At 50.6% G+C, this 574492-nt stretch overlaps 2 protein-coding genes, 1 long non-coding RNA gene and 2 other non-coding genes across 19 annotated transcripts; 3 read left to right on the forward strand and 2 right to left on the reverse strand.

Moving 5' to 3' along the window:
* Positions 1 to 9282: 9282 nt before the first annotated feature.
* Positions 9283 to 131528, reverse strand: ADGRB1 (adhesion G protein-coupled receptor B1). Of its 13 annotated transcripts, none has more exons than XM_029062833.2 (33): positions 130907 to 131528; positions 106116 to 107014; positions 88544 to 88702; positions 87824 to 87931; positions 86963 to 87115; positions 86177 to 86341; positions 83986 to 84159; positions 83445 to 83609; positions 83176 to 83277; positions 81738 to 81844; positions 81228 to 81422; positions 81022 to 81090; positions 80105 to 80213; positions 79675 to 79818; positions 78609 to 78684; positions 77632 to 77734; positions 75980 to 76023; positions 57629 to 57770; positions 43277 to 43380; positions 42587 to 42691; positions 41017 to 41119; positions 38373 to 38523; positions 36012 to 36081; positions 34141 to 34207; positions 30825 to 30910; positions 27716 to 27814; positions 22753 to 22924; positions 21392 to 21520; positions 17905 to 17959; positions 15577 to 16319; positions 14887 to 14922; positions 13821 to 13925; positions 9283 to 11684 (listed from the first exon to the last, which is right to left on the reverse strand). In XM_029062833.2, exons 2-33 carry the CDS (start codon positions 106837 to 106839, stop codon positions 11487 to 11489), a joined length of 4962 nt encoding a protein of 1653 aa, XP_028918666.1. In that variant the 5' UTR covers positions 106840 to 107014; positions 130907 to 131528; the 3' UTR covers positions 9283 to 11486. The 13 variants fall into 13 exon arrangements, with proteins under 13 accessions (XP_028918666.1, XP_028918665.1, XP_028918669.1 ...); XM_029062832.2 differs by having other exon boundaries at positions 83986 to 84150; positions 86963 to 87127; XM_029062836.2 differs by having other exon boundaries at positions 42587 to 42658; positions 86963 to 87127.
* MIR1336 (microRNA mir-1336) lies at positions 23998 to 24092 on the reverse strand. The gene is given in 1 exon segment (NR_034641.1): positions 23998 to 24092. It is a non-coding gene; the product is annotated as a microRNA mir-1336 (primary transcript).
* Positions 52385 to 52522, forward strand: LOC114811581. The gene has a single exon (XR_003759277.1). It is a non-coding gene; the product is annotated as a small nucleolar RNA SNORA7 (small nucleolar RNA).
* Positions 131529 to 143224: 11696 nt separating the features above from the next.
* Positions 143225 to 380515, forward strand: TSNARE1 (t-SNARE domain containing 1). Of its 3 annotated transcripts, none has more exons than XM_029063152.2 (13): positions 143225 to 143289; positions 160908 to 161084; positions 214697 to 214819; positions 237717 to 237794; positions 238873 to 238942; positions 263250 to 263340; positions 264691 to 264765; positions 265396 to 265452; positions 276949 to 277137; positions 297654 to 297726; positions 307561 to 307643; positions 349530 to 349653; positions 380382 to 380515. In XM_029063152.2, exons 2-12 carry the CDS (start codon positions 160979 to 160981, stop codon positions 349623 to 349625), a joined length of 1041 nt encoding a protein of 346 aa, XP_028918985.1. In that variant the 5' UTR covers positions 143225 to 143289; positions 160908 to 160978; the 3' UTR covers positions 349626 to 349653; positions 380382 to 380515. The 3 variants fall into 3 exon arrangements, with proteins under 3 accessions (XP_028918985.1, XP_028918986.1, XP_028918987.1); XM_029063153.2 differs by lacking the exon at positions 143225 to 143289 and adding an exon at positions 164681 to 164805 and having other exon boundaries at positions 161012 to 161084; XM_029063154.1 differs by lacking the exons at positions 143225 to 143289; positions 160908 to 161084 and adding an exon at positions 182812 to 182876.
* A 75535-nt stretch (positions 380516 to 456050) lies between these two features.
* Positions 456051 to 470622, forward strand: LOC120638312. The gene is made up of 2 exons (XR_005659898.1): positions 456051 to 456261; positions 470237 to 470622. It is a non-coding gene; the product is annotated as an uncharacterized LOC120638312 (long non-coding RNA).
* Positions 470623 to 574492: the final 103870 nt, after the last annotated feature.

Consider the following 574492-nt stretch of genomic DNA (forward strand, 5'->3'; position numbering starts at 1 on the left):
AGAAGCAGTAAGCTGTCACCCTTCCCCGGAAATGTTCTGCCAGAGACTTTGATGATGCCTGATTTCCCCTGGAAACAGAGGCAAAGACGATTCGAGATTCCCTGTAAGAGCTTGCTTACATAAGAGGATAAGAATAGGCTGCTGGGTCTATGTATAGCCCATCCAAGATGGGCGCAGGCTCCGTTTCCACCGCTCAGCGGAGGAGAAATCTATTTCAGGTGCCCCCAATATTCTGAAATAGTGTTCAATTCCGGAAACTCACTGAGCCCAGGCTGAGCCCGGGCAGAGCGGAACCCTGGAGAAATAATGAGAAGGCGGCAGGCAGGCAGACGGCAGGGTAGTAGAGAGGGTGGAGGGGGATTAGAAGAGGAATTTAAATCTGTCGCTTCTGACCTTTCACCCTTGGTCTGGCATCCTGGCCTGCCCATGTCCAGAATGCCCATGTCCATGTCACATGTTATGCCTGATCCTTTCCCAAAGCCAATCCACACATTTTTGCCGGAAATCACTCAATCATATTTATTGAGCACTTACTGTGTGCAAAGCACTGTCCTAAGCACTTGGGAGAGTATAATCCAACAGAGGTGGTAGACACATTGATGTCCACAATGGGTTTACAGTCTAGAGGGGCAGATGGATATTAATATAAATAAATAAATTATGTATATGTACATAAGTGCTGTAGGGCTGAAGGAGGGGTCAATAAAGGGTGCAAATCCAGTTGCAAGGTCTGTGCAGGAAGGAGTGGGAGAAGAGGAAATGAGGGCTTAGGCAGGGAAGGCTTCTTGGAGGAGATGTGCCTTCAATAAAGTTTTGAAAGTGGGGAAAGTGATCATCTGTCGAATATGAAGAGGGAGGGAGTGCCAAAGCCAGACGCAGGATGTCTGTGAGAGGTCGGTGGAGAGATGGGAAAGCACAAGGTAGAAGAAGTAAATTGGCATTAGAGAAGTAAAGTGGGTGGACTAGGTTGTAGTAGGAAAGCAAAGAGGTGAAATAGGAGAGGGTAAGGTGATCGAGTGCTGTAAGGCTAATGATAAAGACACTAGCCCTGCAGTTCCTCTGGAGTCAACTTTGGAAAGCAATTTTAAATATCCCAGAGTCCCCTGCCAATCCCTCCCACCCCACTGCCCCTCTGAGATTGCCACCACGGCCAATTGGAGGTGAGGCTGGGGATGAGGGACTGGTCCCCCAACATCCAGGGTGGCAATAGACAGAGACTGGCACCGAGAAATGCAGTGATGCCAGATCCAGGCTTCTTGTTGCGGCACAGTCCCCATCCTCTCTGGCTCTGCCCATCTGGAGAAGCGGCGTGGCTCAGTGGAAAGAGCACGGGCTTTGGAGTCAGAGATCATGGGTTCGAATCCCCGCTCTGCCACTTGTCAGCTGTGTGACTGTGGGCAAGTCACTTCACTTCTCTGTGCCTCAGTTACCTCATCTGTAAAATGGGGATTAAGACTGTGAGCCCCACGTGGGACAACCTGATTCCCCTGTGTCTACCCCAGCGCTTAGAACAGTGCTCTGCACATAGTAAGCGCTTAACAAATACCAACATTACATTATTACTATGACCATTACCAGGCCCCTAGGCTGGTAATCAATCAATCGTATTTATTGAGTGCTTACTAAGAACAGAGCACTGTACTAAGCACTTGGGAGAATACACTACAACTGAGTTATCAGACATATTCCCTGCCCACGACACGTTTACAGTCTAGAGGGCTCTGTGGCCGTTTATCCCAAAATGTGCCCGTTCCAGCTGCTCGAGAAAATGAGAGAGGCACAGGTCAGGGAAAGTCTCTGACGTTTATCAATGAAGAGAAGCTTGTGCTAAGCGAACTCTGGTTTGAGCTCTTTATGGAGCCGTGAGAATCAGCTGCAGCTCCAGCCACATCCTAAATGCCGTAACAGCTTGGTAATTAATATTCCTGAGCCAGTTGGCGTCCGAAGTTGTGTGGAGTCTCACCTCACTGGAGCCGCTTGCTTTCATTCATATCTCTGTTGTCAGCAAGGCGACAAGATCTTGTAATTGTTTTTTGCAGAGGAAATATAAAGCCGATTCCCTGTATGCTGGTTTTCCTTCATTATCTGGGTTTTGTTGGGCTTGGCTGAGGACTGACTAAACCCTCATTCTTTCTTCTCCCACTTCCTTCTGTGCCACCCTTGTACTTGGATTCGCACCCTTTATCCACCCCTCCCTCAGCACCACAGCCCTTATGCCCATATCCATAATTTATTTATTTATATTAATGTCTGTCTTCCCTTCTAGACGGTAAGCTCTTGTGGGCCGGGGACATGTCTACCAACTCTGTTATATTATACTCTCCCAAGTGCTTAATACAGCGCTCTGTACTGTATGGAGAAGCAGCGTGGTCTAGTGGTAAGAGCACGGGCCTGGGAGTCAGAAGGATCCGGGTTCTAATTCCGGCTCCACCACTTATCTGCTATGTGATCTTGGGCAAGTCACTTCACTTCTCTGTGCTTCAGTTACCCCATCTGAAAAGGGGAGATTAAGACTATAAGCCCTGTGTGGGACCGGAACTGTGACCAATCTGATCAACTTGTATCCGCCCCAGCGCTTAGTACAGTGCAAAATGCTTAACAAATACCAAGAAAAATAAATAAAATACGGTAACCACAGTTTAATTTGGGGGAAGACCGACATTACATGAATTTCGTTGCCTTTTGTGCTCTGTACTGTACAGAGTTAGCTGAAATCCAGATTTTTTCAAAGTAAAAATCCAATAAAAAATGCACATACCTAATGAAGATGCTGTCTCTGGGCATCCAAAATAAAAATCCAATTGAAAATACACCTATCTAATGCAGACTCTGTCTCAGATTGATTGACACCATCCTTCTGTAGGTGCTTGAACGTTTCAACCAGTTTCCTTCCTCTGAGCATAATGACTGACCCAGTCCTGGAATGTAGTCTACCTAGAAGTTGAAAGTAACCAGAATGGGTCTAAAGGAAATCAGAATCCAAAAGAAAATGAATATCAAATATGTCCTTTCTCTTCCTTGGGTGTTGAGTTTGATGAGAACTCAGTGACTGGCGGGAATTCTGGAGGAATGGTCTTTTGGATGTTCTTTTAGGCAGGGAATTGGGATGTGGGAGGGAGCAGTAGTAATAATAGTAGTAGTAGTAGGTTCAGGTAGCAATGGCAGCAATAGTATTCATTCATTCACTCATTCATTCATTCATTCAATAATAATAATAGAAAAACTAGCAGCAGTAGCAGCATAGCGGAAGTAGCAGCAGCAGGAGGAGGAATGGAAAAAGCCCTGGCTTGGGAGTCAGAGGTCATGGACTCTAATGCTGACTCTGCCACTTGTCAGCTGTGTGACTTTGGGCAGGTCACTTAACTTCTCTGGGCCTCAGTTCCCTCATCTGTAAAATGGGGATGTAGACTGTGAACCCCACAGGGGATAACCTGATCGCCTTGTACCTCCCCCAGCGCTTAGAACAGTGCTTTGCACATAGTAAGTGCTTAACAAATACCATCATTATTATTATTCTTATTAACGGCAGGAGTAGTAGAAGCAGTAACAGAGCTTGGTACCCAGCGCACGGCTGAGCTGTGTTTCTTGAAGAACAGGTCCCCCAGGGAAGATTTATACTCAACTGAGAAACTCCTTGTTTTTCCTCCCCTACAACCTGGCAATTATGGCTTACAACCTCCCCATCATTTTCTCTAGGAGCAACTATACATGTCCCACTGTTAGCCGAGACTATAACGGACTGCAGAATTGTGTTTTCTACGATTTCTTTCCCTTCTGATTTTCATCCAGCCCTCAAGGTGATGACTGTCTACGCTCCCCAAGGTCGTTTGTAGGGACCTAAGCGGGGACTACTCTGCCTCTACCTGCCCACCCGGCTGGGCCCAGAAAACGGGTCCGCTGAGCCGTGCCCTGCTGTGTGCCGCGACGGGTGCCGTGCTGTAAGTCACACCGTGTGCCAGGCCTTGTGCCAGCTGGTGCACCATGCCGAGGGTCATGCTGTATGCCATGCTGTGCGCTGTGCCATGCACCTTGCTTCATGTCGCGTCTCATGCCACGCCCCATGCAACGTGCCACACGCATTCCCTGTGGCTGTGCTCTAGCGAGCTGGAAAGGGAAAGCTCTCTTCTCTCTTTCTCTCTCTTCTTCCTCCCACCCAATTTACACTATTCTGGGAAGAATGCCAATCTGGTCTGAGGCCCCCACTACTCCTCCCCAACATTGCTAGGGACCCTCCTATCATCTCCCCCCGACCCCACCAACCCCCATTCTCTAAACCACTATGGGAAATTGACAAGTCAAGTCCCGTATCTCTGTCCTGGGAAAAGAAAGGTTATAATCCTCGAGGGCAGGGACCACGACTTCTATTTTACTCTCTCAAGGGCTTAGTACAGTGCTCAGCACACAGTGCAAACCCATTCGATACTGAGTGATTGATTGATTGGCTGCTGGGTATCTAGGACTCCCCGGTCGGCTGCAGAGGTGTCTGGTCTCCCCCACACATGTTCACTAATTCCCGCTGCTTCCTACTGTTTGCTGGGAATGGCTCCTCCCAGATTATCCATGCATTTTATTTATTCCGTGCTGGATAGCTGATCTATTTCCCCGGAGAGCCCAGCACCATCTGCAGAAGGTTTCCCCGGGAAATATGAAGGAGGAGAAAATTTGGCACCGATTCAATAGTATAATGAGTTGTTTCCGTTTAAATGGTGGGACCGAGTGTACAGTAATTGTGCTAGAATGAGTCTTTGATGGTTTGTGTTCCAAGCTGTCTCTGTAGCCTAACAAATGGAAGGGAAGAGTGAGAAAGGAAGTGAGGGGAGGGATGGGGGCAGAGAGGAGGGGAGGGAGGGATGGGGCAGAGAAGCAGCGTGGCTCAGTGGAAAGAGCGCGGGCTTGGGAGTCAGAGGTCATGGGTTCGAATCCCGACTCTGCCACTTGTCAGCTGTGTGACTGTGGGCAAGTCACTTCACTTCTCTGTGCCTCAGTTCTCTCATCTCTAAAATGGGGATGAAGACTGTGAGCCTCACGTGGGACAACCTGATTACCCTGTATCTACCCCAGCGCTTAGAACAGTGCTCTGCCCATAGTAAGCGCTTAACAAATACCAACATTATTATTATTATTATGGGGAGAGGGAAAGAGAGAGAGAAAGGGAAGGGTAAGGGAGGGAGGGAGAGTTGGTTCTGAAATAAGGGGAATTTCACCTGGGATTCGGCTCTCCCCAGCCACCCCCAGCCCTGCATCAACCCCAACATTTAACACATAGTAAGTACTTAATAAGAGACGCACTTAGTACAGTGTTCTGCACATAGTAAGTGTTCATTGTCCCAGCCTCCTGGAGGGCAGTGGTTGCTGCGGAGAGAGACTCTGTCCATCTCATTATCCTGCATCAACCCCAGGGATGAACACATAGTAAGTGTTTTAATACGAGAAGCAGTGTTGCCTAGTGGCTGGAGCACGGGCCTGGAAGTCAGAAGGGCCTGGGTTCGAATCCGGGCTCCATCACTTGTCTGCCGTGTCACCTCCAGCAAGTCACTTCACTTCTCTGTGCCTCAGTACCTTTATCTGAAAATCGGGATTAAGACTGGGAGCCGCATGTGGGACACAAACTGTATCCAATCTGATTAGCTGGTATCTACCCTAGCGCTTAATACAGCGCCAGGCACATAGTAAGTGCTTAACAAATACCTATCAACAAATACCACTATTACTAGTATTATTTCCAAGAGATTACTCGCCTCACCTCCAGCAATGGACATTTTCAGGGGCCTTCCCACAGCTTCCACAAAACCGCAAATGTGGGTCACCAAGCTCATGAGCACGTGTGGATGTGGATGTGAGTAGGTTGATGAGGGTGGGTGTGTGAGGGGGTGGGTATGCATGGTTGAGTGTGTGTGTATATCTGTGTGTGAGTGCATGGGTGTGTTCAGAGAAGCAGCATGGCTTAGTGGTAAGAGCAAGGACTTGGAGGTCATGGGTTCGAATCCCAGCTCTGCCACTAGTTAGCTGTGTGACTCTGGGCAGGTCACTTAACTTCTCTGGGCCTCAGTTCCCTCATCCGTAAAATGGAGATGAAGACTGTGAGCCTCACATGGGACAACCTAATTTCCCTGTATCTACCCCAGCGGTTAGAACAGTGCTCTGCACATAGCAAGCGCTTAACAAATACCAACATTATTATTTATGGTTACTCTGGTCAAGCTACCTCCCCTGACCCTCAAGGGCAGGGGGCTTGTCTTGACCAACCAGACTTAACCTGCTCCAGAAGCAGAACTGTGGGGCAGCTGGCTCTCAGGAGGAGCATGGAGGAGGTGCCGCAAAAGATAATTGGGGAGATGGGCTCAATTCCCACCTCCACCCCAGGGATTCCAAGCTAAAGCCAGAAAACATGCGGAATGAAGGCAGGAGAGTCACTGAACCTGGAAGAGTCCTTAATCAGGGCCCTTGTTTTTATTTATACCTGGGTCATTGCCCTATTCCTAAGATTTAGAGGCTGTTTCCTTTAAAGCCCTCTTCTCAGGGCCCCTGCTGAGGGCTCTTTACTACGCAAGGTCCTTGACATAATAATCCTTTCCCCTGCAGTGCCTCGGAGCTATAAAGTGCCAGAAATTGAGGCCGTAAAATCCTTCCTGATGGAGAGCTTCAAAGGAAAAGAGGGAAGGGGCTGTAGCTCTCAGTGGTCAATCAATTAATCGATCAGAATCAGCGTGGCCTAGTGGGAGTATGGGCCTGGGAGTCATAGGACCTGGGTTCTAATCCTGACTCTACCACTAGTCTGTTGCGTACCTTGGGCAAATCTTTAACTTCTCTGTGCCTCAGTTACCTCATCTGTAAAATGGGGATTAAGACCTTGAGCCCTCTGTGGAACTGGGACTTTGTCCAACCTGATTGTCTCCTATTTCCTTCAGTGCTTAGTACAGTGCCCGGCACATACTAGGTGCTTAACAAATACCATAAAAAATCAATCAATCAATCCCCTGGCCTCCAACACCCAGGTGGTTTCCTCACCTTCCTTCTCCACTCATCCCAGGAAATCCTTCTGGTGTCTGACCTAAATTTCTCTAGCTGCGGGTATAAATTCTCCTGCAATAGTGTAGGTGTTTGTCCCCGAGACAGGGCAATGAATGAAATGATCCTTGCAGCCCCTCCTCCCCTCCATCAGTTATCTCTGGCTCCCTCTGGCTCTGAGCCTTGAAAACCTCCAATCTGGGGCTAAAAGCAGGGAGCTGGAGGAGAGAAGAGAAGTCTCCTATTTCTCCGAGCCCCAATTCCCAATTTTCCAGCCCAGGGCTTTGAGTAACAGAGAGGGGGACTCCCAAGGCTTCTGGGATCCTTGTCGCTGGAAAGGATCTGTTTACTGGCTCTCAGGGAGCCCAGAGACAGAAGGATGTGGCCTCCCCGGGGTCACTAAGAGCTGCAGCCTCTGCTCTGGGAAGGAGCGTGCCCTGGGCCCGCTCACCACTGGGCAGACCCGAGCACACATGCAGGCAGGCACACCCTTGCGAATGTACATACAAACACATGACAAGTTCGCAGTTAGTCATTCGTATTTATTGAGCACTCACTGAGCGCAGAGCACTGCACTAAGTGCTTAGGAGAGTACAATATAACAATAAACAGACACATTCCCTTCCCTCAGAGAGTTTATAGTAGAGAAGCAGTATGGCCTAATGGAAAAGCATGGGCCTGGGAGACAGAGGTCATGGATTCTAATCCCGGCTCTGCCATATGTCTGCTGTGTGACCTTGGGCAAGTCACTACACTTTTCTGGGTCGCAGTTACCTCATTCATAAAATGGGGTTCAAGACTGTGAGCCCTATGAGGGACATGGACTCTGTCCAACCTGATCTACCCCAGTGCTTAGAACAGTGCTTGGCACATTGTAAGCACTTGACAAACACCACAGTTATTGGAGAAGCAGGGTGGCTTAGTGGAAAGAGCACGGGCTTGGGAGTCAGAGGATGTGGATTCTAATCCCAGCTCTGTCACTTGTCTGCTATGTGACCTTTGGCAAGCCACTTCACTTCTCTGTGCCTTAGTCACCTCATCTGGAATATGGGGATCAAGACTGAGCCCCACGTGGGACAACCTGATTACCTTGTATCTACCTCAGCGCTTAGAACAGTGCTTGGAGCATAGTAAGTGCTAAACAAATATCATCATTATTATTATTAGAGCAGGAGACAGACCTTAATATAAAGAAACAAATTACAGATCTATACCTAAGTGCTGGGTAGCTTAGGGGGAATGAATAAAAGGAGCAAGTCACTGCAATGCAGAAGGGAGTGGGAGAAGAGGAAAGCAGGGCTTAGTCAGGGAAGGTTTTGAAGGTGGGGGAGCGTAATTATCTGTCAGATACGGGAAGGAGGGCATTCCAGGCCAGAGGCAGGATGTGAGGGAGAGGTCAACCAAGAGATAATGATAATAATAATAATAATAATAGTGATGGTATTTGTTAAGTGCTTACCATGTGCCAAGCCCTGTTCTAAGTGCAGGGCAGCTTCAAGGTAATCAGGCTGTCCCACGTTGGGCTCACAGTCTTAATCCCCATTTTCCAGATGAGGTAACTGAGTCACAGAGAAGTTAAGGGGATTGCCCAAGATCACACGGCAGACAAGTAGCAGAGCTGGGATTAGAACCCACGTCCTCTGACTCCCAAACCCGTGCTCTTTTCACTAAGCCACGCTGGCAATCCCACACATAGATGCACACACACATAAATAGACCCAAGTGCACTCTTCCAGCCCCACCTGGCCGGGAGAGAGGCACCTCTTATCTGTCTCCTGGCTCCTCTCTCCCCCCTGGCCCCTCCACTCACTGCTTCATGGACCAATGTGTATGCTGATGGCTAACGGCCTTGGACTGGACACCAACATGGCACGGTCATCTGTGTGGCCATAAGCCCAGATGGAGCTAAGTGATCTGGGGCAGAGGGGTTCAGAGCAGAGGTCCTCAGTCTCCAGCATGTCCAGGGACAACCTGGAATCTCCCGAGGTCGAGTCCATCTTAGTACAGTGCCTGGCGTTAGTAAACATTTAACAAATCACCATTTTTTTTTAAAGACTGGGGGGTGTGCTGGGGTTCTCAACCAAACCATTGGACCTCGCTGGACCCAGAGGTTTTTTCCCAGGAGGCCCCGCCAAGGGCTGACCGCCTAGGTGTGACCACCTAGGACTGACCACCTAGGACTGACGGCCTACGGACGGAGATCAGTTCAGCCGGTCCCTGCAGCCCGGCCCTCTGTCGGACAAAGAGAAGAGACCACCACAAAGGCGACGGCGCTTGCGTTGACATTTCGCTTTTATTAGAAATAAGACACAGTCATTTGTGCTCTGAAAACTGTACAGAAAAAAGTGACAGACATGGAGACTGTAGAGGAGGAGGAAGGGTGGGGGGAGGTGGGAAAATATAACAAAATAAACCGGAGAAACGGAGCGAAAGAGTAGAATCTCAACAGTTATTAAAACATTTATTTCCTTAATTACATCACATGGTTAATGTCCTGTCAGTTGACGGAGGCAGAGGGAAAAGGCAGACAAGGCATCGATGAGGAGAGAGAAGGAGGGAGAAAAATAATGAAAACACAGTAGAAAGATATCTGTATGCTAAAATTCATTAAGTGTAATTATAATAATTACAATATTATACATCTCGGCTGCTAAGGCCTTTGTGCTTTCCTCATCATATATAATCTAAAATCTGACAATTACATCACAGTTTTAAAGTATTTCTCCAAGTCCTCTTGACTTTTTCACTATTTGAATAAAAAAAAATTATTTTTTTTAATATGGTACAGCTAATGACAAGATAAATGTCATATATAGTTCTTTGCTTCTTTAAAAACGGCACAAAAATGCTTGCATATCAAGCAGCTTCTTTCGGGATGTGGGGAGGGAGGGGTCAGATAGCTGGCCAGTTTGGAGCCACCGTGCGGGCTAGGGGGTGATTAGAAAGAAATCTACAGTAACAGAAAGTACAGCAATTCAACCAGGCTCTTGTCTGGAGATGTTCTGAGTTGACCCTGTGTTTGGTTCCTTTAGGCTCCTTACCTGACCTCTATGCTCTTGGTGAAGGAGGGGGCGTCTAGGGGATGGCAGGGGGGTGGGGCAAGTTGATGGGGAGAAAGAGAGGGACTCTGAGTCCCCAGGACTGCCCCGGACAAGGGGCAGAATGTGTGACTCGGAAACATGAAAACACAGCACTGAACCCAGGCCTTATCCTTCTTTCTCTACCCCCGGGGACAAAACATTTCTTTCCTACCCAGCCCCAAATCCAGGTACAGGAAGTGGGGGTGAGGGCAGCAGTGAGGGTAAGGGGCGGCCGTCTGCACTGGACTCGGGGGCACCGGCCTTCTGGGTGGGCCAGATTGATGGGAAGTGAACCGGGGAGGAGAGCGGGTCTCGAGATGACAAATGCCAAGAAAAGAAAGTGCTCGGGTTTCAAGTTCTCTTTTTATTGAAGAAAAGAAAAGGAGAGAGAAAAAATAGATTTTTTTCCCCAAGAGGGTGTTAGTGATCAGCCATTTTGTCCCCCATCTTGGTGTCTTGGGAGGCAGGGGTGGGGTGGCCATTTTCTCCATACAGGTCCTGGAGAGAGGCAGGGGCGGGCCAGGGTGGGCCGGGGACAGCAAGCTAGTCTGCCTGCTTCACCCTCTGGGGACGGGTTGAGCAGGGACCAGCAGGGTCTGGTGCCTGGGGACACCAAGGGGGTGTCAGGTTGAGTCTTTAAAAAAAAGAAAGAACTGAGGCCCGGTATGAGAGCATCCTCCCCCGAGGCCCGTCGAGTGCCTGTGCACAGGCTACAGGGAGGATGAATCTCCCCGGGTCCTGCCTTGCTCCCCACCATCTCTCCCGGTCTGCGGGTCTCCCTGCTGTGGGGGAGACAGTTGCCTCTTCTCTTGCTCTTTCTGCCATGGGGAAGAGCAGTCTCTGGTGCCCTGGGGCCTTGAGAGGCAGGTGACCACCTTCCTTCTGGGGTTGGCTCGGCCAGGCCTGCGGAGGAAAGTCTGAGCGGGACGATGCGGGGAGGGGCGTTGGGGACCACCCCCTCGCCCCAGTCTGGACGCCATGTCCTATGTCTTTGAGAGAAATTCCACAGGGAGATTGTGACCGGGGGGTTGGGGGGGGGGGGCCTCTTGTCCTGACGGTCCATGGGCTCTCCTCCTGGGGTTCCCGGCTCCGGAGAGAGAGGCTTGTCATCCTCGAGTGTCCAAGGAGTCTCCAACCTTGCCCTTCCCCTCTTCCACCACATCCCGTGCCCTCTTCCACCCGCCTTGAGCTGTCCCAAAGATCCCTGCCTCATCAGAAAGGTTCCACCACCAAACTGGTGCCCTTCCCAAGTTCTCTCTCGCTCTGCCCCGCTCTCGCTCGGTTCCGATGTGAACTGAATCACGTGTTGTCGTGGGTGTCTTTATTGAATTTTTGTCTTCTGGGGTTGGGGGAAGGGGGGCAGTGCGTCTCTCTTCCTGCCTGCCCTGTCCCCTGCGCTCAGACCTCAGTCTGGAGGTCGATTATGTCTTGCCCCACTAGGGGTATTGTGGCGCCTGTTTTCTCCCATTCCACCGTTTTGAGTTCCAAGGGAGATGGGGAGAGGGGCTCCAGGTCCTTTTTCACCCACGAAGGGGGCGAGTGAACTTTTCTGCTGCTTTCCCACGGTCTTTTGTTTGGAGTCTGCTGCTTCTCTGGCTGTGGAAGGCAGAGAGCAGGGAAAACAAGAAGACCAGGGAGAGAGAGAGACAGAGAAAGATGTGGGCAAGGGATTGGGGTGGGGGGGAGAGAAAAAGAGAGGGGGAGAGAGAGAGAGAGAGCGAGAGAGAGAAAGAAATATTGTTAGCCCAACAACAGTAATGCAGTATTCCACCCTTGCAGATAGGTTCAGACCTACCTGCCTGCAGCAGTGTGTACCAGCCAGCCAAAGTTTCTGCACTCCCCCAGTACTAACTCATGTCAGAGCAAAAATATAGCTAAATGGCAGCAAATCTAAGGAGATTTGAAGTCTAGGTGGGGAGGGGAACTTTGGAGGGCACTGGATGGGAGGGATCCTCTGGGTGTGAGGATTATGGATGGAAAATATTTGAGGATCACTTCTTTCCCGACAGGAAACAATAACCTTGAGGAGCTCATTTCTGGTCCAGAATCCTCTGTTTTGCTGCAGCCTCCCAGTCAGGTTGGGCAGAGCTTTGAAAGTTGCTGATGTGACATCTGTCCCCCAACACTTAATAAATGCTCTTTGACCCTTGAAAATGCTGAAGATAAATGATCAAGAGCATTGATTGAGCACATACTCTGTTCAGGGCGCTGTATAGAAGAATATAATAGAGGAAGATGAGATCCCCTCCCTCAAGGAGCTTCACCCCTTAGTGGAGGAGCTAAAAATCTAATTCTAATAAAATCAGATTTTATTAAATTTTATTAAATTAAATCTAATTCTAATAAAAATCTAATCCACATTCTGGGGCCAGGCAGGGAGAAGACATGGTCCCTGCCTCAGGGAAGTGACAGTCTGACTGGGAGGCAAGGCAGACAGACAGACATGGGGAGAAGACACAATCCACGCCTTACCCGGGAGAAAAGGGCCAGATGCAGCCTCAGACATGAAGACTCATGAAACATAAGCAAATAGAACTTAAAAACACAAATAGCTGTTATCCCATCTACCTAGACTGGGATCCCCATGCGGGGCAGGGACTGAGTCCAAACTGATTAACTCGCATCTTCTCTAGTGCTCAGAACAGTGTTTGATGCCCATTATTCATTCATTCATTCATTCAATAGTATTTATTGAGCGCTTACCATGTGCAGAGCACTGTACTAAGCCCTTGGAATGTACAAATCGGTAACAGAATTGCCTATTAAGCAATCAATAGACAAATCAAGAGCTTGGGAGAGTAAAATACAACAGAGTTGGTAGACACATTCCCTACCCATGATGAGCTTAGAGTTTTGAGGATGAGCTCACAGTCTAGTGTTTACCAAATACTATTTTAAAAAAATACAAAGTGATTAAGCAAACCAAGAATTTAAAGGGTAGAAACTTCACATACGCGTGCAACGCAAAGATGTCCCTGCAAACTGAGAGTGCTTGGAGTGACCCTAGCCAGGCAGATCTAATCCGGGAAGGCTTCCTGGAAGGGGTGGGCTCCAGCAACACTGACGAAGAGATAGTGGAGGGGATGATGTCGTGAAACGTGATCTCCCTCTCTCTGAGGCCAAGGTGAAGAAATGGGGGTAAATCTCAGCTGCAGGAGGGATTTAAATGAGACCTAAGGAAGTTTCTATGGCACTGGGATGGGGGATTGGGTGAGATTGTGCACTCTCCTTCTCGGTAGGTTTTCCAAAAAAGGAAGAGCTCTCCAACATGCCGGATCTGATCTGTGGCTCACAATCCAACCGTGGGTCTTAATGAGTGAATAATGTGCGCAGAGCACTATACTAGGTGCTCGGGGAGACCACAAGTGAGTAGCTGACGAGCCCTGGCTCTCCAGGAGCTTACAAACCTATACTCCAAAGTGTCTCCTTGCCTTCCTTTCCTCCAGCCTGGAGCCCATATACATTCCCTGAGACCCCTCAGCCTCCAATAGAACCCTGCTCTGCTGCTGCTCCCAAAGCCAAGGGCTGCTTGTCCAGCTGGGGGAGGTGACACTTGCTGCCAGGGGCACTAAAACTTGGATCCTCTCAGAGTCTCCGGAAGCTTTCCGGCATAGGAGTCTTGGCTGTGTCCAATTCCCCACTGCCCTTTTCAAGGAGGAAGTCAGCCCGCTGGGTCAGCCCCCTTTGGCTCCTGGTGGCATGAGGCTGGGGGTGTTGGGAGAAGGGACTGACCTTGCTGTCTGTGGGCGGCAACTCTTTCTCCTTCTCTGCATGCTGCATCTTCCGATTCAGGTCCTGGAACATGTCCTGGTGACGCTTCCTTGTGTGCATGATTTTCTAGAATGGGAAGGGACAAAAAAAAGCCTGAGCCTGTTTTGGGGGAGTGGCGGGGGGTGGGGGTGGGGAATGGGATGGGGACAGAGAGAGAGCTAGAGACAGAGAAAGAGATACTGACATCACTTCATTGGCTGATCCATTTTCCCATGGCTTTTCTGGGCTGGCATGGAGACCAAGCTGCCTTGCTGTGTGACCTGGGGTAAGTTGCTTAGCCTCTCTGTATTTCCAGACTCCCCTGGGTAACGCATGGCTAACTTTGTTAGGTTTAAGTTTTCATTTAAATCCAAATCCGACCCCAAGCCCCACCTACCGATGCTCTCCTGCCAGGCAGGGACCCACCCTGGCAGTCCAGAAGTATCTCCCCCCCCAAATCTTTTGTCTCCACAGAGTGTGCTGGAAGAAGGGGAGACACCTCTGCAGTGCCCTCCCATCAAGATCTCTGAGAAGGAGATTCAGATTTCCTCGGTTGAAATGGAGGAAGGGAAGCCCAGAGAGACTAAGCTACTTTCCCAGAGTCACACAGCCAATAAGGGTTTTTAATGATATTTGTTAAGCACTTACTATGTGTCAAACACTGTTCTAAGCGCTGGGGTAGGTACGAGTTAATTAGGTCAGACACAGTCCCTGTCCCACATGGGGCTCATAATCTAAGTAGGAGGGAGGACAGGTATTGAATCCATATTTTATAATTGAGAAAACTGAGGCACAGAGAGGTTAAGTGACTTGCCCAAGGTCACACAGCAAGCAATTGGCAGAGCTGGGAGTAGAGGTCAGGTCCTTCTGACTCCCAGGCTTGTCTTTTCTCCAGTGGGTCATTCTGCTTCTCGTTCTAGCTCAGGATCACCCTGCCCCAGGAGACACCGGTTCCTGTGGGTCTTTGGCTGACACGGCAGTGTGTAGGTGTTGAGGGATTCTGGATCTTGCCCAGAAGGCCCGCTTGGCAACCAGGAGGGGGACTCACCTCAAAATCCAGCTCCGCATACCGGGATTTCCGCCTCTGCAAAGCCAGAGAGGGAGAGGGGTTAGCTGGCCATCGCCCTAGGAGGCGTTGGCAGGGATAGTCCCCGGGCCCGGACGCCAGAGCCCCCTGGTTGTCTGGCCCCCAAGCTGCCAGACTCTCACGGCCTGCAGCCAGCTCCATCGGCGGCCGGGGTGCCTGGGGAAGCCCCACGACAGGGTGGGAAAGTGGCACCGGTCCGATGCCAGCCCGAGTCCCGAGCCCCCACCCACCGGCCCCACTCTGTGTGTCCAATTCTACAATTCAGCTCCGGGGGCTGAAAGGCCCAGGGCAGAAATGCTGGCAGACAAGGGAGATTGTTTCCTTCTGCATGTCTTCAGGCTGTCCCTTGGCTCCCCCCATTGCCTCTCTACCCCCTTCCATGCCCCAACACCCCACCCACCACGTCTCTTCCTGTCACCTCCACAAGGGAGGTGAACCACCCAAGAAACCCCCTCGGCAGGGTCCAGCCCTCCCTGGTCACCCTTGGCGCTCAGGGCCAACACTGGTCCCGGGGACCCTGTTTAAAGTGTATTTTATCTAGACTCCCTCAGAAAACCCACCCCCACTTAAAGGGGCCCAACTGCCACAGCTCCCCAACCCTGAGGCAACCAGCCCTGTCGCCCCGGGGAGAGGAAGATCAGAGGGGCTCACCTCCAAAGAGCTCATGGAGAGCGTGGAGACCGTCTCGCCCTTGGTCACCGGGGCTGAGTGACCGGGGTCCCCCGGCTCTCCAAGAGTGTTGGTGTGTGGTGGCTCGACGGAGAGGGTCTGGGGGGGCGGGGGCAGCGGCGGGTGCGGCGGCGGCGGGTGCGGCGGCTGCGGTGGCGGTTGCTGCTGCTGCTGCTGCTGCTGCTGCTGCTGCTGCTGCTGCATCATGGGAGAGGTCTGCGCCTCGGCTCGGGAGGGGGGCTCCCGGGGCGGGCTCTTGACCGGGAAGCCCGCTGGGTCGGTCATGCTCAGGTGGATGAGGCGCGTCTGGGGCATCTGGTCGATGTTGATGCTGTACCTGCCCTCTTCCTTGGGCGGCTTGGCCCGTGCCGGGGCGGTGCCCGTAGGCAGGATGACGTAGCTGCTGTCGTGGGCCTTCTCCTGGGCCCGGCTCAGCTCCGAGTCCAACTTCTTGAAGATGTCACCGTCGCAGATGTAGATCGACTTGGGACCCTTGTCCTTCTTCAAGGTGAGGGTGTGGTTGGCAAACTCACCGAGGCTGACCCCGGTCAGGTAGTGGGGCGAGCTCTGCAGGTGAGCCTTGGACACGTTGGCTGGAAGACTGTTGAAGTTGGAAGGGCCCTTGACGGGGTGGAGCTTGAGCTTCTCCTCGTCCTGAAGCGACGGGCGCTTGAGGGTGCCTGTGATGGTGGAGGCCCTGCAGGCCGAGATGTCCTTGTTGAGCACTGGAAGAGAAAATAGAGAGGTCTCAGGATTGCACCCCGCTGGGGGCTTCTGGGCAAGGGCCCCAGCCACCAGGGGCCCACTTGGTCCTCGAGGGCCAGAGAGGGGATCGGGGGCAGGGGTGGCTCACTGGGGAGGGTCGGATTGGAACCGTGTCTTCCTCTGGTCTAGGCCCCGAGAAGATTACGCCCCTGTCATGGGCCTGCTCCGTTGACCTGGTCGGCACAGGTGGCAGGCACGGGGCGGGGCGATCAGCAGAGCTGGTCGGGGAGTGGGTGGAGAGGGTATTCACATCACAAGAGTGCAGGAGAGGAATAGGGGAGGCCTTGCCAAGGCGTATTTCCTCAACACCTCGGCTATGAGAGAAGGACCAGTGGGGGTTAGCATGGGACATGAAGGGGGCTGGGATCTGAAAACAAGGTAATCGCCCCATCGCATAGCATTGCGCGGGGCTCGGGGGAGAGAAGGAGAGAGGAAAGAGAGAGAGAAAGAGACAGACAGACTTAGAGATTCACAGAGAGTCAGCCTTAGGGAGACACAGAAGGAGCCAGGGACCGACACACAGGGAGAGTCAGAGGCTTAGAGAGAGACAGGCACTGAGAAAGGCAGGGGATGGAGTCTCCACAGAATTCCAAGATTCCCTGGAGCCCATGTAGTTCCAGGCTAGGAAAGCCTGGCTTGGGAAAAGGAAATGAGCCCCAGGGGCTGGGAGAAGGTGGGGTGGAAGCAGAATGCATTCTAGACTAGGGTCAAGGTCACAAGTCAGAGTCAAGGGTCAGGATTCTGCAGAGTCACCCGAGTAGGGTGGACCTGTGAAAAATAAATCACTAGGACAAGAGACAGCAGACAGCACAATCACAAGGAGGAGGGGAGGGAAGGGGAGAGAAGGGGAGAGGGAAGGAGGCCAAACTGGGGGAACTAAACTTGCAGTATGGGAGGGGGACAGGGGCTGGATCAGGGAAAGGCCCATTTGATAGGTGGGAACACTGGGGAGCGGGCTGTTGGGGAGCCCATTGCCTGAGGGTAAGGCTGACAGTCTGGTATGGGCAGGGGCAGGGCCGCAGTCAGAGGACATAAAAATGTCATAGAGATATGCCAGGGAAGGGGTCAGGGAAGGACAGGTCAGGGATGGAGGACTAGGGAGGAGTCAGATCCTGTGGGGCGCCCAAGGCCCGCCTGGATATCGCTGAGAGCTCACCAGAGAGCTAGACTGGGACAAAGGCCACTTACCAGGCCCTCAGGTCACCCAAGATGGGCAGGAGCCCATCTTGGGCAGGAGCTGGCAGGAGCTGGACAGAGAGACACAGGAGAGTGGATTCAGACGCCAGGGATTAGTTCAGATAAGAAATGATGCAGAAATGGCTTCTGCCCAGGGGCAAAACTAACGTCTCGGAGCATGGAATCAGGCAGGCAGCACCAGGACAGGTCGGGGGTTGTGGCCTGATTATCAGGACTGAGACAAGGAGCTGGAACAGTCGCGGGGAGACATACACACAACACCCTCCCCCTCCCCACAAAGACACAACACAGAGTAAAGAGAAATAGCCAAGATGGACCCCCAGCATAGGTCCCTTGTTGATTTCTCACCTGTCAGGTGCTCACCTGATCTACATGCCATATCCACATCTTTCTCAAAATCGGTCTGAAAGACAGAAAGAGCAGAGATCCGGATCAAAGGGACAGAAGGCCAAGAGTGGGGAAAGAGAAGAGAACAGGAAACCTCCACTTACCTTCCCTGACAGCGAGGAGGATGAGACACCGAGAAAGCGGAGTAGAGCTGAGAGGCTGAACAGCCCGGACACAGGGGAAGAGAAAGTTGGAACCAAGGGGCAAACACTGGCAGCCTAAAATTTGGCTGCCACTACCAGATCGGGGGGTCTCGGCACAGCAGGAGGGATTTCAGTTAGACACTGGGTAGAACTTCCCAGTCGAGACAGTGTAAATGGAGCCTTCACTGCCAGATAGACAGTGAGCTGTGGGTGGTGAAGGCCTCGAGGGCTCTCGCAGCCCTGGACACCGAGGGGGCAACAGCAAGGCCAACTGTGCAGCAGCCCGTGAGACCTGCACCCGTGACCCGGAGAGGCATCCTTCACCGTCTGATGACAACTCCTGGCCACCGGTGACTCGATCTCTGTCAGGGGCTGCAGCAAGCTCACCGATGCCTCAGAGGGGAAGCAGGGCCTCAGGATCCCAGCCGCTCAGGCTCAAGTAGTGGATCGGCCCACAGACAACCAGGGCGGATGGGTTCCTTTGCCATGGGGACAGAATGGGCGAGTGAGTATCACTGCGTCGATCGCTCCCAGAATAGAATACTGGAGTCTGTCTCATCAGCCAGGACGATTCCTCCCCGGGGTTCAGGTTGAGGGTCCCGCGGGGGCCTGGCACGGAGGAGGATGGGATACCGTGCTTCCACTCCAGGGAGACCATGGGGCAGAAGTGCCGTTCCCCAAACCCCACAGCCCCGGGGGGTGATGAGGTGCCCCTATTGGAGCAATTGGAGGTTACAGATCTGAAGTAAAAGGAAATATTGTTCCACCCTGTGGGAGGTTGTGCAGGTAGAAGAGCAGTAGTTTAAAGAGGGCTTTGGATAAATTTGGGGGTTAATGATGAGTTGCTAGCGATGAAGGACCAGGCCCAGTCCAGGAAACAGCAGGGTAGCAAGCAAGACGAGCCATTACTGACTTTGAGTTTGTGAATTTTTCTCCTCTTTGGCCTTCTTGTCCCTCCAACTGGCCTGATCCAGGGGCAGAGGTTGGGGGTGTGAGGGGTTACTAGGGAGGCCCCCGCCCTGTATGCTGGAGGGAAAGTCAGGGAGCTAAATGACCCAATTGTTACCATGAGGCAGAGGTCCAGGAGGTCACAGTTCCTGCAAGTGCTTGTTGAACCCATCAGAGACAGGCTACTAGGCTGGACGGACCACTCATCTGACTCCCTCAGGCACAGCCTTGGGTCCTATGCTCTCAGCTGTGTGGTCAATAATTTCTCCCAGTTTGTAGGGAAAACTCCGCCTTAAATGGCTCTTTTCCTGGGTTGGACATGGCCCTGAAAATTGACCCAGAATACTGATCCCAGAGTCTCCAAGGGAGAACTGAGGACAGACACCAAGGGGCGAATCCAAAGTGTCACCAGAGAGGAGTCGCTGTCTGCCCTCCCCTCCCATCGCCTCTACTCGTTCCCTTTGCTCTACCCCACCTATCCCCGCCCCACGGCACTTGTGTATATATGTCCAGATCTATAATTCTATTTATTTACATTAATGCCTGTTTACTTGTTTTGATGAGTACCTATCTATAATTCTGCTTATACTGATGTCATTGATGCCTGTTTACTTGTTTTGATGTCTGTCATCCCCCTTGTAGACTGTAAACCCATTATGGGCAAGGATTGACTCTGTTGATGAATTGCACTTTCCAAGCACTTAGTGCAGTGCTCTGCACACAGTAAGTGCTCAATAAATGCAATTGAATGAATGAATGCCATTTCCATGGTTCCTTGTCATCTCCAGAAATTTCAAATTGGAAGGGTAGGATGCCAGTGTAGCAGGAGGGATTTGGGTTAACGGCTTGGCCAAACTTGTGGATGCAAAGGTGAGACCTTGGCAGCGGGAAGATGACAAGGTCTCCTTTGCCCCAGAACGGCTGGACCTTTCCATGCAGAATATTAAGACTAGCCTCCCTGGATTCCTACCCTCTAGAACTGAGGGAGGTTTGAGCCCCTGAGTCAGGGCAGAGAGAGATACCGGTGGTGAGATGGAATGAATAAGGCAAAAGCCTGAGAAGGCTGGCCTGAAAGATGCAGGAAGCTGTTTCTCCTCTCACCAAGGACCCCAGAAGAGGAAATGGGCTTTAACTGCAGCAGGTAAGATTTAGGTTGGATCTCTTATATATCCTAGACCATGACTCTCTCCAACTTCAAAGAATTATTAAGGCCCTATCTCCAAGAGGCTTTCCCCAATTTAGCCCTCTTTTCTCCAGCTCGCTCTCCCTTCTGCTTGGTCCTTCTACTTGGGTTTGTGACCTTTGGACATGATATTTGCCCCAACCGCACAGCACTTGGGTACATATCTTGAAATTCTATAATATAAAGTACTTATTTATTTATATTAATGTCTGTCTCTCCCCCTAGACCGTAAGCACATTTCGGGCAGGGAATATGTCTGCTAATTCTGTTGCGTTGTACTCTCAGTGCTCTGCAAATAGTAAATACTCAATCAATACCACTGATTGATCTCAGGAAGAACTTCTTGAAGGGCAGCTTGTCATTCATCAATCAATGGTATTTATTGCGTGCTCACTGTGTGCAGAGCACTGACTTAAAAGCCTTTTGTAGAGTGCAATATAAACAGACACATCCCTACCCACAGTGGTTGTGGAATCTCCTTGGCTTGGCCAGTCTTTCTGAGCTGGACTGGCTTCAGGCCTGCCTGGTGCCAAGGGTGGGGACCAGGTGACCTTGAGAGGTCTCTGGTCCAGTTGCTTCTGACTAGATTTTGAGCTGTTTCAAGGAGAGAAGATCCCTTTCTGGATTCATGCCATTTGTCCAGAGGGTAGGGACTAGCTGTTCAATTTGCTTTGTACCAGACCCAAAGCGAGGTGGACATAAATCCTCAGCGGTGGCAGTGATGGTGGTGGTCATGGTGATGGTACTGATGCTGACAACCAAAGGGAGGGAAGGGGGATCATGTTGCTTCAAAAGACTTCTAAATTCAACCTCGGGAGGAATGTCCTGACTGCACGGTGGAGAGTACCTGGGACCCGGCTGGACAATGGAGGCCGTGGAGAACCCGTCCCTGGAGCCCCTAAGGAAAATCCTGACCCCAGCGGGATCATCCACCTGTCTGGAGGCAGGGGGCTGGGCCAGTTGACCTCTGAGCTTCCCTCCAGCTGGAGTTCTGTGATAGTGACGATGATGATGACGATGGTGACAATGAGGATGAAGATGGTGAAGTTGATGACGAAGATGAGGATGATGATGTGGATGACGATTAGGGTCGTGGATAGCCATCAGGTGCAGGGAGTTCCATCAGGCTCCATCGCCCCCGTTAGACTGAACGGCACAAGTTGCTTGTTCCTACCATGAGCTGGGCGTGGCCATTCTGGAAGGAGCCCCCTGAGTCTCCGTTGCCCTCCTCCTGGCGATCCACCACCCGGCATTTCACGGCATCCTGGACCTGGCGGGAACGGGAGAGGAAGCCCGCTGGCACCTGCAGGCAGAGGCCAAAGCTGGGCTGCTCAGTCCTCGTGTGCAGAGCCAGCCCCTCTTTCCTCACTACATACACCCCAGGGCGGGCAGGGCCACCACGGATCTCGGGCCCTGCTGCCGCCACACCCGAGGCCCTCACTAGAGAACATGGGGTGGATTGGTTCACCCGTTCTCCGCTCCAGTGCTCAGCGTTGGGCTCAGCACCAGAGAACGCTCAACAAATACCACCAGGGTTAATTAGTGGTTTGTCGGTGACGGGCGTGGGATCTGCCCTACTCGGCTCAAACCACATGGCCTAAGAACTCTCCTTGCTGATGGGTTTCAAATTAGCCAGCCAGCAGGAATTTTGCCCATATGAACTGACTGTGGCACCCACATACTGAGTGGCCATCTTACTGGGGCCCATTCAGTGGATGCTCAGGGGTTCCAGGGGCCTGTGGCTTGGTGGGGAGAGCACTGGGGTGGGAGTCACTGTGCCTACTTGACAGAAACTGAGGCCCAGGGCCAGCAGGGTACATGTTCAAGGACTAGTGGTGTGGCGGAGACAGGACTGGAATCAGAGGTCTTCTCACAAGCCCTGTCAACATCCCTGCAGAGTCTCCCTTCTCCCAGGGCTCAGCTCCTCAGATTCATTCTCAATTCCTTTCTGTTCCACCTTGCTCAAAGGGCCTGGAAGGATTTTTATGGGCACAAATCTCCTCTTCCTCCTTCCCTGGAAAGCCAATGTGCTGTTCCTGGGGAGCCTACCTGGAGGCAGGAGGACTGACTACGTGACCTCTGAAGATCCAGTGTATAATGAAATGAACATGAAGCTCTGCTCCCTCATCGAGGCTCGGGAAACGGTCCCTAACGTAGGAAAGAAGCTTCCTCAGCCTTTACTGTAGAGGACGCCGCACACCTCCCTGTCTTAAGGGTGAAGTTGTTTGCGCTTGTTCATGGGACCTAGGACTTGAGCCCTTTGTGATCATTCCCTATCTTAGTCTAGGGCCTCTAGGCTATCCTTTGGACAGATAGGGTACAGAGAGGGATGTGACCCCTGGGATGGGGGAGAGGTTGGACTATAGACAAGGTATGGTCCCTGTGGCCAGCAATGGGAGAGGTCACATGAGCTGTGAACCCCATCCTAGTGCTCCAGTTCCCCACCCTGCTTCCTCCCTCCTCTCCTGACCCTCCCGCGGCCCCTCCCCAAGCCCCGCCCCTGCCCTGCCCCGCCCCACCCATGGCCCTGCCCACCTCCCGCCTGAGGATGCAGTGGACCATGACGATGACGAAGCCTTCCAGGGAGTCGAAGACGGCGAAGAGAATCTGGAAGAGGGCCGAGCGCCGGTCCGTGATGGCCAGCACTGCAGACATCCAGGTGAGAGCCAGGAGGGGCAGGACCACACAGGAGCTCCAGAGGGAAGCCCTGGGGGCAAGGAGACAGGAGAGGGTCAGTGGCAGTCCTTCCCTGGGCTGGGGGAGGGCCACCCTGAGCCCAGGCCTGGTGAGAGCCCACCAGTGCCAGTGGCCCCATCTGAGGACAGGTCAAACCTCGCCTGGAGCAGTGAGCGGAGGGTACACAGCCAATGGGAGAGCTGAGGGCCTGGCATAGAACCAGCCCTGGCCCTCCAGGTGCCCGCACCACACCCACCTCCCTTCTTTCCCGGATCTGAACCTGGCAGAGGGTCCACTGCAGAGGCTTCTCCCTGTCTGCAGCTGCAGCGGCAGCCGGGAGCTCGGCCGGGCCCCGGGAGACCTGCCCTGCCCTGCCATCAGAGTTGGAAATGGTGGCTCCTTCGAAGCATGGTTTGGGAGGTGAGAGCCAGCCCCGGATGCTTTGGACGGAAAGCTAGGGTGGCCACTAACTCGGGGGTCTCCCGACGAATGCCCCCTCCCTTCAATGGATGCCCACAGTGAAACTGGGAACCGCCACACTTACCGGCCTCATGGTCCACCTCTCCCCTATCCGGGGCCCCTGCTCCTGGCTGCTCTGAGCCTGGACTGGTGGCTCGGGTCTCAGGCCTGGGTTGGGGCAGGGGGCTGGGGAAGGGGGATCTATCAGGGATGAGGGAATCTGCCCTCCCGAGGTTGGGGGCTAGGACAGGAAGAACAAGGCTCTCCCCAGGATGATGAGCTCTGAGCACCACATCCCAGCTCCCCAGTCCAGGAGTATGTGCTGAGACTCCACCGGGGAGAGGAGTTGGTTGTTCTGTCCTGTCAGACCAGGAATCAAAATGAACTCTCAGACCCCCTCCATCCCTTCTCTGCCCTTTCCTGGCCGTTATCCTGGAATGGCAGGAGCAGTTACAGACTCTGAGCAGGCTCGGCTGCTTGGAATTGAAGCAAGGGCTTCTTAGAGTCATAATTTCAGAAACACCACCTGGTACTTCGAGCATGCCCTCCCACCCCATGTCCCCAGCTCTTGTACTGTCCAAGCCAGGATGTCAGGAACGCCGGCCTGGGCTGGGCCCTCTCTGTGGGCATCTTGGCAGTGCAGACGTCGTCTTCTCCCCTGCTCACTCCCACCCAGCCTTTTCTCCTCAACAGCTCAGAGAAAAGGTTCAGATGCAGAAAGAGCCAGGGAGAGACAGGACAGAGAAAGAGACAACGACAGAGACAGAGAGTGAGTGGACCCGTGTACCTCCCCCTCCTGGGGTGGCATCCTGGGCCCTGCTTTTCCCACTCTAAGGGATCATGGGTCTGTGGGAGCGGGCACTGGTGTGGCTTAGAGTCCTGCAGTCTGGCACTTGAGGCCAGCTCGTTCTGAGCCCTCCTCAGGGCTCGCTCTCCGGAATTTACTTGGTTTCTGTGGCCAGGGATCTGCCTTCCTAGGGCTCCGATCAGAGCTCAGCCTCCCGCAGGGTCAGCTCTAGTCTGTGGCCTGCGCCCATGCCCAGCCAGTGGACTGAGCCTTGGATGGAGACTAGCCTCTTTATCCCTCACAACCCCCACAACCACTGACCAACAACCTCAGATCAGGAAACCTCACACCCCAAACCACGCCCCACGTCATCCCTGAAGGGAGACAACACAACACTGATAAAGCTGATTTGAGAACACAGACCAAGTGAGGTTGAGGGGGTGGGGTGGCAGGAGGAGGGTGGGGGAGAACAAAACGGAAGCAACAGAGAAGCTGGGTTGGAGGGATGACTATGTGTGGGGTTGGGAGGTCACAGGGTGAGGGGCGAGGGACTGGGGGAATCCAGGGGCCAGGGAGCAGGATAACTAATGTCTGAGAAGACTCAGGAACCAGTGGAGAGGGGGAAAGCGGGAGGGGAATCAGTCTGCAGCTCTCAGTAAGTGCTGGAGGTCAGACTGTCCAGTGTGGTTTGGGATGCAGGAAATGCACGGCTGCAGGGAGGAATCGAACGGGTTTCCTCTCCTTAGACTCTATCCTGGTCCAACCCCGGCAGGACTCCTGAGTCCAGGTCTGGACTACACTGTCCCCGGGGGGTCAGGGAGATCTTTGAGTTGGAGATGGGTCAGAGAAGAGAGAAAAGAAAAGCCTGAAAAGATCCAGGCTACTGAGAAAAGATCTGGAGAAGAGAGAGCCGGGGGCTCCTGATGAACTTCAAATATGATGGCTGTCTGTCCCAACCCACTGCGAAGGGACTCTAATGGGGAGGCTGAAGCCGATTCCTGAGCAATGACCCCATCATCGGACAAGGAGACTGAGCCTGGCCACCCCAAAAGCCCCATTCAAAGATCCGTGCGCAATTCCATGGCCCTAGGTGTCCTCTACTATTCTACCCTTTATGTTTAGGGAATGGTTAGCTGTCAATACTGCAAATCTGCTGCAACTGGAGGTAAATGGGTTGCTCCAGAGGTCTGGCCACTGCCTGCAGCTGCTTGGTGGCCAGAGGGACCTCTACATGCATTGAGCTGCCTTCCCTCCCCAGCTCCCCAGAGAAAAAGCTTTGCTGCAGCCACGCTTGCTGCCCCTGCTACTCCCAGGGACCCCCCCACACTTGGAGATACAGAGCTAGGAAAATGCCTGGGGGAAGAGACCCCACCCAGGGGACCCCCACCCATAATGGGGGGTTTGTGGAGAGAGAGCAGATGCGATAAACCCAATGGTCCACCATGAAGCTGAGAGACTCAGCATGGCTTCTTACCCCTCGCCATGAGTCCTTTCAACGCCAGTGAGCCAAGCTGCAGACACACACTCCCCACTGTCCCCAGTTTGAGCTGGGCAGGACACAGAGTCATTTTCAAATGGAGGCATTCTTACCCCTGGTGGTATTCCAAAGATGGCCACTGACACCAGAGGGAAAAGTCAGGGGAGGGAAATCCCCTGTTTCCCCACTCTGGGTGCACCCCTGACTCTTTTTCCCTTCCCTTGCCCGCCCCCCACCCAAGCAGTCCCAGGAGATGCAAGAGGTTGGAGGGGGGCGGCTGGATGACAAGTTGACCCCTTTTGACCTGTCAGTGTGTAGGAAAATCCCACTCCCCATTTTCTCAGAATTCTCCACCCTATGTCCCCCACCCTCCCCCAGCTTCCGCTTCAGTGCTTCCCCATCACCTATGCATTTGGTGTCCTCATTCCCAACCGAATCCTTGCACTTAATGTCCACAGCTTAATACTCTACTGCTTCCTCCACCTTGATATGTATTTAAATGTCTGTCTCCTCCAGTAGGCTGGAAGTTCCTTGAGGGCAGGGATTGTTTCAGTTAACTGAACAGCACTCAGTACAGTGCTATACTGAGAGTTTTAGCAAGCAGAAGATAGATTTTCCCAGGCACGGTGGCATTGGAGGTCTCAGAGGAAGCCATTCTCTGAGAGGAAGCACAAAAAAAAGGTTTGGTTGGGAGTCTCCATCTGCCTGGGAGCCAGGAAATATCGATTTCAATCCCTGACAATGCCAACTTGACCTCAGGGAACTCAATTATCTCCCTGGGGCCTCAGTTTCCCCAGCCACAGAACAGGAACTGGGCTAAATCACTATGATGAGTGGGCCCGGACCTGGCTGAGTAGACAAAAAAAGAGTTAGGAAATGGGCTTCTGTGTCCAGAAAAGCAATCTTCGATCACTTAAAATGGTAATTCTTTTTCCATTTTCATTTTCAGAAAGGCCCCAGAGACTCATTCTCTGAGAGGACATATCACTCAGGAAATTTCATTTTTTCCCCTTCTGCCAAGCCTGAATTACTGCCTGAAAACCAATAGCTCTGCCCGCTGCCCTCTCTACTCCAAACGGGGATGTATTTCACCTTTGGATAACCCAGAAATGGCTGAGTCTATTTGTCTCCAACTTCAGAAGGCACTGCCACATCCCGGGTTGGGGCCCAACCAGAAAAAAGCTGGTCCAAAAGGAGGCATCATTTTGGGGGTCTCTGACCCTCTGTCTGTCTCCACAGAGTGTCCTCTGAGTCCAAAGCCCATTCCCACTCTTGCCACTTAGGCCAGCCTGGAGGTCCCCAGACCAGCCCGGCAGATGCAAGAACCAACAGGCAGGCAGCAGACTGAAAGAGCACCTGGGAGAAAGGGACATGAATGTTTTCCTCATTTCCTCGGGGCTGGAAGGAGCAGAGCCAGGGCCCAGCAAGAAGATAGGCCAACACCGCCAACCTCCCTTTGCTGAAGCCCGCACCAGCCCTCCCGAACCTCCATCCTCCACCCACCCACTGATCTACCTTTGGGCCTCCTTCCCCCAAATTCCCCCAGGCCACTCCCCTCCCCTCCACCCAGCCCCCTCCCCATGAAGGAAGCTTGTTTTCAGCAGTAACCCTCCAGGGTTTCTGTCCCCTGAAACCACATTAAGAGCAGTTCACTCCATAATTTACAACGGGTAGACACGCCAGTATCCTTGCTTGGGAAAGTATCTGTTATTCTGTCCTTCCCACCTGGTTAATACAGTGCGCCGCACCAAGTGGAGTTCAATAAATGCTACTACTTCTACTATTACCATTACTACTGCTATTTCTAGCTAATACTACTTCTACAAGACAAAAATGATCCTCTCCCCAAGACCTCCCTGCCACTCCCACCAGGCAACCAATACTCCTGGAAGGAGGTGAGAAGACAAGAGAAGGTTGGAGTGGGGAGGAGAGAAGTGGGGAGAGGAGATAGGATGGGGGGTAAGAAAACCAACAAGGAAGGGGGGAAGAGGGGCAGGGGGAGGGAATGGGGAGAAGGGGTTGAGGAATGAAGGAGGAAATGCAAACTCAAAGCTGGAAGAAAGAAAGAAAGAAAAGAAGTTGAATTGAGAGGAACTAACATGGCATTACTGGTGTCTGTGGCTGTTACTTCAGCTGAAGAAATTATTCCACACTTTGAGCATTTGAGCGTCACTCCGTAAAGGGGTATTGTCATCTGACTGCAAGTGAAATTAAAAGACTGAAACAAAACAAAATACTTTGCTTGTGAAACACAAAAAAGAGAAAAGGAAAAAATAAGAGTGGGGAGTAGGGGGGCAAAAAGGGTGAAGGAGGGAGAGGCAGGAGCAAAAATGAAAAGGTCCAGAGCAAGGATCGGTCCATGCACCCGCCCCCAACCCTAGCCCCGGCCAGAGCCTCCGGGGCAGGTCTGAGAGGGGATACAGACCCAGAGACTCTCACTCTTCCTTTTGGGGGGACGGAGGTGCCTGCTTCCTTGCTGTCCCCTGCTCCTGGGAGTTGGAGGGGGTGGCTCTGGAGGTCTGGAAGCCCCCACTATATTCTGGAGAGAGAGTGCTCAGTGCCCGGGGGGGAGTGTCAAATGCTCAGGGACCAGGAGAGAATGTCTGCACTCAGTGCCCAGAGGCTTGAGGTGAGACTGCCCAAAGATGAGTACCCAGAGCCTAAGGATGAGAATGCCCAGTGCCCAGTTGTGGGGATGGGGATGAGAGTGTTTGGTGGTGAGAGTGCCTAGTGTCCTGTGCCCTGGTATGAGTGCCCAGTCATGAGTGTGCTCAGTGCCCAGGAGACAGGGGCCTGGGGGGATAGTGCCCAGGAGTCATGGGGGAGAGGTGTAGGCTGGGGACAGATAGGTGGGAGCCTGGGAGGCGGAGTGTGCTACATAGTATCGGACTTTTCCGGGACTCAGCCCACCTGGCTCCTTGGAAATTGGCAGTTCATAGTCCCTCCCTGCTGTTTTTGCCAGGTTAAATTCTACAGTACAAATGAAACCTAAATTTTCAACTTGCCAACCTCTTAGATGTCATAAGCATCTAGCAAGCAGAGTCAGACAGTACTCTTTCAGACCAACCTGTCCTGACTGGCTTTGTGCCTGCCTGCCTGATGTCTCTCTGCACTGAATTCCTACCTCTATCACCACGACTGAACCACTTGCTACCCATTAAAAGCCCGTACACATTACAGATGTCAAGCAAGCTGCCCTCTGGGTCCCTGGGGCCTAATTCCTTACGAATTAAGTCCTGGTGGTGGGTGGGGATGGAGTCTACTATTCTGTGCCCTGGGCAGGGACCAGACTTCTTGACCCTAAGCCCATGCTGCTCACAGACCGATCTCCCTCCAGGATTCTGCCTAACTGCCTTCTGACCTGACTCGTAGGTCCAAGGAGGAAGCGGCTAGTTCATGGGCCTGGCCTAGGTGGGGAAAATGAAAGGCCAAGGTCATCACCGTTTTGAGGGAATCCTGCAGTACTGCTGGGGGTGGGGTTGGGAGATGGGGAGGAAGGAGAGGGAGGAAGGATGCGGAGGGAAGACGGGGGAGAGGAAGGGAGGGGGCACATTTCCAAAGGGGCACAGAATCGGCAAAACCATTAACACAGAGCACGCCGGAGACCGTTCCAGACAGACAAACAGAGAAACAGAGAGCGGCAGAAAAATCAATGCAGGAATACAAGGCTTGTTCTGGAGGTTACCAAGAAGCATCAAAATGCAATCGATAACCAGCCGGCTCCTTCTATACGTTGGCTTCTGTAATTAAGAGCAATTCAGGGCCCTCAGGGGGGAGGGGGTGCCCCGCCCTTGGCCGGGGACACAGCCGGCAGCTTGGGGATCTTTCAGATTGGGTTGGTAAGGGGATCCCGACCATCACTCTCTCCCCTTCTGGACAGGACTCATAGCGGTCAGCACAGAGCGGGGGAGCCAAGCAGCCTGGGGGTCTACTCTACCTATCCCTTGGCTTCAGAAGGGTGGGCTACTTACTGGGAGAACCTGCTCTACAAGTAGAAGGAAGAATGTGGGTTTTCCATTTTGTGCATTATTCACAGAAGATTTCTAGCCTCTTATTTGCTGGGTGCCCTCTTTCCTTCTCTCTTACCCTCTCTGCCCCTTGCAGCCTGGGTTGTCCTAAATGGTGGCTTTCACCAGGCCCTGGGCCCCAGGATTGCTGTCTTACATAGCCCAAGTGGGTGACAGGGTACACCTTACCCTTGGTCTAGGTAGGACCCAAGCTGCCACCCTTAAGGGGCAGTATCTGCTACTCTGTATAATCAACACCATCTCTTCCATCCAGAGGTGAGAACAATTGAGAACATTTCATCTTTCTCATTTCTTTATCCTCTCTTAGACTCTTTTTCTTATAGTGCAAAGCAATACGGACGAAAGCGGGAGGTTTTCTCTACTGTGGCCAGACAGCCCCAGAGACCCCAGCTCCCACGGAAGCCTCTCCGGAATCTTAGATGTTCCCGTTTCAGCTCACTGCTCTCCATGGAGAGCTGGGCCTCTGGGGGAGAGTAGACAGGGGAATATGGTAAATTTCAGGTCCCAGTGACCCCAAGAAGGAGTTGTTTATGCTGGGGGATAGCCCAACCCAGCTCTTGGGACTGCCTTTCAGGGCAGAGTGCTGGGCATAGTGCCAGGCTCTTAGGGAGGATGTGATGGTGCAGCGGGGGAGCGGGGGGACTCTCCACACTGGGGGAGGACTGTGGGTGGTGGGGTGTGGGAATATTCAAAGGAATTGGAGGAGGCCAAGAGACCCAACCTTCTCTGAAAGCATTTCACAGTAGTATCTCCAACCAGGCTCTAGCAGCAGGGCTCTAATGGTTGGCTAGGATGCTGCTGTGGGGAGGGGGAGGGTTCTGTGGGCTTCACTAGGGGTGACATGGGGGGTATGACAGCTGGTTCCCCTGGGGGGATTTGGGAACCAGGAGGAAAAAGCTGGAAACCTGTTCCTTGGGAAAGGGAGAATCTGGGCTGTTGACCCAAGATAGTGATTATTTGGGGGCTCCCCAGGTGGGCCACCCAACTCCACCCAACCCCCTCACTCCCATCGTCCCAGTGACTCAACAGTGCTGCCTCCCTTGGGTCCCGGGCCTGGTGCTGGTTTTGGGACTTAGCGAGGGTCCCAAGCTTCCACCTGGGGCACGGTGCCAGGTGGGCCGCCTGGTTATGGATCGAGGCTGTGTGGAGGGAATTTCTTAGATGTATTGGTATGGCCTACCCTGCCCGTTCCTTCAGTTTCTTATCTGTTATTCCATCTTTGGACACAAGTTTGTTAAAAACCAAAATCCCGATAACCATGTTCACCTGTGGAAACAAGAAACAAGAACGAGTTGGCATGTTTTCAGCCAGTGGCCCATCTGCCCCGCGTGCGAGTAATGCCCCAGTTCTGGCCACGCAGCGCAACCCTGGGCAGCAAGCTGGTCCCAGCACTGCAGATATCCACATGGGGTCTCCCGGGGCATCGAGCTGACCGTCCCTCTCTTCTCTCCCCAAGGCTGGAGGTGGGGCTGGGGCACAGCTGAGTCTCTGGAGTGGCCAGAGAAGGACACGGGCAACAAACTCAATTTTTCTCCCCCACCTCAATATGTGGAATGAACCCAATCAGTCCCAAAGGACCCACCCTAAAACCCAGCCTGGAATCAGAGGTGAGAAGGGGCGTGGAGCTGTGGCAGCCTCCTCAGTGGGCTGACAATGGGGGTCCCTTGTGCCAACAACCAAGGGGCTCAGAGTGGATGCTGGGCAAGGTCAGTGACTTAACTTCCAGCCCAACCCAGTCCAGTGGGTGGGAAGGGGCTGGACCAGGAGGTTCCAAGGAATGTGGAAGAGAAAGGGGTTGGGAAGCTTCTGGGCTCTTCTATCCAGAATGAATAATGGTGCCCTCTCACCCACAACCCCGTGGGCAGCCCAGCAATCCCTGGTCCTCTGGGAAGCAGAACTGCAGGCTTGGGTTGCATGGGGAAGGAGGACACAACTTTGCTCTGAGTGGCTGACTGATAGTGTGTGTGCTCCTGCAACTCACTGCCCTTCTCCTCTCAGAACTCCTGCCTACAGGTGCACACACACACACTCTCTCTCTCTCTCTCTCAGATTTGTGTGTGAGATATGTTATTGTCGCTCCACTTGATGAACACTGGGACTTCCAATTGCTACGAATCACCTCTCCAGAGCCCCACAGCATTTGGGGGTTTCGAGGTTCAAATAAGGAGAATGGCCAGAACCCCTCTGTGTTTCTACTCCCTGCCTGCCCACTGACCAGCCCTGCCTGGGTGCCAGCAGCACCTAAGAGAACAGACTCCAGGGCGAGACCAAAGGGGCTCAGATGCTGGAACTCTCATAGCTCTTCCTGCCGCACTCTAACTACCTTACTGTCCTCTCTCCCTCACCTCCGGCCTCACCACCAGGCACTCAGTTTTCCCAGTCCCCATTGGGTTTGTGGCCTACAGATGTGCTGAGGACACTGGACATTTAAAGTCACAGGTCCCCTTGGGGTGGAGAGGGGCAGAGGGAGCCAGAAGGGTGAGAAGGTTGTGACAAGAACAGCCTCCAGGCAGGGTCCAGGGAGAGGCGGGTCCTAGATCTGAAAGCAACCTCCCTCATAGCTTCAGCCTTCAGAGCCCAGGGCCCCACAGAGCCTGGTTGTGAGCCTTTGGATGCAGGCCTGACACTGGGGAGCAGCCTGATTATTCTAGCTAGCAGGGCTGGGGAGTGGCAGGTCTGGTGACCAGAGGCTTCACTGCCTCCGGGGCCTGCTGAGCAGGTGGGGACAGAAGGTTCCCAGAGTGAAACTTTGCTCTGGAGAGAAACAACTTTGCCTGGCCCCCAGCCTGGTCCCCCTGCTGTCCCGGCAATGATTAGGGCTATGGGTCTCAGTCTGGGATGGACATAGAGAGGTGAGCTGGAAATGACCACCCCCATGACATGACTCTGGGTTCATTGCCTTGGCCTCTTTCTCTCTCTCTCCCTAGGCTTCTCTGGTTCATCAGTCCTGGAGATTTAAATGGTGCCACTCTTCCAAATCTTCCCCACCCGAGAGCTGAGAGCCACCAGGAGTGGCCATCCCGGCCAGTCCTGATACTGGAGAGACACCATCTCTTTCCTCCTAGACAGATTGGCACCCATCCTTCCTTTCAAGATACCTCCAAGGGGAGGCCCCCACAACCTCGCCTAATGGCTTGCTCCAGTGTCAGATCCCCCTGGCAGCCAGGAATTTCTTCCTCAAGTCTAACTGAACCCTCTCTTGCTGCAATCTAATTCCATCCTTCTAGCCAGTCCTCTTTGGAGGTGATGAACAGCTGGTCAGCGCTGTCCCCTCAGTGTGACCATGTGGGAAGCAGTGTTTGAAGAGAAGAGGAGACTACAGCCAAGGTCCATGTCCACCAGAGAGAAACCGGGCTTTGGGATTCATGAGGAGAGGTTCCTCAGGTCTCATCTTGGGTTGGCCAGCCATGTGGGCCCAGCTTTGTCAGGGACAGCGTTGCTGGAGGAAAAAGATCATGATGCAAAGTGCTAATGGGTGACCTAAGGATCCAGGGACTTGGCTCTTTTTTAAGTCCCAGTGAGACTGGCCATTTCAGAGCCCAGCTGTATGACCAAATCTTCTGTCTCTCAGGCTTCTGGTTTGCTCCTGGTGCACATGCATGCACACACACGCACATACACATACACTCTCTCTCTCTTTTTTCAACCCCTCCCCTCCTCTTCATTCCATCTCTTTAGGCACAGATATTCTCCCACTTCTCTCCCTTGCTGACAGTTCAGTGTACAGGGGTGGTGGCCGCTGAGGATGCTGGGAGAAAATGGCCTACTTTGCAGCCTTCCAGCGAAATTCTCCTGCTGCAGAGTCTGGTTTGGGAGAAACCCTCAGAAGAGCCAGGATTCAAACTGGAATGGGGCCAGGTTGCCTATGGAAACTGGGAGTGGAGCTGGAGGCCGTGGTTGCAGGGGGAGGTGGGGGAGGCTGGTCAGAAGGGACTGTGGATGTGCCCTGGCCTTCCAGGGAGGAAATAACCCACTCCTGACAGGCTTTCTCATCTGTGAGGACATCCAGTGGCCACTTCTCCCAGTGAAGGGTGGGCAGTAAGGGGTGCCAGCCAGAATAAACCAGCCTATAAATGCCTCCTGATCTTGACCTTGTAGGTCATGGCAGTTGGAGTCCTGGAGGCTGGGTCTCCCCTCCCTTTCTGGGCCCTTTGGCTTCTGCCTCATGGGTCAGCACCCCTGGTCCCCAGGATTGATTCATCCTAGTGCCATGATTCATCCCAGTTCCATGACAAGGAAGACTAAAGCTGGCACCTCTATGGACTCACTCATGGTGCCAGTGTTCAGCGTTCTCAGGGGAGTGAGAGGTGGAAGATGGGGAAGGGACATTAGGGACAAGTCTCTTGGAGGGGCTTCCAAGCTGCTGCCACCCCACCAGCATTCCTATGTCAGCATGCTCTCACTCCCCACACCCCTATGGCCCTGTGCCCTACCCCCAGGAGCCCGAGGATTCTGGAGAGGATGGGGCCCAGGAAGGGACAAAAGAAATCAAATACCAGAACCACAGCAGCAGCTGGACCGACGAAGGCATACAGTAAGCCCCCTTCCAAGGACAACCAGCAGCTGGAAGAGAAATGGAAGAAGAGGCCAAGGGTTGAGTCAGTGCCAACCTCCACCTGCCCTCCCTGATCCTCTGAGTCTGGAGCCCTCAATGGGGCTCGTCCTGAGATATTGGAATTATGGGACCCAAGACCTGCAAAATAATCAGGGCCCGGTCTAATGCTGGGGCCACCTGTGGGGCGTGGGGGGGGGGGGCAGGAGGAAGCAAGATGGGGGTGGGGAGGACAGGAGGAAGCCAGACTGGGAAATGTTGTGGAGAAAGAATTTGGCCACCCACGGAACAGGGATGTTGGGAGAGAAGGAGTCAAGGGTAAACGTATGGTTGTGAGCTTCAGAGAGGGGAGATTGTGGTGATATCCACTAAGACAGGCAATTTAGGAAGAAGATGATTTGGGGGGAAGATGAAGATTTCAACTTTGGACATCCATGTCGAGATGTATAAAGGCAGAAGGAAACATGAAACTGCAGAGAAGGAGAGAGGTTGGGGCTAGTGGGGTAGATTTGGGAGCCATCCATGGAGGAAGCAGATGTAAAGGGAAAAGAGAAGGAGATCCAGAATGGAGCCTTGAGGGACCACCCCCCCCTTGCCCCCTCCAGCCCACTCTGTCTCCTCTCTGCCCAGGGTTCCTGGAAGCCCACCCGCCTCAGGATTCTCGTTCAGATGCCTGCCTTTCAGCTCCTTTGCTAATTCTTGTTTCTCCTTTGCAGCACATTCATTCTGGCCATTAAAGACCACTTCTCACAGGGCCTGTTAGTCTCTGGTTCCTTTGGAGAATGTCAATGAGGCTCCCTGGGGGAGGAGCCGGGCCACCCAGGCTGGTTTGGAGCACCGGCCCCACGTCCGCTCTGGCCCTCTGGAGTCAGAGGGGCCAAAGGGGCCGGGGGCAGGTTACCAGGCCAGGGCCTCATCCACCGGCAGACCTCTACCTCTCTCCTCAGAGGTTCCCTTCTCCTCTAGGGCCCCATATGGGCCAGAAAAGTCCCTCTGCTGCCCCTGTGCTTGCCCAAGCCGGACTCCATGGCTGGTTCTCCTGTCCCTGGCAACGGGCCACCAGGCCAGTGGCACAAGTCCAAGCCACCGAGGTCTGACACCCTCTGGATGGCTGGGTCCTCGCTTTTCCTGGATCTCTTCTCATGTTTTTTTCAGGGAGGGGGAGAGGGAGGAAGAGATGGAGGAGGAGAGGGAGAAGGAGGAGGAGGAGGAAGAGGAGAAAGAGAAGGAGGCGGGCTGGAAGCTGGGCCCTTCCTAAGCGAGGAGCAGGGCTAGGGAATTATGCTGAATAACAATTATTGTGGTATTTGTAAAGTGCTTGCTATGTGACAAGCTCTGGCTTGAAAAAATACAATCAGATCGGACACCATCCCAGTCCATGGGGCTCCTGGAGACCCTCCCTCCTGGATCAGCATCATGTCTGCTTCCTCCTGGCACACCTCATTTGTGTTCTGTTAAATGTCCCCAGGGCTGACATTGATATCTCTTTTCTGGGTATCTGTTTCCCCCTGACTAGATTGGGAGCTCCATGGAAGACGAGGACAGGATTCATCCCAGCGCTAAGCACAGTTCCTTGTCCATAATAAGCTCAGGCTGGCCCTAGCCTAGTGTCTGGGGAGTAGGGGCCGGTGCTGCTGAGAAATTCCCTATTTAGCAACATGGGTTGGGGGAAGGGGCCAGGGGAGAGGAATCCCCCGTTACTCGTTAGTGGACAGTTCTGTACCCCCAGGCTTTGGTAAGTCCCACCATAATGGACAAGGGGGTGAGGGTCATGGCAAGGAAGGAGAGAGGGAGAGGAGTCCCCCCGTTACTCACTAGTTGACAGTGCCGTACCCCCGGGCTTTGGTAAATCCCACTGAAATCGCCACCACCAGAGCAGGAAGCCCTAGAGGAAGGAGAACAAAGAGAAAGCAGGTCATTTTGGGGTCCCTTGACCCTCCCTGGCTCCCCTGAGAGCCATTGCCCTCCCCAAACTGTAGACATGGGTCCCCGAGAGGGCGGTCTCCTCAGAATCTCAGCATTATGGGAGCCTGAAGAAGGGTTGGCTGAAACTTTTGGGTCCCGGGGGTGGGGGTTCTCTCCAGTCTCTAGGTGGACAGATGGAATGTTTCAGCCCTGATGTCTTCCCAGAGGTGGAGCTGACCTGGGAAATGAAACGCCCACCCTGATAGGGTTGGTGAGAAGTTGTTCGCAATGACCAGTATGGCCAGAGGCTTATTCTGTAGCCCTTTGAAGGGGTAGGACAGCTTCCAGTGGAGGACACTGAGATCTCCAAGGGTCAGGGCTACCCAGGCCACAGGAAGTGGAGGAGGGAGCTTTATCTGATGAATTCAAACAGCGTAGACATCTAGCCTGGATCATTCAGGTCAAGTGAACCCCACACTTTTCTCAGCAGGGGTGAATTTTCCCACTCCTTTGCAGGGGCAGACTAGAGAATCCAGGTGGGGGGCTGCAGGGAGCAGAACCAGAGCTGAAATGTTGATCACTCAGTCCCTCAGGGCTCGGCATCTCCACTGACACTGCAAACATATGGAAGTCTTCAATTAACAGACTCCAGAGTCTCAGGGGTGAGCCAGACTGGGAAAAACAAGCCAGGCCCTGTAGGCTTGGGTGGGGGGGACGTGGGGGGAGGACGCCAGATTCAGATGAGAAGGGGCTGACACACAGCTGATCCTTGATGTGCCTCCTGCGGAAAAAAAATCCATGCTCTTTGGAAAGCCACAGAAATAGCCCCCTGAGGCTGCTCGGATGGTTTTATGTTGGGTTGAGAAATGAAAAAAGCTTGTACGGCACATCAAATAGGGTCTTGGTGAGAGTGTTGGCCGACTGGTCTGATGTGTGCGCGCGCGCGCGCGTGCGTGTGTGGTGTGTTACGCAAACCATAGGTAGGCATAAATGGGTCACTTTTCAGCATGTATTCCTCCAGAAGGGGAGGATGTGTGTCCCGATGCGAACTCGGCCAGTCCTTGGACAGAAGCACTTTCCTGGCACCATCCAACTGTGCTGGGGTTGCTGTGGGCTGCTGTAAGTGGGGATGTACCAACTCTGTTATATTGTACTCTCCCAAACGCTTAGTACAGTGCTCTGAACATAGACAGTAAACGCTGAAAAAACACAATTGATTGATCGAATGTGGCCCCGTGGTGATGGCTGACCAGCGAGAGGGGGTGGGGAGGGGGGTGGGTCGTGGGACTAGAGGTGAGATGGCACACACAAAGCTGGGATAACAAGAGCTTAAAGGATATTGTGTAAACATGAGTGTGAGTCTGTGTGTTTGTGTGTATGCTGGAGGAACAGGGCTCAGGTATCTTTTGACATCCAGCCAGCCTGTATTCCTGCATGCCCAGTTTTTAGAAGTGATGGGGAACACCTCAAAACATTGCTGTCACATTTTTCATTTGTTTTCTCTCACAAAGTGATTCGTTCTGAGAATAAACTAAATAGGGTAGCAAGACCAGATGAGCAGCATCTATCAGGACCCACAAAGCTACTTCTTCAAGGAAAGGACAAGTAGGAGGGAGGTGGAGGGTCTGACGTCGCCCTGAGCTCTGCTCTGACGAAAGCAGAGAGGAAGAGTTGCGGGGGTGGGCAGGGGAAAAGAGAGAGAGAGAGAGAGAAAGAGAGAGAAGAAGAAGAAGAAGAAGAAGAAGCAGCTCCAGGAAGCAGAGGTGGGAGAGAGGAGCAGGAAGATGAAATTAGTTGCAAAGAAGGGAAAGAATAAGAAGCAGGGGGTCGGAGGGAGGAGAGAAGAGGAAGCATGATGTCTGTAGTATGTGGAGAGAGAGAGAGAGAGAGAGAGGAGTGAGGTAAGAGAGATGGAAGAGGAGAGCTTCAGGGGCGAGAGGAGGGAGAGAAACAGAGAAGGACAAGGAGTGGGGAAAAGAGAAAGGGCAAAAGTCTGGGAACCAGATGACTGAGAGAGAAGCCAAAGAGAAGAAGGGATGGAGAATATATAGGTCAGGAGAAAGAGAAGTCAACTGGAAAAGCCTTCTTTGCTTTTTGCTATACCTCCACCTTTCCTTCTCTGAGCAGGTGGCCCATTCACGTGAGACCCGATCCCCTGTGGGGGCTGGATGGGGCAGGGGACAGGGCAGGGGTCAGGGTAGGGGGATAGAACACTAGGGCAGAGGGGCAGGGCTCGGGGAGAGGGGCCAACGAGATGACAGGCTCCCTGACCCCAGCCGAGGCAGAGGAAGCGCTTGCGGATGATGCGGTTCCGGAGGCGCCCAGTCACGGCCATGTAGGACTGCCAGGCTTCAGTCAGCACCCAGCAGAAGGAGGACAGGAAGAAGAAATGCAGGAAGGCGGCCACCAGAGTGCAGATCACCTGGGGGAGCAGACAGAAAGAGATCGGGATGGGGCTAGATTCCTACTCAGACCTAAGCTTAGGGTCCAGGAGCTGACGGGCTTCCAGGGCTCGGTCCCTGTGTGACACAGAGCTTGGCCTCTCTGGGCCTCTACAACTCTTCCAGCTTGCTCATCTCTCAGGTTGTCCTGGAAAATCGCTTATCAAAGTTTTTCTCCAGCTAGGAGGACTTTGAAAGGTCACCTGACATTGCATTTTGCCATTGCAAAACCATCTGACCAGAAGCATTCAACAGGCACCATGGCCCCACCTGCTTCTTTTGCTGCCTCCTCCCCCACTAATCACCCCTTCTCCTCCTCCACTTCTCCCTCCTACTCTTCCTGCCACTCGGCATCTTGGGACCAGAGACATGAATAATCATCATACTCTGGTGGATGCTTGTTAAGCAATTACTATGTGCCAAACACTGGGCTAAGCACTAGGGTGAATGCAAGGTGATTATGTTGGTCTTAGTCAATACCCGTGGAGCCCTGCTAGACCGGCGTCCACTGGAAACCCCACTCCCTAGGGGACAGAAAGGAGTGCCCATTCCTTTCAGTCTCGTGGCCGCCTGGTTTCCTTTTGGCCTGGATATATTCTGGGGACCTACCAAAGGTCAGGGTGGGTGAGAAGCGGGTTGGTTCTGGGTAACCCTACCCTGATCCGAGCTCAGAAATGCCATCATCATCAACAGTATATACTGAGCATCTACCGTGGGCAGAGAAAGCACTTACTAAGCACTCACTCGGAAGAGGACAAAGAGAAGATGAGATTCCTGACCCCAAGGAGCTGGGGAGACAGATCCCGAAATAAACAGTTTTACTCTGAGAGTCCCTCCCTCCCTGCCACCCCAAATCATCCTGGGGCTAGTGCCTGGAGTTGGTGGCTGGTTCTAGGAATGGTATGGAGATGCTTCTGGAAGGCCTTCTAAACCACCTGATTCCATCGCCTGAGCTTTATGCCCCCATTGTCACTCTGTGTGTGTGTGTGTGTGGTGGGGGTGGGGTGTGGGTCTGCATCCTGCCTCTCTGTTAGACTGTCCGCTCCTCAAGGGCAGGGCCCGGGAGTCTTCTTCCCTTTATCCCCACTGCTGGTCCCAGGACAAAGTCAACCCTTACAGAGCACCCAGCCTACATTGGGGATGGAGGAGCTCAGCGGGGGCTAGGGGTGGGGGCTGGGGATGGAGATAGGGCCAGGGACTCCTCCGCCCGAAATTACTTTCCAGAAACACAGCATTTGTCCTCCAAGGAGGTCCTTAGACACTGTGGAAAATTCTCTCTCTCCAAATTTCCCTGTCCTCCGTCCGAGAAGCCAATGGGCAGCTGGTGGGGGCTGAATAAGAATCAGGCCCTTGGGTCAGCGTCTCCCCTCCCACCAGGCCACTGCCCCGGACCCATGGATGCACTCGATTTCTCTGCCTCCCGCTAGCCACTAGCCAGGCAGGGCTGACCTTCCCTCCCAGCTCCCAGAGCCCTGGGGCAAACAGCAAGAGGACACAGAGGGCCCAGGGCGGCCGGGCTGGGGAGGGAGAACAGGAATCGGAGATCCCAGGGTCAGATGATGCCTCTAGAATTTTGATTCTTCCTTTCACGCCTCCCTACTTTCCTCCCACATGGTCGCTCCACCCCTCACGCTCTCAGACTGCTAATGACTTCCCTGAATAGCCTTCAGGAGGAGAGGAACTATTTAGTGGCCAACTTCAAAGTGGGCACAGGGAGAGGAAGCTCTGGGAGGAGAGTCCTTGGCTCGGTGGGCCTGTTAAAGGATCAGAACGGCTTTCTCCCTACGATATCGGGGATGGCAGCTGCAGTCAGCTATTCTCTCCATCTTCCTACAGGGTTCAACCCAGACAGGTCTGCCCTGCCAAACACCACAGTTAGATGAGGCAGTCAGAACACCTGGGTTTATTCCTGATGTCGCTGTCCTGGCTTCCAGACAGTGTCACTGTCTGGAAAAGGGGGCAGTTGGAGGAAAGTGATAAAGTTGTTGGGAGGATGAATCCACAGTTCTCCTCCTTCCCCATACCTCCTTCCCCAAACCCTCATCGCAGGTGGGGCCCTAGGCTTCAGGTTAATGATCAAATGAGCTTTCTTTAGGTAGGGTTGGCCTGGGGGGAGAAAGCAGAGGAAAACATAGTCCTTGGAACTTTTCCTACTTTAAAGAGGGTGGATGGAAAAATGCCCAGGATTCTCTGTGGTCAAGGGAGGCCTCCTTCAGCTTTCCCACCCACCAAGCCTCTCCCGGGAGAGAAGGGACCTCCAGAAGTCATCTCCTCCAGCCCCCTGCCCCAAGGCAGAACAGCTCCCAAACACACCCAGAGATACTGCCCCGCTTCAGCGTCCCTGCTCCGAGCCTGGGCGGCCAACTGGGAGAGGAGTAGAGAGAAGGGGCAGTGGCGGGAGCGAGGGAGGGAGCGGTGAAGAGGGGAGGGGGATCTATTCGGGGACACAGGGTGGGCACCTGATCACCTCCTACCTTGTTCCGGGTCTGGGTCTGCCCAATGAGGATGAGGGCATTCGAAGAGATGATAGAGAGGCAGAAGTTGATGAGGATGACGGAGCGCTCAGAGCGGATGTATCTGAGGAGAGAGGCAGAGGAGCCGCCAGCTTGGCCATCTCACGTGCCAGGTCTGCCCCCATCCCACGAGGCCCTTCTGTCTGCCCAGGTGTCTGTATCTGCCCTGTCTTCCCTTCTCACCAGATGGGGTGCACGGCCTTCTCTCTCCCTGGCCCTCTGGCCCGCTCCAGCCCCAGTCTCTTACAGCTGCTTCCCCTTCTATCCCATCCTGACTGGACACTAGAACGTTTCCTTCTCCAGCCTCACGCTCGGCAGGCCTGCAGACAGGAAGCTCCATCAGGATAAGAACTTGGTTTGAATCACTGTGAACTTTGAGCATGCAGCTCGGACCCCTGCCCAATGAGGCAATTCAAGGCCACAGTCTCTGCTGCTGCTCCGGCCACACCAGGTAATATGTCCAGAAGGCAGACGCCTCTTCATATTGTCTCAGATTCTCAATCCTTCTTACCTTCCCTCCCTCATGCCTCCTGCACCCCACTGAGCTCAGACCTCACAGAACCAGGGAACTCCATCAGTCCCCCCACACTATGGCCGAAAGACCCCTGAAAATCAAGTGCAGATGGAACAGAAAGGCAAGACTGGGTACATTCAATTTCTTTTAGCTCACAGCCTGGCTTTCATTAGGCCCACTGCCCGACCCTCTGAGGCCTGGTCCATCCAGGCCAGGGCTCGTTCTGGTGTCACCCCACGGGATTTGCTAAACACCTTGGTTGAGCAAAGATGGACTCAAAGACCCGGGGTCAGAGGGTGGCCGGTGGCAGGGGCAGAATCTGGGGCTCAGGCTCAAGAGTCCTGGCCGCTTTGCTCTTTGACCATGGAAACAATGTCTCTGGGGTGTCTCTGCCATTATGTCCTTGGCCCAGCCCTAGCTTTCTCTCCCTAAAAACCCCGCTTAACTTCTCCCTGCTCCAGAAATGACCTTGCCCCCTTCTCACCCTTGTAGACCCTGCTGCCATAGGCTCAGGCCTCAGTGGTCCCCGAAGGGTCCCTAGTGAGCCACTGGTGTGTTTCTGGCAAGCCATAGTGAACTGTCACAGCCTTAGCCCTGGACGGTGGTCAGGCTTGGATCAAGAGCATATGATGAGCACTTTCAAAATAGTAATAAGAATTGTGGGAATTGGCAAGCACCTTCTTTGTGCCAAGCGCTGGGGTGGATACAATCCAAGAAGACTGGACACAGTCTCTGCCCCTTGTGAGTGCTCATGGTCTAAGGGGGAGGGAGAACAAGTATTTCATCCCCATGAAATGAGGAAACTAAGGCAACAGACAAGTGACTTGCTCAAGGTCACCCAGAAGGCAAATGGTGGAGTCAGGACTAGAATCCAGGCCTCCTGACTCCCAGTCTTGTGTCCTTTCCACTAGACCAGACAGCTTTAAGGAGAAATGAGCTCCTCATTGAGCTCAATCTAGTGAATATATATCGGCCTCTCCCTGGGTCCTGCTTCCTTCTGCTGGGGGGCAGCCTCACTCATTCTTCTCTGGGAAGGGATCTGTGTCTTTCTTCTCTTCCTTCCTCCTGGGTGCATTGCAGATATTCTGTCTGGGCGAGAAGACAGGGAGAAGAGGAGAGGCCCTGGGGAGATGGAGTTGCAGCTTATGTGTTTGACTCTTCCCAGATGGCTTGACTCTTGCTCTTAGGATCCCACCCTTGGCTTTTCCACTGGGAGTGAACTGCTTCATTTGGGTCTGATACCAAGCTCTCTGTTCACTGGGTCCCTTTATAGTCCCTTAATGGGCTTCAGCTTCAGCAGGAGAGAGTGGTTAGACCTCAGGAAGAACTTTCTGACTGCCAGGGGAGATTCAGCGCTGTGACAGACTGCTCAGGGAGACTACTGAGCCTCCATTACTGGAGATCTGGAAGGTCAGGGCAGTCAACTCAATTGGTTCTGGACCTGGGTGGTGGGAAGCTAGACCTCTCATGGGTCTCTCTGGCTCTACATTGTGCTTTCCCAGAATTCCTCCTGAGCCTACAGCCAGGGACCCACATACACAAAAATCTGGGAGAGGACCACTGGCCTGGGAGGAAAATGAAATGTAAGCTAAATGAGGCCCAGCCCCATCAGTAGCCAGCTGGGGGCTTGGGCCACTCTCTTCCCTCATCCCTCCCCTACCCAGAATCCCCAAATCTGAGGGGTGTCAGCAGGGGAGGGTGTCCTACCTCCAGACAGACACATAGATGATGATGAGGAGAAGCAGGGTCAGGGAAGACACGCCACAGCCCACGATGAGGGTGACTGATGGGACGGCCACCTTTTCCATATTCTGAGAAGGAGACGGGGAGGGGGGAAGAGAGATAGAGAGAGGGAGGAAGAGAGAGAGAGAGAGAGGGAGATAAGTCTGACTTTTCAAGCGAGAGATGGTTGAAAGTTTCCACCAGCCAGGCCAACAAATCTTAGCCTTAGGGAACAGAGGAAAAGAAAAAAGCCCCAACAGTGTGAAACCCCCTCCCAACCTCTAGCTCCCAGCAAACAACAACACAGAAGCTCACAGTTTGACTTCCAGATCAAACCTCTGGTTTGCCCAGAGATACAGGAAGAAGAAAGGAACTGTCTTCTCATTGAATAGCCAGCAAAATTAAGCAACTTGGCCGTGGGGCAGAGTGAGAATGTGAACACAGGTCACCTAGAACCCAGCCTGGGCAGATTTTAAAAGACTCACCATCACCCTAGATGCTGGCTGCCAGGCAGGAGGGAGATCAGCCACTGGTGTCCTGATCTTGTGGCCTAGTCACATCTCAGCCGGAGAGGGCATGTCATCAGTGAAAGGTTTGCCCCCTCCCCCAGCTCCAAGGACAGAGGTGACAGGTCAAAAACAGAGGGTGCCCAAGTCTCATCCTTTGACACCTTCTTGTTCTCTGAGATTTACCCATTATCTATACCACAGACCCAAAGACAGCAAAGAGCTTGGGAAATCTTCAAGCCATCCATCAATCTACGGATTTACTGGGTGCAAAGCAGTGGACTTAAAGCTTAGGAAAGGACATTATTGAGCATTTACTGGGTGCAAAGCAGTGGACTTGAAGCTTAGGAAAGGACATTAGAGTTATTAGATTCAAGTCTTACCCTCAAAAAGTTACAGTCCACTGTTTGCAGAGCACTGTACTGAGTGGTTAGGAGAGGACAAGAGAGCTCATAGACACAATCACCGCCCTCAAGGAGCTTATAGACCAGAGGGGGAGATGGGCACTAAATTATAGGTAAATTATAAAAATATGCACATAAGTGGGGAAGAAGTGGATAGGACATAAGAGTGCATAGGCTAGTTGGAGAGACGATCACTAAAATGAATTATAGTGAGAAAGTGATAGAGTATGTAAGACTTGTACACAGCGGTACCCAAAACTGTGAGCACGAGGGCCAAGTTGCCCAACCTAATTTGCTTGTATCCACCCCAGCACTTAGTACAGTGCCTGGCACATAGTAAGTGCTTAACAGACACCACAATTACTATTATTGTGGTGTGGAAGTGCTAAAGTGATGTGGGGATGTACAGTAGGGAGATGAGAAATTGATCGGGGAAGGCCTCCTGGAGGATATGCGATTTTGGAAGAGCTTTGAAGAAAGGGAGGGCAGCTTGATGTGAAGGAGGAGGGAGTTTCAGCAAGGAGGGAGCATAAGAGCAAGAGGTCAGTGATGAGAGAGAGGAAACCAAAGCACGGTGAGTAGGTGAGTTGGAGAAGAATGAGGATTGCGAAATGGGGTGTAGTGGTCGAAAACAGAAGATAAATAGGAGGAGGAGAGCTGATTGAGTGCCTTAAAGCTTATCCTGAGGGGTTTCTGCTTGATGTGGAGAGGAACAGACAACCATTGGAGGCTTTTGGAGAGTGGGGAGTGATGTTTTAGAAAGATGATCCGGGAGACAGAGTGGAGCATGAACTGAATGAAGGAGAGACTGGAGACTGAGAGGTCAGTGAGGAAGCTGATGCAGTATTTGAATTGGGATATAAGAAGTATTTGGACCAGCTTGGTAGTTAGGATGGGGAGGAAGGGGTGGAGTCTGGAGATGTTGTGGAAGCAAAAGAGATGGGAATTAGTGACAGGATGAATATGGGGTTGAAAGAGAGGAAGAAGTCTGGGATAATTCCAACATTGTGGGATTCAGAGATGGGAAGGATGGTGGTGGTGTTAACTACCGTGGGAAAGTTAGGAGGAGGCAGGATTTAGGTGGAAAGATGAGGAGTTTAGTTTTGGACACGTTGAGTTGGAGGTGTTGGTGGGACAGCCTTGTAGAGATGCCTTGGTGGCAGGAGGAGATGCAAAATTGCAGCGAAGGAGAAAGGAGGAGGCTACTGTGGTAGATTTGGGAGCCATCCACTTGGAGGTGGCAGTTAAGCCGTGGGAGTGGGTGAGCTCCAGGGAGTAAGTGTAAAATGAGAAGGAAAGGGGATTCTGTGGGATGGGAGACAGAGGAAGAACCAGCCAAATAGTTGGAGAAAGATCAGCTAGACAGGTGGGAGAAGAGAAAGGAGAGAACTGGCCTAGAAAAATCAAGGTGACAAAGGGTTTCCAGGAGAAGGGAGTGGTCTGATGTAAAAAGCTGAGGAGAGAGCAGAGGTGATTAGCATAGAATTAAGTCTGTTGGATTTAGTAACAAGGAGCTCACTGGTGATGCTGGAGAGAGCAGTGAAAGGGGCCCACACCGGTTTGTAGAAGGATCAAAAAGGAGGTTGGAGCAAAGGAAGTGGAGGCAGGGAGTGTGTATGACCCATTCATAGAGTCTGGACAGGATTGGAAAGAGTGAGATGGAGTGATAGCTGGAGGGAGCAGGGAGATCCATAGAGAGTTTTTTTAAGAACGAGGAGGTGTGAATGTATCTGGAGGCAGAGGAGAAGGAGGCATCGGAGAGTGAGCAGTTGCAGATGGCAGTCAGGGAGGGCGGGAAGAGTGAGATTAAATGATTTTAGGAGGTGAGGAGGGATGGGGAATGGAGGCGCAGCAAAGGGGGTGGATTTTGAAAGCAGGAGAGACATCTCTTCTGGAGAGATGGCTGGGAAAGAGGAGAATAGAGGAGAGTGGGCGGGAGCTGTGGAGCCGAGAGGGAAACTTTGGGGAGGTCACACCTCATTTGGTCAACAAAGTAGCTGACAGTGTTTTATGGAGAGATGGGGAAGGAGGGAGCCCTGGGGGCTCAGGAGGGGTTATAGGACTGGAATAGTAGGTTTGGGCAGTGGGAGGGGGGATCAGTAAAGGGGGTGGGTGGTGCAGTGCTGCTGCGCAGGAGGGAGGATTCAGAGTGAGGAAGTAATTTTATTTATATTAACATCTGTCTCCCCCTCTAGACTGTAAGCTCATTGTGGACAGGGAATGTGCCTGTTATATTGTGATACTGTACCCTCCCAAGCCCTAGTATAGTGCATGGCACATAGTTAGCACTCAGTAAATACAATTGATCAACTGAATGACAGGGAGTGGCTGGTTCTGAAGGGCACCAAGTAGGCCTGTTATTTGGCTATCCTCCAACTCTGCCCCATGGACAGAGTGCAAGCCCAGCATGGGAGGGCAGCCCAGGGCCCCACAGGACTGGAGGACCCAGTCCCTCCTCTGCCCTAAGGGTCTCCAATAGCCTTCCCTGGGGGGTGAAGGACATGGCCAAAATCAAGCGACGTCGACTGGAAGATGAATACAGCTCCTCCTGCTCACACTCTCCCACTCCTCTCCCTTCCCAACTTGACCTCCTGGCTTCCCCCCTCAGCTCTCCCCTGGGGTCACACTGCATCAGAGACCCAGCTGACCAGATGGATGGACTCAGCCCAGCACTGCCGGTCCAGAACAGCTACACCCCGAAGGGCCTGGACTAAAGGAAGGGCTGCGGTGGGGAGGAGGGGGGTCAGGCTGAATCCCTTAACTCTCTGAAATTCACCTGACCCCTCCCTCTCTGAACCCCCTGACTCCTTCAGTGACCTAGAAAAAGTACCATACCCTTCCCCCAGCCCCATCTCTTCCTTCCTGTCTTCCTTCCTTTGCTTTCCTGTCTCTCTCCTATTCACACTGGCACTCTTTCAGCTGGCCCCAAGGCACACTATACACTTTCAACACTTAGACACTTAAAACACATATTCAGTCATCATAGAAGGGAGCTTAAAAAGCAGGAAAATGAAATCCAACTCAGCGGCCTCCTTAATTGAATGACCCTTGAGTACTCCAGAATAGCAAAGCTAATATCGCCCCTCCTTCCAAGCATGTTTCCTGTTTATTATCATCTCATTTCCCTGGTTGGCTCCTCTTCATAACTCTCAGTGCCCTTTGTCAGCCTAGCTGGAGGGTCCTGTGCCCAAGCTAAGAGCTGCTGTGGGAGGTGGGGGGTGGAAGCAAGGCAGCCACGGGAGGCTGACCTAAGGCCCCTTGCCAACCCCCTGCCGCTGATCATTATCCAGCGGGGCCACAGGTCTCTCAGAGCCAGGATGGGCTCTGCCCAGTTCCCCCTCCAGCTGTGCCTGGTCAAGGAGGGTTGTCGGCGGGACTCTCCTGAAGTAGAAAGTGCTAGGCTGGGTGTAAAGGAAGGAGGGGTTGGGGAGGGGCCTCTTCCCTTAGGGGCTAAATCCACTGGTCCTTCCACAGGGATTAGCCTTGGGTCAGCATTCCCAGAGCACTATCATAATCAATTGTATTTTCAGTCAATCATACTTATTGAGCACTTGCTGTGGTCAGAGCACTGTAGCAAGTACATGAGAGTGTTTTCATAAGAGGTAGGAACAACCTCCACATCTCCAGACATTCATCCCCAACCCCCTGAACAAGACATCTCTTCCCACTTCCCTTAGTTCTCCAACTCCAGTCTAGATAAAAGATGAGGGAGACTACTGCAATAATGGCAGGAGGGAGCTAGCTATGTGTTCAAGGACTGTTCTAAGCACTAGGGTAGATACAAGTTAATCAGGTTGGACACAGTCCCTGTCCCACATGGGGCTCACTGTCTAAGTTGGAGAGAAGAGGATTTTTCATTTTACAGATGCACAAAGAAGCTAAGTGACTTGGCCCAAGGTCACACAGCAAACAGTTGGCAGAACAGAGATTAGAACCCAGGTCCTCTGACTCCCAGGTCCATGCTCTTTCCATGAGACTTCTCTGCTTTATGATTTGTGCACTGTGATTCGTGATTTGTGCCTGAGTGATCTGGATATGAACCTGCTCCTCCGCCAGAATGGAGCATCGGGGAAAGCAGCTGGGCACTGGGAAACCAGCTGCTAAGTATGGACCTGGGCTGGCTCTAAGTGGCTGTTCTTCCTCTCAGGTCAAGAGATGTCAGGGGAGAGTGGGAAGCCCCACTTTCTCTTGTTGTTGAAAGTGCCTGGTGGATGGCCAAGGATGGGGTGAGAACATAGTGGCAAGGAGCAGAAAGACAGTCCCAAGAGACACCTGGGAGGTGCAGGAGACAGTGTACTGGTGCGGTCCTCGAAGTAAGGGGCAGAAGACAGTCGGGATGGCTCCGGAGAAGAGCACTGAGGGACAGAGGGAGAAACCGAGGGATGGAAGGAGGACTGGAAGGATGGAGAGAAGGAGGGAGGGAAGAATGGAAGGAGGAGGTGGGAGCCCAGGAGGGAGTATGTGAGACAGAACCACTTTAGAGTACGACTGTCCAGCCCTCTGGGGGGCCATCCTGGCTTGGGCAAGGGGAGCAAGCAATTCTGAGCTCTGCCCCTTTCCTTTCCATTCCCCTCATCCGATTCACCATGGGGAAGGTGCGGGGGGAGCATCTGGGCTTGTGAGACGTGAGAAGTTAGCGGTGTCCCAGATAGGTAGACCGGCAGTGGGGAGGGTGGCAGGGAAGGGAGGGAGTTGAGTCTTTTGATCAGAGAGATCAGCTAGGCTGGAAATAATGCCTCCGCTATGGCCTGAGGCCACCTCAGTGCTCAATCTCCTTCTCTTCAAACCTCCTGGTGCCTACAGAGTCTGGAACAGGAAGGAAGAGGCCAGGCGGAACGGGGAGGAGAAAAGGGATGATGAGGATGATGGGGGGGACGGTGCCAATGGGGCCGAATCTCTGATTTCAGCTGGCTACCTTCCTGTTTCTCTTCCCGCACAAATCGCTCTCCTCCTCCTCCATCTGCCCCTCTTTCTTCTCTAAGCATGTATTGATTGATTGACTCATTCATTCATTTATTTTGGACTTCCACTCTACCTCCCCTTCACCCATTTTTCCTCACCAGTTGCAATCTTTCTTTCATTTCCCTTCCCCTCCCCTTCCCGCCGTTCCTCCACCTCCCCTCCTGGCCTCTCGTCCTAACTACCTGGTGGGTAGAGAGTGAGGTGACTTCATCACTCCCTCCCCCCATCACCTCCCCTTGAAAAAAGGGCCTTGAACCAGTGATTTCTTTGTCCAAGCTGCCTTGTTGGCCGGCCTACCTGCTCCCATTTACCAGCCTGCCTGCTGCCCTTCAAGACCATCTCTTCCAGGAAACCTTCCCTGACTCAGCCCCATCCGTCCTCCAACCTACAGGACAACCCATAACTCCGTCTGTTTTGCTCTGGTAGCATCTGTTTTGGAGTGGACACATGGATAGGAGCCGGCCTGTCGGTTCTGCCCTCTCCTGCCACCTGCTCCCTGACCGCCACTCTTGCAAACCAGTCTCGAGAGGCCTTCCCATTGGCTCTCGCTCCCTGTTCAAGTCCTCTCTGACCAGCTTTGCTACCCACAGATACCCTGGGTAGAAAAAACATACCTCCTTTGACCTCTGATCCTTACACCCCAGACATCAGGAAGGGACGGAGCACACAGCCTAGGCTGGGATAACAGCCAGGAGGCTTGAGGACTCTTCTGGATGTACCGTGTGTTCCCGATCCAGGCCCTCCCTTCTCTGGTCTGAGGCTCACTCCTCTCTGCTTCCCACCCCATCCCCTAAAGGCTGCTGGGAAAATGGAAGTGGCTAAGTCTGCACAGGGACCCGAGCTTGCTCCACAATGTGTCACACAAGTCAGCCCCCTTCCTAAATGGGTAATTTTCCCATAATGGCTGCAAATAAAATCTCCAAGCAACATCTTAATGTGCTGCTATTTATTAGCAGTAAATCAGGCTCTTTGCTCTTGGTCGGCTGTCTGCCGCTGACCGGAGAGAAGTGGGGCGAGGCAGTGGGGTGGATAGCCCTCTTTCACTCTCTCTGCACTGATGGGTTGCTGTCCAGCAACCCTTTGCAGGCAACAGCCGGGCAGCTCAACTCTCTGGGGAAAACAAGACAGAGGAGACAGACTCGCTCCTATCCCAGCTCCACCACTTGTCTGCTGTGTGACCTTAGGCTAATCACTTCACCTCTCTGTGCCTCAGTTCCCTCATCTGTTAAATGGGGATTAAGACTGTGAGCCCTATGTGGGACAGGGACTGTGTTCTCCCTGATTATCTGGTATCTCCCCAAGCGCTTAGAACCGTATCTGGCATATAGTAAGCGTTTAAAAAATACATTATTCACGCAGCTTCTGCTTCTCAAGGTGCTCCATGGTTTTACTGCTGTCCTGCTCTGAATTCCCCTCAAATTTCCTGGATGTAGGGGATTGACAAGTAACGTGGCCTTCACAAGGATGAGTAAGGGGAGGCCCAGAGAGGTTAAGCAACTGCCTAAAAGCACACAGCAAATCACCAATAGGGCTAGGGCTGAGGCCCAGACCAGAAATTGAGTGAGGTGTAATCCATCTTTCTCTAACCATGGAGGTGGTGCTGGAGGGGTTTGGAGAAGGAGAATGGATTGGCCAGGCTCTGGACAGCTCTGGGCTGTTGCTGCCCCCACCCACCCATCCACATCCTCATCAGCACACCCCCATTATTATCCCTATCCCCTCACTCCCCACCCATTCCTGCTGGCAGTTCCTTCCTTAGATGAAAGGAACAGCAAACTTTGGTCTCGACAGATGATCACTCGCCCTCTCCTTCAAAGTCCTATTAAACTCATCCTATTAAACTCATATCTCCTCCATGAGGCCTTCCCAGCTCAAGCCCTCATTTCTCCTACACTCTCTCTCCTCTGTGTCATTTTGCCTTTGGATTTGCACCCTCTATTTATCCCACCTCCAGCCCCACAACAGTTATGTACCTATCTGTAATTTATTGTAATGTCTGTCTCCCTTCTACAAGGTAAGCATTATGGACAGGCAACAGATCTATCAACACTGGCATATTATACTCTCCCAAGAACTTAGTACAGTACTTCATGCACAGAAAGTAAACATGATTGCTCGATTGATCATTCTTTTATTTCCCCCTTCTCTGCCTATGCCTGCATCTTTCTTGGTGAAATGGTTTTAGGAAGATTTGAGCTTCTTGGGGTCTCAAGGTGGGTCCAGGGATGGAAAAATCTGCCCCAAACAATCACACCTAAGTGGTGCCTTCTCCTCTGCTAGACTGTCAGTCATGTAACACTATTGTACTCTCCCAACCACTCAGCACCATGCTCAGTGTAAGTGTTCCAGAAATTCCACTGGTTGATTGACTGATTGTTCTCCATTCCCGAGGATGGGTGTCCAGCAGGGGACCACTGTACTGTTCCTCTAAGCATCATACAGCTTGGACAGAGGACAACCCCAGGCCTGGAGGAAGCTGGGACTGATTCCATGGTGGCAGGACTCAAGGCCTTTAGTTCTCCTGGAAATGAACCCACAGCCCAGGCTGGGACACAGAGACTTCAGCCTCCCCTGCTCACTGTTTGCTGACATGATCGGCTCCCCCTGAGGCCATCCTGATTGGGCCAGGCCATCCACCCTGCCAGTGGCCCAGCCGGGCCACTGTAGCTGGGGCCATCATCTCGCTTCAGGAGAGGGAATGAAGACAGCCACCTGAGTGTGAAAATCTCAACAGCAACAATAAAAATAGCAACAATAATTCAGTCTGTTTAGCATTTACAATCTGCCAACTACTGGGGAAGAATCAAGATAATCAGGTCAGGAACGGTTTCTGTCCCATGGAGCTCACAATCTAAGAGGGAGAGGGAACATTATTTTATCCCCATATTACAAATGAGCTGAGGGCACAGAGAAATGAGGTGACTTGCCCAAGACCTTGCAGCAGACAAGCGGCAGAGAAGGGATTAGAATCTGGGTCCTCTGACTCCCAGGCCTGTGCTCTATCCACTAGGCCATGCTGCTGCCTCTTAATGCAATCATTTTTGGACACCACACTCTCTTGGACTTTGAGCCCCATATAGGACAGGGACGGTCTCCAATCAGTATATATTTCTTTTACCAGAGCTATCACAGTGCTTGGCACTTAGTAAATGTTTCACAAATACCACTAATATCATTAATTATTATTATTGTTATTATTACTATTACTACTATTATTCCTTACCCTCTCAGGGTCACAGCTGGAGAGTTTCCAGTACTCTACCAGTCTCGACTAAGGGAGGGAGAGTCAAGCAGAGGCATTCTCATTCCATTCCCAGCTCGGGCAGTGGCTAGCGAGTGGAAGGCAATCTGCTACATGTCAAGACTCCCCTATGCTGGGTAGCAGTGGCATGGGAGAGAGTCGAGGGCAGAGACTCAAGTCGTCTGCATGGAAGGAGGCAATGGTAAACCACTTCCATAATTTTACCAAGAAAGCTCTATGAATACGCTTCCAGAACAATTGCAGATGGAGGCGGGGCATTCTGGGAGAGACGTGTCCATGGTGCCGTTATGGGTCGGAAACTACTGGACAACATAAGACAAGACGATTATTCCAGCCCTGGGGGCGGACAGACTGGGTCCTTCCTGATTTGCCAGGCTGACTGGGCACCGGCCAGCTGCAGGGCACTTGTGTTCCTTTAAACATGGTGATGGGGAGCTGGGAGGATTGACCTTGGATGGTGCCATGAGGAAAACCCATATCCACCCATCCACCTCCTGCTTCCTGCTTGGGGCAACTTTCTGGCACTTGGCCATCTCCCAACCCCAATCTGTGTGGACGTCCTGGGGCTCAGGATAGTCAGGAAAGTAAGTACTGACTCTCATGCTCCCCCCGCCCATCAGGCTGCAAGACTTGGGAAAATCAGATGGTGCAGCACTCGCTTACATTTGCCATAGGCAGGGACTTGGAATAGGGAATGGCTGGGAGAGGGGAGGCCTCGACTGAGGGAGTAGGAGGCAGCATGCCCTTCCCTGCCCCTAGCTCCCAACCCAGGGGAGGGCTGGGAAAGGCAGGGGCGGTCATCAGTGGGAGCTGGAATTGCACACCTGTCTTATCTGGAGTGTAAGGTGTGAGACGGAGCCACCCGGGAGCGGGCTCTAGTCCCAGACCTGGCTGGCAGAGTGGCCATCTGTGCCCAGGCTACACCCACACTGCACCACCCACGCCAGCCCAAATCTACACTCCCCCGGGTCCTGGCTGCCTCCATCAGGCTGAGGCCGACAGGGTAGGATTTGGGAGACAACCTTCCCAGGAGCGGGGGCTGGATTTGGTGACCTCTGGAAGTCTGCAACTCTGCCCATCACAGCAAGGCTGTGCGCCTCCGGGGGACGAGGCAGGATCCTGGCTGAGGCTGCAGCCTCAGACTCCCTCCCTCCCTCTCATAGAATTCCCCTTTCTCAGCAGATCAGCTAAGCCCAGGCTCTTGCCTCCTGGTGAAAGGAATTGGGGTCAAGGTGGGGCTAAGTCTCTGAGTGTTCTTCTCCCATTGCATGAGCCTCCAGGCCTTAAGGATGTAGCAGCCAAACCAGGGAGCCAAGCAAGAAATGGGGAAACTGCCTAAACCCACGTCAACCCACCGGGGACATACCCCTGTGGTTTATAGAGCCAGAATAGGAAGGGACCAGCAGAGGTCATCTCGTCCAGTCCCCTGTGTCCAAGAAGGACAGAACTTGCTTCCCACTCCACTGAACGGCTCCTCCCTCACACGTTCTGCAGCTCTCGAGTTCAGGCCTTTCTCCCCATCAGCCGGAATGTCAGGCTGGGGTTAGATAACCTTGGACCGAGTGGCATGTGACCTTGGGGAACGCTGGGAGGGGGACAGGATCCCTGCAGAGACACTAGGGGATGGAGGAGAGAGATGCTGTGTGGGACTCCTTTGGGGAGGGAGAGATGAGCATTGGAGATCCACGATTTTGCCTACAGCCACCACTCTAGGCCATCTCAGGATCACCAGTGCCAAGATACCTTGGGCTGATGGGGCCTTCGCAGGTCAACATGGGATCTGCCTCCCCCTCTTCCTCCAGACAGGGCCCCACTGGGGCCATCCGGAAGCAGGGGGAGAAGCCGGCAGAGGGAATAAGACGCAGGATTCCCAGAGCTGGATGGGAACAGGGGAAGAAACTGGCTGAGGGAATGAGATACGAGATTCCCAGAGCTGGATGGAATCGGGGGAGAAACTGGCAGAGGGAATGAGATGCAGGATTCATGGAAATGGGAGCAGAGGGAGGCTCCATCCAGCCCGCCCCCTGCCTCCTGGATGCTGGAATGATCACACTACCCCAGGCAGTGGGGAGTCTGTATTATTTTCACAGCCCTCCCTCACCCCCGGTTCGTGAGTTTCATCTCCCTCACCATCAGAAAGATGTTGAGGTCAGTTACTGAGGGCCAATGCCTCCTATTTCCACGGTCTGAGACCAGGCAGAGGAGCGGCAGGAGGAGGAGGAGGAGGGGGTGGTGAAAGGGGCACCTGGGAAATTAAAGGAGCAATTCTACAAGGAAATGTGGAAACAAAAACATGTCACTCTTTCTCTCCCTGAGTTCAAAGCTTTGTCACATAACGTCCCAGAGCCTCACAACAACCCTGCTAAAGAGGTCTGGGGGAAATGTTGGTCACACCCACTCTCGGACTGGGAAACGGGCCCAGAGAGGTCAAATGACTTGCCTGAAGCCACACAGCAGTCTTTCAGAGCCAGAAACCGGAACCTCAAACATCAGTTTATGAGGATGACTGATTTTAAACCATTGCGGAGAGATGGCTTGCTTTCTGATCTTGACAACTTTCTCAGGGTCCCATTCTAGTGCTTGAAAACATCTATTCTATCAGTGGTATCTGTTGAATAACTGCAGTATGCAGAACACTGTACTAAGCACCTGGGAGAGTATAAGGAGCTTACAACCATTCCCAGCCACAAATTTCTCCTTATCGGTTACTTGAATCTCTCCTATAGTTGAAATCCAGTGACCAGCTTAGAAATGTAAACCACAATTACACCACTCCGTGCTTGCCCCAACTTCCTGTCTGCTCCCCTTTAAAAGTCCGTGATGCAAGCTGAGAGGTCATCCAATCCATCCCCCTGCCTCCAAGCAGGAGAACCTCCACCTAAAACCTTCTATTGACATTCTTAAAGCTTGGAAAGGATAGGATTTTCCTACCTCTCATCATAGTTTCCAGTGTTTCCCTCACCCTTACACTCCCACATGTCTTCCTTTAGTCTATCCTAACTCCTTCTTGCTGCCATCGAAGCCTTCTTCCCTCTAGTTCTGCCTCTGGTGAAACTGGGGAATAGTTGATCCCTAGCCCTCTGGTCCTCTAAGCTTACTTCCTTAGACTCAAAGCCACCAATGCAATAAATGCATTAAATGCATTTCGAAATGCAATAAATCCAGTTGCCATAAACTCTCCCTGCAGTGTTTGACCAATGTCACCTGCTCTACTCTCTGCTTCAGCACCAGGAGCTGTGACTGTGGCCTGCTGGGCCCACCCAGATCCTCCCAGACTCTGAGAGAGGTTGGGCAATTTCTCCAAGTTGCTAGGGAGGGTGCCACAGTCCAAAGAGGTAAACTGAGGTACCCAGAGGGCATAGTGACATCAGTTGGCACTGGAACCAGGCAGAGCATTCTTCTCGGCCTGGGTTATCAGGACTGGCTGACTTGATGGGTCCACAAACCCCAAGACTAACCCTTTTTTTGGTGCTGGGGTTTTTTCTCTCCTGGGAGCTCCATCTCTGGGCCCTCTTTTACTCCTCTGCAGAGCAGACATGGGGAGATTCCTTTAGCCAAACCTCGAGCCTCATTTTATCACTTTCCAAGGGTGGGCCAAGACCAGCTCTCTAATTGCCTTTCTCATGGGAGATGGATATAGTGATAACCCAGCCATCAGACCCATCGAGGTGTTTCTCGGAGGGGGGAGAAGGGAAAGGGGCCCTCTTGCTTGACTCTGGGAGCCATCCAGGTGGCTCTAGAGCCCCCCAACTGGGGCCTGTGCCTAGGCCTCAGCCTCTATGCCTGCATCTTCCCAGGGACTGGGGTGCAGATGTTGTTCCCATGGTAACCAGTGGACCAATGACATTAGTGTTGCTAATAATAAACCCAACCTCCGTCTCCAGAAATGCTCTTCCCATCTCTCCCATTTAACCCCTTTCCTGGATCCCAAGCCACAGCATTCCCAGTGCGGGGCTGCATTCCGCAAGGATCGCGGCTGACCCTGGCTCCAGAGGGTTGGTCGGAATCTGGGAGAGAGGCAGGTTCAGGGGAGAGGGGGGTAAAGCTGCTCCGAGGGGGTGCCTTCCCAGACTCCAGGCAGCCTCGGCTCCCCACTCTGGGGAAGATGGGCCCCAAACCGATCAGCGAAGGACCTCCGGGGTAGCTCTCACCGACGCCGACCCAACGTCACGGTAGAAAGTACAAATCAAGTTCAGGAAGTACAGCGGAAACATTTTCCAGGAATTTCTCCCTTCCTCCCCCACCCCCAACTCCTGATTTTCCCTCTTCCCTAAAGGGGTCCACAGCCCCACTGATGGCGGTATTGAAAGGGAATTTCCGTGGACAGACCCCAGTTCCCCAGACATCATCTCTGACCAACCAACCCCCAGCGACCACCGGCCACTGCCCAGCCTCTGCCCAGTCTCGGCGGTCTTACCTGGGCAAGCAGGATGCCACCTGGTACCCGCTACCATCCCCTCTCAGATACTACACCACCTCCCCTCCCCTCCCCTCCCCACCAGAAGGGAGAGGGTCTTCCCGTCCTGGGAAACACATTCTGGGAAGATTCCCTCTGCAGGCAGCTCAGGCAGACGCTAACAGCAGCAAAGGTGGGGGCGGGCAGGGGCATGCATCCTCTTCTGCAATCCGTCTTGAGGAATTGGGGAAGGGGGATGGAGGAGAAGGGGGGTGAGTGGGAGCAGGAGACGGCACGGCCACAACTAACGCACCTCGACTATTATCGGCAGCCGCGGCCACCATCCCCTCTCTTCCCTCCCCCACCCCTTTGCCTGCCACGGCAGGTTTGTGAGCTGCAATTGGCACAACGCGGAGACAGGGAGGGGGTGGGCATGGAGCACTGGAATACGTCGGGAGCCCACAAACAAAACGCACCCCACAAATGCTCTGAGCTTTCTGGAGCTCTGTCATTTCCAACGAACGGTCTGTCCCCCCTGGGCCCTGCCATCCAAGCCCAGAGGATTAGAGGCCCGGCCGAGCCGCGCTCCCGGGGGACCACCGGTGGTGCCCCTGCCCCATCCCCCACTTCCCTACTCCCACCCCTCTCCCTGCCCCCAACCCTGCCGGCCAGACCTCCAGGCCCGGGCTGGGATGGGGTGCGGGGCGCATCCGCTCCTTTGTGAGCTGACATGTTGGCTTTATTAGTTTCAATGTCATTGAGGGGTTTTTTTTTTCTCCTCTCCTCTTCTGTTTCTTTGGGACTTACCATGTCTGAACTGAGCTGGGCTAAGATGGCGAAGGTGGAGAGCTGGTCACAGAGACATTTAGTTCGGAAAGAATCGAGCGAGACCGATCGGCAGCTGCGCCAGGACCAGGGCCCGAGCTGGGAGGAGGAGGAGGAGGAGGGTCTGGAAGGGGAGGTGGTAGTGGTTGGGGGGGAGGTGGGAGTGGAGGGAGGGGATGGGAGGGGGAGAGGGGGTGGTGGAGGGGGAGAGAAAGAGAAAGACACGCAGGAGAGAAAACACACAGCGTGAGAAGCAGCAGAGGCAAAAGGGGAAAAAAAAATTCCCATATCCAATAGACTGACAAAATAGAGGGAAAATTCACAGTGGCCACCTTCAGCCTGTCCCTCCCCTCCTCCCAAGGGTCGCCCCTCCCCCCCCCCGGCCCCACCAGCTCCCTCTCCATCCTCCCCCCACCACAGGCCATCACCTCTGCACACACACCCCGCCGCTGCCGCCGAGGACCACACGACTCTGCCTCTCCCCCATCTCGCGTCCCCCATCTCTCTTCCCCTGGCTCAGGCAGCCGCTCTCAGACACCGCGGCGGTGGTGGCGAGAGCGGGGAGGGGGGAGGAGGGATGGGAGGGGAAGGGAAGGGGGGGGAAGGAGGAGGGAGAGCAGGAGATGGAGCGGAGGAGACAGAGGGGAATGGAATTTTGGCGGCGGGGTTGGGGGGGTGGCGATGAGAGAGGGACAGGGAAAGAGAGAGAAGAGCATATCGCCTACCCAGGGTGGCTAAAAGGAGGAAAGATGCTCCGAGAGATGTGTGGGCTGGCCAGAAAGTAGACGGCGCAGCCAAACACCGCCTCCCCAGACCGCCACGTGTTGGGGTCACTCCCCTGGACAGGGAGAGGGGGCTGGTGCAGAAAGAGACCCCGACCCCCAACCTGGAACAGTCAATGGGGCATGAGAAAAAGGAGAGTAAAGTAAGTGTGTGTGTGTGTGTGTGTGTGTGCGCACGTGTGCATGCGCGCGTGTGTGTGTGAAGTCAATCAGAATAGGCTGGATGCTCTCTGGGGTGGGGTGGGGGATTGGGGAGCTGGGGCTGACTAATTGTTTTCGGCTTTTGCAGTACAGTTTTTGGGCTGGGAGGAAGAGGAGGAGGAGGAGGGCTGGGTGGTATTGGAGACTTTGGCAGCTGTCATGTTGCAGGAGCGCACTGAAGGAGAGGGAGGTGGGTCTTGGGAGAGAGGGCCTCGGGAGTGGGGGTGGGGAAGGCCCTGGGGAGGGAGATAAAGAGTGGGCATTGGTGTGGGGGTGGGGAGGGGTTAATTAGCCAACTTCAGTTCTTCCTCTCCTCAGCACCAAGACTACGCAGGTCTGTTAGAAGGGGCAGGCATTCCAGACCAGGGTGGGATTAACTAGTCAACCTCAGGCCTTTCCCTCCGCTCAGCACCAAGACTGTGAAAGGGGAACATTCCCTCACTTCCACCCCTTCCCGCACCCAGAGCCCTGAAGCACCCATCAGCTTCTCAGCAGCTCTCACTGCTTCTTCTGCCTCTGCCGGGAGCCCTGCGCTGGGTGCTGAGCCTGCCCCAGCCTACTCCCCGGGGCCTTCCCCCTCCACAGAAGAGGGCCCAGGTGGAAATAAGTTCGGGGTGGATTAGAGGAGCGGAAAGGAAAAGGAGAACTGAGAGGATGGAAGAGCTCAGAGGTCCAAGGACACAATGGAAGGGAAGAAAGACTTCGGTGGGGATGCAGGGTGGGAGAACACTTGTCGTTATTAGAATCACACATTCCTCTAACTCTGAAATTAGCAAGGAACCCCTGACCGAACTGGAGCCAGAGAATTCTCAGAGTCTAAGGCTAGAAGTGGATTACTTGTTCCGCAGGGGAGGTGGAGGGTGGGGAGAAAGATATTATAAATTGTGGAGCAGACAAAACACAACAAAACCCTTCCCCTCCCAGACAGGTGGCCCGAAAGAGAAGTTTGCAAACAGCAGAGCCACTTTGTGCCTGCCATGAGACAGGTGTTTTGGTCTCTGTGTGATGCAGTCATCCTCCAGTAGGAAAGCGCTACCCAGAAACCACGCAGGTGGAGCAAGAGCCCAGGGCTCCGTGCAGAGAAAGTATCACTCCAGCTCCGGAGGCTGGGAGCAACCCAGTGGGGAGGAGAGAACAAAACTGGGGAGGCAAAAAAGCAAGAGTATTGATTGAGCATATCCTGGGTCCAGGACATGGAAATAAACACTAGGGAAGACGTGATCCCTGCTCTCAAGAAGCTTAGACTGTAACATTCTCCTTTAGACTCTAAGTTCCTCGTGGGCAGGGAACGTGCCTGCTAATTCTGTTGTGTTCTCCCAAGTGCTCAGTACAGTGCTCTGAACATAGTAAGCACTCGATAAATACCATTGATCGATTGACTGTTTCCATAGGGCAAAAGCCCCTGAAATGTTGATATGAAGGACAGCTCAAAAGCAGAACAGGAGGGAAAAGGGTTAGATTGCAGTAAGAAAGATTAGGGCAGATATCAAGTGACAGGCGACAGGGACTAGTGGATAGAGCATGGGCCCTGAACTCAGAGGAACTGGGTTCTAACCCTGGTTCCACCACTTGTCTGCTGTGTGACCTTGGGCAAGTCACTTAACTTCTCTGTGCCTCAATTACCTCAAATGTAAAATGAAGATTAAGACTGTGAGTCCCATGTGGGACATGGACAGTGTCCGACCTCAGCTTGCATCTACCCCAGTGCTTAGTAGAGTGCCCAGCACATAGTAAACGCTTAACGTATACCATAAACAAGTGGAACATCCCATCCCGCTGCCTGCCTGATTGGCAAGAGGACACAGAAAGACTTTATCTGAGGGGAGGGGAACTTTCAGATCGTCTTGGTGAGTGAGATCTCTGCTCACTCCTTGGAAGCGAACAGTTGTTGCAGGAGGGAGAAAGGTAAGATGTGAATTCCAGACACTCATCCCAGAGAACGAGCTTCTGATGACTGAGAGGAATCATGCCAACTGGGCTTCTTGAAGAGGAAGATCCAGCAAACAATCCATCAGACTTTACTGAATGCTACCTCTGCAGAGCGCTGTACTAAGCTCTTGGGATCCATCAATCAGTCAATTGGTGGTATTGATCGAGTGCTCCCTGAGTTCAGAGAATTAGACTTGGTGCTTGGAAGAGTATGATGGAGTTAGAAGACACAATCCCCGCCCTCAAGAAGCTGACAGTCTAGCAAGGCAGAAGGACATGGATTTATTTACACATTGAAGAAGAAAATGGATTCACAGATAAGTATGTGGTTAAAGAAAAGGGTGTATAATCCAATAGGTTGGTTCTAAAGTGTTTCCGTTAAGTGTAGTGTGCAAAAAGCGCGTAGAGTAAGTACTAAGGTTGATTGCGCCTTACTGCCTCAGATGGTTGAGAAGCAGAGGATTGGAGATACCAAATGTGGATTTTTAATGTTAGTTAGTAATGGTATTTAAACAGAGTTGAGCCCTGTGGCAGATGCAGGTTAATCAGATTGGAAACAGTCTTTTTCCAACCAGGGTTGCCAGTCTAAGGGGTAGAGAGAGCAGGAAGCAGCAGGAAGCAGCATGGCCTAATGGAAAGAGCACGGGCCTGGGAGTCAGAGAACCTGAGTTCTAATCCCGACTCTGCCACTTGTCTGCTGTGTGACCTTGGGCAAGTCACTTACCTTCTCTGTGCCTCAGTTGACACATCAGTAAAATGGTGATTAAGACTACGAGCTCCATGTAGGACATGGATTATGTCGAAACTTGATTAGCTTGTATTTTATACCAGCACCCACTACAGTTCCTGGCACATAGTAAGCACTTAACAAATACCATAAAAGGGTATCACATTTCCATTTTACAGAGGAGGAAACCAAGCCACAGAGAAGTTAGATGTGACTTGCCCAAGGTCACTCAGCAGGCCAGTGGCTGAGCTGGGATTAGGAACTATGGCTTCTGACTCCCAAACCTAGGTCCTTCCCTCCGGTCACACTGTCTAACATTAAAAAAGTCAACTTAGTCAAGGGATGGATCAACATAACAGCAGGGAAGAATTGAGGGCTAATGCACATTTCTGCTCTCTTTGACTCTGGCCAACCCCTTATTTGAGCCCTGGTCCCAACTTTAGTCATTTATCTTCAAATACTGGATGGGGTGAAGCTGGAGAGGGTCAGGAGGAGATCCGCCATAACTACTAAAGGGGTGGAAAATCAGTCACATTAAGACAGGTGGAAGGAGTCTGTGAGCTGTTTAGACCAGAGAAGGGAAAGCACAGGGGACCCTGAGTCATCTTCTTCAGGTCTCTGGAGGTTTTGAAGGCAGAGATCCTGATCGGTGTTCTTCCTGGCAATCAGTGAGTTGTAGAAGTAATGGTATTTATTGAATGTCCACTTGGTGCCACATATGGTACTAAGTGCTTAGGAAAATCCAACAGAGCCACAAGACTCATTCCCTGCCCACAGGCAGCTGCCACTCTAAAGAACCAACTAACAACCTTCATTAAAGCAAGAGAGATTTCAGTTGGACTTAAAGAAGAACTTCCTGCCCATCCGGATGATAAAACCCCGGAAAAGCTATTGAGGGAGGATGGGGAAATCTCTGATCCTCGAAAGCCTGGTCATCCACCTTTCCCAGGCCATTCGATTATGCACCAACCTGAAGGCAGGAGGAGGGACCAGATAACTTCTTGTGGTTGCTTCCAGCATTCTGATTCCATCATTTGATGAGTTTAAGATTGTACAGGAATGCATCTGCACACATCACCCCCAACACACAGAAATTCTACCCAAGAACCCAGGAGTCCTTAGCTTGGAAGGACTCCAGAGGTCATTTTGAAAAGTCCCCTGCCCCCCCACAAACCATATGGCAGTTGAGATACTAGCTGAGTTAGAAATCCTCAGGAAGTCTGATGTTAAGCCCCACCTGTCAAGGTCTTCCCCAACCAGGCCTGTAGCCCTCTGGGACAGAGAATCTGGGAGTTATCTGCCCCAACTCCAAGAAGCTTTTCAGAGCCCAGGATCCAGGATCACCTCCCCTTGCCGGCACCAGCTTCCTTGGCCCCCGGGAAAGAATAAGGCTCCGACTTGGGCCCTGTGCTGGCGTGTGTGTGTGTGTGTGTGTTGGGGTGGGGGGAGGGTGGTTAATGATGTCATCGGTCTCAGCAACGGCCAGGAGGCCATCACTTCAGCTGCATGCCCAGCCTGGGGAAGTCCCTGTCCCAGCCTGGGGTTACGTGACTCCCTTGGAGATTCTACCCAACTGAAGACCCTTGGTCTGCTCCAAGGCAGAGGGGTGGATTGGAAGACCTCTGGAGAGGATGGGGGGATGGGAGTGGCAGGGCAGAGGAGGAATGCAGAGGGCAGGAGGCAAGGTGGGGAGGAATGGCAGGGAGGAGGTTTGCTCATTTCAGGGATCCTGGTCCCCCAGGGCCACCTCCCTGCAGCAACCCCCCTCGCTCTCTCCACTCTGCTCCGGGCTGGAGTCCCTAGCGAGCAGCATCTCCCAGAGCTGGGGCTGCGGCACCAGCAAGCTGGCTCTCGCCCAGCAACCTGGCAATCTTCTTCAGGGCTGTTCTCCAGTTGGGAGGCCTGGGGAAAGACTGGCATGGGCAGAGGGCTAGGGTAGGCAGAGGGCTGGGGGTGGGGGGCAGAAGGCTGGAGGCAGAGGGCAGGTGGTATTGCAGGGGGACTTTCTGAGCTCCCTCAGACACCCATTAGAAGGCCCATTTCAGAGCCAGGATCTCTTTCCTGCTGCCTAACCTTAATCCCTCCGCCTGCAGCTAAAGCTTTTCCTCTCCTCCTGCCCTCGTTGAAGGATGGGAACAGCTGTTTCCCCACCACTTCCATAACCAGAGTCCCCCCAAAGCTTGGGAACTCAGTATCCCGCTGGGAAGTCGAGTTCCGATGAAATATTGTTCTCTCCACGGAGACCCGCAATTAAGTGTCATTTTTTAAAAGAGGAAACAAATCTCACTTCCTAATCTTTGTGAATGTGTTGATTTCTCTCCCCACTTTCTCCATTTCCAGAATCTCCAACCTCCCCTCCCATAAAACACAAACTCCTGACCATCGGCCACGAGGCTCTCCAGCCACTAGCCCAGTCCCCTTCCCACTCTGTTCCCCGCCGAAGGCTCTCTTCCCCCCAGTGCAGACCAATGTGTGCTCCTTGACACTCCCAAGCCAACCTCCATCAGAGTTCTCTTTCTCTGACCCTCTGCTCTCACTCAGCCCCCATACCTGGGACCCCCTCAGCCAACTCTCCAAAGCCCTCCTAAAAGTCACCTCCTCTGGGAAGTCTTCTCTTATTAGTCCCACCATCTTTCTGGACATTCTGTCACCCCAGGCCCCAGGGTCTTCACCTGCCATTTATTTATTTATTTAGAAGCAGCGTGGCTCAGTGGAAAGAGCACGGGCTTTGGAGTCAGGGCTCATGAGTTCGAATCCCAGCTCTGCCACTTGTCGGCTGTGTGACTGTGGGCGAGTCACTTCACTTCTCCGCGCCTCAGTTCCCTCATCTGTAAAATGGGGATGAAGACTGTGAGCCCCACGTGGGACAACCTGATTCCCCTGTCTACCCCAGCGCTTAGAACAGTGCTCGGCACATAGTAAGCGCTTAACAAATACCAACATTATTATTATTATCATTATTATTATTATGATTTATTCCCTTTTATCTGCTATTTTTATCTATTTTCTCACTCTTACCTAGGGTATAATTACTTATTTATGTCTACTGACTCAACCATTCATTATGGTATGTATTTACTCCAGTGCTCTGCACCCATTAAGCTCTCAATAAATGCTCCTCTCCTTATCCTATCTGCCACTCTGTTCCCTTCACCCCACTGCCAGATCACGGGCCTGCGAAACATTCACTGTAATGGCCACTCAGTCATCCACTACACTGTTAGCCAGGTCTGCCCAGGAGGATGACAATTTTAGGCGTGGGAGAGTGTCTGCTTCAGTCAATTAGTCAGGAGTGAAGCGATGGGAGGGGATGAGCAGAGGGCCTGGACGGATACCAGCCAGCAGGAAGGTGAGGAAACGACAGCAAAAGCCAATAGTTCTCTGGCCCCTTGCTGACAAAGAGCTCTAAGCCATTTTCCACTCATCATCCCTGAGGATCAAAGCAGGTGGGCTGTACCTCGTCAATTACAGATGGATAAAGAAAACTGAAGCTCAGAGCGGTGAGCTGACCTGGCCAAAGTTGCACTGTGAGTTGGGGACAGAGATGATAACAGAACCCAGGTCTCTGAGGTATCTAAACAAGCAGTGTTGTCTAGTGGATAGAGCACAGGCCTGAAAGACAGGAGGACCTGGTTTCTAATCCTGGCTCCGCCACTCATCTGTGCTGTGACCTTGGGCAAGGTACTCTTAACTTCTCTGTGCCTCAGTTGATCTGTAAAGTGAAATGGGCACTAAGACTGAGCCCCATGTGGGACATGTTGTGTCCAACCTGATTAGCTTGCATCTACCCAATGCTCAGTACAGTGCACTACAGTGCTTATTAACGCTTAACAAATACCATAAAAAAAGTTCTCCCCTCGATACAGCTCAGACCTCTACCTCCTGTCCATACAGTGGGGAAAGGCTGCAGAGAGGTTTAAATATATCACACACACACACACACACACACTCTCTCTCTCTCTCTTTCCTGCCCCAGATCAATCAATCAATCAATTATTGAGAGCTTACTATGTGCAGAGCACTATACTAAGCACTTGGGAGGGCACAGTGCAACAGAATTAGCAGACATGTTCCCTGCCCATAACAAGCTTACAGTCTAGGTGGGCTGGGGAACAGACATTAATATGAATAAATAATTTGTAACATACAATTTAAAGATATGCACGTAAGTCCTGCGGGGTTGGGAATGAAGAGAATACCAAGTGTCCAAAAGGTCATAGATTGAGGTGCATAGATGACGCAGAAAGAAGAGCAAGCTGGGGAAAAGAGGGCTTAATGGGGGAAGCTCTCTTGAAGGAGATGGGACCCCCACAACATACCCTGCCCCACCGAGACTCCCCCAGGGCACCCTGGGCTCTGTGTGTTGGGGGTGGGAGGGTGGGAGAGGGGGGCGGTGGAGAGATCGGGGTAGCCCCACCACTCTACAACACACGGACATTTGGCAATCACCAGGAGCAGGTAAGCGGACAAAGGGCAGTGATAGATTCAGACGCACAAATTCACACAGGTACATACTCACACCCAGCCTCATGAAGATGGGCACCCACAGTCATACAACCATTACACACATAACGCACATATACCCCCATACAGTCCAAGGATAGATACAAAAACACACAGAAGCACCCATCCAAAATCACACACTTGCAACTAGAACTCTTCCATCCACACAAGCCCTCCAGTCACACACATACAAACCTCAATACCCCTGCATCAATACCCACACACTCCCCACTCAGCCCCAAACCAGACAAAGCAGTAAAGTGGCCTGCAGTCGGTGGTAAGTTTTCAGTTGGAGAGTGCACAGCTGTGAGAGACAAGTCTCCAAGACTTCAGCGCCTTTAAAAATCATCTGACCAAACATTAACTTCCAAACTGTTCTCGGACTGTATATTTATAGAGCACATCTCCCCGGAGGAGAGGTCGGAGATCTGGGATGGGTAAACTCTGTACACATACTAATAAAACCCTGCTCATTCTAACTCCATCCTAGGGAAAGAGAGAAGCAGGGAGAAAGAGGAGAGGAAGGGAAGGAAGGAAAGAGGGAAGGGCTGGCGATTCAAACCTTCAGTTTCAGAGGAGAAACCGAGACAGAGCGGGGAAATGATTTCCCAGAATCCTCAGGGAAAAGGGAATTTGACAGTTCATCCCATCCAACCCCTTGCCTCTAAGAAGATCCAATGAGGGGGTTCTCTGAAGGAAACCCATCCCCCAAACCACTAACATGCCTCTAGACCTGGCACTTGATCCAGATTCTCTCACCGACAGCAGTGGACTGGAACCACTCCCTTTCTCCCTGGCTCTGCTGTGTGTCCAGACAGGTAAGAAGGGGAAAAGTTTGAGGTACAAGAACAGTACTTGAAATGGGGTGCCCGAGGACCCCGGGCTGGAGAGCCATTTGAAAGGCTGCAGAGGATAATGACGATAGTAATAGGAATGATAATAATAAAATCATTATCATCAGGGCGTTTATTAAAGACTTGCTATATGCTAAGTGCTGGAGTAGAAACGAGGTAAGGAGATGGGACATAGTCTTGTCCCACACTGGGTTCACATTCTTATCTCCATTTTACAGATGAGGAAACTGAGGCCCAGAGAGGTTATAATAATAAGAATAATAGTCGCATTAGTTACCACTTACTATGTGCCCAGCACTGTACTAAGCCCTGAGTCCCTGTCCCACATGGAGCTCAAGGACTAAGGGGGAGAGAGGGTGGGTACTGACTCCCCATTTCTCAGATGAGGAAACTGAAGGACAGAGAAGTTAAAGCGACTTGCCTTTTGGACACCTGGTATTCATCTCACCCTCAGCCCCGCAACACTTATGTACATATCTGCAATTTATTTATATTAACGTCTCCTCCTCTAGACTGTGAGCTTGTCGTGGGCAGGGAACGTATCTTCCAACTCTGTTCTTTTGTGTTCTCCCAAGCACTTAGTACGGTGCTCTGCCCAGTGTAAGTGTTCAACAAATACCGTTGATTGACAGAACAGATAACTCTCGGTCCTGGAGCAGCTAGCTGGATGAGATAGTTTTAATTCATCACAGTTTTTATTTTTATGGTATTTGTTAAGTGCTTATTATGTGCCAGGTGCTGTTCTAGGGCTTGGGCAGCGTTCTGAGCGCTGAGTCCCTCCGAGTTGTGCCTCACTCTGAGAGAAGGTGCCTTTCCCTCGCCCATCCCTCCCAGAGATCAGAAAAACCGTGGCTCCAAGCGCTAGAACTTTGCTGTTTACCCAACCTACTCTCTATCCACGTTTGGCTCACCCTTGTTAGGGTGGTGGGGGCCTGCTCCCGAGCTGGGGGTGGGAAAACTGGGTCTCAGCTGACATCCAGTGGCTGCTATCATTGGCCGAGGCCCTGCACACTCTCTGCCAGTTCTTGTTTCCGTTCCCCCCTTCCATGGAAGTGTCGGGGGGGGGGAGGGCCGACTCTCCCACGGCCCCCCCACAGGCCAGATTCTCTCTCAGCAGGCGTGACCCGAGGCCAGCCCGAGTCCAGCCTGCTTCAGAGAGGCTGATTGGCCAGCAGTCTCTTCCACTTTTCTGTGGGGCATTGTGTCTCTGGCACGGAAAGCAGCGGGGTGAGAGCCCTTCTGCACCGCCCCCCCCTCCCCGGGCCCCCATCTCCAGCTTCGCCTTTCCCATGTAACCGTGGCAATGCAACTTTTCCTGCCTTTTGTGGGGCTGGTTTCTATGGCAGCCTGCATTCCTGGAAACATTAGCCACCACCATTGGCTGGGCACGGGGAGAGGAAGAGCTGGCAAGCCAGGGGACTTTGGGGCCAGGATGAGTGGGAATGGATGACAGGAAAATGAGAAGGAAAAGCCGCCTCCCCCAGGAAGCCTTTCCGGATTAAGCCCCGCCTGGCTCCAGGCGTTCTGATTGCTCCGGGACCCTCTCAGTGCCCCGGGAGATCTGGCAGATTAACCGTGGAAATGTTTGTGAAGTCCACGGCCTTGCATCTCCGGGGTTCGATTTCCATCGAAACCCACTTCTCGCTCGACCTTCCCCACCTCTGGCACTGACGCCACCACCCTCCCGGACTCAAAAGTCCACAAACTTGGTGCCATCTTTAATGACTGGTTGTCTTTTCGCTCACTCCATCAATCTATCGTTACATCGTGCTGGTTTTCCCTCCACAACATTTCCCAGATCGGCCCCCACCTTCCAACGAAATCCCTGACCCAGGTTCTCATCGACTCGTAATCGGACAATTAAAGAGACAAACCTCTCACTGGTCTCCCAACACGCAGCTCCTCTCCCCGGCAGACCGCGCTCCATACTGCTGCCCAGAAAGTTACCTCTCCACTCCTCCAAAACCTCCCATGCCCACCCATTTCACTCCTCCTCTTCAAGAAACAGCTCCTTCCCTTTGCTTTCTGCCTTTTACCTCCCCTTTACGGACTGACTGTCTTCACCCAGTACTCCCTAACTAGAACCCTTTGGTCTCCCTGACACAGCATGCATGTCTGACTGTCTCTCTCTCCTTGCCTTCGACCACTGGCTAATGCCAATCTCCCGCCTGGGCCTCCCTCACCCTTCAGACCCATGAGGTCGCAAACCCTACCGAAATCTCGATTCCTCCAAAAAACCTCTTCCGCTGCGTTTCCACCACCCGGAGTCCTGGAGCCACTGATTGCCTTTATGATTAGTCCTCTAGACTGTGAGCTCGTTAGAGAAGCATTGTGGCTCAGTGGAAAGAGCATGGGCTTAGGAGTCAGAGATCATGGGTTCGAATCCCGGCTCTGCCACTTGTCAGCTGTGTGACTGTGGGCAAGTCACTTCACTTCTCTGTGCCTCAGTTCCCTCATCTGTAAAATGGGGATGAAGACGGTGAGCCCCACTTGGGACAACCTGATTACCCTGTATCTCCCCCAGCGCTTAGAACAGTGCTCTGCACATAGTAAACGCTTAATAAATACCAACATTATTATTATTATTATTATGGGCAGGGATTGTCACTTTTTATTGTTGTACTTTCCCAAGTGCTTAACACAGTGCTTTGTACAAAGTAAGTGCTTAATAAACATGACTGAATGAATGATTATTGTTGTCCTGGGGGCGGCTGGGAGGGAAGGGAGCTGTCCCTTCAAGACCAATCCCTCAGCCTCCTTGACTGTCCCAAACCCTGGTCATTACTTTTCAGCCACCGAGCCCGCTCACTAGGTGCCTGTATTCTTGTCCTGAACGCTGGCTGAGGGGGGCTTCGTGGGGCAGGGTCCCCTCTGTGAGAAGGCTCGGGGTCTCCCCCCGACCTCCCTCCCTGCCCAGGTGTCCTTTTGGATGCTCCTTGAGACCCAACACCTTCACTTAGTAGTTGAAGCAATAGCACTGATAGCACCTCTGGATTTTGAACTCGTTGTGGACAGAGAATGTGTCTACCAACACTGTTATACTGTACTCTCCCAAGCGCTTAGTACTGTACTCTGCACATAGTACGTGCTCAATAAATATGAATGGCTGAGTAGAGCACTGTACCAAACCCAGGAACAATGCCTGGCTGAGAATCTTTTGTGGCGCATGATCCCAAGGAGGTCACAATCTAAGAAGTGCACTGGTGCAATGGATCCACAGGGAACCCGTGATTCCCGGGACCAAGCAGCCCCTGATCTCTGACCTCGAGAAGGCAGAGTCTCTGCCACCACCTCAGTTTCCCGGTGGATACCTCTGCCTGAGGCTGAGTCTGAGTTCTGGGTCCTTCAGATCCCCGGAGACCTCCGTGTGACAAAAATGAGCTGAGTTCCATCAGCCATTGCTTCAGACTGTCTTTCTGGCCCAGGACTATGTCGCTCTGCTCTCCGCATCTTTGCCAGGGTAGAATAGAACTGGCTCTGGAACAGACACAGCGACCAGGATGACCAGGGGGTTTGGAGAAGCTTCCAGACAGAAGCCGAGGAAGGGACAGGGCTGCAGGACACCGGCACAGTGCAACTCCACTGGAATTGCCTCCCTGCATAGAGCGGCACGGAGCACTCATCGCCAGCACCCCCATCAATTAATCGATGCCATTTCTTGAGTGCTCACTGTGTGCAGAGCACTGAACTAAGCATTTAGGAGACTACAATGCAACAGAGTTGGTAGACTCATTCCCTGCCCACAGGGAGCATAGAGTCTAGATGGAGGAGGAAACAAACCTGAAAATAAATTACAGATAGGAAAATAAGCCCTGTGGGGCTGAATATCAAGTGCTTAAAGGGCACGGGTCCAAGTGCATTGGCGATGCAGGAAGGAGAAATGAGAAATGGAGTTAAAGGATCCAGACTTCAGGGAGAAGAGGATGAGGAAGAGCTGACAGGGAGGACAGCCCCTGCTCCCCCGGTGACCTCCAACAGACACGCCCAGATCTGTGCCACTCAGGAGACACACATCAACACTCCTCTACTAGCTCCATTTGGCTGGTCTGGAGAGAGAGGAGTACCGGATTCTGGCTGATGTCCAAGAACTGTGTAAAAATAGCCATTTCCACCCGAGGATGGGTGGGGTCCGAAGAAGAGGGGGCAGGAGACGAGAAAGAGAGAGATAGAGAGATGCATGGAGGGGGATGGGAGGGAGAAGGAAGGAGAGAGATGAGGGGAGGGGGTGGGGGAAGAGAGAGTGCTCAGTGGAGACAGTAGATTTCTTTGTGGCAGGAAAAGAAACCTAGACAGTCTGCCCCCCCCCCCCGGCCCCCTCTCCTGCCGGCCCACCGCCTAATCCTCAGAGCCTGTGACCCCCCTCCAACTCCAGCATCAGAATGGGGGTGGGGGGGGGTGGCATCTGTAAGCCCTGAATGGAATTGGTTAGTCATCAGGGGTCCTGAGCCTCCACTGGGGGCTCTGAGCCTCTGCTCAGGGGCCTCATCCTCCTCCGAGACCCACCAGCTGGGTCGCACTGCAGGCTTGGCTGGCTTTCCCTGCCCCTGACCCACCCCCCTCTCTCCCGCTGCTGGAAATGTTGTTCCTTTTTATTTTGTCCTTAGGAGAGATTGCTGTCAGTCCCCTGGGCCCAGAGCCATCATTATTAACTGTATTTGTTAAACACTTATTTTGCACTGAGCACTGTGGTCAGCACAGGGGTAATAATAATAATTATTGTATTCGTTAAGCCCTCACTATGTACGAGGCACTGTTCTAAGTGCTGGCATGGATACAAACAAATTGGGTTGGACAGAGTCCCTGTCCCACGTTGGGCTCACAGTCTCAATCCCCATTTTACAGATGAGGTAACTGAGGCAGAGAGAAGTGAACTGAATTGCCCCAGGTCACTCAGCAGACAAGTGGCAGAGCCAGGATTAGAAACCATGACCTCTTTACTCCGAGGCCCGTGCTCTATCCACCATGCCGTGCTGCTTCTCTGTATCATATACAATTGGATCCAACATAATCCCCACTCTCAGGCTAACAGTCTAAGGGGGAGGGAGGGTAGATGTTATGAGGAAACTGAGGCCCAGAGAGGGTAAGAGACTTCCTCAAGTCACACAGGGGAGACAAGGGGGAGATGGGATTAGAACCTGACTTCCAGAACCCAGCCATTTCCACTAGGCAACAGTCTCCCTTTTTTCACTTCAAGACTGCAATCACATCTCCCTTCTGTCTTCTCCTGTGCCTGGGATCCCCACATTCCTATTCGGGATTCGTTCACAGTGAAGGGCTTTGGACAGGCGGGGGAGGGAAAGAGAGGAGGAGGAGGGATAATATTATTAATAATGATGACTGTATTTGCTACGCACTTACTATGTGCCAAGCAGTGTTTTAATCGCTGAGGTAGATACAAGGTAATTGGGTTGTACCACATGGGGCTCACAGTCTTAATCCATATTTTACAACTGAGGCAAGGAAAAGCAAAATGGCTTGCCCATGGTCACGCAGCAGACAGGTGGTGGAGCCGGGATTAGACCCACATCCTCTGACTCCCAAGCCCATGCTCTTTCCACTAAGTCACGCTGCTTCTCTATAATTATGGTATTTGTTAAGCCCTTACTGTGTGCCAGGCACCGTACTAAGCACTGGGGTGGATACAAGCAAAGTGGGTTGGACATAGTCCCTCTCCCACAAAGGGCTCACGGTCTTAATCCCCATTTTACAGGCGAGGGAACTGAGGCACAGAGAAGTGAAGTGACTTGCCGAAGGCCACCCAGCAGAGGAGCGGCAGAGCCGGAATTAGAACCCATGGCCTTCTGACCTCCAGGCCAGTGCTCTAGCCATTATGCCGAACCGCTTTCCTCTACGAAAAGAAGAGAGAAGCAGAGATGTTCAAGGGGCAAGGTGGCTGCCCTGAGCCTCAGCAGTCGGTTCCAGTGCCACAGTGCTGTGCCCACCCTTCAGTGCTTGGGTTCACCGGGGGTCCACTGTGCACCCCGAGCCGTCACTCCCCACCTCTCCAAACCCTTCAGGGCTCCAGCAGTGCTGGTTTTCTTCAGCAGATGTCACTGTGCCCCTTAGGCTGGGAAGAAAGTAAGAATGAAGGGGGAGGGCAGAAAAGACAGGGAGCGGTACAAGGAATAAATGAGAGGGGAGGAAGGATGAGGAGAATGACAAAAAGGAGGAAGGAGAAAGGGAAGAGGAGGAGGATGACGACGGCGAAGAGGAGGGGGGAGAGGGAAGGGAAGAGAAAAAATGTGAATCCCCTTCAGACCCAGAGCTGTTGAGTGGAAGCCAAGATAACCCCATTCACCAGCTCTTGATTCCAAGCCGCTGAGACTGTCACAAAGGAGAGGGAGGGGGAGAGAAGGATGAGGAGAGAGCGTTAGAGGGAGTGGGGAGAGAGAGGGAGTGAGAAGGAGGAGGGGGAGAGAGGGGAAGTGAATGCTCTTCAGTCTAACCAGGGCAGGGGCTGCTGGACCTGCTCAGAATTCCTCCGGCAAACACTCTGGTCAGACGTCCATTCTCGTCCACACCTCATCCCAGCCCTAGCAGGCCCGTCCTGGGCCCTTACAACTCATCAATCACTCTCACTGGGTAGATCCAAATCAAAGTGAGGTCAGCAATGGCCTCTCTCTCTCGCTGCCACACCTTACCCTCCCTCCTCAGTGCTTAGATCTCTATTTGCCCTCCTCTCTAGCCCTTCTCTCTTCTGTTCTCCTGCCCCCGTTCTCCACCTCTTTCCCTGTCCTTCTTTTCCTCACCCTTTGCTCCCCGTCTCCTTTCTTCACCTCTCAATGCCTCCACTGTCCCCTTTCCCATCCTGGCCCTCTTCCCTATTCTTCTGCAAGCTTCTTTCTTTCTCTCTCCCCTTCCCCTCCCTCCTTTTTCCTCTCTTCTGTCCACATTTACCTCCCCACCTCCCTAATTCCCTTCCCCATCACATCCTTACGCCTCTCATCCCCGCCCCACTAGGGACTCTCTTCTTTCTCCACGTTCTCCTCGTGTCTCAATTTATCTGCCGTTTCTGACTTTATCTCTGACTCTGTCTCTGCTTCTGGAGTAGAGCCTCTGTCTCTTTCTCTGGGGGCCTCTCTCAGGCTCTTCCTCTCTCTCTCAGGTAATGATGTTTACTGAGCACCCCCTGAGTGCTATGCACTGTACGGAGCGCCCAGGAAGCACACCTGTTTGCCACCCACAGGGAATTTGGTTGCAGAAGGGAAGGAGTGGGAATGGAGCTGCAGACACTCCACCTCCAGGTACCTTGTCAGGTAGCTGATGGACATGGTGACAATACCCCCAGACTTTAAGGTTAATGGAACGGTGGTACACCAAATCCTCCTCCACTCTGGATACACTGAAACCAACTTGCTTGCTCCAATGAGATGGGGGGAGGGGGCAGAGGGGCAGGGCAGAGGCTGAGACAGAGAGAAACAGGAGGGTCCCCACCAGAGCTCAAAGTCCAGAACCTTGCCCTCTTCCTCAGCACCCCTCCCCTGGGCCCCTAACCCAGTAGGGGGTCAGAGAAAGCTTGAAACCTGGGGTGAAGCATGGTGAGAAGCAGTGTGGCCCCAGGGGAGAGAACATGGGCTGGGAGTCAGGGGACCTGGGTTCTAATTCTCACTTCTCTCCTGAGTGACCTTGGGCAATGACTTCAGTTCTCTGTGCCTCAGTCGCCTCATCTGTAAGACAATCCCTCCCCGTTAGATTGTGAGCCCCCATGTGGAACAGGAATGACGTCTCCCCCTCCAGCTTATAAGTACATTGTGAACAGGGAATGTGTCTGCTTATTGTTATACTGTACTCTTCCACGCGCTTAGGACAGTGCTTTGCGTACAGTAAGTGCTCAATAAATACGACTGAACGAATGATTATCCTGAATAATAATAATGGTATTTGTTAAGCACTTACTATGTGTCAAGCACTGTTCTAAGTGCTGGGGTAGATATAAGTTAATTGCATTGGACAGAGCCCCTGTGCCACATGTGATTCACAGTATAAATAGGAGGGAAGACAGGTATTGAATCCCCATTTTTACAGATGAGGAAATCTATTCCAGTACTTAGGACAGTGCTCAGCACATAGCCAGAACTTAAACACCACTATTTATTATTGTTGTTATAAATTTTTTCCCCATTCTAGTCTGTAAGCCTGGTATGGGCAAAGATTGCCTCTCTTTCTGAATTGTACTTTCCAAGCACTTAGTACAGTGTTCTGCACACAGTAAGAGCTTAATAAACATGATTGAATGAATGAATTATTATTATTATAATTATTATTACCGCCTTAGCCCAACCCCAGTCCACCCTGGCCCGGGCTGTGTTCTGGTAAATGAAAACCCCCACATTATAATGGGTCAGACCACGTTCCCCTTCTCCCTCAACTCTCGCCCCCGCCACCTAACACCCCTTACAGGCTCTCTGGAAGGCCACTGTTCCAGGAATTTCCACACCTGCCCTCCCTCCCTCCACCATCACCTCCCTGCCAGATGGGAGGGTATTTTCTGCCAGCACAACTTCCTGTGGGAACCATTTCCACAGGTTGACCCTCCTCCCCGACAAATGTTGTCCACAGTCTGGGCTAGGAAAATTCCCTCTGGTTTGCAATCGTCCCCTAAGAGGGTTAGGAGGCTCGCCCCCAGCACTCCTCCTGATCAGACTGCGTTTGCCCCATCCGCCCCTTCATGACCTGGGACACCGGGATCTCCTCTCAGCCTGCGGTTTTCCGGACTGAAGAGTTCTAGCTTCTTTAGTCTCATCCTAAGGAAGCCCCCTGACCTCAGGGGCCCTCCCTTAAGCTCCCCCGCCCCTGAGCTGCCCTCCTCACCACCACCCCCAGCCCCATCCTGTGTCCCTTGGGGACTAGGCCCAAGGTAGAGAGTCCCCAGCATCTTAGGAAACCTGGGTGTCACAGAATGGGCCCAGAGAGCTCAAACACATCATAGTGGCCTGAGAAAGGCCAAGGTCCGCTGCTCAGTCCCGAGACCTTGCGGACACGGCCCATCAGGGACCGGGCCTGGCGCAGGGTCATGGACCTCGAACCCACCCTTGGGGAACACTGGGCACCACCCCTTCCCTCTCAGAGACACAGCCGGGAAAGAGGTAGGAGTCGGACACATTCCCATTTCTCTCCGCTACCAGCGGCTCGAGGTCAACATGCTGTCCACAGCCAGATCTCAACCTCACTGGCTGAGAGCCCGGTTTGGCCACTGGTCCCGCGAGCCCCCACGGAGGGGCCCCTCGGCAGCCGGGGCAGGAGCAGCGGGAGCGGCGGGAAGGCAGAGGGCCAGAGGCAGGGGGATGGCGAGATACCGAGAAGGTGAAGACCCCCCCGACCCCCCGGTCGAACTTACACGTCAGCCTCGTCCCAGAGGATGCAGGTCTGGTTTGTCGTGCCCTGGAGGATGGAGCCAGAAAGGGAGGGGAAATTAGTGACCTTCGTGTGACCTTGGGTAGTCACCTAATTTGGGGGGGCCATTAGGATTCCAGATCGTGGGAACCTGGGGAGCCCGGAGAATGAAAATCTACACAGGGTCCAAAGCTCAAGGACGTCACCGTCCTCCCGGCCCAGCCTCTCATCAGACCACCAGACCGGTACTGAAACAGTTCTCTCCCTTCCCGTGCCGTCTTCCCAGGGAAGGGCCTCCTGAGGAGAGGAATGGCTATCCGGCGAGACAGGGAGCTGGAGGGAAGGAGAAGAGAAGCGGCTGGGGGCCCAGATAATCCGGAGCCTGGAGGATCGGCCTCCGCCCGCGGAGAACTGGCTGTTTTCAAGAAGTTGCCGCTTCAGGGCCCCAGGTTGCCCCCTAGTGGTTCAACGGAAGGAATGCCGCTTCCCTACGGACCATCTCCGGACCGGGAAGAATCCGCCTCCACCATCCATCCTCAAGACATTCCTCAGAAGAGATGGGGGAAGACCAGGCAGGGATAATCCATTCCAGGTGGGAAAAGGGAACCCGGAGGGGTCGACTTTCCCAAAGGCCCCCGGCATAGCTAATTGGATGAGAGGCAGCACGGCCAAGTGGGAAGAGCACAGGCCTGGCTAATCAGACGACCTGGCTTTTAATCCTAGCCCGGCCAGTTGCTTGCTGTGTGACCTTGGGCAAGTCACTTAACTTCTCTGTGCCTCAGTTTCCTCAGGTGTAAAATGGGGATTAAAAACATGTTCTTCCTCCTACTTAGACTGTGATCCCTGCGTGGAACAGGGATTGTGTCTGACCTAATAAACTTGTTCCTACACTGGTGCTTAGAACACTGTATGACACATAATGAGGGATCAGTAGATACCATAAAAAATAACACAAGGCCACCTGCCTTTCCTGACAAAGAGTGACTTGGCTTAGGAGAAGGGCGGGAAGTATTCTACGGGCTCCGGGTTGACCCGTTTCTGACCAAGAGCCAAAAGGTGGCAAGCTCCTTGAGGGCAGAAAGACCCCACGATACTCTCTAAAGCTCCCAGAACCCAGAGCTGCCCATATTAGATGTTCAATAAATACTATTCAATTTACCAATCAGCATTTACCGAGCACCTACCGTAAAGCAAAGCACTGTACTAAGCATTTGGGACTGTAAGCTCTAGTTGATAAGCTCATTATGGGTGGGGAACTCGTCCAATAATTCTATTGTACTGTATTCTTCCGAGTGCTTAGTGCAATGTTTTGCACAGGGTAAGCACTCAATAAATACCACTGATTGAATGACTGGGAGAATACAGTGAGAGCAAAAGGCCCGGTCCTCGAATCTAGGCCTGATTTTGATTGGCCCTCAAAGCTCGATCCAGCCCTGCTTGCCCTAGCTTAGCTGACCCCAGTCAGCTCAGCGGGGGTGCCTGGGGCAGACCAAACCTTGTGACCCTGCGGGCAACATCAACGTGGGCTGCCAGGCAGTGGCGAGGTTGGGGCAGATGGGAGACTTCAGGGCCGTGGGTGGGGAGGCTGAGGGCCCAGGGAAAAGGAGCTCTGGGATGGGGAGGGGGTGATGGGACGGTGTTGGGCAAATGACTCACATTGTACAGGTGAGAAAACTCGATCTCCAGCGGAACAAGGAGTGAGCGAGGGGGAGGCTTCACTATCACCGAGATGACCTTGGAGTTGAGCACGGTGGTGTTCCTGTAGAGAGGACAGCGACTCAATCAATCCATCAATCATACAGTGATAATCAATGAATGTCTCCTGAATGCTAGGCACTGTATTAAATGCCCAGGACAGTTCAAATGAAGCAAGACTCACGTTCCCCACCTTTTGGGAGCTTGCACTCTCAAGGAAAGACAACATAAAAAAAGGATTTATGGCTAATGAGAGCCAGAGGAAGTACGAGGATAGAACAGGAGTCAGAAGAGATAGATAGCTGGACAAATCACTGACTGTCCAGAGAGATACTGCATAAGTAAATAATAATATACCTATGTACGTGAATACTAAAGATTGGAATAAACCACCTTGGAAGGCTTTCTGGAGGAGGTGGGATTCTAGGGGGGACTCAGAAGATGGAGAGAGCAACTTGGCAGGGACTCCCAAAGTGTCAGCTGAAGGTAAGTCATCGCGAGGTATTCTTCAACCAAGAAGGGCCAGTTTGAGAAGCCTAAATTTCCACCTCCAGACTGGAGACAGGGGGAATAGGAGCCCTGTCTCTAAGCCAAATCCCAGGGTGTGACATGTGGGGAGCTTTGAGAGTCTGTTCTCTCACCTCCAGCAGACTGGAAGCTCTCTAAGGACAGGGATGGGTCTGTTCTTTTAGAGGGATCCCAGAGGGTTCAGGGTTACTGTGACCTGGGGACATTCAGGACAGACGTGCAAATGGACGGATGGGCAAACCACTAAGGTGATCAGACGGTGTCTGAACCAGTCAGTGCCCGGCTGGCCAGAAGCTGGGGAAAGGCTGGGCCCGAGGTGACGTTCCCTCTGACCTTCTGGGTCCCACCAGAGGGATGCTGACCGGCAGGAGACAGGAGGGGAGGGGTAGGGCAGCGGCAAGAGGCCTCACCTCTGCAGGGCGAGGATGCTGCCCAGGTTGCGGTACAGCACGGTGCCGATCACAAACACGGACGAGTCGTCAGCCTCTGGAAAACACCGAACCAGCGGGCGGGGTCAGTGATCTGGGAGAGAGCCGACGGGGCACGCCCAATGGCCCAGTGTCAGTCACTCGTATTTATCGACTGCTTACTGTGTGCAGAGTACTGTACTAAGGACTGGGAGAGTGTAATATGACAGTAGAGCAGACACATTCACTGCCCACAGCTGTGGCTCAGAGCACTTCGGTGACTTCTCCAAAGCCACATAGTAGTAGCAGCAGCATGAGAAGCAGTGTGGCTTAGTGGAAAGAGCTTGGGTTTGGGAGTCAGAGGTCATGGGTTCTAATCCCGGCTTCACCACTTGTCAGCTGTGTGGCTTTAGGCAGGTCACTTAACTTCTCTGTACCTCAGTTCCCTCATCTGTAAAATGGGGATTAAGAATGTGAGCCCCACATGGGACAACCTCATTACTTTGTATCCACCCCAGCACTTAGAATAGTGCTTGGCACAAAGTAAGCGCTTAACAAATACCATCATCATTATCATTATTATTCATATTGGAAAGAGACCCCACCATCAGAGAAGTTCAACTCTGAGCGCATGTGTGACTCAAAAGGTTAACGCAGGGTCCACAGTCCTGGCCGCACAGCAGGCACTCCATACTACCGTTAATGTTGATATTTATTAAGCGCTTACTATGTGCCGAGCACTGTTCTAAGCGCTGGGGTAGACACAGGGGAATCAGGTTGTCCCACGTGGGGCTCACAGTCTTAATCCCCATTTTACAGATGAGGGAACTGAGGCACCGAGAAGTTAAGTGACTCGCCCACAGTCACACAGCCGACAAGTGGCAGAGCTGGGATTCGAACTCATGAGCCCTGACTCCAAAGCCCGTGCTCTTTCCACTGAGCCACGCTGCTTCTCCATTACTACCATTACTCCATTACTACCGTTACTCCACCACCGCCGATTCCGACCCCCAGAGGGGTGGCACGTCTGGCTGGCATCCCCAGTCGATTCACGGGGACGCTCCCTCACCTGCCACACTGGTGGAGAAGACGCTCTTGGAGACGGTGACCTTGTCCTCGGAGCCTCTGGCCCAATCTGCTGGCCCCTGCCGCCCCTTCATGGGGAAGCTGATGTCCGGGGCCCCGCTGGCTGGCATCTTGTGGATACTAAGAACTTGGTGGGGAGAGGAGGGAGAGGGCACGTCTCTCTAGGCCAGGAGAAGGGCTGCTCGTATTTCTAAAGCGGATGGGCTTAGGGTGCCCCCTCTGAGCCAACCCCTGCCCCAATACCCTCCCCCCAAGCCCCACCATGGGAAACAGGACCGTCCGACTCCATCCGACCAAAGCCCTAGTCGCATTTCCCCAGTTCCCCTTGCCCAGGACAACCCTCCTCACCGCCTAACCGCCCTTCCCACCCTGCAGCTGGATCAGGGCGCAAACAGATCACTGGGGAGACTCACCCAGATTGTCGGTCACTTGATAGGCGTCCCGGAAACCCTTCATGCGGAAGCCGATGACGTCGACGAAATCCTCCACGAGGCGGAAGAGTTCCTTGGCATTTGGACCCACCTGTGATAAGCAAGCGGGCGCTCAGGGTCCGAGGGGGTGCCAGGGAGAGGGTAGGCTTTCGAAGAGGCCCAAGGAGGTGTCAGGTGAGAGGGTAGGCTTTCGAAGAGGTGGGGATGGCACTGGGCTGGGGCAGACAGCCTCCCCGATTACCACCACCATTGGCCATCTATGACCCCCCGAAGGAGGAGGAGGAGGAGGAGAGAGAGGAGAAGGAAGTTGGGGGCAGGGGTTCCTTGTTCATTTGGTCACTTGCTCGGTCACTCAAGTTTTCAAAAGCCAAGCCAAGTGGAGGCCCACCAAAGATGGAGACCACCCCAGAACCCTCCATCCCTGCATCTGCTCCCAGCCCAGAAACTGGAGTTGAAATGGGATTCCAAGGAAGACCTACTTCCATGGAGAAATGGAGCCTTCCAGGAGCAGCTGCAACCACAGGAAGGGCAGCGAGGGACCCAAATGGAGTGTGCCTCCATTTCCTCAATTGTAAAATGGGAATTAAATTCCTGTCCTCCCTCCTAGACTTTTATCCCCATGCAGGACAGGAACTGTGTCCTACCCAATTAATTTGTATCTACCCAGCGTTTATAGCAGTGTTTGACACAGAGTAAGTGCTGAACAAGTACCATAAATTTAAAAAAGGGGTCAGCAGCTCCAACATTGGATCTCTTGAGGACAGCACTTTAGATATGGACTGTCAGGTGGCGATCTTGGGGCTGGGAATATGCCCCCCGATCTTCTTTCGTCTCCCGTGGGGAGAACTCCCTGACCCCCATCCCCCTGCTCCTCTCCAGGCCAACTGCCCCCATGGTACCAGCTGGGCCTCCTGCCACTTTTCTCTGCTCTCCTCTGACAGCAGGTTGCTGAGGATCTGGACGAAGTTCTGGAAAGGAGACAGGGAGAGAGTGGTCAGGAGCGGGCCCTCCCAGAGCACTCCGGTTCAGTCTGGGGCCGGGCGGGTGAAGAGATCCTGCCTGCCCCGCCCCTCGGACGAGCTCTTCCCACCATTCCCCCGCTCACCTGCACGTCCCCAGGGCCAGGGCTATGGTAGGCTCTCCGGAAGATCTCCGTCAGGTTCCTCAGCACGTCCAGGGTGGACAGCACATCCCCGCTGTAGCTGGCCCCATCCTGCGTGATCTCCACCAGGTTCAGGATCACGTCCGAGACGCCCTGGCCCACCAGTCCCCTCTGGGCCTTGGCCAGGTGCTCCCGCATCTGACGGCCAGAAGGGGAGTGAGCGATGAGGGGGTCTCATACCCAGGGGGACCTGAGGCCCTGGGTAGCTTGAGGCAGGAGTCTGTGAGTTTCTGAACCGAGACCAGCTCTGCAGCCCGACGAAGGGGGGGCGGTTAGGGGCAGCACCCAGAACCCACCCTTCGCCCGGCATCCTTGGGCCTGTTCCCTCGGGGATGGACACTCCCGCCGACTGACCCGCCCGTGGCAGACCCCACTCAGGGGTCCATTCGAGGGGTGGGGGACAGAGCCACCGAGAGGGCAGTGGTGGGCTGGTGTGGCAGGAGAGCCTCTCACCATCATCTGGACATTCCTGTAGTCGATGGATACACACTTGATGTACGTGGGGGATTCCCAGAATGCAATTCCTTCCTCATCCAAGACGCACCTCCTGAGGATGAGGCCTGGGGGATAGAGGGGCGGGAAGAGCTCTGGCTTGGCCGGCCCGGCCCTCCCCCCCACCCAACTCCAGCCAGACGGAAGTCTCTCCCCCAGCCTCCGGGGAAGGGGAAGGTGCCGGCTTCACCATCCATCTGTCCACCCACCACTGTCACCCCGTCTAGTGCCCTGGCGAGGCAGTCCTTCTCTGGGTCCAACCTCAAGCTCTCTTGCTGCAGCCCAAATCCACCGCCTCCTTCTTTGACCTGGGAGATTATACCCTGTAAACTAACTCATCGGAGTCTTGAAAATCAAGTCAACCAATCAGCTAATCCCAACTCATCACATGTTTCTCTATGAGGATAAGTGAGCGCTTTTGTGGTGATAAGGGGATTAAGGAGAGGCCACTTAGAATGGTAATGATGGAAATAATAATATAACAACCCCACCACTTTAGATTTCCATGGCACTTTCATTACCCTAAAGAGATTTTCTCTCGAGGACTTCCTGTGTCCTCATATTGACCTTAAGAGGCAGGAAGGGGCAAGCGGGACTCTTTCCATTTTAACGATGGAGAAACTGGGACCCACTGGGGATAAAAGCATGCCCATGTCACCAGCACAGGCCAGGAGCAGAAATCTCCTTGCAGTTTCAGTGGTGGTGGTCGTGCCTAGAGAAGCAGCATGGCCTAGCAGGTAGAACACGGGCCTGGGAGTCAGAAGAACCTGAGTTCTAATCCCAGCTCTGCCGCATGTGTGCTGTGTGACCTTGGGCAAGTCACTTAACTTCTATTTGCCTCAGTTACCTCATCTGTAAAATGAGGATTAAGACTGTGGGCCCTATGTGAGACAGGGACTGTGTCCAACCTGATTTGCTTGCATACACCCCAGCGCTTAGTACAGTGCCTGGCACATAGTAAGTACTTAACAAAAACCACAATTAGTAATAGTAGCATGACCTAGTGGAAAGAGCACAAGACAGGGAGTCAAGAGAACTGGGTTCATGTCCTGGCTCTGCCACTTGTCTACTTTGTGACTTTGGGCAAATCATTTTACTTCTCTGGGCCTCAGTTTTCTCATTTGTAAAATGGGGATTAAAACCCTGCTCTTCCTCCCCTTAGACTGTGAGCTCCATGTGGGACAGGAACTGTGTCTGATCGTAAGCTCATAGGACTGGCTAAATAAGTGCCGGCATCATTATCCACCAGGACCATGTACTACTCTAACCACAGACAACATCACATGGATGAGAATGAGACCCAATCTCTGGCCCCGACAGGGGCTCCCAGTCCAAAAGAAGTGGGCAAGGCTGGCTCCAGACCCGGAAGGAAGTTGGTTTCCGAGGCCAAGACACTTACCCGTGGCATTGCGGGGACACCGGGCGGCTGCTATCTCCCCCGCGGGGGTCTCCTTCCAGACCACAGAGCCAAAAGGGTCTTCGTCACAGATCTCGTGGGGCTCTGCCAAGGGCACAGAAGGGCACCAGAGGCTCTCGGTTATTACCACTGTGACCACTACTTTGACTACTAATAGGAAGAGCACATCGGCTGTGTCGTTTTTGTTTCCCCGAATGCTTGGTCATCTCAGAAATCTCTCCTGCTGCTCACAGCAGTCCCAGAATACTGACCTGGGCACCTCCTTTCATTGCACTGCTTGTACTCCTCCTTGGGGCCCTGGCAGGCCTCACCCCCGAAGAAGGGTCCATAGCAGAGGCGGTCACGCTTCTGGGTCCCCCCTCCACATGTGGTGGTACAGCTGCCCCAGGCACCCCAAGCCTGCCACTTTCCGTTCACTGATTAGGAGACACAGAGACACAAAGAGAGCAGAACGCGGCACAGTGAACTCCCGGCCCTTGGACTGGCTGCTGCTACATGGGCAACGTGGGCAATGGGGCCGGGCGCTGCGTTCGGGATCCTGGTTCAGGTGATAGAGAATCCACTCTGGGCTCGTGGCGACAGCGGGCCCATTTCATATGGGTGGAGTCTGGGATGTGCAAATTTAACGCCCCACCAGTCCCTCTCTCCCGACCTGACTGTGATCCCACTCTAAGCCCCATGCCATCAGACCTCTCTTCCAGCCCCACTCCCAGCCCTACCCCCATCCTGGGAGCCACCTAAGCCCTGCTCTCCTGCCTCTCCGGCAGCAGTGGCTGTGCCCATGGCATTTACCTGGACACTGTTGAAGGAAGCAGTCTCTGGTCTCAGCCCAGGGGCCCTGGCATTCGGCCCCGCCGTAGGAAGGTCCGTTGCACTCCCGTGTGCGCTGTTGGGTGCCGTTGGAGCAGCTGGCGGAGCATGAGCCCCAGCCCGACCACTCGTTCCAGTTTCCGTCCACTGCCCGGCCCGGGGGGGGGAGCAGACGGACACAGAGAGCGTGAACACGCCGCCCAAACCCGGACCTCCCCCCCGACCCCCAGGCTCCTCCACGCCAACCCCCGCCCCTGCCTGGGCAGGCCTGCTCCGGACCTTCCCCCCGATATTCGGTAGGTTGGTCAGTCCATCAGTCCGGCAACAATCTGCTGGACAGGCCCATCCTGAAATAGTCCAAGGCTGGTCACTTGAAGAGAGAGAGGAGGGATGACTAGACATGGTCTCTGCCCTGCCCTTTAGATGATGACCATCTGATGTGAAATACAGAACAGGAACCCTCAGACACACACACACACACACACACACACACACACACAACTGACCCCTGGAGGGCCAGGAAGGAGAAGACAAAGTCCCTGTCCTCGAGGAGTGGTCAGGGAACAGGGTCAGGAAGTATTCGTTTGGGCTGGGGAGGTGGTTCCCAAGGAAGTCAGATGTTTCCTTAGGGAAAAGACCCCTAAGTCATAAGGCTCCCAAATGCAGCCTCTATCTTGGGCTCCCCTCACCAGGGGTCTCCAAAGCATCACCTGCACATGGCAGAGTGTGACTGGAGTCTGTGGGGAGCTGGGGCAAGCAGGGTACCCTTCTCCTGGGTGGAAAGATGATTTTTCCACAGACCGTGTGAGGCTGGGCTGACCCATCATCAGCTAGGTCCAGCAGACAGCTCTGCCCCTGGGGCAGATGGGGCTGAAGGCAGACAGGTGAATTGCATGAGCCAATGGGAAGTAAATGCCGACTGGCAAAGACTGAAAACTGCCCTAGACCAGTAGTCAGAAGACCTTCTGGGAAGGATAGAGACTCACACCAACCAGCTCTTGGGGCACAGGGAAGGGAGAAAGAGGAGAAGAATGCCGGGGGCAGGGGGAGAGAGAAAGACACACACACACACACACACACACACACACACAGGAGTGACAGAAATTGAGAGGAAGAGAGAGAGAAAGAGGCAAAGGAAAGACAGAGGAAAGAAACAATGTTCAAGGAGTCCAGAGTGTGGGGAAGGAGGCGAGGTCAGGAGGGAGAAAGCATTTATACAAGAGCAATTTGCTGTACAAAGCCAAGTACTTCCTCAAAGTGCAGGATACTATTAAAGTGATTTCTGGGTCAAGAAGAGCGGTCTGCCTCCCTCTTTCATGGTTTCTTCTCAGCCCAGAAACTGGCCCAGGGGTTTGGGGAGTGGGGTTAAGAGGGAAAGGGGGAGAAGAGAAAGACTCCAGGTAGATAAAATGACCATACACATTTAGAAAAGCCATGGATTTCTACCCCCCACTTTCCTCTCCCAAGCCCAATCCCCAATGTCAGAGACAGTCAGATACAAACACACACAGAGAGACTCTCTCTCTCTCTTTCTCTCTCTCCCTCCCTTCTTCCCTCCCTCCTTCCCTCTCCATCTTCCTTTACCTCTCCCTACATCCCAGTGCAGTCTGTTTCTATATCTGGCCTGCTTGTACCTTCAAACACTCAGTTCTTTGGAGACTATGTCTTCTATGTCCTCTCCTACCTCCATTCCTTCCTTCTCCCAGAGTATAATGAGAGAGAGAGAAAAAGAGAGTAGGTGGGTGGGTGGGTGTGGGTATGTGCATCTACACATCTGCACACGTGTGAAGGTGATGGAGTGGTCCCACCCCCTATCACACTGTCAGTTCCTCCACAGTTCTTCCACAGCACAGGCTGAATGGCTTCACCTTCCTCTACCTCTCCCTCAAAATGTAAAACAAGTCTGAGGGGAATCTGAGTCTATAAAGAACATGAGAAAAACATTTCTGAGGGCTGAGGGGGTTTCTGAGGAGATTGGATTCAAGCAGAATCAAGTTGGGAGACTTTCTGTAAGAGATGGCAGGGAGGGAGGCAGAGGGGAGTTAGGACCAGCTAGCTCCTCAGGCTGGAAGAATAAGGAGAGGAAGCGTGGACAAGCTCTCCCTTCCTGTCCCGGCCCCCAAGTCTGGCCACCTCCACCCACCACTCCCAGCTCCCTCTTCCTCAGCCTTACCTGGGCAAAGGGCGATGTTACAGAATTTGGTCTGCTTCTCGGGCCCCTCACAGGGGTTACCACCAAACTGAGGAGGCTTGCAGGTGCGGGTCCGGTCCCGGAACCCCCTCCCGCAGGTGGAGGAACAGAGGCTCCAGGGGGACCACTCATCCCAGGCCCCGTGCACTGCCAGGATGAGAGGGATCGATCAGGAGGGTCAGGAGGCCAGGGGGGAGCCAGTGCAGGGGCCACAGTCCTGAAAGAGGTCACTGGGGGAACCCGGAGCCATTCAGATCTAGGGTGTGCAGTCGGGGCTGGCGACTCTAAGCTAGAGAACGGGGAGGGCAGCTTGTCCCTTTCCCAGGGTTGAGAGAACGGGGAACCCCGGGACCTGGGTCAGGAGTCCCAGAGGGAGAACCTGCTTTGGCGGGGCCCCATCCAGCGAGGATGCCAAGGAAGCTTCTGGGGGTGGGACTCTCTAGAGTGAGATGTGGAGGTGAAGCAGGTGGCATCTCACAGACGCTTCCTGGGTTATGTGGCTGGAGGCAGGTTTCTGGCCACTAGATGTGCCCAAAGGATCACTGGGGCAGGGCCTTGGGGGCTTTGGGGGACCATGCCCACTACCCAGCCATCTCCCTCCCTCCCTCTCAGACACAGTCCCCCTGCCCCAGGAGAAGCGGCAAGCCAGAGCCGTGAGATCAGCCTGGACCAGCCACGGAGTCCAGAGGTGAGGGGCCGTGGCTGCTGCCCCCTCCTCCTCTTCCATGGCGCCTACCCCCACCCACAGTGGGCCCAGCCTTCACGCACCTGGGCAGACGGCAGAGTTGTTGCACTGTCGCTGCTCCCGGAGGGGCCCGCTGCACTGGGTGCTGTAGGACGACGAGACGCAGAAGCGGGTGCGGGTCTGCCAGCCCTCGCCGCAGGTGGCCGAGCAGACGCTCCACGGGGACCATTCCTCTGCTGCGGGGTCACCTGCCGGGGGATGGGGCACCCGGGTCGGGGGGCAAAGCCCCGGGGACAGGTGAGCGTGAGGGAGAGGAAGCCAATGACAAGCGGATGGGGATAGGGTGCCGGGGAGCGGGAGAGAGGGGTTAGCAATCCTCGATCCCCTGGGCTCTCAGCCATTTGAGGATGGGTCCACTCAGAGGTGGGGGGATGGACCAGAGGGCATGTCTCTGTTGCCAGCCTGGAGGGATCACACAGTGGTCACTCAATTCTCTCAGAGAGCAGGGTGGGGCTCAGTCCTTCTAGGAGTCAGTCTATGCGGGACCGATCCGCAGGGCTCTAGAGAAGACCAAACCCCAGGGCTGGCCCAGACCCAACCGGGTGGACACATGGAAGCCACCGTTGGGATCTCCCCACCCCCACCCACCCTAGAACAGACAGAAATAGAGGAAACAAGGGGGTATTGGAACTCCATTTTACCAATGAGCAAACGGAGGCACACAAAAGTGATGCAATTTACCCAAGGTCACCCAGCAGTCAAATGAAAGACTAGGGATCCTCTGCCAGGCCTGTGCTCTTTCCACTAGGCCACACTGCTTCTCCTTCCTTCCTCTCATTCCCTGCACCTCCTTTTCCAGGCATCACCCCACCTGTCATTTTCTCCCCAGACCAGGTCGCCCCCCCGCACCTCTTCCAGGGCCGGGTGAGGCCCAGATTGCTCACCTGTCTGAGGGGATGGGTATCCGAACTGCTGCAGGTCCTCAGGCTCGCCCCTCCGGCGATTATCTGTGGACCTCAGGGACTGACTTCTGGAATTATAGCGTCCACTGGCTATGGTGAGGCAATGGGGCGGGGGGAAAGGGCGGGGTGAGGGGGACCCGTGTCAGTCAGGCCTCAACTGCGCTGCCTGAGAGAACCAGTGCTTGCCCTGGTCAGGCAGGGACCCCCCGCCTCCGCCCAACACTGCCCTTTCAGCCTCCCGGACTCTGAAGCCCTACGCCCTCCATTCCGATGCTGCTGGCGGTTTATGCCCTGCCAAGCCCACCGCTGGTCTGCTTAGTTGCTTATTCAGTCAGAAAGCCCATGACACCCCCAAATGTACAGTATCCTCCCTGCCCTCCCCGAGTGTCCCCACTTCCCTCCGGAACCCCCAGATCTCGACCCCCCTCCCCACCCTGCCACCCCAATATAGTGACTTCCCATTGTTTGGGCTCCCCCAATTCTGAATACCTGGGTCCGGCCTCGGCCTGGGGACCTCGCTCCTTGTCCCCCTCCCAGGTCTCACCCCACTCCTTGGAAGGGCCCCCCCCCGGCCTGACCCTTCCGCCCCGTGGCAGGAGGGGTGAGGCCTCAGAGAAGAGGGGCTCCGGGTCACCTCCAACCACGGGAGCGGTAGGGCTCGGGGGCCGGGCACCATCCCAGACCCATGGCCGCCCGACTTACTGTTGCAGGCCCTGCTGTTGCAGAGCCGGCCCTCCTCCAGCACGCCCGCACAGGCCTGGCCCCGGTGCGGGAGGGGCCGGCAGGTCCGAGCCCGTGTCTGCAGGCCCCCGCCACAGTCTCGGGTGCACTCGCCCCACAGGGACCAGGCGTTCCAGCCCCCTGAGGAACAACCAGAGAGAAGCGAGTCAGAGTCCATGGCTGGGGAGGGCGTGGAGGGCAAGGGACGAGGCCAGGAGGGGAAAGGGCCCACATGAAAGAGTTGGGGATGGGAGGCGGAGTCGACGCCATTTCCTTTTGGGCTTGCCGGCTGATTTCTTCATCCTGCTGCCTGGCTTCTTCCAGGCAGGAGCTCATCTCCCCTAACCCCTGGGACACCACTCTGATCATGAGACTGTGGGTCCAGGGGAACCAACTCTCAGCCGACAGGGACCACCAGACTGGGCGCAAACAACCCAGCCTAGAGGCAGGCCGCTTGACGGGGCCAGAAGATTACCCCACTCCCATCCTCCCCGGCCCTTCCCTGGGACTCTGAACCTGCCTCGGACCGGGCACCTGACACGGACCCCCCCGAGGGATGGAGGTGACCCAACCAGGAGCAGCTGGTTAGCCCCAGGGCCTCGATGCAAAAGGCCATGGCAACAACCAAGGAAACTCTTCAGGAGACTAGGGGTGGGGTCCTGGGGAGAATGGCTGAGAGAAACTCTGGGCCTTTCTGCTGGGGTATCTTAAGAGTGAGACCCTGTCTGGGTGGGTTGTTGGTGAACGGTCCACCTCCCTTGAGGCAGGGGGGATGGAAGAGATGACCTCGGGAGAGATGTGTTTAAGAGATGGTGGTGCCTACACTTGGGCATGGACCTCAGTGGTTTAAAATCATCCCACAGACGCCACTCAGAGGGCCAGCTGGGCCACTCCCCCCTCCTCTGGACTTTCAGCTCCACAGGCTTCCGCCCCCTCCGGCCGGCTACCCGAGGGAGGGAGAGGCACAGGCGGTCTGCTACCTCCATCTGGCAGAGAGGAAGGGCATCATCTGCCTAACCGCCTACTCGGTGACCAGGACATTCTGCCAGGATGACCACCGATGTCCTTCTGGCGCCATCTGAGGTGGGGGCCTGGCCAGCTGTGACATTACTCCCCGCCTGTGTGCACGTATATGTGGGGCTGTGCTTGCTGTGCATGTGTTCATGGAGGCGGGGGGGGGGGGGTGGATGAAATGACCTCTCAAGGTCCCTTAATTCTAAGGTGGTAAAGAGGAAGGAGAGGGAGAGGAGGAGAAGAAGAAGTAAAAAGAAGTGAAGAAGGAGAAGGAGGGTGAGGAGAAGAGGATACTCGCCAGTTGGAATCACAGAAGAGCATGGCCTAGTGGAAAGAGCATGGGGCTGGGAGTCAGAGGATCTGGGTTCTAATTCCGGCTGTGTGACTTCGGACGAGTCACTTAACTTCTCTGTGCCTCAGTTTCCTCTTCTGTGAAATGAGGATTAAATGCCTGTTCTTCCTCCTACTGTGTCTGACCTAATTAACTTGCTTGTGCCCCAGCACTTAGAACAATGCTTGACATATAATAAGCGCTTAACAAATATCATTAAAAAAATTAAAAAAAGGAGTAAAGGAATAGTCTGTGCCAGCAGAGGGAGCAGGCAATTAAAACGTCTCCTGAAGCAAATGTCTCCGCGTCGGTGGTGTGGCATCTCAATGAGCCGGGTCCATATTCACTGGCCTCTACCAGCGGGTCAGGGGCTTTGGCAGCCAGAGGGAGTGGTCTTCAGTCAGGGGGAGGGAGGAGGAGGGGGCTCTGGGTAGAGGTGCTGCCGGCCCTTCAATCCTGGGTCTCCTCTGAGGCCTGATGATCCCAATCCCCTCTCCTTCAAGGAGCTCGGGCCAGCTGCCGGCTAAAGGAATGTTTGCCCTGGGCCCCAGAGAAGAGATGCAGTGGGAGATAGAGAAAGGAAAGGGAGCGGGGTGAAGCGGGAAAGGGAAGAGGGGGAGAGGGAGTGAGGCGAGGGCCAGAGAGGTTGTACCTCGTCCAAGCCCCATAGGGCTATAAACGGGGCCCCAAACCATATTCTCCTGCACCCCCAGCTTGTCCTCCTTGGGTTGGGGGGGTGGGTGGGGGGGAGGCAGAGCAGGGGAGGGGTACAGAGTGGCATGTCCAGGGGCTGGACCAAAGATGGGCTGCAGCTGACTCCGGGGCATCCAGCAACCTGGATGCCTCACACGGCAGCCGGGCTTGGGTTCCTTGGGCCGCCGGGCCGCCTGACCACAGAGATCTTCCCAGAGTGCACTGAGGCCACCCAACACCTACCTTCATCTCCCAAGTCACTGACCTGAGCCTGGTCCCCACTCGGACCGAGTCCCCGGGGCCCGCCGTCACATCCTGCCCCCCGCCTCCAGGGACGCTGATCTTAGACTCTCCTCACCGGTCCCTGCCTTGAATTCGGAGCCAACCACCTTCCCTTCTACCGGCAGCGGCCCTCACCGTGCAGTCTAACTCAGATCCCTCTGACTGTCACACCAACCCATTTCCCTGGGCCTGCCCACATAGAGTCAGACAACAATCTGGCCTCGTGCTAGGATGGAGAGGGGAGAGCTACTCACCCACCCAGGGTTTGGGGTGGGAAGGCTCCGAACAAAAATGATTGGTTGACGTTCTGCCAGGGCTGAGGGTTATTTCAATGCTGAATAGTCATCATCCTCTCACCTCACGTGGGCCATTCGGAAAACACCAGACAGAGAACTGCCACCAGGGTGAGGCAGGGGCTGCTTATGCTGTTCATCTGCAGCAGGGGTGGGGTGATGGTGTCCCTTCCTTCCACCTCCTGTCCCTGGTGTCCCCAGACCCTCCACCTTCCCACCTCCCAGCCCCAGCTATACCCCAATTTGTCCAGGTCTTTACGTCATCTTAGCGTTTGTTTCATCTCTCTTCAGGTGTCTATCACCAGTCCCCCTCCCCTGATATATTTTTAGGTTGTAAGCTCCCTGAGGGACTGGGTCCATGTCGAACTCTGACCTGTGTTCTCTTTTCCGGTGCTTAGAGCGGGACTCTGCACAAAGTCACTTAACTTCTCTGTGCCTCAGTTGCTCATCTGTAAAATAGAGTCTAAGACCGTGAGCCCTGTGTGGGACAGCGACTGGGTCCAACTCAATTATCTTGGATCTATTCCAGCGCCTAGTATGGCGCCTGGCACATAGTAAACACTTAAATACCATTAAGAAATAAAAAACAACCCAGCAACACCAAAACCCCACAATAAGCACTTACTAAGTACTATTGCTATTACTATGATCAAAAATTATTTGTGATATTTGTTAAGAGCTTATTATTTACTAAGCATTGGGAAAGATGCGAGATAATCAGGTTGAACACAGACCCTGTACCACATGGGGTTCACAGTCAAAGAGGGAGGGAGAACAGGTATTGAATCTCCTCTTTGGAGTTGAAGAAACTGAGACAAAGAGAAGTTGCTCAAGGTCACAGAGGAGGCATGTCCTAGAACCAGGATTAGAACCCAGGCCCCCTGACTCCCAGGCCTGTGCCCTATCCACTAGACCCCACTGCTTCTCTTATGACCTGGTGAAGGGTTGCTGTGGCAGAACAAGGAGGCTGAGGGCCCCTCAGAACTGGCCCCTGGAACTTCCCTGCCCCCTTTTTTCTATTTAATGGTATTTGCTAAGTGCTTACTATATGTCAGGCACTGTACTAAGAGCTAGAGTAGATGCAAAATAATCCAGATTGGACACAGTCCCTGTCCCCTTAATCCTCATTTTACAGCTGAAGAAACTGAGGCACAGAGAAGTGAAGTGGATTGCCCAAGATCACACAGCAGACAAGTGGCAGAGCTGGGGTTAGAACCCTTGTCCTCTGGCTCCCAGGCCCATGCTCTGTCCACTAGGCCACACTGCTTCTTCTGAGCCCACCCCTGATCCGCTGAGGGAGAGGAGATGCAGGGCTCCACCACCCGTGTGTGCCCAGAAGCCTATTTTTTGAGGGGGGTGTACATGTGTGTGTCTAAGAATCTGTGCGTATGTGTTTGGAGTGCAAATACATGGTTGTCCGTGTGGGTGTGTGTCTTATTCAGCTATGTTTCTGCATGTGGGTGTGTGTCTCTGGTTATGTGTACACATGTCTCAGTGTGTCGATGTGCATCTTCAAAGGTCTGGGTGCATCCGTCTGCATGCATGAGTGAGTGTGCGTGTCTGTGTGTAAGCTTGCATGTGTGGGAGCATGTATCTGCAGGTGCATGTGCATGCTGTTTGTATGTGCATGTGTCTGTATGTGTGTGTGTGTGTGTGTGTGCATCTTTTCTTAATTGAGATTGTTTGTGCTAAGGAGTCTTTATCTCCCTGAAGCTATTCCATAACATGCTCCTGTTTGGAAGGGTAGACAGAACTGGGGAAGAAAAATTCTCCATTTAAATGCAAATGTTGACTTTTTCATTGGCTCTGAAGGGAAAGAATCTTCACCAGAAGCAGAACTAGTTTTATAAAAAAAATAGACCTAGGTCTGGGGAGGCTGGTAGAGCAGTCTGGCTCCCAGTGACCAACCGCCCTCCCCTTCACCTTCTCCACCCCTCCAGTCCCCGGATAGTGGCAAAGGAAGATGAGGCTGGACAGGAGATGATGAGCAGCAGGGAAGGGGAGAGGGATCAACGTGGAAATTTCCACATTCCTGCCTTCTGGCTGGGGCGAGGCCCAGGAGTAGGAGGCTGACCTATGAGAGTGGACGGCCCCCCTGCTTGTTACTGCCCCCACCCCGGGCTGGATATCATGACAGGAGGCAGAGGTAGTGAGGGTGGGAATGGAGGGAGATGGAGCCAGGCAGTGGCAGAGAGAAAGGGAGAAAGTTGGCAGGAACTAGTCAAACAATGATGGAGAGGAGATAGATCCTGTGTCATGACCAGAGTCCACAGATACATTCTAGAATAGAGAGATGGGGAGAGGAGGTGGCATATCTCCTTCTCCTTTCTGTCCCAGGGGGTGGGGCAGTCAGCCTCAGAAAGCAACCCACTAGGCCCCTACATCCATCACTTGGGCAACCCCACTTGGGCCACTGCAGATTGTGGAGAGATGGAGAGTGAGGACGACAAGACAGACGGTGACTGACAGGGCCGCAGTGATTGATACTTGGGCCCAGGGCCGCGCTGTCGGAGCGGGCTCCTCCCTCATTTGACCTTCAGTGTGGATGACAACATGCGTAATGATGCCATTACAACCTCACCAGTCAGAGCAGCAGCGGTGATGGAAGGAACGGCTACTGGCGATCCCTCCTGCCTCGTGGGCAGGCCCCAACTGCCCTGAGGCAAGTTACCCGGTTCCTCATGCTTCTTCCTCCTGGTATCTCACCACCTCCAACCACCCCTCGCCCCTCCCAACCTCGTTTGTACTCTGAGAGGCATATGAGCCACCCAGTGAAGGGACTTGCCCGAGGTCACGTCAAGTCTCAGTCCCCATTTTATAGATGAGGTAACTGAGGCAGAGAGAAGTTAGGTGACTTGCCCGAGGTCACGGAGCAGGCAAGTGGCGGAGCCGGGATTAGAACCCAGATATTCTGACTCCCAAACCTGGGCTCAATCCACTAGGTCACGCCCTCTCCTGATTGCCCCTGGCCCAGCTTGCCAGAGCCTCGCATGACCCCTCCCTATGGACGGCCCAGCAGGTCCATATCATTTTCCATGGCCTGTGTCGGTTGTGTGTCTGCAGCCGCAGTTCTGATTGAGTCCCTGTTGTACGCAGAGCTCTGGGCTTGAGGACATGCAGAAGAAATAAGGGATGTGATTCATATCCTGAAGGAGCTCACGGTCTTTTGAGGGAGACAGTGGACAGAAGCGGATAAACGGAAAATAGCTAGGATGAATGGGGATACATGATAAATATTAAGAAAAACAGGCAGGCCTCGATTTAAGATGAACGGCCCTGAGAATATTTTTAAATTTAAAACCCGTTGCAGCTTTATAACCCATCTGTTGCAACTTCACAGCGTAGGCTAGTGGATAAGGATGGATCTTGAAGTCAGAAGTGCTTGGGTTCTCTTCCCAGCTCTGCCACTTGTCTGCTGCATGACCTTGGGCAAGTCACTTAACTTCTCTCTGCCTCAGTTAGCTCATCTATAAAATGGGGATTAAGACTGTGAGCTCTCTATGGGACAGGGATTATGAGCACCCTGATTAACTTGTATCTATCCCTGCACCGGGTACGTAATTCCATTACCAAAAAAAAAAAAAAGGCCTCAGCAGTCTGCAGCAGGTTGTAGCCATTAGCCAGTCACCTCCCTTACCCTTTTGGACACAGTTTTGTGGAGTCCCCTTGCCAGGAGCTGGTAGCCCCTGGGCCTGGGCTTGTGGACAGACGAGATTGGTGGAGAGAGGGATTCTCTTGGAACTGTGCATCACCACCCAGTGCCAGCCAATTTAAGAGTCAAATGTCACCCATACTTTAACCTCTGCCCCTTCCAACCACCTGGGCCCTTAGTCCCACTGGGAACAGCCCAACCGACGCATTCTGAAGTGTCAGTGACCTAAGTTAGGTGATTTGCCTAAGGCCACATAGCAGACAAGTGACAGAGCTGGGATTAGAACCCATGGCCTTCTGACTTTCAGGCCCATGCTCTATCCACTACACCATGCTGCTTTCTATTGGCCTGCTTCATGACCTTGGGCAAGTCCCTCATTTCTCTATGCCTCAGTTCCCTCAACTGTAAAATAGAGATTAAATAGCTGCTCTCTCCCCGACTTCAGACTACTAACTTGTGCGGGACAGAAATTCTGTCCGATCTGATTATCTTCTACTTATCCCAATGCTTAGCACATAGCAAGTGCTTAATAAGAACCATCATTCTTGTGATCATCATGATCATTACTGTAATGTCCCCCTCATGCAGAGCTCATGCCGGCAAGGCCTGTCCTCTCGGTAGTGCGTTCCTTTCCACGGATGGCACAGATGGCCCAGATTTTTCCATTCCTGATAAGCGCAAAACTTTCCTTTCTGAGGGCTCTGACTTTGGCCCTCAGAACGGTCGGTTCTTGGAACTTCAAAGCTGTAATACCGTCTAGAAACAACACTCTGATCCCATGGGCCCAGTGCACCCACAACATACTGCAAGTAGCACACCCCCAAGCCCACCGATATCACCTGTGCCCACCACAGGTCAGCAGGGCAGCTTTTTCTGCTCATCCTGCGGCCGACTGAGGGCTGTGTCACCACCATGAGGGGCACTAGGCTGGCCCAGTGATCCCTCCGTTCAGGAACCCACGCCATACCCCAAGCCCCTGTTGGGGCTTCCGACAAAGAAATCACAGACTCCTCTGGCTGGAAAGATGCTCCAGAGGTCATCTTGTTCATAGCCCACCATCCACACACCCCTGTCCCGAACCACCCCAGCTCCTTGGTTCTTCAAGACCCTCAAAAGACTGTGAGCACCTTCAGTGCACAGATTACATCTTTTACTTCTTCTGGACCCATCTCAGGGAGAACCAGGAGGCAGGGGGCTTTGAGTCCTGACTGACAGCGGTGAGGGTGGAAGCTCAGAGAGAAACGGGGACCAAGCAGCGTGGCTCAGTGGAAAGAGTGTGGGCTTGGGAGTCAGAGGTCATGGGTTCTACTCCCGGCCCCGCCGCTTGTCAGAAGTGTGACTTCGTGCAAGTCACTTCACTTCTCTGGGCCTCAGTTACCTCATCTGTAAAATGGGGATTAAGACCTTGAGCCCCACGTGGGACCACCTCATCAGCTTGTAGCCCCCCCCAGAGCTTAGAACAGTGCTTTGCACATAGTAAGCGCTTAATAAATACCACCATTATTATTAACCCTGGGGACACAAGCCAGACACAGAATTGGAACCCAGTCCTCCTCACCCCACCTTCCCGTCCCTGGGACTCCCGTCGGGGGGACCTGATCATCACTGAGCTTAGGACGAGAAAACAATTTCGAGTGGGCTTGGGAGAGAGACGATGTCAAAGCCAAACCTAATCATAGGCTACCTCTCCGGTTCCCATGGCAACGGCTCCGGTGACAGCATCATCTCGGAATAAACTCAGGTTGGGCCCCAGCTGTCAAAAGCCACGCTATTTGGGGGCCGGTCACCTTGGCGACGCAGGTGTTTGGGAAGATGACAGTGTGGGAGGGGGCAGATGTCACTCCCGGGTACGAGAGGTCTAGAGAGGTACCAGCTCCCCCTCCAAGCCCCCAGCCAGGCTTCTCGGCAAACACAGAGATACCGGCAGGTTTGGGGATGGGGTGGAGGGCATGGGAGAAGTCCAGTGGCAGAGGATGGTGAAACTAAAACAGCACTTAAAGGAGCAGAGCAAACTTTGGGGGCCGAGAGCCCCTCGGCATGAAAACCAACTAACGTCCCTTAGTCATTTATTTATGCTCTGCTTCGGCACCTAGGTAGAAACACTTGTTCAATTATTTATTTTCACGACTAGCTGTAAATATTTTGCAGTCTGCATCTATTAGAGGGTAAGCTCTTTAATATCATTATTGATAAAAATAATTATGGTATATGTTAAGTGCTTACTATGTGCCAGGCACCGTAGTAAGTGCTGGGGTGGTTACGAGCAAATCGGTTGACACAGTCCCTACGCGATGTAGGGCTCACAGTTTCGATCTCCATTTTACAGATGAAGTAACTGAGGCACAGAGAAGTTAAGTGACTTGCCTAAGGTCACATGGCAGACAAGTGGCAGAGCCACCATTAGAACCCGTGTCCTTTTGACTTCCAGGCCTGTGCTCTATCCACTAGGTCAGTGACATTATTTGAACGTCTACTCTGTGCATTCATTTATTCAGTCATATTTACTGAGCTCTTACTGCGTGCAGAGCACTGAACTAAGCGCTTGGAAAGTGCAATTCAGCAACAGATAGAGACCATCCCTACCCGACAACGGGCTCACTGTCTAGAAGACCCTGAGCATTGAATTAGGCATCTGGCAACGGGAGTAAAAAGCCGCGGTTTCTGCTCTATAGACGTTTACAATCCATCTCGATGACCGAGCACTTATCTCTATAGGCATCTATCCATTTTTCCTTTTCCTTCCTTATGTATTTTATTTTAGTGTCCATCTCTTGACCAAAGTCACCCAGAACGTGGAGGCTGAGCATGGACCTGGTGGTTGGTCGGCTGTACTGTACTCTCCCAAGTGCCTAGCACAGTGTTCTGCATCCAGTAAGCACTCAATAAAAGCCACTGATTGATTGGTCACCATCTTTTGGCTAAGGTGGGGCCCTGGCAGTGAAAGAACCTCTGGGCTTTGGCCCCCACAGTGAGGCGAGATCTGGGATCTCTCTGGCAGGAGACTACCCTTCCGGCCAGCGGCCCCCAATGAGCACCTGCAGGAAACACCTTGCTATAAGACACACCCTGCCCTAAACTCAGTCGGGGGCGGGAGGGCAACTTTTCTTGCACGATTAGGCTAACTGCATAACTAGGACCGAATGTGGGGCAAGATGTGGGGAGCCCAGTGCCAAAATGGCCGAAATGGGACAAGGTTCCATGGAGGATCACCTTCAGGCAAACTCACATTGGATTTCAGTCGCAGAGACGTGATATAATAATTAGGGTTTTTTTAAGCACTTACTATGTGCCAAGCACCTTACTCACCACTGAAGTAGATATAAAGTAATTGGGTTGGACACAGTCCCTGTCCTACATAAGGCTCACAACCTTATTGGTAGGGAGAACAGTTATCAGATCCCCATTTTACATTTAAGGAAACTGAGGCACAGAGAAATTTAAGTAACTTGCCCAAGGTCGCACGGCAGGCAAGTGATGGAGCTGGATTTAGAACCTTGAACCTTTGAGTCCTAGACTGGGCTCTTTCTACTGGCCCACACTGCTTCCCTGAATGGATTTATCAGTTTCTGTAGGGGGAACTAAAGCTCACAGTTACCAACTGGAAACAGTGAACTGTATGCAGTTACACATCACTTAACAGTGCTAATGAACGGATACAATGTTCTGGGTACAGAAACAACACAGACTGCCCAAGCTCTAGAGGCAGAACCAGACGGCCTCGAACTGCCCCCTTGGACTGCATCATTTGTGGTGAAACACCTTCCCCTCGGCCTCTTTTCCCCAGGGAAGCTGGCTGGCCTGTCGGGATCGTTGTAAGCACAGGGATGTTCAGGATGTTATTCTGCAGTTGTGGTCAGAAAGAGTTGGGGTCAGAAAGACCACGTGGCTCAGAAGGAAGAGAACGTCGCTCGCCGCTGAGTCTCGGAGATCGGCCTCGATGGGACCAGTCCTCTTAGAGCAGTACAGGCCAGCTCGGGGCTCCGCTCTCCTCCTTAACCCGGCCTTCCCAGCCCCGGCGACTACGAGCCTGCGCCCGGCGGGTCCCTCCCCACCGCCGGCCGACCCGGCCAGGCCGAGACGCATTCAGAGATGAAGCCGGCATTCTCCGGCTCCACTCAATCACGCCTCTGTGCTCTGGCCTCATTTGCATCTCATTAAGGGAATGAAAAGAGTCAATTAACCAGACCCACCGTCAACACAGGTCGAAAGGAAAGAGCGGGAAGAATTCTTCTGCCTTCCCCCTCTCCAAAAGAACTTGAAATCAGAGGCTGATGGGAGGCCCCGGGTGGGGAAAGGGGATCCCACCACCCTCTTCCTTCGAGGTCGACAGAGTTGGGTGGCTGAAGGAAGGCAGGAGTGCTGGGGAAGGAGATGGCCTGGGCCAACAGCTGGGAGCCCAGCAGAGATCTCCAGAGGACACCCGAGGCTCTCTGAACTGGCGTCTATTCCACTGCCTCCGACACGATTCCCCCCTGAACCTGCCTGGCCGGGCCAGCCTCTCTCTCCCAAACAGACTGGCCTCGGGAGAAGGAGCCTCCACAATATCTCTGGCTCTCCCATTTTGACCTTCAAGAGGGATTTCTTCCTTCGGTCTGACCTGAACTCCCCATGCCGTCAGCCGAGTCCTCTCCCAGTGGATCCGGATCTGCCTGGTGTGGCTGGGAGAGGCAGTGAGGGGAAAGTGCAGGGCCAGTAATGAGAATAATAATAATCTGTGGTATTCGTTAAGCACTTACTACGTGCCAAGCGCTGTACTGAGGCTGAGGCAGATACAAGGTCGTCAGGTCGGACACAGTCCCCGCACCACATGGGACTCACAGTTCTAGTGGGAGGGAAAACGGAAGAGGAAACTGAGGGACCGAGAAGTGAAGTGACCTGCCCAAGGTCACGCAGCAGACAAGTGTTGGAGTCGGGAATAGGACACAGGTCCTGCGACTCTATGGCCTACGCTCTTTCCACTAGGCTATGCTGCTTCTCAATATCCAGAGTCTCAGCCCAGGGTCCCTAAGTTCAGTCAATTCTGTACCTGAGGCCTGCAAATGGAAGGAGAAGGAGAAGGAGTAATTATTTTTATGTCTGTCTTCCCCATCTGATGGAAAACTCCCTGAATCCATCTTTACTAAACTGTACTTCCCAATCGCTCAGTACAGTGATCTGCACACAGAAAGCAATCAAGTCGATTGTATTTTTTGAGCGCTGACTGTGTACAGATGCTGCATTAAGTGCTTGGGAGAATACAATCTAAGCACTTGGTAGATACCGTGCTTGATCATTCCAAGCTATCAAAGCACTTCGCACTGCACACCACACTAAGTGGAGAGCCTGGGAGTTGGCACACAGGCCGACAACCTTCCTGGTACCCATAGCTCCAGAGCCGAGCCAAGCCAAACCAAGCCAAGCAGGCAGTGATTGGCGCCACGTATTTTGTGTCTGTGTCCCGTGCTGCCGGTCGGATGCTCGGGGCCTCCGAGGCTGCTGGCTGGAGGAGGCATGGAAGGAACCCAGGTCTGGGAGTCATGAGGTCTGAGTTAATGTTGGTATTCGTTAAGCGCCTACTATGTGCCGAGCACTTTTCTAAGCGCTGGGGTAGACACAGGGGAATCAGGTTGTCCCACGTGGGGCTCACAGTCTTAATCCCCATTTTACAGATGAGGTAACTGAGGCACAGAGAAGTTAAGTGACTTGCCCACACTTGCCTAGCCTGCTGGGCGACCTTCAGTGGGTCCCTTCACCTCTCTGTGCCCCTCTGTAAAATGGGGGTGGATAATGAGCCTCTGCCTCTCTCACAGAGGCTTCGGGAAGGGAGGGGAGGATAACTGATGAGAAAGGTGCAGTGGAAAAATTGCAACCCTCTGTATATTTGGAGTATTATTACCTGGCCTTCAAGAGATGTTTCTTAATAGTAGTAGTAATGCTCTGCCTTTGTTGAGCACAGGGAAAAAACCCAAAGAAGTGCCTGAATCACTCTCTTCCCCATCCAGCCTCAAACCTGACCAGTAGCGCAAGGTGGTCAGCCAAGTGGCCTCTGTTTGCCTTTTTGGCTCCCAGAGACCGGAGGTCCGGCTTAGGTCCCCGGCAGGAGCTGCCTGACAGCAGCTACCCCTCGGGGACCACACCAGCCCCGGGAGCCTCCGGTCCTGAAACTGAAGGGGAGGCAGGGTGATGTTTTCACCCCCTGGGGCAGACTGGCCGGCAGCAGGACTCTGGTACTGGGCCTGGCTCAGTCCAGATTCCACAGGGCACCCGTGTTGCCAACAAACAGCTCTCTGGTGTCCAGCACACTGTCCAGGACCCCCCCCCCCACTCATGGGCTGAACAAACCCCCGGAGAATCTGGGCTTAGGCAGCTGGATGGGAGGGAGACGAGCAATGGAAGGAAGACTGAAGTGGCTACTTCCGGTGAGCCACAATGCCACTCCCTGCACAGACACACACACACACACACCCATCCGTCATGTCTATGAACCGGAATCTGGCCCTGGGATCTCCCCCTACTCCAAAACCAGCCCCCCCAAGCATTTGGAGTTCCCTCTCCGACTTCTGCCTCCCTTCCAGCACAGGGTCACAGAAGCAACTCACCAGGTTCAACTTTACAAACCCTTAGAAAAGTAAACACGAGCGGGCACAAGCACACACACACACACACACACAGCACAGTACTCTGCACCCCAGGGCTGACTTTCTTATTATCCTACATACAGTTCATGCAATAAAGTCCTTTAATTAAAACATGAATATTTAAAATGACTCACAAGAGCGGCAGCCCTGTCTCACCAGAGGCAGAGAAGAATACAGAGCAGGAAGAGAGAGATAGAGAGAGAAACAAAGAAAAAAATAAATAAGAAACCCGAGAACCAAACCCCCTCGAGCAGCAAAACTTAAGACAACAGAATGGGTGTGTTCGGGCCGACAAGCCGTCAGTGATTCAATTGTGGAAAGAGTGGCTTTTCCCCGCTGACGTCGGATGCCACTTGCAGGGGGCGATGGGGGAAATGGGGAGAGGGAGGTTAAGATGATGAAAGCTTTAATTAAAATTGGGTAGTGATTTGAGCTGGCTGTCTGCTGTGGCTGTTAGAATGTGAGTCCCTCTACAGAGAGAGACCTACCCATGGGTTTGTATCTCTGCTTGTGTGTGCATGTTTTCATTAAAAAATAATGATGGTGGTGATGGTGACGATAACAGTGGTGGTATTTGTTAACCGCCTACTATTTGCCCAGCACTGTGCTAGGGTAGTTACAAGATGATCAGACCAGACACAGTCACTCTCCCACATGGGGCTCACAGAGCTGAAAAGGGAAGGAGTACAGGTATTTTTCCCCATTTACTGATGAGAAAACTGAGTCACAGAGAAATGAATTACCAAAGGTTATAAACCAGGCAAGGGCAGAGATAGGATCAGAACACAGGTCTAGACCCCCAAAACTCGAGGCCCACAGTCTTTCTACTAGGTCACACGTCTTCAATGACTTTCCCAAGGTCACACAGCAAATCAGTGGTCGAACCGGGAAGAGAGTATGGCTTTCTTCTCCCTTCCTGTTTCCTTCTCCCCCAGACCTTCAGCTCACACACCGCCTCCCCTCTAGCCTGATCATCTTCCTCAATGGTTCTGACTCCCAAGAGAGACTCGAGAGTCCCTCCCACCCCCACTAACCCAGTCAACATTCTCTGGGGTCTCTCCCCCCACCCTGGCAAACTATTGGAGGCTCACACAAATCGCTAATCGGCAGGTACCACCCCAAGCCAACCTGATAGAGCCTTGAACTTTCCATGATGCTTCCCGAAGACTGAGCATCCCCCAGAGATACATTGTTCGTCTCTTGGGGAGGGGGAGGAAATGGGCCTCAGCAGCCTCGGAAGGAGGCAGAAGTATAAGTAGAGAAGCAGCGTGGCTTAGTGGAAAGAGCATGGGCTTGGGAGTCAGAGGACATGGGTTTTAATCCTGGATCCGCCACTTGCCTGCTGTGTGACCTTGGGAAGCCACTTAACTTCTCTGTGTCTCAGTTACCTCGTCTGGAAAATGGGGATTAAGACAGTGAGCCCCACGAGGGACAACCTGATTACCTGGTATCTACCTTAGAGTTTAGAACAGTGTTTGGCACATAGTAAGCACTGATTAAATACCATTATCATCATCATCATCATTATTATTATTAGAACTACTGGGTGATTCCCAGAGTCTGGCCCGTTGTCCCTGAATGAATGGTCTTTTTTTCTTTTAATGGTATTTGCTAAGTGCATACTATGTGTCTAGAGGTGTTCTAAGCTCTGGGATAGATAGAAATTTATCATCAGGTTGGTCACCGTCCCTGTCCCACATGGGGCTCACAGTTTAAGTAGGATGGAGAGAGAGAGATTGAATCCCCATTTTACAGATGAGGAAGCTGAGGAACAGAGAACTTAAGTGACTTGCCCAAGGTCACCCAGCGATTGGTAGAGCAGGATTAGAACCCACATCCTCTAACTCCCAGGCCTGCGCTTTCTCCACGAGAACATATTGCTTCACAGGAGGGTAGTTTCCCTCTTTCAGGGTGGACCCCAGGAGTCAGTGAGCTGAGAAGCAGACAGCCCCTTTAAGAACTCTGGCTCCTACTCTCTTCTCAGCTTTAATTTGCTGTGCGGCCTGATCCAAGACACTTAACCTCTCTGTGACACCATTTGCTCATTGTGAGTAGCAGTATCTATTCCTCCCACGGATGGAGAACCAAGAGCCGAACTGCCTTCCTCCCCCTTAGAGGCTCTCCCTGGTACACCACGAATTTTGGATGCCCCTTCCAGGGTAAAAAGAAGGAAAAGTTGCGGGTGGAAAAAGCCCAGGCTTGGGAGTCAAGAGACTCGGCTTCTAATCCTGACTCTCCGTTTGCCAGCTGTGTGACCTTGGACAACTCACAACTTCTTTGGGCTTCAGTCTCCTCATCTATAAAATGGGGATTCGATTTCTGTTCTTCCTCCCTTTTAGACTGTATGTCCATTATCCTCTCTCAATCCTGGTGCTTGGCATTGAGTAAGCACTTAATAGCATTATCATCATTATTATTATGATGAAAGTTAGAAGAGGAGATTGAATCAGCAACCCTGCAGGTTACGAGTCCAAATCTAGCCTCCATCACTGGCTTGCTGTGTGACTTCGGGACAGGTGCTTTCCCTCTCTGGTCCTGAGAATAAAACTAAGCTACGGCATGGCCAGTTGTGAGGCGAAGCTGAAAAACGGGGATTGTCCAGCTGCAAAGCTCAGCAGCTGTGCCCGGAGTCAGAGATTCGGATCCCCGGGCAGGACACTGGTGCTTTTATGAGGGAAAGGGATCGGCTCACGTGGACCGGAGCAGTGAGAATAAACATCGGCCCCCAGAGAGATCAGGCTGTAGGGCTCACGAGACACTTTTCTCTCTATTGCCTAGGCCCTGCACTTCCGGGAGACTGGGGTGACCCGAGGCAATCTGGGGGCAGGAGGTAGCTGACAGGTCTAGGGCTGTTTGACAAGCACTTGTCAGTCTGGGTTAGGGTGTGGCTCTTGAGCACCCTCAGGAGGAAAGTGGCAGACTCTCATCATCCACTCACACCCGTCCCCCCCTTCGTTTCCCAAGCCCGTGAACCCACCTCCCCACTTCTGGGTGCTGGACCCACCAGGGGCTTCTCTGATGGAGAGGACAAGAGGACAGGACCCAAGGGAAGAAATTTATTTGCTGTCACCGATACACGAGCCCACAGGTACGCATGACGCACACACACACATCATACATCCACACACCCCTTCCCACCTGCTCTCGGAGGCAGCAAAGCCCCTCACGTTTATCACATGAGGGGGAGCCTATGTCATCCCTGCAGACTAAAATCTGACCCACTCCAGATCACCCACCTCCTGTTCCAACCACCCGAGGTGCCCAACCTGGGACGGGCATCCTTCCCCTTCGTACTGTCTTGGCCATAAGCCCCCCGGGTTCCGGGTCCCTCAGCCTCCAGCTGAAACTCCTGCTATTTCATGGACCGCCCAAAAACTCCCCGGCCATCGGGTCCTGCCTCTGCTTGCCCCTGAGACCCACGTTTTCCCTCCCCACTACCGTGGCCCAGGCTATCTGACCCCAGTGGTGGGAGTTGAAGTCAGTCAGTCCATCTATCCCGGTCTTCCCTGGCTCATCTCATCCCTGAGTTTCTAGAACTGGGCTGGGTCCCGGAACAACCCTCAGAGAACTGGCCTACCTCCTCCTCCTCTCCCTTTTCCTGGTCTGGCTGAATCTGCCGTTGGTTTGAGCTCACTCGGACCACTCCCACTCTCCAGCAGTTGACCCCTCCCCAGGGGCACGGCTGGGCTTTGGGACGCCTTGTGGGTTGGGAGGGGTTCATCTCCAAGCCTACCTGCACCAGTCTCTCCTTTTCTCCTTCCATTCTCTCTGATCCCAGGATCTTCCCACCATCCCTCTGATCCCAGAATCCCCCTCGCCCCATTGACCTGATCCCCGGATCCCCCTCCACCAACACCCTGATCCCAAGACCTGCCCCCTCACCTTCACCATTGCTCTGATCCCAGGATTCCCCTCCACCATCATCCCGATCCCGGTATCCCCCCTCATTGTTCTGCACTCAGAATCCCTCTCTCCCTTGCTCTGATCCCAGGATACCCCCGACCACTGTCCCTCTGATCCCAGGAATCCCTCTGCCTTTTGCTCTGATCCCCGGATTCCCCTCCGCCATCACTCCGATCCCAGGATTTCTCCCCTTCCACCGCCGTCCCGTTGCTCTGATTACAAGATCTCCCCACACTGTCCCTCTAATCCCAGGATCCCTCACCCCTACACCATTCCTGGCCCTCCTGGGGGATTCTGCCACGCACTCTCCCTCCTGAGTGTTGGGGCTCAACCCTCTCAGCAACCCGGGGTCTCTGTGTTTACTGCCCTCCTGCCCCAAGATGGTCCCTTCCTCCTTGGTCCAGGCCTGCACCACTCCCTGGACCCCACCAAGACCACTCCCCAGATCCACTGAGTTGATCCAGAGATCGGAGATCCAGGCTTTCCCTCTCCCACCCCCTGTGGGACTCCTCCTTCTGGCCCCACCAGGATGGATGATCCTTACTGCCCTGTACCCCGCGGTGGGGAAGGGATAGGAGGGGCAAGAACAGAATCGGCCACCCCCTCCTCACCCCTCCACTCAGGTCTTCCGTGTGGGCTTCACCCCGACCCTGCCCGGGGGCTTCTGGCCAGGATCCTTGTCCTCGCCGGCCAGAGGGTCGCCCCCGAGGTTGCTTCCTGGCCGTCCCCGGGCCCCTAGTTTGACCCAGGCCCCACTCCCGGGACTCACCAGGCAGGCGGTCTCCGTCCCGATCCCTGGTCAGGCTGGTGAGACAGTTCTCGGGGGCCACTCCGTCCTTCGGGCAGTCCCCGTCCCGGCCGGGGGGCCCAGGCGCGTCACCTTCGGAGCAGGAGCAGGGCGTCTGCATGATCCCACAGGGGTGCAGGCTGTGACTGCCATCCAGGCACGAGTCCAGCCACTTGCACAGCATCTGGCAGGCTGCTCGGCTGGGCCCGCGGTTGCCCACCACCAGGTACTCCACCGAGAAGTCTCGCCCCTGCAGCCTGGCCTGTTCCCTGGGACTCCCAGGCCCCGGACCTTGCTGCTTCATCTGCAGGAACTGCTTTCCGGCCTGCAGGAAGGCGACGCGCGTGGATGGGTCGCACAGCCTCAGCGCCTCGTCGAAGCTCTCCATGCCCAGGTAGGTACGCGTGGATTCCAGGAACGAGTCGTACTGGAAGGTGCGCACGGGAGGAGGCCCACACGGGCCGCCCGGCTTCACCACCTTCAGGTACAGGGTGTAGCGCCGCGGGTCCGGGTTCTGCAGGGTCCAGGAGCAGCGGGATGCGTTCGGGGGAAACACGGCCAACGAGGAGAAGTAGCCGAAGAACTTGCCCTGGACCAGGGCGGCGCACGGGGCCGGCCCGGGGTCCGGGGAGCCCGCCGCCGTCCAGGCCAGGGAGAGCAAAGGAGATACCCTAAGCAGGCTGAGGGCGAAGGCGACATTCCTCATCCTAGGTCTCTGGTCCTCTGGAATTCCAAGAGATCGTCAGGCAGCGAGCAGATCCTGGACATAACAGGGGCCAGCGAGGGGGCGGGCCTGGGGCCGGGGGCACGGGAGGCTCAGGCCACGGCCCCCCCCAAAGCCATCGCCAGATGGGCGCCCCCTTTGGCCGCCACCGCCGCTCCTGGAAGGGGACAGAGAACAGGGAGAAAATGGGGTTGTTATTATCATTAATAATAATAATAATAGTAATAATGATGTATTTGTTAAGCACTTACTATGTGCCAAGCACTGTTCTAAGCGCTGAGGTAGATACAAGGTAATCAGGTTGTCCCTCAAGGGTTTCACAGTCTTAATCCTCATTTTCCAGATGAGGTAACTGAGGCACACAGAATTTAAGTGGCTTGCCCAAGGTCATACAGCGGATAAGTGGAGGAACAGGGATTAGAACCCACATCCTCTGATTCCTAGGCAAGTGCTCTTTCCACTAAGCCTAATTATTACGGTATCTCTTGAGCGCTTTCTACGTGCCAAGCACTATTCTAATCGCTGGGGTAGGTACAAGATAATCGGGATGGACACAGTCCCTGTCCCACATAGGGCTCACAAAATTAATCAATCTTATAACTCGGGGGGCGGGGCTCCCGTGTCGATGGTGCCATCGGCACGTGGGCATCTCCCTCGTGTGCCCAATGCAGGCAGCTTGCCGGCACGGTCACCGCTGCCTGAAGTTGCCCCGCTCCAACCAGTTTCTCCTTCAAGCCCGGGGTGGGGGGCGGGGCCAAGACGGGGGCCCCAGGAGGACACCGAGGCCTCCCTTGGAGGTCACCAAGCGTCCTGGCTTTGGCTCTGGAAGATGGAGCAAGAACTGGAACAGACAAGGCAACTAGGATGAGTGAAGAGAAAAATGGCGAATGGCTTTCTACCCAGGGCACAGTGAAAAACCTAGGCAGGGCTTTTTGGTGCGGAAGGACGGTGGTTGAGGAGAGCCAAGCATCCCTACTGGTCTACGCCCTTCAAGGTGAACAGGGGCGGACACCGGATTCTGGTCGATCCCCAATCTGCTCTCCATCAGGATGAGCGACCCTCTTTAGATTTTGAGGGGTGGCCCTTCGCCACTTGCATTGCATTGCCACTTGCCTGCTGCGTGACCTTGGACAAGTCACTTAGCCTCTCCGGGCCCCAGTTTTCTCCTCTGTAAAGTGAGGCTATCTGCTTGCCGTGTGTCTTAGACCGTGAACTTCATGTCAGGCAGGAACTGTATCTGATCTGATTGCCTCGTATCTTCCCCAGGGCTTAGCACAGTGCTTGGCTCCAAGTAAGCCTTTAACAAAACCCACACTTTTTATCATTACTCCTCCCTCCCCAAGAAGGAGATTTCACAATTTTTCTCCGTTCCCTGTTCCCGATTTAGACGTCCCTCCCCACCCCTTCAATCTTCTGCCTCCATCAGCCTTCAGCCACACACATTTCCCTCAAGAACACCCTCTCCCTCAGTTTTTTTTGCCAACAGTGAGCCGACGTCTAGCTAAAACTCCATCTCAAAAACGGGCAGAGGCCAGGGCAACCAGCATCCGTGACAGAAACCAACACTGTGAACCTCTCCAGGATTTCCACTATACTATAAGCTCCTCAAAGACATGATCATACCTCTGACTATATTGTATTCTCCCAAGCAGTTAATACATTGCTCTGCACATAGTAAGTGCTCAATAAATACCATTTATTGCTGCCAGAGGGGAGGCTCAGTCAGTCAATCAATAGTATTTAGTGAGCACGCAGAGACCCGAACTAAGCACTTGGGTAAGTAAAGTTGGGAGACCTGATCCTTGCCCCCAAGGAACTCACAGTCCAGAGGGTGATCTTTTGGCTGGAGATTCATGTTCGGGGGTCGGGGAAGGGAGCGGGTCTCTTTCAAAGAAGATGGTAATGCACTTTTCACATTGGCTACGTCCCTCTAAATGATCTTTCAATTCCCCATTTCGGGCCACCCACTTACTCCCGGTTGCTTCTCTGCTGGAAGGGAGGGACCTCGGGCCATTCAGCCTATGCCACAGATCAGGGTGAGCGTTTCCCAGAAGACGAACTTGGAAATCTGGGTTCCCTCCCTGCTGCTCGCATCCCTTCTGTGGTTTCCTGCCTCCCTCCGGGGCCCAACCTGTGCTGTTAGCTGAGCCTTCTCAGCTCTCTGCCAGGAGTCCCTCCTGCTCTCCGCTCTGTTCTACTTCACACTGCCTGTTTCACTCCAGCACACATGGCTTACTTGCAGACTGGACTGTCCTCCCTCTCCCTTCTCCTCCTCCCAAATCTCCTCTAGAACAGCTGCCCTGCTCAGTCAATCAATGGCATTCACTGAGGTTTTACTCTGTTCAGAGCACTGTACTTTTACTTGGGAGAGTGTAATAAAAGTGGTGGACACAATCCCTGCCCTCAAGAGTTTACAATCTATCAGGTGGGTGGGGGAGAGATGGAGCTATGGGAAGCAGGGTGGCTCAGTGGAAAGAGCGCGGGCTTGGGAGTCAACGGTCATGGGTTCGAATCCCAGCTCTGCTATTTGTCAGCTGTGTGACTGTGGGAAAGTCACTTAACTTCTCTTTGCCTGTTACCTCATATGTAAAATGGGGATTAAGTCTCTGAGCCTCACGTGGGACAACCTGATTATCCTGTATCTCCCCCAGTGCTTAAAACAGTGCTCTGCACATAGTAAGTGCTTAACAAATACCAACATTATTATTATCGCTTTCCTCTTCCCACCATCGATTCCCTGCAGCATTTTGGGGCTACGGCCTTCAAGCAGTCTTCCCCGATTCACTCTCCACTCTGCCAGTCCAGATCGTAGACAGCCCTCTCCCTTAATTCCTTCCTGTCATCACTGCAGTTCTAGTTTTGCCACTTGTGAGTAGTTTTGTCTCTGCCTGTTGGCTTTGTGCCCTCTAGCAGTCTGGGTTCTCCCTGAGGGCAAGGTCCAGTGTGTTCTCTAACGGGAACCTCAGTTGCCTAGTGCCGGGATCCTCTCCTGAGGCATCCGGAACCGAAGACTCTATGTGGTAGTTTGAACGGAGCCCAGCCTGGAGGCAGGGGGATAGCCTGGATGACTCCACACAGCCTCTTTGGTAACTCTCTCAGATTTAGTTGCGAGGCTCCTCTCGGCGGAGGTGGAAGATGCCCACCGGACTTGTCCAACTCCTCCCCTCATCACCTCACCCGCCCTCCCGCTGCCTCTTCTGCATGCTCATCGCCCCTGGTTCCCGGCCCCCAACAGCCCCATCCACTCTTCCCCGCCCAGTGCCAACCGCGGGCCTAGCCTGCCCGGGCCCAGGGCTGGGGTGGGGAACACAACCGGCCTGTGTCCCCCTGCCAAAGCCGGGGAGAGGGCAGGCTGTGTGTGCCGCCAGCTGGACCTGCATTCATCAGAGCCCGCCCTGCACTGCCAGAGCCCCGGGCCGGAGCCGTGTGAGCTGGGGACACGGACAGCCCCGGAAACAGCCTCCCCTGGCCTCCTCCGGGGAGGGGGCGGTGACGGGGCTCTGACTGGAGTGACCCCCTCCCCGGGCTCTAGGCTCCACCCCCAATCCCGGATCCTGGGGAACGAGATCCAGCTGAGCTATACAGGTCAGTCCCCTGTCTTGTACTCAGCTCTCTTTCCTGGGACCCAGGGATCCCCGGTTAGAAGCAGAGAGGGGGATCCCAGACCACACTGGGCTTCGGGATCAACAAGTCTCCCCAGGTTCCCTCGTCTGGAATGAGCTTCTCTTCCTGCCTCTACCACCCGGAGTAGCTTCCGGAAGAGGAGACCGAAAAGATTAGGACTCAAGGAAAGATGGAGGTGGAGAGCCATCGGAATGGAAATGTACAGAGACCATGGAGGGTGCGAGCAAAACGGACACATAACTGTTGGTCGTTTGCTTTCTCCCCCGCCAACCTCCCGAATCATTCAATAAATCATATCTATTCAGCACTTACTGCATGCAGAGCACTGTATTTAAGTGCTTGGGTGAGTGCAATATAATAAAGTTGGTAGACAGGTTCCCTGCCTACAGTGAGTTTATAACCTAGAAGGACCGCATTGAAATTTGGAGGTGTAAGGTTCAAAACCAGCAACAGCAGTGTGGCCTGGTGGAGAAAGCATGGGCCCGGGATTCAGAAGGACCCGGGTTCTAAAACCGGCTCCGGCAACTGGCTGCCGTGTAATCTTAGGCAAGTCACTTAACTTCTGTGAGCCTCAGTTACCTCATCTGAAAAATGGGGATTAAGACTGTGAGCAGCATTTGGGACAGGGACTGTGTCCAACTTGATTACCTAGTATCTACCCCAGTGTTCAGAACAGTGCCAGGAACATAAATGCCATTAAAAAAAACCCCCAAAAAACAAAAAGCACCCAACCAAACAAACCAAAACAACAGGAACCACACAAATGAACCCAGTGCGGGTGGTTATTTGGCCAATGGAAAGAGAAGGACAACTTTATCCCTAAACTCAGCCTGCTCCAACCTTGCCTGTCCCGTGTCCCTGGTCAGGACATAGCCAAGCCCATAGCGTGGGCGATCCCAGTAGGGTGATCTGCTCCGCCACTTGGCAGCTGTGTGACTGTGGGCAAGTCACTTCACTTCTCTGTGCCTCAGTTATCTCATCTGTAAAATGGGGATGCAGACTGTGATTCCCACGTGGGACAACCTGATCACCCTGTATCTACCCCAGCGCTTAGAACAGTGCTCTGCACATAGTAAGCACTTAACAAATACCAACAGTGCTATTATTATTACCTCGGCTAGCCAGTGAGGCTCATCCTCTGGACATTTGGAGACACAGAGAACACTGAGGGGTAGGCAAGAGGGGGCTGTAGGAGGGGTCTCGGCGAAGCGGCGTGGTTTAGTGGAGAGAGCCCAGGCTTGGGAGTCAGAGCAAGCAAGAAGGAGATGCTCTGTCCCTGGCATTCTGTGAAAGGTCACTGGCAAGACTGAAGAGAGGGGCAGGGGAGATGGAAAATGGGCAAACCGGAGCAGCAGAGGAACCTCGGGGCTCAGAGGGATTTGGGGGAGGTTTGGGGGTAAGGGACAGCCACTGGGACAATTTTATCCATATCATAGGATCAGAGTGCTTGGAGATCTTGAGATCTCAGTAGGAGTCTCCCAGCATTGGCCCAGAGGGCCAAGTGGAGAGGGGAAAGCTGGCGGGGAGCCATTATTTACTCTTTCCCCAGCTTCACCATTTAATTACCCGCCAATTACCGTCTTCATTGGGTAAGTCTGTGATCATGTCTGTCATCTAACCACAGTGCGGGTTGCAGAGTAATTGGTTTCAGGAACAAAGAGTAATTACCACCGCAATCCCAGGCAAAACCACAGTCCCCAGGCTGGGCTAACGAGGAAGCCTGACTCAATTCCGGCCAGGGCCTGGGCAGCGATCTGGGGGGTTTAGGGCTACCCAGGCAGCTCCCTCCCTTTCCTCGGAGATGAAATGTACCCTTCTTTTGATTATCCAGGGCAGATCCTCCAAAAGAGGGTTATCCAAGTCCTTTCCTTCCTTTCCTTCTCCAGACCCACCTTGCTCTGCTCCATGTGGGTGAGGAATGGGAGCAGAGGGGAAAGTGAAATGAATCCATCTGGGTCCTTGTGAACAGTCCTCATCAGAGCTTTTGTGGGGGCGGGCAAGAAGAAACAGAATTCTAAAATAAGGTATTAGATATCAGAGGGCTTCAGTGATCCTTGCTTTTCTCATCCTTCCAACTGGCTGAAATTATTCCAGTGACCCTAGGGCAACTGGCTCTGCCTTCCAACTTAGGATCATCCCGGGCTGGGAGTCAAGAGATCTGGGAGATCGTCCTGGCTCCTCTGTCGACTTGCTGGATGGCTCTGGGTAAGTCATTTAACCTTTCTGGACCTCAATTTTCTCATCCCTGATGGGTGAAGGTGGTGACAAAACAGAAGGAGGTGACTCTTTTGAGATCTTGAGAGATAGTAGTAGAAATTCAAGGAATAGTAATAAGGGGGGTGAGGTAATGATGATAGCGGAGATGGTGGCGATGGTGATGAGGACGATTATGGTAGATGCGTGGGGGGTGGTGAGGTTGCTGAAGATGATCATCGTGATGATAATAGTTGTGGTGGTGATACAGATGATGAATCTGATGATGGTGAAGATGAATATGATGGTGGTATTGGTCCTGATGATGATGACGGTGATGATGATAATGGGAAATAGCATGGCTTAGTGGCAAGAGGACGGGCCTGCGAGTCTGAAGTCATGGGTTCTAATCCCGCCGTCGTCCATGTTGTCAGCTGTGTGACATTGGGCAAGTCACTTAACTTCTCTGTGCCTCAGTTACCTCATCTGTAAAATGGGGATGAAGACTGTGAGCGCCTTGTGGGACAACCTGATTACCTTGTGTCTACCCCAGGCTTAGAACAGTGCTCGGCACATAGTAAGCGCTTAAATACCATCATCATTATTATTATAATGATGGGGATGGCGGTGATGAGGATTACGATGGTTGCGTTGATGACTATGATGCTGCCGGTGGTTTCGATGGTGATGATGATAATGACGATGGTTGCGATGGTGTGGGGGATGAGGGTCTGGATGGTGATGATGATGATGGAGATGTTGGTGGTAATGGTGATGATTCAAGTTCAAAACAAGAACTGGGGTTCTGTTCTCCACTGACTTCAGGACGAGGAGCGGGTCAAGGGTGAGACCCTCCGCTATTCTTTTCCCAACTAACACCTTGCTCCCAATGGGACTCACCCTCTGGACATTTGTAGACACAGAGAGCACTGATGGGTAGGCAAGAGGAACTGCAGGAGGAGTCTCGGAGAAGCAGTGTGGCTTAGTGGAGAGAGCCCGGGCTTGGGAGTCAGAGGATGTGGGTTCTAATCCCGGCTCCACGACTTGTCTGCTGTGTGACCTTGGGTAAGTCACTTAACTTCTCTGTGCTTCAGTTACCTCATCTGTAAAATGGGGATTAAGACCGTGAGCCCCACGTGGGATAAGCTGATTACCTTGTATCTACCCCAGCACTTAGAGAACAATGCTTGGCACATAGTAAGTGCTTAACAGATACCATTATTATTATTATTATCATTATCTTCAGAGCACTAGGCCACCGTCACTGTCACTCTTCTGCTCTCCCTTCCCAGTTCACCCTCTGTTCTCCTCTCAGCTTCTCACCTCCAATCTTCACCGGATCCCAGATTTCCAGAGCTGGAAGGGACTTCAAGAGGTCATCTTACCCATCCCCCAGCTTCCAGGCTGGTGAATGACTTTCCCAGCTGGGAGAGATGGGTATCTGATTTTTCCTTAAAGGTTTCTAGGAGCGGAAACTCCACACCCTCCCTTAAGTAAGTGTTTAAGCTGACCTGTTTAGGGGAGGAATGCTCCCATTCTCCTCTCTCTGACTCACTCTTCCTTGCCACACACAAACCCAAGTATGGACAAACACACATACACACACAGGCCCACACCTCAATACAAACTCAAATGTACCCTACTGGAAAGAGCAGCAGGTCTGGGAATCAGAGGACCCGGGTACTCGTCTTGGCTCTGCCACTTGTCTGCTGTGTGACTCTGGGTAAGTCACTTAACTTCTCTGTGCCTCAGCATTTTATCTGTAAAATGGGAATTGAGACTGTGAGCCCCATGTAGGACATGGACTCTGTCCAAGCTTGTATCTGCACCAACACTTAGCGCAGTGCCTAGCCATATAGTAAACACTTAACAAAATGGGCATGAAAAAAAAACGAGCACACTCAGAATGATGCAAATCGCATCACATTCTACTCCTATACCTCTTTAACCCCGATGTACAGGCTTTACATGGTGATCACACACACACACACACACACCACACACACACAACACACACGCCTACCAACAGCTCTCAATTTTGCTTAAACATAGAATCCTTGACCTGCAGACTCACCCCAAAACACTTAGAGCCCCAAGCACCCACCCAGAGACTCGGCAATTTTTTCCCCTCTGGGAAACCCCTAACATTCCGCCTCCTCTTCTCCGTGCCTGTCAAGGCCTCAGTCCTCGGGGTCTCAGCCCGTTCTCCAGACCACCCTGACGCGCCATCACATCCCTACAGACGGAGACAAAAGCAGCTCTGTCACCCGGCCCCAGACGGTCTGAATAGCCCCGTGTTGATTGGAGGCTGGCAAACAGAGCCATCTTGTGTAGGGTCTGAAAGGGAGGGCTCGGAGGGCAGGAGGGGGGCAGGGGAACAGAGAGAGGTGCCGATGAGGAGGGAAGAAACATTACGGGTTCAAGATCGCAGAGAGCAGGCATCCCTTCCCGGTTGAGCCTCTCTACTAGATAGCTGGGCTGTGCCACTCTTGGTGAGGAGGCAAGGAAGGGCTGGGGCCTTCTTCCTACCCTGGCATTACCCAAGGTCAGAGGGTAGTCCTGATAGACGGTGGACCGGGCCAGGTGGGAAAACTGAGGGATGAAGTGAACTGGCTCCCAACATAATGGAAGCAACGTGGTTTGTTGGAAAGAGCCCAGACTTGGGAGTCAGAGGTTGTGGGTTATAATTCCGGCTCTGCCACTCGTCAGCTGTGTGCTTCGGGCAAGTCTGTTCACTTCTCTGGGCCTCAGTCACCTCATCTGGAAAATGGGGATTAAGTCTGTGAGCCCCACGTGGGACAACCTGTTACCTTGTATCTACCCCAGATCTTAGAACAGTGTTTGGCATGTAGTAAGTGCTTAACAAATACCATCGTTATTATTATTATTATTTATAATGCCAAGAGTCAGCTGGGATCCAGAATCCCTTGGGGCCCAGGCTGTCTGGGCAATGGAGTTCTCTGGTCTCAGAGGAGGAGCGGCAGGTAGGTTGGGCAGCCAACAGAGGTTTCCTCAGGGACTAAACAAGAGGAACTGGGCTGCCACTGCTGCAGCCAGAGGGACTAAAGTTAGACTTCAAAGGGCGAGACCCCCAAACAGGCCCTTGAGGGACGATATGGAGTCCCTTTGCCTGGCAGGAGAGTTCACCACCTGGTCCCGGTGGCTATAGTGCTGCCCCTGCTTGGGTGCAGAGGGAATGGATGAAATGACCTCCCCAGTGGCTCACTGTGGGCTGGAACATGTCTACTAACCCTGTTGTATTGTCCTCTCGTGGCCTAGTGGAACGAGCCCGGGCTTGGGGGTCAGAGGTCATGGGTTCGAATCCCGGCTCAGCCACTTGTCAGCTGTGTGACTTTGGGCAAGTCACTTAACTTCTCGGTGCCTCAGTGACCTCATCTGTAAAATGGGGATTAAGACTGTGAGCCCCACGTGGGACAACCTGATTCCCCTGTGTCTACCCCAGCGCTTAGAACAGTGCTCGGCACATAGTAAGCACTTAACAAATACCAACATTATTATTATTAAGTGTTTAGTACAGAGCTTTGTACGCATTCAACGCTCTTGATGATGATCACGATGATGATGAAATGAGGAGGAAGAGGAATCCTTCAGATGCTTGGAAGCCATTGTTCAGATCTCTCCCACAGCCTTGTCCTCTCCAGATCAATTCATCCCTGTTCCAATAATCTTTCCTCAGAGATATGACTTTGCCAGCTTCTCCCCAGGGACCAAAGCCAAATTTCCAGTGGTTCCCTCTTCACTGTGTCAGGAGGGGAAACACTCTGGGGTCTTCTTCTGAGAGAGAGCTGGGGTGCTGGGGGGGGGGGCGGGGGTGGATGGAAAGATGGAGAGGGACAAGGAGAGAGTGGGGAGAGAGATGGAGAGACAGGGGAAAAGTATGCAGGCTAAGACATATGAGCAACCTGCTGGGCATGATTCCTACCTTAATTCACATGCTGCTCAGCAAGATTTCTTAGTTGCTTATCAAAAGGGAAAAATCCTCTTTGTTTCCTCCAGGTGGTGTAAAATCCTTATCATTTCCATTAACGCAGGCCTGTCCAACCTGCACTTAACAGCAGGCCTGCCTGTGGGCTCCTCCGATCCTCCCAAAGCCGCTGAGGAGACAGTTGTGAGATTGCCGGCCCAGTACAGTAAGGACCTCATCCAGAGGAGAGGGCTCTGAGAGCAGAGCAGGCCTGATGTTGGAACCCCAAAGCTCTTGAAATGAGTAACTATCGCCTGGGGCACATTTCTCCCCGGATTTAGGGCCTGGAAGGGTCACGGAAGGGCCATCTGGACCAGCCCCTGCTTCCTGGGCTGGGCGGAGGCGGGGGAGGGGTGCTGCCCAGGGACCACTAGTTCCTAAAAAAAGTGATGGCACCTCCCTGAGATGTGACAATTTTCCAAATCGCCAGGGTCGTGGCAGGAGTAGCGTGGCTGAGTGGCTAGATCATGGACCTGGGAGTCGGAAGGACCAGGGTTCTAATCCCAGCTCCACCACTTGTCTGCTGTGTGACCTTGGGCAAGTCACCTATCTTCTCTGTGACTCAGTTACCTCATCTTAAAATGGGGGTTAAGACTGTGACCCTCATGTGGGACAGGGATTGTGTCCAACCAGATTATCTTGTACCTACCCCACTACTTAGAACAATGCTTGGCATATAGTAAAATGCTTAATAAGTACCATAATTATTTATTATTATTATTGTGGCAGGAGAGCAGCCACCCAGGTCGCTGTGCCCACCCCAGGCTCTCCTGGTCCTCAGAATGTCGATTGTGATAGGGAACAGAAAGACCTCTGACACTCACTATGGCCGAGGGCTCTGGCCCGTTGTTTAGCCCAGTCTAGGCTAGGAGCCCTGAAGAGACCCCGTCTTCCCTGTCCTTTGGCTTGGGCTGGAGCAGTCGCTCCTCCCCAGTCCCCCATCCTCTGCTGCAGTTCTGCTTCTCCTTCTCCCTCCCCACTCCCACCTGTCCTCAGGGACAGCTCAGTGTCCACGCTTTCCCTCCCCCTGCTGACCCCAGCTTCTGCTCTCCCCTGACCTTCAAGTCTGCTCTGTTCTTCCTTCCGGCTGCCAGGACAGGCCGGCTGTCCAGCCCCAGCTGGTCTCCTCTCCTGATCCCCTGACCTCCTAACCTTCACAGTTATGGCTCTGTCCCCCTCAGCTCCCCGACACTCTGCTTCCAAGGCTGACCGGCTGTCCAGCCCCAGCTGGCCTCCTCTCTTGTTCCCCCTGAGGCGAAAAACACATTTCTGCCCCTACCGCGCTCCCCCCAAACCTCCTTGAGGAAGACTTCCTGAGCAGAGAACAGACTGGGGGCTCACTGGTCCACCCTTTTCTCCGGCTGCCACTGAGCCCCACTCTCTCTCCTCTCTGTCTCCAACTTCTGCTCGGCCTCCTGCAACAGAGACCTGCGCTACGCACCAACTCTGAGGCCTCTGGGGCTTCACAGCGTTAGAGCGGAGCAAAAGAGAGATAATCCAAGATAAAACAGAGACACACCCGCCTCACCTCCAGGTAGAAAGAGCAAGGCTGTCCCTGGTGTTCCGTGGCTCTTTAATGATTGAGCTGGCTTAGCCTCTGCTCAAAGTGGTATCTGACACTGGGACTTTGAATGGAGGAGATAATGATGAGGAGTAGGAGAAAGAGGAAAAGGAGGATAAAAAAGGAGGAGGAGGAAAAGAAGGAATGAAGAACATTGAGTCTTGGGATTTGGGTAGCAGTTTTCTTCCAAACGGCTCAAGTCGCCTTTAATATGTCATCTCACATGTCCTCAATCTACCCTCCCTCAAGCTGAGCATCAGTTGATGTTACAGTTCTCCCCAGTTTACAGAGTCGGGGGAAGTGGAGGCCCAGAAGGATTGAATGACTTGTCCCAGAAGTTATGCAGCATGAGATTTCCTGGCTCCCAGCCTTGAACTTTTACCTCGTATCAAACTACCTAGGATGCTCTTCTGGCTAGAGACAAAGGATTCTGGGCCACTTATGACCATTGCAGATGCCAGACACCCAGAGCCTGTGCCATCACATGTGTTACTGAGGGCTCACCACGTCACAAAATGACATCACATGTATGGCTTTGCAGAAGTCCATCTAAACAGGCCCCTACATCTAAAGGGTTTTCCAAAGGGGAGCCCCAACACCTCACCAAACCAAATTGTTCCACAGCTGTGGAGCTTCCCTTCCAGCTCAGCAGGAGCACTGGAGAAGAGTCCCATTTGCCTCTGCTCCCTGAGACCAGGGTGGAGGAGAGGGTAGCCCAGGGGCTGAGTTCCCAGTAGACATCTATGGGCAGGCCAGAAGCTCTGTCCGAGGCAAGGGGACATGTTGTGAGGGACATAGGGACTACAATGCCCACAGTGCTCTGCTCTTACTGCTTGACCACAGGTGGGGCAGAGCTTGGGTCCTCCTCCAGTATCCCTTTGAAGCACCTGGAAAACAGCCATTAGTCCTGTCACCCAGCTTATAAGGAACTCTGTAGTTGGAGACTTGTCCCCAGTGGGAGGCCAGATGGGTTACATCGTTGATCACTTTACAAGGTATTTCAGAGAGGGGGGTGGGGCTGACCCGGTTGTATTTGAGGACAATCTGGGCCTGGGTGAGAAGGGTTGGGAAAACTCCCAGCAGCAGGGTGGTGGTCAAGGATGCAGAATAGTTGAACTGCTAGTCCCTTGAGGGCCGGGACTGTGCCTTCTTCTCTTTCCATATCCCTCCTGATACAGAAGTGTGTGAATGTGTATCCCATTGTCCTGTCTTTCCCATCAGACAGCTTAGACCTTCAAGTACAGAGACTATCTCTTCTCCTCCCTCCAGTTCTCCTGTCCATCACCCAGCTGAGAGTTCTAGTCAATCAATTACTTGCATTTATTGTTGCATTATTGTTGCACTGAGAGTCTATTGTGTACAGAGGACTGCAGTAAGCACTTGGGTTTGGCATATAGTTAGCGCTTAACAAATACCATCATTATTTTTATTGACTTGGGAGACTGCAGTAGTTTGACATGATCCCTGCCCTTGGGGAACTTACAAATCTGTCTGGGGAGACAGACACTAGAATAAATTCCAGGTAGGAAGCAATTGAGTATAAAGATAAGGATTTAGGCATTAGCGGAGGTTGTGAGTACCTGGCCTTTGGGACAGGCTGGTGATGACTTCCTATCTGACTGCCCGGCAGGGGAACAACCAGGCGATATCACTGCCCTGTACTTCCAAGGAAGCTGAATCCCCCACAGCTTGAAGGAGCAGCCAAGCTTTCCAAGGCCTCAAGAGGTCCCTTGCCCCCCTCTCCCCCCCCCCCCCGTGCCTCAGTTTCAACCGACAATCGACAAGCTGATTCCCCCTCTCACCTCTGGCAATTTAGTGTAGGCAAGAGTGTCCACCCTTTCGGCTTCTCTGGGCAAGACCCAAAATAGAGGTGAGATACAGTGGTGGCCATGAGGTCACTTCCTACTGAGGCACAATGGCAGCCTCAGAGATACTTCCTGTTGTTGGAGATCATCGAGGTAAATCTCTCAGCCTGACGCACCAAGGGGGGATGCGGTATTTATAGAAAGAGAAATGGCATCTGTAGTTACTCTGCTGAGGATATGAATTGCAAAGACTCCTCATGCCTCAGGCTTTATTCCTGTACTATTTATTTTTTATTATTTGTTGAGCAAATATGATTTTTTATCATCCGGTGACAGTCCGTGCTGATCTGTACAAGACATTTAATAATCGTCATCATTTTGCCTTCTGCAGCTCTTCCTCCTCAGGCCTCAGGCATCTCCCTCCAAGGCTCTGGAAGCCAGGGGCTGATTGTTCCCATGCCCAGGTCGGGAAAGTTAGGTCCCAGGTCTTACGCTCCAACTCGACAAACTTACTGCTGCCCGCCTCACCTACTGCACCCACTGAAAGGCTGGTTCCCCTCTCACTTCCTCTTCACCAAACCTTTCCCCTTTTCTAACCTGGAAAAACCCCCACCACCTCTCTGAAGCCCACTTGGATTGACCCCATCAAGCTGAAGTTGTTAAAGAGATGAAAGGTGCAACCCATATCTGTCCTCAAAGCTCTTACAATCTAACAATGGAGATGGAGGATACGAACTGATGACTAACCCAGAGTTGAGAGTGAGAGAATCACTAGGAATAATAGATGCGAGGGGATAAATAAATCAATAACCAATACACAGATGATCATAACCATGGTCATCATCATGCTCACAATCGTCACCACCGCCATCATCATCATCATCATTATTATCATCACAAGAACATCTACTAAGTGCCTGCTGTTCCTAGAGCACTAGGTGACATGAGAAATGTGGAGAAAAATAGTGCGCTGGCATGACCAAGGAGGTTGGGATCGATCTGCATTCTTTTTCTGACTCTGCCTTCCCCCTGGGGTAGGGTTTTAAGAGTGGGAAATGAGGAGGAGGAGGAAGACGAAAGGAGGAGGAGAAATAAAGGAGTAGGAGAAGGGAATAGAGGAGGAGGAGGAGGAATAGAGGATCAAAGAGACCTGGATAATCCACAGAATGGAGCAAAAGCCCTTAGAAGAGAGTGGCTAAATGAACAGATGCAAGACAGTTCCATTCTCAGCTCCTAGAGACTGGGCACAGAAGCTGCATTAACCAGGAAACTTAAAGTTATTTAAATATACTGCATTATCCTACAGTTTTTGACAAAGAAATAAGCAGTCTCTACTGAGAAAGTGGATGTGCTGAGAGTAGTTAAGCTAGCAACCCTACCTTGGGGAAAATAAAATCAACAATTCAGCCGAGGAACCATTGGTCTTTTCTAAAGCAAATTAAGTTGTTTAAATGTTTAGAAATAAAATAAATAGCATTGCTAATTTAAAAAAGCAGAGTCTTCTCCCTGAGCTTATCTGTTAGTTCAATTCATTTTCCATATTTAGCCGACTTTTACAACAGCAGGGCTTGCCTGCCCTCCTCTCGTCATCATCATCGTAATCATCACTGTGATCATGTTTATTAAGTCCACACTAGGTGCCCAGCACTGAGCTGAGAAAGGGGAAGATACAAGAAAATTAGGTCAGACACAGAACATTGCACACACAGTCTAAAAGGCAGGAAGAGTAGTTATACTCATTTTACAGTTATGGAAACTGAGGCACAGAAAGGATAAGAGGCTTGCACAAGATCACACTGCAAACCAGAGGAAGATCTGGCCTTAGAAACTGGGTTTCCCCCCATTTCCGGTCCCGTGTTCTTTTCACTAGGGCTACGCTGCCTCTCAATACAGATAATAAATGATCTCTTCAATACCTTGGGTATATTGGTACTTTCAGAAGACAGACCAACCTACTGGATGGCTCTTCTTGTCCCCATCCAGGTAGGAAATGAGGAGTCGAGCGGTGTCCAGTGACCACCCTGACCTTCCACTGTTTTATTTAAACCTTCTTTCCCAGTGGCAATTCAGTAAAAAAGTAGAAAATCCCTACTGCCCGGGAAGCCCAGTCTGACCTGGTCACCCTTGATCATCTTTTCCATCCTTTGCATTTTTGTCTGTCTCCTCCATTAAATTGTTGCTCCTTGAGGCCAGGGAACATGTGCCTTGCCTTTGCTGGACTCTCCCAAGGACTTTGTCCAGAGAGGGCTAAGATCTCCCTATTGATCACCTGATAAATGACCTCCTCCTCCAGGAAGCATTCCCTGATTAATCCCCCCAGCTTCCCGATCAAGCCTCCCGGCCCCCCCCCCCCACCACAACCTCTCACTGTAATCTATTATTATTCATATTGATTTGCTCAGTCTTTGAACTAATACATATGCATCAGATGTATGTTTACAGTCTGCCCTCAAGAGCAGGGATCACGCCTTTACTTCTGCAGGTTAAAAATACTACATTATCCTACAGTTTTCAGTGCCCTGAGCTTAGAGGTCACAGAGTCAATACTATTGGTACTGATAGAGATATCACCCTTCATTTCTCTTTCATTTTGTCACCTCTCCCTGCCCCACTCAAGCCTGTTTGGGTCTGTAAAAGGAGTACAGCGAACTTCAACTCCCCTCACAGCATTTATGCAAATATCTGTAACTTGTTTATTTACAAAAATGCCTGCCTTCCCCTATAGACTATAAGCTTGCTTCGGGAAGGAAATTGTCGAATATATTGTTATACTGTTCTCTCCCAAGGGTTTAGTACAGTGCTCTGCACACAGTAAGTGCTCAGTAAATATGACTGACTCCTTGATCCAGAAGGGTCATAGCAACCAGGCCCCTGCCTCCAGACCGGACTGCAGCTAACCCATCTCAAACGGATGAGATGGCTTTCCGGCATCTCCCTGACTCAGCAGATTGGAAGTAAAATCAATCTCGGTCCCAAGCTCCAAGGCCTCACATCGCGGCATGATTCTTTTCTGATCAAGTCCAAGAGCCTTATAAATCCATCCTGTACCATCATGCGCCACGAGTCCCGATGCCAAGGTGGCCTTCGCCTTCGATGAAAATACGTCTCTCATCCGCTGACCTATGGGCCGCTGGTTGCAGCCCTGAGTGGTACAGTAGGAAGGGAACCTTGATGAAAAACAACAACTCCCCTCTCATGTGCCTTGGACTCACTCAGTGGGGGTGATTATCTCATACAAACTGAGAGAGAGAGAGCGCGTGAAAGGAGGGGGGAGAGAGGGAGGATTGGAGAGGAAGAGAAGGGGGGAGAGGACAGAATGATAGGAAACAGAGAGGGGGGCGAACAGTGAGAGAGAAAACAGAAAGAGGGGGAAGGAAGCATAGATTAATCAGATGAACAGATCAGTAATTAGGCAGACAGAGAGTGATTCAGTTGGCTCGGGACAGATCTTGCAAAGACCACGATGAGGTGGATGGGAAGGAAACAGAGCCGGATTGATAAGGGGTTGGGTAAACCCCAGAAGGATGGACACTTGGATGGATGGAGGATGGATCTGCGGGGCTGGAGAAGTTATAGGGGTGTGAAAGCACTGCAGGAGAAGCAGTGGGACCTAGGGGAAAGAGCACGGGCTTGGGAGTCGAAAGTCCTGGGTTCTAATTCTAACTTGGGCAGTTGGCTGCTGTGAGACCTTGGATAAGTCACCACTTATTTGCCTCAGTTTCCTCATCCTCAAAAATGAGGATTCAATATCTGTTCTCCCTCCTACATAGATTATGGGCCCCAAGTGGGACAGGGATTGTGTCTGGCCTCAGTATCTTTATCCACTACAGTGCTTGACACATAGTAAGCATCTGATAAATACCACCGTTATTATCGAGGGGATTGAAAGATTGCTAAGGAGACCAGCAGTCCTGATACAACAGGCAGGAGAAATGCTGGCCAGTTCCCCCGGAAAAGGGCAGCATCGAGGAGTTATGTTGGGGGATGAGAGGAGAGAGGGAAGGGGGCTTCATCTCCATGAGTGAGTCTCTTCTGTCCTTAAAGGAAGAACAGTTCCACAGCCCTGGTATAATCCCTTCTCAGTCCTCCATCCTCATACTATCTGGGTATTGGAGGTCATGGGGGACCCCAAGAGGTATCCCCCACCCCCCATACATATTTATATATACTTCCGCAGAGCTACGATCCTAATTGTGGGTATTAAGGGCTTACTAAGTGAAAAGCACTGTACTAAGCATTGGGTAGATACAGGATAAATCAGGCCAGTCCCTTTCTCACACGGAGCTCACAGTCTAAGTAGGTGGAAGAATAGGTATTGACTCCCCATTTTGCTGATGAGGAAACAGAGGCAGCAAGGAGTTGAGGGACTGGCTCAAAGTTCCACAGCTGGCAAGTAGTGGAGCCAGAATATAGACCCCAGGGCCTCTGCCTTCCAGGCCCGTGCTCCTTCCAGCAGGCCAAGCTGCTGCTCCGGCAGCGTTTAATACCACTGTAGAAGTCTATCTGGGCTGACTTGCTCATTAAACTGTCTTCTCCTTGATAGCAGGGAGACTGTAAGCTTGTTGTGGACAGGGAACGTGTCTATCAGCTCCGTTGTATTTCTCAAGTCCTTAGCACAGTGCTCTGCAACCAGAAAGTGTTCAGTAAATACCACTGATTGATTGATTGACCAGGACTTCTTCTCTTTGCCCAGTCCTCCGGTGTCCAGAGCCGGGTCTATCCATACATCTGCATCTACCCTGATTTCCTCATCAGACTGTGTCTACTCCTCCCTTTGCCTCTCCCCTCAGCATCTGGCTTTTTTTTATGGTTTTGTTCAGCACTTGAGATGTACCAGAGGCAATTCTAAGCACTGGGGCAGATTCAAGCTGATCAGGTTGGATCCAATCCATGTACGATATTCATTCATTCATTCGTCCAATCGTATTTCCCGAGTGCCTATTGTGTGCAGAGATAATGTGGAGTCCCACGTGGCGCTGAGTCTTGACCCTCATTTTACAGGTGAGGGAACTGAGGCACAGAGACAAGAAGTGACTTGCCCAAGGTCACACAGTAGACAAGTGGCAGAGTCAGGATTAGAACCCAGGTCTTTCTGGTTCCCTGGCCTGAATTCTATCCACTAGATCATACTGGCTGGGCATCAGCAGCTGCTCAGGGTGGATTGGGGATGGGAAGGCAGGCTGACCGATTCACTGACTGAGTCTGCTTCTGGAGAGGAAGTGGTTCAAACCGAAAGCAGCAGGGACTGGCTCCCACTGCCTTTCTAAGAAGTCCCAGAATTCTTTCCTGTTATAAGCATCATCCTTGGCTCCAGATCTCCCCCAGGGACCAGCTCCTGCCATCAAGCAAGCCAGGGGAGTCCATCAATCCACCCTTTCTCTCCCTTCGAAACGGTCATCGGACGGGGTTGTCCACCCCGGGTCAGTCACCCGTCCCCCTGAGTAGAACAACCCTCTAGGAGAAGTCTATCTCTCTCCTCTTCTCCAGGAGGTCTTCCCTGATCAGTTGTCTGCTGTGTGACCTTGGGCTAGTCACTTAACCACCCTGTCTCTCAGTTACCTCATCTGTAAAATGGGGATTAATACCATGAGCCCTGTGCAAGACACGGACTGTGTCCAACCTAGAAGGTTTGTATCTTCGGCAGTGCTTGGTACAGTGGTTGGCACGTAGTAAGCACCTAACAGATACCATAAAAAAACTCTCATCTCCCCACCCAAGTTCCTCACTACCACCCATTCGGTACTTCCATGTCACCTAAGCACTTGGGCAGGGTAGTCCTCAGTTTCGTGTCTTTATACTGGGTTTCTTCCCCTACCAGGAATTCACATAAGTGTCAGACTCCCCCTTAATAATGATATTAATAATGATGATGATATCTGTAAAGCGCTTACTATGTGCAAAGCACCGTTCTAAGCTCTGGAGGGGACATAAAGTGATCAGGTTGTCCCTCGTGAGGCTCACAGTCTTAATCGCCATTTTACAGATGAGGTAACTGAGGCACACAGAGGTTAAGTGATTTGCCCAAAGTCACAGCTGACAAGCGGAGGAGCCGGGATTAGAACCCGTGACCTCTGACTCCCAAGCCCGGGCTCTTTCCACTGAGCAACGCTGCTTCGCTAGACTGTACGTTCCTGAAGGGCAGGGATCGTGTTGGCTAACTCCATTGTACTGTACTGTCCCAGTCGATCGTATTTACTGAGTGCTTACTATGTGCAGAACACTATAGTAAGCACTAGGGAGAGGACAACAGAATCGATAGACAAGTTGTCTGATCCCAACGAGCTTACGGTCTAGAGCGGGAGGTGCCTAGTATAGCATCTGTGGACTGTGTCCACCAGTTCCTTCTCCCACCTGGTCTCTTCCCAGGATAACGGCAGCCTTTGGGAAGGGGCCTCCGGGGGGGCAGGCTGTCCTCAGAGCGGAGCCGGGAACTCAGACCTCTGCCATGAAGCTGAGAGCAGCTCACTCAGATCCCTCAGTCAATTAATCGATCGACCGATGGTATTTATTGAGCATTTACTACGTGTAGAGCACTGTACTAAATACTCGGGAGAGTTCAGTACAACAGAATTAGTGGACACGTTCCCTGCAAGTACTTAGATGCTCTTCAACTTCTCCCGCGGGGTCTGGGCGACAGGAGGACCCTGACCTAGCCCTCTGCCGCTCTTCTGCCACCCCTCCTCACCCCACCCCTACCCCGGGGGGATGCTGAGCAAACCCAACTCCAGCCTCCCAGGGAGAAGCTCAAAACTCTGGCTCCCTCCTTCCTCCTGCCACACCGTGAGTTCTACCCAAGGAGCCTGCCCCCGGGCCAGGAGAAAGGGCTACGGCATCTCTGAGCGTCACCCAGCTCAACTAAAGCAGTCACAAAAATGAAGAAGGGAGTAGAAAAGTGTGGGTGTTCAGTTTTGAAGGAGAGAAGGCTAAAGAGGCTGCAGGATGGGGGAGACTGAATCACCGTTTGCAAGTCTAGAAGGAGATTCCCCGGCCGGAGTTCCAGCTGCAGCGGGAGGGATTCCAGTTAGACATAAGGAAGGATGTTCCGGCTCTCAGAGGGAACAGAACGTGGAAACAGGTGACATGGATGGTTTGGGCATGTCCCTGACGGGAAGCAGGGGATTGGACAGGATAGCCATCCAGCGGGGGGGGGGGGTGGGGGGGGGGGTTCTGGGATCTCTTGAGGAGAAGCCAAGAGCAAGGCCTCTCTCCTTCCCATGCTTTGCGGTCCTCGTTCTCACCCTCAGCCCTAAGACTTTCCTGCCTTCTCTTCTCTATCTCCCTTTCCGGGTGGATCCGGGGACGGTGGATCTTCAGCTCTAGTGCCAGATTCCCCAGGGAAACCAAACAAAGGGACTGGGAAGGGCTGGGAAGGAGGGGCGGTCAGTCAGTCGATCAGTCATTCGATCAATCAATCAGTGGTACTTACGGAGTACTTACTGGGTGCGGGGCCCTGAACTTGTGCGAGGACGCTAGAGTGAGCGGACATGGAATAAACCCTGCCTGCGAGGAGTTTACATTTCGGTGGCACAAACCTGGGTGACACTTTCAGCAACAGGCAGGGACCGGGGAGACTCCAGGTCCCCATCCCGCCCTCCCTTGGGTTCCCCCAGCCCCTTGCCAGCCCTGGGTCACAATGGGGACGAGCCCTGGCCGGCCCGGTCTCATCCATCAGTCGATTAGTGGGATTTATCGAGCGCTTACCGCGCACAGAGCACTGTACTAAGCGCCCAGTAGACTACAATAAACTATAAAACAGAGTTGGTAGGCAGGTCCCCTGCCCACAGGGAGCTTACGGTCTCCCAGCTCGAGCTGCCCTTCCTTCCCAGGGAGGCTCCCGAGTTCCCCGGGGGTGGAGGGAAGGCGAGGGTCCTCCCCGCCCCCCCGCATCCCACCTCTCCACCTTTGCTCGCCCGCACACCCACGCGCCCACACCCACCCACGCGCACACACATATACACACACGCAGGCACACAACCCCGGCTAGGGGCGCGGACGCCGGCGGGGGCGAGGCCGAGGGAAACTGAGGCAGGAAGGGGCGAGGGGCTGCTTTGGGGGGCAACCCGAGGCGGTGGCGTTAATCGGGAAGCGCGGGGCTCCGGAGGGAGAGGGAGGGGAGAGGGAGGGGAGGAGGAGGGGAGAGGGAGGAGGGGGCTGGGGAGGGGTCCTCCCGGAGCCGAAATTAGGCGGCGGGCGCCATCTCTCTGCAGTCTGGTGCAGCGAGCTCTGGGGCACTGCAGCTCGGGAGAGGCCGCGGGGACGGAGAGGGAAAAACACGCACGCAGAAAAGCCGCCCGTCCTGCCGGGGGCCGGCGGGGCCGGGGTCCCTTCAGGGCCAGAGGGGGCGGAGGGTCAAGAGGGGCAGAGGCAGGAGAGGTGCGGGGGGCGGTCGGGGGATGGGGCGGACTCCCCCGGGGTGAGGGCGGAGGGGAAGCCGAGGCAGGTGGCAAGGGCTCGGCGTGACGGAACCTGGTGGGCCGATGAGGATTTGGTACCCTGTCGGGGCCGGGGCAACGCCGCATCCCAGCCCCCCTCTCTCCGAGCGCCCCCGGGCCCCGACCCCTGCAGCGGTCACCTGCCTCTGGCCTGTTCCGTCCCGGCCGGGAGCTCGACTTCCCTTTCCCTCGTGACCGGCTCGCTGGGTGACCTTGTGCGCGGCCCCGTCCCTCTCTGGGCCCTGGCCAGCGGCGGGAGAGAAGGGGGAGAGGGAGACCGTCACCGGGAAAATCGGCGGCCCCGAAAGGGGGCCCTCGGGCCAGAGGGGCCGGAGTCGCCCGGGGGGACGGTGGAGGGGCGACGGCCCGCGATGGTCTTGGCCGGAGAGGTGACCCCGGAGGACCTGCCCCTCCTCGGATGGTTTTCATCCCAACGGGCGGCCGGATGGGAGCGTGGGCCGAGCGGTCAGTAGTAACGCTACAACGGACACAAGGCTTTCTGAGGAATCGTCACCATTCGCCACCACCAGCATCCCCGCCGTCATCCGACAGCCGGAGAGAACATCTCTCCCCCCACCCTCCCTCCTCCCCAGAGAAGGAAGAGGGACGAGGGGTCTCTCCCAAACCACCCAGCACCCCTCCACCTCCCGTGGGCGGCAGGCCTTCGCCCCGGTGGGACTCGGTGGAAACACCGCAAAAATGGGGAGTCAACAGGTTTTCCACTGAAACGAGAGAGAGAGCGGGAGCCGGGGGAGGGGAGGCGGGCATCGGCCCCACAGAGGGGGTTTTGTTCCAGCGGCTCGGAGATGTACCCCCACCCCCCACCCCCACCTCCGCTCACACCCACCCGTCTCGTTGATGACGACCCCCCCTAAAATGATCCGCCTGCGGTTCGGGTGGTGGAGCCTCCGGCGCCGAATGGCAGCGGGGATGCTGCGCGTCTCTCCCGCATCCTCTCTAACCGGGCGGGCATCGCTCCCTCCCTCCCCGGCTCCGGTCCTGGCCCAGTCCCGCCCGCCCCGCGAGCCTTCTTGACCTTGTCCTGATATTCAGGGCCGATATTCCCAGCCAATGCGGTTCCCGCGGGTAAGGGGGCAGGGACGGACACCGGGACGGGCCTCTCTCCCTCCCCCAGCCCCACTGACCCCCTCGCCCAGCCCCAGTGACCCCCTCGCCCGGCTTGCCCACTAGACCTGAAGCCTGGTTCCGGGCAGGGGCTGGGGGAGGGAGTTTAAAGCCATTCCCTCCCACACGCCTCCCCCCGCCCCTCAGCCACTGGACCCCGGCCTCTGCAGACAGGTTCAGCACCGCTTCTCGCTGGGCGTCTGGGCTGGACCGCGAGGGTCAAGCTCTCCCTCTCCCCACCCCCACCCTCCACCTCGCCTCTACGGCTGGGAGCTACTGGGGGGACCGGGGGAAGGGGAGAGGAAAGTTTTTCCTCCAGGCCCCCGGGGGAAGAGCAGGAACCCGAGGAGGATCCGGACCGCTCCCCTTTTCCCTGCCCCGTTGGCCATGCCCCAATTCCTGGTCCTTTTTTTTTTTCCTTCCTTATACGCTCTCCCCCTCCTCTTCCTCCTCCTCCTCCTCCTCCTGCTTCCTAGTGCGTGACCACGGCAGGCTCGGCCCAGCCTGGAGGTGACAGAGGGGACCGGCCGGGGAGGGCTAAGTCAGGAGGAGAAACTTGCGAGGCCCGGCACGGGGGGTCCCCGCTCACCCCCACCCGACCGGGGCTCGGTGGGAAGGGACAGAGAAATAGAGGAGGGATCGCGACCGGGGCTGCGATTCCATCTCTGTTCCCTCCCCTCCCGCCATGGATTCCTTATCCCGCTCCCCAGCCGGGCGACCCCCCACGGCATCCCCACCCCCTCCATCCCATCCCTCCCTCCTTCCTTCCCGCAACAGCTCCTGGCTGGCGACCCCTCCGCACCCCCTCTTCGCCCCCCGGCAGGACGGAAGGACCGGAGCTCTTTCCCTTCCCTGTCACCGGGGATCCAGGCGTCCCCGCCTGCCCAGCCCAGCTCCAGAAGTTGCCACCTGAAATCTGGGGGCCCGAATCCCTGCCCTGGGGTTAGAAGGAGAGGTGTGTGGAGGGTGGGCGGTGGAGGGACTCCATTCATTCATTCGGTGGTATTCATCGAGCGCTTACTGCGTGCAGAGCACTGTACTAAGCGCTTGGAAAGTACCATTCGGCAACAGATAGAGACAATCTCTGCCCAACCACGGGCTCGCAGTCTAGAAGATCTAGGGCGCGGGAGAGCGGAGAAGGAAAACCGCGTTGTAAAAGGTGGGGGGGCGGAGGGGGGTCTCGGCGTCTCCCGGGCACTGGCAGAGAACGAGCTGGACGCTCGGTGAGGGGCAGCGAGCTAAGTCGAAAGTCAGAGAGAGACCCCCGGCTCTCTCTCCCCCCCAGCACGTCCCCGCCGCCCCCCGAGAAAGCCCAGCATCCTACCTTCCGACTGCCTCCCCCGCTCCGCCCGGAGATTTAGCGTTGGCCCGTCGAAACCATCACCCAATCCAGTGGGCTGGATAGCACCGTGCAGGGGTCCGGGCGCCCGCGGGGGCTCTGCTCGCCCCCTCGACCCCTCTCCCCGCTCCCCTCCGCCGGAGCCGCCCCCAGGGGAGAGATTCGGGGAGGGGGCCGCCGACCCCCGAGGGTGCGGGTGTCTGGGTCTGTGTGTGTGTCCGGGTTGGGGAGGGGGCTACGTCCGCCCCCCCTTCTTCCTCGAAGAGATTCCCAAACACGGGGCGAGGAAGGACGGCACGAGAAATCCCGGGAAAGCCGGCCGGCCGGAGGATAGATCCAGGGGCGAGATTCCCGGGCGGGAAGATGCTCGCTCTCTTCGGCCCGGGGAGACCGAGTCCGGCTTTCGCCGCTCTCTCGGACGGTCCTCCCCGGGGCGGTCCTTCCCTGGACGGTCCACCCCAGGACGGTCCTTCCCTGGACGGTCCTTCCCTGGACAATCCTCCCGCAGGTCCTCCCGCTCCGGCGGCGGTGGCGGCTCCTCCGGCAGGATCCTGATCCGGGCTCTCTCTCTGTGTCTCTGTCTCTGTCTCTGTCTCTGTCTCTCTCTCTCTCTCTGGGGGAGGGGGCGGTGGGGAAGGGGGGGGGCTGCGGAGGGGAGGAGGGTTTCGCCTTCGAGCTCCCTCCTTTCGCTCCCAGATCTCGCTCCCAGAAAAGGGATCCAGCGCTCCTAGCCAGAGCTGCATTAAGGATTACATCAGGCTTCTTTTCCCCAAGTCTTCCAGATCACACATTAGACGGGGGGGAGGGGGGGAAGAGGTGGGGGTTGGTTGGGGGGGGGAACTCAGAGACACAGAGAAGGAGCGAGAGACGGAGGCGGAGAGACACAGAGACAGAGCGAGTACGACACACAGAGACAGAGGGGGAGAGAGCCAGAGAGGGAGAGAGAACGCACATCCGCACGCACATTCACAATACACATACACACGCACAAACACTCGGGCGCGCATCCTCTCTCTCTCTCTTTCTGTCTCTCCCTCCCCCCCCCCCCCCATCTTCCAGGAGCCCCTGAATCGGAGGGAGAGAGGAGGAAGAGGAGGCTGAATCTGGTCTCAGCCCTGGAGAAGTTGGTTCTTGGGGAGGGTGAAGGGCAGGACTGGAGAGGGGTATAGTGCTCCGGGCTAGCCATCTCTCCCCCCCGGGGGGTCGCATCCCTCCCAACCTGGTGGAAGAGGGGCTTTTCTCCCGGGAGCCGATCCCCCTGGAGCTGGAGTGCCCCCCCCCAAGGACCTGGGCCTGGCTTGAGGGCCCGCCTGGAGACAGCCGGCCTTTTGGGGCGGGAGGGTCTGGCCGGGTCTGGGGTGGCACAGGGGATGATGGACGGGTGGCGGCCCTCCAGATCCCTGACCGTCTCTATCCTCCTTGCCCCCGCTCCTGCTCTCCCTCCCTTCCTCCTTCTCAGCTCTCCTCCCTCCTTCCCCCTCTTCCCGCCTCGCTCCAGGCCCGAGAGTCGGAGGGTGCGGCCCAGTACCGGGCGGACAGACCTGGTGGCAGGGCGCCTGGGTCTCTGCCAGGTCCTCGATGCCCACGGTCGTTGGCTGTGGGGCTGCCGTGGTGCCCACGGCTCCCGACCCCCCTCCCCTCCTTGCTCCCCCCCTGGAACCTTCCCTCTTTGCCTCCTCCCCGTTCTCCCTCCCACCTAGAAATACCCATTGCCCGTCTGCCACTCTGCAGCTTCCCCGGGACCAGGCTTTTGGGGGTTGGGAGTGGAGAGGAAGGAAATGAGGGGATCTGGGGAGTGGAGAGCGATGCGGAGGAGGGGAGGGGAGCCCAGGAGGGGAGAGGGCAGAATGGATCTGGTGGCGGCCCAGAAGGCATCTGGGAGGGGTCGGGGGGCGAAGAAGAAGGGGGCAGGTTGGGGGAAGAGAGCTTCCAGCACACTCCAACTCCCCCTCACCTCCCAACCCTTGGAGAAGCAGCGTGGCTCAGTGGAAAGAGCACGGGCTTTGGAGTCAGGGCTCATGAGTTCGAATCCTACATATGCCACTTGTCGGCTGTGTGACTGTGGGCAAGTCACTTCACTTCTCTGTGCCTCAGTTCCCTCATCTGTAAAATGGGGATGAAAACTGTGAGCCCCACGTGGGACAACCTGATTCCCCTATGTCTACCCCAGTGCTTAGAACAGTGCTCGGCACATAGTAAGCGCTTAACAAATACCAACATTATTATTATTAACCCACCTCTCTCCTTTTTCTTGAAGCCATTTGCAGTCAGAGCTGAGCCCCGTCCTCCCCTCTTCTCTAGGATGGCTACTCTGCCCCAGGCCCCAGACCACCGGGCCCCCCCGACCCCTGCCCCCGAAGGGCTCAGCCCCGTCCGCTGAGCGCTGCCTGCCAGAGGAAGTGGGGGCGCCAGTCTGGGGAAGGGGAGGAGGGACGGCCAGCTCCCGGGGACGCAGCCCACTTAATCTGGGATCCAGGCAGATTTTGCCAACTGTTCAATACTGGTATTCTCCGGAGGCAGCACCCTGCCTCCCCACCTCCGTCCAGCCCCCTCTGTGCCCCGATCATTCTGTCTTCCTACCTCACCCCCACCCCATCTCTGCCTCCCCTTTGCTCCTCTCCGGCCCATCTTTAGGTGGCTCAGTTTCCCTCCTCTCCCAATCCCTTCCCCCTTCCCTGGCTCCCGTGCCTGCACGAGGGCTGACACTTCCAGGGATGGAGATGACGAGGAAAAGGAGAATGGGGGTGGCGGTCCCCACTGCATTCATCACCCCCTCCCTCCCCGGTTTCCTAGCAACCCCTGACCCCTCCCCTCGCCTGGCCTTCTCTGTCCAGAGAGATTTTTCTTCTTAATTAAAAGATGCCCACGAGCCCCAGGAAGTTATGGAGGAGGGATGTCTCGCTGACCTTTATCTTTCCCTTCTTCCTTCCCCTGTGCTGCCACCAGCTGGGGAGTGGTCGTGGGAGGGGGCCAAGAGATAAAAGAGGGAAATGCGAGGAACAGATTGGGCAGGGGGAGGTGAGATGGGACTGCCCAACGGAGACATGGGCAGTGGCCGGGTGGGGTGGAGGGGGGGTCGTGGATAAGACCTTGCTCAGCCTGGAACTGAGCCAATAGTAACCAGTTTCTAGATGCTGGAGTTGAGACTTCTGCTCATATCTTCAGACTCTAGTGCTCTCCCAAGAACTTATTACAGTGCTCCTCTGCATGTAGTAGGAGCTCAATGGATAGCTTTGGTTGATGGCTTGATTGTGACCCATACAGTGGCAGACTACCCCAGAAAGATGATCTCCTGTGTACAATAGTTTTTTGGTTGGAGATTCAGTCCAACTACCTGCCTTTCACAAAGTTATTTAGTCTACCCTAAATCCCTCTTGCTGCAGGTTAAACCCATCTCCTCTTCTTCTGTCTTCCCCACGCCTCAAGGTCCTTCAGAGATTCGGAGGCCCACATCTCCCTTCCCAGCTGACCCCACTATTCCCAGCTTTCCCTGGGCCTCCCTCCTCCCCCCACAAACATTAATCAATCAATAGTATTTAATGAATGCTTACTGGGTGCAGAGCAGAGTGTCAAGCGCTTGGGAGAGTACAATACAGTAGAGCAGAATAATCTCAGTCCCTGTCCTCAGAGAGCTGACAATCCAATCCACAACCTTCCAAGACCTTCTGGAGAGATGGCTTCTCCAACTTCACCTCTTGCTGGACACGTAATCCCATAAGGTGACTTTAATGTCTCATTTTTATTATTCATTTAATTGCATACTTGTGTTCCTTTGCTAACGCTTTCACTCACTACACGATGCTCATCTCCACCATTGGATTGCAAGCTCCTCAAGGGCAGGGATCACGCATTCCACCTCTACTGTGTGCTCTCCAGGGTCTAGTACAGGGATCGGCACCCAGTTGGGCCAGCCAACTGCAGCAGCTCCTCCTCCTGCTCCATCCTCCTCCCCAAAGGAGGACCTGGATTCCTCCCTGGAAAATGGGTGTGGGGCTGAAGAGACCGCAGTTGAGGTTCCGTCTGGGCAGCAGGACCCCTGGGCTCCTGATCTCACCCTCCACTGGTTGGGTGATCTTAGCAAGATGCTTCCCTCCTCTGGGCCTCAGTTTACCCTTCTGTAAAATGGAGCTAGTTGCCCCACCATTTTGTACCTCACAGGAGGTGTGATGCCTTATTCTGCCTTTATCTCTTTTTCTCCGGGGAGACGGAGCAGTTAGCCTCTGCCAATACTATCCTAGCACAGGTGCCAACTGAGAACAACTTTGGACAAATCGCTTAGCTTCTCTGTGCCTCAGTTACCTCATCTGTAAAATGGGGATTAAGACTGTAAGCCCCAGGTGGAACAACCTGATCACCTTGTATCTATCTACCCCAGCGCTTACAACAGTGCTTGGCACACAGGCAGCGCTTAAGAAATACCATTCTTAATAATAATAATCATTAATCCGTCATATTTATTGAGCGCTTCCCGTGTGCAGAGCAGTGTATTAAATACTTGGGAGAATACGATCTAAGAGACACACCCCCTGCCCACAACGAGTTTACAGTCTAGAGTCTAGTGTTCGTTTGCTGGTCAGGAGGGAGCGACGGAGGGGGTCGGAGGACCAGTGGCTCTCTCTCAGGATCGGATCTTCCAGAAAGGGACTCGAGGTATCCAATATAGAAGTCTCTCTGGCCTTCCCTTCCCCTTAATCCCACTGTCCTGACAGATACCGGGGGTGTCCCTCCTTCGCTCCCTGCCCCTGCCCTCCCTCTCTCAGTCTCCCCCTTTAGTGGATGGAGCACGGGCCTGGGACTAAGAAGGTCACGGATTCTAATCCCGACTCTGCCACTTGTCTTCTGTGTGACCTCGGGTAAGTCACTTCTCTGGGCCTCAGTGACCTCATCTATAAAATGGGGATTTGAGACCGTGAGCCCCACCGGCGAAAGGGACTGTGTCCAACCCAATTTGCCCCTATCCACCCCAGTGTGTAGAACAGTGTCCGGTGCATAGGGAGCGCTTAACAAATACCGTAATTGGGATTATTCCCAGTTTCTTCCGGGAAACCGGGCGTGGGAGCGGGGAGGAGGACGCGGGGGTGGAGGGAAGGAGGGGGAAGAGGAGGAAGAGGAAGGGTCCGGGCCCCACGGCCGGGCTGCGCTGCTCGCGGCGGCCACCAGGGGGCCGTCCACATCGCACTCGGCCCCAGCCGCGCTAATCCCCGGACTCGCGGCTATTTCCAGGCTCATTCATCATCGGCTCCAACCTCCCCCGTCTCCCCAAGTCCACCCCACGCCCTTCCCCAGCCCCTGCCCGGCCCACACCACTCCTGCTTAGCTGGATCTGCTTCCCACTAAGTCCTCCGGGAGCCGGCCCGTCGAAGCCTCCGAGGGAGATCCAGGGGTCAACTGGATCCCGTCCCCGGCCTGACTATTCCCAACACGATCCAGAGGACAGCTTGTATGCTCTGCTCTCAAAAATCTTCGGGGAAACCATCCCTCTTCGAAATGTATTCCAGAGTCTCCCTCTCCTGACCATCAAGGCGTTCTTCCGAAAGCTCCCCCCCAGATCCCTCCGGCACCTCAACCTCCTTGAACGCTTACACAGAGCTGCCCTACACGGTTTGGGGGCCGGGGGAGGGGAGCATCCGGAGCTGTCAACTTCTTTTATGGTTGGCAAGCCGGACGTCCAGAGAGGGTGAGCGCCCGGCCTGGGGACGCTCGGCACAGACGGTGTCAGATCCTGGGGGTCCCCGCGGGTCCGGCCTCTCCCCTCCGGAGGCCGGGGGTCTGAAGCTCCTGGGCTCCAGCGTCAGAACTTCCACGCCCAGGAGGGTGGAACAGGGTCAGCCTCCGGGATCCAGACCGCTTCTTTCTTCCCAACTGCTCCAATCGTCCGTCCTCGTGTCCCTCCTTCTAGCATCTCAGGGTGGGAGGGTTGGGGGACGTGCAGAAAGTCTCCCGCGTCCTCCTGGGGCAGCTGAGCCAGAGAGATTGGGTGACCTGCACGGACAGCCGGCTGGTCAGAGACAGAGCTGGAACCAGGCTGGGACTCCAGGTCCAGGATCCACTACCTCTTCTCCACCCACTCTCCCGGCTCCCCGCGACAGGGACAGGGACGGGGTTGTCTCACTCTGGGAAAGTTCACCCGTTTACTCATAATCCCTGGGAGCGGCTGAACGGTCTTAACGGATACCGTTATCGTTACTACTGAAGAGTCAGAAGGTCACGAGTTCTAATCCTGGCTCCTCCACTTGTCCGCAGTGGCAAGTTATTTCACTTCTCTGTGCCTCAGTTACCTCATCTGTAAAATGGGGATTGAGAATGTGAGCCCCACGTGGGACAGGAACTGTGTCCAAACCGATTTGTTTGTATCCACCCTAGTGCTTAGTACGGTACCTGGCATATAGTAAGTGCTTAACAAATTCCATAATTATTATTATCATTATTATTATTCCTCACGGGAAGATACAGGAGGGCCCACTCTGCAGTGATGGAGTTTGGGATTCCCCGGCTTCACAGGGAGAGGCAACCTGCCTGCCCTTGTCCCTCTCCCTCCCTGCACAGGGTTGGGGTTGGTGGTGAGGTGTGCAGGGAAGCCCTTCTCTCTCTCTCCCCCCGGCCCCTCCTTGGGCAGGCCATGAACTGCTCCCAGAAAAGGGGAAGAAGCAAGTGAGTAATTAGCTGATTCACATGCATGTTAATTAATTGTGTATGCAACATGGGGTAATTAGTTTCTCAGCTAGTACATAGAGCAAAGGATCAGGGATGAGCTCTAAACAGACCGATCGAAGAGAGCCCAGCTGGGGTGGCTGGGAAAGACCTGCATTCTCCAGGATCTTCTCCTCCCCTTCTCCCCTCTCCCAACACTTCTGTTCCTCATTCAATCTCTGTCTCTCTCCCTCTGTCCCTCTTCCTCTCCCTACTGATCCTGTAACACTCTCCCAAGTGCTCAGTTCAGTGCTCTGCACACCATAGACTGTAAAACCCTTGAGGACAGGCATTGTGTCTAACTGTTTTGTTCTCCTCCGGTTGCTCTCTATACACAATGAGCTGTAAGCTCTTTGAGAACAGGCATCTTTTTTACTAACTACTATATTCTCCCAAACACTTAATACAGTTTGCACATGATTGACAAATCCCTTGAGTGCAGGGATCATATCTACTAACTCCTGGATTCTCCCAAGTGTACAGTGCTACGCACACAGTAGACACTCAATACATACTATTGATCGATGGATAGATACTCCCCCAAGTATGTAATGCAAACAGTAGGTGCTCAATAAATTTAACTGATGGATGGATCCAGGGTGAAAGTTAGATATGCACGGCTGTAGCCATTAGCTTGGATTCCCAAGGGACAACCATCACCGTTCCCCAAACAACCTGTTGTTCCTGTAGGAAGTGGAATCCTCCACCTGGATGGACCCAGCTTCAGTCCTTGTCCACTTCCTGCCTCTGGTCTGGGTTGTGTCCCCTCCTAAAATCTGACAACCACTCACTACTCTCCCCTGCTTCAAAGGCTTACTGAAGGCATATCTTCTTCGGAAGGCCTTTCCTAACTAAGCCCCCCCTTTCCTCTTCTCCCACTCCCTTCTCCATCTCCCTCATTTGCTCCTTTTGTTCTTCCCCACTCCCAGCCCCACGGCACTTATGTACATATCTGTAATTTTTTATTATTAACATCTGTCTCCCTCACTCTGGACTGTAAGTTCATTGTGGCCAGGGAATATGTCTGTTTACTGTTGTATTGTACTCTTCCAAGTGTTTAGTACAGTGGTCTGCACACAGTAAGTGCTCAAAAACTGTGATTTGATGGATGATTGATTGATTGATGATTGATTTCTCATTTTCATGAAGGAAGGAAGTGGAGGAAGAAAGAGTGAGAGGACAATGAAAAGAAGGAGGGGGCAGAAGGAAGAAGAGGGAGAGAAGGAGGAGAAAAAGGAGGGGGGAGAAGGAGGAGAAATAGGGGAGGGGGAGGGGATTAGAAGGATGAAAAAGGTAGGAAGGGGGAGGAAGAGGAGCCATGCCTTGTAGACCAGCTCCCCAGCAGGAAGGGGAACAAGAAGGGTGGAGGACCAGAACTATAGGGCGATCGTGGCGGGGGGGGGGGGGGGCATAAAAGCATCTGTCTCGTCCCTGCCCTGTACAGACCCTGAATTCTGAGCTCTGCTGGGATTTAGGAAAACCCACGAATGACACTGTTTTCTGACTCGGAATACTGTGAAATTGGTGTGCTCAAAATAACAAGGAATTACAACCCTAGTGGCTCGGAGCCCCAACTCTGAGAAGCTGGGGGAGGGAAGGACCCGTGAGGGCCATGCTGGGGGAAAGTCCATAGACCTAGAAACCTGAAGTCAGCCTCTCCAGACCCTGAGCAGGTATCTACACCTGCAATTTACCTGCATACTTGAGGCCAAAGTGCGTTGGGGAGATGCGTGACCTGGATAATTTGCCTGTGTAGGCACAGTTACTGCCAGAGAGCCTCAACTTGAACTCCTGGAGCTCTGAGCCCAGGACCGCAATGATAGCAGTAGTTGCTGGGGAATGGGAATGGGAAGGAAGGAGGTTGGGAGGGGAATGGAAAATGACCTCCCATCCCAAACCAAGAGCACACCACCGAGGGGAGATTTCCTCTGCCCCACACTGCACAACTTCCAGCACTGCCAGCCCTGGGTGGAAGTTCCCGGGGGCTAAAGTTTCTGGGGATTGGTGGCAGCCCATGTGACTCCATTAGGGGATGCAGTTCAGTACAAGCCCGAGACTCAGCGGTCAGTCCCCTGAAGGAAGAGGCCAAACATCTAACTTCTTTCTGGCCATGCGCTCAGCCCTGGCTTGCACTTGGGTGGCACCTGTGGCCACTGATGTGGGGAACCGGCCCATTGACTCCGACCCAGCCCCACTGTGCTCTGCCACCCTGGGCCAGTGATTAGCTTGCTTTATGTTTTTTAGGGGGGTCTTTTTATGGTATCTGTTAAGTGCTTACTATGTGCCAGACACTGTACTAAATGTCGGGGTAGCTACAAGCTAATCAGGTTGGACACAGGCTGGGTACCATGTGGGGCTGACAGTCTTAATCCCCATTTTACAAATGAGGTGACTGAGATACAGAGAAGTAAAGTGACTTTCCCAGGGTCACACAGCAAAGCAGGGATAAAACCCAGGTCTTCTGACTCCCAGGCTTGTGCTTTATCTACTGGGCCATGCTGACTGCTTTTCCTGCCAATCAGACAGGTGAGGGGCTTAAGTATTGCATCCACTGCCGTTCAGTGGTTAGAGCCAGAGAAGCTTACTGTGTTCAGGGGAAGCCCAGGAACCACAGACTAGGATTTAGGTGGTTCTTCCTGATTGCACTGGTACAGTTCATTAATAATAATAACAGTGATTAAGTATTTACTAAGTACCAAGCACCGGGGAAGGTATAGGACAGGCAGATCAGACACAGTCCCTTACCCACATGGTGTTCACAGCCTAAGTAAGGGTAGGGCACCAGGCATTAAATCTCCATTTTACAGAAGGGGGAACCGAGGTGCAGGGAGTTGTCCCAGGCCACGCAGAGGGACAGTGGTAGAACTGGGACTGGAACCCAGGTTTCCTGGAACCCAGTCCCGTGCTCTTCCCACTTGGCCACACTGCCTCTGTGGCCGTTCAGTCGTTATCCCCGAAGACAGAGTACCGTGGGTCTTGGGCCGGGCCGGGCAAGCTCAACCCAACCCCATCCCCTCAGCCGGGCAGGGAGGAGGCCTTGAGGGATAAAACTCAGGAGTGGCAGATTAAACCTCCTGGAAAAGGACCCGGCAAATCCAGTTGTTCTACCTTTTAAGTTTTATTGATTCCCATAAAAAGCCCAGCCAACCTGTTAGGGGCGTTAAGTGCATGACTGACCTCAAATAATTCCTCAGCCACACAGAACCAGATCTGATCCGCTTATTTATTAAACTTGCTAAGTGGGGCCACACCCAAATGATCCCCTTCCCCCCACTCTCCACCCCCACCAGGCTGGGAGTCCCCAGGATCCTCTCCCCTTGGCTAGTCCCTCCCCACAATCCCCTGACACCCCCTCTCCCCCTGCCCCCCCGCCCCCTCCTCCTGGCCCCGCAAGTTTACAGGATTAACTTGCTTCTTCCTGAGTAGGATCTGAGTGAGGTAGTGAAGAGGGCTGATTGTAGGGCCCCAGAGCTTAGAATCCATCCTCTGTTCTACCCACCACCTTGTCCTTCTTGGTTATTTCTGGATTTGATGCCTTGTCTCTTCTCCTGGTCCACAACAGCCCCCTGGGTAAAGTCGCATCTGGTAGGAGGCAGCAGAGAAGAATGACCATTGACCGCTCCCGGCTCCGACACCGTCCCCTCAGGCCAGTCTGGGCCCCCACTTCCCTGGGGGTTGGGGGTGGGAGGTGGTGCCGGGGAGGGGAGAGCCGGGGCTTCCCTCAGCTTCTGTCAGAGCCCAGAGCAGCTCTCTACTCACAAGCCCCTCCCACCCTCTCCTCTGCCTTCCTCCTCTCCAGTGCCACGATTCTGGGTCCCCCACGAGGCCCTCCCCACCACAAGATCCAGCCCACGCCCTCAGAGCCGCTTGGCCTGCCGGGATGTGGAATCTCGGACAGCTTGCCCTCCCTCCCTCCACGACTCCTTACCGCTCTCCCCATCTCCTGCCACAGCTAACCACTTAAACGCCCACTCCAACCCATGGCCCGCACCCCACCACCCCACAAACCCCCTTCCGCCTCCCCCCGGGCAACGCCTACCGTCCCCTTCCACTCTGCAAGCTTCACTGGCTCCACGCCCGGGGGGGAAGCTCCATCCTCAGCCGCTGGATGTTGGGAGGTGCCTTGGGGGCAGAGAGCACAGGGGAACCTGCATCCTCATCCCGTTCTTCTCCCAACTGTCTGGCAACCCCGGGCCAGCGTCATGCCTCTCTCATCCCAATACCCAGCCCCGCTGTGGGGATCCCTTCCCGACCTCAGTGTTCATAAATGACCAGACAACAGGAAGGTCAATTTCTCTCTCCCCTCTTTGGAGTAGAGGGCCCGGACACAGGGTGTGCAGGGAGCCAAAAATGGCTCCACTCTGGATCCACCCCGCTCTTCCCAGGGATGTCTAGGTCATCACGGGCAGGGTCCTGCATCTGGGACAGCTGTCTGGTGGGTCTTCCTGAGGCTCGGGGGAGAGTCGACCAGATTCATTCTGCACATTTGAGATGCGCATTTCGTGGAAATCCAGTCCCATGCCAGACCCTAGGGTGGCCTCAAATATGCATGTCTGCTGCTTTTGGACCCTTTGGACCTAAGTGACAGCAAGAAATCTTTTGGCTAGATAAGGGGAAGGACTTCCAGCTGGAGGAGGTTAAGCCAAGGAAGGCGTGGAATTTCTACCCCTGGAAATTTTTAAGGGAAAGAAGACATGTCCATTTGCCCCACCTGTCCTGGACAGTTTAATTGCCTGAGGAAGGGGGGTGAACCGGATGACTTCTCAAGCCTTCCTTCCCTGTGCCCCGACACCTAGCCAGAGGATTCTCTAAAATTATTTGGTTTCCCTGCCTGGCCAGCACCCATGGGATGGGGCCACTCTCGTCTTCCCATTCTCAACTGAACACTGGCCGCGGGCCTCCCCTCTAGGCTGTAAGCTCGTTACGGGGCAGGTAATGTCTCTGCTTAGTTGTCCTCTCCCAAACGCTTAGTACAGTGCTCTGCCCATAGTAAATGCTCAACAAATACAATTGATTGATTGAGTCTCCTGGGGACGACCGTGATTGGACAGGGGAAGTCGGCTGAGGGGGCGGGGGTGGTAAGAGACCGGGCAGGCCCTGCCTGAGGGCACCGGGGAACTCTCCCCATCTTGGATACCGCCAGGCAAGGAGGGGTTAATGGCAGCCTGGCACTGGGAGTTCTTTGGGTGATGCTATTAATAGGCCGTGGGAGCCGCTTAGAGAAGACGGAAAGCAGAGAAGAGAAAAACAGCGGAGAACCTTCGCTCCTCCTTCAGGGGAGGCTGGGGGCCGGGTGGCTCAGGGACCCTTTGGCCCCGGCCTGGAGATGTAGGAGGAAAGTGGGGGTGCTTCTGTCCTGGCTCAGTTAGCTGTTCTCTTTCTCTGAGTTCAGAGCCTGCCTTCAGCCATGGCTGGCGCCCCTGCCCTTGACCAAGCCAGGAGGGGCTGGGGCTTTCCCCTGGCAGTGATTGCCCACCACCCTGGCCAACCGTGGAGGAGGGGGTGGGACCCCCTCTCCTCGCCCCAGGGTCCCTGGCCAACCACGAGGAGGGTCTCTCAGGGCGTGGCCTCACAAAGTCCTAAAACTCTCCCAGCCAGGCACCTGCCTCTATCTTGCTGACCCTATCATGTTTTTCCATACTTGGGTTTGCGTCGTTCCTGCCTGTGCTCCGGGAGAGGTAAGTCCAGCCGTTCTGTGGGGTCAGGGATGCTAGTTCTCTTCTAATCCCTGAATGAGCAGCAAGAAGGGCTGGGAGAGGGAGATGGTGCTCCCAGAGCTTGGAGGGGGCAGGGATGCAATGGGAGCAGCTGCAGAATGAGGGTGGATGGTCAGGGGTGAAAAGGAAGCCAGGTAACAAATATATATGTGTGGGAGGTCTCTAAAGCTCCATATTCCTCTCTAACAACTCTATCTCAGCCCCCGCCCGATTCCGCTCTCCTGACCCTGAAATGGCTCAGCCTTGCTCAACCCCTTGGAACATGGCAGGATGACTCTTCCTCCCTTGGACAAGATTAAGGAACGGGAGACCCCCAGCCCTTCACAGGGCCCACCTCAGAAAGTGTGTACGGTAAACTGTCAACTTAGGGAGCTGCAGTGGCAGGGGGTAGCTGTCCTGGATCTTGCAAAGATGGCACCTGTTCTGGGCCTTCCAAATATGGCAACCACATGGGAGCTTCTAAAGATGGTAGCCAACTGGTCCTTCTCAAATATCTTGATTGATGTAAAATAACTGGGCCCTGAGGAGAGACCCAGACCCATTCTGGTCATGGAGTCTGTACCTGCCTGGATTAAGGTTTTAGTGACCCACAGCGGGTCTTTCGGGGGACTGGAAGGAGAACTGAGAGTTGGGAGCAGGGTGAGGGGCAGAGAGGCTCCATGACATCCACTGTGCCACTCTCTTCCTAATCTCTGAGCAGCCCCAGTTGAATTAGCTCTGGAGAAGCTAAGCCAGTGATGTGAGCGCTGAGCCTCTCATACCCAAATCAGAAGACTTGACCTCTGGCCTGCTCAACTCTCGGCCTCTGAGGAGCAGCATAGCCTAGTGGATAGAACATAGGTCTGGGAGTCAGAAGGACCTGAGTTCTAACCCCATCTCTGCCACTTGCCTGCTGTGCGACTTTGGGCAAGTGACTTCAGTTCTCTGTGCCTCAGTTACTTCATCTGTAAAATGGAGATTGAGACTGTGAGTCCCACGTGGGACAGGGATTAAGTCCAACCTGATTAACTTGTATCTTAGCAAGTCACTTAACTTCTCTGTGCCTCAGTTACCTCATCTGTCAAATGGGGATTAACTGTGAGCCTCACATGGGACAACCTGATTACCTTGTATCTACCCCAGCACTTAGAACAGTGCTCTGCACATCGTAAGCGCTTAACAAATACCAAAATTATTATCTACCCCGACACTTAGTACAGTGACTGGCATATAGTAAACTCTTAACAAATACTATAGAGAACAAAACAAATGAAAGCGCTGTGCTTGGTCATAAAAGGGAAAGGGGCTGAGGACAAGAGATGGGTGGGTGGTGGGGAGTGGAAGGGTTCCCACGCAAGATATGTGTTAACTGGTTAGGTCTGGGGCCATCAATTGTCTGGTGGGGCAAACTCCTGGGTGTCTGCCTTGGGGGTGTATGTTCCTTTCTGTCTCTTCAGTTATCTCTTTGTGTCCTGTTCTTCTCCCCTGCATATCTCTCTGTCAGTCCCTCTAGGCTCCTGTCTTTCTCCCTGTCTCCGTCCCTGTCTCTCCGCTCCTGTCTTTCTCTCTGTCTCTGACTATCTCTTTCTCCCTCTGCCCGTCTCTCTCCCGCTCCCACACACCTTTCCCGCTGCTGCCTCAGCGTGTGAGTCAGTCTGACAGCTCAGAGCCGGGGAGCCCCCTCAGCTGCCGAAATGCCAGCCAATAGGCTGGGCGGGATGAGACCTCGGGCCCACGGGGAGGCAGGCCGGCACTCTCCCGTCTCCCTGGGTCTCTCGCTTGTTCTCCCCCGCTCTACCCCACTCTGTGAGTCAACCCTCAAACTGAGGCCAGGGAGAATGGGGTGGCGGGCCCCTCCCCAAGGACTTTCTCCCCCAGGACCCCCTCTTCTTCCCAAAGGGCCTCTTCCCCAAGGGCTCCTTCCCCAGACCCCCTTCCAAAGGGCTTCTTACCCAGAGGGGCCCTGAGCCCCTGGGGCTCTCAGTGTCTCCCATTCAGTGCTTTCTGTTTCTCTGAGTGCTGGGGGTCAAGGGACAGGGGAAGCCCCGGGAGGCGAGATGGAGGGGACGGCAGGGTATGACTACATTGCCCGGGGATGGTGGGGGTGAGATTACCCAGTCTGGGAACACTGGGTTGGGAACAGGGGTATGGTTGTATTAGCTGGGGTCAGCAGGGGCATGGCTACACTGCCCAGAGACAGCAGTGGCATGGCTAGACTGCCCAGGGGTGATAGGGGTATGACTACTCAGTCTGGGAACATCAGGGATGGTAGGGGCATGACTACACTGCCCTAGGACAGCAGGGTCACACCTACACTGTCTGGGGATGACAGGATCCGGCTGCTGGACTCCCGGACCCGGGGTTTTCTCCCTCCTACGCCCTGCCCCTGGGGTCACCAGGCATTCCTACCCCTGAGGTCTTGCCACAACCCATTCAAGGCCCAATCTCAGCCCAGGGGAGAGTAGAGCAGACACAAAACACACATTTCCTGCCCACAAGGAACTGACAGTCAAATGGGGGAGCAGACAACCAGAGACCTTTACGAATAGTGGGACAAGTAGGAAAGCCAAGTATCAGAGAAGTGGTAAAGGGAGAAAGCCAGCCTGAAATAGCAAAATAACTCAGAATAAATCACTGAATGTACAGTTGACTTTACATATATTTACAGTATTCAGAGATTCACTCAATCCCTTTACAAATGACAGCGAAATGATTTTTCTCTTAAACACAGTCTTTATCCTAGCCCGCAGTATATCTGGTGAAAGATTCTGTGTTCTAATAAATGACAGATAATCCACCATTTTTACTCTAACAAGGGTCTGAAAATCTAGACCGAAAGGCTCCATTTTTTCAGCTCTCCTTCTGGCTTCTTTGAAAACTCAGTTGTCCAACGTAAACTTTTTTCATTTTAGGGAAATTCCCCAGCACATGGCTTCATAAGACCATCCAAAATACTACTACTTGGTCAGACTACTGGTCCACCAATCTGTCCTAATAAGAATAATAAGAATAAGAATGATAAGTAATTGTTAAGTACTTTCTATGCATCAAGCACGGTTTTAAGTGCTGGGGAAGGTACAAGATAATCAGGTCAGACACAGTCCCTGTCCTACCTGGGGCTCACATTCTAAGTAGGAGGGAAAACAGGTATTGAATCCCCATTTTACAGATGCGATAACTGAGGCACAGAGAAGCGAAGAGACTTGTCCAAGGTCACAGAGCAAGCACGTGGCTGAGCCAGGATAAGAACCCAGGTCCTCTGAATCCCGGGCCCAAGATCCTTCCACTAGGCCACGCTGCTTCTATTTATTGAACACCTGTCATATGCAGATCACACACCCGGCAGGAAACACAAATGACAGCAGTGTATAAATCTATAAATAGACCTTTGGGCTGTCTGTTATTTCCATCTCTAGGCACCGGTGCTAGCTCACTCCAGCTACTGGTTTGAAACTTGGTCTGGACTACAAAGAGTTAGAGTCCCCTGGGAGTCAACGGACCTGGGTTCTGATCCTGGCTTCGCTGCTGGTCTGCTGTGGGACTTTGGGCAAATCACTTCAGTTCTCTGTGCCTCACTTACTTCATCTGTAAAATGGGGATTACTGAGCACCATGTGGGTCATGGACTGTGACCTACCCAACTAGCTTGTCTCTACCCCGGCACTTAGTACAGTTCCTGGAGCATAGTAAGCACTTAGGAAATTCCATAAAAACAAGGGAGTTAACAAGTCCCGAACCATAGGATAAATGCAAAGGTTTTGCAGCTGCTTGGGGTCTCTCGGGGGCAGGTAGGAGAGTCGGCCAGCAGGAGCTATGGCTGACGAGGAACACTGCAGTAGTGCCACGGTCTGACCTCTTAGACTGCCTTTGTCCAGAGGCAGTGGGCACCCTGATAGGCTCTGTCCCTGCTTTCCCATCCCACCCCTTCCTTGTCCCCCCAGCTTATGGCCCAGGAATCTGAGACCACCCCCCCAGAAAGGTTCTCTAGACCCTGGAGATGATCAGCTGGAGAGCAGGGTCAAGTCAGCCAGCATGGAAATCCTTGTGCTTGGCCCAGCGCGGGGCCCTAGGTGCACTCAGAGCTGGGACTCATGGGTTGGCAACCCCTGGGCCCAGCAGTGCCCTTCCATGGCAGGTGTAGGAGGATCCATCATTGCTATCTTGGAAATCTCTCTCTCCTTCTCCAGAAGACCCAGGAGGGCTTGCCTCCCCATGACCCTGCCTGCTATACCCATCCCGATGCTGATCTCTGTAGGCTGGGCCTGCCTGTATCCACTGAGCCTTTGGGAAAATGAAGGTGAATGAACAGGTGGGATGGAGCCCCTGGTAGCTGGGCACCTCTCTCTCCTGATTGGTTTTAGTGGGGTGCCACAGTCTCCCTAAACTAGGCTGTTTCTATGTCGCTTTCCTATCCTAGTCAGGAAGTCATATTTAGAGTCTAACTCGTATTCCACCAGCTGCCATTTTTCCCAGATTGCATGACAAATGGGATGTTTTTCTGATCTTATGGCCTTTTCAGATCAGATCCCTAATTCGCCCCCACCACTTTCCATTTCTCCCTCTCTTTGCCCTCCCCTCCCCCCCGCTGGCTCCTGGCACAGAGATGCTGCCTCAAAGAAGGGGCTGACTGTAGCCCTGGGGGGGTGTCAGAGTCCATTCCTCCTCATGTCACACTCTTTGGCCATTAGCTGCGTGACCGACCCCCATCAGCCTGACAGGGAAAGAACCACGTCAGGCACAGGCAAGCGGAATGTGGTTACCTAGGAAATGGTTTTCGGGGAGGAGGAAGAAGAGGAGGGGGAGGAGGAAGAGTGGGGAAGCGGGGGGAGAGAACAGGGAAAGGGAAAAGAAAATGGACCACCTTTCAGAGGAATTAAGATAACCCCCGGGAGGCTGCTTGAAGATGCTGCCCTCACCCTCGGGCGGAGGACAGAAGAGCTGATGACTCTTCTGAGGTGACTGAGCTTTCGGGGCCGGGAGGACAGGGAATCCAAGCGACCTGGGGCAGTGGGTCCCTGGGCTGCCTATACAGAAAGATCAGGTGGATTTTCAAACTAGGACCCCCTTGAGGACTGCTTTGATGCTTTCCAAGTCTCCACCAAAAATGGAAAAGCTGTCAGTCTCCCTGTGCTGGAAAATGGGGCTGAGGCATTAACTAGCTGGAGAAGTGATAAAGAGTGAGAGGCCTGCTGGGGCAAGACTAGAGGGAAAGAAGAGTGGTGATACCCAGATGGAGGAGTTTGGGATGACACAGCTGGATCTCCCCTTGTCTCCCTGAGGTCCTGATTCCTAGTTTAAGGGCACGGGTCCAGTTCCTCACCACTGCTGTCCAACGGGGTTCTGTAAGAGCCAGTCTGGGTGGCAAGCGCCTCTGGGATGCTCCCAAATGTGCAGACAAGGGGCCGAACTGCCCTCCGGGAAGGTCCAGGGGGTACTGGGACCAGGGGGGAGATCCAAGAAGGCTCAGGCAAGCTGTTAAGTATCTGAGCCCCCTCTTCACCTTAAAAGCAGGGGTGTGGGGAGAGGGGATGGCTCCCCTGGGGTGTCCCCCTGCCCTCCGCAGGCTCCCCCAAAAGGCAAGAACACTGAGCAGAGGAGCTCTCAATAAATACCATTGATTATTCGACAGAAAAGATAGTTGGTGAGCTGGCAGTGGAAATGAGGAGCTGACTGTTTCAGTCTAAGGTGTGAGACTGTAGATATGGGGCATTCCCCCGAGGGAGGAGGAGGAGGAGGTTGGAGGGGTGGGGGAAGAAGGTGCAGACAGAGACCTTAGTCCAGGGTCCCCAGTTGGCTGTTTTCTGCTGAAATGCTGCTGTGCCAGCTACTTCCCCCAGAGCTCCCGCGAACGTAGCCCTAACCCCTTCCCCTCTGCAGGAGGTGGTGTGGGAGTAATAATAATAAATGGTAATGATGACATTTGTTAAGCACTTACTATGTGCAAAGCACTGTTCTAAGAGCTGAGTGGTGGTGTCTGGGCAGCCCTGCCTCCAGGGAAGGAAATGCCTGGCCACTCCGGGCTGGAGAAGTTCCAGCTAGGCCTCTAGGGAAAGGAATGCTTTCCCACTCTGGGACAGAGAGGTTCTGGCAGCTTTATTTTCTCCCACCTCTCCCCTCCCTCTCTGGCTCTCTCTCCGAGTGGCCACCGCGGGAGAGAAGAGGGTCTAAATATAGCTGGGTGCTCTGCCTCGATCTGACCTCTGGTGATGGGGCTGGAGCCGGCTGGAGGGAACCAGATCCCTGGTCGTCTTAGTGATTGGGTCCGGCGTGCAGAGCCCGCATTGGGGCAGCCTTCTCCTTCTGCCTGGGAGTCTGGGGGCACCATTCACACTCCTGGGGGATCGTCTGCCTTTCCACTGCTGAAATGACCCCCACAGGGAGTTTGAGGAGGAAGCGCACATACACATATTCATTCATTCATTCAATAGTATTTATTGAGCTCTTACTATGTGCAGAGCACTGTACTAAGCACTTGGAATGTACAAATGGGCAACAGATAGAGACAGTCCCTGCCCTTTGACGGGCTTTCGGTCTAATCGGGGTAGACAGGCAGACAAGAACAATGGCAATAAACACACGTGAGTGCACACACACCCACACACATGTATGTGTATTCCACACGTCACACATTCATCAAAGTCTACACATTTCCACCTATGTGTCTCTGCCACATATGCCCTCCCTGACATTCATGTTCATGCATGCCTTTACGAACATGCTCCCACATCCACACATGAACTTCCCCACCCACATATGCACAAATACACTTACATATAAGCCCCCATATTCTTGCAAGTGCACCCCAACACTCACAGATAACCACAGACACACTTCCTCCTCCCAACACTCCCCCATCAACTTCTTGACCAAAGGGGCCATGTCTCTCTAACATTCCCCTGTGTCTACCCCAGCGCTTAGAACAGTGCTCTGCACATAGTAAGCACTTAACAAATACCAACATTATTATTATTATCTCTATATTTGATCTTGCCTGGCTAAAGGAGTCGTTGGTTCAGTAACTCCTGATTGAGAACACTAACCGATCGACCCCCTTCTTTGAGTTTGCACCCTCTCTTCCAAAACACTTCACTCCATTTTCCTCAAAGCTTTATCTTCCTCTTCCTCCTCCTCCTGAAAGCTCCATGACTCCCCCAGTGTCCCATTCTCTTCCATCCCTCATCTCTACCTGTGATGACCCCAACTCGGATGGTCTAGGATCCAGGTTCAGGGGGATGCAGGCATGGACAAGAGGAGGGGAAGGGGCCCTCCCATTTGGGGAGTGGAGGAGCCCCAGCCCAGCCTGCCAGCCTGTTCCTCTTTCTGTGTGGCAGACCCAGGGATCTGGCCCCTGAAGGGGTAAGACAGTAGTGTCAGAAGGTATCAGCCCTCCCTGGGTCTAGGCATCAGCCCTCACTGGGGCTCACAGCATCCATTACTAATCCTCAAACAAGGGGGTCTCAGAAATGCTTTTCCCACCTCCTCTTCTCCTGCCCTGAGTAGCTCTTTGCTCTGTGGGAGTGAGGGTGGAACTTTCCTCTGCTTGCTTCTTCCCTGAGACCCCTGTCTCTGAGGAACTCTAGAGAAGGAGAAGGAGGAGGAGGAAAAGGAGGAAGAAAAGGAGAAGGAAAAGGAGACAGAGAAGGAGAAAGAGAAAGAGAAGGAGGAGAAGGAGAAGGAGAAGGAGAAGTTCTAAACCTGAGTCTTGTGATTCTCCCAGCCCAGGCTGTGGCTACAAAAATGAAATAACAGAGGAGGGAAGGGGAAGGCCTGAAAGGGGAAGGGAGGGGAAGGAGAGGAAAGGGGAAGGGGAGAGAGGCAGGCAGAGCAAGGAAATGGACACTTTACTGAAGTTTCTCAGGGATTACAAGAGGGGTCACTCTGGCCAAGGAACCATCCAGCTCCATTTGATCAAACTACCTGGGGAAACCCGGCCCCCAAGCCTGAGAGTGGGAGCATGGCACCTGGGATCTGATGCCTGCTGGCCATACCTCCAGGAGATTGATGGAAGCAATTTTTCAAGGTGTGGAGGAGGAGGCAGTGGAAATTTGATCAGTGGCAGCCCTCAGCGCTTCAAACCAAATCAAAGCTTCCATCTTCATTGCTGTTATGATTGGGAATGAGACCCCGAGACCATCCCGGAGGAGGCTCTGGCAAGCCCTGACCAGGCTTTCTGCTCCACAAGCACCCTCCTTCTCCCCGACCGCAGCCTAATCGCTTTCTGCCTAGCCTACCCTCCTTGAGGCCTGGGACAGCTACTTTGGTCCTCCCCGTTCCCTCCTGCTGTCATTGCTAGGCCTCCTTCTCCAGGAAGCCTCCCTCAATCAACCCTACACTCTGGCCCCAATCTCAGCTCAGCTGGCTGCTCTCTTGCTGTTTTCCCATTCAAGCAACTAGTGGCGTGCAAAAAGCGCCTCCTTCATCCATTCAATAGTATTTATTGAGCGCTTACTCTGGGCAGAGCACTGTATTAAGTGCTTACGAGAACGAGAGCAGTAAGACACACATTTCCTGTCCCCTCAAGAGGCTCACAATCTAGTGGGGAAAGAGACCCACAGAGGAAAGTGATTTACAAAGAGTCTGGCTAGGAGGATATAGAAGGAATTCAACTCAATCAGAGTAAAAGAGCAGCACAACTCACTGAATGTACAAATGAAAATGGAAACAAAAATATTCTTAGCCGCTAAAGAATGGGATGACATAGAAAAAGGCTGAGGGTGGCAGTTGGGTTGACATGGCTGGGTGTGGGATTATTTGAGGAAGGCCTCCAGAAGGAGGCATTGACAACGGGGAGAGACTTAGTCCAGTGACTTTGGGTCAGCAGGGGAGGCAGATGGAGGGGTTATTCAAGGTCAGGGAGCAGCATGAGCGAGGGGGCTGAGGTGGAAGAGTGTGAGCTGGGGTGTAGAGGGTGAGGAGAGCCTATACTTGGGTGGGGAGAACTAAGAGAGAGCCTTGAAGTCAACTGTGAGGAGTTTTGCTTGGTGTGGTGGGAGATAGGAAAGGTTTCTGAGCTGGACAGTATATCTTTTGTTCCTTAGAGCAGGGGAAGTGAATGATGCTACCAGATGTCAGTCAGGTGAACCATTAATAATTATATAATAACAATGATAGTATTAACTAAGCATTTACTTTGAGCCAAATGCCACCTTAGGCCTTGGGGATAAATATAAATTAATCAGATCAGGCACAGTCCCTGACCCACACAGGGCACATATTCTAAGAGAGAGGGTGAGTAAGTATTACGTTCCCATTTAGCAGAGAATGAAATAGAGGCAGTTTCTCCTCCTCTTCTTCTTGCTCCTCTGTCTCCTCCTCCTCCTCCTTTTCATCTTCCTCCTCTTCAGTTACTTATCCTCCAAAGTGGGTGATTTCCACAGAGGATTGATTTTCCCAAATGCAATTGTTTGTTCCTTTAATCTGGTTTCTCTCTCTCTCTCTCTCGTTCCTCAGCAACCAGCTCTCTTCCTCCTAAGTTCCCTGACTCCCAGAGTTGGAAGGGAGGGAGATCAAGAGGTCATTTAGTCCAGACCCCTGCCTCCCTCCCCACAATGGGTGACAGTGCCCATTTCCTGGTTTCACCAGGAGAAGCAAACACGGAACAGGATTCCCAACTGGGTGATTCATTCCCCTCTGCCAGGGGCCTGGGGGTGCTGGGCTAGGAGAGCGATGCCCCTTCGCTAACCTGGGTCTGCAGGTTAATCTCAGCTCCCGTTGACTCCGGCTGGGCCTGAATCGAGGTTTCTCACTCCCTCTGCACAGAAACAGCTTTCGTCCTCTGAGTACTCTGATTAAGCCTCTCTCCTCTGCCTCCTCATTCCTCCAACCTCCACTGGCCCTTCTCCAGGCCCCTCTCCAGGCCTAGGCCCCTTCAAACAGGACAATTAGGCTATCCTCTCAACCTGTCCTCCTGCCCAACCACATCCACAATGACCATGTGAGAGGGAATCCATCCATCAATCAATCAGTGGTATTTACTGAGGGCTAACTGTGTGCAGAGCACTGTTCTAAGTGCTTGGTCGAGTACAGTACAACAGAATTAGCAGACGTGTCCCCTGCCCATAGTGAACTAGAGGGAACTACAGTCTAAAACTACAGTCTAGAGGGTAGCGACTGAAGAGCTAAAAAATCAGCATCAGTAGCACCGGCAGGGGACTCATCATCTGCACTGGGCAGATCTCTCTACTAGCAGTAGCAGGGATAGTAGTAGGAGTAATGGTGGTAGTGGTGGTGGTGGTGGTAGTAGTAGCTGTAGTAACAGTAGTAGTATCAGTGACAGCAGTAGAAGTAGAAGCAGTAGTAGGAGTAGTAGTTGAGTAGTAGCAAGTGGTGGTAGTTGTAGTAGCTATAGTAACAGTCGAATATCCGTAACAGCATTAGAAGTAGTAAAATTGGGGTATTTGTTAAGCGCTTACTATGTGCAAAGCACTGTTCTAAGCGCTGGGGGATACAAGGTGATCAGTTTGTCCCACGTGAGGCTCACAGTTTTAAGCCCCATTTGACAGATGAGGTAACTGAGGCACAGAGAAGTTAAGTGACTTGCCCAAGGTCACACAGCTGACTAGGGGCAGAGCCAGGATTAGAACCTGTGATCTTTGACTCCCAAGCCTGCGCTCTTTCCAGTAGTAGTTGTAGTAGTTGAGTAGTAGCAAGTGGTGGTAGTTGTAGTAGTAATAATAATAATAATAATATTGGTATTTGTTAAGCGCTTACTATGTGCAGAGCACTGTTCGAAGTGCTGGGGTAGACACAGGGGGATCGGGTTGTCCCACGTGGGGCTCACGGTCTTAATCCCCATTTTACAGATGAGGGAACTGAGGCCCAGAGAAGTGAAGTGACTCGCCCACAGTCACACAGCTGACAAGTGGCAGAGCGGGGATTCGAACCCATGACCTCTGACTCCAAAGCCCATGCTCTTTCCACTGAACCACGCTGCTTCTCCTTGCTAGTACGCTGCTAGTAGTTGTAGTAACAGTCGAGTATCCGTAACAACAGTAGAAGTCGTAGCGGTAGTTGTAGTAGTTGAGTAGTAGCAAGTGGTGGTAGTTGTAGTAGTAGTAGTAGTAATAGTAGTAGTAGCAGAAACAGCAGTAAAAGTAGTAATGGTAGTAATAGTGGGGTTGGTAGTAATAATAATAATAGTGTTGGTATTTGTTAAGCGCTTACTATGTGCAGAGCACTGTTCTAAGCGTTGGGGGAGATACAGGAATCATCGGGTTGTCCTACATGAGGCTCACAGTTAATCCCCATTTTCCAGATGAGTTAACTGAGGCACAGAGAAGTGAAGTGACTTGCCCGCTGTCACACAGCTGACAAGTGGCAGAGCCAGGAGTCGAACTCATGACCTCTGACTCCGAAGCCCGGGCTCTTTCCACTGAGCCACGCTGCTTCCCAGTAGTAGTAGCAGCAACAGCAGTAGCAGTAGGACTAGTAGTAGTAGTAGTTATAGTAGCAGTCGTCATAGTAGTAGCAGGAGTAGCATTAATCAATCGATGGCATTTATTGAGCGATTGCTCTGTTCGGAATATTGTACTAAACACTTGGGAAAGTACACTGCAACAGAGTTGGTAGGCCCGACACCTGCCCACAAAGAGCTTAGAGTTCCCAAAGGGAGACAGACGTGAAAATTAATTACAGATAGAGGAAATTGTAGAGAATAAGGGTATTGACAGAAATGCCGTGGGGCGGGGTGGGTGTCACAGTGCTTAAGGGGTAGCCGGCCAAGTGCCTAATAATAATAATAATGTTGGTATTTGTTAAGCGCTTACTTTGTGCAGAGCACTGTTCTAAGTGCTGGAGGAGATACAGAGTAATCAGGTTGTCCCACGTGAGGCTCACGGTTAATCCCCATTTTACAGATGAGGTAGCTGAGGCACAGAGAAGTTGTGACTAGCCCACAGTCACACAGCTGACAAGTGGCAGAGCCGGGATTCGAACCCATGACCTCTGACTCCCAAGCCCGGGCTCCTTCCACTGAGCCACGCTGCTTAGTCACAGTAGTAAGGAGAAGTAGGAGTATTGAGCTCAGTGCCCTGAACTAAACGCTGGGAAGATCAAACCAAGCAAATGACACGTTCCCTTCCCCTCAAAGAGTTTACACTCTAATGGGGAAAGGCAGGGATAAAAGTATTTATAGTGGAGTAATCGTAACACTCTTCAGGCACACTGTAGGCTCCTTGATGGTGGGGATCGTATCTACCAACCCTTTGGTACTGTACTCTTCCCAGCACTCAGTTCGATTCTCTGCACACGGTAAGTGCTCGGTAAATATCACTAATTGAAAGTAGAATTGAATAAATGGCTCTACGTCAGTGTCGAGGATGAATGTAACTGCTAGAGAGTGATGAACGTTTCATGTGCGGAACATTCCCAAGAAAGAAAAGCTTCATGGAGCTTTCCTTCTAATGGGGGAGAGAGAGAAAATGAAATAGACTGTAATGGAGTAGGAGAAAATAGGACAGAAGACGTCCCAGAGAACAAATCAATCACTCAATTTGCTGACACCGGCAGGAGGCCTGAGGGGTCGTGAGACCAAGGTTATTCAGGGAAGGCCTCCTGGAAGAAGTGACTTTGGCAAAGGGCTTTGAAGGAAGTGGGGAGAGGGGGCGTGGTTTGGTACAGTGGAGGGAGGAGGAGAGGATTCCAAGGAGCAGTAAAGACGTGAGTGATGGTCCAGGGCAGAAGGTAAAGAGTGAAGCCCTGTCAAACATCGCCCCTGCCTTTCCCCTCCCCTTCCTCCCTGGACCTGGGCTCCAAACTCAATCTAAGGGTCCCTCAGAGATACCAACATCCATGAAGACTCAGGCTCCTGTGCCTTCCACCGTCCTCCTCCAGCCCCCCTCCGGCCCCTCACCCATTCACTAAGTTAAGCCAGTGGAGTCCCCCCTTGCAACTACTGATGCCCGGTTCCACAGGCCTGGTCCCACCCCTGCAGGCGCCGGGGAGGTGAAAGGTCAGTAACCGGGGTGAGGGGGCAGGGAGAGCTCCCGGGATTTGTGTCTTCATTGCTGGAATTCTGGTCATTGTTCTTGGCACTGTCTAATTTGGGGCATCAGCCCCCCCACCCCCTCTTCCCACCTACTGTCATCCCACTGTCACCCAGGGCCGTGTCCATGAAATTGACACCTACTAATGGGATCAGCCTTGTGCACTCAGGAGTTTCACAAGATCTGTTCCCGTTTCCTGACCCAAATCCCACACTCCTTCCCTCTGCACTGCCGAGATGGAGGGGAGCTGGAGAGAGGGTCACCGCCCCTATGCGGCCCTAACGTCCACACACTCACTCACACGCTGACCAGCACAGACTCACAACCACCCAGTTGAATACCAAACACACACATACACACAACAGCCCAAACACAGAAATATGCACTTGTACACAGACCCACAAACACACAGTTTGGCCTAATGGTAAGAGCACAGGACTGAGAGGCCGGAGACCTGGGTTCTAATCCCTGTTCTACCTCTTGCCTGCTATGTCACTTTTGGGAAAGTCACTTAACTTCTTGGGGTCTGTTTATTCCTTTGTAAAATGGGGATTCAATACCTTTTTTTGGTATTTGTTGAGCATTTACCATATGTGCCAGGCACGGTACTAAGCACTGGGATTGATACAAGATAATCAGGTTGGACAACAGTCCCTGTCCCACATAGGTCTCCACATTCTTAATCCCCCTTTTCCAGTTAAGGCTCCCGGAAGTTAAGTGATTTACCCAAGGTCACAAAGCAGACAGATGGCAGAGCCAGAATTAGAACCCAGGGCCTCTGACTCCCAGGCCCATGCTTTTTCCACTAGGCTTTGCTACTTCTCTGTTACCTGTAATATCTGTTCTCTCTCTCCCTTAGTCTGTAAACCCCATGCGAGGACAGGAACTATGTGTGATCTGACTGTATTGTAGCTTCTACCCCAGCACAAGGCACATGGCAAACCCTTAATAATTACGATTATTACTCTTATTACGTACACTCCCCTACGAGACTATTACAGGTCCTTAATGATGGCTTGGTAATCAGACTTGGTCCATCTTTGCCTTTCCGTGTGGGACTGAAGGCAGAGTTTTCAGATGAGGTTTGTATCTCAATCCATCAGTGGTATTTATTGAACTCTTACTGTGAGCAGAGCACTGTAATAAAAACCTGGGAGAGTAAAATAGAGTTGGTTGACATGATTCCCTGACCTGAAGGAGTTTACAATCTCTGGGATTTCCATGGTGGCATCAAGTGGGGCAAGGAGGGGGTCAGGGAAGCGTCCCAGCCACTGCAGGGGCACAGAACCTCCCCTAAGGGAGAAAGGAGCAGCACCTTTTATGGATCTGCCTGGGCCACCTCCTCCAGGGAGTCTTCTCTGATTGAAGCCACCCTCTCGCCATACCACCCGCAAGGCCTTCTGCAACTTTCCCTTGGTCTTTACTGTGTCTTTACAGTCTCCAAGATGAGTTCTGCCTCTGTTCCCAACCCAGAAGCTCCCTGACAGAAAGAGCAGGCTTGTTCTCAAACATGGATCCCAGAAACAGGGATAAATCAGAGAAGTCCAACCTCCCTTGAGTCCTTGGCTTCCACCTCCTCCCTCCATAAGCCTTTAACCAGACCCGATGATTAGCAGCAAAAACATCTGGATGGATTGAGTAGCTTCTCCTTGTTTTCTGCCCTGGACTACCTCTGAGTGTGTCATTAACAAGGGGGACCGGAGAAAGGAAGAAGGAAATTTGAAGAAGAAGGAATGCACTACTAGCTGGAAACTTGATTATGAAACTCTTAGGAATCAGGGATATAAAGGGAGCAGAGCTACCCAGAATTCATCCGATAGTCTGTCTCGGTCTGCCTCAGACCTGCTGTGTGACTGAACAAATCTCCCAGTCTCTCTGACTCTCAAGTCCACAGTCTGAAACAGAATAAATCCTGCTCCTGACCCACTCACTGGTTGCATTGTAAGGCACGGAGAGGAAGCTTGGAAGCAGAGGCTCCCCACCCCCATCCCGGGAATGTGTTGATGACAGGGGTTAGATTTCCCTGTGACTGGGGTTTGATGAGGGCAGGGGGGCCAGGAGCAGGGGCATGGGCGCAGAGGCGTAGCCACTTCCTCACAACAGCGGACGGGCTGGTGGCCGATGGCTGACGTGATTCAGCTTAACCCGTGTGCCAGATTCAATTAGACTCCTTAAAATTAAAAATACATATTTATTTTAACCGGTTGGGGTGTTCTGAGCAAGATGAAAGCCAGAGAAGATGGAATATAAAAAATTAGATCATTAAGGACCCAGAGAGGAGAAATTGCATAAATTAGAGTGAGAGGAGTACATCGGCAAACTCTTCCAGATGCCTCCCCAGGCCTCTCCAATTTGGAGGTTAAAAAAATGGAAAAGGGAGAGTTAGAAGGGTGAGGACACAACAGACGCTGGAGAGAATCCCATTACTGTTCATTTATGAAATTGACTGGGGTGGGGGGGAATCAAGAAAGCTAGTGGGGGGCCTGATGAGGCCCGAGAGAAGAAAAGTATTACAACAGGGTCGGAGGGTGAGAAGTGCTGGAGGCAGGAGGGAAATCACATATCCCTCCCCACCTCACCCCAACAGGGTCCCAGCCACCAAGGATCTGGAATGGAAGGGAGGGGAGTCATAGTCTAACGATAATAATAATAATATTTATTAACCTGGTTCTATGGGCTGAGCACTGAGGTCAATGAAAAATAATCAGATTAGTTTGAGGCTCTGTCCCACATAGGATCCCAGTTTAAAAGGAAGGAAGAGCAGGTGACTTCTCCCCATTTTACAGAAGAGGAAACTGAGGCCCAATCAATCAATCAGTTGCTTTTATTAAAGCACTTGTTGTTTGCAGAGCTTGGAGAGCGTACAGTGCAACAGACAAATTCCCTGTCCACAACTAGCTTACAGTCTAGAGGGGGAGACAGACATTAAGATACATATAAATAAATTACAGATATGTACACAAGCACTGTGGGGTTGGGAGGGCGATGAATAAAGGGAGCAAGTCAGGGCGACACAGAAAGGAGTGGAGGAAAAGGAAAAGAGGGCTTAGTCAGGGAAGGCCTCTTAAAGGATGGGTGCCTTCAGTAAGAGAAGAGCTAGAGAGGTTAAGGGGCTTTCCCAAGGTCCCACAGCCGGCAAGTGGCAGTGCCAGGACCAGAACTCAAGTCTCTTGGCTCATGAGCCCAGGCTTCTCCCAGTAGCATTCACTGCTCTGCCCTTTTTGGTGAAGGGTGTCAGCTCCCATTGCAGTAGGAAGGACAGAGGGTCGGTTTTATGATGACATTCTCCAGATTCCCCAGGACGGTTAGATGCTGGGATTTTTTTCTCTTTGGGAGAAGGAAGATGTTTCAGGAAGATGTTTCCATCAGGAATCCCACTGGGAGCAGAGCCCTGGCCTGGGGGTAAAGTAGGCACCAAAGGGGGAGAAGACGTGGTCTCGGTTCTCTAAGAGCTGACTTTATACTACAGTCCAGCCTGTGCATTTCATTCCTCTAGTCCAGCTTGATCACTGTGTCCTGATCTCTTCTATCTTGCCACTGACCCCTTTCCCACATCTTCCCTCCGGCCTGGAACCCCGTCTTGCCCCATACATACCAGACCACCACTCTCCCCACCTTCAAAGCCTTACTAGCATCACATCTCCAAGAGGTCTTCCACGATTAAGCCTTCTTTTCCCCAGCTCTCTCTCCCTTCTGCATCCTCTGTACACTTGGGTTTGTGACTTCTAGGCATTTGGTATTTGCCCCACTCTCAGCCCCACAGACCTTTTGTACATATCTATAAATTATATATTGTAAATTATTTATTTATATCAATATCTGTCTCACCCTCTTGACTGTAAGTTCGTGGCGCACAGGGTACGTTTATTATATTGTACTCTCCCCAGCTGCTTAGTACAATGCTCTGCACTCAGTAATCACTCAGTAATTACCATTGATTGAATGATCTACAAGGCTGGCTGCAACTGTCCTGTCTCTTCCATCTGATTGTCAGCCCCTTGAGGGCAAACAGTCGCTTCTCCCTTTAATCATTCCCAGGGTGCCTCATCCGGGGCCCAGGTCTATAACAAATTCTCAGTGAATATTTTTAATTGACTTGCTGTCTGAGGCCTGCAGAGGCGGCTGAGAGGGGTGGGGGTGTGGGGGCAGGACTGGGGGGAGCATTATGAAATGGCATTCCTATCCCTGAAAGGTCATAGAAGGCAGGACAGAAACAGGAAGTGTATTTGGAGTTGCAGCCATAAGGAGGAGGTAGGTTTTCCTGATGACAAGCTTGTGAGATACTGAAACTGGGAATTGTGAGGGTTGGGGGAATCTTTTCCCCTAGAGATTTCTTGGAGTAGAACAGGCTACATCCTGTTTAGTGTCAAGGCAGTGCCACCAGGAGGCAGGGGGATTGACTAAATGATCCATGGCATCCCGAACAGTAGGACTCTTTTCTTGCCCTAGTTTGAAGTTTCCCAGGAACATCTTCCACTTTTATCACACATTTGTTGACAGCACTAAAAGCACATTCCAAACTTTATTTAATTTATAAGATTTATCATAAACCCCTCACTTTATGTTTGCAAATAATTTACCGCTTCTTTATCAACCTTCCTTCTAACTCTTCTTACAGGGTGGAGAAGTGTGATTGGCAGAGGGAAAACTGAAGAACGGGATGGTATTGCCGCCAGCCCCTGGGAGGCCATGGAAGAGGGGGATTTAATCAGGTGTGGAATAGCTTCAGTAGAAGATAATCAGATCAGACACAGCATGTGGCCTATATGGAGCTCTCCATCTAAGAGAGAGAAAGGTCAGTATATTATCACCATTACAGAGAGTAGGAAACGGAGACCCAGAAAGGTTAAGTCTCTTTCCCAAGGTGACACAGTTGGCCGATGGCAGATCCGGGATTAAAATCCAGGACTCCTGGCTCTCGGCCCCATATTCTTTCCACTGCATCACACAGCCTTCCCGGGTCTCCGCTCAGGCTCCGATTGGTCCCTGAAAAGTAGTTAAGAAGATAGAGGGTTGGTTAACAAGATAATATGCGGCTTAGTCACTGATCTGCTGGGCACCTTAGAGGCAAGATGCTGAACCTTTCTGGGTTTAGGTGACTGACCTGCCCCATACATGCAGATACAGTGGGGAAGGAGATGACTCCTGAAGTCAAAGCAATTTCAGACCATGGCCTTATGTTGAAGCAGGAGGGACTTGGGTTAGACTGCCCCAGCGGTCAAGGGTGTGAAACAGTGCTGACTGGATTCTACCTAGGGCCACTGGGGAATTTCCTCTATGGAGGAGTTGATTTCTGCCTTCGATGGATCAGGTGCAGCTCTGCTTGGAGGCGTGGGAATGTGAGGGACTGGTTGAGATCTAGAGGATCTGTTTCCTCCAGACAATTCCATGGCTCTTGGAGCAAAGGTCTTGGGGTCGCATTAAGTTTTTAACACTATCCTTCCAGACCCCAGCTCTGTCACCACGTTTGTCTACGGAAGGACAGAAGAGCCTTGATCCTGAGACTTTTAACTCTACTGTCCTCTCCCAATCGGGTAGTGAAGTAGTCTGCACACAGCAGATGCTCAATCACTGTGACTTGTCTGATCGACTGGGTCAGTTTCCTCATCTGTAAAATGGGAATTCCTTACCCATTCTCCTTCCTACTGCCTCATGTGAGTCGGTGACTGTTTCCGTCCCTACTACCCTATAACTACTTCAGCACTTAGTGCAGTGCTTCAAACGTAGTAAGTGCTGAACAGATATCACAGTTATTATTCAGATTTGGAGTTTGGAAACCCTGGGGTTCGGTAAAGGGCCCCGGCCCCCTCGGTGAAGATCACGGCTTCGGAGGCCCGGCCCCTATGTTTCCCCGGTGAGACTGATTTTCTTTATATCTGTCCTCGTTCCCTTGGCCCAAATCCTCCCGTGGCTCTAGACTGCAGGGTCTCTGCCTCTCTCTCCAGGCGCCAAGAAGAAGTGTCAATGCATTAGCAACTGACACACTGTCAGCCAGGGTGAGGCTGTAGCAAAATCAGTGTGCTGGGGATGGGGATATTTCTGTTAGTCACAGAGGCAGCCACGAGCCTGCCCCAGCAGATCTGGTGTGTCCTTGCTTTCAGTTTGGAATTCCAGAACCCCAGAGCTCTCTTGCCGAGCACCTTGCCTCCAGGCCGGCCTAAGTCTACACCAACCTGGAGAGATGGGGCTAGAGACAGGCCTGAGAACTCCAGGGGCGGGAGACTTTCTGATCTTCCTCAATCCTCAATCCCCAGGCCCCTGACGATTCCGTCCAGGCGGAGACTTCGATCTCTAACGTAAGTCTTCCCCGGTGGAGTGTTGGCCCATTTCTTCTGGTCTGCCACCGGAGGAGTTGAAGAACATCCCAGTTGGACTGAGCCTCAGCTAGGGGAGGTTCGTGGGGGTTGCCGAGTGGAGCGTGTGCCACTGGGAGACAAAGCAGCTGGTGAGATGGTCCTAGTGGTATCATTAGTGTGGCCATCTTCATCGTAATCACCATCATCATCTCCAAAGATGAACATTTGCTAAGATCTCCAGGGGAGCCTGGCCCACTCCTCTTTCTGGACCCTTTTTTAAAAAAATCATAATAATAATTTTAATATAATAATACATTATAATAATAATGTTGGTATTTGTTAAGCGCTTACTATGTGCAGAGCACTGTTCTAAGTGCTGGGGTAGACAGAGGGCAATCAGGTTGTCCCACGAGAGGCTCACAGTTAATCCCCATTTTACAGATGAGGTAACTGAGGCCCAGAGAAGTGAACAGACTTGCCCACAATCACACAGCTGACAAGTGGCAGAGCCGGATTAAATGGTATTTGTTAAGTGCTGACTATATTCCAGGCAGTATACTAAGGGCTGAGGTAGATACAAGCTAATTAAATTGTACACAGTCCATATCCCACAGTCTTAATCCCCATTTTACAGATAATAATAATAATGTTGGTATTTGTTAAGCGCTTACTATGTGCAGAGCACTGTTCTAAGCGCTGGGGTAGATACAGGCTAATCAGGTTGTCCTACGTGAGGCTCACAGTTAATCCCCATTTTCCAGATGAGGTAACTGAGGCACAGAGAAGTGAAGTGACTTGCCCACAGTCACACAGCTGACAAGTGGAAGAGCCAGGATTCGAACCCATGACCTCTGACTCCCAAGCCCGGCCTCTTTCCACTGAGCCACGCTGCTTCTCATAATAGTTAACAATTGTGGTAGTTGTTAAGCGATTACTATGTACCAAGCACTGTTCTAAGTGCTGGGGGTAGATACAAATTCATTCATTCATTCAATCGTATTTATTGAGCGCATACTTTGTGCAGAGCACTGATCTAAGCGCTTGGAAATAATAATAATGTTGGTATTTGTTAAGCGCTTACTATGTGCCGAGCCCTGTTCTAAGTGCTGGGGGAGATACAGGGTCATCAGGTTGTCCCACGTGGGGCTCACAGTCTTCATCCCCATTTTACAGATGAGGGAACTGAGGCCCAGAAAAGTGAAGTGACTTGCCCACAGTCACACAGCTGACAAGTGGCAGAGCAGGGATTCGAACCCATGACCTCTGACTCCCAAGCCTGGGCTTTTGCCACTGAGCCACGCTGCATCTCTAACTGAGGCCCAGAGAAGTGAAGTGACTTGCCCAGGGTCAAACAGCAGCCAAGTGTCAGAGCTGGGATTAGAACCCAGATACTCTGACTCCCAGACCTGTATTCTTTCCACTAGGCCGTGCTGCTTCTCAAGTAAAGAACCCAAGTTATATTAGAACACTAGGAATTACTAGAAATTCTAGGGATACTGGAGTTACTGATAATAATTATGTTTTTTTAAGTGCTTAGTATGTGCCAAGCACTGGTCTAAGGCTTAGGGTAGGAAGAGGATAATCCTCTTTTTGTAATTTGTCTTAATGCTTTTCTTTCCCTCTAGGCCGTAAGCTCCTTGTGGGGAGGTGTTATGCCTACCAATTCTGTTGTACTCTCCCAAGGGCTTAATACAGTGCTTTCCACACATTGGGTGCTCAGTACATACCAATGATTGATAATCAATTTGAACACGGTGCCTATCCCATTGTTCTCATAGTCTAAGGAGGAGAGAGAACAGTTAGTTAATCTCCATTTTACAGATGAGGAGGCCCAGAGCAACTGAGTAACTTGCCTATAGTTACACTGCACAGAAGTGGTGGAGCTGGGATATGAATCGGGGTCTCCTGATTCCTAGACCTGTGCTGTTATCATTATATGCTCACAGGCGGAATGCCCCTAAACCACATTTTACCCAGATGAGATTTTCTCCTGTCTAAAATCCCCCACCTCAAAACCCGCCAAGGAGTCACCCTGACACCCAGCTTGGGCCTCACTGTTGTCATGCTCTTGTCTCTGCTGTCCTCTCTTTCCTAGGCCAAATGCTCTGGGAGGGGCCATCTAGCATGAGATAGAAACAGACTGGGGAGTTGAGAGACCTTCCACCCCTTCCACCCCGCGGGAGGGTGACGGATGGATGCCACACTGGGATTTGACTCATGGTGAGTTATGACTTTCATTAAGATGGTTCAGGCTGGGGACTATATAGGAAGGAGGGAGGGAGGGAGCAAAATGGAGCAATGAAAAGTTTCCAAGAGGTCAGAAGCGTCAGACCGAGGGCTGGTTGGGGCAGGGCCCTTGTTTGCCTTGCGGATAGTCAGCGCTTGGTCTGCCCGGGCCACTGGAGCTGGAGGGCAGCTCTGAAAGGCTGCTGCCTTCAAAATAGGAGGCCTCCAGAGGTCATCTCGCCCACCCCCCTGCCTCCAGGACAGACTCTTGGCTTCCAAAATCACTAGGAAAGGGAAGATACCATAGCCGCTCTTGGGATCGGGGCCTAGTATCTCCCAACCCAGGCAACGTGTCGGCTGACTTTCCTACTGTCAGCCCCCCAAATACGGTCTCCTCTGGGCGAATCTGGAGACAAAAGGGATGACTTACCTCCTTAACTCTTGGCCAGCTGAAATTCTCTCAAGTGGACTGGAGGAAGCGGAGAAGCAAGGGTCCCGAACCCTGGGAGGAGGTATCGGCCACTTTTATGAGATGCGGCTTCCATGAGACTTTTCCATCTGGGGCAGGAGGGGCGAGGGGCTGGTGCCAGGGCTGGCCGGGGGTCAGACCCCTCCCCGGGTGGATTAATGGTCGTCCCTCATTTTGTGCTGAAGGCAGGATTTTAGGAGCTGTTTGCCTAATAAATGCATGTACAGTAGTTATATGCTCACTGACTCTCTAATTACACACTTCCCTACCAAAATGATTAAACGCCGTGTTTCCACACAAAGAAAGAGAGAAGAAAGGTGCAGGCATCAGCAATTTGCTTTCATGGCGACATAGCCCTACGGGGGCTTTTTATTCTTCTTCTTTGCCTTGCCTTTTTCTTTCCCTTGGAGGCTGGTAAAGGGTGGGATGATGGGAGAGTTGTCTGGATGGACCATCTGGGCTCGCTGGAGCCTCTAGAAGGGACAGGAAGGAGGCAGATGTGGCGGGTGCCACTGAGGGTGCTCGGGGTCATGGGGACCCAAGAGCCGGAGCCGGAGATGGCAAGGGGAGCCTTCCGTGTGCTTCCTTCCCCTCATTCCTCAAGGCTCCTAAATGCCTGGGACTCATGCCTCGGCTCATGGAGCCCTGCTTTTGATCCAGGACCGGGGGACGAGCCCCACAACTCCTATCAGGATGAAAATTCCTGGAAGAAAATTCCATCTCAGCCTCAAATTTCATCCTCCTCCTATTCAGCCAGTAGTACTGGGGATCACGGTGGTCTGCACTGCTTATCAATCAATGGTATTTATTGAGCAGTTGCTGTGTGCAGAGCACTGTACTAACCCTTGAGAGAGTACAATTGGTAGACATGTTTGCTGTCCAACTGGAGCTCACAGTCTACAGTCTACTTCACTTCTCTGCTCCTCAGTTGCTTCATATAGAGTCCTACTTGAACCTCTGAGGGCTTTCTGCGAGGTCTCCTCTGCACACTGCCCGCTTCTGCCTGCTCCCCGTCCATTGGGCCATGCTGCATCTAATTCATCTGGGGACTGTCCCCTCCTCCCCGCCTAGATTGCAAGTTCTTGGAGGGCAGGGACTGAGCCTTCTACACTCCCAACCACTTAGTGCCAGGCAGGCTCTGCTCACCGGAGGTGCCGAATCAATACTAATGAAGGTCTGATGGACTGTGATCGTGGACTCAGATTCCTCAGCGCCCATTTGTGGCCATTCTCTGTGGAGGCAGTACATCTGTTGAGAGGCCATGCATCATGCTTTTTGACTGTCAGTGGTAGAAGGACCAAGCGAGGTGCTTGCCTCATTAGGGGATTTAATCTTGGAGAACTTTGCTCACCCTGATTTTCCCCAGAGTAAAATCAGATTTTTCCGGGAGCAGCATGCAAGGCGCACACCTTGATGCGGTGTTTCTGGCTGATGGACAGAGAGGCACTTGGTTCGGAGTCATCGCAGGCAGGCCTTGCCTCGGGAGCAGTTACCACTAGCACCTCCGCTTTCCTGGAGTGGAGGAAACTCATGGGGTCAGGAACCAGCAGATGAGAACCCATTTCTCATGGCTTGGTTCAAATGTAAAGCTCACCCAAGGAATTTCCCTTGTGAAAGCAGTTTGAGAGCCAGCCCCTAACAAGCCAGCCTGAGAACTCTGGTTTCTGCCCTCTGGATTCATTGTCCTCTTCTCCGTGACATCGTCCCCTGTCAGCCATCAGCACTCCCTGGACACAAATTCAATCTCCGTGCCTACCCAGCCCGGAGCTCTGAGGAGCCAAGGGTCGGGCAGCTATGCCAGTGACCTGATCCTGCCAATTAATGGGGAACCTGATCCTGGTGGGGAAGGGGAAGAGGAGGAGGATGAAGAAGAGGAAGCAGGTGAAGGAGGAGGGACATTGCCCAGGAACTGGCTGGGACCATATGGAGGAGGCCATGTCCCCACTGAGGGAGGAGGCTACAGTTCCATGGGAGTGCATGGTTGGAGAACATGGGGAAAGGAACGATTCAGAGGGCTGCCATTTCTGGTCCCGCCGACCCCAGAGGTTGCCAGGGATCCTGGTTTCTCCCACAGTCGGATGTCCACATAGCTCCGATCTCCCCTGATTTCTGGTTGGTTCTGGGGAGGAGGCCGGGCCAGGAGAAGCTACAGGAGAGCAATCCCGCCCGCCCTGACCCCGACGGATAGGAAGGGACCATAATAGTGAAGTGGAAAAGTCACGACCAACCCAATCACCATCCAGAGAGGGGAGCCTGGTAGGCAGGGTTTCCATAGCAACATCAGCTCAAGCAGCCTGGGAAGATGAGACAAATCGAGAAATAAAAAAAAAATACCCATAAGCAGAAATGATAGTCAGTGGGGTCTGGTGGTCCAAGAGCAGGGCTAGAACCGAGATCTCTCATTCCAGTTCTACCCCACCTTGCCAGGTGACCTCTGGTAAATCATTTATCCGCTCTGGTCCCTGCTTTCTTCAAATCAAGAAGGCCAGGTAAGCTTAGGTAGACAGAGAACGATGAGGAAGGGTCATCAAGCCTCATAACTTCCCACATCTGCCAAGCTGTATAAGAATCCTTGGTTCTAGAGGGGAAGGCCAACCGGGCCCGCTAAATGAGCACGTTCTCCAGCCAGGTCATCGGAGGCACCTGGGAGCCCCACTGACAGCCAGTGGCTGGAGGAGATGGCCAACAACGAGGACCTGGATCACAGAGATCCTCTGGGGGGACAACGGCCACTGATTGCTCCTAGCTGTGCCATGCTCATAATAATAATAATAATAATAATAATAATGATAGTAGTATTTGTGAAGTGCCAAGCACTGTTGTAAACACTGGGGTAGATACAAGGTAATCGGGTTGCACGCAGTCCCTGTCCCACCTGGGGCTCACAATCTTAATCCCCATTTTACAGATGAGGTAACTGAGGCACAGAGAAGTGAAGTGACTTGCCCAAGGTCACACAGCAGGCAGGTGGTGGAGGTAGGATTAGAACCCACATCCTCTGACTCCCAGGCCCGTGCTCTTTCCACTTGGCCACATTGCTTCCCCAGTCATGCGATGCTGCTTCCAACCTCATAACTAGGCTGAGTGGGATCGCGTTCACTCTTTTATCTAGGCAAATTAGAGAATTGCCAGGTGCCGTTTTCGCTCTACAGTATACACTTCTTGCCTCTTGGCTCAACTTCCTCCCTTGTCCTTCTCCTCGTGGCACCAAGATGTTGGAGCTGGCCCTGGTTGAAACTCAGGAGCTGTGTAGTCTCTGGGGGGGTGTGGCAGAACGTGACCCTGAGACCTGACTCGACTGGCCGTGATGGGGTCAGAGGACCAGACAGCTCTATTCGGGTAAGACAGCAGCACTTTCGTGGGTTCTGAACTACCGCCGCAGCCCAACCGGGGATGAAACATTCAATCAGCTCTCTCCGTCCTATCTTGCCTCACTGATTTCCTACTACAACTCAGAGCACTCTTTCGGCTTCTCTAATGCCAACCTACTCTCTGTACCTCGATCTTATCTTTCTCACCACTGACCCCTTGCCCGTGTCCTGCCTCTGGCCTGGAACTCTCTCCCCTTTCAAATACGACAGACCACTACTCACTCAACTTGCAAATTCTTATTAAAATCACATTTCCTCCTTCTCTCTGCCTCTGTCTCTTCTCATCTTTCCCTGATTGGCTTTGCCTTTCTCTCTCCCTGCCTTGGTCTCACCTCTGTTGCCTCTGGGTCCCGCTCCCTGACCCGCTTGGAGCTTCCAGAGACCTGGTCCCCATTCGGTGGGAGGCAGGGGAGCCTCAGACCCTTAAGAAAGAGGCCAACTGTTCCCGTCTGAAGGATTAGACCCACTCCCCCATTCCCCCAGCCTCTTTCCCCAACTTTGTTCTGAACTTTCCAACCCCATTTCGGAGGGACACGCTTTCTCCTCCATTGTGCCCAGCACCTCACCCGGCACCTCTGCTGTCGCCTCACGTCTCGCCTTCTGGGCCGTGACTCACACACCGTATGGAGCTGAGGAAACACTCTCCCCCCTTCCTCCCCTTCCCGCCCACCTTTACAAGCCTTGCCCTTCTCTGGCTTTTGTCCTCTGGCTGGGCCCCGAGTCCTGCCATCCTCCCTCTGGCTCTCCTCCTTTCCCCAGCCTTCCTTCCCCTTCTGGGGGCGTGGAGGAGGGGAAACCGGGACCCCAGTAGTGTCCCCAGGCCTGGGCATCCAAATTCCCTGCTGGCTGGAGATGGAACTTGCAGACAGGAACTCCGGGAAAGTTCCAAAGCTGCCCTCCTCTGTCTCCTACTTGGCCTAGCACCTCCCTCTTTTCCTGCCCTGTTCCCTACCTTGGCTCTAGACCAGCCATGAATAAAATGGTGCCCCAGGTTGGGGGCCCTGCCCCTCCCCGTCTTCCCCACCCCCCAGCCTCCCTGACTCTGGAGATTCAGGAGAAGAGAGGAGTTGGGCTTGTATCAGGGAAGTTACAAACCCTGACAAACCTTCCCTCAGCCAGGGGAGGGTCCATGTGTCCAGAGGGCATGGTTGATTCTACGGCCTGTGGTTGGCCCGGGATTTCCTGAGGTACACCAGGTGTGCCAAAGCCAGCAGGGCAGGAACAGAAGGGCAGAGTTTGACACCAGGGTAGGAGAGAGTGGTGGTTTGGGAGCAGATGAGAGACAGGCCCCTCCCTGTCCCAAATATGGGCTCATCTGTGACATGCACGGGTACCCCTACACAGGCACCCCCAGAGACCCAGTCCCCTCATCTTCCCTCTGCCCCCCGCCCCACCCCCATGCCCCAGCCCGCTGCCAGGATTTCAGTCCTAGGAAACTTGGATCTGCGACTCTGACTTGGATCTGTTGACCTTTGGACATCTGATATTCGCTCCACCTCCAACCCCCCAGTACTTATGTATATATCTTTGAATGATATAAACTACTTATTTATTCATATCAACATCAGTCTCCCCCAAAGACAGTCTCACCCTCTTCCCTGCCTCAGTTTCCCTGTCACCACCATCTTGTCTCTCTCCCAGGGCTCCCCACTATTCCTGCCCTGGATGTCCCAACTGGGTCATCTTTGCCTTACCTGGACCATGCCTGCAGGGGCAATGACTTCTGAGTGGCAAGTGCAGGAGTGAATCCTATGGCAGAGTCTGGAGATGGAGGTAGCCAGGAAGACCTGTGCCTGGGGCTGCTAGGGGAGATGTAGTGTACTCTCCAAGCTCTTAGTACAGGGCTCTGCCCATATTACGTGTTCGGTAAATACCACTGATGGATGGAGAGGAAAACCTGAGTCCTGTTTTAGCCAAATCCGCCCTATCATACCAGCCCAGATCGAGCATCTTCACAGTGCGCAGCACTATACCGGACACTGGAGAAACAACCAGAAGGAAGAGAAGAGTGGTCCCTGTCCTGGAGGCAGTTACTCTCTAAACGGAGAAGCTGAATCACATCTTGCTCGATGCGGCATTGTTAAGAGTGAGAGAACAGAAAGAAATTTCAGAGGGCACAAATGGATAAACAGTGATGATGGAAGTTCCTTCCGTGTACTTCAGTCGAATATGATCCCGAACCATCCATCAATGGTATTTATTGAGTGCTTAATAATGGTAATGCTAATAATGATGATGATAATTGCATTTGTGAAATGCTTGCTATGTGCCAAACACTTTATTTAGTGCTGGGGTAGATACAATACAATCAGAAGAGGCACAGACTCTGTCCCTCATAGGATAACAGTCTGTGGATAAAGGGGAACAGGCATTTAATTCTCATTTTACAGATGGAGGAAACTGAGACTCAGAGAAGTGATGTGATTGGCCCCAAATCACACAGTAGGCAAGCGGAGGAGCTGGGATTAGAACCCGACCGTGCTGCTCCTTTCCTTTGATGGGCGGAGGAGGGAAATCTTGGAGGGGAGGAGATGGAGGGAAATGGGGGAATACCCCTCCCTTCAGAGACCTGAAGAATATTTATTCATTCAGCCTCCCCTCAGCCTTCTCTTCTCCTACCTAAATGATCCCAAACCCTTTGCTCAGAGACCTGAATGTTGTCATCAGGCCCGGAGTTTTCTTCTGACTCGATGTGTTTATTATGTGCCAGACCCTTGTGCTATATCAAGATAATCAGATCTGGTAAGACACAATCCCTGGACTCCACGGGGCTCACAATCAAGAGAAAAGGAGAGCAGGGAAAACCAAAGCCCAGAGAGGTTAAGCCTCATGCTGCAGATCACCGAGGACATCGGTAGCAGGGTCGGGGCTAGAACCCAGGTATCTGGAGTCCCAGCCTCCTACTAGTTCCCTAGGCCATTGTGCCGCCCCCGCTGGCCGGCTCCTTCACTCAGTTCTTCAGCCCCCGAGGCTGCCTCTGCTAATCTTGGAGGGGGTGGAAGCCAGACCCTGTTGCATCCTCCTCCTATTGCTTTGTCTCCCACACGCTCTGGCAGACTCTGAGTGGTTTTGCAGGGTCGGAGGGAGCCGGGAGCCCAGCCCAGCCCATGTTGGCTACCCGGACAAGGGCAATGCTCCCTGGAGAGTTTGGAGGAAGTTGGCTGCTTTCTGTTCTGCTCTAGCCAAGGAGAAACCCCAGTACCTTCTCTTAATGAGCACTCAGGCCCTGACTCATCCCTGCCAACCCACCGGGAAGGATCTTCATGGAAACGCAGCTCCCCGTCTCCCGCCTCCCGAGAGGAGCCCGGATCACTCTCCCTCCCTTCCTCCTGCACCATCAGGACCCAAACACTGCCCTGCTGTGGACCAGGCTTGGGCCAGGGCTGGCCCGGGGCCCGGGCGGTGGACCACTCCAGCCTTCTGGCTGCTCAAGGCCAGGCCAGGCCAGCCCAGCCAAGCAGAGGTCAGAGGGTCTGCCATATCTCCTTCCCTCTTCTTTTCCCTGCCTCCCTCTGGATCAGGGGAGAGCCTTCTAGGAGGCAGGTGTTGACCTCACATGAGATAAACCTCGTGTGAGTTATCAGCAGATAGGTGGTAGAACTGGGATTTATCAGCAGATAGGTGGTAGAACTGGGATTAGAACACAGGTTCTCTGACTTCCAGGCCTTTGTCTTTCCACTAGGCCACACTGCTTCTGTGTGGAGAGGCTTGGGGCAGCCATACCACTCATTCATTCTAAGGCATTCACATGCCAGTATTGGAATAGGAAAATGCCCCGGGGCCTTGGAATCGAGGGAAGTAGGCTGGACTGTGTAGTCAGGAAGCACGGTGTAGTGGCTAGAGCGTAGGCCTGGGAGTCAGGAGGTCATGGGTTCTAATCCCGGCTCTGCCACTTGTCTGCTGTGTGACCTTGGGCAAGTGACTTCTCTTCTCTGTGCCTCGGTTACCTCATCTGTAAAGATGGGGATCGAGACTGTGAGCCCCATGCGGGACAGGGACCGTGTCCAACCCAATTTGCTTATATCCACTCTAGTGTTTAGTACCGTTCCTGGAACATAGTAAGCACTTAATAAATACCACAGTTATTATCATTACTAGGGCAGTGGATGCAGGAGAGCTGGGGAGGCCCCAATTCCAGGATATTTGTGTGTTTGGGGGTCCCTGTCTGGCCCCTTCCAGAATGCCAACTCAGGATCAGATAGCCTCAGCCTCCCAATCTTTCAACCCCAGAAGGTGTCCCTAGACTTGTGGGGGGCATCCACTAGCCTAGAATGACCTCCCGGGGTCATCCCAGGCCATCCGCTGGTAGGGGGGCAGGGGGCCTTGAACGGGGCCTCCCCGTCTCTCCGGGGCTTGTTTGGGCAGGGTTCGTCTCTCTGAAAAATCAACTTGCTCCCCCCACCCCTGCCCCTCAGGCGAGTCTAGACACTGAGCTCAATAGGAAAGCAGGTAAGAAAATAAAAACACTTTGATAATATTTTGCTCGGCTCTGGCACATTTTGTGCCTGGATCTGAAAGCTCATTAAAAAGTCATTAATTAGACTTCCAAACAGCCCTGACGCAGCACATCTCCCCGTCACCCCAGCGAGCTGCCACGGGGGGCAGGCAGGGGATGTAGCCAAGGGAGGCCAGTCTAAGGAGCAGCACGGCCGAGAAGCTGCAGGGGAGCACTCAGTTTTCCACTGGACCGGTTTATGTCCCCCTTAAGGAGCGGGATCTCCCCCTGCAGACATTTCGGGGGTTCATCGGTGAGGGGTGGGCGGGCAGTGAGAGGGCAGAATTGCGGGGGCCGGCAGCCCTCTGACTACGCCGAAAGAAGGGGACCGTCACTGCGGCGGGAGGAATTAGGGTTAGATTGAAGGAAGGACTTCCCTAAGGGACAGTCTTCTAGACTATGAGCTCATTATGGGTAGGGAATGTGTTTACCAACTCCGTTGTAGTATAGTCTCCCAAGCACTAAGTACAGTGCTCTGCACATAGTAAGTACTCAGTAAATAGGATGGATTGGTTGATTGAATGATTGACGATCAGTGAAGCTTTGAAAAAATTCAGCAGAAGTTAGGGAAGAAGAGCTGGCAGAAATCCTTTAGACTCTGAGTTTGCTGTGGGTAGAGAACATGTCTATCAACTCTGTTACATTATCCCCTCCTAAACGCTTAGTACAACGCTCTGCACACAGCCCTCAATAAATATGATTGATTGATTGATTGATTGATTGGTGAAACTGGAATCTCTTTGCCAGCCTCTCCCAAGGAGGAGTCTCCCAGTAAATACAAGTGAGATGAGGATCCTACTGGGGCTTGCTTGACCGCCTGACTTTTATACCTTTTCCTCCTCCTCCCCCTTCCTCCCTCCTGAAACCTCTCCTCCTTTTCCTTGTTTGGGGAGAATTTTTAGTTCCTTTGGTAAAATCTCATCCCCTCTTTTCCAAGTCTGTTGAGGAGCCAGGTGATTTGCATTTGGGTACTCAGGATCCAGGGATCATTCAGTCAATTTAATTTATTAAGTTCTCGCTGTGTACTGTATACACTCACTTGGGTGAGTACAATATAACAGTTAGTAGACATGTTCCCTAGCCACAGAAAGCTTTCAGTCCAGAGGGGGAGACAGACATTAATATAAGTAAATAACGACAGATATGTACATAAGTGCTGCGGGGCTGAGCGTGGGGTGAATAAAGAGTTCAAATCCAGGGTGAGTGGAAGAAAAGGAAATGAGGCCTTAGTCTGGGAAGACCCCTTGGAGGAGATGTGTTTTTAAAAAGGCTTTGACGGTAGGGGAAGTGACGGTCTGTCATATATGAAGCAGAAGGGAGTTCCAGGGCAGAGGTAGGAAGTGGGCAGGCAGTATCATAACTTGGCCGAGATCAGGATGAGGAAGTTGGAGGAAACGAGGGGCCGGGGATTCTGGGAGAAGTGGAAGTCTACCCTCTATACAACTTCTAGATGGTTCCCTGGGAGCCTTGTGGCTGGCCTCAATATTCAGTAAATACACTTTTCCCTGAATGCCCCCTGGCCCGACCTTTGCCGGGTGATGTCTTCCAGCCCCCGTGGGGTTGGGGGGCGGAGGGACGACAGATTGCCTGGGTGACCGGGTGGAGGGATTGGGGATCTCTGGGCTGCAGCGGCAGAGGGACAGCTGCTAGCTGTGTTCCTGTCTCGCCCATCAGTCAGTCAGACCCTTGAGGGCAGGGAACCTGTGTCCCATCTCCTTTCTCTCAGAACTCATGTGACTCACAGAGGGCTCATTATACACGGACACTGTTTGATTAAATTGATGATGAATTGCTTTATCTTATCTTCCAGCTGAGGGGAAAAATGCTAGAACCTGTAGGCTGGAAGGACCTTGGGGGAATCTGGTTTTCTTCTTTCTACCCCAGCGCATAGTACAACGTTTAGCAAATAGTCAGTAGCTTTCCTTCCCGTGAGCGCAGCCCAGTCCATTGTATTCTGGGAAAGAGGCCTCGCTGGGTTAGGTCCGGCCCACATGTGTTTGGCCCTACTACTACTACTACTAATGTTGGTATTTGTTAAGCGCTTACTATGTGCGGAGCACTGTTCTAAGCACTGCGATAGATACAGGGCAATCAGGTTGTCCCACGTGAGGCTCACAGTCTTAATCCCCATTTTACAGATGAGGTAACTGAGGCACAGAGAAGTTAAGTGACTTGCCCACAGCCACCCTCAGGAGGACAAGGATGCCTGAGAGGATCCTCAGGTCTGGTACTCCTGGACAGGCACCCCCCGGCAGCATCACCACCATATTCAGCCATACAAGGCTGAGGATGGGGAGACTTAGGTTCCTGTCCCAGCTGTGTCACTGGCTCCCTCTGTGTCACCTCTGGAAGTCACTTAACCTCTCCAAGCAGCCGTGGAGCCGTCTCTGCCTGATCCTTGATTCCACATCCCGAATGATCAGAGATGATGCTGCCGACAACTTCCGAGGGGCCGAGGAAAAGGAAACGGCAGAGGCGGAGGACACTAAGGGGGATGGGAAATAGAAGAGAAACTGCAGGGGAGAAGATTGAAAGACAGTATTTTTCTCTAAACAAATTCTAGTTAAAATAAGACTCAAACTTCGTATGTGAATAGCACCTCAGAGGAAAGAGAAGTGGTTTCCAGACATTAGTGAAATTAATCCTCTCTGGTAAGTACCGCTCAGGTCTCTTTCCTTCCCCTCAGGCTCAAGCTCTGTTTGGTTTGGCATCAAGCGGCACCGTAGACATGGGCTGAGTCTGAGGCCATTTCAGACTGAGGACAACACCCCCTTTTCGTTATCCAGGGGGATGGGGTTGGGAGTCCACGGGTGATCAACACCTGCAGTCAGCCCACATCTTGCTTTTAAGCCAATAGTTTCGATGCTCTCCCTCCCATCCCCAAATCTTTGGCCCCAGCCTCTCACGCATAGAAGAATGGATGGGTTTGTTCCGTTTCCTTTCACTTCCTTGGGGGAGGTGGTGGTAATAATAATATTGGTATTTGTTAAGCGCTTACTATGTGCAGAGCACTGTTCTAAGCGCTGGGGGAGATACAGGGTAATCAGGTCGTCCCACGTGAGGCTCACAGTTAATCCCCATTTTACAGATGAGGTAACTGAGGCACAGAGAAGTGAAGTGACTCACCCACAGTCACCCGGCTGACAAGTGGCAGAGCCGGGAGACGAACCCGTGACCTCTGACTCCGAACCCCGGGCTCACTCCGAAGCCCAGGCTCAGGTAGGTGGTAGCCTACCAGATTCACCAGGCAGGCTGGAGGGTTGGTTATCAGAACCTCATGCTCATGCCTCAGAGATTTCAGACCAATCAGCATCTGTCTTGCTGCTGGTCCCTGCCATAGATGTAGAAGGCTGAAGGAAGCTTCTGGGAGAAGTTCTTGGACTGATTTTTTTTTAATGGTATTTGTTAAGCACTTCCTATGTGCTAGGCACTGTTCTAAGCACACTTGAGAAGCAGCATGGCACAGTGGAAAGAGCACGGGCTTTGGAGTCAGGGTTCATGAGTTCGAATCCCAGCTCTGCCACTTGTCGGCTGTGTGACTGTGGGCAAGTCACTTAACTTCTCTGTGCCTCAGTTCCCTCATCTGTAAAATGGGGATGAAGACTGTGAGCCCCACGTGGGACAACCTGATTCCTCTGTGTTTACCCCAGCGCTTAGAACAGTGCTCTGCACATAGTAAGCGCTTAACAAATACCAACATTATTATTACTAAGGGTGGAGTTACAAGCTAAGTCACTGTGAGCCTGCATGGTCTCATGGACAGTGCACAAGTCAGAGATTCAGGAGACTGAAATTGCAGTCCCAGCTCTGCTAATAATAATAATAACAGTGATGATGATGGTATTTGTTAAATGGCTACAATGTGCCAGGCACTGTTCTAAGTGCTGGGGTAGATACAAGATAATCGGGTTGGACGCAGTCCCTGTCCCACATGGGGCTCACAGTCTTAATCCCCATTTTACAGATAAGGGAACTGAGGCACAGAGAAGTTAAGTGACACGCCCAAGGTCACACAGCAGATAGGTAGCAGAGCCGGGATTAGAACCCATGACCTTCTGACACCCAGGCCCGTGTTCTTTCCATTAGGCCATACTGCTGCTGCTACTATGTGGCTTTGGAAAAGTCACTTAAGTGCTCTGAGCCACAGTTTCCTCATCTGTAAAATGGGATGATAATGATACCTGCCTATCCCTTCCTCTCAGAGGTGTAATGAAGATAAAATAAGAAAACTGATGAGAGAAGAAAGAAGGATACGAATTCAGAGAACCGGGGGAGGGGTGGCAGAATGGGAAAAGTGTCAACCTTAAACCCAGACATAGAGGGAGGAATGGCCTCTCCATGAGTTTGAAGATTAGCAAGTGAGCTCTGTAGGAGTGTAAGCTGGGAGGGGATAGGCAGTCGAGTGAGATTGGGGCCCCTCTGGGGAATGGAGCCCGAGAAGACGGGGGAGGAGGAGGAAAAAGATAGAGTGGCAAGAGCCTCATGTTTGCATTTGCGTTGCATGTGTGGGCGGTGGGATTTTATTTTGAGAAGGGATTGTTTTATTGGAAACTTGGGGCTGGGAGCGGGCTGGCCCTTAGTAAAGCACTTTCTCCCCCTCCCCCAAGGCCCATACAGTGCCCATCCACAGAACCTGACGCTATGTGATCAACAACAGACTCTCCCTTCCTGGTCCCCCAGAGGGAGGTCCCAAACTGGGGGGCGGGGAGCCTCCCCCACTGTGGAAATTCCAGCCAAATTCCCACTTTGGCAAGGAAAGTTACAAGAAAGGGTCCGATCCTGGGGTTCCAAATCCCTCTCTTTTCTTTGGTATTTAGTTTCTAGTGGCCCCTTGGGTTTAGTCCTCTGACGGAGTGGTCCCTTTGCTGGAGGTTTTAAGATTTCCTTCGGCTGCCTCCATCCAAAGAGAACTGGGCCCCTCTCATCTCGAATGCCCCTGCAGGTGCCAGCATCATGGGATCCTAGTATCCCAGAACTGAAATGGATCTTGTGAGGTCAATGGGTCCAGCCCCCTGCCTCCATGCAGGGGAATACCTAACCTACCCAGAATAGGAGGGAGCTGTTCGGCCCTTAAAGAATTTCAGAGACCATACGCTCCGCCGTCACCTCTGGTAGCCGGCTCCCCAGGGCTTTTTCCACCCCGACAGTCAGGGAGATCTTCCTCATGCCCAAACGGAATCCCTCCCGCTTCAGGGATTGCTTTGGCCTCTTTGGCTGGCGTGCGAAGGACGTGAGGCCGCTTCTGGGGAGTTACCACCCTTCGGTTGTGAACACGGCAGCACCGTCCATCGTCGACCGTCGGCCAGGGAACCGGTCTCAGGAGGGCAGCGTGCCTGAAAGGAATGAGGAGTGCCTGACCGACACCCCGTTCCACTCCTTACGGCCAGGGAACGGGTCTCCTTTCTCCGTTTTGTAGATTCCAAGCATTTGGTACCCGGTGGGCGCTTACTATATTTTACCGTTACTCTTCCTCCTCCTCCTCCTCCTCATTTTACTACACTACTACTGCTATACTAGGAGCGAGTAAAGGCGGCTCCTCCTTACGCCGTTGCATTAGCTCAGACGTACTCACTCTGCCTCATGCCCGCCTCTCTCGCCGCCCAACTCTTGCTTACGCTTTCTCTTTTGCCTGGAATTCCCTCCTTCTTCGCATTCTGCAGCCCACTGCTCTCCCCATCTTCAAATCTTTCTGAAATCACATCTCGTCTACAAGGCCTTTCCTGATTAATCTCTCATCTCTGCCCCACCCCACTCATTTTCCCCCATCCTCTGCCACTTCAGCCCTTCTGGGTGACTTAAACCCTTCGGGCCCTCATTACCCTCCCCCCACCACCGGAAGCCCGTCGGTCCACGTCTTTATGTCCGTTTACCTCTCCTTACTGGCAATTGATTTTAGTGTCTTTTTCCTCTTTTACTTTGTGAGGTCCTTGCGGGCAGCGGCCCGATGTTCTAACACTATCGTACTCTCCCAAGTACTTAGCGCAGTGCTCTGCACAGAGCAAGCACTTAATAAATACCATTGATTGATGGATTGGTTTGCCGCCCTCAGGGCCTGGGAAGTTTCTGAGACTTCCTCTTGGGGTCTTCCTCTTTCTGGAGCCTCTGCTTCTAACTGTTGCTGTCGCTGCTGCTGCTGCTGGTGGCCTGATTGACTTGCCTGCTACAGGGGTCTATTAAGTCTATTAACACACAGACTGAGTCCAGACAGGTCTGTAGGTTGCAGGGGTCTATAAGGCGCAAGACGGACTCCGATGAACTCCAATATGCATATCTGTAATTTATTTATTTATAATATTGTCTGCCTCCCCCTCTTGACTGTAAGATCCTCACGTGCAGAGAATGCGTCTACCAACTCCACCGCCCTGTACTCTCCCAAGTGCTCGGTACAGCACGCTGCACACGGTAAGCTCTGAAGAAACCCCATGGGTTTATTGATTGATCAACTGATCCTGCAGAGTCAAGGGATTCCTACATTGCTAAGTTGTATCGATGCTCAAAAAATAGCTACTATATTCGTACTGTCGGGGGGTTACCAGGAACTCCTTTTCAATAGGCCTAAATTAAAGGTTCATTCATTCATTCGTTGTATTTATACTGAGCGTCGTGCGCAGAGCACTGTGCTGAGGCACCTGGGAGAGTACAACATAACAATAAACGGACACATTCCCTGTCCACTACGAGCTTACAGTTTAGAGGGGGAGACTGTAAAGGTGTGTGCTATGCAGTCCCGCAGGGGCTCCAAATTCTGTAACCCGCTCAGATGTGTTTCCCACTTAGATATTTTTCTGATTAAATTAACTTCCATCGTGAACATTTTTTCCTTCAACATTTTTCGAGGCATAGTTCCTTACAAAAATGTTGTTGAAAGTGGCATATGCAAATGACCTAAAGCTCCTGCTTGGCTCTGGGACCTAAAGCACTTCCATGCCCCCACCTGCAGCCCCAGAGTCAGGTCCGTGTCTGGCAATCACCCTGCTAACTGGCCACTGGGCAGAGAGCAGGGCAGGAGAAGCTTAAGGGAGAGGGATAGCGGGAGTCAGGGAGAAAACCACCCTCACAATGCTGAGGGAGGCCAGAGGTCTCCTCAGGAATGGGTGTCCTCCACCTGCTAGTCCTACTATCCAAAATGAGAGCCAAATTCCTGGCTCTTGACCAGAGGGTCTCCCAGTCCTGTGGCGGCAGCTGCTGTGGCAGTCCCTCTCTGTGGGGCTCTGGTTCCCCCCACAGCTCTTCCTTCCTCCCTCCCGGCGCAACCACCCCTGATTCCATGTGGCCCTTGGCCAGGTAGAGATGTAGGAAAACAATCATGGCAGGCGTCTGGGAGCTGGGTTTCTGTCCTATGTTCTCCATCCCTCTTTAAGTGCCATCGGCTAGCTCGGATACGCCCCCTTCGTTCCCACATTCTTCCGACGAGGCTAGTCTCCCTGTTTTCTGGGCCTCGGACTTGGAGGTGGCCGTCCACGGAGAAGGAACCAAAAGCAGAGACCGGCCCCTTCCTCCCACAGTACCCGGTGGGCAGGGGAGGGGAGGGCAGGGGAGGAGGAAAGAGCCAGCTAAGTTCCTGACAGCCCTGAAGACAGCTGCTCCCGGACCAGTCCTGAGGAGGCTGAGGGGTCAGAGCCATGCCCTGTGATGGCCCCTGGGCTCTCAGAGGATCCCTGCCGGGGGAAGAACGGTCAGGACGGGGATGGATCTGGCCGAGATCCCCGGAACCGTGGACTGTGGCGAAGCCAAGATGCAATTTTCCCGAGCCGCTCGATGGCCCCGGTCAATGACTTAGCAGGAGGGCCGGTCCGCTGATTTTTTCCAGCCGGGCCTCACCGTGGCAGCGGCCCAAACTGCGGCTGCCCGGCTGCCCACGACCCTCCGATCTCCAAGCCGTCCTCTCCGGCCTTTTCAAGTGCCGCCGGAGCCACCCGCCTACTTTAACCCTTCGGGAGGCTCAGAGAGGGAGCCGGGAGGGACGAAACACCCCGCCTGGGTCCCGGGGGCTCCTTGTCACTCCCGGAAGCTGTTACGTAAGGTGTGTGGTAGCCAAATTTTTCCCTTCCTGTGATTGATTTAACAACACCCCAAAGGTATGACTAAGGTGGAGGTAAAAATGGGGGGTGGAATCTACTTCTAGGCCACAGCTATTTCCTCTTCTAGACAGATTTGCCTGTTGTGTCAAGTCCTGAACAATCATGCCTAGAGAAAACACCCTTCATTGGACCCTTGGGGAAGGTCCCCATTTAATATCTGTGCTTATACCTACACACACCGCATTTAGTCAGTTCTATCTTGCAGGGGTTACTTTCTTACACATGCATGAAACCGTTTCTTTGACAGCGCCCCTGTTCTATCCAGATCTATGTGTGTGGTATGGGGCTGGGATGTGTTTTCAAGTCTGGAACCCAAACGGAATACATAACACGCAGACATATAAAGACGTTGGACTCAGAGCCTTATGGATAAAGATTTCACCTATCTCTGCAGTCAACTGCTTCCCCTACTTGCAGTTTTCTTTAGGGTCTGTTCTCTCCCACTGGTTTATAAAATCCATAAGGGTGGGGATCATGTCTACTGACTATATGCCTAACTCTCCTGAGCGCTCAGTACAGTTCTCTGTAAACACTGAAAGTTCAATAAATACCACTGATTGAACGTTGACTAAGCGAGGGCCAGTAGACGCAAGAGGTCTCTAAAGGAAAATCTCCTCCCTCCCTCTGCCGTGGACCCGCCCGTTGCCTTGGTTTCCTTATGCCCGGTCCCAGCCGGCACATACCACTGGCCGAGGAAATGGGGGGGGGGGAGGAAGGGGAGAGGGAGGGAGACAGAGAGAGGGAAGGAGAGGGAAAGAAAGGGAGAGAGGGAGAGAGAGGGAAAGAGAGAGAGGGAGGGGGGGGAGAGAAGGAGAGGGAAAGAAAGGGAGAGAGGGAGAGCGAGGGAAAGAGAGAGGGAGAGGGGGGAGAGGGAAAGGAGAGGGGAGAGGGAAGGAGAGGGAAAGAAAGGGAGAGAGAGAGAGGGAAGGGGGAGACAGGGAAAGAAGGGAAGAGGGGAAGAGGGGGAGGAAGAGAGAGGGAAGTAGAGGGAGGGAGAGAGAGGGAAAGAAAGGGAGAGAAAGGGAGAGAGGGAAAGGGAAAGAAGGAGGGGGGAGGGAGGGAGAGAGAGAGAAAGAGAGGGAAAGAAAGGGAGAGAGAAGGAAAGAGAGAGGGAGAGGAGGGAGAGGGGGAGAAGGAGGGAGAGAAAGAGCGGGAAGGAGAGGGAAAGAAGGGGGGAGAGGGAAAGAAGGAGGGGGGGGGAGAGAGGGGGGAGAGGGAAAGAAGAGAGGAGGAGAGGGAGGGAGAGAAAGAGAGAGAGAAGGAAGGAGAGGGAGAGGGAAAGAAAGGGAAGAGGGGGAGAGAGAGAGAGGGAAAGGGGGAGGAAAAGAAAGAGAAGGAGGGAGGGAGGGAGGGAGAGAGATGGAGAGGCGCGCGTGTGCGGGGCGGGCCTTCCGTGGAGATTCCCGGCGCTTCCCGGGCCTGCGGCGCGCAGCTTCCCGGGAGTTGGAGGCGGGAGGCGGGCGGGACGGCGAGGCCGGGCATGGGGATGGAGATGGGGATGGGGATGGGGCGGGCCTCGGGGTCACGTGCCGTCGGGGGGGGGGCTCGTCCCGCCCCGCCCCGCCCCGCCCCGCCCCGACCACCCCCCCCCCGGCGGCGTCCCCGGGAGCGGCGGTGAGCGGGCCCGCCGGCCGCCTACGCCATCGCAGGTGAGGAGGCGCGCGCCCGGAGCGCCCCCCGACCCTCCCCCCGAGACCCCCGAAAGGGGGGCCGTGCCCCCCGCCGCCCCCTCTTCTCGCGTGCTTGCACTTTACCGGGCGCGGCCCCTCCGTGCGGGTGCCCGAGGACCGCCCGGCTGCCAGGATCCGCGCAGGATGGCCCCGGGCCCGCCCTCCCCTCCCCTGGGCTCGGCGGTGCCTTAGGGCCAGGCAGGGGCCGGAGCCCGGGCCCCGGAGTCACGATAATAATCGTGATGACGATTCCCCCCATGGTATCGATCGAGCGCCCACTGGGTGCGGGCCACCGTGCCGAGCGCTCGGAGCGGACGGATGGATGACGGGGACGGTCCCCGCCCTCCGACGGCCTCGGTCTACTCGGCCGCCGGACCGTCCGTCTCCCCGTCGCCCCGTTTAGTTTGTTAGACGAGACGTCCGTCGCCCCGACCCGACGGCCTCGCCGTCGTTTTTATGAGACGTTCGTCCCCTCGACCCCGTCGCCGTTGTTCCCGTCCGCCCGTCTCCCCCGATGGACGGCGGTGATGACGACGGTGTCCGTTGAGCGCCCGCTACGCGCGGAGCGCCGTCCCGGGCGCCGGGACGGATGCGGGGCGGTCGGCCCGTCCCGCGCGAGGCTCGCGGGTGGCCCCCGTTTTACGGACGGGGCGACCGAGGCGCGGGGAAGCGAAGCGACTCGCCCACGGTCACGCGGCCGACGGGCGGCGGGGCCGGGGGCCGGACCGTGACCCCCGATTCCGAAGCCCGCGCTCTCTGCGCCGCGCCGCGCCGCTTCTCCGGACCGTGAGCCCGTCGGAGGGCGGGGACCGTCTCCGTCCGTTGCCGGCCGGTACCTTCCGAGCGGTCGGTACGGTCCCCCGCGCGTCGTAAGCGCCCGGCCGATTGCTGTCGGGTGAATGGATAGTCGGGGCGGACGGACAGAGAAGAACGGTAACGATAAGGTTGGCGTTCGTCGGTGACGACGGTGGGATCCGTTAAGCGCCGACCGTGTGCCGAGCACCGTTCCCGGCGCCGGGGTGGACGGGGCCGGCAGATTGTCCCGCCTGGGGCTCCCGTTGTTTGACCCCCGTCTTCACAGACGAGGTCACCGAGGCCCGGAGAAGCGAAGCGACTCGCCCGAGGTCGCGCGCGGCGGACGGGCGGCGGAGCCGGGATCGGAACCCGCGACCTCCGACTCCCGAGCCCGGGCTCTTCCCGCTGAGCCGCGTGAGCGCTCGCTGTGTGCCGAGCGCCGTTCTGAGCGCCGGGAGGGATACGGGGCGATCGGGTTGTCCCACGGAGGGCTCACGGTCTCCGTCCCCGTTTCGCGGACGAGGTCACCGAGGCGCGGAATAGCGAAGCGACTCGCCCCGGGTCACGCGGCTGACGAGCGACAGAGTCGGGTCGGAACCCGCGACCTCCGACTCTCGAGCCCGTGCTCTTGCCGCTGAGCCGCGCCGCCTCTCTGAGGTCATGGGTTCTAATTCCGCCTCCGCCACTTCTCTCCCGCGTGACCTCGGGCGAGTGACTTCGCTTCTCTGGGCTTCGGTCACCTCGTCCGTAAAATGGGGATTGAGACCGTGGGTCCCATTTGGGACGGGGACCGTGTCCCACCCGATTTGCTTCCGTCCGCCCCGGCGCTCAGAACGGTGCCCGGCGTAAAGTCGGCGCTCGAATGCCATCCGGCCCTTAGAACGGCGCTTGGCGCGTAGGAGGCGCGTAACAAATAACGTCTTTATCATTATCATTATTCTCTCAGGCCGCCGCCGATGGTTGAGCATTGGAAAGCCGGGTGGGATTGCTTTGGGGGGTCTCCCCCGGAGGTCCGGCCGTGTCCCCCCCGGAGCCCCGGGCCCTCTGTACCTTGCCACGGCGGGGGAGCTTTGATGTTTGCCCACAGCCCGACTTTAGGAACTGGCAGTGACCGATCAGAGAGGGCAGCCGAAGGGAGAAACTGCCAAGGGGGCTGGGGGAGGGAGTGGGCGTCCCGGGGTCACCCCGGGAAGGAACCAGGCAGGTGCTCTGCAGAGCTGGGAGAGCAAGTCCGGGTGGAGAGGAGCTGGGGAGAAGCTGGCGACTCTGGCTCGAGATGGCCACCCCCACGGGTGGCGGTTTTCTTACCACGGGCCCGGGGGCAGCCCGCGGCGCGACGCTACCCGCGGCCCGGCCTTCTCCCCCTCGCACCCCCGGCTCCCCCCCGAGAGCCAGCCAGTTGCCCGTGGTCGGGCCCATCGGTGGGCCCCGTTGGTGGCGGGTCGCGTCCACCGTCCTTGGGGATGGAACTCGTGTCTCCTAGTTCATTTTTAAAAGAAATGCGGGCGGGAGGTGGGGGGCAAGAAGGGACGTGATCCGAGGAGCCAAGAGATTCGGTCCTGGGGAGTCTTCCTAGGCAGATCTGGGAAACCAGAGTCGGGAATCGGCTGCGATTTGAACTTGGGTCGTAGCTAGATGACCTGTACGTGGGCGGGAGACGTGTCTACCGAGCTGTTGCACTGTACTCTTCCGAGCGCGCGGTCCGGTGCTCCGCCCCCAGTGAGCGCTCAATAAATATTGCCGCTGGACCGACTGACACTGCCTCACCTCTGCTGCTGATTCTGCCGGCCACCCGGCCGCCGAGGTCTTAGCGACGGGCGGTGAATGTGGACCGGAGCAGGTGGTAAATGCTTCGATTTAGTAGTCTTCCCCCTCCCAAAGGTTGCCCCTTTGAGGCAGCTGAATCAACAGGAGCCCGGTGTGAGGAGAAGAAGGGAGCAGGGAAGAGGTTGGCACCCGTTTTTAAAATAAGCATCCCTTCCCGTCCCCTTCCCCGCAACCACCAACTCCATATGGTTTCTCCACTCCGTCCTGGCCCCCAGCAAGCTTGACACCGAGTACAGCATCTAAATTGCCCGGCCTTTATTTGGGTAATGGAAGATAAGTGTGCCCCAGCCTCGAATCGCCTCTGATTGGACCCTGCATCCCGGAAAGCTGGGCGGAAAGCGGGAGAAAGGGCTGGGTCAAGAGGGAGCCTTCCTGGGCTCCTTGCAGACTCGGGGTCCAGCGGTCCCGGACCCGGTGGCCGCAGCTTCCCCTCCTCCGCCACGGCTCAGCCCCACGCCCAGGTCCTGGGGCGTCTGGGACGTTCTCCGCCCTTGTCTGCAGTGGCACCGTCGCCATCTCTGCCTAGGCTGAGTGACCCCTAGCTCGGCACCCCGGGCTCGGGCAGAACAGCCTGGGAAATTCCCGTGCTTTGCGGACATCCGGCGTCGGGGACCCAGCACTCTGGGTCTGACATCCCGGGAGGGACACACTCAGGGACAGGGGTGACTTCTTGGGTTTGGCAGCTTGGGAGGAGGCCCAGAGAGGCGAAACCACTCTTACAAGGTCACACGGCAGTTCCTCTGAGGAGATTCCTGCGCTTTTATACCTGGACTCCCGTTCCCCGGAGTGAACCTCGGGTGCTAATCGATGCCTGTCTTTCACCTCTCTCTTCTGTCTCTTCTTCCCTCTGTACTCTCCTTCGGTCTAGTGCCTGTTTTTAGTTTCTCACTTTCTCTCCCTCAGATGCTCTTCCTCCTCCTCCCTCCCTCTCCCCACTCTCCCTGCGTATAGCAGGAGGAGTATCACTGGGCATGGAGAGTGGGGAGAAACCACGACTAAAATTAATCTAGAGGTGGAAAAGAGGCCCCAGGAGGCTGGGTCGGAGTGATTTAGACTGTAAGCTTGCCATGGGCAAGGGACGTATCTGCTGATTCTCCTGCATTGTAGGCTCCCGAGCGCCTAATACGGTGCTCTGCAGCTTGGCTTAGTGGAAGGAGCACGGGCTTGGGAGTCAGAGGACATGGGTTCTCATCCCAGCTCTGCCACTTGTCTGCTGGGTGACCTTGGGCAAGCCATTCAACTTCTCTGTGCCTCAGTTATCTGTAAAATGGGGATTAAAACCGTGAGCCCCACGTGGGAGAACCTGATTACCTTGTATCTACCTCAGCGCTCAGAACAGTGCTCGGCACATAGTAAGCGCTTAACGAATACAGTAATAATAATGATAGGCGCTCAATCGGTACCATTGATTGAGTTCAGTGAAGGGGCTGAGAGCCGGGGGAGGAGAGGAGAGCGGGGTCCCGACTTCTAAGGTGCAGGGAGAGCAGATCGGGAAAGAGAGGAGCAGAGTCGTTAGGGGACTTGTCCCAGGTTACACCGCAGGTGCATCTTAGAGCTGGGATTAGAACCCAGGTCTCTTGACTCCCAACCCAGTAGGCCTCCCTCCCCTCCACCTTGTTCACCGATTATGCTTTGATGCGCGGAAGCCTTGCTGGCTTACATCCGTTCCTACATTCTCAACCCCGTAAACCCGGGCTGGCTGGAAACCCTGCCCTCTCCATGCTCATATCCTGAGCACCCTTTGGATTCCGAGTTATGGTAAATGTTCTCGGAATTTTCTTTGGCATCTGCAAGTGTGTTTTTCCCCGGATCCCGGATGCGAAACCAATTTAGATGTATCTTTGGCAGAGAAGTAACTTTGTCGTCCCTCCCCCAGGTCTCACCTCGCTAGTGTCAATTAAAATGAAATACCTTCTCTTCCCAACCTTCTCCTCCCACCAGCTCTACCCCAGCCTACTAGCTGGTGTCAGTCAGTCATGGAATAGCAGTTACGGGAGTTTGGTTTCAAAAAAAAAACACCCCTCCCACCATGAATCACTGCAGTACTGCATTGTGCTCTGTGTGTGTGTGTGTGTCTGTGTGTGTGTACGTTCCAGAGCAATACCATATGTGTACTCTGATGTGTGCATATACCAACATGACAAAGCAATTGCAAATAGGAGCTAGGAGGAAGAGGTGAAAGGGCAAAGATTCAAGTCTCCCTCAGTCATCCCCGTACCTACGGGCCTGTGGATAATTGAAATCCAGAGATAATCCCAATTTGGCAGGAAACCGATCGGATGAGAATCTCTTTTCCGAACCGAGCGGTTCCTTGAAACCGATTTACGTAATCTGAAAAAAAAGTCTGGATTACAAAACCATGGAATTGGGGGTAGCCAGACTCTATTGGACTGGGTTCTCCAAGATTTCTGTTATCCAGATTATCTGGGGTAAGCGTAATTCATATGTAGTGATGATGACATTTATTAAATCCTTATTACCGTGTGCTAATGGCTGAGGTGGATACGTGGTTTTCACGCTGCCCAAACGGCAGCCCCTGGCCTGCATGGGGGCCCCAACCTATTTCATCTCCATTTTCCAGATGAGGAAACTGAAGCTCAGTTTGAGCTGCAGCGTCCCTGGGACAGTTAGGGACTAGCAGCCAGGTCGTGCGACTCCCAGGGCGGGGCAATTTCCGCCAGGCCGCCCTGCTTTCGGGGTTCCCCTTTACCTCGTTAGGGCAGAAGAGCGGAGCGCTAGGTTGTAACCCTATAGACGTAAGCTCCTCGAGGGCAGGGATCGGGTCTGCCAACTCTGTTGTTCCGACCCTTTTGTGAGGTCGCTTTCCCTTCGGCGCAGAAATGGAGATTCTTTGGGCAAACTTAGCGTATGTCGCATCTGGAGGCTGGCTGTTTGGGTGGTCTCCGTAATAGCACTAGTAATACCAAGCCTACTTTGGATTACAGTAACAGGCTCGGTCATGTTGCTCGGAGTAGGCATTTACAGTCCTCCATTGCAAGCTGGTAAATGGATTTACACCCCAAGGAATTACAACTAGGAACCCAAGGAAGCGATGGAAAAATAGCTGTCCAAAGCCGTAGTCTGTGATGAGAACGACAAACCCTAGCCCGTGAGTCCGTCATTCTGCGGTTTGATAAACGTCATAAAACTGAAGCAGAAATATTCCAGGAGGGTTGGCAGAGAAAACAACTCTGGGTATCAGGTAGGGGAGAAGGAGCAAGCCGGGAGACTGGGTCGATCAGTCTGTGGCATTTATTGAGTGCTTACTCTGTGCAGAGCACTGTACCGAGTGCCTGGCAAAGAACAAAATAATCGCGTCGGTAGGCACCGTCTTTGCCCGCGAGGAGAGCCTCGCCTCAGTTATCTCATCTGTAAAATGGGGATTAAGACCGTGAGCCCTGTGTGGGACAGGGAGTGTCCCCAACCCAATTATCTCGAATCTACTCCAGTGCTTATTACAGTGCCCGGTGCATAGTAAGCGTCTAACAAACATCATTAAAAAATGGAGTTTACGGTCTACAGACTGAAATCGGGAAAATAAGAACAGTGGTTATCCGGTTGATGGGGGGTGGGAGAGAGAGGAACGATGTTTACGCTTCATATACAGAAGCGTTGGGGACTTTATACAGAAAAGTGTCGGGGTTAGCACTCAGTTAATAGATTGTGAATGCCTTGAGGGCAGGGATCGTGTGTCCCAAGTCTACTCTCCCAAGCACTCACTACAATGCCTTGCACCTAGAAAGCGCTCAGTGATGCCACTGATGGGTTGATTCATCGAAAGACTGGACAGAAGGGTCTTGCCCCCTCGATAGAGTTGGACCCAGAGTCTCTGAGAAGTTCGTTCAGATGACTAGCTGAATAATAGTAGAAGTAGTCCTAGTAATCATTAGGCACCTACCATGTGCTAAGTTCTGGGAAACATTACATGGGAATTAGGCACGATCTCTGACCCTCAAGACGCTCCCAGTCTGAGAATAAGAGGGGAAGAGAGGAATGAGTCCTGTTTCCCTCATCAACCTCAGAATGACCTAATGGATAGAGCACAGGCTTGGGAGTCAGAAGAACCTGGGTTCTAGTCCTGACTGCGCCACTTGTCTACTGGGTGACCTTGGGCTCGTCACTTAACTTTCCTGGGCCTCAGTTACCTCATCTGTAAAATGGGGATTAAGACTGTGAGCCCCACGTGGGACGTGGACTGTGTCCAACCTGATTAACTTGTATCTACCGCAGCGCTCAGTACGGGGCCTGGCCCTTTATAAGGGCTTAACCAATACCACATAAAAAAAATGAAAATAACTAACCGACAGAAGACCAAAGCCAAGTACAAGCCTCCCCTTGGGCTGCCCTGTAGACCACTGAACATTTTGAGCCACAGCACAGACAGAGTTTAATGTGGCCACCGAGTTACGTGCCGGAGCTAACAAGTCTTGGCTCGACAGACAAGACAGAGCCCGAAACGGGGAGGCCGTCCTGTTCTTCGGGAGATTAACGGTGAGCTTTTCCGTACCAATAGACAGATGGACCGTGATCCCGTTTTCAGGATCTAGAAGGAGAGTGCCAGCGACTTGCTGTCTCGTTCCTGGTGGTGGTGCCCCTGCTAGGTCCTGGCATGTAATGGGCCGAGAAGAGGACAGGGCTGCTGCCCGTTGCAGTGTGCGTCCAAGTGTTTTGCTTGTAGAACCTGTTTCTGGCAGAGGCAGACGGAGGAGCTGAGGCCAGAGAGTTGAAACGACTTGGCCAAGGACACGCAGCCGACCGGAGACAGACGGGCTAGAGCTAGACGGTCTCAGTGTGCGGGCCCTGCTCTTCCTCTGGCCGCCTGGGTTTGGAGGGAAAAGGGAGGCTGGCAGCTCTTTTTTGGCGTACGGAGAGGTGCTGGAGAGTCAGAGCGGACACAGATAATAATAATGTAATGTTGGTATTTGTTAAGCGCTTACTATGTGCGGAGCGCTGTTGTAAGCGCTGAGGTAGATACGGGGTAATCAGATTGTGCCATGTGAGGCTCACAGTCTTCATCCTCATTTTACAGATGAGGTAACTGAGGCCCAGAGAAGTGAAGTGACTTGCCCACAGTCACACAGCTGACAAGTGGCAGAGCTGGGATATGAACCCATGACCTCTGACTCCCAAGCCCGGTCTCTTTCCACTAAGCCACGCTGCTCCTCCTCAAATATCCGGTGACCCAAGTGAAGACCCGGAAGGCTCGGGCGGATCCAACTGTGGTCCCCAGAGCCATAGACGCGGTGCTGCCCACCGTATCCCTAGGGCTGAGCGGAAGTGGGGAGATCGCAGCACGAGGGCCCCGTTTGTCACTGGAACCCGGGGAGGGCGTAGTCTGGGAAGGCTTTCTGAGGGAAATGAATCTTGAGCGTTTTTGTAAGCGGGAAGGGACCTGCTCTGTTTGTCTTGGTGGTGGTGCGGGGGAGGTCCGAGGGGAGAGCGGCACCGTGGTCGTAGACGAGAGATGGGAGAAGCAGTGTGGCCTAGTCGCGAGAACACAGCCCTGGGAGTCACGAGGACTTGGGTTCTAATCCCGGCTCCACCGCTTATCTTCTGTGTGACCTTGGGCAAGTCGCTTCACTTTTCCGCACCTCAGTCACCTCATCTGCAAAATGAGGTTCAAGACTGCGAGCCCCATGTGGGACATAGACTGTGTCAAACTCCATTAGCTTTTATCCACCTCAGCGCTTAGTACTGTGCCTGGAACGGAGTAAGCACTTAAATACCATTTAAAAAAAAAATAGACATAGAGGGGAAGTGACGGGTGGCCGACCGGACTCGTTAGGCCTTGCCATCCCTATCTGATGGCCGAGGAGCGTGCGATGGGGCAGACCCGGGTTCAGGTGTCAGTGTCAGACTCCCCCCAAACCGGGCTCTGTCCTCATGTGACCCCTCTCCAAACTCTCCCCCGTTTGCACCCAGCTTGACACCCCTCCTCCTGTCCTGCCCCTGCAGGAGCTCTGAAAGGAGATTTTTCTGACATTAACCTTGATGCTAATGGGAGCTTCTGCTACAGTAATGTTCCCGGGGTGTGATTTCCTTTGATTGGTAAATTGCATTCCGTTCCATTACTGTGTGTTTCAACATAAAGCTCTGATTGGGCAGGAGCCACAAATATTTTTGCAAAGCGAGAAGCGATGATGGAGCATCGGGTCAGAGGCCAGGGTAGGGGTGGGGGATTCTGCGTCCCGGGACCCCCAGGGAGGGGAGACGGGTGCAAGGGGTGATCTGGTCACACCCCCGGAGTCCCCAAATCAATGACTGCTGCTCTCTGCCCGCGGGTGATCTTGTCGGGAGCTGCCCGGGCTGGTGAGCTATTCAGAGGGGCATCTGTCTGGTCCTACAGTCTCCTCTCTGATGCCAGAGAGAACCCCTCTGAGCCCCGAGAAGCCTGCCATTCTGCTCCTCTAACCACAGCTCCCTACTGCCTTGGGTTTTTGTTTTGTGTATCCGTCCTTGTCGTTTATGGTGTTTCCATGTCTCATTGTTCCGTTGCTCCCAATGTGCCTCTCTCCGGTCCTCTCCCTCACCTTGATTCATAGACTGTGGGTCCTTGGAGGGAAAGGGTCCGTGTCTAATTCTCACCCTCGTACTCTTTCTCAGCGCTTAGTACCGTGCTCTCCCCACAGTAAGGGCTTAATAAATACCACTGCTAGAGTGGGCTCTGCTTGCTTTTCCCGTTTGGAAAATGGGAATTTATCAACCCATCTCCGTCTCCTCCAACCCTCACCTCCCTCACGTGCCTGCCGGGGACTGTCGGGGTCCAGCTGCCGTGGCAATGAGCTGATGCCTTCTGCCCTCATCAGTTCCTCAACACAGGGGCTTGGTACCAAAGCTTTAGCAACTCTACCGATACTCTTCCTTTGCCTACCCTGGGAGGCTCCATCTTGCTCTCTGAGGACTGATTTCTCATCCCGTTTCGGCTCCCTGTTTTCGGGGAGACCTGGGACAAGTCACTCAACCTCTCTGGGCTTGTTTCCTCACCTAAAAGAGGAATGGAATTTAAATTACATATTGTGAATTATTTATCGACATTAATGTTGGTCTCCCCGCCAGAGCGAAAACTCGTTGTGGGCAGGGAACGTGTCTGCTAACTCTACTGTATTGTACTCTGCACATAGTAACTACTCAATAAATGCCACTGATGTTGAATGAAATAATCCCCGACTCTGCGGGCCTTCTGCGGCTGGGGAGTCAAGTGGTCAGAGCTTGGAGCTGACTGGCTGGGGACCTGCAGTCTTACCTGGCTCTGCCCACGCCTGGCCTGCTCTGGGACCTGGAGCAAGCCATTTGGCCTCTCTGGGCCTCCTTTGCTTCATCTGGACAACTGAAGGAGAATAATCTCTAGCTTTTGCCACTGTTAGCACCAGCCAAGGGGTCAGAGGGCCTTGGGGGTTGCCCTCCCTGGGGACCGCCCACCCTGGAGGCAGCCTGCCGGGTGGGAACGGGTTCGGGTTGGGGTCATTCCTGGGAGTCGGAGCAGGAAGCGAACTTGGTGAATCTTACCCACCAGGCTCGACTTGTATCAGCATCCCGGGTCACGGGACCCAACAGGAGCCTGATGGGCACAAAGCTAACACCGGTCTCTTCTGCCCGGTATAGAGTTTTCCATTTGAAAACAGATTATGGAACGTATTAACCCACATCCAGAGTTGGAGCAGAGCGGAGAGAGAGACTGAAACCCCAGAGCGGGGTGAGGTGGCGGGAGGGCCAAGATGGCAAAGCTCTAAAATAATGGTGGTGCGAGTCTCCCGTCTGGGTGTATCTGTCATGTCACTAGGAGCATAACTCAGGATTCCAGTCTTGCCACGCTTCATTAACAGAAGAAATGAAATTGGTCAACAGGAATGATGTCATTCGAGGAGACCAGCTGCTTTTGGGGCTCCGTGAATGGGGCTGGTGTAGTGGGGGCAGGGTGGTGGCTATTCTAGCTGCCCCAGCGGCCCCCAGAGGAGGGGCACGGGAGGTATTGACCCCAAGAGTGGTGGTGAGAGTCTGCCTGGACTTTTCCTTTGCCCCTGGATCTGGCGTGGCCACTCTCCCCGCCCCTGTTGTCTCATGTCTTGGAAGAGGGGAGACAGTGGGTTTGCATGCTGGTAGAAGGTTCCACATGTGGCATTTCGACCAATCAATGGTATGTGCTGAGCGCTTACTATGTGCAGAGCGCTGTACTAAGCACTTGGGAGAGTACAATGCAACAGAGTTAGAGGATACGTTCTCTACCCACAGCGAGCTTCCGGCCATGGCCAGCGCAATCTCCATGGGCCCCAACAGTATATGTTTGCTTATGTGTGTGAGTGAGACCCCATCTTTTCTTGCTTAGGGCTGCCGTTCATTCATTCGTTCGTTCATTCATTCATTCGTTCATTGGTATTGTTTGAGTGCTTACTGTGTGCAGAGCCCTGTACTAAACACTTGGGAGAGTACAATATAACAATAAACAGACACATTCCCTGCCCACAACGAGCTCGCAGTCTAGAGGGACGTCTTCTGGGGCTTCCAATTAAGTGAGAAATCCCCGGTGGGGTCCCCTAAGTCCGACGTCACCCCCGGGGTTGTTTAGAAAGCAGAACTACCGTCCCGTCAAATAGTTCTGCTTCTTACACCTTCTCGTATGGAATTGGTCCGGGCACGACTTTGGAAGGGATCTGGACCTCTCCGAGCCAGCCCCATCTCATCCTGCCAGTCAGTTATCCGAGGCCTGAGCTGGCACCACTGCCCACAAGACGTCGGCTGGCAGGCTAAACCATGTGTGCGTGCATTCTCTCTCTCTAGCTCTCTCTCCCTCTCTTACTCACCCCCCCCCCCCGATCCTTCTCCTGGCCTGTAGAGAAGGGTCAGAGGGAAAGGACACGGACCCTACCCTTGAGGTACCGAATGTCCAATGTGGGGGACAGCGACTGTCTTGAGTTCCTGGTGGGAGGCAAGGGGAAGCCATGAAAAGAGAACCCTTTGGCTGACGTAGTCTCCTCTAATCCCAAGTCTTCTTGGCTTCCCAGCCCTTCTCTCCCCCAGTTTAGGGATTGGCTCCTTGCCTCCATTTTACTTGCTTGGAGCCCTCTAGTTGTAAATTTGCTCTCCAGATCCTGGTGATAGAACATCATTCACCCTCCAGCTCCTGGCTAGCTGTAACTCTTCGCTTCCCGTCTGATCCACCATGGGGAATCCCCGCTCGCCTCCTGGCAGGGCTGGGGTTTTCGGAGGAGGGGGTGCTGGTGGTAGTTGGAGAGGGAGGAAGGGGAGGGAAGAGGGAGGGGATGGCGATGTGGGTTGGGGAGACGGAAAGAGAGGGGTTTGATGTAGGGGCGGAAGGGGCAGCGGCGCAGAAAAAGAAGGGAGCGAGGGTGTCGCTTAGCCGGTGACTCCATCTTTTGTTAGGTATCACTTCTGCTGAATGCCGATATCAGTTTGAACTGTGCCTGGCTTGTGATTTGAGGCAGAGATGAAGTTGCTATAACAACACGGTGATTCATATAATTACAGACACAATCTGCTGGGCTTTTTCTCTCCCCTTAATGTCTACCCTAAGGACGTCTCTGGGCTTGGGGAGGATTTCTCTGTGCTGGCCGTGGGGATTCGGTTGTCCCCCCCCCGCTCCAGCCCCCGGTTTCTGTCTGTGAGAGACTTCCTCTCCCTCGGAGGCAATTTTAAGTTACTGGTAGATCTCAGCCAGATTCAATGGATCTATCAGTGATATTTATTGAGCGCCTGTTGTGTGCACGAAAGACGAGGAGGCCAGAGGGCAAACGGTGTCGGGCGCTGCAAACGTTAAACACGACAACACAACGAGGGGCAGCCTCTCTGTGTACACGGTGGGTCTCATATTGGCCTTTTCAGCAATACGCACTCAGAGGTGAATTTCCCCACCAGTGGTGTCAACCGGTTGTCAACCAGTGGTATTTATTGAGCACTTACTACGTCCTCTTCGACTACGAAGGGCAACTGTATATGTTGTGTGCTGTTAGAAGACCTCAGTCCCTGCCCTCAAGGAGTTTGCAGTCTAGCTGGAGTCACTGCGTTGCCTCCACTGATCCCTGAGCACCTGTCTACTGACACCCCTGAAAGTTAGAGTTATAGTTTGTGTTGGTACTGTGTGTTTGTTTCGTAAGTGTCCTTTGCGTTGATGGGATGTCTGTATCTGGCCTGTCTCCCCCATCAGACCGATAGCTCTCTGAGGGCGGGGGTTATATCTTGTGTTTCTGCTGACCCTCTTCCTAGAGCCAGCCCAGCGTGTGTGTGTATGGGTGTATGTGTTGGGGTGTGTCTCGTCAGTCCCTCAAGAAGGCTGTATCTTCTCCCTCTGTCCGTCTCCCACTGGAATTCAATAAATACAATTGAATGAATGAATGAATGAATTGACTCTTCCTGCCCCAGGGGCAGAGTGGAAGTTAAAATTCCCCGTGAACTGAATCAAACAGCCTGCCAGCCCCCATGCCATCCTGTGGCTTGGAGGGGAAGAGGTTTCTTGTTCCTTGGAGGGGTTGTAGAACAGGCAAACAATTAACTTCCAGACCGCTGGTACGGTCCGGGGTTCGGTCAGCACCGAGGATGCTTCGGGCTTGGTGATGGTCGTGATCTAGACTTGCCCTGGAATTGAGTAAAGGCCTCTGGCTGATCAACTGACCTTCAAAGATGTTTTCCTGCACATTGGATTGTCGTGGGCCAGGACGTGGCATGACTGGGGTGGGGAGAGAAGACGGAGTCGTCTGGGTAACCGCAGAAGTTCTCGGGATTGATTAACCTCTAACTTTCTCCTTGTTGTCTGAGAGCTTCTCAGGCACCGAGGACGTGGCAACGGAAGGTCGGTTCATGTTTCAGATTTCTGCCGGCGACGTCTAGTTTGGACACAAGAAAGGAAATTGTGACCTTGAAGCTTAGGGGACGGGAGAGGCGGTGACCGTGGGTGACCAGGAGGCCTCCTTCTCTGGAGATGTTAGGAATAGGGGAGAGCCTGATCCATCTAAGATGGTTTTTCTGGTCCTGTTTGCCCTCCGCCTGCTCTCTCCCTCCTCTTTGTGGCAGTGCAGGGCTCCCCCCTCCAGGGAGCCTTCCCAGATTCAGCCCACCTACTCTCCAGCTGCCAGCTCTGCCTGTGACTCACACCTCCCCCTCAGCTCATCGTACATATTAAAACTATATGTTCTTATATATGGTGATTTCTTTTGCGCCGATCTCGTTTCCCCCATTAGCCTGGGAGAACTTGGTGGGACCGTGGGTGTTTGATGATGATGGAAGTCCCCGGCACCTTGTGACAGGGCTCCGCTCCGTGGGGGACACTCTGAGCAGGGGAGAAAGAGGAGGATAATAGGTCCCTGTTGCCTAACCAAGTTGTATTTAGGTCATTGCCCCCGTTTCAAATCGGGCAGGTTGAGGCCCATCCCATCCCGGTCAGTGGATGACGGGTGGGATTAGAACTCAGAACGTGGTGGGCCCCTTCCCCGTGGGTGAGGTCAACCCTGGACATTAGTGTGCCTGTGGTTCAGCCCCTTGACCTGCCTGCTGCCCGATACCCAGCTGGGCAGGTTGGCGGCGGCCTTGTTGCCGGGGGTCTTGGGATCTCCCCCGACCAACACGCGCCCCCTGCCAACAACGTAGTTTTATTGATGCCGACAGTTTGTCCATTTCTGCCACGCCACCCCCAACCATGACATCGGTCAGCGCCCCCTCACTCTCTCATCTCCCCCTCCCTCCATATCCCTTGGTCGGAGGCCCCAGCGTCACCCGCTCCCGCCTGTTCCAGGGCCGGGGCTCTGCCCTTCCAGAGCAGGGCAGTGGCAGCGGGGCGGGGAGGGTTAAGGCAGGACCATCTGTCCCTGGCCTCCGGTGGGTGGGACCTGCAGGCAACAATCTGGAATGCTCTGCTTCTCGGATGCGGAGCGGCACCATTCAGCGGGAGGACAGCTCCTCGAATTTCTCGTGATTCGGGTCCTAGCGGCCCGGTGGCTGGAGGATCCACTTCCCTACAGCCTTTACAGGAGGAAGGGTGCGTGTGTGTGGGAGGTGTGGGGGGCAAAAGGGGACAGCCCTGGCTCCCCCCACAGCTTCACCTATTTGGAGCAGGGGAAATGAGTCTCACGCTAAGGTCTTTGTTGGCTAAGCACTGCCCTAAGGTTCCCAGCTGGAGCAGCCCTGGGCCTCCCTCACGGTAAGAGGGCAGTGCCAGTGAAGGTGGGGCCTGCCCTTGGGCTAAAGGCCAGATCCCCTAGCTCCTGCAACCCCTCACCTCATGTCCAGAGCCACCCACCCGATCCATCAATCAGTGGTTTTTATTGGTCACTTTCTGTGTGTACTTTCTGTACTAAGCACTTGGAAGGGTACAGTAGAGTTAGCGTGATCCCTGTCCCGTTGACCGTGAGTTCTTCGCGAACGAGGATCGGATCTACCCGCTCCGTTATATTGTCTTAGTATAACGCTGTGCGCACAGAAGCCATTCAGTAAATACCAGTGACCGATTGGCCTCAAGAAGCTGCCAGTCTACTGGGGAAGACACTGGAATAGGTTTCAGGCAGAGGAAGCAACCGAGCGTAAAGATAGATTCGTGAGCGCCGAGGAGGTCCGGACCGAGTACCCAACCGGAGGGCGGGCGACCTGCCGCTCGGCACGGGGGTCCGGTGGCGAGAGGGAGAGTCCGGCCCCGGGGGTTGAGGCTCCTGGTTTGGGGTCTGGCCTGCCCCGGGAGGCATTCCCATCAGCTGCAGTGGGGGGAACAGCAGCTGTTGTCTCGTTAAGATCCCTGATGGGTTGTAAATGCTTTAATTCGCTCATTTGACGGGCAGGAGACCCGAAGGCGACGCGATGAACACTTTCTAATAAATTGAGAGATCCAAAGAAACCCAGGGCCGGATCGATACCTGCCCGGACGGCTGCCAGGGGGAAGAGATGGGAGGTTGCCGGCATTGTCTTCTGTACCCCACGCTGCAGGAGGGTGGGAGGGAGGGAGGGAGGGAAGGAAGGAGCCGGTTTCCCTGGTCAGGCACCACCGGAAAGCTCCTCGAGTCGGTGCCAGCCCTGTTCCCGGCAGGGAGGGCAGACCCACCTCCTCCCTGTTCTGTTAACACCGGGCACGTGCTAGTGCACAGACGATCCACCACCACCACCCCCCAGCCCCTCCTGGAATGCTTTGCCTGCTCCTCTTCACCATATGCTACGACCATCCTCTCCTTCAAAATCCTGCTCAAATCCCTCCTCCTTCAAGAAAACTTTCCAAACTCAGCTCCTCAAGGACAATGGACGCTCTCTTCCTCTTAGGCTACTCTCTCCAGATCCCAGTTTGTTGTATATGCATCGGGGTGTCTAGCCTGGCTCCCCACCGGACTGTTTACTGCTTGAGGTCAGGGATTGCGTCTCTTCTCTTTGTCTTGGCTCGCAGCGTCCAGTAGGTATTCGGTAAATCCCGCTGACTGACCGACAGGTTCATCTCTGCAGTATTCTGAACGGGAGTTGACCCCGGCTGCTTCATCTGGGGAATCCCGGTGGGCTGAGAGCTGGGGCGGTTTGGACTCAGCTTTCCCACTTTGAGGCCCCGGTGGGCTTTGGGCTCCGTTACCGAATGTTCCAAATGTCACCCTCCTGCCGCTTCTCCCCAGCCTGGGGCCCTTCGTGGACGGGTGCGGGGCCTGGCAGGATGGGACGCGACCCCACCGCCTAGCTTGACCCTGCCTTCTCTGTGGGGCACTCCAAATGCGTGGTGGTTACTGCATGTACTTGCACAGTTACCTCTGCCGCATAATTCCCCATCCCCCGATTTTTGAGGAGGAAATAAAAGATCTTTTATGGTACCACAATTATAAACAGTGATAACTTACAGACCCTGAGGTAGAAAGAGGAAAAGGGTCAGATTGGGATGAGGCTAAAGAGACTGGTTTTTGCTGGGGAAGAAGAGTCAGAAGAGAGTGGTGAAGTGGAAAGAGCACAGCTCAGGGTGTCAGAGGATGTGGGTTCTAATGCCGGCTCTGCCACCTGTCTGCTCTTTGACCTTGGGCAAGTCACTTAACTTTTCTGTGCCTCAGATACCTCATCTACAAAATGGGGATTAAGACTCTGAGCCCCACGTGGGATGGAGACCGTGTCCAACTTGATTCCCTTGCGTCTACCCCAGTGCTTAGAAAAACACTTAGAACAGTGCATGGTGCATAGTAAATGCTTGACAGATACCACGATTATTATTATTATTATTGATATTATTATTATTATTAGAAGTAGTATTAAAACAGGCACACTCCATAGCGGGAAGAGAAGGGAGAGGATTTTCGTAATTCATTGAGAGTTTAATATATATAGCAATAGTAAAAGATCTAGGCTCGGGTACTCTCTTACATCTCTCCTCCTTCGCCCCTTCTTTTCTCCTTTCGTTCTCCTGTTCTCCTTATTGCTAACCTTAATTCCCTCTCACAGTAGCCCTGGGGTGGCAAGTATTGGGGGCAGTTATATAAGTGAATACAGTAAATAGGGAATGGATTTTAAAGGTTTCACCCAATTTCCACTCCTCAAATATTAAAAAAGGTGATAAGCTCCCCTCCCCCCCAAATTAAATTGTGAACCCTTAATTTTCTTAATATTTTGACAGCTTCAAATGGACATGTGCCAATGTATAACTCCATTCGAATTTTTCATGGTTGATGCCAGTTGATGTAGCTCAAATTTGTGTAATGGACTGTCCCTGTCTCCCCTGTCATCAGTAGCATCGTTATGCATTTTGAGGGTTTGGTAGCAGAAGGTTTGAACTATCTACCCTTCATCTCCCTACTCCACACTCCTTAGAAAATCTATAGGTTTCAGCAGGCCACTGTACTGTATGCGGTTCATCTAGCTGATAGCAGTGCTAGAAAGGAGTAATATTACAGAAGCCCTTCAGTACATTACCCAGCACACAGAAAGCTCTTAATACGCACCACGTAGCCGTTGATGTTCATGAGACGTTATGGTATATGGATCAAAAAAAATAAACCTGAAATGAGCCCATAATGTTTTATTTACCAAATTTTAAAGTGCAAAATGAAATTCCATCCCCTATGGCTTCATGATCTCAATTAATAATAATAGTAATAATTGTGGTATTTGTTAAGTGCTTATTATGTGCCAGGGACTGTGCTAAGCACCGGGACCGATGCAGGGTATTCAGATTGGACACAGTCCCTGTCTCAGATGGGGTTCCTAGACTAAGAGGATGGAAGAACAAGTATCTTACTCATTTCATTCATTCAGTCATATTTATTGAGCGCTTACTGTGTGCAGAGCACTGCACTAAGTGCTTGGAATGCTAATTTATAGGTGGGGAAACTGTAGCTTAACCCATTTTAGCAACTTGCCCCAGGTTCCATGGTGAGAGGGTGGCAGGGCTGGGGTGAGAACCCAGGTCTCCCAACTCCCAGCCCTGTGCTCTTTCCACTAGGCCTCACTGCCTCTCAGCAATAAGGGTCTCTGACGTGTCGTTCCTCCTGGTTGTTCTGGACGGGTGAGTTCCCAGGCCAAAGAGTCGCCTAGAAATGAGAGGTTGCCTGCAGTTCTGATGAAGAATGCCAATACAGGCTCTTCGTATACCTTCTGTACCCAAACTGACGGTTCATCTTTGACCACGTTTCCACCCTCATTTTTCACTTTCCCCCTTCCTGATTTCTCCCCTCCACTACCTTTCCTGCTCTTTCTTCTGACTCTTTGAGGCCAGCAGCCCCAGAGGGCTAATCCTGACTCTCCCTTAGAAATGTCCCCCTTCCCTCTCCTTCCTTCCCTCCCTGCCTCCTCTTCAGAGTTTCCCATCCCATTCCCAGTTTTCGTTCCCTCTTTTTCTTTACGATGACTCTTTTTCTAGACGATTCATCGAGGGTCTTTAATTTCCATACTCTCCCACTTCAGAAACCGTTAACTTCAGCATCAAGTCTCCAGTGAGTGAAATCTTTGCCTTTTAATTTTGTTATCTAAGTTTTATAACTAAGACCTTGCAGAGACCTTTTCCTTTGTTCCGCACTAACAATGTATGAAATGTAGATGTGCATCTCGATGCTGTAGTTTTGAGGGGTTGAGTGGATTTTATTTCTCTCCTCTCTCCCTCTAGCTGTCTCTGGCTTCTTATTTTCCCTGTTACCTCTCTCTCCCTCCCCTCTCCCCAACTTTTTTTCTCTTTGCTGTCCTCTTTGTCTTGCTTGTCATCGTCCTCTTTAGCTCCCCACCATGACAGCCCCTTACCCTCCACCCTGTGTGGGTGGAGAATTAGTTGAAATTATTTTTGATCGCTTACCTCAAAGTAAACTCCCTGTGATCTGGGATCGTGTGAACCTACTCTATTGGATTGTATTCTCCCAAGTGTATAGTGCAGTGCTCCACATACAACAAGCACTCAGTAAGTGCCACTGATCGATTGAGCGATCGTCTGATTGGAAACCGGCCAGTAGACACTCATTCCTTTGCCTGTAAACAGGGTTGACCTGATGTGTGTCCTCCAAATCTCCCTGTTGAGGAATCCAGGATGTGACACGTAATAATAATAATAATGTTGGTATTTGTTAAGCGCTTACTATGTCCAGAGCACTGTTCTGAGCGCTGGGGCAGATAGAGGGTAATCAGGATGTCCCACGTGAGGCTCACATTCTTCATCCCCATTTTACAGATGAAGGAACTGAGGCACAGAGAAGTGAAGTGACTTGCCCACAGTCACACAGCTGACAAGTGGCAGAGCCGCGATTCGAACCCATGACCCCTGGCTCCCAAGCCCGGGCTCTTTCCACTGAGCCATGCTGCTTCAAAAGCAAGCAAGGCCCATCTCAGAAAATGGAGTCCGGGTTATATATATATATAATAATAGTGATGGTATTTGTTAAGCGCTTAGCACTGTTCTAAGCGCTGGGGTAGATACAGGGTAATCAGGATGTCCCACGTGAGGCTCACAGTCTTAATCCCATTTTACAGATGAGGTAACTGAGGCGCAGAGAAGTGAAGTGACCTGCCCACAGTCACGCAGCTGAGAAGTGGCATAGCTGGGATTCGAACCCGTGACCTCTGACTCCCAAGCCCGGGCTCTTTCCACTGAGCCACAGTGAGCTGAGTAGTGGGGCTTCTGGTGGTCAAACCCATCAGTCGATCGATAGCATCGACTGGACACCTGTAGTGTGCAGAACACTCTTGGGAGAATGCAGTAGGGTTAGCAGGCATGATCTGTGCCCTCGAGCTTCCCGTCTAGCAGGGGAGACAGACGTGAAAAAAAGGAGGGACTGACGGGAGGAAGAAGGGAAAGGGAGACCAAGACGTTTTATTCCTCGGCCTCCCCATCTGCCCATCAGAGACTGGACAGTTCATTTCCCGTGCTGGGGTGGCCTGGTCTCTGAGGTCTCCAGGACTTGCTAAATGTCAGAGAGAGTGTGCCGGCTATTTATTGAGTGCTTACTGAAGCAGGCACCGCCCTAGGAGGTAAGTGCAGTCACTGTTCTAGATGCTGGACGTCTGAAGCAGCTCACTGTGGGCAGGGTACATGTCTGCTAACTCTGGTGCTCTCCCAAGTGCTTGGTAAAATGCTCTGCACATAGTAAATGCTCAATCAATACCACTGATTGATTGATAGGCATTACAGGCGGTAGTGTATCATCTAAAAGCAATCAGTGGTACTTATGGAATTCTTATAGTATGCGGAACGCTGTACTGAGCGCTCGGTAGGTGTGATCCTTGCCCATAGAGAGCTTACACTCTGTAGGGGGAGACAGACATTAAAATAAATGATAGGGAGGGGAAAGGGTAGCAAGTGCCAAGCCCCATCTTAGGCACACGATTCCAGAGGCCGAGCATCGTCCTAGAGGCGCCGCGTTCCGTCCTGGATGAGGAGCCGCCCTTTGGAGGTAGGATCCTGTCTGCAGTGGGAAGAGCCAGGTGGGAACGAGTGGTCCAGAGGTTTACTCCCCCCAAATCGTCCGTGACCCTTCCGTTTGGCTCGCCGGCAGATGGATGTGAGAAGGGTTCAGGGAGAGTTTGAGGTGGACGCTGGGCAGCATCCCCGGTACCCTAGAGGACCTTAATTTAGTTGCCATTTAGTTGCCATTGTTTTTACGAGATGTTCTCCCCCTTGACTCTATTTATTGCCATCGTTCTCGTCTGTCCGTCTCCCCGATCAGACCGTAAGCCCGTCAAACGGCAGGGACCGGCTCTATCTGTTGCCGACTTGTTCATTCCAAGCGCTCAGTACAGTGCTCTGCCCATAGTAAGCGCTCAATAAATACTATTGAATAAACTGCCGATCCAAGCGGCTGTTGGTTCCTCTGGGCCCGCTGGCCAGGGGTTGCCAAGCCCGGCCCTTTTGCGGGTGGAAATGTTGGCCTGGGAGGCCTGCTGCTGGAACGCGCGTGGTCTGAGCGCTCGTTAAGTCAGGAGTGATTCACCGCCGACAGACAGAAGGGACTTGAATCGGTCACTGCTGGGCCTATCCGCTAAACAATCCTAATGTCATTTCATATTTATGTAGCTCTTCCCAAGGGCTTAATGGATTAAGCGGGCTTCTTCACCCCTGCTGCTTCCCCAGCATTTCTTGAGGAAGGTGTGGACGGGAGCGAGCTCTGCCTCAGAGTTGGTTGGTAGATGGGGAGGCCGCAGCCTGTAGTAAGATCTCGGGAGAGTATGACAGAGCCCGAGTTAGAATCCCTGCCCACGAGGAGATGACACTTGCAAATGAATTAACAGAGATCTCACAGCAAGTGACTCTCCAATTTTCCACCTGCTGCAGTACATTGGGATGGGCGTTTGGGTTAGGCCAAGCCTCAACCTCCCTCTTTGGAGAAGGAGAGACTCTTCTCTTGGGGTGAGTAGAAGCTGGGGGATTTAGGGCGTCAAGGCAAGATTTTGAGTTTTTCCCATGAAATTCTCCCTGTGGAGAGGTGGATGATTTTGGAGCCATACTAGGAGAATTGCCTGGACTTCCAGGTTTAGGGATTGGAATATAATAATAATAATATTGGTATTTGTGAAGCACTTGACTATGTGCAGAGCACTGTTCTAAGCGCTGGGGTAGATACAGGGTCATCAGGTTGTCCCACATGAGGCTCACAATCTTAATCCCTATTTTACAGAAGAGGTAACTGAGGCACAGAGAAGTTAAGTGACCTGCCCACAGTCACACAGCTGACAAGTGGCGGAGCCGAGATTCGAACCCATGACCTCTGACTCCCAAGCCCGTGCTCTTTCCACCGAGCCACGCTGCTGTACGCAATGAGGATTGAAACACCCGTATTAGGGATTGGAGCATGCACACTGGGACTTGTTCAGTTCCCTAACAGATGCGTTGGAGGCCTGGGGTTGCAATTCCCGTGAACTTTGGGAATTTGAACTTTGAACACAGCATCAACCTGTGTGCCCATGCCTTGTGGCAAGACGGTGGGGACTACAGGGGAAGATTCTCGTGGCTCAGTGGAAAGAGCCGGGGCTTCGGAGTCAGAGGTCATGAGTTCGACTCCCGGCCCTGCCACTTGTCAGCTGCGTGACTGTGGGCGACTCACTTAACTTCTCCGTGCCTCAGTTCCCTCATCTGTATAATGGAGATTAAGATTGTGAGCCTCACGTGGGACAACCTGATTACCCCGTATCTACCCCGGCGCTTAGGACAGTGCTCGGCACATAGTAAGCGCTTCGCAAATACCGACATCATTTGGTTTGCTGCTGTCTCCCAAGATCTTTTGAGGACAGGGGAGGGAATCCACCAAGGATCTAGGATGATGGTTTGGAGGCGGGGGGATAGATAAAGTGGTCACTTGTTTCCTTGGATTAAACTCTGCTTCGAAGGGAAGAGACTGGCTTTAGTTTAGTTATCCTCTGAGAAGCTTCCGCGGAGGCCGCCACTGTGTCCACCATAGAATTTCTGCAGCCACAACTTTTGAAAACTGAGCTACAGTGAGCTTTCGCTTCAGTTTGAAGACATTCAGACAATAAGGCACCTAAGTAAATACACGGGTCATAATGAGATTTCAGTAAGAACAAGCAGTCTTTCCATGATATGCGGTTGTGAGTGGCCACTTTAATGGCCTCTGGGAGAGGAGGGACTCCTCCAGAAGAAGTGGAAAGCCCTGGAGCAGTCGATAGGTTCTCAGCAACTCGCAGTTGATGGAGCACTGCGGTGTGAGGGAGGGAAATCCAGTTTCTAGTTTACGATGGAGAGGATTTGGCAGAAAAACTCCCAGAAACCTGCTCCTGGACGTGGAGAGGTGGGCGTGGGGGGCTTTTCCCACAGGGGTGTCTGTCTGGACAGAGCTGACTCCTCAAGTTCAGCCTGGGGATCTCCTATGAATTGGTTTTGGAGTTGCTTTTGCAAATGGTTTGCCATTTAGGCGGTTGGGGCATGCAAATCCTAAATGGCAGAATCTCTGACCAGGAGCCTCTCTGGTGTATTTGTGGGGGGGTGAGGCGAAAAGAGAGGGGACGTGTATGCGTGTGTGTGCGTGTGCACGCTGGGTGTGTGGTCAGAGCTCCAGTTTTATCTTTACCGTGAACCAAGGTAGCTAGGTAACTGTTCCAATGAATCCATCAATGGTAGTTATTGGGCGCTTACTCTGTGCAGAGCATTGTACTCAGCTCTTGAGAGGGGACGGTACAGCAGCATCGGTAGACACGTTCCCTGCCCAAGGTACAATAGTGCAGAAAGGGTTTTTCTGAGAAAGGGAACAGGTTGCTCACTTAGAGGCCAAGTCTGCCTGGGGCCAGCCTCTTGGCAGGTGGAGAAAATTTCACAGAATCTGTGCGCACCTTCTCGGCGCTAGTGATCGCTGCTGACTCATTAGCCAGCAGACATTAAGGGGATCTGCTGCTATTTTATTTCACGACATTTCAGCCCAAAGGGCAGAGAAAAATTAGGTGTAGTTCAGGGAAACTTCGCATCTTTAGGCTGATTCCTGATTAGCCTGGGACAACTACTGCTAGTGGGAGTGGGGAGTACCATCTCTTTCCCCCCATCCCTCAACTGTCCCACTGGTCAGCCTGCTTCCTTTTTTATTTTTATTTTTAAAAATGATGTTTGTAAAGTACCGGCTATAATAATAATAATAATAATAATGATAATGGTATTTCTTAAGCGCTTACTATGTGCCAAGCACTGTTCTAAGCCCTGGGGTAGATTCAGGTAATCAGGTTGTCCCACGTGGGGCTCACAGTCTTAATCCCCATTTTACAGTTCAGATAACTGAGGCACAGAGAAGTTAAGTGACTTGCCCAAAGTCACACAGCTGATAAGTGGCGGAGCCGGGATTAGAACCCACAATCTCTGACTCCCAAGCCCGGGCTCTTTCCATTAAGTCATGCTGCTTCTCTAAGCCACGCTGCTATGTGCCAGACACTGTCCTAAGCATTAGGGAAAATACACAGGGCTCACAGTCTTAATCCCCATTTTACAGATGGGGTAACTGAGGCATAGAGAAGTTAAGCGACTCGCCCGAGGTCACACAGCAGGCAAGTGGTAGGTCTGAGATGAGAACCCAGATCTATGTCCACTGAACACTGGGGCTTCCCCCTCATCCCTCCTAACGACTCATCTTATCCACAGACGTTGAGGATGAGATCAGGGAGGCATCTTATCCTGCCTCCCCGATCGTGTGACCCACCACCATTCTAGGTTTTCCTATGTCCCGGCGTTCTGGCTTCCTTCCGTCTTTCCGGATGTAGCTAGGCTTTCCCTTTGGTTCCCGTTAATCGTTTGCTCTCTATCCGCCTGTGTCCTCCATTAGCTGGTAAACTCTCTGGGGGGCAGAAATCACACCTCCTACTTTGATTGGAAGCACTCGAGTGCTTAGTTTGCGGACGGTGCATCCAGTAGGTGGTCAGTGAATGATATTGATGATGATAGCATCATCAGATAGATAGATAGATTGGAGAAGCAGCGTGGCGCAGTGGAAAGAGCACGGGCTTTGGAGTCAGGGCTCATGAGTTCGAATCCCAGCTCTGCCACTTGTCAGCTGTGTGACTGTGGGCAAGTCACTTCACTTCTCTGGGCCTCAGTTCCCTCATCTGTAAAATGGGGATTAAGACTGTGAGCCCCACGTGGGACAACCTGATTCCCCTGTGTCTACCCCAGCGCTTAGAACAGTGCTCTGCACATAGTAAGCGCTTAACAAATACCAACATTATTATTATTATTATGATGACGATGGCTTGAAGAGGTCAACGTCTAGGCTGTAAGCTTCCGGTGGACAAGGACCCGGTCTACCAACTCTGTTGATTGTTCTCTCCCAAGCACCTCGTACAGGGCTTGCCACCCAGTAAGCGCTCAGTAAATACCTTTGATTTGGAAATGAGCCCCTGTCTCCGGACAGCTGATTTTAAATCCCCCAAGAAGAGGTATTCATTCATTTGAGCCACGTGTCCACTCCCTGTTCGGAAACAACGTGCTTCCCTTTGGCATTACTTTGTCTTGTCTTATGCTGGCGAGTCGTCTTTGGGCGGGTAGACATGGGGATTAAGCCCTGTTTCTCATCTTCTATTCCCTTGTCTCCCTCTTATTCTCCCTCCACCCTCTCAGGCCCAGGAAGGGTCTTTTTCTTTGCCCTCTCCTTCATCCCTCTGCCTTCTCCCTTCCCATCTCTCCTTTAAGTCCTCTCTCCCACCTGTTCCCCCACTTTTTTCTCTTTCCACCTCTCATTCCCCTTATCTTCTGTTTCTCCTCCTCTGTCCTTTCTCTCCCTCTCTCCTCGCTTCTCTCCCTCTTTCTCTCTCTCTCTCTCTCCCTCCCCTTCTCCCCCACCTGCCCCCCCGTCCTTCCTCCATTCCTCGGCTGAGCCCACCGAGACTCACCCACCTCTGCCGGCACAGGGCAGCTTAATTGTGAAAGATCTGCCAAGCTGGCGTAAGCACTGGGCTGCAGAGTGCAGCCTCCTGGCTACCCGTGGGTTCTGTTCTTCTGAGCCAGGAGTGGATTGGATCAGGCGGGGATGGATGGAGACCGTGGGGCTGGGGCTGGGCCAGAGCTGAGGGAGACGGAGGTTTCCCTGCCCTTTTGGGGTTCAGGCCAGCAGGGGCTAGATGAGCGGATGCCTTGGACGTGGCCACTCTGCGAAACCGCAGCCTGTTCTGGTCACCGCCTCGTAGGAAGTACCTAATAGAACTAGATAATAATAATCAGAGTAATAATAACGATAATTGTGAGCGGGATTTGCTAAGTGATTATTATGAGTCAAGTGCCAGCTGGATGCAAGATAATCAGATCAGATCTAGTCCTTGTCCCACATGGGGCTAGCAGGGAGGGAGAGCGGTTATTTCAGCCCCATTTTCCAGTTGGGGAAACCGAGGCACAGAGAGGTTAAGGGACTTGCCCAGGGTCACCCAACAGGTAAGTGGCAGAACCGTGATTAGAACCCAGATCCTCTGACTCTCAGTCCTGTGTTTTTTAACATTATTAGGCCACGCTGCTTCTCATTGCCTGAGAAGGACAACCAGGACGATCAGGGGGTTGGAAAAGGTTTCAGAGGTGGCTAAAACTGTAACATTACAACTCTACTGACTTTTGTTTTATTTTGCGTACTGTATTTTTGTCCTTGGGTCTTTCTTAAGCTGTTTAATGTTTCATTGCTCCCCATGTGCCTCTCTCCACTAGTGATTTGATAGCCAGTGTGGAAAGCGAGGCCTGTAGTTCTTGGTCTGGGAGTCCTTTCCTCATTCTTTTGCAGCCTCTGGTTTTCCAAAAACCCTGAAAAAGGAGAGAGAGAGAGAGAGAGAGAGAGAGAGAGAGAGATGTTCTTCCAAGCAGTGAGGCATTATACCTGTTTTAATCTACCCATTTTGTAGTTCTTCTGTTTTCCATTTTGGGCGGCATTGTCTTCGTGTGAACCTGGCATGTCGAACGGCCTTAATCTAGCAATACACTAAGCAAACACGGGAGCATTACATATTCCAGTGAACAGCAAAATTAAATTTCAAGTCAGTTTAGGAATCCGGGCTTCATTCTCCTCTCCCTTCCCCACCTGCCACAGGTCATGAATATTAATTGAACACCAGGAGGAGGGGGAGGAGAAGGAGGAAAGGGAGAGAACGGGCCAGCGGAGATCCATTTTCCACTTCTTTTGTAACTGAGCTGTTGACGCTGACTGATCTTTTTCTTTGGAAGTGACCAGAGGCAGAAATCACGGCGCGTTCAAAGCCCTGTTTGAAACGGGATTCTCCTGGCTTCCTGACAGGCAGGAGGAACTGAATTAACACCCAGGACTGCGGCAGTGACTTCCTTGCAAGGAGCTCACTGCTGTTTGAGATCCCCCCACTGAATCACTGTTAGCGTGAGCGATTATCAGTCTCCTCTCCCGTAAACGCCTGGCCTGCAAGGCTCTGGAGGGGATCAAACTATTTTCAGCTCCCTAGAAGACTGAACAGGCGGCCTCTGATAATGGTGTTACTGGCTACGGCTGGAGTGTTTTTTTATGGTATTCGTTGATAAGTGCTTACTGTGCGTCAAATACTGTTCCAAATGCTGGAACAGATACAAGTTTATTAGGCAGAATACAGTCCCTGACCCACTTGGGGCTCACAATTTAAGTAGGAGAGAGAACAGAGATCGAATCCCCATTTTACAGTTCAGGAAACTGAGGCCCAGAGAACTTACGTGACTTGCCCAAAGTGACACAGCGGGCAAATGGTGGAGCCGGGATCAGAACTCAGGTAGAGTTTTTCTCAGGACTTCAGCTGTGTCAGGCAGCATACAGGACGAGACACATGGTTGGCTGAATTAGTTTCTAGTTGCCCCGGGCAAAAACAGGGCGTGATGATCTTTCATCCAGTTCCCCTGACTTCTTTGGGAATCAGTCAATCTGTGGTATTTATCGAGTGGTTATTGTGTGCAGAACACGGTAATCAGCTCTTGGGAGAGTACAAGAACTTGGCCTAGGGGAAGGAGCCCAGGCCTGGGAGTCAGAGGACTTGGGTTCTAATCCTGGCTCCGCCACTTACTGCTGAGTGACCTTGGACAAGTCCCTTAACTCCTCTGTGCCTCAGTTCCCTCAGCTGCAAAATGAGGATTCAATCCCTGTTTTCCCTCCTACTTAGACTGGGAGTCCTAGAGCTAGCATCCCCATTCATTTATTCAATAGTATTTATTGAGCGCTTACTGCGTGCAGAGCACTGTACTAAGCTCTTGGAATGTACAGTTCGGCAACAGATAGAGACAATCCCTGCCCCGTGACGGGTTCACAGTCCAAAGTGTTGGTGGAATTTGGAGGGGAGATGGAAGAACTACCCTCAAAAGGCTTGCAGTCTTCTGGGAGGAAGCCAAGCAGATAGCAATGCTCCCAATTTTGGTAGCTAAAAGAGAGGACCCAATATGTACGTCAGATGTACAAGTGAGGAATTAACACTTTTTTTTAAAGCAGATAAGATGACTGAGTGGGTTGATGTGGGGAACTAATGAGAGGATGCTTTCTGGAGGAAGTAGTTTTTATGAAGGGCTTCAGCAGAGAGTTGTGGTCGGGGATGATTTGGAGACGTCAAGAGATGTTTTACAGAGAACCACTGGAGAAGACTGTTGCAAAATAAGCGGGACAGTCACAGTTTTGGGGGTTCTGATCGTCTCCCAAAAAGCCCGGAGAATGGGAGGAGACCTCCGCCGTCCCCATCACTACCACGGTGGGGACTGGTCCATTCAGAAACGATTCACGGGAGGTTCCTGATCGTCTTTCTGGCCGACCCGAACACTCGCATCATCGGCTCAGGATGGTCCAGGGCTGCAGGAGCTGTTGTTGGGATTGCTGGTGGGTCTCCACCCGAGACTGCCGACCGATCGATCAGTGGCCCCTCCTGAGCTCACTCTGTGAAGAACAAGGCACTAAGCGCTTAGGAGAGTACAGCGTGATAGAGTTGGTGGTCCCAATCGCTGCCTTCAGAGGGCTTACCGTCTACAGGAATCAGTCGTTGAGATATATTACGGACTGGGGACCGTCGCTTGTGCCTAGCTCAGGTCTGTTGCTGGGGCTCTCGCTGATCCATCCGCTGGGGCTGGGGCTGGTGAAACTACAGTGGTTCTCACGAAACCGGTCCATCCCAGACCGTTCTCTGGTACCGCCGCTCCCACAGCCCTTCCTCCTCCTCCTGTTGGCGGGGGCGCCTGGGCCCCCATGCCATTTGGGGTAAGGGAGTCTGCCGCAGAGAGTCCCCCTCCCCACTGCTCCGGAGGCAGCGTCCCCCCGGAACTCCAGGCTCCCCGACAGACGTCCTCAGATCGGAAAGGCAAACCCCAGCACGCCGTTGGGTATTGGCTGACTCAGCATGAAGCGAAGAGGAAATGGTTTTTTGGGAAGAAAGAAACCCTTTTGGGACGGGAATGGCACAGTCGATTTTGCAGCAGCCTTAAGAGAGGTCATTTTTTTCCCCTTTCCCTTCCAGTGGCTTCTTACTCTGCAGGGGCATCTGGATTGAACACTGCAGAGCACTGAGGGGATGGTAGGAAAGGCCGGAGTTGAGGGGGAGGGTGGTGTGTGCGTGTGTATATCTGTGTGTGTCCGCATGTGGGACTGTGTGTGTGTGTATGTATCTGTGTGTGCATGTGCATGCGGTGTGTGTGAGATCCAGTCGTCTTTTCTTCTCGAAAATGAAGCCACTGCCGATGGAGCGGTCCATAGGTCTCTGACTCTGCAGCACGGATGAAGACTACTTGGGCCTCTCCCCCACAGCTTCTTATTGCCACATTGGCTGGGTAGTTCTGTAGCGCTTAACAGATATCAGCATTATTATTTCCTGGGGGGTGGAGGGGCCTTGTTTTCAGCCAATCTCTTCCCCGTCTCTCCCTCCTCCCCCTCGCGTCCCCCGTGCCAACCACCATCCATTTCTACCTGGCATCTAGGCTTCCCCGGCAGCTTAGGCTCACTGCCCCGTGGCACCCCCTTCCACGGTAGATGAGGTGAGAAGACCACAGTTGTGAGGAGCCCCCTGCCACTTCACACCTCAGCACCCCGGGGCCTTGGGCAGAGGCCCGCAGGGGAAGCCGATTCCATGCCCGGGTTTTGTGCGGCGAGGGGGGGTGAGGGGCAGTGAGGCTTGTCCTCACAGAGAGGAAATTTCCCAGGGAGGAGCTGAAGCGAAAACATCTGTGGAGAACCATGTTTTAGGCTCCACCTCCTGGCCGCTCTCCCCGCCGCCGAAGCGGCCCACCTCGCCCCTACCCTGGCCGACTTTTCCTCCTTACTCGCCTGTGTTTGGGAACCGTTACCTTGAAATTTGAATGGTGCTTTGATTTTTCTAAAGTGCTGCCGCATCGCTTATCTCATTTTCTGTCCTCCCAGTCACCGAGGGAGAGTCAGCTGTGATCACCTCCATTTTACAGCCTAAAAATCCGAGGCCCGGAGATGTTAAGGCATTTGCTCACGGTCTCAGAGCAAGCCTAGAACCCAGGTCCTCCGACTCCAAGGCCGGTGTTCCGTCCACTAGCCAAGCTCCCTCCACCAGATCCCTGGGGAATGGTGTCTGAGATGGGGTGGCGTTGTTCCCCCGGCGAGATCCGCCTGGGCCGAAGTCTCTGACGTCGAGCCTGATGCTCTCTGGAGAGGGGCCGGGAAGTCCCCGGAGAGAGGGAAGGGAGGATATGTGGGGGGTGACCCTTGATGGCGGGCAGGGGGAGGGGAGCTCAGTGATTTGGTGAAGGGGGAAGAACGGCACGGAGGAAGTTCGGGGGTTTCGATCGCTTGGATGCTGCAGAGTTGTGAGCAGGAGTCTAGTGGGTGATAAGGCCATTACTTGAGAATGAGACGGTAGACTGGATTCCATTGTGCCCTTCCAAATTCTTAGCAGAGTACTCGGCGTGCAGTAGGGGCTCAATTAAAGCTCTCGATCGATCGATTGACTGGAGATCCTTGAAGCCTAGGACCTGGGGTCTGGCAGAAACGTTCAAGAATCTTGGGGGCCGCAGGGCCCTAATATGCCGAATCATCTGATAGGCTAATGGAGCCCCAGGCCACAGAGGTTCTCACTGGAGGTCTTAACGCCCAGCCTCGGGCCTGCGGGGCTGACTGCGCTCAGTCTCTCTCATGTAAATTGGGTGTTTGCCGTCTCCTAAGGATTCTGAAATAAACGTGACATTCATTGCTTGATTTTCTGCTCTTTCCAGGCATTGCAAAAGTATGTTTTTGTCGGTTCCCGTTTCTCCGTGTCACAGCAGAAGGGATGTTGTGTTTACATTTCCGTCCCCTCGCTCTCACAGCTCAGAGGCGGGCGCCATCATTGCCGGAGGCCCCCCCCGGTCTCTTTGGGCAGGTCGGCTGTGCAGGAAGGAGGGTGCACTGATTCCCTCTCCGGGCCCCTACCCTCACAAATTTGAGCGGTTTGCCAGGAGCTTGAGCAGATCGGCTGTCACCGAATCAATCTTCCCTGGGAGACCTTTATGGGGAGTTCTAGGATTCTGGGACTCAGTTGGGACAGGAGTCAGAAGAAAAATTTCTCCTTCTCCTTAACCACCACGTACACGTTTAAAGATGTGCCCACAGACACGCTCACACAGAGTGTGCATAACGACACACGCGCCGATGCACAGAGGTACCTTCAGAGACAAATGCGCACGTAGACACACCCCCAGACTACACACATAGGCAGACAAAAACATCCAAGTGCGCATGAGCCCTCACAATGGAATCAAAGCCAAGAGTCCTCGTGGCCCAATGCCTTCTGGGACCTCCGGGGGCTTCTCTTAGCCTAAATTTCCCTTCCTAAAGCCGTGGCAACCACATTCCGAGGAGGGCTAGTCGTTGGCAGGTGAGAGGGTAGTGGCTGCCACCCAAGCCTCCCCTCAGCCGCGTAGAGCTGTGACCTTCTCTCCCCTACCCCATCCCTGCCCCCAGCCCCTTTCTTTAGACCAGACCGGGGCGGTCCGGGACCCTGGTCCAGCTTGTGCCAGCCGCCTGCTCCTGAAGGTTTCTGGGTAAACTATTCCCCCTCTGGCTACCCCACTTCCCCCCTTCCTGGGGTGGGAAGCCTTGCCCTCCCCAGGTGGGCACAGGGGTGGAATAGTCTTGGAACAGGACGGGGCTGATTACCTCACCTGCTGCCAAAGAGCCTCAGGATTATAACTGACTTCCTTCTGTGGGTATCGGGGCAGCGGCTGTAAAGCCAACCGTCATCAAAGCCCCGGGGGTCTGGGGCAGGTTGAGGCAGGGAGGGAGGTAAAGCCACGGGAGGGGAGGGGAGGGGGTGCCTCGGCCTGGAGGAGTGAGGTGTAATCCTGCCTGGCTCCAGTTCTGCTCTGTTTCCTTCTTCAGCTTCCCGAGGAGTCGGCTGCCTTCAGCGCCAACCGAAGATGTCTTACGGATCCATCGATGGCGGGGGATTTGGAAGCAGGAACCCTTTTGTGGGCCCTTCACGCCAGGGCTACCAGCCCTTAGGTATCGTTGGACTTTGTTCTCTCTCTTCCTGGGGCTGGCGGGGGAGATGGGGACAGGGAGTTGGGAGATGGCCTCTCCCCTGGTTTTGCTTCCCCCGACCCTCGTGAGGTGACCCGGACCTCCCCTGATCCCCTCCCGGAAACTGCGAGTTGACCCTGCCGTTGAAGAGTGAGGATTCTCCGTCATTAGCTGAGACCGTGGGCGTCTTGTATCCGTCGTAGTGGGGAGTGCTGTCTGGGGTGAAGTTTCTATCAATCGATCATATTTACTGAGCTCTTACTGTGTGCAGAGCACTGTACTAAGTGCTTGGGAGAGTACAGCTAAACAGAGTAGGTAGACACGTTCCCTGCTCGCAGTGGTTCTTCAGGGAGTGCTTCTCGTCTGCTGCTTCTGGGAGCTGGAGATTCCAGGGGCCCAGTGGGCTGGCTGGAAGGACTTCCTAGCCTCAAGGCTCGCGCCCCTCGCCGCCTCCAACCCTTGACAGCTGAGGAGCCGGAGAATAGGGACATTGACCCGACGCTTGGACTGGTGCCATGATCCACCGTGGGACATCGGGGTGTGGTCTGGCCTGCATCCAGGAGAAACCCATAATCCCTTTGAACGTAAGGGTTTATTTGCATTCCAAAACTTTGTGGTTTGCGATCCTGAATTGTCCCTTGATGTTAAGCGTTGCACTTTGGTGTGTTGGCGGAACTGCTCCGGAAGTCAAGACGTGCAGTAAGCACATAGTGAGCGCATAACAAATGTTATTTAAAAGAAAAAAAGAGAGACTGAGTAGACCTGGACCCTGTACCCAGCTCTACTTTAGACCATCGGTGAGGGGGAAGGATCTTGAAAAGATCCTTCCAACCCCGACGTGACCAGCTGTATCGTTGCAGAATCGATTTAGGGACTCGATGAACTTTTCAGGGCAATCCAACTTTATCACTCGTTTTGGAGAGCAGATCCAGTGATAGTGCCGAGCCGTTTGTCACATCTACAAACCCCGTATACAGTTCTCGGCGGTGTGCCTTGCAGTGTGGCAAAGACGATGTCTCCTAAGCCCCGTTGTGATCCAAAGCTGCTTGTAATTTGGAGGTTGGCCCAAGAGAATTCTGAGTGGGATTTACCAGCAATGGAGCACACTGAGATCCTTCGACAGCTTCCACTGTCTGCACTCGCCCTCCTTTCCCTTCTCCTCCGTTCTCTATGAAGATGGTGACAGTGGACAGCCTGAGTAAACCACCCCCGGTCCCCTAACGCTGGACCAACAGCCAGGGCGTGTTGCTCAAGAGAGGGACTGTCCATCCCCTCAGTTCACTGGGACGCCCACCGGTCCCTGCTCCGGCCCAGGAAGGGGGCGGAAATTCCTGCAGCAGCGTGATGCCGTCTCAACTCTTAGAATGTTGGAAAGGCTGTGGCCATGGCTTTGGCTTTGGTTGGGACTGTTGGACTGAGCCACGAGGAGCCTGAAACTCTGTTCTTCTAGCCACAGCGTCCCGTTGCTCGTGTGTTTATCGTCGTCCTTGTCACTGATTCTTTTTATTGTTCCGCCTTTCCTTAGGTGTCTGTTGCTAACTCTCCTCCCACTCGTGAGCCCCTTGGGTGCCAGAGACTGTGTCTAATCCTCATCTTTGCATCCCAGTGCTTGGTACTACCGTAATGGCCGTGTTTGATCCCAGGTGTTACGTATGTTGAGGAGGAGCCTGTGGAGGTGACTGAAGAGCACTGTCCACCGCAGGCTGGTGGGGGGTCAGCAGGTGAAAGACGGGGGATTCCGTTAACTGGGCTAGCGGCTGCCACTCAGGCAAGGGGCAAGAGGCCGAGCTGGGGCCGTATATTTTCTTATTGACCGACTGACCGCAGAGCCCGTCCAATTAGGTGCATTTGTGGCTCCCGCTGACCCTGGAAAGAGGCTGCGGTCTGGATTTATTGGGAGAAGTGGAATTGGGGTCAGCTCAGGGCACAGATTCCAGTGTTTGTTGGAAAAAAAGAAGACAAAGAGATCATCTTGAAATAAATATCTGTTCAGTGAACATGAATTGTGCAAAGTGGGTAGTCACAGGAGTTACTTTCAGGGCAAGAAGGTTTTTCTCAGGAGGCGATGTGGTCCCCGAAGTAAGGGAGAATCATCCCAGAGGAGGGGAGATTTTTTTCGGAGGACGGACAGGAGAGGTCAAAAGTCTTCTGGGTGTTCTCAGATAAGCGGATTTGCACTGGTAAAGGAGGGCAGGAAGAGAGACATTGTGCACACATGCACACACAAACACACACCCCTACACGTACAACATTCTCAGTTTCTCGTTAAATCTTTAATGGACTGTGAAACAGACGTATAATGGTTACTCGGGTGAAACACAGAACTTATGACTAGGGAGAGATGTAATAGCTTGGAAAAGTAGGTAGAGAACCTACTTTTCCAAGCTGTTAAGCCTCTCTCTCTCTCTCTCTCTGTGTCTCTGTTTCTCTGTATGTATATAGTTATAGTCCCACTGGACTAAAGACTCTTGTTGTAGAGAGAGAGCGAGCTCATATGCAAAACTTTGCAGAAGCCTGTCCAAAGAGCAGTTCTCTGTAGGCCTTCCTGTATCCCGTCCCCTCCGAGTTGCAGCTGCCTCACTCCCTTGCTGCCTGAGGCTGCTCTGTAGATGGACCTGCCTGAGTGACTGGTCACGGAAGCTCACAGTAGTGGCCGGGTTTATTGTTGGTCAGTTTTTAAGGTCAGTAGTTTGGTTCATTCTTTCCCTCGCTCATTCACTCGTTCATTCAGTCAGTGGTACTTATTGAGCACTTCCTGTGGGCACAGCACTGTACTAAACACTTGAGAGCGTTCTACCTGCTGGGGTTCCTGCCTGCCTGGAGAGGGAGGGACCCCCGGAGGGAAGCAGCTTGGCCTAATAATAATAATGTTGGTATCTGTTAAGCGCTTACTATGTGCAGGGCACTGTTCTAAGCGCTGGAGTAGATGCAGGGTAATGAGGTTGTCCCACGTGAGGCTCACAGTTAATCCCCATTTTACAGATGAGATAACTGAGGCACAGAGAAGTTAAGTGACTTGCCCACAGTCACACAGCTGACAAGTGGCAGAGCCGGGAGTCGAACCCATGACCTCTGACTCCGAAGCCCAGGCTCTTTTCCACTGAGCCCTGCTGCTTCCCTGGTGGATAGAGCGCCGGCCTGGGAGTCAGAAGGACCTGGGTTCTAATTTCAAGGCCACCACTTATCTTCCGTGTGACCTTGGGCGATTCGCTTCAGTTACCTCATCTGTAAAACGGGGATGAAGACTGTGAGCCCCCATGGGGGACGGGGTCTGTGTCCAACCTGATTAACTTGTATCTACCCCAGCTTTTAGAACAGTGCTAGGCACATACTAAACACGCAACAGATACCATCATTATTATTATGTGAGGGGCAGGGGGTGGGGCAGTGATGCTCTGGCAGCATTCGGCACTCCACAGACACTCCTTCCCTCGTGTTTGCTGCTCTCCACGTTTGGCTGGAATATGTCGGGGTGCCGTGGGGGAATGATGGGGGTGAGCTGTTGGCCGGTGGCCGTTTTTTATTGCCCTCCGTCGCTTGACTCTTTAAAGCCTAAATAACTACCAGAACTGCATAGGTTTTGAATAATGCAAAACATCGCTTAGTAGGACTCGATCAGCTCCCCACACCCTCCCCTTTCGGGGTTGGTGCTTATGCTCTGCACCATCATTAAACTTTAAAGGGATGCTCCTGCAAGCATTTTTTTAAAAAAGTTTTGTTTTACTTTTCGTTTGTTCTTCAGTTTGGACCCTGCCTCTCATTCTTGCCATCTGGAATGCCTTCCGGGTCTTTCTGGGGGAAGGGAGAGCACACAGAGAAGCTTCCCAGTCCTGCTAGGAACTTCCTAGGAGGATTGCGGAATCACCGTTCGACCAGCTTCCTCTGAAAAGGCAGAGACGGCCTTCTGCTCAGGCAGATTTTCAGAAGACTCTCCCAGAGATTTGGAGAGAAAGCTTTACTCGTATAAAATTACCCCAAGTAGTAGTGGGTTGTGGAGGAGATAGAAGTAATACTAGCAGTCACGGTGATGGTGGTAGGAATGATGATGGTGATTAAGTGCCTACTATGTGCCAAGCACTGTTCTAAGTGTGGGGATAGATACGAGGTCATCAGATTGTCCCACCTGGGGCTCACAGTTTCAATCTCCATTTTACAGATGAGGTAACTGAGGCATAGAGAAGTGAAGTGACTTGCCCAAAGTCACACAGCTGTCGGAGTGGCGGAGCCGGGATCATTCATTCATTCACGCAATTCAGTCGCATTTATTGAGCGCTTACTGTGCGCAGAACACTGCACTAAGCGGTGGGGAAGTACAGTTCAGCAACAGATAGAGACGGTCCCTGCCCACAACGGGCTTACAGTCTAGAAGGGGGGAGACAGACATCAAAACAAGTAAACAGACATCATTACGAATAAATAGAAGTATAGATATATGCACATCATTAATAAAAATAGACTTATAGTTAAAAATATGTACATATATACGCAAGTGGTGTGGGGTGGGGAGGTGGGATAGAGCAAAGGTAGCGGGTTGGGGCAATGGGGAGGGGGAGCAGAGGAAAAGGAGGGCTTAGTCTGGGAAGGCCAGCGTGGCTCAGTGGAAAGAGCACGGGTTTTGGAGTCAGAGGTCAGGGGTTCGCATCCCGGCTCAGCCCCTTGTCAGCTGTGTGACTTTGGGCAAGTCACTTAACTTCTCGGTGCCTCAGTTACCTCATCTGTAAAATGGGGATTAAGACTGTGAGCCCCACGTGGGACAACCCGATTCCCCTGTGTCTCCCCCAGCGCTTAGAACGGTGCTCGGGACATGGTAAGCGCTTACCAGATTACCCTATTTATTTCGTTAATGAAATGTACATCGCCTTGATTCTATTTAGTAGCCATTGTTTTTACGAGATGTTCTTCCCCTCGACTCTATTTATCGCCATCGTTCTCGTCTGTCCGTCTCCCCCGATTAGACCGTAAGCCCGTCAAACGGCAGGGACTGTCTCTATCTGTTGCCGACTTGTTCATTCCAAGCGCTTAGTACAGTGCTCTGCACATAATAAGCGCTCAATAAATACTATTGAATGAATGAATGAACAAATACCAACATTATTACATTATTATTAAGGCCTCCTGGAGGAGGTGAGACCTCGGACGCTTTCCACTAAGCCACGCTGCTTCTAGTAGTAGTAGTAGAAGCAGTCATGGTGGTGGTGGTGATAGTATTAGAAGTGATAGCAGTTATTGAGCTCCCATTTGGTGTGGTGCACTGTACTAGGTCATTGGGAAGTACAGAAAACTGAAATGACCTATTTTTTGCTCCCAAGAAGTTTATACTCTAGCTGGTGACAGAAAAATCAACCAGTCTGTCAATCAGTGGTATCTATTGAACATTTACAGTGAGCAGAGTTACTCTACTAAGGGCTTAGCAGAGAGCAACACAATAGAGTTGAAAAATATATCCAACCAGAGAGGTCAACATAATTAAAGCAGGCCTATAAAGGTGAGTAATAAGGAAGATGCGGATGAGTTCCCAACCGCTCGAGGAGCACTGGGGAAGTGGTGGTGGGGAAGGCATGCGGAGGAAGTGGATGGAAAGAAGACGCACGGTAGAAATGTGTTTGACTTGGAGTTTGAAGATTTTGTTCCATCAGCAAAAGGAAAAAAAAGGGTTGACTGGGCACTGTGTGCAGAGTCCTGTCCTGGGTTTCTGGGAAGAGGGGAAGAGGAGGAAAAGACTCATCCCAAGCCCAAAAGTCTGATGTGCGGGACTGAACGCACCCAAACACAGTGCATTCCGGAGGTTGTGGAGAGGCTGAGGGCAGAGAAGAGATGGGCTGACCATGTAATGGGGAAGATGGGACAGGGCCTACAGTCATGAGGTCTAATCTGGGAAGACCCCCCGGAGGTAGCATCTCAATACCTTTTAATCAATTATTGGTATTTATTGAGCACTTACAATGTGCAGAGCACTTTACCAAGCACCTGGGACAATGGAATTGGTAGTTACGTTCCCTCCCCATCAGGACCTTGCAGTCTAGATGGGGAGACAGACATTGAAATAAATAAATTACAGATATGTACATAACTGCCGTGGGGCTGAGTGTGGGGTGAATATCAAGTACTCAAGGATTCAGTTCTAAGTGCTTAGGTGATGCGGGAGGGAGAGGGAATAAGGGGAAAGATGGCTTAATGGGGAAAGTCCTCTTGGAGAGTTTGTAATTTTAATAAGACTTGGGAGGTGGGGAGAGTGGTGGCCTGCTGTATACGAGACAAGGAGGGAGTTCCAGGCCATGGTGAGGTCCTGGACAAAGGGTTGGCAGCGAGATAGGGGAGATTGAGGTACAGTGAATTAGGTCGGTGTTAGAGGAGCGAAGTCTGCGGTCCGGATAGTAGTAGGAAATCAGGGAGTTAAGGTCGGAGGAGGGGAGCTAATCGAGTGCTTTAAAGCCGGTAATGCAGAGTTTCTGTGTGATGCAGGGGTGGTGGATGGACAACCGCTGGAGGTTCTTGAGGACTTGGGAAACTCAATCCCAAAGACACGCTGCTGCCGAGTCTCTACCGGTGGAGAATTTCGCAGTAATCTTTTGGCTCTCTCCGGCTGGAGCCAGCTGGCAGCAGCTGGGATCTCCTCTGGGGTGAGTCTGTGATCACTCTGCCCTCCGGGGTCAGAGCAGTAGACTCCCAGTTCCTTTTAGTAGATCTGAGTCAGAGACGATCTGCCCACAACCCCCCACGGCCGAGCTGCAGAGCATCCATTTGGCGAGAAGAGAATGGCTTAGCCTGGCTGCTGAGCTACCACAGAACGGTGGGGAGGGATACAGTGAGGGAGATAGGTGGAGGCCCGATGTGTTTTGTTTTTTTTTTAACTCACCAGAGAAAACTAAAAGTGAAAGAGGAGGCGCTGTGCAGACCGGGACTGGACTGGAATCCTGGAGACGCATCCATCACCCCATCCTTGCGGGGCACGGTCCTAGTGATCTTTGGGCCTTGGGACCTTCAGTCCTCAGGAACTTGGGGCCTCGTGACCTTTGATCCTCCAGACCTTTGGCCCTTCTGACCTGGGGTCTTCGTGGCCTCTGGCCCTCCTAGGCTCCCAGACCCAGAGTCCTGGAACGGCTCACCTGGGTACCCTGGTTCGGGGAACGTCTAAACATCCAGCCTTTTGGTGCCTTTCCAGGAATTCAGCTCAGTCCCGATGCCAGCCGGACTCCTGGTCCCTCCGGCTCACCGACCGCCCCCAGGAAGGAGCCCCCCGCCGTGCAGCACGGCAGGATGGCGGGCTTGGGCCCCCACTCTGGGACACTCCGGGCCAAGAAGAGAAAACCCAACTTTTGCCCCCAGGAGACCGAGGTCCTTGTTTCCAAGGTGACCAAGCACCACCAGCTGCCGTTTGGGACCGGCCTGCTGGAGGCCGAGCCGGCCCGGAAGTACCGAGTGTGGAGCCGGTTCTTGCAGGCGGTCGACGCGCTCGGCTACTGCCGCGGGGACGTCGTGGACCTCCAGCACAAGTGGAGGGACCTGAGGGCGTTGGTCCGGAAGAAGCTGGGGCACTTGCGGAAAGCTGCCCACAGTCTGGGTCCGGGGTCTGGCAAAACCCTGGCCCTCACGTTGACCCCAGTGGAGTAGATAGTTGCCAGTACGTTTTCTTGCCAGGCCACACAGGTAGCGGGCTACAGCCTGGGTGCATTGAGAGGTAAGTTTCCCAGTGGACCGTGAGCCCTCTGCCACCGAGGGCTGGAGACATCATCGACTTGCCGGTCCACTCCCAGAAACCACCGGTCGGAGTTATGTATGTGCAGACAAGTCCTTCTTCCTCTTCCAGTTTTCTTCTTCCCCCTTCTTCCTCCTCTCCTTCTTCTTGTCCCTTCTGGAAGTCGGGTCAGAATCTGACCGGTGGCTGAGCCTGTGACTCACCTTTGTGTCCGGCGGGGGTGTTCGGGAGGTTAGCGGTGGGGTTGAGTTGTGCCGCTCGGGCGGGCGAACGGGCTGCTCCCGGATGGGGGCCGGAGGCCGGTTGCTGTTTGGACCAAGCACCGTGGGGCTCCAGGGTGGGGGTTATCACTCCCCGGGCGGGGAGGAAGGGCGAGGCGGGCGGGGGGGGATTCCGGGGGAAGACCCCCGGTACCTTACATCGTCACTCCCCGACTGAGCTGAGACTCGGTTAGGGTCGTCTTCCGACCGAGGCGACGGAGCTGCAGGCCCGCCCGAAGGCAGGGGAATGGAGCGAATGAACTCCCCTGGAAGTCCCGGTCATGTTTCGGAACCTACAGTGCAGTATCGGAAGGTTGGAGGACCCCACCCTCGCTACGAGCCCCGTCGGCCAGGGGACGGGAGACCGGGTGGAGGACATGAGGAGAGGGAAGACCCGAGAGGGAAATCGAACCAGGGTGATAATGAAACGTGCCTTCGCTGCCGTTGTCCCGGTGGAAAAGACTGTGAATCCTATTGGCCTCCGCCGATTCCACGGGAATGTTGCTGTTTTGAGGACCGTCTCCCCAACCGCTGTCTTTCTCCGACCCGATTGAAGTAGGGAGGACAGAAGGTCGGGGGGGGCGGGGACCGGCTCCATCTGTACTCCCAGCTCCCAGGGGTGTCCGAGCAGTCGTCGCTGCCGTTGGTGTTCGTGTAGTTGTTTTCCAGTGGGTGCGCCGGCTGGGGAAAGAAAGGTTGAGAGGTGTGGACAGAGCACCTGCTCGATGAGAGTGAGGCCGGGCGTGGAGGTCCCGAGTGGGCAGGATTTACCCACTGTCCTTCACATAGACCCAAACATTGGAGGCAGAACCCAGCGTGGCGTTTCGGGCTGCCCTCAAATGCCACCCCCCCCCATGTGCAGTGCCAACTGGCCCAGAGGCAGGAGCCCCTCTGCCAGGGCAGAGGAGCTCCTGGCTTTCAATCCTGAATCCAGGAGGCCCAGGGCCGCCCAGGGGCCGCCCTCCCCGCCGGGTAGGCGAGAATCCTGACAGCAGGGGGAGAAGACGGGGTGCCCCGCCAGCCGGCCTGGTGAGTGTTGCAGCCGTAACCGGAGACTGTCTCCGCAAAGCCTCTTAGGTTTTTCTGTTGCCCCCTCTGCCTTTGTTCCCCTCGAAGCCCTTCTGGGGATTAATTTTTGTTATTCTGATTTAGCAAAAACCTCAGTGACCTAATCTGCAGAGGGCTGCATTCCTGGCAGGGCTCCCCAGCCCCCTCCGTTTCTGATCTCATCCCTTAATAATCCTCGCCCTCGGGACTTTTACCGGTCCGCCTAATCACACAACTCTGCGTGGCGGAAACTTGGGCTCCACCACTATTCCCGTCCCAAATGGGGCCGGGACCACCGATGACCCATCCCGGCGCCTGGGGATGAGGAGGATGACTCCAGGCAGGGGGAAAGTGGGGTGGGGGCGAACTGCTGTTATTCTGGGTTGGAAGAACTGCTGAAGGGCCCGAAGGCAGGGGAATGGCTTGGCAGGGCTCTCCGCCGAACACTGGAAGCAGCATGGCCCGGTGGAGAGAGCACAGACCTGGGAGTCAGAGGACCTGGGTTCTAATCCTCGCTCCGCCACTTGTCTTCTGTGTGACCTTGGGCAAGTCACTTAACTTCTCTAAACCTCAGTTCCCTCATCTGTAAATTGGGGACTAAGACTGTGAGCCCCATGTGGGGCAGGGACCGTGTCCAACACAATTATCTTGTATCCACCCTAGGGCTTAGTACAGTGTCTGGCCCATGGTAAGTGCTTCAAACAACCACAGTGGAGGGTTGAGCCGGAAGGTAGGAGGAGCGAGCCCTGTAATAAATACTCCCCAACATTCCCAGTCCCCCAGAGGAGCCCAGTGCGGCTGGTAACCCAGGGAAGGCATGCTGAGCCTGGAATACTTTTCTCCTCTCCTCCTCCCTTGTCCCTCCTCTGTCCTCCTCCTCTGGACAGTGAGGCCCACCCCCCTGCCTTCTGGGTTCTCTTCCAACTAGTAGTCCGTCAGTGGCATTCAGTGATTAATAATGTTGGTGTTTGTTAAGCGCTTACTATGTGCAGAGCACTGTTCTGAGCGCTGGGTAGATACAGGGTAATCAGGTTGTCCCACGTGAGGCTCACAGTTAATCCCCATTTTACAGATGAGCTAACCGAGGCCCAGGGAAGTCAAGCGACTTGCCCACAGTCACACAGCTGCCGAGTGGCAGAGCCGGGATTCGAACCCATGACCTCCGACTCCCAAGCCCGGGCTCTTTTCCACTGAGCCTCGCTGCTTCCCTAGTGAATGTAGAGCACTGGAGAGCACACCATAGAAATAAACAGCACGTTCCCTACCCTTGAGGGTCTTACAATCTAAGGATGCGAGGAGGCGGCCCGGCACCGCACATTTACCAATAGTGAGAGCAGAGAGGGAAATATAGCTGGAACCGGGAAAGTGAGAGTCTGAGAGAAAAATCAAGACGAAGTGGGCCGTGTCCTTCACTGTGTACTTCCGTGCCGAGGGGAGGTGTTGGCTTGATGTGGGCTGGGATGTTGGAAACTACCCCACTCCTCGCCCTCCTGCTGTGCCGTCCTCTGATCCGGCCTTGGAGACACGGGCTGGAGACCCAGGGCCCCCCGCCGCGTACTACAGCGAGACAAAAAGAGGAGGGGGCATCAGAGGAAGAGCCTGTGTGGGAAGTAACTGGGGACCCTGGGCAGCCTTAATGGGCCACGCTCTTCCTGGGCCAATCCTTTCATTACCCACCTGCCGATGGGGCAGATGGCTTGATAGTCACCTGTGGGCTGGTGACCTGTGCTGCTCCTCTGCAAGGCTGAGTTAAGATTGGCACGGTGGTCATCCTTCTGGGAACGCTGCCATTTCCGGCCTTCCTCAGGGTGGGAGGGGTTCCACACACCACCATTCGGATCGACCAACCGTGTCCTCTACCCGCCTTCCTCCAGGATTTGGTTGTGATTCATGTGGCTGTTGCAAGCTCCCCTCTAGATTGTAATCTCGTGTGGTCAGGGAACACGTCTGCTGGCTCTGTTGTATTATCTTCTCCCAAGTGTACAGTATAGTGCTCTGCAGAGAGACGCGCTTAACAAATACCATTATTTGACATTACGCCGCCCTTCTCCGGAGCCTCAGGCTGGCATTTGTGCTGTAGGGGGACTGTCGAAGCTCTCCGTAGGACTTTCTGGGAGCTTTGTGGAGGAGGCTTGTGTCTCGAGGGAAAGGGAAATTGAGATATCGGCCCAGCACCCGGGGACCCACCCCCTTCCACGCCCTGTAGCTAGCTGTGTCTTCTGAGAAGCAGCGTGGCTTAGTGGAAAGAGCCCGGGCTTGGAAGCCAGAGATCATAGGTTCTAATCCAAGGCTCTGCCACTTGTCCGCTGTGTGACCTTGGGCAAGTCACTTAACTTCTCTGTGCCTCAGTTCTCTCACCTGTAAAATGGGGATTAAGACTGTGAGCCCCATGTGGGATAACTTGATTACCTTGTATCCCCCCCCACCCAGTGCTTAGAACAGTGCTTGACACATAGAGAAGCGGCGCGGCCCAGTGGAAAGAGCCCCGGCTTGGGAGTCGTAGTTCATGGGTTCGAATCCCGGCTCTGCCGCTTGCCAGCTGTGTGACTTTGGGCAAGTCACTCAACTTCTCTGTGCCTCAGTTCCCTCATCTGTAAAATGGGGATTAAAACCGTGAGCCCCACGTGGGACGACCTGATCTCCTCGTATCCACCAGTGCTTAGAACAGTGCTTTGCACATAGTAAGCGCTTAACAAATACCACCATTTAATTTTTTTACCATCGTCATTATTATTCTTCTCCTGCTTTGTAGCCCAGAGGCCCGACCCTTTCAGGTATCCTCTCCCTTTCTTGGCTTTGCCGGCCCAGGCCCGCCAGCGTATTCTCTCGATTCTCTCTCCTCTCGGGGGTTTTCTCTTTAATGGCTTCCTTTTTCACCTTCCTCTTGGGGCTGCTTCTCCTCCCTCTCCCCACCCATCTTAGAGTGTGCCTCCATCTCCTTGCCTGGATCGTCATCTCTGTCTCTGCGTCTGTCTCCACCTCAGTGCCTGTAACTTTCCCCCCCATCTCCATCTCCTTCTCTGTCTCAATCTGCTGTCCGTCTGCCTTTCTGAGGCCCTTCCCCTTGCCTCTCCCTCTCTCTCTCCCTCTTTCTGTCTCTCTCTCTCTCCAGCTCCCTTTTCCCCGACTCCCAGCTCTCTGTACCCTTTGCCTCCTTACCGCCTTTTCCCTCAGGTCAGTTGGGCTCAGTTGGGATGATTTATTTACCCGTGACGGTACAGCCTGGTTGTTCTTAATGTGACTCCTGTGTATTGGCAGCGACTTCCAAGTTCAGAACGTCTTGCAGGAAGCAGAAACTGCCAGAGGGAATTTGGGGAGGGGCAATGGTTGAGGGGGAGAAGGAGAAAAGAGTGGATAACGGGCGGGCGTGACCCGTAGGGGCAGGGAGAGCGGGCAGATGTGATTTGTAGGGTAAGGGGCAGCGGGCAGATGTGACCTGTAGGGCAGGGAGAGCGGGCAGATGTGACGTGTAGGGGCGTGGATAGCGGGCAGATGTGACCTGTAGGGCCTGACGATGCTGAAGCTTGGGAAGAAAGGTCGGAAAGAAGCTCTCATTTTGGAGGAGCTTTTAGTGCCATTAAATTACTAAATACCGAACCTCATTTAAAATAATGGATTGTTTTCCTCCTGCTCTACCACCGCTACGACCGTTGTAGTATAAATGCTAGAAAATGATTCTCTCCCCGTCATTCAAAGTGGGCACTATTGAACGAGGACCCTTGCCTCGTTGTGCCTACCTATTGCCATTGACCTGTTTTTTCAGAGATGATTAAATTAATGCGTACGAAAATAGGAGCGAGGAGGAAAGGTTAAAGGGATTACGGCTGTTTAGCCTAGAGAGGCGGCCAAGTGGAGGACTTAATTCCATTTCCAAGCATTATTCCCGGGGTCGATTTTCTCCAACCGAGATTGCGGCGGATTTCAGCCGGGCGGCCGGAGCCAAGACATCGGGAAGAACTTCCCAGCCACCTGAGTTGGGTGGGGGGAGCTCTCCCTTCCGGGAAAACTTTAGAAGCGGGCGAGGCTGGCCTGGGTGCCCCAGACAAAGGGTAGAGCTCCGACTTCGGGGTCAGAGACTGCCGTTAGACAAGGTCCCTGCCCCCATCCAGCTGGCCCCGGGCCTGAGCAGGAGGCTGAACAACATTCCCCTCAGCTTGACCAGAGACACCCGACCATGAGCAAAGTGAGTTTAGATGGAGGGGTGGGCTGTAGGCGGGTTAGAGGGTGAGTAGGTGAATCCTGGAAGGTTTCCCGGAGGAGGTGGTCTAGAGCCGCGATATGAAGGTGGCAGGTTGACGGGGGCAGGTGGAGGGAGAGACGGGAATTGGGAGAGCTAACTTATTTCCTTTCAGCGTATCCTCTGGGCAGATGTTCATCTCCAGCCGGGGGCCACGGGGCGGTTTCCCTCACCTTTCTTACCACCCTCATTTGCAGGTCTCGGCGATTCGATGGGTTGAAAAGCACCCGAGAGGATAGAAGAAGCGCCAGACTCACCGGACGCTTGCGGCTTCAGTCAAACCTTCCTTCCAACTTAGGATTGCATCTTCCTTCCCCGGCCGGCAGAGTTCCCGTTGCCATTGTCCTTTTGCTTCCCCCGAGGCTCCCCGACCATTTTCCTTAGGTATCGGGGAATCCAGAGGGCCGGAAGGGTCCTCTCGAAGTCAGCTCATCCAGCCGCCCACTTCCAGGCAGGACCCACACCCCAAACTGTCTCCCGGTCAAGGTGCAGACCCCTCCCTCTCTTTACAGCCCTCCGGGGGCAGAGGGGACCCTGGCTGTATCTTTACAGTGTTTGAGGTACGGAGAGATGCAGGCCAAGGGCGTTGAGTTCTCGGCAGATATGAGGCCAGAACTTGGGTCATCAGTGGTCTAGTTTTACAGAGTATAGTCTGGTTTTCCCCAGGTCTGTTATTTTTATTGTAAGATTTTTGAAATGGGTGAGGATGGGTTACCTCTGGGCTTTTAAGAGCAGCTGCAGCTAGGGGAGTGTCTGGAGGCTGGGAATCGATTTGGGAAATCATGATGGTAACCCAGCTGGAAAGTGATGAGGAATAGACCCATGATGGTGGCCAATAAGGAGGGGAAAGGGTGAATCCATCCCCCGGTCCACTACGACGCCCGGGTGCCCTCTGAGATAGTTTGACCCACCGTTAACGCTTGATACTCTCGGTGCCCCCCCTTCAGAGGAATAGAGGAAAATTGAACGGGGACAGACGCTGAAATCGGCTTCCAGAAGGGCCTTGAAAATCTGGGCAAGTCTGAACGTTAGGCTCTCTGCAGCCAGGTTCGTGATCTTAGGACAAGTTAGTTTGCAATAGAGAAGGTTGAGAGGTTATTTGACAATCTCCAGGGATTTGGGAAAGTTATTATAAGAAAAATGGTGACCCACGGAAGACTGAACAAGAAGAAATAGACTTAAGCCCAAAGAAATTTAGGTTAGATGCCAGTAGGGGTTGTCAGATGCCGAGATGAGTTAACTACCCAGGGAGCCTGTGTAACCTTTTTCCTTGGGGTCTTTTAACAATATCCCTGGCACACATCTGTCTAGGATGATATGAGTGCTGCCTGCTTGGAAACAGGAGAGTAGCCTCGATGACCCTTTTTGACTTCCCTCCTACGGGCCCATCTGTCCCCACTCTCTAACGAGGATTTCATTGTTCTGTAACTATGGACCGGTTGTCACCGAAACTGTCAGTCCCCGCATCCGCTTTGAGCGGAGGTCAGCTCCAGAGAGGGAGAGGAGGAAGGAGAAGAGGGAGAGGACCAAGGTGGATGGGACACACCGCAGCCCGGCAACCCCTAGATTCAAAGGACCAGCATCCTTTTCTCCTCCTTCGGGTTCAAGCTGGAGATCCAGTCTACCAGCAGTCACGCCGCCCCTCTGTCAGGGACCGGAATATGGTCCAGTGGAATCCAACAGTGGCGGGGATGCTGTAGCCCTGGACCTCCTCCAAGCTGATGAACGGCCAAACCACCAAGACAGATGGGGGGCAGTTCTTCCCTTAGATCTCTGGGAATGGAGATTCCGTCCCGGGTTCTGCTCCTCCGGCTTCTCGCTCCATCCTTTCCTATGTCAGGCTCACTCCCGTTTCCTGTTTCAGACCGTTTCCCCTTGTTCAGACATCACGCTCTTCCTTCCTCTTGTGCTGACCTCCCTACTGTGCCACGTTCTCATCTCTCCCTCCGCCGACCTCTTGTTCACGCTTTTCTCCTGCCTGAAGCTTCCTCTTCCCTTCACATCTGGAGCTGCCTCGGCACCCCCCTTTTCAAATCCCGTCTGAAACTGCATCCCCTCCGGGAGGCCCTCCGTGATTAATCAGTCTGTCGATCGGTGGTATTTACTGAACGCTCCGTGTGGAGAGCTCTTGACTAAGCATTTGGGAGAATACAACACAGTAGAGTTGGTAGGTGCCGTCCCTGCCCACGGGGAGCCTACGGTCTAGAGGGGGACAGGCGATTCCAATGAAATCCCCCCCACTAGTGCTGTCACCTGCAGATGGACCCCTTCCCCTCCTAGCCACGGACTTCTCGCGTCTTTGGAGACGGGATTCCCGTGGAGCTTAATCCTGTGATGCCTCTCTAGCCTTTGTGGGTCTAGGTGCTCTCCCAGATTACCACGCCACCCAGCAATACCGCCCCCAACCGCCCCCACACACCAAGAAAAGGTCTGCCTCCATCTTGACACACTCCTACCAAGGCTTGCAAGGACAGGGACATAGCAGGGATCGGGGGTGGAGGAAGTGCAAGGCCCTATTTCTACAGCCACCAGTTCAGGCTGTGGGTACCAGGGTTTTTGATGGTATTTGTCTGCCACTTGTCAGCTGTGTGACTGTGGGCAAGTCACTTCACACTTAAGAAGCAGCGTGGCTCCGTGGAAAGAGCCCGGGCTTGGGAATCAGGGTCATGAGTTCGAATCCCAGCTCTGCCACTTGTCAGCTGTGTGACTGTGGGCAAGTCACTTCACTTCTTTGTGCCTCAGCTCCCTCATCTGTAAAATGGGGATTAAGACTGTGAGCCCCACGTGGGACAACCTGATTACCCGTATCTACCCCAGCGCTTAGAACAGTGCTCAGCACATAGTAAGCGCTTAACAAATACCAACATTATCATTATTATTAGAGAAGCAGCGTGGCTCAGTGGAAAGAGCCCGGGCTTGGGAGTCGGAGGTCATGGGTTCGAATCCCGCCTCTGCCACTTGTCAGCCGTGTGACTGTGGGCAAGTCACTTAACTTCTCTGTGCCTCAGTTACCTCATCTGCAAAATGGGGATTAACTGTGAGCCTCACGTGGGTCAACCTGGTTACCCTGTATCTCCCCCAGCGCTTAGAACAGTGCTCTGTACATAGTAAGCGCTTAACAAATCCCAACATTATTTGTTAAGCGCTCACTATGCCCCAGGCACTGTACTAAGTGCTGGGGTAGATACAAACCAATCAGGTTGGACACAGTCCCTGTGCCACTTGGGGCTCCCAGTCTTAATCCCCATTGTAAAGATGAGGTAACTGAGGCACGGAGAAATGAAGCGACTTGCCCAGGGTCACACAGCGGACGAGTGGCCGGGCGATATTAGAACCCCGGTCCTTCTGACTCCCAGGCCTGTGTTCTACCCCCTAGGCCATGCTGCTTCTAATGCTGCCTGGTGTTCACTGCTCTGCTGCTCCGGTTTGGCGTTCCCCTGCCTATCTGGTGGGAGCCCAGAGCCCTCTCGGAGGAGTACTGCCACAGGCCTTCCTCTGAGACCCGTCCGTGGCTCCCTGTGCTTCGCTGTTGGGGAGATCCAGTGCCAGGAGCAATCAGAGCCAGTGGGGGGCCGGGAAGAGGCACCCCTGGATTCCTCAGCCTGCTTGGCATCCGTCTCCCGGACTCTGGACGCGATCCCTCTTTTCCCGTTGGCCAATGAGGTTGTCACTGAGGACAGTCCCCGCTTCCTCTTTGCTTCTCTTGCTTCTTCCTCGCCCGTGCGGCCGTTGGATGCTCGCTGTGTGCCGAGCACCGCGGTAAATGCTTGGGGGAGTACAACGCAATGGAATCGGTCAATCCGTTCACTGCTCCCAATGAGTTTTACGGTCCGGGGGGAGGAGGGTAAATTTTACCCATGCGATTTGATCTTCCCCGAGTCACATCGCAACTCTCTTGTGTTGTATTCTCCCAAGCGCTTAGAATGGTGTTCTGCACACAGTGACCGATCAATAAATGCCACTGACGATCTGTTGCTTTCTAATAATCTCTGAGGCGCTTCCGGGCGGTTACCGGGGACTGCTGGGGAATTTGTTCCAGGATCATGCCAGATTGTAATTAACCCGTGGCATCCTCTCTCCCTAACTCACTTTAAAAATGGGCACAGCATTTGCCCCTTTCCATTTTTCAGGGGACTTCTGCCATCTGGGAATTCTTCAAGGCAATGACTGGTTAAGCTCTCCCCTACGATCTTTCAAAGAAATCATTAATAGTCACTGCAATTTCAGTGTCATCTCTGTGCAGCTTTCCCTTCCTGTCTTCCTGTGAGGCTGCTGATTTTCCTGGTCCTTCTCTTTTGCTTAAAGGAATTGAATGGTTTTGTTTTGGCGTTTCCTTTGAGGCCTCGTGCTTGTTGCGTCCAGCTTTAGCTTTTCTAATTTTGTCCCTACACAAGTGTGCTATTCTTTATTCTCCCCTTAAGTGGTCTGGCCTGATTTCCATCTCTTTTGACTTTCCCATTTATCCATCAGCAGAGATCTGATTTAGTCCATCAAATGCCTTGTTACCACCCTCGCCCTTCCTGCTGCTGTCCCCAGCCACACCGAGTAATTCTCATTCCTAGATGTTCCTCACGGGCCGGTCTTTTAACCTTTCATTTCCCGGTGTTCTTCCTGTCCGAATTCCCTCATTGACCTCCCTGCTCCTGGTACCGGCAGGGGTACTGCCGGTAGTGGGTACCCACTCTGTGGAAAATTTTATCCTGAGCACTCAGAGGTATAAAACAAAGAAGGGACATGTTCCCGGCCCACGAGGAGACTGTACTCTATAGGTCAGGGACTGTATCTGCGACTCTTTAGTGTTGTACTCTCCCAGTAAATATGCCCAATAAGTATGATTTACTGATCGATAATGGTACGTTACTCATTAAGGGCTGGAAACGCGTCTGCTAATTGTGTTGTATTTTACTCTCCCGAGCAATTACTACAGTGTTCTGCATATAGTAAGCGCTCAATAAATACCTTTGATTGATTAGGTTGGTAGTAATAGTATTTCTTTAGTGCTACTGTAAGCAGAGCACTGTATTAAGCACTGCGAGAGAAGACACAGTTGAGCATTGGCTTCAAATCTCTCCATCCCCTCGCCCCCTCCTACCTCACCTCCCTTCTCTCCTTCTACTGCCCTCCCCGCACGCTCCCCTCCGCTGCCGCTCACCTCCTCACCGTCCCCCATTCACGCTTATCCCGCCGTCGAGCCCTGGCCCACGTCCTCCCGCTGTCCTGGAACGCCCTCCCTCCTCACCTCCGCCAAACTAACCCTCTTCCCCTCTTCAAAGCCCTACTGAGAGCTCACCTCCTCCGGCAGGCCTTCCCAGACTGAGCCCCCCTTTCCCTCTGTTCCCCCTTCCCCCCTCCCACCCTCTGCTCTTCCCCCTTCCCCTCCCCTCAGCACTGTGCTCATTTGTATATATTATTTAGTACCCTATTTATTTTGTTAATGAGGCGTATATCTCCTTGATTCTATTTTGGATGATGTTGTCTTGTTTTTGTTTTGTTCTGTTTTGCTTTGCTGTCTGTCTCCCCCATTTAGACCGTGAGCCCGTCCTCGGGCAGGGATCGTCTCTATCTGTTGCCGAATTGTACATTCCAGCGCTCAGTACGGTGCTCTGCACGTAGTAAGCGCTCAATAAATACTGTTGAATAAGGTCCCTGTCCCTCAGGGGGCTCAAAGTCTCAGAATATAAGTAGGGAGAAGGGTTTGGAGTCTATTGATATCAGCATCAAATGCATGCAGGACTTTCAGTTCTTTCTCGTCCCCTGAGTCCGGGGTCAGGGCTGATAGTAGCTCCGAGTGGGTAGTTCCTCCTCTTCCTTTCCCCACCCTCACACCCGCCAGCCGGGGAGGGGGAAGGGTCTGGGTCCAGATGGACCATGCTGCCCCTGCTTCTGAGCGTGGGCGGGGCACCCACAACCCCAGCTGGTCTTCATTCAGTCAGCACCTCCCCATCACCCACCCAAGCCTTCTCCCTCCCCCTTTCTAGGCTTTGGGTGGGAGCAGGGTGAAAAGATAACTTCTGTTTAACAGCATAATTGCCAAATGTGCATAAAAAGGTCTTAATTTCTAGTTCTGTGCCAGGAAGATAGCAGCATAGCGTTTTACGGTAATACCCCGTGAGATGCAGAGGTCTCCAAGACTGAAGCACCTTTTTTTGTCATTTTTAGAAATCCCCATTATTTCACCTCACAATGGGAGTGCTGGGAGGGGACTGGGGAGAGAGAACCAGGCTGCCACAGTAGAAAAGCTAAGATAAGCATTGCTGGGTTTTTGGGTTTTTTTTACATAGCGTGCAAGCGAAGTAATTCAGGTGGAAGCAAGATATAATCTGTAAAATTGATTACTTTTTTCTTCCCAAAGCACAACAAAACAGCGTGAGATGTTCCTCTCTCCAACCGCTTTGATGAGATGCGTCGTCTTTCTCCTTTTAAACATTTTTGTGCTCCTTTTATTATTTTCCCAAATGGGTTGGGTTGGACATTCCAGATATTTAACAATGATCTACCTGTGTGTGCTGGGGGGAAGATGGAGAGCTAGAGGGAGAATCAAGAGCGAGGCGAAGAGAGAAAGAAGAGCCGGGGAGGGAGAGGAGGGAGACGATCTGCCTTTCCACACTTGGCAAACCCGGCACCGAGGTGACCAAAAGACAGAAGATGGGCTAATCGTGGCGCATACGGCCATCCAGAAGGAAGCGGTTCTCTTTGAGAAGAGGTTCCATGTGGAAAGGGAGACGAAGAGGGGAAAGGGGAAACAGCACTGCGGACAGCAAGTACAGCATCACCGAAAGGGAAAGCTTTCTGTGTGTCCCGCTTGTCCACAACTGTGGGTCCCGCATTTCAGTTACACACGCACTCCTAAGTGAACTTCACTGTCAGTGGTGTCTTCTTCGAATACAAAAGACCACCTTTTCTTTGTATGTGTATATGTGTGTGTGTGTTTGTATATGCGTGTTAACACTTTTCCAAGCACTCGCTAGAGCACGGTTCATCTTCACTACTGAGGCTGCCTTGGGGGTGAACGGTCTCTAGTTCGTCCCGGCAGACTGGAGTGAGGTGACCGGCCCGCTGAAAGATGGCGGAGGCAGCGGATTTCAAGAGCAGGTCTCTTTCCTCCGAGCGCCCTGCTCCCCCATTCCTCCTCCCCGGCCCATCGCAGCCTCCAACTCTCGATCTCCAGTTCAGAAAGCGTCTGCTGCCTGGAAGTTTTAGCAGTTCCATTTACTCAGCAACCTTCATCTCAAAGGCCATGTGCAGCCGGAAGCCTCGGGGCAGTGGCCTGGTGTTAAACACATTAAATAAACAGGGCCTTTCTTATTACATTTGCTCACTTGTAGTTATTTTATTTTTTTTTTAAAGAAAGGGCATCGCAAAGGGTAGGAAAAACCCACACAGACATCCTGAAAGCGTTGATTCTCTCTCACAGAGAGAGGCTCGGCACTCTTTCAGCGCCATGTGGGAAAGGGACTGGGCCTGATCTGATTGATTGCAACTACTAGGCCATGCTGTTTTGGGCTTTATAGGATTTGTGGGTGGGGCGGGGTCTGTGGGGACTGTGGAAAGGGTAGGTTTTGTGAGCGTTAGCCTATTGTGGATGTGGTGGGTTTGAGGGTGTTGTGGGAATTGTACACATGGCAGATTCTGTGGGTGACGTAGCTGTGGTGGGGTTTGTGTGTGTTGTGGGCATTGAGGATGTGGTGGTTTTCTGGGTCTGGCGCACACCGCTTCCGCAGGTGGGCCGGCGCAGCCGGAGGCCGTGACCTAGAGGTCCAGCTGGCTCAGGCCCGGGAAGTCCTTCCCTGACCCTGGCTCGGAACAGCGAGCTGCGCGCGTCAAGCTCACAGAATAGAGGGAAAACAAGTTAATTAAAGGTAGTGTGAGGTGAGCTGACTGGGCCTTGATTATGAGAGGCGAAAACATTTGCAGGATCTTGTTATTTCAGTCGTATTTAGAAATCTCCACAAGTCAGTGTGCAGATTGATTTTTCGGGAGCCGAGGGGCTTGGGGATCGTGACCTTTTCAAAACGTCGTGGGCAGAGTCGCCTCGTTGACCTCCGGAGGGGGGTGGGCGGCGGCGGCCGGGGGGCAGGGGACGGTGCAGACACGACTTGGAGAGGAGTTCCGAATATTCCCTTCCCCTCCAAGTGGGCAGGAGCAGGAGTGGCCCTGGGCTCCGAGGCAGGAAAAGAGAATAAGAGAAGCGGCCGGGAGCTGGGGGGAAAGACAGAGCCTAACCTGACCTTCCTTCTGCCTCCCTCTTCTATGTGAACGAGCCCCTCTCCCTGCCTCGCTCCTCTGTCACGATCCTCATCTCTGTGTTTTAAACTCGTACTGGTTACGCGGCCTCCCGGGGAGCCCACGTTGCCTCTTCTCCCACTCCCTCCTGTGTTGCCCTGGTTTGCTCCCTTTTTCACCCCTCCCTCAGCTTCCAGGCACTTACGTCCACATCCGTAACGTATATCTATATCCGTATCTGTCTTCCCCTCTGGACTGTAAGCTCGTTGTGGGTAGAGAATGCGCCTACCAACTCTGTTATACTGTTATACCCTCCCAAGCCCTTAGCACAGTGCTCTGCAAACAGTATGCGCTCAATGAATACGATCGATCCATCGATAGGTGCCACGTCCTCTGCTAAGCGCTAGGCTAAGATACAGCAGGGTAATCAGAGCCGTGACAGTCCCTGTTGCACGCTGCGCTTAAGGTTGAAGAGGTATGGAGAGCGGCTATTTAGCCCCAAGTGTCTTAGTCCAGAGAGGTAAACTCTAGTCTAGACTGTAAGCTTCTTGCGGGCAGGGAATGTGTCTACCAACTCTCTTATATTGTAGTCTCCCAAGTGCTTAGTACAGCGCACTGCACGCAATACGCTCAGTAAATACGATGAAGCGATGTTCCCAAGGTCTCGCAGTAGCCCAGTGGCAGAGCAGGGCCGCCTCAGATGTTAAAATGCCAACTCACTTCACTTCTCTTGCCTCAGTTTCCTCATCTGTAAAATGGGGAGACCTGTTCTCCTTCCTACTTAGACTGGGAGCCCCGTGCCGGTCGGGGCTTAGGGACTGTGTCTGACCTAATTAACTTGTACTTCCCCGGCGCTTAGAACAACAATCGACACATAGTAAGCACTTAATAAATGCCATAAAACAGAAGGCCCTAGAATTCCACGTCGTCTTTCTGCTTTGTTTCAGTAATAATAGTTATGGTATTTGTGAAGCAATCGACTAATAAATGGTATTTATCGAGTGCTCACTGTGTGAAGAGCACTATACTAAACACTCGGACACAGTATCAAAATCTAAGGGGGAGGGAGAATAGTATTGAAATCCTTATTTTACAGATGAGGAAACAGGATCAGAGAAGTCAAGTGACTTGCCCAAGGTTACACAGCAGGTAAGCGGTGGAGCCGGGATTAGAACCCCGTCCTTCCGATTCCCAGGCCCGGTCTCTGCTTCCCGCCTCTGCAGATCTGCCTGGGCCAGGAGGCTGGGAATTCCCAGGTGGAAGCCAAAGCGTGTGAAAGGTGATGCTTCTAATGGGCAGGGCTGGATCTTGGGCCAGAGAGGGAGCTGGGTGGAGTGGCCCGGGGTGGGGGAGAGGTCGTTGCGTCCACGGCATTGGGCACTGATGGTGTCTCTGGTCCTCCCCCTCTCATTTCAGCCACCCAGATGGATCCCTGTGAGCTCCAACAGCTGCTCCAGGAAACGTCGGCCAGCGTCTTTCGGATCAACTCCAACGGTGTGCACAGGGACGGGGAGGGTGGCTGGTCCCTGCGGTGGGGGCGAGGGGTGCCGCCCGGCTCCGCTGATCTCTCCACCCTCAGTGGGAACGCCGCCCATCTAGAGCGATGGGGGCCGATAGTGCCAGGGCAGTATTGTCAGCGGGACAGGGTCAGTGGAAAGTGGCGGTTACCTTAGCCTGACCATGGGGGTTCTTGAGAGAGTCAGACTCCTCCACTGGTCATTCAGGCGCTGACCCAGAGCCTGATGGGGGAAGTTCCGCTTTGCGCTTTTTCCAGAGGGAGCTGGGCAGAGCAGCAGTCCCTGGGGTTTATCCTAAATCCACCCCGCTGGGATGCCACCAGCCGCTAGTCTTTCTGCTGGTAGATGCCCCACCTAGGGGCAGGCAATGCCAGGGATTTGCCCAGCCTGCTGCTCTGAGGCACTACAGCCCTGAGCTGGGACTCCTGGGCTTATCCTGGAGGCAGGGGCTTGGGGCTAGATGTCCTCTTGGGGCCCCTTCCCGGTGTGTGAGTCTTCGCCCGGAGCTGCTTTTGCAATCGGCCATTTCGTTGAGGCTGCAACGTGCCCCTGGAACCGAACCATCTGGCTTTTTCACACCCCTTCTACAGACCCGGTAAATTCGACCGAAATGCACTGTAGACATTTTGCACACGGAGCCAGGGAAGACACCGATCACAGGCTGGTTTCAGGCCTTCCGCTACTGGCTGCCGACCTGGGGTCCGGCGAGCAGAGTGTGACCGGGACCCCTAGAGAGGTGGGCCGGAGCACTAGCTCCGGAGTAAATCCCACTCTCGACGTCACAGGAAAGAATGCTATCAGTCTGGTACACTCTATGTACAGTGGGACGGGGGGTTGGAAAGGAGGGAGATCGGATGCTGGGAAGAAGACATAGGGGTCTTGGAATGCAAATGCTTAGTGCTGTGCTTTGCTTTCATTAGGCACCCAGTAAATACCTGTGGAAGCACAGCCCAGTATCTTAGCTCCATTTATCCTGCCTCCGGGTTGTGCTTGAGTCTCTTACTCCCTCCCGTCTGTCTCTGTCTCTGTCTCTTTCTCTTTCTCACCCACCTCAGTGACCTCCCTGGAGAAGAGTCTGCGTTTTCTGGGGACCCCAAGTGACACGCTGGAGCTCCGCGATGGGCTGTGAGTTACTGCCTTTCTATAGGTTACGGCAGATTCTGGGCTCGGACTCCCAGATGCGTGTACGGGTCGACACGCACACGGAATGCTCAGTGCTCCATGTGGGAATTCCCACTGAAACACAGCTATAGACACACACACGCACACAGTCGGGTCTGAGGCACAGTACCCTCCTTGCCCCCAGCCCCTGCTCTTCTTTATCCCCGTGCTCTATCTCCCCTTCTCTGATAATGGGCAGTGGGGTCAGGGAGCCTCATAGTAATAACAGATGGTAGCAATAATGATGCTTGGGGTACTTATTCAGCTCTTTCTATGTGCCAAACTCTATGTTAAGTGCTGGGTTTGACGAAATGCAGTCCGATCGGACGTAGCCCCTGACCACCCAGGGGCTCCCAGGCTAAGAACTGGTGTGGTGAACAGGCATTTAATCCTCATTTTACAGATGAGGAAACTGAGGCCCAGAGAAGTTAAGTGATTTCTCCAAGGTCACACAGGATGCATTTGGCAGAGTGGGAATAGGAACCCAAGTCTCCTGACTCCCGGTCCTGTGCTCTTTCCACTAGGCCAAGTGACGCTCACTTTCCTTTTTCCCCACATTTCAGCAAGGGATACCCACGTGGGGTGAGGCCCTGACTGGATCCCCCCACCCCCTCAATCAAGGTTGTGCACGGGAGACCCTGCCGCCCTTTAGGGGGCCTTTGGTTTCGGCCCGCTCACTGGGCCGCCATTCAGTCAGCGGGTGACCCGTTGTGACGTGGAGTTGGCGGTGTCAGAGGCCGGGTTTCCAAGCCCGAAATCTGACTTCTTGTTTCCGGACCGGAGGTGATGGCTCTACATTAAAAGCTGATTTAGGTTTTTCTAACGGGAGATGGGAGAGGAGGGGCCCACGGGAGGGAGATGTAGATTTACTGACTGAAAACAGCTCGTTATAGTGTCAGACTGGCCCCGGCCTCAGCTCCGCCGATGACAGGATGCAGATGAAATGAGAGGGTGTCGGGGAGCGCTCCGAGACACATGTGCTCTGGGAAACTTTGGGAGGACTTGGGCATGGCCCCTAATTAACCCATCGGCTCATTAGACGTGGCGTAGAGTGATCGGGTCCGTGAGCCGGCCACTGTCAAACCTGCCCATTTGCGCGGGGAGAAATCTGTCATTTAAAGTTCCCCCACCCTCCGTCATCTTCTTCAAATTGACCGTTGCTTGGTGAAGGGCGGGCGGGCAGCTTTGCATCCTACCCTCCTGCAGCCCTGCTTCACCCTTAATGAAGTAAGAATCGTGCTGATAGCAGCCTCAAGCTGTCAGTGTGGGACGCAGGGGTTAGGGTGCAGGAGGGGGTGACCGGCGTGAAGGCCTGTAGGAGGAGAGGGAGAAAGGACCGCTCCGGGCCGCCCGTGAACCCCATCAGCGGCTGGCACGGGGCCCTCCGAAGGTCAGTATGGTTGTGATGATCCAGAGCACCCCCTTCTCCACCTGTTTGAGGATGGGCAGGCTAGGATCTGGGGAGGCAGATGGCACCCTCACATGCACATCTGGACTGGCTTTCAGTTGGCCTGATTGACAGCTGCTGCTGCTGCCCGGGACACGGGTGTCTCTGTTCCGCTACCTCTTTCTACTGTCAGCCAGCCTAAACTGCAGGGATGCCCCGGAGATCCTTGGGTTGGCAGTGGGGGTGAGCCAGTCAATCGCATTTATTGAGCGTTTACTGTGTGCAGAGCACTTGGTAGAGTACGAAAGAACAATAAACAGCTGCCACTTGTCAGCTGTGTGACTGTGGGCAAGTCACTTCACTTCTCTGGGCCTCAGTTACCTCATCCGTAAAATGGAGATTAACTGGGAGCCTCACGTGGGACAACCTGATTACCCTGTATCTACCCCAGCGCTTAGAACAGTGCTCTGCACATAGTAAGTGCTTAACAAATACCGACATTATTATTGTTGTTATTATTGTTAAACAGGCACATCCCTTGACTTCAGTGAGCTTCCAGTCTAGAGGATACCAGAAATGCCATTTTTAAAAAATGGTATCTTTTAAGCACTTACTGTGTTCTAAGCACTAGAGTAGGTACAAATTAATCAGGGTGGACACAGTCCCTGTCGCACTTGGGCCTCACAGTCTTAATCCTCATTTTACAGATGAGGTAATCGAGACACAGAGAAGTGAAGGTCACAAAGCAGATAAGGTGGCAGAACCAGGACTAGAACCCAGGTCCTTTTGACTCCCGGGCCTGTGCTCTATCCATCAGGCCATGCTGCTTCTCATCTGGGTGCCTGGAGTCAGCTTGGGGGTCTTCACTGTTCAGCACAGCTGAGGCAGGTGAATCATGTGCTGGGTGCCCATGCAAACTCAGGGTAGAAAGGGAATTTTTTTCTGAGAAATGCTGCCCATCTGTACTCCCTTCCCAATGCATTCCCCTGAGCGGGGCCGTCCCGCTCCTGTGTGAAAGTTAACTTCTCCAAATGATGCAGTCATCGAGTGGGAAGAGGGTTTCCAATTGGATGCCATCACCTCACGCAGGCCAGACCCCAGGGATGGTGAGGGGCAGCCAAGCGGCCGGTTCAGGTCACCTTGGCTGCCTCCTCCCTCCGGCCGGAAGCCGGGGCCGAGGCGCCTGGAGGAGGGAAGATAGCAGCGAAGGGGCCTTTTCAAGAAATCCACTCCTGAGCAGACTGTCCGAGTGAGTGAGCGGGTGGGTGACCTCGAGCCGGGAGGAGATAGACGGGGGGAAATGAGTTTCCTCATGTGAAAGTGGTTGAGGAGATAAGAAACTGATGAGATGCCCCAGACAGCCCTGGACTGCAGAAATTGTTCAAGAAGGTGAAAATAGACTCAACAAAGCTCTCCTCTCCTCCTTTGCTGGGGAAAGCTCCAGGCCCGCTCCTTTGCTGGGGAAAGCTCCAGGCCCGGGGGGGGGGAGGGGGCGGGGGGAGGGGGGACCAGAATTGAAGGGAAATAGAAGAGACGCCAGGGGAGAAGAACAGCCCCTTTAAATTTCTGGAGCATTTGTATCCACTCAAACACTTAGACATCAGTGACCTCTTTTCTCCTCACACCAGATCAGGCGGGGAGAGTGGGAGAAAAGGATGGTTCTCCCCATTCGTTGAACGGATGGGGACACTGGGGCCCTGAGAGAATAAGCAACCTGCCCAAGGTCTCACCCCAGGGCAGGGGCTAGGGATGGGACCCAGATTTTCCCGTGCCTCAAACCTGAGATGTTTTCACTGGGCACTGCTGCTTAAGAGGAGAATTCCCCCCGGAACAGGATGGAGGGGTTGCCCCGGCTTGGAGGCAGCTTGGGCCGGGGGGATGAGCAAGAAAATGATAGGAGCCTGAATGGCCCGGGTTACATCGGTCCCATACTTGGTACACTAGGCTATGTATTAATATTGAGTCTACTGTACTAGGTGCTTGGATGGTAGAGAATAAAGAAGCGACACATTCCCTGCCCTCAAGAAGCTTCCACTCTAATAGGGGGGACAAACTGAAAGCTAGAGTTGTCATAAAAAAAAGTGAGTGTATAATCACATAAATCACATATGGTGAGAAAAGGGACAACATATTTAAGAAGGATTCAAAAATTGGAAATTTACCTTTCTTTGTAACTGTGCATTGCTTCATTCTCTCTCTCTCCCTCTCCTTCTCTCTCTCTCTCTCTCTCTCTCTCTCTCTCTCTCACACACACACACACACACAGAAGGGGATTTAAAAGAAAACACAACACTTTGACAAACAATCCTTTTGGCTCAAAAAATCCCTCCCTCTCTCTTGTCCTCTTTCCTCACCTGCACGGATGACCTTTCTTTAGGGAAGTTTTAAACATCAGAACATTATTGAAGATTGTTAACTGAAGTGTCCGCTGCCCTTGGGGTCTATGGGAAATCAGGGGTATCTTTCATCCGGTGGGGAATTCAGAAACCCGGCTGAGAGTCAAGTAACCTTAGCTGTCCCCCAGTCAGAAGGGAAGTGGGGAAAGAGTCAGGTTTGCCTGTGATTTTATTTTCCCCTCTGGATCTTTCATGATTGATTTTCAGGGATTTTTACTCTTGTTTCTTCACTGAAGAAATTTGATCACATATGGTTCTTTACTCATCTTCCAGTCTGGTTCAGCTCCCCAGACCTGGCTGGCAGAGTCACCTGATACTCCCGCACAGATAAAAAATAGCCAAAACTGCTAGTGAGGGTTCTTGTGATTAAATCATTATTACTCTTGCAGTATGAGATTACAGCCGTCTCTCTCTCCCTTCTCGTGGACTATGAAGAATGTCCATAAATAATTAAAATTTAATTGCCCTTGTCAGAGTCAAAGCAGAAAATTCATTTTGTGATGAAAAGTTCTTTGGAATTTTGTTCTCCAAATTTTTATTTAGCTTCTTTTTGAAAGGGAAAAGGTTCCCTTAAGTTTCCAGCCTCCAGTAAGTATCAAGTTAACGCACAGCAGCAGCTCAATAATAATTGTGGTATTTATAACAGAGTTGATAGACAGGTTCCCCGCCCACAACAAGTTTACATTTTAGAGGGGGAGACAGATATTAATAGAAATAAACAATTTATATAAGTAAAGTGACTTGCCCAAGATCACACAGCAGACAAGTGGCAGAGCGGGGATTAAAACCCAGGTCCTCTGACTCCCAGGTTTGTGATCTTTCCACTAGGCCTTGCTGCTTCTCATCAGGCCAGCACAAGGCTGGGCATCATCAGGGAGGAGGCAGAGAAGGACGAGGAGGAAGAGGGAAAGGAGGAGGAAAAGGAAGAGGGTGAGAGGATGTGGGGAAGGAGGAGGAGGAGGAAAAGGAAAAACAGTTATATTGGACAGAGGCATTAGTGGCTGGTGTCTTAAGATTTCACAATCAGTGCGGGGGCTTGTAATTTAACAATTTCACTTTCAAAGTAAAATGTTTTATTAAGCAGCCCGTAATGGTTCTGATTAAGCAATTAAGATGAAAAAGGAATTATAGGGATGATAGCTCTGGAATGAATTTCGTGTATCTCCCGGGGTGAGGAGCCCTGCGGTGAGTTGGGGACGTGGTCATTAGGAAAGAGGAGAGAGAGCGGGCGTTCCATCTCGGGCCTCGGGCTGGTGGGGTGGAAGGAGAGATGCTCGACGGGAATGGGTGGGCTTTGTGTGTTGTTGGGCAGGTCATTCCTCCGCCTCTCCAGAAGTCCGTCTCCCTTTCCCTATCTCCAAAACCTGCTCAAAACTCGCCTCCCCCGGTAACCTTCCTAGATTTTCCCACCTCTCCAGCTCCCTCTCGTCCGATGAGCATAATTCTGCTCCCGCATATCTCTGTGTTTCTTCCTTTACACATCTTTCATCGAGTTTACTGAGAGTCCAGGCCAAATTCAGGAGCATCGCCCAGCTGCTCCCTGAGCAGCGGGCCCAGTGATCTTTGATGTGGGAGAGTTGGGTGCTGGAAGGAACAGAGGCTGGACGGGTGTCATGTCATCAGGAACACCCGTTAGGTTGTAGTTCCATTGATAGGATTGCTTGACTCAAGTTCACAAATGCGCGCACACTTCTCCCCAAATTCACTCATCCACGGACACGTATTCCTACTTCTTCCAAGTTCACACATCCCCCCCCCCACAACTTCTCTCCAAGTTCACCTACTCCTGTCACCGGTGCACTGTGGGTTCATCTTTCACTTCAGCCTCTCTCTGCTCCGAGTCCCCTGATCTCTCCTCAGTCCAGCCAAGCCCCTTCAAGTTTGGATTTCCACAGGGACTGGACTTCCAGGTTCCCCAACATGATTTCTGTCACTTCTGTTCTGTCTTAGAATGCCTGTGTGTCTGTGTCTATGCCTATTATGTCTCCTACATTAAACCGTCAAGCCCTGGAGGACTGAGTTCTCTGCTTCTCTGTCCAGTTCCCAGCACTCAGAACAATGTCCTGTCTCCCTTATTATGGGGCAGTGCCTCAGTGTCCCTCTGCACCCCTCCCTACCTCGGGACCTAGTACATGGCTCTGTACGAAGCATGCAGGGATCCAATCCTGCCTCAGTCTGTTCCAGAGCCAGCCACTTTTAAAGCAGTTTTGTGTCTACTACACTCTTTTGAACTCTCCCAAGCACTTAGCACAGTTCTCTGAAAACAGCAGATGCTTAAGCAGTACTGTTGATTGATTGATAAATACCAAAGTGCAAGGAAGGAGACAGTTGGCCCAGCATTTTGTCAAAACCCAGCAAGGGCCATGCTTGTGAGAAGGGAAAGTGGCCTTATGGCCTGAAAAATAATAATGATGCAAACAATACGTTTAGCACTTTGACTTTTCAGAGAGCATTTATGTCAGTTAGTTATGTCATTTTACTTTTATAACTTCCCTGCGAGGCAGGGAAAGTCATTCCCATTCTACAGATGAGGAAACTGTAAGATGGGGGAAAGCGACTTGCCTGATTTCCCACAGCAAGCTGGGGGTAGAGCTGAAACTAAAAACCAGGCATCCTGACCCCCCAGGTCTCTAGGGCCAATGGAGGATGAGGGGCCAAGGGAGAGCTCTGCCCTCAATCCAACCGTCTTGTAGGACCGGGCTCCTTGAGCTGTAGTGGGTAGGTCCTAAATCCAAGAGCTGCGAGTGGGATTAGAATTTGGGAAGAAAGTTTGAATGTTAGAATTCCCTTCTCCCAGCCCATCTGCCAGGTCCTGCTCCGAAGGCAGGATATGGAATGCAGGATATGGGAGAGTTGGTCCTGGATTAGAATGCCTGGCAGCCTAGTACCAACGCCCGGGTCTCTGAGCCTCAGTTTCTCCATTGGATGGATGGGAAGTCTCACACGGCCCTCCTTAGTTCACCAGGGACCCTCTTAATGGGAGCGGTCACAGTTAGCCACCAATCAGGTTTGGTGGACTCATTGCTCGGGACAGCTATGAGGAGTTACCAGGTAAAGATGCTCCACAGTGGGGAGAATGACCTCATCTCCAGTGGCCATTCTCCTGCTCCTGGGGACCTGCACTGGTCAGGGGCAGGGGGAAAAGCGGGAAAGGCACAACTCTCATTTAGTCAGTGATAGAACCCCTTCAAAAACAATTTCAGTCTTATTTTTGTGTGTTTTTTCAAAGAATGTAGAATTCGTTTTATGGTAGAGTAGGGTTTTTTTTAGGTTTCAAGTGCTATATTTTAAAAGGTAAGTTGTGTCTAAAAAACAGCTGCAAAAACACATTATTTTTTGCTGGAACTACCTGTATAATGTAAACCTAATAATTTTGTCGTGTTTTTTCGACTTTGCTTATTTGCTTTACTTTTATCCTGCTGAGCTTTTTTTTACTGACTTTGTAAGATTTGTTTCATCAAAGCAATTATTATGTGGTGACTTGCCCATATCATGAATTATTTAAGGTTTTCTAGGTTTTCTTTGCCCTTGGGGGGATTCTCTGTGGTCCCGCTTGGGTCATCGAGAGTCAGGCTGTGAGAGTGGTAACCGTTCGCAAGTCCGGCGACCGTGGGCCGGTGCGGCCTGGCCTCCCCCCGGGTGTGTGTCCGTGTTGAGTGAATTTGTGGGAGAGTGTGTGTGTGTGTGTATGTGTGTGGTGGAGGGGCAGTTTTGTATTTGTGTGAGAGAGAGAGAGTGAAGGGTGGGGGGCGGGGGCGAGTGGCCTGGGACATCCATTTCCGGAGGAGGAAGGAGAGTGTCAACGTCGAGCAGCTCCGTTTTCCTCTCCCCTGCACGAGGATTTTCGTGTCAGCATCGGGTGCCAGTAGGGATCAATACACGTTAGATAAAGTTAATCCGGCTGCCTTGAGTTTCACAGGGAAGGCATTACTTTGAAGGGTTTAACATATTAGCGGAATCTAAGCAACGTTTCAAAATATTTATGGAGAGCTTTCTCGGGAGCTCCGAAAGGCAGTATAACAGAACCATCTGAAATATGATTAAAATCCTCCCCTCAATTAAACATGCTGACACGCAAATGCCTCTGGGCGATTTACTTGAAACGAGGGGGGGTGGCGGTGAGGAAACTTCAGTTCATCACTAATTCCTCAATGAATACTTTTTGCTCCCTGCATTAAAAAATAATCACCAGCGTCTGCTTAGGAGTGGCTCTTATGGCAGGGGTGGTGACTCTGTAAATCCACGGAGGGGTAGCTGGGGGGATTAGAGAAATTGGGATTTAAGTCATCAAGACGAGGTGGAAGTCATCTATCTTGAGGATGGGGAGGAAAGTTCAGAGGCCATTTAATACCATCTCCCTGCCCCTGGACTAATCTGCCCTAATCTCCTGTGGGAGACTCCTGTGTGGGGAGAGAGCTTTCTCTGGCTTTGAGATTTCCCCCACTGCCCTCCCTCGCCTATTCAGCTCTTTAACAGCCCTGGGTTGGCCGTCCGCAGGCTGCCATCGATCAGTCAGTCAGTCAGTCATATTCATTGAGTGCTTACTGTGTGCAGAGCGCTGTACTAGTGCTTGGGAGAGTAAAATATAACACTACAACAGACGCACAAAAAAGGGTATTTGTTTCGGGCTTACTCTGTGCCAGGCACTGTACTAAGCACTGGAGTAGTTACAAGCTAATCAGTTTGGACACAGTCCCTATCCCATACCGGGATCACAATCCTCATTTTTCGGATGAGGTAACCGAGTCACAGAAAAATGAATGACTTACCCAAGGTCGTACGGTAGACAACTGGCGGATCCTTAGAAGCAGTGTGGCTTAGTCAGTAACTTATCAGGGCCTCATCTGTAAAATGGGGCGTAATCATAATTATGGTATTTGTTAAGCGCTTAACTGTGTGCCAAGCACTGTTCTAAGCACTGGGGTAGATACAAGGTAATCAGGTTGTCCCACGTGGGACTCACAGTCTTAATCCCCATTTTACGGATGAGGTAACTGAGGCCCAGAGAAGTGAAGTGACTTGCCCAAGGTCACACAGCAGACAAGTGGCGGAGCCGGGATTAGAACCCACGACCTCTGACTCCCAAGCCCGGGCTCTTGCCACTAGGCCATGCTGCTTCGGGACAGGGACTGTGTCCAACCCGAGTCACCTGCAGGTACCTTAGTGCTTAGAACAGTGCTTGGCACGTAGTAAGCGCTTAACCAATACCATCATTATTATTATTATCATTATTGTCTTCTGACTCCCAGGCCCGTGCGCTAGCCACTAGGCCGTGCCGCTTCTCTAGATGGCGAGAGCCATGGTCTGTCGGATATGGAGAGGGAAAGAGTTGACAGCGAGAGAGATGGGAGGGTCACAGAAAGTAAGTTGGCTTGAGAGCAGCCAGTGAACCAGTACACTGCACTGGTTCGAGCTCTCCATCTCCCGGTTTCCCTGCACAACCCGGGCAGGATTGCTGTGTAGCGGTGTCCAGTGGAGAGCTGGGGGAGCCGTAAAGGGCCCCGGAGAATCCCTGTTTTTGCCCGGCCCGTGCGGATTGGCTCGCTGCTTCTACATCTCCCAGCTCTGGGGACCTTTCTGGCTTCGGCCCAAACGGTGTTGCCCATCCTCCTGCTAGCCTCTGGGCCCGGTAAAGGCACCCTGGGCCTTGGAAAGGAAGGGAGGGAGGAACAACGGCCCTGCAAAGTAACGAGGGAGTCGGTGGGGCTGGGGAGAGCCTCTGCCTCTTCAAAAGCCCTGCTGAAGGTGAAAGAAGAGAAGAGACAGAGGTAGAAACAGGTAGGAGAGAGACGGAGACAGAGAAAGACACTGAAAAAGAGACACAGAGAGAAAGACACTGAAAAAGAAAGACAGAGACAGAGGGGGGAAGACACAGAGAACGTTTTGTGCCAAAATGTATTATCTGAAGACTCTAAGGGCCTTATAGCCTCTCGGTTCTCTCCAATCCCAAAAGGCAGCTTCCCTTTTCCTCGCGGCCCTCGTACCCCTTCACCCCAGCTCATACACACATACACCTTATTAGACTTGGGCTTTGGGAACCGTGCTATAATTGGAGATTACTCTGCATTTCAATGCTCAGCTTTCATTTGGGGTTTGCAGGCTCATTGTGATGGAGAAGAATAGTCAGAGTTTCAATTGCTTTGTTTAGAGGGAACAATCACTTGGGATTTGAACAATACCTGGGTTTCCCCTTTCTAAATCGCAGAGCTCCTACACAGGCACCTGGATTTTACTGAATGCATATAGCCTCGGAAGTCGCAGCTGATCTGGGCTCTTTTCTTTAGTGACTGTGTCTCTCCCTCCCTGCATCAGAGAATCGCGGGAGGGCAGGGCCTCAGAGAGATCATCTAGATCATCTCTCCCTCCCTCCCTACCCAGGTCCAGACTGTAGAGGTCCTAAACTGTGAGCCAGGGGGTTGAGACATATCTCTCCCATTTCTAAAACCTCTCTTGAAGGCAATTCAAGCTCCTTTGGTTCCCCGAAGCGGGGTTTAACATCTCCTGCTCAGGAGTTTTCTCAGATCTACTGGAAATCTCTTGGGTTGCAAGTGCCCCTGTCATCGCCGTGCTGTCCTCGGCCAAGACGGGGAACAGCCCACCACCGCCTCTCTGAATGAGAACCCTCGAAGATGCTTGTATTAAATCCGTCCTCGACCTTCTCTTCTCCAGACGGAATATTCCCAGTTCCTTAGGGTTCTTGTTTCCCAAACTCGTCCTTTCTGGGTGTTTCCTCTGACCGCTTTGCCTCGAGTTTGGGACTTAGGATGCTGAGCGGTTGCCTACTGGGACTTCTGACCTGACCATCCAGGGGGACTAGAGGTTGGAGGCGGAGAGGGGGCTTTCAGGGAAGGACTCTAGGATCTTCGGGACACAGGGCCAATACTAATCTCCTGTTTCCACAGACATTATGCATCCTTATCTACTGGGTGATAATGTTAGCAGACTGCCTCTCCCCTGCGGCCTTGGGGTAAGGCAACTGGCTCCGGGGGATTATAAAGCTGCCCAACCTTTGCCGTACCCTGAATAAAGGGTGTGCCCAGTGGCACCAAGAGACATCCCAAGCCAAAACCATTCAAAACCAGCTGGAGCCTCTGTAGTCCTCCGTGACCTGTCTTCCAAACCACAGAAAGCTATGCAGACTGGAAATATCCATGAGTTCTAGAGAAGTGTGGTTAAATCCAAGGACCCAGTCATTCATAATGGGTTATTAATAGGAACAGTATTTATTGAGCTCTCACTGGGGGCTGTTAAGTAAGTGAACTTGGGAAAGAACAGCACAAAGAAGTGACCCGTTGCCAGTCCGCACAGTGGAAAGAGCACGGGCTTTGGAGTCAGAGGTCGTGAGTTCGCATCCCGGCTCTGCCGCTTGTCCGCTGTGTGACTGTGGGCAAGTCACTTAACTTCTCTGTGCCTCAGTTACCTCATCTGTAAAATGGGGATTAAGACCGTGAGCCCCATGTGGGACATCCTGATTCCCCCGTGTCTACCCCAGCGCTTAGAACAGTGCTCGGCCCATAGCAAGCGCTTAACAAATACCGACGTTATTTTAATGGTAGCTGTTAAACACTGCTGGGCACTGAACTAAGTGCTGGGGATGATGCAGACTAATCAGGTGGGACACAGTCCCTGTCCCACGTGGGGCTCAGAGTCTTAATCCTCACTTTACAGATGAGGTAACCGAGGCACAGAGAAGTTAAATGACTTACCCAAGGTCACCCAGACAAGTGGTAGAGCCGGGATTAGGTCCCAGGTCCTTCTGACTCCCAGGTCCGTGCTCTATCCACTAGGCTATGCAGCTTCCACCTGGAGCATAAATTCCAACCAGGGGAGAAGTTAGCATCTTAGAGGGTAAAAGTCAGGGATGTTAGATGATTGGTTCATCAAGAGGGCAGTTATCGCTTGGTTCCTCCAATCATCCTGTTGCTTGTGTCAGGACCAGCCCACCTGGGGTGGATGGACCTTTGGTCTGAATGAGAAATGTACACAAGCAAACTCAGAGAGCAGAGTTAACAATTTAAAGACCCAGTAAAGCGCAGGTTCAAACTGGGGGTGACGGGAGGCTCCTGCAGCAGACAGACCAGTCTGGAGCGCGGTGATCTGGAGAGGGGGGTGCTCTCTTGGTGCACTTAATTCACAAAGATCAGGATCCCCAGAAGCAGGTGTGAAAACAGAGCCTGGCCCTGTTTAGGCCATTGGGCTAGATTTTTGCTGCTCTCAAGTGCAAGCCATGCACGAGAGAATGTCCATCCTGCTTCGGGCTTCTCAGACTCTTTGGAGGAAACAAGGAACGACAGACACTGTTCGGGTGACCGGAAGGAACAAGAATGCTTAGCTAGCCACAGAATTCTCTAAGAAGCCTCTGGAAATGGAGGGGCAGGAGAAAATGTTACACATTCTTTACTTGGGATGGGAAAGAGTGGGGGAGGAGGGGATGAGGAAGGGTGGTGAAGGAGCAAACAGGGGAGGTGGAAGAAGTGGGCAGGGGAAGAGGGAAGTGGTGGAGGAGAAGACAGAGGAGGATAGAGGAGCGGGTGGAAGACGGTAGCAGCCCTTTACTTCCTATCAGTTAAATGCTGAATTCACACTGGAAGCAAAGTGGGAATATTCACTTGTGAGTGCGGGTTTAAAAGTAAGGACTTTTTCTGCTCTTTGCCTTCTTTCTCTCCGGTTTCTGACCCGTCAAACCTCAGACGATTGTGTTGGCAAGCAGGCAGGCATTAAAAAAAAAAAAATGTCGGTGTTTCAATCCGGAATGTGCTGCCTCTAGCATTTTCACCCAGAGCGAAGAGGGAAAAACAAGCCGAGCAAGGAAGAAAGCAGGTTGGGGTGGAGATGGCCATCCCCATCCCCTGGGGAATCCGGCTGCAGCCAGCCCCTTCCGGGCTCTCGGCCCGCGGCTGGGACTTTTCATCCCCTCCAACAACCCTCCCATCTGTCTGTCCCTATCAGCTCTCTGACCGCCTCCAACCCGCACCTCTTGTCTTCCCCCTGGCAGCTTGGAGCCCCCATCCACGCGCCCTCAACAAACCCTATCGCTCCCCTCCTCCAGAGGCCGTGGAAAAAACCGCCTCCTCCAGGGGTGACCTGATTAATCCCTGCACTGATCACTCACTCCCCTTTCAGCCGCTTCTGTGCTCGGGATGCATCTTTTCTCTGGTATACCTTAAGCGCTTACTATGTATCGGACACTGTTCTAAGCACTGTTTCCCAGGGCCCTCGCACCCTGGACAATCAATCCGCATCTGGAGAGGCTGGAGTTGGTCTGCCCATCAATCAGTCAGTGGTATTTACTGAACACTTACTGTGAGCAGAGCACTGTACTAAGCCCTTGGGAGTGCACAATACAGCAAATCTGGTAGACGCGTTTCTCTTTAACCTTCTCCGTTTCCATTCTCCTAACAATAATACTAATGGTAATTTACCGTGTATATGTCAAGTGCATACAAGTACAGGCATAGCCCTGCGGTAGATACAGTGTAATCAGATCTGACCTTTTCCCTGTCCCTCACAGTCTAAGAGGGAGGGAGAGCAGGTATTTTATCCCCACTTTACAGATGAGGAAATTGAGGCACAGAGATGAAGTGAATTGCCTAAGGTATCCCGGCTCTGCCGCTTGTCAGCTGTGTGACTGTGGGCAAGTCACTTCACTTCTCTGGGCCTCGGTTACCTCATCTGTAAAATGGGGATCAAGACTGGGAGCCACAGGTGGGACAATCGATTGCCCGGTATCTACCCCAGTGCTTAAAACACATAGTAAGTGTTTTACAAATACCAACATTATTATTATTACCCTAGCAGGCAAGTGGCAGAGTAGGATTTAGAATCCAGGTCTCCTAATGCCCAGGCCTGTGGTCTTTCCATTAGGCCATGGGGCTTCTTTTGGTGAGCCTTTCTGCTGACTGATCTCTCCCTTATCATTCTTTACGTCCTTCCCTCCCTGTCTATTTCCATTTCTGGTGTCCAGTGGGACACTGGTTGACACAAACACACTCTCTGTCTCTCTGTCTCTCTCTCCTGGGTGTTTATGGGAGAGACAGAAGTGGAGAGAAAACCCGGTCCCTGAGCTTGAAGGAAGGTCTGATGATGGGGGGAGGAAAGAGACAGACAGATGATCAAGTCGACCAGAATCGTAGTTTCCGGAGGACTGGAGTACAGACCAGAACATCACCACCCCGCCCCTTCCCCATATTCCACCCCCTTCCCCCCTTCCTCCCTTCTCCCTGCTCATGTGCCCTTCTGGTGGTCTAACAAGGCGGCAAGAGGGGCAGAATCCAAAGGGAAAGTCCCGGTACACAGAACGGGAGGCAGCCCGATCCTGCCGCCCACCAGGGCGGGCGAAACCAGCCGCTAATGGCGTCTTCTGGCAGCCGAGGAGAAATTGCTGTCGAAGGAATTTTTTCTGGCAGGGTAAAGGAGGAGGAACATAACCAGGGACCGTCTGGCCCCAGACACCGTCCCTGGTGTGGGAGCTGATTACCAGCGCCTTAGACAAAGAGAGATGAAAAACTCATTATGGCAGCCTGCGTAATGGAGCTGATAAAGTATCTCGGAGAAAGAGGTTAAATTAAGAAATGACAGACTGAAAAGACTTCTAAGAGCCTGAACAGGAAAAAAAAAAGTTTTAAGGTTGTTTTAAAATGTCAGGGAAATAGCACAATTTGCAATTACCATTGTTATCAATGGTGAGGAGAGGTAACATCTTTCTCCCAAGAAGCACAAAAGCGTCACCCTCCATTTTCTCTTGGGCAATACCCGGGGGGCTAGTTAAGGCCCAGCCCTGGTCCAGCGACCACCAATCAAACAATCAATAAGTCGATCCCAGCTCATCCTCCTTACGCTCCTCCCCCTCCAGCCCAGGGTCGGCCCTTGACTGGGTGAGGCTGCTGGGGAAGGTCGAGGGGGAAGCGGGAGCTTGGGAGAGGCCCGGCAGAATCCCTACTGGATTGACGCTGGCAAAGCTTCTCTGCCTCGGATCTGCCCCAAGAATCCAGCAGACTGCCTCTGCTCCGCCCGTGCCAGATAGAGAGAGCTCCAGGATCGTTCTTCCCGGGGGGGTCGGAGAGGTTAAGCGATTTTCTCCAAGACACGCAGCAAGCTAGTGTCTGGTCTGGGGTTGGTGGACTGGGAATCTACAGCTCTTGACTTCCTAGTCCAGACACCTGCCCCTTCAGGTCTGCCGCCCCCTGCTCTGCCAGTGGTCAGTCCTACCTTTCGTATCACCTCTCTTCTTTCCGTCCTTAGACCTTGAGACTGGTTTTCCTAGATCCCGAGACCCCCAGTCGCTCCCGCCCCACCCGGACTTCCAGGCGTCTTCTCTGACCTCCTCTCCGGGTCCTGGGAGCTGCCTTGTTTACCTGTCTGCTTCAGATCAGAAAACGTGATCACTGCTCACTGCTGCATCCGGGCCCAGCGAGGCAGCTGGTGCGGAATAAACAAAGGAATCCTGCTCAAATAGAGACTTGGACAGCCTCCCTCCCGGAGCACACACGAGTCCGGGGGGAGTAGAGACACGGGCTGTTAGGGGATGTCTTTCCGCCAAAAAGGTTGCAGAACTTTGCGGTTGGAATCCTAGAAGGGGAAGGGATCCTTTAAGGGCATCCCTCTGTCTTCAGGCAGGGCATCCTCTAAGACCCAAAATGTGACACCCAGAGAGAGAGAGAGACTCCTTGGCCTCTCCGTGCTCACCCTGGGCAAACACCTGGCATTGCTTCTGGATGGTCATGGCCGTGTCTGACTCCAGACTGCAGTGATTTGCGGGACGTACTCTATGCCCAGTGTTTGGAAACAGCCCCTTTGGGGAGTTGCCCGTTTCCACCTCTTGCTCTGTCTCTCTGACCCTCCGAAGCCTGGGTAGATGTAGTCTGACCCCGAGGCGGCCGGGCAGCGGTATTCGATCGTCCAAGTCGGCAGGCTGAATTCCTCCTGTCGGTTAGCTGGTGGTATTTATCGAGCACCAAGCGTTGTGCTGAGCTCTAGGGAGAGTACGGTAAAGGGGGTGGACGTGATCCCGGCCATTTGTCCGCTGTGTGATCTTGGGCAAGTTACTTCACTTCTCTGAGCCTCGGTGACCTCACTTGTAAAATGGGAATTGAGACTGTGAGCTCCTCGTGGGGCAGGGACTGTGTCCAACCCGATTTGCTTGTATCCACCCCAGCGCTTAGTACAGCGCCTGACGCTTAGTAAGCACTTAGCACATCTGGTCTTATGCCGTCGAGTCGTTTCTGACCCGTAGCGACACCGTGGACACCTGGCTCAGTGGAAAGAGCCCGGGCTTGGGAGTCAGAGGTCATGGGTTCGAATCCCGGCTCTCCCACTTGTCAGCTGTGTGACTGTGGGCATGTCACTTCACTTCTCTGGGCCTCAGGGACCTCATCTGTAAAATGGGGATTAACTGTGAGCCTCACGTGGGACAACCCGATTACCCTGTAACTACCCCAGCGCTTAGAACCGTGCTCTGCACATAGTAAGCGCTTAGCAGAGAGCAACATTATCATCTCTCCCAGAGCACCCCGCTCTCCGTCTGCAATCATTCCGGTGGTGTATCCATAGAGTTTTCTTGGTAAAAATACAGAAGTGGTTTACCACTGTCGACTTCCACGCAGTAAATTCGAGTCTCCACCCTCGACTCTCTCCCGTGCCACTGCTGCCCAGCGTGGGTGAGTTTTGACTTGTAGCAGATTGCCTTCCACTCGCTAGCCACTGTCCAAGCTAGGGATGGAATGGGGAGACCTCTCCTTAACTCTCCCTCCCCTAGCCGAGACTGGTAGAATACTGGAAACCCGCTCCAGGTTCTATTTATCGCCACTGTTCTTGCCTGTCCGTCTCCCCCGATCAGACTGTAAGCCCCTCAAAGGGCAGGGACTGTCTCTATCTGTTACCGATTTGTACATTCCAAGCGCTTAGTACAGTGCTCTGCACATAGTAAGCGCTCAATAAATACTATTGAATGAATGAATGAATGAATGACCCTGAGACGTGACTTAACAAATACCCGATTAGACTGTGAGCCCGTCACTGGGCAGGGATTGTCTCTATCTGTTGCCGAATTGTACGTTCCAAGCGCTTAATACAGTGCTCTGCACATAGTAAGCGCTCAATAAATACTATTGAATGAATGAATGAAATACCACAGTATCCGCTACGCTGCATAATCCAGAGTGAGGCCCCACCTCCAGGTTTGGATTCGTTTCCCTCAGGATGCCCAAGTCTGGGCATTCTCCATCTTCAGTTTTTTTAGGAGCCAGTCCAGTGGCCTGGCCCACTCCTTCTGCATACACGGAGAGCCCACAGACCTAGATTGGGCCATCCTCGATCTGGTGAGGTAGCGTCGATCGAGGTGGTGGAGAGGGGACCTGGTGATTCCCCATTTCAGCGAAAGGGAGAGTCGGGGGCCGGATGTGGGGAGGCTGCCCAGAGCTGAGCTTTGCCAGGATCTGTCCAGTTGCCAGAGCAATGAATAACGTGGTCAATTTGTTGGTGTCGGGAGGACTACAGGATGGTGAATCACGGGTGCCGGGAGTTCACTGATGACAAATGGAGCCCGATTAATTTCTTTCTTCAATGGGAAAGCGAGGTTGGTGAGAAAGGATATTCAGGGGGGAGTAACGTGCTGATGAAAGGATAGTGAAATCTATTTACCTGACAGTCCGATTCTGTTTATCTGTGAATCTATCAACTAATCATCTGCCCATATAATCATCCACCACTGATCTCTCTTAGTAAACATCGGTTTATCTCTTGATCACCTATTATCTAATCACCCCCTAGCTCTCTGGGCCTTGCGGACCACCAGTAGATGCTTCTCTCCCATTTTCTTTACCAACCCACTGTATGTGGGAAACTTGGAATGACTCCATAGTATAATGAATGTTTGTTCCCCTGCGCGTAGGTCATTTGCAGAGTTGTGCGAAGGGGAAACTGCAACATTCTGCCCTCTATGCCATTCCCCTCACGTTCAAAAATTGGGCGGGCCAGAAATCTTGAAGAAATCAGGCAAAGAAGCCAGAGGAAATCAGACATCAGGCCCATAAAACCTTCGGTGGGCTCCACTGCTTCACTCTGTTCTCGGTGTTTTAGATTTCCAGGAGATGGTGAGGTTGGTGACGGGGACCCTGGCCGGATTTTTTTTTTTAATGGTATTTAATAATAATAATGTTGGTATTTGTTAAGCGCTTACTATGTGCAGAGCACTGTTCTAAGCGCTGGGGTAGATACAGGGTAATCGGGTTGTCCCACGTGAGGCTCACAGTTAATCCCCATTTTACAGATGAGGTAACTGAGACCCAGAGAAATCAAGTAACTTGCCCACGGTCACCCAGCTGACAGGTGGCAGAGCCGGGAGTCAAACCCATGACCTCTGACTCCGAAGCCCGGGCTCTTTCCACTGAGCCACGCTGCTTCCCAAGTTGGTATTTGTAAAGTTCTTACCGGATGCTAGGAACTGTATTAAATGTTGGGGTAGATACAGGCTAATCAGGTTGGAAACAGTCCATATCCCACACGGGGCTCACAGTCTTAATCCCTGCTTAGAAAAGCACAATGGTCTAGAGGAACGTGCACAGGCCCGGGAGTCAGAGGACCTGGCTTCTGATCCTGGTGCTGCCAATTGCTTTCTGTTTGACCTTGGGTAAGTCACATCATTTTTCTTCGCCTCAGTTCTCCCGTTCTCCCTCCTACTTAGACTGGGAGTCCCGTGCGGGACAGCGACTATGTTCAACCTAATTCACTTGTATCTACCCCAGCGCTTAGAACAGTGTTTGACACACAGTAAGCATTTAAAAGACACCATTAAAAAAACTCCACTTTACAGTTGAGGTAACTAAGGCACAGAAGAGTTAAGGTACTTCTCCGAGGTCACATAGCAGACCAATGGTGGAGCCAGAATTAATAACAATAATAATAATAATAATAATATTGTTGGCATTTGTTAAGCGCTTACTATGTGCCGAGCACTGTTCTAAGCGCTGGGGTAGACATAGGGGAACCAGGTTGTCCCACGTGGGGCTCACAGTCTTAATCCCCATTTTACAGATGAGGTAACTGAGGCACCGAGAAGTGAAGTGACTTGCCCACAGTCACACAGCTGACAAGTGGCAGAGCCGGGATTCGAACCCATGACCTCTGACTCCAAAGCCCGTGCTCTTTCCACGGAGCCAATTGGAACCCAGGTCCTCTAACTCCCAGGCCCCTGCTCTTTCTACGACGTCATGCTGTTTCCCCTTGGGTCCCCAGCCGTGATTCTGGAGGACATATCATTTCCCTGCCTGGAGAAGTGAGAGGGATGAGAGGGGGCCCAGCGTCCTACTTCTCATAACGCAGGTCTGCCACTTGTCCGTAGAAGGTCAAGAAGGCCGTTGCAGCTGACAGAAACAGTGAGTTGGTGGAGCAGAGAGAGGTTGAGTCACCCAGCCCACCTCCTTGCACAGATGTGGCTGAACGGACGTCAGTCAGACCACCCCTCCAGAGAGCCCTAACCCCGTGTGGACCTCCTCACCGCAGCAGGGAGAAATGTGTCAAGTCGAAAGCCAGGGAAGCTTAGAGCAGGCCCAAGCGCCGGCCTGGTTTTGTGTTCAGATTCCCCTCGGGCTGCTCCACCAGGACAACGGACTGCGAGGAACAGTTGTCTGCTTCTCACCCTTGTGCTGACCCTCTCTCCAGGCCTTTTTGCCGGTCTAGGAATCACAGAGTCCCAGAGAGGCAAGGCCATCTCGTCCAGGCCTCTACAGTGAATGACGAACCCACCCAGGGCCGGGAGATTCTTTTCCTTTCTGAAGATACTTCAGGGGTCGAGACTCCACACTCTTCCTTGGTCGCCCGGACTAGTGCCCTTTCTTATTTGTGTCTATCCAAACTCCCCGTTGCTGCAGTGAAAGCCTGTTTCCTCTTGTTCAGGTCGGGAGATGGAACATCTGGCTTTCTTCCAACAGTCTAGTTTGTACATAAAGGCAGTCCTTGCCCCGGTCCCGGGAATATGGATGCCACTTCCGAGCCCCAGAACTTGGCAGCGGGAGCGGATGGAGAAGGTTGGCGTGTAAAATCAAAATACTGGACCTAAAAGCATCTGGAGCTGAACCTGTTTCGGACAGAGGTCGGGCTACCTGAAAACCGGACCGGCCGATATAAAACTGGCCGGCCTGGAAATCGGCCGGCCACCAGTCACACCAGGGATGTGGTTTTGTGACCGTTCAGCCCTCTTGCTTTCCAAGTGGGTGTCTTTTTAAAAGCACCCAACTAAGTGAAACCTTTCAGGTAAGGAGGTGCAGACGGCCTCTTCGGAGCGCCCTCCCCCCCCCCCCCCGATTCCGGGAAAGATCACCGCCGAAGGGTAGTTGGAGAGCCGTGAACCAGCCTCAGAGAGAAAAAATCCATAAGTGCTCAGAGCGAGAGCCGTATTCCAGTCTGAAACCTTCCCTGCCTTAGTCACCTTAATGCACTGAGCAGGTTGGGTCACAGAAGAGGAGAGAGTAATTTGATTCTCTTGGAAATCTCAGTGTCACCCCAACCTTGCCTCTGCTGAGAGCTTTTAGTCCTCCCCTCCCGAGTGGTGGGGGGGGCTGTTTGGAGATCAGCACTCTGAGAGGAGTGGTGTGCTCCCTGACCTCCACACCCAGGCGGTTTAGCAGGAGGAAAAATACAGTGATTTGGCAAAGGGGGATGGGTGTCCCAGCATCCTCCCACCTCTGGTCTTTCCGTCCCCTCTCCGACATCGGCCTTTCTCTCCCGTCTACTTTTGCCTCGTCTGCCTTCCCTCGATGAGGGCTTTTGGAACAGCGGGAGGACCTTGAGAGGGTTCCAACCTGTTCCTGGCCACTTGGAAAATCCCTGGAAATGTCAGGGCCTTCTTTTGTAATCACTCCTGGGGGGTGGAGGGGGGCTGGAGAGAGAAGAAGGGGTAGATCCCCTTGCTGACCCCTGGGGGATGACCAGAGGGCGTGGTGTGAATAGCCTGTGGCATGGGGAGAGAATCTGGGAATGGGAATCAAGGGGCACCCCCGTGGGATTCGAAACAAATCCCTTCGTTCCTCCAGGCTCAGTTTTCCCATCTGTAAAATGAGATCACACTCGCCGCCCATTTCTTATGGGTCACTGGCTGGCTGGGAATGGCCGGTCCAAGGGAAGTGCATTTGCTCTGTGTAGACACCCTTCAGTGGATCATTTAGGACCCAGATGATCTAAATCTAAATTGTCTGGAGCTGAAGCGTACACTTTAGCGGAGGGGGGAGGGAGAAAGGGAGACAGAGAGTGATAGACAGAGAGAATGAGGCCGAGAGAGATGGGAGAAGGAGGGGAGAGAGATTGTTGAAGGGTTCTTTCTCTGTAATGGGATGGAATAGAGCTGTAGTGGTGCAGAGCAATGAAAGCCATTAACCAATTCCACTTAACCCAGGTTCATTTCCATCTTCTGCTGCCACTTCCCCCCAGAGAGCCAAGGTAAGATTCACCAATCCCTAGAACTAGTCTGTCTTTACGGCCTCCCAAGATGGAGGACCCTGGACCTGGAGAGAGGTAGGAACTTACCCGGAGACACGTGAGGGATGCGTGACAGAGTGACGTCTCGAACACAGGACCCTTAGCGGGCTGGCTGAAACCCATTAATCTCACCTCCCCTCATCCCCATTAACTGGAGCGATAGGCCCGGCTCACACATACTGCTCTGTTCTCCCTTTCTCCATTTTTCTATTTTTTTTCCTGTGGTATTTGTTAAGCACTTACTATGTTCCAGGCACTGTACTAAGTGCTGGGGTGGATGTCCTCGTCATTATCCCAGCTGAAGCCATGACCCCATGGTCGGATTCTCTCAGGCTTCTCCAGCAGAGAGCCAGCCCTTTAATTAACGTGGGTCGGGGCCATGGGGGATGGCCTGGGAGAGGCCCGCGGGAATGGCGTTCTCTCGTTCCGTGGTCGTCTTCCCCGCTCCGGCCCTAAGCGCCGTGGCTCGAGGCGGCGTGTCCTGACGCCTCTCCTTCCCGGGGAAGACCTGATTAGCGCCTAATGTAAATTAAACACAATCATGGCCTGATTTATAGAAGCGCCGGCCGAGACCGAAGCGCGCGGAGACTTAATTACTCCGACGGCGGGCTGGTAGCAGCCAGGAGTCGATGGCATTTTTGAAATAATAACACTGACAGTGTTTGAGATGGGGGAAGAAACTCAAAAGTAGCACCCCGCTTTCGCTACAGGCAGAGGGGGGCTGCACTGGGTAGGGTGGTGGGCATGCAGAGCGGCGATGCAGTGATGTGGCTGCCCCCTCCATGCCAGTGAATGTTGGAAACTTCAGGGGAAAAATGATTTGATTGCACAGGCTGCATTGTGGAAAGGAGGCCGTTCCTCTACTCTGGACCTCACCCTCTCCCCCACAACAGGGGCAGGTTTGGTAACTGGTCGTGGATGGTCTTAACGGTGGGAAGCCCCTGGGGCGGTGGGGCAGGGGTAGCCCTACTTCTGCCCCATCACCCTGTAAATGCCAAAGCAGCGGAGGTGCCAGGCTTGGATGGTGGAGGAATTAATCGTGGGGGGGGGGGGTCTTTCCAGCCCTCAGGTGAGGCTACTCAATCAACAGAATTTATCGAGCACCTTTTTCATGCAGGCCCACTATGCGGAGTGCCCGCGGGAGTGCCACAGAGTTGGAGATGCCTGCCTTTGAGGAGTTTAAAATCTAATGAGATGTTCAGACCTGCCCAAAACAGGGGTAGGATAGATCCTGAGAGGCCCAGAGGTTAGGGAGAGACTGAGAGGCACAGGGTAGGGAGCGACTGAAAGGGCACAGGGGTTAGGGAGAGACTGAGAGGTCTGGGATTCGGGAGAAGATGGGGAGGCCAAGCAGAGGAGATCCCGTTTCCAGCTGTCTGGTGGGAAAAGAGGAAGAAGCAGAGTGCCCGCCCAGGCCTGAGGACTGGCCTAGGGACAGGTAGGGTGGTCTTTAGCATCCTCGTAACGTCCCCGTGGGGAGCATCCAAGCTGCCTTCATTCCGGGCTGGGCCAAAGTGCAAAGTGGCTGGAACTGGGACTGGAGAGAGAAGAAAGGAAGGAAGGAGGGAGGGATAGGGGTGTGGGAGTCCAGCCGGCTTTGTCCAAGTGGCATCATCAGTGCTGAGCTCTTGTCCGAACACCAGAGAGCCCTAATCCTCACGCAATAGTAACTTCTCATTTCTCGGCCTGCTCAGCCCGGGGCGACTGGGTTTCTGCGGGGTTTTCGGCCTCTCTGGCAGTGGTGTTACATCTTCTTGGCAGGCTGTGATGGTGGGGAGGCCAGTGGTTGGCCCAGGACCTTTGGGCTGGCGTACCGCCCTTAGACATAGGGTAGTTTTGCAGTCGAGGACAGGATACGAGAAGCAGCGTGGCTCAGTGGAAAGAGCCCGGGCTTGGGAGTCAGAGGTCATGGGTTCGAATCTAGGATCCACCGCTTGTCAGCTGGGTGAACTTGGGCAAGTCACTTCACTTCTCTGGGCCTCAGTTACCTCATCTGTAAAATGGGAATGAAGACTGTGAGCCCTACTTGGGACAACCTGATTACCCTATATCTCCTCCGGGTCTTAGAACAGTGCTCGGCACATAGGAAGCGCTTAACAAATAACAAACAAGGATGTTACCTGATGGTCTTTGGGACCCCAGGGTCTGTGGGACCACACGCCTCCTGCCCGCCATCCCTGGGGCGTCACCCTGCCCCCTAGGTGAGCAGCATGGGAAGCAGCGTGGTCTAGTGGAAAGAGCTACCGAATTCTAGTCCTTACTCTGCCACCGAGCTCCTGTGTGACCTTTGGCCAAGTCACTAAATCTCTCCGGGTCTCGATTTCCTCATCTGTAAAATTGGGGCAAGATACCAGTTCTTCCTTCCTTAGTGCTCTGCACCTAGAAAGTGTTCAATAAATACAACCGATCGACTGATTAGACCGGGCGCCCCACGTGGTACAGGGATTGTATCCGATATGATTATCCTGTATGTACCCCAACGTTTAGCACAGTACTTGGCACATTGTAAGGGCTTAAATACCATCATCTTCGCGGCAGGGATCTTCAAGACCCCCGTTCTTTAACCCCGCCCCCCCCCCCCCCCCGCCTCTTCCCATCCCCCCTGCTCAGGCCTGGTCTGAGTTCCAGGATTCGGGAGCGAATGACTTTTCTGGCCAGCAGCCCGCTGCCCCTTCGCAGAACTCCCCCTCCCAGCCCCTTTTCCTCTTCTCCTCTCTCCTCCCCTCTGTTCCTCTCCACTTCTTCCTGTTCCTCTCCACTCCCCTCTGCTCCCAGATCTAGAGTCTGTAGCTAGTGATCCTACTCTCCAGCCTGCCTGTTGGTCAGCTGACTGACCCTTCAAATCCCTTGAGGAGAGCTGTTCCAGATCGGGAATTCTCCTCAGGCCAAGAAAGCGGCCCGATCCACTTTGTGTTGGAAAACGGCTCTCTCAGCCTCCCTCTCTCCCTCCCTCTCGGCTTCTCTCTCAAACTGTCTCAGTCTCCCGCACTTACCACCTCTCTCTCCCCTGGTCCTGCAGGCACGCAACCCAGCAAGAGACCAATAAAACCGTCACTTCCAGTACCAAAGCTATCAAGCAGCTGTCTGAGATTGTCAGGGGCTCATCACGGGTACGTACTGGTGCGACATTGGATGGGTTTTAAACACTGGGGAGAGGTGCGGGACATAGGCTGGTGACTTTCTTAATAAACCCGGAGAACCTCTTGGGCAGTAAATGGTTTCCATGCTGTGGGCTCTGGAGTTTCTTAGCATAAAAAGGAAATCAGGTGTCTGCTCGGAGTTAGGATCCCCGGTCTCTCCAGGCACCGATCGCTGCAGGCCCATGAGGGGCTGCTCTACACTGAGGACTCTGGGTAGCTCTCTGGAAAGTGATTCTGCCCTGAGCAAATTTTTTCTTTTCCCTCTTCACTGAATCATTCTGGCAGTCCTCTCACTGGATGTAAATAATAAGTTTGTGTCCTTCTCATCCCCCAACCCCTCGGCTTTTTTTCAGAGCTGCCCCCAGGGAGAGACACCGGCGAGGGAGCTCAAGGAGGAATAGGGGTGGGCGAGCGGGCAGGACCCTGAGTTTGAGAAGGCTAGAGTGGCCAGTCATCCTGCTATCAACTGGTCTGTCCCTTGACTGGTGTGTGTTTAGGCATTGGGTGGACACTTCTTCATGGCTCAGTGGAAAGAGCCCGGGCTTGGGAGTCAGAGGTCACGGGTTCTAATCCTGGCTCCGCCACTTGTCGGCTGTGTGACTTTGGGCAAGTCACTTAACTTCTCTGTGCCTCAGTTCCCTCATCTGTAAAATGAGGATTAAGACTGTGAGCCCCAGTTGGGACCACCTGATCACCTTGTATTTCCGCCCCCCGCCACAGCGCTTCGAACAGTGCTTTGCCTAACGCTCTGCGTTAAGTGCTTACTGTGTAGTAAGCGCTTAACAAATACCATCATCATTATTACTATTATCCGGCATTTACAATTCCGGTACCCAACCTCCCCCCGCCACAGCCCCTGCCGCCAAGTTCTACCATCTACAGGAGGTGCCTGTCGGCCGAGGGACCTGAGAGGAGAAGTCAGCGGCTCTGGAGCTGGGAAGGAGGGGGTCAGGACACCTTGGAGAAAAGCTCTAGGTGTGAGCGGATGTGGGCGGACCGCAGCCTAAATGGAGTCCAAGGCAACCGTAATGATTTGCGCCAGAATCGAGACGTGACATCACACGGGTCCCAGAGTCCGGGTCCGCTGAGAGATGTTCCTGGCTTCCTTAGCGGTGAGGAGGGGCGAGAGGGCCCCTTTCACTGCAGGCGGATGTTATAGTGCTGTTTGCTGTTCACACCAGGTGCCGTTCGAGTTCAAATCCTGACCCAGTCCTATACCTACTGAGGTAGTTTTTGGGAGGCAGCCTGGGGAAAAGCCAGGGTTATGAGACGGGAGAGCCTCGGCTCATCCGGCCACTGACTTTTGACCCTCAATTCCAGCAAGAGCGACTTCAACTGGACCGTCTTAAGAATCAGTTGTCAGATGCCATCCAGCGGTACGGGGCCATGCAGAAGGTAAGAGGGTTTCCGTCCTGAAGTTCGAGCCGGCTCTCCACGAGCGGCTCACTCCGTCTCGTTCCCCCCCCGCCCTTCACCCCGTCCACCGGCCTTGGGCTGGTTTATTCCGATGGACCTGGTTGAATATCTCAGGAGGGGGTGGCTTCGAGATCAAGAACAGGTGGGGAAACCCAGGGCCAACGAAGGACCTGACGAAGGGGAGGAGGATCCAGCTCAACCCGTCCACTCCAACCTTCTGTCTGCAACACCCAGAGCTCAGCCGCCACTGAAGTGAGCCAAAGGCAGCCATCTCCCACAGGCCTCCGGGACGCTCACCTAGCTGGGTTGCGTGCCCCAAGGACAGCACAGCTTTGGGAAGCTAGAGGAAAGTGGTCTGGCTGATTTCTGGATGGTCCCGGAAGGTGACCTGGCCTCATCCCTCAGTGGCTCTGGGGGCGCACGAGAGAGAAGGGGAAGTGCAGAGGGAAAACCAGATTGGGGTTGAAGTTTTGGAGTTCCGGAAGGGCGCGGTGGTGCGGCTTTGCAGAAGAAAGTTGAGAACCGGCAGGATGTTGCTCTTTGTATTTGACCTCCACCTTTCCCTCCTCCCGCCCCTTCTCCACCTCCTCCCTGTGCTCTCTCCCGCAGAAAATTGCAGAGAAGTCCAAGTCCTTGCTTCCCGTGGCTCCACGAAGCGGCAAGCAGGTGGGTGAGGCCGTGCCTGCCCTCCATGGGAACGGGGTTGCCTGAGGCGAAGCCGCAAAACACTCATATTGCCATTATTCATTCATTCATTCATTCATTCATTTGTATCTTTTGAACACTTACTGTGCGCAGAGTACTGTACTCATTGCCTGGGAGAGCACGATACAACAGTAAAAGGAAACATTCCCTGCCCACAAAGCGTTTACAGTCTAGAGAAGGGGAGACAGACAGTAATATAAATAAATGAATTACAGATATATACAAAAGTGCTGTAGGGCTGGGATGGGGGAAGAACAAGGGAGCAAGTCAGGGTGATCCAGAAGAGAGTGGGAGAAGAGGAAAGGCGAAGGGGGCGCTCCGTGAGGGAAGGGCTCTTGCAGGAGATGTGCCTTCACTAAGGCTTTGAAGTTGCGGGGAGTAATTTTCTGTCCGATCTGAGGAGGGAGGGCGTTCCGGGACAGAGGCGGGATGTGGGCGAGGGGTCGGCGGCAAGATGGGCAAGACCGAGGCACAGTGAGAAAGTTAGCCTTAGAGGAGTGAAGTGTGTGGGCTGGCTAGTAGGACACTCAGGGATCACTTGTGCTTTCCAACAGGACCCGGTGGTTGGCCCAGGGCCCTCTCCGTGGATGCCTGGGCAACTGCCCACGGTTCAGGATGGGGCTGGGGCCAGGGGAGCCCTTGGGAGTTATATTTTTATGCTGAGAAGCGGTATGGCACAGGGTAGGGGGGTCAGGAGACCTAGATCCTAATCTTGGCTCTGCCACCTGCTAGCCGTGTGCCCCTGGATTCTCTGCTCGTGGTGCTCTCCCACTGGCAGCGGGAGCCGATGGCTGGAGCCGGACTCCTCCCAAGCCCCCGGCCCCGCCTGCCACCATTTTCCACAGCGGGGCTCGCAGCTGAACCATTTACCCGGAAGAAAAAAACGGCAAAGAAGAGGGAGCCCGGTGCTCCTCCCCACACCCCCAGTGTCCTCCGCTCCGGAGGATGGTTCCGTCTGCCCCTCGCCCCCCCGTTGACGCAGGCGGGGATCTGTAAGGCCGATGCTACTCGGCTCACGTCGGGTAATCTCCCTTCCCGAGAGGCCGTTTTTAAGGTTTCTTTAAAGCCAAAAAGAATGGTTTTATCAGCTCTCGTCAGAAGCCCATTCAAAAGGCTATTCTTTAGCAGGCAAATTGGATTTCATATTCCTCCGGTGTATTCTAAGAAACAGAGAGAGAGGCCGGCCCTTCCCTAGGAGGAGGAGGAGGAGGAGGGGTTGGGGAGGGGGAAGATCGGGAGGGAAAGAAGAAGGGGGAGGGGAGGAGGAGGAGGAGAAGGAGGATGGCGCCTTTGTTCGGCGGGTCTACAGGCACGTGAACCCTCTGGAAATCCATTCGGCACCCGTGCCTCTCGGCTCTTGCCTGGATCGCCCGGGCGATAGATCTGTAATCCGAGGGCCCAGGTGTTAAAGACCCAAATTGAGGCTTTGTGAGGAAAAGAAAGAGCAGCAGCACAAACCCTTCTAGGAGGAGAAAAGCTGAGGAGTCGTTGAAGTGTGTGCCAGGCTCTTCTGTCAGCGCTCTCGACTTTCTGGAAGTGGTGCCGCCCGTGTTCCTGGCTGGCTTGGGAGCGTCCCGCTGTTGGGGTGGAACGGATGGAATCCAGCAGTAACGTCATCCCCTGGGGGTCTGCTGGGGACATCCAGACCTTCCCCCACTCCTCCACCTCCATCCCCTTCCTTCACAGCCACCGCAGGGAGTGGAAGCTAGGGGACCGTGTGAGGTGAAGGACCTCCTGCATTCTAGGATGAGGATGATGATGATAATACGGATAATAATGACAGTGGTATTCAGTAAGTGCTTGCTGTGGGCTAAGCAGATAATCGGGTGAGACCGAACCCCTGTTCCACATGGGGCTCCCGGTTTCTAAACGGGAAGGAGAGCAGCTATTGGATGCCCATACCACAAGTCCCGGAACGCTGCTGTCCATCCAGTGAAAGTGAGCAAGAGCAGCGTGTTAGTTTTAGATGATAATATTAGTGTTGTCCGTGGGCCTGTGGCTGAGTGTTTGGCAGGGCTTACCCTCTGCAGGTGCGGGGGTGGCTGAAAGGATCGACAGTCCAGTCCTTTCATCACTCAATCCACCCACGGTATGTATTGAGCGTTTACTGTGTGCAGAGTACTGTGCTAAATGTTTGATAAGGTGTCATAGAGTGTGTGTGTGAGTGACCGTCGACTGAATTCATTTCCTGCCCTGGAACCTTGCAGGGAAGCAGCATGGCCTAGTGAAAAGAGCACTGAATTGGTCGTCAGAAGACCTGGGTTTTAATCCCGGCTACACTGCTTGTCAGCCGGGTGACCCTGGGCAAGTGTACCGTGCTAAGCGATCGGGAGAATATAATAGAAGAATGTTGGTAGACGCGTTGCCTACCCACCACGAGCTAGAGGGTAAAATAAGGTGGGGAGAGGAGAGGTTGGTCAGGGAAGGCTTCCTGGAGGAGAGGAGATTTTAATAGGGCTTTGTTAGAGGGAAGAGCCGTGGCATGGAAGAAATGCAAGCCAGGGAGCTCCGGGAAGGAGGGAGGGGTTGATGGCCAGAGGGGCTGAGAGCTAGGCACAGTGAATAGGTTATCTTATTAATAATCACGTTGGCATTTATTAAGAGTTTACTATGTTCTCGGCTCTGGGGAAGATTAGAATCCCAGGCTACATATGCCTTATTTTGACCCGGTTAATGGCATTGCTCATTATGATCTAATGTCCTCTCTGATTATTCAAATTTGCAGAATGCTCTGTTTCCAGTCAACAGTGGAATTTCAATTCCCATTTAACTGGAGACCTCCCTGGCCCGGGGAGTTAAATGAGCTCTTTCCAGGGGCGTGGACAAAACCCCAGGCAGCCTGGAGCTTTTAGCTTCTAAAGATGTGGATTCTGGGAGGGTCGGGGCCAGCTTTGGGGAGGGGGTCCGGGGCGATGCCAGGAAGGTCTGGGGTGGCCAGGATCCGCCAAATAACCGTCTCCAATTGGAAATTTGCTGAGCGTCCTTGAGGTCCCCAGCACCATCCCCAGAGTTTAACACTTGTTTTATTTTCTGAGGGTTTGAAGATGTTGGTTAGACAGCATGAGGGATGTTTTATCAGTAAACAAACAGCACCAAAACCGGTGCTTGCATTCACTCTGAGATAAAAGAAAACAAACTCCAGACCATCTGGAGCATCACTTCATTCATTCATTCATTCATTCATTCATTCGTATTTATTGGGTGCTAACTGTGTGCAAAGCACCGTACTAAGCACTTGGGAGAATACAATACAACAACAACAGACAGACACAATACCTGTCCACAGTGAGCTCACAGTCTAAAGGGGGAGACGGACATTAATATAAATAAATAGATAAATAAATTACAGATTTGTACAGATATAAACATATGTGCTGTTGCCTTCCATGCACTTTGGCAGTGTGGTTTTCTCTTCCAGTTACAACAAGTTTATAGCTGTTTGCCTGTTCCACCACCCCTGGGGCCTGAGATTGGAGTGACTGGGGAGGGGCAGAAATGCAGAGCTGAGTTCTGGGGGTACAGACTGTTCTGAGTTCTGGGGGTACAAGTCGGGGAGCAGAACTACCACTGACTTGTTGCCTTCCATCTCCAAGAGAACACCCCAACTTTGCAGAGATAAACCAGAGTGACCGTGAGAGCCTGACCGTTGTATATTCTCTTCTCCCCCATCCCACTCCTACAGCCTACGTTCTCAATCAGTCCTCAATCAGTTAATCAATGGTCTCTCCCAAGCACTTAGTACAGTTCTCTGCCCACAGGAAGTACTAAATAAATCAATTGTATTTATTGAGCGCTTACTGCGGGAAGAACACCGTACTAAGCATCCGGGAGAGCACAACACAACAATATAACAGACGCATTCCCTGCCCGCAACAAACTTATAGTCCTCGGGGGCGGACAGACGTTAATATAAATAAATTATGGATATAAACATAAGTGCTGTGGGGCCGAGGTGGGTGTTGAGTAAAGGGAGCAAGTCACAGTGACGCAGTATCAAGTGCCACTGATTGATTGATTTGATTTGAGCAATTACTGTGTGTAAGCACTGTACTAAGCACTTGGGAGACACAATATCTTTTTTTATGGTATTTGGTAAGCGCTTAGTATGTGTCTAGCACTGTCAGGTTGGACAGAGTCCCTGTCTCACAAGGGGCTCACAGGCTAAGAAGGAGAGAGGGGCAGGGGTGTGGCCATGTCTGTTGAAGTGGAGGAGATGGGGAGGGGGCTCCGGGATGTGATCGAGTGGCAGGACTCCCCGTCTTAGGGGGATTTGGTAGGCATTAATCCCTGCCCTCAAGGAGTTTACATCTAGTGTTCCCTCCTCTCGCACCCTGACCTGATAGAACCTTGCCATCCCCATTTCCTCTCGCCGTCATCATTCCCGTCATCTCCGCCTCGTCGTCAGTATTTACCGAGCGCCCTCTGGGCAGAGCAGTGAACCAGACTCTAGGGAGCAGCCAGGACCAGTTGAATGCTGGTAGGGAATTAGGGAATGTTCTTCCAACACCACAAGCCTGCTTTGGGTACAGCGTGATGTGGTGATGGAAGAAACGGTCGGGTAGGGCACTGGGGCCGGGGAATGCTAAAGTGAACCTCCTGGAGTCACTTTGATAATCAATCAGTCAAAGGCACTTATTAAACACTGACTGCTGGCGGAGCACTGTACAGAGTGCTTAGGAGAGTCCAGTACAGCAGTTGGTAGACACATTCCCTACCCACAACGAGCCTACAGTCTAGAGGAGGAGACAAAGATTAACAAAGAAAGAAAGTTAGTCGGGCTCCGTCCCACCACCGAACCAATCAGACACAGTTGGTAGACACATTCCCAGCCCACAATGAATTTACAGTCTAGAGGAGGAGGAGGCAGGCATTAAAAAAGAAGATAAGCTGGGCTCTGTCCCACTGCCCAACTGAGCCAGAAGACAGACCTCGAGCAAGGGCCCGTTCTCGAGAGAAAGCTCGAATTCAGACGGCGTCAAAGTGGAACGTGGCAGGGGAGGAAGTCGGCGTCGTGGGAGCGGAATCTGAGCTTCCTTGGGGACCGTCAGCCGTGAACCTGCTCCAGGGGCATCACCTTCCTCCCCCCGCCAGCTCCCCGGTTCCAATAAATACCATGACTGCTGTTCCTACTACCATATGCAGAAAATGACCAGGCAGGCCTCTCCAGCGGGAGCGATCCAATTCAAGTCCGTGCTCTTTCCTGCTGGCCTGTGCTCTCGAGGGGGCGGTTATTTGCAAGGCCGAGTTAGAGCCAAAAGCAGTTTCTCCTCAACCGAGAGAGGAACCCAGGTGCCTCTTTTCCTACCTACCCTGTCAATGGTTGTTTCCCTCATTTTGAAATAACCATACCTCTTGCGAAAAGAATGGTAAAACATGGTTAATATGCATGAAATAACAGCTCAGGAACAGAGATGAGAATGTTCGAAGGCCCAGGGGAGGAGAGGAAGATGGAAAACAAGGTCTTACATTCACTTTACTCGGCGGTGTGGCTTTCTCCCCCAATTAAAACAAGTCTATAGGTGTTTGCCTGTTCCGCCATCCCTGGGGCCTGGGCTTGGAATGAACGGGGAGGGGCAGGTAGCAGAGCTAGGTTCTGGGAGTACAGACTGTTTTGGGGCTCCGGGTGGAGGAGTAGGAATCCCGCTCAGCTTTCTCCCCACTCTCCCGGCAAGCGTATTGGTGAGGCGGCCCCCGCGAGATGGGCTTGCCAGTTGACGGACGGCTACGTTTCTACGGGGCGACCTAATGCTAACTCTGCCCCTTCACCTTCTCCCGCTGGTAATGGCAACCGTGGCATTCGGTAAGCGCTTACTACGTGCCAAGCACTGTACTGAGCACCGGGGCAGATACGAGATCATCGGGTCGGACACGATCCCCGGCCCAGATGTGCCTCGTCGTTTGAGAGGGAGACTGGTATTTAATCCCCATTTTAGAGATGAGGAAACTGAAGCACGGAGAAGTTAAGTGATTTGCTCAAGACCGCAGAGGAGGCAAGTGGCAGAACAAGGATTAGAACCTAGGCCCTCTGGCTCCCAGGCCCACACCCTTTCCATTAGGCCAAGCTGCTTCGCCAACTAATTACCCCCATTAATTCCCGGGACCCTGATTCTTAACAACTCACCGGCTTCCTCTCTCACTTGTGTATTTATGTTCATCCTCGGCACGTGTGTGTTTGTGTGTGTTTCTGTATAGTCGTGTGAGCGCACACGCATACGCATAAACATATACTAATGGATCCCACCTGCTCTCTACCAACCTCACGAAGTTGGCATGAGATCAAGGAGATCAGTGATAGGAATGTGATTTGGGGGTGGGGAAATGACAGTCTCTCTAGGCTCAAAACCTTGGCTCCAAGGGGTCCTTTATCTGTGGTTTTGTTTTTATTTTTGGCTGGGTGAGTGGGAGGAGAATGACAAAAAAACATGTCCCATCCTCTCCCCTTCCTCTGCGCTAGCTGCAGGCTATGGAAATGCTCTAGAACAGTGACAGGTGGGAAATGCTTTTCCTGCAAAGCAGTCTGGGAAAATCTAAGAGGCTGAGTTGTGTGATTGCCAACATGGAGGATTTTTGCGTTGTTGTTAAAGGACTCCCGGAAGGGTTCTGGCTGGAGCCCCCCACGGGTCCTTAAGGACAATGGGATGATCGGAGGTGGGGGGGGGGGGCAAGTGGGAAGAAGGGTTTACCACACTCTGTAAAGGGGTAGGAAATGGTCAAGGGTGCGGTTTATCGGTCCTTCTGTAAGGGCTGGAGAGGAGGAGAAACACCTAGGTGCTCAGTGAATCCAAGAAGGAGAGGCCACGTCTAGGTACTGTGATATTTGTTAGGTACGTACTCTTTGCCAGATACCGTGCTAAGCGCGGCGGTCGACACAGATTGGACACGGCACCTGTTCCACATGGGACTCAGCCTAAGAGGGAGGGTCTTAGCCCCATTTTATAGATGAGGAAACCGAGACACAGATCCGCTGACCACCTCGAGGTCACAAAGCGGGTGAGTGTTAGGGACGGGATCGGAACCCAGGCCTCCAGATTCCCAGGCCCACGCTCTTTCCATTAGGCCTCTGCTGCGTCGATATAAGTGTTAGGCACCGTTCTCCCTCTAGGCCGGGTGGCAGGCGTTACTGGCGGATGGGGAAAGGACAGCATAGTTCTGAGGAGGCTGGTTCTGGGGGTCTCTGGGCTGGGCGGGGCCGAGTGGGCAACCGATCAGTGAACTCCTGGGCATGGCTCGTTCAGGACACCGTTTGTGAGATGAGCTCAAGAAGCTTACAGTTTATCTGAGGACACACACAGACCCTAAAATTCAGTAGAGAGAGCAGGTTGTGTAAAGATATGTCCATAAATTGCGAGGGGTTTAGTGGGGGTGGAGTGCTGAAACGGCACTAGGAGGGGAAGTAGGGTGGGGACGTGCGAGATCGATGAGGGAGGACCTCCTGGATGGGATTTCAGAAGGGCCTTGAGGATGGGGAGGATACGGTCTGCTGGATAAGAAGTTCCAAGGAGGAGTGAGGGTGTGAGCAAGAGGTCGGGGGGTAAGAGAGATGGCTGTTGGGCTCAGTGGGGTCTTGATTCTTGAGTGACCAAGGTCGAGTCCAGTAATCTCTCTGAGCCTCAGTGTTCCCATCTGTAGAAGGGGGATGATGTTGAGAAGGTGAAATGCTATCACTGACATTGGAACGCCGCCGAGAAGTAAAAGGGCTCTCTGTGCTAACTGACGAGGTCAGAGTGATGTGGGGGATACTGACTGGAGGGGGAGGAGAGAGTGAGCAGAGAAGGTGGCTTATGCAGGGGAGTGGAGAGCAGATTCTGGGGGGCCGGCAAAAAAGCCAAATGATCCCGAAACCGCACCTGCCTGCACAGTGGCACTGGGAGAATTGAGTCGGCTACTTTACGCTCCGTGAATGACTGTCTTTGCGCATGGCTGTTTCGAGGGACCCCAAGGGCAGGTCCCCTCCACCTCCCTCCTTACTGTTAATGGGAGGTCGATTAGGACGATGAGGAACCTGGCTGGGGAACCTGGGCATTCATGCCCACAGTTGGTAGGGGTCTGGCCGGGGGCCAACAGCGTAACTGACCGCAGCATCGATGTCCACCTGTCCCCACTCACGCATCCCCTTAGTCCCCTTTGACCACCCACTGACTCGATTTACTGGGCAGGCAGACGCGGAGGCCGGCGGCCTCCCCGCTGAGGTGGGAGAGTGGCCTGCACCTCGCTCTCCGGGGATGGGACGGCTGCGGGCCCAGCGCCCTCATTCACGACCCGGAACAGAAGCAGATGATTCTCTCAGCCCATCCCAAGATGCTTCATCATCGGCTGTCGATCGATCGATGGCGTCGATTGAGCTCTTACTGTGTATTCGTTCAATAGTATTTATTGAGCGCTTACTCTGTGCAGAGCACTGTACCGAGCACTTGGAAAGTACAAATCGGTAACCGCGTATAGCGTACTGTACTAAGGGAGAGTACAAAGTGATAGGGTAGTTAGACATCCCCCTTTAAAATAAAAATTTAAATCATCTTTTAACGCACTTTATTAAGCGCTTACTAGGTGCCAGGCCCTGAACTAAGAACTGGGGTATATACCGGCTAATCGGGTTGGGCACGGTCACTGTCCCGCGTGAGGCTCAGAGTCTTGACGCCCATTTTACAGATGAAGGAACTGAGGCACTGAAAAGTGAAATGACCCACCCAAGGTCACACAGCAGACAAGTGGCTGGGGTGGGATTAGAACCCAGGCCTTCTGACTCCCAGGCCTGTGGTCTATTCACTAGGCCAGGCTGCTTCTCGTTGTATGCGGGGATTGAGTCTACCCACTGTGTTGTTTTGTAGTCTCCAAGCACTTAATACAGTTCCCTACATACAGTAAGCGCTCAATAAATACCCTTGATTGACCACTGTTGTTTAGGGGATCCCTTCATCTCCCGTTGCACCTCCCTCCCTTCCTCACTAGTATTTCCAGCTCTGCCAGCGCCCCCCCCTTCCCCCGCCACCTTTTAATAAAAATAAATAACCTGCAGAAATACAATTCCGGGCTCTTGTAGTGTATCAGTGGAATGAGAGCTGGGAGAGAGCTAGCCGATCTAGATCAATAAGCTTTATTGTTGTAAATTTATGGCTCAAAGAAAAAGTGTGGAAAGCAATAAAGACTTCCTCCCCCCAGCCCTCTGCCTCCCCACGACATGCAGGTTTGCTCCGAAGTGCAGAATTTGACATCACTCTTGGCCCTCTTTTCCCACCTGTATTCGCCCCTCCCTTTCAACTCCAGCTCCCCTGAACGTCCCGCCTCCTCTTCTCCCCGGGGGTCTTGGAGCCCATCCAAATTCCAGGCCCAGTTTGGCCTGTTCCCTGGAAGTGGGAGCCTTTTATTCCTTCCAGCTTCCTTGGCTTCCCTCTTCTCCATGAGATGATGATCGTTATGGCCTCCCGGTCTCCATTCTGGTTCCGCCTCCTGCCCCTCCCACCCCCTTTTATGATATTTGTTAAGCTCTCACTGTGTGCCAGGCACTGTACTAAGCGCTGGGGTAGATACGAGTTATCAGGTTGGATACAGTTCATGTCCCACATGGGGCTAACAGCTTCAATCCCCATTTTACAGATGAGGGAACTGAGGCGCAGAGAAGTGAAGTGACTTGCCCAAGGTCACACAGCGGACAAACGGTGGAGGTGGGATTAGAAGCTAGGTCCTCTGACTCCTATACATTTAGGCCACACTGTTTCATGCCCCTGAAGAAGATATCAGGATGCAGCACAGTAGGGAGATGCATGATATCCCTGCTCGCTTCAGCGACGTCCTCTCACTGCCCAGAAGGTTTCTCTGTGGGTAAACACCAAATGATATAAAGGGTCGCCCCTGGTCCGGAGGTCCTTCTTCAGGTCTAATCTCTACCTCTCCTGCTGCAAAAACCCATTTCGTACACGATCAATCAGTGGTCTTTATTGAAGACCGGAATATGTGGAGAATATAATTTCTTGTGGGCAGGGCATGTGCCCGTCATATCATTATACTGTACTCTCCCAAACAGTTCAGTGTTCTGCACACAGTAAGCGCTCAGTAAATACAGTCGATGGACTGATTGACTGTGAGACCCGCCGCAAGTCAACTCAACCTCTTTGAGTCCTGAATTTTCCAACTGGGAAGTGGGGAGGATCATTCTTGCCTCCGGACGAGACTTCTCGCAGCGGTGTTTCGAAGGCGGGCCAACCCACCATTTTGGGAAGGGGAGAGCTATGCTAAGCCAGGGAAATTAAACCGTAGATGAAACAGAACTCTGGGAAACCAGAGATCTGATGCACAACGCCCAACTGATGAGGGAAACCTCAGGCCTACTGCAGCCATTGACCTGCCAGGCAGTCATTGCCATCCCTGAGAGTCTTGGTGGGCTGGCGATGTCATTTCTGGCTGGGCCTGGCACCTTTGAATGGAAGTGGGGGTGGTTCTGGGGAGGGGGGCGGTGAAACATTGGAGGAGTCCAGCTCCCTCTGCCCCTCTAGCTGGCAGAAGCCCTCCTGAAGTGGCCGTTCAAGGGTGATGAGGTGAGAGACCTCTGACGTTTCAGAGTCTCCCCATATGGAGTCCTGTGGCCCCGACACCTCAGCGGAGCACTAAGGAGATGGCAGGGCGAGTCTTACTGAGGTGGAAATGTCAGCCAAATATCAACCTGCCCTCCCACGGGGCTCTGGCTAGCTGGGAAAGTTCCGCTACGGAAATGTCACGGCTCTTCCCCTCCCCGCCCCCCCGCCAGGGCCCACAGAGCCGGGAGAGGGTGCCGGGGCGGAGCCTCTGGGTGAGATGCTAGAGGCCACCCGGTCCGAGCCTCTGCCCCCAGCTGTGTGGGCCCTTTCCCCGGGCTGCAGCCTCTGGACTCCGGTCTCTGTCGTGGCGATTTTGCCGTTCTTTGCGTCAGTCCAAGGTCATGTTCTGGATGGAGTTCCTCCAGGTGGGCTGTCCCGTGGAGCCTGGTCTCCTTATGCTCCCTCATATCATCCGAATATCCCCCATCCTTGCTCCCTCTTCTTGCTTAAATCCTGGCTCCCGGCCACCTCCTCCAGGCAGCCTTATCTGATTCCTCCCCGCCCCCCCAATTCCAAACTCCTCATCGTCTCTGACCCCCACTCCCTCTCGCCCTATCTTTTTGAGGAGGGACCATCTGAAGAGACCGAGAGCCAGTCGAGGGCAGGGCCGTGTTTGGGCTAGAGCAGGGACCCCAGGTGTCTGAGACCCCGTGGGTGACCAGGTGGGACTTGTTGGCTGACGGGATGGGACTGGATGGTCAAGTGTGCACAAGCTGGATTGCCTTTGCCTCTGCGCGCTGCCAAGCAGCTCCTGGATAAGTGACGGGAGCCAGAGCTTATCTGCCCGGGCCTGGCACCAGGCGGTGTCTGACCTCTGGAGCAGGATGGGGGCGATGCATCCCCCACCCCAACACCCATGTCCCTCCTCCTCTTCCTTCCGACGCAGAGTCCCAGGACCCCATTCTCCGACCTGGCGGACGGTGAGAAGATCTTCACTGGGGCGGATGGGCCATGGCAGAGCCTGGTCCAGGACCAGAGCCGGGACCAGAGCCAGGACCAGGCCCTGCTGGCCGAGATCACCGAGGCTGACCTGGACACCATCCGCCAACGGGAGGAGGCTGTGCAGCAGATAGAGGTGAGAAAGATAATTTTCTTGAGGAGATGGAGAAGCTTGTCCAGTGAGGCCAGGTCCTGCTTAGAATGTTGGGGGGGGGGAAGGGGAGGGGGGATCGGGAAGGGGCCGGGTGTGGGGCATTAATTATAGTTCCCCAGGTTTGCCAGCCCTCCGGCTCCTCCCAACAGCAGCAGCCTAGCCGCTGATCTCTGCAGGCCAAGGTTTCTCCCGACCGTGCAATATGGACTGAGCCCCGGCTTGCTATTACCATCTCGGGAAAGGTGTCTACCCACTCCATTAGATTGTACTCTCCCAAGGGCTTGGTACAGTGTTCTACACAGTAAGCACGCAATCAGTACCACTGATTGATTCTTCATGGCGATTACTGGGCGCTTCAGACAGTGCTCCGCGCACAGTAGAGGCTCACTAAATTCTCTTGATTCTTGTGGGCGAGGAGCCTTTGTACTAACTCTTGTATCTTACCCTCCCAAGCTCTTAGTACAGTCCTCTGCTGCACACAGTAAGCGCTCAAAACACCACTGATTGATTGGATGGTGGCTCACTCCGTGAGGGCAGGCAATGTACTGAGTGGTGGGGACAGGCTGCGGGATAATGATATCACGATCCAGTCCCTGGAACTCCTGCTTTAGAATGGGGGCAAAGGAGCGGAGAACCTGGTGTCAGACCCAAGAGGTAAGAATAGCATGTAAGTCATTCTGTTTAGGTTCCCCAGCGGATTGGAGGTTCTGTGAGGGTGGGGAACATGTGTCCTGTGTCTATGGCACTCCCTCAAGAGCTTAAAATAATGCTTTGCTCCGTGATTATCATTGATCGATTGATTAATGCACCTGTGACAATCTGACAGGGGGGAGAGGACAGACACTAGCAACAGAGGCATCCTTTGGTTTGCAAATAGTGCTGATAGTGAAGCTTCAGCCGTAGTTTGACGGACACACGATGGAGTGTGCTTGACAGAGGAGCGGAAGAGGAAAAATCCACAGTTCCTGCCTTCAAGGGGTTGACAGTCTAAGGAAAGAGGGCAGACAGAAACACCCAGAAGGAGAGGCCATATGGCCCAAGTGAACAGCAAGAGGACAGATCGGGACAGGGAGAGGGGACACACATAAACACACACACACACACACACACACACACACGCATTCAGTCACTCCCCCCCCCCCCCCCAAAGAGCGGCCCCACCATTCATAGCATCTGGCCCAGGGTTGGGTGTCTGGGCTGAATGGAGTCAGGTGAGATTCATCATGCTTTAAAAATGTCCGCTTCCCCGACCTCTTGCCACAGGCTGGCAGGGAGGTCCGGCACCATTCCCTTTCCCACACAAATCCTGAAACGTTCCAGGCAACTTTTTCCATTGAAAAAAATAGTTGATTCTGTCAAGAACCATTTGGCCTGCCCTCTTAACCACATGAATAATCGCCCTTTTATGCCGTCCATCTTTTAAGAGGTTTCACCATAAAATTCCCGGGTGATCGATTGGCTCAGCGGAGCCGTCAGCGGCTGCGTTGGCTGCCGGCACGCCTCGCCCTGAATCAAACCGTGACGGGTCACTGAACGCTGAACTTTCAGTGATAATTGGCATTTACATAACCACCGCAGTCATCCCTTGATTATCTATCAGTAAGGAAAAGAGACCTAACGCCTTCAGATTTAAGATCCACTCGAAAATCACCGTGTCTAAATTTAGAACCCAATCGGCCAGTGCCGGAGACAGAGCCGGGACGGAGGATGAGATGGTGAGATCTGGAGAGAGAGCCAACAGCCGATGAGTTCCCGGCAGCTGATATTCCAGGAACCAGATCTTCCATAATCCCCCTTGGTGCCTCCTCGAACTCCCCTGCTCCCTTTCCCTCCCCACCTCTCCTCTTCCACCTCCAGACCCCTCCTCCTTCCCCTCTACTTCCTCCGTCTCCTCCTCCTCCCTTTGGGAACGACGCTCCCTTCCCAAAGAAGCTTTGGCAAAATCCCAGCACGAAGAGATGGAGAAATGAATATGGTGCCAGACAATCAGTCAGTGGTATTTATTGAGCACTTACAGTGTGCAGAGCACTGGACTAAGCACTTAGGTACTGTGGTACATGTGATTTCTGCCCTCAAGGAGCTTGCAATTTAACAGGGGAGACAGACATTGGAATAAAGGACATGAGGCAGTTGAAGGAAACAAACTATAAAGTTATGTGTAATGGGGAAGGGGGTGGGTTTGGAGGACTCAAGTGATGTGGAAATGCTGATGTGACGTTGAGGCACGGAGTGGGGTTGGGGGATGAGAGTTAATCAGGGAGGACTTCCTGGAGATGATTTTAGTAGGACTTTTTACATGGAGAGAACGTGAACTACTGGATTCCTTCAGTCAGTCGAGTTCAGAGCACTGTACTAAGCTCTCATGAAGTACAGTTCGGCAATCGACAGAGACGATCCCTACCCAACAACGGGCTCACAGTCTAGAAGGGGGAGACAGACAACGAAACAAAACAAGTAGACAGGCATCAATAGCATCAAAATAGATAAACAGAATTGTAGATATATACACGTCATTAATAAAATACATGGAATGATTACTATGTACAAATATACAGCAGTGCTGTGGGGCGGGGAAGGGGGTGGAGCAGAGGAGGGAGTAAGGGCGATGGGGAGGGGAGGAAGTTGTGAAGGGGGAGGGAGTTCCTGAAACTGGAAGTAACACATTCATTCAACAGTGCAACAAGGAGCGATTTGCACATGTGTGTGATGTATCAGGGATTTTTAAAAATATTTAAATGCTTACTATGTGCCAGACACTTAATTAAGCTCTGGGGCAGATACAAGCTAATCAGATCGGACACAGTTATCCCATATAGGGCTCAGAGTCTTAATCCCCAATTTACAGATGAGGTAACAGGCACAGAGAAGTTAAACGACTTGCCCAAGGTCACACAGCAGACAAGTGGCAGAGCAGGGATAAGAACCAGGTTCTACTGGCTTCCAGGCCCGTAATCTATCCGCTAGGCCATGCTGCTTCTCAAGTCAGTCATTCCATGGGATTTTTAACCACATTTGCAAAACGAGAAACTCTCACCCCGTGTAGAGTCATTTCTGAACCCAGAAGTCCGGCTGCACAGGAAGGCTAGTAGGGAGAGCAGACCTTTATGGCCCGTGCACGGGCCAGAGTTTAATAGCCCAGACCTGGCCTGAACCACCTAGGCAGAAAGCACCACGTAGTCTGACCGATCATCCACTTCCCTCTCTCCTCGTTACCGGTAATCGATCCCAGACTGGCTCTCCGTGGCTACGGACCCCTCGGTAAAGGGATCTATTTCTCCATCGTTCCAAACCACATTCCTATCGGGTAGGCAGCAGCCGCGCCCCTTGGTACACCCATTTTAGGGAGGGGAAAACCGAGACTCAGGGTATGAAATGGCTTCCTCAAAGACACACTAGCAAACTGGGGGCAGAGTGAGAAAGAGAACCCAGGACCCTGGGCAGTCTCTGAAACAGGCTGCCCTTGCCTGGACAGCTCTCTGGCAGGGCCTTCAGGAGGCCGGCCAGCACCCGGCGCTATTAAGAAGAACACAAAGGCTGAGTTGTGTGAACATTCAAATGGTACAAAACTCCGGCGACTCAGCCCTAAGCCCTTACAAGGATCCCGCCCGAAGATGGCTGAATGGAGCATTGTCTGAGCTGATGTTTTCTTCCTTCGGCGCTTTCAAGGTTGTGTGAACGTTCAAGGTTTCTTTAAGTGCTCCAGTTCTGTCACTGGCTATTTCTGAGATGTAACGTTTCAATCTGCCAGCCCTGGGAGACCAGTTAATGGCGTCTCCTGGACTGCACCGGGGGAAATTTTGCGGCCGTGTTACGTCTCGGCGTTTGGGAGATGTGGTTGACACTCTGGGGATGGTGGTGGATCGGGGGAGGGATGGTTGTTAGGATTGAATATGGAATGACAGGAAAAAGTAGATCCTCCTTCCTCTATCTCCTTTCGCTATCTACGTATCGCCTTGCCCTATTCCTCCTTTCCCCTTCTCGGGGGGCCACGCTCCTTGTTTACCTGTGGGGCTGCCGTCTCCCAGGAAAGTTCCTTCGGCACTCGGATTTTCCATTGGGAAAATCATCTCCTTGGCAACTCTGGATGGACCATTAGTCTTTTGGGGGACCACTGGGGCCAGCCACTTGGATTTCACTAAGTGCGGATTGCAAAGGAGTAGAAAGGTTTAGGAAAGAAGCCTAATCCGTAGCGACATTTTATTTCATCGCTCTCTGTCTGTTGGATGGTCTCTATTCCATGTTTGCCTCTTCACTTGGGTCTCTCTGTCAGCCATTTTTACTATGCCTTGAAAATAAGTACTAGACCACCGGCCCGGGACCAGCCTGTCGATAAAATGTTTCCTCATATTGAAGTTCGGGAGGCAGCAGCGTAGTGAGAGAGCAGTGAGCCATTTCTGTCTCTCCTTTTGGTTCTTTGTGTTGCTGCGCTTCCTTAAGCCCCTGTGACTCGATGGAAGGGAAGTAGGAGTGGTAGGAATAGTAATTGGGTTTATTAGGCACCTACTGGGTGCAAAACATTGAGAAAGTAATACAAGGGTGAGATGTATATACGGTCTCCGGCCTCCGAAAGGATCACGATCGAAGACTGAGGTGGGGAGGGGGTTGCTGTCAGAGCCAGAAAGAAAGACGAAACAAATAAAAAAGACACGATGGATGATAAGTACGACAGCCGTTACAGAATTTCAGACCTCTCTCCAGCAGTTTCTGAAATCACGGTCACAGCGGTAGTGTGGGGCATCTGTGGGTGGCGGGATGGGTAAGAGGGGTGCCCTAGATGTCCGAAATAACTTTCCATGGTTGGGGGGGAGTCCCCCTCTCAGGATGGTTAAAGACAGCTGCTTTTGATGTTACTCCAGATTGTGGGAGGGGCCAGAGTGTCCTGGGGGCCTGCTCCCAGCCTCTTCACCTGGGCCCTGCCTCCTTCCTCACCTTGTAGCCACCTGGCTGGTCCTCCCCTCCCCAGACTGGCCAAGGGTCCTGGAAGCAGTCGATCCAGATCACGATCAAATTTAACCAAAGGGAAGAGAGGCGACGAGAAAACTTTCCGCTCCTCCTCCTCCCAAGCGGGTCGTCGGCCAGTTGCTTCCTGAGGTCTGGACCCTGAAATAAATCAGGACGTTTGATTAAGTGTGACACTCTGTTCACTTAATCTGATTAAGCTCATTGTATCAGAATTGATTTGGGGGCACTCACGTAGCAAGAACAGGGATGTAATTAAATCGGGGGGGAAGAGGGGAGCCCGCTGAGGCCGCGGCCTGTGCAAAGAGCCCTTCTGCAGGGCCCGACGCAGGCAGATCCGTAAGCCCACGGAGACGATTCGGTGATTTAGCGTTCGAAAGAGGCAAGGAAGCTGCTGCAGTTTCACACCTAGAAAAGGGGTCTCTCCACGGCCTGCAGCTGAGCAAAAAGAGCCTGCTGGAAGAGAGGTGGGGCCGGCATCTTCCCTAACGTGGAATTGATCGGTCGATTAATGCTATGTACTGAGCACCAACTGTGTGTAGAGCACTGTCCTGAGCCCTTGGGAGTTAGAAGGCACGATCTCTGTCCTCGAGGAATTTACAATCTAGTGGGGGAGAGAGAGACAGTAGAATACAAATAGGAAAAGCAATGGTATATAAAGGTAGTGACCGAGTGTTTAGTGGGTAAGAGTGCTACTAATAATCGAGTATTTGTTAAGTGCTTACTATGTGCCAAGCACTGTTCTAAGCCCTGTGGTAGATAAAGGATAATCGGGTTGGACACAGTCCTTGTCCCTCATAGGACTCACATTCTTAATTCCCATTTTACAGATGAGGGACCTGAGGGTCAGAGAAGTTAAGTGAATTGCTCAAGGTCACATAACAGACAAGTGGTGGAGCAGGGATTAGAACCCAAGTCCTTCTGACTCCCAGACCCGTGCTCTATCCACTAGGCCACGCTGCTTCTTGTTATTAATAAGAACCTGCAGACCTAGGTTAATGTCTGCCCCCTACATAATAATGTTGGTATTTGTTAAGCGCGTACTATGTGCAGAGCACCGTTCTAAGCGCTGGGGTAGCCACAGGGGAATCAGGTTGTCCCACGTGGGGCTCCCGGTCTTAATCCCCATTTTACAGATGAGGTAACTGAGACGCAGAGAAGTTAAGTGACTTGCCCACAGTCACACAGCTGACAAGTGGCCGAGCCGGGATCAGAACCCATGACCTCTGAGAACTCCAGAGCCCGTGCTCTTTCCACTGAGCCACGCTGCTTCTCCAATTCTGGACTGTAAGCTCACTGTGGACACGGAACGTGTCTGACAACTCTGTTACATTTAACTTCTAACAACTCTGTTACAGTTAACTCTCCCAAGACCTTAGTTGAATGTCCTGCACACAGTACGTGCTCAATAAATACAATCGATTGAGAAGCCTGAGGGATTAGCCCCGCAGCCATTTCACAGAAGGTTGGAGATTAGAGCCCAGAGCCTGGGGCTTCCATAGTGATGATGATGGCATTTGTAAAACGCTTACTATGTGCAGAGCACTGTTCTAAGCACTGGGGAGGATACGAGGCGATCGGGTTGGCCCACGTGGGGCTCACAGTCTTAATGCCCATTTTACAGGCGAGGGAACTGAGGCACAGAGAAGTGGAGCGACTTGCTCAAAGTCACACAGCTGCCAAGCGGCAGATCCGGGATTTGAACCCATGATCTCTGACTCCCCAGCCCGTGCTCTTTCCGCTGAGCCACGCTGCTTCCGTCGTGCTCTCGGCCTTCATCTTCCCCCGTCCAAACTGGGTTTTACCGTGCCCTCTGCTCCCAACCGCTGTTTCCATCTCAAGTACTTTGTGCTCTCCCAGAAATAACTATATATATATGATATGTTGGCCAATCACTCAGCCACCCTCTCACGGGGAAGAAAAATGTCTTTCCAGGGAATTCAAGTTAGTGGCTTCTCCTTTCATTTTTATTTTTTCTGATATTTTCTGCAGCTGTTTTTTTTCCCCCCCCGGGGAACAGAGAAGTCAATAAAAAAATACCACCATGAATTTAGAAATAAAATTTTGGGGAAAGAAGAGTCCAGGTGATTGAAAGCTAGGTTTCCATGGGTTTGAACAACCCGTTCACCACTATCATAAAATGACGGTGCCCAAGCTGCCCAGGACAACGTGGCTGGACCAACGCCCTAGAGAACAGCTGGTCTCACCGTGGGTCATTCGCCATCTTCTAATGACAAGGCGGCTCCCAGAATTCCATATAGCTCTCACTCCCGAACAATATCAACACCCCCACCCCAGTATCGGTATCGTGTTTCCCTCTGCCAGTTCTCAAACCGCCGAGGTGAGCGGAGTTGAGGAGATGGAGCTGCGGAGTTCTGAAAGCTGGGTGGTAATGGCAACCGCGAACTGGGGTCTCTGGCAAGGAGCCCATCGCCCCCAAGTATCATTAGCCTCCCCACCCTCCCATCATCCCCACCTTCCCCAGTTTGCCTGCCCAGGTTCCATCTCCCAGGCTGTTTCCCCAAACAGCTGGGGAGGAATGAAAGCAGGAATGCTCGCTGTCCCCACAGACTCCCCCAGCCCCCGGGGCAGGACCACAGCCCCTAGGTTGCCAGCAACTTTTACAATTTGTCTATGAAGATGGAGAGGCTCCTTTGCGATGGGGAGTTTTCTACGAGCCCCAAGCCAGGCCCGTAACGTCTCAGAGCTGGTGCTGCTCGCTAAGAAACAGACTCCAGAAATATTTAGTAAATCTGCAGACCGTAAGTCTTTCCTCTCCACTCTTCCTTTAACTCCAGGATTTTTCTTTTTAGTTTTTTCTTAAAAGAGATTTATGCAAAGGGTAATTTGCTGGGCGGAATCATGTGGTGCTCTCTCTATCTCTCTTATTGTCCTTGTAGCTGGAGAATCTTCCCAATAAAATCAGTCTTGATATATCCTTTTGGGGAGAGAGAAGCCAGGAGCAAGTTACATGCCCTTTCCTCTTCCTTTGAATCAATCAATGAGCAGTTACCGTGTGCAGATCACTGTGCTAAGCTCTTGGGAGAGTACAGTGCAACAGAGTTGGTGGACGTGATCCCTGCCCACAACGAGCTTACAGTGTAGACATGACCATAAATCGTTTACGGATATGTACGTACCTGCCATGGGACTGAGCGTGGGATGAATACCAAGTGCTTAAAGGATACAAATCCAAGTGCCTAGACGATAAAGAAGGGAGAGGGAGCCAGGGAAGAGACGGCTTAATCTGGGAAGACCTCTTGGAAGAGATGTGACCTTACTAAGGTTTTGAGGGTGGGGAGAGTGGTTGTCTGGTATATATGGGAGGTCCTGTGTGGCCCTGTCTCTCTGCCTCCTTGTTTCCCTTACCACCCCTTTCCCCTGACCCCGAACACCAGTGCTAAGAAAACTCTAGAATCGTCAAATCATTGATCTATTTAGACGGAGATCCCCATGGGGAATGGCGATTGGGTCCAACCTGATTAACTTGCATCTTTTCCCACTTTTAGAACAGTGCATGACACAGAAAAAGCACTTAACAAATATAATAGCAATAATACTGGTAACCAGCCCATTTCCAAAACAGAATAATCGATTTCGTTTGTACAGAAAAGATTCCACAGTCTGAAACTCCCTGAAGTTCCTCTTCCCACACTCAACTCCCATCCTGGTCAGGGATCGTTCCCTTCCCTCCTCTTACAGCCTAATCCAGTTTTGTTCTCTTCCCCAGGGGATGTAGAAGAATTTTGCTGGGTGGAAGACCATTATTAGGTTGCCCTCCCCTATCCTCTTCCCCTCCTCTTCGTCTTCTTCGATCAGTGCCGGTGGCGTTGTGTATGCCAGGGGCTTACGTCTCCTCCAAGGTGCCTGCCCTGACCAAGCCCTCATTACCTCTTCTCCCACTCCCTTGTACGTCACCCTCACCCTTAGATTCGCTCCCTTTGTTCACCTCAGCCTCACAGCATTTAACTATAATTCATTTATTTGTTCTAATGTCTATCTCTCTCTCTCTAGACTGTAAGCTCATTGTGGGCAGGGAACATTTCTACCAACTCTGTTGTACTGTACTCCCCCCAGTACACTGCTCTGCACATAGTAAATGCTTCATGAATATCACTGATTGATTGACTGGGATAAGATAGGCCCTTCCGTCAGCATCTTGATCATCCTACCTCTCGTAACGTTTAATTATTAGTGTTCAGTCGGAGTCTTCCCTTCTCAACTCGAAATGAGGCTCAAAAGTTTCACCGGGGAGAAAGCCCCCAGTACCGTGGCGTCTCTGGCCACGGCCCAGCGGACCGGTGAACGCTAGACTCCCGCCGAGCTGGACCTGGCTACTGAATTCGCTTATGCCGCTCTGAAGTGGAAGGAATATGAGAGCATTACGGCCCCCGGAATACAGATCCCTGGGACCCCTCCCGGCTCCCAGCCCGTTCCACCCCGGCCCCGCAGAGCTGGGAGATTATGCAGCGGGAGCGGACTGCCGGGGAGAGCCGACTGGCGAGACCAGCCTCCACCTCCGCCCCCCCGTCGGGTCCCGCATTCCTGCTGGAAATAAAATTTCCGTTCAGGGCGCTCCAAGCTGCTGGCTGGGTAAGATTTCTGGCAGGCTGCCTCCTGGCCCACATTTCCCCAAAGAGACTGAAGAGAAAATGGAAAACCCGTTTATACCTCATTATTGAAAAGTGTTAGTTTTAATTTCATTCCAGTGGGGGGAGAACAAAAAGGCAAGGAAGGAAACCGGTCCCAACCCGGGAAGAACCACGCGTGGCTCCGCGCTGGTTTGGCCCCGGCTGACACGGATCAGACTGGCGGGGCTCGGGGAGGCCCCGGTGCCATCGGGACCCTCACCCTGTGGAGGTGGCAGCGAACCCACATCCCTCTGGGATGGGCAGAGCCGGGCCAGAGCAGCTCCAACTTCTCCTCTCGCGTTCTGGGTGCCCTCTGCCCTGCTCGGACCCAGGAGGAGGGTCCAGGCATTGAGGCTCCAGTGTCAGCATCTGGGACCGACACGGGCTTCCTCCTCCCGGAATGCGCGGCCCGCTCCGGCAGCAGCCGAGGGGGAGCCACCCCGCACCCACAGCAACCAGCTTCCCGGCTTGGGGTGGGACCAGGGAAGAGCAGGCGGATGCTCTCGGCCCACCTGCCTCCCCTTAGTTATTGGCCGTCTGATGACGGGATCTTTCGGAGCAAGGGTGAGGCTGTTTCCCAGCCAGGGGTGGAGGGGAAATAGCCGAGGCCTCTGCGGGGAGTCATTTAGTCCGTCTTTCAGTGGTCCTTATTGGATGCCTACTGAGTGCAGAGCGCTGTCCTAAGAGCTTGGAAAAATGGAACAAAAGAAGTAGGGCCCTCTTTCCCTGCTTTCAAGGAAATCGGAAGCGAATCGGCCCTGTCAAGCTGACGGAGCAAACAATCATAGGTGGAGCTTCGTCCTGGGCATCGGGGGAAAGGACAGTGGAAGGGAGAGGCAGATGGTGGTCCCCTCCCTCGGGGAGCCGTCAGACTGATGGGGAGGCCTGGCCGCCGCAGCGAGCCCACCCGTGTCAAAACCAACCCAGAGTTCGCTAGCCAACTGAGATGTAAAGAACAAGCTCCCGGGCTACTGGGTTGACTGAAGGGAAGCGGGAGACAAATGGGAAGGCTTCTAAGAGGAAGGAGGTTTCTCAGTAGATCGATGAAGGAGAAGAAAGGCCCACGTTGGCCAAGAGGAGGGAGAGAAGCCTTCCAGGCTGGGGGAAAGAGCTCAGATACCGTAAGCTCGTTACGGGCGGGGAACGTGTGGGCTTAATGTTGTAGTGTACTCTCCCAAGCGCTTTGTAGAGTAGTCTGCACGTAGTAAGCTCTCAATACATACTACTGATTGACAATGGGAAGATGGGACTGGCTGTAGCGTGAACATCTAAGGGGAAAACTCGAAACGGTACCCTTCCCCGATCAAATTGGAATCCCTGTCAGCATGGGGTAGTCCATAATGATAATAACAACGGATGTGGTGTTTACTAAACCCTTCCCAAGCTCCTGGGTAAATACAAGTTACAATCTGGTCAGATACAGTCTCTGTCCCCCATGGGGCTCGCGGGCTAAGAGGGAGGGAGAAAAGGTATCGAATCACCATTTTACAGATGAGGAAACTGAGGGACCGAGGGGACTTGCCCAAGGTCACGCGGCAGGTGGGTGGCGGAGCCAGGATTAGAACCCAGGTCCCGTGACCCTCAGGCCCGGACCCTTTCCGTAAGGCCTCGCTGCCGCTCCGTCATCCTGCCCCCTCCCTTCTGTGCAAGGAAAAGAAGGTGAGAGAGTGGAAGTTTGGCGGAAGGGAGCAGAGGGTAATCGAATCAGCCCAGGGCTCTGGAACCCGAGCTGCTAGCCACTCTCAGGCCTAGCGATAAAGCGCGATATTAAAGTAGCCGCTGGGTGACATGCCAGTGACAGAGTGAGCGAGACGGGGAATTGTTTTATAAATGTGCTTACCAGGATAAACAGATTTGATTGAGGGCAGGGCCATTCTGTCACACAGCACTATAAAAGACAGAAATTTATGGCAATCCATTTTCACACTGTGCCAGAGGGAGGGAGAGAGAGAGACAGAGAGAGAGCGCGTGAAAGAGACACACGCGGGATGAGGCCGTGTAGGGCGAGTGTGTTTCCTTAAGAGGATTTTAAGGAGGATTCAGTCAAGCAATAATATTTATTGAGGGCCTTGCTACGGGCAGAGCACTGCATTAAAAGCCTGGGAGACTACCCTAAAGAGTTAGAAAGCATGATCCCCACACCTCTGAGGAGCTTAGAGACTAGCGGGGCAAGACAGACACTTAATAGATTCTACTACGCCTCTTTATGTGTAATTTATTTACAACATAATTCCGGTCCTCAAGGAGCTTAGAATCTAGGAAGATTCCCGCTTCAGTCGATGAATGAATGGTATTTATTGAACTCTTACTAGGCGTAGAGCGCTGTGTAAAGTGCTTGGGGGAACTGGTAGAACAGTTCCCTGTCCACCGGGAGCTTGCAGTCTAGAGACGCCCCCAGGAGGGCTCCTGTTGAGCACCTGACTAAAATGATGACGATAGCAGAGCCAGACTGCCCAGATATGTACAGAGGTGCAGTGGGGCTGGGAAGGGGGATTTAGAGAAGCAGCGCGGCTCAGTGGAAAGAGCACGGGCTTGGGAGTCAGAGGTCATGAGTTCGAATCCCGGCTCCGCCACTCGTCAGCTGTGTGACTGCGGGCGAGTCACTTCACTGCTCTGTGCCTCAGTTCCCTCATCTGTCAAATGGGGATTAACTGTGAGCCTCACGTGGGACGACCTGATGACCCCGTATCTACCCCAGCGCTTAGAACAGTGCTCTGCACATAGTAAGCGCTTAACAAATACCAGCATCATTATAGTTCTCATTAATCAAGGGAGCAAGTCAGGTTGACGCAGGGAGAGTGGAAGAAGAGGAAAGGAGGGCTCAGTCAGGGAAGGCCTCAGGGATGAGATGTGCATTCAGTAAGACCATATATCTGGTCGCTCTTGAGGCGGAGAATTATCCACTGGTGCCGGTCATCGAGCTGTTTGTGCAACACAATGGCAAGGCCCATCAGGGGTGTGGATGGCTTAGTGCAAAACATCACCATTACTGCAGGAAACGTCTCAGGGCTATTCCCGCACAGTCCAAAAACCTACCTCTCCTCTCTTCATCAAGGACAGATTGATGCAAGGATTCCAGGAGCTGAAACCCAGGGTCCAAGGTCGAGTAGGAGGAAACCCACCCAAACACCCCATTCCCAAGTCAGGCGACTCTATAGTATTGGCCTCTCCCAAGCATAGAGCAGCAGCATGGCTCAGTGGAAAGAGCTCGGGCTTGGGAGTCAGCGGTCATGGGTTCGAATCCCGGCTCTGTCACTTGTCAGCTGTGCGACTGTGGGCGGGTCACTTCACTTCTCTGGGCCTCAGTTCCCTCATCTGTAAAATGGGGATTAACTGTGAGCCTCACGTGGGACAACCCGATTACCCTCTATCTGCCCCAGCGTTTAGAACAGTGCTCTGCACATAGTAAGCGCTTAACAAATACCAGCATTATTATTATTTAGTACAGTGCTCTGCCTACATTAAGTGGTCAGTAAATGCCATTGATTGATTGAGCCAGTCCTCTTATGTTGGGACCATTTGGCTCTGCCTCTCCCGGTCTTTAAGTAGTAGGAGCCCTGGCTCTCTTAAATGGTGCCCGGAGACCGGGTGCCTTGTTTCCCCTCCCACCCTGTGAACGGGAGCGCCCAAGGCAGGACAACACTGGCTATCTCTGAAAATGACGGGGCGTGGGGGAGGTAGTTTTGGAGCTGCTTCATTTTCCCCGGCACCTCTTGCCTTCCTCCTTTTGGTTCACAGCCTTGTCCTCTGCCCTTGGCCTGCAGGTGGAAGGTGGGCAGAGCCGGTCCTGGGAGTTGAAGGATACCCAGACCCAGTTACCGAACCGGGCTGACACTGGGTCCGCCTCTCAGGAGCACTTACTCTGTCCAGGGCTCTGTCCTACGTGCTTGGGAGAGTACAAAATTCCCCACTGACTCTGGCCTCACTCCATAATAATAATAATAATAATGTTGGTATTTGTTAAGCGCTTACTATGTGCCGAGCACTGTTCTAAGCGCTGGGGTAGACACAGGGGAATCAGGTTGTCCCACGTGGGGCTCACAGTCTTAAACCCCATTTTACAGATGAGGGAACTGAGGCACCGAGAAGTGAAGTGACTTGCCCAAAGTCCATCTCACTGCTCCTCCGGGAGAGGCTAAATGGTCCCAGACAGGTACACAAACACACCACGCAACGACAGCCTCATCTATGCCCTTCTCCTGACACTGAATTCAACGCTGCCTCGGGGCTGCCCTCTTTCCCGCAGGGAGGAGGCTGGAGTCCAGGAACAGGGGGAAGAATGGGCAGGGGTCTCTACCGTCTGGGCTGTTGGGGGTAAGGGGCGGGGACTATCGGTGGATTAACTGGGGCAGTTTTTCTGTTAGTGGACCGTGGCCAAGATTCCACTCATCAGAAGAGGAGTGGGTTGTAAATCTGCTTTTTCCTTGCTTAACGGAAGAGGAAAGCGTTGTCCCCCTCTCCCTGACCCACCTCACTCCCTACTACTGTATTACTGCTGCTGCTGGTAACCGTGTCTGATGTTATGCAGTTCCGGTAAAAGAAGAAAGAAGAGATTCCAAGAGAGCTTTTAATGAGTTCTCATTTTAGATGCAATCAAAAAAAAATTACACGATTTACACATTTCCAAAGTTAAGTATTTTTCTTTCCCCAAACCTCCGCCCGGGTGTGAGGAATATCATTACAGAGTCGTAAAATGACATGTTTGAGCCGCCTGCCACGATGGCGAAGGGGTGTCTTTTTCCGCCTGCGTGGGGATCGACCCCACCCTCCTGCGCTCGTGTCCACCCTCTTCACGGCTTTCTGCGGAAGAGACAAGGAGCGTCCGAATTGTAGACCGGATCAGGGCTTGGGGTGGGGAGGATGGAGAGAAGTGGGAGTTGTCTCTTGCTGCTCCGTCTCCGAAGACTTAATAGAAAAGAAAGGAGGGAAAGGTGCCTGGTTTCTTTTTATGGTGCCTTCAGCGATACTACGGGAACAATCATTCTGTGATTTGGCCTCCCTGGAAAACTCACGATACAATCACCCCAGGGTTCCTGCACAGGTGATGGATGTTCGGCAGTACACTGGATTTAGAAGACTGGGGGATGGGGGAGCCTTTGAAACTTCATCTCTGGGTGGGTTCTGGACCTCAATATCCCCTTATGAATAATGGGGACCATCGTAGCAACTTACCTCCCTCAGTGGGATGGAGGAACGAGAGGAGCATCCTGAAGAGCTGACAAGTGTGGTGAAAGGTGACGACGAGGGTGGTGAAGTTTTGTGAAGAATTACAGCAGAGTGACATGTCCCTCACCAGCCAAATATCCTGTCAGAGTATTTCATCTGAAGCATTTTCACTGCCCCTGGCAATGTACTAATGTGGAATTTAGTTCCCAGTTAGACGATAACGTCTGATAATCGGTTCGTCACTTTCATTCTTCGTATTCTTTTGAAAGACTCTGAAGTCACCGCCTTCCTCCCCCTCTGGCCCCAAGACCAGCGACCTCTCTGAGGAGGGGTGAGTGGCTCTGTCTTCAATTCCCTGGAAACCAAATCGAGGTCAGAAACTCCCTGACTTTTTCGGCGAGGTCTGGGTACCACATCTGATCTTGTCAAAAAAGCCTCCTGGGGTAGCAGGATGAAGAGAGAAGCCATCTTCCTCGGGACAGAGAACATATTTTTACACGTTTTCACCATACGAACAACCAAAATATGGTGCTTGCTCATTTCCTAGTGTTTTCTCTCGTTATGGGAAGGGAGCACGTCTTCAAATTCCATTGTATTTGTACTCTCCCAAGCACTTAGTACGGTGCTCTGCACGTAATAAGTGCTCAATAAATACCGTCGATCGATTGATAAGCACTCATCATTCCAAGACGTCCCTTTACTTCTTTCCACACTTGATACACACCCTTCTCCTTCCCCCCCCCCCCCCCACTTCCCAACCTACAAGCTTACCATCTCTTCCCTTCTAAAGCCCCAAGCATAGACCTTCACTGAAGGTCATTAAAAAATGACATCGTTCAGACTGTCCATTATGTACAGTGAAGGGGACAGGACATGGTGGGAAATTCCAGAAGGAAAAGATCAACAGTTCATCGGACCAACAGTTCATGGGAGAGACAGGATTCTCTCTCTCTCTTCCTCTCTTTCTCTCTCTCTTTCCCTCTATTTCTCCTGGATGCAGGGAGAAGGGACACAGAAACCCAACCGGAACCGGAACATTAACTTCGTTCTATCGATACATTCCTTAGCCTCATGGTAGCATCTGTCAATCAACCCGTAATATCTACTCAGCACCTACTGTGTGCGGAACACTGAAGTAAGCCCTTGGAGTAGGGATGAGAAGCCCAAAGACAATCGCCCTGCCCTCAGAGACTTAAAATCAGGTGGAAGAGATGGGGCAGACATAATAATTTACAAATTGAGGGAGCAAGAGGAAGAATAAAGCCACAACAGGGAGGAGCACAGATCTGTCAAGGTGAAAGAGCAGAATAATCGATTATTCGATCGATTGCCTATATTAGGAATATTAGGAATGTTGTGCCTTTTGCCACTCTCTATGGTTCAGTTTTCTTTATGGATTGTGCTTGGTCCAGATTCCATGTCTTTATAAATTGATTTGTTAAGCACCTACTATGTGCCAGACTCTGGGGAGTACAAGATAATCCAGTCAGACGCAATCCCTGTCCCTTGAGGGGCTCCTGGTTTAAGAGGCAGGTGAGCAGTCATCTTCTCCCCGTTTTACAAACGAGGAAACCGAGGCCTAGAGAGGTTGTGACCTGCCCAAGGTCACACAGCAGATCAGTGGCAGAGGCAGGACTCGAACCCAGGACTCGAGGGTCTGGAATGAGGGAAAGGATGCAAAGCTGCCCTGAGCATTAAGTTGAGTTTGGAGTGGGAGAATGAGGAGAATGAAGCAGAAGGGGTTTAGGAGCTGATTTGCCGGGCTGGAACACGAGGAGTGGGCGGTGGAGATAGTGGCAGAGGAGATGGGAGGCTTAGGCAGGGGCGGACTGGTGTGGGGTCCAGAGATCCAGGGCGGGGAGGGTAGAGTCCGAGCGGTCAGCTTCAGCCGGCGAGAGGCGGCTGGGGAGAGAGGCCCGGCCTGTTTCTTCCCTGCCTCCATCTCTTCATTGACACACTGGAACGTTTCCAAGGAAATGTGGGGGGCTCCCCCCGACCGGCTCAGAGGTTCCAGTGATTAATAGCCAGGGGAGATGCCCAGAGTTCCACGGGGAGGCTCTTGCGCCTTGGGATCTATCTGTCTCCCCCCCCAGCTCTGACCGATTCGACGGCTTCCGCCCACCTTTCTGCTTCTTGGCCGCCGGGACTCTGGATTCCACGAGCTTGGATGCCTCCCTGATGCTCCCTCCAAAACACACGCCTGATCCTTCCAGATCCGCTCCGCAGAGCAGCCCCGTATTTAAACCCCATAATTGAATTACAATTGATAGCACATGCCAGTTTAAGATTACTCTAATTGCCTCATTTCCCAATATGCTCCTAAAAGGAAAATGAATTTATCCGTAATATTTTTGTGGGGTGAAATGACCCTTATGGAAAGAAATCCGGAGCTCTGAAGCCACGACTGAGCGAGGCAAAGCGAGACGTTGCCTTGACTTAGTTTCTTAGCGTAAACCCAGACCCCCCATCTGTCCAAAGTGGCAAAGGGCAGCCCAGCCAGGAGTCAGCAGTGGTCTCACTGATTCTTGGGGACCCCTCTAGGACCGGGGTGCTAAAATGTGATGGAGACTTTTGCAGCGTTGGGTGTGTCTTTGTCCTTAAAATTAATGTGGGATCCCATTTGACAGGACTATACAGGGCAAGTCACTTAACTTCTCTGTGCCTCAGTTACCTCATCTGTAAAATGGCGTTGAACTGTGAGCCTCACGTGGGACAACACGATGACCCTGTATATCCCCCAGCGCTTAGAACAGTGCTCTGCGCATAGTGAGCACTTAACGAATACCGACATTATTATACAGCTAAAACATCCGTTCTGAATGCTGTAAATATTTGATTTAATTCCCGATAGTTTCCAGGCCTAGAAGCTCACTGTTGCCTTCTCCTGGCCCCAGTTGAAATCCCCCCTTTTTTCCGCACCCCATTTCTCTCTTGAAAAGAGGAAGGATGACCTCAGTCAGTAAATCAGTGGTGCGTATTGAGAAGTTACCGTGCGCAGAGCACCGTGCTAAGCTCTGAGGGGAATTATAGCTCACGTTTCTCCCCACATGAGACATCCCACCTTCCCATCCATGGTGGATCGATGACCGGCATTTGTGGTCCCCCTGGATCCCGATCTTGTTGCTCACTGAGTGACCCAGGAACAAAATGTAACATCATCCTTGTTCACCGTTTCCACCCCTCGCCTAGGATCTCCTTTGGGGAAATGGAATGATCATAATGTTGGTATTTGTTAAGCGCTTACTATATGCCAAGCACTGTTGTAAGCCCTGGGGTAGATACAAGGTAATGAGGCGGTCTCACGTAGGGCTCACAGTCTTCATCCTCATTTTACAGGTGAGGGAACTGAGGCACAGAGAAGTTAAGTGATTTGCCCAACGTCACACAGCCGACAAGTGGCGGAGCCGGGATTAGAACTCATGACCTCTGACTCCCAAGCCCGGGCTCTTTCCACTGAGCCACGGGAACAAGGCTGACCCAGAAGCTCGCTCTCATTCAATCATATCTATTGAGCTCTTACTGTGTGCAGAGCACTGTGCTATGCGCTTGGGAGAATACAATATAAAAAGCTTGGGAGAATACAATATGAAAATAAACAATTTCCCTGCCCACAACAAGCTCCCCACAAGCCTGTGTTCTCTCTGATTGTTCTTCATGTTGCGCGATCCCTCCGGGTCCCTCCGTTTCACACCCCTTGGGCCTTGCCTCGACCCTGGCTCCCGCAGCCCACCCCGCCCGTCATTTCTGGCTGTTGGACGAGCCTCGCCGCACCACCTTGGAGAGGAAACAGAGCTGGGGTGCTTTTACCATCAGTGGAGTGCCCGGCCAAGTGCTTTCTCGTTCTTGTTATGGTTGGGCTGTGTTGTCGGCCCTGGTTAGTGCGGCTGGGAGCGTTCGTCTCTGCCCGCGTCGTGTGGGGGAGTGGGTGCGTGGGTGGGCTAGGGGGCTGGCTTCTGTATCCCGCTCTCTCTGGACCCCTTAGACGAGAAGGAAGAGGAGACCGTACCAGCTGCCGCTGGAACTCGATGGGCCTAGAAGAACCAGTCTCCTCCTTTCTTCGACGAGACTTCAGTCAGCAGTTCCTGGAGGTCCGGCAACCGCCTCCTTAGCCAAACTAGGTCCCGAGCCTACTTCCTGCTTCCTGCCCAGCAAGTCGTAGCCGTCCTAACTCTCTCTAAGAAATCTCCCTTGACCCCAGTGGCGTTTCACCCCCGGGGTGAGTTAGGGCACTGAAAACCAGTGCATCCCAGGCGATATCAACTCCCAAGGCACCCGACTCTCCACAGCTGACCGATGAGGCCAATGAATCAACGGAGAAAGAGGCAGGAGAATCGCCTTTCCTGGCTGGCTCAGGGTCCCTGCAGAGTCTCTCGCTTGTTCTCCAATCGCGGGGCTCAGAATTTTTCCACCACTCCTGTTGCTGCTTGGCCCGAACTGGGTTGATTTATTGAATGCCATTTATTCTGCCTGTCTTCCACCAGGCTGTTGTTAGAAGCCAGAGGAAAAGCAGGTGCGTGTGTGGTTGTGTGTGTGCGCGTGCGTGCACATGTGTGAGATTCACAATACGCAGCAGCACAGTAAACAATCCTACTCCGTGACCCCTGCCTTTTACCAGGGTATGAGAGGCCAGAGGCTCTCCTGGGCTGAGACGGTGGCATAGTGGAACGAGATGTTATGGGACCGAGCCCACAGACTGGGTATTCCCCCTCCAGCTCTCTCAGCTTCCGTGCAACATCACAGCTGGCGGGGGCCTCGAACCCGTGGCCCGTGATCTGCAATAGAGTCCTGGTATCCCCCAGGGCGTTGGGACTGGAGCAGGGAGGGTGGGGGAAGTAGACCGCAGTGCAGGTCCCTGGGACTCGCATGATTGTCTGGCTGCACTGGCCCTTCCGGCCTGGATTTGAGCCGGACCTCTCTGCCTTGGGCCTGGGCCAGAGGATTACTGACGGGAGCGATAATCATCCCCACACCCCTGATGATTCCACACTTGTCGGGTAACGTCTACTGCCCCTCCCGGTGCATTGGAAGCTCCTCAAGGGCGAGGCTTTGGCCTCTTACTCTACCAGGAGGCTGGCGCGGGGCTCCGAATATCGGGGACGTTCGGTCGATACGACTGAACGAGTGGTGGAAGTTGTTAAATGTGGTCCTGGCTGGAGGCCAGAGAGTGGCAAAGAATAGTGTGGTCTAGTGGCAAGAGCTCAGGCCTGGGAGTCTGAAGGGCCTGGGTTCTAATTCTTGCTCTGCCATGTGAACTTGGGCAAGTCGCTTCTCTGGACCTCAGTTTCCTCATCTGTAAAATGGGGATTAAAACGGTGAGCCCCGTGTGGGACGGGGGCTGTGTCCAACCCAATTCCCTTGTATCCACCCCAGCACTCAGTGAGGGCCTGGCACGTAGTAAGCACTTAACAAATACTACTTTGCTTTTCTTTGCCTCAGTTACTTCATTTGTAAAATGGATATTAAGACTGCGAGCCTCATGTGGGACAGGGACTGTGTCTAACATGATTAACTCGTGTCTATCCCAGTGCTTAGCACAGCACCTGACATATAGAAAATGCTTAACACATCTCATAAAAAAATGGCCTGTTCTATCCCTCTGCATCTCTTGCCACTCGAGGTTCTGTGATTCTTCGATTAGTCCGGTACTTTAAGTTTCTCCCATCCCTTGACCCTGGTCCACATTGGTGGGAGACCCTCACCCTCCGAGAATCTAGCTAACGCTCCCCACTTTTCTCTTTCCAGAGCGACATGCTGGATGTGAACCAGATCATCAAGGACTTGGCCTCCATGGTATATGAGCAAGGAGACACAATTGGTATGTATTAGGGTGAAGGGGAGGAGAAGTGGGGGACAGGGGAGAGAGGAGGGCATCCATTTTCCCCTTGCTCTTTCTGACACCTGGTTCTGGATGTTCTGGGAGCACCGGCCTTAAGCTTGGCATCTTCTGGGCCACTGGTCTGAGTTCACGGGTGCGGTGGTGGATCCAGTCTGAAGTATGCTTGAGGAGGGGCGAGGCACCCCGACTCAGTTTCCCCAACAGAAGACAGGGGTTTTCATGAAATCGCCCCGCTGCCTCCCCTCAGACACTTGTCTCTGACAGATTTGCCTTTCCACCTGAAATGGAGGTGGGGTGGAAATGTGTCGCTATCGATGGTTTCCTGCTTCAGGTCCAGGCTGTCCCTGGACAATCTCAATGGCCTCGTGGCCCTGTGGACCATACCTCTGTGCAGCTTTTTGGTGGAGGTCCTAGGACCCCAGCAGGAAAGCCAGCCCTGCTGGGAGGGATGGATGGGTGAGAGGGGCAGTCTTCCTGTAAGGCCATCTTCCATCTCCAGCCAGCCTGGACCCAAGCCCCGTGGCCTCTGGCTTGATCGGGAGCAGCCTCCTCACAGAATGGGACGGAGAGAGAGTACGGAGGCGATGGAGGTGTCGTGATCCTCTCCTAGTCTCTTCTCGGAAATCTCATTCATTTCTTCCTTTAGTTTGTACAGCTCCTGGGCAGAGAAGACAGTTCTCCTCCCCTTCCCCGCACACCCTCTCTTTTCTCCCTCCGCTGGAGCCAGCATCGCGGCTAATCGGGGCCCTCTTCCTGACAGCCAGGGCCACCCACCCTCAAGAAGAACCTGGATCTTTCTGTGGGCCTGTGCCCTTGGCATTGCTCAAGGATACCCCAACCCCAGTGCCCTCCTGGCCCCATCCCTGAGTTTGTTCCCTCTTGGCCCCATCTCTGGACTCGTTCCCTCCTGGCTCCATCCCTCGGCTTGAGCTCCTGGTCTCATCCCCGGGCTCGTTCCCTCCTGGCCCCGTCTCCTGGCCCTGGCCCCGGGCTTGTTCCCTCCCAGCCCCGTCCATTTCTTCCTGGCCCCATCCCTAGGCTTGTTTCCTTCTGGCCCTGCTGGCCCTGGGCTTGTTTTCTTCTTGCCCTGGCCCTGGCTTTGTTCTCTCCTGGCTCCATCCTTGGTTTTGTTCCCCCTTGGCCTTGTCCCTGGGCTTGTTCCCTCCTGGCCCTGGCCCTGAGCTTGCTCCCTCCTGGCCCTGGCCCTCGGTCCCTCCCGGTCCCATCCCTGGACTTTCCACCCCAAATTCAGCAGATGAAACAGGATATACTCCTTTCACGGAGCCCAAGCCTGTCAGCTCTCAGTCTCCTGGGAGTTGGCAGTCAGTGGCTGGATGACCCTGTTCAGCCTCGGCCCCCGCGTCCTGGAGTGATAGAACTCCTAGAATGGTCATTCCGTATGAGCAGGTGGGTCATGGGCAGTGGGAGGAGAAAGAAGCACTCCGGTTTAAAGGCATCACTCATCGTTATTGTTAACTGACGCGCGTGGGATTGAAGACTCCCAATTCAAGGGAAATACAGAGGCCAGTGTGGGGCCTTAACCTCTAGAAGCTGTAGGAAATCTGTCTCCTCTTGCGTCTGCAGGCCTCCCCGCCGCCCCTAGCTCTAGCAGCAGATCCGAGTACTGGCGGTTCATCTCTGGAAACAGGAGATGACGGTAATTGTTGAGCCCCGTACTTAGTGAGAACTGCTGTCAAGAGTGGCCAGATAGACCCTAAGGAACTTCCCCATGGGTTCAGTCACTTGCCAGGGTAGGTAGGGAAATCTGTACCCCTCTCCCCGTCCCCGAGGCTGTACCCTCCCTCCTCCAGGTGGGAAATAAGCAGAGGATTGATGGACGGATGGATGGATTGACTGGAAGTCTAGAGGCCACGTGACCAGTGACCTATTCCAGTTCCCTCTGCCCATCTCCCTCCCTCCTGACTGCTCCTTGTCCTGTGGGGCTGATGGGGACCTTGGCCACCACCACCAGTCACCACAAAGGAAACACACACCGCTCCGCATCCGTGGTTCCCACCTGGCCGAAGCCGCTCAATCCATCTTCCGGCAAGTGGCTCAGAGAAGGCGTGGCCCATCCACCCCCGCCTCAGGGCCCTCACGCTCAAACACACACCTCTCTGGATCCTGGTTCCCACCTGGCCGAAGCCGTTCAATCCGTCTTCCGGCAAGTGGCTCAGAGAAGGCACGGCCCATCCACCCCCGCCTTAGGGCCCTCACGCTCAAACTAACTCTGTCCTGGAGCCACTGGGGCTCGGTGCGCTGGATCAGTTGGGATCCTCTCCCAGGACTAACGACACACATCGCTTCATTTCATGAGTCTCTCCCAAGCTCTTCCTCGTGATTTCGTTTGTTCCTTCCCCTCCGTCAGCCTGGGAAGTTCCCGAGGCGAAGGAATCAGTCCCCGTTTCCCTCCTCTCTCCTCTCCTCTCTGCTTAATTAGCTTGCCCGTGTGAAAGGAGTGATGAACCAGGACATGTGTCCCTTTGCTACATCACTGCTCTCTCTTTCCTACCTACCAGGCAGGAATGCCAAAGCCGGGACTTTCTTGCCTGTTGGTCTGTGCCCTCTTTCTCTCTCTCTCTCTCAGTCTCTTATTTTTAGTTCAGTCCATTATTCAGTGTTCGTCTGCAATCAACCCTGGCAATCCCCTGCCACTCATCTCTTGGCACTGGGAAGAGGAAGAGGGCAGGAGGGGGAGAGGGGCCGGAGGGGAAATGGCCACTGAGAGAAGTGCAGGTTTTTTGGAGGTGTTTCTGGGCCAGGAGGGGAGGTGGGTGGTTGGGGGAGAGAGGCCAGGGTTGTCCCAGGAGGAACGTGGGAGCCCTGGTGGCCTGGAAAGCTGGTTCCCCTGAGGGGGGTCGGGCCCAGATGAGCAGAGACTGGGTCTGATCTCCAGGGGTTAGCGAATTAAAAGCATTTTCTTCCCCCAAACCAGGGACAGATAGTCCCTGGCCTGGCACCCCACCTCCTCTACACGGTGGAATTCAGTTGAGGGAGATAATGTGCCCAGCTGCTACTCCACCACGGCAAATGGTCCACGGGACAGGTGGCTACAGCATATTCCCATTCCCCGTTCCCTCTGGAAACTGCAAGTTGGATAAATGAAACTTCAGGAGAACCAATCTGGCCCTTTCTCAGCCGTGAGAGGTAGGATCTCCAGTTCGAGCCCCTCTCACCGACCCTGAGCCTGGAGGCCACTTGGGTGAGTGCCGCTCAGTCACTGCCCGTGGCATGGTCCCCAAGGGGGCCCATTGTGGAGTTCCACTTTTGCCCTGTCGCCGGCTCTGCCCCCCCATGGCAACCCAGCCCTGGAATCTCTGTTCCCAACTCCCAGAAATTCTGTAACTACTAGAGCTCTCCCTCGTGGCTCGGCAGCCTGGGTGTATGCCGGGCCTTTCAGTCAGAGACGGAGGCTGGCTCAGGTGTCCACGCGGGTGGTGAGAGAAAGGTCAGGAGTCTGGACCCGATTCGCCTCAAGACTGTGCCCACTCTCAGCCAGTGCCATCTAAATTCCTGGCCTCTGGTGCCTTTTCCAGGATCTAACCTCAACCCCTTGCCAGGCCATAGAAGAAGCTCCCCTCCCGGAGCCCACAAGCACCAGGCAGCCACCGGCCAAAGATGCCCCCACCGCCCCGGGGGATGCCTCGGCTGGGACCTCCCGCCCAGGCTCCCGCTCCCGGTCCAAGACCCGCAAACCTAACTTCAGTGTTGGTGCAGAAGGTGACCAGGCACTACCAGCTGCTGTCTGGGGCTCTCCGGGGGACGCCCGTCGAGAAACACCGTGTCTGGAAGAGAGTCCTGCAGGCGGTCCATGCGCTCGGCTACTGCCGGGGGGACCTGGAGGACCGCAAGGACAAGTGGAGGGACCTGAGCGGGGCGGTGCGGAAGAAGCTGGCAGAGCACGGGCGGGCCGCCTCGGAGCGGGGGCGGCCCCAGGCCCTCATCCTCACCCCCGAGGAGCGTGTGGTGGCCACGATGTTCTCGGCCCAAGCCCTCCGGGCCGAGTCAAGCAGTCGAGCCCTTGCCAAGTAAGTCAGTGGCGGTGTTCCAGTCTCTCCTGAGCCGCACATTAGGGTGGACCCTGCCCATCACCGACCCTGCCCCCTGCGGTCTAACTGCCCACCTCCGCCTCCAGTGCCCCCTTGCTCCATCCTGTCCCCCCTGCCACAGGGTTTTCTCCAGTCACAGGCAGGTCTTCAGGAAACTATGCCAGTTCCAAGGTCCAGATACCCCCTGCGGCAATCTTGCAAATACATACTAGGCCACTGTCCTTTCTGAAGGTGCGGTGGCCTAAAGAAGAAGTGTTCTTTTCACTTAGTTATCGTCACCTTCCCCGGTGAATGGGTGAGATGCTTTTTCGGAAGCAGTTCCCAAGCTTCCTCTGCCCTTATCCGAGCTCACCTTCAGGGCCAACATCCTAGGGAAGTGAAGGCTGGATACACCTGTCTCTTGGAAGAAGTAGTTGGGTCACCATCCACTGAGAAGGAGGAGGGAGGAGGAGGGGGAATCCCTCACTCTTTCCTACATCCATTAAAATCCTGAATTGGTGTATCTATGGAGGAGAGACCCTGAATTAGGATGCGGTCCCTTCCCCGTCCGTTTTTTTTCAAACCTCCCAGGGGCAGAGGCTACAGACACTTCATTTCCCATCCCACCTAAAGAGTTGGCAGAGGAAATGGGGGACACTCTCTGTCCCTACCCCAGATGACTGTTGGGTTGGAGTGGTGGTTCACCCTTTCCAGCATAAGCACTCCTCTGTGCCCACAGTTGGCATCCAAACTCCCCAGAATTCTTAGGCCCAGAGCCCTGCCAACTGTGGTGAATGCCCCTCAAGTTGACACGGGGGGTTATTGAGCCAGCACAGTGTATGGTCTGACCTCGCTCCCAGGCAATTTTAGGGCAGTGCACGCTGTAGCCATCTGCGGTTCCCCCCGACCTCCCTGGGGAACTCAGCTTTCTCAGTGCCCAGTAGGTCCCGTTCCTGGGCGGTGGAATTGATTTGAGAGGGGCCCACTCCCACAGCCTGACTTTGTTCCTGCTTTCCCGACAGTCTCATTGGTCTTGGCTTGAGACAAAATGTCTGCTCAGAGAAGCTGGGAGTCTGCCCTCTTCTGCTGCCTGGATGCTGAGATTCCTTGGCGCAGAGCGGTGACTCCAGCTTACTTCTTCTCCTGCTCCTCCTCCTCGGCTCTTCGATGTCAGCACCGCTCGCTGACCACCGCACCCAACCACCGCCTCCAGCAAAGACCAGAGGTGAAAGAAGGAGGATGTCTAACAGGCCCCAGCAGGAGATAATTCTTCACCCTCACTGCCTCTCCAACCTTTCCCTCCTTCCGGGACCTACGGACCGGCTTCTGAAGACCTCGTGGCTCCTGACACCCAGACCCAGGAGAACTTTGGAGGCGCTCCCCAAGTCCAACTTGGCGGCATCCTCCTCAACCTCTGCCCAGCCAGGGGAGAGGCTATTTGACTAGTTGGAGCTGAAGTTTTATTGGCCAAGAGAAGCCAGCTTGGTCGGATTTGCAGAGTCAGTGAGCGCATTTCATATGGGCTTGAGGGGAACCGGTTCTACCAGACCAGATAATATGTATGGCTCCCAAGAGATTGTCTTGTGTCCAGAAAATAGCAGAACAAGGAGGAAGCAGGCAGTCCTCAGAACTCTGCCGTCCAGGTAGAGAGAAGTCCCATAGAGTATCCTTCAGTTCTGCCTTTCCTTTGAGTTGCATCTGGAAGGTGGACGGTTCAGGGTAGATGCTTTTTCACCTAGTGGGTGGCAGCTCACTGAATTTGTACCACCAAGTGTTGTACAGGCCAAAAATATCAATAGATGCCATAGGCGTTTGGCAAAATTTGTGGATGAGGAGGGGGGATCATGATATGTTACTAGACGGAAAGTTAGAGGTGTCAGATGTTCAACTCCTATCCTTGATGATGGATACCAAGGAGGACTTCTACTCCATGGATCCTCCAAGCATCTTGTTACCACTTTCGGATTCCTTGGATTGATTGGACGATTGGTGTGATCCAGCAGTGTCATTCCGGGTAGTTATAATGTCTCTTTGAAACAGAGGTGGAGAAGGACACGGATACGGACAAGGACATGGAAGTGAGGCTTGCCATTGTGTGGCACCTGCTTCTGAGGAAGAAAGCAAAACCCCTCACTGTAGGTTCTGGGTGTCTCAACGTCTGGTTGAAGTTTATATCGGTACACAAGTTGGCTGAGAGGACCCTAATTGATCTCTGAAAGGCTTATGTTCTTGCTGATAGCTGAAGGGGGTATTCTACTTTAAGAACTGTGCTGACGAGCCAGCTCACTGCGGTCTGACCTGTCCTTTGCCCGTTTAAACCCAAACAGAGGTGATCTCTGATTGTGCCTGTTTCTCTCCCTTTTCCTTCATGGGAGTGATAGTGTACAGTGTGAGGGAGTGAGTGAGTGAGTGAGTGAGTGAGTGAGTGAGTGTGTGTGTGTGTGTGACCATCCTTTATCTTTCACAGAGATTTTAAATTTAATCATAAAACCCTAGGGCTGGAAAGAATCTCAAGAGGTCATCTTGTCCAGGCCACTGCATCTAGGCCAAACAGGCTGCTAACTCTCAAAAAAGACATGTTCTTTTGGAAAAACTGGGGCCAGTCCAAGCGGTGAATTAATTGGGGCCTACAGATCCGTTACCTTCTCTACTTGACCAGGTTAATACGGCCAAGTTTAGTGAGACAACTTTTTTTCCATCAGATCCAAGGCACCCAGATTTCTCTGCCTTGTGGTTAGGGTGTTTAGGATTTTGTTTTGATCTGTGCTTCTCTCACATACATATTTTTCTCTGGATGGGATCAGGAGCTGGAAATGGTCTTGAGAGTCTTGAAATCCAGAGGGTGAAGGGCAAAAGTTTGGGGCTGATAGTTCTGGAGGTTTCCATTGGCTCAGTTGATTTTTCTGCTTTCGTTCAATGATAGGTGGGCTGACGTTGGGGTTACAGATTCTGAGGAGGTTAGGGGATCTAAACGAGAGAGGCTGGTGGAGAAAACTCTCCGATGGGTCACTAATACCAACTCCTTTACGTCCCGGGTATATGATCCCTCCCTTGGGTAAATTTTCCTTAATGATATTTATTAAGAGTTTTCTATATGCAAGGCACTTTCCTACGTGCTGCGGTAGATACAACGATGATCAGGTTAGACTCAGTCCATGTCCCACATGGGGCTCACGGTCTTATTCACATTTTAGAGGTGAGATAACTGAGGCACAGAGAAGTGAAGTGACTTGTCCAAGGTCATAGAGTGGATAAGTGGCAGAGTCAGGATTAGAACCCAAGTCCTCTGACTTCCAGGCTCTCGCTCTTTCCACTAGGCCACGCAGTTTCCCAGACTTCAGATGTGCACCAGTTCTGCCTTTGACTTTTGGCAGTAGCAGGAACCCATTAAAGTGGCGAAGAATCCCCCTTCCACCACATCCTATACGTAGTCCCCGTGGCGGAAAGCGTGAGGTTCAGTAGTGTAAGCTCCTTGTGGGCAGGGAAGATGTTATTTATTTGGTTTGTACTTCCCAAGAACCTAGTACAGTGCATCACACCAGGGGGACGCTCAGTAAATAGTGTCAGCCTGCTGACTAGTGGTGATGATGGAGTTTCTTTCTCACTGGCCTCAGTGGATGAGTCTCGTTCTTTGCTGTGCACAACTCACCGTCGCAAGAGATTGGAGAAGAGAGATCTGTTGTCTTTCACCACACCCCAGCTGAGAAAAGTCAAATGGCGTTAAGCGGGCCGGGCTTTAAGCTTCCTTCGGTTAGAGATTATTCCTGTTGTTGCCCCCAAACTGACTCCTAATCATTTACTCTATAATAATAACGATAATAACAGCAATAAGATAATCACAGTAATCATAAAAGTTGTGATATTTGTTCAGTGCCTACTAGGTACTAATCACTGGGGTTGATACAAGTCCCCGTCCCACATGAGACTGTCTAAGAGGAGGAAGAAGAGATATTTTATCCTCATTTTTCAGATTAGAAAAATGAGGCACCAAGAAGTGAAGTGTCTCCTTACTCCTAGTTCTTTGCTCTTTCCACAAGGTCATACTGCTTCTTGTTAGGACTTTGAATGCTGAGGTGATCAGAGAGGCACTGTGATGATGCCCAGTTTGATGTTGAGAGCTTGTCAGGGATGCAGGAGACTGAAATTACCCTAAGGGAGGTCCTGCTTAAATACAATATCTATAGCTCTATATAATCTGAGAAATGTATTTTCCCTCGGCTCTGCAAAGGGTGTGGCGTTTGCTTGGATGCCTGACATCTGAGGGCAGTTTTGGCTCAACCCCTGTGTTAGTTTCAGAATTGTTCAAGGTCCGGTAATAATAATAACGATGATGGCTTTATTTCAGCACTTACTATGTGCAAAGCACTGGTCTAAGCACTGGGGAGGATACAAGGTGATCGAATTGTCCCAGGTGAGGCTCACAGTCTTAATGCCCATTTTACAGATGAGGTCACTGAGGCACAGAGAAGTGAAGTGACTTGCCCAAAGTCACACTGCTGACAAGCGGCAGAGCCAGGATTTGGACCCATGATCTCTGACTCCCCAGCCCGTGTTCTTTCCACTGAGACGTGCTGCTTCGCTGCTTCTCAGTCCCAAGTCCCCAGCTTCATTCACTCATTCATTCATTCAGTCGTATTCATTCATTCAGTAGTATTTATTGAGCATTTACTGTGTGCAGAGCACTGTACTAAGCGCTTGGAAAGTATAATTTAGTAACAGATAGAGACAATCCCTACCCAACAACGGGCTCACAGCCTAGAAGGGGGAGACAGACAACAAAACAGAACGAGTAGAGGGGCATCAATACCATCAAAATAGATAAATAGAATTATAGATATATACATCATTAATAAAATAGAGTAATAAATATATACAAATATACACAAGTGCCATGGGGAGAGGAAGGAGGTAGAGCAGAGGGAGGGATTAAGGGTGAGGGGAAGAGGAGCAGAGGAAAAGGCCGGGGGTGTCAGTCGGGAAGGCCTCCTGGAGGAGGGGAGCTCTCAGTAGGGCTTTGAAGAGGGGAAGAGAGTTAGTTTGGCGGAGGTGAGGAGGGGGGGCGTTCCAGGCCAGAGGTAGGACGCGGGCCAGGGGTGAACTGCGGGACAGACGAGAACGCGGCACAGCGAGGAGGTTAGCGGCAGAGGAGCGGAGTGTGCGGGCTGATCTGGAGGCGGAGACAAGGGAGGTGAGGTAGGAGGGGGCAAGGCGACGGACAGCTTTGAAGCCAGCAGTGAGGCTTCAGCTTCGACACTTCACGTTCGGGTAGCGTCGACTTTTCGATCGACGCCGTGGTCCGATGTCTCGAATGAAAGCAGGCTACATTCCTGTTTCCACCACCGCCACCCGAAAGCTCTGATGCGAAGTGTCTCGTTGGCTTTTTGGGCCAATGGCCGACGCGGAGAAGGACTTGACTTTTCTGGGAAAAAAGCTCGCCGAGCTGTCGCTGTGGTCTGAGGATCGTGGAAGTCAAAGTGAACATAAAACATGAAATTCTTGAAGGGTGAACCTGATTTTTCCTCCTTATTAAAAAATAAAGCCCAAATGCCCTATTTGAGCCCTTCAAACCCATGCATGTTCTGTTACACGTGAGGGGGAGTCGTTACGCCCACGTATGAAATTTCTGCGGTCTCATAAGTGCCGTCCGAAGAAGTGATCGTAGATCTCCAGATTGCCTTGTGATCCCCTCATGCCTCCCTTTCCACTCAGTGAATTGCCGCATTTCGGTCGGTGTGAGCGATTCGGTCTTTCCCGTGTAATCACTTTCTATCATCTTAATTTTCAGATAGTATCGAAGGCAACCTTGAGACTGCAGCTTCTAACGTAGAGTCAGCCAATGAGCAGTTGGCTAAAGCCAGTCGGCACCAAGTAAGTTGGCCTAAACCCTCCCCTTCCTGCTTCTGCACCCACCTCCAGGTCCACTCCCCTTCCCCACCATACTCACACAGTCGTGCCCCTGTGTCCGTCTGTCTGGGAGACGCCTGACCCCGGTCTGCCGTGCTGGAAGTGCCCAGCTCCATGATCCGAGAGCGCGGTGGTTTCCAAGGAGGAAATGGCTTGGGTGTGCGTATCGGGGGTGAGGAAGGAATCAACGGGAGAGTCCTCCGTTAGAGAGGCTTGGTGGCTCCGGGAGATGGGCCAGGGAGGAATCAAGAAATGTGGGGACAGTGGGATTGGCACCATTTCAGTGGTGGCTCCTGAAGATTCACCCCTTTAAAATGGGGCGGGCAACCCCGAAGCCCAGTGCCATGGTTTAGACACTGTGGACTTGTTCGTCGTGGGCGGGAGAAGTGGTGTCGTGCTCGCTTTGAAACGGTGTGATTTCTTCGTTCCTTGGGATCGGCTTCCGATTCTTAAAGACCTCGCTAGAAAACAGTGTCTTTTCAGTCGGAGCTTTTGAGCTCCATGGTTTCCAGGCTGGGGAATTGTGTGAAGAAATCATTAGAGCCCTTTAAGTGCTCAGAACAAGTGTATTGGATTAAAGAGAAATCCAAGTGTATTGGATTAAAAAGGAGTGGGGAGTTGGGGAGGGGGGCAACGATCAAATGGGCTGGAGCTGAGCTTTGTTTTCAAAGACACAACTCTGCTAAAACCAACAATTAGTGGTGGGCGTGTTAGCAGCCTTTCTGACTCCTTTATTGTTGACAGTGCTATGTATGTGTGTGTGTGTGTGTATATACAGATGTCTTAGGGTGTTTTTTTTAAAAAACCCCTCTGCTCCTGTTTGATCAGTGAAATTGCAGAACCCTATAGACTCACTGCCCATAGCAAAGGGACTTAGCCCTGGCTCCTCTCTGCTCTGCATCTGCAGTGGGAAACCTCTGTCTGGAAAATGAGTTTGTCAATCTAAAGGCTATCCAAACCTGTCACTCATGGGAGTCCAGAAAAGCAGGGACAGGGCCCAACTCTGAAACACACCGGTGAAGGAGCTGTTGAGCCCAGGCCGGCTGCGGGCAAATTCCCTGGAAGGGAGGGAGGGAGCTACTGAGGTGAGCGGTGATGGGAGCATCTGGCTTGAGCCTCCTGGAGTTGGGATGTCGCCTCCTGCACGAGCTCCAGCTGGAAGGGGGAGTCGGGTACAGTGGGTGAGGTGGAGTGGGGGACGGGCAGGGGTGCTGCCTTTCAGGAATGGGGAAAAGGGGAAGGGAAGCAGGAAGGAGGAGGATGGAAACTACTTGCTGAAATAGAAGTGGAGGGGAGACGACCCCCTGATCTTGGGATAGCCCTCAGTTAGTCAGCCAGGAAGTCAGTCTGGCCCTGGACTTCACCGAATGCCCTTGGTGACTGTACAGGTTGCTCTGGGGAAAGGAAAGGTCATGCTTTCCTGGGGCTGCCAGTCTGTTGGGAGAGACCCTAAAAGCACTTACACGCACACACACTCTCTCTCTCTCATTCCCATCCATACTGGTTGCTGGGGAGAGGGAGAGAGAGGGAGAAGAAGTGGCCAGTGCCCTCTAGGGATTGACAAACTAAATAGAGAGATAAGAGAAAGGAAACACACAGTCTGAATGGCAGAACCTTAGATGGCCTTGAGTCTGCCAAAATAACTTAGAGAGGGACAGTTCCCATCTGTCAGGCTTGGACTCAGATTACAGCTTCCTGGAGGCAGTGGGATGAAGGCCAGGACCTCAGCGGGTTACCTCCAGCCCTCTTACCCCATGACTGGGTTTTCACCGAGGAAAACAACACGGGCCCAGGCCGAGGCCCCGGTGGCCCTCGGACAGCTCGAGGCAGTGGAGCCGCCTCAGGCTCAGTTGGGAGGCTGGCTTACACTGGACTCCCTTTGGCGATGGTTGTCTGGCCTTCTTGCAAGCCTGAACTTATTCAGTTGGTTTAGCAGCAGCAGCTGCCGCCCAACGGGCAAGGTGATGAGCCAGCTGTGGCCCACAAGACAGACGTGGCGGAGGGAGGGAGGGAGAGAGGAAGGGAGACGGACAACCCCAGCACATCCCGCTGGGCCCGACTCGCCCATCCAAATCCTGAACCCGTCGCCGGAGCCCAGTGGCCTCTGGCCTCCCCGTCTGAGGTTCCAGTGCCGGCTTGGCCAGACCCCTGGCCTGTGTCTGTGACCCCCAGCCCATCCAGTCCGTCCCATCGCCGGCTGCCGGCTTCTCCGCTGACTGGAGGTTTCTGGTTCGGCTGGGTCTGGATGAGGAAGAGAAGGGGATCAGCTGGGTGTCAGGGTCACGAGGAAGGCTAGGCAGGACTGGAATCAACAGCCTCTCAAAGGCCGCACTGTGTTCCAGGACAAGGGTTGGGGGTGAGAAAAGGGATGGCAGAGAAATGCGAGAGGTCCCTGGTTTGGGAACCATTAGGTAGTCCCTGCTACTGCTGCTTCCCTTTACCTCCTTCTTCCCGGTCCACCTCCCCCCCACCCCCAACCCATCTTTGAGGACCCAGCTCTGAGATAAAGAGCAGTCCCTTTCAGGGTTCTGTGCCCCAGAATTTATCAGTGCACTGAGGTGCTCACCCTAGCTGCATGACCACCACCCCCCAACATGAATAAACTGAAGACATTAGATGACCTGACTCCCTAGGCTTGCTCTGGTTGATGTGTGCTCATGCTCGTTGCTTCAGGGATGTTTAAACCTCAAATTTTGTCATTTTATTCTATTTTTAAACCAACCGTCTCCCTCGACTTGGGCCACCTTGTCTAAATCGGTCATGAAATTAAGCATAGGCCCAGGCCTCCTACATTGAATGAAAAAATCATGCAGCGGGTCTAAAAGATATTCTTTCTTACGCTTATATCTCTCCTGCTCCGGCTGAAGCCGGTCCCCTGGCCTGACGGCAGTACGGAAGAACCTCAGGCGATACCCATGAAGACTATAATTCGTCCCCCCTGAGCCAGTGTAACCCCTGTTCCTTCATCCTGTTCTCCTAGGGACAATTTCTCAACTATCATAAGGTTCCTCTAAGTATCATATTGCCTCTTTTGGAGACAAAATCCTGAGTTGCTTGGGCTAGGGTCAGACTTAGTAATGCGTGTGCACGTGTGTGTGTGTGTTTGTGTGTGGGGGGGAATTCTGTCTCCTCATTTTGACCCTTCCCCAAGGCTGTTCCCGTATCTCTCCTGCCTCATCCGACCTAGCCCTTTCCCTCAGTGTTCCGGAGTCCCGGGCTGGTTTTCAGGGGGCTCAGCTTATATGAGCAGTGAGCCTGGACTGGAAGGGGTCACGGTGGGATGGATCTTGCTGCTCAGCCTTCAGCCCTCCAACCCATTCATCCAATTCTGCCTCTGCAAGGAGTGGCAGTGGCTTTGTGGCATCTGGGACTGGGAGATCCCTCAGGGCAGGAGTCCGGAAATTCCAGGCCTCCACAGCCAGGTCAGGAAGAAAGCCAGCGAGGCAACCGGAATGGCCCTGGAGCAGCCTTGTAGGAGCTCAGAGAGAGGCACCATCGCTCGATCCCCCGCTGGGCCCACGGACACAGCGGCCAGATGTGCCCCAAGCAGGAGCTGATGGGCGAACTGGGGAACAAGTGTGGATTTCTCGAGGAAGCATCTGTGGATGATTGTGGATTCCTGATGTGGACACCTGGGAGTGGTTATGGTTGCCTATGGGAGCCCCAACCTGGGCGTGAGGAAGATGTGAAAGGAGAAGGAAGAAGAGGAGGAGGAGGAGGAGGAAGAAGAAGAGGAGGAGAAAGCGGAGGAGGCCGTGGCCCTGGTGGTAGAGGGGCATCAGAGATCATCAGCCAGTCCGCCCATATCTAGAGGCCCATCCGGTTAACAACAGCTCCTTGAGGGCTTAGATGGGGAGGGGGCAAGAAGAGGGAAACGGGAAGAGCCCGGGAAGAGTGTTGTGTGCTCACATAGAGAGAAGCTGCTTCCCACCTTCATGGCCAAGACACCGCTCCCAAATTGCTTTCAGGCCCCGGCTTGGCCAAGGAACCTGGCAAGCCATGAACCTCCCCTCCCCCGTGCCCAGCTCAGCGCAAAGCCTTTGATGGCCCAAGTTGAGACAGCTCCGGGGGGCATCCCCCATCCCCAGGGGTCTCAGAAGATTCTAGACCAGACAAGTCTTCCCTCTCCTCTAGGTCCTGTCAGCACCACCCAGGGGGGATTTCCCTGGGGCCAGGGTCCTTCCTAAAATTATATTAACATTGTGTCATTCGTTAAGTGCTTAGTACGTGCCAGTCACTGTACTAAGCGCTGGGGTGGATACAAGCAAATAAGGGGGCATAAATGACCCTGGAGAACCCAGTGGCCGGTCTAGTGGATAGAGCATGGACCTAGAAGTCAGAAGGACCTTGTGACAAATGCTCAGTAATCTAGATCCAAGCTTGGAGCAGGACGGCAGATGTGGGAGACTCTCTCCTCTCCATCGTTATTAATCCCAAGCTTCAGGAGGGGGTCAGGTGCCCAGTTAGAAGTCCCTTTTTTGAAGGAATGAATAGTCCCCCTCCTCACCTTCACTGGGGCTGAACTTCCAGGTAAGCACTGGTTAACTCTATTGGTCTCTTGTTCTCGTAGGGCTGTAGCTCAGCCTCGGACGGGAGCCGGGAGCTTTAGAGCCTCTGGAAGAGCAGATCCCGGGCCACCCTGGGTTGGGGGGCAGGGAGGGTTGAGGGATGACGGGCGACCCACCCGACAGAGTCACACACAGTGCGCATTCTCGCCAAGGAGCTACCCGAGAACACATCTGGGTCTTCAGAAGAGCTGCCAAGAGAGCACAGCAGATCCCCTTCCCCCGCTGCCCACCCAGCTTTCAACTTTGACCCTGGCAGAGGGAGCAAGAGGCCACAGACCACCCCGAGAGTCACCGGCTGATCTTGGACAGCGGGCTCAGCAGCACCCTCGTCCCTTGTCCGCCGGCAGTACCCACCCATGCCTCCCCTACCCCATCTTACCTTCTCGCCTGGCCCCCGGCCCACCAGCACCAGCAGCCATCTGGAGTTCTGGGTGCCTGCTAACCTTTTAACCTACCCTCCCTTACCACCCCCAGCCCCCACGGGCAACGAGGAAGAAGATGAGGAACCCGGCTGCTTGGGGGTGCCCCTGAACACGTTAGAACCCCCGGGACCCGCCGAGCCCGACTCCCTGGACCTCCGTGGAGTCCTCCACACTGCGGTCCTCCTCTCCTCCCCTTTCCCCACCCCCGCCGGCCGCCGCCCACGCAGCAGGACGGAGGCCGCCCAGGCACCGAGCTAAGGCATCGGGATTCGAGCGGCGGCTGATGGACTCCCAACTGCAGCGGGGGGTCCTGCTCTCCTTCTGGCACCGGAGGCAGAGCGCCCCGCTGGCCCAACGGAGCCAGATCCCGGAGAGCCTGCTGGAGCGGAATCAGCAACCGGCGGACAGCGTGGAGGTGCCCGACCGGACCCCGGAGCGGCTGGTGGAGGGCCGGGCCTCGGCCCACGAGCCGGCCCCCTCCATCCGGGATGGCCCCTCGGCACCTGGCAGTGAGCCCGTGGGGCCTGCCGGCCTCCAGGTCTTCTCACTAATGATCTTGAAGGTGGAGGGGGAGATCTGAGCGAGACCTTGCCTCCGTGCTCACCCCCAACCGCAGGATTCTGGAAGTCGCCCCTCGGGCTCAGGGAGCTGGAGCCGGGGGGGCCGTTCAGGGAGCGGCCCATCCCCCTCAGCTCAGAGACGGGGAGAGGGCTCGGCCGGAATCTCAGAGCAGTCTCTCAGAAACACGGCCTTTTAAGCAGCGTCAGCATCGATGCCGCATCAAGTCGTAATAGTCATTGAGGAAACTCTTTTATTTTATTTCCTTTTTTAGTGTCTTGATGCTATCTCTCTCTCTCGAGGATGAGCTTTGCTGTTTTTATTTTGTGGTAGCCAAAGGGGATGCTTCTTGATGGTCCTTTAAAACTTTTTTTTATACTTCGGTACCGTCTTCACGGCCAGGGCCGTTTTGTACCTGTTGTTTTATAGTGGAAAAGAAATTTTTCTTATAGAAACGCAAAAGCTTTTTTCCTTTCTTTTTTCTTTTAAAGAACCGAAAGTGCTGATTTGACAGTAAATAAATGAAACCAAGCAGGTCTCATTTCTCTTCTGGGGTCTAAGATCGGGCCTCAGAGATCCGAGGAGAGGAGACCATCAGATGGGGAATCAGGCCAACTGTCCCTAACCTGGAGGGCTAGGAGAGGGGGTACTGACTCTTTAAGGGGTACGTTTTGGCTTCAAACTATCAGAGCCCAGGCAAATGCCCCGTCCCCTTGACCGGGTGGGTGGCCTGACCCCCCCACAGGCTCAGTCCATAGTATTTACTGAACGCCTACAGTGTGCGGAGCACTCTGCTAGGCGCTTGGGAGAGTACAGTAGAACTAGTAGAACTGATCTGTGCTTTCAAGGAGCCTACAATGTAGTGGGGGAGACAAGCATTAAAATAAGTTATAGACAGGAAGTAATAGAGTATAAAAATAGTAAGTTCTATTGTGGGAGTGAGGGGATTGTAAGCAGCCCAGTGGTTAGGTAATCCAGAAATGCTGAAGTGGCAATTGAGGGTATAAGATCGACCTGCTCCCTTTATTCATCCCTCCTCCCAGACCCACAGCAGTTAGATGCATATCTGTAATTGTATTTATTTATGTTAATGACTGTCTCCCCTTCTAGATCGTAAACTCCTTTTGGGCAGGAAATATATCTGTTATATTGTTATAGTAATCTCTCCCCAAGGCTTAGTACAGAGCTCTGCACACAATGAACAGCACTGACTGTTAAGATTGGGAGGTTAGATGGTCACACAGCAGACGAGTGGCAGAGATTAGAATCCAGGTCCTTCTGACACCCTGGCCCCTGCTCACGCCGCTTCAGTTTATTCTCTGCAGCCCCGCTGGAGACGGCAGCAGGGGACCTGGAGGCCGGCATAAGAATAAGCTTCTGATCCTCTGAGAAGCTCTTTCCTCTGAGCAGGCTATGAGCATCATCAAAAGCCCGAGAGGCAGTTGTTCAGAAGATGCTCCCTGTGAATAGCTGGGCCCTAAAAGGCAAGCAGATGTTTCTAAACTGCTCCACACAATCAGCTCAGTGCTAAGCCGGATGGGAAGTCTGAAGAGAGCCAAGGTAACATGCCAGTCTGCAGCAGAGAAACCCTACCCACAACCAGAGATCTCCACCGACAGCTCGGAACCGAACGTTGGCAAGGAATTTGGTACGTAGGAGCACATATTGACCAACTACGCCTGTGGTCTTCTCTGTGTAACTCCCAGGGCCACTTCTCCCAACATGGCCTGCGCCCGTTGGGCCACGAGAGTTTTAAGCAGCGGCTTGTGGCTTCACTTCAGGCCACGTTGAATGTGACTGAATTCTGAGCCGCCCCCCGCTTGATGCAGTCCACCGAGAAGCAGCATGGCACAGTGGGTAGAGCATGAGCCTGGGAGTCAGAAGGAACGGGGTTCTAACCCCGGATCCACCACTTGTTTGCTGGGTGACCTTGGGCGGGTCACTTACCTCCTCTGTGCCTCGGTTCTCTCATCTGTAAAAAGAGATTAAGGCTGTGAGCCCCATATTGGATCCAACCTGATTAACTTGTATCTACCCCAGTGCTCGGTACAGTTCCAGGCACATAGTGAGTGCTTAACAGATACCATAAAAAATTTTTTTTAAAGCGTGCACTCTACTAGGCACATGAGAAGTTCAGAATATCAAAGGGAAAAGTTCCTTGCCCACAAAGAGCGTCCTCTCTAAAAGGGGAAATGAGAGAGAAGCACTGTATTAGGAACTTGGCAGAGAACGACAGATGTACAAAAGACATATAGTGGGAGTGGGAGGAAGAGCCGGGGTAAAAAGCCAGGAAGCAGCAGAGTCATCTCATGATCTGTCAGTGAAGGGCCCCTCTGGACAGAGGAGAGAATGAAGGACTGCCTTTCCGTTACCGGGAAAAGGTTAACGGAGGTTGCCTCCTCTGCCTTTCACCTCTCGAAGTCAGAGAAAATACTTGTGAGTTTTCCGGAAGCTCGGCGTGACCAGAAATTGATGTAGGAAGGCTAAATAATGATAGCAATAATAATGGTAATAACAATAAATGTAGTATCTCTTAGGCACTTACTTTTTGCCACACGCTGTGTTAAACGATGGGGTAGATATGAGGTAATCAGATCGGTCACAGTTTCTGTTCTGCAAGGAGCTCCCAAGCTAAAGGGGAGGGAGAACAGGTAACGAATCCCCTTTTTTACAGATTAGGAAACGGAAGCCCAGAAAAATCAATCGGTGGTATTTATGAGAGCTTTCTGCGTGCAGAGCATTGTACTAAGCACTTGGGGGAGTACAGTACAACAGAGTTGGTCGTCATGTTTTCCGCGTACAAGGAGCTTAGAGTCTAGGAAAGGTAAGTGACTTGCCCGAGGCCACACAGCAGGTCAGTAGCAGAGCCTGGATTAGAACCTAAATTTCTTCCCTCCCGTCACTAAACTCTTGCCACTAGTCCATGTTGTAGCAGAGTGAAAAGTTGGGAGCAGTGGGCTTGCGACCAATACCCCTGACATCAGCCACAGAGTCACTGGGGGAACCTTGGGCAAACTGCTTAATCTCTCTGGCCTTCCACGCCCTCCTCTAGGGCCTCCCAAGGATTGTTTGCTAGTGGAAAGAGCACAAGCTGGGAGACAGACGACCCAACTTTCGATCAGGGCTCCCTCATTTGTCTGTTGTGTGTCCTTGGGTGAGTAACTTAACTTCTCTAAGCCTCAGTTACCTCATCTGGAAAACGAGGATTAAGATGGTGAGCCCCACATAGAACATGGACTGTATGGAACATAATTAGCTTGTATCTACCTCAGCACATAGTAAGCGCTTAACAAATACCATTTTTTTAAAAAGTGCTCTGTGCCATCTGAGTGTCTATCATGGGGTTTGAGGTTGGGGAGGGGAAAGGGGCTGACCGGGAAGAAGGTGTCTTTCCCTCTTGACATTTGCCCAAGTCATATTCACCATTGGAAACCAGCAGAGGAAACACAGATGTTATCACTTTTAATTTGGAAGCCCAGGAGGTTAAATAACCAGTAATTGGATTGCAGCGAGGGTCTGGACACATGCAACAGCTCCCTGATTTGGAGAGTTGGTGAAAATGTCATTTTCTTGATCAGGTTTTTATAGATTCTCACTTTCACTCCATTTTTTCCGCCTTCCTTCCATCTGCCTGAGAAATGTAAATTCAATTGGATGTAGGGAATCTGTAAGATGAGAGCGTTTGTATTAAAAAATAGAAGAGGAAACACAAACCTCAAACAAACACTTTTCTAACTTGTATTCCCTGACTCCCTCCCTCTCTCTTTGGCTCCTTCCCTCTCTCCCTCCCTCTCCTCCCCATTAGCCTTGTCCTTTCTCTCAGTCCTCAAAGTGGGACGCTGCCCAGACAAGCCTTCCATTATGTGTTCAACTTAATGCAAAGCAGAAAAATAACCTGGGGCAAAGATCTAAATCAATCTGCTCCGTGTTTAATAAATAGAGTGTGAGGAGGGACCTGAGGCAGAAAATGGAAATCTTTCTTTGAGAGGGGTTGCAAAAAAAAAAAAACAACCCCAAAAACAATTAGGTGTGGATGGAAGGGGTTGTGATACCTTCTGGGGGATGTGGTTTTCTTAGGTTATATTTCAAATTTATTAACATTTAGCGAGACCCTGGCCTTCTTGGAAGTATGCTTTATACAGGAAAGTCATGGAAGGTAATTTGAGCCACCTTTCTTCCTCTTGCTATCTGGGATCTCTTTTTCCTCTCTTCCTTGAGTCCTAAACCTGTTTTTTCTTCCCTACTTATCACTAATATCTCTCCCCTTCTCTCTCTCTCTCTCTCTCTCTAGGTATTTGTTAGGCACATACTATGTGCCAAGCTCTATACTAAGAACTTGGGTGCCTGGCACATAGTAAATGATTGACAAAAACCATAAAAAGGCAGGGAGAGGTGTTGGAAATTGTCAATGTCCCATTTTACAGTTGGGCACAGAGAGGTTAAGTGACTGGCCCAAGGTCACACAGCTGACTAGTGGTGGAGCTGGGATTAGAACCCAGGTCCTTCTGGCTCCCAGATCTGTGCTCTTTCCACTAGGTCACGCTGTTTCTTGTAAATATTATTCCTTAACTGGCCCATCTGCTCATGGAGCGCTTCTTGGGAGTGGAGCCCCATACTGAGTATTTGGGGGTTCTGAGACTAGGACAGAAATTGTCTCTGCTCTCAGGGTGCTCCCAGACTACAAGGCGAGACTAGACCACCACTCTACCCATCTTCAAAGCCTTTTGGAAATCACATCGCCTCCAAGAGACCTTCCCTGTTTGACCTCTCATCTCCCTTGGTCAGATTTCCCAGTCTGCCACTTCAGCACTTCTGAACCAAGAACAAATTTGTAGTATTAGGAATAATATTTTTAAAGCACCTACTATGTGCAAAGCACTATACTAAGCGTCGGGAAAATACATAGGTGAGTTAGGGTCACAGTCCTACCAATAACATTTCTGTATTTATCTTACCCCTTTACTTAATCACGACCTTGTGTACAGATCTATCTACTTTGCTTTCTTCATCCTAATAATAATAATAATCATATTTTTTAAGCACTTACTATGTATCAAGCACTGATTTAAGCACCGGGGTAGATACAAGGTTACCTGGTTAGACACAGTCCCTGTCCTGCACGGGGTTAGAGTCTAGGTAGGATGGAGGAGGATTCAATCCCCATTTTACAGATGAGGAAACTGAGACGTGGAAGGTCACAAAGCAGGCAAGTGCAGAGCTAGGATTAGAACCCAGATCCTCTGACTCCCAGTCCCATGCTCTTTCCACTTACAAGGTGTAGTGGATAGAGCACAGGCCTGGGAGTCAGAAGGTCGCGGGTTCTAATCCCAACTCCTCCCCTTGCCTGCTGTGTGACTTTGGACAAGTCACTTCACTTCTCTGTGCCTCAGTGACCTCATCTATAAAATGGGGATTGAGACTGTGAGCTTTACTTGGGACTGTGACCCACCCAATTTGCTTGTATCCACCCCAGTGCTTACTATAGTTCCTGGCACATAGTAAGCGCTTAACAAATACCACAATTATTATTATGATTCCTAATTTATTTTAGCATCTGTCTCCCCATCTAGACCGTAAACTCTCTGAGGTGGTGAATCATTTCTCTTACTCTGTTGTGCTCTTCCAAATGCTTAGCTCAGTGTTCTGCACGTAATAGGTGCTCAATACATTAAGTGACTAAGAGGAGCAAAGACATCCCCCCATCCATGGAAGCTGACAGACCCGGTGGTGACAGGAGCGGTTTGAGTGACTGGGATGGATCACGGTTGGGCAGGGGAAAGTGTGAGTGAGATTAATCTGGAAGGCTTCCCGGAGGAGGTGTCCTTGAGCTGTGCTGTAAAGGAGGGAAGGAAAGGAGCATAGATGGGACAAGCAAGGAGTAGCTTTATTTATCCATGTCTGTCTGGTTTGGAGTCATATTTCTGTGACCGTGGAGCAAAGGGAAACATACGCATCTATTCCACCGTTGCGAACAGGTTCCGGTGAACGGCAAATCATAAACGCCCATTACCCTGTTTCTTGGTGGCAGTTAATGCTTGCCAGAGAGCTAGGTTGGGCCTGTGAGTGATTTTATATAAATATCCTCTCCCCTTCTCCAAACACACACACACATTTTGTTGTTGTTGTTGTTCGCAATATAGGATGTGGCCCATATTGATTAAATGTCTTGAACTGTTACCAAAAAAGAATGCTATTTAATCAATAGAATTTCACTTTAACCACTGTTCCTCTTGGGAACCAAAAGTAGCCAGGGGTCAGGGTGATGTCCTGGAACATCATTAAACTCTGAGCCATTGAGAGACATTAGCGGGACAGGGAGAGGGAGGCCCAGGGGAAGGGAGGTGATGGATCTGATCGACTTTCACTCCAGGGAGCAAGAGGGTGGGGAGCCCAGGCTGGGAGATGCTCAGGAAGAGGATGAAGACAGGGGATCATGGGAACTGCAGGCCCATTTGTCATCATCTTCCCCTCTTCAAAGCCCTACTGAGAGCTCACCTCCTCCAAGAGGCCTTCCCAGACTGAGCTCCCCCCTTTTCCCTCTGCTCCTCCTCCACCCTCTGCTCCTCCCACTTTCCCCTTCACCTCCCCTCATCTGAGCCCCCTTTCCCTCTGCCTCCCTCCCCTCCCCTGCCCACCTCCCCCTCTGCTCCTCCCCCTCTCCCTTCCCCTCCCCTCAGCACTGTGCTCATCTGTATAGATTTTTATTACCCTATTTATTTTGTTAATGAGGTGTCCATCCCCTTGATTCTATTTATCGTGATTATGTTGTCTAGTTTTTGTCCGTCTATCTCCCCCGATTAGACTGTAAGCCCGTCACAGGCTGGGCAGGGATTGTCTCTATCTGTTGCCAAATTGTACGTTCCAAGCACTTAGTACAGTGCTCTGCACATAGTAAGCGCTCAATAAATACTATTGAATGAATGAATGAATGAATCATCACGTGAGCGACTGTCACCCCCTAATGGGTAGGAGGGACCTGCAGAAGTATCAGGTACCCCCTCACCAGGCCTAGCGAGGACCTGTGTCTGCAGTCACGGCAGAGAGAGCAAGCTGTCACTCCTCAGGCGGAACGGCAAAGCCAAGATGACCCGCCTAATCCCTTCTGGGGGTCCTCGAAGTGGTGGGCTGAGTGAGGTCCCACGGAGACAAGTTCTGTTCATCCGCTCCACCCACCCACCCAGATGAGGGACTCCAAATTGTCAGAAGGAATGAATAAGGTGGGACTCCTAGCTCTGGAAGGCAAAAATAGCATTCCAAGTGAAATACTGGTCCTGCAGACCTCAAGATGAAGTTCTACACGGATGCGTGCAAGCTAACAGCCTTTGAGAGAAGGGGAAGGGCAGGAAGGAATACAGGTAACAGAAAAACCCCTAGGCTGGGGAGATTGCATTGATGACTTCCATCTCCAACTAGGAAGCCCAGAAAGTTGGCCTTGAGAGTCATCAAAACAATGCCTTGATTCAAAAGCCAACGGCGGCCCTGGGATTTTAGATCAAGAATGAGATGTAATCTTTTAGCTGAACTGAATTTTATCCAGTTTTGATCACTTCCATTAGTAAGGAGGGAAAGAAATGAGGATACAGCGATCCTGTCTGTCTGTCTGTGCCTTCCCCATTAGATCCGGAGTCCTTGAGGGCAGATCACATGTGCCTTGCTTCTCTGTCTTCTCCCAGATGCATGGCACTATTGAGGGGCTCAATGGATGCCGTGATTTGACTAAGAACAACAGAAATGGTGAAAAGGATGGAATCTAGATCCTGTGAGGAAAAGGGGAAGGAATGGAGAGTGTTTAGCCCAGAGAAAAGAAGAGGGGACTGAGAAATCGGCTCCATATTTGTGGGGTTTTGATGGGGAGGCCGCAGATCAGCTTTCTCGGGCTGCAGATGGGTCCAGGTCACAGCAAGTGAGAGTCTCGAAGCCAGAGAGGCAACAGGCTGGCAGTGGGGAGAGACTCGGTTCTTGAATGAGGTATCATGGGAGGTTGTGGAATCTCTCTCCTCAGCTAGATAGAGAGAGGGAGAGCGCACTTCTCCCCATCTGAGATGCGCAAGTCAGTCCTCCACATTTTGGAGGCAGGAGCCTGGACCCAGTGACACCTAACTCAGCTCTGGAAGTCCGGGATGCTAAATATAGACCCTCCGAATCCCAGCTTCAAGGGATTTGACCTCGCTGTGGGTTGCTGACAAACAGCAGCAGCAACAGGCCTGAGGGAAGCGCTGCAGTGAGAAATGGGGGGGTGGAGAGTGGGAAAGGGGGGAGGCATCAGCAGAAGATAGGGGAAGAGGGGGTGGACACATGTCTGCGTAAGTCTCCAGGCTCTGCAGCTGTAGCCAGCCAACGTGGGGCTGTCAGTTCCTGTGAGCAGGCCGAGAACCCTCTCAGCTAAGCATCAGAGAAGTTCCTCTCCATCACCACATGAAGTCCCTGAGCGGGAAAGAGGACCCGGACATCTGTGGCTCCTTTACATAACCCAAGAAAAGCTTCCGGGTTACTGATACCTGGACTACTGCCAACACCTGTAAGTCCGGGAGACCCTTCTACTTCCCTGAGCCCTTACGTGAGTCAGTCACCTCACTCTGTCCCAACAACCTCCCTGTGAAGCAGGAAGAGGCCGATATTATAATCCTCGCTTTACGGAGGAGGAAGCGCAGGCCAGCAGAAATCATTAAACCCGCCGAAGTTTACGCCTCTCGTGTGGAGCAGGGCCAGGTCCTGATCCTAGACACTGTGGCTCCCGGAATCAGGCCCTGTCCACTCGACCTAAGGAATTGAGCTAGAAAATAAAAGATGGAGAGGGTGGAGTTTGGAGGGTAGAGACAAGGATGCTGGATAATTTGAGCCAAAGCTCTGTGGGAGGGTGGGAGGGTGACCTAACGTTCCCTCAGGAGATTAGGGACAAGTCACAGTTCGTCCTTCCGGAGTGAGAGTTTGCTGCTGGACCCAGTGTAGGGAATCTGAAACTTGAGTGCTCTGTTCGGGGCTCTGCTGTCAGTCAACCAATTATATTTATTGGACATGTACAGGGTGCAGAGCACTGTACTGAGTGCTCGGAAAAGTACAAAGCAACAGAGTCGATAAACACGTTCCCTGCCCACGGCGAGCTTACAGTCTAGAGGCTCTGCTTCGGTCTTGCTGTGTGATCTGGGACAAGTGACCCGGCCTCTCTGAGCCTCAAGGCCTTGTGGGCTAAAGTGCAGGTCTCCGGCTCCTGGAGCCCCGGACCAAGTAAGGACAGATTCAGTGTAGCATTGACAATCCGGAAGCTGACAACTGGCCGGACAAGACCCAAATCTATTTGGCAGTCAACATTTCCTCTTACAGCTCCTAATTGGCTCTTCCCATTCTGGGACCCCCATTCACCGGTTCAACCTTGGGGAGGCAGGGTGGCCTAGGATCAGGATGTTCATCGGGAAACCTGGATTCTTGTCCCAGGTCTGCCACTGACCTGCTGTATGACTTTAGGCAAGTCACTTCGCTATAGAATTGTTATTATAGTTATTATTATTTTTCCATTGTTTCTAATACAAAATAAAGGCTGATTTAACCCTAAGGAAAGCTGTTAGCACTTTCTCTCTGAGCCCATTGATAGCTGGTGGTGTCTGAGCCAACAGACCTATTTTTTTTTGGTATTTGTTAAGTGTTTATTATGTGTCACGCATTGTTCTGAGTGCTGAAGTTGATATAAGTTAATCAGGTCAGCCCCAGTCCCTGTCCGGCATGGGGCTCACAGTCTAAGTAGGAAGGAGAAGGGGAATTGAGTTCCCATTTTACAGTTGAGGAAACCGAGGCATAGAGAAGTTAGTGACTTGCCTGAGGTCACCCAGCGGCATGGCTCAGTGGAAAGAGCATGGGCTTGGGAGTCAGAAGTCAGGGGTTCTAATCCCGGTTCCACCGCTTGTCAGCAGTGTGACTTTGGGCAAGTCACTTAACTTCTCGGTGCCTCAGTTCCCTCATCTGTAAAAAGGGGATTAAGACTGTGAGCCCCACACGGGGACAACCTGATCACCTTGTATCCCCCCCGGCGCTTAGAGCAGTGCTTTGCACATAGTAAGCCCTTAACAAATACCGTCATTATTATTAAGTGGCAGAGCTGGGATTTCAACCTGGGTCCTCTGACTTCAAGGCCCTTTTTTTGTCACTACCAACTCTATCGTATGGTAGTCTTCTAAACACTCTGCATACAGCTAGTATACAGATTTATTGATTTATTTATTGATTGAATTTATTTATTTATTCAAAATATTTATCGATTGAATGCCAGGGATGTGTCCCACCGGGGCTACAAAGCCCACCTCCAGAGATGGGCACACCTTAGGTGCCACATGGTCCGGGAAAGATGACCCTTTCCACGGAGCCAGTCTACCAGAGTGGAATCAGATGAAAATAGCTCAAGGTGGCTTAGGAGAAGCCAGGCTAGAGCCCAAGGAAGAAGTGTGTTGACTGCCCCCCAAGTGCCCAGAAAATGAAGCTTTCCTCAGTGACGTTGCCCAAGTCCTTCCCTGGCACAAACAGATATAAATTGGTTTCATTAAAAAACCCTAACATATTTTAAGGCTACAGTCCTAACCTATTTCATTTTGTGCTATTGCCGAGAGCTACTAGCTTAGTGGCATTTTATGTAGAAAATGAACAGGGGACAAATAGAATTTTATTGCTTTCTAAATGAAAAGGCTGGGAAATCTCAGAATAAAATTGATTTTCACCTCCTGGAAAAGTTCTCCTCCTTAACTCGGTCCCGCTTCCTGATTGCGGTCACTGCTGTTCTTCTCTGCCGATTCTTTGGGTGGGGTGTGGGGGAATCCTCCTCTCCCTGATTTGGCCTTCACAGACCCCGTGTGTTTTCTCCTGGTAGCCTCTGGCAGCGCTTACAGGGGTCGCGGAGCAGCCGGCCAGTCCAGTTTAGGGGGGAGAGAGGGGCCGTTCCGTCAGGGACCCTTCCCGGCTTCCCCGTGCCGACCGGGCCCTGAGCCGAGCCTCCGGGCTGGGTTTCAGCTTCCCAGCTCGGGGTTGGATAAGCAGAACTGGGAAAAGGTGGAAACGGGGGGACGGGGGTGTGGAGGGGCTTAGAGAAGAGCCTTTCCCAAGCACTTAGTACAGTGCATCGCACCGTCGCCACCATGACAGCCACCTAGGGAGGAGGTAGAACCGTGGAACAGGCTATCGGGGAAAGCGGTGGTGTCTACCTCCCCTGAGATCTTTAAGAAAAGAACAGACACCCTCTCTGTTCTAGAACTCGTAGTCACCTGACTGCAAGCAAGGGGGCAAGGGGCTGGACTAGATGTCCTCTTGAGCCCCTTCCCTCTCGCTCTCAAGGATTCCATCCCCAAAATCGAATCTTACCGCCATCCCTCCAGGAGCGGTGATTGGCCAGTCTCTCCTTCCGTTGGCCCACTCTCGGAGCCGTCCGAGAAGGAGAACGGGGAAGGCAGATGGTCTTGAGGGCTTGAGGGGAGCCCAGAAGCTGGTCTGAGCCCTACCTCCCTGGCGCCTGGCCAGCCGCCTCGCCGCCAAGGGCAGTGATTGGGGACCGGCTGAGGTGGGCCCCGCGCCGTCGCTCAGCGCCTCTCGGAAGCTTGTCTTGTTCCCCGTCAGGTGGAAGTCTGCCCTACTGGAAGGAACGTGGGACTGGGAGTCTGAAGACCGGGGTTCTCGTTCCCAGCTCTACCCCTGACCCACGGTGTGACCATAGGCGAGTGACTTAACGTCTCTGGGCCTCAGTTTCCTCATCTGTAAAACGGGAATTAGATAACTCCCTCTTCGATCGTTTCCCTGGGCGGGACGGCGACCGTATCCGATCCTATCGCTTCGCTTCTACCCCAGCACCGAGCACAGTGCTCGGCAGATAATAAGTGCTTCATAAATACCAGATTGATGATTTGGTCCGCGCAACGGCCTCAGGCATGTGAAGCGCTGCGGGGCCGGACCCCGGATGCCACGTCGAGAGCAATCTTTTCCGAAGAGGCTGGAAAACTCTCTCCCCTGCCCCCGCCTCTCGCCTTCTGCTTCGTTCGAAGTCTGTACTACAGCCCTCTGAAGAGCTGTAGTTCTGACTCAAAACACCATACTTAACACGATTTATGGCCATCTCTCTCCCTCAATAGCTTTCTGTCGGATGTGTGCCGCTTACTACGCGGGCTGCTAGTCCTCCAACTTATCACTGCCGTCTGTTTTTAACGCGGCATCTTAACTCTATCTGAGGGCCAGGCGGGCAGGGCAGGGCCCTTCCGTAGGTATGAGGCGGAGCAGGGAGGTAGCGGGGAATGCGAGGGCTTGGGTCGTCCAGCCGTGGAAACTTCAAACAGATGGCAGTTTCCCAGGACTCAGCCCTGAACCCGGGGTCCCCCCGACTCTGTTTTGGGCCGAGCGTTTGAAGTTGGCGAAGGGCCTCAGGTCTAGCAGTGTTTGGCACCCATGTTCCCTTCCGGCGGCCGTGTCGCAGGAGCATCATCCGCTCAGTCGTTCGGTCGTATTTATTGAGCGCTTACTGTGTGCAGAGCACTGAACTAGCACTGGGAGAGTACGGTATAACAGTAAACGGACACATTCCCTGTCCACAACTCTAGAGGGGGAGCGCGTCGAGGCCGTGCCCCCTGTTGTCGTCCCAGCGGGCACCAGGGACTTTACTGATGAGGCATTAAGACGTGCAGGAGAGGGTGGTTTACAATGAATGCCTTCGCTGCCCTTCCTGCTTTCATGTGAGAGATGTATTTTTGTATACTCTAGTGTCGTGGGAAAATCATGTTATCGTAACTGACCACCTGATATGGATGAGTGGTTTAGGGGTAGTTAGAGGATACTACTACTACTACTACTACTAATAATGTTGGCATTTGTTAAGCGCTTACTATGGGCCAAGCACTGTTCTAAGCGCTGGGGTAGACGCAAGGGAATCAGGTTGTCCCACGTGGGGCTCACGGTCTTAATCCCCATTTTACAGATGAGGGAACTGAGGCCCAGAGAAGTGAAGTGACTCGCCCACAGTCGCACAGCTGACGAGTGGCAGAGCCGGGATTCGAACCCATGATCTCTGACTCCAAAGCCCGTGCTCTTTCCACTGAGCCACGCTGCTTCTCTACTATCACCCGATGATGTTTTTCAGTACAAATTGTTACCGCGAGCCACCCAGAAGGCGGCTTAACTGCCGGGCCCCTCAGTGTTATTTTACTTAATTAAGAAAGTTGTGCTCTGAGTACAGGAAGTGCTCAGTGAGTAGAATTGATTGATGCCCAAACCCAACGTATTGTTCGGCCCATTGCTGCATGGCTGGGGCCACTGGACTGCTTTGTGCAGCTGCATCTGCCCGGGTAGAGAGAGAATGGAGATTGGAATCCATTCTCCGGTGAAGCTCCCCAAGGAGGCGGTGCCCTGGGCTAGGCAACGCCGGAGTCTTGCATTTTCCCGAAACATGGCTTTTAGTCCCGCTGTAGGAATTTGCATGAGTCACTTCTCTCTGGCCCACCATTTCCTTATCTACAGAATGGGGATAAGAATGCTTCTCTCTCTCTCCCAGGGATGTTGCGAGGATAAAATGAAGTGATTGATGTGAAAAAGCTTTAGAAAAATAAAAAGGGCTATGTATGTGTGCAAGGTGTTAGAACGCTCCAAGGGAAAATCAGTTTTTCCCAATTCTCCCATGGCATCCCAGCTGTTCCAAGATTTCTCTTTTCTTTGTGGGTCCCATTTTGCTGAGAAATAATGAAATGGTTCTTTAATTTCTGAACCCGTGCGCTCCTTTTTATGGGTAAATACGTCCATCTCCATCAGTGACTTTTACAAGCCCAAGAGGCAAGTTTATACACTCCGCCTCCCCCCTCCAGGTTTCCATCCGGGTTGCACTCAGCAGGCTGTAACTCAGCGTGTCTGCGCGGTGGGGGTAATTTTCGCCGGCAATGTGCCTTTATGGCGTCGTAAATGATGTTCGGTGGAAAGATTTAATTCAGTGCAGGTAATAAAAAATGTAACCAAATAATTGACATTAAAAAAAAACCCTCACCACCTGCTGCATTGTGACTGAAGGCAGGACAGGGAAAAGCATATTGTCAAGAAAATTGGATTCAGAGAGACCTGGACACTGAGGCTGAGGAAGGCAATCCCTTTGCCAAATAGGTTATATTGATCTGGGGCTCCGGGCGGGAGGATGTGAGGGATGTGTTCATTGGCTGGGCCAGAGAGGGCAGAAGACAGATCCAGATTGATACTTTGGTATGAGAGTGCTTGATCGGCCTCTCCCCTCAGCATGTCAGCCCATCGGTGTCGGCGACACGTTCAGCTTCTTCCGTCCCCCCTGCCACTGCCCGGTATATCTTGCCGGTGTGTGTGTGTATATGGGTGTGTGCGTGTGTGATGGCGGGTGATGGAGAGGAGCGATTGTCCTTCCTCTTCCCGATAAGTAGTCCCTCAAGGGCAGAGATCAGCTCTTCTCTTGCCACCGGCCCTCCTTCTAAATGCTCAGTACCCAGAGAACCCTCCTTCGGTGATGCGGATCGACTGTAAAGATGCTCCTGCCCGTCAGGTTCTGCAAAGAAATGAGGAGAAAGTTGGGTTGAGCAGATCATTCCCAAGCTTTCAAGGTCACCGACTTCTCCGGGGTTGGAGGGAATTCCAGGGACTAGCATCGGTTCACAACTGGACAACTGCACAGGCCACTCAAGATCTGAGAAGCAGCGTGGAAAGAGTGGAAAGAGCACGGGCCCGACAGTCAGAGGACCTGGGTTCTAACCTCAGCTCTGTCATGAGTCTGTTGTTTGACCTTGCGAAGTCACTTCATTTCCCTATGCCTCAGTTTCTTCAGCTGTGAAACAGATTAAGACTGGGTGCTCCATGTTGGACTGGGACCGCGTCCAATCCGATAAGCTTGTATCTACCCTAATGTTTAGTACAGTGCCTGGCACACAGTAAGTGCTTGACATATATTATTAAAAAAGGAGCTTAAATGACTGGACACAATTACAAAGTCAGACGCACCAGTACAGAAACAAGCGTCTATCCTGTGGCAGGGAAGGAAGATGTCTTAAGGGTGTAACGGCACTGGGAGTCAGGTCGGATGAATCTAGGAAGATTTCCTGCACATGCAGTGCCTTGAGTAGCACTTGAAAATAGAGGCCAGTCACTGATGAAGGCGCCCTATGGAAACATAGCTGGGTCCCCACTCCCCAGGAACTCTTCTGTGTCCTCTGATGGATCTGCAGAAGGAAAAGGAAAGGGACAGAGAAGACTGTTTTGGGTTTTCCTCCCCCCGTCGACGCATAAAGCGTGGTTAAAAATTTAGTGGTGGCCATGGCGAGCTTAGTTTGCTTTATAGGGAATGCCACTTTTTTTTATGCAAGGCAGCAATCTCGTCTCTGAAAATGAAACGACGGTGGCGCTGGGGCCTCCACTCTGCATGCTGGGAGTATCCTTGCCGGGAAACCCCGGGCTCTGACAGGACAGAAGCGGCATGGCTTAGTGGTTAGAGTGAGGGCTTGAGAGTCAGAAGGACCTGTGTTTTAATCCCGGTTCTGCCACAAGTCTGTTGTGTGACCTGGGGCAAGTCACTTTACTTCTCTGTGCTTTAGTGACCTCATCTGTAAACTGGGGATTAAGACTATGAGCCCCAGGTGGGACACTTGGGCTTGTACCCCAATGCCTAGTACAGTACCTGGCACATAATAAGTGCTTAACAGATACTAATAAGAAAGCACTGGGCACTGGACCGGCTATTACCCGACTGTAAGCCCGTCAAAGGGCGGGGACTGTCTCTATCTGTTGCCGATTTGTACATTCCAAGCGCTTAGTACAGTGCTCTGTACATAGTGAGCGCTCAATAAATACTATTGAATGAATGGACCCAACCCAGGTGATGGAGTCTCATCAGAGAACGGAGAGGTGTGGGCCAGGCTGGTTGCGGGGGACCTCTAGGGATGAGCCAAGGACAGAGGCCGATTGGCTTTTCCGACTGACCTGCTCCCACATCTGTTGCCCACATCTTCCCACTGGACTGGCACGGACTGTCCCCAGTCGTCCTTTCCAAGCCAAGTTCTCGAGAGGTGATGAACAGGATTCTTGACTGATCGATGGTATCTTTCCCTGCTACTTCCTGTCCATCTATCTGTCTACCCTATTTAAACTCTTGGAAAGATATATTAGACCCAAGCCCCTATCTTTCCCTCTTCCCCATTCGGCCTTCTCTCTCCCTCCTCCTCTCCCCGTCTCCCTTTTTGTTCTCTCCCCACCTTCCCGTCCCCTAATTCTCTCTCTCTCCTTTCCTCCTCTCCCCTCATGGTCTCCCTCCTCTTTCCTCCCATTCTCTCCCCGTCTCCCACCCTGATCTCTTTCCCCTCTCTTGTTCTCTCCCATCCTGTTCTTTCTCTCCTCTGCTCCTCTCCTCTCCCGTTCTCTCTATCCCCCCTCCCCTCCTCCCATTCTCCTGCTCCCCCAGCCTGGCTCCCAGTGCATCATTCCACCGGGGGCACTAGGCTTGCCCCTGGAATCGAGGTAGAGGCACTGATTAGATCTGGCAAAAATACAACCCCCTTGCTCCCAACCCCTGATTCGGTGCATATGCGTCACCCGGGAACTCATCAAGAACGATAAGATCAACTCTTAGGCTCCTCTCCCATCCTGTGCTCGGGCCAGTGATTTCATTCGCCTTATTACTATTGCAGCTGTCGGGATCCGTAAGCCTATGGGTTCACCCCACTCTGCTGTGGCGGGGGCAGGGCGGGACTCCTGCCCGATTGCCTACCCTCCGAGGTCTGGCACCATCCCATCTGTCTTCCAAACAAAAGCCCCCCAAAAAACAGTGCAAAAAAAAAATAGAGTTGGGAACGGTATTTGACCTCAGTCGCAAACTCGTTTACTAAACATTTCTCCCACCCCTCCGGGGACTCCGAGACATAGTTACTTTGTGTGTTTGCTTGGAAGCAACACTACAGAGTCCTCCTGCAGGCGACTGGAAGCGATCTCAAGTGTAGCGTAATAACCCCCGCGCCTTTGGCTGTTGAGACGGTAACACGCAATTAGTCAGAGGATCTCCCCTGGGTGATGCTGTTTCCAGACTCCCTTCTCCTTCCCGTAGCTCGTCGGGAAGTCAGATTGCTCTGAAGCTTTCCAGCAAAGGCTTTATGATGGCCACGGGGAAGTGAGGGCTCCTTGACTGGGGTGGAGAGTCCCAGGCTCCGAGGAGAGCTGGCCACCCAGTGGGAAGAAGGCCGGTCGGCAGATGGAGGTTAGGAGAGCGGGGTTCAAGTCCTGGCTCGATCCTCCACCCGTAAGGACCACGGAAACACATCCGCCAAGGACCAAGGCAGGAGCTCTGTTGTGTAGCAGGGTCGATTGCCGTAATGACTTCCCTCCCACTGGTCCGAGCGTCCCCCGGGTAACCGCACGGAGCTCTAGAGGGCTGGGAATTTTCCTCTTGCTATACGAGACACTGGGAGGATGATTTGCTATTTGTCACGTAAATGGAAATGCAGGAACCTAAAAAGTCAATGAGTGTGGGCCGTCCCCCTGTGCTGTGTCATTGGCTGGGGGTGGGGGGGGGAGTGTCACTGGCTGTCGGGAGGGCTCTTCCTGGAAGTAGATCTCTGCCTGGGAAGGGGGTGGGAGATCTCTGGGACTTAAAGGTCAGAGCCCCCACTCCAGAGGTGCCACCCAAGAAATGAATATGCTGTAGGAATCCTACTATTCTCCCTCGTCTCGCTGCCCCACTGCACCCGGGACAGAGCCATTCTGGCCAGAACAGATGGTAGTTCAGCTGCCCGGATCTCAGATGGTATCACTCTCTCACTATTTGGGCAGGAATGACCCGAGATGAATTGAGGGGAAAGTTCAGGATGTGAGATGAGAAGGGGTGGATGGATGGATGGATAGATGCTTCTAATCCTGGCTCTGCCACTTGTCCGCTGTGTGACCTTGATCAAGTCGCTTAACTTCTCTGTGCCTCATCTGTAAGATGGGTATTAAGTCCTACGTGGGACAAGAATTGGGTCCGATCTGATGATCCTGTATCTACCCCAGCACTTAATACAGTACCTGGCACATAGTAGGCAATTAACAAATACCATAAAAATGGATGATTGGATGGATGGGTATCCGGGATGTTCGACTGGGCTGAAAGCACCACGAGTGAGCGCCAGGCATTGCTTTGGGGTTTTAGGATTTTAATGTTTGGTGCCTTCTTCTTATCACACACCCCTGGAGACATGGGGCCTTTCAGGACTAGAAGCATATGCTCATTTGAAGGCATCAGTGAAAGAAGAGGAGATAGAAGGCTCTCTGGGGTGAGAGTACTGACCACATTTACCTTTTCCAACCTCATCACCCCTAGTTCTCATGGCCACTGGAGGGACAGATGGGAGCCTTGCGGCCTAGGGGTGAAAGCCTTGGGGAAGGGGAGGGCAGTGGTTTCTGAGATCACGGGTTTGAGGAGGGACAGCAAGGAAGCCCTGGGGATAGTCCCGAGGCTGGTCGGGAGGAGGGGAGCGAACGCTGTGCCGCCTTGGGGGAGATCGGAGAAGCTTAAAATAAGCCTCATTTCCATACAGACCTGAACAAAACCGAACCTTCAAACCTTACGAAGCTCTCCCATCACTAATTGGCAGCAATTAAATTGAAAAGCGGCATTGTTCTGTCTCTCCGTGTTGAGGGGTGTCTCTCTCCACACACGTTTCCTCCTCGTTCCCATCTCTCCCGGCCGCTATTTATAACGAGGCGTTTACCTGCCGAGGAAGCCGTCTGATTTCTGATCCGAGATGGGCTGGCGGAACAGATGTCAGGATCTCCCAAATCCGGGGGCAATTAGGAGCGGAGAGGCGGGGACAGACCCCCAGGGGGACATGTTCCCGGGGAGCTAACGAGAGGCAGGCGACGGACGGGAAACCCTTCAACCCGACAGTGCGGGCCGGCTTGGCTTGTCAGGATGCCATGACAGGCAGAAGGGTCGTTCCAAGATCTCCGAATCTTTAACCTACAAGCATGGTTACTGGTATTTGGAAGACGAGCAAGGAGGAAATGATGAGTTTTAATAATGATAATGGTAATGATAATAATGGTATTTGTTAAGCTCGGCACTCACTAAGTGCCGAGTACCGTTCTAGACGCTGGGGTAGATACAAGGTAATCAGGTTGCCCCACGTGGGGTTCACGGTCTTAATCCCCATTTTACAGATAAGGTAACTTAGGCACAGAGCAGTAAAGTGTCTTGCCCGAGGTCACACAGCAGACGAGTGGCAGAGTTGGGATTAGAACCCAAATCTTGCCACCTAGGCCCTGCTGCTTCTCTGCAGTTTTCCAGCCACTGGAGCCATGTGGCCCCGTGGAAAGAGCGTGGGCAGGAAGGGAACCCTCCATGTGGACTCGCGTCACTCAGTGGTTAACTGAAAAATCAGAGATGTTCTCCACATGACACACAACATAAATGAACACCTATCCCCCAACGTAAGCAAATTGCTTGGGTGTGTTAAAAAGCAATTGCAAACTAGTCGGGACTCAGTGAATCAATCAATCAGTGATATTTCCGGAGCGCTTATTGTGTGTAGAGCACTGTATTGAGTACTTGGACTAGTACAATGAATAGAGTTAGTAGACACCTTTTGTGGGCGAAAAAGAAGCTTACAGCGTCTGCTTCAGCAGAGTAGAAATATCATTCCAGGTTCAGCGGGACCATCTATCTTTCTCCCCTGTTTCATCTCTCTCTCCTGTCTCAGGTTATCTTCTTGCCCGTTTCACAGTTGCCCATCGTTGGGCAGGGATTGTCTCTGTTGCCGAATTATACATTCCATGGGCTTAGTACAGTGCTCTGCACATAGTAAGCGCTCAATAAATACTATTGAATAAATGAATAGTGTGGGACGACGACTGACTCCCACCTGATTGTTTTGTATCTAGCCCCTCTTCAGTACAGGGTTTGGCATGGGGTAAGCGCTTCATAAAGATCATCATTACCATTAATCGAGCAGCTGCTTTTTGGCCAGCACTGTGCTAAAGGCTGGGGTGAATACAAAACAAGTGAATTCAGACCCGATCCCTGCTCCACAAGGAGCTCACAGTCGTAGTTGGGGAGAACAGGTACTTGGAAAAAAGATGCAAATTATAGACAAATTAGATTGTAAGCCCCTTGAGGACCTGGGACCAGGTGTCTAATTCCCAACTCTGCATTCTTTCCCGACTCTCCGGACTGACGGGTATCATATCACCGAATTTAATCGCAGAGTTTCAAAGCAGGGGAGTAGGGGTGAGGCCGGGGGAGGGGAAGTGCACTCATCCCTTCTCCCCCATCTCATCCAGCTGCACATGCATTTTGTCAGAGCTAGATTTAGGCTGCCTCCCGGGGGCAAAAAAAATTGGATAGATTTCAGAATTCAAAACCGGGTTTAAATCAGCCCCAAGTATCTCTTGTGAAATAGTCCCTCTCCTTAAGCTCACTTATGTTAAGATCATTAGCCGGGGAAAGGATGGCAAAGAAGCTCTCAAGAGTTTAGCGCCACACTTTCATTTTGCATAAGAAATATCTCCACTGGGACCATCGAAGGGGTGGGGAGGGGGATTAGGAAAAGAGGCAGAGGCAGGGAGGAGGGAGCCTTGCGTTGGAGAATTTTAGTGCTGGGAGGGACTACCCGAGGTCAATTAGTCCAATCTCATTCTTCCAAGTTGGCACGGCGGGGGGAGGGGGTCAATTTTGGGGGGCTTGGAAGATTCATCTCCTGTTACGGTTACGATGTGGTTGGCCAAAATGTTAATCCAGATTATTCAAATCAATCAATCCATAAATCAATGGTATTTATTGAGCATTTACTTACTGAGTGCAGAACACTATGAGCTCATTGTGGGCAGAGAACGTGTCTGTTGTTGTATTGCACTATCCCAAGCGCTTAGTATAGCGTTTTGTACACAGTAAACACTCAATAAATATGATCAAATGAATGAATGGACTAGACGCCTGGAGAGAATAGAGTATTACAGAGTTGGCTGACATGAGCCATGTCCTCAGGGACCTTAAGGGCTAGTGGAGGAGCTTACAATCTCCAATGTCCAAGTTTCTGGTTGGGGGGCATTTGGGGAACTCTCTTGGGGTGGTGGTGGGCACTTGTTGGGGCCCGGAGAGGTGACCCCCCCAGGGGACATAGAGACTCGGCTCACGATCACCTCAGCCCAGCCTTGGTTTGGGGCTTCGGAGTCCCCGAGTGGCCGACTCTGTAGTAGGCTGGGCACCAGCTTCCCAGGACAAGCGAAGAGAGCGGCCAGTCTACCTGTCAGTTTGTCAGCCAGACGGTGAGGCGGTCAGTCAAGCAGGCAGTCCGTCCGTCAGTCAGACATTCAACCAGTCCGTCCCTCAGACAGGCAGCAAGCAGTCAGTTCATCCGTCAGAAAGTCAGTCAGTCAGGTAGGCAGACGGGCAGTCTGTCTGTCTTCCCTTCCATCCATCAGGCGGTCGGTCGGTCAGTCAACCAGGCAGTCCGTCGGTCCGTCCGTCAGTCAGATAGTCATAGTCAGTCGGTCAGACGGTCAGTCAGCATCAGCTTGCTGAGGGCCTGTTGTGATGGTGGTGGGGGGGGGGGGGCGGCGTGGGCAGTGAGGGAAGCTGGGAACCAGGCACTTGGGAAACCATCAAACCCATAATTTCTAGTTAGATGGGAACAGTGCCATACAGAAACTCCTTCAGTGAGAACCCGCTTATGCTGGGTGTAATTGGTAAATTTTTAATATATCTTAAAAGAAGTGTCAGATTATTTTTAGGAGGAAAGCAACTCTAAGACAATTATCTCTCTTTACCTTTTATTGCTTGCTTTTTTTAAGACAATTATCTCTCTCTACCCTTTTTTTGTTTGTATTTTTGCCATCTTCCTGGATCTCAATGCACACCCTTACCCCACATTAGAGTTCCTGGGTAATATTTGGGGGAAAGGCCATTCATTTTATTTAATGATGTAATTGCTGAGATATCTTGTTTATTGCATTAGTGACCATATCCACGTCAGCCTTGTCTTGGAAAGAATTAGTATCATTTGTCTCTTTCTGGCCCCATAACATTACGCCTCAATTATCCTGCACTTCTGTCCTCGGAGACATTGCTGGGATCGCCGGGAAGACGGCGTCTCATACGGAAAGGATCCTTTTGGCATCTTCACTGGAGGAATCCCTTCAGTCTGATCCCCTGCTTGGTTGTAAGCTCTCTGGGGGCAGGGACTGGGTAATAATGATAATAACAATGACGATGATGATAATACTAATAAAAATAATAATATTTGTAAAGTACTTACTCTGGGCCAAGAACTCCTAAGCATTAGGGTAGGTACAGGATAATAAGGTCAGACATAGTCCCTGTCTTTCATGGGGCTGACATTCCTAAAGGGAGGGTGAATGATATTTAATCCCCATTTTAAAAATGAGTAAACTGTCACAGAGAAGGTAAGTGACTTGCCCGATGTCACACAGCAGGCAAGTGGCAGAGTCTACTAATCCTAGTGAGCGCTCCCAAGGGCTTAGTACAGTGTTCTGCCCAAAGCTGAGGCCATATCTTATTTTCACGTGTGCACTTTTCCACAGTGCTTAGCACAGTGCTTTGCATATGGTAGGTGCTTAATAAATACCATACTCTACTACTACTACTAATCACTGCAATTACTACCGCTGCTGCTTATACTACTATTACTATTAGTTCTACAAATCCTACAGTCGGTGCTCCGAAGGCCCATAAATACCATTGCCTGAATCCCAACTTGGTAGAACTTCCTGGCATGTCACTCTGTTCCCGGAGAGCCACTGCAAGAAAAGAGGAGCACTGGAATTCAACCCTGGCACCCTTAGGGCTGAATGCAAGGGGTGCCCCATCAGGTTGCGGGTGGGATCCTAGCGGGTGGTGAGGGGGAAAGGTGGGCACTGATCGCCAGGTAGAGGCAGGAGGTGAAAATGGAATCGAGCCAGTTCCAAAGTCACTGGGGTGGATGGATTTGCACTGGTCTGAACGTAGGCGGTGGCCTTGCCCCCATTTTCCTGAGACTCTCCTCCCTCCAGGCTCTGGCCTTGCCTGCTCCCCCTGCCCTCCCCCTTAACTTCCAGGGTTTCCCCTTCTCTTTAGGCCAGAAGTATCCTAGAGCTGTCTGCAGACCTTCCCTTGCCTTGGCCGGGTAAAGATATCCCGGGATGCTGTAGTGAGGGTGTTGGAGCAGCTTTTTCTGGCAGAGCTCCCCACTTGACCGCACTCAGGGTCTTTGGCCAATGCGGAACCTGGCCAGGTCTCCTGTGTCCAGCCCCGCAAAACCCGTTCTAGGCAACGATTTGGCCTGGGTGTTTTGGGGTATGTAAATGCCCCCCATCCCTCCATTCCAATTCCACCCAGCGGCCCACTGTCTGACACAGCGGTTGGTTTGGTGGAGGCAGTCTGAACTGCTGAAGGATCCCTGCTTCCTGATCGAACCACCTCCCCCACATCCCAGCCCTCTTTGCTCTGGTCCAGCCGTGAGCCACGGAGTTCATTCCACCAGAGTCCATCCCGCCTCGGAGTGTGTCCGCCTCAGAGTCCATTCCCCCACAGAGTCCTTTCCACTGAGTCCATTCCCCCCCACAGCCTCTTCCAGCACAGCTTCTATCCACCAAGTGCCCATTCCACTGAGCCTGTTCCAGCACAAAGCTATTCACCGCGGAGTCAATTCCGCAATAGAGTCCATCTGTTGTCAGAATTCATTCTACGACATAGTTCAATCTATGACAGAATTCATTCTCTTAAACAATTTTGCTGCCTCTCTGTTATCCTCTTGATATCTGTGCTATAGCATTTCAGGGTTTTTTTCTCTTTTAAATTACTTATAAAAATTACATTCTTGACTCGAAATTTCATTTTAAAGCCTTTTCCACCCTCACCGCTGCCTAGCAAGGCTCACATTGGTTCAATATTCCACACTGTCTGATACTATTACTCAGGTCTTGTTCACCATGATTAGGGAGCAATCTAGATATGCCGACGTCAGAAGCAAATAAGTGGCTTCGGTGGGTCAGCTGGGAGGCATAGGCTTACGGAAGACGTAGCCTCAAAAATGTCTAACTCGATGGATGCGGCGACCACATCTTCGAAAAACCAGTAACACCTAGATCAGTGAACAGAATTCATTCCACGATGAGACTCCCCGATCCTCAAAACCTTCTGGTTGTGGTCCCTCCATTTCCACAGCCCATAGGAAGTCCTCCATCTTGGCTTTAAGTCACTCAATCAGTTCTCTCTCCCCACTACTTATCCTCGCTCATCTCCCACTTCCACCCACCCTACACACTTTGCTCCTCTGACACCCACCTACTCACTGTCCCTTGCTCTCCTCTTTCCTGCCAATCACCCTTTCCTCCTGCCCGGATCTCCCTCTCCCTTCGTAGCTGATGGACCGGCATTCTCCCCATTTTGACAGCCGTACTAAAATCACATCTCTCCCTAGCCTCTTATCCCCCGACCGTATAATCACTCCCTTCTGTCACTACAGCGCTTCCGTGTCGCCTAATTCTTTGGGTCCTCCCCTATTCTTAGCTCTTTTGTACACGTACACGTCTTATGCGTGTGTCTTTATAACCTGCCGTTTCTCTCCATCTGTAATGTATTTTAATGTCTGTCTCTGTTGCTCTGGAAACTCCTTGAGTGCAGGGAGCATGTCTGTTAACTATTGTACATTTCCAAGTGCAGAGTAAGCGCTCAGTAAATGCTATGAGTTGAGTTCCTTCTGTGTCTATTGATTCCGAGAGAGTAGTTGGAGTATCTATAGTATTTCTTAAATCCTCTCAGCATTCAGAGCACTGTACTAAATGCTGAGAAAGAAGTACACGGATGAGATTTGGGCATGATCCCGGGGCTCACAATCATCATCGTCAATGATATTTATTGAGCACTTCGCTGTGTGCAGAGCACTGTACTAAGTGCTTGGGAGAGTACAACGCAACCGAGGTGGTAGACATATTCCCTGACCACAACGAGCTTACGGTCTAGAGGGGGAGAAGTAAGATGGGCAGGGAGTTGGCAACAGGCGGGTAAGGAAAGGTGAAACAGAAAACAGACAAGGGTGACGATAAATAAAGCGGGAGCAGGGGGGATTTCAGAGTCTTCATGGCTCAGGCCAACAGCCGCAGGCATCACAGCCACAGAGCTGATTCCATGACAGTCCGTTCTCTGAGTGAATTCACTCTGTTACGCCACTGGCTCCCGGAGGAGCGGGAAGGAGGCCATGGGGAACCCAGAGCCGAGATTCAGCGCTCTGGACCCACGGGCCTGAAGCCGGGCAGACAGCGGGCCGCTCAACCATCCAGAGACAGTGCTGCCTCCTCCTTCCACGCGGGGCTGAAAGTGACCGATCTTTCTTTCTCACGGTAGAACTTTATGATGCAATAATCCATCGAGTGGAAGGCTCAAATTGGTGGAATTACTTTACAGCAGGCTCCTATTTTCCCCCCTTCAGAAAAAAATGTGTTTTGCACCCGAAATTCAGAGGTGATTGATAGCTCTGACTGTTCCCAAACAGATGGGCAGGGAATGAGGTAGTAACACTCCCACCCTCCACCCCCTTCCCCACCCTGCAACATCGGTCCCACAGAAGACAACTTATCTTTATCTTCTCTGCAACAGAGAGGAGCTACGAGAGGAGGGCGACCCGCCCCGGGCTTTGGACTGTGGTCTCTGTCACTCCCCTACCCTGCTTTCAGCCCATCTGCCCTCCTCTCCCACTCTTCCCCAATATGTGCTTTGCGCATAGTACTCAGTAAATACCACTGATTGATTGACTCCATCCAGGACCAGATGGTGGGTCCAAACTCCCTTCCACTCCCTTCTTCTCTTTGCTGCCTCCCAACCTGCCCCTTGTTACCCCTTAGGCCTGAGACGACTCCCCGCCAACCCCCTCCTTCCCCATCTTTATCTCCCAGTTTAGTGTCACCTCCTCCAGGAAGCCTTCCCCAATTGGCCCCGACCATTTTCCCATCCTCCGGTACCAATCCACTGACTATAGACGGCGGGGGATTTTGGCTTTGTGACTTGCCATCAGATCCAGGATGGGAATGATATCAGATACTAACCATCCAGGGCTTCCAATTCCTGGAAATTGGAGATATAAGAGTCCTCAGGAGGATGGGGTGCTGTGTGGCGGGTGGGGAGGGGGAGGAGAGGGTAGGTCTGAAAAGAGATCCCGGAGCCAAGAATTTGTTTCCACCAGGGTGTTCCCAAGGGCCACATCCATGTATATCAAATCGTTACACGTTCTTTGAGTATATTTGCAGGTGATTTGCATGCCATTTACATACACCTACATAGACAGGGCAATCTATTCTCAGACAGTCCTCGAGTTCAAATTGTATTACTGCTTCCCTGAAGGGCAGAGATTTTCTCTTCGGGCTTCCTTCTCACTGACTTTCTTCAAAGCCTCTGATCTCTTATGGAGGTATTAGGGCAGAGGGCAAGGGCCCCTAATGAACCAGAGAGTGGTTTGGAATGAGGTCTGGCTTTTCATAGCCCCCTTACAAGCGGCCCCCTTCAGGGGGGCTGAGTCAGTCGATTGTATTTATTGAACGCTTACTATGCGCAGAGCCCTGTACTAAGTGCTTGGGAAGATGCAGTATAACTATAAACAGACACATTCCCTTCCCGTAACAAGCTTACACTCTGCAGCCGAGCTGCCCTAGATTGTCGGGGTTCAGCCCCAGGCTAACACTGGCTAGGGCCAGCACCAAGACCGCTTGGAACCACGCACTCTTCACTCCCCGGACTGCACTGGGGTGTCTGGAAGGAACACAGAGCCGAGAGTTTCCGGAGGTACCTGACAGACATCACAGTGGGGTCCACTGGGGAGGCGGATCGTCATCAAAGCCCACCTCCAGGCTCTAACAGTGGCCAGGCCCGCAATCAGTAGGACCAACATAAAGGCCGGAGAAAACCAGATTACCAAACACACGTGTTCCTTACCGTCCCTAGCGTCCGCGGCTAATTCAGAACCGAAGGATTCAAAAGAATTAGCATGAGTCGGTGACGATGGTGGCCGGTGATCGGTGATCACAGATGGACTCTGACCTCCCCATAAGTTGGGTCATGAGAGGTGTGGGGAGGGAAGGAGCCAGTGACCCCGGGGATGACGGGGGGAGGTCCAGAAGGTCAAGCGAGAGCCCGAGAGATATGCCTGCTGGGTGGGGACCGTGAAAATGGAGAAGGGGTGAGTGGGGGCCTTGGATATTAATGGGGATAGAGAGAGCGCTCCTCTTCCAGGATAAGAAAGGAGACAGACGGCTTGAACGGAGGGAGAACTCCCCTTGATTCTTCATTCCGCAGCAGATAGTGGTCTGAGATTTACATCATCATCATCATCGTTTTGCAGTTTCCACTCAATTAGATATACCCATTTAAATGATTACAGTTTTGGAAATTCACTAGGAAAACATGGTATCTTTGACACAACCACTGAAGAAAGGATACCCTCTCTCTACCCCTCCATTCCGGTCTCATATTTTTGGAATCATTTCTTCCCAGGGGAGTCTAAATGTGTACAAGTAGATTTATTGAAAATGTCAGATATTCCAAATCCATTTACATGGGGAATATATCTTGAGTAGTGCAATTGCAGAGGAGGAGGGTGTTGAATGATATAAGAGATACAGAGGAAGAGGAGTGTCTGCTTTCAACTACCTCCTCTCCTTCTGCTTAAATGCAGGGGGACCATAAGTCATGGTTTAACTGGGACCGCCCAGAGGTCCCACACCGTCCCAGGTTCCTAAGGAAAGATATACGGATGTCCTGGAATCGTCCTGGCTAAACTGGTCGGCGCACCCATCTCCAGCTGCGCCCACTCACTTTCAATGCTTGGACGTCCACATACAAGCTGTAGCAGGCTTGTTGTGTGCTCCGTTTCGGTCCCACTACATTATGGGACTTGTATTGTGGCTGTCCCAGAATCCCAGGGTATTCTAGTACCATTGCTTTTCCCCAACTGTGGCGATCACTGAGTGGGAAGGAGGGGGTCCACAAGGTGGGATTTTTCAATAAAAAACATCTGATCAGGCTATTCTAGTGATGTAATGGAAAAGAAGAGTTGTGAAGCTAGACCCAAGTCTTCCACGGTAGGTTCAAAGGCTCTGAGTGTTCAGAATTTCCCAGCAGATCTCACCGGAGGGTGAGAACGATGGATGACTAATGGAGGTGTGGACCAGCGGGGACCCCAGGGCTCATTACTGGAACTCTGGACACGGAAGATTCACGGTGTGTTGATTTGTGGTGTGTTCATTGTGTAGTGCGGAGTCCTGGAAAATCAGGGGCAGGAGCTCTGGGCTGGCATTGCGAGGGGGTTATTCAACCAACTGGCCTCAGGAGGCCGCTTACGCCCCCAAGTAGTGGGAAGTAGGTTGTGGGAGCACCAAATTGTGGGAACGTTGATTTGAGAGGGCACCGTGGCCTAGTGGAAAAAGAACAGGACTGGCAATCAGGACACCGGGATTCTAGCCCCAGCTCTACCGCTTGCCTGCTGTCTGACCTTAGCAAGTCACTTCACTTGCCTGTGCCTCAGTTTCCTTATGTGTAAAATGGGGATTCAGTAACTCTTCTCCATCCCTCTTGGACTGGGAATTCCCATCTAGGACAGGGACTATGTCTCATCTACAGTGCTTAGCTTAATAAATACCATCATGATTGTTATGATTATTATTAGGATAGCTTGGTTCTAATGATCCCACCGATGAACGTGTTAGAACAAGGTTGGATCCTGAGGTCTGCGCCCAGATCCTTCTCCTGAGAGGTAAGCTGAGACCTCCATGTGCATCTTCAGAAGTCATGAGTTTCTTGCAATGGTAATGTCCTCAAAAGAAGCAAAAAAAAGAGGAAACAGACGCCTTTCTGAAAGAGAGGGTGAAAACAAGCGAGAAAGCAGCCTATTACAGAGAGGGAGAATTGCTCGAAAAGAAAGGTTTTCAAAGTTTTCTATGTGGCCTTGGATGCATCTCCATAAAGACATAGAATGAAAGCTTCCTATCACCAGCCCACTGTCATCTGGACTGTCTTCTCCGCATCGTTCCAGAGGGAAAAAACAGAGCACTGCAGAATAGGGAAAATAAAAGCAGAAAGGATGTGATTGTATAGAGCCTTGAAAATAACCCAGATAAAAACTGCAGATTCACAGAGCAGAGGCAGATCCTCGCTAGACTCACACACACACACACACACACACACACAGAGAGAGAGAGAGCAAGAGATCTTTTTCTCCTACCAATGGAAATTCCCATGTTTGAAATATTTTCCATATTGGAGCAAGGGATCAGATGGCACCATATAGATCTGGGTGCAGTAGAGAAAACTGATGAACTGGGGCAGTTTCCTTCCTCCGGTTGAACTTTTCTGTGGAGGGCTATCTGGTTCTTGATGATGCAGTGACCAGAACCAGGCTGCTCCTTGGGTTGCTGGGATTTCAGAGAGCATATCAGTGCCGAATTGGCATTCCTCACCTTCCGTTTTCTGTATTCTGCTGAGGGGGGGCTGAGCGTGGAGATCTAGATTAGCAGAGAGAATTGGGTGATGGGGGTCCTGGACTGGCTGGAATTAGGGGTTATCTTGGCTTCACCTCTACATCTGGGTCACCCGTATGTCTGGGTGTCTTTGGGAAGTTATCTTCCTTTTCTGGAATTCATTATCCCCACCCCCGCTTTTTTTCCTACTTTGCCTGGAGACATGGATTGGGATGCCAAGAGGCCTGGGTTCTAGTTTCGGTTCCCCACTTAACTGCTGTATGATCCCGGGCATGTCACTTAACTTATCTGCGCCTCAGTTTCCTCATCGGCCAAATGGGGATAAAATATGCATTCACCCTTCCTTTTAGACCATAAGCCCCATGTGAGATACGGAATATGTCTGGTCTCAGTATTTTGTACCTATCCTGGCCCTGAGCCCAGTGCTCGACACAAAATAAGTACTTGATAAATACCATCGACTCGTCCAAGCAGCCCCTGCTCCTTGGAATTGTCGATTGTCAACTTCTGTAATTGTCTTTAGAGAGAGAGTAGACGGGAGCAGTTCCTTCCTGATTTGTTCCCTTTATTCATCCCCCCCTCCCAACCCCATTGCACTTCTGTCCTTATCTGTAATTTTCTTTATTTATATTAATGTCTGTCTCCCCCTGTAGACCTTAAGCTCATTGTGAGTAGAGAATGGGTCTGTTATATTGTACTCTCCCAAGCACTCAGTAGAGTGCTCTTCACACAGTGAATCTCAATAAATACGATTGACTGACTGACTTCCATGGATCTCACTTCCATTCACTCTCATTACCCGGCTGTGCCCCACTCTGGGTTGCATCGAAATCTTCATTTCTCGAAATAACCTTCGACCATCCTGCGTCCACTCAACCCCACTGATCTCTCAGTCCTTTTCTCTTCCTGCCCTTTTCTTCTTGAGCTCTAGAATTCCCTGTGAAGACGGCAAATCAATCCGTCTGATACTTTTTGAGCACCTACTGTGTACATCACTTGGGAAAAGACAAGAGCTAGAAGACACAATCCCTAGGTTCAAAAATATGTCTTACCGTTACCGGTGTCGTCAAAAGATAACAATTGTGGTTTTTGCTAAGCACTTACTTCCAAGCGCTTAGTACAGTGCTCTGCACACAGTAAGCGCTCAATCAGTGCGATTGAATGTACGAATATGGCAAGAACTGTGCTAAGAGGTGGAGCAGGTACCACGGGAGGCTCCCGGCCTAAGTAGAAGGGGAACAGGTATTGAATTTTGCAGATGAGGGAACTGAGGCACAGAAAAGTTAAGCGACTTATCCGAGGTCACACAGCAAACGAGTGGCAGAGCTGGGATTAGAACCCAGGTGATCTGAGCCCCAGGCCCGGGCTCTTTCCACTAGGCCATACTGCTTCTCTGAAGATAGTTGTCGAGGACGTCCGATGCGCTTGGATGTAGTAGCAGTAATCGCCATGTTATATTTTGAGTTACCCACTGGGCACAATACCCCTGGGCTCAACACTTGGCAAAGTACAACAGCACAGTATGTTGCTCCCAATGGACGCTCAATAAATAACACTGCTGTTACTTACTAAGTGTGACAGCAGGAGTTGGCTCTGGGTGATGTCCAAATGATCCCCCTGGGAGTTTGCCCCAGCTGAATTGCCAACCCAATGACATCCTGTGCTGGCTCCTGATATCAATCAATCATATGTAATAATAATAATAACGACGATGGTATCTGTTAAGCGCTTACTATGTGCAAAGCACTTTTCTAAGAGCTGGAGAGGATATAAGGTGATCATGTTGTCCCACGTGGGGCTCACAGTCTTAATCCCCATTTTACAGATGAGGGAAGTGAGGCACAGAGAAGTTAAGGGACTTGTCCAAAGTCACCCAGCTGACAAGCGGCTGAGTCGGGATTTGACTCTGACTCCCAAGCCCGGGCTCTTTCCACTGAGCCACGCTGCTTCTCCAGTGCTTTCTGTGAGCAGAGCACTGTAGTAAGCACTTGGGAGAGTAGAGAATAACTGAACTGGTAGACATGTTCCCTGCCCACAACGAGCTGACAGCCTAGAGGGTCTCCACCATTTCACGGGACCCACGCATTCAGGGCCCCTTCCTTCTTAGAACTGAATTTGCTTCTCCCTCTTCCTTCGTGAGCACCTCCAGTGACGATACCGACGGTGATACCCGATGCAGTTCCATTTTTATCACGTACAAGCAGTGTGGCCCGGGGGAGAGACCCGGCACCTACCCTCAGCTGTGTCATGGGGCCGTGTGTGACCTTGGACAAGTCACTTCGCCTCTGTGGGCCTCCGTGACCTCATCTGTAAAATAGGAATAATCCCGCCTGCCTCCCCCTACCTCACAGGGCTGCCGGGAGGAGGGAACGAGATAATTGACGTAAAAGTTCTCAGAAGGAAGGATAACATTCGAGGTATCATCATGGATACGATCTCACTCTCGGCGGTGTCGTCTTCAAACCGAAGGGCAAGTCTATTATTACAACTGCAGGAAGTCAGAATTTAGAGGCTGTGGGGGGACACCTGCAAGGTCGCAAGTCACGTGACTCCAATCCCAGCCCGAGCACAGATACGAATCTCATCTTTCCCCCTTGCGCGTTACTGAATCAGCTTAAATCGCCGGTGGAAAGACGCTGGTTCGATCGTGCTAGCCGCTGGATTGGGCGAAAGAGAGAGGTTCGTCTAGCGCGGACGCTCAAGCCCTCCACGACTCAACGAACTCTAGCCCTCCAGAGTTCATCCTGCCCATCCCCCTGCTGCCGGGTAGATCGGCTCTTAAACCCTGCTCATCCCCGCCGGTCTCTGGGAAAGGAAATGAGACTCTCCTGCTGCTTTGAGCTGCTGTTTCAGAAATCCTAGGAAGCTGCAGTTGGGGTGGGGATACGAGAGGGAAGGCAGCGGGCGAGGTCTGACAGGATGAGAGGGATGGGAGAGAATAGAGAAATAGTCCACACCTTTCGTGGCCAAATAACCTGAAATGGCTTGGAGGGTGTCACCCGAGTGGGAGAGTCAGAACGTCTCCTGCCTTCCGTGGGAAGGAAGAACCCTGCTCCTCACAGCCTCACCCACCCACCAGCCATTTCCTTTCTGCTTTTAAATCCTAGCGTGAGGCCTGCCTCATCCAGGAAACCTGGGTTCGTCTGACACCTCTCCCACTGGCCCGACCACCCCAACCCCTTCGGCTCCCTTTCCGACTCATTTTGGCCCCTCTGGAGACAATGGGTGGAATGCACGGGGTCAGCGCTCTCCCCGTTGTGAAGAGAGTTTGCCGACCCATAGGCCGAGTAGAAGGCACAGCTTCTGGAGCCCTCAGCTTGTGTGGGAGAGCACACACACACACACACACACATCATCCAAAGCACAGCTGTTTCGGGAATACCTTAAGAGCAGGGACTGGGCCTACATTTTCAAGGATCCCAAGGGTCAGGTACAGGGCATCGTCCCCGTGGCACACAAGACAAGCTGCATATTTTTCCTTCAGCATTTCCCACCCCGGGCCCAGGGGAGCAGGTCTGGGTCTGAGGTAAGTGCTCAGTAAATGTGACTGGTTGATCGACTGAGGTGGGAGGTCCTAGGGGACAAGTATTTGGACCTTCCCTCCAGGGGTGGGCACCCCTATGGAGAAGCAGGAGACTTGGGGCACCATCACCCCCAGGCTTGCGGGCAGCCTGCCAGCCCCCTGTCATCACCCCCCCATTCCCATCCTCCCACTCTCCGCCCCATCAGCTTCAAGCAGCCCCTCCAATGAAACTTTCCCTGATTAATTACTCTGAAGTGACAGCAGCCCATTGAAACAAGCTGATAGCTGCTGACAGTAGGTATCCAATTAACCTGAATTACTATCTTGATTGTGGCCCAATTAATGTCAGCTGTGCTGTGTCACAAGTGCCGGCCCCCGGAAATGAGACCGTTGAATGAACGCGCTCAGTCCCGGCCCACACCCGACTTTGCCTCCGTCGTCTTCTTTTTCATATGTTGTAGTTTAGAGGCATTTCAGGGCAAAGCTGTGGTGCTCCCGAGTATGCTATTTTTGTTGTTTCATCTTTCCTTATTGTGTCTGCTGCATCAGAAAGCTGTTTCTGGACCCTTCCTCCCCTGAGCCTGTCTCCTGGCCACAGAATCTCCCATCCCGTTCTTCTTCCTTGAATACAAATAATCATCGTAATAATTTGGGGTGTTCGTTAAGCACTTACTAGGTGTCAGATGATGTACTCAGTGTTGGAGTAGATACAAGACGGGAACATGTCTGCCCACTCTGTCGAATTGTACTCTCCCAACATGCAGTGTTCTGCATATAATAAGCGCTCAATTAATACCATTGATGATGATAAAAAGTTTGGACACGGTCCTTGTCCCCCGTGGGACTCACAGTTTAAGTAGATGGAAGAAAAAGTATCAAGTCCTCACTGTAAAGACAGAGAAACTGAGGGTCAGAGAAGCTAAACGAGTCACACCACAGACAAGTGAGAGATCTGGGATTAAAACCCAGGTCCTCTGACTCCCAGGCCCGTGCTCTTTCCACTAGGCCGCGTCCCTGAAGCAGCCGGAGTTCAAAGCCTGTGACCTGGATCCCGGCCTCCTCCTTCCTTCCCCGGATCCGGGGTGGGGCTCATCCATCCATTCCCTCCCTCCCGCGGTCCCCGGGCCATCCGCCCACTTCTAATTGCCTTGTTCTCTGCCGGGGTGAATTCCAAAGTCCTTTCAGGCTTGGGGACTGGGGCTCCTTACGTCCCCAGGCCCCAGGAAAGCCGGTCAGGGCTCCAGGATGCTCCCCGCGGCTCCTTTGTGCAGGCATAGCAACGCCTTGAATTCTTCACGCCCCTGGCAACTCCATACCGGTCGGACCCAGCTGACCCCTCTGGTCTCCTACTTAACCCAGGGCTGGCGGCTCTTTTTAAGCCCTTTTTTCTTCATTATGCTCCTTCGACTTCTTGAAAGCCGCTTATGGTCTGCTGCCCTGGTTTTTAATGACAAAGTCCCAGAGGTAAGAATGGCTCAATATCCCATCAGTCTCCGGGTTCAGCTTCTGGCTGGAGTAGAAGGGAGCAGGCCAGGGGCTTCCAGGGCTGAGAAGGGATGCTCTGACATCATCGTGTCCCTTCTCCTGCCTCCCCGGTGGGACTGGACCCAAGCCTTCTAAAGCAGCCTAGTGGATTAGAGCACAAGACCGGGAGTCAGGAGACCTAGGTTTCAATCCCGGCTCTGCTCCTGCCCCTCTGTGTGAACTTGGGCGACTCATTTAACTTTTTCTGTAAAAATAGGGATGAGATACCTATATGGCCTCACCTTTAAATTGTGAGCCCCTTGTAGGAAAAGGACTGTGTCCGATCTGTTTATACTATAGCTACCTCATTGCTTGGCAGATCTGCTTGGCACAGAGAAATCCCTTAATAAATGGGATTCACTATTATCATTTTTATGATATTTCTTAAGTGCTTACTTTGTGCCAGGCACTGTACTAAGTGCTGGGGTAGATGCGAGATAGATTGGACAGAGTCCATGTCCCACTTTGGGTTTGTATTCTTAATCCCCATTTTACAGATGAGGTGACTGAGGCACAGAGAAGATAAATGACTTGCCCTAGGTTAGAGATAGCAGACAAATGACAGATATGGGATTAGAACTCAGGTCCTTCTGACTCACAGGCCCGTGCTCTATCCACTAGACCACGCTGTTTCTCGTTCTCTATTCTTGAAGATCTCCAGAGATGGAGATTTCATGCCCTCTCTCCATTTCTTGGTCCAGGTGCGAATCTCCCTCTACCCCACCCCTGGGCGTTGCCCTTTGCGTCTAACCTTATATTCTCTTGCTACAGCCTCAACTGCTTCCCTCTCCCTCTGTCCTCTGTGGGGAAGATAGAGGGGAGCTGTAGTAACCTTTGTCCTTCTGGTCAGTTGAGTTTTCATCTCCACTTTGAGGATTTAAACAGCCCAGGAAGGAAGAAGCTGGGACTGGCTAAATAGAATAATAATAATAATAATAATGTTGGTATTTGTTAAGCGCTGACTTTTCATTCATTCATTCAATAGTATTTATTGAGCGCTTACTATGCGCAGAGCACTGTACTAAGCACTTGAGAGAGTACCGTACGATAGAGTTGGTAGACAGGTTCCCTGCCCACAGTGAGCTTATTCAAATGGATAAATTGTGCCAGAGGGCAGGGGTGGTGCCTAAAGTTACCTAAAGTCTTTAATTTTCACATTTATTATTGCACTTTACCCTTCCAGGGTCAGAATGGGGAATCCAAGTCTCAGAGAGGCAAACGGCTTTCCCAAAGTCATTCAGCAGGGCAGGGCAGAACTATGACCAGCTTAATAAATGATGACGTTTATTAAGTGCTTACTCTGTGCTAAGCACTGGGGTAGATGCAAGGTTTTGTAAGCCATCCATCAATAAATTATTGAGCTCTTACTGTGTGCAGAGCACTATACTCAACACTTGGGAGAGTACAGTGCAGTAGTGTTGAGAGACATGATCCCTGCCCAGATGCAGTCCTTGTCCTCCGTGGGGCTCACAATCTCTCTTATCCCCATTTTACAGATGAGACAGTTGAAGCCCACTGAGGTTCAGTTGACTTGCTCACAGTCATTTGTTCATTCATTCGATAGCATTTATTGAGCGCTTACTACGTGCAGAGCACTGTACTAAGCGCTTGGAATGTACAGATCGGCAACAGATAGAGACAGTCCCTGCCCTTTGACGGGCTTCCGGTCACACAGTAGGCCAGTGGCAGATCTGGGACTAGAACCCAAGTCTCCTGGCTCCCAGTCCCGTGCTCAGTCCCACTAGGCTACACTCACTCCTCCCGGAAACTCTACCTCCCTTCCTAACCGGGTCTTCATTTCTTCCTCCAGCACCGGGCTAGGAAGATGAAATGCTGCCTCATCTCGTCTGGGATGACCATTTTGCTCGTCGTCATCCTCATCATCGCCATCTTGGAGAGAAAGTGACCCCCCCCCCCGAGCGCTGACCTCCAGGGTGAGTTTTTGGATGGGCCCCTGACCCCAGAAATCATGGATGCTATTCACTGTGGCTTTGCCCCACCCGACTGCAGCTTTGCATTCGGTTTGCTCATCTGTGGACCTTAGTTTCCTTATGTCTAAAATTGGGGTTCAAATGGAGGTTTTCCCTCCCCCGTAGACTGTGAATCTAGTGTGTAACAGGGATTGTATCCGATCTAATTGTATTGTATCTATCCCGGCACTTAGCACGATGTTTGGCATGTTGTCAGAGCTTAACAAATCGTACAGTTATTTATAGGAGACTTGGGTTCTAGTCCTACCTCTGCCACTGGGCTCCTGTGTGACCATGGGCAAGTCATTTGAACCTCACTAGGCTTCAGTTGCCTTGAATTCAAAATGGGGATAAAATAGGTTTTGATCCTAAATCCTTATTTAAGCTCCTCTTGGGTAGGGAATATGTCAGTCAACTCTGTTGTATTGAACTCTCTCAAGCGCTTAGTACAGAACTCTGCACTCAGTAAGCTCTCAGTAAATACCCTTGATTGATTATGTTGTGCTCCTCAAGTGGAACTCGGGCTGTTTTCGATCCAAGTGGCACTAGGGGCCAACAAGACATCAGAGGGCCGCCCCCCGTCCCACCCCGGCAGACATTTTTCTTATTGGATTGCCCACATCCCTCGGTATGCCCCGTTGATCTCCACCGGATCGATCCCTCCCTCGCATGTGCCCCAAGGTGAGACTCTAGATCCCCAGAAGGCAGGCTCAGTAGAACTAAGGAAAACAATCCAGCGGTTCCAGATGTCGGGCAGTGGACCGCGTAACTGCTCTCCCTCTGGCTTGGAGGAAGAATCGGGGATCAGGTGGTTCTTGCCAAAGCTTTCCGAAGCCCCCGGCTCTACCTCTGCCTGACTGTTTTATCTCCCCTCCAAGGCCGGGCAGCGGCAGACAGAGCGGCAGGGCCAGGCTCGTTGCGGTGGAGGAGAAGTGACTTGCTTTTTACCCCTGCCTTCCCCATCTCCATCTCCTTCCATCCGGCTCAAGTAGCTGAAAAGCTAGAGGAGGGCTGGGGGCACGGAAGCTCTGCCAGCTGCCCTCTGCCCTTTCTGGAGCTTCTCCTGCTTGGACAAAGAGAATGGCAAACTTCAGTTCTCCCCAGTCCCTGAGAGGCTCTAGAATCCTAGGCTGGAGAGGGACCTCGAGAAGTCATCTGGCCCAGCGCCCTGCCTCCCAACATCCACACACTAGGACGTTCTGGGCGGCTCTGATTGCTGGGAACATCAGTGCTCACTTCCACGGGCACAGCAGGATTAGCAGGCATCCGCTCACTTCAGTTCCCTGGACATTTGGGATTTTGTGATAAAGACAACCCAGAATATGGGGGATTTTCAAGCCATCTGCCTGGCCCTTCTACCCTCACCCATCCCCTGTCTCTTGGTCCCCGAGAGAGGAAGGAAAGGAGTAGGGACAGCATCTCCAAACTCCGTTTTCAGCCAAAATCCTAGTCAGCCAGAGCCTGCCTGGTGCTGAGAACCCCCTGGCCCTCCTCTGACTCCTCACCAAATATGTCATTTCTGGGAGAAGGATCCGGTGATCCAGCGCAGCCATAAACTAATCCTGATTGGCCTTTAAGCAACAGCATCGGGAGGCCAGAGGGCTGAAGGGGTGACTGTAAGCCCGTCAAAGGGCAGGGACCGTCTCTATCTGTTGCCGACTTGTTCATTCCAAGGGCTTAGTGCGGTGCTCTGCACATAGTCAGCGCTCAATAAATACTATTGAATGAATGAATGACACCCCAGTCTTGACTTGCGGGTGGGTACGGGAACTCCGATGAGTAGATGGGTAGGGGCAGCTGGATCCTCACCCCCACCTGAGCCTTCTATTCTTCCCCTTCTTCCTTTAGCCCAAAAGATTTAGATGTAGGGGGATGTGAGGGATGAGGGACCAGGAGAATTCTGGGAAACCTCATATAGGTGAAATGAGGAGGGGGCAAGGAAAGGGTGTTGGATAAAAGCATTTGAGATGCTTCGGCCGAGGGGAGAGGGCACCGGTGGGATCCCCTCCCCGGCTCCCGGGATCCCTCTGATGACCCCTCCCTCGGCCCCGGCTCCCAGAGAGCCGAGCTGCAGCGGGCTCCCCGAGAGCCCATCAAGCCGGAGACAGGCGAGTTATTTTTACCGCCTCTGGGGCTTAATGATCAGAGGCGTGAGCGGCAATGCCGGAGAGGAGACATAAAAATAATCTGTAGTTGTTGTTGTTGCTGTTGCTGCTGCTGAAGAAATCGATGGTTTTCCATTCCGAGTGTCTCTTTAGAAGGATGGATCCTCGGCACCAAAACCCGTGGGCCCCAAATTCGGTGGGCGAACCACTTGGGGTCCCTCCCGGGACCGGGGCCAGTTTGCAGCTCCGGTGGAAATGGCTCGCAGTGCCACTTACCCACTTCCTCACCCTATCTGTTGACGATGAAGGATGGACCAGATTACTGTAATTCACCCATCGAGAAGAAGCCTGGGTTCCTGTCCTCAATCTCACCCTTCCTTGTCTGTACTGCAGCCTTGCAAACAAGGAACCACGTTTCCCAGCCTCCTCTCCCTCCAGGACCCCGCCAAGTGACACAATGGATGACAGTCCCATTCTTTTCTGTTACACCCCTTTGACCTGGGATCCTTTACTGTTCATCATCCCCCCGCACAATGGTGTCAACGGACCCGGGTCCTATTCCCGGAACTTTCACCGTCTCAATTGCTGCCTCAGTTTTTCCATCTGTAAATGGTTGTGCTGCTTAGGGTGATAGGGAGGATGTGATACCTGCTCTGAGGTAGTATTTATGGAGTGTTAGCAACATCGGGATCGGGAGTTTGCCGTCCTTCTGTCCTTGGCTGGTCATAAAATAGTTTGAGAATAGGTGGGAAGTGTGGCACTTAGCCGAATGACTGCTAAAGCTGAAGAGGGGCGACTGGGGGTGTACACCAAGCGATCAAATGAGGGGAGAGGGCCTCCTGCCCCAAACGTCTTGAGTTTGCAGTGTGAGGCTCAAAGATTTCCAGGACATTTCCTTCCCTAGGAGCCTGGGAAAGCCCCCATAAACCTCTGACTCTCCCAACCAAACCAGTACACCTGGCCAGACTTCATTCTGCCGTATTTAGTTCATTATTTCTTTCAGGGAAGGGGAAGATTCTGTTTGATTGAGTAATTGTTACCCATACACACACACACACACACACACACACACACACACACACACATCACCCCCAGGTGGTCTTCAGAGATGGAATCCATGGGAGCACAAGTAATGGGATCAGATAAAAATAATGTACGAAGGGCTCAGATCAGTGTGTGGGAGAAACAAAATATAAATATTGGGATTAAAGAAACACCAGAGAAGGGTTTCTGCACAAAGGGTAGATCTATGTCTATGTGTGGGAGTGTATTTTTGTCTGACTGAGTGCCTGATGGAGCACACGAGACCCTAAAAATATAATGTGCGGGTCTCAGCTCAGTCTCGGGGTAACTATGAAAATAGGTTCGGGGAACCCCCTGGAAGACATGTGGGTTTAATGCTTTATCGCTATATTCACCATACTGTCGAACTGCTGATCAAAATTTAGACCAGGTAACACATAGGATTGGGGCGGGTAGTGTTGTATCAAGAAAGAAATGATGCCCGCATGGTGAAAAATTGACTGGAATAAAATGGATGCATTTATCTGATCCATAAAATCCTCAACGATATCTCTCTGTAGATGACTCCTGCTCTCTTGAATTTAGAGAGGCTGTAAGCATTTCCACCATTAGGAATGAGAGGGCGTAAGCTCGTCTCTGACCGTAAACTTCTTGCGGGCGGGGAACGTGTCTGCTAACTGTGTTGTATTGAACTCTCCCAAGCTCTGCACACAGTAAGCACTCAAAAAATACCACTGATTGATCGAGTCAGGATTTTCTCAAAGCATGGTCTGTTTTATCCAGTGCAGATCTGTCACCATCCCTATTAGCAGAGATACTACATATTCCTGTTAAAATGCTCTACTGTGTTTAATTTTTCAATTAACTGGACCTAAATAATAATGCTGTTATTATTATCATTGCTATTTGTGTTAAGTGCTTACTGTATGTCAAGCGTTGATTTAAGCTCTGGGGTAGATTCAGGTTAATCAGGTCAGACCCGGTACCTGCTCCAGATGGGGCTCACAGTCTAAATAGTGGGGAGAGCTGGCATTGAGTCCCCATTTTCCAGATATGGAAACTGAAGCCCAAAGAAGTCAAGCGACTTGTCCAAGGTCACACAGCAAGCAACCGGCAGAACCCGGGTCCTCTGACTCCCAGGCCCTTGATCTTTCCACCGAGTCCCGCTGCTCCTAGTGACCGTTCTGCAAGTAGGGGCTGCCCGCTGGGACGGTGCCATTCTCGCGTAAGGAGAGAATGTCAGCAGTCTAGAGCCAGCGTCAGGAACCCAGGCACCTAATCTGTGGCAGGATCCATAAGTACTAGGGAGAGCTAGAGGAATTAGAAGGCTCAGGGCCAAGTGAGGTTAATCGGGGAAGACTTCCTGGACGAGTAACGAAAGCAGCAGGGGTGCGCTTTGGGGAAGAGGAGGGAAGCAATTGTTCAGAGATGAAGGACAGCGAGCAATCTGAAGAGCCCTTTCTTGGGGTTAATGCCCTCTCTCTCTCTCTCTCTCTCTCTCTCCTTCTCGGACTATATTTAAATCTCCACTCGAGTCTCCTTGGAAGCTGTTTCGGTAGCATTTTCACTCCGGCGGGCACGGGAGAGACAGAACAAAGTTGCGTTCGGAACCGAGCCGCCAAAGCCCGGCTCCAGATCCCTGTCAGTCCCCGGATAGGATAGGAGCTTTGTCCGGAAGTTAGCGCTTCAGTAGTAGGCCGTGTAAGCCTTCCACCTCTCTTGGAAAAGAGTTCAGGTGTACGGCCTCCCTATCACACTGGATTCTGCTGCCGGCATTAAACTTAGTAATGGGAAGGAGGTGTTTAGAACCCTAAAAAAGGTTCGGGTGGTGTTTGGAATCCTGCCGAAGAAGACCCGCGAAACATCACACGGGGCGAGAGTTAGCTGGGCGCATGTGTCTTCGCAGAATGCGCTATTTAAATGCTGAGCAGCAGCATCACTTACATTTTAAGGAACTAATTATGTGCAATTGCAATAGTTATAAAAGGGAGTGGGAAAATATCCTTCGGGTATAGACGGCTGAAGAGGGCGACCCGGGAAAAGCGATATTTTCCTGATGTTAGAGAGGGAGAGAAAGCTGTAAAGAGTTTCCTGTGAGCCAAGCAGGTTTCATGCTATTTTTTTCTGCAGAAAAAGTCCTGGGGCTGCTAATTTCAAACAATCTCGACTCTGTCAGGGTCCTGGTGCTGAGGGTACAGAGGTCAGCAAGAGAGATCTCAGGCAGAAATATATATATATATATATATATTCTGGTATTTGAAAAGTGCTTACTATGTTCCAGGCACTGTGCTAAATGCTGGGATACAAGATCATCAGGATGGATACAGTCCCTGTCCCACGTGGGGCTCACAGTCTTAATCTTAGTCTTAGTGTGGCTCAGTGGAAAGAGCCCGGGCTTCGGAGTCAGAGGTCGTGGGTTCGAATCCAGACTCCGCCACTTGTCAGCTGTGTGACTGTGGGCGAGTCACTTCACTTCTCTGTGCCTCAGTTACCTCATCTGTAAAATGGGGATTAACTGTGAGCCTCACGTGGGACGACCCGATGACCCCGTATCTACCCCGGCGCTTAGAACAGTGCTCCGCACATAGTGAGCGCTTAACAAATACCAACGTTATTAATCCCTGTTTTACAGGTGAAGAAACTGAGGTCCAGAGAAATGAAGTGACTTGCCCCAGGTCACCCAGCAGACAAGAGGTGGAGTCGGGATTAGAACCCAGGTTCTCCTGCCTTCCAGGCCCGTGTTCTATCCATTATTCTCTGCTTCTTCTCGTGATAGTACACCATTCTTCTTTTCCCTCGGCCGCGGCCCGACTTTCAGCACCTCTGCAGCTGCTAATCAGGTCCCCGGCCAGCCAAGTTGACATTGCGGACAGACGTCTGAGAAGCCTCTGCGGCCCCAGGCTGCAGCAGGCAGTGGCCAGGGGGCCTCCGGGCAATGAGATCTCTTTCTCGCCGGGGCCTGAGAGCTGAGACCACCCAATGGCCATATCACCCCGCGCCTGCCCCGAGCTTGGGACCTAGCGAGCTCCAGAACCGTCATGCCCGAGGAAGTCCGGGAGCAAGAACGAGGTCTCCCTTTCCTCTGGTGCTGCTCCCAGCAGCCTTGGGCGTGCCTCGTCCTGGGATCCTCTGGTCTCTGCCCTTGGGGCCCGACACCTGTTGAGAGAATCACAACAGAAACGGGGAGACTGGGATGGAGAGAGTCAGGGAGGAGAGGACCTGCTCCCTGCCCTTGAGGAGCTGACAGTCTGATGGGGGAATAATAACAGCAGTAGTATCAGTAATCAATCAGTGATGTTTATTGAGCACTTACCACGTGCAGAGGACTGTACCAAACACTCGGGCAAGAACAACCTAACAGAATCGGCGGCCATCAGGGAACTGATCACAAGGAGCGTACTGTCTAGCGGTAACATTAATAACGGTGGTTATTTGCAGGTAATGGGTCTGCCAACCCTGTTATATGGTACTTTCCCAAGCTCACACAGTAGCGCTCGAAAAATGCCACTGACGGCTTATTGAGCACCCACTCTGTACAGTGTACGGAAGCAGCGTGGCTCAGTGGAAGGAGCCCGGGCTTCGGAGTCAGAGGTCACGGGTTCGACTCCGGGCTCTGCCACTTGTCAGCTGTGTGACTGTGGGCTGGTCACTTAACTTCTCCGTGCCTCAGTTACCTCATCTGTAAAATGGGGATTAACTGTGAGCCTCACGTGGGACGACCCGGTTACGCCGTATCTACCCCGGTGCTTAGGACAGCGCTCTGCACGTAGTAAGCGCTTAACAAATACCGACATTATTGGGAAGCGGCGTGGCTCAGTGGAAAGAGCCCGAGCTTGGGAGTCAGAGGTCATGAGTTCGATTCCCGGCTCTGCCACTTGTCAGCTGTGTGACTTTGGGCGGGTCACTTCTCTGTGTCGCAGTTACCTCATCTGTAAAATGGGGATTAACTGTGAGCCTCACGTGGGACGACCCGGTTACGCTGTATCTACCCCAGCGCTTAGAACAGTGCTCCGCACATAGTAAGCGCTTAACAAATACCAACGTTATTACTATACTGTATTATACCATGTTATAGTTCACTATACTCGGTGCTCCACTCCCTTCCCCCTTCTCCCCCACCCCCGCCGTGAAACATCCCCAGGTGCCAATGCTGCTCTGGAGGCAGAATGGTTTCTCCTCCTGGGCTCCATCAGGGGTCGGGGGGTGGTGCAGATGTGTGGGGGGGGATTGGGGGGTGGGGGGCCAGTTTCCCTGGTCCCCCCCTCCCCACCGGCCATCATCATGCCAAAGCTGGCTAGAGATGAGAGAAGTGGGGCTAGGGGAAACCTGGCAGGATCGCAGGAGGTGTTGTTTGTTAATAGGCTGCAATCTGGCGATTAAGAGAAAGTGATTGTAATTACGTATTACCCTGTGCTGCCTGTGAGGCACTAATATATTTAAACAGTAACACCAACTCCTCTCCCTGCTGGGCGAGGGGATCACCTTGATCCTGAGAGTCCCGAGACAAGTCAGTCAGTCAGTCGTATTCATTGAATGCTTCTTGTGTGCAGAGCATTGTACTAAGCGCTTGGGAGAGTAAAATGCAACAATATAAGAGACACATTCCCTGCCCCCAAGGAGCTTGCAGTCTAGAGGGGGAGACAGATATTAATATAAATAAGTGAAGAAAGCTTGAAGACTCTTATCCAGTGGTCCAAGCCTGGATGGGGAAAGTTTGGGAGTCTACAGAGGGACCTGGGAAAGGAGTGGGTGTTAATGCGGAAGTTCTTCTCTCTTCTCTTTTCTCTCTTTCCTCTCTCCTATTAAACTTTCTTCACCAACCAGTTTCCAGTTACTGGATGTTGAGTGGGCCCCAGTTTCTTCATCTCTAAATGAGGATGAGACCTATTCTTCTTTCTTAGATCGTAAGGCCCTTGTAGGGCAGAGACAGCGTCTGCTGTGATTATCTGGGCTCCGTCTCAGCCCTAAGAACGGTGCTTGGCACAGAACAAGGATGCTGGCCATCTGATTACTGAGGCAGCGACAGCACCCAAGATGTCTGAGCGGGGCTATTTAGGGATGCCCTGCTCGCTTTGAATAGAGAAGGGAACTAGAAAAGGTTTCTAAGGAAACTAGAAACTAGGGAAACTAGAGAAGGTTTCTTGGGAAGCAGCGTGGCCTAGTGGAAAATGCACAGGACTAGGAGTTAGGAGAGTTGCCTCCTGTCACTTGCCTGCTGGATGACCTTGGGCGAGTCTCTTAGTTTCTCTGTATCTCAGTTTCCTCATCTGTAAAATGGGGTTAAGATACCTGTTATCCCTCCCCCGTGCCCAATTGGAATGTCTTCTGTCTACCCAAACATTTAGCACACTGCTTGGCTTGTAATAGGTGCTCAATCAATACCGTTATTATTATTGTTGTAATTATTACGATTGATATACGTCAGCCTCTCACTGAAAATCCAGACTCCAGTCCACCAAGGGGACTCAGTAATAAGGTCTGAGAAAATGGAGACCTTTGCAAGGAGCTCGGGAGCACCGTAACAAGGAACCCCATCTCCACGTTAACCGGGAAATCATCCTGAGAGGGGTCAAGTCTCGGCTTCGGGAACCAGTTCTATGAAATAGAGTCAGAGTCATGATGCCTGGGCCTGAGAGGTCTGTCACCAAACGGGGAAGGGAAGTCAACGTAAAGTGATGAAAATATAATCATTAAAAGAGCAGGGGAGTAAGTGGAAATAATGCCTAGGGATAAATAATTCAGTAAATTATCATCCAGACCTATTTATTGAGCGTCTACTCTGAGTAGAGCGCTGTAAGAAGTACTGGGGAGGGTGGGAAAGAGTAGAAGGATTGGACCGAGCCTTCCAGGAGCTTACCGTTGGTTGGATAAGCTAAATCCACAGGTACCTTTCCTTTCCTAGGGGTTAAGTCTCTAAAAGTGGCTGAGGGGATGGCGACGGGGACGGTCATCGGATTTCTTCTGTACATAACGAGAGGATCCAACCACCCCTGGATGGGTGGAAACATTTCAACACTATATCTCGCGGGCCTCCGTGCTCTAAATCAATCAATCATTGAGTGGTATTTATTGAATGCTTACTGTGGGCAGAGCACTGTATTAAGTACTTGAAAGGGTTCACTCCAACAGAGTTGGTAGACACATTCCCTGCCCACAACTCAAGGCAGCCTGACTTCCATTGAACTCCCAAGGAGGTGATGCTCTCCTGGGCCCAGTCCATGAAGTGTTTTCACAATTACAAATTTAAGTGACTAAATGGAGGCTTGAAGCCAATGACTGTTTGAATGTTTCCTGAATGTTGGGAAATATTGATCTAAATTACATCGATTCCAATTTGGCTTTAACACAGTGGAGTTTCTCCGCCCGGTGCACTCCACTCTAGGCAGTGCGGATGTGTGTCAGTGCATGCCTGGGCATCCATCAATCAATGCCGTTTACTGGGTGCCCAGCTGTGGGAGGGACTTGTACGCAGTGAGCGTGTGCAGGTGTGCACTTGGTTGTGTGCGTGAGTGTGTACATGGCTATGCGTTTCCATAGGTGGGCGAGTATGAGGCTAGTAGGAGATGTGGATCTAGGCAGACTAGACCTTTGGTTGACTCCAGGGTCGCTGTCCAACAGGACCTTTTTTTTTAAAAAAATGGCATTTATTAAGTACTATGTGTCCGGCATTTTACTAAGAGCTGGGATAGCTAGAAGTTAATCGTGTCCTACAAAGGCTCGCAACCTTAATCCCCATTTTACAGATGAGGTAACTGAGGCACAGAGAAGTTAAGTGACTTGCCAAGCTCACACAGCAGATAAGTGACAGAGCGGGGATTAGAACGCAAGTCCTTCTCACTTCCAGGCCTGTGGACCTGAAGCGGCCAAGTCCGTAGGGAGGAGGAATCGCCGGAAAAAGGGAGCCCTGCCTCTCTTACCGGCCACGGCTTCCTCTGAGCCATGGAGCTGGCTTCCGGAATCACCCCGGCCCTGAAGTGATCTTAATTTCAGATTTAGCTGGATCCTCCAGAAAGTGGAAGGTTTGAAGCGGCTGTGGGCAGATGGGAAGAAATATTTCTGTAGAACGCAGGCAGTTGAGGGAAGGAAGAGGGTTGGGGAAAACTGGGTGTGGGCCTGCATCAAAAAGTTTCCAGTTGGGGCTGGGCGGACCCACAGTAGTAGGTGTGTGGCCCGTCATTCATTCATTCATTCATTCAATAGTATTGATTGAGCGCTTACTATGTGCACAGCACTGTACTAAGTGCTTGAAATGTATAATTGGGCAACAGATAGAGACAATCCCCGCCCAACGACAGGCTTACAATCTAATCGGGGGAGACGGACGGACAAAAACAAGACAACATGATCACGATAAATAGAATCAAGAGGATGGACACCTCATTAACAAAATAAATAGGGTAATAAAAATCTATACAAATGAGCACAGTGCGGAGGGAAGAGGGAGAGGGGAGGAGCAGAGGGAAAGGGGGCAAGAGAGGGCTTAGCTGAGGGGAGGTGAAGGGGGGAAGGGGAAGAGAGCAGAGGGCGGAAGGGGAGCAGGGAGGGAGCAGAGGGAAAAGGGGAAGCTCAGTGTGGGAAGGCCTCTTGGAGGAGGTGAGCTCTCAGTAGGGCCTTGAAGAGGGGAAGGGAGTTAGTTTGGTAGAGGTGAGGAGGGAGGGCGTTCCAGGACAGCGGGAGGACGTGGGCCAGGGCTCGACGGCGGGATAGACGAGAACGGGGGACGGCGAGGAGGCGGGCGGCAGAGGAGCGGAGCGTGCGGGGTGGGCGGTGGAAAGAGAGAAGGGAGGAGAGGTAGGACGGGGCGAGGTGATGGACAGCCTTGATGCCCAGAGTGAGAAGTTTTTGTTTCGTGTGGAGGTCGATAGGCAACCACTGGAGGTTTTTAAGGAGGGGAGTGACAGGCCCAGAGGGTTTCTGCAGGAAGATGATCCGGGCAGCGGAATGAAGAATAGACCGGAGCGGGGAGAGACAGGAGGAAGGGAGATCAGAGAGAAGGCTGACACAGTAACCCAGCCGGGATATTATGAGAGCCCGTACCGGTACGGTAGCCGTTTGGATGGAGAGGAAAGGGCGGATCTTGGCGATATTCTTTGAACCCCTTCCTACTGCTTCCCTGGAAGTCCTACCCCCTTTTATCAATCCGTGGTATTTATTAAGGGCTTACTGTGTGCAGAGCACTGTACTAAGCGCTTGGGAAAGTAAAATACCACAGAGTTAGCAGATACGATCCCTGCTCCTTCTGGCCCCTGCAAGCACCATGAAGATTAGAGGGCACTGAGGCATAGAAGGGTCAGGGTGGAGCGCCTTGGTGCCTGGAAAAGACGGGAGTTTGGATTGGACGGGCTCATCCCGGGGGGGCTTCCGTGGAGGAAAGGATGGGGATGACCCTTCCCTGGGTTGGATGGGCCATCCCAAGCTCTCGTCCCCAAATTCGGGTGCAACTCGGCCCAGCCTGCCTCGGGATGGAAGGAAGCTCATAAGGAGCTGGTCAAGAGGCCTGCCTTTCCCAGGCACCGAGATCCAGATGGGGCTTGGGGAGCTGGACCCAGGTCTACCCGAAGCTCCCTGTGGGCAGGTTCCGTGTCTATTCATTCATTCATTCATTCGTTAGTATTTATTGAGCACTTAGTATGTGCAGGGCAGTGTACTAAGCGCCTGGAATGTACAAATCGGTAACAGATGGAGACAGTCCCTGCCCTCTGACGGGCTTACAGCGTCTACCAACTCAAGTGCCCAATACAGCGCTCTGCACATTGTAAGCACTCAATCAACCCCATTGACTGATCGATTGAAGTGGCCGTGTCCGTAACCCCCACCCCACAGATCCAAAGCCAGAATCCCAAACGGACCGCAGATTCACTATGGTCTTCTTCCCTTCCCCGTCTTGAATGCCTACGACACTTTTGTTTTCTCCTCTCTGTCTCTCCCTCTGAGGTAGGGAGAGACAGGTATTTTTATCGCCGTTTTACAGATGGGGAAATGAAGGTCCAGAGAATCTAGTCCGAGATCAGCCAGCAGGGTAGCAGGCTGACTCCTGACTCCCAGACCAGTGCTTTTTCCACGCCCTGATGATGATGATGATAACTGGGGTATTTGTTAAGTGCTTATTTTGTCCCAAGCGCTGTACTAAAGGCCAGGGTAGATGCTAGGTAATCAGATTGGACACGCTCCCTGTCCCAGGTGGGACTCACAGTCTAAGGAGAAGGGAGACCAGGTATGGACAGAGGAGGAAACTGAGGCACAGAAAGGTTAAGTGAATTGCCTCAGGTCAGATAGCTGACAGATGGCGGAGCCAGGACTGGAGCTCCGGCCTCCTGATTGCTCGGCCCTTTGCTCTTTCCCCTAGCCCACCTTGCTTAACCTTTTCACGCCCTCTCCTTCCCCTTCTGACCCAGGTAATCGGAAGGAGGCGCAGCCTACCCCACCGCACGGAACTCAGTGGTGCCGGGTCCTGGTCTCCGGTGAGACCCGGTCACTCCGCGCAGAGAACCTCCAGCAGAGGGAAGGGAATAATAATGACAACGCTGGAGGCAAACAAACAGGATAACATATTGCGCATGTTTGAAATGCATAGAAGGGACTGATTTCAATACCGCAGGCTGCCAGCTTGGATGATGCAGGGGAAATATTTAGTTTCACAAGTCAGCTCCAGCCTGATTTCAATGGGGACACTCCCTGCTGTTGCTGGAGTTTTGATCTCCTCTGGACACCCGGGCTGGCTTTGGTCTGGGAACTTGGTCTGGAGAGAGGTAAGAGAGAGGGTAGATTGGGAGGACCCCGAAGCAGCCCAGCCTAGGGTTCTAATTCCAGTTCCTCCACCCGTCTGCTGGGTGACCTTGGGCAGATCACTTGACTTCTCTGGGCCTCAGTTACCTCATCTGTAAAATGGGGATTAAGACCCTGAGCCCTATGCGGGACACGAACTGTGTACCTACCCCAGCTCTTAGGACAGTGCCTGGCATATAGTAGGGAAGCAGCGTGGCTCAGTGGAAAGAGCCTGGGCTTCGGAGTCAGGGGTCACGGGTTCGACTCCCGGCTCTGCCACTTGTCAGCTGTGTGACTGTGGGCAGGTCACTGAACTTCTCTGTGCCTCAGTTACCTCATCTGGAAAATGGGCATTAACCGTGAGCCTCACGTGGGACGACCCGATGACCCTGTATCTCCCCCCAGCGCTTAGAACCGTGCTCTGCACATAGTAAGCGCCTTAACGAATACCAACATTATTATTATTATATAGTAAGAGCTTAACAAATGCCATAAAAAAAGAAGGAAGGAATTTTCCTTTCAGGCTCGGGCTGTGGCAGGGAGCACGAAAGGGGTAACCCCAATCCATTAAGAATGCAGTGAGGGAGCTCGAGAGGCGGAGTCCTGGCCGACCTGCCCCAGTGCCCATCGGTCTGTACGTTCTGAGAAGCGGCGTGGCTGAGTGGAAAAAGCCCGGGCTTGGGAGTCAGGGGTCACGGGTTCGAATCGTGGCTCCGGCACTTGTCAGCTGTGTGACTTTGGGCAAGTCACTTAACTTCTCTGTGCTTCGGTTCCCTCAACTGTATAATGGGGATGAAGACTCTGAGCCCCACAGGGGACGACCCGATTCTCTTGTGTCTACCCCAGCGCTTAGGACGGTGCTCCGCATATAATAAGCGCTTAACAAATATCGGCATTATTATTATTATTATTACATTCGCCTCCGTGGAGACAGAGGGCTGGACTAGTTGACCCCTCACAGGTTATTGCAGCTCTGGAAGTCTAGTATGCTGAATTTTCAAACTGTGTCCCTGACCTAGCCCTCATTTACTCTTCCATTCCCTTCTGCGTCACCCTTGAACTTGGATTTGCTCTCTTTATTCACCCCTCCCCCGGCCCCACAGCACTTATGACCATATCGGAAATTTATTTATTTATATCAATGTCTATCTCCCCCTCTAGACTGTAAGCTTGCTGTGGGCAGGGAGTGTTTTTACCAACTCTGTTATATTGTTATTTTGTACTCTCCCAAATGCATAGTACCTAGCTCTGCACACAGTAAGAGGTCGATAAATACGATCGATAAATATGATTGATTGATTGATTGGCTGTCACAATAACGACCGGGCCCTCAGCTTCACAGCCAGTCCTCAAAACAGCAGGTTGAAGTAACGTGGCCGGGGAATCAGAAAGTCCTGGGTTCTAATCCCGGCTTTGCCACTTGTCTGCAGTGTGACCCTTGGGCAAGTCACTTAACTCCTCTGTGCCTCGGTTCCCTCGTCTGTAAAATGGAGATTAAGATTGTAAATCCCGTGTGTCTGATTAGCCTGCATTTACCCCAGCGCTTAGTACAGTGCCTGGTACGTAATAAGTGCTTAACAAATACCACAGTTATTATTATTATTAAAACCCACGGCATCGCCGCCATTCACTTCCATCAGCCCACCTGCCTACCCCCTCACCTCCCTCCCACCCTCGTCCTGCTCCTGCCTTCCTGGTCCAGAGGTCCCAGGGCTGGCCTGCAGCCAATACCCCGGACGCTCAGCTGAAATTTCAGAGGAGAAAAAGGCAGGAAAGGGAAAGAGGTAGGAAGAGAGGAGAGGAACGGTGATGGGAGGATGAGGTAGAATTAGATGGGCAGCAGACAACAGAGAGTCTAAACAGTGACCCTCATCTTCAGCCATCCCACCTCCTCCTCCCCGCCGGCACTCTCACAGTCCCCTGAGGTACTCACCAAAGAAGTCTTCTAGTTGGGACAGCTGAGCGAGACAGATATTCAGCCGCTCCCACCCTGCTACCTTCCACCCTCCTGCCCCCGGTCGGTGTGCTACCTCTGCTCCCCGGGGTATCTCGGGCTGGAAGACCGGCCCAAGCCAGAGCCCTCACTGCCCCGTGTTGGGGCTCTATGGCAGCAGTGGTGACAGCGGGGGAGGGACCTGGGCCTCCCTCCCTCCCTCCCTCGTGGTCGCCACCGCCCCCAGGCCTGAGGCCCAGGTTAGACTCAGGAAGGACAGGAAAAGTTGGGAGAGCAGGCTTACCCTGGTTCCGGCTGCCCACCGACATTCACCCCCAGGGAGGAAAGCATCGTGCTGCCCCACCCGTCCTCGGGCCCCTCCTCCCGTCCCTCCTCACCACCCCCCTCACACACACTAGTAGATCTGCTGCCTGAAGACATTCAGTAATTACAATAATAAATTCAATAATCAAATTAAATCCAAAGGATGGAATTAAATATTCATTTTCAATAAGGCACGTGGAGAGCATTATTTGCTGGGGAGGAACCACCAGTCTCCGGAAGGAGAGGATATTGAGGGCGGGGAAAGGAGAATGGGGAGACAGACCCTTCTCCAGTCTCCCTGCAAAGTCTCTTCAGGCCACGGAAGCCCAAGCCTCATCCCTCCGCAGCCCCTTCGGACTCTAAAATGACCCCTCGGTCCTCAACGAACTGGTCCAGTCAAGCCAGGGAGAAGAAAGAGAGGTCGGCCCAATTTGAGTCAAGGAAACGGGGCAGTCTGAGAACCAGAGGTTTCACTACCCGGTCCGAAGCCCCGGCTAATGGCTGACACCCTGATGGTCCAGTGGGTCTGTCCTTACTGTCCTGGTCCTGTCCCCTTCCGGTCTCCTCCAGGCTCTTAAGGGCTTCTTGCTTTATTCATTAATTATTGAGTTAATCGATTATAATTGCACTATTTGTTAAGTGCTTACTATGTGCCTAGCACTGAACTAAGCATGGGGTAGATACAAGCTGTCAGGGCAAGTACAGTCTCTGTGCCACAAAGAGCTCACAATCTATGTACAAGGGAGAACAAGTATGGAATCCTTATTTTAGAGATGGGGAAACTGAGGCACAGAGAAGTCAAATGACTTGCCTAAAGTCACATAACAGGCAATTGGCAGAGCTGGGGTTAGAACCCACGTCCTCTGCTTCCCAGTCCATTGCTTCTCCACTAGGCCATGCTGTCCTCCTTGAGGACAGGGATGGTGTCTACCAACTCTAGTGCGCTCTCCCAAGCACATAGAACAGCGTCCTCTCCTCAGTAAGTGCTCAATAAATGTCATTGATTGATTGATAGAAGAAGGTTATGGGGTATTGGGTGTCAGTCCCTTAAACCATGAGGGTGGAGGTCCAGGAGACAAAGATCAAAAGTGTCCCTCAGAATCCTATGACCGCAGTTTCAAACAGAACTTTGACCGTGTGGACCAGTGGCAAACCCAGGAATGATTCTGCTTGTGGCATGTCTTTATATGAGACAGAAACAAGTGAATCTGTGGACCCTATTCCTCAAGGAAGGAGCTCTGGGCCATGAATTAAGGGTAAAATTATTAGGAGACAAAAACAGTAAATTCACAAAGGGCAATAAAACTATACCCGGACATCAATTTTGATTTATGGAGAACAGGGCGTAGCAGGCAAACTGGATTGCTCTGTCTGATGGAGTTTAGGAATGAGCTGGAGAAGAGAATGCAATAAATACTTCACATTTGGCCTTCAGTAAAGCATTTGATACATTGGCTAATGAAATTATTTCCTGCCAAATTAGCTGGAATTGGCTTGGAGAGAAACACAGCCGGGGGCATTAAAAGTCCAGAAGCATGGTGTTCCAATCATATGAACACTGTATCCTTTGAATTCAGAAGAGACAATACCGCCCGCCGAATGGTGGTTAGGTAGCCGCGGTACCCAGGGACGGATGGTCGGAGGGGGGGAAGAATGGGTGCTGAAAGGACCAGTATTCATTCATCCATTCATTCAATAGTATTTATTGAGCGCTTGCTATGTGCAGAGCACTGTATTAAGCGCTGGAATGTACAATTCAGCAACAGATAGAGACCATTCCTGCCCAATGACGGGCTTACAGTCCAGTTGGGGGAGACAGATGGACAAAAACAAGACAACATAATCACAGTAAATAGAATCAAGGGATGGACACCTCATTAACAAAATAAATAGGGTAATAGAAATCTATACAAATGAGCACGGTGCTGAGGGGAGGGGAAAGGAGAGGGGGAGGAGCAGAGGGAAAGGGGGCTTAGCTGAGGGGAGGTGAAGGGGGGAAGGGGAAGGGAGCAGAGGGCGGAGGGGGAGCAGGGAGGGAGCAGAGGGAAAAGGGGAAGCTCAGTGTGGGAAGGCCTCTTGGAAGAGGTGAGCTCTCAGTAGGGCCTTGAAGAGGGGAAGAGAGTTAGTTTGGCAGAGGTGAGGAGAGAGGGCATTCCAGGACAGCTATAGGATGTGGGCCAGGGGTCGACGGCGGGATAGGCGTGAACGGGGGACGGCGAGGAGGCGGGCGGCAGAGGAGCGGAGCGTGCGGGGTGGGCGGTGGAAAGAGAGAAGGGAGGTGAGGTAGGAGGGGACAAGGTGATGGACAGCCTTGAAGCCCAGAGTGAGAAGTTTTTGTTTCGTGTGGAGGTTGATAGGCAACCTCTGGAGGCTTTTAAGGAGGGAAGTGACAGGCCCAGAGTGCTTTTGAAACCTCCAATCCCATCCCTCCTACTGGGCTATAAATTCCTTGAGGGCAGAGATTAGGCAGTTCACCTCTAACATAATCATTTTCACTGAGCACTTACTCTGTGCAGAGCACTGGATTTGGGAGAACTACATAGAGACAGTGGACACAATACCTGCTTTTCACAAGTACTTTATTTGGAGACCTGCACCCATCGGTGCCCAATAAATTTCTATGATTGATGATAGTGTACAACAGATTTGGTAGACACATTCCCTGTCCACAAAGAGCTTGCAATTTAGAAGAGGCGGCAGACATTAATATGAATAGATATTGACTGACCACCCCAGTGAACTAGAAGCACTGCTTTCTGCGAATTTCTACGGGAACCACACCCAGATCCCAAATACTTCCCTCCCCACCCTGTCGGATAGGATTGAGGATTGAGATTAGAGGCCCACACAGCCAGGTATTGTATATCCTACTTGTAGCAGATTGTCTCACCCCAGGAAAGAGAGCTTTCCTGGGTTCTAGAAAGGGGAGGCCTCATTTAAATCCAGTCCTGGGTGTGGAGAAGCCTGGTAAAATGGGAGCAGTCACTCCCTCCCCCACATTCACCAGCTGTGAGCACTGAGGTCACAGTTGGGGGGTGGGGGGGAGCTTGGTTTCTCCCACAGCTGCTTTCCTGGAAACTCCCCATGCCTGCACACCTGAAGTTACCAATTAATCACTCAGAGCGGCTCTGGATGCAATAAAGCACGATTAACATTGGGGCTCTAAGAGAGCACCTTGTCTTCTTCCCTAACAGCTCATTAGGAAAAGACTAAACAACCTTGGACTTTATAGTCATTTAAAAAGAAAGGTTTTGTTGCAGCTGGTGTCTGCAGAGCCTGGCAGCTGCTCCCTTTTCCTCCACTGAGCAATAGGTCCTGAACACTTCTGAGCAAAAGCCAGGCCTTGTCACTTCTAACCCTTCTGAAGCTCCTGCTTCACACCTCTGAGGCAGAGGTGAGAAGAGGGGGAAGTGGGGCAGGGGGAGAGGGGGCAGGTGAAAAGAGATCGTTTCCTTCCTACCACAGGTTAAAACAAGGAGGTTGCAGACAGGCTCATCCCCACCTCCTGTCCCAGAACAAAACAGGAGGGAAATGATAATAAAAATGATACTTAAGTGCTTATTATGTACCAAGCACCGTTCTAAGCACTGGGGTAGATACAGTAAATCAGATTGGACACAGTCCTTGTCCCACATGGCACTCACACTCTTAATCCCCATTTTACAGATGAGTAACGGAGGGATAGTCAAGTGAAGTGACTTCTCTGAGGTCACACAACAGACTTGGGGTGGAGCGGGGATTAGATACCCCGGCCTGTGCTCTATCCACTAAACCGCACCGCTTCTCATGGAAATGGGTTGAAGCTGAAGCAAGGGAGGGTAAAGTTGGATAAAAGGAAGAACTTCTTGGCTGATTGTGGCAAAGAAGAACAGAAGGGGCTGGGCTGTGGGTGACTTTAATCCCTGGAAATCATCTGTGTAACATGGATGGGGACTGTTCTGTCTGTGGGAGGAAGGGTGGGGCCCTGTCTCTGTCAGACCAAGAGCCCAAGGAGCCTCAGGTGCTTTCTAATTCATGCCCCCCCAGACCTAGGGAATAAAGTTCCTCATGTCCATTTGTAGTTGAGAGAGCTGCAGCCCGGTGAGGTGGTATGACTTGCCTAATTGCACACGGCATTACGCAGAAGGATGGAACCTGGGCTTGCAGAACCTCAAACTCCACCACACGCTGGAGGGAGCGGGTGCCAGTTTCCGGGCCTATGCCCCAGCCTCCAATCTGGAGATGTGTCATCTGCTCTCTTTCTGGCACCGGGCTTCATTTTGAAAATGATACTTCCACCTATACAAGGAACCCTGTGATTCATTCCAAGGGCCTCCTCAACTGGGTCAGTCAGCCAGCTGGTCACAGGCCTTTACTGCGCCCCTGGGATTCCTCTCTAGAACAGACAGTGCGTGGCCCTGTCCTGGGGATATTCCGTTAGTAATACTATTTGTCAAACATTCACTGTGTGTAGAGCTCTGTGCTTAGTGCTGGGAGAAAATATACAGGTGGAAATGAAACACGGGCCCTGTTCTTCAAGAGGCTCCTAATCAATCAATTGTATTTATTGAGTGCCGTATTTATTGCTTTGGAGAGGGCAGTGTAACAGATTTTGTAGACTTGTTCCCTGTCCACAAGGAACTTACAGTCCATCAGAAGAGACAGAACAGACCCACCAATGAAAGGAGAGCACTCAGAGGGAAGAGAAGCAGCATGGCTTAGTGGATAGAGCTGGGAGTCAGAAAGATCCAAATTCTAATACTGAACCTGCCACTCGTCTGCTGTGGGACCTTTGACAAGTCATTTAACTTCTCCGTGCCTCAGTTACTTCATCTGTAAAATGGGGATTAAGACTGTGAGCCCCATGTGGGACATGGTGTGTGTCCAACCTGATTAGCTTTTGTCTACCTAGAGTTTAGCACAGTGACTGGCACGCGGTAAGTGTTTAACAGATACCATAAGAAAAGAGTATCCAGGATTGTGTAGGGGTTGGAGATTTTACGAAGTTCCTTCTCACCTGGAAACAGAGGAGGTTCGGGCAAAAGCCAGAGACGGGAGCTTGAGAAAGAGGACAAGAAGTCAGTGATGGAGTCAAAAGAAACCAGGTGCCTCTTTCCCTCCACAAGCTCCTACCAGAAGTTTTCCTCCCTAATCAATCGATGGTGTTTATTGAGTGCTTAATGTTTGCAGAGCCCTGAACTATAGGTGTGGTTGGGAGAGTACAACATTAGAGTAGGTAGACATCCCTTCCAAACCTTCGTACCCCTTCCACGCAGGGCCTGGAGAAGTTGCAGGAGAGGAGTGGGGAGAGACTGGGTTCCAGCTGGCTCTGCCTCCACCCCAGCTGGCTGAATTCCTTTCCCTGCATCCAAATTCGGTATCCCCCCTCCCCACACCGCCTCGGTCTGCACACGGCAGCTCTGCCTGGGTAACTGGGCGGCCCTAGGCTGTGGGACCAGGCTGCCTCGCCATCCCCAGCAGATGTTTGCTCTTCAAAGCTGTCTCTTCTGAGGTCTCTTATTCAAATATGATCGGAAAGCGAGATGAGGGGAGAGGCTTTCAAATGCAAATGTGCGTTGAGGTAGAGCATATGTCTGAGGTATGGAAAGGGGAACCTTTGGCTTCTCTTTTGCAGGGATTTTATTTAAAGAACCAGTGCAGAGTGCCTCAAAGGTGGAGTGAAAGATCAGGGGGTGAGAAGGAAGGTCCCTGCCTGGTAGGGGGATGGACAAGGGTAAAAGGACCATTACGGGCAGGGAACGTGCCCGCTAACTTTCCGGTATTGTGCTCTCCCAAGCTCTTAGGACAGTGCTCTGCACATCGTAAGAGCTAAATAGATACCATTGATTGATTGATTGATTGATTGACCATCCCTTCTTCCTCTGCATCCTGTGGTGCTCTTTCAGTAACCGTGACTGGTGTCAGGCTGACTGAGATGTCAGGTCATTAACGAAACATATCAGGGAGATCGTCCGCCCTCAAAATATTGTTTGGTCATCTCTTTCCCACCCTCTGCCCCATCGATGAGTCTAGGTGCTGCTGCTACCAGGTCCAGGTTCTCCTGGCCCAGGATTGTGTCATTTTCTGGGGTGAATGATTTCTGCAAATTATTTGCTCATCATTTTGATGTTTGTCAATACTTCTGTCTGCCCCCACCATTAGAAGGTAAGCTGTTTGAGGGCAGGAAATGCATATCTTGTGCCAGTTGTACTTTCCCAAGCAGGGCCCCAGCCAGGGTGGACTCCTGCTCAGGTGGAGTGGGGAACTGTGCCCTAGCGTTAAGGTCGGGGTCCTGGGCAGGGAGCTCCTTAGGGGCAGGTAGATGGTTTCTAGCCTCCGTCCCGTCCCTTACGCCCCAACCACGGCCACAAGTAGCATCCGAGCTGGAAACCGTCGCATCTTGTCTCCACTGCCACCATCCTGTCTGATACAATTCATCTGCTCAAAAGAATGGCCGGTAACTTGAGGCCCTCAGCCCCACTTGGAAGGTCACTGGACCTGTTCTTCTGCTTCCAGACAGAATGACCCCCCCCCCAGTTTTTCCAGAATCCATCCGCTGTCTCCGTCTTGGTGGAGAGGGCCAGAACCTCACCATCCATACACTTTTGCCAACACCCCAACCCATGTCCCAGCTGTGGGTGGACAGGACTGGGAACTGTGGGGATGGGCAGGGGGTGCAGAGGCGAGGGTGCTCGGATCCCGATGTCACGAGCAGAAGCCTTGCTCTGTTTAGAGCCGGAAGTTTGGAATTCTTTCTCCTCCTCCTCCTCCTCCCTCTTCTTGTAGTCATCTTCCCCTCTTCTCCTTGGTTTCCTCTCTTCCCGGTGAATAGCTTCCATCCATCTGTTAAAATGTAAAGGTCTCCCTCAGCTAGCATCCATTAAAGTACCATATGGCCAAGGAAGAGCCTGAGGTGAATGGGGGCAGAGAACTCATCTCAGATCACACAGGCAGTTGTGTGTTGGCAGTTTAATTAGGAAAGCGCTTCATAAGTAATGCTCCAGCTTCTCCGTGGTCTTTCTCCCTCCGACCCCGACTCTATGCAGCCAGGCGGCATTGGAAGGAGGTTAAGGGGAGGTAAGAGGAGGCCTGGTGCTCCCTTGACCTCCAGCAAGCCAATCCATGTTGACTCAGAGATTGGAAAGTGAGCAGGATTCCAGATCACCACCTCTCTCTCCGTCCCCTTCAATCTCCCGCTCCTCACGACCCCCGGTCCCCAGCGCCGTCCGCCGCTAGAAGAGAACGGAGATTCTAGATGGAAGAAGTGGAAGTTTGGTTCTCTCCTGAAGCTCTCGCTGTGTGGCCGAGCCATAGCTCTCTAGACGTAGGGGTTGGGATTACCCCTTCAGGCTTTGCCTCACCAGATGGCCGCCTGAATCACCGGGATTGATTAAGCACTAGCTGCGGGCAGAGCACTATGCCGGGTGCTCGGGGAGCAAGCAAAAGAAGCGAAAGATGCAATTCTCAGAACTATGTGTGTGTGCGTGAGTGTGTGTATGATCGCATCTGTCCCCGCCCCCATCAGCTTGCATTAAGGATGAGTGAAGATACCTCCCCTCAGGAGCCCCGTTTTTAAGAAAGTAAAATACAGAATTTGCCACAAGCAGCCCCTGAACCGCTGCTCAAAGACTTCTGAAGATAATTCTAGCCCGTCGAGCTGAAAGGGTTTCCTGGTGGATAGGAAGGGTATTTAGTTTTCAGCTAGTCACTTCCTCGTTACATCTTGAAGCATGGCAGCACGGGATAGGTTGAACGGGACTGGACCTTCAGTCGGTGACTGGGAAGGGGTCAGGCAGGGCGCCTTTCACTCTGACTACCAGTCGTTCTATCATGCAGCAGTAGCCCGAGGATCTTTGCGGTTTCTCAGAACAGCTAAATTTACTTAGCAATTTCCCGAGCCCTGGCCCCTTGATGGAGTCAAATGTTTTGGTAAGGTCAGTGAACACAGTTTAGAGGTCTTGGTTTTGCTCTCTGCATTTCCCTGGGCCTGTGGCACGACAGAGATCAGATCTGTTGGGATGTGCCTGGACTGGGATCCAGGTAGCTCATAATTGACTGTATTCTTCAACAGTCTTTCTGGAAGGACTCAGGAGAGAGAGACACACACACACACACACACACACACACACACACACACACAAGACACCTAAATGACGACGAATGGCTTTGCAGATTCACCACAGCGCCGTGGGCTGACGATAAATCTCAATAAAGGAGAAGTTGCATCCCAGCCCACGCTTGGCAAACCCTACACACAAATAAGAGTTTTCACCAACACAGAATTTGAAACTCATACCAATTCTGGTCCCCGTCTCCCTATTAAGAAGCAGTGTGGTCTAGTGGAAAGAACGAGAGCCTGGGAGTCAGAGGACATCGGTTCTAATCCTGGCTTTGCCACTTGCTTGCTGTGCGACTTTGGGCAAATCACTTTAGTTCTCGATGCCTCAGTTTTCTTATCTCTAGAAGGGGGTTCAATACAAGGTAAATAATAATAATAATAATTATGATAGTTGTTAAGGCTTCCTATAAGCCAAACGCTGTTTTAAGTGCAGGGGTAGATATAAGGTAATCAGATTGTCTCACGCGGGGCTCACAGTCTGCCCGTTTGACAGATGAGGTAATTGAGGCACGGAGAAGTTAAGTGACTTGCCCGAGGTCACACAGCTGAGAAGTGGCGGAGCCGGGATTAGAACCCACGTCCTCTGACTCCCAAGCCCGTATTCTTGCCACTCGGTCATGCTGCTTCTGTTCTCTTTCTCCCATAAACTGTCAACCTCTTGCCAAACAGGGATTATGTAGGACCCAATGATCTTGTATCTACCCCAGCACTTAGAACCGTGCCTGGCCCCTACTAAGTGCTCAACAAATGCCACAATCTTTGTTGTTGTTAATATTATAAGTATTGTATGGCTGTGAGACCTGGGCCTACAACAGAAAACCAGGTTCCAAAGCAGAGGCAGGCCCTGTGTGGGGAAAACAGAGTAGAGCATTATAATAATAATAATGTTGGTATTTGTTAAGCGCTTACTATGTGCCGAGCACTGTTCTAAGCGCTGGGGTAGACATAGGGGAATCAGGTTGTCCCACGTGGGGCTCACAGTCTTAATCCCCATTTTACAGATGAGGGAACTGAGGCACAGAGAAGTGAAGTGACTCGCCCACAGTCACACAGCCGACAAGTGGCAGAGCTGGGATTCGAACTCATGAGCCCTGACTCCAAAGCCCGTGCTCTTTCCACTGAGCCACGCTGCTTCTCCATTACAGATCCCCTTACCCTGTAAGCTCCCTGTGGGCAGGGTTCATTTCTACCAAGTCTGTTGTACTTTTCCAAGCGCTTAGTACAGCACTCTGCACATCGTAAACACTCGATGAATAGCATTGGTCGACAGCTTGATTGATCTACGTTTAAACACAACTGATGTCACAGGGTGGGTTTGTCTTTTCAGTCACACTTGCACCCAGGGAGAGGATCCCACAACCCTCCACGTCGTCTTGGGAGATGAAGGCTATCTTCCATGTTCCCCAGGCTGTCCCAGGCCAGCTCTCCTCCGATGACCCTCCAACTGCTGGAGTTAGAGATCAGGACTGGGGGTCATTTTTCATGAAGAACCTACACCCCTAAAAGGCTTCCAAAAACCATGAACACTCTTAGATTTCCCCTCAAGTAGTCTAGCGTACAGAATCTTTAATTCTGCTTCTGGCAAGCGAGGTGCCACTTAAGCACCTCGTAGCATTAAATGCTTTTCTGGAGGGCTGGATGGAGGACGGGAGAAGGTTCAGAGAGGAGGGTTTTGACCACTGGATCCTGAACGGTTTGGGGGCCGCCAAATGGTCCAATCTGGGAGAGCCCAAATCTGGAGACGTCCATTGTTACTTGGTGGGGAAAACAGTCCAGAGAGAGAGAGAGAGAGATCCTAGCCTTGAGGGAGTCAGTGAGGGAGGCAATTACCTCAGAGCTGGGAGGGGGGGATTTATGTGGGGGTGGGGGGCTACTGGCCGGCAGTGTGACAGTACTGTGGGGACAGCAGTGGTTAAAAATTTCTAATTCTTCATCCAAGGTGAGAAGTGGGACCTGCGAACAGGGACTTGGATGAGGTAGGGGAGTACATCATCTTTGGGCACGGTTGGGGAGGGGGGCAACTGGAGAATCACTCAAGTTTTGCGGGTTTGACCTGGCTTCTGTATGTCATCGTGTTGTGCTGTAAGCGTGTAAAATAGTAATGTCACAGTCTTCTGGAACGTGGAACGTGTGTTCTGCTTTAACCCCCCAAGGAGGGGCCAGGATTCGGGCAGACACTTCACCACGCCGTGACCTTGATATGGAGCATTTAAAGTCCCAGAGGCATGGTCTTTTGACTTCTACGTGATCTCTCTTCTCGGGTATGTCCAGGGAAAGTCCAACCCCGCCCCGGATTACCGTTTCCCACAGTGCCCCCTGCTAGTCCAGAGAGCGCGGGCCATTTTCTTTTGGGGCTCCTTAGCTACTCCAGAATACATCTGGCTTCGCAGTGAGCCGTGACATCATCTCCTCGACAACTTCAAGCTTTTAGTACAGAACTGTGCACACGGTAAGTACTCAGTAAATACCACTGATGGACTCTGCCTTGTGCCATTTTGCTCCTTCTGCCTCCCAGAGTTTGAAAATCGCTGAGCGAGTTGTTGTGAGATTCTCAGCCCAACATCCAATTCTGAGCTTAATTGCTTTCTGGCAACTAGTAGATTATTTTGATGGTGTTGACATGCTTAGCTGGCTAGCATTGAAGGGGCTGGAGCGGAAAGAAGCTGGGCAGGCTTAGGTCTGTCAGATGGCCCGTAGCGGAGTAGAGTGTTTTGTTTGCGGTGGTTTGCTGAAAATCCATTCTGACTTGGGAGGAGGTGTCTCTGCTCCAGCAAGTTTGCAAATTATTCAGTGAGTTGTGCATTAGGGTCCATTAGGTCATTGGCTGGTGCTCTGGACTCTTCATTCACTCTCCTATGTCTGTCTCTGGACAAAACATTTGCTTTCCTGGTATTTGGGGCCTCAAGTGGCGTTTACAGAGGTACATTTCTGAACAGGGGTTGTTGTTTTTCATGTCTTTGCTTGCGCTTGAGTCTCTCTTTCCTAATTAACCTCCCTGCCTCCTGTCTCTCCCCACTCCAGTCCCTACTTTACTCTGCTGCTGGGAACATTTTTCTACAAAAACGTTCAGGAAATGTTTCCCCACTCCTCGACAAACTCCAGTGGTTGTCTATCCACCTCCGTATCAAACAGAAACTCCTTATTGTTGGCTTTAAAGCAATCACCTTACCCGCCCCTCAAAATGCTGCTCTCCTATTAAGACCCAGCCCGAACACTTCTCTTCTCTAATGCCAACCTACTCACTGTACCTCAGTCTCATCTTTCTTGCCGTCGACATCTCATCCACATCCTGCCTCTAGTTTGGAATTCCCTCCCTCTTCATATCTGACAGATAATTACTTTCCCCACCTTCAAAACCTTATTAAAGGCACATCTCCTCCAAGAGAGCTTCCCTGAATAAGCCCTCGTTTCCTCTTCTCACCCTCCCTTCTGCATCGCACTGATTTGCTCACTTTATTCACTTCTCCCTCAGTCCCAGAGCACTTCCGTATCTATCCATAATTTTTAAATTTATATAATAATAATAATAACGATGGTATTTGTTAAGCACTTACTGTGTGCCAAGAAATTACTATGTGCTAAGTGCTGGGGTAGATGTAAGGTAATCAGGTTGGCCCACGTGGGGCTCATAGTCATAATCCCCATTTTACAGATGCGATAACTGAAGCTCAGAGAAGTTAAGTGGCTTGCCCAAGGTCACACAGCATTCAAATGGTGGAGCCGGAATTAGAACCCACGTCCTATGACTCCCAAGCCTGTGCTCTTGCCCCTAAGCCACGCTGCTTGTCTGCTTCCCCCTTCTAGACCATAAGCTCTTTGTGGGCAGGTAATGAATGTGTACACCAACTCTGTTATTTTGTGCTCTCCCAAGTGCTTAGTACAGTGCTCTGCTCACAGTAATCACTCAATAAGTACAATTTATTGATTGATTGATTAGGCCCCCTCATCCACTGCCCTGGGTTGTGTGCTTATGGCATAATGGAAATAGCCCAAGCCTGGGAGTATGAAGTTCTAATCCCGGGCCCTACCCAAATCACTTAACTTCTCTGGGCCTCGATTTCATCATCTTTAAAATGGGGATGAAATACTTGCTCTCCCTCCCCCTTTTAGACTGTGAGCCCCACATGGGACAGAGACTGTGTCCAATCTAATTGTATTGTATCCGCTCCAGGGTTTATCACAGTGTCTAGCCTATGGTAAGCATATAATAATAATAATAATGTTGGTATTTGTTAAGCGCTTACTATGTGCCGAGCACTGTTCTAAGCGCTGGGGTAAACACAGGGGAATCAGGTTGTCCCACGTGGGGCTCACAGTCTTCATCCCCATTTTACAGATGAGGGAACTGAGGCACAGAGAAGTTAAGTGACTTGCCCACAGTCACACAGCTGACAAGTGGCAGAGCTGGGATTCGAACTCATGAGCCCTGACTCCAAAGCCCGTGCTCTTTCCACTGCACCACGCTGCTTCTCCAATATATATATAACAAATGCCAATATAAAATGATGATGATGATGATGATGATGAAGACGATAATCTGGGTGATGTGTTTATCCTGTCTCCCTCATCAGATTGTCAGCCCTTCAAGGACCATCCCTTCTTCCGCTGCATCCTGCCACTTTCTTTCAGTAACACTAACTGGTGTCAGGGTGACTGAGATATCAGGCCGTTAAGGAAACATATCAGGGAGATTGTCTGTCCTCAAAATATTGTCTGGTCATCTGCTTCCCACCCTTTACCCCACTGATGAGTCTCGGAGGTGCTGCTGCCTGCTCCGGGGTCTCCTGGTCCAGGACTGGGTCATTTTCCAGCGTGAATGATTTCTACAAATCATTTGCTCATCATTTTGATGTTTGTCGATATTTCTGTCTGTCCTCTCCACTAGCTGGTAAGCCGTTTGAGGCCAGGAAATGCATGTCTTGTGTCAGTTTACTTTCCAAAGCAGTCCCCCAGCTGGGGTGGACTAGCTCTGGTGGAGTGGGGAACTGTGCCCTAGGGTTAGGGTCAGGGGTCCTGGGCGGGGAACTCCTTAAGGGCAGGTCGATGCTTAATAGCCTCTGACCCTGCCTCTTGCCCCCAACCTTGGCACCGCAGAGTATCCAAGCTGGAAGCCATCTCCAAAGAAGCCGTCAGCGTTCATGAAAAAAGACCCTTCCTCTCTCACCTCCATCCCCGCATCCCCCCCCACCCCCACCCCACATGCCGACTCTCCGACCCAGAATTATTTCTGACCCATCAGAGCCCCTTTCGTTCTTAGTCAGCCTTTGCAAGGAGAACTATTTATTTCTCTGACACAGGACATTCAGTTGACTTTTCCTCAAACTCACAAGGACAGAGAGGCTCATTTCCTTGATGGCTCTTAACCCTGCTGAACCCCACTCTTCCAGGAAACATCCCAGGCAGATAAGCCAGCCAGCCCTCTCTGTGAATGGCATCCAGCGACTGTCCCCTTCACGGGGAGCAGAGGGGATTTGTTGTGCGGAAAAATGCTAATAACAGATATTCTGCTTTTCACCTCATTCACGGAGTAGGAGCATAGCAATTAGCGACACAGTTCATACGCTGTTCTATATTTACCTTCCTATCCAGAGCCTGGGGCTCCGCTTCTGACGGGGCTGAGGCTCAGACAGTGGAAAGGTTGAGGAGGGGGGCGGGCCAACGATTTAATAATGATCGTGATGATAACGTCAAGCGCTTTGCTGAGCTTTGGGAGTCTGTGGAAGAAAATCAGATCGGACGTGTTCCCTGTCCCACTTGAAGCTCACCGTCTAACAGGGAGGGAGCCCAGGCATCTTATCCCCATTGTACCGATGAGGAAACTGAGACCCAGAGAGGTTAAATGACAGTCGGCGGGTGGTGGAGCCAGGACACGAACCCCGGCTTCCTGACTCCCAGCCCCGTGCACTTTGCAACTGCGCTGCCTCGGTTTAGAAATCACGATTGTGTTCCTTGAAGAGGTGGCCCCCTGAATGTGGGGAGAGCTGTGATTTAGTTTTTTTTTTAATGGTATTTGTAAAGCACCAACTATGTACCAGGCACTGCACTAAACCCTGGGGTGGATACAAACTAATCAGGTTGGACACAGTCCATGTCAATCAATTAATCACAGTATTTATTGAGTGCTTACTGTGTGCAGGGCACTATACTAAGCGCTTGGGTGAGTTCAATACAAAATATAACAGTCACATTCCCTGCCCACATGGAGCTCACGGTCTAGAGCTTACAGTCATGAGTCTCACAGTCGTATTTTACATATTTTACAGTCCATACTTTTCAGATGAGGTAACTGAGGCACAGGACAGTGAAATGACTGGCCCAGGGTCTTAGAGTAGACAAGTGACGGATTAGAATTCGGGTTCTTCTGTCTCCCAGGCCCGTACTCTATCCACTAGGCAATGCTACTTCTTGCATTCGCGTTACGATTCCCATCAGCCTGCTTATTTCAGGCTCAGCCTAATTCTTCCAGGCCCCGACCCCGGGAACCCGGGCAGAATCATGTGACCTGGACAACGGTGTCTCCTGACAACTGTCTCCCACACCCAGAAGCGCAGAATGTAATGACAGTATTTACTGAACACCTGCTGACTGCAGAGCACTGTATAGAGAAGCAGAGTGGCTCGGTGAAAAGAGCCCGGGCTTGGGAGTCAGAGGTCATGGGTTCGAATCCCGGCTCTGCCACTTGGCAGCTGTGTGACTGTGGGCAAGTCACTTAACTTCTCTGTGCCTCAGTTTCCTCATCTGTAAAATGGGGATGAAGACTGTGAGCCTCTTGTGGGACAACCTGATCACCCTGAATCTCCCCCAGCGCTTAGAACAGTGCTCCACACGTAGTAAGCGCTTAACAATGCCACCATTATTATTATTATTATCATTATTGTTATTATTAAAGCAGTTGGGAATGTAACACATGCTTAGGACCTATTCCCGTCCCTCAAAGAGTGTCCACTCTAGTGGAAGCTGGACTGGGCAGTTTAGGAGAGTGGCTGATTGTCAGTCACTTTATACATTCCCCTCAGTGCTTCTATCTAAATCTGTGAATAGGGTGTCTTTCTTTTGTTTCCATTGTTTTTAATCTTGCTGTAGAAACAGTAGTGGTATTTATTAAATGACTATTTAATGGCAGAATGACTGCTTGGATGAGTACAACAGCTTGAGGAGCTTACAATCTACTACAAGAATGAAAGGCCCTAGAGATAATCTGCAAGATAGAAGGTACATGGCACTCTAGTGACCTAAAACAGTTGACGGGCCTCCCCCAGTCTGAGCCACTGAGGAGCACGGGAATGGTTATTGGCAGGAGCGGAGTTGGGCATCATGAATGGGGAATTTCCACTGGCCCTCGGGAATGGGGATAGGGAAGGAGTTTGTTTGTCCAGCCAGTTCTATGGGAAGTAGGCATCTGAAAGCTCCTGAAATCATGACTCAGTGGTTCTTTCTTTTGCAGATCTCCTGTGCACCTCTGCAAAGCTAAAGAGACTTGAAGGAGCTCTGCTTTTGGCCGTGTATCAACGTCTGCTCTCTTGAATCCATCCCAGCCGATGACTCTGCTGCCAATAAATGCTGGTGCCGTGTGAGAGACGTCCGGACTCCGGTGTCATTTCTGTGTGCCTCTTGGTCTTGTATCGGGGCCTAGAAATATTTTCTGACCTTGTACTGTGGAATCCTTTTTCCTTGTCCCAAGTACCCTGGGATTGGGGATTTACTGCAAACAGAAGTTAGTGATTATATGGGTTTGCAGCCCCATCGCTCTTATTTCATCTTTCAGGTGTGTCCTTTCTACCCGCTACTTAGGGCATTTCAGCTGGGGTAGGGCGATACGTGTCTGTGTATCTCTTTGTGTGTTTCTGTGTTTCTGTGTATATGTCTGTGCATTCGTGAAAAAGGTTTACTGGATCCTATCACTTCCACCTTGCTCCAGAAACAGCTCTTGGGGTTTTATGCTACCACAAAATAGAGTTCAAGAGGTCACCTGAATGGCTCACCTCTGACTCAAAGCAGAATTGCCCTAAGCCTAACCCCAATACCATACTGCAGTCTGGAGCCTGGCCGCCCTCACACTCAGTTCTAACCTTAATCCCTTCTGCTACAGTTTAATTAGGTCTCTCTCTTCCCATTCTGTCCTTCTCAGAGACAGAGGGCTGGCTCAGGCCCCTGGTCCATCCGGCCCAGGATTCTGTCTGCAGCAGTGGTATATGGAAATGGCAGGGGCAGGTAATGCACCTTCTTCAAAACCGTGTCAGAGGCATTCCCTTTTGTGGCCAGAATTGACTCTCGCCCCTGCCCTGGCTCTCCAGCCCACCTCTGGTTTCCCTTCTGTTTTATTTTTATTTTAAATTCTATTATGGGCAGGGAATATGTCTGCTAATGCTGCACTCCCAAGTGCTTAGTATAGTGCTCTGCACATAGTAAGGGCTTAATAGATACCACTGACTGTTTTGTTTTTTTTAAAAAAGCCACTCCATCGGGGACTTCCCCAGCCCCAATGCTGCCCCTGGCTCTTTCTGCTGCTCGTGGTCCCCACGCCCTGCGGGCTGGATCTCTAGTCTCCCCATCACTGGAAGTTCTGCCTCTGAACAACCTATCCTGCCCTCCCAGCTTGTGTTTGACCTGTTTCAGCATCCCCTACAGCAACTGCATGGGGATCCTGCTCCCTTCACTGCTAGGCCCGCATCCCACCCGAGGAAGCAGTGCTAGAGTGAGACAAGCCTCCGTTCCTGGACTTGTCTGCTGGGGCCCCGTGGCCTGCCACCGAGGTCGAGTGGGGCAGAGCCTGGAGACTGAGCCCTGACCGGGCATCACTCAGCCTCTCCTGGATTGTTCCCATTGCCCATCTCAAGCGTGGAATTGGCATGGGATTAACCCAGTGCACCGACACATTTCTCCTGCCTCTCCGCCTCCTTCCCAGCCTTCCCCCACATTGCCGTGCACCCTGTCTTCTATCACCCTGAGGTAGAGGCCGGCAACCGGTATTCTTTCCTGAAAATATTTCCGCTACCAAGTTGTTTTCCTTTTTATAGGGGCAGAATTGTTTTTCCCAATGGCTCTGCCTGTGTCTCTGTTCAGTTCGAGTCCACTGGTTCCTCTCCATTGGCAGAATTCATTTTGATTTCTGCTTCCAACTTTGGAAAGCTACTCCCCTCTAATTCTACTGAAAATGAGCCTTGCCCTAACCCTAACCCAAGCCCTGTCCCAATCCTCCAATAACAGGCTTCTGGTGATTTCTGGTGATTGTGAGAAGCAGTGCGGCCTTCCGGAGAGAACACGGGCCTGAGGATCAGAAGGACCTGGGTTCTAATCCCAGCCACTTGTCTTCTGGGTGACCTTGGGCAAGTCACTTCTCTGGGCCTCAGTTACCTCATCTGTAAAATGGGGATTAAGACTGTGAGCCCCATGCGGGACAAGGACTTTGTCCAACCTAATTAGCTTTTATATACCCCAGTGTTTAGTACAGTGCCTGGGACATAGAAAACACCTAACCAGCACCATTTTAAAAAAAAATCCCACTTTCAATTTACCATATCTGGGCTTCCCCAGGGCCTCTCTTCAAGTTGATCAGCGCCAGGCTGTCAATTGTCTGTCTGTCTCTCTGCAATCCAGCTAGAATCCTTCCTCCTGCTCTACCCTATTCGCTAGGCCAGGAGATAGAATTAGCTGATTATTAGCATTAGAATTTTATTGTTGTTGTTAACATTTATTAAGTGCAGTTAAGTTAACACTTATTAAATGCACAAAATGCTGACCAGGGACTGGCATAATTACCAAAAAATCAATTAAAGCATGGCCCTGGCCCACAAGGAACTCCTAGTCCATGTCAGGGAGGGCAGCCGCTTGGAACAACGACAAAATCATTCCCACAACGATGAAAACAAGTTCAAATTCAACCATCAAAAATATCTGCGGTAAAATCTGTAACGAGAGCACTAATAGTAAAGGTGAGCACTGTTGGGGGACGCAAATTTCAGCTCTCTCACTACTTGGGGCAAACAATCCTTGATGAGGAACAACTGCTACGCCAGAAGCTTCCCAATATTAAAATTGCTTTTGGGAGAATCTCTCCGCCCTCTCACCTGCAGGGAGCGGTGATGGCTGGAAGGAGGAAGATTGTCCCAGGGACCAGCAGTTCCCTCCTAACCCCACTGTGACCCCTGAAGCTCTTGGAGCCCAGGCTCATGGATCAGATTAATGACCAAGAAGAAAAAGAAGAATATTTTTTGAAGCACTTACTATGTACCAAGTGGTGGGGAGGTTGCAAGATAGATTGGATTTAGTCCTTGTCCCATGCAGGGCTCACAGTCCAAGACGGAGGGAGACCGGAGCCTCCCAAACACAGAGCCCCCTGAAAAAAAACCCAACATAGAGGGATTGTGAAAATGGAGATCGAATCTCTCCTTGGTAACTGCCTGATTTATACTAGGCCTGCTGCCTAATGTCCTACAGACCAGCGTATGGACAAAGAAAATGTTCAGTTTAGACATTTGACTGGGCTTTCCTTGTGAGCACACTGTAGTCTCATGCCCTAGCAGACTTTTTTTAAGGTGTCTGTACAGCATTTACTATATGCCAGATATTGTACTAAGCGCAGAGGTAGATACAGGATAATAGGGGTTTTTTTGTTTGTTTTTAATGGCATTTGTTAAGCATTTAGTATGTGCCAATCACTGTCCTAAGTGCTGTTGGAAACAGTCCCTGTCCCACATAAGGCTCACATCTCAATCCCTATTCTACAGATGAGGTAACTGAGGCCCAGAGAAGTGAAGTGATTTGCTCAAGTTTACACAGCAGACAAGGGACGGAGCTGGGATTGGAACCCAGGTCCTCTGACTCCCAGGCCCGTGCCCTTTCCACTATGCCACGATGCTTTTCTTTAAAGTAGTTCAGTTTGGCCCACGCAGTAGTTTTTAAAAGAGCAACTGGGCGTCTGCCACAGGAATGCAGCCACACTCCAAGTGATGTGCTTTGTGAAATAGGCCACAGCAGTCTAATCAGGTTTTCCTGAAACCCAAGTTTAGTGGAAGCAGCAGGGAAGATCACAGGACTGAGAATCGGAGGGGTCCTGGGTCTAATCGCGACCCTGATGCTTGCCTGCTGTGTGTCCTTGGATGAGTCACTTAACCTCTTTGGACTTTAGTTTCCTCATCTGTAAAATGGGGATGAGTGAGGCAGTATCTGATCTGATGACCTCGTATCTCCCCCCAGCTCTTAGCACATACATTTAATAAATGCCATATTAAAATGAATGGTGGGGTGTAACAGGTCCCCCTGAGATTCAGAGACCAGTGAGTCACAGGGGACCGGCAACCTCAGGTGGAAAAGGACAGTAATAATCATAATAATTGAGAGTAGTGGTATTTGTTAAGATCTTACTACGTGCCAAGCACTGTATTAAATCCTGGGGGTAACTACGAGACAATTAGATAATCAGAGGATGACACAAACAAGTGTTAAGTGGGGAAGTCACCTAATTTACCTGTGCCTCAGTAACTTCATCTATAAAATGGGGATTAAGACAGTGCGCCCTGTGTGGAACTTGGAATTTGTTCAATCCAATTAGCTTGTATCTACCCCAGCACTTAGGCTGGGGTCTAACAATTAGCGAGTGCTAAATAAATACCACCGAAAAATAAAATGAAAAGATTAAGCCATTGGACCAAGGTCACCAACAGCCAGGACTCTAGCCCAGATCTCCTGACTTCTAGCCTCAGGCTAGAGACCCCCGCTGCTCCAGGTCTATCTATTGTTCCTCTGCCTAACTATAGTAATGATAATTATAATTATGGTATTTAAGCACTTTGTGCTAAATGCAGTACTAAGTGCTGGGGTAGATATAAGATAATCAGATGAGACAGAGTCCCTGATCCACATGAGGTTCACAGTCTAAGGGGGAAAGGGAACACCCATTTATTCCCCATTTTACAGATGAGGCAACTGAGGCCCAGAGAAGTGAAGTAGACTGTAGATTATAAGCTCCTCGTGGGCAGGGATCACATCTACCGACTCTGATGTACTCCCCCAAGCTCTTAGTAAAGGGCTCCACACACAGAAAGCTCTCAATAAATACCACTGATCGATTGAGTGACTTGCTCGGGGATAGTCACAGAGTAGGAAAGTAGGAAAGAGTCCTCACTCCTACTCACCCAGCTATCTGGTAAACTCAGTCATTAAGGACCACTGTGGCCTGAACCCACCCTCAGGGATGCTAGGAGAGAGTTTAAGTGCCACAAATCCGAGAACTGCTCCTCGCCTGGCTTCCCCTGGGTCTCCCCGTTGGAGACCGGAGATCGGGGGTGGCCAGAACTCTGAACTTGTCTGGTGACTGACCCCGTTCTGACTGAGCCACGGAAGAAAGACTAAAAGGGGGAATGGAACGAAGGGGTGGATCCGGCACAGATTTTGCCGACTGGGGGGATTTTTCCCAGCTTAATACCTCTGAAAACTCTCAGCGAGGCTGACAGATCTTTCTATCCTCTCTATCTGTCTGTCTCTCATCTCTCTGTCTATTATTCTCGCTTTAGTACCAAGGCAATTTCTGTTCTTGTAATGAGAGGGAGACCTCTTTTGCCAAGAAAAGGAGGAGGCGGTACAGCTTCAAAAGACCCATGGAGGGAAGCTCTAGAAGGGATAAAGCAGACTTCTGACGGGAGATGTGGAAAGCTTTAAAATGATTTATTTTCTTCTTGACTGCGGGGAACCTGTCCTTGGCCACCCAGGCTGAACCAGGGCTGACTGGGATTGAGGGGAGGGGCGGGTCGGTTGGGGGGGTGGTTGTTCAGATTGAGTGTTCTCAGCACCCGGGCGTGACGAAGGGATACATTCAGCAGGAAGCAAAACCGGAGATTTGTATATTTGTGCCAGTGGCTCGAAGGTGTCCATGTCCTCAACCCTCTGGGATCCCAGGTTTTTGACAGGAAATGGGCCTGCTGACCGTGTCAAAGCCCAGAGCAGTTGAGCCTATTTCCAGTGTCATATGGCCTGTACTTTAAGCCAAGGGAAGAGGAGGAGGAGGAGAAGAAGTTGTGATGGCAATTATTGAGCAGCCCCCAGAGTGGCGTGGTGGAGAGGGCATGGATCTGGGCATCAAAAGACCTAGTCCCAGCTCTGCTCGTTGCCTCGGAGAGGCACATGCCTCTCTGGGTCTCAGTTTCCTCATCTGTAAAGTGGAGATAATACCACCTGCACTTTTTCTCACAGGGAATCTGTGAGGATAAAATAATAATGGTGGTATTTGTTAAGCGCTTACTATGTGCAAAGCACTGTTCTAGGCGTTGGTGGATACAGGGTGATCAGATTGTCCCACATGAGGCTCACGGTTTTAATCCCCATTTTACAGATGAGGTATCTGAGGCACAGAAAAGTCAAGTGACTTGCCCAAAGTCACACAGCTAGCAAGTGGCAGAGCCGGGATTCAAACCCATGACCTCTGACTCCCAAGCCCAGGCTCTTTCCACTGAGTCACGCTGATAAAATGAGATCATCGGTGTAACAGTGTTAAAAGTAAAAATGCTGTCCCAAGCAAGGCATTACTATCATTACTGTTAATATCGTTGTAGGGATTCCCCAGACTGACCATCATCCTGGACTTACAGAAAAGCAACCTGGGGTCCTTGAGTTTAGAATCGGTCTGGGGTCAGGGAATTCTTGGGACCACTGACAACAGGAGCTCATCTCCGATGGAGCCTGTGCCTAAGGGGACCCAATCAGAATTCAGGATGGCCCAGCTGGGCTGGACAAGCCCCAGATGCCCAGGTAGGGACCAATAAAGAACGCCTGTCGCTCTACAGAAGGATGCCAAGGGTGAAGGAGTTTGGGGCAGCCTCGCCCCACCGAGAATGGGGAGATTCAGAGCAACTCTGGGGTGGCATTGACATGTTTGGGGACCTCCACTGAGGAATCATGTCCACCAGCCGGCTTGGATTCTGGCATCCTTTCGAGTTCATCCCAGCAAAGCTCAGGAACCTATTAGAGCTTCCAGCCACTTCCTTAAACATCCCATCTGCTGGCTGGCTGGCTCGCTCTTTCATTTCCAGCAGATAAAAGCGCCAGCTGTCTCCAGTGGTCAGAGTTGCTGTGTTTTATTTATACTGTGGGTTACCTGACTCTCGGTCAAGGACACCCAGGTGCCCTCTGATTCCCCTCCAGCTCAGCTTGCGTTTGGTCCGGGGAGCTTATGACGGTGCGGAGTTCAGGAAAGCAATCATCTGTCTGCTCAGAGAGGCTTGCTGTTTTTGTTCCACAGTGTGCACCGCTCTAGGCAGGGCTTAGTACGGTGTTCTACACACTTCAAGTGCTCAATAAATACCTTTAATTGATAGACTGGTTGATCGATTCCTCTCAGACTGTGAGGCCCAAGTGAAACAGGCACTGTATAGGATCTGACTGTTTTGTATCTATCCCAGAGCTTAGCATAGTGGTTGGCAGGAAGTAGGTGCTGGATCAGTGCCATTGTTATTATTATGTGGACATCTGAGCCCTGAGGGTGGGATGGCGACCAACTGCTGCACAGGTAAGCAGCATGGCCTAGTGGAAAGAGCATAGGCCTGGGAGTCAGAGGACCGGAGTTCCAATCCCGGCTCCTCCACTCGTCTAGTGTGTGACTTTGGGCAAATCACTTAACTTCTCTGTGCCTCAGTTCCCTCAATTTGTAAAATGGAGATTCAATACCTGTTCTTCCTCCTTAGACTGAGAGCCCTCTGTAGGACCTTGTTATCTTATGTCTATCCCTGCACTTACTACAGTGCTTGGTATATAGTAAGAGCTTAACAAATACCATAATTATTATTATTATTAGGTAATGATGTGGGGTGAGGTGACCAAGTTCAACGATTCCAATAGCTCCACAGAGTAGAATGGAAAAACCCAGTGCCAAGGCTCTTTCCTCTCCTTTGCATGCGCTCCTTCCCTGACAGATATGAGATGTGTTCCGAGGAGGAGATTCCCATTAGCGAACCTGTAGTCTGTGCGTGTGGGGGTGTGTGTGTAATCGTATTTACTGAGTGCTTACCGTGTGCAGTGCATTTTACTAAGCTGTTGGGAGTGTACAGCATAACAGAGGTGATAGACGGGTTCCCTGCCCACAGTGAGCTTACAGTCTAGAGGGGGATTCACACATTAAGATAAGGAGATAAATTATGGATATGTATGTAAGCGTGGAGGGACTGAGGGAGGGGTGAATAAAGGATGCAGATTCGAGTGCAGGCGTAATGCAGAAGGGAGAGGGAGAAGAGGAATTGAAAGCTTAATCAGAGAAGGTCTCTTGGAGAAGATGTGCCTTCAGTAAGGTTTGAAGATGGTTGAGAGTAACTGTTGGATATGAAGAGGGAGGACATTCCAGGCCAGAGGCAGGGTGTGGAGAGGACTGATAGGATGGAGGTGGGGTGGTAACTGGAGGGAGCGCTGGGGTCAAGGGAGGTTTTTTTTTAGGATAGGGGAGACATGAGCATGTTTGAAAGCTGAGGGGGAAACGTGCAGGCAGGGAGTCAGGGATCACACGGAAGATCTGTAGGCTCCGGGACTGAATTAACATAGCGGGTGTCCAGGTTCAGCCTCAGTGCCTCCATCATACGGGAAGCCAGATGTTCTGCTTGATGGATGAATTCTGGTAATGGCAAGAAAGAAACTTGTTGCCCAACATGTAAGGCTTTTGTCAGAGACATGCTGATGCAGACTTGGAAAACCTCATGACATGTGAAACTTCGGAGCTGCTCTAGACATTCTGCCCCTACCTGCCTTTCCCGAACCCCACTGGCACCACTCCTCATTGGCTAATACGAGCCATTCTGTAACATCAGAAAGCCTACTGAAAAAGCCCGTTCAACCCCACTCAACTCAGAAATCAGTGGGGCCTTCCAGCTACCCAGCATGCCACAGACTTCAGCTCTGCAGGCCTATGTGGGTTCTTTTTATGGTATTTGTTAGGCACTGTTCTAAGCACTGGGATAAAAACAAGGCAATCAGGGTGGACACAGTCCCTGTCCCACATGGGCCTCACGGTCTTAATCCCCACTTAACAGATGACGTAACTGAGGCACAGAGAAATGAAGTGACTTGTTCAAAGCCACAAAGCAGACAATTGACAGAGCTGGGATTAGAACCCAAGTCCATCTAACTCCAAGGCCCGTGTTCTATCCACTAGGGCCACTCTACTTCAAGTGTTTGCCTCTCAGTTCTTCCAGCTCTAGGCATTTCCCACCTGCTTTTGACTCCATCCTCAAGCCGGAAACCAGAAAGCCATCGGGTATGAGATCTTGAAAGATGCAGCCCAGGCCAGGCTTGAGCCAGGCAAATGGGCATAGGCAGGTAGTACAGTGCTTTGCGCAGAACACAGTAATTGCTCAATAAATATAATTGAATGAATGAATGGATCAGGGTGACTCAGAAACCATGGCCTGTGTTTTCTGGGGGGCACAGCCTGACTGGGACCTCAGAGAATCCCAGCCCAGGGAGGGCAGATCTTTCACCCAGAGGCCACTCGCCAGGTTTCCAAGTGTGGAGGCTACATACAGCCTCCCACTGACTGAGTAGAGGCCAAAGACAGCCTCTCCCTGGCTATCAGGATGAAAAATCCAGGATGGTTGGGACAGAAAGGTCTGAATCAGCTGCCATCTGTCTCTCGGTAACTCCTGCCAGGCTTACTGGCCCAACGGGGGGCCTGGGGGATTCAGGAGTCCTGGGACTCTGAGGGGGTCTTAGTCCAGAAGGGACAAGTCCTTCGATCTGGGTGGTAGATGGGTGGTAGGGGGAGCCTGGTTTAAAGACGATTAGTCTTGTGGCTGCATTGCTTTTTGAATGAAGGAACAGAGCGAAGGCCACAGCTGAAGGGAAGAGCCGGCCTCCTCTCATTCCCAACCTACTGGTCTGGAAGCTTAACCCCACTACCTGCAGTTGATAGAAGTGAGTGTCTCCCCCCGCCCTGCTGGATTATAAATGCTTCGAGCGCGGTGTCCGGGACAGAGAGACAGAGTGAGACCCAATGGCAAAGAGACAAATGGAAAAAGCGAGATAGAGGGAGACAGGTGGAGAAAAGACGGCATGAAAGAGAACGATGAGGCAGAGAGACCGAGATGCAGTGAGAGGAAAAGGACAGAGAAAGACACGGAGAGAGAGGATCTGGTGAAGACCTTCTAGTCTGCTAGGAGGAGAATCAGGAAGCCCAAGGAGGGGGCTGAGCAGACAGAGAAGCCTCCTTGAAACACTCTAATTCATTGTTTTTGAAACTCAAATTCAAAATGTTTCCAAACGGGAGAAGGCAACAGTCCCCCAAACCTGGGTTTTGTCACCCAACTGCCAGGGCAGCAGCTCCATGGTTAATTAATCCTGTTCCGTTATTTTGAAGACGCTCAAATGTATATTTTTAGCAATTTAGTCTCCCTTTTAATTACGTGTGGTGATTACAATCTCTGAGATCACAATGAAAGCTTCCTTTAGAAGCGGTAATGAAAAATGGAGCATAAAGAAGTTGGCAGGAAGCAGGCACAGGCATTTTTCCCCTCACAAGCATTGGTGTCGGAGTGACGCTGACCCTGGAGGCGGGGGGCTGGGAAAAGCGCCCGGCTCTATTTCTGTGAATGTGGTGGGGCCAGTGTTTATTGAGGGAAGGGTCTCTCACTCATGGGCACCATCACCTTTGACCTGAAGGACACCTCGACCGTTTAGCATGGGGGCAGAAACCAGAGCCTGAGAGAGACGTGTAGAACAAGAATCATAATTACAGGTGTGTTTGCTCCTGAAACGCCTAGACATTCATCAAAGCTGAGATTTTATCCATCAAACGGCCTTTCCAAACATCTGTCCCCTTGTCCCTAGGGACTCGGGCAGGAAGATTTTGGAGGAGAAAGAGGCAGAGATCTGGCCACCCATTTTGGTCCAAGAGTTTGTTTCCAAGGTAAAGAGAGACGAGTTGGAAAGAAACCAGAATTGTGTCACTCTCCGTACCATCAACCAAACCGACCATTCTTAGGCCACCGGCCCTATGGAAACCTTTTACTAGTTGCACAGCCCCTCCCCTCCAGGAGTTTATAATCTAATGTGTCGTATAAGAGATTAGTTTGATAGTAATGGTAATAGAAGAAATAACAGTAGTAGCAGGAGCAGGGTTTATTGTAAGATCTCTGAGGACAGGGATTATGACTACCAACTCTTCTGTATTGCATGCTCCTAAGGGCTTAGTACAGTGCTCTGCACACAGTAAATGTTCCACAAAAACCACTGATGGATTGAGTGATTGAACTCTCACTTGATGAGAAACACTATACTACGTGCTTGAGAAGTAGAGAATAAAAGTGACACTTTACCTACCCCAAAGGGACATACACTCGGCCTTCAGATTTCATTTTTATGCTTTCATTCATTCATTCAATAGTATTTATTGAGCACTTACTATGTGCAGAGCACTGTACTAAGCGCTTGGAATGAACAAGTCGGCAACAGATAGAGACAGTCCCTGCCATTTGACGGGCTTACGGTCTAATCGGGGGAGACGGACAGACAAGAACAATGGCAATAAATAGAGTCAAGGGGAAGAACATCTCGTAAAAACAATGGCAACTAAACAGAATCAAGGCAATGTACAATTCATTAACAAAATAAATAGGGTAATGGAAATATATATATATATTGGAATATATATATATTTCCACTCCCAGCTCCACAGCACTTATGTACATATCTATTATTCATTTATATCCTTGTCTGTCTCCCCCATTAGGCTGTAAACTCATTGTGGGCAGGGAATAGGTCTTTTATATTGTTCTATTATACTCACCCAAGATTAATTGATTGATTGATATGACATGGCCCTGGTAGGAGAGGGAGGTTTTGGCATCCCCAGCGATGACCCAGATGGAGACTAGATCTCATCTGTCTGGGATGAATGAGATGCTGTTGTGGTTTGAGACTGGGAGTTAGATCATCTGTCCTTGAGAATTTTTTCCTGCTTAATGAAACTGTAGATATTTTCTGGGGTTATTGTTATTAGCGCAACTTTGTCCAAGGTGGCTGTTTTTGAGAATATCGTGAGAAGAGCAAACCAGAGTGTTTGCCAGTCGGAATGTAAATGACTTTTCAATCATGAGTTGCCTGCACTTTGGTTTCTGTGGCCAAGAGAGGCAGCAAGCCCCTCTGAACCCCTCACCTAAACCAAATTTCACCAAAGAAGGAAAGCTGATACAGCAAGGAGACAATTGCAATTCCACTCTCCGTGCTCTCCAAAAGCTGTGAAGCAGCTACTAATGAGCAGGGACCAGGGAGAAGGAGAATCACTCACTCAATCAAAATATTTATTGAGTGCTTACTATTTGTAGACCATTGTACTAAGCACTTGGGAAAGTACAATATAACAGAGTTGGCAGACTTGTTCCCTGTGGCAAGCACCGTGGCTCAGTGGAAAGAGCCCGGGATCAGAAGTCATAGGTCATGGATTCTAATCCCGGCTCCGCTGCTTGTCAGCTGTGTGATCTTGGGCAAGTCACTTCACTTGCTCATCTGTAAAATGGGGATTAAGACTGTGAGCCCCACGTGCAACAACCTGATTACCTTGTATCTACCCCACTGCTTAGAATAGTGCTTGGCACTTAGAAAGTGCTTAACAAATACCATCATTATTATTATTATTATTATTATTAAGGAGCTTGTGAAGCAGCATGGCCTAATGGAAAAAGCACAGGCTCTGGAGTCAGAGTACCTGAATTCTTATCTCCGCTCTTACCACTCGGCTGTGTGTCCTCAGGCAAGTCACGACCTCTCTGTGCTTCGGTTACTCTATTCATTCATTCAATAGTATTTATTGAGCGCTTACTATGTGCAGAGCACTGTACTAAGCTCTTGGGATGAACAAGTCGGCAACAGATAGAGACAGTCCCTGCCCTTTGACGGGCTTACGGTCTAATCGGGGGAGATGGACAGACAAGAACGATGGCGATAAATAGAGTCAAGGGGAAGAACGTCTCGTAAAAACCGATGGCGACTAAATAGAATCGAGGCGATGTACAATTCATTAACAAAATAAATAGGGTAATGAAAATATATACAGTCGAGCAGACGAGTACGGTGCCGTGGGGATGGGAAGGGAGAGGTGGAGGAGCAGAGGGAAAAGGGGAAAAAGAGGGTTTAGCTGCGGAGAGGTGAAGGGGGGTGGCAGAGGGAGTAGAGGGAGAAGAGGAGCTCGGTCAGGGAAGGCCTCTCGGAGGAGGTGAGTTTTAAGTAGGGTTTCGAAGAGGGAAAGAGAATCAGTTTGGCAGAGGTGAGGAGGGAGGGCGTTCCGGGACCGCGGGAGGACGCGACCCGGGGGTCGACGGCGGGACGGGCGAGACCGAGGGACGGGGAGGAGGTGGGCGGCGGAGGAGCGGAGCGTGCGGGGTGGGCGGTAGAAAGAGAGAAGGGAGGAGAGGTAGGAAGGGGCAAGGTGATGGAGAGCCTCGAAGCCTAGAGTGAGGAGTTTTTGTTTGGAGCGGAGGTCGATAGGCAACCACTGGAGTTGTTTAAGAAGGGGAGTGACACGCCCAGATCGTTTCTGCGGGAAGATGAGCCGGGCAGCGGAGTGAAGAATAGACCGGAGCGGGGCGAGAGAGGAGGAAGGGAGGTCAGAGAGAAGGCTGACACGGTAGTCTAGCCGGGATATAACGAGAGCCCGTAACGGTAAGGTAGCCGTCTGGGTGGAGAGGAAAGGGTGGATCTTGGCGATATCGTAGAGGTGAAACCGGCAGGTCTCGGTAACGGATAGGACGCGTGGGGTGAACGAGAGAGACGAGTCAAGGATGACACCGAGATTGCGGGCCCGAGAGACGGGAAGGATGGTCGTGCCATCGACGGTGATAGAGAAGTCTGGGAGAGGACTCTATCTGCCTCAGTTATTTTATCCATAAAATAAGGACCAAGACCGTGAGCACCATGTGAGACATGAACTGTGTCCAACCTGATTAGCTTGTAACTATCCCAGTGCTTAACCCAATGCCTGGCACAGAGTGAACTCTCAACAAATACCATTTAACAACAACAAAAAGGGCCCTTTCTTTCCTGCATAATCCAGAGCACAGAGTTGCCACTCTTCTTTCAGCTGGGAAAGCCAGAAATTTGCCGTGGATATTTCTGGGACTCAAAGGGGACACCTCCCGGCCATCTGAACATCAGTTTTAATTGCATTGTCAAACAGTCTCCTCTCATGCATCTTTTGGGACCTGGCAGAGCAGCATGGACCTCCTCAGCAGAACCCTGGGTCTCTTCTCTCCACAGAGGTCACCCTCACCACCTGTCGAGGGCTGGGTGCTAACGCCTTGATTGACAGGGTGGCTAAATTAAACATTTAAATCATTTGTGCTTATTAAAACAGTGAGCTACGATGTTGCCACGCGCTCCAGGGGCGGCCACCCTTTAGAATGAATCGTGTGTGTGAGGCCAAAGCAGAGAGTGGGAGACTTCCTCTCTCTTCTTGGAAATGAACAGGAGCCAGGAAGAAGTTGGAGGGGTGGGATCCCCTGAAGAGCAAGATGCTGAACCAGGGGCTGCTAAGAGAACCGTTCAACTCAGTAATTTGAGAGACAGAAGGCGACACAGACTCTTATTATAAGGGTATTTTGGATCATCCGCGCGTAAGATGTGGTGAGGATAATTGCTGCTTCATAGTTCTGCAGTAGGCTGATTGCTTCCAACCAGCAGAGCATAAGAGGAATAAGGGTAGATTAATTATTCATTCATTCAATTGCATTTATTGAGCGCTTGCTATGTGCAGAGCACTGTAGTAAGTGCTTGAAAGTACAATTCGGCAACAGAGACAATCCCCGCGCCCAAGAGGCTTACAGTCTAGAAGGGGAGAGAGATATCAAACCGAGTAAATAGGCATCGATAACAACAATATAAATAGAATTATAGATATATACAGATCAAATCAAGTAAACAGGGATTAATATAAATAAATAGAATTATAGATATGTACATATATACACAAGTGCCGTGGAGCCGGGGGCGGGTAGAGCAAAGGGAGAGAATCGGGATGATGGGGGCAGGGAGCTGAGGAAAAGGGGGTCTTTTGCTGGAAATGCCTCTTGGAAGAGATGAGCATTCAGTTGGACTTTGAAGGGAGAAGTGTGATTGTTGGATGCAGTCCATGCATCAGTGGTGTGAATTGTAGACTGTAAGCACCTGGCGGGGAGGGATCGTGACATCTCTAGCAGTGAGTCGGTCAATTGTATTTGAGAACTTACTGCATGCAGAACATTATACTAAGTGCTTGGCAGCGTACAATACAACATCAATCCGAAACTCTCCCTGTCTACAACGAACTTACAGTCTAGATGGGGGAAACATATATTGTGAAAAGCTTCCACGAGCTTAATACAGTGCTCTTTACTAAATGCTCACTAAATACCATTGATGGATTGATTGATTGATTGAGCATCTACTGTGTGCAGAACACTGTACTTGGGAGAAGATGATTCCCACCCAAAAGGAGCTGGAAATCTAGTGAGGTAGATTAGATTCTGAAATGAATGACAACATTTGCAGCAGGAGGAATTTAGGTTAGACACTTCCTGGCTGGGAGGATGGCTAATCACCAGAAACGGATACCTGCAGGAGGTCGTGCATGTCCTTTGCTGGGAATATTTAACGTCACTGGGTATCCGTACCCTCGGGAGGGTCTTGGATGGAGTCGGGGCAATAGATCATTCGACATCTGGAAAGGCTTTCTGGTCCTTTAGCAAGGCAGAAGGTTGGATCCAGATGTGTTCTTGAAAGAAAGAAAAGCCAACTTTTCTTCTCCATTCACTGCGGACCCCTTGGCGTTGAGTCCAGACCCACATCCTAAACTTCGCTGATTGGTGATCATAGAAGTTAACTTCACTCCAAGGAGCTTGGGCTGCTAATCAATCAATCAATTAATCAATCAATCAGTGGTATTAATTGAGTAGCTACTGTGTGCAAAGCCCTGAGTTAAGCATTTGGGAGATTATGATAGATGACACAGACTAGGCCTACGGGAGCTTTAACGTTTGGGTCACTGAAGTCTGCATAGACAAAGTGAATTATTGATTAGCAAGGGTGAAAAACAAAGGAATCAGGGCCACTGTTGGTGATATCAGGGTGGGTCTTTGAATTGAAGAGTTTCTCGAGGCTCTTTCAGAGCCGACAGAACTATTTGCAGCAGAAATCCTGCCAGGGGATCGACTGTGTTCCTCCTCCCAACACCACCCCCCCCAACCCACTGCCTAGGCCAGCTGTCTTTGTGGTGCCTGAGAAAGAGAGGTCACTGAGGTGCTCGGGGTGACTCAGTGAAGGAACCCCCCCCAATCCTGCGGATGGGGGAAACTGTTAACAGGAGGTACTGTGCAAATGAATGATCCCGGATGCTGGTGATGCTGTCTGAAGAAGTCCGTGCCTCTGAGGAGTCTTCCGGGAGCCTACGGCCGCTGAAGCAGGCTTGAAAAATGCCAATGTAGCAGCTCCGCAAAAGAGCACAACGTGGAAGAAGTCGTCAGTCCAGTATTGGGCTCTGTGGCTCCCCCAGCAACCCTGGATAAAATCTCACCCTCAAGAGTGTCATCTTCAAACCCCCTCGAGAGCGCTGAACCTGGAGGCAGGACTGAGCCGTGTGAAGGTGAAGGGCTAATCAGTACCATCTGATGATCACAGATGGTCGTCCCCACTAATGGAGGCCTCCCTGACAGCATCGGTCCCACGGAGACAGGCTGCGATTGGCCCTTTTATCCCACAATGCCCTGCTCCTCTGAGTCAGGATGCAGGATGCACGGTGAAAGTTGGGCAGAGAAGCACGATTTTGGGACAAGGATTTTCCGCCCTTGTTTTATCCGACTTGATTAGCCTTTCCCCGGGGAGTTCCTGGGTAAACACTCAAAATTGTTTACTTGTTGAAATCAATCCACAAGGGACTCTCATGCATTAGAGAGTAAATTGACTATGATGCACTGTCTTATAATTACAGCTCAAATGGTTGAGGCTTTTTTTTTTATTACTTTCTCATTCTTGGGTAATACTGAAACTAATTGTCCCGTGGATCATTTCACTCCACTTAGGAAAATCTTAAAGCCTCATTCAGCTAATGGTAAGATGACCATTCATCCTGACTTAGGCAGGATAGTCTCAGACTTTTGTAGGACGTCCTGGGCGATGGGGAAAAAAAAAAAGATTCGACATTATGAAATTTGGACTGTCCCAGCTAAAATCTGTAGGTCTACCTGACATGGACTTGTGATTGCTTCGTGGAACTTTAAGCGTTTAAACCATCCTTATTTGGGCTGGGTAGAGTCTCCCTTGTGTGGAGGCCCTCTAGATTGTGGTTTACTGGAAGCAGAGATTGGATTAGATGACCTCAGTGATGTGAAGTCAGTAGGGCACGCTATGTCGCCGACAAGTAATCGAGAGGGTGGATGGAGGAGAGATGGGGAGCGTCCCTTTCTAGCCAATATGTCGGCCTCTGGCTTGGATTATAGGTTGAGTCCATGAATCCCAAGGAGAGGGATGAATCTGGACTGGGAGACAGGAGGAGGGGAGAGAGACAACAACGACCTCCACTATAATTATGGCCATTTCGATTAGGAGAGAAGTAACTCCAGTTTGCCACTCGAGTAACCTGGATCTCTTTTCTCATTATCTGCGCAAATCACTCCCAGCTCTCTGAATCACACTGCAGAGTGAAACCAGAAAATAGAAATCCCACCAAGGACACTTTATTTTCCCATAATTCAATAGCATCAATTGGTTAAGAGAGACCCGCTCCGTCTGCTTTAGAGTCTAGATTAGCATCCCCTTGCACAAGGGTCCTGGTATCCTACACACACCAGCCCACTTCACACATTACTCTCCCTGTCTGGAATACCCTTCCCCATCCTCTCTTCAAACCATGCCACTCTTCTTCTTCAAATTTGCCCTGCTTATGGTCCGGGCATTGCTTGTGCAGACCTCCTGATTGACAGCTGATGCTCAGAGGTGGTTATGACCCTCGATTCCCTCCGCCTCTCAGCACTGTCCTCCCTAGACCCTAGGGATGCCTGGGGACTTCCCTGTGGGAACGATCAAATGCCGATATCAGTCCCAGTTCCATAATGTCAAATGCCACTCAGGTCGATGGATTGCTGCGTTGCCGTGGCCCAATCACCGGGGCTGATCGCTGAGCACCAGATGGCAGACATGTCCTATCTAGACTGAGGCTGAATTGGAAATTCCTCGTCCACAATTCGGTTGTGGGAGGTGGGTTCAGGCAAGGAGAGAAAAGTGAGGTGAGCGATGGAGGGGACAGTTGCGGTAGAGGCGGGGACACAATTCTCGGGCCCCAAATGGAGACGTTGGGTAACTATGTGCAAGGCCGAGTTAGCCCTTTCTAACAGAGCACATCAAAATGAGGATGGAGAGAAATGTGAACGGGAACCTGAGAAGAGAAGCAGAGTAGCCTAGTGGAAAGAGTATGGGCCTGGAAGTCCTGGGTTCTAATCCCGGCTCCATCACTTGCCTGCTTGTGATCTTGGGCAAGTTGCTTGACTTCAGTGTGCCTCAGTTACCTCATCTGGAAAATGGGAATTTAGACCGTGAGCCCTAAGTGGGACAGGGACTGTGTTTGACTGGATTATCCTGTATCTACCGCAGATCTGAGTACAGACCTGGCCCATATGAACAAATATCATTAAAAAGAGTATCACCCGCAAAATGTAAACACCTACCAAGCCCCACGATTGAACTGATGAGGCAGAAGCTGGTAGGCTTGCCTATTTTTTTCAGGTATTTGTATATATACTGCAGAAGATAACTCAATTCCCCAATGTCTGAGCCTGACAAACTCTCCCGAGATGAGAACTTTTTTGCTCACACTAGATATAGATCCTTGCAGAAGCAGATTTCATTTCAGTTACCCAAGTGCCACATTCGTGAAAAGCGAAATCAATAATAAACAGAGGGAGAGGTGAGAAATAAGCTAAGTTTTACTTGTTAAGGCAGAAAGTGAGGAAGTTTTTTTTGGCACTCAGACTTTTAGAATCCTTAAGAGGGAGTGGGTTGTGTCAGTCCATTTGTCCATCAACCTGGAGTAACTTCTTGACTCTGAGTCATGAAGAGCCTGAAATTCTGCCCCTCTAGCCACTTGTACCTTACTACTTTTGCTTTGATTTTGTTTGTTCCCTTGCCTTTTATGTTTTATCATAGTTTTATTATTTCATTTCTCCTTATGTATCTCTCAACATGCCCACTCCCTGCCGTATATTCTTAGACTGTGAGCTCCTTCAGGGCCAGGGATCATGTCTAATTCCCACCCACTGCTTAGGAGAGAAGCAGTGTGACGTAGTGGAGAGACCACGGGCCTGAGAGTCCGACGTTCTAGGTTCTAATCCTGATTCTGCCAGTTTGGTGACCTTGGGCAAATCATTTCTCCAGGCCTCAATTTCTTCACCTGTAAAATGGGGATGAAATGCCTGTTTTGTTTTGTTTTATGGTATCTGTTAAGTGCTTACTATTTGCCAGGCACCTAAGCACCGGGGCAGACACAAGGTGATCGGGTTGGACACACTCCCTGTCCTACATGGAACTCACAGTTTTAATCCCCATTTTACAGATGAGGTAACTGAAGCACAGAGAAGTGAAGTAACTTGCCCGAGGTCAAGCAGACGTGTGGCAGAGCAGGGATTAGAACCCAGGTCCTTCCGATTTCCAGCTCCAAACTCTATCCACTAGGCTGCCTCTCACCTGTTCTCCCTCTTACTTAAACTGTGAGCCCTGGGTGAGACAGCATCTGTATCTGACCTAATCATAATAATAATGAGTTATTATAACGATTATGGCATTTGTTAAGAGCTTACTATGTTATCCACTGTACTAAGTGCTGGAGGAGATATAAAATAATCAGGTTGGAAATAGACCCTTACTTCCAGTCTAAGAATTCATTCTTTCAGTCGTATTTATTGAGCTCTTACTGTGTGCAAAGCACTGTATTAAGTGTTTGGGAGAATACAATATAACAACAGATAGACAAATTCCTGCCCAAAACGAGCTCACGGTCTAAAGTGGGAGACAGTCGTTAATATAAATGAGTAATTAAATAAATGAATTATAGATATATACCTATGCACCTACATAAGTAGACTTGATTATCTTTCATTCAATAGTATTTATTGAGCGCTTACTATGTGCAGAGCACTGTACTAAGCGCTTGGAATGTACAAATCGGTAATAGATAGAGACAGTCCCTGCCCTTTGACGGGCTTACAGTCTAATCGGGGGAGATGGACAGACAAGAATAATAGCAATAAATAGAATCAAGGGGATGATTATCTTGTATCTATCCCAGGATTTAGTACAGTGCTTGGCACGTAGTAAATGTTTAACAAATACCACAGTAATTGTTAGTATTATTATTAGTGTTCTGCACACAGAAAGTGGTTAATGAATACTGTTTCCACTGCTATTCCTTCCACTACTATTATTACTACTAATAGTGGCTGCTTTGGGCCAAAACCCAGGCAAACCCGTAAAGTCAGGGGTCCGAAGTCTTCCGGGAACAATGCCTTCACTTGGATCCCCGACCTCAGAGCGTATCAGCCGTCCCAGCTAGAAGCGTCTTCTTTTTGGGTTACAGAGACCCTCCCCTGCCAGAAAGCCCCCCTTGCTCTCCCGTCTGCCGCTCTGTGGAGACGCGGTTTAAATTTCCAGTGGTCTTGGGCACGGTGTGGCAACATAATGAGATGCCAGGGAGCCGGGATTCAATTAGGGGCCAGGTGTTATGTATGGGCAACTCCATGATTTGTATTGATTCCCGGGGGTGACAGATAGGATATAAATTGGGTAATATTCCTGTTTGTAAATGAAATATATTGGATTGTGCAAGCAGATTGGTCTGCGTATTGGATTCTGTGGGCTCACATGCCGATTTATTTGTGTGTAGAGAAATTCGGGAATTGGTGGATGGTTTCCTCGGGTGGAGACAAGGGGGGCCGGCTGCCAGAGGGTCCACCTGGGCCCCTCTCGGAAACAGACGGCCAGCACGCGCGGAAGAGGAATCGACTGGGAGAGAACACGCTGATGTTGCAGCTCGGTGAAGACTCAGAGTCCTTGGTGTTTCTGGGAGGGGGCCAGGGTGGGCTCTCTGAATTGTTCCCGGTGGACCCGAGGTCCTTGTCCAGCCGAACCACTGCGATTAGAATGAGGTGATTGATCCGGACATGTCAGCGGGGAGTGGAGAGAGAAGTGAGCTAGGGAACAGGAACTTGATGGACTGTTTGAAACCCACAGATGGGTAAAGGAGAAATCCTTAAACTTCCCTCGCCCTTGCCTGGCTCCTTTCAAGGGTGGGGGCAATTAAATTTGAGAGGCAGTGCGGTCCGGTGGAAAGAGCACAGGCCTGAGAGTTAGAAGACGTTGGGGTCTGATCCCAGCTCCGCTACTTGCCCAATGTCTGACCTTGGGTGAGTCTCTTAGCTTCTCTGGGCCTCAGTTTCCTCATTTACAACATGGGGATTCAATATCTGTTCTCCATCCCTCTTAGACTGGAAGCCCCATGTGGGAAGGGACTGTGTCTCTTCTGATCGTACTGTCTCCACCCCAGTGCTTGACAGTCAGTAAATGCTTAACAAATACGATTATCGTTATTAATTTGATAGGAGGCGGTCCTGTGCCCTGACTTCATTCAGGACCATGGGGTCAGGGAAGCTTCCCTTTTGCTGCTGGCAAAGCACTCTGGGAAAGGAGCTCCAGAAACCTCCTCTGCTGCCCATCCTGGAGTCCCCCAGCCCTCTCATGCAGGAATTTCTTCATTCAGTCGATCCCAAATCCTTCAGGCTGCTTGTTTCTCTTGGGTGGGAATTTGTAGGCAGGAGAAAATCGTAGAAATGCTGTAAGATTTCCGAGGGGCGTGGAAGGGGACTGTTTTATCATCTTATTTATGCCTCTCCTCGTAGTCATCATAACATTTCAATAATCTTTATAGGGTTCAATTATAGGATAGTCAATTGATATGACTGATTTCAGTGCTTCTTAATGTGCTATATTAAATCTCCCGTGTAAAATATCCTTAACGCTTGGCATAAAGTATGTAGTGATTACTGTTAATGTGACTAAGTTCTTAGTTTTCGGTAAGATAAAGTTTAAGATCGCACAGTGCTACCGACGGCCGTGTTTGCATGAACGAAACACTCATTTATTTCTCTCAAAGACCCCATACTAGGTTCTTTCTGGAATATCCTCCCACCTCAGCTTTACCAACCTATGTCCCTGCCCTCCTTCAAAGCCCTCCTAAACAAACACCTCCTACAGGAGGAATTTCCCAATTTATCTCTAACTATGCCCTCCCTGGTCTTGCCTCCCCTTCCACCTCCTCAGCATTTAGGAATTTATGTGTTTATTTGGCATGGATGTATTTATTCACTTAAGTTTATTGCTTACTTCTATTCTCATTCACCTTTAACTACTGTGTATTCTTTAGTGTATTTCAATTTCTCCTTCCCAGTGGATTTCAAACTCTCCAAGAGCAGGGACTGTGGCTTTTACTTTTTTGGCATGTCTTCATTGGTTTTAGTTAAGGGCCGGGAAGAACTCAGTCAGTACTTTTGATGATGTGTGATTGTGATGATTTGTTAAAGAATATTGTGTGTTCCACTCCGTTATCCCATAGCTCAAAGAGAATGGGAAATAATAACTGGTGTGATTGAACTGAAATAGTTGGGGTCAGACCAAACAGATAATGAATTTTGGCCATGTGATTGTGTTCTCCTGTGGACCTCCTGATTGGCTGGATTGACACTGATTGACAGCCGTCTCCTGAGAGTGCTGGGTGCTTAGACAGTAATAATGAAAATGTTGGGATTTGTTAAGCGCTTACTATGTGCAGACCACTGTTCTAAGCACTGGGGTAAATACAGGGTAATCAGGTTGTCCCACGTGAGGCTCACAGTTAATTCCCATTTTACAGATGAGGTAACTGAGGCACAGAGAAGTTAAATGACTTGCCCACAGTCACACAGCTGACAAGTGGCAGATCCGGGAGTCGAACCCATGACCTCTGACTCCGAAGCCCAGGCTCTTTCCACTGAACCACGCTGCTTCCCCAGCAGCAATGGTACCAATGGGCAATGGTACCTTTTCTGACTCCTTTACCATTCTGTTTGCCAACACTGCCACAAACCATCAGGTATTTACTTCAAACTTCTACTTACTGGGCATATCCAGCAGGCCCTGACCAGATCAAAATATTGAAGATGGTTATTACAGACACGGATTCTCTCCATGTCACAGGTCACAGATATCACTTGGAAAGCAATAAAACTCGTTCAGACCACAGAGCGGCAACGTGGTGCCCTGAAGTACATGTGTGTACTTATGTGTTTGACACCCATTGATGCATCTTGTGCTATGAAACGTAATCGGGCCAGTGGGAGGGGACAAACGAGAGGTCAACAGGGTAAGAATTGAGAGCAAGGCCCAGAATTGTCTTGAAGGGAGCAAAGCGTGTAAGTTGGGGTACAGCGAGAGAGGAGTGAGGGTCAGTCATGGAGAGAGAGCCGAATATGCCAAATATCAACTTTAAATCACCAGTGCAGCTGGTCACGTACCAAATAAGAGAAAGACGTCTTCAGGCCCCCAAGATGACGATGATGATAATGATATTTGGTAGCTGCTTACTATATGCCTAGGCACTGGGGTAGGTATAACTTACACAGGTTGGACATAGTCCCTGTCCCACATGGAGCTCGCAGTCCAAGTAGGAGGGAATAGGAGTGAGATAACTGAAACGCAGAGAAGCTAAATGACTTGCCCAAGGTCACAGGGTAGATCATTCACAGAGCAGGGATTAGAACCCAAGTCCTCTGACTCCCAGGCTTGGGCTCTTTCCATTAGGCTCCGCTGCTTCTCAGATCTAAGCGGTGTTGCCTTATTGATTATACCATTGCCCGACAGTGAGACCTGAAGGGTCATCAGGTTACCGCTGTTCTGCACGGGGCCGAGGCCTGGGCTGAGCGTCATTCGATATGTCCCAAATGCTCACTAATGATCAAGTCATTGAATCACAGAGTGACATCCAAACCCCCAGAGTGGCCGAATACCAAAGTCCTGGAGAAAAAAAGAACTTGGCAAAAGCATTGCCACATCTCTCTTAGGGCAAGAAATCCCATCTGCCTCCACCAATGTGACCGGTAACTGAGTGTCTTTATGGGATCCTCTTTCCCGGGAAGACTGTGTGGGTCTTGCCCGAATCTAACACCGGGATCGCTTTGACTAGAATGATTCTGCGATCGAAGAGCTACTTACCGCAAAACGAAGAACATATCGACCAACCCCTGCAGATTCTCGGAATCTTGACTAAAGGGATGGTTATCGTTGCCTCCAACATGGAAAGAATGGGGGACTACTGGTGAGATGCCCAGGCTGAAGAGATGCGAAGCTGTGTGACTGTGGGCAAGTCACTTAACTTCTCTGTGCCTCAGTTACCTCATCTGTAAAATGGGGATGAAGACTGTGAGCCTCACCTAGGACAACCTGATTACCCTGTATCTACTTCAGTGCTTAGAACTGTGCTCTGCACATAGTAAGTGCTTAACAAATACTAACATTATTACTTATGAGAAGCAGCGTGGCTTAATGGAAAGAGCACGGGCTTGGGAGTCAGAGGTCATGGGTTCGAATCCCGCCTCTACCACTTTGTCATCTGTGTGACTTTGGGGAAGTCACTTAACTTCTCTGTGCCTCAGTTTCCGCATCTGTAAAGTGGGGATTAAGACTATGAGCCCCACGTGGGACAAGCTGATAACCTTGTATCTCCCCCAACGCTTAGAACAGTGCTTGGCACATAATACCATCGTTATTATTACATGGACCAAAATCAGAAACCAAGAACAATTCCTCTCCATCCCTAAGGGGTATAACACACAGCTGGAAGGCCTCTTAAATAAACCTTCACTTTAATCCCAGATAGAGAAGGAATCTTAAAGTGATCACAACAACACTTTTACCTGCCTTCGATCACACTTCTATCACTACTGAAATTGACGGTCAGTGACGGCAGCTTTGCCGCCAACTTGTAGACTCAATACCTTTGGTCCAGCACTTAATGAAATCATCTCTGTGGTAGTTAGGGCCACAAGGAATATCAAGGTTCCTAGATCTTCCGGTGTAACCACTCAGAACTCCGGATATGGAGGGGGTGAGCTGCTTGACCGCTTTTATGAACTGCTACTTACCATACGTAATACCAAGAAATAATAGTGCTGTTTGTTAAGCACTTACTATGTACCAAAGCACTGTGCTAAGTGCTGGGGTGTATTTAATCCAATCAGATCAGACACAGTCCTTATCTCCCATGGGGTTCCCAGACTAAGGGGAAGGGAGAACAGTCACTGAATCTCCATTTTATAGATGAAGATACTGAAACCCGGAGAAGTTAGGTGAAGTGTCCAAGGTCACACAGCAGGCGATGTTGGAGCTGGGATTAGAACCCAGGTCCTCAGACTGCCAGCCTCATGCCACTTGCACTAAACCACGTTGCTTCACTCATGCATCTGCATACTAAAGTGGATGGGAACGCACTATCCCTTCTATATATTACGCTTATGCCCCATTTGAGGCACCGCACTAGGACATCACCGAGTGGCATCACCCATCTGAGGGTTTGTTGCTGACGGAACGGATTGTAGGCGCACCAAAGGGAACGCCTAAGTCACCGGGTTCCCGACGCGCTGTACTTTCTTCTCTCTGGGAGAACAGCCCCTCTATCATCCCTCCCTTCATCAGAACACAGTAGCCAGACTGGCACCTCATTTTATTGTTTAATCTGAATCCGGATTACTTCCCAGGGTAAGATTTGAGTGCTATCTCCTCTCCACATGAGAGATATTATGCCAAATGAGGTCTCCTCTTCTGCAATATAGCATTTTCATAAAACTCCTAATCTTGACACTTGAAACTCTTTTTTTCCCCCCTGTCTGGTCAGCCAAACGGGGAGCTTTCTGATAATTAGTTTCTTAAATATATCTCCATCTTCGTCCCCTTCTAGGTTATGAAATTAGCCTTTTGTAACTTCGGATTTTGACTTGAAAGAAGAGCAGATGAGACATTTCTCACCCCCCATCAGCAAGTTGACCTCATAGTTTGCCCTGATCCTTAGCTCTAACACAATGCTTCCTAATTTCCACGAGTCGGGGAGAGAGTGAAGTACACCGACAGACTGACGTGGTTAGTGAACGTTTCTAAGAAACCTGTCCCTAAACCAGGAATGATTGATCACTCCCAGGCTAGCCTGACCCTCAACAGGGTGCAGTGACATTTGATGTTAATAACATCTATTTCTTCAAAGGAAGGTAATGAGCCATATAGTCAATGGATGCCAAACCCTAGCAATGGGAATCAAAGTATTAGTGTGGAGATAAGTGCCTTGAAATATAATACAAATAGTGTTAATAGTATAATAGAGATCATGCGATCTTTGACCTCAGCCTGACAGTTCTGGAACAGTGACAACAGGGTCAGATTAAGGACAGATTTCTGTCCAGATGGGGCAAATTCCAGTTCATTAACGCAGAGAGTTCAGAAAAGGCATCATTAACAGTCAATGCATTTTTCCTCCCTTCTGGCACTAAGGAAGTAGCTCATTTTTGTTATTGTTTTAGAAGGCTGTATTTCATGGGGAATTAATTCATGCTTTAGGCTATTTTGAGATCACCTTGCACCTTGTTGGATAACTCTCTTGGATGAATGGGAGTGCTAAAAGAAAAGGGTGTAGTTGTGTCTATACTACCTAGGAACAAGGTAGGTAAGATCCTCAAAACATAATTTTTCAGTGCAGTAGTCAGGATGCAGTGACGAAGGTAGCATTAGTTATGTGGATGGAGCACCTTCTCTGGGGAGAATATTGTACTACCTTTTGGGGAACCCAAAAAGAAGCTTTTAAATTGAAGATAGACCCTGCCGACAAGGAGCTTGCAATCTAGTGGGGAAGTCGGATCAAAAACAACTAACAAACATCAAAGAAAACAACCCTGACCATTGTGGCTTTCAAACCTTCTCTCTCTCCAACTTTCCCCCTCTTCTGCACCCAATCTGGTAATATAATCGTCCCCGAGGCCACTCTCCCCACCTTCGAAGCTTTCCAAAAATCTTATCTCCTCTGAGAGGCCTTTGCTGAGTGAGCCCTTATTTCCTCTACTCGCTCTCCCTTCTGTACCACCTACGCGTGTGGAGCTGAACCCTCTAAGCACTTGATATTCACCCCAACCCTGAAAGAACTTGAAACGATGATGTTCTGGAGAGAGGGGGCAGCCATGGAAAAAGCAACGGGCTTTGATTCTGATTCTGAGGGTTCCAGGATTACCTACCAACAGCTGCATTCTGTCAACCTGCTCTTCTGTACTCCGACACTAGTCCCTTTGAACGTAAGCTGGTGGCAACGGGGTCATCCTGAAGCTCTGACGAAAGGGGAATTGTCTCGAAGAGAAGACTTGAGTAAGAGAGGGACCAGGGCTCATGACTGAAACACTTGTTGCGTGCTGTGCAAGTGAAGAGTGATCACTGGGTTCTTCTTTCCAACTGCTGGGGAATTAAAGTGTTTCCATTGAGGATGAGAAACAGAGTCTGTGGAGAAGAAGGGATGATAGATTTATTATGGTTGAAAAACAAGATGAGGAAGCTGGGCTAGAGTGGGGAACTAAAGATATGTGGAGGGGTAGAGGTAGAATAAAGTAGAAATATTTAGCTTTCCACACACACACTGAGGGGTAGCTGTGACAACTAGCACAAGTGCAGTGGGGAAAAGGTCATCCATAGCTCCACCAAAATGTCATGAACCCGACCAGACTCAGAACCTGGCCCAACCTCCAAACCATAAAAGACATGCCTGGAGAAGGGTTGGAAGGGGAGAAGCCAGGATGATGGAGAAGGAGCTTGAGAAGATCAGATGGCACTAAGAAAGACATATAGGGAGAGAGAGGGGTCTGAAACTTCAGAATTAAAGAGCTCTAACTCCTGCCCCTCAGAACTGCACCTTGAGTAATAAATCTATATTATTAAATGACTCTGTCAGTGGACTCCTTTTGGCAATGAAATTCTGCTTCCACACAGCCCAGACTTCCTTTGTTGTCTTGGGGAGTGTTCCTTGGGAATTCGGCCTAACACCGTCTACTCAACTCTCAGTAGGTTTGTAATGTAACCTCATTATGGGCAGGGGACGTATCGGCTAATTCTCTTGTACTGTGCTCTCCCAAGTGCTTAAAATAGTGCTCCGGACATAATAAGTACTGAATAATACCATTGTTTGAAATGTCCTCAATTTTCTCTCCTGACAGTAGGTCTGCAGAAATCACACTGGAGGTCACCTTATATTTGGAAGATCAATCAATCAATTGAAATTATCCAGCTCCTCCTGTGGCCAGAGCATAAAGTCCGAGGTAAGAGGGGGGCTGATGTGTGTCAGGGCCGGAGACCTGCAGGCTTGAGTGATGGAGGGAAGCTCAACCAGGGGCTTGGGAAGATCCCGGCAAGGTGATGAAATCTCTGGGAATCAGCACCTTTGGTGGGACCCCAGCAGAAAGGCATCAAACTCATCCATCATGGCAGGGGTCTTACTGGAGTGGGTTGGGGAAGGCAGAGGGTGTGGGGCCCACAGGCAGTCAGTCAGTCAGTTGTATTTACTGTGCTCTTACTGTGTGCAGAGCACTGTACTAAGTTCTTGGGAGAGTACAATAGAATGATAAACAGACACATTCCCGGCCCATAACGAGGAGAAGAGGCTGTCAGAGGGCCCAGCTGAGCGGGGCCGCAGAAATGGTGAGCAAGTTGGCTTGGCTGAATTGGAGGCAACAGCCTGGAACCAGTTGGTGAAGGAAGAGAGGCAATGTGGCCTAGAGGGAAGATTATGGACCTGGGAGTCTGAGGACGTGGGTTCTAATCCCAACCCTGCCACTTCCCTGATCCCCTGATGTGTGACTGTGGACAAGTCACTTCACTTCTCTGGGGTTCAGTTTCTTCATCTGTCAAATGGATTTTGGATCCCTGAACTCCCTTCTACTTAGATAGAGAGTCTCATGTGGAACAGGGACTGTGTTATGATTTGGTTAATTTGTGTCCAGTGCAAGGCTTGGCAAAAAGCACTTATATAATAATAATAATAATGTTGGTATTTGTTCAGTGCTTACTATGTGCAGAGCACTGTTCTAAGCGCTGGGGCAGATACAGGGTAATCAGTTTGTCCCATGTGGGGCTCACAGATGATCCCCATTTTACAGATGAGGTAACTGAGGCACAGAGAAGTTAAGGGACTTGCCCACAGTCACACAGCTGACAAGTGGCAGAGCCGGGAGTCGAACCCATGACCTCTGATTCTGAAGTCCACGCTCTTTTCACTGAGCCACACTGCTTCTAACCACTAGTGTTATTATGAGAGTATCAGAAGTTGTTCTGGGAGGGAGGAAGGATCTGTCTCTGGAAGGAAGGATGTGGCTGGAATTTTGGTTTCCACATTGGTCGCGGACTCCACCGTTCAGCTCCCCGAGATGCCAGGACAGCCAGCTGGGGGAGATCACCTGAGATGAAGTGAAGAAATACCAGGCATCAGATCTACCTTAAATGCCTAGAGGTGACTTGAGAGGAAACTTAAGGAATCATTCTTACTAACAGCGGGTAATTGGACAGTGGCACAGCCTCCGGTAAGGGTCACAGAGGCTGGAAAAATTGGAGATGAGATCAGAGGTCTCCCCCGGGGGAGTAAACTAAACTTGGGTCAGACACAGGTGGCTCAGAAACACTGCCTGCCGGCCAATCCAAATGGAACTCTAATGGATGTTGGTCCAGTAGGGCGGTGAGGAGGGAGGAGGAAGGGAGGGGTTGAGGAGAACCAAGTTGAAGGGAAACAGATCCAGGATGCCTTGGAAAGAGCCGGTTCGGGCAAGATTGAGATGTGCACGTGTGCGTCGGGGTAAGCGTCAGCCCGCTTTAGCTCATGTCTCAATGTGATGTCGACGTTTTCCCCAGGACCCTTAGCGGGAACTTAGGAAGTTTAGAGTTTGAAGGGAAGATCTAGGTTAGGCTGAACAGCTCATTAGTCTGAACCCCAGTTGGAGCTTAAACCAGCTAAGGAAAACACTGCCAGTCTAGAAATAAGGGGATCTGTGTTCTACTTCCAGCTCTACCACTTGCCATGCTGAGTGACTTTGGTCAAGTCATTTACCAACTCAGTGTCTCAGTTTCCTCATCTGTAAAATGGGGATTCAATACCTCAGACGGTGAGGTCAGTGTGGGACAGGGACTGTGTCTGACCTATCTCGTATCTACCCCTGTGCTACATATGATGCTTGGCACTTAATAGGCACTTACGGATACCACAATTATAATTATGATTATTACTGAGCTCCTAAACCCAGTCAGGCAGGAGCCTCATGAAAATTACACAGTAATAGTCATTTCCTGATTTTCTCTAGGGCTTTAATTTTTTCTCATTTTATTCTCACATCAACCTGATGAGGATAATAATAATTGTGGTATTTGCCAAACGCTTAGTATGTGCTAGGCACTGTACTAAGCGCTGGGGTGGATACCAGCAGATGGGATTGGACACAGTCCCTGTCCCATATGGAGTTCACGGTCTTAATCCCCATTTTACAGATTAGATCACTGAGGCACAAAGAAGCTAAGTGACTTACCCAAAGTCACACAGCAGACAAGTGGCAGAGCCAGGATTAGAACCCAGGTCCTTCTGACTTCCAGGCCTGTGTTCTCTCCATTAGGCCAGTCTTAAACTCTAATGGGCTCAGGGGCGTCGGGGGTGATGAATACAAGAATACATACAGATGGGCTCATCAGGAAAAAGGATTCAGCACCCAGCGCATACGGTCTTTGCTGCATATTTGATGCAAGAGAAATCCGGGGATAATACTGAAACCTCTCGATGGTGTTTTTAGACCTTAAAAAAGCTTTGACACCATCAGGAGATGAGGTCCCTGGTAAGTACCGAAAAGGTTAGGCTGCCCTGAGCAGTTTATCAAGATCTTTGCATTCAATCCTCGATGATGTGGCCGGCTGCACCTGGAGGTGTTTTATATATCTCTTCCCCAGAACTAATGGAGGAAATTAGAACTGAAGCTCTAGGTCCAGTCTGTCCTACAGAGTCTTGCGTAAGCACAACAAAGGATCAGGAACTCAATGTCACAATCCTCTGTGAAACTCTTTCAACCCAACAGGCCGAGAGCATCTTCCAGCATCTGAATCGGGTCCACAGGAGCCTCCATAGCTGATCAGTCCCTCAGTGGTATTTATTGATTACTTCCCATGTGCAGAGCACTGTTCCAAGCACTTGGGAGTGTACAATACTGTGCTCCGGAAGCACACCCACAAGAATACCTGATTACGAGATTATAAACCGGTTTGCAAGCTCCTCTGCTAGACTGTAAGATCCTCGAGGGCCGAAATCACGTCTCCTAACTCAGTTGTACTCACCCAAGTGCTCTGTGAAGCGTTCTGTACTAAGTGCTCAGTAAATTCTATTGATCGATCGATTGACATTCAGTGGACTATGAACTACATTGCAGATTTGGCACAATGTTGTTGACTGATCATTAGCCTGAAGAAAATCCAAGTTATGTATCAGCCCACTCTACATGCAAAAGACACTCAACAGTGTTGATTGATACTGCATATATTATCACCCTCAACATCACTATCATCAATAAATTTTCCTGAGTGCACGTACATGGCACAACACCGTACGGAGAGCTTGGGGAATGTTTTAAACAGTAAACAGGTCGCTGCCTTCTGGAAGTTTACCAAGAGGGACAAACATCAATTAATCAATCAGTCTTATTTATTGAGTGCTTACTGTGTGCTGAACACTAAGCTCTTTGGAGAGTAACAGTGTAAGACAGTTGGTAGGCATAATTCCTGTCCACAGTGAGCTTACTGTCTAGAAGACTGTAAGGGTCAGCATCTATGAAATTATGGTTCTAAGTGTATATAGGGTGCTTTTCTTTTTCAAAAAAGATATTAGCGATATCCCTTAGTCTGTAAGCTGCCCGTGGGCAGGGATCATGGCTTCCACCTCTATTGTGTTGGACTTTCCCGGATTCTCTTCCAGTGCTCTACATACAGTATGCTCTCAACAGATACCATTGATTGATAGACTGATTATGGATCGATGATAAGAGTGAATGGAAGGGGAAAAGTGAGTCAAGGAAAGTGCTAAAGGTTGGGGAATCAGGGAAGCTACTGGCAGGAGATGTCACTGAACTGTGGAGCATTGGAGAGGAAGAACGAGGGAATGTGGCCAGCTGCAAAGGGTCCACGAGTGAGCTTAGAGAAGGGAGGAGGAAGGGGGACCACTGTACTAGACTGTAAGCTCCTTGTGGACAGGGAACAGGTCCATCAACCCTGTTATATTGTAGTCTCCCAATCACTTTGTTCAGGGCTCTGCACACAGTAAGTGCTCAATAAATACCATTAAGTATTGAGCATTAATTGGGGAGATCAAAAAGACAGCAAGCTTTGGGGAGATGGGGAGTCTGGGCTGGGGCAGGACAATGGAACTCAGGCAGCGAAGGACTGGTAAAGAGTCTGAAAGCCAGGGTTAGAAGACCTCCAGAAACGAGCAAATTCTCCACCTCACACTACCTACACACGCCCAGTATGTCCCAGTCTGCCCCTCCTATTTCTGGTGAAGAATAGCATTTCCTTCTGCTTTGTTCAAAAGAACCAAAGCACATCTATTTTAACCAATCTGCCCATTCCCTAGACGTTCACCCAGTGAAATAAATGAAGCCAACTTGCCTTTCCACCCCCCTGGCAGAAATCCTTCCTCACCTCGGACGAGTGGGTGGCAATTTGCTAGTTCGATGAGTGTCGGCTCAGTCCGGCCTTGTACAGAGTTTTCAAAGTCACCCAGCCATGCAAATTCATTTCATCTTGCAAAATCAGCCCCTCTCTGCCCCCGTCTTCATTTTCGTCCCTCCAGCCTGGTTTATTCCTGGCTGGAAGCCACCAGCTGCCAATGTGACAGCCGGGGAGGCGTTATAAAGTCCGATTCCAGGGGCGAGAGTGGGACTGAACCAGAATTAAACTTGTAGAATCACAGAATCCTCATATCACGCGTGGCACCTTGAGAGGTCAACCTGTCCGCCCCCCCATCTCTTGAATCATTCCCCCGGGAGATAACATTCTTTTTAAGGAAGAGTTTTGAGGAATCTTTTTCAGGGTTCATCAAACATCACAAGACATTCTTCTCTCTGTCTCTCTAAAATAGTTCCTGCTACAGCTTAATAAACTCATTTCCTCTCCAGTGGCCTTCAGGAGAGAACCAAACTTGTAAGTAATGGTCCCCTGTGTAAGGACTCCCTGAAGACTTGAAGACTGTAATCAAGCCAGTCCCTTGTTCCTCTCTTTTTAGGGCTTATTCTCTAGTTCTCCTTGGAGTTGGAAGTCAGAGCATCTGGAGTTAGAGTCCTATTCTGCCTCTTAACGACTGTGTGACCTTGAACATGTTCCTTAACCTTTCCGCGTCTCAGTTTACACATATGTAAAATGGGGATAACACCTATCTCCCTACCTCACGGCTGCTTTAAGGACAAAATGAGATAAATGACCCAAAAGTGGTGATGATGATGATGATAATATTTGTTAAGCACTTACTATGTGTCAAGCATTGTTCTAGTACTGGGCTAAATACAAATCAATCAGGTTGGAGGAGGTCCCTGTCCCTATCTCACATGGGGCTCACAGTAGAAGTGGGAGAGAGAACGGTGCTTCGTGGGATTCCAGTTCAAGTAATAATAATTCTTGTTAAGTGCTATGTGCTAAATTCTGTATTCATTTCAGGGGTAGATAAAATACAGTAAGATCGGACAGTTTCACATGGAGTTCACAATATAAGGTGGTGGGGAGGGAAGTGGGTGGGGGGAGCAGGGGAGGTCAGGTATTTAATCCCCATTTTAAAGATAAGGAAACTGAAGTAAAAAGAGCTTAAGTGATTTGTCCAAGGTCATACAGCAGGCAAGGGGCAGATCTTTTCAAGTCGCCCCGGTTTCCTTTGATTCTGCCGTTCCTTGAGTCCCCAGAGGAAGTTCTGTCTTAATTGGGGGAGATGTAGCCCTTCCTGCTAATGAAGGATCCTCTTCTAGACTCACTGCTGAGTCACCCCTGGCAACTCTCGGGGCTGGGCAGGGTATCCTCCTCTGCCTGATGACCTCTCCAGCCTCACCTTTTCTCCAACTCTTTTTCCGGAGAAGCTTGCAATTTCAAAACTCTTGTTCTTTAGCTGGGTGGTGGTGTCTGGGCAAAGAGCCCAGGCTGGCTTCAGATTCTGTCTGTTATCCTGTCCTACATCCCAGATTTTGTTTTTCATAAATTATTATCCTTTATTTGCTAAAAATGCCTTTCCTCCCCCTCAACCCATAGGAGATTCTGGTAAACATCTCACCCCAACTCTCCCAACAAGAAATGGCCCCGAAGCTCCCTTTTGTAAACTTCGTGGGGGGAGCTCAAAAAACTTTCAAAGAGAATGCTATCGGCTGGCAAGACGATTGGAAAGAGGTAGGAAGTCGTGGTCGCTCGTCCTTCAGTCCCCAGCTGGAAATAGGACACTCCTACCCCTGATTTACACTGAGGGAGTCTGAATCCATGGATTAGAGAACCCATATCCTCCAGGAAGCCCACCCAGATTACCCCCATTTGATTTCAGTCCTTCAACCTCTCCAAATTCTGTGATTCAACCTCTCCAAATTTCCTCTCATGCCTTCCACTGCACTTTTCAAGCCTCTGTAACTTTTGTGTTTGCATTCCGGCTTGTTCTCGGAACCTCTGCCCACAGTTTGTGTCTCCTTGTAAGTCTGTGTGTCTGTGTCCTCTCCGTCGTTAGACTCTCAGCTTCTCGAGGACAGGGGCAGGTCAGTTTGGAAGAGGAAGGTTTAGTGGCAGTTTGAGAAACTTCCACTGTTTCCATATCGGTGTTCTGGAAGCTCAAATAACAGATTTATTAGTCAGCCGATGGCAGGGGGATTCGTACTATTACCCTGACTAGTAATGGATCCTGGAAAGGCTGGAAATATTAGTGTGAGTCTAAATGGACAGGGATTTTTGCTATGAGACTGATGCGGTTACACAGCTACAAACAATCCCCTCTGCTTCTTAGCGACTCACGTGGCAGAGTAGCCTTGTTTTCAAGTCCAACATGTGAGAGGCTGGCGGTGAGTTTTTTAAAGGGAGCACTGTGGCCTAGTGGAAAGAGCACAAGCCTGGGAGGCAGAAGACCTGGCTCTAATCCTGTTTCTGCCAGCTACCTGCTGTGTGTCCTTGGGCAAATCACTTAATTTCTGTGTATCACAGTTTCCTCATCTGTAAAATGGGGATTCGATACCTGGGGTTTTTTTACTTCAATTCTGTTTTGTTTTTATGGTATTTCTAAGTGCTCACTATGTTCCAGTCACTGTACTAAGTGCGGGAGTAGAAACAAGCTAATCAGGTGTCCCACATGGGTTCACAGTCTTAATCTCCATTTTACATTCTACCTCTTTTCCCTCCTACTTAGACTACGAGCCCTACTGTGTCTGGCCCGATTCACTCGTACCTACCCCGATTCACTCGTACCTACCCCAACACTTAGAATAGTCCTTGGGGCATAATAAACACTTAACCAGTGCCCTAATAACAATAGTAAGACAAAAAGATTAGAATGTAAATTCATCGAAGGCAGGAATCTTGTCTTTTGCTTTATTTCATGCTCACATCAACTTAATGCAGTGCTCAGCAGACAAGAGGCACTTTATATGTACTGATGATAATGGTGATGATGATGATCCTGCTGGTGGTGGTTGTGGTTATTTTTTTAGGTCAGCACAGAGCCATTTATTTGAGCCTATGTAGGCAGGGATTTTTTTTTTTTCCTCTGTGATTGCATCTTTGGGCCTCGTTGCTTCTAGAGCTGCTGGATAGCTGAGAGCCAGGGGAGTGATGTTTCGTTCTCTGGACCTTCCATTTTAGCAAGTTTTTTATTTTATGATATCTGTTGAGTGCTTACTATGTGCCTGGTACTCTACTAAACTCTGGAGTAGAAGCAAGTCAATCCAGTCCATAATAATAATAATGTTGGTATTTGTTAAGCGCTTACTATGTGCCGAGCACTGTTCTAAGCGCTGGGGTAGACACAGGGGAATCAGGTTGTCCCAAGTGGGGCTCACAGTCTTCACCCCCATTTTACAGATGAGGTAACTGAGCCACAGAGAAGTTAAGGAATTCACCCGAGGTCAAAGAGCAGACAAGTGGCGGAGGTGGGATTAGAACTCAGATCCTTCTGACTTCCAGGGCCAGTGATCTATCCACTAGACAATGGTGCTTCTTGGGGATCTCAGGGAGAAAAGCAGGTGGGGATTAAAGGAGCAGTGCCAACCTCTTTCTCTCCTCCTCACCTTCCAGGGCCCATCTGCATGAGTTCAACTGGACACTTCTGGACGTCACCTAGTAAGTGCTTAATAAATACTAAATAAAAACAAACACAAAACCCACCATCGAAGAAGAGTTCATTTTTCATCGTGTTCCATCGCTCTCTAAGGTCACGACTATAACTCACATTGCCATTTTTAAGCATTTTATGCGTAAGTCCTGCGTCCTCTTCCTCGTGTTTCCCAAGAGAAAGATTGTGCTGGTCACTAGGAAGATATTCCTCCCAACTCTTAGAAAGATGTATCTCAAAATAGCAATACTTCACTACCACTCCTGGAAGAGCTGATTGCAGTAATTTATTATCTTTCAGTCCCGCGCGCCACACAGGAAATATTTTTCAATCTATTTCATTTCCAGCAAGTACCATCTACCAAGGCACACCTTGAGCCTGTTCCTGTATTATCCTCAGCTTGGGCGGCAGGGTGTCTTAAGGATGTGGAAATGAGAGGAGAGTATTAAGTGCTAAGTATGGTGCTCACGCTATGGCCGACTTGAGTTCCGATCGGAGCGAGTTATTAGGCTTCTCTGTACTTTGAAGTGCAATCATCTAAATGTAATGCCGCCTGCAATCTGAGGTGCCGAAGATCTAGGGTACCCTGAATTGGACGGGAGGAGTGGCACCTAGTGGAAGGTGGAAGGACTAGGAGAGTTTTGCTTTCTGAATGTTCCACGCCGACAAGGGATGTGCTGTGTGACCTCGGGATTGCTTGCGCTGTCTCTGATCCCATATTCTTTTCGATCAGCAGAATCTAACAAACCGCTTTTCTCCGTGAAGGGAGGGTTGCCAAGTTTTTCTCCTGTAGGATCTAGAGAGCTTGGGTGAAATATTTGAAATATCAACTATTCCTGTTCTTGGTGTTAAAATGGAGATTTGGTGGGTATTAACTCTGGAGACCACCAGGGGTTAACACCTCAGCCACGTGAAGGGAATTTGGTATGGATTTAGGACCTTTATTCACCAAAGCACTTTCAAATCTTAAATAATGTTGGTATTTGTAATAATGTTGGTATTTGTTAAGCGCTTACTATGTGCAGAGCACTGTTCTAAGCGCTGGGGTAGATACAGGGTAATAAGGTTGTCCCACGTGAGGCTCACAGTTAATGCCCATTTTACAGATGAGGGAACTGAGGCACAGAGAAGTTAAGTGACTTGCCCACAGTCACACAGCTGACAAGTGGCAGAGCCGGGAGTGGAACCCGTGACCTCTGACTCCGAAGCCCAGGCTCTTTCCACTGAGCCACGCTGCTTCCCGATCACTTTTAATTCAGGGAAGCAGTGTGGGTCGGTGGATGGAGCACTGGCCTGGAGTCAGAAGGACCTGGGTTCTAATCCCGGCTCTACCACTTGCCTGCTATGTGACCTTGGGCAAATCCCTTAACTTCTCTGGGCCTCGGTCACCTCCCCTGTAAAACAGGATTTAGTACCGTGAGGCCCACGTGGGACATGGACTGTGTCCGACCTGTTCAGCTTGTCTCTACCTCAGCGCTTAGTACAGTGTCTGGCACTTGATAAACACTTAACAGATATTATAAAAAAAAAATTCAATCTCATCCTCACAGTGGGGAGTGAGGAGATAAATACTGTTATTCCCAGCGTTCAAATGGAGGGGAAACCTAGGCCCAGGCTGAGTCTGCTCAAACGGTCAAATGGCTACTCTGGAGTACGATCTAAGGTCAGAATGGGGAGAGTCGCAGCTGATTGCGTGAAGGGCTTCGTTCAAGGGATGGAATCATACACTATAGAGCTAGTGAATTTTAGGTTCAAAGGGAGTAACAGAATTTTGTCGCATCACATCAGCACATCGAGAGATGCACAAGAAATAGTCTAACAATGTAATAACATGTTATTCATAATAATAATAATGAATAATGTTGCAGGTATTGTAACAATAATAATAATAATTGCATTTTTAAGTGCTCACTATGTGACAAACACTGTTCTAAGCACTGGGATAGATATAAGTTAAGCAGGTTGGACACAGTTCCTGACACGGGGGTCAAAGTTTTAATCCCCCTTTTAAAGGTGAGGTAACTGAGGCCCAGAGAAGTGAAATAATGTTGGTATTTGTTAAGCGCATACTATGTGCAGAGCACTGTTCTATGCGCTGGGGTAGACACAGGGGAATCAGGTTATCCCACGTGGGGCTCACAGTCTTCATCCTCATTTTACAGATGGGGGAACTGAGGCACAGAGAAGTTAAATGACTTGCCCACAGTCACACAGCTGACAAGTGGCAGAGCCGGGATTCGAACTCATGACCTCTGACTCCAAAGTCAATGCTCTTTCCACTGAGCCACGCTAAAATGTCCTGCCCAAGGTCACACAGCAAGCAAGTGGTGGAGCCAGGATTAGAATCCAGGTCCTTCTGACTCCCAGGTCTGGGATTTATTCACTAGGCCATGCTGCTCTGGGTTCACTTCAGGGCCCGCCCGAGAGAGCGTCACTCTGCCTCCCTGCTAGGCAGATGACATTCTTGACTCTTCCCCCGTGAAGCTCTGGGAGCAGGCTAGTGACTGGGGAGAGGGACGACTTAGTCTTGCCCATTCGGGCTGGGAGAGTTCAGGCAAGATTGGAGGCTCAGTCATTTAGCTACTATTGTGCTTGCTTTTTATCTTGATTTGAAAGAACGTGGCTCTGGGAAGGGATGCTTGAACTGAACAAAATGAAGCTTCCCTTTTTCAGAGAGCATCTCCTGGTCTTACCTGAAGGTTGCTGCAGCTGTAGACCAAAATTCTAAATGGCAGATCTCTACAGATCTTGAGTAGGTGAGACCGAGCCAGGGAATCACCAGCCCCTGGCTTCAGCTGTCAATCAGACTTCCAGTTCTATCGGGAGACCTAGCCAGGGTGTAATCTGACAAAGTAAAATCTACCTGAATACCCGAGACTAACCCGTTTCAGCCATTGCTTGCTGAAATCTGACCCTCCCCCAAAAGGCTTCTCCCTCAGGTGCCAGCCTAGGTGGCTTTAGGATATAGTGTAGGTAAGGTTCATATGTATTTATTGAGTGCTTACTGTGCGCAGAGCACTGTACTAGCACTTGGGAGAGTACGAAATAACAATAAACAGATACCCAAGGAGATGAGAGAGAGAGGGGGGGTTTTACTTTTCTCCACCCCAATCCCATCATCGTTGTCAATTGGGAAGAAAATGGTCCGTGGCTAATCATGGGGCTCCTAGCACCGTCGTCAGTTATCAACTAGCATCATCATGAACATTATCATTATCATCATTATTATCATCATCACTATTTATAAATTGCTTACTGTGTATAAGCACTGTCTTAGGGACATATTGCAGAACTATCATCTTAATTTACAATCTAATGGGGAAAACAAATGGGCATAAATGCACATGCATATTAGTCAATAGCATAAGAACTGCAAGTCATGAGCTCAAGTGGATAAATATGTTAATAGCCAATAAACAGATAAGCGCGTAAGGGCATGATCAGGAAGATGGAGAGGGATGAATCAGGAAATGCCTCCTGGAGGAGGTGGCTGTTTCAAGGTGCTTCAGAGGACATGTTGGTTGAGGTTTGTTGAGCAGAGGTTGGGGGAGTGTTCTGGGGGTTGGAAGAGAAAATGCCAGGAATACATCGGGGAGGAAGAAGAAGGGTCACGAATAAGGTTTGGGGAGGGTACTTGCTGGATAAGGTAAAAGGAAAGACTCCTCTTCACTTTCTGCTGTTTCTCCTTGAGCTCACCCTGGTCAAATGTGCTGCATTGTGATAATAAATAATGATAATGATCATAATCATACTACTAATATTTATTAAGAATTTAATAGGTGTCAGCACTGTTCTAAGTGCTGGAGTAGAATCAGGTTCAGAACCCCATCTCACATGAGGCCCAAAGTCTGTAGGAGGAGAACATTTTAAAGTTGAGGAAAATGAGGCACAGAGAAGTGAAGTGACTTACCCAAGGTCACACAGCAAGTAATAGGGAAACTGAGATTTGAACCCCAAGTCCTCTGAATTCCCAGGCCCTTGCTCTTTCTACTAGGAAAGAGCTGCTTCCCAATAGAAATCAATCTCCATTTTATTGGACTGGAAAGGAAAATGATCCTGAGACTGAAATCACTGTTAAACAGTGGGCAGAACCCACCTAGATTCTTTGAAAAACATTTTTCCAAAGGCCCTTCAGTTCACATGTTGTTGAAATCATCTAGCTGATCTACTTGGAAAGGGTCCAGAGCTGGACTCTCAGTGTGCTCCCTCTACACTGTCAAGGTCACTGTGAGCAGGAAAGGCGTCTACCAACTTGGTTATATTGTACTCTCCCATTTGCTTAGTGCAGTGTTCTGCACACAGTATGCTCTCAATAAATACAATTGATTGATTACAGGAGCCTCAGTTTCACCATCTGTAAAGTGGAACCAGAATTCTTGAGCCTCCCCTACCTATCTCACAGGGCTGGGGGAGGACAATGAATGAAGGTGGACTTGAGAAATAAAACTGCCATATAAAAACACTCCAGAGGGAGAAAGCTGGGGACAATATAATATTCCGATATGGTTTAGGGCGAGGCACAAATTGAATTCTGTAGTCAATTCTCCCTCCTGCCAATCCCAGTCCCAGATGCTCTAAAGAGAATCAGCTACGATGCGGAATGAATAGGTGATAAGGGCCCCTTCCCGGATGCCTCTCAGCCAACATCCAATCTCTTTACATCAACTTGAAGGGAAGTAACGAAGACAACTGTCAATAAGGAGGCACGATTTCCATTTGAAAACTCTCACACGGAGGGCAGGAGGTCCCAGTGCGATCAATACCATGCATAGATGCCATGTTTTTATATCGATCTTAGCAGAGAGAAGGCAATGAAGTTTTTTTGGTTTTTTTTTGTCAGGGTAGTGCTTGGAGGAGTCAGCTTTCAGAGAGCTAATTGGCCAGAGAGCTGCCATTTTGGATCGTTTCAGCCTTGAGTGGAGATCTTCGGGTCTCGTCGTCGGGTCCGTGGGGCTGGAAGTCTGGCTCACACAGGTGTGTGTTTGGGGGGGGGGCCGGGGATTGTTCCCCTGTGGCCCATGGAGTGGACACTTGTTATATGTTGGACCTTCAGAGATGAAAGAAAGGCAGGTTGGGGCTTCCTCTCTCTTTCCCGGCACCACTTGATATCTTGGCTATTTTTCTTGATGGACTTGTAGTCCCAAAGTGACATTTTTCTTGAGGGAAAGTTTTTGATAGATCATAGCAGATCTTCTGCCAGGATGCCCGGGATGGATCTGAAAGCCTAGCTGACGCTGCCAGGGCCGGTGCTGCAGGGCACCAGGAAGATGCCCACATTAGCGTTAGGAATCCTGGCCCCAGCTTATCCTCCCGGTGGGCAGACGACTATTACGGAGGCCCCACTTGCTGTTCTGGCTGCTCCATCTGCCATTCCGAATGCCCTATCTTCCTCCCATTCTGGCTGCTCCATTTCCTCAGCTGGGTTCCTCATCCTGGGAAGTTTCCTGGCAGACCCAGGATCCAGCAGGAAGCTGATCATCTTCTCTGCCGGGCAAACCGATCTTTCAGTCAATCAACCAATCAAGCAATAGTGCTTATTGAGCACTTACTGGGTGCAGAGCACTTTACTAAGCACTTGGAAGAGTACAGTACAACAGAGGGGTTTTACGGTCTTTGTGAAGCACTTACTGTGTACCAGGCACTGTATTAAGCACTTGGGTAGATTCAATCTAATCAGGTTAGAGGCAGTCCATGTCCCACATGGGGCTCACAGGCTTAATCCCTATTTAACAGATGAGCTAACCGAGGCCCAGAGAAGTGAAATGACTTGCCCAGGGTCACACTGCAGACAAGAGTTGGTAGAGACGTTCCCTGCCCACAGTGGGCTTCCAGTCTAGAGACTGTCTTCAGTCTTCCCTCAAGCTCTTGCTCAATGAGGGCTCCTCTTCAGCTCTGCCTTAGCTGGGCAACTACAGGCTGATCCAGTGGTGCTTTGGGGTGCTCTGGAAATTGCCGGACTCCTCCAGGCTGATGCCTCTGCTGAATAATAATAATTGTGGTATTTGTTAAGCATTTACTATATGCCAAGCGCTGTGCTAAATGCTGGGGCATATATGAGTTAATCAGGTGGGACACAGTCCCTGCCCCTTGTGGGGCTCACAGTGTAAGGGGGAGGAAGAACAGATTTAATACTCGTATTAAATATTTAATACGAGTATTAAATCCCCATTATGCAGGCGAGGAAATTGAGGATCAGAGAAGTTAAGTGATTTGCCCAAGGTGACACAGCAAGAGTTCCTTTAGCACTCCCCAGGTGAATTTAGGGCACCAACTTGCTAAACAGGGACCGTTTATCTTGGGGTTTGAATAAATAAGAAACAATTACGAAATGTCAAGATGAATCTGGAGTACTTCTGCACTGATTCATATGAGGAGATGGACAGAATTGAGTGTAACTTAGATTAAATAAAAAATAGACTCTGCAAATAATCTGGTTTTAAAGACAAAGTTCAGCTCCAGAGGTTCCCTGGGTTTCTTTATTATGAAAACTAAAACATCAGGAACCCATTCTAAGCTTGGGTGGGCGGATGGAAGGGAAGACTGGGGTTAAAGTCCCCTAACCATTCGGGGATGGCTCTGCCATAATTTCTAGATTGCTGTCTAAAATAAACCTGTATCGCATACTATATAGCCTTACTGTAGCAGTCCAAACATTTAAAGGATTCAGACGTCTAGTACAGTATTCTGTGCTACGTAAGGGCTCAATTAATACCATCGACTGATGGATTTAAAGCAGTGAAAACAGCTGGGATCAGGGTAGAGTAGGCTGACCAGGTCATCCAAGACAGTTCCAATTCCTTGACATTCATACGTTTTCCTAACCTTGATCAAGACAGCCCAAACAAATCCCTGCTTGCCCCAGCTAAACCAAACACACACAGTCACCTTAAGCATAAGTATCAATCAGTGGAATTTATTGAGTGCTTTCCTTGTGTAGAGAGAAGAAGTAAGCACTTGAAAGAGAACATTAATGTTGGTAGGCAAGACCCTTGCCCATCTTCAGAAGCTGAAACGGGAAATTCATTCATTCATTCAAATCATTCAATCGTATGTATTGAGCACTTACGGTGGGCAGAGCACTCTACTAAGTGCTTGGAAAGTACAGTTCAGCAACAGAGACAATCCCTACCCAGCAGCGGACCGCCTCCGTTAGTAATCCTTAACAGAACCCAGCCCTTGAGAAGATTTCATTAGCCAGTTCCATTAGCTGTCATTTATATTCATGTCTGTGTCCCCATCTTGACTAAAAACCCCACGTGGGCAGGAAGTCTACCAACTCTGTTATATTCTCCTCTTCCAAGAGCTGAGTACAATGTTCTGCACAAAAAAACCCACTCAAAATAGTGAAGTAATGTGGCTCAGTGGAAAGAGCACGGGACTGGAAGTCAGAGGTCATGGGTTCAAATCCCAGCTCTGCCACCTGTCAGCTATGTGACTGTGGGCAAGTCGCTTAACTTCTCTGAGCCTCGGTTACCTCATCTGTAAAATGGGGTTTAAGACTGGGAGCCTTAGGTGGTTCAACCTGATTTAACCTGTATCTACCCCAGCGCTTAGAACAGTGCTCTGCACATAGTAAGCGCTTAACAAATACCAACATTATTATTATTAAAATATATTATTGATTGATTGTTTTTCCTTAGGTCTCCCTTAAATCCCCTTTGGTTGGGTGCAAAGGTATTAACTATTATGATAATCATTGGGGAGATGGGGCCTGGTTGGGCAAAGATTGATCGAAGTCATGATCCCCTAACAAGATGAGAGATTTGTCTGTTCTTTATTGAGAGCCCGGGCTTAGGAGTCAGAGGTCATGGGTTCTAATCCCGGCTCCGCCACTTGCCAGCTGTGTGACTTTGGGCACCTCACTTTACTTTTTGGTGCCTCAGTTACCTCATCTGTAAAATAGGGATGAAGACTGTGAGCCCCACGTGGGACGACCTGATCACCTTGTTTCCCCCCATCGCTTAGAACGGTGCTTGGCACATAGTAAATGCTTAACTAATACCTCTATCGTTATTATTATTAATAATAATATTTGAGCAGCACTTACTATGTGCCAAACACTGTACTAAGCACTAGGATAGATACAGGCCCCACATGGGGCTCACAGTCCAAGTAGAAGGGAAAACAGGTATTAAATCCCCATTTTGCAGATGAGGGAACTGAGGCACAGAAAAGTTAAGTGACTGCCCAAGGTCACACTACAGATAAGTGGCAGAGCTGGGATTAGGCTCTAGGGCCTATCAGAAGCAGCGTGGCTCAGTGGCAAGAGCCCGGGCTTGGGAGTCAGAGGTCATGGGTTCGAATTCCGGCTCTGCCACTTGGCAGCTGTGTGACCTTGGGCAAGTCACTTAACTTCTCTGTGCCTCAGTTACCTCATCTGTAAAATGGGGATTAACTGTGAGCCTCACGTGGGGCAACCCGATTACCCTGTATCTCTCCCAGGGCTTAGAACAGTGCTCTGCACATAGTAAGCGCTTAACAGATACCAACATTATTATTATTATTATTATTATTATTATTACTTCCAGGCTCATTCTCTTTCCGCTAGGCCACCCAGCTTCTGTTAACAGAAGAGACTTCATACAAGCCAGAGGGTGATCTGTGGCTTGACTCCACCTTAGGTGTCACCTCACAGAATTTTGTTTCATTTAGAGGACTATAAAAAAATGATATGAATAACTAAAAAAGCCTAACCCCATTCGTTCCACCCTCCCCCTTAGCCTTCACGCTCCCTTAACTCCGGCTAATCCAGCTGACGTCATTGGAATTATTATTTGAAATTGCTGAATCTATCTTTGTCAAGTTTGCACTTTCCCCTAAAGTTTGAATTAACCTAGGCATTAATTTGCTGATTGAGTGCTTACAGTAGGTCATATACCGTGAGCACCTGTGATACTGCAATGCCTTTCCCAGGAAATTATTGCATTGTGTTAAATGGGAGATTTAAAGGTTACCTGTTCCCCTGCAGTCTACGAACTGTTTTATGAAAAAGTCATAAGTGCAATAATTGAAGTGTCAGGAAAAAAAAGCAATCCTCCACTCTCCCATCCCTTCTTCATCACCTGAGATTTTATTTGGTATTTAGGAAGACCATTCACTCCCTGGGCTATCTTGGGGCAGAAAGCTGCTTATTTATGTCGCTCGGGCCGTGTTTTGATATACTTTCCCTTCCGCAGAAAGCATGGGGCGATTCCCCAATTAAATCCCAGAATCCCTAAGTCGAATAAACCCTCCATCCACCTCTAGCATTTAGGAACATATTTCAAGCTGCCCTCAGCACTTTTGTATCTACTTTAATTCAATTGCACCTTCAATTATCTAACTTGATTCCACCATCTGCAAATGACTTTAAGTCTGTCTCCCGGGTTAGAGCGTAAACACCTCGCAGACAAGGAACCTGTCACTTTTTGTTTTGTACTTTCCAAGCTCTTTGTGGTTGAGGGAATTGCACCCGATGAGTTCTCAATCAATACTAATCCTACTACCGCCAAGAGAGCACGGTGCTCTCGGGGAGAGAGACGGGGCATAAACCTTCATTATACAGGAGGAATATTTTTCTGGAGAACCTGGAAAGAGATAGTCCTGTAATTCAAGAGAATGAATAATAAATTGAAGGAACATTAAATGGCATCTGAGCTAGAAATGATCGTTGGCAGAATGCCCAGAATCTATAAACGGCTGATCTGCTTCAACAGGACCTCAACAGGTTTTGTTGGTTAAATGCTGGGGTGGGAGATGCTTCTGTATTGAACGGGGGTAGAAAGTTGTCTATGCTGGGAGGGTGTAGGGAGGAGCACGTGGTGGAGGGTACTGAGTCTGCCTATATGGGTTTTGTCCCTCTCTTTGTCTAGGTGTGTCTGAGTGGTGGAAAATCCCTCCGATGAGTTAAAGCAGAAAATTGAATAACAAACCAAAGGAGACCCAAGGGAACAGACAGAGAATCCGGCCAGAAAACTGGAATCCAAACTACTCAGTGGAGCAATGAACGGTTATCTAGGTAGAGCAAGCCATGAAAGAAGCCAGGTTATTCCAGGCTAAAGGACTCTCCTTGGCTCCGGGAATTTACCTGTATAGATTACTGGGATAATTCAGGTTTAACAAAGCAGGCATTTCAAACCAGAGTGTGATTTTGACCCTCAGTTACTGGATTTCTTTGGGTGAGTGTAGCTTCCAACGGAACTTGGGCAAGTCACATCACTTCTCTGTTCCTCAGTTACCTTATCTGTAAAATGGGGATTGATATACTATGAGCCCCATGTGGGACATGGACCGAGTCCAACCTGATGATCATGCATCCGCTCCAACACCTTAGTACAGTGCCTGCCACGTAGTAAGCACTGAACAAATATTTAAAAAGGGTCCATTGGGATTTTTATTGGCCACATGATTCCTTCATTGTTCTTCTTCCCTCGCCGGCTACTTGTGGGTCTGGATTATCTGGATTCTTTACTTGACAAGACGTATCCTCTCAGAGCACTTAGACAGTTGAGAACAAAATGTATCATCCACCCATGGTGTATTTGGAAATTCAAGCAAAGGAAAATGGTGGACTGGGGAAGAATCCAAAATGTATGGCAACAAGGCACCTGTTGAATCTTGATGTCATCTCTTTGCCCCTTGTCCTGATGTGTGCTTTCAGGGTCGTTCTGCTCAGGGGCAAGGGAAGGAACTCTGAGGCCCCTCTGCTGACTCAGCGATTTGGGGATTCTTGACAGATTCTTGACGTGGATCCAATTCTTCCCATCCTCCCATCCAGGTCACTCTGACCCTCAAGTGATCACGTCATCCTGTGTTTATAGATCTCTGTGAGTGTGTTCTCAAAAGAGAAGGGGAACTAATTTTGCCTTAATTGCTTCTTATGTAACTTTATTATTTTAAACGGCTGACTTCTCAAACAGCGCTCTTTTTAGAAAGATGGCTTGCCTTTAGATAGCTGAACTCTCCTTTTTTTTCTGGCTTAGCTTTTCAGATAGGAGATGATTTGGATTGGATAGCGTGTTGATGGGAATTCATTAATCTTTAATTGCATCAAAGAGAAACATCCAGCAAGCTTTGGACAGAGATACTCCCAGTGGGTTCTCCTGCAGGAGCCGTTTTGACCGGCTTCCCAAGGCCCCCTGAGAATGGACAAAGTCAGGGCTCTGGGCCAGCCAGAAGCACATTAAGAAGGTCTGATGGATACTTGCTGAAGGCCACTGGTGAGTCCCAGCCTCCTCTGGAGGCCCTTATTGCTGGAAGAAATCGGGGCAGAGCAGAGCTTTTAAAGCCAGGTTGGGAGAAACAGTCAAACAGGATCCAGATAGAGAATCTCCCCAGTATGAGTTTAAGTCCATCTCCTCTCGCCGGTGGACTCGAAGAGCAGCTGAGTTCTAATCCTGGCTCCACCGCCTGCCCGCTGTGTGACCTTGGACAAGTCTCTTAACCTCTCTGGGCTTCAGTTTCCTCAACTGTGGAATGGGGAATGAGGTACTTTCTCTCCCTACCCTTTGGACTGTGATCACCTGGTGGGAAGACATTGTGTCCCATCTATCTTGTATCTACTTCGTTGCTTAGTACAAATTACGCGCTTAATAAATATCATACGAAGAAAGGGAGAAAGCGAAGAGGAAAGAGAATAAGGGAAAAGAAAAATGGAAAGGGAGAAAAAGAAGGGGGGAGGGGGAAGTGAGGGGATAGAGGTTGAGGATTTATCATCTTCTTCCATGGCTTCTGAGTTGCTGTGCTTCTGTCCTTCCCACCCCGACCCCTCCCTCCAGACTCGGTAGCTCTGCTGTGTCAGGGTTGCGGAAGGGGTTGGGTGGCTTCCTCTGTCAGCCTCAATGCCACTTACATGTGAGCTGGGTGGCATTCGTGGAGGGCAAAGGTGCCTCGTTGGTCTGACTAGGTACACGACATATTTCCCAAGCTAGGGAGTCCAGCCTGTCCGCTATGTTCTTTCCCCATCTCTGTCTTTGTCAGCTAAGTCTGGCCCTCTCAGGGATTCCAAAGGGTTCCTGTCCTCCTGCCTCTCTCTAAGCTCCCTCCCGGACTGGTCTGCTCCCACTGTCCTCGCCTTCCCAAGCCAGCTTCCGAATCCAGTTGCCCTGGGGCAGGGCTTCCAAGCCCCCGGCCTGCAGGGCCAGCTTCCACTAGTAAGGAAGTGAAGCTAAGTGCCTCAGGGCACCCTAACAGCAAGGGGTAATGTGGTCACAAGGGCAGTTAATAATGTGAGAGCCCTTGTGTGAGCAGAGACCCCGGAGGCTCTGAAGCAAGGGGAGGGGCTGTTCAGGAGGGACTCCAGAGAAATGCTCGAGATGGTGGGGTATGTAGGGGTCCCTGGCAGGCTTCTATGTGGGATCAACACATGCCCGGAATCTCTCACATAGCCCCAGATCTGAGAGCGGGTCTTTTTTCTCCCCCTGCCTTTGGGGCAGGTGAGTCTCTGAAACCAGCCTGCACACCCAAGGGGCAGGTTGGGCTTCCCACAGCACAATTCTTTCACACTGTCAGACTTTCTTCCCTCTTTGGGTTGTGTTCGGTTTTGCTCTCTTAAAAATGTCAAGTGGGAATTTCAATGAAGGGAATAAACTCTTAAAAGGTTGCGTTTCTGGCATGTTTTCAGTGCACTTTGTAATTAGGGATCTGATGAAGTCTTGTGTCCTCCCAGATTATAAAGCAGCACAATACAAAAACACCCCGAACTACTGCATCAAAGCCTCCCCACTGCTCTGGGGGCTGAGAATCCATCTCCCTCTCATTTTCTCATCTGGTTGACACCCTGTCATGTGTCCTTTGACCCTCTACTCAAAGCAACCAGTGAAGCAGCAGTTAACAGATTCTCCTTTTGACCTATCGATAAATCGGTGGTATTTACTGAGCGCTTACTGAGGGCTAGGTGCTGTCCTAAACACCTTAGAGAGTTCAACAATAGCAACACATATGTTCCCTGCCCTCAGGGAGCTTACAATCATCATCATCATCATCATCATCAATAGTATTTGTTGAGTGCCTACTATGTGCAGAACACTGGACTAAGTGGTTGGGAGTGTACAATAGAGCTAGTAGAAACAATCCCTGCAATCACTGAGTTTAAAGTCTAGTGGGGGAGATGGACAAAAGTTATTGACAGAGTGAAAACCAGAAGAACATATACAAATCTAGAAGTTGGGCCAAGACATGAGGGTGAGACAGCTGATGAAGTAATTAAATGTTCAGACGAATATATAAATGAAATATATGAATTAATAAAAATAAAATTGCGAATATGGCACCTACAGGGACTTTCTCCCAGCTGTTCAAAACCTGAATTAGCAAAATGAAATCTGCCTCCCACGATTGTTTCCCATCATCCTAAATCACGTAAACTAAATTGGTCACCTCTAGATCTGTATAATTCCCACCTGTGTATTTTTTATGGCATTTCTTAAGCACTTACTACGTGCCAGACACTGTATTAACCACTGGGGTAGATACAAGCTAATCAGGTTGGACCCAGTCCATGTCTCACATGGGGCTCACAGTTTTAATCCCCATTTTACAGATGAAGTACCTGAGGGTAGAGAAGTTAAGTGACTTGCCCAAGGTCCCACAGGAGACAAGTTGTGGAGCTGGGATTAGAACCTAGGCCTTTCTTTCCCCTGTACTCAGTACAGCGCTCTGCACACAGCAAGCATTTAATAAATGTCGTTATTCCTACATATACTCATCCTCAGTACTGTTGTGCATATGTTTATTAAATGACGAAGTTTGATTAAAAATACTTTCTGTCTCCCCCATCAGAGTGTACACTTCTTATGGGCAGGCAATGTGTCCCTTGTACATCTGAAGCACTTAGTCCAGTGTGTTACATCCAGTGGGCACTCAATAAATGCTATTACCTAAAACTCCTGTTATTACTACTTCTACTTATTACTACTACTGAAGAGGGAGACTGCAATTTAAGGAATTGCCAAACAAATGGAGGGTAAAGAAACGGAAGTATGAAGCTTAGACAAGGGGAGCATTTGATTAGGTGTAGAGGAAATCTGTTGAACCTTGGCCTTTGCAGAGGCTACAGTCTAGAAGGGGAAATGTGAATGACCGGGTCCAGGGATTGAATACGAAAGAGGTCCCAGGCCTCCGTTCTCTTCTTCCTTCCCCCCACCCCTCCTCCTCTCCCCCACCCCGGGTCTCCATAATTAGCTCTGCTCCCCATGCACTCCTGCCTGAATTTTGCCCAGAAAGCATCTTTGACGCTAAGGAACCAGCCCAGTGACATTTTGTATATAGGACACCAGGGTCCGGGAGCAGAGCTTTGCAAATAAAAGAGAGCTTTTCTCTTGGAAAAAGCAAAAAAAAATATGAAAATGAGGCCCAGTTAATGAACGATCCTGGGCCGGAATAGATAGCACCGAGGACCCAGGTGCCACTGGAAAGAGTCAAAAGAGGTTGCAGAATCGTGTGGGAGCAATGGGGTTTGAGAAAGAAGAAGATCTATGAATATAATTAATCATTTCTCAATTAATATTCAGTCCCCTTTCTAGAGTGGATTTGAAAAAGGTTTGCTTAGCTCTCTTAATGATTTTTTTAATACTTTTGAAAACTCAAGCAGCTTGCAAATAAGTATAGAAGGGTACATAAAACAAAAATAATTAAAATAAAATAAAACAATTACAGAACTGATTGGAAATTGAACAGTTTTATTACATCATTTAAATATTTAATCGTGGAAGAAATCCAAACCACTTCGGCAAATGGTTTGAGTGGCTAAGGGTATTTTAGGGAAGTTTATTTGTCTCTAAATCACTGAATTCTCAGGTTGGGCAGGATCACCAAACACCATCCAATCTATTCCCCTGCCTTTAGGCAACACTTCCCTGTAGCCATTCCAAAAGCTTATCGTCGTCTTTAAAATTTCACCTCCTCGAAGAGTGTTCCACACACCGGGACCCATCCAGAGTGAGGAAGTTCTTCCTTCTGTCGTAAATTTCTCTAGCTATAATTCCAACCCTTTCCCTTCATTCTCAATCAATCAATCGGTGGCATTTATTGAGCACTTATTTTGTACAGAGCACTGTATTAAGACCTTGGGAGAGTACAATAGAATGATAATTGTGGGCTGCACTTATTATGGGCCAAGAGTTACGGTAGAGACAAGATGATCCAGCCCTTGTCCTACGTGGGGCTCACAGTCTAAGGCAGAGGGGAAACGGGAATTTAATTCCCATTTTACAGATGAGAAAACTGAGGAACAGAGACGAGAAGTGACTTGCCCAAAAGTCACACAGTAGACAAGAGGCAGAGGCAGAATTAGAACCCAGGTCCTCTGACTCTCTGGCCCGTGCTCTTTTCACTAGGGCACGGATTAGAACCCAGGTCCTCTGATTCCCAGTCCTGGGCTTTTTCCATTAGGCGACACTCCTTCTCTGCCTTCTAGAGAGGAAAAACCAATCTGTCACCCTCTGCTATAGAATCAACTGCTCCTGTGCTGGTAGCCTGCATTAGGTCATCTCTCCCTTTGTTATTGTTATTTTTCTCAATCGCTTGCGATGTGCCAAGAAGACATAGAAAATCCTCAGATTGGACGCAGCGGCCGACCGTCACAGAGCTGGACCATCTCATAGGCAGAGGGCGGGTAGCCTACCTCCATTTTACAGATGAGGAAACTGGGGCCCAGAGAGGGGAAGTGATTTATGAAAGGTCACACGGCATGGCAGGGACAGAGCTGGGACGAGGACTCTCCATTCTCTCAGTGGAATGTATCGATTGGAACCCTACCACCTTCCCTACTGTATGTTTTCTTTACCCAGATGCGCAGAGTACTTTATGCGAACTTGTCTAACTAATCTCAGGTGATAATGAGATTTGTCGAGTGCTCTTTATGTAGCAAATTCTGGGCGTATTTTCAGCCACCCCCACATTCACAGCTAAGACTTCTGCAGCTCCACGTTGTCTTCTCTCAGGAAGGACAGCTCAACGTGGAAAATTAAGCACCTAGCGGGTGAAGAACACTGTACTAAGCACTGGGAAAGATACACAGGGAAAAATTAGGTCTGGTCCCTGGCCCTCAAGATGTTCACAGTCTTAGACTAGGGGAAGGGAGAGGTGTGGAGTGACAGACACATAAAGAAGGAAGAAACTATAAAAATACAAAAGCATCCGAGACAAGGACAATAGTATATAGGACAAGATAGCCAAGGCGTCTTTTTGAGCTAGTCACTGTCCACAGCCAGCTGCCCTTCCCAACTGCCACTGAGTTTGCTCCTTCCCTTAAAGACCCCTGCTCCCCCTTCCTCTTAGACCCCATACTCATTAGGAAAAATTGGCACGTCTGTCAGTACCCATCTGTCTTACCTATGACCCATCCTGACCGCCCCACCCCACCAATTGAAATGGGAGTGTTTTCTTTTTTTGTGCCTAAAAAGAACAAACAAAGGAATCACAGAGTCAGAATGAATATCAGCTAACACGCCTGGTGTTCATGATCTACTGATTTAACTCCCTCCGATTTCACTGATGTGGAACGGATAATTGATCGGTGTCTCTGAGCTATTTCAACATTTCTATTCTCAGGAAAACAGTTGACCTTTCGGTCTAATCATCTGTTTCATTATTTTAGACTTTTGAAAGAGACTCTAGCAAATTTTCTTGTGATTTCCATCGGGCTATGTTTCACGCTCTCTCCGCAAGTAGATTTTTCACATCCATTTCCTCATTAAGAGGAATTAGTTAGTAAATAGTGGAGGGGAACTTCAAGGTGTCTCTTTCTCCTTCAAGAGAACTGATTATTCCCCAAATGAATTCAAATCGGCAACCCACAGGGTCCCGGCGGTGCTCCTCGGTACTTTATAAAAAGTTCTTGGTTCTTTTATAAATAATTTTGTCCTCCCCATCACCAGATTATGAATGATAGGGGGGTCATATTATTCAGATATCAATGTTGCCATGTTGATTACAGCTTGTGGCTGGACCAAACTCAGGGGTAGTAATAATGACAATGACAACTCTGGTATTTGCTAAGCGCTTACTATATTCCAGGCACTGTACTAAAAACCTGGGGTGGATACAGGCAAATCGGGTTTGACACAGTCCCCGTCCCATATGGGGCTCGCAGTCTTAATCCCCATTTTACAGATGAGGTAACTGAGGCACAGAGAAGTTAAGTGACTTGCTCAAGGTCACACAGCTGACAAGTGGCATTGCCAGGATTAGAATCCAAGTCCTTCTGACTCCTAGGCCCGTGCTCTATCCACTAGGCCTTGCTGATTCATAGGTAGAGTAGGTGGAGGCTGCCTGAATCCATAATCTACTTTAATGTCTGTAGACTGTAAGCTATTTTGGGGCAGGAAACTTGGGTTTTGCTTCAAGCTCTTAGTGCAGGGCTCTGTACAACGTTAAGCACTCAATAAATACAGTTGATAGACTCTCATATGCTTCCCTAAGCATTTTCCCAGTGTTTAGTTCAGCGTTGTGCCCACAGAAAGTACTTAATAAATACCATTGCTATGATTACTATGATTACTACATTGTTATGATTAGAGAAGCAACATGGCTCAGTGGAAGGAGCCCGGGCTTGGGAGTCAGAGATCATAGGTTCGAATCCCGGCTCTGCCACTTGTCAGCTGGGTGACTGTGGGCAAGACACTTCACTTCTCTATGCCTCAATTCCCTCATCTGTAAAATGGATATTAGCTGTGAGCCTCACGTGGGACAACCTGTTTACCCTGTAGCTACCCCAGCGTTTAGAACATTGCTCTGCACATAGTAAGTGCTTAACAAATACCAACATTATTATTATTATTATTATTATTACCACTACAGTGATTTACACCCAATATGCTCTCAATGCATGCATTGATTGAGCGACTGATGGAGGGTGGACCATCAGTTTAGGAAAGTTTCCACTGTGCCTGTCGCAAACAGGGACTGGGATGCTGACAGCTGTGGTAATCCGTTCCCGCTGCTAATCCCCTCCCTGACCCTTCCTCCCCAGCAAACATCAGGGCTTGTCACACTGTGGGGGCCCTCTCCAGAGCGCAGCGCCCCTATCCATCTTGGTGAAGGCTGATGGAATCTCCCTAAAGCCTTAAATGTAAGGCAGGAGTAGGAAAACCAGTGAAGCATGTCCAGAGGGGAGATAAGAGATCAGTCAGTCAATCAATCAATCAATGGTATTTATTGAGCACTTACTACATGCAGAGCACTGTACTAAGCTCTTGGGAGATGGGAGTTCAGCGGGCAGAAGAGGGCATGGCAGGAGCTAAAGGTCAGGCATCAACAAAGATGGTGGCTTGGGCCCCCCACTTCTCTATGAGGACGACCAATTTTCACCCAACCTTGAGAGTCCAGTGTCCGATGGCCTGCAGTGGTGCTCACGCTGCCCTCCATATGTGGAGTGTCCTGGAATAACTTAAGGCTGTTCCGAATCCAGCGTCTGCCCTGTGCTGGAGGGACCAGATGTTGATCCCTGGTAAAGGGTCCCATTCCACTCTTGAGTTAGAGGTTCACTGTTGCTCTCCAGACCCTGGTGTGAGCTCTGGAACAATGGTTTTCCAGCCATCTTGTCCAGGACTTGGCTCTCTTGCTGGCTCACGAGTTTGGAATAGGTCCGCTGGGAAGTCCGTCTGCTGGTTCAATCATCTGAATGAATTTGTATTCATTGTTTCAGAGGTGCCTAGGTTAATTCAGGACTTCATTGAGATCCTCTGAATCATAAATACATTCACCTAAAATCATCTGAAATCCTTTCTTTAATACAGCTAATAGCACCTGACATCTCCCGGCAAGCGTTTTCAAACCTTTCTCATTAACCTGCTATCTGATTGTGTTGAAGCCTCTATTTTTATTTTTATGTGCTTCTTGAAGCAGGTTTCACTCCATATGAATCCTGATTATCGCCGCTTCCACCTCCCTATAGAGCTTCCCCAAACCACAGCACTCTGCTCCTTTGATATTCTCCCAACAAACAGGTCACCTCCTCCAGGAGGCATTCCCTCATGAAACCCCTACCTTCCCACTCATTCCAGGGTGGGCAGATAGGAAAGCGATGTCAGCCTCCAAGTTCTACCTCTGTCCTGCCCCTTAAACGATCCCCAAGTGCTGTCAGGTGAGATGCTGCCAACTCATGGATATCTAAGTCCCAGGAAGCGCCAACTAGAGACTCGGCATCTAATTGGTCCAGTGATTTAGGTGAAAGGAATTAGGCGTATTGAGCCTAAAAAGGAGAAGACTCGGGGAGGGGAGAACATGGACCACTGTTCTGAGGAAGACACTGGTTAGCTGCTCTGCATTTCCACAGGGGACCGAACCCCAGGAAATTTACAGCAGGAGGGATTTAGGTTGGACATTAGGAAGAACTTCCTGGTAGACCGGGTGATTCAACACTATTATGGAAATCTCCAATCTAGAGATTTTTCAAAAAGAACAGACATCCCCTAGCTTGCATTTACCTGCCTGGTGGCAGGGGTCTGGACCAGACGACCTCCTGAAATCGTGGGTACAGCCTGGATAGAATGAGTCCAGATCCTTGATCTTGGTCTGAGACATGTTGAACTTCGCTTGAACAGCGCTAGAGTTGGTGGGCAAATCGTGCTCCTGGATTCACTTGAGGAGAAGCGGTGGAGTGTGCAGACCCTTCCCCGCCGGAACAGCCACTGGGTGATTTGATATTGGATCCCTTGGGTGGAACACCTAGAGAAACCAACCACTGGTGTTTCAGAACTGGGAATGTGGGCCCAGTTTGCTGGGAGATGAGAGAGGCTGACGGCACTGGGGAATTTTAAGGATGACCCCTCCCTCCCCTGCCACTGCTGTCCTGAGACTGCTGCTTTTGCCTGGCACGAGTGGATGAGGAAGGGCAAGTAGGTTTGTTTGCGACCTGTATTCCCAAAGTCTAGATTTACCAAATGATGCCAACCGACCACTCAACCCCAGTCCCAATTCCTCTGAACTGTGTGGGTTTGGCACCTGTAAACCTGGGGGAGTTGAAACACCCCGTCCCAGAGGATAGTCACCACGTCCTCAGGGAGGTTACTGATACGCCCCGTCCCGGGGGGTGAAGGAGGACCGGGGCACCACCTTCTACTTTCCTGAGGTGCCGAAGCAAAGATTAATGAGATAATGTTGGCTAAACACCATGAGCCCCGCCAAATCAAGGTTCTCTCCGAATTGGAGGTATTATTACGATTAGCAATAATAACACCGTAGCAAGGGCTGTGGGTGTACGAAGTGCTTCAGACTAGGAAGCTTGCCAGGGTGGAGAAACAAGATGCATCACTATCCTGAGGGGAGAATGAAGATACAGGGAGAGAGAGATAGGGACAGAGGGAGACGGAAACAGAGTCAGAGAGGCAACTGAATAGACTGCATATAGAAGAAGAGCTGCCTGGGAAGACTGCCTCGAGCTCTAAACCTGGGCAGGGCTTTGGAGGACCAAGATTTTTCTCCTCTCTCCAACTCCAGAGCGCTTGGTACACAGTAAGTACTTTAACAGACTTCAACTTTAGAGAAGCAGCGTGGCTCAGTGGAAATAGCACGGGCTTTGGAGTCAGGGCTCAAGAGTTCGAATCCCAGCTCTTCCACTTGTCAGCTGTGTGACTGTGGGCAAGTCACTTCACTTCTCTGTGCCTCAGTTCCCTCATCTGTAAAATGGGGATTAAGACGGTGAGCCCCACGTGGGACAAGCTGATTTGCCTGTGTCTACCCCAGCGCTTAGAACAGTGCTCTGCACATAGTAAGCGCTTAACAAATACCAACGGTATTATTATTATTAACAGACACCGCTGTTATTATTACTACTATTATACTGACATAGTCTGGTCTAGCCAAAGGCCCTCACTCTCTTCGAGGACCAGACTTGGGGTGTGGAGTGGGCAGTGGGGATGGAAATAGGAAAGAGGGAGGAAGGAAGGGAATGGGGCCCAGAAGGGTGGAGGAAAGATCGGGGTCTGCCTGATGACAATGTCTCCTCTGCCTGGGCACCCACTGCCCCAGAGGGTCCTTTAAGGTGGCCAGAGGGATGGGGGAAGGATGGACAAGGTGAGATCTCTGGCCTGGGCCAGCAGAAGGCTCTGAGGATGCCCGGGGTGAACATCTCTATGCGGTACTTTCCACTTGGGCTCCTGAGGCTTCTTCTTTGTCGACCCTAGAACCCGGAGCTGGGAAGGTAACGCATGCAGAGCTGTCCCTTGAGCTGGCTGGCCTCTGTGGGATTTACACAGTTGCTAGCTGTCTTTCTCTCTTGCCGGAGGAATGCCACCCAGCACTCCCACTGCACAGGCAGGAGCAGTTAACCAAGCCGTCAGTCCCTGGGAGCTGGGCAGAAGTCCCCAGCCTCCGGGTGTCAACGTCAAGCAGCAGAGACGCCCCTGAGGAAACCTATTTTCTTGAGCACTTTCCAGTTGGCCGTGTGTGGTTTCTTTTGAATGGTATCTGTGAAGTGCTTACCATGTGCCCGGCATACGCACTAAGCACCGGGGTAGATTCAAGCTAATCAGGTTGGACACAATCTGTGTCCCACATGGGGCTCACAGCCTAAATACCCATTTTTCAGCTGTGGTAACTGAGGCACAGAGAAGTGAAGTAACTTGCCCAAGGTCACAGAGAAAACGAGTGGCAGAGCCAGGATCAGAACACAGGTCCTTCTGACTCCCAGACCCAGGCTGCATACACTAGGCCATGCTGCTTTCAAGGTGCCTTGGAGGAGGGAGGTGTTCTCTCTCCCTCTCTCTTCTCCTTGCGATCCTAAAAGCATTTCTCCCCCAAATGGGAGCAGTGACGGGAGGTTGGCCAGTGGGCCCGGGTTTGGCGTCCACTAAGCAACTGGCGAGGGCGTCCCTGCTTCGGTGGAGCCGGGAAGGGTCAGAACCGCTCCGCTCGGGCGCTGGGGAGAAGCCACGGTCACGCCCACCTCCACACGGCGGCAGCCCCAGCAGCATTCAGTAACCTTGCTGCCAGCTCAAAGCAGGAAGGGGGTGGCGGGGGCTGGCGTTTTGAAAGCGCCGGTCTAAAGGAAACGATTTCTCTCAGTTCACAGGAAATTACAAATTAGCCTATCAAACGCCATTATTGACTGCAGCGGAAACAAAATCTGACATTCATCCCTTCAGCATTCGACATTAAAGAACAATTCCGCTGTTGCGTCTGTACAGTTCTCCGAGGCGGGAGGGGCCCCTGGCCATGAAGCTTAGCCAGCCAGAAATGGATGAAGTCCAGGTCTTGCAGGGCGGGGAACTGCAAACCGCTTCCTTTCTCCTAATCTGCACTGACCTCATGAGGGGCCAGCAGACTGGTTGAGTATCCTGGTACCCAGGGAGGTGCTGTGTGACTTTAGATAAATCCCTGTGACTCTTTGGGTCCTGGGAATGTGCAGCTGTCCTTAGCCGGCACTCTGCCATTGGCTGGCGCTCGTTGTTTCCACTGGAAGGGAGCGTCTCCTCGTACGGCCTATGATTAGACGTCCACCCCGGCATCCCAGCCTCCCTACCCTATGCCCAAGATCACTTGGAACTCATCCGACTGGCACGGCCTAGATTCGCCGATGAAGACGGACAGATGAAGTGAATAGACTGTTGGGCGGAATGCTAGCGATTATGATTAAGTAGCCCACCGTTGTAAATTTCTCTCGTTGTGTATGACGCCGGTAACGGCCGTGGGGAAGGAAGAGGGTGGTGATTGAAAAGGAGGTGCTCACACCTGGAGGGCCGGTCTGACCTCTCAGGAACTGGGCTTGAAGGGGGAGAGGACGTGACCAGGCGGCAGAGGAATCGGGCTGAACGAGAGAGCCGTTTGGCTTTTCTTGGCTGCCTGGATCACCTAGAGCGGCGAGACTCCTGGTCGACCCCGTGGAGAAGGTGGAAAGAAGGGGCCGAGGGCCCCAGGGCAATGGAGTGGTGAGGCCCTGCAGGCTAGCCTGGAGGAATGGAGGAGAGGTGTGCTCGTAATCCTGGCTCCTTGCCAGCTGTGTGACTGTGGGCAAGTCACTTAACTTCTCTGTGCCTCAGTTACCTCATCTGGAAAATGGGGATTAAGACCGTGAGCCTCAGGTGGGACAACCTGATGACCCTGTATCTACCCCAGCGCTTAAAACAGTGCTCTGCACATAGTACGCGCTTAACAAATACCAACATTATTATTACCTCCCAGGCCTCAAACCACATCTTATAGCACAGCGGTAGGCGCACAGTAAGCACCTAACATATACCACTGCAATTATTATGATTTATCATCTTCTGTGACAACCGAGCATGTACCTTATAGTCTCTGTACCCATCCCCATCCTCTTCCTCCTCCTCCTCCTGGTTCTAGCCTTCACCTCTGTCCCTCTCCGTTGACCCCGCTCCTGCACACACAACGCGGTGTCGGGCCACCTCCTCCGGGAAGCCCTCCTGTATTCACCCCACCCAATCTCCAACCTTCCTACCTCATCCTACTCATATCCCTCAGCCCATTCTCATGACTTCTGTAGCTCGAGGTATCCCTGTGGATTTTCAGTGAGGCTAGCCTGGCTCCCTCATTAGACCAAGAGTTCCTTGAGGTCAGCTATTGAGTCAGTTAGCTAACGTGGACCCCGTGCTTCGCACCTAAGGCTCTGCACCCCAAGGATACTCAGTCACGATCTATGAATTGATCGAAGGGTGGGTGGATCGATGGACAGACTGAGGAATATCCAAGGAATGGAGACCTTCAAATTAGAATTTATAATAAAGCCCAAGGGACCAGTTGGAGGGGACCCTATTGTACGGGCGTCTGTTGTTTGAGAAGTTTCTACAAGAGAACTCGGTTACACTGAGGATAATAGGACTTGAAAAACTTGGTTATGTGGAAGTTTTGTCAGCTTTTTCCTCTCCCCATCCTGCACCTCCACCTTCTCTGCTGTAGTTCTCGGTCTTCCATCTCAGATTCCATTTTGATGGACCCAAAGGGCTGACATGACTTGGTGGAGAGAGCACAGGCCTGGGAGTCAGAGGACCTAGGTTCTAATCCCAGCTCTGCCGATTAGACCGTAAGCCCGTCAAAGGGCAGGGACTGTCTCTATCTGTTGCCGATTTGTACATTCCAAGCGCTTAGTACAGTGCTCTGCACATAGTAAGCGCTCAATAAATACTATTGAATGAATGAATGTGCTTGTTGTGTGACCTTGGGCAAATCGCTTAGCTTTATCTGTGCCTCAGTTACCTCATCTGTATATTGGGGATTCAATACCTGTTCTCCCTCCTACTTAGACTGTGAGCCCTGTGTAGGGCAGGGACTGTATCTGAGTTGTTCATCTTGCATTTTACCCAGTGCTTACTCATAGTAAGTGCTTAATCAATAGCACTTCAACAAAATCTCTGTGTTCCCGTATCGGGATTTGTGCTCCCCTCAAACTCTTCCCCCGCATCCCACTTTCCACCATTCTTGTGTTGGAATCCTGTGAGGTGAGATTCATCCAGGCAGAGATAGTTCAGGGGTTTTGCTGTTGCTTCCTAGTAGGCGATCGTCCGGTGGCATCAGCGCTGGGGAGACATAGCTGGGTAAGTTTCCTGAGGAAATGGAATCAGAGGACCTGAGTTCTAATCTCGACTCTGCCAATTGCTTTCTGTGTGACCTTGGGCAAATCATTTAACTTCTATGTGCCTCAATTTCCTCATCTGCACAATGGGAATTAAATACCTGTTCCCTCCACCCCCTGCTTAGACTGTGAGCCCTACACAGGACAGGGACGCTGTCCAACTTGAATCTACCCCAGGGCTTAGTGCTTGACAAGTAGTAAGCACTTAACAAATTATTATTATTAACAGTAACAACAATAATAATAAGAGAGGGAGGCTTTCAATTCAGACAGCTACTCCATTTGTCTTCTAAGCCAGTTGGCCTTAACAATCCCAGAGCTCCTTTCTTCGATATGGGTCATCTCTGGGGAATTAAAACAGCCCTGTTGTTAGCTCTATTGATGTTGTTTCATAACGTGATTATTTAGCTGGAGTCAATACTCACACCTATTTATTTGTCTCACAGATGCACATAAAAAACAGTGGGCACAATTAATATAGATATGGGAAAAATAACACGTTATGGATTGGGGAGTCTTCCGCTGCTCTCGGGAGAAGGTAGTCAATATTTTTCCTTTTTCTTTTGTAAGGGGGTCTAAAACACAGCACACACACACACACATATGTTCCAACCCTCTTGATTTATCAGTACAAAATTCTCCAGAGTAGCTTCTTGCTGCTTCTTCAACAATACATCATTTGTCTTTGTATAGCTAAGAACATTTGCTTTTAGGATCACTCGGTGAAGGCTCAATTGAAGGAGAGGAGCCATGGGAAAAGTTTTTAAAGCTTCATCGGCACCTATCATTGGCTTAAATCTTTCATCTCAAGAAGCCCTGGGGTTGATGTGATCTCAGATGTGCTTTCATTCCTGCTCATCCCGGTGTCAGGATGGGGTGCTTGCTGTCACCCGTTTGACAGACAAGGAAAGGGAAGTCCAAGAGCTAAGATTGGAACCCTTTTCCCTCGGCGGAATTGTCGGGGGGAAATGTCCAGGAGTTAGGTAGCTTGTGTCCAGCGTGTGTTCCCGCTCACCTGCCCCACCGGAGGGTGAGGAAGATAATTCTCACCTCTTTAGCTTGGACCAAGGAAATGTCACCTTCGGCCAGAGGCATATACCAGAAGCTCGGACCTGGAAGCCAAAGGCGTGTTCTGCTACCCGGACAACTTACAGTCCAGATCTAGTTGTCCTTCTAATTCGCAGAAGCCGCTCATGATGAAGTTCAACAATATGGCTTAAAAGGTCAGTGGGGGCCACCCAGTCCTGACCGCACTATGCACACACAGGCACTGCCCTTTGCTGTGCTGTTGTGTTTGTGATTTGCAGTGTCTTTGCCGCTTTTTTCCCTTTTGCTTCTCCATCTGACTTCATTTCAGGGTACCATTCTGGTCTGTCGGTCAATCACCTCTTGATTTCCAATGAGATGTTGTATCGTAGGAAATTTACATTTACTGCATCTTAAAATGTTTACTCTGCCCTATTTGTTTTCAGTAACTTCAGCTCATCATATGACAATGTCTGTGATTCGGAGTTTTTTTTCTTTTATGGTATTGGTATCTGTTGAGCTCTTACTATGTGACAAGCGCTGTTCTAACCGTTGGGGTGAATTCAAGATAACCAAGGTGGACGTAGTCTTCCTGTACCACATAGGGGTCACACTCTAAGTAGGAGGGAGGAGGATTTAATCACCATTGTACCGGTGAGGCAACTGAGGCCCAGAGAAGCTAAGTTACTTGCCCAAAGTTACACAGCAGACAAGTGGCGGAGGGGGAATTGGAACCCAGATCCTCTGACATTCAGGTTTGTGGACCTGGGTTCTAATCCCAGATCCACCACTTGTCTGCTGTACTATATGGCCTCGGGCAAGTGAGTTAACTTCTCTGGTATCTACTGTCCTCGCATGTCTCACTCAGTGAATCTGTGTTCAGCTGAGCATTGCTTCCACCTTTTCAGTGATGCGTAGAGAGCAAGAAAGAGACAGAGAGAAGGAGAAATTATAAAGTAAAATATTTACCTGTCATATTAAGCTGCGAACCTTTCCTTCCTTGAGAATATGTGCTGTTTCTTACCCAAATCCATAAATCCCATCCAGGCTTCTAGAGATAGCAAAAGTGGGAAATACCATGGTCCAGTGGACGAAGCATGGGCCTAGGAGTCAGAGGACCTGGGTTCTAATCCCGACTGCACCACTTGCCTGCTCTGCAACCTTGGGCAGGTCACTTCACTCTTCTGTGCCTCAATTTCTTCAACTATAAAATGTGGATTTAATTCCTATCCTCAGCCTTAGACTGTGAGCCCCGTGAGGGACGGGGACTGTGTGGACCTGATTACCAGTGCTTTTTACAGTGCTTGTCACATAGTACTTGCTTAACAAATACCGCAATTATCAGGTCTGGCTTAAGCAGAGAGATGCACTCCCAACTTCTCAAATGTCACCCAGTAAATTGTGGGGAAGGGCCAGGTGAAGAGTGCAGGGGAAAAGGAAATCTCCATCATTCTAGAAACCAGGACACCCTACACTCCCACATCACTTGTAAGTTCTCGGGGAAAAAAAAAAGGTAACAGGGAGGAGGGCCATTATTTCTAATTATACGGGAGCTGAAACACAGTTTATCAATTATTCTAGGTGGAGGGCTTGTTTCTGGGTGCGGGGGAATTAATTTTCTCTAAGTAATGCCTGGGAAGACAGAAGATTGGTTCTGGTTGATTTACAGTGTCAGCATTTTTTTTATTTCATGCACAACCTCCGTTTAATCATGAGGCATCCAGAAATTGAACACAAAGGGGCCCTTCATTAGTCCTAGATAACATCCTTCCCAAAAGGAGACATTCCTCTGTTAATAACGACGTTGAAATCTTAGGAGGGGCCTTATTGAATTCTCATTTATTTTTAATGTCACCTGTTGGGGAAGGGTAGGAGGAACTGGACAGAGGGAGGCGGCAAACCCTCCGTGAACTGATCTAAACTCCACTAAAACTTGCTGATGCTCCGAGCTGGAGCACTGTGTGCTAACCCCCCCCCCCCCCCCCGCTAAGGGACGAGAGTTTGCTTTTGTAGGAGCTAGTCTAGGTGGATGAAGGAGGCGGGGAGGGATATGTGCAAGCGTTCTGGTAAACTCTGGAGGAGAGGATGCCTGAATTTAGGCAGCACCCTCTGAGATAATTAAGCTGGAGGAATTGGCCCAAGATCCCAAGATGAGGTGAAAGATGGACCCCATTGGCCTGTTCAAGGCACGTGGGAGGGGGAGCGGAGAGGATCCAGCCAGCACCCTACTCTTCTAGGTGGAGACCAAGGCCAGAAACAACCCCTGAGCCTGGAGCTAAACACCTGGCTCCAGGATCCCAGGGAGATATCAAAGCTTCCCCCCTCCCCAGGATCCCTTGGCTATCTAGTTTTGGAAGCTGATCCTTAGAACAGTCGAATAGGATCATTTTCCAATCGCCGATGGAGAGGCCTCCTACTTCTTTTTTCCTAGTGGTATCTGTTAAATGCTTACTCTGTGTCAAGCACTGTTCTAAGCTCTAGGGTAGATACTAGTTTATCGGGTTGGACACAGCCCCCGTCCCACATGGGGCTCACAGTCTAAGTTGGAAGGAGATTAGTCTGCCGGTTCCAACACCCGGCTCAATGGAGAGTTGGCAGGAGGTTCAGAGAAAGAGCTGAGCCTACCGAGGGGAAGCGGGGGATGCCGCTTCGGAAGGGGCGATGGAATTCCATCCTGGCACAGAATGTTTGAACTGGGGGAGTTGCCATAGGAGGATGAGATGGGGGTGCGGTGTTTTCGGTCCCTCCTCACTCTAGCGCAAGGACAGACCCCACCTGAATTGGGGCTCCAATCCTACCAGTACCCAGTGGCACTTAGATGAGTGACTGAAGGCTCCCTCTCTATCCGTCTGCCATTTGCTTTTGTCTCTCCCTTCAGGCTTGTGGATTCTGCCATTTCTTTTTTTACAAGAAGCCGTGTGGCCTAGTGGAAAGAGCACCAGCCTGGGAGTCAGGAGTTCTGGGTTCTAATTCCGGCTCTGCCACCTGCCTGCTGCGTGACCTTGGACGTGTCACTGTGCCTCTGTTTTCTCATCTGTTAAAATGGAGTTGAGGGAACCGAGGCACACAGAAGTTGAGTGACTTGTTCAAGGTCACGCACCAGATAAGTCGCAGAGCTGGGATTAGAACCCACGTCCTTCTGTCTCCCAGGCCCGTTCTCTATCCACTAAGCCATGCTGCTTCTCAAGCCCCCCGAGGGGCTCCCAAACTAAGAATAAAGCGGGGAACGATTTGATGACAGACGCAGAGGAAAGATACAGAAACGACATGAAAGACAAAGTTCAGCATCCAACAAGTCCTCGAGATGCAGCTGCCCGGGTCACCAAAACTCTGACCTGGGATCTGAGCATGGCAGACCGGCCCCTATTTTCCATGAGCTCTTCTCTTCCCAGAGATTTATCTGCCAGCAAGCACATGGTTTATGACGGTGCACTGTAGGCAGACGAGTTTTCCGTGTTGAACAAGAGGATGTAAAATCCAGCCTGGGGAATGAGGAGGCATAAAATGGTCCCCACTTCATTGTGAAACCACGCGGTTAATTATATTGGCCCATCGGTGACCGTTCCTTGAATCAATCTCTCGTCCCCCGGTACCCGCGGACTTCCGGGGCCCTTCCGGCCTCAGTTCACACTTTGGATGGTGTCACTGATCCCTGATCTAGGTGGGGAGCCGGGAAGGGAGAAGGCAGACCTGAAAAACCTCAGAGCGGCAAAGCCTCTAAGCCTGAGAATCTGGCGTGGGTGAGAAGTGACTTGCACTGGATTGGCAATTTTCTTCCCCACTGATCAGCGTACGTGTCTCCTTGAGCCAAGCCAATCCTCTCTCCCGCTCTTTCATTTTAGACGGTGAGCCCCCCCGAGGGACATGAACCGTGTCGAATTCCCATTGGAGTAGTCTTTCCTAGTGCTTAATAAAGTGCTTTGCACACAGTTCGTGTTTAATAAATACGACCGTACTAGTGCTACTAGTATAAATCTTGTGATCTATTCATTTTATTTTAGCTTCATTAATATACGTATTCACTAAAATGCATTTCATGTATTTAATAAATAATCAAGTGTATTCTAGCTTTTAGACACGAATTCATTCAACGGTACTTATCGAGTCGTAGCAATAGTGTTTATTAAGCCCTTACCGCGTGCAGAACCCCATACTCTGCCCTGGGATAGAACGTTCTGCTGGCAATTAGATATGGTCGAGCACTGAACTATATTCTTGGGAGTATGCTATGACTGCAAAAGACATGGCCCTGCCCTTGAGGAGCTTTCATTCTGATAGGGGAGACAGGGAGACATACGTAGTATACAAACAGAGGGAGCAGGAGGAAAAGTTGGGGAAGCAGCGTGGCTCAGTGGAAAGAGCCTGGGTTTGGGAGTCAGAGGTCATGGGTTCGACTCCCGGCTCTGCCACTTGGCAGCTGTGTGACTGTGGGCAAGTCGCTTCACTTCTCTGTGCCTCAGTTACCTCATCTGGAAAATGGGGATTGTGTGAGCCTCACGGGATACCCTGTATCTACCCCAGCGCTTAGAACAGTGCTCTGCACATAATAAGCGCATAACAAATACCAACATTATTATTATTATAGCTTCAACTGGTGACAGCCCAAGTATGGAAGAATAAACAACTGGAGTGCGTACTGGGGATCGATCCTGCATATGTGTGAGGGTTGAGGGAGACTGTTGAGTACTTCTACAGTTAATTACTACCGTTATTACACTACTAAGTCCAGTGGAAAGAGAGCGGGCTTGGGAGTCAGAGGACATGGGTTTTAATCCCGGCTCCGCCACTTGCCTGCTGTGTGGCCTTGGGCAATCCACTTAACTTCTCTGTGCTTCAGTCACCTCATCTGTATAAAGGGGATGTAAAAGACTATAAAAGACTGTGAGCCCCATGTGGGACAACCTGATCACCTTGTATCTACCCCAGCGCTTAGAACAGGGCTTGGCACATAGCAAGCGCTTAACAAACACCATAATTATTATTATTATTACTATACTGCTGCAACTACTATTATTACTATTACAACTAAAGATGACATAACTTAGGACAGAGGAAGTTGACTGGGGAAGGCCTCTGGGGAAGCGGGGACTTTTGGAGGGCTTTGATGACGGGGAGGAACATGGTCTGGTCAATGCTTCCCCTTTCCCTAATTCATTTGAATGTCTGTTTCCCCCACCGGATTGTAAATTCCTTATGGACAGGATTCTTGTCCAGTAATTCCATTGTATTGTTCTCTCCCAAGAGCCTAGTACAATGTTCTGCACCTAGCAGGCACTCAATAAATACCACTGGTTAATTAATTGATTGATTAAAGGGAATTCCAGACGGGGGAAAGGGTTTGAGCAAGAGGAGGCTGGAGAGCAGAGAGCAAGGTTCAGGGAGAAGGTCAGTGTGGAAGGAGTGGCAGGTGCCAGTCGTCTCCTCCCTTGTCTTCCTCTCATTCATCTGCCACAGAAAAAGAGTAAACGACCTCAAGCCCACTTAATACCAACCGAGGTCTTGCTTTAGTTTGGGTTCTTTTCCCTTTTGTGCTGCTAGAGCCAACGATCTCTTTTCTCAAAAAGAAGAGAGAGATCTCTTGCTGTCTTTGTATCCTCTCCTTCCCACTCAGTGAAGAAATGACCCCTGACCATTCCCCAAACCTGTGTGGAAGCAGAAGGGACAAGAGAGGGGCTGCTTAGAACAACCTCCCACCAACCTGCTGTGCTTTAGATTTCATCCTGCTAAGATAATAGAATTAGTTGTGGGATTTAAGTGTTGACTCTGTGCCCAGCACTGTGCTAAACCCTGGGGTAGATACAGAGTAATCAGGTCAGACACCGTCCTTTTCCCACATGGGATTCCTAGTCTAGAGAGGAGGGAGAAAGGTGTGTAATTTCTCTTTGCCAGACAAAGAACCTGAGGAGGAGGAGGAATGACTTGCCTAGGGTCATACAGAAGGTAAGCATAAGCTTGTTATGGGTAGGGACTGTGTCTGCTCATTTTGTTGTACTGTACTCTTTCGAGTGCTCAGTCCAGTGCTCTGCACACAGTAAGCATTCAATAAATACCACTGATTGATTGACAGAGCATAAATTAGAATGCCGGTCTCCCGGCCCCTAAATCAGCGGTCTTTCCACTAGGACATGCTGCTTTTCAAAGGCAGTCCCTCTTCCATAACCCTAATCCTAACCCTAAGTAGCCAGCTCCCTCTCAGGATCCTGCGTTGACCGCGTACTGAAGACAGAGCCACCATCCCTGGAGAAAGTGTCTCACTGCCCGGTGTCCTGACTCTTGCTGTGGTTTGCGTGGGAATCACCTGTCCTTCATATTTTCATTCCTATCACAGAGTACCTGCTGCTTTTTATTTTTCTTAAGGAACCCACTTCACCGGGCCCCGGCTCTGTGGTTATAATGAAACCTCTGCTTCTTTTATGCCAAGGAGCGGAATGCATAAACACTTTAAATCTTCTTGGCTATGCATGACTGTACCCTATAGAAAGAAAGAATAAACATAATTCGATGCTAAACTGCCGACTTTAAAGCCGCACCCGGGGACTATCAATCAAGTCCAAGTCAGCCCGTCAGCTCTGATGTCTGCCGTGGGCACAGAGGCCTAGTCCGCTGTCCTGGGGTTTCCTGTCGCTTCTGACTACAAGAAGTGGGGAAAGAAGAGAGAGAGGCACCCCTCGATGTCGGGGTTAATTTTTCTAGAAGCTCAAAATCTAAGATGATGCAGTCATTTTTTTATGGTATTTCTCAAGTGCTTATTATGTTTCAGAACTGTACTAAGCACTAGAGCAGATACAAGACAGATTTTACCCAGTCCCTGTCTCCTATGGGGCTCACAGTCTTAATCTCCATTATACAGATGAGGCAACTGTGGCACAGACAAGTTAAGTGACTTGTCCAAGGTCATACAGCAGGTAAGTGGCCAAGTTGGAATTAGAACCCGGGTCCTTTGACGCCCAGGCCCATGCGCTTTGCATTAGGCTCCTTTGATTCTCATTCTGCTGCCTGGAGGCAGGGGCCTGGACCAGATGACCTCTCAAGCTCCATTCCAGCCCTGTTATGTCAAGTTGAAGACCTTTCTCTTCTGTAATATTGTCTCAGTTCCAAAGGGAATGGGGAAGAAGACCCGAGGGAGAACGATGGAGAGCGGAGGGAGATGGGACTTCTATTGGGAAGATTTTCTCTGCTTGGGGACAGAAACCCGGGCAGGTGGACTGATTCTTCCCAAGCTTTAGCAGCCCTCTAAATGCTGCTTCCAGCCGGCTCTGGGGCCCCAAGAACTAGGCAACACAGTCAGTGAGAGCTGCGTTCTTCGTCCCTCAAAGGAGCAAACTATCTTCTCAACTTGGCAGAGAGGGAAAGTACTTCCAAACACATATCTGATGCGATCAGTGTTTCCAACAGCTCTGAAAGGAAGGGGCAGGAGGGGATCGGAGGGGTCAGGAAGGACCCAGTAGAACAGTAGGCCCAGCTTGTCCTGAAGAAGATCCACCGGGAAGAGCCTTCTTTATCATGTGACCTAGCCCAGACTCAATTCTCTTGCCTATGCTGTGGGCTCCTGAGCTGATCCAATCACAGTCCCTACCCTTTGGGCACCATAATGACATCGCAAAGCCTCGGTCAAATTCTCTAACAATGCTGAATGACTGCAATGTCACCTTCCCCCAGGAAGCCTTCTCAGATTGAACATCACCGTCACCTTCGTCGCTTTAGCCGTCGCCAGAGTCCACAGGGCCCGGCCATCCTGGGGAAGAGGGCCTGGGGAGGAGGTCTGGAGGGACTGAGACTTGGCCCCCGCAGGAGGCATGAATGGAGATGTTGGTCAGAAGGAGAGCAGCCATGGTTTTCCCTCTGCCTCCAAGGATGCCTAAGGGAAGAATTGAACCCTTTCGATTCTCACCGCTGCAGCTGATTGGACGAACCCTCGAGGACACGCTCCAGAGGCCCGGAACGGCGCTGGGCAGAGAGGAAGACGACAGCCCAATTATCTCCGTAATCAGAATGGCTCACTTCTGCAAACGCGTCACGGTCTGCTTTTGATGTACTCCTCTTTTCCAACTAACCAACCCCCTCTCCCTCTCTCCCTCTCCCCTCCCCGGCTTTGTTCGATAATGATTTTATTAGAGACTGGCATCCATCATTTCTAAGCCTCCACTTGAAATTCAGGGCGGCTTTGTGCTCTGTCCTGAGCGGAGAACGGAACAAAACTCCTAATTGCCACTGTTTTCCAATTGTTCCACTTGGAGGGACCCACGGCTGTTTTTTGATAAGTAAGATGTGCGAGTTGGAGAGATAATGACTAATTTCCCGCGTAGAGCTATCCACTACAGCCTAAACAGGCTCATTTAGGGGGCTTCAGAAATTAACGTCGCAAATCAAACATCAGGGGCTTTTTAAGAGGTTGGGGCTGGGCCTAGCTAATGATTTACAAACTGTTTCCGCTAGAAGGAAGCAAAGAAATAAATCCGCCAATAGCAAGATGAAGTTAACTCTTTCTTTGGATCTGGAGGATCTAGTGGTGCCCTGTGTGTGGGTGTATGTGTTCACACATGTGTATTTGTGAGTAGTGAAGCAGCATGGCACAGTGGATAAACCACAGACCTGGAAGTCAGAAGGTCATGGGTTCCAATCCCAGCTCCGCCACTTGTGTGCTGCGTGACCCTGGGTAAGTCACTTCACTTCTCTGGGCCTCAGTTACCTCATCTGTAAAGTGGGGATTAAGACTGTGAGCCCCATGTGGACATGAACTGTGTCCAACCTGATTAGCTTGAATCAGTGCTTCCAGTGCTTAGTACAGTACCTGGAATGTACTAAGTGCTTAACAAATACAATTATCATCATCATCATTCTGTGTGATCATGCATTCTGATGCTATTCTGGGGAAAATGGGACTTAAGGGAGATAATTGTTTTCTGGTTGTTGGATATTGGTCTGTGACCAGAAGGAAGATCAAGCTTGGTAATCATTCACAACCCCCCAAAATGCTACCCAGTTCATTGAGGGTGAACCCATTCAGCTTTCAAGTCTGCTAGCAAATCAGTGAGATTTACTGAGTGTTTATTGTGTGCCCAGTAAGCGCTTGGGGGAGGACGACGGAGTTGACGTACATCCACCTGCCAGCAGGAAGCTTACAATCCATTGGAGGAACAGACATTCAAATGCATTACAGGTAGGGGAAGCAACTGGGTTTAGAGATGTGTACATAAAGTGCTTAGGGGATGGATAGACAATCTAGGAAGGAAATTCAATTTTGAGGTATGTGAAGAGAGGGACCACTTCTGTCCTGCGGTGGATTGCGTGGTCCAGCTCTCTGTCCTCTGAGCATGTAGAAGAATCTAGGCGGAGGAATTTGAGAAGAGCCGAATGGTCCCCTTGGTGGATGGGAGGAGTAAAACAATGCCGGAGAGACTCCTATCTCATTGCACCCTGTGAAAATGTTCATTCGGGATAAATAGCCCATGGCCAAGTCTCATTTTCAGTCACTCATGTGCCCTTGACCACAGAAGGGCCAGAGTTCACAATCCCAGTGCTAGAGAGGACAACTTCTCTACTGGTCCAGCCTCCGAGACGGCCTCAGTTGCCTTGACGGTACCAGGACCACCTGCTGGGCAGAACACCTCAAGGGGTGATTCAGGGGTGGACTCCTCTCACGGCTCCCACGTATTCCGCTAAAGTTCCAGCCTGAGCTATTTTCTCCTCTGGGAAAGGCCGTTGGCTGGGGCAGGCTTACACATCGCCAAAAGTCTTTGAGTTGCTGGAAGCGACTTGAGGAGGGCTTAGGAGGGCTGGCTTAGCAGCGAAAGTGGAATTTTCAAGAGTTAAAGAACTCTCCCTAGTGTATTGCACTGTACTTGCACAGAGATCTCTGCAGAGGTATCTTCTTCAGGAGGTATCATTTGCGAGTTTCATACACTGTACAGGCCAGCCTTACAGGAGGGGAAAAGGCTAGTTGTTAATATTATCATTCACAGCAATTATAGTTATTGTATTTGTTAACAGCTTACTCTGTGCCAAGCATTATACTAAGGGCTGGGGTAGATACAAGATAATCGGTTTGGACACAGTCCCTGTCCCATGGGGGGCTCATAGTCTAAGTAGGAAGCAGTAGGATTTAATCTCCATTTCACAGATGAGGAAAATGAAGCACAGAGAAGTGAAGGGACTTCCCCTAGGTCACCCAACAGGCAAGTGGCGGGGCTGGGATTAGTACCCAGGTCCTCTGACTCCCAGGCACGTGCTCGATTCACTAATGATCTCTTTCGGCCTTCTTCTCCATTAAGCTGAAAGGAGACTTGAGGAAAGTTACTCTGGGACTGAAATAACATTGATTCTTCCCACATCAACATTAGACACTGCCCCGGAGCGGTCCCTGGGTAGAGTTGTGCCGGACGGAGGTTACCTGAGGGGCCTCCCAGGTCCGGAGAAGGAGGGGAGATATATCAGGGAGTCACCCTCTCTCCACAGCAACGAATCCCTTCCCCAGTCCCTGACTCTTCTGGCCAATCCCGGCCGGGGCGGTGGCGGAGGAATCGTTCGTCCAACAAGGAATGACTTATGTGACATGCCAGCGAGGCCCCCAGGAGAACCCCGCACACCAGGAACCGTGCTCTAATTACTCTTTTCAGATGAAGTAATGATCTTTAATGTGCACTGGATCTCATTAATTAACTCACAGACTTTAATTAACTCCTTGCCTATTTCACCTGCCATAATATATTATCACAAATGTCAATTTAACGGGACGTTTCCTTCTTTTTAGTCAAAAAATGCACTATCCTATGGATGTTTTATGGCTGCTCCCTTCTGATGCCATCTACGATGACCTGTAAGTTGGTAAGACACACCACAAACTCTCAGGAACTCTGGCTCGTGTCTCCTTCAGTTCCCTGTCCAAACTCGGCAATTCTTTTCCTTTTGGGCTCTGGAAAGGCCCTAGCACAGTTCTCTCTTCCCAAACTTGCTAGGTTCGCGGAATGGCCTATCTGCTTCTGATTCCCATCCCCACCGCCCCACCACCCTCCTTTCCTTTACATGGTAGTTTGAGGTCACCTCCTCCAGAAAGCCTTCTTCAATTCGGTCCACAACTTCTCCAACACGTCAGTACTACTCCAACTCACTCTTCCTCCCTATTATAATTATTGGGTATTTTTATTCAGATTCATATGGGTGTTCCAGGGTCTGCCCTATGACCCTTACCTTAGCCAATATTGAATGACTTAAGTCAAACACGTGTTTGTTCTCTAACAGGGACCCCAGATCATTAAGATGGGATCTGTCCCGGGGGCATCCAAACCTGCTATGTGACTGTACCGATCGTAATCTCCCAAGTGCTTACTTCAGTGGTCTGCACTCAGTAAGTGTTCAGTAAATACAATTGATTGACTGGAAAATTTCCAAACTGGAAAATCTAGAGCAGACAAATCCCTAAATGGATGAAGCCAGATAGCAGTTTCCTTCCTGGGTTCAGAAAATCTCAGGTCATTTGCAACTGACTGCTTTTCTCTGGGTGGCTGTGACTTGTTTGCTTTTCACTGGTCTGGGGAATCAGGTAACCAAAAATAAAGGGATGGGGAGGAGACAGGACACTGCCATTTCAATTCTTAATCAGAAGGTTCCCGTTGAGATGATTGAAGAACTTACTGAGCTGTAGCTAAGCCAAACAAAGACCACGCTTGAGAGCATTCTGTTTCTATTCTAATGTTTATTGATGTATGAAATTAAGTAAAGTATTTCCACTAAGCCAAACTGATTGCTGTCGCCACCCCAGCAAACCACGGAATGGTGTTAATTGTTTGCCCCCCAAAAAGCGTTTTAATTCATTGTCAGGGGATTAATCACAGCTAAAGTCCCGGGCCTGCCGGCCAATAGCCAACATGAGTCACACTATCACCGCCCCCTCCTTCCTGCCCCGGCAAAGGGTCAGAGGGCTGAGCTGCAGTGGGAAGACCAAGTCACATTTCTTGGCTGCAAGTTCAGTACCATCTCCTGGCATGGATTGTCCCTGATTTCTTTCCATCTTACTATGCTAGTCTTCCTATTTCGGCATGGGGAGTTACCAGGAAGAACAGCTGCTTTCCTACCTTCCCTCAGGGTTCCTAAGGGGAAACAGCGTGGCTCAGTGGAAAGAGCCCGGGCTTCGGAGTCAGAGGTCATGAGTTCCACTCCCGGCTCTGCCACTTGTCAGCTGTGTGACTGTGGGCGAGTCACTTAACTTCTCTGTGCCTCAGTTACCTCATCTGTAAAATGGGGATTAACTGTGAGCCTCATGTGGGACAACCTGATTACCCTGTATCTACCCCAGCGCTTAGAACAGTGCTCTGCACATAGTAAGCGCTCAATAAATATTATTGAAAAAAAGATGGGTCCAATTTTGGAATAGAAGATGGCTTCTGGAAAGCTTCCTGAGCTTTACCTTTGGCCAAGATGGGCCTAGGAGTACTGCACTAAGTGCTTGGAATGTACAGTTCGGCAACAGATAGAGACAATCCCTGCCCAGTGATGGGCTCACAGTCTAAACGACATCTGTACCCTGCCTTCCCTCCCAATCCTCCCACACAGACTGACTCCTAAACACTTTAGATGCAAGAGAGCTTGCTTTATGTACCTCACTGCCTCTGGCCTAGTTTCTTAATAAAATATTCTGCTGGTGATTAATACATCATTGGTATGAAAATGGCACTCCAAACTGCTGCTAAAAATCCCTTCCTCTTCAGGAAGTCTTCTTGGATTGGCCTCAAGTGACTTCAGCCACTCCAGTTTCCCCTCAGGACTTCTGTATTTTTAAGCAAATTGTGTGTCTGTACTTTTAGGTTCTGTCCTCTTCGATGTGCTTTAGGTCGTCTGCTTCTGTCGCTTGGGCTTCACATCTCCCCGACCGCGGGTGCACGTGTGTCAGACCTGTTTTCCTCCCATGAACTCTTCCAAGGGTGGGCTTATGGAGCAGAGAATGAGTTCCCGAAGAGATCTGCTTTACACACTCCCCCAGTCACTGCCCGCTCAATCCACCTTCCTGCCAACGGGCTCCAGGAAACTCTTTGTGGACAAAGAAAGGGGCTTGTACTTCTGGGGTCTTTTTCCAAGCACTTAGTACAGTGCTCTGCACCTTGTGGTTGTTCAATAAGCACCATCACTAAGACTGCTTGGCCTAATGGAAAGAGCACAGGCCTGGGAGTCAAAAGACCTGAAGCTTTGTTTTGCAGCACCTTTAAAACATGTCCTCTGTCCTCCTCATTTCTGGTTTCCCAATTCCACCTCTACCTATGAGCCCTGCAAATCATCCCAAGATGATCTTAGGATCACAGGATGATCGAAGCAGCGGGGCTCAGTGGAAAAAGCCCTGGCTTGGGAGTCAGAGGTCGTGGGTTCTAATCTCAGCTCTGCCACTTGTCAGTTGTGTGACTTTGGACGAGTCACTTAACTTCTCTGTGCCTCATTTACCTCATCTGTAAAGTGGATATTAAGACTGTGAGCCCCACATGGGACAACCTTAGCTTGTATCTACCCCAGCGCTTAGAATAGTGCTTGGCCCATAGTAAGCGCTTAACAAATATCATCATCATTATTATTATCCCCTCCAGACTGAAAGCTCACTGTGGGCAGGAAACGTGTCTACTAACTCTGTTATACTGCACTCTTCCGAGTACTCAGTAATAATAATGTTGGTATTTGTTAAGCGCTTACTATGTGCAGAGCACTGTTCTAAGCGCTGGGGTAAACACAGGGGAATCAGGTTGTCCCACGTGGGGCTCACAGTCTTCATCCCCATTTTACAGATGAGGGAACTGAGGCACAGAGAAGTTAAGTGACTCGCCCACAGTCACACAGCTGACAAGTGGCAGAGCTGGGATTCGAACTCATGAGCCCTGACTCCAAAGCCCGTGCTCTTTCCACTGCGCCACGCTGCTTCTCTAATGCTATGTGCAGTATAACGTTCTGCACATAGCACGAGCTCAATAAATGCCACTGATTGATTGACGGATCAATACAAGTTCATAAAATCCAGCAGTTCACAGGTAAGGATGGAAATGAGGGAGAACGGTTGGTGGCAGGAACCTCAGACAGCTCATCAATATCATCATCAGCAATAATTATTAGATGACCGGAGAGGGTGGACCAGGTGTTTTAAAGACACAGAGAATTGCCACCTCAATGAAGTAGAGCACCTGTGTGCTGCTGGGAGTTAGCAGTGGTAATGGCTCCAAGCAGCAGGAGGGGCTGAGGCAGTAGGCCTCCTTCAAACAGAGGCTTCCAGAATACCCTCATGCCAAGAGGAAAAATAAAACATGGGCCCAGGAGTTGCAAATAGTAAACCCAGAGGATGACGCTCCCAGGGACATGGTATGGAAGGAATTGCCTGTTGTGCATTCATGTTTTCAGTCATATCCACAGCTTCAACCTCAAAAACAGGTGAGTGTATTTTCCTGCCCCTTTTCTCTTTCTCTGTCTCTCTCTCCTCTGCCTCTTACACTTCCTTTTCCTCTCTTTTCCCCTCTTCCTATTACTCTCCCTACTTCTCCCCACCTCTTCTGCCCCTTTCCCTTCTTTGCTCTCTCTCTCTCTTTCTTCCTGCCCTCTCTCTTTTTTATTATTAAATGTGGTGCTTGGATTACCTGCGGATTTCAATTATCCATGCTGTTCTTGCACTCCTCTTCTCCCCCTTTCTCTTTCTCTCCCTCTTCCTGCTCCTTCTCTTTCCAATATTAAAATGAGGTGCTTGGATTACTTCTGGATTTCAATTATCCATGTCTTTCTTACACTCCTCCTCCCATGCCCCTCAGATAATGGGGTATGGGCAGTGTATGTTTCTATCTCTGGTCTCTAGTCTGTTTATCAAGCAATTGCCTACAGGCAGGACAGCTGCTTTCCCCTCTTTTCTGACTTTCCTAGCAACTTTGCAACTTGCCTAAGTTTTGCTGCTCTACAAAAAGAACCGTTGGAGCCCTGGTCCAAGAGATGTTTATGGAAGGGATGGGAAGCAAGTTGGCTCTCGGGAACCCTGGCAGAAGCATTACCACGATAGGCCGATACATTGTTATGAAACAGTTTATAGGTCCCAGGAACAGATGGCCACATAAACAAGCTAAAACAGTGAACACTGCTCCTAAATACTAAATAATTCAGAGCGAGATGAATATTTCATCAACCAGAGACTGGGCATAAATCTACCAGAACACAGGAGGGTGCATCTCTGTTCGGTCTGACAGATACGAGTGAAGCAGTGCGGCCTAGTGGAAAGAGTATGGGCCTGGGAGCCAGAGGACCTGGGTTCTAATGCTGGCTCTGCCGCTTACCTGCTGTGTGACTTTGCGCAAGTCACTTAACATCTCTGGGCCTCGGTTCCGACGTCGGCAAAATGGAGATTCAATACCTTTCTCCCTCCTATTTAAACTGGAGTTCCCATGTGGGATCTGATTATGTTGTTTCTACCCCCCAGCGCTTAGTCCAGTATCTGGCCCATCTGTCAATCACCTGTATTTATTGAACATGTGCAGAGTGTTGTACTAAACACTTGGGAGAATACAAAAGAACAGAGTTGAAAGACAAGCACTGTATTAAGTGTTTGGGAGGATACGGTGCTACAGAATCAGTCACGTTCACTTCCTATATCTAACTTCCAGTCTGGGACAGTTGAGATGGACAGATAACACAATTAGAAGCTCTTAGAATGGTACTTTTGAAACAGTATTTAAGTGTTTACTATGTGCCCGACACTATACTGAGCTCTGCTTGACACACAGTAAGCTCTTACTGATCAGTCTATGGTATTTATTGAGTGCTTACTGAATGCAGAGCACTGTACTAAGCACTTGGGAGCCTACAAAACAACAAAGTTGGCAGACATATTCACTGCCCTCAGCGAGCTTACAGGCTTGAAGGTAGACATACATTAATATAAAGAACTTATAACATAGAACTTGAAGTGCTGTGGGGTTGAGGGTGGGATGAATGTCAAATGCCCGAAGATGCAGAAGGAAGGGGGAGCTGGGGAAAAAGAGGGTTTAATCAGAAAGTTGATGAGCAGTGGGGAAATATTAGTTGGTGCTGGCAGGCTACTAAAGGCTTAACAAATACTATCGTCCATCAACCAAGACTGTGAGCCTCTTAGAGGTACGAAACGTGTCTACCAGATCTGCTGTACTGTACTCTCCCCAGCCCTTAGTACGGCGTTCTGCACCTACTTACTGCACACAGTAAGCGCTCGATAAATATGACTGATGCAAGGGCTGAGTCCGGGAGCCTTTCTAGAGGAGGTTGCCTTGGGTTATGATAAAAAGGTGGAGGGGATGGGGGGTGGGACTGAGGTTTAAAATGGAGTTAAATTCCTGTCTCCCTCCGGCTTAAATGGTGAACCCAGTGTGAAACGGGAACTGTATTGGACCTGATTACCTTGTATCTATCTCAGCTCTCAGAACAGCGTTTGGCACATAGAAAAGCTCTTAATACCACAATTATTATCATTACTGTCCAACGCCGTGTGTTCTGCACACAGTAAGCTCTCAATAAATGTCACAGATCGGTCGGTGCCTTTCCACCCTCCTCTATAAGGGAGGTTGCCTCTCCCTGGCTTTAAGAAAATCCATTTTGGGGGGTGAGCTTCTGGCCTAATGGGAACAGAAAGGAAGCTCATAAAGGGAGAGAAAGAACAATTGCAATTCCAATTCTCCACCCTCCATTCTCCCAGCCCAGGAAAATCAACCAAATTGAAATCTCCCAGCAGTCCTTTGGTTTCTATACTCAACTAATGATAATGACAGCAACAACAATAATAATAATGATAACAACAATAACAATTCTAATGATATACTTTCCCTCCTCCCAGGCCTGCTCAAGCAGCTGAATATTTGTTTTCCTTCCAATTCACTGCTTCCAGGAGGCGGACTAGGTGGAGGGGGGTCTCCCATGGGGTTCCGGCAGCTACGGTGATCAGTCAGTCAATGGTATTTATTAAGCGCTTATCATGTGCAGACCACTGTACTAAGCCCTTGGGAGAGTACAGTACAATAGAGTTGGTAGATGTGTTCCCTGCCTCTTCTGGGAAATACGAAGCCCCCTCAATAACGGTAAGTCAGTTCTGTTTCTGGATGAAATTAGAATTCCCCTGACAGGAGAGCTGGATTCGAGTCCACGTTCAGCCTGTAACTGGCCTAAGTGGGCAGAGACCACACATACACATACATGAAGCCATTAGCACTTGAATCAACTCCTCCTAGCATCTTCTCAATCCAGAAGGGTCACGGTTGAGGCTGACCTGTTGTTCCAGGTGGGAGAGCCAACAATGTGGGCTTGGTATGAAGGTGTGGTGGGTGGGATTGCATTGGTTGTGCTGGTGTGTCTTGTGCATGACTATAATGCCTGGCTATTTTAGGGGACCCTTGTGAACCTTCAGGGCCACTGAGGAAAGAGATTTATCAGCTTCCGACACTAACAGAAAGCACCAGATGCCTGGGGTTTACCATATGGGACAGAGATGGAGGCCACCCTGGGCTGCTTGGGTTCACTTGGGCCCGAAGCATCCCACAGCAGGAGTTTCAACTTGTAGCCCCACTGAGCTCGACCTAACTAGGGTCCCTGTCCAAGTCCTCCCTGGTCTCTGTTCTCTGTGAACTCGGTTCTCTTTGGTCTCCACACCCCATAGTCTGCACACCCCCATGGCCCTGTCTCATTTCACTTAAGGAATCCCATTTATTCTCTGCAAAAAAACAAGTGAGTTGTGACTCCTTGAACTTTTAGAGCAGTTATTTTCAACCTCTTAATGCCTTCAAAACACTTCTGCACACGGGAGAGAGAAATAAATGCAGGGATGGAAAAAAGAAGATTATTGTTATGATGGAAAGTGGAGATATTTCTGCCTTCTGCACTCTGGTCTCTCCCTCGAGTAGTCAGACCCCATATGGGAGTGGGCTGGCAGCCCATCAGCCCCACGAATCCTGTGCCAGGCAACTGACTCCCTGGTCACACCACCCTCTCCATAAGGCAGGCGTGGAAGGCCCTGCTTGATCTTCTTGTGCTTCCCTAGTGTAATCCCCCAGGGTCCCCATGTCAGTGACCTCATTGCCCCTCTCCCAGTCTGAGGCCTGGGAGGGGACAGAGACAGATCTTTGCCATTGTTTTACTGGGGAAGATTAATATCAGAGATTCGGTAGGAGGCCTAGAGAGGCACACAGTAGCCCAAGGACACAGGACTTGAACCTAGGCTTCTTGTTCTCAAACCCTCATCTTATCATTAGCCCACGTGACCCACCATGTCTTTCTCAGAGCAGAGACCCCTGCTTATCCTGATTCCCTAGGATCCCGATTCCATCAGGGATCCTGATGCCTATCCTGATACCTGATTACGGATCATTGGGGATGAATAGGATCATGAATCCTAATGATTCCCGTATGGTCAGCACTATCTATGGTCAGCACTCCCTTGTTTAAAGAGTGGTAGAGAAAGACATTTCACTACCTCACACCCGAGGAAACAGGCAGATAAATACACTGTGTGGAGGCAGGTAATCATATTGACTGGCTTCTCTCTGTGGATAAAGCCCCATACTGGCTGGGTACAGGGAGGTTATAGGATGCTACAGGTAGGTAGAGAGGGAGAAAGAGATGCAATAAGCTTGTTCCTTAGGAATGACAGTTTTGGATGGGGGAGACAGACACGGGCAAATAGAAAATGTAATATGCCTCATTCTAAAGAAGATACAGAAGTATTGAAAGAAGTATACATATGTAAGCCAATAGCACAAATGGGACACATAGTAATATTATAAATGATTATATGACTGAAGGTGTTGGAAGATTAGATTATGGAAGGCTTCCTGGAACCAGTGCATTTCTCACTGCATTCTAAGAGGTGATCTGGAATAAAGGTACTGTGGACTACGGCTTTTCTTTCCCCTTCCTTATGATGATGATGATGATGACGGGAACACTGTGGCTTAGTGGGAAAGAGCAGGGGGATGTGATTCAGAGGACCCAGGTCCTAATCCCAACTCTGCCAGTTGCCTGCTGTGTGACCTTGAGCAACTCAGTTAACTTCTCTGTGCCTCTGTTTCCTCTTCGGTAAAATGGGGATTCAAAGCCTGTTGTCCCTCCTACTTAGACTGTGAACCCCATGTGGAACAGGGACTGTGTCTAACTTGATTAACTTGTATTTACCCCAGAGTTTAGACCAGTGCTTGATGTGTAGTGCTTAATGAATACAATCATAATAGTGATAATTTTAAGGATGATGATGATAGGAAGAAGGAAAAACAGGGGATGAAGGAGAATAATTGAATGTTCACGTAAAAGAGAAACAGTGCAGTTGAGAGGAAAGAGCACATCATTGGGAGTCTGGAGATCTGTGTTCTAATCCCAGCTGTACTATATACCTGCTGTGTGTCCTTAGCAAGGCACTTAACTTCCCTGGGCTTCATTTTCTTCATCTGTAAAATGGGGATAAAATATCTGTTTACCTTCCCTCAGAATGTGAGCCCTGTGTGTGATCTGACGACATTGTTTCTACTCCAGCATTCGGCACATATTATCTCATTGTAATAAATTTAAAATAAGCATTAGACAGGCCATCACTTGATTTGGTCAATCTCACTCTCATGGAGTAGTCTCAGCTCACTGGCAAATTTCTCAGCCCCACAGGACATGTAAGAGTGTCGACTGTAAGCTTCTTGTCGGCAGGGGACTTGTCTACCGTTGCTGTTGCATTTTATTCTCCCGAGTGTTTAGTGCAGTGCTCTGCACGCAGTAGACACTCTATAAATACCATTGATTGTTATGACAACGTTAACAAAGTCTGGGGCTGTTCTCTGCAAGCCTCCTTTTCTCCCAAGCCATGAGCTCAGACCTGCTGGTCTGTTTCAGTCTGGGATCCTGTTGCATTTCATAGAGAGCACTGGTGACTGTGATCTAAAGGAGTCTGTCCTGAAGGATTCGGTTTAGAATTTTGCCTGTCCTAGGGAACAAAGTTAACTGTGACTCTCTCCCCTTTTTGAAGATGGTAATGTGTATATGTGTGTGTCTGTGTGCTTACCCAAATAAAAAACAGAAGTAGAGGACGAGATGTTGCCTGCCAATCTACTCCTGCTGTTGGGATCGTTTCGCTCTTGCTTTTTCCCCAGCAATCACCACCACCACCGGCTAGCTGGGGAATAGCTACCAGCTGTTTATGGACTAGGAATGACCACATTAATGTTTAATTTGCACAAGGATGAGACGTGATTGGTTAATTAAAGTTTAGAAATAGTCACCCTCTGCCAGTGATGTGTCAATGCTCGTGTCGCTCTCGGTGCAGATTTTTCATCCCCGCTCAAGACAGATGCTTCATTCTGATTGGTTCCAAGGGGATCCGAGCTAATTTGGGGGGTGGGAAGAGGGAATGGTCTCAGCATCCCAAGGAAGAATCCAGTGGCCATTCTCCTCTTGCTCCCCAGAGAGTCCAGCGGATGCTGAGAGGTTGGGATCTACTCAGGAAGTGGGGAGGCAGCAAGATGGTTTGACTTCAGATTTTGTTTTATTTCCCTTTCTGGAGTCCTAAAGAGGGTCTGAGCTCAGTGTCCCTCTGGGGAAAGAGCATGGCCCTAGGAGTCAGAAGACTTGGATTCTAATCCTGGCTCTGCCACATACCTGCTATGTGACCCGGGGTAAGTTACTTCACTTCTTCGGGCCTTAGTTCTTTCATCGCGAACTAGAATTCAATACCTATTCTTCCTCCTACTTGGCCGTAAGCCCCATGTAGGACCTGATCATCTTGTATTTATCCCAGTGCTTAGTAGAGTCCTTGGCACATAGTAAGTCCTTAACCCCCCCCCCCCAATTTTAATCATTAATATTAATGATAATAACTGTGATATTTATTAGGCACTTACTATGCGCCAAGTATTGTATTAAGCACGGGGGGAGTTATAACAGAGTTAAGTTGAACACAGGCCAGCAAGGTGAACACTTACAATATGCTAAGCCCTGAGATAAATACGAAACGATTTATATCAGACCTAAAATAGGGTTTGAGATGAGGAAGATCTAACCTGTCTCAGCATCACCTGTGGCCTAAATGGCTAGAGCGCGGGCTTGGGAGTTAGAAGGGCCTGGGTTCTAATCCCATCTCTGCCACTTGTCTGCTTTGTGACCTTGGACAAGTCATTTAACTTCTCTATACCTCAACTGTAAAATAGGGATGAAGACTGTGAGTCCAGCGTAGGGCAGGGACCTCTTCAGCTTGTAGCTAACCTAGCGCTTAGTATGGTGCCTGGCACAAAGAAAGTGCTTAGCAAATATCATAAAAAATCCTCTTGGTTCCAAAGACTCTCTCCATCAGTACCTCCTTGGGGCAGCCTCCACTCTCAGACAGCCATGCCTCGGTTCAGTGAAGCAGCGTGGCTCAGTGAAAAGAGCCCAGGCTTGGGAGTCAGAGGTCATGGGTTCTAATCCCGCCTCTGCCACTCATCAGCTGGGTGAGTCTGGGCAAGTCACTTCACTTCTCTGTGCCTCAGTTACCTCATCTGTAAAATGAGAACTAAGACTATGAGCCCCACGTGATACAATCTGATCACCTTGTATCCCCCCCCAGTGCTTAGAACAGTGCTTTGCACATAGTAAGTGCTTAACAAATGCCATCTTTTTTTTTTTTTCAGTATCCTGAGCTAGGGAAACCTGAATGCAATCCTTGCAGAGCTTTGGGCTAGTGATCTAGCAGTTACCTTAAGGAAGAGAAGATTTCTCCCTCCTCCCACCACCCCCATCCTTAGCCACTTTTTGCAGGCTTTTCATCTCACCACTTGCTTGGCTTTATGGTCTTGCAGCTGATTTTCCATCAGCCTGACCCTGCCAATATACTCATCAATTGGCATTAGTTGAGGGAGGACCGTAGCCAGTGCTCTCTTCCCCGATGCCCCCAGATCAAGATATATGTTATGTTCTCAGCTACCCAAGACTCCTAATCTTGTAATTCCACCAGAGAAAGCAATCAAATCTGCTTTAAGTCGTTTTGAGCTAGTTAGTGATCCAGACGTAGCTACCCTCCTGCTATTTCTTGATTTCCTCTCCAACAAAAGTCGGGGTTGGGCTGCTCAGGGGATGCACTGATGTGATGGACTGTAACATCTAAACTGAGAATGCTCAGTGCAATTCAGTGGGACAACGATGCCGCCGTGGTCTTCTGGAGATGACCTGCCAGGGGACATTGGGAAAACCAGAATCTGATCGTTAAACAGTTCAGGTGTTTTGTCAGAAGACCGAAGTTATTGACTGCCTGCACACAGTGGGTGCTCTGGTCTGGGAGCAGTTGGGAGGGATATTAAAAAAAAAAATCCATCACAGACCAATTACCTGCCAATTATTATCAGTAAAATTGCTCCAACCTTCTTACATCTCTTACCTATTCCTTGAATTACCCATGTTGGCACTCTTATTAGATTTTCTTTTTTCCTCAGTCCTTCGGCTGTCTTTTTTTTTTCATGGTAATAAAAGAACTCGGGCCCGATAATCAGGAGACCTGAGTTCTAACCCTGGCTCCTCCACTTGCTTACTGCGTGACCTTGGGCAAGCCACTTCTCTGTGTTGCATTATCCTCACCTGTAAAATGAGATTAAATACCTGTTCTCCCTTAGATTGGGAAGCCAGTCCCTGTACTGCACAGTGGCGTAGATACAAGCTAATCAGATGGGACATAGACCGTGTCTCACAGTCTTCATTCTCATTTTACAGATGAGGTAACTGAGGCACAGAGAAGTGGAGTGCCTTGCTCAAGGTCACACAGCAGATAAGTGGTGAGGCTGGAATTAGAACCCAGGTCCTTCTGACTCTGAGGCCTGTGCTCTATCCAGTAGGCAGTGCTGCTTCTTCATCCTCATCCTCTCCATCCCCTGAATAATCAGGGCTAACTCCAGATATTTTGGCATCCTAAGCAAAGGAAGGGACACCAAGAACAGTTGATCCACAGGGAGAGAAGCAGAAATCGGAGCAGGGTATAGCTCTGTATGCAGTGACCCGGTTTGCCTATATGGTAGAACCAGCCCTGATCATCATCACCGATACCATCTTTCCCATCATCATCACCATAATCATCACCTCTGCAAATATTATCACTATTGCCTTCATCAATGTCACCCACCTTCTCGATGAAACGCTTCTAAGGGTGTCCAAAAGGGATGGCCCTTTGAGATTAACAGAGTTTATGTCACCCCCAGCCCCTGCCCTTGACAAATGAAGACAACGTAACCATAGGCCAATCATTTCGGGAAAATCCATTTATGGTTTTTTCGTAAGCATATACTTGAGTCGACCAAGTGGGATCTTTAAAAAAGTACCTGTGGTTTGCAGGCAAGGGTTTATTTTTAAGAGTGCTTCAAGGGGTTGTTATTTAAACCCATAGCCTCCTCTTAATTACTTGGGGAGACAGCAGAAGAAAGAAACGCACACAGAGAAGGCAGGGAAAGAGAGAGACAGAAAAAGAGAAGGAAGAAGAAGAGGAGGAGAAAAAGGAGAAACTCATCGTTTTTAAGTCTACCCACATGTTGTCTTACCTAGTTATTCTATTTTCCCAATCCACTTCAGCTCATAGCTTTGACCTCCCAAGCAAAAGGTCTACTTATACCTCTTGTGATTTTCCCATCTCTGATCCTTTGCTCACACCTCTCTTACTTCATGGAGCACTCTCTCCACTCTATTGTGGCAAACCACATCCCTTGACTCCTTCGAAGCCCACTTAAAAGCTACTTTCTTTGAATAGCCTCCCCATCAACTCCCAAGTCATGCACCCTACCAGAGGGTGATGCTTACCTGAAACCATGATGGTATCCAGACAGATTTGGCTGGCTAATTGCTTTGGAAAGTCACACTCTCCTCAGCACTCCTGTATGTAGGTACATTTTCCTTCATATTTTCAATTATCTATTTCATCCTGACCTATTGGTACTTGCCTATTGTGTCCTTGTTCTTCCGTTATTTTGTAAATCATATGGGTCAGCCTGTTTCCCATTATTATATTCCAAGCTCTTTGAGGGCAGGGAATGGGTGTCTTGTTTCTGTCCAGAGATTCTGGGGCAGTGCCTCACTCTCAGTAGCCACTCAAAAATGTCACTATTTGTTACTTCTTTCATTTCCTTTAACTTCTCTTCCCTGGGAGTGTGCTAATATTTTTTGTGCCCCGGGGATTGAAAATATAGTAATGCCTTACTCACCTCAACCAGGGTTGGAGAAAGATCAGGGGAGGGAGGATGGTTTGAAAAGAGCTGCTGCAACAGGTATTCACTACCTTTGACTCTGCTTTCTGGAACCATCCTCGCTGTTTAATCTTCCTCTCCTCTGGCCCCAGTTAGACAACCAGCCTCAGACTTGGGAATAGCCATCTCCCACCTTGGGGAGCTGGAAGGTTCTTTGATTATCTAATGGTAAATTGAGGGCCCATTAATTGCACCTCATCGTGAGATGATCTAATTTAAACGAGGTTTCATTTCAGGTCGAAAGAGAAAATAGTGACATTGGATTTTTCGTGTTCATTAACTAATTATCAAGCAATTCCCCATTGTGTGGAGGCACTAATGGAAACCAATGGAAGGTCGCTTGAATACTAAACAGGGGTAGAATGATGATGACGGATTCCATGAAAGATGATAGCACTTTGTGATAAGTGGATATTAATTAGTCCTAAATTATAATGCAATCTTCACCATCACCTCCCCCACCTAATGGTATGTCAGGAAAGGTCCCTTTTAATGAATATTATTACTATTAATTCCAACTTCCTCATCCCAAAGTCTAGCTTCTCCTAGAAGAAAAATTTTCCCAGCGATCCTCTTGAGGTGAATAATCTTTCCCCATCTGGTGATCTATATTCTTTTAGTCCTTTTGCTGTTCGATGCTTCCAAATCAGACGTCAGGGATGAAATCTCCCTCTCTCGGTATCGAATGGCCAGTGCTTCTAGCTTCAGTGCATCAGCCACATACAGCCCTCTACCTAAAGCTCAGCCTGCTCACTCTCATGACTCTCCCAGATTCCACTCCATCACCGTCTCTCCTGCCTGGCTAGGCTGCAGCAACATCAAGGGGGGGAGCTAAGGTACTAACTACCAAGATCCTTGTCTTATTTCCATCCTTGGCATCACCCACTCTCCATTCCTCCTTTTCTTTCAGTCCCTCCCTGCCTTCCTCCCTAATTCCTTGGTCCCTCCCTCCTTCCCTCTTTATCTTTCTCCCTTTTACCCACCTTCCCTCCTTCCCTGTTTCCCTCCCTTCCTGCTTCTCTTTATCTCCCTCCCTCCTTTCTTTCCACCCTTCCTCTCAGTTACTGTCACTGCTACCTGGCAATGACCCGGAAGTTGCTTTCCTCCTCCAGCTTCGGAGCGGACTCGGGATTCCCAGAAACACTGTTTCTCAGACTGGATTAGGGCACGAGGTTTGAGAAGAAGTCAGGGAGGCAGTGGTGGTGGGGTCTGCAGGGGTCTTCAGTCTGGAGGGAGGGAAAATGGGGAGCTGTGACTGGAACCAGGAATCCATTTATCCTCTCCCACAATCACTGAGGGGTCCAGGTTCAGCTCAGAAACAAAGAATGAGTATCCAAACTTCGGCCCAGTTCATTTGCACTGTTTATTTTCATGTCTGTCTCCCCCTCTGAACTGTAAAGTTGTGGGCAGGGACTCTGTCTACGGCTCAGTGGAAAGAGTGCGGGCTTGGGAGTCAGAGGTCATAGGTTCGAATCCCGGCTCTGCCACTTGTCAGCTGTGTGACTGTGGGCAAGTCACTTCGCTTCTCGGTGCCTCAGTTACCTCATCTGTAAAATGGGGATTAAGACTGTGAGCCTCATGTGGGACAGCCTAATTACCCTGTATCTACCCCAGTGCTTAGAACAGTGCTCTGCACATAGTAAGCGCTTAACAAATACCAACATTATTATTATTAATGTACTCTCCGATCCTTGAGTACAGTGTTCTGCCTGCAGTTAGCGCTCCATAAATATCATTGACTTGCTCAGAGAAGCTGACACTGTTGACAGTTGAACTTCAAGACACTTTCCAAATGACCAATATTGCCAAATATCAACCCTAAAGAAGGTTAGCATTAGGGATGAGATAGTGGTTAAGGATAAAACCCAGGCAAAGGATACAGCTGGAGCTATGGTTAGGGCCTGAATGAGGGTAGGGACTAAGGTTTGGATTTAGAGTTTAGGGTTAGAATCTGTGTTGATTACTGGATCTCTAGATGCTTCTCTGTCCCCATTAAGGATTTTTTAAAAATTTCTTATGTTTTTCCATCAAGAGCCTAGTAGAGTGCTCAGACGCTAGTAGGATCTCAGGAAATATTGTGCTACAGAGAGTGATAAAACAAGGGATAATGACATTATGACCTTTAAGTTGTGGCCTATGTCCCCTCAGTATCCCCTATTATAATATGCACCAGAGGATGGCGGACGAAAGCGGGGAACCCCCTCACACATACACCCAGCCACCCCCCTGGAGGAAGTTGGTAAGATTGAGATCTAAGCCTATGTGGCTGCCTCTCTCAGAGCTGGGCAATCATTCCCCTGCTCTTGCCACTTAATGTCGTCCTATTTTCATAGCACCTTTTGCTCCCAAAGAGATATGCCATGTAAATGTGCTCTAAAAATACCAAAATATAAAAGTAGATATTGATTCATTCTCCAGCTGTTTATGCTCATAGTGGAGGTGGATTTGTAATCACCACTGGTGCTTTGAAATACGAGGCTGATAACAATGACCAAAGAACCCCGCTTGTTCTGAAAGCACCGAGCACAGCTTCCAGGCCAATATTCTTGCATCTGGGTATTTAGCTCCATCATTTGGGTAGGGAAATGGCAGCGATCGGCGCAAGAGGCTCCCTCCTGTTCCCGGTGGTGTCTTTACGGAACAAGGTGACTTGGAGGTTGGACTCAAGAACGTTGCCGACACGAAAAACAGACCTTGCATTTCTTCCACGCTGGTTTCTACCGAGGCACTTTCTCATCACACCCTTCTTGGAAGGTAGAGAGAGACATTAAGATCCCCATTTTACAGATGAGGAAGCTGAGGCCCAGAGAAGCTTTACAATTCTTCCAAGGATGCACAGCAGGTAGTAGCGGGAGTGTGGAGGACGGGGGCTGGCTGGGATTAGAACTGAGGTTTTCCGACTCCCGGGACCCCGTTTCTCCCACTAGATTGCGTGGTCTTTGTGGGATGGAATGGTGTCTATCAACTTTATTGTACTCTTCCAAACTTAAAACAATGATCAGCTCATAGTAAGGGCTCAAAAATATCAGCGATTGATTGATTTCACCGGACTTGACCACTTCCCCCAGAGCCAATTCCACTATGCCTCTCGAGTACTCATTAGTACTTGAGAACTGGATAATTCAGGATCAGAAGTGGATTTCTGGACTGGATGATTCACTTCGACTGTCCAAATAGGTTGAGTAAGCCAAATATCTGCCAAACCTCTGCTCCCCTTTGCGCTTTGGCTGAGATCCCAGATGAGAAGTCAGTGAGTCAGGGCTCCTTGTCGCTGATGAGGCTCACCCTTTTCGGGCCTCGGTAATCCCATCTGTAAAGTGGGAGGAAGCGGGGCAGGGGCTCCACCTGCTGAGCCACAGTTTGGGTCTGTTGAGTAGAGAAGGGGCTTCATTCAAGGCTTGGAGAATGAGGACGTGTTCAGCTCCGGGGTCCGGCTGAGCCTTTGAGCTTGGAACCCTTCTCTTCTCACTCTTCTTGGGTCATGAACAGAAGAAGTCGTGACCCAGTTGACCTATGATTAACCAGAATGATCCAGAATCCTTCTTTCCTAATTCCTAGTCCTGAGAGATTGTCCCAAAGGGAATTCTTGTACAAGTGCCGGTTTCTATCGAAAGTCATCCCAGAGAACTGGTGGGTAGAGCACGGGCCTGGGAGTCCTGATCCTGGTTCCATCACTTGTCTGCTGTGTGACCTTGGGCAAGTCACTTCACTGCTCTGTGCCTGTTACCTCATCTATAAAATGGGGATTAAGGCTGTGAGCCCTTGGTGGGACACGGACTGTGTCCAACCTGATTAGCCTGTTTGTACCCCGGCACTTAGTACAATGTCTGGCACATAATAAGTGCTTAATACCATTTTTTAAAAGGTTCCTATGTTATCCAAATAGGACTTCATTATCCTTGCCAGAATACAGTCCCATCCAAGCCAGGATCCAACTGCCCCTTGAATATATTTTCCAACTGTCCCTTGAATATATTTTTGCTTTTATTTTTCAAGACATTTTTCCGTCTATTATCTTACTTTCCCGCTGACTCTGGGAGGAAGGGGAAGACGGGGACGATTCTACCCATTTTACAGATGAGGAAATGGAGGCCCAGAAAGAGGAAGGGACTTGTCCCCGGTTATGCAATGATGCAGGGGCAGTCTCCTGATTCCCTGTCTTGTCTTTTTTCCAGCGGACCCTGCTGACTCAGATGCCTCGCTGCCTAGATAGGACTCTGGGGGAGGCAAAATGAACAATTTTTCTGGCTGGAAGGTTGGGAATGAACCAGGTCCAAGAAATGCAGTAAGATGGAATTTCGCTTGCTATATTTACCCTGTGCCTATTGTTGGCTAAATATATAGACACCCAGATTTGACAGTGCAATATCATTCCGCTGGACATCCTCCTTCTGATTCCCACAGAAGCTGTCGACCCTTCTGAATTTCGAGCCCCCTCCTAGCTGGCTTGGTGTTGTCGTAATAGTTCAGAAGATGCACTTTATAACTGCCTGTGACAGCCGCTGTATTGATATCCCAAGTGTTGGGCAAAAAATAAACACTTGATAAAAGTATGATTTAAGATTAATAGTTGTCGGGTGATGATTCATGATGAAGCAGACCGTAAAGAGATTGCTTGCCCACAGTGCCGAACAACTTCTACTGTTACAGCTGAGTGAAATAACAGTGGAGAGAGAAAGAGAGCGGGAGAGTGTGTTATTTCAGAGAATTGTCTCCCACGCTGCTCCCTTCTTGGGGAACTGGAGGAAGGCGAGGCTGGGCTGTGGGGAGGAGGAGGAAGAGGCTGGAGGCAGGATTACTCAATGAGTGTGCAAAATGTATACTGAAGCAAAGATTCTCCGGGAATTATCAAAACTGGAGCTCAAGTGCCCATCTCAAAATCATGTGCTCTAGAGGGGCATCTCCATGATGTTGCCTAGGAAGGGACCTTAATCAATCAATGGTATTTATTGAACACTTACTGTATGCAGAACAGTGCACTAAGCGCTTGAGAGAGTGCAGTGTATCAGAGTTGGTAGGCCTGTTGCCTGCCCACCAGAGATACTGCCGCTGGGAGATCCACATCGCTGTCACCTACAAAGCATCAGGTGCTAATTGGCGCCAAACATATTGAATTTGGCACGCCTAATAGGGAAAGATAGCCGGTGCCTTCCGTACGTGTATGTAGCTCTTCACCCAGGCTCCTCCAAGAACTAGACGCTAACGGCTTTTCTACTTCCGTCTGTCCTCACCCCTCTCCCCTTTGACATCACAGCTCAGGAACATCTCCTCCCAGAAGCCTTCCTAGATTCTCCTCCACCCACTTTCCACCCTGCTAGTTCCATCACCACCCCTTATTTTCCCTTTGTTCTTTCCCGTCGGACCCTGCATTTGCACTGATTGGGTGCCTGTCTTGCGTCCATGCTGGAAAATAAGTTCTCTGAGGGCTGGCATCACGGTTCTTCTCTACCACTGACACTAAGCATTGTGTACACTGCTACTGAGCCCGTGCGGAGGCCAGAAAGTCCTCTCAATCCTGTTGCCAGCCCTACCCCAGCCCCTCAGCTATTCAATCGATCACATTTATTGTGGTCCTATTATGTACTAGACTCTAGGGAGAGGGCTTTGTTTTTGTTTGTTATTAATAATAATAATAACGTTGGTATTTGTTAAGCGCTTACTATGTGCAGAGCACTGTTCTAAGCGCTGGGGTATACAAGGTAATCAGGTTGTCCCACGTGAGGCTCACAATCTTCATACCCATTTTACAGATGAGGTCACTGAGGCACAGAGAAGTTAAGTGACTTGCCCACAGCCACACAGCTGACAAGTGGCAGAGCTGGGATTCAAACCCATGACCTCTGGCTCCCAAGCCCATGCTTCAGTGGTGTTATCTTCAATAGTACCTTCAATATTATCTTCAATGGTACCTTGAATATCATCTTCAATGGTATTTGTTAAGTGCTCACCAAGTGCCAGACACTGTTCTAAGCGCTGCCGTAGCTTCCAGATAATCAAGTCGGACACGGGCCGTGTCCCACATGGGGCTCACAGTTTTAATCTCCATTTTACCGATGAGGTAACTGAGGTCGGAGAAGTTAAGTGACTCACCCAAGGTCACACAGTGGACAAGTGGTGGCGCCGGGATTAGAACCCAGATCCTTCTGTCTCCCAGATCGGGACTCTAATCCACAAGGCCATGCTGCTTCTCAAAATTCAGCAAGATTAAAAGATATGATTCCTGTCCTCAGAGAGCTCATCTCTTGACCCTACTCCCCATCTACAGACCCCTCCTCCTCCGAAGCCCCCTTGGAGACCTGATATCTATTCCTCCGACCAAGGGACCCCCAGCTCGACCCAGCCCACAGACACCTCCCCGCCATCTCCCTGCAGCTCTAGCAGAGGCTCAGCAGGATGCTGGACAGTACTGAGATAAGGGTTCTATTTTTCTGGAAGAGGTGCCCAGCGCTGGCAAAGAAGCAGGCTGAATGGGAGAGTCACCCAAACACTCTTAAATTTGCAAAAAGAATAGTCCCCTCTTCTCTGGTAATTGGCTTATTATTGCAAGGAATTAGGTGGAAATTATACATTTCTAGGCAGTTCACAAACTGTACTAATGACTGCATATAGAAGGCTCCGTATGGCATCTGTGGGAGGAAGGGGTAAACACTAGCACGGTGGTGCAGGCAACCACATGGCCCAGAGTAGCAGCGTTGGCCTAATTCATTCATTCAGTAGCATTTATTGAGCGCTTGGAATGTACAAATTGGTAACAGATAGAGATGGAGTGAGCACAAGCCTGGGAGTCGGAAGGATCTGGGTTCCAATCCCGAATCTGTCATTTGTCTGTTGTTTTAACTTCTCCGGGCCTCAGTTATCTACAGAATGGGGGATAAGACTGTGAGCCCCATGTGGGACAGGGATTGTGTCCACCCTGATTAGCTTGTATCTACCTCAGCACTTAGTACACTGCCTGGCATACAGTAAGTGCTAAACAACAACAACAAAAAAACCCATGAAGAACTCCAGCATTTTGGTAAGGTTGGTGTCTACCTAGACAAGAAGGATGTTCCAGGCATTGTACACAGTGCTGGAGTAGATACAAGATCATCATGTTGGACACAATCTATGTTCCTCATGGGGCTCACAGTTTTCATCCCCATTTTACAGATTAGGTAAGTGAGGTCAGAGAAGTGAAGTGACTTGCCCAAGGACAGAAAGCAGACAAGTAGTGGAGCCAGGATTAGAACCCCAAGCCACTAGGGTTTAGGAAGAGAGCAGAGGAACTGTCCCTCTCCTCCCTTCCGATTTTGAATTAGCATGATCTTCTCACACTTTCCCCCTCGGGGGCTTCAGCCTGAACAAGGAGAGGCAGGAGAATCAGTGTTGTCTAGTGGAAAGAGCAGGGGTCTGAGAATCTGGGCTCTGCCAATTGCTTGCTGCGTGACCTTGCGCAAGTCACTTCGCTTCTCTGTGCCCCAGTTCTCCAATTCTCCCTCCTACTTAGACTGTGAACCCTACATTGGACTGTGTCCAACCGAATTACCGTGTATCTACCCAGTGCTTAGAACGGAGTTGGACACACAGAGCTCAACAAATACCACTGGAAAAAAACGGGCCTGAATTAGTTTGTCTTCTCTGGCCACAACACAGGGAAGAGAAGGGTGGAGCTCCAACTTTTCTCCTTTTCCCTCTGTGCCCAGAGGATGGAAGGCTGCTCCCTCTCCCCTCCTCCCCTCCCCCACCAAACTCCGCCATGCTTTCCCTCCCCCCGGGCATGTTGTTGGACAGCCTGCAGGTTTGAAGAAAATGACTTTTCTCGACAGTGGGACTCCCTCATGGCAACGGTGAGGTACCTTGTCAAGCCAGTGTATAAATGAAGCTCTCCTAGTAGTGCTGAAACTCCAGCAAGATTGAAATCAAACTTTCAGTAGCTGTTTTCTAAACTTGGGTTACAAAGGATGCAAATCATTTTCATTCTCATGACAAGTCCCTAACCCACAGGACAGTGTGGGGCAGTGGGGAGGTGGGGGGACGGGGGACCAGATGTTGGATGAACAACTGGATTTCGGGTTGAGTGTCTGAGAGTCCTCTCTATGAGTCGCCCCATCCCTTATGAGGTATCATCCATTAAACGCCGCTGATGATATCCATTATGGGAACAAAACTCATGTAGACTAAGCTCCCAGCTCAGACCCAGGATGAGGAAAGAGATTTCTTCCTCCTTCTGGTTTCTTTGCCTTACATTCCCTCGATCATAAAGCCGCCCAAACAGACTTGGCGTCTCCAGTTATTATTAATGTTGAGAAACAATAGCTCTTTCCCGTGTGAAGACTTGGTAACAGGACTATCCGTTTGATATCAAGATAATGATGTGATCTCTGAGCCAATGGGGACATGGGATGCCAGTCATATTTCCTGTGGATCGATGCCATTTATTTGGGCTGTGTTACATATTTCAGCGATATGGGTTTATATTTCATGGGAGAGAGTCACAGCTGCCAAAGTGCTATTGGCAGGGATATGAATTAGACCCATTCAGAGAATGGCAGTTTGGACTCAGGAATTGAGAACAGGATCCTAGGGAAGATGTGAAGAGTTGTCAGTTGTCCCTCCCTCACTTTCAAATTGACCCGGAAAGGGACCTCTGTCCCAGGGCTCCTCTTCCTCCCACTCCAAGCCTTAGCATCATCATGCATGAATTGCAGAAATCTAGATCCAATTCCCGGTTCCTCTCGTTGGATGGTAGTAGGCATAGAAATGCCATTTAAGTGCCACAATGGGTTAAGCACTGAGGTAGATATAGGGTAAATGAATGAAGGGTGGGTCCCTTTGGGAAGCAGTATGGTCAATTGGTTAGAGTATGGGTCCTGCGAGAAGCCGCAAGGCCTAATGGATAGATTAGGAGGCCTAGGAGTCAGAAGGACCTGGGTTCTAATCCCAACTCCACCACTTGTCTGCTGTCTGACTTTGGACCAGTCACTTAACTTCTCTGTGCCTCAGTTACCACATCTGTAAGATGGGGATTAAGACTGTGAGCCCCATATGGGACGGGGAATGTGTCCAACCTGATTGCCTTGTGTCTATCCCAGCTCTTAGTATAATGCCTGTCACGTAGTAAGTGCTTAACAGATACCGTCAAAACCAATAGAGAAAGAGAAAGGAATTGGGATTCTAGGGCATGGAAGAGAAGAGGATGAGAGTTTGGTATCCTTCATCAAGGCCTGAGGAGTTGTGATGGGAAGGCAGCTGACAGTTATTTATCATCTCTGAGCACAGAGAACTTGACCTAATAATAACAGTGACAACATTTATTAAACATTTACTCTGTGCTAAGCACTGGAATGGATTCACTATAATCAGGTCAAACACAGTCCCTGCCCCACATGGGGCTCATGACTGAAGCCAAAAGAAGACCAGGTATTTAACACCTATTTTACAAATGAGGAAACTGAGGCTCAGAGAAGTTAAATGACTCGCCCAGGTAACACAGCAGGCAAGTGATGGAGCTGGGGCTAGAATCTAAGTCTCCTAGATCACATTCCAAACTCACAACCCAGTGTTCTTTCCATTAGGTCGCACTACCTCTCCACTAGTTGGTTCAGAAGAGACTTGGGTTTGAAAAAACAAAAAGAAGAACGGCCTGTCCATGAAGACCTTTAGAAACAGAGCAGCCTGCGGGGGGGGCAATCACCCAAACTCCAACACTCAGAGCTCTCACAAAAGGAGAGATGTCTGTGTTGCAATATGTTAAGTCTTCCCAGGCACAGAGGGTGAGAAGCAGTGGCCTAGTACAAAAAGCTCAGGCCTGGGAGTCAGAGGACCTCGGTTCTAATCCCGGGTCTACCACTCATCTGCTGTGTGAACTTGAGTAAGTCACTTAACTTCCTTGTACCTCATTTAGCTCAGCAGTAAAATGGGGATTCAATTCCTGTTCTCCCTCCTACTTAGGCTGTGAGCCCCATGTGGGACAGGGGACTGTGTCCATCCTGATTAACTTGTAACTACCCCAGTGGTTTGAACAGTGCCTGGCACATAGTATGTGCTCAACAAGTACCATAATTATTATTATGATCCCATGTTATACCTTCCTGTCCGAGGGGTCCAGGAGTCTGTGCCTTGGCTCTGTCCCTTAAGTAGGAGCTCAGGGAAAAGAGGATTTGCTTTTCAAGTGAGTTCCCAGTTTATTTTTCCATTAACATGTTGGTCTGCTCTCTGACTCTCTCATTTCCCACCAATCAGGGGCAGACTTACTGCCTGGACTGCGTTGGCGGGTGGTATGAGGAAGGTTCAAATGCGGTTGAGAAAGGAAGAGTGACATTAAGGACAGTCATCACAATGTCACCTGTCAAGACTATAAGCTTCTTGGGGGCAGGGAATATGTCTACCAACTTTGTTGTATTGTACTCTCTCGAGTTCTCAGTATGGTGTTCTGCCCTCAGGAAGGGCTTAACAAGTATCTTTGTTTTTTGTCCTACCAGTGAGCCCTTCTCTTTCTTCCTTTTGCTCTGTCTGACTCTATCTTTCTGTCTCTCTCTCTCTCCCCCCTGACCTCTCAACTTGTAACTGCCCTTCATAATAACCACACTTTGAAATCTCAGGCGGATCACTGCAAAATAAAAAAAAAAAGATGACAAAAGCCTCTACATGTCTCAGGCGTAAAGGTCTTTCATTTTCCTGCAGGTGGACAGGAGCTCAGAGTATTTTGAAAAGCTTCTGTCGGTTCAAGATTAAAATCGCATGAACTCCAGGCAGGTCTATGCGGTGCCTCCTGTGACATCCGGGTTGGCCGGAATCTCTGTGACGCTTTACGGGAGCATGTCACGCTGGGGTCCTGAGGAGAGAGGCGATAAATGCAGGTCAGTTGGTCGGTCACACAGCGGTGTCCCAACCAGTTGGTTCACTGGTTGTTTGGTCAGTCACTCACCGAGTGAGTTGGTCTGTCTGATGATCTCTTGTTCAGTCAGATGGTCAATCGCTCTTCCAGCCTGTCAGGAGGCCAGTTGGGTAGTCTGGCCAAGGGGCCGGACGCCAGTGTGAACTAAATCCTTTTGATGAATCGAGCTCCGGATTTGGGGGAGGGGAGGTTCTGGCCTGCGAGGGAATTACTATTGGGCGAGCCAGTACAAAGAAACATGGACACATCGATGCCTTCCCATTGGTAGACATAACCCATCTGGCAAAAACGGAAAACAATCAAAAGCAGCAAGAGAAGCAATGCAGTCTAGTGGAAAGAGCATGGGCCAGGGAGTCAGAGGATCTGGGTTCTAATCCCAGCTCTGCCAATTCTCTCCTCTGTGATCTTAAGCAAGTCACTTAACTGCTCTGTGTCTCAGTTTCCTTATCTGTAAAATTAGGGTACAACTCCCATTCTTCTTCCTACTTAGAATGTGAGCCCCACGAGGAACGGGGACTGTAACTGAGCTGCATATCCTGTACAGACCCCAGCTCTTAGTGCAGTGTTTGCTACATAGTAAATGCTTAACAAATAGTATTATTGTTACTATTATTATAAAAACATGGAACATTTTGAATGCAAATAGACATAGATCCTGAAAGTGCCAGAGAGATTTAGCTTGAGCAGAGTCAAACTGGGATCGATCTGGGAATACTTCCCGGGGGAGGTGAGAGCAGAAAAGGATAATCTTTTCCTATAGATAGAACTGTCCTACAGCCAGTTTTTCAGTTATGCCTGCCCTGGTGGATAAAATTCCCCATCAGAAGTGCCATTTCCAGAAGAAAGAACAGCTATAGGAACTTGTACATGGGAAAATTAGAACAGGAGACTGGCTCATCCTCAAGATTCATCCCTCCCAGGGTTCTGTTTTCAACCATGGTGCCTTAGGATGTTTGGAGGAAGAGAGGGATGGTTACCTTCCTTGACATCCATTCACAAATAATAATATTTGTTAAGTGCTTACTATGTGTCAAACACTGTTCTAAGCATTGGGGTAGATACAAGTTAATCAGGTTGGACCTAGGCCCTGTCCCACTTGGAGCTCACAGTAGTCTAAGTAGGAAAGAGAACAGGTATTTAATCCCCATTTTACATTTGAGGGAAATGAGTTACAGAGAAGTTTAGACTTTTGCTCCACTAATTTATCCAAGCCCCTCTTGGACCCACTGCTATTTCCTGTCTGCCCAACTTCCTACGATGATGAATTCCCTGCATCTACTACCCAGTAGGTTTCCTTTTAAGGGATTTGGAGATCCATAATTCTATGTTTGCCCCATCCACACTTTTGATGACTGGGTGAGCTTCTGGCTTTCATTTTCAAGGAATGTACCGAACCCTTCCTTGAAGAGTTCTTCCAACTCTCGTACTCTTCCAAACACCTAATACGGGGCTCTGCATGCAGTAAGAGCTCAATAAATACGATTGATCGATTGATAGGGTCCCTTCCACCCTGATAGAACCCAAGCCCTTGTGGAACTGAGAACTTAAAATGTGACCTGAAATGAATCCATTAGAGAAGTCCCAGGAAGATTTGTTCTATACACGTGTGGCCGGTGGGCAAAAGCTTGGAAATTCCTGGATCGAATAGGATACACGAATGCAAAGTGGCAGAATTGATGGTTTCAATTCACTCTCCCATTCAGGATAATCCTCTGCATCAGACTGTATCAGATCAGTGTTTGCCAGGAGACAGACGCCTGATCTAAGTACCATACTGACATTAAAAGATTTGGGAAAACGGCCTCAGGGGAATTTATTTTTATTCCTTTCCCCAAGTAGAAGGTAACATTTGCTCATTCGGTTCAGGTTAAATTACCATATTAATTATTCAAAATACTTAATGCCATCAAACCAGAATAAGGGTACCAGATCTGAGGGGAAACCAGAAACTAAATCAATGGAGTTCAGAGACTTCAGCAGTTAATGAATAATTAACAGAGGACTCCCTTGAAGTTTAAGTGGTGTAGAACGAACAGGTTGCTTGATATGCAGTAAAGAGCACAGTGGTTTGGGGGCAACGAGAGCAGTGGGGATTTTCTATAGTTGTCACAAAGATCCTTGTCGGATATCCATCTCCAAAGTCAGATGCTTTCATAATTCGGGTCCTGTGATCCTCTGTGTCTTGGAGTATTCAGAGACGGCCAGCTAATTGGATTTTTAAAATAGCCTAACTTCATGCCTGCCGAGTGCCTGTTCTAAGAGAAAAGGACATCATTTTGAGGACCTCCGAAGACCTCCATTGGTAAACCCAGGGATCCCCAGTGAACATTTCGCTCAGTCTTCGCTCAGCCAAATCCACGTGGAAGGTCAAAGTCAGGTCATATTCTATAAGGGCTTTAGAGGATGAGTGAGGCAGTGGACACATCCGGACACTAACATGTGATTGTCATACTCATCTCCAGCAATAATTGTACTCCAACTGCATGCTGCATACTGCGCTAGGCACTTGAGAACATAGAGCAGAAGTAAAAATCATACTCACCTGCCCTTTGGGAGCTTAAAATCTAGATAAGGATTTAAATTGCCAAATATTCCCAAAGGGAAAAGGAAGAGAATACATGCGAATGCTCAAAACAAAAATAGTTAATAGTTAACAAATTTAATAAATATCTAATTGAGTTTGCCTGACGGCCGATGGAGTTATAAGACCAAGAAAATGAAGATGAGCCAGGGAGGGCCTCTTGGAGGAGGTTGATTTTTAGGAGGGCTTTGAAAACGGGAAGGGACAATGGTGGTAGATTTGAGTTGGGAGGGAGCTCCAAGCAGTGGCGACAGGTAGGAGCTGTGGGTTGAAGACAGGGGATTTGGGAGTGAGGTTAGAAAATAAACATGAAAGACGCAAAAGGAATGAGCTGGGGTGTGACAGGAGGAGACAGTGGATGGGGAAGAGGGAACACAGGCAGCAGGGCCTCTTCCAACACACCTTCCTTGAGTAATTCCCAGAACCCCAAGATAAAGGAACTATCAGCCATCACTACCGCACTTTTGTACTCATTTATACCCATCTTTAGTACTCATACTGACACACGTTTACTCAATTGTATTTTCGGTGACCTATTGAATGGCTTTACTTGTAAATACTTTTATGTCTGTCTCTCCCATTAGAAGGTAAGTTTCTCATAGGCAGAGAATGTGTCACTTTGTTTTAAATTTCCCCAGGGTTTAGTACAGCGTTATTGCGTCAGTAAATGCTGTCACTATAGCTATTGCTGCTGCTACTAACTAGTACTCCTCATAATGCTTCAAGAATTTGGGATTTATTCAAGAAGAAATGGGACCCTAGGGGAGGCATTTGAGGAGGGGAGTGGTCCAAATGGCTTTTTTTTTTAAGATGAAGCGTACAAGCTATGGGGTAGATTGAATAGAGGAGAATCTGGAGGCAGAGAGGCCCTTAGGGAGGCTGGTTATAGTAGTCTAGCATGGAGGTAAAGGGGGCTTCGGTGAATGATCTTAAGGCTGGAGAGGAAGGGGGAGAGTCTGTGAAACACACAGAAGATGAACCGGCAGGGTTTACAGCCTGGTTATATTGTACTGTACTCTCCCAAGTGCTTAGTACAGTACTCTGCACATAGTAATCTCTCAATAAATAGCATTGATTGATGGATTGACTTTGTGGGGGGAAGAAAGGTAGGGATTCTTGGGTTCCAGCACCATCAGGGATTATCTGGGCCACCTAGGAGTAAACACTCCATCACTCTTGACCTCAGTGTTCTCATCTGAGAATTGGGGAAAGCCATCAGTTGCCATTTGATAGGACTTTAGAAAGGAAGAATGGGTATAGAGTGATTGTAAAGCACCTCTAAAGGATCATTTAGATGGTAGAAATATACAGTCCCTGAATTTCTGATTTTTCCAGTGCCTGTTCTTACCACAGACCTCCTCCCGTTACAAAACCCTTTTTGCCTCTCTGGCTTTGGCCTCAAACTGAATAAATGACTTAAAAGCAGTCAATGTGTTAATAATTATACCCCTTCCAAGCTCCAGCTGGTGATAAATGACTCCAGAATTTACCGCATTCAGAGGAATCGATACAGTAATATCTTTATACCAGCAATCAGTGGACGGGTTTCGGAAACAAGAACACAGTCATCTCTCTCCCCAACCGTGAAGGGAAACTGTAACTTTTAGAGAGTCTCAGATATTTTAGTCAACTTGCTTGAGCTCTTACATTATTATTAAAACTGAAATGTTGTACTAAGCCCTGGGGTAGCTCCACAGAAATCAATCAAGATATGATCTTTGCCCTCAAAGAGCTCCCAATCTAAGATGGAAAAGAAACATATGCAACCATAAGGCTATAACCCGATTCATAATAATGAGAGTTAAAATTGAACAAATTGAAAATCTCCACTGCAAAATCAGTTCATTAAACCTCTCTTAGAGGAGGTGATCTGAGGACTCTCCACAGAACCCAGAAAATAGACCTTGGAGAGAAATGACCACAACTGCCTCCGAGCTCTAAAGGTTGTAGAGGAGCTTCTGCCTACTCTCTAATCTTAATTTTTCTTCTGTACTTCTAGTTGGAAGCTCTAAAGATTGTACAGGGGCTCTGCCTACCCTCTGCTCTTAATTTTTCTTCTGTACTTCTAGCTGAACGAATATTGCAAAATCCTTGACACAGGAATCCTAGTCAGGCGTGGCCTGATTTCAACAGCCCTTTTGCTGAGTGACTGTAGGAGGGCCAGGCTCTTGAGCACCATGTTGGAGAAGCAACCCTGGTTCCTGCCCTCATAGCGATCACTACCTAATAGGGTGAGGGCAGAAAACAGTTAGAGAAAATTCATAGATACACAGGCATATGAGGCAGAGAAACTGGAAAAGGTGAGAAAAGAGGGACACCATTGATTAAAGGGGTGGAAAATCCATCTTAGGAGGGAAGCCTGAATGATATGGTGCTATCCTGGCTCCACCACCTGTCAGCTGTGTGACTGTGGGCAAGTCACTTAATTTCTCTGTGCCTCCGTTACCTCATCTGCAAAATGGGGATGAAGACTGTGAGCCTCACGTGGGACAACCTGATTACCCTGTATCTACCCCAGCGCTTAGAACGGTGCGCTGCACATAGTAACTCTTCTCAAGCCTCTAAACGGGAGTTATGAGGGCTCAGACACCATGTAGTCATTATGATTATAAGCCCCAACGTATGTGTGAGAGTGGGGGGTGGGGGAACGGCGGGAAGAGATGCCGGGTGTTTAGAGGCTATAGATTAATATCAGACTGTCATACAGTCTCCCGGGAATCAGAGAACAGAGACTGTAAACTCCTCCACTAGATAGTAAGCTCCTTGTGGTCAGGGATTTTGAAAGAGATTTCCATTTGGAATTTTTAACTAAAGGGAACAGTTAGCTTTTTGTTCAACTGAGGGCTCTGGAATTCGGAAACTCAGTGTTGAATCCTCGGTTCACCTTGATGTGGTCACTGCCCTGCTTGAAGGAGAAAACTAAATATGGAACTACCTTCCTGGATTGTTGGGTAATTGAACTAATTCATGCTGAGTAAATGCTCTCTGAGTTCAAAGAGCCATGGAAATAGCAAGGGTTACCAAATTGGTGCTTTTGCACAAGTGTTTTTCTTGTTTTCTGGATGCTACATGAAGAAATATTGAAGCCAACTCAATTGATTTTGTTAATTGCTGACTGTGGCATTATGTTCTCCTAATTGTGGTGTTTGAAGGATTTAATTGATGTTAATGGATTGAACAGCGAGTCGGGGTAATGCTATGAGGAAGCGGCTAAGGCAGATGAGATTCTGTGGGTCGATGGGTCGGTGCCGACTTTGGGGTCAAGGGGGTGGTTAAACAAGGGAAAGAAAACAGGAGTTTTATGATCTCTGTGGTCCTCACCAATCCTGTGACCTACAGTGACAGGAGAAAGCCAGGCTGCTGTTCCCTGTTAAAGACGTGGTGTCAACTTTCCTCTCAGAGGCATCTGTTTATGAGAAATAGACATCTTTGCTTTGGGGTTAAAATAAATGATTCTATTTTTTTCCCTCTTGTAAGAAGAGTGTTCTCCTTGAAAATGAAACATCACTGTCTCCACTCTGTTTGTTCTGCCGTATCAAAGCCTTGGTTCAACATCCTCAGAGCGCTAATCCATACCCAGATTTGGTTAAACTGCGTCTCTGTCAACACCGTTGTCTCCAGATTTCTCGCTTCGAGGAGAATATCCTGCCGGTTCTATGACACACAGAACAACAATTCCTTCCACCCTGACTGCAGGTAAAGATTGCTTCTTGCTTTTCGATGCCACTGGTTAACCATGGTGCCTGGAGCCATTTTGTTTCTTTCCACTGTGGTATTTTTTGAGCTCCTACTGTGGTGCAGAACACTCTGTTAAAGCACACAGTCCCTGTTGGAGCCATGGATTTCCTTGAACTGAGGGAAGAATTAGTCTGATAAGGCAGGGAAGGCACACAGACAGAGCATATCCATTTGTCCCCGTAGAGGGTGAGTTTAGGAGAAGAAGATCACTGTCTGTTTAGGTAAGTTGGAGAGTGGGTGGATGAATCAGGGAAACCTCCCTAGGGGAGGTGGCCTTGAACTGTGATTTGAAGGAAGGAGGGAGTACAAAGGAAAAAACTTCTCATACACAGGTCTGCACTACTTATTTCACGGTGATTGTTCCACAAACAAAGCCTAAACTGCATCTTGATTTCTGTTTGCAGAAAAAAGCAGGAAACATTTGTATGCCAGGGAGCATTTTGGGTTTTTCTCTGAGACGCAGAGATCCTTTTTTCGCTTTCCTTCTCTTTTAGCTTCTTTAGAGTGAGGACAACCAGGAAATTACTTTTTTATTTTTCTTTGGGTACAGTGCTGAAAAAAGCAAAACAAATGTAAACTGGAGCTTTGTTTCCTTCAGTCTGAAGGACCAGCTGTTTGGACAGATGCAGATGTTTGTAACAGCTGGAATGGGGCCACTTTTATATGTTCTGAGGGCAGACCTGAGCTGGAATAACGTGTAGGTGTGCTATTTTTATTAGGATGTATTTTGCTTACCAGTTGGTGGGTGATTTATCAACGGTTCCTGCCTAAGCTTGGGAGTGATACCTTCCGGTGCTACTGGTGGTGTTAACTCACCAGAACTCTCCGACAAGGCTGACCTTCCATCAGCCAGATCGATCAGAGGTATTTACTGAGCACCTTCTGTGTATGAAACTCTATACCAGACGCTTGGCAGCATACAACATAGTTAAAGGGCACGATACCTGCCACCTAGGGGCTTCCAATCTAGCGGGAGGAGCAGGCATTCAAATAAATTGCAGGTAGGGGAAGCCTCAGAGCTTAAAGATGGGGATGCAAGTAGCGTGAAGGTGGGGGTATCCCGTCCTCCCTTCCCGCGGGACCGTTTCTTAGGAATCCCCACCGCCATCCGGGGCTCAGTTGCAGTCTAAGCCGAGGAAGCCGAGGTACCGAGAAACGAAATGACTTGCTCAAAGTCACACAGCAGGCAAGTGGTAGAATCAGAATCAGAACCCAGGTCCTCTGACCCGCAGGCCCTCGCTCTTTTCACTAGGCCACACAGTCAGGACTCAGCACGACTTCCTCGGTGGCTAAGGCGTCGTGGCATCTGATCCCCGTAAGCCCCCTCTTGAGGAGGGTGGGAGGATGGGTTGACCCAAGCATCCCTCATACTGTGGTCACCAAGGATGTGTTCTTTGTGGGAAACTAAACAGAACGAAAAGATTTTCTCCAATCAGAGATTTAGGCACTCTGCATGTCCACCGACCTTCCCCTTCCCCCCACGCCCAGTACCGGCACCAATTTCTCTCTCCATGCTAATGACGCACCATCAAGGGTGCGACCGCAGCGGCTGAGGAGCCTGGAAGAAAATGTTCTTTATTTAATAAACCCAGAGGGTGCAGTTGCGGCAGGGACGGTGCGACTGTTCTTTAGAGGAGCCCCCGGCTCTGGGAGAAGCAGGACGCCATGCCAAAATACCTGTCGATGAATTCGAGGCCAATTTCCGCGGGATCGAGACAGTTTGAGCACCGGGATCCGCTCTGCATCAGATGGCCGAGATGGAGCATTGGTTGCCGCGATTATTCTGGGAACCTGCCGAGAAGCAAACACGGAAAATGCTCCCTTTCCCGCTCACCTGCCCTCTTAGCCTCAGTCTCTGTTAATAGCACTCATTTCCAGATTTAGGCTCTTTCCATCTTACAAAAGACCTGAGGCAGGCTCACCGTTTCATCCTGCTCATGCATTATTAGCAATAATGATGATGAGGATAATGATGATGATGATAATAATAATGGAATTTAAGTGTTTGCATTTTGTTTCTAAATGCTGGCGTAGATTAGGCATAGGTTAATCAGTTTGGACAGAATTCATGTTCCTCCCGAGACTCGCGGTCTAAGTAGGAGGGACATCAGGTATTGAATCTCCATGTTACAGTTGAGGAAACTGCGAAACAGAGAAGTGAAGTGACTCACCCAAGGACTCACAGCAAGTGAGTGGCAGAGCTGGGATTAGAACCCAAGTCCTCTGACTTCCAGGTCTTTGCCTTTTCCAACTTGGCCTCGTTGCTTCTCATTGCCTCTGAAAACCAAAACCTGGAACTGGTGGATATGCAGGTTCTATTGGGGATTGTGTGATCTTTGCAGAGAATTGAGTGTCCCAGGGGGAAATGGGGTGGGCGTAACAGAGGTCTGCATTTCCTCCTCCTCCTCACTTTTTTTTCTTCCCTTTCTCCTCTCATATACATGTATACATATATATGTATATGTATATATGTGTCTGTATACAACGTATCTGAAGGACCCTTAACTATCTTGAGAGTGGCTTTCAGCAATTCTCACCTATCACCGAGTTCCGATCAGGACCTCACGCTGTCCTGGGTGGGAGAAAGACAGGCTCAGCCTTGACGGAGTTGTCTGTGCAGCGGAGAGGGGTTAAGGCAGACACAGACACACCAACCCCCAAAGCTACACTTTCCCAAATGACAGACATGTAAATCAGATTCCTTGCAACGCACTGCATAGCGTCAATATATAGAGCACAGTTTCGGCCCGACGTGTTGGCTGCTTCACACCCCAACACACATCTGTGGGAAGGCAGCGCTTCCCTTTAAAAATGTGGGTTCTGTCTGATTCCCGCAGTACTCCCAAGGAAGGCCCACTTCAGGCCGATTTCTACCTCCCACAGGAGGCTCTCGTTCCACACCCGACTTAATTGAGAATTGTTCCTGTTGTGTCACCAGGCAGGGACAGCAGGGGGTTTAGAACACAGAATATTCTCAGATTTAAAGAGGCAGCCAGTGAAAAAGACTGGCATGCTGGGAAGAGACACCAAGACCCCAGCTTGCGCTTCTTGCCCCTTCTAAGTAACCTTCCTTGCAGGCCTCTCTCCTGCCTCTGAATGTTCAGAGAATTAGCAAGGCTTCGTGAAAAGGGCACGGGCCTGGGACTCAAAGGACCTGGGTTCTAATCCCGGCTCCGCCACTTGTCTGCTGCGTGACCTTGGGCAAGTCGCTTAACTTCCCTGTGCCTCAGTTACCTCCTCTGGGATATGGACTGTGGCCAGCCTGATTAGCTTGTATTTACGCCAGCACTTAGTACAGTGTCCGGCGCATAGTAAGTGCTTAACAAATACCAATAGCAAATAATAATAATTATTATTATGGTATTTGTTAAGCACTGACTATGTACCAAGCACTGTTCTGAGCGCTGAGGTGGATACAAGCAAATCAAGTTGGACACAGTCCCTGTCCCTCATGGGGCTCAGGGTCTCAATCCCCATTTTTACAAATGAGGGAGCTGAGGCACAGAGAAGCAAAGTGACTTGCTCAAAGTCACACAGCAGACAGGTGGCAGAGCTGGAATTAAAACCCATGACTCCCAGGCCCGTGCTCTACCCACTACTCCATGCTGCTTCTCCAAAAAATTGCTCTCACACCTTAACCTCTCACCTCCAACCTCCTCCCTCCTAAGTTTCACCAAATCAGACCCCTCCTCTTTTTCCAAGTCCTCTCAAGAAGCCACCTCCACCAGGAAGCATTTCCTGATTAGTTTCCCTCCCAGCCATTTAGCATTCCTCCACGCAACACTTTAAATATATATGATATATATTTACTCACGTGTATCTTTCCTACTCGCGTCGGTTGATGTCCACGGTTAGTAAGCACATGTGTGCTGTGTTTTGTGGTCTGGCGGGTCCACTCGCTCTTTCTCTCCTCATGTCCTCACAGCCCTCCGAGGCCCTTCAGGTCTGGCTCGGGTGCCTCTAATCTCCTCCTCAGTTTCCCTCTTCCACCCTTTTGGCCCAGAAGCGGAGTTCCACCTTTGCATGCAAGTGACACTCACAGCACATCGAATGTGTATTTCCCAAAGGTCATGGGGAACATAAATTCCCCAGCCCCGTGTTGTTGCAGATGCCAGAAAAAATGGAATCTTAATTTCAATTGTCATTGCTAGGAGCAGCCAAATTAGACATGCATATGTAATGTATTTAAATTTACATAAATGGATTATTAGTGTAAATGGAAGCTCTGAAGAGGCTGCTCTCCCTGCTCAGAGAGAAGCCTGCCCTTCAGCCGTTTCCACCAAGGACTTGGAGTAAACAATTTCACACCAGACTTGGAGTGAGCCGCCTCTGCTATTTGATCTTCCAGGTGGGTACCGGTGGAGACAGCCGGAGTCACTGGGATGGGGTGACACTGTCCATCCAGTCTTTGCCTTAGGTCTGGCTAGGACCAGCAGGGTCTGGAGGATAAAGGGAAGGGCGAGAGAGGTGTCGGGTCTGGGCTTCTCCAATCCCCTCGGTGGACTGGACCACACCTCCTTGAATCTTTCCACTGCTTTGAGAAATAGAGCGCGACTCTGGGACTCCCTGGGTCACCCTGCTGTGGTCCCTGCAGTCATAATAGAGTCCAGCCTCTCCTTCAACCCTGTGTGGCACGTTTCAACGGGTCAATTTTAACTGAAGCTATCGCCACGCTATTACCACCCTCGGCCTCTGCATCACCGGTATCGTTCCAGGACCATGAGCGGAAATCTGCTCCTTGGAGGCTTTCAGAAAAAACAAACAACAACATAAAACCGCCGCCTTCCAGGAGAAGGAGCGTGGCTCAGTGGAAAGAGCACGGGCTTTGGAGTCAGAGGTCATGGGTTCGAAACCCGGCTCTGCCACTTGTCAGCTGTGTGACTGTGGGCAAGTCACTTCACTTCTCTGTGCCCCAGTTACCTCATCTGTAAAATGGGGATTAAGACTGTGAGCCCCACGTGGGACAACCTGATTCCCCTGTGTCTACCCCAGCGCTTAGAACAGTGCTCTGCACATAGTAAGCGCTTAACAAATGCCAACATTATTATTATTATTATTGTTACAATCCAGTGAGGAAGATGCATAAGCATAAATTGAACTATGGTATATTCATCAAAGAACTGGGAGTCGATATAGTATAAATAATAAGTACAGGTGGGTAAATAGAAAATATATTCTGGTACCTAAGTGCTCAACTAGCCCAAAGGGCAAATCTTGGTGGTTTCCACGGGTGAGAAGCAGTGTGACCTATTGGAAAGAGCCTGGGCCTGGGAGTCAGAGGACCTGGGTTCTAATTCCAGCTTTACCACTTGTCTATTCGGTTCTTATCTTCTCTGTACCTCGATTACCTCACGTGTAAAATGGGAGTTAAGACTGGGAGCACTGTGGGAGACAGGAACTATCTCCAACCTGTTTATCTTGTATCCACCCCGGCACTTAGTACAGTGCCTGGTACGTAGTAAGCATTTAAAAAATACCATAAAAACCAACAACAGCAACAACAAAAAAACCACAAGAGGCTGTTTAGGAGAAATCTGGTGTGGGCCCAGAGACCCAGTGGGGAAAGACTGTAGTGTAGTAGACAGAGTACGGATCAGGTAGACGGAGGCCTCGCTTCTTTGATCCTCTTCATGCCTCAACTTTCTCATCTGTTAAATGGGGATAATAGTCCTGCCTTTTCTTACCTCACAGGGATGTTGTAAGGGTATAAGTGAGAGGTCAAGTGAAAACACTTGGGGAATAAAAGAGCCTTAAAAAGTGGATTTTCCAAAGAAATGCAGGTAGGAGGTGGGGCAGGGAGGGGCATACCCTAGGGAGCAAAGAAATTCGGTCCTCAGGAATCTTCCTAAGCAGATTTTGGAAACTGGGATCGAGCCCAAGCCTTGGGTGGAAGACTGGCACCCTGAGTATCTTCCATGCTTCAAACTCGGAGCCTGAGCTGTCATTTTTAGGGGATCTCTTTGTGGGCAGTCTGCCAACGCTCTGGTACTGTACTCACCAAGTCCCTGGTACAGTGCGCTGCCCACAGGAAGCGCTCAATAAATTCCACTGATGATGGATATAAAAACAGTGAGGTGGACCAGGGGATGGCATGATCTTGAAGATCGGGATTCATCAGGAAGACTTCCTGGGGAAAGTGGCTTCAGGATTATTCATGGAGAGAAAGAAAATTAAAACTCAGAGCTCTGGGATCTCAAGTTTTGGTTGTGTTGGGTAAGAGTAGGAGTAATTTCCAGTGGGAAGGAAAGGTTCGAAGCAGGGACAGGGTTGGCAAGGTTGCTGCCATTCAGTGCTGGTTTCTCGAGTTGGGGCAGGAGCCCAGTGTGTTTCCAAATGGCTGCCAACTTCCCCTTTCCTGAGGAAATATTTACAGTCCCCTTTGTTTACCTTCTCTCAGCCAATTTCCAATCCAAGGGAAAGCTTCTTGTCACAGCCAATATATACTCATTCTGCAGTACCAGGAGCCACTTTATGAAATGGCTTCCTGAAATCCAATTAATAAAGTCATAAATCCGTTCATCTCCAATGTTTCTCTTCTTTTGGCTAAAAAATGACCACATCCTGATTCTGCTGGCTTTTCCCGACCGCATTCCTCCGAGGGCAAACCACAGTGCTAGAGCTGGGTCTATAAGTCAAGTGTATCCTCATCCTCCATGATGCTTATTCTATGACATCTTCAATCAATTGTATTTTTTGAGTACTTTCTGTATGCAGAACACTCTACTCAGCTTTTGGAAGAGGACAATATCCACAGAGTAGGTAAACGTGTTCCCTGCCCCACAAGGAGCTTACAGTCTAGAGGGGCATTGATATCAATTACGGATATGTTCATAAGTGCTGTAGAGCTGAGGGTGAGGTTAATAAAGAATACAAATCCAAGCACCTGGGCAGTGCTGGAGGGAGAGGGACTAGAGGAATTGGGGCTTAGTCCGGGAAAGCCACTTGGAGGAGATGTGATTTTACTACGGCTTTGAAGGCAGGAAGCGTGATGGCAGGTCGGATATGCAGGGGGAGGGAGTTTTAGGACAGAAACAGGATGTGGGGGAGGAGTCGATGGCCTTCCCATCTTGAATTTCTCGCCTACCTTCTGGAGACAGATGTATCCACCTGGCCTCACAAAGCCCCAGGACTCAGCCCACAAGAAGATATGCTCCATGCTCCAGTTGTAGGCTAAAGGCACCTCCATTCCAGATCTCCAACACTGTTCACAAACAGCCTTTTCCCAGTGGGATGGGAAAGGGAATTTGCAATATGGTAGCATATGGCCAGGAAGCCTGGTTCCACACGGGGATGATGTCTTTGAAGATCTGAAGATTCTGGTAAATATCCACACTGCTCACCTTGGCCCATCCGTGACCCCAGTTCTTTGCAGACCCAATCGTGATCCTGAAAACTCCTCATCCTGTCTCCATACTGCTGGTCATCGGTCTTAATTCCCTGAATGTGGGGGCACAGAGTCGTAATTCACATGTCCTCGGGTCTGCACAGTTTTACCTGGCTGCTACTGTTTGGAGCGAAGATCGCTTCCTCCCTTATTGGCATTCATCTTCCTGGTCTCAGTGAGAGGTGAATTTGATGCCAGCTCACAGATCCCGCCACGTTCTTAATGACACCAGCACTTCAGCCAGCTAACCAGAGAGAGTTGACAATGAGAACCATTTGTCAGAATTCAACATGGTAGTCCTGAGAAATGCTAGGTTGAGGCTCAGGTTGCCATGGAGACAGGAGAACGCATACACGATAGAACACCCTTAAGAGCCTCTCTCCCTTGACCTGGGCTTCGGCTCGGTTTTACAGCTGCCACCCGTGACTACGTGCTTCACTCTCACCCCACTGTCAGCCTGACTGGATTTAGGATACTCACCTGAGACTTGCTTGGGGCTGGGAGTATAGTTGTAGGGGAAAATGATTCCCCCCAAGACTTTGCTTCAATTATGTAAGGATTGCAAATTCATTCACTCAGTCGTATTTACTGAACGCTTACTAAGTGCAAAGCCCTACTAAGTGCCTGGGAGACTACGATGATGGGGATTTACTGCTAGGCACTTGTCAATATCTGAGCATAATAATAATCACAGTTGTGGTATTTATTAAGCACTTTATTAAGTGCCAAGAACCATACTAATTGCTGGGGCAAATACAAGATAGTCGGATTCTACACGGGGCTCGCAGTAGGAGGGAGAAGTAGGAGGAGAAATACTCCTCCCAAGTAGGAGAGAGAACAGGCACTGAATCTTCATTTTCCAGTTGTGGGAACTGAGGCACAAATAAGTGACTTGTCCAAGGTCACCCAGCAGGCAAGGGGACATGCTGGAATTAGAACCCAGATTTTCTGACTCTCAAGCCCATGCTCTTACCATTAGGCCACACTGCTTCCCTAGAGCAAAGGGAATCTGGGGCCTGAACTACCTGGGTAATTTGTTCAGAGGGGATTTACACAAGACTTCCTTAGGCCTGCTGCCTCTCCCTTCTCCAAAACCTTCACCATTCCTGCCGTGGGTTGGTTCTGTGACTTGATCACTGTGCTGTATGTCTGGCTTCCCTTTGTCCCTCTCCTTGGTTAAAGGCCAAATTTGAAAGTGATTGAGTCTCTCTGACCTTTGTGAAACCTCATCAATCCTCTGTCCTTCCACATTCCTTTATGGGGGTTTTATCACTGGCGTTTATTTTTTCCCACAGGCTTGCAAAAGTTCATCTTTCTCCCTTTTGTATTTTCACTCAAATGAGCCCTTTCTTCATAGGAATTGCCAATCCCTTTCCCCTGGACAATATTCCATTAAGGGGGCTGTGAAATGGGAGTGTTTCGGGGAGAGATGTCATCAGGCAAGTCTCGCTTAAATGCCTAATAATCAATCTGTATTTATCGAGCGCTTACTCTGTTCAGAGCACTATACTAAATGCTAAGTGGAGCACACGGTGCTAAAGAGTTGGTAGATTCGTTCCCTGTCTACCATAAGATTATAGTCTAGAGGGGGAGACAGACATTAAAATAAATTATGGATAAGTGCTGTAGGGCAGGGGTGGGGTGAATGTTAAATGTCCAAAGGGTATAGATCCAAACACACAAGCGATGCAAAGGGAGAGGGAGTCAGGGAAAAGATGGCTTAATAAGGGAAGGCCTCTTGAAGGCCTAAGTGAATGTTCCTTCTGCCCATACGGACACTGCCAAAATCAGCAGTTTCCCCAGCCTACTTTTCTGTCTCCAACCCACAAACATCGCATTCTCCTGATAAGCAGAGAGTAAATCAGCATTTGACAAGAGGGAGCTGAGGGCCAAGAGCCATGCATGGCCAGGAATCAATCGCCAAGTTCTTACAGTACCAATCTCTTGGTAATAATAATAATATTAATGATAATAGTACTTGTTAAGCACTTGCAATATACCATGCAGTGTACTAAGGGCTGGGATGGAAACAAGATAATCAGGTGTACCTCTTGGGGCTCACAGTCTAAGTAAGAGGGAGTAGGATTTATTCCTCAATTTACAGATGAGCCTAGGCCACAGAGCAATAAAGTGACTAGGTCAAGGTCGCACTGTAGGGAAGTGGCGGAGCCAGGTTTAGAACCCTGGTTCTCGGACTCCCAGGCCTGTGCTCTATACCCTCGGCCACTCTGATTCCTTAATCCTGTCTCGTCTAGTCAAGCTCATCCTCGCATCAGGGTCAGAAGAGGAGTCAAAGACAAACATGTTTCAACCTGGCATCAGATGTTTTCAGGGTGGTTAAGGAAAAAATTACAACAGGAAGGATTTTGGTTGGAATGTTGAAAGAACTCTCCCACTGTAAGGATTGTACAAGGTTGACAGGTGTCCTGAAGAAAGGCCTTGGTGTCTCCTCCCAGGGAGAACTTGAAGGAAATAGCCATCCTTTGCAGAGGGAAGGGAGACTGAATTGTCTATAAATCAATCAGTCAATCAATCAATTGTATTTATTTATGTATTTATTTGTATTTATTTAATGTATTTACTTTATGCAGAGCACTGCTAAGTCCTTGGGAAAGTACAGTATAACAGAGGGTAGATACATTCTCTGCCCACAAAAAACTGGCAGTCTAGAGGGGGAGACGGACACTAAAATACCGCCCCTTTCCTAACCGAGAATTCTACGATGTTATGAATGGGCTCCTGACAAGCACCTCCTCTGCTTTAAATGGATTTCCAATCGTTCTTGCTTGTGTCTGCTCATCGTTACATTCGTGCACCAACTTCGCAGCTCAGCAGAATCTGAATTTCCCTTTCGCCTTGGGGTTTGGAACAGTTCCATCATCACCCTTATTTGGTAGGCTGGAAATAAACACCAGATTGCTGGAGTTCAATGAAGTTTCTCCTCTACTAATCACTTAGTGGAGAGCGTGCCTAACTGGACTCCCTGGGGTTCTCCTATGAGGTTGTTTCTTCTGCTTTGGAGAGACTTGAACCGTCTACTTTGCTTTCCTGGAGGATGGAGTTCCGATGCCTAGGACTGTGTGTGCTGCTCCTGGTGAGGGCAGATTAAGGAAGCTGGACGGGTTGATGAGAATGAAGATGATTGTCATGATAAGGAAGAGGGCAAGGATGCCGATGATGGTAATGACAGTGAGGTGGTGATGACGATGCAAAGCTTTAAATCTTTCTCTTCTGAAAAGCACATCCTCTTGTGAAAAATGAAGAGGCTGGATTGAGGGCACGTAGGGGTGGGATTTTAAGGTCAGTAAATGGGTTCTGGCCCATAGGAAATAATCGCTATCTAAAATTTCCGAACCACTCTTTTCGTCATTCTCGTCAACAGCGTCATCATCGTCGACAATGATGATCTGATGTGGCTCTGCAACTTGTCTGCTGTGTCACCCTGAGCAAGTCACTTAACTTCGCTGTGCCTCAGTTACCTCCTCCGTGAAATAGGGATTAAGACTGTGAGCCCCATGGGGTACAGCGACTGTATCCAACCTGAATATCTTGCATTCTCCTTAGTGCCTAATACAGGGCCCTGCTCATAGTTAATGCTTAACTAACACTGTTTCAAAAAGTCATCCCTAGATTGTAAACTTTTTGAAGGGAGGGATCACATCTTTTAACTCTATTGTATTCTGATTACAGTTTAGTGCTTGGCACATAGTAAGTGTTTAACAATAGCCACAGTTGTTATTTCTTTTAATCCCAAGTATAGTGCTCTGCACATCGGAAGGGCTCAATAAATACTATTAACCGACTGTTTGAGCATTAGGATCAATTCCATCATCTACATCAGAACTGACATCTTCATTATCACAGTCAGCAACCTCATGATTCATTCATTCATTCAGTCATATTTATTGAGCGCTTACTATGTGCAGAGCACTGTATTAAGCACTTGGAAAATACAATTTGGCAACAAATAGAGACAATCCCTTCCCAACAACGGGCTCACCATCTAGAAGATCCTCATTGTCATGACTGTCAACAACATCATTGCTATTGTCACCCTATCAGCACACATTGACTAAGAACCCACAGAATGCATGACTGTCTACCAGAATTTCTGGCATCTTTAGTGATTAGTTTTAGATACTGAATTGCAGCACTTTCAATTGAATGGGCAATCAAGAATTTGAAATATTAATCCAATAAATGAATACAGTTGCAGTGAAAGACAGGCGAGCCAAGTGTCCTCTTTCCCTAAATGTGATCCTCAGATAGTAAATATAGTGAAGAACTCCCTGGCATGGAACATTCCTTAGCATCCTCCCTATGCTCCTTATGGACATTTTATCATGCTCCTTACGAGCATTTTTTCAGTCCCTTTTGAAGTCTCTTTCTTCATTTCCAAAGGGGAAGGTGAAAGGATCGGGGTGTTTAGTTGGAAGAAGGGGCACTTTGGGGGTGACTTAATCACCCCCTTCAAGGTGCATGTAGGGATTTTTTTTATTATGAGGATGTTAGAGATCAGCGTTCAATCAATCGATCATTTATTGAGCACTTACTGTATGGAGAGCACCGTTCTAAGCACTTGGGAGAGTATATTACGGGCAGCAGCGTGGCTCAGTGGAAAAGAGCCTGGGCTTCGGAGTCAGAGGTCATGAGTTCGACTCCCGGCTCTGCTACTTGTCAGCTGTGCGACTGTGGGCAAGTCACTTAACTTCTCTGTGCCTCAGTTACCTCATCTGTAAAATGGGGATTAACTGTGAGCCTCACGTGGGACAACCCGATTACCCTGTATCCCCCCCCAGAGCTGAGAACAGTGCTCTGCACATAGTAAGCGCTTAACAAATACCAACATTATTATAACAAAATAACAGACACATTCTCTGCCCACAGTGAGCTTATAGAGGGGGAGACAAACATTGATATAAATAAATCAATTATAGATAAGAATGTCTGTTTATTGTTATACTGTACTCTCCCAAGCACCTAATATAGAGCTTTGCAAACAGCGCTCAATATCTATGACTGAGTTAATTAATAAGTATCGTGGGGTAGAAAGGAATACCCATCGAAGACTGAACACAAGGAAATGAACTTAAACTGAAGCAGGAGAGTGTTCTGCTAGAGGTAAGGAAGAACTTCTTAGTTGTCCAGATGATTATACCCTAGACAGAGGCTTGGAGTGTTTAACAAAAAGTTAAGGAAACACCTGTCCTGGGAGTTGAGATATCCGCCTGTCCAGAGGCAGAGGACGGGAACAGCTGGAACAATGCAGCTGCCTCCCAGCTCTGCGATTCACAGCTTACCCTTTCTCTTGCTCCGTCACTTCCACCCTCTGGCATTCACCGCTAGCATAGAGTACACCCCACCGTCATTAATTAATGAGACAGTTTCTTCCAGCACTTTTGCTGGTAGAAAGTGAAGCTTATCTAGAAGCAGCATCAAACGTTACCCCCCTCTTATTAGCAAGCGGCGGGGTGGAAGCATTGGTCGTTGTGGGCAGGGAATACGTCCGTTTACTGTTGTACTCTCCCAAGCGTACAGTGCTCTGCACACAGTAAGCACTCAATAAATACGATTGAATGAATTTGGTACCCATTTTGGGCAGCTTCCCAAGGAGACAAATCGCTCTGGTTCAGGAGACTCTGTCCCAACCCTTCGTAGCGTAAAGCCTGTGCCCATTCAAGCTAGAGGAGCTCAGTCGATTATCATCGTTACTGTCCCTTAATTAAGCACGAATTGGTTATTTAAACATATTACTGGCATCTAGTCACTATGTAATCAGTTGTGTCTTACACAGTCATTAAGGGTCATTCATTTTTTTTAATAATTAAGGGCTGTTTAACTGGGTTGGATTAGCTGTTCTACCAAATTTAAATTACATACATTTTTGAGACCCTTCATTTGAAATGCTCCTTGGGAATCTGTCTTTGGGACAGTTGGCTTCCAAATCAGCCAGTTTATTAGCCCATCAGAAATTGTCAAAGGAGGTCTGCTTGAGCTGGGAGAAGAGAATCTCAAGAAGGACCAAGCGGAAGGAAAAGGTTTATCGACTGTTTCCATTTCAACCCTAATCAGTCAATCCCGCAGTAGCATTCATTGGGTGGATACTCTGTGTGGGGCACTTTACTAAGCATGTGGAAGAGTGCATTAGACTTAAGTAGACAAGGTGTCCGTCCTCAAGAAACTCACAGGCTAGTGGAGGAGATGGGTACTATAATACAGTACAGGTAGGGGGAAGGAACAGATACATACACGCATACACATACAATCAAAAATGACACACAGTGGACAGGGGGCAGACTAGTTGAAACCTACCATCCAGCCTAAAACCAGATTAGTTGCCCCCCCCCCCCATTTAAGCTCCATTTCCCCCCTCTCCCTTTAATCCCTACCCACTTTCCACCTTCACACTCATCATAGAGAGGTTATGGGATTTACCTGTGATCCCACAGCACACCAGGAAGTTGAGGAGGGATGGAACTATCGTAATCTGCCGGTCCACCACGGACAGACTAGGGCCCGCTGGCATCAGGGCTATCGGCTCCTGTCCAAACTGTTTGTCATGGAATATTACCAGTGTCTCAAACTGATACTCCCGTGGAGGTGACAGATATGATTGCAAAGGCAGAAGTTGGTCCTTTGGATGTGTTCATTTCTTGGAACCAAGTCCTTCCATTTAGTTTTAATTTTGAAACAAAGAGCACCAGAGTTAATAATATTAATTAACATTTCCAGTCCACCTTTCATCGCCAAAGTGCTTCACAAACACTAACTAATTAAGTCTAGTGATGCCCCTGTGAGATAATACAATTATTATATGGATTTACAATGATTTTTAAAGGAAATAAAATAAGAGTACTATGTTTTGTGTCGGCAGAAGATCTCTTCTCTAAAGACTGAAGAGCAAGCCTCTCCATTGGTAGTCCAGAGGTCGATTATTTCATGATCGCGATCTAGGACCACTGAGCAGATACGGTGGTGAAGGATCTTGCCGGGGTCTCGGGTCCGCAGGAGGAATTCCGCTGGTGACGGGACACGTCAGGTGAAAACAAATCAGCCTCCCTCCCCACAGTGACCATCAAAATCAGCCCACCGTGACCCAGGTCAGTGTGATTAAGGGAGATTGAAAATTAAGCTGGAAACTTGAAGCAGCTGGTGGAAGGGGAGGTTGAAAGCATCGAGTCAGGCAAGCATGCGATACTCGATAAAGTGCGGTGTTCAATTCCCCAAACTGTCTGAGAGATGGAGGGCTCATTCAGTGGAGCACGATTTATGAGGCAAACATTTTCACCTCACGGGCGCCCAAACATCGTGGAGCTGATGTTTACATTTCAGAAAATACCGGGTCCCAAAAGGGTGAAGGTTCAGCGATTTAGGTGTGCTTTTAGGGCAACCTGGGGTGCTCTGGAGAAGTGCAGGGAAGATTCCCTGTGGTCCATGGAAAAAAGCAAAGCCGTCATGGGGGTCGGTCAACTCAGACACTCCAGTAGGAAATGTTTTGTGGGTGGGGTGATTGGCACTCAGGAGTCTATTCTCAGTCTGGACAGAGCCAGTCAGGAGGGGATGATGAGTTGCCGTATTTAACCAAGGCTCTTCTAGTAGGCAGGATCCAAGCGATCTGGGCTTGCCATAGTCTGGCAGTTTAATTCAACCTGACTATCCCCTCTGAAGACACCCTGACTGTCTTGGAGAGTTGAGTCTGAGCTGGGTCTGGCTCCAACCGCACCCTGTGGCCTCACCCAGCCTGGCCTGACTCCTTCTCACCACTTCTGGGGCCACGTGGGCCTTATTTTTCTCTCCAATCTCTCTCCTTTGCACACACATAAACTGCTCCTGATCGGAATCCCAACAGCAACACTAGATCTCAGTGGCAGGCTGCAGCACCCCTCTCTGATAGTAATATTGATGATAATAATTATAATAATAGTGTTTGCGTTACATGCTTACTATGTGCTAAGTATTGTATTAAGATAAGCAGGTCAGACACAGCCCTTGACCCACATGGGGCTCGCTGTGTAAGTATTTGGAGGGAGAACAGGTATCGAATACCCAAATGAAGAAGCCAAGGTCGATTATTTCACGACTGTGATCTTACAGATGAAGAAGCCAAGGTCCAGAGAAGTTAAGGGTCTTGCCTGAGGTCACACTGCAGGCAAGTGACAGAGTCAGGATTAGAATCCATGTTTTCTGTCTCCCTTTCCATCAGGGCACATTACCTCTCCTCACCCACCTCACGCGGGTGCCATCACCTTGAAACGGAAGACTCTATCATGGCATCCCCGAGGGCATCAGCCCAGCCCAATCACCACACTCACCATGCCTCGGCAGTTTTGAATCAGATTTTTCTAGACGGCTAACCACGACTTCAGCTTTCTGCTCCTCCATTTGCCCATTTGACATGCTCAGGTGGGACAGCTCCAGATGCAGGGACCAAAGCCCTCCAGAGAACTGCGTGAACCCCACGGGAGTGACACGAAAGTCTATATGGGGTCTAAATTGATGACATTCTCTGCGTTATTTTGCTCGAAATGGCCGTGAGCGGGACTGGCAGCCCTTATTTGCATTCCCATTTCTGTTTCATGGAGCCGAAAGCCCATTTGTATTTATTTGCTCCCTGCATGGAAGGATTGTTATTAGGATTATTATTATGGTTTAAAAAAAATAGCTATCCAGGCATCTCTATCAACCACCAAATTAAATTCTCCGGGAGATTTCTGACTTCTCCCTTCCTAGTGGGGCCCGGGCTTGGCTGTGACTAAAACGGCCTCTCTGACCTTTACGGGAGGTAGTCGCTACTGTGGTTAATGTGATGAGCTCTTCTGCAGCACAATACAATTCATTTTTATATGGCACCGTTCATGCAAAAGTGTCACAGAAATGCTTTCCAGCCCATTATAGTCATCAGAGGAAGCGTGCACAGGGAAATGACCACAATCCATCATGCAGGCATCCATCACGTGACCCAGTGGAAAGAGCAAGGTTCTGGAAGTCAGAGGACCTGAGTTCTAATCCCGGCCCTGCCAATTATCTGCTGTGTGACCTTTGGCAAATCACTTAACTTTTCTGTGCCTCAGTAACCTCATCTGTTAAATGGGGATTAAGACTGTAAGCCCTATGTGAGACAGAGACTGTGTCCAACCTGATTATATTGTATCTACCCCAGCACTTAGCACAGTGCCTGGCACATCGTAAGCGCTTAACAAATATCACAAGTATTATCATTATTATATCCTTTTTCTCTATTTCTCCTCCCTGTAATTTATTTTAATGTCTGTCCCCCACCTTCTAGACTATAAGATCCTTGAGAGCAGGGATTGTGTCTGCCAATTATTTTGTATTATACTCTCCCAAACACTTAGGTGGTCTGCGCAGTATAGTTGCTCATTAGATCTACTTTTGAATCTGACTAAATCCTTCTTGAGTCATAGAACATTAATAACTTTTACCTCTAACATCCCTAACTCTATCTTCTAATAATTCACTATAGGCTCTTCATCAATGAATGCATCCAAACCCTTTAAACGTATTGGTATTTCCTGCCGCCCAATCTCCCGTGGTAATGGATTTCATCGGCTAAGCACCTCCTTCAGAAGGAAATGTTTCCTTCAGTTTGTCTTAAAATACCACCTTCAAGCTTCTCCCATCTTGGTAGTGTCAGATATAGTGAATAACGATTTCATATCATTTGCCCTGTCATAGCCCTCTTTGATTCTGTAGATGTCAATCACGTCTCCTCTCTGCCTTCATTTTCCAGTCTGAAGAAACCCAATCTTTCCACTGTCTCTTCACATGCAAGCTTCCTTAGTGGTCTCTCCTTACTGGTATCTCCTCTCCCTCTTATTTTGCTGCTGCATGGATAATCTCGTCAAAACAAAGACTGGAGCACATCACTCTCTTCTTCAAAAATTCTTCTGTGGCTTCCCAGAGCTGTTTGTGTAAAGCAAAGTTTCTTGACCCAGAGTTTCAAGATTCTTCCTGGCTGTCACCCTCTTACCTCCCTGCTCTGCCTTCCCTGCTCCTCCAAGTTCAGAGAAGCAGCATGGCCTAATGAAAGGAGCACAGGGCTGAGAACAAAGGACCTAGGTTCTAATCCTAGTCCTGCCATTTGCTGGCTGCATCATCTTGGGCAAGTCACTTAACTTCCACTCAGTTATATTGCTGACCAAGAAGCTTGGGGGTGAGGACGGATGACTGAAGGGGATGACAAAGATGATAATGGTGATGAAAATGGTGATGGTGAAGAGAGAACAGACACTTCGGGGATAATATGAAGGTCCATTAATCCAGCAATAGCACTGATTGAGCACCCAGTCATTCAGTCGTATTTATTGAGCGCTCACCGTGTGCAGAGCACTGTACTAAGCACTTGGAAAGTAAAATTCAGCAGTAGAGACAATCCCTGCCCACATCGGGCTTATAGCCTAGAAGGGGGAAGACAGACATCAAAACAAGTAAACAGGCATCAATATAAATAAATATCACTTGTGCGCAAAGTATTGTACTAAGCTCGTGTGAAGAGCAATGAAGAATTAATAGACTTGATCCCTCCATGAGAGGATTTTTCAGCTACTGGTAGAGAGAGACACTTCCATCAATTATAGATAGGCATTTCAAGATATGAACATATGTGCAAACAGGAACTTGGGAGTATTTAAGTGCTTAGGTGGTTGGCAGAGCTGAAGTGTCAGTTGGGGTATATAAGGCATGAGATGAGAAGTTTAGTGACGTTGGGCAAGTCATTAACTTCTCTGGGTCTTAGTTTCTTCAACTATAAAATGAGGATTCAATTCCTACTTCGAGTGCGAGCCCCATACGGCTGCATCCAACCTGATTAGTTTGTTTTTACCCCGGCGCTTAAAAAATCCCACGAATTATCTTCCAGAAGAGATGTGATTCCCAAAGGGCTTTGAAGGTGGGGAGAGCAATGATCTGCTGTTACTTGCAAGCACAAGGGGAAGAGAATCTTGGGTTTTAAATCTGCAAGAGGCCGCAGGCAGCGAGGACAGTCTCAAAGCTGCTGCTCTAGCCTCCTGTTTCTCAGACAGGCGGCTCGAACGTTTGCTCAGCTGAGCCAGACACCTTGCAAAATTGCTGTCAACTTCTCTTTTCCCATCTTTGCTCAATGCAATTGGGGTTTACCTTAGGAGCGGCTGGAATCATTTCTCATGGGCCGCTGATGTCCTTTTTGCTAGGAAATCATCGGAGAGCACGTTCCTGCAGGAGCCAATTCAAGTCCGATCATGTGGACAAGAAACGTCCAATTCATTCTACTGCCCCTCTGCAGATAATTTTACAGTTGCTATTTCAGACAGCTCAGCCGACTCTGAAGTCTCCCCGCTCATATCCAATCTTCTTCCAGATAAACTGAGATCTGTAAATGGTGCTCCCTGGGCAAAGAGGTGTTGTCGATTGAGGAAAACACCAGAGGGTGGCTTTTAGATGTTCTCAGAGTCCAGCCTAACTTTCTCTGCCCCTTTTTATTAGACACTGGAGTAGGAGTAGGGCAGAGGGGGCTGGAAAACCTGGGAAGGACCAGCGCCTTAAGAAGGGTGTGAGGCCCTGTTGGACAGTAGAGGAGGTGGTAAAAGAACACTCGCTCTTCGAACTCCTTCCCTCTCTTTATCATTCAATCAGATTTATTGAGCGCTTACTGTGTTCAGAACAGTGTACTAAGAGCTTGGAATGTACAATTCGGCAACAGATAGAGATAATCCCTGCCCAACAATGGGTTCCCTCCCTACCTCTCCATTCCATCCCACCCTCTGCTGACCCCCTGCCCCATCCCTGAGCTCTTCTGTGTCCCCTGGGGTCCCAATATTCTGGGTGAGCAGGGACCTCGCAGAGAACCTTACACCCAGGCCGAAAGAGCCAGGCAGTCAGGTAAGATGACCAGTTTTGTAACAGGCAGTCTCCTTTTCATCAGCTCTGTCGGCTGCAGGGTTGGCACAGGAGGTCTTTATTTCTGGTACTTTGATTTTCAGCACCCAGCATTCCTCTGAGGGGGTCTGAGGGCGCTGAGTTCCGCAGTTCAGATGCGGCACCCATATCCAGAGGGAACTGGAAGGGGAACGTAAGGCTCTGGAGGAAGAAGAGGCCAAAGGTTTCCACTGGAAAAGAACAAAATAACAGGCACGATGTCATGACGGGACACTGCATTTCTGCATTCTGAGGCTAACGTGTGTTACATCACAGGATCTCCTGAGCCGACACTTGTGAGGTTGCGACTGCCTCCCTCCCCGACTGTGAGGCGGGGGGTAGGGAGGGCGGTCCCACTGTGTATGGTCCTCAAATATGTTGGTCGCAAAGCCAGGGGCCACAAACAGCTGCATGGGGGACACAGGGCAGGACAGAGGGGCTCACCCCTCTAGATTGCAACCTCATTCCAGGCAGAGAATGTGCCTTTCAACTCTATTGCTTTACACTGTCCCAAGTGCTCACAACAATGTGCTCTGCACACAGTAAGTGTTCATTAAATACCATTGGTTCCCACCCTCCTCCCTCCACTGATTTTTCCTTAGCCTCGGGGCATGCTCTCTTGGGATGTTTCCACCTCCCTCAAAAGGAGCGGCACTTTTGTTTCCATGGGTTCTCTAGAAAAAGCTTCTGGATTGAATAAAAATATCTTTCTTGGCAATATGCTCCTTTTGATTGTTTTTACCCACCATCTTAGCAAGAGTGGGAGGACGTTCTATCTATTCAAATCATGTTTTCATAAACATTTCTCCAAGTTTTTGAAAGATCTGGCATTTGGGGCTTAATTTTAGGCATAATTTGTGGACTTAAACATCCAAATCTATTGTGGTTTCAACTCAATGATTTTATTTCTGAATGGCTTGATTTTAGACCATTAAGCATTAAAGCTGGAGGTTTCAGGTCGTTAATTCCATGTCCTGAAATTGGAGCTATTTTGTTTTGTTACTTTAAATAGTACAAAGAATTAATTGGCCTACTTGTAGTGATAAATCAACCCCCACGTCATCGGGAGCTAAATCTTGAGATCAGACTTTTGTTGTTTTCATTTTTTGGAGGTTTTTATCTTTGCTGTTAATGGCCCCGATTCCCTTTCCCTGCCTCTCCGACTTCTGGATTAATCACCTAAAGTAATTCCAAAGACCTCTGTGCTTATTTGGAATACACCAGGGATAGGCATGCTCAGAAGACATTTGGCTCTAAGGAGGGACCGATAGGGGATGTGTCAGCTCTGCTCCCTGAGTCCATCGTGGAAATATTACCAACCTGTAGGAAAGAATGGGGCTACTAAGGGGTTTCATATATCACACACACATGGCTCCTTGGACCGGATGATCCCAAACAGAGTCCCTAGTTTCCACATGTAAGCTCCTTGTGGGCGGAGACTGTACCCACCAACTTGATTGTATTGTTCGGCTTTGAATTGTAATGCAACTCTTTTGTATTGTTTTCCTGGCTCTGCCACTTGCCTGCTGTGGGACCTTGGGTAAGTCACTTAACTTCTCGGTGCCTCAGTTGCCTCATCTGCAAAATGGGGATTCAATACCTTTTCTCCCTCCTAGTTAGACGTATGCTGGACCTGTTTATCTTGTATCTACTCCAGTGCTCAGTACAATGCTTGGCACATAGTAAGCACCTAATACCACAGTTATTATTATTATTATACTCCCAAGTGATTAGTACAATGCTTAGCAAACAAGAAGCATTCGGGAAATTCCACCGATTGACTGATGGATGGATAGGAGGATGCACCATCTGTGGGATGAGCTCATGTCAAAAGATGTACATCTTCTGGGCCACCAACCACTCCGTTGTACAGGGGGACCACCTGAATAAGCGGAGTGCCAGAAATAAGGAGATAGAAGGCAAATATTAACTGAGGCAAATCGGTCTGCAGGGATGCCAGACTGGTCAGAGTTAAGCTGGTGTCTGTGTTTATGTTTCTGGAGTCCCCATAGGTAGAAGAGGCATCATGCAGGTAATTATTCCTAAATAAATCTGCTTCTGATTTCAACTCTCTGTCTGTATCACACGGGAATCCTCAGACCGGCCCAAAACAGCAATCATCATCAGCATCACCTTCACCACCCTCTTCATCGCTACTGATTGAATATCTGCCAGGGGCTGAGGCTCAGGAGGGCCCCAGAAGCATAAGAGAAGGTCCCCGCCCTTGAGAAACTCATACTGACTTCTCTAGAGGTGTTAAAAATGCTACGGCTTAATAATCCTGAATATTTTATGAAAATGAAGTGAGAGTCATGGTACTAATCAAATAGACACATCAGCCGATCCTTGTGTGTGACAGGCAGCTGCTAGCAGGAATGACAGGGCGACTGAAATGCAGAGACGCAAAAGTATCCTGGAGTTGGGAAACTATCCAGATGATCTACATGTGTAAAAGTGGTCTCACCACGTCGGGGCAGTGGAGTGGTTTGGGAAGAGTCAAGAGGAAAAATTTCTCAAACAGAGGTGGATTTGGACGTAAATCTAAGCAATCCTGACTCTTTCCATCACTCCTCCCAATCTTTTCGGCCTGGTGAGATCCTGAACACCCAAGCAATCAATCAGTGACACGTATTGAGTGCTTGTTTTGTACAGAGCACTGTTACTAGGCTTGGGAAAGTGCACTACAAAAGAGTTGGAAGACATAATCCCTGCCCACCGGAGTTAACAGTCTACAAGGGATTGATTGATTGACAAGAAAGGCTTCTTGGAGGAGACTTGATTTTTAATCAATCTTTGAAGATGGAGAGAGTGGTGGTCTTTCAGATATGAGGGAGAGGGAGTTTCAGGCAGGAGGAAGGATGTGAACAGGGAATTGTTGATGAGAGAGATGAGATCGAGGTAAAGTGAACAGGTTGATGTGAGAAGGGCAACGTGTGTGGGTTGGGTTGTAGTAGATCAGAGAGGCAACGTAGGAAGGAGAGAGCTGATTGAAGGTCTTACAGCTGGTGGTGAGGAATGTCTGTGCCAGCAGGGATATGCCAGAAGGATCCGGATTTCTCAACATCCCTTGCCTCACAGCACAAGCCACGTGTTTTCATGACACCCCCTCCAGGACCCCTCCAGAATCTGTTTCTGCAGAAAAACCCTCCCTCATTAGCATACAGTCAATTAACATATGTCACCAGAATCCTGGTGCCGTGAGGCACACGGGAAATCATAGATTAAGAAATGGTATAATTTCCATTCCCCATAAAAAAACAAAAGCGTCAGGAAAAAATGGAATTCAGATATCCCATAAGTGATTTTTTCCTTACCAAAAAAATAGAAAGAAAAGCTCTCATGAAATCCTTTAATTATTCTCTTTGGATGTGCTGTGACTGGAGCCAGGGAAGATGAAATAGAGGGTAAGAGAGCAATGCATTTCAGCTAACCAGCTCTCTGGGAGACAAATGTCATCTCCTGCACCCGGCTGGAGAGAAGAGATTGAAGGAGACAGGAGCGGAGAGATCAGATCCCGATCCCGATTTGAGATGGCGGCTGGTAATTCGTCGCTCAGCCCGCCGTAATGCCTGTTGGGCAGACTCCTTTTCCGAGGACCCCTGGCTCAAAGCTGGCTTGCAATTGGCCCGGTTCCTGTGATCCTCACACACCCCCGCCTGCCAATCATTCCGCCTCTTCTTTCCTCATTGCCTCCCAGGGTGGGTAAACACCAATTTCTCCATCAATCTGGCAGGTTGTTGGGAAGCCTTCTCTGGCTGTCTGATTCCCAGGCCAAGGCAATAAATGAGGGTTTGGAAGCTCGGAAGCAGGGCTGATCTGCCTGTGACTCTGTTTCACTGAGGAACTGTTATCAATCAATCATATTTTTTGAGTGCTTACTATGTGCAAAGCACTGTACCAAGCACTTGGGAGAGTACAATATTACAGAGTTGATAAACCTGTTCCCTGCCCACAGGGATCTTATAGTCTAGAGGGGGAGACAGACATTAAAATAAATCACAGATCTGTACGTAAGTGTCTTGGGGCTGAGGGTGGGGTGAAAATCAAGCGCTTAAAAGATACAGAGCCAAGTCCAAGGGTGAAACAGAAGAGATAGGGAATAGTGTAAAGGAGAGCTTAGTTCGGGAAGGCCTCTTGGAGATGTGATTTTAATAAGGCTTTGAAGGTGAGGAGATTGGTGGACCATCGTATATTCATTCATTCATCATTCAATAGTATTTATTGAGCGCTTACTATGTGCAGAGCACTGTACTAAGCGCTTGGAATGAACAAGTCGGCAACAGATAGAGACGGTCCCTGCCGTTTGACGGGCTTACGGTCTAATCGGGGGAGAATGAAAGGGGAGACAGCTCCAAGCCAGAGGCAGACGTGGGCCAGGGGTTGGCAGAGAGATAGATAAGATTGAGGTACAGTGAGGAAGTGGGTAGGTGTGTTTTTTCTTGCTTCTCTTCTCATGTTGTCATTCCAGATGGGCCAGATTTGTTAAACACTGGATGCGAGAAGAGAAAAGGATGGCAGCAATTATCGGTCAATCAATCATTTGTATTTATTGAGCACTTACTATGTGCAGAGCACTGTAGTAAACACTTGGGAGAGTAGCAGTTGGGCTTCTTGCTGAGGGGAACTCAGTTTCTAGAACCTGTCCTTATCCTGATGGAGAAAGTGGGAATAGAGACATCATGACACTCACCTAGAGCCGAGCAGGAGACAGACCAGCTAAAGATTGGACTGTCCAATATAAAGCCAGATGTTGGAGCAAAGAAAACGTGTCATTCCAGGCCCCTACAATTCCACGGGACAGCCGTATTTTGTGTCCCCAGTTGCCTTGGGAACTGGAGAATTGGTCTCCTCTCCGGGACCGATACGACACCTGAAGCTTTTATGTTGGTTTTGTAAATTTTCAGCCCCAAGCCTCCCTCCATTCAGGGCCTGACCGCCGTGAGTTCTGCTGCTCGGAAGCAACACCCGAATCCACGTGGACCAGGAAGGGGAACGTAACGTCTCTGGAGCGGGCGTACCCTGGTCACTTCCGGTGAGTAGCGCTGTTGGGGTGGGGTAGGCGGGGGCACGACCACTGGTGGGGGTCATCAGTTCACTTTGACCATCCAAGGTGCCTCAACTCCATGAGGAGATCAGGAGAAGCATCCATCTCCTCTGCTCTTCCTGGAGGAGGGAAGAGACCAGTTTGGGGAGCCAGAAGATCTGTGTTCTAATCCCAGCTCCGCCACTGACCTGCTGATTGACCTGGGACGTCACCTCTTCCCTCTTTGCCTCAATCTCCTCATCTGTCAAATGGGGATAAGATACCCGTTGCCTCTACCTTTGAGAATGGGAGCCCTGTATGCAACAGGAACTATAAGAAATGTAACGATCTTGCCTCTAACCCAGAATTTAGCACATTGTTCTGGCACCTACTAAGTGCTTAATATAGACAATAGTAATAATGATAATTCTAAAAATAATTGCATGCAGGATTTCACCTTATAACAATAACATTTTAATCCAATTTTACATTGTAGTTGACTGCCTGTGCCTGCGACTTGGCCTATTCAGCTGTCAAAGATTGGGGAGAGATGATGAGGCAGGTGACCCAATGACCCCCTTGGCTATTACGCTGAATACTGTAAATCGTTTAGACAGTTCTCAGGCAGGTCAAAGGAGCCAAAGGAAAGCGGCAAAGAAAGGCGAGAGAGCCCAGTCTGGGAGTCATAGGACCTGGGTTCTAATCCTCACTCTGCCACTTGCCCATTGTGTGACCTTGGGCTATTCACTTAATTTCTCCATGCCTCAGTTTCCTCATGTGTAAAATAGGGATTAAAATACTATCTCCCTCCTACTTAGACTTTGAGCCCCAAGTGGGACAGGGACTATATATGATCTGCATACACTCTATCTGCCCCAGTGTTCATTACAGAGTTTAGCATACGGTAAGCACATAACAAATACCATTTTTCAAAAAGCAGCAAAATTTGGTTCTCCATGAGTAAAATCTCTCAGGAGTGGAGGTGGGGGGAATGGGAGTGGACAAATAAATACACCAAGCGCCCAAAAAGTAATCAGAATGCATTTCAGGGGAGCCTACACTCCCTTCTGCATTGACTCTGCACTTGGTCATGTACCCATTAAGCATTTTGATACTCACCCCTGTCCCACAGCACTTATGTACATATCCTTTTACTTTACTATTTCCCCATCGGTAGTTTATTTTATTGTCAGTCTCTCCCTGTAAACTGTGAGCTGTGGACAGGCATCACATCTACCAACTGTATTGTATCGGACTTTCCCAGGCACCCGGTCCAGGACTCTGCACACAGTAAACGCTCAGTAAATACCTCTAGTTAATTGATCGCTTGATTTTTCCATTAGATTGTAATTCCTTAGGACGTCTGCACTCCATCTGGGCGGGGAACACATCTTAACATCAAACTACTCCTCTGAGAATCTCCAGGAAACCTCTGGCTGAGATATCATTGACCATCCCCTATTTATAGGTGGAGAAAATAGGGCTCAGAAAGGTTAACCGACCAGTCCAAAATCACCCAAGTCAGTGGTCAAATCAAACCCAGGATTTAGTCCTCGCTACTGCAGGCTGTGTTGTATTCTGCCCTCCTAGTCACTAGAAAACAGTAGGCAACACTTGTGAATCTGATCGGTCTAGGGAAATGAGGATGATTAAATGTTGCCAAGAGATCTTTCTGGGGTTTATTCTGAACAAGCATCCGTGGAAATGGTTTTCATGTGCTTTATATAGCACCTGCTGGGTTCGGTTTCAGATCAAGCCTCAGAGAAGGGTTTCATATTCCGCCCTAAGTAATGGGACTCCATTTTGCAAATTAAAGCCAAGAGCTTTACAGTTAGAGTCTTGCTTTCATATTAACAAGCCCGGCGAAGAAATGAGTTACATGAACATACACAACCCCCAGAGGTTAATAATGGGACGATAAAATAAATAAAAATAAAAAAGAGACTGTGGAGAGTTATGGTGGAAAAATTGATTTCTGCGATTGTCAAACTCCAGTAAATAAAAGCCAAGTGTGACATAATAATAGACTGGCTCATGAAGGAGGAGAACCATGACAGAGAGGCTCAGGAGACAGTAAATGTTTACTGCATTCTTGGAGAGAGAGCGGGAGCTTGGAGAATTTCTCCATTTTACTCCTTCGACATGCTGTAAATGTCGAAGAACACAGACAGACTCTGAAATTCACCCCGTCAGGCAAGGCAGGCAAATTTGGGACTGAAGCCACTTCTTGCTGAGTATTGTGACCCAAGTATGGAGGAGGAGACCCCAGAGGGCAATATACGGATACGACTATGTATGCCCCTCTCCCCTCTGCCCCAACAGCCAACACCTGGAGGGGAAAGCATTATTTTCATCATTATTGTTAACAATAATGATAATAATTCATAATGGTATTTATTATGGACCAGCTATATACCTAACACTGTAATAGGTACTGGGGTAATTGCAAGACGTTCGGATTAGACCTGTTCACCAGGTGAAGAAGCTGAGGCCCAGAGCATTTCAATGTCTTGCCAAGGTCACACAACTGGCCATTGGTTAAGCTGCGATTTGAACCCAGGATTCCTGACTCCCAGCCTCATATTCTTTACATTAGGCCTAGCTACCAACCTGAACTCAGTTATTGTGTGTGTGAGTGTGTGTGTGTGTATGGATGTATTTTGTGGTTCCTGGGGCTGGGGAGGGTGGTATTGTGCCTCAGAATAATGCCACATGAATTGTATTTTGAAACAGTGAAATCCCAAGGTGCCCTCCTCAATATTTGACCATATGATCCAATCCTTGCATGTTTGTGTGCTTGTCAGGTGTGCACTGGCCTTTTCATAGCATTCCTGAGTCCATGTAAAATTTCTTGCTGTTATGCTGTAATATCTTGAAACTAGTTGCCATTTTTAAAATTGCTCATTGGTCATCTCAATTTTCCTGAAGCCCTGTTCTTCAAAAAGAATGACCCCTCTAGGGCACTCTGTAAAGAGCAGAGCCTGCTGCTCTGGATTCCCAGCAGTCTGCTGCTAAATCACATTCTTTGAGACTTACCTTCACAGTTTCTGTAAAATGTTTGGTCTGCCCTTCTTGCTCGTAGGTGTCCCATCTTAGTTAATCTGTCAGAAACTGATTGGATATGCGGCCGCCCTTCGGTCTTCTCACGTGTCCACCTCTGCAAAACTATGTCGTTCTGGCTCTTGCCTCAATCTCCCAACAGTCACTTTGGCACTTCTGCACCATCTAAACAATTCACCACCTCCCATAGCACTTTTGTACCTAACTATTTATCCTACTACTTTAGCATTAGTGCATGAACATATTCCCATTTCCTTCTTTCTCCTATCTGCAAATTATTTTAGTGTGTCTCCCCCAATAATGGGCTCCAATTTAATTTAATCAACTCCTTGAGGGAAGAGATCATGTCTATTATCTCTTTTGTTCTCTCTCAGTCCTTAGCTCAGTGCTTGTACTCAATAAATACCATTGCTATCGTTCAGGGAAGCAGCGTGCCTTAGGGGAAAGAGTACGGGGCTTGGGAGTCACAGGATGCGGGTTTTAATCCCGGCTCCTCCATTTGTCTGCTGTGTGACCTTGGGCAAGTCACTTAACTTCTCTGTGCCTCAGTTACCTCATCTGTAATATGGGGATTAAAAGCGTGAGCCCCACGTGGCACAACCTGATAGTCTTGTATCTACCCCAGTGCTTAGAACCGTGCTTGGCACATAGTAAGAACTTAATATCATGATTATTGTTATTATTATTACTTCAGGAGGTTGAGTGAGACTGACAGATAACACTGAGGAGGCTGCTCAATAGATAAAACCTAGTCTCACCTTCCCCTGATCCCATCTGAGTGCCGAATAAGGGATACAAGAGGTTCCAGTTGCCTGAAGCTGGGTTCCAAATTTGGTCCTTCTCTTCACGATACTCGGCATCATTAAATGTGAGCATGTGAGAATGTGAGAAGCAGCGTGGCTCAGTGGAAAGAGCCTGGGCTTTGGAGTCAGAGCTCATGAGTTCGAATCCCAGCTCTGCCTCCTGTCAGCTGTGTGATTATGGGCAAGTCACTTAACTTCTCTGTGCCTCAGTTACCTCATCTGTAAAATGAGCATGAAGACTGTGAGCCCTACGTGGGACAACCTGATTCCCCTGTGTCTACCCCAGCGCTTAGAACAGTGCTCTGCACATAGTAAGCGCTTAACAAATACCAACATCATCATCATCATGTGGGTTTGGAGAGCCTAAAGACAAATTCGCCCTGGGAAATATAGACTGGGGAGGTCTTATCAGTTATTCCATGATATTTATTGAATGCTCACTCCGTGCAAAGCACTGTACTAAGTGCTTGGGAAAGTAGGATATAATAGAGTCGGTAAAGGCAATCCCTGCCCACAAGGAGATTACTGAACAGGGGACTTTGGACTGCTAAACTAGTGTGCGGGCTCCTGGCCAAATTCCATAGTTCCAGGCCTGTTCTGCAGGAAGCTAAGGACACAGTGCGGCTGAGAGTTTCACTGGGAGGAAATTAGGGGAAGAGGGAGAGGGAGGGGCAGAAGAGCTACGGGGTTTCTCCTCCAAGAGCTCGGGGTTCAGAGGCAGCCAACCCTAGCAGAGTTAATCATATGATCACTTTGCCGAGAGGAAGGACCAGCCAATCAGAATGGATGGGGAGAGGTTTGACTTGAGAGGAAGAATCCAACCCCTACCAGATGGTCAAAGCCCAACCAACCCTCGTGTTCACTGTGGATGAAAGAAACCAGATGTTTACGTGTAGGAGGACAGCAGAGACTTTCCAGGAGAGAAGTGGGTTTTTTAGATCGGGAGGGAAAGCAGAGAGTTAAAAGAAAATCATTCTACAATCCATATTCAATATTTTATCTGGGCACAAATGTACAGTACAGTTTATAACACTCCAAGCTATTTTGGTCTTTGCTTTCCCTGTAAAAAAAAAACAGTCGTCTGCGGAACTGTGAAATGCATTTCATTGCTACAGAAGGCTCGAGTCTTTTATAGCTGGAAACAAATACGTCTTCTGATCAGGTTAAAATTAGCCTGTGGAAGCCACGGTGTCCCACAGGGCTGTGGTGGTTTGGTGAGAGAAGGTGTTATACCCCTCTGAGTTCCCCCAGATCAGTCTTGAGGGCCTGGCCTTCTGTTTTTTATTGTGTTTGGCTTTGGTTTGGTTTTCGTTAAGCGCTTACTATATACAATTCATTCATTCATTCGATCGTATTTATTGAGCACTTACTATGTGCAGAGCACTGTACTAAGCGCTTGGAATGTACAAATCGGCAACAGATAGAGACAGTCTCTGCCAATTGCCGGGCTTACAGTCTAATCACGGGAGCCAGCCAGACAAAAACAGTAGCAATAAATAGAATCAAGAGGATGAGCATCTCATTAAAACAATAGCAATACATAGAATCAAGGTGAGGTCCATCTCATTAACAAAACAAATAGGGTAATAAAAATATATACAATTGAGCGGAGGAGCACAGTGCTAAGGGGAGGGGAAGGGAGAGGGGGAGGAGCAGAGGGAAAGGGGGAAAAGAGGGCTTAGCTGAGGGGAGGTGAAAGGGGGGGTCGGGGGAGCAGAGGTAGCAGAGGGAAAAGGGAAAGCTCAGTGTGGGAAGGCATCTTGGAGGAGGTGAGCTCTAAGTAGGGCTTTGAAGAGGGGAAGAGAATTAGTTTGGCGGAGGTGAGGAGGGAGGGCATTCCGGGACCGCGGGAGGACGTGGCCCAGGGGTCGACGGCGGGATAGGCGAGAACGGGGGACGGTGAGGAGGTGGGTGGGAGCGGAGCGTGCGGGATGGGGAGTAGAAAGAGAGAGGAGAGGTAGGAGGGGGCAAGGTGATGGACAGCCTTGAAGCCTAGAGTGAAAAGTTTACCAGGCACTGTACTAAGCCCTGGAGTGGATAGAAGGTAAGCTGCTGGATAAGTCTCTGCCCCAAACAGGACTCACAGTCTTTATCCCCATTTAAAGATGAGTTAACTGAGACCCTCGAGAAGTTCAGTGATTTGCCTAAGGTCACACAGAAAAGTGGGGGAGCGAGGGTAAGAACTCAGGTCCTTCTGACTTCCAGGCCCATAGTCTGTACTGGGTCATGCTGCCTCTGGTTGACTTGGACAGAAGTCTCCCACTCATAATTCTTTCCCTGTCTCCCATCCTCGCTTTCTTTCTCCCTCTTTCCCTTCCTCTCTTCTCCTCCCCCCTTCCTATCTATCCCTCTTTCCCTCTATCTCTCCTTCTTTCTCTCCCCAACTCACTGTCATTTTCTCACTCTCTCTGTGTCTCTCTTTCTCTTTCATCCCCCTGCCCTCTCCCTCCCTCATGATACCTGGGATGGCTTGGAAAGAAACCTAACTCCGGGATGAAGCATACGAGAATAGCAGGTAAGGTCCTGGTAGACTGGGAACGTGAGTCTGCTTCTATTGTACATCCCCAAGGGCTTAGTGCAGCTCAGTAGATGCTCAACAAATGCCTTTTCTTCTACTCCTGCAAGGTGCCATCACCAACCCCAGGGACCATGAAAAACTGGCTCATTTCAGAGACAGGACATTAGAGCTCTCATGGCTGTCTTTCTCTCACTGAAGTCATGTCTCCCCGGAATTTAATCAGGGGCAAGTAAGAGGCTCCTCTGGCCACTGGAGAATATTTCCTATGAGAGGCAAAATTGGTGATCTAAGCAAGAATTCCAGCCCACAGAATTGCGGACCGGCCTCCTCTATCCAACCCTTCACTAAGGACGCTGACATTAAGTGCAGAGGAGCAGAGGACTGAAGGGGAGATAGTTTGGAGGGGGTCCCTGGTGTAGCTCACTTATGTAGCTTCGCTTAGCTTTGTGTCTTTATTTCACGCATCAAACTGGTGAGAGCGGGGAACGTACCTTCCCCTTCATCTGGCCTTTAGCGTAGCGTCCAGCACCAAGTGCCTCTGCTGGTGACTTTTATCAGCAAATCAGCATTATCATCTTCATCGTTATTTCTGGCTGCACTTTTTGAACATCTACTGAGTGCAGAGCACTAAACCAGGTTCTTGGGAGCATGCTAGCTCGATGTCCTGGGTCCCCCTCTATCTTCTGTGTTTTGCATGGTAGTTGTTAAGCACTTACTATGCTCCAGGCCCTGTACTAAGTTTGGCCAGTCCATGTCGCACATGGGGCTCACACTTTTAATCCCCATTTTACAGATGAGGTAACTAAGGCATACCTATTCTCCCTCCCTTCTGCATCGCTCATTCACCTGGAAACGTATTCTCTCAGTACTTTGAAACCCCATCCACGAGTCCAATACACTTTTGTATATTTCCTTATACTCTGCTGTTCTCCTATCTGTAATTTATTTTAGTGTCTGTCTCCTTCACTAGACTGGAAGCTCCTCTAGGGGATGAATCGTGTCTACCAACTCTACTGTATTCTCCCAAGGTCTTAGAACAGTGCCCTGCACACAGTAAGTGCTTTTTAAATCCCTCTGATTGAGGACAGAAGCCTTGTCTTTTCCTCACTCTGACCTTCTCAGAGCCCCAGGGACAGGATTTTGCACATTTCTATGCTCAGAAAATACCGTTTGCTTGTTGTTGACTTCAGTGACCTAACCACAGTTTTCTCCTGCGAGTCACTGAGGTAGAGATGCTGTGGAATGTAAAATCCTGAGGGATCTTGCTCTCTTCGTCTGAGAAGACATCAAAGTTCCTGTCTCACGAGCTCCTCGCTGCCATAAATCCTTTTCAAACTCATCCCCCAGAAAGGAGTCTGAGGGAATGATACCCCCTAGGAGACAAGAGGTCAGGGCAGAGGACAGCTAAGGGCCAAAACACGGAGGACAATTATCCGGTCCCCACGGAGGTGATGGATTTTTAGAAACCGGAGTGAATGCCAGTGATTGACAACAATTAGGATCTGGAGCTGAGAGGATGCAGAGTTAATGAAATCAGCCACACCGCGATTGATCGGACACATCATTTAGCTGCAGTTCTGGGTAAAGACTGCCCTCGTGTTAACTTTCTCCGGAAAACTCTTCACTCAGGGCATCCTGGAAGGGAAGCATCGTCTCTCATGAAGGGGAAATAGGCTTCATCTCTCAGGAGTTTGAAAGGGGACATCCTCCAGGAGGCATGCCCTAATTTAACCCCCTCTCCCACCTTCCCTCACTTACCTCTGCATTCTAATGCGTTCTTCTGTCTACACTTTTACTATTTTTTACTTGTCTTGGATGCATTGATCCACCCGAGATTCAATCGGTGGTATTTATTGAACATTTACTGTGCGCAGACCACTCTACTAAGAACTTCAGTTTGTTAGTAATTATTATTTTTAAACATTTGTTATTGTTCTGTTTGTTAATGTTTTGTTTGTTAAATTTGTTAATATTATTTATTAATAATTTGTTATATTTTACTTTTCAATTCCTAGTATTTACTGTGCCCCTCTGTGTGTCGAATACAACCCTGAGCCCTTTTGTGAATTCAACAGAGTTAGCGGATAATCCCTGCTCTCAAGGAACTTACCGTCTAGCGGGGTAGGCAGACGTTTAAGTATATTATAAATAAGAGGAAGTAATAAATTGTAGAAGAGGGCTGTGTCTTCTCACGTATGAAGCGGTAGGGAGTTTTAGGCAAGGGCAGGAGCGAAATGTTGGCCAATGGGAGAGTTGATGAGGCACAGTGAGTAGGTCACTGTGAGAGGAGCAAAGTGAGAGAGCTGGGGTAGTGTGGGAAAAGAAAGTGAATAATAGGAATAGGAGAGATGATCCCTGCCCTTAAGGAGCTTACAATTTACTCGAATCATTATCCCTACTAATTAGCACTGAGCGCTTGCTTCAAGCATAACATCACGCTTGGCGCTTGGGAATATTCCAAAACCATATAGGGGACAGAAGAGGAAATGGAGCATTCATTATTTCATTCACAGATTTCTGGACTCGAAGGAGTTGATGAATTGTCTCCTCTCTCACCATTCCGCTGAGTTCCTGAAGACCTCATCTGAGAATCCACATCTTTTGACCTTTCCTAGGGTTTTTAATCCAGCTTTGGTGAGATTGAATTATTCCTCTTTGCAAATAGATGCAAGTTATTTGCCAGCCCACCCATAAACACTATTTCTTTCTCATGAGCCCGGCCTCCCCAGAGGAGACTCTAAGAATGAATGAGATAGGAGATGTAAATCACTTCAAATGCCTCTGAAGAAAGGCACCAGTCACATCCACAGTATTGCTGTTTATGGTAATGATGCTCCTCTCTCAGCTAAACCACGACTGTGGTACTCTTTTTATTATGGCAAAAGCTCAGCCCTTTCGCAAAACCGAGCTCTAGCTACTGACGCTGGGCCCCGGTGCTCAAAGCTGCAAAGGCTGATGAAGGAATAATTGTTGTGTCAGGACATAAAGCACCCAACACCAACGGAAATTAATTCATTAAAAGGTCCTTTTTTGCTGCTCTGTTCTTTCAGGGTTTAATTTAGCTCTACCTAACCCAGGCGGTGAGGATGAGGACAGCAGACAGGCTTTCTGACAGAACCTTTGCTGGCAGTTGCAAAAGTCGGACATTATTATTCGGGAGAAATCTACATTTCTCTGACTGAGTTGGACTGTCACGGGATGCTTGTGAACATTATTAGATTTCATTCCTCTTGGCCAGAAAGTCCTGCTACTAATCGATTTGGGACAGACCCTTTTTCCCGAACTGTAGGAAGGCCCCTTTTGAATACCGATGACAGTAATTCATTCATCTTTTCATATGCAAAAGTTGTGAAGCTGTCGTAGGGATTTTTTTATTCCCGGTAATCATATTTTCAACGTAGGTCCACGCACATGTTGGATATATTTGCGTGTTCCAAAATATCGTACTTACCAGCGCAGCAGGTGCAATCAGGTATAAGTCAAAAGAGTCATTTTCCCTGTGTCAGTCATACTTTTCAGGGGAATTCTCCAATCATACGATGAAGATGCTCTTAAATTAGGATTTCTTATACCTACCCCCTTCGTGCAGTGCTTGGGACATGGTAAGTGCTTAACGAATACATCTGATTGCTAGATTGATTGATTGATTGAGGATGCTGTGCATTCAAGCTGTCAGTCCCCACTTCACAGCTAAAGTGATTCAGTTTAGCTCTCAGACAACCTTCAGCTTGGGATGCAAATTTCTTACCCTGGGGATTCCCTAACCCTTCCCTCAGACAGACCTGCCAGTTACCAGGTGACTTGGATGGATTTGCATATTTTGGGGTGGAGCTTTTTGTGGGTGGATCCTGGTGTTCCAGGCCAGAAGTGTAGCCTTTAACCAATACTTAGTACAGGACCTTGATTTCCCTTCCAAAGGCCACGTTTGCTCCACTTCAAAGCTTTTCCCAGTCCCTGGAACGTAGCTATGCACACTGTGGGGAGCTCAGTAAATACTCCTTCATAGTCTGACTGGAATTTCAATCAAGGGCCTCTATTTCGGCTATTTCTTTCACTTCTGCAGTGGATGTGGCTTCATTCTATTTGCATTGATGTCTCTGGGCCACTGTGGAGGGCTTTAATCAAATCGCACTCAGAGGAAGGGAGACACCTTCAGTATAAAGAAGATTCAACACTAAAGAGAAGCTGGTAAAAGGACATACACCTGGCAAATCCAAATTCCGTCCTGTTACCTTCAGTTCCAGGATCCTCTCTGGCTGCATAACCATTTCATGGTCTGATTTTACTCTTGGGGATAGGAGTATGACCCATTCAATTACAGTATCTATGAGGTTCCAAAGCCCTGTGCGCAGTGCAGAGGTAGATAATCAGGTCAGACATAAACCCACAGTCCAAGAAGGTGGGAGAACAGATATTTTAATGAGACGTACATCCCCTTGATTCTATTTATTGCTATCGTTTTTGTCTGTCTCCCCCGATTAGACTGTAAGCCCGTCAAGGGGCAGGGACTGTCTCTATCTGTTGCCGATCTGTACATTCCAAGCGCTTAGTACAGTGCTCTGCATCTAGTAAGCACTCAATAAATACTATTGAATGAATATTTTATGCTCATTTTCCAGACGAGGAGACTGAGTTTCAGGAAAACTAAGAAACGTGCCCAAGATCACACAGCAAGTCAATGTCAGAACCGGGATCAGAACCCTGGTCTCTTGATTCCGAGTGTCATCCTCTTTCTATAAGAATAGGCTGTATCTTGGTAGATATAATAGATGTGGTGAAGTTACAGAGATAGACAAAAACCAATAATAATAATGATAGCATTTATTAAGGACTTATGCGGTGCCAAGCACAGTGCTGAAGTTCTGGGGCGGATAGAGTATAAACAGATCAGATGCATTCCCTTTTCCACATGGGGCCATACTGCCTTCCAGCTAGAAATATAACAGTCAGTAGACTACACCTTCCTTGGCTGTAAACCGAATCAAAAATCCCCTCTCGATCTTCTCTTATCTAAATAGAATCACCATGACTTGGTGGAAAGACCACATTGGCCTGGGCGTCAGGAGTCCTGGCTCAATAAATACTATTGAAAGAACGAATGAATGAATGAATGGGTTCTAATTACAACTCTCACTTTTCTGCTCTGTGACCTTAGGCAAGTCACTGAACTTCTCTGTGCAACAATTTCTTCATCTGTAAAATAAGGATTAAATACCTGTTATCCCTCACTCTAGGCTGTGAGTCCCGTGTGGGGCAGGGACTGTATCTGATCTGATTGCTGCTTCTATTTTATAGCCAAAAGCTAAAGAGTGGGCCAGGGTGGGCCAGGATGAGTGGGAACGGAGATCCTCTCATCCTCCCCAAAGCCTCTGGGTAAAGAGCGGCTTGGATTCCCAACAACTAAGAAAAGCAGTGTGGGCTAGTAGAAAGAGCACGGGCCTGCGAACTGACTTATACTGTTAATAATAATGTTGGTATTTGTTAAGCGCTTACTATATGCAGAGCACTGTTCTAAGCTCTGGGGGAGATACAGGGTAATGAGGTCGACGTGGGGCTCACAGTCTTCATCCCCATTTTCCAGATGAGGGAACTGGGGCACTGAGAAGTGAAGTGACTAGTCCACAGTCACACAGCTGACAAGTGGCAGACTTCTAATCTCAGCTCCGCCACTTGTCTTCTGTGTGACCTTGGGCAAGTCACTTAACTTTTTGTGCCTCATTTACTTCATCTGTACAATGGGGATTAAGACCATGAGTTCCGTGTGGGTCATGGGCTGTGCTTAACCTGATTATCATGTATCTACCGGTGATGCATAGTAAGTGTTTAACAAATGCCATTAAAAAAAGAAAACCTATGGGTTTGGCTGAGTTGGTCACCAAAATGCTCACACACCCACACTCCCAGCTAGAGTATCAACTTGGACAGCTGACCCTGGCTTTGGGACCAAAGGGAGCAGAAACACAAAACTAAACTGCAGAGTATGGTGCTCCACACATGGTAAGCACTCAATAAATACCATTGTTTGATTGATTGTGAGAGGTAATGATAATAATAATAATGAAAAAGATATTTATCAAATCTTTACAGTCTGTTAAGTGTTGAAGTAGATTAAAGGTTATCAAATGGGACACAATCCAGGAAGACCTGGGGCAAGTCTAAAGGGCTCTGGCGGAGTTTAATATTGTAGTTTTCTTCTGGTTCCCTTTACCAGAAACCTAGAGCCCTTCCTATGCCTGTGAATTGTCCAGAGTGGAATAATTAGGATCGGTCAAGGTGGGACTAGCTCAGAAGGTGCTGGACATTTGCCCGGTGACCTGTAAAGGATGCCGGTCCTTTCCCAAGGGATAGGTCAGGGGAACAGGAGTGACCATCTATTGAACCCACGCAACAGCCCCGTTCTAGCGATGTCAGACAGGCCATCGCCATTCTAAGGCCGACACCGCGCCCCCGCCCCCCACGAAGTCCCGCCCTCTGGGAGATCGGTCCGCCTCTTCACCAGAAGCTCAGCCCGATAACACAGAATCAGGGAAATTTTTCAAGGTTGTAGGTAGATCCAATGCCGGCCTTCCAGCCACCCCGTGCAGTTTCGACAAGCATTTGGGGAACCTACAAAGTTACACCAGGCCCCAATTAGACCAAAATGCAAGCTAGGCATGTTACAAAAATCCAGGCAGGATTTACGAGCTCGGTGGATTCATCCTTCTCCGTCGTGCTTTATGTTAAGTGCCTCCGAGTGCATTGAGTTAACAGTTTGAGTGCTGTGGGTAAATAGTTTTTTAAGTACACGTTTGTGAATGTAATTAATGTTATTACCCCAGAATTTGCATGGTAAGTACTTTGGAACTGCCTACTAAAGCATAAGCTCTTTAATAAAATCTTACCTTCCCAGCCCGGTAGTCCTGCAGGGTGATGTTGGCAGACATTTTTCCAGTCGGTCCTTTCAGTCACCCGCTACGGAGCGTCTCGATGAATGTGGGCCGCCGACGTTTCTCTTCTCCGGGCTCTTGAGTAGCTAGGTGGCTTGGAGCAGAACCAGACGATTCTTTCCCGGAGCTTTCCAAAGCCAGATCTTTTTAAGGGCAGCAGCGTTATCTCCCTTCCTGAAAGGGAGGTGGCGATCCGTTAAGCTTGTCAGAATATTTGGTGGTCGTCTATTCCCCTTAAGCATTTTGATACTGGTGCCATCCCCAGCCCCACAGGACTTAAGTCCATATCTATTGTCTCTGCACTTCCGTCTGTGACCTTTGGACAGATTTAAATTATGTGTTATAGACTATTTATTCATATTGATGTCTTTCTCCCCCTCGAGACTATAAGCTAGTTATAGGCGGGGAACAGGATCACCTTGTATCCCTCCTCAGCGCTTTGAACAGTGCTTGGCTCATAGTAAGCGCTTAACAAATACCATCATCATCATAGATATTGATTTTGTGCTTGGCTCATAGTAAGCGCTTAACAAATACCATCATCATCATAGATATTGATTTTTAGATGGACTGAAGATGGCTCGAGTGAGCTCATATGTGGGGTAGGATGTGGAGCAGTATTAGCTTTCCCAGGCTCCAGGGGAATGCGCGGTCATCATAAAGGAAATCGGGAGAGATTGGAAATGGAAGGAGAAGCAGAACTGGGCCTGGTCTCTGCCAGACTGTCCCTTTCCTGGGCCCAAGAGGGAGGGGAGCTCACACCCTCTCCTAGCCGCTCTTCAAACCATAGCAGCCTCTCTGCTTGCCCTTGACAGGCCTGACGTGGAGCTGTCTTGAATGGAGAGAGAGAGGGATATGGGTAGTGAGTGAAAGGGGGATGGAGGGGCAGTTGGAGATGTAAGGGGGGCTAAAGCAATCATGGCAGATCCACTGCTCTTTTAATAATAATAATAATAATAATAATGTTGGTATTTGTTAAGTGCTTACTATGTGCAGAGCACTGTTCTAAACACTGGGGTAGATACAGGGTAATCAGGTTGTCCCACGTGGGGCTCACAGTCTTAATCCCCATTTTACAGATGAGGTAACTGAGGCACAGAGAAGTCAAGTGACTTGCCTACAGTCACACAGCGGACAAGTTGCGGAGTCAGTGGTATTCAAGAATATGAACATGCCATTCCAACCCCAGTCTCCCCACAGTTCTGGGCAAGGGATACACCAGGTGTAAACCAGACCATCGTTTTTTTAAAAAAAAAATGGTACTTGTTAAGCGCTTACTGTGTGCCGGGCACTGTTCTAAGTGCCGGAGGAGATGCGAAGTATTCAGGTTGGACACAGTCCATGTCCCGTATGAGACTTACAGTCTTATTCCCCATCTTACAGATGAAGTAACCAATGCCCAGAGAAGTTAAGTGACTTGTCCAAGGTCACCAAGAGGCAGAGCTGGGATTAGAACCCAGATCTTTCTGACTCCAAGGCCTTGTACTCTATCCACTAGGCAGGCTGTTATCCATTATAAAACCAGACCAAAGGCCACTCTACACTCTTTTCAGGCTGTCGAGGTGCTAAGTCGAGCACCGACTTCCCCCTCTGCACAGGCTGGGGAGAATGGCAGCATTTGGATGAGGAAAATCAGGGCCCCGTACTAGAAATCTGACTTTAGGTTCTGCTCTTTCCCTCTGAGAACATCCAATAGGGACTGTCATCTCTGTGTATGACAAGAGCCAAAGAAGTCTTTGAAATGGCTTCAATAAATTATGCTCTATGCCCGGGTTGTTGATATTTAAATATTGATATGGTAATCTAAGTATATTGTCCCTCATTTCTCAAGTGGAAAGGAAAGGAATTAATGTAAAAGATGTAATTCAGAAGACTCATTCTGCATGACAAAGCAGCTCACATGAATTGTCTACCTAGTGTCTCATAAGGTCTATGTACTCTGTGCGGCTTCACTAGTCTTTTAGTCTAAGAAAGGGACTGGTTAGGCCATCCGAGACAGGTGAGAAGGTCACCTTGAATCTCCAGGAACAGAGAACTCCGCAATAATCCCATGGTAATCCATCCTAGTCGATTTTTTCCTATTTAAATCAAAAAGGTCTGTGTAACAAGTGCATTCTCTCCTGCTTAAATTTAAAAACTAATTAGAACTAACTGGGTTCTAATCCTGGATCTGCCTCTTGCCTGCTGTGTGACCTTGGACAAGTCACTAAACTTCTCTATGCCTCGATTTCCTCATCTGTAACATCGTGTTTAAATACCTGGTCCCCTTCTACTTAGACTTTGAGCCCAGTGTGGGATGGGGACAGTGTCCCATCTGTATACATTGTACCTATCTCAGTGCTTAGTTCAGTGCTTGGCACATGATACTTTTTTTGTTATTGTTTTTATGGTATTTCTTAAGTTATGCCAAGCAGTGTGCTAAGGTTAACCAAAGTGCATATCCTACCTAGGGCTCACGGTCCTCATTTTACAAATAGTAACTAAGGCACAGGGAAGTTAAGTGACTCGCCCAAGGTCACACAGCAGAAAGGTGGAGGAGTCGGGATTAGAACCCATGACCTTCTGTCTCCCAGGCCCATGCTCTATCGACTATGCCACGCTGCTAAAAGCAGCAAGGGGATGCCGGGAAAGCAGGGGCAGGGACAGGCAGTCGCTTGACATGTGGGGGACCGCCTAGGATGGAATTTATAAATAAATAGGAATATGCAGACGTGTACCAAAGATATGAATTAAATAGCAGTAATGTGCCCTAGTGGAAAGAATATAGGACTGAGAGTCAGAGGACGTGGGTTTTAATCCCAGATCTACCTCTTGCCTGCTGTGGGACCTTGGGTTTAATTTCTCCATGCCTCAGTCACTTCATCTGTAAAATGGATGTGAAGACCACGAGCCCCATGTGGAACACCGACGGTCAAACCTGATTAGGTTCTCTCTACCCCATTTCTTAGTATAGTGCGTGACACATAGTAAGCAAATATCATTTTTAAAAAGTGCTAAGTGTAGTTGTTACGTTAACTCCACTTAGGTACTGTGAATCAATCAAGGAAGACTTCCAAAGACCATTGCCTAGATTTCCAATCTGTGGAGGGTAGGATCGAAGAGTTTAAGTCACTACGGGATTCCTAGAACCCCCATCCAAAAGTTTCGTGACTTGTAAAATTTAGGTGGTAATGTCGGGAGCCAAGGGAGAAGAGAAAAGGATTGTGAGAATGAGATGTAACTCAGGAATAGCTGGACATTCTGCCCCATTGGAAGCTTGGCCTTGAGCTTCCTGTGTTTGTCACCGTGGGTCTCCTTCTGCTAGCTGGTGTAAATGGCCAATTGGAGAGAGCGGAAACTTGGCGGGGCATCGGGACCGCTGGTGAGAGAGAGCAAGATTTATTGAGATGGCTTTGGAAGGGTTTTCTTTTAACCGCCAGCTCCGCCGTTCGCTGGATCTCGTCTTGCCTGGAAGCCGGGGACTGGCCTTCAAGACCCCTGGGGGTCACAGCCAACCGTCTTCCTTCAATTTTCCCTCACAACAGGCCCCTCCCAAATTCAGCTGGAACTGAGGGGAGAGAGAGCCATCTACAGAACCTCCAGGGCCTCTTCCCGCAGCTGGAATCACACGCTTCCTCCGTCAGACTGATTCGGTTATTGATTTCGTCACTTTCGTCACTCGTTCAGAGCCTTTCATTCCAATCTAAAGACACGGAGAAAGGCCAGGACTGGATTTTATCACCCTAGCTTGGCTACAACATTATAAATGATTTTCCCTCCTCCTTATTCGGTTATGTGCAGGTGAATAAAATAATTCTCTCCTTTTTTCTCCCCCTCGAAGGAAAGGAAAATTTATGTTGGATGGCACCTTATCCAGATGAGCGCCAAGGAAATTATATATATATATATAACTATACATATAAATGTATATATATTTTTAGGTGATTGGTCAGCAAAACGGAATGCATAAAGAAACAGTGCTGAAATTTTACATAACTTGTTTACCGGTGAAGAATTGATTCTGTTCCACTTTACATTATCTTCTGGGAAAGGAGCCGTTCAATGGGGAGACCTTCAGCATACAAATGAGTTGGAAGTGACAGATGTGTTTAAAAGGAGGCTCCAGGCCCCAGCCAAGCGCGGGTACCCGAAGGCAGCTCCTTGGGCAAGCGCCGTCTGGGTCACCATTGGCGTTGTGTTGCTCCGCCAACCGACCTGATCTGACCCTGGAGTGATGACTGGGAGGATTTGAGATGTGAGCAAATCTGGCGTCCCATCTCGCCCCCCGTGATGCCCGCGCCGTTGCTATCCACCTCTGCTGGAGTCTACCTCCCCTAAGGTCTACCCATCTCTGCTGATGATCCGACGAGCCTCATTCCCCCTTCCTGTTCCCACCTGCAATCCGTCGCCCGGCTCGTTACTCCAGACCTGCGTTGTTTCAGATACCGGTTTCTCCAGATCAAACAGTCAGTGGTATTTATTGGGCTCTTATCGTGTGGAGAGCACTGTAGTAAGCACTTGGGAGAGAATAATATTACCAGATGGTCCCATATAACGACAATAATAATACCTGTGGTCGTTGTCAGGCACTTATTATATGCCAAACACTGTAGGGAAGCAGCGTGGCTCAGTGGAAAGAGCCCGGGCTTGGGAGTCAGAGGTCATGAGTTCGAAACCCGGCTCTGCCACTTGTCAGCTGTGTGACTGTGGGCAAGTCACTTCACTTCTCTGTGCCTCAGTAACCTCATCTGTAAAATGGGGATTAACTGTGAGCCTCACATGGGACAACCTGATGACCCTGTATCTCCCCCCCAGTGCTTAGAACAGTGCTCTGCACATAGTAAGTGCTTAACAAATACCAACATTATTATTATTATTACTAAGTGTACTAAGTGCCGGGGTAGATGCAAGAAGGGCAGATCGCACACAGCCCCTGACCCAGATGGGGCGCACAGTCTACGGGGAAAAGAGAACAGGTATTTAATCCCCCTTTTACAGATGAGAGAACTGAGGCACAGAGAAGTTACGTGACTTGGCCAAAGCCACGGAGCAGCCTGGTGGCTGAGCCGGCATTAGAATCCAGGTTCCCTGCCTCCCAGGTGTGTGTTCCTTCCAATAGGCCATGCTGTTTCTCAAACAAACAGACCCTCTTTCTTTCCCCCCAGCATATGCCCCTCACCTCTGAGTGTTCATTTCATTTTCCCTTTCAGAGTATCCCTCTCTCCTCCTCTGTGCCAAACCCCATCCTCCATTCAAAACTCTCCTAAACCCCCCACCTCCACTTGAAGACTTCTCAGATTAATTCCACCTGATTCTGGTCTCTTTCTCCCCCAGCTCCCTTCATAGATATAATAACGTATTAATTGATCAATGGTGTTGATTGCGTGCTTACTGGGAGCAGCTCAATCCCTCCTTTGCCCGAGTAGATGTGTAGGCCATCAGAGAATCCAGTGGGTGGGTTGGGTTGGGTGGAGGGAAGAATTTCTTCTCTTTCTGGAGACCATACATCTCCTGAAAGCCAAGGGGAGAGGGACACTCAACATGCCGTGTGAGTTCTATGAGCATATTTCTCTTGTGTTCAAATAAATTGTTCTTCCATACCGCATTTCCCAGCACACCCGGGACCCAGTCCTACGGTCAAAGCGTCCCAATCAATCAATGGTATTTATTGAGTTGTTACCCTGTGCAGAGCACTGGACTAAGCACTTGGGAGAGTTCGATATGAAAAAGTTTTGGTTTTTCTCTCGGTATTTTTTAAGGACTTACTCTGTGCCAAGCACTCTGGTAGACGCAAGTGTTTCTCAGGTTGGACACAGTCCCTGCCACCCACGAGGCTCACACTTGAGGTAGGAGAGAGTAAGATTGAATCCCCATTTTACAGTTGAGGAAACTGAGGCACAGGAAAGTTAAGTTGCTTTTCCAAGTCCATAGAGCAAGCAATTGGAAGAGCCAGGATTAGAAACTAGGTCCTCTGACTCGATGGCTTGTGTTCTTTCCACTAGGCCACGCCGCTTCTCTGGAGAGTCGGTAGAGTCCCAGAGTTTCGTCTCTGAAATTACCAACAAGACATGAAGAAACGGTAGGATCTTTGCCCTCCCTGGCCTGTTGGCTTCACTGAGGAATCTGGGACAGAAGCGGAAATGGTTTCTCTTTCCCTTAACATACGCTAGAGCCCAAAATAGCTGCAGTTCACTTCAGCATCCTTGACTGCTCATCCTTCCCATTCTCCGTTCCCAGGCATCTACTTGGCTCTCAATTAGCCGCTAACTTAGCTTGTCCTCGTTAGGATCTTCTGACAACAGCCGCCAGAGGAGTGGATAATTATGTCGGTCGGATATGGAGTTCATTTCCCTTTCTATTGTGAATTCCCCTGGGATTAAAAACCATCTTGATGATACCTAGAGATACTAAGAAACAGTCAGAGTTCCAAGGGGTCTGAGCCTTCTCTTCGTTTCACGTAGAGATAGATTTCCCCCGTCGTCTAATCGCCATACCTAGGTGACCTGAGGCCAGCTACTAGCTCCAGCAGTAACCACCAAAAGGTGGACAAAATAATCAAACTTTATTCATTCATTCATTCAATAGTATTTATTGAGCGCTTACTATGTTCAGAGCAATGTACTAAGCGCTTGGAATGTACAGATCGGTAACAGAGACGGTCCCTTCCCTTTGACGGGCTTACAGTCTAATCAGGGGAGACGGACAGACAAGAACAATAGCAATAAATAGAATCAAGGGGATGAATATCTATAATATAATAATGATGATGGCATTTGTTAAGCGCTTACTATGTGCCAAGTACTGTTCTAAGCGCTGGGGGGATACAAAGTAATCAGGTTGTCCCACATGCGGCTCACGGTCTTAATCCCCATTTTACAGATGAGGTAACTGAGGCACAGAGAAGTGAAATGATTTGCCCAAAGTCACACAGCGGACAACTGGCAGAGCCGGGATTCGAACTCATGACCTCTGACTCCCAAGCCCGTGCTCTTTCCACTGAGCCACGCTGCTTCTCTAAGAGGGGTGGCTCGCTGTGGGCAGGGAATGCGCCCATCTATTGTTATACTGAACTCTCCCAAGAGCTTAGTACAGTGTTCTGCACACGATAAGTGCTCAATAAATACCATCGAATGACTAAGTGGTTGTTTGCTATTGGATTAAACAGATGGGGATGAGCCTTTCTATAAGGGAAGATGTCCAAACGATGGCAATAAGCCTTGGGAACTCCTGGAAAATCTTTAGCATCTCCCAGCGGGGGCTTGAAGTCTGAAGTGCATTTTGGGAGATGTAATTCAGGTGCAGGCTGGATACCCTGAGGAAGAAATGATGTCTTTTGCTGAGTACATCCAGAATTTTAATTAGATCCTCTTTTAGGCATTTCAGACAAGTTTCTCTCACCCCGAGACTTCCCCTTCCAATCATCGGAAGATATTTCGAAGCAACATGGCGTAGTGGATAGAGCACGGGCCTGAGAGTCAGACCGTCATGCGTTCTAATCCTGGCTCCGCCACTTGTCTTCTGTGTGACCTTGGGCAAGTCACGTCACTTCTCTGGGCCTCAGTTCCCTCCTCTGTAAAATGGGGTTTGAAACTGTGAGCCCCACGTGGAACAGGGACTGTGTCCGACTCGATTTGCTTGTATCCACACCAGCGCTCAGTAGAGTCCCAGGCACATAGTAAGTGCTTAACAAATACCATCATCGTCACTGTTATTACATTCATAGAAGGTACAATTTCTTGAAAGAGACTACTCAGGCATGGTTCCACTCAAATCACACTGCTTGAGAAACAGCGTGGCCTAGTAGAAGGAGCCCGGGCCTGAAAGTTAGATTATTTGAGTCTTAGTTCTGCTCCTTGGCTGTTGAGTGACCTTAGTCAAGTCACGTAATATCTCCTGGCTCGTTTCCTCATCTTTAAAATGAGGATTAAATTATCCACCATTTAGAGAAGCAGCCTGGCTCAGTGGAAAGAGGCCGGGCTTGGGAGTCATAGGTCATGGGTTTGAATCCCAGCTCTGCCACTTGTCAGCTGTGTGACTTTGGGCAAGTCACTTCACTTCTCTGTGCCTCAGTTACCTCATCTGGAAAATGGGGATTAACTGTGAGCCTCACGTGGGACAACCTGATTACCCTGTATCTCCCCCAGCGCTTAGAACTGTGCTCTGCACATAGTAAGCGCTTAACAAATACCAACATTATTATTATTATCTGTTCTCCCTCCCTCCTGGGCTGGGAGCCCAATGTGGGACAGAAACTGTGTCTTATCTGCTTCTATCATATCTATCCCAACTCTTAGCACAGTGCTTGGCACATAGTAAGTACTTGAATCCCGAAATCATTATTATCAAATCAGGACACCTGGCACCCTATACCAAAGTGTTGGACATCGATTACTTTTCAACTCGAATGGGGAGACGAAGACCTGTGTATCTAGAGAGAGCCCCGAAACTATCAGTTCATTATTTTCCACCAAGCAGTAATTGCAGTCGCTACTGCCATTCAACACCTCATCTGGGGAAAGATAACTTCCTTGAGACTATAACAGATTGGAGCATGGAAAACAGATGTTTTCAGCACTTTTGCTGTTTTGACTCCGCGCAGCCAGAAAATCAAATCCACAGCTATCAGGAAATGGTCTAGAAAGGAGAGTGGCAGGGGAAATTTCATGCTTCAACCAGATGTGTGTAACCAGAAACACTTGTGGCTCCAGTAGTATCAGTAGGCAAAAATGACATTAATTTACATTAACAGAACATCTTCTTCCCCGCGGGATTCCGAGCCCTTTACAAACTTCATTAAAATCCATTCATCCACCATTTATTCCACTTTAATCTCTTTTCATTTATTTTTTCGGTTAAAAGACTTCCCCCTCCCCATCTTTATGGTGTTGAAAACATTTCACAAATGATCAGTGGAATAAATGGCTTTTAAAATGCAGTCTGCTCAATCCAGGTCCTTCAGGGCATCCTCATACATCGATCCTCCTAGGTAGCAGAATTGAGGGAGGGAAGAATTCAGTAAGGGCATGTTAGTCTGCTAGTACGGCCAGGTCTGTCAGGCTAATTGTGGGAGGGAGGTTGAGTGTGCATTGAAGAGCAAATAACCAAAGGTCACAGATCCAACTGCATAGATGAAGCAGAAGGAAAAGAGGGCCTCATTGGGGAAGATGTCTTGGAGGAGATGTGATCTTAATAATGCTTTGAAAGTGGAGAGAGTGGAGGTCTGGTGTATATGGAGGGGGAGGAAATTCCAGCCTACGGCGAGGATGGGGGAAAGGGGTCTCAACGAGTCAGATGAGATCGGGGCACAGTGTGTAAGCTGATGCCAGTGGAGTGGAGTGTGCAGGTTGGGCTGTAGTAGGAGACCAGTAAAGTGAGGTAGGTTGGGGCCTGGATGAGGTAGAAAGAGTATGGGCCTGGAAGGCAGAGGACTTGGGTTCTAATCCCAATTCTCCTGCTTGCCTGCTGTGTGACTTAGAGCAAGTCACTTCACTTCTCTCTGCCTCAGTTACTTCATCTGTAAAATGGGGATTAAATCCTCCTCCCTCCTACTTAGACTGTGAGCCCCACGGGGAACAGAGACGGTATCCAACCTGATCATCTTGTATCTACGCCAGGATTTAGTATAGTGTTTGACACATAGTAAGCACTTAATGAGAACAAATTTTTAAAAATGTCAGGAAATCAAGTGTGTCCTGGTTAAGCTGGCAGCTCACTTGACATTGGTCTTCTGTTGCTCTTCGGGCATTTTCATAATTGGACTCCCATTGGTTGCCTGGCACGGGCTCAGTTCATGCTCCCACTGGGGTCTGCAGCATTCTGGGATAGGCAGTTCCAGCACTATGAGGGACTTTAGCCCCATACTTTCCCCTCCCTCTCCTGGTATCATAATTACTGAGAGGAAAGAAGAAGATACGCACGCTTGGGCACTCTGTCCTGGTTTTCAACCAAAATCTTGTGGTTAGCCTCAAATGACACAAATCCTTGCAATTCCGGAATCTTCACAAACTTCTTAAAATTCTTTGGACTTCCTCCATGGGCTTTTGAGCAAGGCAAGGTCTTTGTCTAGGACTTCTACCGAAGGAACAAGATAATATGTACCCTTCAAAGACCGACTTCAAGTTGTAGCATTTAGGGGGCAGGAATCCATTTCAAGAAACAAGTTCTTCATCTGATTGGAGATAAGATGCCTATCGGTCATTATAGACCCTGTCTTCTTTGACCGTTCTCCTAATTGGCTTATATTTTCATGCAGATGAGCAATGCATTTGCAGTTACCCTAACCGGGTTTAAAAAAAATAAATAAGTTGAACATGCACTGGGAATCTCCTTTGTCAGGTTCTTTGCAAATCTCCATTTTCAGGACCCCATCATGGGGGGAAGGCAAACATTTTCCCTGAGGGGCTTGTTTAGCAAAAAATGATCCCAGTACATTACAGGAATTTTCAGGAAAAAGGAATCACAAGGAGATTCAAAGTAGGGATTTGGCAAGGTGTGTTTAATAATTATATTTGTTAAGTGCTCATTATGTGCCAGGCACGGGGGTGGATACAAGCTAATCAAGCCCCACATGCAACTCCCAGTATAAGTAGGAGAGAGTATGGGTATTGAATCCCATTTTGCAGATGAGAGAACTGAGGCCCAGAGAAGTGAAGTGACTTGTTCGAGGTCAAATAGCAGGTATGTGGCAGAGCTGGAAATAGAAGCCAGGTCCTCTGCCTCCCAAGTCCATGCTCTTTCCACTAGGTCATGCTTCTGCACACTGGTTAAGAGTTGTTTTACTGGGCTTACTAGAGGCTTGGGAAATTGCCTTGTTGTGAGAATGAAGAGCAGGCCAGATTGCCTTCCTGCGCAGTTTGGGGATTCTGTAGCTTCCTCACTGCCCCAGGGGCAATAGTGAAGTGTGATTGTATCAGAAACAGATGGGCTAAATCTCTCTGCAACCTGGGTTAAGATGAAAGGACCAGCACTTGGCAAACCTCAAAGGAACTTTTGCCAAGGTGGAAACAGTGGAAAGCTGCCTCCTGCCATCCTCAGAAATCCAAGCCAAACAAAATCTCACTTTGGGATTCGTGGGGGAATGGTGATTGTTTCATCTGTGGTAGACACAGTCGTACTTTCGTCCTCTTACTTGTCTCAATTCCCCACTTTCCTCTACTACTATTAATATTAATAATGAAAATGAAGGTATTTGTTAAGCGCTTACTGTGTTCCAGGCACTTCACTAAGTGCTGAGCACTGTACTTTTATGAATAGCACTAATAGTCAAGCACTGTGTTAGGTGTTGGGGTAGATAGAAGATAATCAAGTCCGACATGGGACTCACAGTTTAATTAGAAAGAAGAATAAGTTTTGAGTCCCTATTTTGCATATGAGATAACTGACTTACCCAAGTCACGCTGCAGGTAAGTGGAAGAGCCGGAATTAGAACCCAGGTCCTCTGACTCCCAGGGACATGCTCTTTCTACCAGGCCTCTCTGCTTCTCATGCTGTTTCTACTACAAGAACCTGGAATGATTGATTTACTGGCTTGTTGAACAAGAAGCAGTTGGGTCTGTGGCTTCAACATTTTGGTTCTTAACACATGGTCTGAAGAGCCACTCCCTGAGAACATCGATTAGATAGGGTTTAATATGGCATCTCCCTAGCAGCCTACAAAGGTCTCCAAAGGCTACAAAGGGAGAAAACAGTGATCCAAAAGGATGGCTAGGTCTCAGGAGCTCAATCCATCCATAAAGAGAAAATCATTTGATGTCTGGTTGCTTATTTAATCTGATATGGGGATGTGTTGCCTGTTGTCTTCAGCGTTAGTTCCTTGATTGAAAGTGCTTTCAAACTCCTAATTGTAGAACGCAGTCGAAGATTAAGTACGAAAACAGTAATGTAAATTGCTTAACTTGGGACTGTAAATAATTAAAATTGATATCTAAAACCTTCAACCAACCAATAGTCAGAAATTAATCTTTGTGAATTAACCAGAACATGAGACTATGTGACCCATTCTTGGCTCACCAGGAGTTTTCACTCTCCATATTCCTTCTTACTTAGACTTGAGGCTCACATGGGACAGGGTCTTTGTCCTACCCGATTATCTTGTATTTACTTCAGTGTTTAATTCAGCATTTCCACATAATAAGTGCTAAACAAATGCCATAACCTGTAAGATTATTATTACTATCCAACCTTTTTTAAGACTTCATCTCAAAAACTGGGTGAAAACTGGGCACTCGTTGCCCTGCAGCCTGATTCTTCCTTCTCTGTTTCAACTTCCCCGAGGAAACTATTTTCTTTAGCAATGCTCCCTTGCTGGCCAGGAACAGAAACACACTGGGCATTGGAAAGATGCTGATGGCAATGGAACTAGTATAAACTCACCTTCTAAACTGGAACCTTGCTATGGTCAGGGAATGTGTGCTCGCACTTAATACAGTGAACATGTTAAGTGCTCGATAAATACAATTTATTGATTGATTGATGAACTTTACTGACTCTCACAAGCCCCTTCTGCTTGGGTGGAACAGTGGAGAGGATTCCCTGATTATATCCCTTGAGTTCATCAGGGGGACCATCCGTCAATCATGTCCGTCAATCACCAGAGACCCATTTCACCCTTGCCTCACCTGAAGCCCAACAAGGCCAGAGGTGACTTTTTGAACTGTCAGAAGTCCCAAATCCTTCAGTCCTGAGATGGGGAAAGACAAAAGGCTCAACTCTGACTCTCCAGGTTCCTGCATCTAACTTCTAACTTTAGAAGAATCTTCCCTACCTCAGACTTTGTGGGAGTATGGAGAACAGCTGCTTCTGTTTTGACTCCATTCTTAGAAAAAGGAAAGGTTCAAAGCTTATTTTTCCCCCCAGTGCATTTCAGAGTTTCAATTATCTAAATTATTGCTTTACCCTTGGCAGAAAGGGAAAAAGAACTATTTTTAAAATCGATAGAAGATAAGTGCAGGGTTTCTCCATCTGTCAGTCCTTAATCATTTTGATCAGGCACTCAAATCATCTTCTCTTCCTTTAAATGGTGAAGGAGAAGAGGAAGGAAGACCCAGACACTTTATTTTTAGGTTTTCAAGCCCAGAGACCAGTCAGAAACTCACAAATCAACCCAGGAATGAGACTGTGATGTGTGAGGCTGGCCAGACATGGAGAGAGTTCCAGAGAGAGACAGGTTGAGAGTGAGAATCAACCATCAATCAGTCAGTGGTATTTACGGAGTGCTTACTGTGGGCATAACAGTACTGGGAAAAGTACTGGGAAAAGTACAATACAATAGAGTTGATAGCCACAATCTCCGCCTATTAGTACCTTAGTGTCTACAAAGGTGAGACAGATATTAAAATAGATTACAGAGATTGGAAAAGGTAGAATATAGGATACCTATGTAAGAACTGTGGGGCTCGGATGAGTATCAAAGGACTTAAGGCATGCACAGCCTAGTGAGGAGTCAACACAGAGGGGAAGGCAGATTGGGGAAATGAGGACTTAGGGATTGCTTCTTAGAGTAGAAGTGATTTTTAGGAAGGTTTTGAAATTGGGGAGAGTGGTGGATTGTTGGAAATGTCTCCAGGCAGAGAATGGGGAAAACAAAATCCTGGAAAAACAGTTGAGGTAAGGGATGATTTTGTGCTGGATAAAATCCTCTAGGGCTAACGTCTTCTAAAGACAAATTGGGATTCAGTCACAAGAGATGTGGAGACTTGAAAATAGCAGAAATCATTATCCTAGACAGGGAGAAGGGCTTGATCAATATTTTGGCACTGGGAGATGGAATAGAGAGACAGGAAAGAGGTTATCTTGGAAGGACTGCAGAGTCAGGATAAGTGCAGAGAAGAGAGCAGACAGGGAATACTTGGGCTGCTGTTGGTTAGCCTCAAAGTTGGAAGCCGGTAGCTTTCGTTTTTCGTGAGAAACATGAGGCGTCACGGGAGATTTTTGAGGAGGGGATGGATAGGCTCGCATCAGCGTTTTGAAAGGATTTTCCAGAGAAGAATTGGCCACCGGTGTTTGATCTAACTGACATCAAAGCAGAATCAGAATCTGTACTCCTGGGTGCTGGTTCTTCCCAAAGTCAGATTTTTGGATTGAACCCAAAATGCAGCATCCCAGCGGGCTCTCTGCTTAATAATGCCTGAGTGGTGACGGCGAGATGAAAGGAGAGAGATGGAGAGGGCGTGTGAGTTGTTCTTCTGAGAGGTATCGTGGGGGTCCCTCCTTGGTATCATGAGGTCAGGACTGGGTTCGCTACCCTCACAAAAACTCCGTGGTCTCACCCATTCAAAGCGGAAACTGTAGCTCTTCCCTTAAGCCCCTTGCCAACAGGATGAAATATTTAGTGCCCCGGTAGAGATCATAGAGGCACTTCTGACAGTGTTTCACACCTCATTTGCTCCCAAAGTTATTAGATTTTAGTAAATGGTCAAAGAGTAAATCGACTCTTAAGGGCTCCTTTAAGGCAGTGATGCATGAGATTAAAACAATTGAAAAATCACCCTTATCTTCCCATTCCCCCAGTGCACTGAGCAGTAGCTTTGAACTTTCTCTGCTTTACTTATTTCTTATTTAAAGAAAACACTGGAGGCAAGCAGACCCCTGCAATGTTTCCTATTTGTAATCAGCCTCAAGGCTGGGATGCTATTCGGAAGAATGCTTGTCTGGGCCTCCATTTAGATTTTATAGCATACTGTGTGTTTTGCCAAGGGGGAGAAAAACCGAAGGCAGAAAGGTATTCTCAATCTTCTTCTCCCTCTCTCTCTCTCTCTCTCTCTCTCTCTCTCTCTGTCTTTCAGTACAAGAGGGAAAAATTTGCAGTGTAGTGTAGTCTAAATTTCATTCTCTCTACCATTAAAAAAGTTTTGCTAGAGGTCATTAGTGCTAGGAGGGGCTGCATGCATGGAAATCATTCAATCGGTGGTATTTATTGAACGCTTACTGTGTGCAGAGCACTGTACTGAGTGTTCGCTAATTCTGTCGTAGTATACTCTCCCAAGCATTTAGTATAGGGCTCTGCACAAAGTAAGTTCTCCACAAATACAATTGATTGATTGTTTGAGAGACTACAATACCACAGAGTTGGTAGACATGTTCTCTGCCCACAGCAAGTTTTCAGGCTAGAGGGAGAGGCAGACTGTAATATAAATGAATAATTTACAGGTAGGGACATAAGTCCTGTGGAGCTGAGGGCGGGGTGAATGCCAAATACCCCAAAGGGAAGGGAGAAAGCAAGACCATATTGTATTGTACTCTCTCAAGTGCTTAGTCCATACACACAGGGAGTAAGCACTCAATAAACACCATTCATTGATTGATTGGGGTCCTGGATGTGGATCTGCAAAAGACAGGAGTCCCACATGCTGGGAGGAAAAGACCAATCCATCCCTCAGTGGTATTTGTTGAGTGCTTACTATGTGCAGAGTGCTGTACTAAGCGCTCGGGAGAGTACAATACAGCAGAATTAGGGGTCATGTTCCCTGCCCGAAAGAGACTACTGTGGACCTCCCATCAGCGTCAGCAAGTTGTTGTTTTTTTCCCAGCTCCCTGGATATCTGTAAAGTTTGTTCCTCCTTGGATTTACTCTTCAATCTGCCATCTCTACTGCCCTCCTAGAAAATCCCTATTATTTGCTTTGTATCAATCAATTGTATTTACTGAGTGTCGGTTCGACGCAGAGGCCTGAGCTAAGCATTTGGGAATATGCAATAGAGTAAGTAAAAATGAACTCTCCCCTCATGGAGTTTACCATGTATGAGGGAAGTCTGACACTAAAATATTCTAAGGATTAGAAGAAACAAGGGAATATATTTGTTATAGCGGAGATTGTCAGCATTTTCAAGGAAGTTTATCTTTCTGGTCTCCGGCCCTTTCCCCCTTCAGATGCTGCCCCTTCAGTCTATCCCACCCTCACAAACTCATCCTCCTCCTCATCATAATTATGTTATTTAAGTGCTTACCGTGTGCTAAGCACCATACTAAGCACAGGGGAAAATACAGGTTAATCATGTACCACATGGGGCTTACGGACTAAGTAGGAGGGAAAATAGTTACTGAATCCCCATTTTGAAGATGAGGAAACTGAAGCATGAAGAATGATTTGTCCAAGGTTCCACAGCAGACAAGACCCTATTTATTTTGTTAATGAGATGTCCATCACCCTGGTTCTATTTATTTGCTATTGTTTTAATGAGATGTTCTTCCTCTTGATTCTATTTATTGCCATTGTTCTTGTCTGTCTCCCCCAATTAGACCGTAAGCCCTCAAAAGGCAGGGACTGTCTCTATCTGTTACCTATTTGTACATTCCAAGCGCTTAGTATAGTGCTCTGCACATAGTAAGTGCTCAATAAATACTATTGAATGAATGAACAAGTGGCAGAGCTGAGACTAGAACCCAGATCCTCTGATGCCCAGACCTGAGAACTTTCCACTAGGCCAAGTTGCTTTTCAAAAGTGGGAAGGGAAGATAGGAAGGAGTTTTAAGGTTCTTGAAGTGTGAACAAAGGAACTATAGCCGGAGAGTCAAGAGCGAGGTACAGCCTATCAAAATGGAGAATAGAAAAGACAGCTCAGGAGAAATAACTTTCCGTGCTGGGAACCCTTGTCTTCTGTAGAAACAGCTTAGACTCTGAGCCCCATGTGGTACAGGCACTGGGTCCAACCTGCTTATTTTTAATCTACCTCAGTACTTACTACACTTCTTGTCACATAGTAAAAACTTAATAAATACTACAATTATTATTAACTGGAATCTCGATGTATTTTCCGTGAATGGGAAGTAGGTTGCTTATGCTGTGTTGATGGAAAATTGTCCTTAGATTTATGGCTTAAACAACTCCAAGCAGACATTTGCCCTCCAAACTAAGCATATATATTGTTTCCTTCTCCCTGCCGCCCCGCTTCCACCGTGCAAGTACATTGTCAGAAGCTTTTCCACCAAATCAATTGCCACAGTAATTAGAGAAGCCTCCTAGCTGTGTCTAAATCATATTTGATTGGGACTATTGTGTGAGCTCTTACCGTAAACTCTGCTTTATTGCATTAGAATTATTCTGTGTGTGCCTCTAATCCTTCCTCTGCTTTCATTCAATTTGAAGATGAATGTCCTCGTTTTACATGACTATATTAGCAAACCTCCTTCTCAAGACTAATACCTCCTGGGATTCATTTCTCATTTAATGTTCTGACTGACAAAGAGTTATTAGTTTAATGGGTCCGGGAGACAGCCTCATTTTCATCTGAATTTTGTTTTCTTTAGCGCCCTTCATTCGGCCTAGCTTTTGGAAATCTGAACCCTTACCCTAGGCCTAACCCAGACCCTGACCCGGACCCCACTCCTAACCCTAACCCAAGCCACGGCCCTGTTTCTCAGCCTAACCCATACTTGACCCTGCTCCTCACCCTAACCCAAACTATGACACTTCTCCTCATCTCATCCCAAACCGTATCCCTAAAGTAGCCTTAAAGCCCAAGCGCTAATCCTTTCAAGTTCAGCCCCTGTTAGACGGTAAACTCCTTGGGAGCAGGAATCGTGTCTTCCATTTACGCTCTCAGTCCTGCCATAGTACCTGATTTATCTGTGCGTTTTGGTTAGAACATCGTAGGGGAAGTACACCAGATCGTGTGAGCCTGTTTGGATACCGGGTGCCATGGAGTCAGAAGAAATGTTTTGGGGACATGGTCATGTGCACAGCCGAATGTGCTATTAGGCTGAATGAGCCCTGCAGCATGACCTTTCCTCAATGAGGAGATTTGCAAGAAAGCAATTCTTGCATTATAGGTAAGCTGGATGCATTAGTACAGTGCTCTGCACATAGTATGTGCTCAATAGATACGATTGAATGAATTACGCTCTCTCACCCATCTAGAACAGGGTCCAGCACAGAGTGGATGCATAATACGATGATAATAATAATAATTGTGGTATTTCTTAAGCTCTTACTATGTGCCCAGCCCTATTCTACATGCAGGGGTTGATGCAGGATAAGCCTATCAGATACAGCTCTTGTCTAACATGGAGAAGCAGCATGGCCTACACGGGCCTGGGATTCAGAAGGTCCTGGGTTCTAATTCTGGCTCTGCCATTTGACTGCTGTGTGACTTTGGACAAGTGATTCAACTTCTCTGAGCCTCAGTTACTTCATCTGTAAAATAGGGATTAAGACCATGAGCCCAATGAGGGAAGTGGATTCTGTCCAACCTGATCAGCTTTTATCTACTCCAATGCTTAGTACAATCCTGGCACATAGTAAGTGCTTAACAAATAAAATGAAAATAGATCTCACAATCTGAAAGGGAGGGAGAAAAGACATTTTTATCCCCTTTTACAGGTGAAGTAGTGAGATACGAAGAAGTTGAGTGACTTTCCCAAGATCACACGGTGGTCAAGTGGCAAAGACCAGATTAGAACCCAGGTCCCCTGATTCCCAGGCCCAGGGCCTTTCCATTAAGCTTCACTGCCTCTTAGTAAGTATTATTGATGCTGCTATAACTGTTGCTATTCTGCTGCTGATGAGATGCTCTCAGATTTCTGATTCTCTGTGGTTGGTTATGTCTGATTGGATGGCTCTAAGTTGACAAATTTTTATTGGTCTGAAACACACCCAGAGGCCTCCTTTTGCTCACTTTCATCCATCCAGTGTATCTCTCTGATCCCTTACCATGACCATCTAAGTAAAGGGTGGCCAATTTGCCTTGTCAGGAAACTTCCCTGTGGAGAATGGAACCCCGGAGCAGCCCAGTCATATGCCTGGCAGATGAGAGGCATGTTCTAATTTTCATTTGTGACAGCTCAAATTTGCCACGGTCATTTGAATCTTACAGTGATTCCATTTGGAAGTCCCCAGCCTCCAACATTTATTCATTCCCAGTTGGACTGCTTAGCATTAGCGCCATGTACTCTATTGCTTCCAAGTACCGGTAATTTATTTGAGTCTGTCTTCCCTGTTAGATTGTAAGGAACTTGAAGACAGGGATCCTAACTACTAACTTTATTTTTATCTCTTAATATACTTCATGCAGGGCTCTGCACACATTAGGTCCTCATAAATACTATTGATTGATTGACAACTTCTCTTTATCAGGATTGGAGAATAGGACCTGTTCTCTCCCAACCCTGTCATTTGTGATTTAAATTTCCCATCCTTCCACAAAGAGAGAAGGCTGTCACCTGCCCCAGGTCATAGGTCCCCAACATACAAACCCCAGAATCCTCAAACCCCAAGATAGCTCAGGGTGTCACATCCTGCCTGTCACCCTGAGATTGCTTCATTCCCTTTCACTCCCTCTCATCCCTCATTGTTTGAATTCCCCCAGAACCTGGGACTTTGGACCAGTGCTCTCAACCTTCCCCTCCAGCGGGGATCTCATATAGAATCTCCTGCAGCCAGGGTTTGTGGCTGTGATTTCTTACCCATGTAGAGTCAAAAAGCAAAATCAGGCTCACTGGCCACCTCATTCCTCATCTGGCTACTGGCGGTGAAACTGAGACTGAGCCTGATGCAAAGGTGTCTGGGAAGGACGGCTTCTCATCGGACAAAGCTGTGTACTACTCAGTGCGGAAGAGCAGGACAGATGTGGAGAGACCTTCCCCAGCTCTGCTATCCTTTTCCTCTGCTCTGTGCAGGCAGTCAGATTAGAACTGCATCTGATCTATTCACTGTTCGCACGAAGAGGGACAGAAAGGGTCGGAGAGAAAAAGGTGACGAGAAGGAAAGGAGATTCTCCAGTGGAAGGAGGTAGAATGAGACTTTGCAGCCTCCATCTTCTACATACATCAGTAAATCCATCAATTAATCATATAAGGGACCTACTGAGTGTTCAGTGCTACACTAAGTACTTGGAAGAGTACAACACACCAAGGTACGTGTTCCTTGCCTTCAAGGGGCTTTCAATCTAGTGGGAGAGACAGCCATGAAATTGTGGCATTTACTCGTCTTGAGAAATTCTTGAACAAATTTTGTAGCAAGAAGTTCTAGGATTTCTAACAATATCCTGAGTTTGTATAGTGCTTTTGTATTCTCAAAGCACTTTTGCATGACTTATTGTATCACAACATCTCATTGCCTAGACTATAAGCTCCCTGTGGTCAGGGATTGTGTGAATCAGAGAGTAGCCAGTATTATTATCCCCATTTTACAGATAAGAAAATAGAGACCCGGAGGGGTTAGAAGTATTTTGTTTAGGGTCAAACAGAGGCTAGTGGCGGAGCTGGAACGAGAACCCAAGACTCCTGTTACCCAAATTCTATGCTCGTTCCGCTAGACCACCTTGACTCCTTTTCAGACCTGGTTCAGGTCTGCTGCACCTGGGAAGTTCTGTCTGGATCTCAACATCTGTGCGGTCTCTGCCCACATTTTCCAGCACTTCTTCCTCCCTGTCTTCCCTCTCTCCATCGCCCCAGCACTCCAGAATCAGGGGTTCCAAATGTCTGTTTTGCAAATGCCCTCAGCTCCTCACTCCCCTGCCCACCCAACACAAATGTGAATACATAGCCGATTCCTCACTGGCCAGTGGCTTAATGTTTTCAGCACCATAGTGGTTTCTTTTGGGTCCTGGCCACCTAGTCAACACTGGCTAATCCTGTCCCTCTTGCTGACGCTCTTCCTGGCTTGTGATTTCTGTACCTTGGCCTCCTAATGATGTCAAATCTACATAGTAATAAAAATGTAATTAGAGTCGCCGACACATTAAATGCATGTAGAAAGAGGGCTTGAGAACAAGGCTGCCATAGGGCCAGACTATGGAGGCTAATAAGAGAGCAAGGACTGCAACCAATTACATAGGCCTGTTGGTTGTCTGTTATCAGTGTTGAATATTATAAATACAAATATTAATTGCTGTAGGCCAGGTTGTTAACAGGCAAATAAGCCCATAAATACATCTCTCACAATTAATGATGACTAAGGAGGTATTTGCTGGCTGTATTGCTTTGTAAAGCATTACGGAAAGGAGATTCTGAGAATGAAACGCAGGCACGAACTCCAAATCTCTTCTCCTCCATTTATTCATTTCCGATGTTGTTTCCGTTCAAGATAAGCAGATTGATTACATTTTCTGGGCCTGAATTATGAGGTGTCAGTGTATCGGTTTATTCATTATTTATGTTCCTCTTTGCATTTGTTTTTTTTTCCATTTATGTATTACACCCCATCAAGTTATTGTTCAGCTGATAATTAAATTAGAGTTCACTCAGCATTTAATTGACCCTCTTATCTTTCTGGCTCTAATATCCTTTCACAGGATTCCGTTTCCTCAAGAAGCAACTTCTATAAATGGCACTACAGTGGAGCTGAATAGACACTTCTAGCAGAAAAACAGCAGACCCCCATGGGTTACAGCGGAGTTGGAATTCTAAAGAACAAGTGTGAGCATTCTAATGCCTGCCTCCGAGGATAGACTATGGAAACTGAGAGTGAAATTATTTGGCCTCCTCAAGAATTGGTACCCTCCCCTGGGGAGTCTCGGGGGTCCCTAGAGCTGGTCGGCACCTCCCAGGGCTGCCCAAATGGAGCCCAACATTAGGAGGAGAGCCCGGATGGGCTGTGGTGGCTTTGGAATTGAATGGCAGGGTGGGGAAGAGGGGACTTGTCTGCATTGCTGAATGCTCCCATGGATGCTTAGGCTTCCCGCCGAGACTCATCAGGTAAAACTTTTGCTTTCATTAAGGCAGGATTTCTTCAACTGGGCTGATGAGAGTCATGGACTAGAACCATATAGGACAGAACAGATAACTTGGGGGGGCAGGGGGTAGGGCACACTAAATAAATCAGCCTACCACCTCCTTGTCTTCTATCTCTTCCTTCACCCTTCATTCACCCTCTTGTTCCCCCTTCCCCTCTACCTTTTTCTCCCCCTCTTCCTAATGCCCTTCCTCCACCTATTTCTCCTTCTTCTCATGTTCTTCCATCTCCCCTTATTTTCTTCCAGTCTTTCTCTCTTCCTCTTTCTCTGTCTCTCCTCCCTAACCCCCACTCCTCAGTGTCTTGCTCTTTCATCTCAGTTGCAGTGCGAGAGGGACTGTAGGTGGAGGCGGAAAATGGAGGACGGATAATCTAATGGATGAGAAAGTTCAGACATAGTCTTAGATCCACCCAGTTCTATGCAGAGGGGAGAAAGCACTGTCTCTGTCTTTGAGAGACTGATCAGTCATTTGATCAGTATTTATTGAGCACTTACTGTGGGCAGAGCACTTGTACTAAGTGTTTGGGAGAGTATAGTATAACAATATAACAGACACGTGCTCTGCCCACAACGCGCTTACAGTCTAGAGGGGAAGACAGCAATATGAATAAATAAATGACAGATATGTATCTAAGTGCCGTGGGATTGAGTAGGGGGTTGAATAAAGGGAGCAAGTCAGGGGGACAGAGAAAGAAGTGGGGAAAGTGGAAATGAGGGTTTAGTCAGGGAAGGCCTCTTGGAGTAGATGTGCCAGTAAGACTTTGAAGGCAAGGGAAGGGTAATTGTCTGTTGGATATGACAGGCCAGTGGCAGGATGTGGATGAGAGGTCAGCGACGAGATAGAAGAGATGGAGGTTCGGTGTGCAAGTTACACTGATACACTCTATTAGGTACTGGGACGAGAAACAAGGGAAAAAGCCAAAATCCCTAACTCTGAGGGACTGACAGTCTGATAGAAAAGACAGGAGACACAGACAGACTAACAGAAAGACACAAGCACACCCAGAGTCCTTGATGGTGCTTGGATGCTCCACCTCTAGACTGTATCCCCTTGAGGGCAGGGGTCGTTTCTACCAACTCTATTGTACTATACTCTTCCGAGTACTTGGTACCAAGCTCTGCACATAGTAAATGTTCAAGGGACTGGGTCCATTCTGACTAGTTTGCATCTACCCCAGCTATGAGTACAGTCCCTGACACATAGATATTTAATGGTATTTAATAAATACCATTAAAAAATAATTTATTTCATTGAGGCTAATATTGCCTCTTTGCCCCATTCAAGGTAACATCCAAGGAAAAGTCATTAGCGTGGACCAACGGATTTGGGTCTCCGCATTCGGATCGCCTCGGTTTCCAAGGAAAGCTATTTCGTCCAAATACAGGCCCATCCACATACGGGCCCACGTGAATCTCGGACAATTAGAGCTTGACAAAATGATTCTTTATCTAATTAATGCAGAATGTCAAACTGCAAATCGGCAAGTCTGGCAGAAAAAACAAAAAAAGAGTTTTTAATTAGCTTCTCTTAAAGATCATAAAATGTAAGGAGATTTGGTTAAAGGAAAACGTTAATAATCACACTCCGTTCTTTGAACTATAATTAAAATGTTGAATTTAAATGTTACAAGAAACCATTAGCTACATGAACAATAGAAACGTTCAAGGTAAAATGAGGGAGGGGGGGAGAGATGATACGTCTATAAATATGTTTGCTTTAAGGATGTTTGTTATGTTTCTCTTAAAGGAACTAATATATAGCCCAATATTTGAGAGCCAGAGATAGACATAGCGAGAGATGGAGGTTGATGGAGAGAGAAGAGAGCATTAGAAAAGCTACACAAATCACTATGACTGTAATCAATTCCTTCAACAATGTTCTCTACAGGAGACCCCATCACTCTCCAATTCCAAAATGCCTAAATAGTCATCTGCACTCAGTGAATCAGTGGTATTTATTGAGCGCTTACTCTTCTTTTTTAAAGGTCGCCTTTGTTTCATCAAGGCCTCAGATGAAGTTACTCAAAATATTTTTTGACAGGCAAACATTGCCAAACTGAGTGACAGCTTCCCTACTACAAAGTTGTATTGCTCTTAATTATCATCATCACCATCATCTTTATAAATGGTATTTATTGGGTCCTTTGGCTTGAAGGACTAAAGACTGGAGTTTCCATCTTTCCCAGAGTTGTAGCCTCAAGAGAATTGGAGGCCACAGTGGTGATCTTCTGTTCTTGCCCCTCAAATGGATTACCATGTATCTACCCCAGCACTTAGCACAGTGTCTGGCACATAGTAAGCACTTAAATATCCCCATTATTATTATTATTATTAATAATAATGATAATGGCTGCTTTAGGGTTCGATCATCCCGACGTATTCCGTTTTACAGGAGCCCACAGGCCCCTTAATACATGACAGAAATAACTGAACAAATGATCCCTTTCATTCATTCATTCAATAGTATTTATTGAGCGCTTACTATGTGCAGAGCACTGTACTAAGCGCTTGGAATGAACAAGTCGGCAACAGATAGAGACGGTCCCTGCCGTCTGACGGGCTCACGGTCCGATCGGGGGAGACGGACGGACGAGAACGATGGCGATAAATAGAGTCGAGGGGAAGAACGTCTCGTAAAAACCGATGGCGACTAAATAGAATCGAGGCGATGTACAATTCGTTAACAAAATAAATAGGGTAACGGAAATATATACAGTCGAGCGGACGAGTACGGTGCTGTGGGGATGGGAAGGGAGAGGTGGAGGAGCAGAGGGAAAAGGGGAAAAAGAGGGTTTAGCTGCGGAGAGGTAAAGGGGGGGTGGCAGAGGGAGTAGAGGGAGAAGAGGAGCTCGGTCTGGGAAGGCCTCTCGGAGGGGGTGAGTTTTAAGTAGGGTTTCGAAGAGGGGAAGAGAATCAGTTTGGCGGAGGCGAGGAGGGAGGGCGTTCCGGGACCGCGGGAGGACGCGGCCCGGGGGTCGACGGCGGGACGGGCGAGACCGAGGGACGGCGAGGAGGTGGGCGGCGGAGGAGCGGAGCGTGCGGGGTGGGCGGTAGAGAGAGAGAAGGGAGGAGAGGTAGGAAGGGGCAAGGTGACGGAGAGCCTCGAAGCCTAGAGTGAGGAGTTTTTGTTTGGAGCGGAGGTCGACAGGCAACCACTAGAGGTGTTTAGGAAGGGGAGTGACAGGCCCAGATCGTTTCTGCGGGAAGATGAGCCGGGCAGCGGAGTGAAGAATAGACCGGAGCGGGGCGAGAGAGGAGGAAGGGAGGTCAGAGAGAAGGCCGACACGGTAGTCTAGCCGGGATATAACGAGAGCCCGTAACGGTAAGGTAGCCGTCTGGGTGGAGAGGAAAGGGCGGATCTTGGCGATATCGTAGAGGTGAAACCGGCAGGTCTCGGTAACGGATAGGATGCGTGGGGTGAACGAGAGAGACGAGTCAAGGATGACACCGAGATCGTGGGCCCGAGAGACGGGAAGGACGGTCGTGCCATCCACGGCGATAGAGAAGTCGGGGAGAGGACCGGGTTTGGGAGGGAAGATGAGGAGCTCAGTCTCGCTCATGTCGAGTTTTAGGTGGCGGGCCGACATCCAGGCGGAGACGTCCCGGAGGCGGGAGGAGATGCGAGCCCGAAGGGAGGGGGAGAGGACGGGGGCGGAGATGTAGATCTGCGTGTCATCCGCGTAGAGATGGTAGTCGAAGCCATGAGAGCGAATGAGTTCACCGAGGAAGTGAGTGTAAATGGAGAACGGAAGAGGGCCGAGAACTGACCCTTGAGGAACTCCAACAGTTAAAGGATGGGAGGGGGAGGAGGCGTCGGCGAAGGAGACCGAGAATGACCGGCCAGAGAGGTAAGAGGAGAACCAGGAGAGGACGGAGTCCGTGAAGCCAAGGTGAGATAAGGTATGGAGGAGGAGGGGATGGTCGACAGTGTCAAAGGCAGCAGAGAGGTCAAGGAGGAGTATTCACTTGTCATAAAGTTACAGAACAGCTGGCTTAGTGGAAAGAGCACTGGCCTGGGAATTAGAAGGACCTGGGTTCTAAGCCTGGATCCGCTTGTCTGTTGTGTGATCTTAGGCAAATCACTTCACTTCTCTATCCTCAGTTTCCTCATCTGTAAAATTGAGGTTAAGACTGTGAGCCTTTCGTTGGACAGGAACTGGGTCGAACCTCATTAGCTTGTATCTACCCCAGAGTTTAGTACAGTGGCTGATAGACAGTAAGTGCTTAACAAATGCTGATTCTCACACTACTTGCCTCTGAAAACCCTCCTCCAAATCCCCCCCACTCATTAAGGCAAGAGTGGGCTGCAGCTCCCTGCATTACCTCCTCGAGCAGGATAGGATCGGTTACGTTGCCTGTCCTGTTTCCTGCTGGAGGGACTCAGTGGTGTGATTCAGGATGGCAAAGCTGATGTTCCAGACATTTAAATGAAACTGACGGATCATGAATCACTACGGGAGGCCTGGGGAATTTGGAGGGGGAGAGGAGGACTTGAATAATTCAAAGCCACCGAGGACAGAGTGTTTTTGGCCACATAGAGGGGGCGTTCCTGATGGAGGGGAAGAAAGGAATATGATATTTCAGCTTACATTTGCATTAGGATACGTGGATAGGGGAGAGATGGGACATTTCCAAGGACTTAGTACAGGGCTCTGCCCACAGTCACTATTCAATAAATATCACTGATTGACTGATTCTTTCAATGCCATAGGCAAACGAGTTCGAATGGCTTTTCACAACCCTGCCATCCACCTCTCTGGGATGTAGCTAGGCAGGGTCTGGAATGAAAGGGCAAACTCTCTTTGGGCAGGGATTGTCTCTACCAACTCCATTATATTATTATATTGTACTCTCCCGAGTGCTTAGTACACCGCTCTGCGCACTGTGAGTGCTCAATAAATACCACTGATTGATTGAAACACCATGGGGATATTTCTCAGGGAACACGTCTACCAACTATTATGTATTATACTCTCCCGTGTACTTAGTAGACAGCTCTGAACTCAGTAAGCTTTCAATAAATATCATCACTTGACTGTTCAATCTCAAATTCAATCTCTGCCCCCAGGGGATGCTCGTTCAATTACTGACAAGGATGAGTTATGGTCACAATGATGACATCATTAATGGTGATGGTGATGATAATGATGATGTCGTTTGTTGGTAGAAGGCGAATCTGTTCATCATTGGGAAATTGCCTGGGTCATATACCAGGCTTTCTTTCCTCGACTTCCTCAAGAATGAGTGCAGTTTAATCTTGCCAGCCATTGACCCATTGAGGATTTCTTCGCAGGTTTAATGGCTATGGGGTCCTTGAGCAGCAGGTCCTCTCTCTCTCTCACTCAGGCAGAAAGCCAAGGCTCCCATATAAAGCATGGGAGCCGAGCACTATCATTAGCTTCTGCTAATTAGGGAGTTTCTCACAAGGCAGGGTAGCTGGCCGATAAAACCGCGGCTACTCTATTTTCCATGTATGGCTAACTCAACCCCGGAGGGAGGGAGTCTCAACTGAGTGTATTAACTGAGAGGAAGAGAGGAAGAGAGAGAAACTAAGAGAGAGAGAGAGAGAGCACTGTAATCTCAGAGGCTTTGAGCTGGGAATATTGACTTCTTCACTAGTCTCTATAAATCTATTTTTGTCATTAACCTCTTCACTCAGCTCTGTTCTCGATTCCCACTCCCCAACCAGTGAGTCAGGGGGAGGAAAGGGATGATTCTATCATCTCTAATCATATATTCAGACAGCATTATTGGGAACTGGGGCCTGGAGGATATTTCCAACTGATTTAAAAAACAAAGGGAACCAAAGTGGAAAGATAAATCCTGCCATCCTTTGGAAGAGCTCTGCTTCTCCAGGTGGTGTCTCTTTTTTTTTTTAATGGTATTTGTTAAGCACTTACTATGTGCCAGCCACTGTTCTAAGGGTTGGAGTAGATACAAGGTATTTTTTAAATGGTATTTGTTAAGCGCTTACTATGTGCCAAGCACTGTTCTAAGTGCTGGGGGTGATACAAGGTAATCAGGTTGTCCCACGTGGGGCTCACAGTCTAAATCCCCATTTTACAGGTGAGCTAACTGAGGCCCAGAGAAGTGAAGTGACTTGCCCAAGGTCACACAGCAGACAAGTGGTGGAGCTGGGATTAGAACCCACTACCTCTGACTCCCAAGCCCGTGCTCTTTCCACTGAGCCACGCTGCTCCTCTTTCACTGTAGGAGACCCACATTACTCGCTCCATCTTCCCCAGGGGTTACAACAGGCTGAAGAAGATTGAGTAAAGATTCCCATCCTGGTAGACTATCTCTGAAACTAAGGGAGCACGTGACCAGTCAGCTGTCAATCAACTTGCATTTCAAAAATGCAAAGAATTGTACTTGGCGCTTGGGATCTAGATTAGAGAATAGTCATGATCCTTCCCTTAAGGAGCTGACAACCTAGTTCTCTTCAGAGGCAAAAACTGGGTCTTCCCTTTCTATGGCACGTTCCTGAGAAGTTAGTACAGTACTCTGCCCACAGTAGTCACTTAACAACTACTGATGAGGATAAATTCGATATCAGTGTTCAGAAAGATATAATGATAGGTACAGAAACTGAAGGGAAGGATTCCTTTGGCAGGTTGGAGAACGGTTGGGGTGAGTCGGCGGGAGGTGGAGGTGAGATTTAAATATTATTGATGACGATAAGGAACATGACGATGATGAGGCTCGTCTATCGTTTGTGAGGGGAGAAGCCGTCATCATTATGGAGACCCTAGCCGGAGGTGGGAGAGCAATGGGCAGTGTGAGAAGGCTGGAAGGAGAGGCTGCAGAGCTTTGAAGAACCTTACCCTAACTTTGGCCAACTTGGACATTTTGACCAATCGTAGATGACAACAGATCCCCTAACCTGGCCCGGATGGGCTCTATTTGGAAGTCACATTTCCCTCCGTCGGTCTGACTACGGCTCTCTCCCAACCCTCCGTCTCTGGGACAGGATCCACAGACAGAGCAAAGATGCTGCCTTCCTGTCTCAAAAAAGGCTCAGTGAATCAGAACTAGGCTAAGCAAATCACTCAGATTCACTCTCGATGTATCGTTAGCCGAAATGCTCCATGAGTCTCCTGCCAAGCGACGGGTAACGTGAAAATTGTCCATCAGTGATCCTCTGGGCAAGATTTCTTAAGTCGGCTTGCCAATATCCATAAAAGCCCGGTGCCGACAAGTAGGGCATTATCTGCAGCAGGGGAAACACCCTCGGTGCATTAGGGTGGCGGTGGGAAATAGGCTGCATTTGAAGAGTAGGGATTGCTTTGCCTTTTTGGAGTGGTGACGGCCAGAGCGATCGAAGCTTCTCTTCTCCTCTCTAAATTCAGACAGACAAGCTGTCCCTAATAGTGCTCTCTGCAGACTTCTCGCTTCTGACCGACGCATTAAACCGGGGCCCAGACTCAACAGGCCGCTCCAGATGGGAGGCCTGGAGGGGAGGAGGCAGAGCGGAGAAACAGGTGGACGTGAATTCGAAAGGAATTTAAATAACTGTGTTATTCGTTAAGCCCTTACTGTTGGACAAGCACTAGGGATCGAAACAAGATAATCAGGTCAGTCAGAGTCCCCGTCCCACAAGGGTCTCACGGACTAAGGGGGAGGGAGGAGGGATATCGAATCCCCATGTTACCGAGGAAGAAACTGAGACACAGAGAAGTTACTTGATTTGCCCTAGATCCCACAGCAGGCAAGTGGCGGAGATAAGATTAGAACCCAGGTCTCGTAACTCCAAGGCCATCGTTCTTTGCACTAGGCCACACATTTTGAAGATAGAATGTTTTCTATTGAGGGTCAGATCCCTGCAGGGAGAACCTAATGCAGACGAGACTCACGTGTCTGGAGGTAGGTGCCATCGGCCTGGTCTCTGACCACGACCCTAAGATATCTGTTTGATGGACAGGTTTAGACTTCTCCACTTCCCAGCCATGACCTGTCAGCCCGCTGCCGGCCCTCAAGTTGAAAGAGCCATCAGCACCTCTGACAGGGTCCAGGACAAATATCTGCTGTCAGTCCCGGCTCAACCTTCCATTAATGATTCCTGTTGGGCTGATTGACCCCTAGTGGAAATCTCTCCTAAGGAGACAGTAGCGATATTAAAAGATGCTGGGGCGGGGTGGAGGAGGAGAAGGGGAAGAAACACAGAAGGGGATGTCCCTTTAATTTCATTTTCTGTAATACTGGGCCTAGGAAGGAGAGAGAATGAGAGTACAAGAACAAGAGGGAGAGAAAATAGTGACCCTATGCTGCCTACGAATAGAAAAGGAATAAAGCTTAGTAACAAAAGCTGAAGGGACCATTCATTTATTCAGTCATATTGCTTGAGCACTTACTGTGTGCAGAGCACAGTACTAAGCGCTCGGGAAGTACAATTCAGCAACAAATAGAGGCAATCCCCGCCCACAGTGGGCTCACAGTCTAGAAGGGGACCAGGAACCGGCATTTCATCCAACCTCCCACCTCTAGTCAGGATCACCTCAGTCACCCCAGATCGAGGTGGTTCTCTCCAGGTTTCAAAGATCCCCCAGAGAAAGAAATTCCACCCCTTCCCTTGGTCACCCAGTCAGGTGTCAAAAATTCTTAGCTGGGCAAAGGCCAGCGAAGGAGGAGAATGCTCACAGTGTCAGCCCAGGGACGAAAAAGCCAGTCTCTGAACACTTGAACCAAGGGCATTAAGAGCAGCTTCAGTGAGGGAGATTGTTAGTCCAGAATCCCTACTTAAGGGGCACTGTAGGGTTTTTCTTAATTTCCTAAAAGGAAGGGGAAAATATGATTGGACCCTGGGAAATGAGGTTGTCGGTGCCCTTGGAGAAGCCAGAGAAAGGGGTGTGGGAGATAGTGAGCAGCAGCAAGTGGCTCCTTAATGGAAACAGTGTCGTCTAGCGGATAAAACACAGGCCTGGACATCAGAGGACCTGGGTTCTGATCCTGACTGCCATTTGCCTACTGGGTGACCTTGGGTGCATCACTTCACTTCTCTGAACCTCAGTTTCCTCACCTGTAAAATAGGGATTAAATCAATATTTATTCTCCCTCCTCTTTAAAAAATGAGCCCCGGGTGGGACAAGGACTACGTCTGATCTGATGATTTTGTATGTACCCCAGAGCCTAATACAGTGCATGGCACACAGTAAGCGTTTAATAAATATCTCAATTATCATTATAATTAAGAGACTTAAGGGGAAGAAAAAGGGCAAGGAAAGGAAGAAACACAGGGCGGGAAGAAATGCCTCCCTGGGGAGTGTCTCACCTGTTCACGCGTGGGGTAAGGAGGAAGAAAGTGAAGAGAAGTGCAAGCTTGAAGGTCCTGTGATCCTGTTTTTGAGGTACAAACGCCCATGACCTGTCAGAAATCACCTCTTCACGGCAGCGATGTCAAAATGGCACCATTCACAGGAAAAACTGGTACCCTGGCAAGTACGGCAGCTGAGTTAAGAGGGACCTAACTCAGCAGGCTTGGGAAGAGTACTAAGGTTGCATTTTGTATCAGGACTCTAGACTGTGAGCGCCACTGTGGACAGGGTATGTGTCTGCCCACTCTTTGAATTGTACTCTCCCAAGTCCTTAGTGCAGTGCTCTGCACATAGTAAGTGCTCAATAAATACCAGTGTGACTGTTACTTCTGCTTCTCAGAATAAGGTGACCGGGAAGGGATGGAATGCAGGAAAGAGCCCGGGCTTGGGAGGCAGAGGTCATGGGTTCGAATCCCAGCTCTGCCACTTGTCAGCTGTATGACCGTGGGCAAGTCACTTCATTTCTCTGGGCCTCAGTTCCCTCATCTGTAAAATGGGGACGAAGACTGTGAGCCCACGTGGGACAACCTGATTATCCTGTATCTAGCCAGTGCTCAGAACAGTGCTCTGCACATAGTAAGCGCTTAACAAATACCAACATTATTATTCAGTGGTATTTATTGAGCACTAACTGTGTGCAGAGCATTGGACTAATAGCTTGGGAGAGTACAATATAGCAATAAATGACACGTTCCCTGCCCACAACAAGCTGCTGGAGCATCCAGGGGTGAGACTTTCCAAGATCAATCAATCCATGGAGTATACTGAACTTAGATATTGAGCTCTTACTGTGTGCAGAACACTAAACACTTGGGAAAGTACAATGCAGTAGAGTTGATAAATACTATCCCTGTCCTCAAGAAGCTTACAGTCTTACCAGGATCCATAGACATGAGGCAGCAGTGGAGCCCAGGGCTGGGAGAGAAGTGTGGAACCATCTGGGGTACTTTGAAAAAAATATTTAAACATCCCAGAAGAGGAAATGAAATGAAATTAGGAAATTGGGAAATGAAAGACCGAAAGTGTTTTCCAGTAGGCCAAGAATCCCCTGCAAGCATGGATTCACTGTAAAGTTGTCCTTGGATAAATCCCTAGAACAGTCAAAAGCAAAAAGATAGTGACATATGTATATGTATATATTTGTCAACACTAAAATGGTATCACTATTGATACCCTCTGTAACATGACCCAAATTGATGTTTGGAATAAATTGCTAAGTAGAGAGGCTTTGTCACTTTTATCCCTGGATTCCTAGGGGACTGAGCAAACAATGGTTGATTGTTCTCAAATAAAAAGAGAAAAAGAACCGGAGTGTTATAAGATCTGTCCATTTACCTGGCAATGGTCAGAAAACCAGAGAGCAACGAGAGGCCTCTGAGACACATTCGCAAAGATCATTTAGAGTGGAAGACCTGGAATGGATAAGTTGAGAACCCTGAAAGTTTCAGTCAGCTTTATCAAAACATGAGCTTCTCTTTCTTCAAACCCTTCTAAGAAGCCACTTCTACCAGGATGCATTTTCTGATAAATCCCTTCTCTCTGCCCATCTTACCACCCACAAAGTGCCTCAGCGTTTCTATTTTCAGCTATTTATTTGCTCACTTGTGTTCCTCTTATATTTCTACTTCATGCTCTTCTAACTTCTTCATATCCATCATTTTATGTCTGCTCGACTCTCCCTTGCTTTCTCTCCCTTACTCTCTAAGCTCCCTGGGGGCAGGGTTGGATTTTGCATTTCTTTTTGGCACACGAGACAGTTTTCTGGGCCAGAAATCAGGGTTGTCGATCATGATGATGATGATGATTTCATGAGAACAGCAAACATAAAAAGAATAGGCCTGGGGTGAGATGATCTAGAATTATCCAGACTATCTAGACAGCGATCATGAAGTATCATTTGTTCTAATGAACAGTTTCCTAAAAGGCTTAGCATCTAACAAATATCCCTCGGAACCCAATTAGACTCTCCCCTCCTGAATCATGCTGTCCTTTAAATAGATGTCCACTGACAACTCAGCTGTGTTACACAAATTAAAAATCAAGTTCTATTTGGATGCCAGTATGTAAATACATGTGAGGGATTGAATAGGCACTAGTCCTCTTTCATCAACAACATTTGTAAACCAGAAGAGAAATTTTGTGGAAGGGATTTTTCTAAATGAAATGGAGGTGAGGGACTCGGACATTTAGGTGACAAGAAACAAGAAATAGGCCACTAGGAATGGAAAAGAATTAAAAGGAAAGCCAAACACACCTTTTAGTTTTGATTTGGTAAGCAGAACTGGCGCTTTCTGATTCACTTTGGCAGAGTTAGTCCATGAATTTCGGTTTTTCCCTCTACTTATGCTTTTCCTCTTTCAAGCCTGCAGTTATGTTCTTATCAGTTCTTCATTCTTTCCAAAATGCTTCTCACTAATTACATGGAGCTCTCAGCTTTCCTCACTAAACTCTACAACTCTATCTGGGTTCTAATTCCAGCTCTGTCATTTGTCTGCTAGATGACCTTGGACAAGTCACCTCACTTCTCTGTGACTCAGTTACCTCATCTGTAAAATGAAAAATGTAAAATGTAAATGTAAAATGAAGGTTAAGAGGGTTATCTACCCAAGTGCTTAGAATAAGAAGTGCTTAACAAATACCATAATTATTATGACGCCCAGAAACGTTCTGAAGACTAACATGTGGATCTACAAGAAAGTGCTTGGATCTCAGGAGGAAAGAAAGATGCAGAATCCCAGCGTCGCTGTTCTTTTCATGCTCCAATCAACCCCTGCCAAGAGTATGGAAGAACTGAACCCAAGAGATGGAACCAGTGTGCAGATGCCCCACTCCAAGTCCTCATCCCAAGATGCCTGCCCTCAAGGAGCTTAAAATCTCATGAAATGAGCCAGCAACTGCAACCCTGAAATGTGTCGACCAATTCTGTTGAACTGTACTTTCCTAAGCGCGTAGTACGGAACTCAGCACACAGTAAGTGCTCAATAAATACCATCGATTGTTTCCTTAGTAGTAGGAATCTTCCCAGCTGGACCCTCCGCACACTTGATCCTTGAGTTCCTGTAAATTTACCTCAAGAAAATGGTCCTTTAATCGTTCTCCCAAGTGTTTCATGCTCTAGCCCTTACCCTCACCTCACAGGAGCTCAGAAAACATCACTCGCCCATCAGCTTCCAAATGAAGACAGAGTGTGGAGGTCAAGGAGAGCCAGATGCACGGGGCAGAATGGGCCCACTCCAGTTAATTGGCTGCCCTCTGCCTTCTAGCCTTTGGAAAGTTGCCGGAGCTGTTTGCATCTTGAAGTAAAGGTGGTAATATTAGAGGTGGTTGTACTGCTTAATATGTGCCCAATCGGTACAGTGCACTTCACAGAATAACATAAAAGTGACAAATTCCTTTCCCTCGAGGAGATGGCACTATATTGGGGGAGACAAATATATTTAGGCTGGGAGCCCCATGCTCGACAGGGACTGTGTCCTAACTAATTAACTTGAATGGGCCCCAGTGCTTAGAACAGTGTCTGAAAAAATTTACAACCAGAGTCTGTTGCACCATCACCAAATATCCTCTAAATTTTCAACTATTCTTGGAATCGTTCTCGTGTTTGTTTGCTTTTAATGGTATTTGTTAAGGGCTACCATGTGCCAGGCACTTTGCTAAGGTTGGGGTAGATAGAATATAATCGAGTTGGACACAGTCTGTGTCCCACAATAATAATAATAATAATAATGTTGGTATTGGTTAAGCGCTTACTATGTGCAGAGCACTGTTCTAAGCGCTGGGGTAGATACAGGGTAATCGGGTTGTCCCACGTAGGCTCACAGTCTTAATCCTCATTTTACAGATGAGGGAACTGAGGCACAAAGAAGTGAAATGACTCGCCCACAGTCACTCAGCTGACAAGTGGCAGAGACGGGATTCGAACCTATGACCTCTGACTCCCAAACCCGCGCTCTTTCCGCTGAGCCACGCTGCTTCTCTAAGGGGCTCTCGGTCTTAATCTCCATTTTACAGATGAGGTAACTAGACCCAGAGAATTGATATGAGCTGCCCAAGGTCACACAAAAGACAGGTGGTAGAGCAGAGATTAGAACCCAGGTCTTCTGGCTCCCAGACCCCTGCTCTTTCCACACTGCTTCTTGGGGTCCCACGCCAGGCTAAAGGCTCAAGAGCAGAGATCTTGTCCTTTACTCTACACATGAGAGGTGCACAGTCATTGCAGTCAATAATGGAATTGAGGGATTGTCTGATGTTTCGGGTCCTGAGAATCCTGAGCTACAACAATAACAATAGTAACTGTGGTATTTGTTGGGTGCTCAGTATTTGCCAAGGACTGTACTAGATACAGAATTATCAGGTCCAACATGGGGCTCACAGCAGGAGGGAGAACGGGCATTGAATCCCCATAATGCAGATAAGGAAACTGAAGCACAGTGAAGTTAAGTGATTTGCCCAAGGTCACACAGCCAGTACGTGGCAGTGCTGGGATTAGAATCCAGGTCCCCTGACCCCCAGACCTGTGCTCTTTCCACTTGGTCGTGCTGCTTTTCTGAACCATGTGACAGCTGAACCCGTTCTCTCTCTCTAAACATCCCCACAGGAAGCCATCCCAGGTAGTTGTAATCTACCTTATTAAATCCACAGAAAATAAAATTTCTCAGCCTCCCCAAGCCCTTAACTCTCACACCTGAGGAAGGATAACTCGACTCCCTCAAACTGCTGAGTTAAGTCCGCACCCTCTTGTTCTCTAGAGCATTAGGTGGGGGGAAAAGTCATAGCGATGAGATCTATTCATTTAAAGAAAAAAATCAAATCCCATCGATTTATCAGCCAAAGTCACAAAAGCAAAAAGGAGGGAAGAAAAGAAGGCAGTCATCTGAGGAAACCTAAGAAGTATTTCTCAATCTTAATGCCCTCTCGTGATAACCTTTCGCTGGCGAATAATACATCATCAGAGAGCCGCTCTCTGACAGCGGATCTATTAAGGAAGATTGCTTCCAAGGTGCATTATGGACAGAGGACCTCACATTCAATTACAATTACTAGAAATCCGTCAAGGCTAATGATCCTGGGGTTTCTGACCTGCAGGGGCCAGCTCACAGTTCAATATGGGCCACATCCTTCTGGCTTCAGATTTCCCTCAGTGAGCACAGACTCTCCTGATTCACCATCTTTTGACCTAAACACCCTCTATGAGTTCAACCCTGGACTTCAGTTAGATGGGAATGTCAGCTGTCACCTCTCAATCAACTAATGATATTGATTTTTTCCCCTCTAGACTCCAAGCTCATTTTTTGTTTTTTGGGGTTTTTTTAAAAATGGTATTTATTAAGTGTTTACAACGTGCCGGGGCACTGTATTAAGTGTCGGGGTAGGTACGGGATAATCGGGTTGGACACGGTCCCCGTCCCACGGGGGGCTCACGGTCTTAATCCCCATTTTACAGATGAGGTGACTGAAGCCCAGAGAAATGAAGTAACTCGCCCGAAGTCACACAGCCGACAAGTGGCAGAGCCGGGATTAGAACCCAGGTGCTTCTGACTCCCAGGCCTCTGCTAGGCTATGCCGCTTCCCAAGACATCTCTATTTGGATGTCCCGCCTACACCTCAGATTTAACATGTCCAAAACAGGACTCCTTATCTTCCCACACAAACCCTGCCCACATCCACATGATTTTTCCATCACGGAAGACAGAACCATCATCCTTCCTGTCTCAAGCCAATAAACTTAGCATTATCCTTGACTCATCTCGCTTATTAAACCCACATAATCAATTTTCACTAAATCCTGTCAGTTCAACCTCACTAAGATCCACCCTTTCCTCTCCATCCAAACTGCTACAATGTTAATCCAAGTAATTATCTTGGCCCACCTTGATTATTATATCAGCCTTCAGGCTGATCCCTCTGCCTCCTGTCCCTCTCCACTCCAGTCCATACTTCACTCTGCTGCCCAGATCATTTTTCTACAAAAACACTCAGTCTGTATTTTCCCACTCATCAAGAACCTCCAGTGGTTCCCCTGCACCACCACATCGAACGGAAACTCCTTACCATCGAGTGCTCAATCACCTTGGCCCCACCTTCCTCACCTCGCTGCTCTCCTACTACAAACCAGACAGCACACTTTGCTCTTCTGGTACCAACTTACTCTCTGTACCTCCATCTTCTCTATAGCAGCTCCAACTTCTCACCCATTTCCTGACTCTGGCCTGGAACGCCCTCCCTCTTCATATCTGACAGACAATTACCCTCCTCACCTTCAAAGCCTTATTGCAAGCAAATCTCCTCCAAGAGGCATCCCGCATTTCTGCTTCTCCCATTCCCTTCTGTGTCATCCTGATTTGCTGTCTTTATTCACCCCTACCCTCAGCCCCACAGCACTTATGTACAGATCCATAATTTATTAATTTATACTAATGTCCGTCTCCCCTCCTAGACTGTAAACTCACTGTGGGAAGGGAACGCGTCTACCAACTCGGTTACACCGAACTCTCCCAAGCGCATGATGCAGATCTCTGCACCCACTAAATGCTCAGTTAACGTGATTGATTGATTGATTGATAAGCTCCTTGTGGATAAGGGTCGCGTTTACCACTCTTTTGTATTGTACTCCCCTTAGTGCTTAGTACAGTGTACTGCACACAGTAAGAGCTCGATAAATACCACTGATTGATTAATAAAGTGATGTTGAGATCTGCCAAGTTTCTAGGCAATTGGCAAGATGTGGACTCTCCTCTGCTGTTTCTCTCCTCAAACATTATTTCCCCTCATTTTTAGGCTCCAGCAAAACCTCCTTCCCTAATTCATCTTCTCCAAGAGCTCTTGCCAGGGGAATCCTAACCCACTTCGGGAGATATTTTGAAACCTACCGGGGTGTTTTCCCTCCAAGGCAATGCATGTAACAGGGGTTTAGTCTTCATTTTCAAGACGCGGTAAGATGAATCCCTAATCAGTTAACTGGCAAACAAGCCTCCTCTCACAGGTTCCTCTGTAATTAAAAATTAGCCGATCTGAGGTTCGTCTAACGCAGCCGCGCACACCCTGAAACTTTTACAAATTGCATCTCATAATGAGGAACTGAGCTAATTGCTTGAAAAATAATTAAGAAATCAAACAGGGGCGATTGATCGACATCTACAGGGTACGTGCGGCAGCTGCCGTTCTTATCCGACTCTCAGGGTGACAGTGAAATGGTGAGAGGGTTTGGTTGATCCGCATAAATTGATGGGAAAAACATGGATGATGATGCCAGTAATAAGAGTATCGTGGTAATAAAATTCCTACTCTCCCTTCTATATAAGTAGGCAGATGATTAGGCAATGGTGTATATTTCAAGGGCATAATTTTTTAACGACACTTTTCAAAGCACTTGCTACATTCTAGACACTGTACTAAGCACCGGGGTGATCAGGTTGGACTCGGTCCCTGTCCCACGGGGAGCTCCTAGTCTAAATCGGAGGGAGGAGGATTTAAGCTCCATTTTATCTTTGAGGAAACTGAGGCAAAGAAAAGTCAAGTGGCTTGCTCAAGGTCGCTCATCAGTCGGGATCGGAACCCATCTGGGTACTCTTCAACTAGGCCACACTGCTTCCCTATGTAATTACTGATTCCGATTTCACTATTTGTAAATATTTTATGTCCCTCTCTCCCGCATTAGAGTGGAAGATCTTGTGGACAGGGAACGTGTCACTTCTCTCTTTTGTGCAGGCCAAACACTACAGTCCCTTGCACTCAGTAGACATTCGATCAATGCTATTATTATTACAACTAGTAGGATTGAAAGCTCAAAAATTGTTGTGTGGTGCTCAGCCTTGAACGTGCTGGGTGTCCTTAGGTCAGCAGCTTAGAATCTCTGGGCCTTTCTTCTTCCGGAGGAACTGATAATGATGATGATGATGAGAATGATGACGATGAGAATGATAACGCTAATGAGCACGTGTCGATAGCGCCATGCTAAGCGCTGGGTAAATACAAAATTCTCAGATCAGACACAGTCCCTGTTCCATGTGGAGTTCACAGCCCTAGGAAGTGGGAGAACCCCAAGCTCTGAGGACTCCCTCTTGAGAAACTCTAAAACACTGTCATTGAATAAAATTTCTTGTTTCTCTCCACACATTTGAAGTGACGGTTGCCCGCAAACCAGGATAAAAAAGAAGAGCCTTATCAGAAGACATTTCTTGAAGCCTTTTCCGTATTCCCAGCTTTCCTCTTACTTCGGCCTCACTCGTAGGGTGCTCACTGAGGCCCGGAGTAATTGGAGAGTTGCCCAAGGTCACCCAGCACATTAGATCCCTCAGTGTGGCTCAGTGGAAAGAGCACGGGCTTGGGAGTCAGAGGTCGTGTGTTCTAATCCTGGCTCCGCCCCTCGTCCCTGTGTGACAAGGTACAACCTGATTACCTTGTATCTACACCAGCGCTTAGAACAGTGCTTGGCATATAGTAAGAGCTTAATTAATCCCATCACTATTATTATCATCATTATCCCGATGTAAAGCTGAAATCCTCCACTTGGTCCATCATCCACCGAGACCCTTTCGACCATTTCATCCTTCCGTACTCGTGAAATATCTCCCAGCTTTCAAGCCCAGCGCAGACGCTCATAAATACCCGTACATTGCAGGGCAACTGGGAAAAGAATGCACTTGACTACAGTAGTGATACACGCTTTTTTTTTAAATGAAAGTCAAAAGTAATGAAAAGTTAAAAATCCCAAAGAAGCGCTCTGGGCATCCAATTAAAATGAAGGTGAAGGAAGTACAGAAGGAGGGTAGATATTACCAAGCGAAAGCCTTCAACAGGAAAGGACCTCGGACCCCAATAATGGCCTCAGTGGAGAGCCAAGAAGCCTGTGGGCCGGATGTCTCCTTGGAGGCCCTCAGCAGCTGAGGCTTTGTATCCCATATAATAATAATAATAACGTTGGTATTTGTTAAGCGCTTACTAAGTGCCGAGCACTGTTCTAAGCGCTGGGGTAGATACAGGGTAATCACATTGCCCCACATGAGGCTCACAGTTGATCCCCATTTTACAGATGAGGTAACTGAGGCACAGGGAAGCCAAGTGACTTGCCCACAGTCACCCAGCTGACAAGTGGCAGAGCCGGGATTCGAACTCATGACCTCTGACTCCCGAGCCCGGGCTCTTTCCACTGAGCCGCGCTGCTTCTCTGGACTAGTGAAAAATGAATGGAACTGGAAATCGGGAGAAGTGGGGCTTAATCCCAGCTCTGCCACTGGTTTGATGTGTAACTGATGTGTACAGAAGCAGCGTGGCTCAGTGTGCTAAGTGGCTTACTGTGTGCTAAGCACTGTACTAAGTGCTGGGGTAGATATAAGATAATCAGGTCACCCGTGGGGGTCACGGTCCAAGTAGGATACGAGAAGCAGGGCGGCTCGGTGGAAAGACCCCGGGCTTGGGAGGCAGAGGTCATGGGTTCGAATCCTGCCACTTGGCAGCTGGGTGACTGCGGGCAAGTCACTTCCCTTCTCGGTGCCTCAGCTACCTCATCTGGAAAACGGGGAGTAACCGTGAGCCTCACATGGGACAACCCGATGACCCTGTGTCTACCGCAGCGCTTAGAACAGTGCCCTGCACATAGTGAGCGCTTGACAAATAGCAACATTATTATTAGGAGGGCGAATCGGCATTGAATCCCCGTCTGGGAGGGAAGTGAAGTCGCTTGCCCAAGGTCACACGACTGGTGACAGAATCAGGATTAGAATCCTTTGGCTCCCAGGCCCCTTGCTCTTTCCATGAGGCCGCACTGCTTCTCTGTGGAGGAGCATCGTTGTCTCCCTAAAATGATTCTGCCTCCTTGGCTGCTGATGGTCCACCCCACTTCAGCTTATCCTCTAGACTGTAAGCTCACTGAAGGCAGGGAACGTGTTTGTTATATCGTTATATCGTACTCCTCCATGTTCTTAGCACAGTGCACTGCACACAGTAAGCGCTCAAGGAACACGACTGACAGACTGACTTACCCTACGGCATCTGCAGTCCTTGGGAATACGCAACCGGAGTAAGAGGAGCCCTCAGAGTCGGGAAGGTTCGGTGCATCTCTAGACACTGTAATATAACTGGGTAGAGTGGAAGCTCTTTGGGGGCAGGGGATGGTTGTTCACGCTTCTTTGTACTTTCTCGAGCGTTTGGTACAGTACCGTGTCCCTGGTAGGTGTTCTGTCAATATCACGACTCCTACCGGTTTGGAGAAGCAGCGTGGCTCAGTGGAAAGAGCCTGGGCTTCGGAGGCGGGGTCATGGGTTCGACTCCCGGCTCCGCCACTCGTCAGCTGTGTGACTGTGGGAAAGTCACTTCACTTCTCTGTGCCTCAGTTACCTCATCTGTAAAATGGGGATTAACCGTGAGCCTCACGTGGGACGACCTGATTCCCCTGTATCTACTCCAGCGCTTAGAACAGTGCTCTGCACATAGTAAGCGCTTAACAAATACCAACATTATTAAAATGGAGAGTAAGACCGTGAGCCCCACGTGGGACAACCTGATCACCTGTATCTCCGCCAGTGCTTAGAACAGTGCTTCGCACATAGTAAGCGCTTAACAGATGTCATTATTATTACTGCGACATCTTCTCCAAAGGCCAAAAATTAGAAAGAAGCTTCCAGTCTCAGCAGGATGTGATGTGCTGTGGAAAATGATGGCTAAAAGTCCCCATTTCCCTAGACTGCAGCCCATGGACCCATTGTGTTTGCTGTGAAGGATTCTTGCAGTTTTTTTTCCTCTTGGGGAAAAAAAAAAACCAAAACCAAAAAAACCCCACAACTCTGATGAATTATTCACAGAGTTTTATGCTGGCCTCTAGTTACACTCGGTGGAGAAAAGAGCACTTTATTTAAAAAGCCAAACTTGTCTAATCATAAAAATATTAGCCAGTTAAAGTGTCTTTCCTGAAAAAAAAAATCCACTGAAAGCATTCAAGGCTTGTAAAGAATACAAATGGCCCTTGTCTCATGTTAATTAGGGCTCCAGTGAGCAGACTGGAGCTGGAGATAGGAAGAGGGATGGCTCTCTCAGGCCCTGGTATTCAACCTTTTAACACCACAACTGGGAAAAGGCCCTCTGTCACCCCACAGGATTATATGAGCGACTGGCCTTGACTGGTCTGGGCTTCAGTCATTATGAGTGTTGGGAGGAGGGAGGGATTTCCCAGACTAAGCCCCCCTTTTCCTCAGCACCCCCGCCCTGCCGTGTCACCTTGACTCGCTCCCTTTGTCCTCCCCCCTACCCCGCCCCACAGCACTTATATATGTGTGTGTGTATATATATATATATATATATATGCAAGTATATATATAGATATAGGTATACATCTATAATTCTATTTATTTATATTGATGCCTATTTACTCGTTTTGATGTCTATCTCCCCGCTTCTAGACTGTAAATCCCATGTGGGCAGAGATTGTCTCTCTTAATTACAGAACTGTACTTTCCAAGCAATTAGTACAGTGCTCTTGCACATAGTAAGCGCTCAATAAATACGAATGAATGAATGAATGAATGGGTTTGTTCCAAGAGTGTGGTTACATTATGTGTATCCCCTCTGAACCCCAGACTCAGGGCCCAGGCTACCATCACCCTCTACTCTTTTCCTTTTTCTCAACAGCTGCCCAAATGCCCCCCTACCTCCGGGAGCCCTCTCTTTCATTCATTCAATAGTATTTATTGAGCGCTTACTATGTGCAGAGCACTGTACTAAGCGCTTGGGATGAACAAGTCGGCAACAGATAGAGACGGTCCCTGCCGTTTGACGGGCTTACAGTCTAATCGGGGGAGACGGACAGACGAGAACAATGGCAATAAACAGCGTCAAGGGGAAGAACGTCTCGTAAAAACAATGGCAACTAAATAGAATCGAGGCGATGTACAATTCATTAACAAAATAAATAGGGTAACGAAAATATATACAGTCGAGCGGACGAGTACAGTGCTGTGGGGATGGGAAGGGAGAGGTGGAGGAGCAGAGGGAAAAGGGGAAAATGAGGCTTTAGCTGCGGAGAGGTAAAGGGGGGATGGCAGAGGGAGTAGAGGGGGAAGAGGAGCTCAGTCTGGGAACGCCTCTTGGAGGAGGTGATTTTTAAGTAGGGTTTTGAAGAGGGAAAGAGAATCAGTCTGGCGGAGGTGAGGAGGGAGGGCGTTCCGGGACCGCGGGAGGCCGCGGCCCGGGGGTCGACGGCGGGACGGGCGAGACCGAGGGACGGTGAGGAGGTGGGCGGCGGAGGAGCGGAGCGTGCGGGGTGGGAGGTAGAAAGAGAGAAGGGAGGAGAGGTAGGAAGGGGCAAGGTGATGGAGAGCCTCGAAGCCTAGAGTGAGGAGTTTTTGTTTGGAGCGGAGGTCGATAGGCAACCACCGGAGTCGTTTAAGAAGGGGAGTGACACGCCCAGATCGTTTCTGCGGGAAGATGAGCCGGGCAGCGGAGTGAAGAATAGACCGGAGCGGGGCGAGAGAGGAGGAAGGGAGGTCAGAGAGAAGGCCGACACGGTAGTCTAGCCGGGATATAACGAGAGCCCGTAATAGTAAGGTAGCCGTCTGGGTGGAGAGGAAAGGGCGGATCTTGGCGATATTGTAGAGGTGAAACCGGCAGGTCTCGGTAACGGATAGGATGTGTGGGGTGAACGAGAGGGACGAGTCAAGGATGACACCGAGATCGTGGGCCCGAGAGACGGGAAGGATGGTCGTGCCATCGACGGTGATAGAGAAGTCTGGGAGAGGACCGGGTTTGGGAGGGAAGATGAGGAGCTCAGTCTCGCTTATGTTGAGTTTTAGGTGGCGGGCCGACATCCAGGTGGAGACGTCCCAGAGGCGGGAGGAGATGCGAGCCCGAAGGGAGGGGGAGAGGATGGGGGCGGAGATGTAGATCTGCGTGTCATCTGCATAGAGATGGTAGTCAAAGCCGTGAGATCGGATGAGTTCACCGAGGGAGTGAGTGTAAATGGAGAACAGAAGAGGGCCAAGAACTGACCCTTGAGGAACTCCAACAGTTAAAGGATGGGAGGGGGAGGAGGCTCCAGCGAAGGAGACCGAGAATGATCGGCCAGAGAGGTGAGAGGAGAACCAGGAGAGGACAGAGTCCGTGAAGCCAAGGTGAGATAAGGTATGGAGGAGGAGGGGATGGTCGACAGTGTCAAAGGCAGCAGAGAGGTCAAGGAGGATCAGAATGGAGTAGGAGCCATTGGATTTGGCAAGAAGGAGGTCACGGGTGACCTTAGAGAGAGCGGTCTCGGTAGAGTGGAGGGGACGGAAGCCAGATCGGAGGGGGTCTAGGAGAGAATGGGAGTTAAGGAATTCTAGGCATCGATTGTAGACGACTCGTTCTAGGATTTTGGAAAGGAAGGGTAGTAGGGAGATAGGACGATAACTGGAGGGGGAAGTGGGGTCGAGAGCGGGTTTTTTTAGGATGGGGGCGACGTGGGCATGTTTGAAGGCAGAGGGGAAGGAGCCCTTGGAGATCGAGTGGTTAAAAATAGAAGTTAAGGAAGGGAGGAGGGCAGGGGCGACGGTTTTAAGAAGGTGAGAGGGAATGGGGTCCGAGGCGCAGGTGGAGGGGGTGGCACTTGCGAGGAGGGAGGAGATCTCCTCTGAGGATACCGCAGGGAAGGATGGGAAAGTAGGGGAGGGGGTTGTTGGGGGGGAGGGGAGAGGCGGAGGGGTGACTTTGGGGAGCTCAGACCCGATCGTGTTGATTTTCGTGAGGAAATAGGTGGCCGGATCATTAGGGGTGAGAGATGGGGGAGGGGGAGGAACAGGGGGCCTAAGGAGAGAGTTAAAGGTCCGGAACAATCGGCGGGGGTGACGGGCATGGGTGTCGATGAGGGAGGAGAAGAAGCTTTGCCCGGCGGAGGAGAGGGCAGAGTTAAGGCAGGAAAGGATAAATTTGAAGTGTGTGAGGTCGGCTCGGTGCTTGGACTTTCGCCAGCGGCGCTCGGCGGCTCGAGCATAGGAGCGTAGGAGGCGGACGGAGGAGGTGATCCGGGGCTGTGGGTTAGTGGAGCGAGAGCGGCGGAGGGAAAGGGGGGCGAGAGAGTCGAGATGAGTAGAGAGGGTGGAGTTGAGAGCGGAGACCTGATCGTCGAGAGTGGGAAGAGAGGACAGGGCGGCGAGGTGAGGAGAGATGCTATTGGAAAGACGGATGGGATCGAGAGAGCGGAGGTCTCTGTGGGGCAGTAGCGAAGATTTGCAGGGGGAGGGAGTGTGAGAGATGAGGCAGGTGAGAAGGTTATGGTCAGAGAGAGGGATTTCAGAGTTGGTGAGGGAGGAGATAGTGCAGCGGTAGGAGATGACGAGATCGAGGGTGACTTCCTGAGGGTGGAGGTGAGGAGATGGATTAGTGGCTTCCGGTGGTTCACACACAGTGGAGTTCCAAGTTGATAATCCCAGATCCAAGGACCCCTGGGGAGACTAAGGTGGGTCTGGGGGCCCCATGCATCACGAACTCTAGGTCACAACTCTAGACTGTAAACTCCTTGTGGGCAGGGAATGTGTTATATTGTACTCTCCCAAGTGCTTGGGACGGTGCTCTGCACACAGTAAGCGCTCAATAAATACAACTGACTGCCTAAATGACGGATCGACTAGGTCAGGGATGGGCCTGATTCATCTGATCTATCTGAGCTATCTGTGGTAAGTGACTCCCATTTTTCTGCGAGGTTTTGGCACCGGAGAAGCAGCGTGGCTCAGTGGAAAGAGCACGGGCTTGGGAGTCAGAGGTCATGGGTTCGAATCCCGGCTCTGCCACTTGTCCGCTGTGTGACCGTGGGCAAGTCTCTTAACTTCTCTGTGCCTCAGTTACCTCATCTGTAAAATGGGGATGAAGACTGTAAGCCTCACGTGGGACAACCCGATTACCCTGTATCTACCCCAGCGCTTAGAACAGTGCTCTGCACATAGTAAGCGCTTAACAAATACCAACATTACTATTAGAAGGGAATTTCAAGCACATGTGGATCATTCCTGCTACACCATCGCACACCCAACCTGAATAGGATCCGGCAAGGGTGAGTTTTCACCAACTTATCCATCTTGGAAAACTAAGGGCCGCTTTTAGATATGTATTACCTTATCAGTAGTTCATTAGCATTAAACAGGGAGCTTAATTATAACTGTTTAAAGTTCACCGTTCCAAGAAGTTCACCATCACCATTAGATCCCTGTATAATGTTAATGAACTACTGCTAGAGTAAAGACACCAAGAACAATGCAAGCCATATCGCAGCCCTATCAAGGTTGAATTTACGTTCACAGCAAACAGTTACAGTAACTGCTATTTACCCTGTGAGTTTGACAGCATAATAATGAACGGGTTTGGAATGCTTTTGGTGGGGTTCAAACTTTCTTCGATTTTTACCTTAAGTGACGTCGACCCAGGAGAGCTTAACTTCTTTTAATCCCATAAATCTTTGATTTTTATCAACTGCATTTTCGCTAAATGTGGATACTTTGGGGAATATAATCCCAGCAGTTGGAGAGGGAGAGTTGGAATATAGTATACAAATCTTACCGGCGACCTCATGGGGACAAGGTGAGGGCAAGGAGGGATTGGGAAGCAGTGTGGCTTAGTGGGAAGAGCACGGGCTTGGGAGTTAGAAGACACCGTTTCTAATCCCGGCTCCACCAAATATCTGTTGTGTGACAGTGACTTTGGCAAGCCACTTAACTTCTCGGTGCCTCAGTTACCTCATCTATAAAATGGGGATTAAGAATGTGATCCCCGCGTGGGAAAACCCGATAACCTGTATCTACCCCGGCGCTTAAAACAGTGCTAGGCACATATCCATATAATCCATTATTATTACGATTATTATTTACCCCATATCTTGTGCTCAAAAGTCTGTGAGGCCAGGGTGAGGGGAGGAATGTCTTGTTCTCACAGGGTTTGGGGGCCAGGGCGAGGGGGTCTATGTCTCATTCTCATAGGACCGTGAGGTCAGGGTGAAGGGATGTATTCATTCATTTATTCAGTCATTCAGTTGCATTTACTGAGCGTTTAATGTGTGCAGAGCACTGTATCAAGCACTTGGAAAGTACAATACGGCAATAAAGAGAGACAATCCCTACCCACAATGGGTTGTATGTCTTATTCTCATAGGCTGTGAGGCCAAAGTGAGGGAATGTATATCTTGTCAGTCAATCGTATTTATTTAGCTCTTTCTGGGCGCAGGGCACCGTAGCAAGCACTTGGAAGAGTACAGTATAACGATGTAACGGACACGTGCCCCCAGTGCGTTTGCTCTCACAGGCATTTGGGGTCAGGTTGAGAGGGTATATGACTTGTTCTCACAGGTCTCTGGGGCCAGGATCATTATCGTCACCGGATTATCTTTCCACAGAAACGTTCTAGGCATGTCACCCCTCCCTCCTCAAAAATCTCCAGTGGTTGTCTATCAACCTCCGTATCAAGCAAAAGCTCCTCACTGTTGGCTTCGAAGCTCTCCATCACCTTACCCCCTCCTACCTCACTTCCCTTCTGTCCTTCTACATCCCACCCCACACATACCACTCCTCTGGTGCCGCTAACCTTCTCACTGGGCCTCGTCCTCGTCTGTCCCGCCGTCGACCCCGGCCCACGACCCACTTCTGGCCTGGAATGTCCTCCCTCCTCAAATCCGCCAATCACACTCCCCGCTCTTCAAAGCCCTACTGAAGGTTCACCTCCTCCAAGAGGCCTTCCCAGACTAAGCTGCCCTTTTCCTCAGCTCCCCTTCCCCTCCCCATCACCCCGTCCCGCTCCCTCTGCTCTACACACCCTCCCCACCCCACAGTACTTATGTATATATGTACATATCTACAATTCTATTTATTTATATAATGCCCATTTATTTGCTTTGATGTGTATATATCTATAATTCTATTTATTTATACTGATGCTATTGATGCCTGTTTACTTGTTTTGATGTCTGTCTCCGCCCTTCTAGACTGTGAGCCCGTTGTGGGCAGGAATTGTCTCTATTGCTGAATTGTACTTTCCAAGCTCTTAATACAGTGCTCTGCACCCAATAAGTGCTCAGTAAATACGATAAAATGAATGAATGAATGAATGAATCATCAGTAGAATTTATTAAGCACTCACTATACGCAGAGCACTGTACTAAACACTTGGAAGAGTACAATACAATAGAGTTGACAGATACAATCCCCTCTCACAACAAGCTTATAATCTAGAGGGGTGAGAGGGTATATGTCTCATTTTCCCAGGATTTTGGGGCCAGAGTGAGGGGGATTTTGTCCTCTCCTTCTAGGATGCTGAGGTCAAGGTAAGAGGGTGTAGGTCTGCTTCTCACAGGGCTCTGGGGCCAGATTTTAAAGTGTGTGACTAACCATACTCCAGGCTTTAGATTCTTTTCTTGGAGGCCAGGATCCAAGAGGAGGCCAGGATCCAAGAGGAAGCTGATGGGGAGCCTGGGGAGAGGGGGAGTATATGGGAGAAGAGGGAGGCAAGCTAGAGAGGAATCAAATGAGAGATTTGTCCCAGAAACTTGCAGCGTAGGAGAGTGCAGCTCCCTGAATCCTCTGGAGAGCCCTGGAAACTAGCAGAAGGCACATAAAGGTGATGGAGTGAGACAAGCACGCCACACCCGGGGAGAGAGAATGTGGGTGAATGGTCTGTGTTCCAGTGTGGGCTAGTCTGTGCCTCAGTGGGCAACTCTCCGGCTCCTGATAAAATCAATCCTCATGGAGCGATCTCCTCAGAGGGTGCGTCTCAGAGCAAGAAGCAATGGGCAGGTCCGTGTCGCCCAAATCTAGAACGACTCTAACTGCATCAGGAATTTAAAAAACCCCAAACCTCTCAGTGTCCTTCCTCCGGGAGACCTCCTGGGGGACCTCCAGGAAACAGCTTCTTTCTCTAGAGAAGAGCAGCATTCCGTTAAAGAACATAGTCATCGGCACTTGAAATAAGAAACACTCCTCTTTCCTGCCTAAACTGGAATGCCCTCGCTGCTCCACTTCGCCAAACTCTGCCCTTTCCTTCCTTTTAAGGTTGAATGCATTCCCACCTCTTCCAGGACCGGCTCCAGTCCCTCAGGGAAGATGATTTCTTCGGCCTCGGCCTTGCCCCCCCGGACTCCGTTACTGTGATTGGGCGTTTGTGTCTGTGACTACGCGGCCTCCTCTGCCAGGCTCTTTTAAGTCAGAAGTCATACGTTCTAATCCCGGCTCCGCCATTTGTCACCTGTGTGACTTTGGGCAAGTCACTTAACTTCCCTGGGCCTCAGTTGCCTCATCTTTAAAATGGGGATGAGGACTGTGAGCCCTACGTGGGACAACCTGATTACCTTGTATCTAACCCATCGCTTAGAACAGTGCTTGGCTCATAGAAAGCGCTTAACAAATACCAACATTATACGTTCCCTACCTCTGCCTCTCCCTAGAAGACCTACTTCACCCCAACCCCAACCGTTTTGGGGAGTCACATCGGTGGCTAAAGAAAAAGAGGAGGCTCTGGAATTCAGTCCCTTGACAGGCAAAAGAGACTTTCCAAGAAACTCAGTGTTCTCTGTAGTGGACACCTACTTTGGGCAATCCTTTAAAAGAAGGAAGCGAGAGAGATCATTGAAGATGTTTTGGGTTCTGTTTCTCTAGTAAGTAAAACACTAAAGGGCTCAATTCAATATAAACTCTCGTCACTTCAGCCCCAGGCTGTGCAGTAGCCGAAAAATTGGTTTCTGGTGGGGAGGCATTTATGCTACTTCAGTGGGGAGATGAGATGGAGTTTGCATTGAATCTGGCCCCAAGATAGTGCAAATGGTCGCTGTCTGGTTTCTAAATGAATCTGAAGCTCTACTTGGGGAGAAGCCAATGGAACAAAGTCCCAGTGCACATGACCCTTAGGCCCTCCGTCTCCACAACTTTCTGAAGGAATCACATCTTTGACTTCTTCTGTCCGTTCCCCGAGAACGCGGGAAGAATCAGGAGGCAAAAGAGAAAGCAACCTGAGGCTCTGCAGAGAGCAGAAGCTGCAAAGGATTCCCCGGGCATAGCGTGCCCATCTGGTGGTTGGCCCTGTGGGTTCCTCATGGGCCTTTTCAGCATCTTCTTCGAGCAAGACTTCCTAACTCATGCTCAGGTCCCCTGGAGTGGATAGAGCATGGGACTGTGAGTCAGAAGGACCTGGGTTCCAATCCCGGCTCTGCCTCTTGTCTGCTGTGTGATTTGGGGCAAGTCACTTCATTTCACAAGTCATTCTGGTCATTCAGGCCACTCTCCCCCCACCTCCATGTGAAAAGGGACCTCTTCAAGTCAAGTTGATGGATGCTTTAAGTGCCCTTCTAGTCCCTCTAGGAAAAAGCTCTCCCGACTGTCCACTCACCCCTACCCAGGGCCAGCTCCACGGTGCTCCATCCAGGGTGTGGTTGGATGGTGGTAATTGAAAAAGAGAAAAATTCACAGGACTGGAGGAGAAGGATGGCCTTGTGGAAAGAGCCCAAGACTGAGAGTCAGGAGACTTGGATTCTAATCTCAGTTCTACCAGTCTGCTGAACGGCCTTGGGTCTGCTGAGTGGTCATTTCACTGGGCCTCAGTTTCCCCATCTGTAGAATAGAAAGAAAATACCTTTCTCCCTCCCGCTTAGATGGTGAGGCCTGGACGGAACAGGGACTGTGTCTGATCTAATTGTATCATATTTAGCCTATCGCTTAGCACAGTGCACACACTTAAGAGATCCCGTTATTAATATTTCTGTCAAAGGGAGGCGATTGCTTTGAAACATACTTTATAAAGTTCTTTTGGTCTCTTACCGATGCTCTTCTTCAAGGGAAATAATGAAGGGCCTGTTTCGGGGTTTTTTTTTTTCCAGGACGGCAGCACCATCACCTTTCCGGGAAGAGCGCGTTGTTATTGGCGGCTGTTGGCTACAGACTTGAACATTCTGAGGCCCCACACAACCTGCAGCTGGGAAGGTGAGGTTTTCGATTCCTATCGGCAGCAAAAAATAAAAATAAATGCAATAATTAACATGGCACTCGAAGGACCAGAAACACCTAATTGTGTATTTGAAGTGCTTTTTGCTCTAGGGGATGGTGCTTAACTGATTTCCTGTACCTCATTATGATCTGTTTCATCCATAACTATTGATCGGCCTGTCTTGTTCCAAGAGAGGAGCCATCCTTAAGTCCTGACGCCGGTGGAATTGGGTCCACGCCTCACGTTAGGCTCAGCATCTCCCGGGGGATGGAAAAAGAAGGCAGATCTCATTCTTCCCTAGCCCAGGACGGTGTGATTTTCTTAGGCGGTGTGAGTTTAGCTGAGTTTAGCAATTAGTTCACTTCTGAATCCTAAATGAATTTGGCCGTGAGGTCTTCGCATCAGCCTGGGCCTTCCTATTCATGGATAAAATCAGAGGCACAGAGTCATAGGGAGTCTAAACCTTGTAGGAAGTTCAAAGATGACTTTGAACTCTTTTCTCTCTGTCTCTTTCTCTCACTCATTTTCTTCTCTCTCTTTCTCTTTCCCTCTCTTTCTCTCTCACTCTCTCTTTCTGTCTTACTTTCTCTCTCTCACCACAGCAGGAACTCAATCAGTACCATCGAATGATTGGTTGATTGATTTCTCAACATTAAACGGACAAGCTTGTTTTGGGCAGGGAACATGTGTACCAACTCTGTTATCTTATACTCTCCCAAGTGCTTAGTACAGTGCTCTGCACACAGAGGGCTGCACATTTCACTAAATGTGATTGATAGATCGATCTTCTGCAGCTGTCTCCTAACTCTCCACTGATAAACTTCATCGTTTTAGAGCTTGTTTCCTCTAATCTTCTGCCTGCCTCTCCTATGATTATCCTATTTCAACCTACCTCAGAACAGTTATTTGGGCATTCTGCCGCTGCCTATTCTCCTCACAAGCTCTGTTTGGCAAACGTGTGATATGCCGTACATTGCTTTGGTGATAGTTTACTGGGTTCCAATGTTTTATTATTGGGCTTCACTGGTAGTGAAACGGTGTTGGTGAAAATCACGTCAGAAGCGCTGATGGAACTCTAAAAGTCAAACACAGCATCTAAATTAATTCCAGATCTCACAATCATAATGAAGATCGGATGCTTCCATGCAGTTTTGTTTGAATCTTGATGCCACACTCTGTCTTTGAGCCTCTCCAAAGGACACAGTGTCTTTCTTAATTTGTTTTCCTACCTCTTTGTCTACTCTTCCTTCATTGGAGAATATGTTACCCAGGTAACAGAGTTCATCTACCACATTCTACTCTGCGGAGCTGGTTTATCCTTAGTTGTGTGAAGGATCTGCCAGGTTTTGGCTGGCACAAAACCGCGACCATCTTCAGACTGATTGCCAATTCATGGCGCTTTCCTGATCCGGAGAAGTGTTCAGAATCACCTGCCTGCCTCTCTTACACTGGATGTACTTCCAAAACAAAGCCCTCAGCATATACGGGCTCCCGAATCCAGTGGTACTAGGACTTTAATTGATGCTCTCAATCTACTGAGGTGAAGGAGATTCTTAGAGGGTCAGAATTGTGTGCTGACACAATTTACATATTCCTTGTTGCCTCCACAGGCATTGTTCGTAGAAACTGGACTTAATTACGTTTATTATATTTGTTAAGCGCTTACAATGTGTCAAGCACTGTTCTAAGCACTGGGGTAATTACATGTTAAGCAGATGAGACCCAGTCAAGGTCCCCAACCCTGTTTAATGTCACCGGTGATGGGGTCAAAATGGAAGCAGAGACCCGGCCACCCGGAGCATCGCGGACAAATCTCCAGATCGTGACCAGCGTCTCGGGGCAGCGAGCACTTTCAGCACTTTGCAAACCCCGTGTAGCGTGCTTAACGTTGTTCCCTGAGTTCCTCCCACGGCTGATAGGCAGCAAAGATCATGACTGCTGTGCCCCGCTGTGGTCTGAATCCGCACTGCGACTCTGGGAGTGTGTAGTTAACAATCTTCTTCCGTCACCGGGCCGGGACTCGGGCTAGAATCTGGCCAGGAGGAGAGAACAGGGAGATCCCATGAGGCCTCACTTGGAATATGGAAAGATGGTTTTTTTCCATCTAGAAAGAAGTCAGGAGGAAAGAGACTTCCAGATAATTGGGGTGTGTAACAATTATGGTGGAATTTATTGAGCCCTTAATATGGACCAAACGCAGGATTAAGTTGTGGGATAGATGCGAGGTAATCAGAGCAGACCTGGTGCCTGTCCCTGTGCCTGACCTGGTGGTCGGGAGAAGGAGGAGGGGATTCTGTTGTCCTTCACATCTCCAGGTTGAGCACCAGGCTTTCAATCAATCGGTCAATCAGTGTTTTTATTGAGGGCTTACTTAGTGTTACTAAGCGTACTGAGTGTGCCGTACTAAGTGCTTGAGAGACCATTCATTCATTCGATAGTACTTATTGAGTGTTTACTGTTTGCAGAGCACTGTACTAAGCGCTTGGGAGAGTACGATACGACAATAAACAGACACATCCTCTGTCCACCCTGAGCTTACAGTTCAGACGGGGGGACAGACATTAGTATAGTATGGAGTCGGCAGACATGTTCTCTACACCTCTCGCGACAAATCGTGACATTTGTCTATGATAATAATGACGACGATAATAATGGTATTTGTGACGTGCTTACTACGAGGCAAGCACTGTGCTAAGAACTAGGGTAAATACAAGATAATCAAGTTGAACAACTTCTT

This window comes from Ornithorhynchus anatinus, chromosome 4 (assembly GCF_004115215.2).
Source record: "Ornithorhynchus anatinus isolate Pmale09 chromosome 4, mOrnAna1.pri.v4, whole genome shotgun sequence".
Classification (NCBI taxonomy): domain Eukaryota; kingdom Metazoa; phylum Chordata; class Mammalia; order Monotremata; family Ornithorhynchidae; genus Ornithorhynchus; species Ornithorhynchus anatinus.

Coding starts and splice junctions, on each gene's coding strand:
- TSNARE1 (XM_029063152.2), top strand. CDS start 160,979: ATGGAAGAGGGGGATTTAATCAGGTGTGGAATAGCTTCAGTAGAAGAT. Junction 237,795..238,872: donor CTTTCGGATCAACTCCAACG/GTGTGCACAGGG, acceptor CACCCACCTCAG/TGACCTCCCTGGAGAAGAGT. Junction 263,341..264,690: donor TTGTCAGGGGCTCATCACGG/GTACGTACTGGT, acceptor CCTCAATTCCAG/CAAGAGCGACTTCAACTGGA.
- ADGRB1 (XM_029062831.2), bottom strand. CDS start 106,839: ATGAGGAATGTCGCCTTCGCCCTCAGCCTGCTTAGGGTATCTCCTTTG. Junction 87,128..87,823: donor ATACCCATCCCCTCAGACAG/GTGAGCAATCTG, acceptor ATCCCCCGGCAG/GTGACCCCGCAGCAGAGGAA. Junction 81,091..81,227: donor CTGGCCCTGGGGACGTGCAG/GTGAGCGGGGGA, acceptor TCTCCTTTCCAG/AACTTCGTCCAGATCCTCAG.